General features: G+C 32.7%; 2 protein-coding genes across 5 annotated transcripts; both read left to right on the top strand.

The window, feature by feature from the left end:
- Positions 1-40,177: 40,177 nt before the first annotated feature.
- On the top strand, positions 40,178-372,973 carry LOC118181834 (uncharacterized). Of its 4 annotated transcripts, none has more exons than XM_085807697.1 (4): positions 40,178-40,398; positions 183,875-184,207; positions 192,796-193,740; positions 364,918-372,973. In XM_085807697.1, the coding sequence occupies exons 2-4, from the start codon at positions 184,017-184,019 to the stop codon at positions 364,994-364,996; spliced, it is 1,215 nt and encodes a 404-aa protein (XP_085663823.1). In that variant the 5' UTR covers positions 40,178-40,398; positions 183,875-184,016; the 3' UTR covers positions 364,997-372,973. The 4 variants fall into 4 exon arrangements, with proteins under 4 accessions (XP_085663823.1, XP_085663824.1, XP_085663822.1 ...); XM_085807698.1 differs by lacking the exon at positions 364,918-372,973 and adding an exon at positions 308,410-312,757; XM_085807696.1 differs by lacking the exon at positions 364,918-372,973 and adding an exon at positions 247,701-247,953.
- Positions 372,974-440,509: 67,536 nt separating this feature from the next.
- On the top strand, positions 440,510-442,380 carry LOC118190820 (ankyrin repeat and MYND domain-containing protein 2-like). The gene has a single exon (XM_035361602.2). The coding sequence runs from the start codon at positions 440,596-440,598 to the stop codon at positions 441,772-441,774; it is 1,179 nt and encodes a 392-aa protein (XP_035217493.1). The 5' UTR covers positions 440,510-440,595; the 3' UTR covers positions 441,775-442,380.
- The last annotated feature ends 8,819 nt before the right edge of the window (positions 442,381-451,199 follow it).

The following is a 451,199-nucleotide window of genomic DNA, read 5'->3' as shown; positions in this document are numbered from 1 at the left end:
GGGGGAATTTCTTCTGTTTCAATTACTTCCTCTGTAATATCATTTGGACGTGGTTCTGTCAATTTATTTTCTTTAAAAGGCCATTCTATTTCCTCATGCTGATCATTTGATTGACAAGGCATTTCTTCTTTTTTGTTTTCATCGAATATTACGCTTCTTCTGATCACGACGTTGTTTGCATGTGGCATGTAAATTCTATATCCTTTAGTACGATCACTATATCCAACAAAAATTCCTTTTTCTGCTCTTTCGTCTAGTTTGCTTCTTTTCTGCTTTGGAACTCGACAATAAGCTGTGCTGCCGAAAACTCTGATATGGCTTAGGTTCGGCTTCTTATTATTCCATAGTTCATACGGTGTTTTTTCAACTGATCTTGATGGTAGCCTGTTTTGTAGATAGGTGGCTGTCATTACGGCTTCACCCCAAAATTCTCTTTTGAGTCCTGAATCGAGTAGCAGGCATCTTGTCATTTCCATTAAGTATCGATTTTTTCTTTCTGCTCTACCGTTCTGTTGCGGTGAATATGCTACGGAGGTTTGATGTTCGATTCCCTCTTCCTTTAGATAGTCTTCAATCTCTTTGCTTGTATATTCTCCTCCATTGTCTGTTCTTAAGACTTTTGGCTTCTTTCCAAATTTGTTCTTCGTCATGGTTACAAATTGTTTTAACTTGGAGATAGCTTCATCTTTTGTAGCTAGCAAGTAGATCGTTGTGTATCTCGAATGATCGTCGATGAATGTTATAAAGTATTTCTTTCCTCCTAGTGATGTTGTACCGATTGGTCCACAAATATCTGAGTGTATCAAGTCTAGAACTGATTTCGCTCTATAGTTGTTTAGCTTGGGATACGGCAATTCAGTCATTTTTCCTCTGATACAGCATTCGCATTCTTTTTCCTTTTTGGCTTCTCCGTCAATTCTTATTCCGGTTGCCAGGTCATCATTCTTTAGCCTCTTGATTGCTTCATAGTTTCTATGTCCTAGCCTTCTGTGCCAAAGATCTATACTATCTTCTCCTCTTTCTGCGGCTGCAATTTTGGCTGTTTTTCTTTGCGATTCAACTACGGTATATAAATTTCCTTCTGCTTTAGCAATTCCTATGGTTTTATTTTTCTTCTTTATTCTGCAAATATCTTCTTCAAATTCAACTGTGAATCCTTTCTTTGTAATTTTTCGTACGGATATCAATCCTCCTTCTAGGTCAGGAACGTACAAAACATCTATGAGTCTCACTTCTATTTCGTTATCTTCGTCGTCTGTACAGTATAAGTATCCTTCTCCTATACCTTCGGACTTCATCTGCGTGCCGTTAGCAATTGTTATCTGCTCAGTTTTGCTTCTATCCAATTTGGTGAAAAAGTTCATGTTATCGGTCATATGACAAGTAGCGCCTGAGTCAACTGACCAGTTTGAGTTTTGAGATTTTCTTTCTCTGGTGACTTCGAACGTGTAATTCTCAGTCTTCTCATGATTCTTATTTTCGTTTTCATCTTCATGTGTATCCTCGTTTACAGCAACTTTCGTTTTCTGTTTATTTCCATAATTTCCTTTATTCGTTTGCTTTTCATTCTTGAAAAATGAGTTACTTTCGTTTTTATCTTTTTCTTTGTGGTTATTTAAGAATCTGCACTCTTTTTCTAAGTGTCCTATTTTTTTGCAATAGTTGCATCTTCGTTGATTTAAATGCTTGAATTTTGTGTTAAAATTCGTTTTGAAGGCAGTCGTTTCTTCTGCTCGCGTTACTTCTTTTCTTCTCAGGCATTCGTCGATGAGTTTCGTTTTTACGTATTCCAGCGTTAGTTCTTCTTCTGGGCGTGCTTCTAAAGCTGTAATGAGATTTTCGTAGCTTTTTGGTAAGCCGCTTAGTAAGAGCGCTGCAATGTGACTGTCCTTTATTTCTTCACCGATTCCTCGCAGTTCGTCTACGATTTCGAGCATTTTGTTGACGTGTTCTTCAAGTTTGTATTCGTTTTCTGCTTTTAACGTATACAGCTTTCTCAGAAGGTAAAGTTTGCTGGAAAGATTCTTTCTTTCATGTATTTTCTTTAATTCATTCCATATTTCTTTGGCTGTCGTTTTATTTCTTATGTGTACGATTTGGTTGTCTTCTACGAGTAAACTAATGGTAGCTTGTGCTTGTTCATCTCGTTTTCTCCATTCGACGTTTATTTCTTTTGGTGTATCATCTGCTATTAAATCCCATAAATTTTCCTTTTTCAGGATCATTTCAAGTTTGTATTTCCATACTTGATAGTTGTTATTGTTTAGTTTCATGATCGAATATTTATTTTCGCAGCTAGTAGCCATTTCTGCTTCTGTATTTCGAATGCGCAGTACGCAACTATGCAGTTTTGTTTCGCTTTTGAAGACAGGCTTGGCTTTTCCTTTTTCGGATTATCCAGCGATGATTTATGGTAAAGTATCTTTTCTGTTTTTTATTCTTAATGGCTTATATCGATATATTTTATGCGTTTAGTTGAAGTAAACATATTTTCAGTCTCATAATCTTTTGTTGAAGGTATTCGTGGTTCATTTTTGTTTACTGTTACAACTTCGCTAAATCGAGACGAGCAGATGAATAAAACAGAATTAAAGTTCTTACCTTAATAAAGTGTAATCCAAGCTGCAGAGGTAAGGAACACGATCATTGTATTAGCAAACACAAAATAACATATTTATTAGGTATATGAAGAAAAAAAATATCTAGAGATGATTACAAGCGTTGTTTACTGTCCATTGCATAACGCGAGAAGTGAGTCATACAAGGAGAGAATGTTTCTCCTTGTTTTTTGGATCAAGTCCAATCACAGTTAGCGGGGGTGAGTGGGGGGTTGTACAGCCTCATCGCCTCCGTTATTAATTGCTCCACAAGAAAATCATACTTGTCTATTAATTGTATAAAGTGAAACAGGTAACTAGTTTTGAAGAATCATGTCTAATTAGATAGAAAAATCTTTTGTCAAATAAAGAGTTGCCAAAATTTAATTATTTACTTACAAAAAATACGAAACACTTGCATGCAAAGATTGTTATAATCGGATTTAATTATCTAAACTAGAATTAAATACAAGATTTTGTAAAACTTCATATTTAATTATTTACTTTACATTAAGTGAATTTTAAAAATATCAGGCATGAACTCACAAAAATTTAAATAGCGTATTTTTTCGCATTGATATCAGAAACAAAATTGGTATTAGTTACAAAAATATTATCAAGATTTTTCAAGGTCTTCGGATTTTAATAAATACGCTGTTCCTGTGACAAATGTATCGAGATATTTAAAGGCAAGCATTTTGCAACATACAAAATGTATTTACAATTTTGAATTTTTATTAATCCTACATTTAATCTAATCCTACTTTTAAGTCACACATTTGTTTAATTTACTTAACTTGGTAAATGATGCTATTTACTACAAAGTGACTAGCATGATGAAAAAAATGCCATCTGCTATAGATTGAACGATTAGCATGATGATAAACAGTACTATTTGCTATAAATTAAATTAATAGTATGATTAAGTCATCATATTTATATAATCACTATTAGACTTACAATAAGATTAAATATGTTTCTATAAATGTATGTACTGGCTTTGGTTTATGATAATTGTAACATACTTAACACAGAAGCACTTTTTAAAGCACAGATAAGTATAAACTTATTCATTAAAAAAAAAAAAAAAAAAAGAAAAAAAAAAAAAAAAAGAAAACGCAATTTACCTTTGAAAATTTTTTTGGCTTGAAATTGCTTCTATGAATCGCCTTTATCCATTTATTTAAGAATTCTTTCTCTTTCGGAAAAGAGAAAACCTGTACTTTAGGACCATTTGGATAGTTCCCTTTACAGTTAGGTACACAGCATGTGTAAACCATATTAAAAATTTGAAAAACAAATAATAAAGTGGAATAGTTATAATATGGAAATATCTGAAAAAAGAAAGAAAATGTCCACTGTTCTTATGGACGACTTCTGACCGAGTGACCGTCAAAACTCCGGAAATCCACCCACCACAGTCCTGGGTGGGGAGAGTTAAATGAAATGCAATCCCTACTGAAACTGACGTCACACCTCCTCCTGGGAAACGCGCCGTGGCCTTAAGTTAGTTCTAGGAGGTATTGACGTCACTGGAAGGAGAAGTCAAACCTTTACATCCAGATTTATAATATTTGGAACCTAGCAAACCATCATATGGTTCTGTTGAAACTAAAGCTGAGAAACAGATATTACATTTTACTTTATAAGCTAAGCTTTTAACAACAAAACCAGCTATATAAGATGTATACTTTTCGTTCTTAAATATTCTTATTTTTGATTAGTTATAATGCTAGGAATTAAAATTTACCTATAATTTAAAAAAGCAGCAAAAAATTATAAATTTTAAAGAAAAACTTTCAAAAATTCATGTTAGTAGTTTAGTATTAGTTAAAGTTTTAGTAATTGTAAGAGAAAATTACTTGGTTGAATTTTTCTGTTAGTTCAGATTTAAAATATTATTTTCTAAAAGAAGAAGTTACAAATTCGCTTACATCATAGGAAAAGCTAAAACTACATACAAAGCCTGAAAGCATGCAACAGCTTTATAATTATTTAGAACGTTAATTATGCTTGAAAAGCATGCTAAGTATTTAAAAAGCAATCTCAGTGTCAAAAATGAAAATATTTAAAAATTCTTACTTGTGAAATGAGGCACTACCACCAGCTTTTTCGTGACAATTGTAAGCGCTGCAATAGCCAACCATTGGTAATTTCTGGAAGTCGTCCCTACTCCTCCGGATGTGATCAAGGTGACAGCCGGGAACGCGTCAGACAAGGGAGAAAACGCAATTGGGTTAGTCTATTTCTTATAAGGTCCATGATTATATTTTGCTTTCATCACCGCAAGTTTATCAATACATGGCAGCTTCAGTAATAACTTATGCAGTGATGTCTAAACTTTTTTTTATATTAGTAATTGAATAACAAGAGCATGGCAACCTTTTATGCTAACATTACGCTTGGCGATGACTATAGATTTTTAAATGCTGTAAGAAATGTTGACGAGGAAAAATGCAACAAGAATTTCTTTTCATATGCTAAAAATAGATTTTGTTAATGAAACTCATAGACCAAATACATTTAGTGCTATTTTAATTAAGAATAACTGATATGTTATTCACCATAAACCAAGAAGCAGCGGCAGAATATGTCGGCACCGGACGGCAGAATTTAGGGAGGAAGAAATTTTTGGAATTTGGGGAAGCATCGAGCTGCAAAATTAAGGGATGAGTAGTTTTTTATGACTTAGGGAAAGCACTGGGATGCAAAGTTTAGGTGCGGTGAAAATTTAGAACTTAGGAAGGCGCTTTGTAGCAGAATTTATAACCCACAGAGAGTGCACCATGCGGTATTTAGCGCCCGCTCTAGATAAAGCGTTAAGTATATGTGGGAGTTTATTTATTCATTACTCAGATTAGTTTTAAGCATGTGCAAGAAATAAACGTAGGTATAGTAAATAACTAAACTAATATCATTCAGGCTTAATTCAGTACGCAATGGGAGCAAGACAAAAACAGCGAAGCAAATGCTTTTCGTCGCCAATCCTGTGATACACAGCCAATAATATATAACGGACGCTATTAAGCTAAAATTATCTTTACTGATTCTAAGGCATTTCAGTTAATGTAGCGGACTGCGCTGCTCTCTAATTTTTTAATTTGACTCAGCTTATTATTTTTTTAAGACTCTTTCGATTATGTCGAAAAGAGTTTCCAATTCTGGAGCTACCAAAGGATCTACAAAGCGAAACCATGTTTCGATGTGCATTAAATAAAAATGTGAAATTGCTACAAAATATGGATAAAGGTATATCCGTCTCAAAATTATGCGAGGAGTATGGAATTGGAAAGTCAACTGTATATGACATCAGAGAAGAGAAAAAAGAACTTTTTGAATTTTTTGTGGAAGCAACTTAACTTACATTAAAAGAAATGTTTAATAAAGTAAACAAATAAGTATTCAGCTTTTTTTTTTTTTTTTGTAAATTTTGATACTCTTTAGATCATAATTGTTCTTTATTTCATAAATTACGATCTCATATTTTTAATTGTATAATTTCTGCATGCCATCTTACCAGATTTAAATTGATGATCTAATATCCGGAAAAATCCCAAATTCGGAATCGCCGAACTCCCGACGAGTCCGGATTTCGGACTTTGTACTGTATTAGCAAGTATTAAGAGCGTATTAAGAAGGGCTAGTTAATGTTTCTCTTTCAGAATGCAATGCTTGTCATAAGGGATAACCTATCTGCAATGCATTTATTCATTAATTATGACGCGTTTATTGAAACTTAAGATATCTGACAGGTCATGTGTCATGTAATTAATGGATTTTTAATTATTACATATCCAGAAGATTTTACATTAAATTTGTGTGAAATACTGTTACAGAATACTCTTGAACTGAGCCTATGTGGATCCTTTTATAAACTGTAAACATGTGGCTGTAACAAAGAAATTTGACAACACAGGGTAACTTTTCAAAATGTTTCATAATTAAAGTTTATAAAATTTTATGAATTTAAGACATAATTAATAATGGTTCTTTTTTTCTACGAAATGAATTTGGCTCTTTTTTTTGGCTCCGAAAGAAGAAGAAAAAATATATCTTTTTGGAAATCAGCTGTTATTGAGTAACAATGTATTTCTGCTAAACCTATGGAATTGCCCAAAGCTGATTTTTTGTATTTCGAGCTGTAAGCAAAGTACGTATTCTTCTTTTAAAATTAAAAAATAACGAAAAGATACACACAACAAATCTTTTGCATTGGTTAGTACTTATTGGTGCTTATAGATTAATTTCATAGCAGCTGACTGTTGTGCGTCAATAACTTATTTCAGTTGCACAGATACAAAAAATTTGCCTGTTTTCTTGCTTGATTAGCAACATTTTTTATGCGTATTTTTTATTAACGCTTTCGTAATAACAAAATAAACTGATAGAACATTACAACTTTTTGAATCCGCATAAATTAGCTCTGTATTGATAAAATCATATATTTAGTTTTTATTATTTATCGCATTTTTATTTTTATTATTATTGTATTATTATTATTATTATTATAATTATTATTATAATTATTATTATTATTATTATTATTATTATTATTATCCGCTCCATTGCTCCCACCGAATTCTCGCATTTTTGAAATATGATTTCCTAGTGAAAGAGCTGCCGAACCCTGGATTTACTAGGTAAGGTTTCGTTCCTTATTTTAAACAGTTCAAAAATTAACCAATAGATAGCACTGTGATGAACAAGTTGTCCATGACTGTAAAAAGATATGTTTTAAATATTGCAGAATAAGAGACAGGGGAAAAGGACTAACAGAATTTTATTTAACATTTCCAAGAATTTTATTTTAATACACTTCAACACTATTAGTTGCTGGGAAAATATTAAATCTATTCTCGACTTCCCTCCCGATATTATTAAGTATTTTAGGAATCACAGTAGCTGTTTCTGTGGTGATTCGATTTTTTAGTTCTTCGATGCTACGAATCTCTGCAGCAAAAACTCGGTTTTTCAGGTATCTCCAGTAAAAGTAGTCAAGTGGTGTGACGTCCGGAGAACGACGTGGCCATGAAAGGGGTCTACCTGTACCAATCCAACGATCTGGGAATGTTTCATCAATGAAATCACGCACATCTGTAGCTCAATGACAGGGTGTCCCATCCTAATGGGAAAAAAGTTTGGCTGCATTTCTTTTAATTGCGGTACAGAAAACAATTTCAGCATATCAAAGTAAACGTTCGAATTAATAGATGACTCCGAAAAAACAGAACGTACCAAACATTTTGTTATGAGTTAGTGCGCATCAAACGTCAGTTTTAGGAATACCTTGCTCAACGGCGAATGGATTTACTGGGACTGAGGATAAACACATTTCCAATGGTGGAAACTGACGCTGATCTTCATAATCATCACTGACGCTTGATCTACCTGCCCCTCCTTTACGCAAAACATTTCCCGACCGTCTTTTGGTGGAGGTTTATTAAGTTCATGTCGGAATTGCCTCTCAACTGTTTTCGGAACTTTTCCTTTTCCACAACCAGAGAACGCACATTGCTTTTGAACTGCATGATGTCATTTTGTCTGTAAACAAACAAGTTCTCTGTTTAATCTATTTCAAGATTAGAATAAATGAAATTTCTTTAACTAAAGATTATATTAATATAAATTATTTCCCGTTACTTCGTAAAATTACATTACAATTTAATTTTGTTATTCTCTGATTAAATTATGGACACCTTTTATAATGGTGTTATCAAACGATAAAAATTACTTACATGTGTAGGACTACCATGGCTTGAAACGAAGAATCAAGCCACTAGTATGATGGTGGAACTTGAAAATGAAGATATTAAGTCAGGCAAACATTTCAAACCTTAATGCACATCCTACAGAAAAAATTCACTCAGTAAGAAAAAGTAGTCCAAATTAAACATTAAAATTAAGTCTGCTTCTTAAGCTGTGTACCTGATTCCAAAAATATATGCATAGAGAAATATATAAAAACTACAACAATGAACTTCATTGGTTAAATCAAATTTCAGTAATTTTTGTTCTAGGAGAGGGCAACTTCATTTAAACGGGCCATGAATGCTTGTATATAGATCTGATTTGCTTTAAAATGTGAGGATGTTTTAACATTTACTGTTCAAAATTTAAATTGTGGAACAGCTGCACTTCACAATCGTTAATACTGATTGATCGAAAAGTTGCGCATCTCAAAACAAAGCTTTACTAGAAATAGAATTACAGTTATGAAAATTGTACCGTCTATCACTAAATAAGACTGTTGGAATGCTAGCGTATACGCCATTTGTTGTTTAGTGCAGCGGTTGTCAACCCTTAGAACTTCACGGACCACTACATATATAATTTTATATTTGCCAGACCACTAATACGAATTTTTTAAAAAAAGTTAATACATTTATGCAATACTAATCAGCAAACTACACATATTTCATTCACATTGAAAAATTACATGGAAAGTACAAAAATCTTACCTTCTTGTACAAAAAGCTTCATTTCCATATCACTGAAAAGGAACTTCACGTAAAGCAAGAACAAACCATCAAACGCAAAGCAATATCAATAAACTGACAGTATTATGCTGCCAATTTTTAATTATTGCAAACATAATAATCATCGCTTACTCAGAAATGGCGCCATCGATCAATAGTTAGACAAAACAAAAACGTAAAATTCCAGGGATGCAATTATAAACAAGAATGCAGATGGTTCTCATAAAAAATCTATCAAGATGCCTATTGACGCGGAGAAAACTGTGTTATTAACGACCACAATAGCATATGTTTGTAACTCAAAAAGGAAAGAGAATTTCAGTTCGCGGTATTATTGATAGCAGCAGCATATCCATGGATGCCAACTCTCACTTTCAATTGTCACTAGATACACTTGCAAAAGTAGCTAAAACGTCGCTAAATTCAGAAGGAATTTTGCTAAAATTAAAAAAAAAAGTATAATCCATATTCCATAATAGATTTTGTTACTCGTCATTTTTTAAACTGAATCTTCATAAAAATATAAATAATGTCCCAATTTTTCTGTGGACTATCAAAACGTTTTCACGGACCACCGGTTGGCGACCGCTTGTTTACTGGCATATGATGGTCTAAATAAAAGTTCTATTTGTATTGCTAGGCAGACACGCCGTTTTCCTAGAAGAGATGAATGTTAACAACTGGATTGTTCTTGGCAAGAGATTCGTGTGCGCATGTTGTAGATGAATTTTGCAAAAAATATCCGGATGTGGCAGTATTGAACAATACGAGGGTACTGTCCTACCACGTATTCCAGATTTATGTAAACATCTGGTTTGGGGCGGAAGTGGGCATATTTATCAATGATGTAGGGGTGAGTGCAGTATTGTAAGAAAAAGCACTAACTGACCTCCGAGAGGAAAAATTACCTGCGCTTTTCACCCACACCCCTTCGACCACCGAGAGGGAAAAGTACTCAAGCTTTTCACCCACAGCCCTTCAGTTAAACTGACCCATCTTGGCTCTCAGCTAAACTGCTCTCGCTAGTGTTATTAGACAGTAACAGAATTAATCGCTCATTTTCGGAAATGCCATTCAAATGGAGGCAGAAAGAGATCCGGGAGACTGTACATTCGGACAGAGGTTAAACTAGTGGAAGTTCAAAAAATGATGTAGAGATCGCTTTAGTAAATCCCGAGGAGACTGTACACTGATGCTGTTAACAGCCATGTTAATGTTCTTCTTTAGGTCCTCTTGTGCTTGCGGACACCTTGAATAGACTTTCCTGTTAATACACTGCCACGGGAAATCTTTTGCGCTCGACAAGTCGGGGGAATACAGAGAATATAATTCTTTAGAAATAGAAAGAACTGTACGGTTTCACTGGATGCGTCATAAATAGCATCACAAAGGTGGAACCAACACTCATGTTTGTCATCTTAAACACCGTGAACTGCGTAATGATATCTTTGTACATTGCACTGTTCACTGTACTCTCAAGTACTATTCAATAATGAAACAACAATAAAATACTGTATAACAATAAAAATTCATTACCTTTTGGAAAACAACAACTTATCAACACAAACAGAGCTCTAATGTAGGTAGTACGCATGCTTGTTGCATATGCAATTAAAGTGCTTGCAATTAAAGTTCTATGTATAATAGTGGGTATTTGTGTACGTTACCACTCGACGCGAAGTGGGAAATGCGGCCCCGCAGGTGACAGGATTTAACAATTTTTTTTTTTTTTTTACCCTCTAATCAAAGAGAATCAGATTTAAAACAATGCCTTATATAAGCAATAACGTCCACCGGCTCCATTTGCATTGTGTTACAGATACAATTGATACAGTTATGTAACATTTGCAGTGGTAAATTTGGTATTAAATACAGTGGTAAAAATGTAACATGCGAAAAATGCTTCTTAGAAGTAGTAGTATTATTTGTTGTACCTGCACCCTTAACAGTCCAAGTTAACAATTTTTTCAACCACATTGAATTTTTAATGTTTAACTGCGATTTTCTGGAGAACTGTTAAACTGATTCTAATACAACGTTTTGCTATATAGCTGATATAAACTGATCTGTGATTTCTGATACACAGGGTTAAACTATAATTTTAAGTAGTAGTTTAAAAACTATTGACACGACTGAAGGAAAAATTTGTATGCAAGCGTTTTTCAAAATGGCAAATCATATTTTAAAACTAGTTTATTAAGTTATCCTGGATGTTTTAATACAGTGCTTTAATAGAAATAAAAAAAAACAATTACAGCTTTAACAATCACACGGCAGTTTGAGTGGCATATTATTTATATGTTTAATTCTAAACAAACAGCATACGCAGGTGCAATCACTTTCCAGATATCTTTTAAGTAATTAAAAAAGGTTAATCGGTGTCCAAAACCTGTGATTTTTTTAAAAACTTTTTATTTGTTCAATAAAAGTAATAGAACTGTACAGAGATTTTTCCTGTTGTTGTTATTTTTCGTTTCAATTCTACTATCGTAAAATATGTAATAGAAATACCTAAAGAAAAGTTGAGTGTAAGGAAGTTTGTTAGTAGTACGTTTTCATTTTTATAGTTTTTTTGTTGAGGAACTTATACCGGGTGTTTCGTTCAATATAACGTCCACTATACTATGGTAAAATCTATAACAGTTACGGTTGTCTGGTTTCCTGGAAAATTCATTATTACTCTTTTTTTTTTTTTTTTACAGGATGTCTGTCCCACAGAGTATATATTGCTATTAACTTTGAAATTTTAGATAGGACAACTTTCTGGGTGGTTGCTTTATCATATATGTGAAACGCATAATAATTTTTTAAAATCCCTATATTTTGATCCAAGGCATCTCAGGTTACTTTTTACCATTCTTTAGAAGATATCCTGTATATTCAGGTTTGATTGTTTGACTAACCTTATCCAGTTAACATTTTTCTTTAGAATGTCTGGCGGAAGAAAAGGACTGTTTGATAGTCAATATAGAAAGAAGAGGTTGGAGAAACAAACCCAGCTTCAAAAGCAATCAGGAGCGTTGCGCAGCTTCTTAAGAGATGCAAGTAGTTCGAAACAGAGCAAAGAACTAAGCGACTGTTGAGATCTAGGCACTACTAACAGTTCTGATTTGGATTTCAATTAACACGACGACGGCAACACTAATGATGGACTTGCGAGTTGTTCCAGACAGGAACAGAGCTCAAAAGTTTTCAAGGCAATGGACGCTACCACGGGAAATGAAGGAGGCCTCAATCAAACTTTGTCATTAGACCCAGGATTATGGTATAAGCTTATAACCCGATGGTATAAGCGATTCACATCGGACACTTTTAGTTAGAAAAGGTCCATTACTTCCTTTATTCGGTCAGGATTTTCCGCTTGACAATCAAATTCCAAATCGAAGTTTTAGTGCAAAGTACTATAACACAATTAAAAAAGAATGGAGAAACGTGTCAAGAGACTGGCTGGTATACTTAGTGTCAAGAGACTCTGTGTTCTCTTTCTGTTACAGAATATTTGATAATTTAAAATTGAGTTCGTTTTTAAATGAGAGTTATCGAAACTGGAAAATTAGTGGTGAGTTATTAAAAAAGCATGAAGACACTAAAACTCATGTAAATAATTTAAACTCATGAATAGAGCTGAAACAAAGATTGGAAGCTTATCAGATAGTAGTAATCTGTACAGAGATTAATTGATTTTGAAATTAAAATTAGTGGGAAATAATTTTACGAATAATGTCAGTTATTAAATTGCATGGTGAATGTTCTCTAGCCTTTCGGGCTACAAGCAACAAGCTTTATGAACATAATAATGGGAATTTTCAGAAGTTAATTCAATTGCTAGCTGAATTTGATCCAATAATAGTGGAATATATTCGTAGAATCTCCAGTAATGAAGAAAAGACAACATATTTATGAAAAACATTCAGACCGAAATTATTGGACTGTTACATGATAATATAAAATCTTTCATTATAAAAGAAGTTAAAAAACTTATGCGAGTAAGGATGAGCAAATGGCAAATATATTATACATTCTAGAAACGGAAAATAAGTCCATGACCGTTTCAAAGAAAAATTTTAAAATACAATGCAAAAATGTATTCCATCATAATAAAAATGTGCCCACCAGTGTGTGAGCGATAAAAAAGTTCAAAGTTGGTAGTTTGACCTGAGTTCGATTCTAGGCGAACAGTCTGGCTGCATGTGTGGTGTAGATACGAGTCAATGTCTTTTAGAAAGTCCTCCATGAAAGCATCCTTCTGCTTAGGCAAACAGCATTCTCGTACTTTGCCATAATTGAATCACCAAAGCAAACCAAATCAAATTAAAATTAATGTAAAATCACAATAAAATAAGTCAAACTATTACTAAAATGACTTTTTTAATCAGTAAATTAAAAAGTACTCAATTTGAGCTTTACTGTAATTTTGTAAAACGCACTATGTATTATATGTTTTTTTGTTTTTTTTTCAAGAAGGGAGCAATTAGCTAATCTAGAATTAATATTAGTGTTAAGCATATTAGTTGAATAACTGTATTGTTCTTACATGAGTAATATGCATTTAGGAGATATTATTTTTAATCATTTTTAGATTTTACATGCCTCATGTTTTATTTAGTAAGAAGAGGGTACTAGATTACATTGCAAAACATTTTGATGGGTAGTTATGCATATGACTTATGAAATGAACTCAATATTCAACTTCATATATATATATACTACTGATGTATATATATATAAATCAGAACCGATAGTCAATCCTTTAAGGCATAACATTACATGGCATAAGTAATAATTTTCGCAATATAATGTATTGTGGAATGTGAAATATGAATGTAGAAACATAGTAAGTGCAAAGAACGTGGAGAACAAAAGGCCATTTTTACTATGGATATTTACAAGAAATAATGCTTGATATTTATCAGAATAGACTAGAAGAGAAACACGCTAATGTGACAATCAAAATCGTAAAAACAACCTTGTATATTGGCCAAACAAAAAGAGCGTTGAAGTTTCGTATCAAGGAACATGAATCTTATGTCAGAAAAGGCGAAATTAACAAGTCTTCAATAGCGTATCATAGTTGGACATTTAACCATAATTTTGACTTTGGGTCTGCAAAAATTATCCAAAAGGCTTCTTCCATAGGTGAATTGGATTCTCTTGAGGCTTTTCACATTCAAAAAGATTTAGCAGGTTTAGTTAATGATTTGAAGTCCAATCCAGTCCTTCCTAATGCCTTTAAAATTCTACTATCTTAATTCAGTTATTTTTGCCGATAGATGGCGTTACCTCCTCGCGTTTGGTACTACCAGAGGGTATAAAAATCCGTTCAGTGGTTGCTTTCCATTATTTGAAGTTCAGATTTTGAGCGTGAAGGTGCATTTGCCCCTCACTCCCTATTTTAACTTCGCTAATTTTTCTTGTTCTTTATGCTTGATCAGATAGCCTGGCTCAGTAAAAGTAGGCGGCCAGTGCAACTCTGATTAAAAATCCAGTTATAACCACGTGCAGTGCTGATAAGGACCACGTGTTTCTGAGACTCCTTCTCCTTTATTTTCTTCTTTCTTGGTATTTCTTTCTCATGATGAGGAAGGACCTTTAGCTGCCCTCGAAATCGATTGAGTGTTTCATTATACTTACGCTAAATACAAGGTTGTTTTTACGATTTTGATTTATCAGAATGTTCAAATGAACTACTGTTACTAACTGTAATACATGCACCACATTGAGAAAGAAGTGATTGATATATATTTTGAACGCTGTTCAGGATGTCACATACTTCTGTGCAGTGATGTTCAGTCATATACTTCTGTTGCAGTGTTATGTTGCAGTAGAATGAATCTTTGTTTCGTAAACAATGTCCATTGTCCCTGTAATGCATGTATAGAAGTTTCTGGTTATCCATTTGTACAATTTTTTTCTTTTATAATATCTATCAAATATCTTACTGTAATCATAATCAATTGACAAGAATTTCAGTTTACTTACTTAAATGAAATAAATCATATGAATAAAATACTGCAAAATTTTCATTATCACATAGTTCCACATACTGTAAGTTAGAGATGATTTACATTTATAACAATTAAAATAAAAAATGAAACAATCCATTTTCAATTTATTCTTATAACATATAAATTCACTTTTATTAACTGCATACAGCATTAACAGTTTACTTATAGTACATCAGAAAATATTAATTTATTAATATTTATTGCAACCTCTCAGTTCAGAATGCATTATCCATATGAAATATTATAAATATAAGGATGAGGAAATGTTTAACGGAAAATTACTCTTTCAGTTCCATTATGTATGTAACTAAATATGTGTTTAAAGTACTGAAAAACATGTATGATTCTAGGAGGATTAATTAAATTTTTATATTTTTACTGCAGTTAAAAAATGAAATACAATGTCATTGTATCTTGTGGAATTTTGAACAATTAAGATTTGAGAACATTACCATGCTGAACAGCACACAAATTTATTGCATATATATTTCTAAAAATCTATTATTATTTTTAATTCATATAATAAACACTAAAAACATTGAATGCGCTTACTCCATTAACATATACTAAATGTCAGACTGAGGTTACAAATGTATTGTAAATATGTTTAGTCTGTTTAAGCCAGATATCTCCAGAACTCCAGTAACACTGCCGCTCTATATGCACATTTAAAGCTCCTCTCAATTCAGATTACTGTACATAACTATGATAATGAAAGCAAACATAAGAAGGATGGATATCATATTGCTGGAGAAAACTAAAAAGGAAACTAAAAGTGTCTGACAAAAGTATAGTAACTCCGTTCATAACATCATGTTTTACATTTTTTCGAAAGCCTTTCACTGTAATATGACAATTGAAATATTTTTAGTAGCTGAAGACGGAGAGGAAAAGTGTTTAATATTGTAACATCATGAGGCTTAAGTGTATTATGGTTATTCCTCTGAAACATGTGCATGTAGTGTACGAAGTTGCAAAGCATTTACACTGTATAAGAACAGTAATTTAGGTATCAGTGAGGGCAAACAAGCAAATGTTAACAGATAACTTGCAATGAACATAAACAAATGCTAAAAAGGTATAGAATAAACCATTTTTGAACATCGATGTGTACGAGGAAGCATAACAAAGTAAATGAAAACGTAAAATAAAGCATTAAATAAGTATTTACAGTTGCGGGACATATACTTTTACTTAAATTATCAATAACTATACCTGGAATTACAATTTATTTAATTATGTGCATTTTTAATTTAATACTTTTACTTTAATTTAATACTATTTTTAATTTAATACTTTTACTTTAATTTAATACTATTTTTAATTTAATACTTTTACTTTAATTTAATGCTATTTTCAATTTAATACTCTTAGCAAACTGAACGATATTTTTCAAATATGTGCTACCAAAGACAACTTGCTGCTATAAGTTGCCCTTGCTGATTACTATGAAAAATGCCTTAGCAAGGAAAAAATATCACGACTCTCATCTCATAGTTGATTGTATACGCGCGAGGTTGAGTACGTTATATTTCTCGTGTGTATATTAGACATTTGATAACTTGGATAGTTTAATTTACGCATTAGTACCAAGTTAGGTCTGTGTAGTCAAGTTAGGTATTTTGATTATCAAGAAGACAATGAGGCAGTGGAGTTGGCATTCGAATTGGAGTATTCGAATGGCAGCCACTACGTGCTCTCCCAATGCTAAAATACATATATATGTAAGATAAAAATGTATGAATCAGATTTGTAATATAACTATAAACATTAATTCTTCCTCTCTATTCTAAAATCGTAATAACTTCTCTGCATTGCGTCATTTCTAGATTACTCTATGATCGGCGCAGCTCTGATGACGTAATCATTGGAAACTGAAACTGTCGTTGTAAACCAAAACTTTTCTCTTCGCGTGCTTCCATCTTTCATAACTACGCACTTCAGCTTTTGCTCTCTATTGTGCTAAGATGTAATTTCGCTGGCTTGCTTTCTATCTCAAAAATATCAAAAATGTAAATCTTCTGTGGAAAGGCACAACTAGAGTGCCAAGTGATTGTGGCCACAAATATCAATTGGAAATAAAAATGGAATTAAAACTGCCTCGACTGCCAAGTTCTTTAAATACTACGCAATCAAAATTCTTCTTCAATATGGATCTAATCACGCATCTACACTGCTCCGTTATTTCCTTTGCTTTTATTATGACAATTAAGCCGGTAGGATAGTTTCCTGCAGCCTGAAACCTCAATGGAAAATTTAATTCAGCTCTTTAAATCATCGTTTTGTGATAAATCCAAGATAATGTGAAAGAAGTGAATCATAAAGTTTGTTTTTTCAGTGTCTAAAAAATAACAGATCATTCTTCTGCTGTGGTGTTTTGCAAGTGCTTCAAAAAATAATCACGCGTAGTGTTTACAGATTGAATGTAATCTCTCGATAAATTGAGAAGTTCGAATGCCTAGTAAAAAGGAATATTGAATTTGCTTCGCCGATGTCTACAATATTTAGAAAAAAAGTGCTTTAAATCACCAGTGAATTACCGTTTAGGAATTCAGCATTACAGCGAGTTCAAGGTCGATCTGAGTTAGTGTTTGCAAGTATGTGCGACAGAAAATTATTTGCACTTCCGCTTTTTCAACAGCTCAAAAATTATTCCATTCGTGTATTCCATTCGTGTGAAATATGCTGCGGATTCTATAGTTTTCATTTCAACTTTGGTTAAAATTTTCTGCAATTTGTTTTGAGAAAATCTGAAATTCTTGTTTATTAATTTTGCTGATTTTTCATAATTATGTGTGAGAAAATTAAGTAACGAATTTTAAGCTATTTAAATTATTCATAGGGAAGGATATTAAGATAAGTTTTTATGTTTTTGAAATTTTGTTGAGAATTTTGAATCCGAATTTTATAATTATTCTAAAAATGAAGTAGGTGTAAAAAATAAGTGAAATTATTACAGATACGTAATATGAAATTATGGTAAATGCATGTTAAAATTTATGGGTTATTGTGTGTTAAGTATAGTATGATGAGGGTGTACTGGTTCCTTCAACAGAGGCCTGTAATTACCTCTGTACAGTTGTTCCCTTCACCCTCTTCAAGTAAGATAATGTTGGAGGCTCTCATTTTATGAGTGTGTAATTTTTTATATTATTATTATTATTATATTTTTTATTATGGAATGTATTAGTGCAGTTCTCAAAGGCCAGTTACCTTAATGCAAGGAACGGAGGTCTTTTCAAGTAACTGTCTAGGCACCCTGGGTCACCAGTGCAGAGAACACACTGGTTAGCTCAAGAGGACAGCCCTATTGATGGATATGTTTGTTTAGAAATATTGCGAGGCTTCCAGTTTGGTAAAATCAGAGGCATCAGAAATTGTAAATGAAAGATGATAACGGTGAAACCATAAATTCTGAAAATATTAATCCTATTATTTATGATGTTAAATTATAATTTATCAGTATAGAAATAAGTATCATAAATATTTATGTGCATTACATTTAATTATAAGTAATGATTATGTAAAAGTTTATTTTGTGATATTCTGTGATAACAAAAACCTTCCCTGAAGAATTATGATTATGTGAATTCTCAAACAAAAAGACTTTTGGACTGAAATGCTGAAAAATTCAATAGGACTTTAAAAATTAAAAATTTATTTTAAAAAAATTGATATTTATAAATTATACTTTATAGGACAAAAATTTTATGATTTATTTATTTTTATTTTTTTTACATTTGCTAGTGTTTTAACTCTTTAAAAAGGCTTCTCTGTCGCTACGCCTTTTTCTTTTTGAAGGGGGGAAATATGTAAGATAAAAATGTATGAATCAGATTTGTAATATAACTATAAACATTAATTCTTCCTCTCTATTCTAAAATCGTAATGACTTCTCTGCATTGTGTCATTTCTAGATTACTCTATGATCGGCGCAGCTCTGATGACGTAATTATTGGGAACTGAAACTGTCGTTGTAAACCAAAACTTTTCTCTTCGCGTGCTTCCATCTTTCATAACTACGCACTTCAGCTTTTGCTCTCTACTGTGCTAAGATGTAATTTCGCTGGCTTGCTTTCTATCTCAAAAATATCAAAAATGTAAATCTTCTGTGGAAAGGCACGACTAGAGTGCCAAGTGATTGTGGCCACAAATATCAATTGGAAATAAAAATGGAATTAAAACTGCCTCGACTGCCAAGTTCTTTAAATACTACGCAATCAAAATTCTTCTTCAATATGGATCTAATCACGCATCTACACTGCTCCGTTATTTCCTTTGCTTTTATTATGACAATTAAGCCGGTAGGATAGTTTCCTGCAGCCTGAAACCTTAATGGAAAATTTAATTCAGCTCTTTAAATCATCGTTTTGTGATAAATCCAAGATAATGTGAAAGAAGTGAATCATAAAGTTTGTTTTTTCAGTGTCTAAAAAATAACAGATCATTCTTCTGCTGTGGTGTTTTGCAAGTGCTTCAAAAAATAATCACGCGTAGTGTTTACAGATTGAATGTAATCTCTCGATAAATTGAGAAGTTCGAATGCCTAGTAAAAAGGAATATTGAATTTGCTTCGCCGATGTCTACAATATTTAGAAAAAAAGTGCTTTAAATCACCAGTGAATTACCGTTTAGGAATTCAGCATTACAGCGAGTTCAAGGTCGATCTGAGTTAGTGTTTGCAAGTATGTGCGACAGAAAATTATTTGCACTTCCGCTTTTTCAACAGCTCAAAAATTATTCCATTCGTGTATTCCATTCGTGTGAAATATGCTGCGGATTCTATAGTTTTCATTTCAACTTTGGTTAAAATTTTCTGCAATTTGTTTTGAGAAAATCTGAAATTCTTGTTTATTAATTTTGCTGATTTTTCATAATTATGTGTGAGAAAATTAAGTAACGAATTTTAAGCTATTTAAATTATTCATAGGGAAGGATATTAAGATAAGTTTTTATGTTTTTGAAATTTTGTTGAGAATTTTGAATCCGAATTTTATAATTATTCTAAAAATGAAGTAGGTGTAAAAAATAAGTGAAATTATTACAGATACGTAATATGAAATTATGGTAAATGCATGTTAAAATTTATGGGTTATTGTGTGTTAAGTATAGTATGATGAGGGTGTACTGGTTCCTTCAACAGAGGCCTGTAATTACCTCTGTACAGTTGTTCCCTTCACCCTCTTCAAGTAAGATAATGTTGGAGGCTCTCATTTTATGAGTGTGTAATTTTTTATATTATTATTATTATTATATTTTTTATTATGGAATGTATTAGTGCAGTTCTCAAAGGCCAGTTACCTTAATGCAAGGAACGGAGGTCTTTTCAAGTAACTGTCTAGGCACCCTGGGTCACCAGTGCAGAGAACACACTGGTTAGCTCAAGAGGACAGCCCTATTGATGGATATGTTTGTTTAGAAATATTGCGAGGCTTCCAGTTTGGTAAAATCAGAGGCATCAGAAATTGTAAATGAAAGATGATAACGGTGAAACCATAAATTCTGAAAATATTAATCCTATTATTTATGATGTTAAATTATAATTTATCAGTATAGAAATAAGTATCATAAATATTTATGTGCATTACATTTAATTATAAGTAATGATTATGTAAAAGTTTATTTTGTGATATTCTGTGATAACAAAAACCTTCCCTGAAGAATTATGATTATGTGAATTCTCAAACAAAAAGACTTTTGGACTGAAATGCTGAAAAATTCAATAGGACTTTAAAAATTAAAAATTTATTTTAAAAAAATTGATATTTATAAATTATACTTTATAGGACAAAAATTTTATGATTTATTTATTTTTATTTTTTTTACATTTGCTAGTGTTTTAACTCTTTAAAAAGGCTTCTCTGTCGCTACGCCTTTTTCTTTTTGAAGGGGGGAAATATGTAAGATAAAAATGTATGAATCAGATTTGTAATATAACTATAAACATTAATTCTTCCTCTCTATTCTAAAATCGTAATGACTTCTCTGCATTGTGTCATTTCTAGATTACTCTATGATCGGCGCAGCTCTGATGACGTAATTATTGGGAACTGAAACTGTCGTTGTAAACCAAAACTTTTCTCTTCGCGTGCTTCCATCTTTCATAACTACGCACTTCAGCTTTTGCTCTCTACTGTGCTAAGATGTAATTTCGCTGGCTTGCTTTCTATCTCAAAAATATCAAAAATGTAAATCTTCTGTGGAAAGGCACAACTAGAGTGCCAAGTGATTGTGGCTACAAATATCAATTGGAAATAAAAATGGAATTAAAACTGCCTCGACTGCCAAGTTCTTTAAATACTACGCAATCAAAATTCTTCTTCAATATGGATCTAATCACGCATCTACACTGCTCCGTTATTTCCTTTGCTTTTATTATGACATATATATATATATATATTGACGACAAAAAAAAAAAAAAAAAAAAAAAAAAAAAAAAAAAAAAAAAAAAATGAGTTCCACCTTTCTTGTTAAAGTTGAGGACAAATTCAGAGATTCTGATAAAAACAGAAGTCCGAGAACAGAGTCTGATAAAAAAAAATTCTGTCATCACATTTGTTATTTATTGCTGACTACACTTCAGTTTCTTTTTTTATGTAAAATTCAAATTCAGTTTCTTTTTGTTATATTCAGTTTAATTAAAATTAATTTCGGATTTAGTAGAAATATAAATTTATAGGCAGTAGGCAAATCTAAGATATTTTTTTAAAAATTGGTAGTTATTTTGCTTAGTGGCTCACGGTAGGATTTGAAAACGGTATAGTAGCTCAGAAGCTTCATAAGTTTGGCGACCACTGCCCTAGAAGAAGTACGTCAGCGGATGACAACCATAGTCTGATCTACTACCTTCTTTGGCATCACGGTTATTCTCCGAAAAATATCAGACATTTGTAGTAAGATGTTTCTACTCATTAGTCAGAAGCGGGATTTGAATGCAGCGTTACTGAACACTTTCTGGGGTTTCTTCCTATTGAAAGATCCATTATTAAGGAATATCTTAAGTTTTATTAAAAGAGTTCAGTATTTCGAGAAATATGGATTAAATTTAAGAATATATGAGAGGTCAAGTTTACGACAATGGTTCATATGTGAGAGGTTACAAATTGAGAGTGCAGTCAAGAATTAAAGCTTTAAATCCCAGAGCATTTTACGTGCCTTGTTGCAGCCATTTATTAAACTTAATAATAATCGGTATGGGAAAATCTTCCTTGCAGGCAGCGAATTTTTTTAATATGGTTCAAACACTATATACATTTTTTGCATAGTCGACTTTTCGATGAGCCATAAGAAAATACCTTCAAACTTTTACATTGAAACCATTGAGCGACAGTCGTTGGGAAAGTCGTATAGATTCTCCAAAACCTTTCCGGTTTGAAATATAAAACTTTCAGGATGCTTTATAAAGCATTTTTTAAAATGTAAAATTAGATAATATAATTCGAGATGAGGCTAGTGTTTGTTGATCACAATAAAAAAATTTAAGTTTTTATGTTCGATCGTCATTTGATGTAATATTTTTAATCACATTAATCTAATAAGTAAGCTGCTTCAATCAAAAGATTTTGATTTATCCCAAGCCACTGATTTATTAAATAGCTCGGTAACTTCTTTTAAAGAATAAAGATGGGATATATCCTTTGACAACGTTATCTTAAAAGCTGTAAAATTAGTTAACGAAATACACATAGGAAAAAACTCTGAATTGAATACATCACGTCATCGCTTTCGATCTAAAAAACGAAATTTTTCATATGAAAGTGTAACTGAAATTACGCAAGATTCAAAAGAGAAATATAAAATAGAACATTTTTCCTTTACTATAGATCAGGTGATCAGTGCACTGAAGCTGAGATTCAATCTATTGAACAGTCATAACGACTCTTCTTGAGTTTTTATACGATGTCTACAAACTTAAAGACTTGTGTAAAAATGAATTACTGGCACATTTTAAAGAACTGGAGAACGTCTTAACAGATAATGGATCTTCCGGTCTTTTAATGCTTTAGAGTTGCCTGACGAAATAGAGCTTCTTTCTCCGCTTTTAAAAAAGAAAGGAAGTCTAGCTAACATTTTTAAATCCATTACTTCCCTTAATATTGGTCTAAATTTAAGGCTCGCTTAAGAATTTTGCTAACACTGCCCATAACATGAAAAATTTCTTAAGAACCACGTGTACTCAAAATCGGCTTAATGGGATAGCAATGTTGGCCATTGAACATAAATTGAGTAATAAATTAGTGCTGAATGAAGTTATTTCGCAGAAAGAAAAGGTTCGAAAGAAAATATTTTAATTTAGGTTTAAACTTTTTATATTATACTAGCATTCTTTAGTTTTTGTTGCTCTAAAAGTATTGTTTGTGCTAAGTTCAGTTCCAAAGTTTGTGAGTTTTTTGATAAAAAAAAATCATAAATATTGTATATGTATTATTGTCTTAACTGGACTGTATTTTTCTGGTTATCGTGTTTTTTGTAAATCTGTTTTTTTTTTTTTAATTAAAAAAATTTTCGAAGCTTGGGATTTCTGAGGTTTGCCTACGGCGGCAAAAACGTTAGGGCCAGCTCTGCCCCTACTTTTGGTTTGCTTCATTTCATCGTCCTCTACTCCCGTTTGAATTCTTTCCTTTCTTTTCAAACTGCTTATTCGACTCAAACTGCGGTTTTCGCTGAGGCGTTGGCCTAAAACCTCCCTCCTTTGGCCTCTCATCCATACTCTGCTCTTCGTTTTTTTTTTTTTTTTTTTTATTTTATCTGCGAAGCGTCGATTTTAGAACTTAGAGGCTAATTAGAATAAGCTTTCCAACGTTGTTGTATTTCGGAGCTCAAAATAGTTTTCCACTTGAGGTAGTAGTCACGGCAATATTACTTGAATTATTTCTTCATTCGACTTCTTACCGTACAACAGATTAGAAATTTGGACTTTCCGCAGGATGAAGTCCGCCAATTCCTTGGCGTTTTACTGGAACTTACTGAAAAGTTCCGACTCGAGCTAGCCCTATCCTTGACAATGATGAACGCACTAATTAGTGCATTTAAAAAATTTTTGAAATTATAGCTTTCGCTTCCAGGCTCAAACAATATGAATTTTCCAATGCATTTATACGACGTAGAAGCATGGTCTCCAAGTATTGACGTGGTAAAGTTAACTTTCTGAGCTTCTCGTACTAGTAGATGCAGAAGAAAATGGGAATTTAATTGTTTAATAAAATTTAAGACTGAAGTCTTTCCATCAAAAGTTGCTGCTCGTTTCATAGGAGCTTTAAGGGTGTCAACAATAAATCCAAATTTATCCATGGGGTTAACTGTAGCTGACGAGACTTGCGACGTTGAAGGAATCACACTAATGGTGAAGTTTTTTATGACATAGTTCTTATTCTTCGAGCGCCAATATAACCTCTCGTGTTTTTCGAAAGCATAAACTAACTAGATACTGGAATTATTCTCAAGTCTTCAATACGGTGAAGTCCAGAGAAGGTTGTAAAAAATCCTTTATTAACTCAATATCGTCATAGATGTTATGTTATATTATGTAGAAGTGAGGGGGCCACCTAATATTTACCCTAAGTAAGTAGGTATTAGCCCCACACACTAACTAGAAAACTAACAACATTCTGGCATCATTCCTCGAGTCGTGATGAAAATTGTGACTCCAGCGAGCACTACAAGTACTGCCACCGGCGGCGGCATCAACGGTACTCCTACCTTTCAGCGTTAAATTAGCTCAAGGAAAAGGCATTAAATTACATGATATACATTGCGACATACATAGTTGTGCAGGTGCATATTTTAAGATGTTATCTATTGTAGTGGGTACAGGCAACATGTTTCAGAACATTATATGTATTGCATTAGAAACAGACGTGATATTCCCACGTTACAAATCATTTTTGTAAACATGATCTGTTTACTATCAGAATTAATTAAGAACTATAAACTTGTTTGCAAAGCTTACATTTAAGTACTGTTGTAAAGTTGTGCTTAAACTTTAAAAGCTCAATTTTGACGATTCATTATGTGCTGTAACGTATGCTTTTGTGTTAATTTTCAGAAATTACATTATTATCTAGCAGTACATTGTTATTTGCATATAAAAATTGATTATGACATTATAAATTGTGGTAACTTATTTTTAGTATATAGATAATGCCTACAATCATGACTTGTTTACATCATTTTTTACAAACAGCGGTCAAAATTAGAAAAGATATAAAATAATAAAAAAGACATAAATAAATAAGTCTGATTACAAAAGAAAAAAATAGCTTCATCTGCATATTTATGCGTACTACGTACTCTTGGATATATCTGCATACATATGCTGATATATTGCCAACTTATTTTTGCCAGTTCATTGTATGCAATTTCGTGTGTTTTACAATAATTAGTTTACAAGAATTACATTCCATGTATATTACATTGTTGATACTTTGCCGACTCAATGCTGGCAATTTATTATATGTGTTCATTTATCAAGTAATGTGACCTTATGTTACATAGAAATGTAGGGGTCATCTATTATTTACCTGAAGTAAATAGATAGGAGCCCCTTTACCCTACTTGTGAGTGACCTGTTTTGTGCTTCATATGGTTTGCGATGCTTATTTCTTTCCTATAAAGGTACGACTGCGTACACTATATCTGCATTTAATTGCTTTATTTTGCTATTGCTGGAGCATTTCTTTGAAGGTTGAATTACACTACGTAGCCCTTGACTTCTAGCAGCCAAAAAGTCAATAACCTTCGTAATTTTATTCCTCAAGTGCTTATGCTTAACTGCATATCTTAGAAATGGGAAAACAAATCCTCTTCTGAATTTGGCTTCATTAGATGAAGGGAATCTGTAAATGGGCAGGAAAATAGATAATGTTCGGGGTGACCCTTTTCACCACATGCACAGGAGTCTGATGAAGAGAGATTTTTTGCATAGAGGTACGTGGAAAAGGGCCGTGCCCCATGAATATCTTCATAGATGATACCGAATCGTGTTTACAAAAGCCAGCACTTTTGGCTTAACTCAGAAAGTAACAAGTAACTTAAAATAAAATAAAATTAAATTAGCCTAATGGCTTTTCACAGGTTACTCGACTCTGAGTCGTAAAAGTCGGCGTAAACAAGCTTAATGGCTATAAGCGCTCAACACCTCAGCTAACTCATTAACATACTGGCAAGAAAGCGTGAGTTGAAAAAACGATAATAATAGGAAAGGTTGTTTCAAAAGTAAAATTAACTGTTAAGTAAACTAAATTAATCCCCACACGTTTACTAGTTTATTTTGACGCGTAAGCAAATACTTTTATATCCTAGTAAAGTAAACAAGTCTGAGTTCACAACTGCAATACATAAGTGCTTGTACTAATTTCATTTTTACTTACATATACATTTCCTCCTTATTGTATTTGTATGCACAGTATGTACTGATATAGAAAAATGCATCTAAAATAGTTACTGCATCAGCAGAAGCATGTAACACATTCTGTATTTGTTTAGCGAATTACAATTTAGCAACTACGGCATTTTGTTTCTTAATCTGCTGTGTGCATGTTGTACCAGACAATACCATTGCGCCCAGAGTGAACTTTTTTTAATCAATCAGTCCCCCTTGTATATAACAACTTTTCTTATTCAAGATAGGTCGTCACCAGCATTTTTAACTTAATATCATCCTATATACCATCCTTTTTCCGGTCCTTCTTTCAGTATTCATCTTACATTGTTAAGTCTCAGAGAAAAACTGCCAATCTGAAGTTTACTTATTCCATCGATAAGACCTAATAGGTTGAGGCGAACCATACTTATGGATCTGCTGTTCTTTCAATAGTAAAGAAAAAAAAAGAAAGTGTTATTACTATTCATACGTAGACAAAAATTATAGGCAAGAAACACTATGTTTTCAAGCCGCATATGCGATTGCATTATTATCGCCTACAACATCTTCACCGGATTTGAATAATGCTAAGTTTATTGTAGTCACGCTAGCTCAGCGTACTTTGTAGCATTTATTACTGGATTATTTAAATATTATATTACGGAGTATCATAAATAAGTTTTATGGTTAGAATTTTAGTAAGGTATTTTGTATTGCATATTTTCCTGCATCAGCATATGTTACAATTTATATTTGTTTGTAAATTTCATGTTTTGTATTTTCCAGCTAGTTTAGCTGTATTTATCAGTGTTTCATAGGAATCTGTTTTCTGTATATTTATAAATTGCTTTTTTATTTTTATTTATATCATTGCCACTTGATAACCTCAACTTTGTAATTCAGCAAATTTTATTTCCATGAACAGCATCTCAAAAGCTTCGTCAAAGGGCTCTAACGTCTCAGTGGACCAACTGCCCCATTGACGAAGTGTCACTGCTACCGTCGGCATTACTTTTATGTGCGGCTTTTTAGACGATATGCTAAACGCCCCAGTCAATCGGCTGCCCCCAATGCTGATGAAAACAAAAATAACGTTACCTTTACGTATATTAATGCATCCCGTCATTGAATCTCACATTGAGTTATTCTGTAGTTCCACGAGACTCTCCTATGCAAAAATGTCTGTAACAAAAGCATTAATTTCCAAAGAAGCCGTCAACCAAAATGTTTTATGCATCTTTATAAATCGGCAAACAAAGCTATCATTTCTTTATGCAGTTTTTGTAAATGTTCAAGTACGCGTAGCAAATCACCATTGTGCTAATCGAGACAAAATATTTCTGTGTCTTCTTTTGCTCTGAATGACGACGTACTATATTAATCCTGGAAAGTTCCAATTTTCCAAAGAAAATTATCCGAGCTCACATTACTTGGAAAATGAAAAATAACATAACACACTTTTACAAGATTTATGGAATAATGTGACTTTTTAAGAAAACTCAATTTTTCAGATTATCTGTAATATTTATCTCATCTAAATATAACCACTTGTTTTTTTCCCAATTGCGTGCTGTTTTGGAAAAGCAAACATAATAAAACGTAAAACAAGTTTTACTTACGAACAATTTTTATTTTAATGAAAGCTAAGTTAAAAAAAAAGACGCCAAAAAACCAAGTAATGAAAAAAGTCACTTAAAACAGCTACAATTAAATTATATTTATCTTAACAACCTAAAATTATGTAATATTTTTTATTAGATAAAGAAAATAAGTATTTTGCATTTCACAAAATATTTAATTCGTTATTATCGACATTAATACACAAGATATGAAAAAATACAATATATTTTATAGAATTTTATTCCGTTTTGAGCATTGAAATACACTATAGGTTACAAAAATTATTTGAGTTTACGTCATTTAGCCGTCATAAAATTTTGGTGGAAAATAAGCCTTACAAGAAATGCCTTTCACATTGAACTTAAAAATTTTCTTAAAAAGTATATATAAATCGACTAATCAAGAAATACATAAAAGTAAAAAATATTCTAAAAATATAGCTGCTAATATTCTATAAACAATCCAAAAAGTACTAAATATAGTTTTAGATCGTCAATGGTGAACTTTCTAACGAAATCTGACAGAATTTAAAAGTTTCGTAAGATTTTTAAAATAGCGCTGTATCACGAAATGTAGAAATATTTTCAGTTTCCTGTTTACATCGAATTAGCAGTTAATTATTTATGTCATATGCTTCTAAATGAGCAAAAGCATAAGCAGTTTTCAGTTTATTGTTTTATTTCCAATAATTTATTTGCTTTATTGTAAACTCTTCCTCAGTTTTTCAATAAAACTGAAATGTGCACTTATTTAAAGTTTAAGTTGCTTCGGAAGAAAAAAAATACAGTCAATTCTAAACACTACTCTCTTCCCCGGGGGGGGGGCGGAATACGGCTGTTCAATTAAAAAAAAAAAAACTGCTAAATTCCTGTACATGAAACAAAAATAAAGAACAGCAGTATAACTATTTTAGACACCAAAGGTAAATTTTCTGTCACGATTCGCCGCGTTTTAAGAACTCCTTTGTCTCATCAGTGCAGGAGTGCTTAAGACCACTGAATACTGCTCGTTCGACCTGGTTTGGTTTTGATCTCAGACGAACGGGGTGGCTGCGTGGTTGATTCTAGCAGTTTTCCCCGTGGGTTACGTTAATAGGAGCCAAATCGGGCTCAAAGAGTTCTCCATGAAGGATCCTTACTCTTAGACAGATAGCCCTCGCGGCTTTGCCATATTCAAAATAATCTAACTTAAGCTCACCTTAAAAATTCCTTTCTTTCGATAGACTTAAGTAAAATAAATCACAGAACGACGTTACACCATGCGAAACGTTGTAGTCTGTCTATTTAAATTAATTATAATCACATCCGTTACATGTAATATTCACATTTTAGATTAAAACCAAACTGCTGCCACGTTTTTGCAAATATTTCTACTTTTACAAGGTGCATATAACTTTTATTTGAACTTTTAATAAACATGATTACCAAAATTGAGGAAAATGTTGAGTTAGGCTTTGAATTCTAAACAATGTCTTTATTTAATGCTATAAACATATACAGTTTGCAATATGTAGGAATATTATTTCAAGCTTATACAGCCAGACATAATTTTAACAGATTTAACAAAGAGGATATTAAACTGAAGAACCTGATTTTGAAATTTTATAAGAAAAGGGAGCTGCAAGGAAAATTCCGCTTGATTGAGTAATAGAAAAAATACTAGCATTATCAACTGAAGAAAATGACTCTAAAAATGTGTAGGGTTATTATTGTTTTAATTAATCAGTTATTATGATTTAGACATTTACCACTTCTGATTTCCATTTCCTCACCGGAATGCAAATCTCTTTGAGAGTACTTAAGTAGAGGGTTTGGGATATTAAGTCACAGTATGTTACTGCCTCTCAAAGGCACGTTACCAAGTTTCGTTAGCTCAGATAAGATTGTAATTCTTTGGCTTGCATTATTGATGTCGACATTTAAATTGTTACTCCAGTTAGGAATTTTGAGCCAGCCAACTTCGCGTTAAATCAATGGAAGACCATGAGCAAAGTTTAAATTTGAAGTTGACTCTTACTTAAAGTTACATCGCCACACACGATGGTTGATTTGTAAGCAGAAGTCTCGCATTTTATGTTCAAGTTTTGATTTAATAAAAACGTTGTTTCGAACCTTTTCAAGTCTGCTGTTTATTCAGGCACAGCGATAATTCGCTCCAAGTCTGTTAGTAGTTTGATACTTGTTTATGCTACCAAAGAAAACCAAACTCTGTTAATGGATTAGATAATATATTTTAAAAAGGAATCATAGATATTTCATCAAATACTAAATGTGAAAAAAACTGAAGCCTCAATCATACACCCAGTGATTATAAGGAATTTGTGGTAAATTTCAGGCATAGTGTTAAAAAAAAAAAAAAAAAAATGCAGCTTGCAGTGTATCTGAATTAAATTTAGATCAGAGAAAAATGTTTCAGCATTTTTATTATTGGCCGAAAGAACCTCAAAACCGACGAAACTAGTCCTGTGAAAATTTGAAAATATAACACAGATTTTTGTTGTTTGAATTCTAAATTAATAGACTTAAACTGTTAAGTAACTGGACACCCAATCTTTATTTTTTATTTATTTTTACCCCCATCATCACATCTATTCAGCTTTACCAAACACGCTCACTACACACACCTGGGAGACACTATTTATTGTAAATGAGCCCACCTTTCTCGACTAGACTTTGTACCGAACAATATTTCCGATTTTTCTCTCTAAATCCGAGTTCTTGTTAAATCACAGTTGCCCACAGTCGTTCTTTGTTGTACTATAATTGTAATGATTTAGGTACGAATTTTAAGTTGTACTGTAATTGGAATGATTTAAATAATTATATCTGGGAGAAGAATTATAGTTTCAGGTGGCCACCACTATTTTGCACAACTCCACATGTCAATTTTAAGAAACTGCTTTTAAATGCCTTGTTCTTGAATTCTTCATATAGGCTATCTTCATGAGGAACACTAAATAATTTGACAAGCATAAAAGTGCATTATGTATTAGCACTGACTAAAAAGATACGGCCAATGTATACGAGTATAATGTTATTATTTGCAATTAACTTAATAAATTATTAATTAATAACGGAATTTATTTGTATAATATATTATAATTGGATCCCACACTAAATACGAGTATTATTCTTAAATCCTATTAAAAATGTTCGTTTTTGTAACTATAATTATTAAATGTTAAAACTGCTTTATTTATGCACAGTTTTTTGCTTTTAATAAATTTCTTGCAACAAATAAGTTCGGTATTTAATTGATAAACCTTTCTTTTTCAACATTATACTACCTGAAAAATTAAGCAAACATTTTTTTCTTATTTATTTCTGCCTCTTTTGAAGCTGATAAAAATTTACTACAGTTGTAATTTGAATGTGCGTACACCAGTGCTTACGAAATTGGACCTAGACAATTTCAAACAGAAGTCATAAGATAGTCAATTAGAAGTCCAGTGTATTTCAAACGAAATTTTGGCCAGTTAGACAGATCTTCTTGTCTTTGTGTATTCGTGGAGCTTGTGACAACATTACATTTGTCAAAATATTGCTGTGCATTTTTGTTTCTCCAACAGGATAAGAGATGGCGCTGATCGTCGTTTTTCGTATTGGATGAAGATGCTTTTAGCAAATTTTCATTCTCGAAACACCTTTACGGTAAGATGGTTAGTGAGAGTCCTGTTATGATTTGTCAGACGTATCAGCTAAAATGCGTAGATGGTATGTAACATACTATAATGCAAACAGTGGTATTAAAAAGCTAATTGATAATTATTGATTCTTTTTGCTGGTGTAATAACAGAACATAATCAAACCTGTACCAAATATGGTACACACTTCCGATTTTTAATGTTAGCGTTAATTAGATAATATACAGTTAAGTAAAAAAAAATGTGAATAATATTTATTTCTTAGTTAATGGCTACTTGGACACGAGCTAAATGAAAGGGGATAATTCAATTGGTTCCGCTGATCAGAACTCATAAGCGCTCAGCTGCGTAGGGTTTAATTCCTAAAATTAAAAGTGCCGGAACCCCATGTCAGGAAAGACGAACAAAAATAAATAAATAAAATAATTAATAATTCAGCTAACAAAATAACTAATAATTGAAATTCAGTCATATGCAAAGTAATAAATTAAAAGCTTATTAAAATTAAGCCCTCTTATTTAGAGCTTCGACACACTCCGGCTAGAATTACGACTCATCTTAAGAAGTACTGGAATGGATTCCGGTGGCTCCAGTATAATTTAAAAGCTATGATTAAAGCCTCTATAATTTCGTTCCATGTTTGATTCTTTAGGGAAGGGGAAGTTTTTGCTTAACGTTTTTCTTAAGCCTTCAACCTTACATCCTCAAGTAGATAATTCTCCTACTAGAGCAGATAATTCTCTCATTCATCGCACTTTAGTTAGCTTTCCATAAAGAATGATGTTAACATTTGAGATAAGTGAATTAAAAATCACTGATGGAATAAATTCTTACGATTAGTTAAGAATTTTTGAATAATTCAAATTTTAATGCATATAGTTTATTCTCGAGCTAATATTTTGAATAGCTAAATCGCGTTTTAAATTATTATTAAAACAAGGAAATTATTATTTAAGTAAGATCAAGCAAAACGCTATAAGTTGAAGACAAATTCTTCCTCCCAAATTCCTCATATGCATAGGGAAAATGTTTTTTATCTAAAAATTTATGTTTGATGATATAATTCGTGTGATAGCGAACAGAATATGAATAATATTCGAATTAAGTTAAGCGAGTTATAAGTTATTCGATTAAGTTATAAAGGGATTTCGCAGGAAAGCAATTATCATTGAAAAATGGAATAACAGCGTATTCGCTCTGCAAATAATTAAAAACGTTTACTTTTACTACATGCATAAAATGGATTATAATGGATTATTTAGATCCGCTTAAAGCGAGAGATGCCGTCGTGGAGGACTTTCTAGGGCAAACTGCACTTATTCATGTTTGCATGAGGAAAACAACAAATGCTTCCATGCAGCCGGCTAGTTAGCCGATATTTGAGCCTGGTTCGTAAAAGTAAAAAGTAAAGTATAAAGCAGTAAAAGTCCGCAGAATAAAGTCTAAAGCAAAAATCATCAGCATAAATATCATGATGTAAAATATACTAAGAGTGTCAACTCAACTAGCTCACAGTAGCCCCCAGTCTCTTATAACATTGCTGAGGAAGGAGGAAATTCCTGAACTTTTCAGAAAAGTTTCTTCTAGTGTTTCGAAAACGTATTTACAGAATCTTTCAGAATATCATCCAGTTGATGAGAAATAGTTAAATGTGGCCAACTTGACTGCCAAAAATCACCCCAAGGCGTAGTATGAGTTCATATCTCCAGCTCTACTTGAACTATCCTTATAATTTCAATGTCAGTGGATTTAGAATTAGAAAGAAGTTCCACATAATAATGCAATAAAAACATGAAAAACATAATAAGTGACCATAAATTCTCGAATAAAGAAATCACGTAATGAATAAAATTACCTTGCAAAATGCACTGCATAAATACATGCAAGTTAAATCAAAAACAAATTAATACAAATATATGCAAAAGTTAACAAGAATAGCAATTTTTCAGTTTCGATTTTTTAAGTGCTGGTTTGCTAAAAGTTTGCTTGTATACATCAAAAGTAATATACTAGCTCACAGAAGTGTTTTCCTGAAATAAATCGAAAACTTTGAATACAGTTTAAAACACGATGACTTGGTTATATAAAACAGAGAATTTCGAAAGGAAAAAAACAGGCATTTTATTCACCTGCTATACTTTTTAGTACCTTCAGAGTGAGAAATCTATCCTCTTAAAATCTGCAACCGTTGGATTTTTTTATACATGGAGCCCATTAGCTGCCGAGGGGGAAAGCCGACCAACAATGGTAGTTCGATATGGGCTCGATTTCAGCCGAACGGGCAGGCTGCATGAGCATTTTTGTGGTTTTTCCCATGTGTAACATAGATACGAGCCAGCTTCCCTTAGAAATACTTCTATAAAGGCAAATTTCCCATTAAGCAGATAACCTTTGTGTGCTTTGATTTATTATGTGCCACATTCAAATAAAACAATCTATCGTACATGCATCTCTCTGATCACATCAGCCTAACATTTGCAATGGCTTTTGAAAACAATCACACCACCGGCGCAGTGTTTAAGAGCGCTGAATCCATGAAGTTCGACCAGCGTTCGATCCCTAGCTGCGCAATTCCACTGTTCATTTTCGTGGCTTTCTCAATGTGGGACGTGAATACGAGCCAGTTTTTTTTACAAAAAGTCATATACAAAGGCATTCCCCTACTAGCTTTGCATGCTTTTTTGCAATACAATGCTATCTATTTTCCAATCGTGCAAATTTGAATTACTTAACCCCAAGCCTTTTGAAAATTACAGATATATTATATAATGTAACGAGAACATTTTTATAATGCTAAGGAGAAAGTTTATTTTGATTCCAAAGAACTCGGTCCAGACGGTAGTAATAGACGATCCTATTAAATGTGCATTGAAAAACATTTAGAAAGTTTGAGCGAATTTTTATCCATTTCTCTTTTTAACACCACTTCATTTAAGATCTTTCAGAATCTCTAAAGTAAAAATTGCAGCATTTAAAAGATACTGATAGGCATAATTTAAAGAGCATATTTCTGAAAGGCTACTGAAGCGACAGGGTATGATTTAAAGCGTATGCTTGCTGGTGACTTTATTTTCCACCAAAGCTACAACACAATATTGATACATTTGTTGCACACATTACAGCATTTAAGTAAAAGGCTTAAATATTTTTCTCTCTTTAGTTGGGTGATAAATTTGCCTCTGACTTTTCCTGTTATCCGAAATAATATACTAAGACAACAGTCTTTAAAAGTCATTTAAGCTTTTGCAACATTTAAAAATTTACTATATTTTCACAATTTTGTCACTATGTTAATTCTGTGCCTTTTTTAAAGTGAGAGCAATTGTCAGTAAAAACATGCGTTATGTTTTATTAAATTTATTAAAATGAGAAGAAATTGTTTACGAAAAAGGAGCTCCAACCACCAAGTGTGTGATTAAATCTACCAACGAGCAATTTTCAGTTAGTTTCCATATTTTCTCAGATGATATCTTTGATATTACAGAAGTACTACATTACTTTAAAAGCAAAAATGAATATGTTGAGAGTGTTTCATTCTAATGATAAAACTTCTAACTTTTTTTATGAGATAACACGCTTAATCTTAGAAAATACAGAAGCTAATTGAAAATGTATATGCCAAAAGGTATGTTAAGAATACTTCATGAATAAAAAGGACCAGATGTATGAGAACAGTACACCAGACTTGTTATTGTATTCGGTTCGTCTGTTTTATATTTTTGTTTGAAAGAACAAATATTCTAGTCATATTCGAAAATAAATTCGAAATAATTAAGCCCTAGCCAAATCGCTTGCACTTTTACAGTGTAAATTGTCTTTGATGGATGCTATTCAGCTGATCTTTCAGATTTTCTTATAAGAGCCTTGTAAATATGGAGAGCAGCCTGATATCTATTAATAAACGATTACTTTAACTATTATTTTCTTGTTCCGGATATAAAATTATAGGCAAAGTTCCACTTTTGCTGCACCAAAAGTTTTAGGTTTGGAATTGAAACGCTCTTTTTTAACATAAAACTTTGCACAAATTTGTGTCTGCCTTAAGAATGCTGCCAGTTTTAAAATGTATACAAAATAATCGCATTCTCCCAGGCGTGCTATCGCGGTGTAAGTGGTAGCTCGTCCAGCTAGCAATGGGACATTAGTGGCTTGAGCCCACTAGCTGATTTTTCATTTTACTACTACTGCAAAAAAAACTTATATATCTAAAAAAAAAGGAAAATATTTTTCAGATTACAATTTAAAATTTTAGATATTGAATTAAATAAAAATTTCATTATTGCATATTCAGTAAATATTTTTGATCCATTAATAATTATTAACGCGTAATGGTTCATATCGTCTACGAACGTTTTTGATTTTCTTGAAAATATTTCATTCCCTACTTTGAAAGCTTCAGTATTTTAAGATATGAATGAGATATATTTATGCATATTAAAAATCAGGCGTTGAGTATTGTAGTATAAGAAGTACTGCAAATCATTACATTAAAACATACAGTGTAAAAGTTACATACAGTGTATAAGTTTTAGAAATTTGCTTGATGACTATGTTTCCAGCTGTCATTTCAATAATAAAACTGAAGAAGTCTTTAGCAACAATACAAAACGCTGAAAGCACGTAGAAATGTATCGGTTTGGTTCATAGGAATGCAAATAATGTAACATTTGGTTTATTAAGCTGTTATACTGTATTTGAAGAGAGCAATTAATTTTACTTGATGTAAGAGACAAATTTGAAAACCAAGTAATGTCAAAGCGGGATAGCCCTGAAAGTAATAAGATTTGTGCATCCAATAACTTAGTTTTGTGAGGATTTTGGTAATTCTGTTAATATGCATTGGCATTTGAGATACTTCTTTCTTCGTGAAAAAGATAAACAAAACTATATTAACTGTAAGTTCACTTAACTACAATAGTTAAAGTTTAATGGAATCACAGTTAATGCTATTATTTAGGTATTTGTTATCTAATTGTCGAAATTTCAGACTGTTGTGTATTATGACATCATTTATTAAAATTAATAAATTGTTTAATTTTGATGAAAGTATACCAGCACGAAGTTTTTACCCAAGTTGAAGTATCTAGATGAGGTATATGGTCTTCTAATGCATAGTTTTTAATTAATACATTTTGAAATGGTATAATGAACTGAAGTTTGATGGTTTTCTTTAAATTGATGGCTGCATAGATCATAATATACACATTGTAGAGACATTAGGATTTTTTGGGAGGCAAGAGAGATAAAAAATGAGCCGGGAATCGAACCACGGACCTCTGCAATACCGGCTCAGCGTGCAGAAGTACTACACCACGAAGGCACATCAGGAAGGTGGGAGAAATACCTTATAACGTCTTTACAAAGCATGAAGAAGTTGCATTCAATTTCTTGCCATAAACGCTAGGAAAAGAAAAAATTAAACTGTATAGTCAAGATATTATTAGAGAGATGAAAGACATTAGAGCGGTGACATGAGGTTTAAATTCTTCATATCACGAAATATATGGATATAAATGAAAATTAATAAGGCAAGAAAAACGATTCTAGATGCCTTGCATTTACTGAAAATATCCTGAAACCGCGTCTCGGAAAAGACAGTGAAGAAATGTTTTAAATATACCAGTCTTTTAATAAACGGCGACGTTGCTGAAAAAGGAAATGCACCATCTCTCGTTAAAGTTAAATGTGAGGAATTTTGAGACTTGTGTGTATACTGATGAAAAGTTAAAATTGCGATACTAATAACAGAGAAAGACGTCTGCTATTCATCATCTCTAAAAGACTCTAGCATAATATACAATAAACGTTCTGAGGAAGAAGGTGATGACATGGGCGAACAATTCTATGATGAAAAAGGCACTGCTCATATTATAGTGAAGTATACGATAAAAGTCGGATAATTTCCAGGAACATTATGCGTACACTTTATAAATGAAAATTATGAATTTAAATGAATTATCTTCAGGTAGTGAACTACTAATGGTTTTTAAATGCGTTTATTTCTAACAAAAGTTCTATAGAGTCATATAGTTATAGTTTTCTAATACATTTCTAATAAAACTGCATTCTCATTTTTTATAGATTGTAGACACATTAGATTATTTCGAAGCAGGAAAGAGGAAAAATGAGCAATTCCCTCGCCGGGACTCGAACCGCGGACCTCTCGAATACGCGCTGAGCGTGCTGACTACTACACTACGAAGGCATGCTAATAAGCGGGCGAAATACCTTATAAGGTACTTTTTACAGTCGTTTAATTTTATTTTTCAATTAATGTTGTAGAGTCATTAGGTTAATTGGAAGCAGAAAAGATGAAAAATATGCAACCGCCTTCGCCGGGAATCGAACCACGGACCTCTGGAATACCGGCCCAGCGCGCTACCGTTACACCACGAAGGCACGCTAGGGAAGTGAGAGAAATACCTTATAATGTTATTAAAATAGTCGTGAATGAACGTGATAACATCGAATGGCGTTTATGTTATATCTAAAAGACATTTAATTTGAGTAATAACTTTGAGAATAAAAATAATAGTATAAATACATGAAGCAATTCCCGGCTTTACTAAATGTTCGCTTTACTCTAATCCTTTCTTTACCAAAGACCTATAATAGTACCTTTTCCGGTTTGCAGAAGAAATTCGAAGATGACTTTCGCTTTTACTAAAAGTGACGGAAAGCGAAAATATCATTCAGTTTTGCTTTTTTGAAGGAAAGTATGAATTTATACGCAAGCAAGCATTCAATTTTAGCCAGTTTCGTAGGATTTCGATTGTCAGAAAGAACGAGACAATAGGATGAGTAAATCCAAGCAGGCGATCATATTGCTGTATTTGAAGCCTTTCACATTAGCCAAAGCAGATGAAAAACTTCGGCTTTTAATATTAGGGCAGACACAGTAAATAAACTTGTAGACGCAATGCTGTGACAAATTTAAATGGATATCACCTTTTTTCCTACATCATAAACCTCTTCATCTCATGCTATTAAATCTATGACGACTCAACTTTAACAATATAATCTGTAAAGGACTTAAGGGGAAGTGACAATATACTGCACCTTCATTATTGCGACCACATCTAAGTTTATTACTGTTTTAGCTGTCTTTTCAAATTCTGAAGGTAAAACTATCCAATGTAGTTTCTGCTTACTGGGTTTAATTATTACTTCCTGCTTGCTGCAAGTATCATTTTACGTTTTATGTATTATATGGCATAAACTGATAAAAGATTGGAAACACTCAAAAACGTGTTCCATAAAAATTAATATTAATTGCTTCTTCTCTTTACGTCATTCCAGTTTACGGAAGCTTTCACTGCCACACTCTTTTGTTGCAAAGCTGGGGAAAATTTCAGCTTCAGGTCCATAATAATCGCTATCCATTAATTACGGAATTATGGCCACTTTAAGAGGGTACTCATTATTAAACGGTGAGCAGTTGATTATTTTGCATCGTGATATGTAACGGATAGTTTTAGAATCAACTTTTATTGAATACAAAAATGAAGCAAATATTTATGAAAATTATCAGCCGGATATATTAATTATATCAATTAAATGTATTATAAATTGCATTAATTAGATGTACTATTAAAATGGAGTTATAAATTATGACGATACTGTATCGCTCTTAAGTCGCTGAGTTGTTTGTAATGAATTATCGCATTCGTTTATGCATGCTTTTGTAGTGTAAGTGGTTATTACGTCTAGCAAGCAACTGGAAGATCCATGGTTTAAATTTCAGCGAAGGCACAATTGGGTTTTCGCAATTCTTTCTTCTAAAAAGGCTAATAGTCTCTAAAAGTAAGTAAGTAATGAAGTAGCTGTTTATTATAATTTGAAAGTTAAATGCCCTATGGGCCTTAGAAAGGGACACAGCCTTCTCAGGACTAGGCATTTAATAGCGGCGAGAAAAATATAATTAAATATCTTAATTTTTAAGTTTTCTGGATAGGAAACATTTTTCAAGCAGTGTGGATGATCAACGCTTTGGTAGTGTAATTAACAATTTTTGGCAAAATCTGGGGCAAAATGTAACGATCGAAAGTATCTGAAAGCCTAACCTATAGACGTTTATAAGGCCTATACTCTAATGTTAACATATTTGTCATTAAAGCTTGTATTATAGATTAACCAACAGGATCTGCGCTTTTATGTTTTACGCAAGAAATATGAGACCAAATCTGTGGGTTTAATTGAGTTTCCCGTCAACAGGTCAGTATTATTTCATTAGAAGCTCTCCCAAGCCTTAAACGGCGTATTGAAAGTCTTACTTTAGAAATGTAATTTTAATGTGACATCAAAATTTGTAACATAACACTTGATTATATTGTTTATACTTGGAAGAGCTAACTTGGAACATTTGTTCATTTCACGCATAAGCAAGTATTCAGCTTCTGATCGATAAATTTTCATCATCTCTTAAGTCTGCTTGATCAAGGATTTAGGTAAATTTTCATTTCAAACAGGTAACCTTTGTGAACCCTATATTCTCCTTTGAGAATCCAGCGGCTGCGCGAAGATTCATCCGCAACCAATCGGAAGCAACGACGGAATCCCCTTCCTTTCTGCATCCCAAACCTCCGGTTTTAAGGGAGCAAAGGCATGGACGCGATGCACTGTTTCATGTGCGCTCTTCGAAGCCAAACCTCGGTCTTCTTTATGTTCTTCGAATAGTTGGACACATTTCCTTAAGGTAAGAACGCTTGAAACTAAGCTGTGTTGTTCCGCATTTTAATGATCGCTAGGAACCTTTCTATTTTTGCTTTGTTAGATGTTATGACGTGCAATTGTTGTGAACATAGTTATACATTTCATATATAAATAGAGCTGTATATATCAAGCAGAAAAGATTCATTTTATGAAAAGTAATTTTATGAAAGAAGATATCAGCAGTAGAGTTTTGGCTCATCTCTAACTAAATAGCAAATCTCAATTAATTTAAAATAATATTTCATTTAATTTTTCAAAATTGTGCCCATATATGTTTCCCTGAGGCTGTTTACAAATAGGAGCACTAATTCAACAGTAAAGAGTTTTAGCTTTTACCATAACTCACTTAAATATATTTTTGAATACATTGAATGCATGCATCTCTATATAGCACTTTATCACAATAAAAAACAGATTTTTTAAATACTCGAAAAAGGAGGAAATTAACCTCAGAAAAAGATACCACTGATGGGGAAAAATGTGTATCAAAGATAAAAAAAAAATTGAAATTAGAAATGCGCCATTCCAGATTTTACACCAAAATACATAAAGCCAATTTAATAGAAAAACAGTGACTTGAATGTAGTACCTCAGATACATTACATATTTAAGGAAACTAGCTTAAATACATAAAAATGAATAGTATACAAAGCACACTACACGGTAGCAGTTTTGTTTCTGAACAATCATATCCTTCTTAAAACGATTATAGACTTTCTTATGCATGCAAGGACTTGTATATATTCATATACAAATTTCAGGGACAGCTCACAGAAACGATTCCATATCTTGTTTTGATACGCTTTGTTTTCATTAAACCTATACACTCATATCTTATGACGACGTTCATGATGCATACTTTTATTTTATATAATTTCTTCAGAGACTGTGAGAAGACTATATTTTGTTTACTGCTATTTCTATTTCTTTGTGATTATGGCAAATAACAAGTGAATAACATATGAAATATAGATGTTCAAAAGCAAGCATATGTAAAAATGATTTCGATACGGAATAAGTATGCTTATTCAATACGGAATAAGTATGCTTCATGAAGAAAGAGGAAAAAGTGATTGCGAAAATTAGTCTCATTTGTGACTATTTTTGAACTTTCTTTTAGAAGGGGTTTCAGCAGTATTGACTTCTTTCATTTTAATACTAGGTCATGGAATACTGAGGAAATTATTTCAACTTTTATTCCTATAAAGTATGAATAAGTAATTAAAGTTGCGACCCAGAGGCTTGCTTGTAATTCTACAATGGACGTAATCACTTAAGGAATAACGCAAGCAGCACAAAACAGGAAAGCGGCGAGATCCGTAATGAATGAAAAGAAAGCTTCAAACTAAACCTTTTATGGGAATATTAAAAATTATTTATAATTTTATGTCACATGCACGCACAGACACATGCATATATATATGTATAAATTGTAAATTATGTATACATACAATACATATAAGGCAGATTGCAAATTTAAGAGAAAGCGCTTTTTTTCAATTTATTCGTCGATGCATGAAACATAAGGGAATATTGCAGTTACACAGCAGTATATACATACAAAGCATTACTTTCCCATTTCGTTTCATGTCTTCTGAAATAATTTATTTCTATATTACTGGAAGCATTATATACATTCTTCAAACCCATCACCTGTTGATTGCGCAGTGTGGTTTTTTAGCGAACGTTTAAGAAGGTGTTGTTGATAATTTTATGATATTCATAAACTTATTCAAACGTATTGTTTCATTAAAAATGTATATGGATCAATTTTAGCGGGCTGAATTTCAGAACAGCTGAAGGTAGAACAGCAAATTTTATTTTTCAAATACTGTTCTGGAACAGCTGCTTTATTTGGGGATGAAAAATGCTTTATTGTTCCCTAAGGAATTTTGTTACTTCACATGGTTAACAGTAAATGAAAAAGATACCAATAGCGCTTAAAAACAATGAGTATTTTAGTAAAGAAAAATATTTGAATCAAGTTTTACTTTATTAGTGCTTTAATTTCACGTGATTTAGTGAAATGAAGAAGTGCAATTTGAAAACGGAAATTATTTCTTTAAAAAATTAAACTGTTATATTTCTTTAAGTCAAGCAAGATAAAAAGAAAAATAAACTCAAGAGCTATCTAAAATTTGATAAGCTACTGCATATGATAAAATTATTTATCTTAGTTTTGTTTTAATTGATATTTAACAGTTAATATCTGTTTGTTATCTAAAGTTTCAATCATATTTTTGCGATTATAAGACGACGGCATGATGTCTTAAAAAGTAAAACCTGAATGTATCAGCTAATGCTATTAATGTTTCCTTTCTACTCGTTTAGTTTATAATTGTAATTAAAACATAATCTATCCATTATTTTCTCAGAAATTATTTCATCGCTTTGCTTACGGATACAATGAGACTGAAAATTTATAGCTTTTGATGTTTAAAAAGTTAAATGATTCTGTAAGGAAATAGTGATGACCGATAAGTATCATAATAGTCAATATTCTAGCTCAGCAAAATTCATGAGACTTTATCATCGTTGGCATCATATGCACAGAATACAACATCTGTACACATTTTCTTTATGTATTATTTAAAAAATGCCTGTTTGATTTAAATTTTCCTTGCCAGAAATGTCATTAGTTTAATCTGTCTTCTCTGATTATTAAATGTTTCGTGTCTTCCACGTTTTTAGGCAATTTATGCGCCTCTTTGAATACTTCTATTTTTCAGCATGAGTTTTTTTTGGTCCGATGCTCAGTGTTTAATATACATACAAAGGCTTTTTTTGCAGATTTCATCAGAACTCTAAGAAGGAAAAGATTTTACACGGGAAATTTTTATAAACATTAAGCTGTTTCTATAAGTTTTTCTGTTAAGTTTGCTACATTTTAAATATGTATGTAATTTTGTATTCATAAAAGCTGTCATATTATAGTGAAAGTACTGTAAATTTATGTACATAATTTGAAGAATTAAACAAGTAAATGAAATAGAAGGAATTTTAGAAATGCAGCAAGAAATGGGGATAACGAAACAAGACTTCGTTAATGAAATTCACAATTAAGAATTGTTCCTTTGTGGGAAAAAAAAAAAAAAAAAACATGTCTTGTAATTTTTTCTAATTTCGTCTTCATTTCCATCAAAATTCCGTCATGGGATTCTCTTCATTGTACTTACAATAGCGCCTAATCTAACAGAACTCATCAGCAAGTATGCTTACGTTTGAGAATCCTTTAACAATCTCTTGATTTCATTTCAAGTAGAAAAGCCAGTTACGTTATTTTCTTCCTTTTATCCCCAAGAGAATATAACTGTAAATGTGATACATTTAAAATTTTTATTCAGTATAGTAAGTAAGTCAGTATAGTAAGAATTGTGATTCAGTACAAGCCGTCCTCGATTATTGTGAAATGTAAATGGTAACAAAACGTATTTTCCCAAATTCGAACTTTCTGGTTTTAAATTAATCTTATTCTGAATAGACGACAATCAACAACAATTTCTATTCAATTTTTTTAGTCTTATCTGCCAGTCTAACGGTCTCATGTTTGTCATATTTTAAATGAAAATAAGCTAGTAGTTTCAAACAGTTGTTTCATCATTGCGTTATTAGGTATTTCTCCCGCCTTTTTAGCATGCTTTCGCGGTGTAATGGTCAGCACGCTCGACGCGAATTCGAGAGGTCCGTGGTTTGAGTCATGGCGAGGGCATTGCTCATTTTTCACATCTCCTGCATCACATCCATCATAAATCTTTGGGGGGGGATCCCCCCCAAAAGTCCTAATAACTCTACAACGTTACTATAATTTACACAGCCCTTATACTTCAATTTAAACTTATTAGGTAGATATCCTAGGGAATTTGAATGCACAAATTTAGTAAACCTCAAAAATTAAGTTTACAAAAACAGTTTTCTTTTTTAGACTAATACTTGGAGTTTGAAAGTAAAAAATTCTAAGTAAAAAATATTCTATTATTCTCCGATCATCTCTTCAATCTTTAACTTAATAATAACGCAGTATTCATCAACTTCCACATTTTTACACATGTTAATCCCATCTTTTTCGTCGTTGCTTCAATGAGAAAGTATGACTTTTCATATCGTATAAAAATGTAAACGCTCAATTTATAGAAGGCCTTCTGGAACTATAGAATGAAAATTAATATTATTATATATTATTTAAAAATATAGTATTACACTTACGAAAATACCTAATTTTTCTTAGTTTATTCTGCCTTGATTTGTGGAGGAATACTTTGATTCATACTCTAATTTTTTTTGAAGAAAACACAAAGAAATTTTATCTTTATACTAAATAGTAATTAGAGGAATACAAATAACAAGACATTTCTTTAGTTTCGTGATTCGTATCCTATTGATCCTTTCACTCACCTTCTTATCGCCGCTTTACGCTGCAAGTAACGTAAGCCGTTGCACACACAGGCATTAAAGTATGTGAAAGAAAATCGTATTCAAAATGTATTTTACGTGAAGCGGTTATACTTTATGTAAACTATCATAAGAAAACTATGAGTTTATTTTAATCGTCAGGCAAAGTCAGGCAAGCGGAAATTACTTCAGTATGCTATCTATATGGAGTGATAATTCTACAGGTAATTTTTGTTTTTATCCAGTTAATTTTTCCTAAATCATTTGGACAATAGCAAAAAATGCTTATTGACTGGTTCTTTTACATAAAAATTGGCTTTATACTATGTTTTATCATTCAGCAGCGGGATGCAAGTAATTGTCTGCAAGTAATTATTATTTGGCACAATGATAGAATATAATTTGTACTTACTTATTTTCCACCGAAACTTTTATTGATTAGAAAAAGGCAAAGGATGAATTCTCACTGTGTTAAATTTATTGTGTAAGATTTATTAATTAAGCATTATCTTTTACCATTTATTTATTTCCAGCTCGATTCTGCAGGAAACAAATTTATGTAGAGGCAAATAGGAAATTTTACTAGACCTACAATTCAGTGTGGATATGATAGGTATAGTGTGGATATTAACTAATAATTGTGAAGTTTTGTTGCTTTATGCAAACTCGGTTCTACACCTACTGAAAGGACAGATACACAAGCTATAAATTAAGAGTGATTAACTTTAGCACACTTAAATGAGGAAGTAATTTTGAAATTTTTGAAAGAGAGCTACCGTAAAATTAAAATCCTTTTGAAGAAATAAAAAAAAAAGTCTACTGTGATATAAACCTTTCATTTTGCGTAATACAGAGCAAGGTAGAGTAGTTTTATGCAGCTTAACTAAGCTCGATAAAAACATGAAATCTGCTTGTGTTTATGTTTTGAGCTGGGCATAATTCAGAAGTTACAACAAAGTTTCACTAGCAGCAATTTAGTAAAGAACAATTTAAATAGCATAAAGATTTTGCCAATCTTTGTCTAAAAGTCTTATACACTGAATATATATATATAAAACTGATACTATAACAATGATTTAGAATACAATTTAAAAATAAGCGAATTTATATTACTGTTCATATTTAGAAAATTCAGTATCTTAGAGCTGTCCTGATTCATGAACAATGCTAATATAATCCTATAAGAGTATAATAGTTAAAATTTATAAGTGCAGATTCAATCTCAATCTGGGAGATACACTTTCTTTCTTTCTTTCTTTCTTTTTTTTTTTTTAAAGTCAAATGCAATCAAAGGAATGGAAGGGCTATCTATCTAAGGGAAAGAATGCTTTCTATCTTTTTCTCCCTGGCTCACGTTCGCATTACTTCAATGCGGGACCACGAAAAACCCATGTACCCAATGCTTTTGTAGAATTCGAATCCGGATTGAATACTCATTGTTCAGGGTACTACATTAATCAACCGTAACCTGAAACTGATGAATTTTCTTGCACGTGGGACTTCATTACTGCTGAAAATACTAAGGATCACGATTCATGATTACGCTGAGAAAATGATGGGTGTAAATTAGTTGAAAAATTCAGTTTTCATTTTGCCTTTCATTTTGCAATTATTTTAATATCCATTCGATTTATTTAGACTGCTTACAAATGACAGTTATTTATACTTTGAAAAGAAACATTTCTCCTCTCAGTTTTTAAGCGATATTAATGGCAAACAATTCAGTATTTATAGCAAATTACCTCTTATCCGGTTTTGGCTTTAAACGACTGTATTTTCATAAAGATATTCCTTTTTGTGAATCAGATTTCTGTTGGTAGTTATAAGAAAATGCATAGTGGGCATTGTATTGAGACAGTGTATTTAATTTTCCAGAAAGTAATTCTAAGTTAAACAAGGGTAATCTAATTATAGTTTTGAAATTGTCATGCTAATGGATGATATATATGTATATTTTCAGATCACAGTTCCTTCATGTATATATATATTTATCAAATTCCTTTTTAATTTACGTTTAACTGAAATGATGAGTTGTAATGATAACAAGAAAGACAATAATAATAAGAATTATAAATATTTTTAACTGAATGAATAAATGCTTAATAAATATTGTATACTACATGTGTGCATGTATTTTAACCCTATAAATGCTATGATACACGGTTTTTAGGATTAACGGCCTTTTGTTTATTTAGCCGAAGATGCGAACGTGTACAGCCCGGCTAATCGTAAATCTGTTGCATGTGTGTGTGGGGGGGAAGAGAAAATAACCATTTATGTCATACAGGCTTTCGAACGTTAGCAATTTAAATTATAATTGTTTGTTAGCATGGTACTTAGTGCACTGGTATCGGATTAAGCCGCTTAGAATTCCAATTATAGTATGCGGATTCATAGTGATTTGAATTCCTGTTGCACGGAAATAGATATCCATTGCGGAACGAAGAGGCTAGAACAAGTAAAGTAAATGCTGCCTACATACTACTACTAAAGTTTTTATTAAATGGAAAAACTTCTTTGTCATTTTCTAATATCTGTTATACTTATTTTGATCATAAGTACATCTGTACTTGCAAAAATGCAAATAAATATGAATATAACTATTCTTGTAAAGTGAGGGACAATTTGGCTAACCTTTACGCCTACCGTACCCCTAACAAGGGAGTTAAAGCTGTAAAGAAGCACTGTGCAAGCAAGCCAGTTCTTAAAAGAGATGAGGAGATATACTCGAAAGACCTAAGTCACTACACCTTTGGGCGATGAATGTAGAATAGCGCGCATTTGTAAATCTTTGCTAAATAATATTTAAGCATTTGTAATGACATAAATACTAACAAAAAAGATTTTTCCAACTGAATATAAAATATCTCTAAACAGATGATTGTCTAGCTATATTAAAAATACATGATGATTACAAAATTAGTTGCTGATAATAGAAGACACTTTGTAATATTCAATACATAAATTAATATTCTTTCTGGAACAGCAAGAAAATAATAACATTGAAGAGCAAAATTCAGAATAAAATCAAATCAAAAATGAGCAGAATAAGCAAAATAAATACTGCAGAGCAAAACAAATATTGCAGAATACTATATAGAGTCAAAACTAAGCAAAATTAATGCAAAACGAATTTGTTACATTTTTTGTAATATCTTCTTCAGGGTTTGGGTTCACGAAAAGTGCAACAAATATCTATGTTTCTGAGCTCTAAAGCAAAAACTTTAGTATGGCCAAGAGAGATCATGATAAAAATAATTAAATGAAGTTAAACATTTCTTAAAAAAAAAAAAAAAAACTAGCCCTTACATGGCTATAGACATGATAAAAACCAAAATCAAAATTGCGAAGCATGTGGCTAAAAGTCCATGCGCAAAAATAAAAATAATTTGATGTCATCAAAGGAAGTAATAAATATAAGAGGGCACATTTGACATAAATCAGTAAGTTGAAAAAAGAAATGAGAAATGAATTCTGTTAGCAGTTTTTAAAGTCTCCTATGATCAAGATTACCATGTGCTTGATAGCACACAGAGTAATTTAACAAAAATTTATTTATTTAAATAAGGTAAATTTTAGACCAAAGGTAACATACTACATCAAATACTTTTGAACCAATTAATTAAAATAAGCGATGAAATTTATTGAAGTTAGCGCAGTTATGTCTTGCAAGGGCACCGGTCATGGGTCGAAAAGACCTGTCTGATTGATGGGCTTTCAGTGATTAAAGTTTGGAGGCTTGCGATTAATTAAACCGTAAAGAATGAAATGCAAACGGAAACGGAAATAAGAAATTATGTATCAGTGCACAGAATTCATTTTAGGGGGCTGTCTAAGGCTTTGAATCAGATATGAGCTCATTAGTTACTAACAGAAGCATAATTCTTTAAACAATAATTTCAAGGAGTTTAAAGTTTCAGAATGTTTTGAAATATATATTAACTAACAGCTCGTATGAAAAGTTAATTAGAAAGGAAAGAAAATTTATGTTTTCAAAAATGCAAAAGCATAAGAATTTTTGAAAACTGTTTTCTACTGTTTTGAAAACTGGTTGTTGAAAAAGGTACCATGGTAGCGCTATTTCAACAAGCAATCTTTAATGTAACAATTATTATGATGATTTGGTGCTCAATGCATAGCGCATTTGATGTACAATGAAAAACTATAAAGATATAAATATATTTCATATTAGAGATATTTAGTCTAACTAAAGCAGAGGACAAATTTAACAGTAAAGAATAACCACAGTTTGTGCATAGTCAACTGCGATAGCACTTTACTTTTATGCAAATAAATGTAAAAAATCAAAGACTTTCCTTTCATATGAGCTTGTGATATAGTGATCACCACATTCAGATAGCAACTAAAATACTCTGATTCGATTTCTGGTGCGAGCACAGTCGTTTTCTGCTCCGAAAAAACTAATGACTTTTCAATGATGCCCGAACTAAACGCAGTTTTACATGGACGGTTTGGTATAAACTCTTTTCCCAGTCTTCTCTTAGGGGTGAGGGATGTAAAAAATTAATAATACTCTTATGTACCCTTATAGTACAGTAGTCAGCATATTTACTAGACAAATGGTAGACAAAAGTTCAGTTCTCAGGGAGAATACAGTTGATTTTTCAAGATATCCTGGCCCTATCTATAATACCTTATGATTCTGCGACATATAAGTAACAAATCGTAACCCCTGCATTAGTAAGGTTCAAAGAGTTTCATAACTTCATATCCACGTAGGGACTGCAAATTTTTGCGAGGTGTTCCGATAAAAGAATAAAACCATCGGAGATAAAACAATATTCAAAATGGGCAAAATATTTACAGAAATCTTTGTAATCAGGATGCTACGTTTATTAATATTTTCGGACAATCTACAGGAGTTGAGAAATTAATATTGACTGGTAACGTTCTTTTGTAAAGTGTAATTTAATTGAATATGGCAAAGTATACGAGAGCCATCTGCTTAGGGCATTGTATGCCTTCGTGGAGGACTTTCTAAAGAAAGCTAGTAATCATGTTACACAGGGGAACCAAGCATGCTACAGCCCGTTGACCTGGAATAGAGCCCGGGTTGAACGCCAAGTATTCAACGAGCTTAAACACTCGACCACTGGTGGAACCATGTAAGTTGTAAATGCAGTAATATAATTTCCTAATAATTTTTAACTTTCTAAGCTAAATGATCTCCCCTGTAATTAGCTTGTAGAGACATTAGGTATTTTTTGAACAGGAAGAAGTGAAATGAGCAACGCCTTCGCCGGGAATTGAACCACGGACCTCTGGAATACGCGCCCAGAGCGCTGACCACTACACTACGAAGACGGGAGAAATACCTTATAAGCTTATTAATATTTTTAATATTTTTTACCTAATTTTAGGTAGGCACATTATCATTTCATTTTTAATTTTTCAGAACTCTTATGAAATGGTTGCATATTTATTTAGTAACACAAAAATAAGAAACGATTTTATCTGCAAAATGCTTTTTAAATCTGCATTTAACTAGAAATTTATTTCAATTATTTTTTATTAACTGCTGGAAATAGTTTAATGCATTTAATTTCTTGGTATAGTTATTTTATTTAAATTGCTATATTACAATTTGATAAATTTCTGCTTTTATGTTTACCACTTTTACATAAACGTTTTTTTAAAATTTATCTTTTTAATATTTTTCATTCTGCCCCTCCCTGAAAATATTTCATGGCAAATGACTGCTTTATCGGCAAAAAAATAGCTATCAAACCAACAGCCGCTCAAAGAAAAAAAAATCCAGTGATCCACAGGATTATTTTAGCTTTTGATACTGTCTCAAAATATTTTTATATAACCATTGCGTCTGCAAATGAAACTTCTCATGAACATTCTCATTCATTTCATGAACTGGAAAGCTTTCGAAGCTCATAATTTCTAGATTCTACATCTGCTCTTCCTACCCTCCGCCACACATAATTTCTTTTTATTTTAAAAAGCGTTTTACTTTCGTTTCAAAAGTCTCTGGGTTATGATAGTTCTTGGTTATCTGACTGCCTGTTTATGATAGTTCTTGTTTACTTTGACGAGTTGGCCGTAAAATGTAATTGACAAATTGTGATAGCTTTAAACCAACGCTATATTTTAAATGTTTCAAAATTTAAGTGAAGCCAAAGGTTTTCAGATTAATTAGTTAAATTTTTACCATTTGAAAACATTTATTTTTGACGTTATTGTGAAAAACGTTCGGTGTCATCTTTTGTGAAAAATCTTCTGAACGTACGTATACACAAAATATGAGACATATAAATGTATTTTCATGGGTGACAGTATTGCAGAAGTACAGTTATTTTCGGAAAATACTGAAATATTTAAGAACACAATTATCTCTTCAACTTATAAAAAGAAAACTAAAAATCAATAGTCCACTTAAAATCATTCGATATTGTGTAAGGAGTTTTGTTCAGATTTTATTTAAGTTGCCCTCTAATGTATCTTTGAGGAGAATGAGATCTTTAACAAAATCGTGAACAATTAAAAAATATTCTCACAGCCAAGCTTGTTTGTATAATAACGTTTCCGCTTCTGTTGCTATTATTTAATCGATTACGGCAAAGCTCGTAAGATTACCTCCATACTAATTCAGATGCCCTGTATGCTGTGCTTTAATCATAAAGACATTATTATTTCATTTATTTTCTTTTAAAACTGAACTAATAGGTTAGCGATATTTTAAAAACGGTTGCAAATTTCCACCACTATTAATTTGACTAGCATAGGAAACCAAGCAATGAAATGTTAACGCGTTTTAAGTTTCAAAATCATTATTCCCATGCAAAGCTGTCTCACAAATAGTACAGCATATAGAATGTTTACTAAGGTTTCAGTCTGCAGGGTCAGCTACACGTGAAATAACATAAAATTTCGCCTTGTTCTGTAATTGTCTTACATTTATTATGTTGCATCATTTATAGCATTGCTGGGGTTTAGCACATGATCAGCTTCGAATTCCTATAGTAAACTAATTTTATGCAACTCTGTTTCCTTCCAGTGTAAATTTAACAAGATGATTCCGTAAATTAAGTCCAAACTGCGAAGAACAAAAATTGCATGCAGATTGAATGCAATATATATGCTATCCGATTTAATTTCTGCTTAAAGTCTAAGGCAACATTTTCAAATACCAACTAGTAATTAACAGACGCATAGGAGAAAATGTATTTTTCTGCTTGCTGATCAGTATATTTTTGTCATATTTTGCGCCACTGCAACATAATTGGGTCACATGTGTTTTCCTATAATGCGTGAAAACTCCAAATCAATGTAAAAGGCTGACGAAATAGTTTAAATTTTTATTCCGCAAGTCTTAAAACATAAATTTTCTGTAAATTGTTTTTGTGATCCACTAATGCGATTTCTTCTATTTTTAAACTTCTTTTCTAAACAAGTTTGTGTTTTTTCGTTCAACCTCTTCATCCCGACTTTTCAATAAGAAATTTTAGATTAAAGTTACATTTCCTTTCAAAATAGACATACTTAAAATCTCACATCTAAAATTTTAAACATTTTCCTTTCCACATTTTCCGAAAATCTTTTGGGACAATGCGTACTAATAGTAATGAATGTTTGGGACCGTATATCCACGTCATAAAGAATATATTTATATTATGCTTTTGATTCAGGTAAGTAAGTAATACAAATAAGACAAACAGAATTAATTTATTACCTATAACTTTTAACTACAAATTATTTATTTGCGAGTGGAATAAAGCAGTTTTTACAAAGTGCCACTTGGTAAGTATGTTCTCTTTTCTTGCCTTTATCAGAGTTTTATCACTGAATTATCAGGGCTCTGAAATTCACCGTGAGTTTACTATTCTGAGTGTTAATAAGTAAAAGACTTCATTTACATAGTAAGATTTATTAACAATTCCCTGTTCTGAAAATCAGAAAAATATAACTTCGAAGATAACAAAATCGATTCTTTGATATAGAATTTTTGATCACTTATATTACCCATCGACTTCTTATTAATAACATATGTGGTATTTGGCTGTTTATATTATCCTAATTACATTATCACATGACACTCGTTACAGTCACTGTTTCTTTCATATCAGTGGAGATAGGCCTCTCCTTTCTTCAAATCGGAAGATTTAGTCTTTTATCAGAAAATATTTTTGTTTTCTCTCCCTCTCGATAATAACGTTTCTCAATATCTCATGAAAACGGAAAATGTATAACAATGCAGAATTGAGATTATACAATTCTATTAGTAAACCAGATCATCGAATAGGATATGCCCATTAAGAATGAAAGCTTTAGATTTTATAAGCCATACATTTTTGCAGAATTACAGTAGCAGTTTTTATGTTTGGTGAATAATTAACATGTTTACAAAATTTTAGAAACTCCAATATTGATTCCGCCAGAAACGGTAATGATTAGATCACATGAGATGTAGCTATGATTACTGTAATATGCTAGGTGAGGACTGTCATTAAAGAAGTGTGGAATATTTGAGATTTTACTTGTTTCCTTTTGTATATCATGGCATGGATATTATTGTGATAACAACAAGTGTGAGCAGGATTTAAATAATTTCGTGACGTCATGCTGAATTTGAGATTCTCTTAAATAAAGTATGCAGTCTCCTTAAGCCATATACATTGCATGACTTCGAATTACGTTTGTGAGGATCTTAAGTTTTACTAACTTTTATTTTAATTTAAAACTTTACTACCCTCTCTTATTTTCCACTTCCGGCCAGAATAAACGCGTGAATATGTTTATGCAAATTGTACTTGCTAACGCTTAAGTATTTAAGTTGTGGCTTTTCGCCAAGAACAAAGTTAGATGGAGAGAAAGTGAGCCTCCTTGCCACTATATTCCACGCGAGCTTTCAATAAGTTGCTGTCCGCCTTTAAGGCCAGAGGTATAGTCCTCCCGATATTTAAAACGTATTGTAGTTTACCGCAGTTTGCGCTCTACAAACGTAGTAAACTAAAAGGTCAACCTTAGTGTTAGTAATCTGTATAAAGTATTGAAAGTTAGTTCTTATTTAAATTTAGTTAGTTAGTAGTTCTATTTTTTTACGTTCAGACCACAAGTAGTTGGTCTTTGTATCCCGAAGTGCGGGAGCGCCTGTAATATCGTGGAGAATAAAGGGTAATTTAACCCTTCTCATCGCATCTTTCGTCAGGACACTTCATGTTCGCCAAGCAGATAAGGAGGAATAGAAGTCCTGATATGTTCACTTTGAAAATATTCAGAATTGATATTCCTTTTTCTTCAGTTTGATTTCTGCATGTATATGCTTTGAGAAAACTGTCTTCTCACTGATCCTGCGATGTCAAATTAATCTTACGAATTCATTTTATTTTCCTTTTTCAGCGAACAGTGAATTTGTCAGCGGTGTTCAGGACTCCCAAAATACTTCTGTCCCTTTGTAAAGAAGACTGACATTGTGTCCTTCAAATATTGAAAAAAAAATATTTCTGAGCATAGGTATTACAATTAGAAGGTTGAAATTAAAACTTCGGTACCGAGCGACTGATAAAGACTTTATTTTAGAAAATATTTCAATTAAAAAAACTGATCTTGAATGGAAAGAACATGATTTATGTGCAGAGTGTATTGCAGTGTGTATTAAATACCATTAAACTATTTACAATTACCTTTTTCCAAGGTATAAACTTCAAATGTTTTTTCCATTATATATGAGTGCATTAAGTTAGGTTATTTGAATATGGCACAAAGCACAGGAGGCCTATCTGCCTAGGAGAAACGATGCATTCGTGAAAGACTTAAGGGAAACTGCCATGTGTTCACATTATACATGGGGAAAACTGCGGAAACCAACCATATGCAGCCAATCCTTCGAACCCAGGTTGAACTCCCAACATTCAGCAGTCTTAGCTACTCGGCCATTGGTGAGGCCTATTATATGTGAATATGATAAGGGAAGAACTCTTCTTTGGTAAGTTATGATTAATTAAACATTACATTCTTTCAAAAATGAATGCACAAATATAGCAGACACATGTTATATAAAGAGAAAGGTATTATTAAATTGTTTAGTATTATTAATGACATGATATTAAAAAAATTAAAATATGTTAATTTACTTTTTTATTTTGTTTGTTATTATTTTCATTATTCTTTTTTTTTTCCGATGAAAAAAGGCTGCATTTTTGTAATCTTGACAAACCGGCTGTGTATCCTTCAAATATAGACAAAATGTGCTCCTGTGCATAAGTAGTACAGTTAAAAAGTTGAAATTTTAGACTGGCAAGGACTAACAGAAAGAAGCTTTAGCTTTCATAAAATGTGGCATGCATATCCATTAAAAGCTTGGAAATGAAAGTTTTTGTGTTCGCATCTTCTTTTCGATTATATTTAAAGCTTGAATTGAAATAGCAAATTCAACCTCAGACATATTTATGATTTTGACACTAATCGAAATAAGAGTAACGAGAAATAAAAATATTCATTAGTATAGTTTCTAATATAAAATTTCAAAGATATGTAAACAGCACTTGCAATTAGTATTAATACTTGCAATTAGTATTTAACTTATTTTACGTAGTAAATTATTTTAAGTTTTGCACCTTTTCTGAACCTCTGATTTTTTCCTCTCATTTCCTCGCCAGGATGGAAATTTAAGTGAAGTGAGTAATTAAACGGCCGAATCTTGTAGTTTAAATCAGAGCGTAAATTTACTAGCCAGCGTACGTTACTAGTTTGTCCTTGCTGTTACGCTGAGTTTATGATACGCTTTTTTGGCCGTTTAATAAGCACACCGCCGGGTAGATTGTTGAGTCAATCTAATTAGCCTTCAATTAAATTGTTAGTTCAGCACTACTCTTTAACTCTGAAATTATCGTGGAACTATTCCTAAATTCCACCTCAAGTCGTCGGTGTTATTGTAAGCACGAGTTCATGCATTTTTATTCGGAATTTGACGAACAAACCCCTCTTCTGTACTCTTATTCTTACTTATTATTGTAACACCTGTGCGAGAAGTCGTCAAGTTCCATCGCAAGATCACTTAAACTGTATGATAGCTAAGAAGGTCAGATCTTACAGTATTACATTTTCTCACGTGTGCACGGATAAAATGGAGTTTCGGTCTGATGTTATTTGGCAGGGAGATAAAAAACTTTGGACTGCCTTAACGGTATTATTTCTGCAGCGCCAACCTTGAATATCATGCATTCTGGATACCGGGTACGTGAAGATCAACATGGTGGGCTTAGCTTTAATGCAATGCTGTGAAACCACTCTTTGTGCAGCCAGCTATGCCTGGAACACTGAATATTGCGACTCATTCTCCGTGTCCAAAACAATATTACATTAGTTCCTCGTAGCTTACAAAAGTCGAGTCTGTACTCTGTTCCTATTTTGAACCGTCCGTGTGTGTGTGTGATTATGGCAAAGCCTCGAGGGCTATCTGCCTAAGGGGAGGGATGCCTTCGTGGAGGACTTTCTAAGGGAAACTGGCTCGTATACACGTTACACATGGGGAAAACCACGAAAACGCCCATGCAGCCAGCCCGTTCGCGGGATTCGAACCTCGGACCGAACTACCAGTGTTCAGCGACTTTACCGCTCGGCCGCTGGTGGGCCCATTTTGAACCGTCCGAGTAATTAATATGTGGATTCAGTGAAGACGGTGCTCTTAATTCTATTGAAATATTAATAGGTTCAGAGTCAGTATAGGGCTAAGTATATTTCCATAGGTTTATATTGGTTTTGAGTTTTACTGTGCAAGGAAGAGCACTGTCTCGCTGCCCGACTAGGTGAAGAAGGTGAAATACATTTAGAGCACTGCTGGAAAGAGTACGTAATCCACGGCAGATGTTGATAACCAAGAGAATTTGCGCAGAATTAAGTTGTAACATGTGTTTCTTAATATGGGAAGCACACACAGAAGCCTCATGCAATGATACGGGTTCTGGAACGGTCTAATATCAGATTCTAAACATCCGTGATGATACTCCTCACTTAGCGGCTTTGTGCTTCTATTCAAGAAATTGACGATTTTGAGCAAACGTTGTTTGATGGACAATATATGATTATGCCAGGTTAGACTTTCAACTCATAAGTAACAGATTTTTTTATAAAGCTTCTTTTTACGTCCTACATTGAATTTAGTGATTTGTATTATTTAAACTTAGAATGTACGCTGTGTTTATCATTTTCTGAATTAGAAGTGTAGAGGTAAATAAAGTGATTTTCCAAGAAAATGTGTAAATGCATAAAATGTTCATTATCTAAGCACCTTCAGATTAGTATGCATTTTAGTGGATATCGCAAATATGATTAGATACTGTACATTTAATTTACCGAATGAAAACATAATAAAATACGCCTCCAACTATTTTTCAATAATGATTAATAAAGTAATTTTTAAATCTAAATGAAGTCTGAATTTATGTATTGAAAACACAGCTGTTTCAAAAGCCTGAAGGATCTCAACCAAATGATCCATCAAAATGTGTTCCATAAAGTAAAATGGTAGTTGAACACATTTATAAACGGTTCTTAAAATTTTATAACATATGGCACTCGAAAATGCCTCTAAGCTTACTATTATTCTTTGGCTTTAGATAAAATACTTTTCTTCCTTTTTATATTGAGAGAAAAGATATCCTTTATTTTTTTGAGAGTCGAAAATGAAAGCAACTATGCTCAGTTAGACTTATAAAAATGGATATAAAAATAACTCAGAAATACTTGGGAAAACCAAATAGAGAAAGTGATGAAAAATGAGTTAAAATCTCTGCACAGTTAACTGGCTTATGAAAAAAATGAGTAGAATTTAGAACAGAGTATCTCGAGATAAATAAATTACTTGATCAGAACAATGTAATACTTTATATGTATGTAAGAGCTTCCTGTGAATTTGGATGCTTGAAGATCATGTTAAAAGTTTAGCTAAAATTATTTTATGATATCACTTGCTTCATCATGACTGTAACAGAATTAATTACTCACAGTTATAAAAATGTAATGTTCGAAATGTTCGTAATATTTAGTAGTATATGATTGCAATGATTAGGGTTGCTCTTAAATGCGTTTCTAAAATAACACGTATTTTATTTTTCAGCACTTCGCATATCTAAAATTTAAATAATTTTGTCTTCCTCAGACCTTTGTATTTTTAAGACCTTTTTTACAAAGATTTGTAAAACTTGATAAAAGTCTGAACATCGTAAAATTAAAACAGTATGACACTGTTAGAGCTATTTTAACAAGAAGCCATGGAATGAAATCAATTTAGAACATTAGACTCTGTTTATACTCGTTAGCATGCAGTATTGGTAATTAAACGTATAGAGACATAAGGTATTTCGAAGCAGGAGAGATGAAAAATGAGCAACGTCCTCGCCGGGACTCGAATCACGGACCTCTCGAATACGCGTCGAGCGTGCTGACCACTACATCACGAAGGCATGCTAAGAAGGCGGGAGAGATACATTATATATTCCCCCTTTTGAAGGGCGACTGGGGATTAGGGGGCCCAGTGGCCAAATCCGGGTGGTGGAGAATCATCATTCACCACCTTTTTTTAGTTCGGGAGGCACTGCAGAGACATAAGTTATTTTTTTGAAAGCAGAAGAGATGAAAATTGAGCATTACCTTCGCCGGGATTCGAACTACGGAACTCTCGAATACGCGCCGAGTGAGCTGACTACTACACCATGAAGGCATGCGAAGAAGGAGAAATACCTTGTAAACGTTTCGTCTTTCTTCCTCAAAATAATTGTTTGTACTACCAACAAATATTGATGAAGACATTTTGTGTCTTCATCCAGTTGTTTTGTCACTTTATTGATTTTTCATTAATTTTCATTTTTTATCATTACTACAAACACAGTTTTATGTTTTGATATTTAAAGGAGATTCTATATATAGTTTTGAGAATCTAAACAATATAATTTCCTTTTGACAGCAGTCAACTAGAAAGAAATGTGGCTTTGAATTTATGATTTTATTGAAAGCTAAAGAGATCAATATACTTTTTTAAGAATATGCAAGTCCCGAGTCAACAATATATGGAAAGGCTGAAGCAGAATCCTCACATCGGTAGTTTCTTTTAAAGTTCACTGATCTGGAAATTTAGATATCACGATCGAGGGAGACTTCATAATTCTATAAACTTAAAAATTCTGAATAGGCATTCATAAAAAAGCAAGTTGTGTAGAGAAAAGTTGGAATTTATGCAGCAATTTACATTAAAAAAAATTATTTTTGTTTTTTGAATTACGGTAGCTGGAGATTTTTTTCCTATGATAGCTCCTTTTTTTATGTTTTTCTCTTAAATTCGAGTGTGTATTTTTTTACAGTTTCATTCTGCAATTTATATGCTGTTACATTTAAAACTGAAGTTTTATTTATAATATGGTATAAAAAGTACAACTGATTTAATGAGAATGTTAGAAGTTTTAAGTTGTTTAATGAAACCGATGCATATCAAATGATAAACCAGTGCAACAATTATCGACTTGGTAGGTGAAACGTAAAGGAAGCTTATTTTTAAAGCTGACCATATTACATCAACTGCTGCTTTGCAATGGTGTGTTTTCAAATTTAATTTCTTTACTAAGATCCTCTCTAAAAGTTATCGTTTATCAAGAATGACATTCAGTGTTTTTTTTTTTTTTTTTAGTTGAATACGTACAATTATAAGGAAGACAAATACCTTTCAGATGAAAGTAAAGATTTAATGAGCCGGAAAGCTGCAAAATATGAAAACGACATTGGTATTCCTAATGAAAAGTAAATATGAATTTACTAGTTCATATACATAAACTAGTCAATTCCAAGACAAAAGACTGACTTCTGTTTTGATCAAAAATGTATTAATTTTGTTTTGATATTTTATTTGTAAAGGATGATGAATAGAAACAAATGAAAGAGGAGTCATCATATTACGTATGGCAATTCTTTATTAGCCTTATTTTTATGACATTCAAACATATATACACACGTATTCTCTATCCAGGCCAAGAAGAAATTTCCTTATTTCTTCTTGAACATTTGTCACAAATGTTTTACCGAAATTTTTCATATGAAACAAAAATTATCAAACTTAATTTTTGTGTAAATTGCAACATAGTTTACCAATGCTTTACACCCTACCGTATGCTTTATTATGAGCGTAGGGTTATGAGGAATTTTCGGCTACCTCACTGCGTGGCTTCGACGCATTAAGTTACAGCGCTAGGGAATGTAACGTCCAGACTTCGAATCCTTGCAAGGACAGAGCTGATTTATCACGTTTCATATTTTCCAAAAATTCTAACACACTTTAAAAAGTGATAAGAGATGTGCTGAGAAGGAAAATATTTCAGCAAGTTCAGCAGTTAGGGTTAATGTACCTAAAGTGAACTGCCGTAAGAATAGTAGATCATGAGTTTTCAAAGCTGATAAATAAGCTTCGAAATCTCACTTCGAAAATAATTAAGTAACGGCTAATTTGGTGACACCTTTACCTACTATCGCAAAATAGCACAATAGTTTGCTAGTTTAATAATAATTCGCTAGTTTATAGTCTGCAAGCATGTTTACCAGAAGTGGTGAGGCAAAGAGATTTTTGGGAATCATCCTTATTGCTTTTCTTAATAGGTAAATCTTCATTCAGTACTCTTTTACCACCTAAAAGTATATAGTAATACATAAAAATAGCGCGATAGGTGGCACCGACGAAAAGTGCATTCGCGTAAGTTGGAGTGAACTTTGAATTTTAAGCCGTCATAGGCTAAAAAACATTTGTTCAGAAAAAAATATCTATTGAAAAATGCAGTTTTCGTAAATTTTAATACAAAAAAGTATTAAACTGAATGCGCTTTCAATGTCGATGGGTTCATAAAATTTAACTCCACATTCGGCTGAGCGTTAAAGACCCATGAATACTGGTAGTTCGAGCAGGATTTCGCAGCTTTCCCTATATGTAAAGTGAATAAGAATCAGTTTTTCTTAGAAAGACCTCCACAAAAACCTTTCACCCCTCAGGCAGATAGCGATTGGGACTTTTGCCAAGTTCAACTAGTTTAGCTTTCATGAAATTTAATAAACTCGTCTGACTACTCAATTATCCTTTTTTATCACGTAAAATTTTTCATGGCAAGCTATTTTTATTTAACTAATTTTTATTCCTCCCCCTGCAGTTAGAACGCGTTCTTTATTAGAGTCTATGTTCTCCGAAATTTGTGATCCATTTCTAGTCAGTTCGAGGTCTTCTGTCAAACTTGCAGTTGCTACATGCTTTTTCTGATGGATCCAGATTTAAGATGTCGGTTTCCTCAGTAGCGATTTGATCACCCACGTCTATAAGCTAATCGATTGCGAGCTCATTGCTGTGTGAATCCAATAGCTAGCTGACGCCATCACTATCAACTTTCAAATACAGTTTCTTGGCATATTCCTGGCAATTCTTCTATTTTTACGTGAACGACTTTATTAGCCTCTGGTCTTGTTTCTATCTCCCTTTTGAGAAAGGACGGGTAAATGTTTTTTCAGACATTTTTCGTAGAAAATAAGGGGACGCGTAACTTGGAGTTCGCGTAAAACGGGGTGCTCAAGTCGGGGTATTATATACATAATTCTACACTAAAATGCAATATTTATATTTAATTATACACTTAATATTTTGTAAATTATGTTTAAAAGACATAAATTGAATATATTTTTTTTTAAATTTTGAGATGAAATTTACCTTCTGAAAAATTCTTTTTCAAATTTTTCCAGTAGTTCAGGCTCAATGTTGGAACATTCTGAAATATTTAAATCTATGTTCTGGAATAATCTGCAATATGTGTTAATTTTAAATAAAGATATAATGTTTATTTATGTTTTATTAAGTCCTCTTATATAATTCATTCAGCTTTATTACAGACAAAATTAAAATTCGATCACACTAGTGTCCCTCGTCTAAAATAACTAACTTTCTGTTATGTTTATTATATTTTATGACGGGACAATGTTTGAAAGATAGCAGCAAAACTATTACAAGAAAAATTAATAGAGAGCAATAAAAGAAGTGCAGAAAAGTAATACTGTTCATTCAGTGTCTTTAAGTCAATAAAATATTGCCAGAACATTTTCTCAAAAGAAACTTAAAGAAGCATCATTAGTTACCTTAGCAACATTAGATTATGTAAATTTTTTCTTCATGTCAAGGAAACAGCATTGATCTATAGATTAAAACTGGGAAATTGTTTTACGAGAAATAATATATGCTATATATAGGGTAGCAAAACTGACAAAAGAATATCGTTACTTTCTCGGGAGACGATAAAATTACAGGAAAAATATATTGTGAAATATTTTGAAAAAGCCATTCCGATGTCAAAATACAGACAGACAAAAATTTGACCAAACAAAGCTGTGGGCAGCTGGCAAACAAAACATGACGGCTATTTTTCTAACTGGAGGGATGCTTTCATTAAGGACTTTCTAAAGAAAACTGGCTCGTATCTCCGATACACAAAGGAGAAACCACGAAAACTCTCCTGCAGCTAACCGTTCGTCTGAAATCGTACCAGTGTTCAGCAACTATATGCTCGGTCGTTAGCGGATTCGCGACCGATCAAGAATATGTCGCAAAAAGTATAATTAACAATTGGTTTCTAGAGACTGGAACTTTTTTGAAATACTGAAGATGTGTTATATAATCTATGAGAGTATTCAATTGCAGTGAGAACTGATTTTCCTTCTAAATCTCAACTTAGAGATATATCCTGAGATTTAGTCAGTAACCTTATATTATTAAATGTGTTCATATTCTACATTTCTGCACTGAAATGCCAGTTGAGTTTATTCAACGGAAGCACGAATCTGTTGAAGTAAATCAATTGTTTAGGAAGGACCAATTGAGTTTCTGAGTAGCAGTTCACTTAGTGTCACCGTAATGTGAATGGGATATCCCAAAATGAACCATCTCCTTTCAAGGGTGCTCTTTTCTGCCTAGAAGTGGAAGCCGATAAGCTAAAAAAGCGAAATTAGAGAAGCTTCTTATATTTATGGTTTCATTTCAGACGTTTATAGGATCCTTTCATTTAATTAACTAATTCTGATCCCTTCTGAGCCTATCAAGCAACTTATTGTCCCGTCTTATAAAATACGACAAGTAAGAAGAAGGTTTAAACAAATCTTTTCATTTAAAACTTTGAGCTTAATAAATGCACTGCTTATGCTCACAAAGTAATCTCCGAAGCTTCCGGGATTCAACGAACATAAAATATAAATGGAAAATTATTTTGCTTTGAAATTTACAAATGCAAGAGCCTAACGAGCACTGACTGAGTTATAAGCTAACTGTGCGAGTTATTCGGTTGTCAAAAGGCTAATGTTGGATAATACATTTCCAAAGAGCTAGATGAGGAAATAACACTACGTTTCGTGCCGTTGCCAAAACTTTCTCTTTCGAAACTTAAAAAACTCTGTTCTCATATATACTCAATCACTTTTCATCCTGGTAAAGGGTGACGAAAACAAGAAGTGAGAGTATATATAAAATAATTGGATAATGAGTTTATTTAAAAGGTATTTCTTCCTCATTCTTAGCATGCCTTCGTGGTGTAATGACCAGCACACTCGGCGCGTATTCGAGAAGTCAGAGTCCCGGCGAGGGCATTGCTTATTTTTCACGTCTTCCGCTTCAAAACGTCCTAATATCTCTACAAATTAACATAAATGTTACAGTCGTTTTCGCAAAAATTTAAACTATTCTAAAACAAAAGTCTTATTGTCCTTGATAAAGAATTCAACTTCTAAAACTAAACTTGAACAAAAGTTTTTAGCAAAAGTCTAAGCTTATCTATAGTTAAAAAACACTGAAGTTCTCGTTACCAAAGAAATTATTTTATCTGCAGTTTTATCTTGGCTTTCAATTACTTCTAGACTCCTGGAAAAAAATAATGGTAGTAAAGGTACGTTTGATAACATCGGTAGTATGTAGGCACATAACCGTAAGATTTCTGCATCAAATACTTCCTTTAAATACTTTCTTCAATACACCGTATCTTTTCTCGCTCTATAGCTTTACACTGGGTCAGAAAGAGTTTATCTCTCTTGTATCAAAGCTACTTCCTTCTCTTATATCAACTTTTAACATGCTTAATTTACCGGACCTTAACGATACCCTATTTCAGCTTAACTTAACATTACCTTAGTTTAAAATTAAATATAATGTTACTAGATAGCCTACAGCAAATTTTTTAATGCTTTTTCATTTACAATAAGCGAACTTTTAGTGCAGTAGAAATAATATATTTTCCTTTACAATGCATTAAATTCTTAACATTTATTATTTATACACAGTAAATTTTCAAGCTATTTTGAATTCATTGAGCTTGCATTATATTCAGTCATTTTGGATTTAAAGTAGACAAGAAGAAGCGCTGTTGTTATCTACATCTAATTCAAAGTTTTCCGACTGTTTAGAGTCTTTCAAGTTAAGCAAACTGAAGAGAGTGTTAACATGAAAAATAAATTTTACAAAGCAACAAAAAGTATGTAAACAAAACTCTTTCTAGCTATAATTAAAAACTTAGAAATCCTGCCTTGAGGTAAAACATACTGGCAATTCTTGTCCCAATTTTAACATAATATAGAATTGCAGTTTAGTAAAAATAAGATAAATTTGCACTTACCTGTTATTTTCAGCAAATCTAATTATTGAGTTTACTGTCAGCCATTCTTTTATGTCGGAATTCTTCATATGGTGGCCACTTCACACTCTTGAGTTTTATCCTCCTGTTTAGCCGGTGCCCAGAATCCTCTTCCAATGATAATTTACATTTCATCATCTTGTCTCAAATTCTCATGAATCTTTCTTAGTGTACATCAGTATACTCAGGCTGTCTTGGTCTCTTCTTTTGGAAGCCTTGCTTGGACTGTTATCTTCTTCCATCTTTGTTGAATTCCAGCTGCTAACGTCCTTGCTTGCCGGGTCTCATAAGTTTGCTGGTGCTCTCCTTCCTTTCCAGGCTGCTTTTCCTCGGCTGGTCGCAGTATCTGTCAGATGCTCTTTGCTTGGGTCACCAATCCTAGACATTTTTGTCTTCCTTTTCCCACCGGCCTTGTTCGTTTTTCTTTGAGCCCCCGCCTCAGATAAATGCACAACTGAATTTTTCATTGGCCTTTCCCTCCTCTGACTTACACTCAACGGGCCTGCATTAATCATTACACGGCCTGCTTCTAAAACTTCTCTTATTAACGGCACGTCCGCCCATTCATAGAACCTTTTGACTTGGCCCACAATTGCCTTTATTTGTTCGCCATTTTTTCCCATTAAATTCAACATCGTTGTTCTGACACTCTTAACTAGAAACTTATGGAAAAACGTCCCAATCCTGGACTCCCGCTCAGAAGGTAGGAAATGCTTTAATATCAATACTTTGTCTTCTACATTAAATATTTCCTCACTCTGTTTCTTATCATAATAGTTTCTGCTTGACGCGAACTGTATTGGAGTAACTAGTTGTCTCATCTACTAATATGTGGATATTCTTCATTTTAAACTTATCCGACTCTTTTCCCACAAAAAAAGTTTATCTAGAGGCGAAACCAATTTTATGCTTAAAAATAACTCAGTGGAGTTCTTGCCAATTGAATCACGTTTTGCCAATTTTAGTGAATAGGCGAGATCACTGATGCAGCTATTTCCGTGTAAGGTGATAGTTTTTAAAATAACTGTGGATAATTTTAACTGCGCTTCTATTTACTCGCTTTGAAATATTTAACTGTGGTCGATAAGAAACCATTTTTAAGTGTTTTATGTCACAACCCGAGTACATTTCCTCAAAAATTTGACTTGGGAGCTGTGGACCGTTACCGGATACTGCGTATAAGTATTTTAAAATAAATTTGTTTAGAAATGGATCTTCAACAGTTTTCGCAGATGCCTTCCTGGAGGGAACTAATTCCACTCATTTTGAGAAAGGATTCACCATAACTCGCAAAAATCTGTTTTTATTCTTTCCACAAAAGAAGTTGTGGTCAAACAACAGATCCATTCTAACATTTATATTTGAGAAAGCAGTTTTCATAATATTTAGATACCCGGGTGGGCTATAATTAATATGGTTAATTAATTAGCTATTGCCACAGGACTTGGCACATTCGGCTACAAATCTTTGCATCTGAATCTCTGCACTGCATTTCTGATGGCCAGATAGTATGACGTTGGCGTAACTCATTTAGAATGCTTAATGCTAAACTCACTGGGATAATCAGTTGTAATTCCGTGCTTTTATTTGTATCCTTCGAATAAAACAGAAGTTTGTCTATGATTTCATATTTCATTGCCCTGTTCCTAATGCCTGCGATATCCTGATATTCATACTTCACGCATAATATGCATAAAAATAATAAGGTAATGGATTAATTAATATAAACATTATATGTTATAAAATGATTTATATTTAAAAAGAAAGTTATATTGAAAATATTATAGCTGCAGAAAAAGAGGGGGAAAACGAGGAATGAACTCTTTCATGCTGTCTCATTTGGGGTTAAAACCGATGACAGATGAAAATTTATTCTGGAAGAGTTTGAAGTGTAAGAAAGACGATTTGTACTTCTGTCACTCATAGCAAAAGAAAGAAGTGCATATAAATATATTGAAGGAGTTAAGAAATAAAGTAACATATGATATTCAAGGACTGGAATTAAGAAAATACAATGAGTTTTATTATTGTGAATTTTGTTTAGTGATGGGGGTGGTGGGGATACAGTTATTATGGAAATTGTTGCAGTTTTACTGCAACTACAACTCTGATTAAAATACTATTAACTAATTCTGACTTTTTATGCATACTGGCGGTGAATGGAAAATTGTTTATGAAATAAGATTGAATCTAGATTCTGAGGAGTATATTAATATTCAGCCAATTAAGTTCTTCATCATTTTCCATATTTGTGAGAATTAGGGTAATGAAAATATATATGGGAACAGGCGACAGGTGACGGAGGACGGGGGCGCCTGGTGTCTAACATAGGTAAACAGGCATATGCCCGCGTTCTCTACTATCTAGAGGCAACAACTCCCTGGAGCTCCATGAGGCCCCCTCGGAAGTTTATTAGGATCTTAAAAACAAAAGTTAACATGGCCACACAAGGGCTAGACTATATGCAGTACATTGCAAGAACGTGAGACAACTGAAGGTTATGGTTACAGAGGTAGAACAAAATAAGACATAAACATAAAACGTAAATGGAAACATACTCATATATGGGAACAAGTAACTTCTACTTTTTTCAAAACTTATGTATTTGGAGCGGCTCATACAGGGTACGGCAGGGAAACTTCCTTATTTTAAACGCGCGCCATCTAGCGACATTTATTCCGAGATGGATAAATGTCGCTAGGTTGTGCTCATTGAAAATAGCGGTATCTAACGTTTTATGTTATGTAGGTTTAGCACCGATCATGCAGTGGACGAGAGAGGAGCGTGCGTTCGCCGTGGAGTCGTACTTTTCAACGTACTACATTTTCATCCATATAAATTGGCAGTGGTGCAAAATCTTAATCCGCGCGATTTTCGTTCATGAAGAAATGCATGCAAAGCCGTTTTTGACAATATGCCTCATGATGCCCTTGTGTTCTTTAGCGATGAGGCTCATTTTCATCTTTCCCGTTCCAACATGCATTAAGCAAAACATGCGATAATGCAGTGGTACGAATCCCCGAGAATTTCATGAGCAGCCCGTCTATACAGAACATGTGACTGTTTGGTGTGCATTGTCCAGAATAGGCATCATTGGACCATGGTAGTTTGGAGAATGTTATGTTCATTGTTTTTTTTAGTATGAAATTCTGTCGTTATTGTTGTTTTTTTTAATTGTTTGAAATTTATTTTAGTTTATTTGCTGATTTGTGCGCAATGCCTAGATTGTGCAATTCGTAGATGTTTTTTAAAGTTTAAAAAGAACGCGGTGTACATGGTATTCTTGAAATTTATTGTTGTTAATTTATTAAAGCGAGGTTCGTAGATTTCTTCGCTGCCTAGATTGTGCAATTCGTAGATGTTCTTTTAAGTTTAAACAGAACGCTGTGTACATGGTATTCTTTGAAATTTATTGTTGTTTTGTTAATTTGTTTAAGATAGGTGTGCATAGTTCGTAGATTCTTTCGCTGCATTGATTGTGCAATTCTGTTACGTTTTTTTAAGTTAAAATATGTCGCCGCGTACATGGATTCTTTCAAATATTTTTAGTTAGAAACTTTACATTTTTGCTATCTAAAGTTTTTGCTTTTGTTTCGGATTTTTAGCTTAAATTGTGTATTCAAAACGGGGTTTTTGCACATACGAAAATTGAGTTTTTGCAGACATTTTAGGCTTAAAGTTCGACAAAAAATTTAGGTAGTACTATGGCGGCGTGAAGTTTCTAGCCAACAATGTTTGGCAAGAAATTTGTAGCCAACCGAGGGCGTATATGAGAGTAGTTCCAAAATTTGTTTTGATTTGCTCGGGTATTACTTTTGTCAATGTAGAAATAAAAAGGATTTTCAGAAAAGAAACTGAAACTTGAAAAAAAAAATCGTTGAGCGAAGTAATATAAGAAAGCTCTTTTCTAAAATTGATATTGCCTTAGCAGATAAAAATGTGATATATGATAACTTAGAGAGACTTCTTGATGTTTTAGGTGGAAAAAAAATGGAATAAATTAAAATCCTTAGGTAGTCAGATTGAAAATTTAATTAATAGAAACTTGATCGAGGAGAAAGTAAGCACTAGTGCTGATTACCAAGAAAAATGGTATTGTAACAAAATTAAATGTGTATTGAAAGGGAAGAAAAATTTTGATAATTCGATAATTGAGAGTATTTTACCCTCAACACTATGTGTTAATATTTTAAATGACAAGTTCAATGCAGTGTCTTCGATGAAACTTCCTAGGTTTATAATCAAACCATATTCAGGAGATCCGGAATATTGGAGTGAATTTTGAGTTCTTATGAAAGTACTATTGATGGAAATGATTCACTTTCAAACACTGAAAAATTTTCCTATTTAGGAACTTACTTGATAAGCGAATCATAGCTTTAAATGCAGATTTAGATTTTAGTTAAGTGACAAAAATTATGACAATTGTATAGTCATTTAAAGATCATTTCGGTCGCAAAGATATCGTTATTGATTTTTATGAATAAAATTTTTAATTTGAAAAGTATTAGAAATTCTTTAAATATTCCAGCTTTAAGGAGGTTATATGATGAATTAGATACCGCAGCATGAAATTTAGATTCAGTGTAAGAGGATTCAAAAATCTATGCTTCAATTTTGGTTTCGGTTTTACTAAATTTATTGCCCGAAAACCTTTTTTTGTAGTTTTAATTGAAACACAAATTCTAAAAAATGCAAATGTCTTCATCATCTGTTTTTTTTTAAACGTGAGGTTGAAGGTCGAGAATTAGCATTTTTATCTTTACGTGACAGAAAAATGTCTCTAATTACATCCTTAAAACAAAACCAGAGGATAAACTGGCCAGTTCAGTATAATTTTGATATAAAGAATGATGAACAATTAAACTGCCACTGTGAAATTCCTGCTTACTATATTATTGTAAAAAAAGAGACTGACATATATTAGACATAAATAAATTTAATAGCGGGTTAAAATTTCTTAAAGTAGCAGCCTAAATTAAATGTTTTACTGCACGAGTAATAAAACAGCTTGCCAATATTAGCCCATTGAATACTTTTGACGCTGAAGTAGTATTTGCAATTCAAGACACTGAAGTATTCAGAAAGCTTAAGATTTTTTCTCACCTGAAGTTAGGTCATTTCATCTTCACAAATCTACTTCCCCGAACGCTAATATATTCTGCTGAACCCTTTCTTGATGAAAATCGAATTCTTCGAATTAAGAGAAAGCTTGAAGAAAGTGAGTACACAGTTAACGAAAAGCATCCAATTCTTCTTCCTAAAGCTCCATATTTACTGAATCGATTTTAAGGAGAGACCACGACAACATTCCACACGTAAGAGTTACTGCAGGCTTAGTAGAACTACGAAAGAAATTCTGGTTTCTCAAAGGCCGACAGCTAACGAAGAGGGAAATAAAAAGCTGCCTAATATGTAAAACAAACGCATTAAAAACACCGAAACAAATGACAACTAAGTTACTTAAAGAGATTATTGCAGAAACTCTTCCTATGTTACTGGTATGGAATTGCTTACGTCACATCTGGAAATGACATCGAACAATCATACATCGTATTGTTCATGTGTGCTTTAACACAAGCATTATTATATAGAACTCGTTTACATTGTGTCTGCAAAAAAATTCATTTCGGCTGTCAGACGTTTGATCTGAAGTAGAGAAAACAGTCGTGATTTTTATTCGGACGTGGAGAAGACATTTAAATATTCTGTCAAAAATTTACAGTAGTTTTACAACAGAATTAGAGGAGACTTTCAAGATTTTCTTGCAGTTGAATCCTTGATCTAGAAATTTTATGAGGAGCTTACGCCATGGTGGGAAGGCTTTCAAAAACTCCGCAGGAAAAGCATTAAACAGCCTTTAAAAAGATCCTATGCAGAATTCAATTGAAGTTCGAATACTTTATGGATGTCCAAGATTGAAAATTACCGCGAATGAGCAGACGATCTTTGACGTACCTTTTTTAAAAGTAGCAGCTTGAACTAAGTGGCATGAATGAACATGACTAACATGAACTCTAACCGCTTACATCAGCTCATTTTCTGTTGAACAGGCATAAAACCAAATATCTATACTATTTTGAAGAGATCTTAAATACTTCTTCAGCATTTAATCAAACAAAATAATATTATATAACATAAAAAAAAAGAATATCACATAAAATTTAAAACAGATTTGGGGGAAAACTGAAAAATCAACATCTTGAATTATGAAATGTACAGGACTTCGGTGTTCCTGAAATTAAAAAGCAGTTTAAAGTTGGTTACGTAGTTTTACTGGAACGAGATACCAAATCTAAGTTCTTGTGAGACTTGGGTTGCATAGTTCAAATCCTGAAAAGCATTGATGGTCTTTACGTATGATCATCTGTGGGGTAAAATCTAAAAGAGGGAAAAGAGAGACCTGTGGGGCCTACTAGCAGCTGAGAAATAAAGTCTCTGAACCCAGTGTTCAGAGACTTTACTTCTCGGCTGCTAGTTCGATCTGTGCAATTTCAGGTGAATGGGCTAGCTATATGAGGCTTTCCGTAGTTTCTTCTTTGCGCATCGAAGACACGAGCCAGTTTCCCTTAGAAGATCCTCCTTGAAGACTTCTTTTCCTTTAGGCAGATAGCCCTTGTTAATAATAATATAATAAACCGAAATAAACCCCTAATAAACCAAAATCCAAATTAACAGAATTGTGCAACTTATGTATCCCTTGAATTCGCAAACTGAAATATGAACTAAATCAGCAAGTTTGATTCAACATTCATACGTTCCATGCATATTTTATGCGTATTTATTAATTAAGCTGCGATGTTACTGATTATAATTTACTATTTTTTAATCTGATATTTAATTTTAATTATTTAATTATTTTTTAATTTGATATTTTAATTTAACATTTACTTATTGAATAATTTGAATTTTTTTTACTATCACCTATGTTTGCCATTTATCCAAAGTTCCCCTTTAGTGTTTCCTGTTTACATTATGTAAATATACTTTATACTAATACGTTGCCTTCCTGAATTTGAAATCATTTCTTATAAAATTATCAGACGATGAGTGGTAGAAAATCCTAAAGCTAATTTTGTAGCTCCCTTAGATGGAGCACTTCTGCACACGAAGAAATTATAGCATGGGACAAATGAAGACTGTTGTAATGAAGCGCTCTGTAATCAATAAATAATTTTTTATTTTATGCCAAATTTTACTGTAATGGCAAAATTACTTTTATCGAAAATAATGGTAAATTATTATTATCATTAATTTCATTATTTATCATTATCATACTTCTCGGCTGCTAGTTCGACCTGTGTTCAATTTCAGTATGGTGAAGTCTGCATTAAAGTATGGTGCAGTCTGCTACCGTGTTCGTAAATGTCCTTACGCGGCCTTATTTTCGTAATCGTTGGTCGTAGACTTATGTTTCTAACTACAAAAAACGTTTCAAATGATGCAAATATCCACGCTATGGTATTTCTAAATTTAAACGAGTAATTCTGTAAAAATTACGAAATTTAACTTTTTATGCTCTCCCCGGTAGTTATCTACAACAAAAGTGTGTACTCAATTATATAAACAAACGTTTTCCTCTCCTTGAAGAGTCAGCTGAAAAATAAGTTAAGATAATTCAAGTTTTTTCCCTATTTAATGTCAATCAGAGATAATCCTCTGTGATTTGGGAATGTATGATATTCCTAAAGTTATAATTTTGTGACGCATATTCATACCAGTAGTTTATAAGATTTTAAATGCTAAAACTGCATTAAAAACATTCCCATGCAATTTTATTACTTTTAGAATAATAATCTAATAGTCACACAGTATTTGCACTAAGGATATTTTTCATTTTTAATTTTTGAAAATAAAGTTATGAATTGACTATCTGCTAATACTGAAGGCTGTCATTGTTTTCTAGAGCATGAACTCTATAAAACGTTTTGAATACGATACCTCTTTTGGAAAAATTTCTATTGATATATGAGTTTGACAACAGTCTGACTAGCAATTCTTATCATTTAATATATTAACACTAGAAACCCTTTTCTAAACTGATATTTCCTTTTCAATTTAATGAAATTTAGATATTTTTTCTTCGACCTGTTTACGACCACTGAACATGATCTTAAATTTTAAAATTCGGTAAATTTCTGACGTACCTGGAGTCAAATGTGTTGCTTTTTATTTCTTAGAATAGGTATAACATTTGTTAAACTGGAGAAAACTAAACATTTACAAAGCATTACTAAAGTTACGGGAACTAGAAGGCCGTATAGAAAGTTAAATTCCGTAATTTTGCTTAAAATTGGGTTTTTAAAATTTAAAAACCCTACGACATGAATATTTCCATCATTTGATATACTTTTGTAATTGGAAGTACATGTCATGATCAACAGCTAGAAGAAAAAAAAAAAAAAAAAAAAAAAAAAAAAAAAAAAAAAAGAGAGGCCGCACCCAATAACAACTTTGGGCATGGTGTTTGTATGCCTTCAAACTCAAGTACAAGAGGTACTTATGTAAATAAAAAACATTGTTCCGAAATAAAATGGAAAATTATTCCAGGCTTTTATCATACTGTACTTTACAAATGTACCATCATTTGATATATACGTATGATAAGATACATCATAATATATACATATGGATAGGTCCCATCATATAATATGATCATATGATTACTAATTTTCTCATTTCCTCACTGCAAAGCTGAGGGCATAAGACAGATCCAATGTCGAAGTGAAATTAAAATAGTTCATTTCTGGTTTTGATGTTATTGCAATTACTCAGATTTATTTCCAAGTTGACAGTTCAGCTTATATTGTATTTTAAATGTTATTGATACAAAATATAATTTTCTCCAAAAATGTCTGCAGAAAAGAAGCAAGAGCATTAAATTTATAAATGTTATTAAAAGCTTTATTATAGCCTGTTATTACAATATCCATTAACGTAATTATTTTTATAATCGAATCGTAATTTTATTAATTTATGGTGTTAATAAGTCGATATACTTTACTTCTGCTACAGTATTTTTCATTAATTCACGTCAAGAGCGTTACCGACAAAGCTTCAATATTTTCTTATTAGTTATTCATGCATACAACGTTCCAGTATTCAGTAATTATGTGAATAAGAGGATAAGGAGTGCGGAGTAGTATGATCCACTACGCTAACTTCGAAGATCTGCCTGAGATGTATACCGTACTACTATTCGCAAATGCAATCATGACACTGATAGAAAATTCCTGCTGAGCAAAATTTGCAATTCAGATTAATTTTGTCCCAGGAAGACGTCGTTTGAATGAGTTGCCTTGATGAGGGAGAGCTCGAAGACCAGAAAATAAGCAATCTCAAACTGCAGAAAGACGATTAAATAAATGTCCGCAGAATGGCAAATGAAAATTGCAAAATATTATATAAACTGCAAAAAACGTCTATTTTAGCGTCACTGAATAGACAGTTAACACCATACATGATGTCTATTAGTAACAACTAGTAAACACATTCATAAGCATGCGGGTTACAACAGGCTTTTTAAATAGATATAATAAAGTGAAATATATTTCGTGCTATTGACTGTTCTGTAATGATACCGTGCACGCAGGAAATATTTACGTTTTTAATTAATACGGGGAGTAAAGAAGGAATATTTTCTTTAGTGGTGAGTTAGGAGTATTTTATCAGACTTGTCTCAATTTTTAAACGCGATATATCATATCTATATCTATCTATCTGTTATATATATATATATTTAAAAAATGTATATAGGTAAAAAAGCAAATTTGAAGTTAAAATAATGTGCAAACATATAAAGGAATTAATTTTCGAAATAATTTACAATATCATTTAAATTCAGATTGCATAAGTAAATCAAGCGCAAAATCAAAACATGAAAATAAAATTCACCAATTTAGCAAATTAAAATTAATCTAAAAATTATTTTTAAAAATGCATAAGTGAATGACTGTTGAGCAGGCAGGAGACAGACTTATCAAGGGGAAGTTGCCTCCTAACCTAACTCTTCAATCATTCAATTCGTGTTTCGTCATTCATGCAAGCAAGGGTAAAAGTCAAAACCAAAAGTAGTGAAGAATGTCCAAAAAGAAATACCAACTAAGTGGTTCTTTGAGTAATTAGCAATTAAAATTAAAGGTTAAAGGAAAATACCAATAATGAAGTATTTTGAGAAATAAGCAATGAAAAGTTTAGTATTAAATTAAACTTTTTAAAAAAAATTAAATTTTCCAGAAAAATTAATTTAGAAACCAATGCATTTTAGAAACCCTTGTTTACAGAAACCTCCCCGACACAAATATGCATATTAATCAAAAAGAAACTAAAAAGGAACTAGACAAATTAATATAAACCAATAAGTAACCAAAAAGAACTAATTCATAATAAAACAAAATATACTTAAAAATAATTACATATCTAGAAAATACTTAAAAACTACATAAAAAATACTTAAAAACAAGTAAATAGTAAGTTTTAATACTAACTTACCTACCATATAAGCGTTGGGGTCTGCAAAAGTATTTCCTAAATGATGTAAGTGTGTTCTCCAAATTATATAGATGGCGCTAATGTAAGTAAAGTTGAGTGCCAAGCTGCTATCTTTAATATTAAAATATTTAAATAATATAAATCTAGAAAAAATCAATTGTGAATTAACTTGTCGGTTTAATAAAAGCAAATAAATCCTGCTGCAATTTTGATTTACGTATATCGAAAAGTAGTTGATTAAAACCAGGTGACGCGTAAAAAGTGCTTGAGGTGCAACCAATAGCAGTCATTAGAAATTTACATGTGATACGATACAAGATTCCAAGTTATGCACTCTAACAAATATTTAAAAACTTATCTAAGTTTTAACCAAGCTAAGGTTAAAAAATTATTAAAGTTTTCAGTACATAATATAAGAATAAAAACTCTATTGGTTAACGCCGTTCGTTTCACCAAAACAATTGCGTCATAACTATGCCTTTTCTATCAGTTAGATTGCATTACCCGAAGAGATCAGTTTACACCGCTTTTGAAAAGTTTTTCTAGACAGTATGGGAATAAAACTGGTAGGGTAACGAATGATGAATTAAAGGTGTAGGGATTTATATTTATTTTAACTAACAATTTAAAGTTTGCGTTTAGACTTTTCTTGTAAGCCTTCATTCCTTTAATTGTCAGTGCCAGAATAGTTAAATGTTGTAGCGCGCGTGAAAGAATGCAAATTTTCTACTTTAAAGGAAGTAGTTTAAAGCCGGGTTTCGGTAGGAGAAAGAGAGAGTTAGGCTCTAGCCGCCATCTCTACCGTAGGTACGTTTACTTATTGTTGGTTCAAGTGGCTTAATTGCATTTAACTGCTTCCACAAGCTTCAAAGGAAGTTTAAGTTACGGGATCTCGCTGAGCCCTGTAGTCTAGGTCTACCGTTTGTTAATATCTTCAAATTTTAGTTTAATTACGTGATTTTCAGTTACCGCTCAAGCAGAGGCGAAGTTTGTTAGCGGTGAGTTGACACATTGTAAATTTTAAAGAGTTAATAAAATGTACTTTAATCCTTCTCCTGTGTAGTTTCCTGCTACTCCAGTATACAGACAGAAGTTCATTCACTGGACTTTACAAAGGAATGACACTTTCTTCTAATTATTAATGACTAAGATTTTGGCTATATATATAAATTGAAATCCTATACTTGAAGTCGACGGATGAATATGAAACGAAAAGAAAAGCTTTGTAAGGTTCGTAAAGCTTTAAGTAAATTTCGTTCAAGTAAAGTAAAAAACGGAAAGTAAGCTTAAAAGTAAAGTTCCTCTGAAATTTACTAAATTTTGTGGGCAGAAATATTTAAAATATTTACGACAAGTCTTCAAAGTAAAATAAAAGGAACATTTGACTGCGTGTAAGAGCTAAAATAACTAAAAGATGCTATAAAGCTAAAAGAACACGACAGAATGTGTATTTGCAGATCTTAATTAGTTAAAAGTTTAGACTTAAAGTAGATGAATGTTATAAAACACTGCAGTTAAAGAAGTTATTATTATTACATGAATTTGAAAACTATAAATAATTGGATGGTTTTAAGCAAATTATATTCAAAATAGCTTTTCTGACCCCCAAAAATTAAAGCTATAGTTCGCTAATTTTTGCTTTCATGGAAAAAAAAATCATAGTGATGGTAAGGTGTAAATTACAAGTAACACAAATAATAGACTATTGTTAGTTGCGAGAAGGAAGAAAAAACATCAGGCAACTTTTATTTGTTACGTAAATCTAATTATATATTCTCTTAGTATATAGAATGAAAAAATTTTGTGTTTCCAGGCAACATGTACAAGCTACTTCCGATTACTTCATTTCTGTTGCGTTTAAGGATAATAAACTGGAATTATTTCAAAAACAATTTTAAGTATAGTATTACTTGTGCAGAACTTTGCATCTTTTATCTTTTTTTTTCATTAGCAATGAGAAACAGAAAGCTCATTTTTATAAGCTCAAAAAATGTAGTTCCTGAAATATACAACTTCCCTCAGAATGGCTCTATTGCATGATAACGAAAACGAGAGAGGCGAAAAGCTCTTGAAGACCATTTTCGGAAACAAATGACCAAGCTTTGTCGAAACTGTGAGCAGACTCAAATGGAAGTCATGACTCTTAGGGAAATCAGAAGAGAATGTCATTTACGGAACTAGTTTCTTTACTAAATTGCCTATTTGCTTCTTTCGAGACGGTTAAATTGGCAAAGATGCCAAACACCCCTCCCCCCAACAAAATACGTTTTATTTCTTTGAGAATTTGCTTAACTAATACATGGGTGAAATATAAAGCTAAGATTAAATATCTCGAATGATAAAAGACAAAAAATCAATAGTTTGTATCGAGAAAATTTAATGATACTTAGTTTAAAATTATACTACTTACAGTTTTTGTTTTGGTATGTTAAAAAAATTAAATCAAATCTAAATCACCTTTTGAAAAAGTTGTAATAATTGCAATCTGATTTATTTCTCATGGGAGAAACAGAAAATTATTTTTAATAAATTCTAACTTGGCAATGCGTTTTTTATTTTCTTCACATTATTGTAAGGATTATAGAGAAAGGAAGTACTGATGAAATATACTGAGATTTCCCTGATCTACAGGGTATTCGACACATGAAAAAAAGAAAGAGAGAAGAAATTGAAGTTTCTCATCAGAAAATGTTTTTTGCAAATTTCATTTCGCTGAGATCCTAGTTTTAAAGAAAAAGAGACATTTACTGTTCGATTTTTCTCGATTTTGTTTCCTAATAAGAAGCAGAAATTAAATGCTACCAAAGAAAGCAGTCTTGATGGCGTACTTGAAGCTGAAAACATTTTAAGCCTGTTTTAAAAAACGAGGTCAAAAGAAAATGAAAGAAAAACAAACAATGCTGAGCTAGTTGTAGATCATCATAAATTAATTGCACATGTCATGAGATGCTATCATACATACATCATCAATTCTTATCATTGAATCTATATCGACAATACATAAGCCAATAATATACAATCACAAATGTATAAACTTCTTTATTCATCATTTTAAACAACATATAGAAAAGATATGACTGTACGTTTGTAAAATTTTGGATACAAAATGCACTGAAAATAGATAAGAAGCCCGAGAGCCAGTTTCAAATGCATGGCGAAAACATGCAAGCTCTTGTAACATTATAAACACAGAAAGAATACACATTCGAAAAAGAAAATATTGAAAACATTTATAGAGATGTAAATGTAAAAATAATAATGTTTAAAATAAAACTCGTTGGTGGCATTGTTTAGACATGACATTTCTTTTTTGTGTCAACTTTCGGAAACCGATAAACACTTACGTCATCCTCTGTTCCAACGAAATTGGATTCACAGTTCGACACTCATTAATGATTAAGCATTAAATAACGTAGTAAACTGACAAAACAAGAAGGTATGAACACCATGTGGTCAACTCTCAAGAGATGAACTGAAACGGTGGGCGGAAAGATGACTTGTCTCCGAATTACTCTACGATTGTCATGGCCGTTTTGTTACGAAGGTGGCATCCAGACACGGCATGGGTTTCCTAATATTTGATTTCATAATAAAAGATTCTTTGTACAATAGCCCTATCATTCGACCTTTTCCTGATTCAGCATATTTGGAAAGTGCTAGAATGTTGCCTTAGCTCATCCGAGAATTGGCTGGCAAACTGAAGTGTTCTGCACACGGAAGAGTATTCAAGAATTCTGTCTGTCTATATCACGACGGACCCTACTACTTTCTGAATTCAAAAGTGACAAAGCAGCGTGCTGAACTGTATATTTGTAGTTGTTTTATCTAAACAAATGGACCCATTGCTCTGAATCATAATAGTTCATGCTCATATCTACTGCATAATTTTACATAACGGCATAAAATTTTCCGCAGCGTTTAATTTGCTGCTTAACAGAGTTAAGAAAATTAAAATTTTTAAATCTATTTTTTGCACGCTCGTGTTCGCTGCTCACATAGTAGCATGGTTTAGTTTTTACTTTCTAAATGTGCTTGTAATTTTTAATCTAAAAGAGATATATTTTTCAATTTTATGAAATTTATAATAGTTAAATCTACTTTCTATCCAATTATGATTTATGTCTTAATATATTTATTAACAGGACTTATTGGACTTACGAAGGACTTATTGAACTCATGGCAAATTTTTATATAAACACACATACATTTCATTATAAAGCAACGCACAAAACTTTCTGTCATTTTTTATTTTATAAGATTTTACCTTTGTAATATATGCAGTCATATTAAAGGAAACCTTTAAAAGACTTTCGTTGGATGAAAAAAAATGAATATGTTTTAGATTAGATTTACTAGAAAACAGGGTCATGTATTTTTGATGCTTATAGAATTAGAAGAATGACTTACGTTACTCAGTAAAATTCTTTAGATATTACATTTTTTTCCCTCCATTTATTCTGAAGTACGACCTAATGTAAGTAGGTTTACATTAACCGTTTACTTTCAGTTAGACATAACACATCTTAATTTAAATTCACGTAATTTAATTTCTCAGGCTTAAGATAATATTAGCTTCTAGCTCTTATTTAAGAAGTCTAGACCTTATTTATTTGCATATCTTTCTGAAGTGAATTTTGATGCTTGTTCTCTTTTCTTTTTATCTGAAATTGTCTTGAGTCATTTATTTTTTAGCTTTTCTCTGTCTGCATTTTTTAATTGTTGTATTAGATGGTTATACTAACTGCTTCAGGTTTAAAGGTGTACCCTTTTTTATTTCTTGCCTTCACTTTTTTATCTCTTTTTATCCTGTGAGGAGACAAATTAGATTTATCGGCCCATCAAAAATGCCGTTAAACTGTCAATTCTTTGAAGTTATAAATTTTTTGGCATACAAAATGTAGTTCTTTAGCAATTTAAATTGACTTGTCACCCGTATTACCCCTTGAAGATAAAGCGATAGAGTGGAAATTCCCCAAGACGACAAAAATCGTAGTTCTGGAAGATTTTTATCTGATACAGTGGTGGCCACTTTAAGAACCATAATTATCGGTGAAACTGAGTAGCAATACTTATTTAGTTTTTCATAAAAGTGAGTAATATTCGTAGGTGGTTTTCTAAGGAATGTGGTCGCCGTGTGAGGTTTCACTGCAGTTGTTCATGTTTCCTTTCCCCATTTTCTTCTTAATGCATACTTTTTGAATCACGTTTCCTTTGGAGCAAAGCTTTTATGCTCTTCTGCATGTCCCATATTAACCCAGGAGTACTTAGCACGATTATATATCCTAATATTTAATTTTCATTGCACTCAACTGCAATATATTTCGTAATAAATAAGAATGAACTTCTGAGTCTGTTCTTCCTTTGTTTATTTAATTCATGTTTTTTTATTATTGTTTAAGACCTGGGATGTGTGGCGATTAACGGAGGCTGCTGATTGCTACTCAAGGGTGTGGATTTGACTCCATGTAAAATTTGGCTGCATTTGTGTTATTTTCCTTTTCTCATGTTCGCAAGAGTGTAACATCAGTCGTTCCTTGTGGAGAATCATGCTAAATGCTCTCGGTAATAAGACGGCTAAATGGTCGATATGTTCGGTCACACCGGTGAACGCTTAACAAGCAAGTGTCTAAGTTATGGCGAAATATTTGTTTTCGGATTAACCTTATATTATACACACATACGCACAACACACACACGCTCACTCATATGTATAATACGAGATTTAAACTTCATGTGTTCGAGTTTTATGAATCACGGGCTTTCAAATTTCTTCGCTTAGCATGAGGAATTTCTCTTTAGAATTAAAATTTCAACACTTTTTCAGTTGTACTTGCGCTAAAATTAGCATTAAAAAGCAGGAACAGGTATACAAACATACACATATACATATACATATATTTAAGGTGAGTTGCTCGAAAATCCGAAAATTCACTGAGAGAGAGCTACAGATACAAGCATCTTCAAAAAAGTAGGTCAGTTGCTGGGGCTATCGATTCTTTTGGGCTTTCGTACGAAGGTGTAGGACGGACTTATGCAACTGGAAACGTGCAGTAATGTCCAACTGCATTCAAAATAGGGCATTAATATTTTGATACTTTTGAAAATTAATATATTCTACAATCCTCATTGCTTAGAAAAGCATTTCTAAGAGATCTAAAAATAAATACCATGTGTAACTCAATAACAAATAACCTCATTCTTTTCGGTTCTTAACATATTATCTCATGTTATCTCAAATACCGGAGCAGCTTGTTGTGATATTATAAGGTGTTTCTCTCGCTTTCCTAGCGTACCTTCGCGGTGTAGTGGTTCTGCACCCTGGGCCGGTTTTCCAGAGGTCCGTGATTCGATTCCCGGCGAAGGCGGTTGCTAATTTTTCAATCTCGCTTGCTTCCAAAAAATGCTAATGTCTCTACAGTGGCGCCCGAAATAAAAGGGTGTGGGCAGAGGATTCTCAACACCCAGGGTTTGGCGATTGAGTCCCCTAAAAACCCCAGTCGCCCTTTAAAAAGGGGAGTATATAAGGTATTTCTCCCGCTTTCCTAACGTGCCTTCGTGATGTAGAGGTTCTGCACGCTGGGTCGGTATTCCAGAGGTCCGTGGTTTGATTCCCGGTGAAAGCGGTTGCTAATTTTTCAATCTCTCTTGCTTCCAAAAATTCCTAATGTCTCTACGATATTTCGAAAGCCTTAATTAATTAAATGTGAGATGTTTCACTCGATTTCGTGCATTTGTATTTTTGAAAAACAATCTCAGATTATTTTGAATGAAGCCTAAATATTTATTTAAGAGCAACTTATTGCTGTCGTGCGGAACTTGATGTTCACTTGTAGTTCAAATGCATCTTAGAATAGGTAAATGAATGAAATTTAATTTTTGTAACGCTACTTGAAATTGTATTAAAGTTGTATTGCAGAATTATAAGAAGGAAACAATTTATTAATGTGTAATTTATTGTTATTAATATGTCTAACGCTATTTACTAAGTACATTTCTAGTGCTACTTAAAAACATATTGATGAACACTTTGATAAGCATATGGCAATTTATTTTAGGTCTGTAGTTTCTTCTGATCGGATATTTAATTAAAATCCAACAATTATGCATAGGTACATCTTGCAGTCGGAAAATGAAATTTGTGCTGGCATTCTACTGTTATTTAATCGTACAGTAGCATTGTTAATATTGTGCGGAGACACTTTTTTTAGGATAAAACTTTGGACAAAGTAAAATTGAATTCTTCCGATTATGCGATTTAGGTTGAAGCGCCGTGATTTTGCAATGCACCTTGTTTGAAAATACCCTTTCGTAAGCTTTAAGGCAGGGGTCCCTAACCTTTTTGTCCCTAAGAGCACATTATAGAATATCTGCTGGACGGCGGCACCATTTCCATTTTCAAGGGGGAATTTATAGTTGGATAGAGTTAATAATACATGCACATAAGAAAAGAGATCAGTCGCATTTCACTTTGTGCTGGCATCTGTGTTGGATGCAATTTCTATTTCATTAAAAATAAGAAAACTTTCACATAGAATATTATTGAAAACTAAAAAATTTTTATTGTGATGCCACAGCAGCGGGCACACGTTAAACTATCGGCGAGCGCCATGGTGCTCGCGGGCATAGTGTTGGGAACCTCTGCTTTAAGTCATGCGCTTTGACTTCTGAATATTAGTCAGAAGTCTGAATATTAGTCAAAAGAAATCCAAGCTGGAGGATCTGCTTGAACTGTTTAGATTTAGAGCGCAGAAAGCCTGGTTATCGTAGGTGTTAAAAACCTCGCAACTAAGCAAGAGATGTAAACCTAATGAGTTTAATTTGAATTGAAGTGATGAAATTTTAATGTTATTTTCATTCATGCTTAACTTGAATTAAAGTGACATCCAAAATTTTACTGGAGATAATTAGGTGAGCATGCGAACAATCTATAAAAGCAAACCCTTAGTTTTCTATATTTTGCCTGCGGCAACAAGAGTAGATGGATACAATGTTGTGTTTATGACAGCAAAATGTTGAATGGCTCGCTTATTTCGCATCTGGAATCTGTGCATTTAATTAAAGTTGAAGGAAACATATTTATTGTATCGCGTGAGTTATTTAGTGAAACAACGGCAGCGAAACATTAAAAGTGACGTGCCGTTTTTTGTTAAGTCGTGCGGCAGAATTTGTAAAGATAGTGACTGATTGCTCTAGACGCACTGGAACTACGCATATGCGCATGTTGGCGGTGAAAATTACTTCAGCGTGTGAAGTAAGTGGATGTTGAACACTGATATTCTACTTAAGAAGAATTTGTTGATAACTTATGTTTGAGAACAATTTGCGTTTTCGAACTGAGCAATTATGGGTGAACTTATAGCTTTTAAAACAAAAAGAAGTGCTTTACGCAGGAGTGTTACTAAGAGTATTAAGAAAATATAGGTAGTTAAAACAGCTAATAAAATTAATTTAATAAAATTAGAGGAATGTATTGAATAATTGAAATAGGAAGAAACTGAGTGAAGGAAGCTTTGATGTTGAAATCGAAAGTTTAATTTCTGATGCTAAGGCATTAAAAAACGAAAACGTTAAGGAATACTCAGATAAAGTTTATTTGTGGAAATTTAAAGGTGGAAAAAATGTTTTCGTAAAATCCAATTCGTAAAAATAAATCTGACAGTGTACTTTTAGAAATTGTTCTTGGCAATATTAAATTACCAAAGTTAACATTACCGCCGTCTAGAGGTAATCTTACAGAATAGATAGCTTTTAAGGGTCTTATCAGTGCAACTGTAAGAAAGAATGCAGATTCATCTAATGCTAAAAAACTGCAGTATTTTAAGGCTTCGTTGAAAGGTGAAGCGCATCGTATCAGTCAAACCATTCAAATTTAGGATCGTAATTTTGAGACAGCATGGAATCTTTTAGAACAAAAGATATTTAAAGAAGAGAGAACGTATTTCTGCGTATATTAAACGCTTTCTAATTCGGGTTTCTAAACGTTTTCTAACTAATTATTCAAAACGAATCAACTGTTGGTATTTTAAATTTAGTTCACAAGGTTTAAACTGAAATAATTCGCTTATAAGAAGTATTGAATCAATACCATTGATAATTTTAAGGACCCTTCAGTGACTTATTTAATTTGAGAAAAATTAGGTCCTTCTGCAAAATTATGGTGGGGACTTAATAAGGTACCTAAATTTGTGGTTTCTGCAGAGAAGATCATAGTTCAGCCAAATGCTCGAAATTTCTAAATTTATCGGTTCAGCAAAGAATATGCTTTGTAAGATCTATTCATTATTGTTTTAATTGTTTATCTAATATGCATTTGCTCACAAATGCAAGAATTTAAAATGCATTTCAACATTTTTTTTAAGAATCATCACAGTAAAAAAAAGTAGTCAAACCAGTCATATTGTTGCGAGCGTACGGGTTCGTAATAAATTGAATGCACAAGTCGGATGAAAAGTGAATAAAATTTATTATTATCCCAGCAAATAAAACAAAATGCTTAAATTTCCTCAGATATTCTTACAATATTGCAATAGCTCACAGTAGATATCTTCTAAACTACTCAAACATTCAACAGAACTTAATTCAAAATAGAGAAACGTAGAGAAAGCTAATACGATCTCACCGCGAATTCGCTACAGTAAACAACAACAGTTTTCTAAACAAAACTGAATTGAGAGTTTTTGACCCCGCTTTTATAAGCTTTTTAAAAAGCACGAGAATATTCTGGTATTTTCTTGAAAAGCAAAAGCGTACATTACGATGTATCTATTTATTAAAAGCGCGTGTATTTTAATTTTTCCAACGTAGCTTTCTCTTCAAATAAGTCACATGCAAGTACATTGCATGGGGAAAATGAAACAGTTTAATAACAATTCTGTTAAAAATAGCAAACTAAATAAATCAACATAAAAACCGTAACAATATTTTATCGCAGTACACGTTGCATTAATAAAACTACTGAACAACAGTTTGTGAAGTGTAGATGCTTATCGTTGAAGTTTATCATTGAAGTACAGATGTTTATATCTCGATCCCGGAGATAATTTATTTCAAGAGACCATTTGAAGAAATTAGGAATACGAGTGAAAGATAATTCCGTTTCTGTGCCATTTTTAAGTAGAGTTTAATACTGTAAGTAATGAGAAAGTCGATTTATTATTCACTTCTCACTTTAAAAGTGATATTCAAGTATCGACATCAGCGATTGTACTGAATAAAGCGATGGATAATATTACCTATGTGGCTTTAATCATTAATAGTTTTTCGATTCATAAAGCACTATTATATTTTACATCACTTTGTATTGAAGGAATCTAGCTTAACAAAAAAAAAAAAAAAAAAAAAAAAAAATGAGAGTTGTTTTTAATGCGGGTATTGAAACAACCACAGGCGTTTCTTTAAATGATACATTAATAAGCCCCTCAACACAAGATGATTTAATTTAAATTTTTTTATGATTCAGACTTCATAATATTGCAATAAGAGCTGATATACGAATGATGTATAGACAGATAAAAGTTCATGAAAAAGATCGAGATTTTCAAAAAAATGGAGAGACAGCCCACATGAACAAATACAAGTTTGTGATTTAAACGCTGTCACATATCGAATATCTGCAGCTGCTCCATATCTTGTAACCAAAGTTTTGGGTCAGTTAGCAATTGATGAAGGATTGGATTTTTTGAAGGCCAAGAATGCGTTTTTGAGACATTTTTACGTTGATGATGTACTAACAGGTATTAAGGATAGTCCAGGAGGTTGTGCTTTGATAGTTGAATTGCAACAACTGCTAAAAAAAAGAGACTTTGAGCTCCATACATGGTCAACAATGAACTACCATTGTTCAAAAATGCTGAATTAGCAAACGGATAGAGCAACAATATTCATCGTGTAGTAGAACGTAAGACAATAAAAGTTCTAGGGTTGAAATGCTATCCTGACCATGATGAATTCAAATTAAAATTTCGCTGTGTTAGATTATCAAAGTGTTCCAACTAAAATGATTATTTTGTCATTTGTATGAAGGATATTCGATTCGCTGCTCCTTTTATAATTTTTGCTAAAATAATTCTTCAGCAGGTGCGGAAATTCCAGTTATCAGGGGATGACCCTGTATCAGAAGAGATTGATCAAAATTGGAAAGGCTTATGTAGGACAGTTGAGCTTTTGAACTCCATAAATGTACCTAGAAAAGTCCGGTTACTTGATTATTCTCGATGTGAACTTCACGGATTTTTGTGACTCGTCTGAAAAGGGCTATAGAGCAGTTATTTACGTTAAAACTTGTAACAAGTCTAATCCTAGCGTAAAACTTGTAACAGCTGAAACTCGTGTAGCACCACTAAAACCTATCACGATTCCAAGATTGGAATTATGTGAAGTATTATTATTAGCATGCTTAATTAAGACTGTCAGAGCTGCGTTAATTAAATTATGAAATTTGATTCAGTGCACGCCTCGAGTGATTCACAAATCGTGTTGTCGTGGTTAAGATCAGATTCTAAAAGGTGGCAAGTATTCGTATCCAACAGAGTTTCTGAAATACAAAACATCTTACTAGTTGAGAATTGAAGTCATGTTGATGGAAAAGAAAAGCCTGCTGATTGTGCTTCCCGTGGGCTATTTCTAGCAGAACTACAGAACTACTGTCTCATGAATTGTGGTTGAATAGACCGCCTTGGTTAAAATGTAGTAAAGTTCCCTTGTCTAAACATATTCATATAGACGAAAAGGAGTTACAGAAGCATGTAAAAGATTATCATTTGCAGCTTCTGAAATTGTACAGGAACTTGCTGTTATTTCAAAAATATCCTCGTTCCCATATATGTTTGTATGTTAAGATTCACATCGAATTCAAAGGTAACATATCTAGAAAAATATATACTTTTTATTTAGTAATCAAATGTGAGCTGCAGTACTCTGTATTATTCGAATAGTACAAAGATTGAACTTCAGTAAAGAAATTCAGTGTTTGGAGATGAAAAACGATTTACATGAAAACAGCAACCTACTTAGCTTGTGTCCATTTTTAAATGATTGCAAAGTGTTACGAATAGCAGGAAGACTGAAAAAAGAGTAGTATCAGAAAATGAAAATGGTCCAATCTAATTACCTTCAAAGCACAATCTGACAAAAATCGTAATTAGACACTTACATGACAAATATCTGCATGGAGTACCAGAATTTCTTTCTTTAATCAGACAGCAATCATATCTACTAGATCTGTTAACATAGCTAGATCATAGCTGCTAGTCAGTCATTAAATGCACCGTTACAGGCTCTAAGTTTTGACCTATACCGTCAAGGAAAGCCAAAGCAGTGCTTGCCTTGACGACAATACATGACGTTGCAGACTTCGTCGCATTGTACATGAGTTACTTGAAGCTGTGTAGTGCATTTCTTTTCCTGACAGTGTACGTGATATGATTGCGCTATGCCTAACTACGATGCTATTAAGATGTTTTTGGTATCTGGAATTTCTGATTGGTGGTCACCGAGGTCTCGCATGTCGCTTTGTGTGGCCCTTTTGGGCGCCTGGATTACAAATTCTCATATCAGTTATTGGATCTCGACCGATGCAAGCAATAATTGAGCTGCACGATAACCGTACCATGCAAAAACGCTCTGGTAGATTACTATTCTCCCACAATTAAATTTTGAGAGGTGCTGGCATGGGATCCGTTTTGCACAACGCATAACAGTACTTCTAGCGCAAAAATAACAAGCAAAACGGCATTTCAGTCTCCCATTTCAGGTTGCTTCGGAGTGCCATTATTCTTGCCTATAATGTGGGCATGCTATGAAATACTAATCATTTGCATACATGAGCATGTTTTACCTTTCATGTATATTTCAGGTTTGCTGTATGCTTTGTTCATGATACAGCAACTTACCAGCAGTGTATTTTACTTGTCTATGAACACAACCTATTTTTATTTCATCTGAAATACGAAGTGAAATTTAATTTTACATACTTTAGCCCTAAAACTAACACTGTAATCTGGTACTTACTTTTACTGTACAAAAATTAAAGATATTATTTTTTATTTCTCTGAAACAAAAGCCATAACCTATTTATATGCAACCAAAATTGAATTAATGTATTATTAAAATGAAATGAGAAAACAATAAAGTTAATATAATACATATTATAAAATGACTGACTATAATTACGTCGGATATCGTATAGATATTCTTTGCCTCGAGAAGTGACTGAAAATACACTGGTTTTCAACATAAAAGGCAACAATAATAGTTTTTTACATTTTAATACGCATGCATAAATGCTGTATAAGGATGTACAAAGACTTATTATTTATTTGCAAGTTCAATTATGTTAAAATAGTGCTGCTAAAATAAAACTATGAAAAGAATATGAAATGAAATAAAACTAAGGAACAGAAAATTGAGTGCGCTACGTTCTTGAATATACTAATATAATTATTTAATAGCGCGACTGATATTTTGTAGCAGAGTGGCATGTTTAGCAATATCTTACCATGTTATTAATAAAGCACTAATTACGTCCTGTGGGATAAAACGCCTGTCTTCTAAGAAAGCAGATCTGAGCTCCTAGAAGCATCAATCAAGTGCTGTGGAATTAGCCATCTCTCTTCTATGAAGGAAAACACGTAAAAAAAAAGGCTGAATTGCAAAAACTTTTCGAATTTTTGGTTTATTTTATTACAGCAAAATACGCGAAGGTTATCTGGATAGGGGGAGGGATGTTTTCGTGATGGAATTTCTAAGGAAAACTGGCTCTATTTAGATTAACCATGGGAAAATCACCAAAATGGCCATGCAGTCAGTCCGTTTGTAGAGTTATCAGGTTCAATGTTCCGCCTTACTTTCTTTGGGAACATGCAAGGACCTGACTCGGAACAGGGAGCTTACTAAAGCTATGTTCAATAAATGTGGGAAGTAGACAAGATACACGGGAAGGGTATACGAAACCCTTTATTTTTCACTCTTTACAATAATTTCCGTACTTTGGAATACAGAGACCAACTACTTGTGGTCTGAACGTAAGAATATAAAAATATTTAACTAAACTCTAACTTAACTTTTGAATAATAAACAAGGGCCTACGTGGAAGATTGGCCTTATATTAACAGGAAGCCGTATGTAGTACAGAGAACTGTTAACACTACAATACGTTTAAAAATTATCACGAGGATTAAACCTCTGGCCTGGAAGGCAACCAGCAACTGAGTAAAACTGCTAAGGTAAGCGGCCTGCTTCGACTAACTCCTTCCTCTCTCTCGCTTGGCAAAAAGCCACCACTTAAGTACTTGGCGTTCGCCAGACAAATTTGCATAAATAAGTTAAAGCTTTTAATTCTGGCCGGAAGTAGAAAATAAGAAGTGATAGTAAAGATTTAAAATAAAAATAAACGTTAGTAAAACTTAAGATCCTTACAGAGTCATTAGGTTAATTGGAAGCAGAAAAGATGAAAAATATGCAACTGCCTTCGCCGGGAATCGAGCCACGGACCTCTGGAACACCGGCCCAGCGTGCTACCGTTACACCACGAAGGCACGCTAGGGAGTGGGGGAAATACCTTATATACTCCCCTTTTTAAAGAGCGACTAGGATTTTAGGGGACCTAGTCGCCAATTCCTAGGTGCGGAGAATTATCATCCACAACCCTTTTAGTTCGGGGACCACTTGTAGAGTCATTAAGTTAATTAGAAGCCGAAAAGATGAAAAATATGCAACCGCCTACGCCGGGAATCGAACCACGGACCTCTGGAATACCGGCCCAGCGTGCTACCGTTACACCACGAAGGCACGCTAGGGAAGTGGGAGGAATACCTTATACGTTCACTGAAATTCGAACCCGGGCCGAACTACCAGTGTTTAACGACTTCACTGCTTGGCCACTGGTGAGCTTGTTGAATTAGGGCATTCTGGACATAATAATTATAAGAATATATATATATATTCTTTATAATGATTCTCAGATTAAAGCATTTAGGAAAACGTGGCAGATTCAGATAAGAGCTTCAACACAATAAATCCACATCTCGTTCAGAAAGCGATAACTTACAACTGCTTTGCTTAAAAAATTTTAAAATGTTAAAGAAGGATACCGAAAAAAGTCCAAGTTTCTCAGGTTAATGTTACATTCAATATTTCTTGGTTACTACCCAGTTTCAAGTTATTTCTCTTCGAACCTCAATGCCGTTCGTATTATTAATGCAGTTCTTATCAAGAGAATATTTTTTTATCACGTACGGCTAGAAATGAGTCCCCAGACGTCTTGCTGAAAGAAAAGGTAAAGAAACTGCTGCTCTCCCTATTTACTGTCTGGCTGCAATATTTTTACAGCGGAACTCAAGTGATGAGCATATTCTTTGAACAACCTCTATGGGTCTTACGGATCGTAAAATGAAGCAAATTTATACAACAACAATACAGTAATTGAAATAATTTTTCTTTTAGTTTTGTAGGTAATGCCTTTTTTATTTTAAATGTGTAAATAAATAATTTTGTAATTTTTTCAGTTTTGAACATGCTGCAATGCTAGTAACGGAACCATTTAAAGTAATAATAGAGGTTTAATGTTAATGGGGAGATATTCGCGTGTAAAACTGATATTTTAGTGTAAACCTGATATATTAAAACGCGTTTTTCTGCTTGATGACAATGCGAAGCGAAACGATTTGGAAAAACATTTAGATTAAACTTGGGATTTAAATATATATATATATATTACGGTGAAACACCGAAATCTGGAGAATGTCGAATTTCACCGGTGAATGTCAACGTTCACATAGTCTCTTGGTGTATGTCCGAAATATTTTCCAAATACTATTATTTCTGACTTACACCGGTCAATGTCGACATTCACCATGTACTAATGGTGAATGTTAAACATATAACAGTATTATATTTTCTTCTCCGTAATTCATTCGCGAATAAACGCACTTGAGACTTGAAATAAGAACTTAAGAACATGAGAACCTAAAACACACAATACATTCAAAATGAGAAAGGAAAATAATAGAAGTTAAAAACTTACTTAATTATACAGTACGTTCTAAATGAGAAAATAAAGTAACAGTAATAAAAAACTTACTAAATTATGTGATTTAAATCTTATTTATTGCAACAACTTAAACTATTATGGCACTTTATGACCTCTCTTTTCGACTTACACCAGAGCATATCTGTGATTGTCGACATACACCGGTGAGGGTCCGAATATACAAGAATGTAGTGCAATATTCGATCTTTCACCAATGTATTTGGTGAATGTTAACATTCTCCTTTGAAAGTCGACATTTTCCAATTTCGATCTTTCACGGTAACATATATATACATATGTAATAATTAAAGAAAGCCAAGAAGCAGAATCGAAATGTGTCGTATTTTAAAATGGCAGCTTAGTTTGCAAGGATGGCTTAGGTTTGTAATGTTAAATTTCAAACTTTCTGAATTCTTTCCGCCATCAGGACTACGAAAAGGATTGAGAAGGGTAGTATCCAGATTAAACTGGGCTACTGAAAATTTAAGATAACTCCGATTTACATGTTTTTATCTTACACATACACACATATACACATACATATGAACACGCACACACACACACACATATATATATATATAAATTAATAATTTTCTATTCGATTTCTATTCTCTCTCTCTCTATATATATATATAAGATAAAAATATATGTAAATAAAATCCCTAACTTGTAATAGTCTCTTAAATCCCCATTTTAATTAGGTTATTTCTTCTTTCCGTCTTATAAATAGCAACTGCTCCTCATAAAGCGATCTAACCTGCGTCATTTCAAAATTAATTCTTGTTGTATGATGCTTACATGTCGTTAATAACGTAGACAAGCCTAATACATCAGACAATAATTATTCTAAATTTTGGGAACTTTTAGCAACCTCAGGAGAAAAGCTGATCCAAAACTGATTTATCCAGAACTGTTCTTTCTTCTTGGAATAGTCACTCTCATTCTTCTCTTTCTCTCTAGTACAAGTATGGTTTCTTCTGCTTTCCCTTCTTTCTTCAGATATTCTCGAAAGCGTAGCGGTATCAGTATGATCAACTATTCAAAAAGAGGTGCACTTTTTGCGCCGGTTTAGATGTGTATGTATAAGTAATGTTTTATTTAAAGAACAAAATGTATTCAATCTGCTATGGCTGTATCTATTTAGTTCTTCACGAATCGGCTTTCTTCGTCACACATCTATGTCATTATTGTAAAATGATACCATTATACAGTGAAAATCGTTTAACACGAAAATGAGGTGACTGAGGTATTTTTTCGTGTTAAAAGAATTTCGTGTTAAAGGATACCGAAAAAATCTGAAAGGTTTCGGATTTTAAATTACGTCCAAAGAGGCGTTTTTTTAACATTTTGTCTGTTACCCTTATTTTTTAAATATCACGTTCTTCGTTTGCCCTTAAAACATAAAATTCAGTTCAAGAGCAATATCGCAAAATAGTTAGTTTTAAATTGAGCATATCTTTAGAATTTCCGATACAGAGTCTCTCGCGCTGGCGATAAAAGTGTTTTTTCTGTACCACGTTTCCATTGCTCGCTTTGAAATCCTTGAGTTTGTTAATCAAAAATTCGTTAAAGTTTTACAAAATATGATATCGATAATAAAACAAATTCCAAATTTGGGCGTCCAGATGCCATTATTTGGGTGAAAACATATGTTATTCAAAATTGGATGGCTCTAGGTACCGTTGTTTTATCGCAATGCGACAATGCGAGATATATACATACATTTATGCAGCATTTTTATTTTTTAATTTCTTCAAATATAATGCAGGAATCTAACATTTGGTGGCAGTAGTCTTAAAAGTGAAACGTACATTTATAGTGAACTAACACAAAATCGCAAAACGAAAACAATAGTCCTTCAGGAACAAAGCCCATTTGGACAAAAAAAAAAAAAAAAAAAAGAACAAAATTAAGTTCACTAGAGTACATTTTATTTACATAGATATGTATATACGCATGTATTTAATAAAAATCAATGAAACAAAAACATCCACAAGAACTTAATTTAATACAAAAGTTTCGAGTTTTTTGAAAAACAAAACATTTATTGAGTTTTTGAAAAATAATCTGATAATTTTCTTTGCATTGTCTTTTTAGGTATCAAATTGTTCGATGTCGTCCATTTTTGTTATTCATTTCACCATTGGAATGTGCGTCTAAAAATAACTGCGCATACTTTTTATGGTGTTCTTCACTTCGGATGACTTGGGAACAGGAGCTGCATTATTCATTTGATTTTTGTCGTCGGAATCTGCATCAAAGATATTTTTTGAGCTTTAAAAAAACTCCAAACTGTCTTTGCCAATATTTGGGGCTGTACACACATTATAATCATCTACTGCAACGAATTCTTACAATGATACAGTAAGACAGTCCAACAATACAGAAACTTTCTCATTATCAAATCATTAATTTCATTAAGTGTCGGCTTAGTTTCAATATCCTTCTTCTCCATTTCGTTTGACGCGAACCAAACTCACTGAATTTTACACACATTGCAATGTACTCCTCACCGAATTTCAAAGCCAACTGATGAGAGATGAGATGTTTTTGTGTGGCGTTTGTAGGGGTGGAAGGTGAAAGTAGCTTAGATAAACAAAACTGGCTCGTGTTACAGGCTATTCCGAGTGTATTTCAAAGCCAAGTTAGCCTCCTTTCTACGAAACATGCGAAATCACCCATCTTTCATTTCACATCCCTCTTAAATTTCGTCTCCGCGGCTAGTGTTTTCGGTATTTTTGTTCATTTCCAGAAGGAAAATCTTTTCGTGTTAAGCGATTTTCATTTCATGTTAAAAAAAAAAAAAAAAAAAAAAAATGCATGAAAATACATAGTAGTTTGTCGGGACCGTTGTATTATTTCGTGTTAACTGATATTTCGTCCTAAGCGATTTCGCGTTAAACGTATTTCACTGTATATATATATATATATATATATATCAAATGTTGTATGATCTTAAATTCATTTAGTGCGAAAACAAGTTACTACTACTTGCACAATTGCTGCAAAGTAAGTTAATAATAATTTATTTACTAAAAATATTGATTAATTGATTATATATATATATAAGTTCGTAAGTATATTTTTCTTTTAATCATTTAATAAGATGAAAAGAAAAGAATCATATTGTTATATATATATATATATATATATATATATAGATCATATTGTTATGAATAAGGCATGATTAGAAGTTGAATAAATTGTAAGTTTTCGTAAGTACAAGAATCAGAGGACCACAAACAGAATTTAAGAAGGTTTGTTAACATTCGTTCAAGTTCAGTACAGAAACCTCGTTTGCAGAACAAGATCTACAAATTAAAAAAAAAAAAAAAAAAAAAAAAAAAAAAGACACATTGCATAATTCATCGCATGGAGAGCGGAAGTAGACGAATAAATCTCACAAGCACTTGCAATCAATTTTATTTTGTAAACACTGCTGGAAGACCCCAGAATCGCTGATTTACCGAATTTTTGAAAGGACTGATACGTTGAATATTTAAACACTCCGCTCAGCATACAAAAAATGTAGTCTCAGCAACGAAACCAATGTTTTATCAAGATTAATACTTCTGCCGGCCCTGCTTGCAAACATCTAATTCTTCTTTTAAAATTATTACTGGTTTTTCAGTCGAATAGGGTATAATGAAGAGGGTGTAATGTGCCTTTCCGTAAAACAAGACATTTTGATGCTTCGTTTGCAACACAAACTGTGTCTAAGTAAATTTTCACTTTTAGTTGTTCTGAGTAAGTTAGAAGTTCAATAAGTTCAAGGGTCTTCTTCTGTCATTAAATTCATAAAGTGGGAAAAATTTGCCTTATCATCATAAATGATTTAATTATTGCTTAAAAATACAGCAAATCGGTTCTTTCAGTATATCAGCGATTCCAAGGTCTTCTGTAAAAATGTTTACAAAAAGTGTGTGTGAGATTCAGTTGTCTACTTTTCATCCGGTGAATTATGAATAATAAATGTTCAACTTTAAACGAAAATTCGAAACATATTTATTCTCAGTTTGAAAGCACACATTAAAATATTTCAAAAGAAAATTAAGGCGAAATTCCAACTGATATCAGCAATATAAAATTGATAGTAATAAAGGTATAATATATGGGTGTAATGATAATATAGGTATAATAGAGGTTATAAAATTATTTCGTGACATATGATGCTTGCATAACGCTAATGATGCAGCCACTGACATAATGTATTAGAAAGTAATAGCTTTATAAATTTAAAGTTAATTTATCAGAATAAAGAATCAAAACTAGACCATTTTGATCCGAGATTTTCATCTTGAACACGTTGTATTCACTGTCTGTTTCTCTGCTAGCTAAATCGCTGTTCATGAATTTCGTAATGCAAGAGGTTCCGTGAAAACTTTAACATAAGCAAAATTAGTTGCAATGAAATGTGTTAAAAGAGTTTTGACCACATAGGTCTTTTATCGTTTGTTCTTTCTACTTTACTTTAAAATTATATATATATATATATGTAATAAAATGACTTGATAAAAGAAAATTGCAACGGTTTAACGATGGTTTTCTGCATTATAACTTCAAAAGTCTTTACTGCGTAGTTAGAAAGATGACACTCAAAGACAGACATGTAGACAGACATGTAATAGAAACAACCAGCAGGAATTTTCATGGCGTAGAAATGTTGATCCATAATGAATAGGAGAATGGCAGCCGAGGCACATTAAATCTTCATTTTATTTTCAGCAAACATATGCGGCCACAAACAACTTGGCACATTATTTTTGCCTATTTCAAGAGGTTTACATTTTTGATAACTTTGCAGCAAGAAGGAAGCAGCAAACAGTAGTCGAGCTAGGCCGAAGTGTGGCGAGCAAGTGTGTTATGTTAAGGGTGAAATCTTAATTCAGACTGAGTTAGTTTGGGTTCTCAGTGCATTTTGATTGGATAATTAGTACTGCTGTAAAATTATTATTGGCTATTTGAGTTTTAATTCCATTTAAATCATCAGAATTATGTAAGAGTCATATAACATGGATTAATTACTATTTTTAGAATACAGAGAGCAAATTAATTTACGTATTTATCTTTTAGATATTTTTTTAATATTTTTCTTACACACACACATATATATATTTATATAACACATACTGGGTTTATATATATATAACACATATTGGGTTTATATATATATAAACCCGAACTCAAAACTGAAACCTTTTTGATCTAAACCAAAACCTTCTCTTGGCGAGTCTATATATTGGATAACTGCGTACTTTAGCTTCAGCTCTTCTGCTCGTAAGATGCTTCTTCACTCCTTTCCTTTGTCGTGTCTCTAACTATGCCTTTATCTAAAATGTGATACTCTTTGTAAAAGACGCAACCCACAGTTTATAAATGATGTGTGTCGAAATCCATGTCATAGGTGACGAAACTATATTTTCAATAATTAGTTCGTATTTAGTAATAAAAATTATTATTAAATTCGGCCATGTCTGTCTATAAGTCTCTCTTTCGAGTGTCACCTTTCTAACTACCCGGTAAAGTCAATCCAAGTTATGACGCAGAGAACCATCGTCAATACGTTGCAGCTTATGCCAGATAATCTTATTACATATGTAAGATAAAAAAGCTGTGTCTAACAGTTGTCTTTAACTGTGTCTTTAACATAAAAAAACTCAATACACTTAATCCCGCTTTTTAAATTTCTATTATAATATGGATATTTCCCCTTACGAGCCTAAAATAGTACCTGTTTATAACAAATCACTCTAAACTGCGTCATTTTAAAATTAGGATCCGACGTCACATCATTCTTACATAACGCTAATAAATAAGATAATTTTTCAGACTGGAATAAATAATAACGCAGACTACTAAAACCGAAACTTTTAAACAGTCAGTAGGAAAATCTCGAAAACATAACTCAAATCCCTTCATCGTGAGTACCTTAACTTTCAACTTAACAGCTTTCAGCTAACAACTTAAGCACGTCGCATTAGCTTTCCAGCGTATGTCCTGCCAACTTGTTGCTGCTGCTCATTTCTTTAAAATTTGTAAAAGTTCTAGAATGGGCTCTCTTATTGCACCATTTTATGTCTGTTGGCTAAAAATGCTTATCAACGGGAAGAAAAATAAGTATTTAAATCGGTCACTATGACTTTTGTCTTTTATGCTTCAAGCTCAGTTAATCTGTAAATCATATTCTCCACTGTGTTATCAATTTCTAAATCATCATCGTAACCACATCATCACCACATCACCATAATATATCATTACATCATCAGCATAATATATGCATGAATCAGGCATTTAGATATTAGTATGCCCTTTGGCCTTTTCTTACAAACTGATGGGAAATACACCAAGTGTAAGAAGGCTTTAAAGTCGAAACTCTTGTATAAAAATTTGATTTTGCCGTCTTTCTATTTAGTCGTTTTTTACTTCTGATATTGACTTAATCCTGAAATATTATGTTATACCATACTTACTTAATGTTACCAAAGCGTGTGACTTCTAATATTAGCTAGCGGCAATTTCTTATGTAAAATTATATCAAGGGAATACTCAGTTAAAAATTCAGATAACTGTGCTTAAGAGCAGGTATGTGCAAGATTCATCTTCGAGGTAAGTTCATAAATTGACGCATCTTAAAAATTGGTATTATGAAAATTAATTATTATTAAACATATAAATTAGTACTATTACCTTAAATTATGCAAATAAATTTAAATATTCTGCCAGTTAAGTTTCAGCCCCGTAATAAACTGAAACTGAATATTCGTCGCATTGTGATAAGAAGAGCTACGCTGATTGTAATAGTTGCAAATTATTTCTTGGAGTAAGAGCTATTGCGGAAAGAAAAATGCATTGAAAATGCGTTGGAAGTCATTATTAGGGATATTACAGGAGGCAAAACTAAGCAGTTCAAAAAATTATAAATGTTCTCAATAACAGCAGAATTAACCTTCAGCGGTGCATATTGTTAAGTAACCTCAAACGAAAAATGTACGAAGGGAAAATGATTCATAGAAGTAATTTTGTTTGATAATTCAAGTAGTTTTTTTGTCTATTGATTTGGTGTATTTTGTACCAAAATATTTTAGAAACCTAATCATTAACAGCGTTAAATGAATGAAAAAGCTGAAGTGTTTATAAGATCTGATCTTCTCAGGATGCATACAATTAGACCAGATCTCGCAAAAACAGCTAATGAATTTTCATTGTGCCTTATAAATAGCACAGAGATAAGGAAAGGGTGTAAAGGATCTTTATATTAATCCAGATATAATTTAACAGGTGGCACTAAATCGTGCTTATAGAAGCCAACACTTCTGGCTTAAATCAAACCAAATGGATAAACCAAAATTATTGAAGTTTAAGTAAAGCCTAAAGACTTCACAGTATAAACGGGATTTTGAGCTAAGTTTCAGTAGAAAATCCTCCATGAAGACATCCCTTCCTTTTACAAAGATAGCGCTCCGGCTCCTTTTTTAACTAATTTAAACATGTACGCTGCTCATCTAAGAGTGGTATAGTATAGTAGATCATAGTAATTGTTGAGAAGGGAGGAGTAAAAAAATTGGTTTTTTAAATCGTGTAAATAATCATTACGATAGCAATAAATACTTTTATGTATTGACATTTATTTTTACTTTCATTGCTGAAAATAGCTCCAATACGAAGAAGGTGATGCCTGAAATCGGTTGCCTGATATGAAAGGAGTTCTGTCGCAATTTAAATTCAGCACTTTTCTACCATAAGAAATGTATTATTTGAAGTAAAAGTTAAAAAAATAAAAATAAAAGAAAAGAAAAATAAAAAAATCGCGGCTGAAATGGAAATTGCTAGATTTTGTATTTGAGATGTTAATAGTTTTATGATTTGCTTTTCCATTTCTCGGTTACAAAGATCATTCAGCTGTAACGAATGTATTCGTAATTAAATGAACAGCAATACCACATACCACCTTAATTTTTCGTTAGTTCTGGGGCTGTGGTCAGCTAAGTTATTTTTAAAAGATGATTGACGTAATTTATCGTGAACTATGTAATACGTAGGGAGATATTCTTTCATGCCACAACTTTATATGCATTCTTTTTTGTTTTTTAATTTCAACTGCATTTAAAAATTTATTTAAATTTTCTCATTATCATATGAGAAGGGTTATTTCCTTGAGTCACGTGAATTCATTCATTTTTCAAGTTGGGAATTTTCTTAGCTGAGTCCTTTCAAAAGTTTTGGATCCTTACGTTATACTACCATTGATATATTGTACTCTGAGATTGGTTAAGTGCTTTTATTGCGCGAAATGTAATAACTTAAATTTATCTTGCAAGTGGCCTTGCGCAGTACTCAGAGGCAAAATGTAACTGTCATCGGGCCTAACGTAAGATCGTCATTTTATCTTCATATTTAATCAGCATATCATTGCTTAACGCATCAAGCAATTTTAACGCAATAAAAGCATTGACTAACAATTTAAATCTTTGTCTTTTAAGAGTATACGGGAATGATATAGATTAAATTAAAATATATTTAATTTCTGATATATCTGAACGATAATTTTGACGAAATTCTAGCGTTATACAATTTAGAAAAGGATACTTCTAACGCCTTATATTGCGCGTTTGATGCAAAATCGTTCGGGCATTTACGAGCATACGACTTCTTTTGTAATTTTTGCTCTGCAACTTCAGATCACAGCAACCGGAAGTGTTAATGATAATTGAATTACACATATAACAGGGCTCCGTAACTTAATTTAAGCGCTCGATTGAGCAGAAGGAATTGACCAGTATCGATCAGGAGTTTCCAGCTCAAGTTATCAATTAGGGATACGTATTTCGGAGTTTCCAACCTAAGTCATCAATTAGGGATACGTATTTCAAGTATTACCTTTTGAACACCTCTCATCTGTTAGATGTCGAATAGCACAATCGATAATTGTATGAACTTGATTCCTGTGTTATACTTAATGCATAGTATTTGCTTCTAATAACCTAAACAATTTTTCCTCCAATAACCTAAAGAAGTGCTTTAAATTTTTGATATATAAATAAATAATCAAAAATGACCACAAGATAAAATGTCGATGGAACGTACATCTCAAACATGATTACTGCATCCATTTTCTATAATTATTTTCGGAAAACATTTGTAGATGTAGTTCTTAACCGAAATGTTTAGAATAAAAAAATACTATGGTAACTAAAAAAAAAAGTTTTCTATTGCGTATGCATCAGCACGATTTTATTCGAGAAAGAAATTTTTTTTTTGTCTAAAAAATTTCTTGAATGTTTCGCTAAACGTGGGGTGGGGATGAACAAAAGCATTTGATATTTAGCAGAGCCGTGTTTCCTACAACTGCTGATTTAATTTATATCAAAAGCGCACCTGGTATTTTTCTTAACGTGAAATTCTGCCTGAAATTCAATTTTGCTAATACTAGATGGAAAGTTTTGAAAATTGAATTTTTTGGAAGTAGGATTTACCCCCCCCTTTTCTAAACGTATGAACTATATACGTGACTTACGAGGAACAAATGGAAAATTGAAATAAAAAAAGAGCTTCTCCATCTTACAGAGGTTTTAGTTAGAGGCGAGAAGGAAACATTTCTTTGAAAATATATTTTTGAATGCTTAATTAATGTATATTTTTAACTTTCTGAACCGTACTTCCTTTTGCACCTGGTAACGAGGTCTCTCTGCATTTCGCATTTATTACTGGCTTTATGAAATATTTAATTCTATTCTCTTGAATAGTTTAAAACTCATTATTTTAGTATGTAGCTTGTAAACAAAAGAAATATTCTATTCTAAAAACGGGTCATGAATGGTTCATGAAGAGCATCTTTAATGAATGGCTCTGATGATCTTTGCCACTTGAAGCGTTTAAGATTCATTAAATGAGACTAAATTAGTCTGTAGTTAAAATACTAGTTCTGACATAGCCTGCAAATACTTAGTACTACAGGAAGGGTAAAAGTAGTTTTATGTTTTCTTCTTTCAGAATGTATTTCCAACAGTTCTTGCTTTAAAAGCCAGTTCTTATTTTGGTAATTATTATTTCTTTTTACAACGGTAGTGAGATTGCTAACTATTTTGTTTATGTTTAATATCGAAGTTATTGTAATGTGAGTAGAATTTGGAAATATATAACTCACTATTACATTTCTTTCTTTTTTTACTCTACGAACTCTTATTAAATAAATTTTACAAGAGATCTTTAAATATTAATGTATAGCATAATCAATTTTTTAATGTTTCAAAATGAAGCATTAATTCTTTTACTTTTTTATGCATTATTATCTTTTTTTGACGGCCCGTGATTCCTTTTAGGAAAAGGCATTATAAAATACAATAAATATCTATCGATTTATTTGTTTGATTAAATGTGGTCAATGAAACAAGTCCTACTATGAATTTTTGCAAAGCTGAAGTTTCAGAAATAATTTTAAGTTCCTACTCAGAAATTCCATTAAGTATTTAGAACAACTGTTTGTTTGTTACAACTGTTCGAAGTAGCTTCCCGACAAGCGTTTAGCTGTTTTTCAGAAAATTATTCAAGGCAGTTGCAAGAAAACAATTTATAATGTTAAAAATGTAATTAGACTATATGTAATTCGTGTCTTATAAAGTAATTCAAATCCCGAACATATTTAACTTAAGAGTAAAGTAATTTAACAAAAACTATAAATTATTTTTTCTTCTTGCATGCAAAAGTAATCTGAATTTATAACTGATAAATATACTGAATAATACAGTCAATAAAATAATTTCGTTTAATTAATATAAGGCTTTCACTTTGCTACGAGACATATTTAAGCATATAATTAATTTAAGTAATGTGAATGCATTATTAATTTTATAATTACTTAGTGAGTTATAATATATAGGGAAAAAGACAAGAATTTTTTAATTTCAGAAGCGATGAATGTAGAATACAAAACTTTTTTCATCAGAAAATGATTGCAGATGCATTTTCATCAGCAAAGAATAATTTTTCGTGTTTGAGAATACATTTATAGTTACTTAAAGGCATTTCGCTATAGTATATTTACAATGGATAATGACGATCATCTGGAAAATGAAAGTAACCTGACATGTACATTACCAAAATATAATTCGTTTGAGCTCATGTGGAGGAAACCTGCTCAAAAGCGATAAAAACCGCCAAGTTAAAAATTGGACCTGTTATTTTAATAAATCTAAAATGCTCTAGAACTTCTTAAAAACTCCAAGGAAATATACTGCTATGCTAAATACCAAATTATTTAAGACACAATAACACGCCGAACAAATACTTATTCAGAAGTCAAACAACAAAAATCAGCGTTATATTTTCAAAAGTTTCACAGGACTAGTTTCGATGGTTTTAGCGAACCATCATCCTCAGCTGCAAAACAGCAAATGAGATTTTTGCAGCTCATTTGCGGTTTTGCAGCTGAGGATGGTGGTTCGGTAAAACCATCGAAACTAGTCCTGTGAAAAGTTTGAAAATATAACGCTGATTTTTGTTGTTTGACTTCTGAATTAGTACCAAATTATTATCTAGGCCACTATGCAATGAATGCTTAGATGAGAAAATAGGACTTGAGATTTTCCCATTTGCAGATTAAAAACACTTGATCAGCAAACTACAGATAAGTTTAAGGCTTGAACACATTTGATGTATTTTACAGTGCACTGGGAGATACTCGATTATTTTTTAAGCGTTTTATGACTTGTTACAACAAACATAAAATCTTATACTTTTGTTTATAATCTTTATACTGCGTACAATAAAAGTATGACAATGAAAGTATTGAAGCAAGGTTTGGGACCAATTCAAATAAAATATTTTTATCCTGGCTTTTCTATACATACATAGTTTTTGAAAAGAAATATAATCACTCTGAATAAAAAGACTAAACTAGGAAGGCATTTCAAGCTGCTTCACGCTGCTTATGTCTTAGCTATTTAAACATATATATTTATTTACCTGTATGTCAGCAGAAAAATATACTTGCGTTTATTTATTTATATCTTAATTTTCAGTGTTATTATTAGCTTAAAATATTGGTTTATTAAAGTATCAAGTATGCTTTGAAGTTAAGCAAAAAATAAGACATGAATAGCGTTTGTACGAATTGTACGATTGTCTAAAACATATAACATCTTTGTATATAGCTGTCTTAAATTATTCTTTTTTTATGGCAGATATGCATATTGCAAGACAAAAAAAAATCCATCCATTGTGAAATAGGAGAAAAAAACATTTTTCATTTAAAAGTTGATCTTAGGATTTAATGCTCGATTGCGTCTTATGTGTCAGAGGAATTAATTAGTCATTTTTAAGGTTTCTTGACGAAAATAGTTTTTTTTTAAATTTCTTTCGAATCTATATAAACTTTCATAACAAAAGGGAAATTTTAACAAGAAGCTATTCTTTGCTCATACAAATCTTGAATACAAAAAACTCTCACATAAATCTAATTTAATTTTTTATCGTAATACATATATTTAATTTTGCTCTCAGGGAAGCTGACTTTCTCTTTGAGAATTTTTTATGAATTCACCAGGGAGCTTTATTTAAATAAAAAATGAAACGGTGAACAGAAGTAAGAAAGCTTGACATTTGATTATAGAAAATAACGAAATACTTTCATTTATTATTCATAGTCTTCGTTAGATTAATGTAAAAAAAATAAATTTTATTTATTCAGATGCAGTATAGATACCTTGAACATATTTAAGTGCTTGAAATTGTATTTCGTGCCTTTTTAATTCTGGCAGAATTAAATAAGTCTAATGGAACAATAGATTATATTACAGAAAATGTAATCGGGATTGGAATTGTGTTTGTCATAGTGGTGGCTTGTTTCTAGAACACTTTTTCTAATTTCACGAGGTATATCCTCGAGCATCGTATTTTTAGCAAACCCAAAAGGTTTCAGATTCGGATAAATTTGTTGATGAGATCACGTGGGATAACATGCTACATAAAATTCATTAGCTTTAATTATTTTCTAGTTACAAAGTGCTAGTGAGCTGTCTATTAAAGTTAAAAATGCTAAAAACAAAAAAGGATATTTGACAATGGTTAGCAACAGGTACATATATATATATATATGTATGTGTAGCAATAACATTGCTATAAATTGCTATAAGTAACAATAATAATAATATAATATGTAATATTTATAGCAATGTTACTATATAATATAGTAACATTGCTATAAATATATATAACTATGTTTCGAAATTAGTTTATATTTTGTTTTTAAATTTTTTTTTTTGTATTTTATATATACACATATATTGTAAAGTCTGGCTCGTTTTGGTAACATACACTAAGTCAGGATTCTAAGTAGAACTAAGCGACTTATCACTATGTCTAGTTAAGCAAACAGAAACACATGAAGTGTGTAAAAGACCCTTTCATTAAGAACTCAAATAGTTGGACAGAATGCAGCCCCGGTGCTTATCAATCAGCCAGCATTTATGGGTAAACTGAAAAATAGAATTTTAAACTAAAATTAAGTCTTAGCCAAAGGCTACGCAAAAATATTAAACATGCGATTTGGCTGTAATATACATCGGCATGACAGCACTGTTTGCAAGATTCAAGCAACGCCGTAGCCAGGAATGCTATCGTAGAATTTTAACTAATAGCGTAGCCTTCAGCAGGCGCAACACGCTGCGACTAAAGCAATCTCAAACCCTCACTTAAAACCGTGCCGGCTAAAATTTGCATTCAAATGGTTATTCCGTTTGAATGTTGATTATTCAGTTATAGCAAAGCACACGAGGGCTATCTGCCTAAGGGGAGGGATGCCTTCGTGGAGGACTTTATAAGAGAAACTGGCTCGTATGCACGTTACACATGGGGAAAACCGCGAAAACACTCATGCAGTCAGCCCGTTCACGGGATTCGAACCTCGGACCGAACTACCAGTGTTCAGCGACTTTACCGCTCGGCCGCTGGTGGGCCCAAACGGAAAGGGAGAAGTGACAGTAAAATTTTGGAGCATAAGATAACTGTTTAATTAAAATAAATGTCTTACAATATATATATATGGTGTGTGTGTGTGTGTATGCACGTATGTAAGATAAAATTATGTAAATATAAATTATAATTTAAATTAACAATAACCTCTAAATGCTTAATTAATTTTTTTTACTATTTCTCCTCTATATTCTTAGGGGGGAAAACAACTTTTTTTCAACAAACTATTTGGAAAACAACTATTTTGAGATTAATCGGTATCACGTCTCTTACATAATCCTGGTAATGTAAATGAACCTAAAACTCAAACAGCCAATGATAATCTTACAGAAGTAATAAATATCCAATCAAATGCATTGAGAACCGAAACTAACTCATTCTGAGTTTAAATTACATCCTGAACACAACTTACTTGCTTTCTACACTCCGGCCTAGCTGGACTGCTGCTCTCCTCTTACTGCAAAGCTACTAAAAACGTAAACATTTTGAAATAGGCACAAGTAGTGCGCCAAGTTGTTTGTGACCGCAACCTTTTTTAAAAAATAAAGAGGAATATTTAATCTACCTCGGCTGCCAAGTTGCTCTTCATTATAGATCAACATTCTACGCCATTAGTATTTCGACAATATCATCACAGCTAAGTTTGTTTCATTACATACACACAGACATATGTAATGTTTTACTTTTGGCGGGAGATAAAAACAGTTTACATTCTAGACATGACCGAAACTACTGCTGCGTAAATGATTGGAATGCCCCAATGGAATTTTAGAAGAAGCACAACCAGCTTAATTGTTAAATATAATTTATTTTTGGATGACGAATTTCTTAGAACATATCTTCAGAACTGATAGAAGACTAGGGGTGCTAAATGCACCCCATAAATTTAGATAAGCAATTGCATTTCAAATAATAGCGAATAGCTAGTACAGGCTGAGAGACACTCTGTCAACAAGCAGGCGAAAAAGGCAAAAAAAGAGAGAGAGAGATTACGCAGTTAAGTAGCTATTAGATAGGTGCATAAGTTCAGCTAATCTATGATTGGTTAATTTTGGGTTTTAGTTCCATTTTTGAAGATGATCTCGAATTTGAGAGAACAGATGAATTTAGTGGGGAGAACACCAAATCAAGAATACATAATTTTGAGGTCGCCAATTATTTCTTAAAGCAGCCATCGTATTTTTTTATACTCGTATCTTACAGATATATGTATATTTAGAGAGAGGAAGCAATATTTCGAAATTATATTATTAAAATTCTATCAAGCAAATATAATTTTTATATCATTTATATTCAATGCAAAATAGACATCTAGCAAATTTTATATAAGATGATTAGAAAAAATAAAAGTCTTTTAAATAAAAAAAAATATATTAAAGTTATTTAAAGTAGCATATTATTATGATCACCGTGTACTGATATTGATTCGTTTCAGTTTTATATTTAAGATTTCAAACATATTTCTTAAAAATTTAGAATATGGCTTGAGTTTGCAGATGAATCCCGGAAGAACTAAGAGAGTCGAAGATTGCTTATGTAATTAAATAATCATAATCTAGAGTCCGAAAGTTATGTATAGATACCAAATTTCGGAGTTGTTAATTTACTATGGAGGATAATGAAAATCTGTAAGCATTTCAATTTCATTTTATATTAAACGATTCCGTGAAATCTGGATACTATTTTAACAAGTAAAATATCGATATTCTCAGAAAATTCTAAGTATGAAAGAATACAAACTAAATAATTCGGATTTAAGATAGAAAAATATAGTTTGCTTTCGGAGAAAAAAAGGGGATTCCATAATATTTTAAAATAAGAGCTAATAAAATCGTAAGCTAGAATGCCTTATTTTATGCGTAACTTTAAAAAAAGTGTTTATTCCTTTTAACTTTTCTTCGTTTCGTATTTTGCTGCTGTTCTTGCAAATGAAAATATTAAATGATTAAATACAGTAACCAAGAATTTTCATAGCTGTGTGTGAAGTAAATTCTGTAGGTAATACATTAAAAAAATCTTTCCAGTGTTTCTGTTTACTATTTTTGCAGATGATACTAATTACTGATTTAGAGAAACGTTCCTCGAAAACGAATTTTTTTCTGGATATCAAATATTGTTACAGTAGATACAACACCTAACATTTAGCGTCAATAGTTTGATAGTGATATTAGGAAATTATTTTTACATTAAGAGATAATTATTGTTATTCGAGTCAATTATTTTCTTCAGGACTGCAGCATTAGTATTTAAATTCATGTATGCTCTTAAATACCAATCTATGAATAACTGAGATTTCATCGACAATTTCCACATTAGAAACGAAATCTTTCATGTTAATTTAGTCGTCAGATCGCAAAAAATTTCGGAAATAATACTAAAAAACTCACTATAATGTACTTCTCTGTAAAAATCAAGCAATTCAGTCACATGCAGCGAAAGGGCCGTTTCGAGAGACATTTTAGTAGTATTTGTGCGTACCGATACTGGGATATTCCAAGATCATAGAGTACGCTGTATTTCCTTGCGCATCCTGATAATTGAATAAACCTGTCTTTTAAAATAAAAGTCTTTTTAAACATCCTATGTTTTACTCCGTTGGATTACTTTGACGGTTCTTGAAATCTTGTGGTATCTAGTACTAATTTAGAGAGCAAGGAATAGCTAATGCTTCTTCAGTTTTTTTTTTTTTTTTTGCGTCTTTATATTCAAAATACGTTTATTCCTGTTAGAAGTGTCTTAAATACGCATAAATTCTTTTTTGTTTCCTCTTTAGTTACCTCTTACATCGATTTTATTCATTTAAATGAAATAAGATTTGAAAAAAATGTCATTCTTCAATCGTTAACTTTTTCAGTATTTAAACTACAGTGTTTCTAACTCACATACCTTTCTCCTTTACATCCATTTCAAAATCAGCTTGATGTATCTCATGTTCTTCGAATAATTACTTGACGGCAATCATCAGTTAAATTTGTTATGCCTTTTAATGGGCAGAAATTCAGAGTTCTGAGAATTCTCATCTGAATAGACCGGTTATGAAGAACCTCATTTTAAGCTGTGTGCGTTCTGCTTTCACATTCTTCTTAAGCATTCTTTGCTTCTAAATTTGGCATTTCTTTCATATGCATCGCAAGCTGAATCTGGTATAAAACATTTCTCAAGTTCTAAACAATTTAAACACATAGCAACCTTTCTGCGTTGAAAATGATGAACATAATGTAGTAAAGGTAAGTTATTCTGTACAGACATTAGGATTTTTGGTAGCCGGAGAGATGAAAAATTAGCACGAACCTCTGAATACCGGCTCAGTGTGCTGACCACTACACCACGAAGGCACGCTAGGAAGGAGGGAGAAATACCTTATATACTCCCCCTTTTAAAGGGCGACTGGGGATTTTAGGAGACCTAATGGCCAAATCTCGGGTGAGGAGAATCATCATCCAGCAACCCTTTTGGTTTGGGCACCACAGTAGAGACATTAGGTATTTTGGAAGCAGGAAAGATGAAAAATAGCAACCGCCTTCGGCGGGAATCGAACCACGGACCTCTAACCACTACACCACAAAAGCACGCTAGGAAGGCGGGAGAAATACCTTATAATTCTATTGAGATAATAAAATTAAATTATCGGCTTCTAAACATTAAGTTATAATTTTCGGTTTGAAATATTAAATAAAAAATTCATTGCTGTGATAAGTAGATGTAAGCCCATTATTAATTCCCTAATTTTTTCAGTTTAATTTTCATTTCATATACAGCAGCTTAATACTAAGCGGAGATAAAGACAATACCAGTATGTTTTTTGAAAATTCTTGTCCAAAAATTTTACATTTACATTAAATTGTACGTATGTAAAAGAATATTACTTCAAATCTCATAGGAAGATTGTTCCTATTGATCTTTATTGTTTTCGAAAATTTCACCGAGCTGTGAACATTTCCCTTTGATGAAGCTGGCTATTATTTTAAAAACTCAAAGTTTTCTTGGTTAACGGACAGGCATCAGTGTTTGCTTACGTTATCTTGAGTTTTTCAAATTTAAGTATGAGAATTAATTTGTACGTTTTCAGTTAGCATTAATTTCGTTTTTATATTACATTCAATTCATTCTAGAAATTACTGAAGATTAAGAACAATTAAAAAAATTATTATTTAAATATGTTAGTTTTTTATTTAGCTTGCAGTTTAACTTCACTGTTAGCTAGTGAAGTTAAACTGCAAGTTTATTTGACGTTGCAATAAATAATCAATGGAACAAAACTGAAGCTAAAAGTATTTAATATAATTTGGGGATTCTAACAAATATTTGCAAAAAAGACTCTAATCTGAAAGTAAATTAGTTCTCCATTTTTTTCGTACGATTGGTTTAACTAGATAGCTTAAATTAGCAAGCAGTTATTCAATTTCTGTGCAATTTTCGTCCTTTTATGGCTGCTTCGTTAATTTAATCGCTTTGATGTAACTTTTTTGCTAAAACTTTCTTACTTTTTTGCGGTCATCCTAACTAGACATAAGAACAATAACATTTCCTTTATTAGATGGCTCAATAACCTAAGATTCGCTCCTTGTCTCTGAATGTCTGAAACTTTATTTAATTTCAGAGTAAAATGAGTTTTAGTGTATTTGACTTTAGAAGAAGCAAGAAGTTTACAACCACATAAAAAATGGGCAGTTCGTTAACGAGACAACAAAGCAAATTAGAACCGTCTCTGAATATTGATTACTAATATTAAAACTGCAAAGATTGGATGTTTAATACGCTTTGTTCAGACATGAGAAGCTCCTACATCAAAATTAGAATAAAATATTTATATTGTTCCTATATTATAAATCAAAGGCGATAATTTTTTTCGTATCTTCCGGTAAGGCATTTAATTAATAAATTTACTAGACCATACATGAGTATTAATTTCTTAATAAAAATGTTTTGTTAATTAGCTTGTAGAGACATTAGTTATTTTGGATCTCTCGAATATGCGACGAGCGGGCTGACCACTACACCACGAAAGTATGTTAAGAAGGCGGGAGAAATATCTTATAAGCTCTTTTAGTAAAGCTCATTTAAATGATTTGTTAAAGTACAAAGAAGTGAGGATATAGAAATTTATGTTATCTTCTTTGGGGTAAAATTATTTTCCTGCATGGTGTGCGGAGATTTCAATTTTTACACTTAATGTTATTGTATTCGTAGATGATATGCTAGAATAAATTCGAGGTCCTTACTTTTACCGAACAGCAGTACAATTAATAACGATCACCAAAATAACGTTGAAAGGCGGATAACATTTTATTTTGTTAACGATAGATGATTAAAACCGGTTATATCGAATTATTACTGTTATTATTATTATAGAAATATCTTTGTTATTAACACAAAAATACCTGTACAGTTTTGTGTACTTTTGTACTCTTATATATGTTTTTTAACCTAAAAGTAATTATCTAGTAATTCTATTGCAGGGGACGAAAAAGTTAATGCCACTTCATTAAACTTCATGCAATGCTAATTTAACTTTTGCTGACAAGTGGTCATCGAAACAACTGCATTTAAACTAATTATTTCATTATTGTTTGCATTCTAATGCTATGAACTAAAATGGATTAAATTATATTATATCAATAACTTGACAATAAATAACTTATTGTTTAACCATTAAGACAATTTATGGCATTAATGTAAATTTCTTATTTATTTCTGTGAAGCTGAAGGAAGCCGAAAACTACTGCATTATTACATTTTAAAACATTTTTTTCATCAGTTCTCCAAATGGCTGAAAAAGTAAACACATATAACTATTTTAATTCTAAGTTTGGTTTCACGTAGATGGGCGGAATGCTTGCTTAATTGCTTTTGTTGTTTCCTCATATTGTAACGTTAAGTGCGAGCCAGCCTCCTCATATATAACTTATCCTTCTAACTTCTTGCTTAGGAACAAAAACAGATAACTCCCTGTAGTGCGGCACCCGTAGTTAACTAAATTAATTTAATTTGCAGCCATTTAAAGAGATATAAATATCTTCATTTAATCCCTGGTTTTAAATAGAAGAGTTAGAACTAGAAGGGTTAGAACAACAATAGAACCCAACAACTGTTGGGTTCTATTGTTGTTTATCATTTTGACAATGTATAATCTTTGTATAATCAGGGATAAAAATAAAAATTCATTTTCACTACAGATGTAATTTCTATGGTACATGATTTTGTACTTCTTCGCTGCTTTTCAGTTTATTGCTTTGCTAAAGTTTTTCACATCTATTTTTATTTTTTCAAATGGTGCCTTGCAGAAGATGACGACAATTCTGCAGCATTTTAAGACTGCAATATTTCTTTTGTTATGCCTTTTATATTTGCTTTTGTGACCGTAATACAGTTTTGGTTTCACCGACAACAAATGTTTTGAAAATATTTATGGCTTTTCTTGCTTTAACTGCAATACTTTTTTTTTACTTTTTGTAAAGCTTCGATTGTATTTAGTAGAAATCTTCGAAAGATTTTAATTACTCTGTTGGTGGATTCTGGAATTTTCAAAATATTACCGATCAATATTGTTTTGGAATTTTTGTAATTTATTTAGTAATACCTAGTTTTATTTCGTTCCTTTTCATTTGCTGTATAACACATCTTTTTGAAATTTACTTAATAATTCCTGGACTTTTCCTTTTTCATGTACTGTATAATGCATTTCTGACAACATATTTTGTTGATATTATTTTAGTAATAATAATTAATTATTATTATTACTAAAATAAGTATTGCCAAAGCCTTAAAAACAGAAAGCAACTGTCAAAGTATTTTTCGCATTTCATAAAACAGCACCTAAAATTAAAAATTGGAAGTTTCATCACTCATCGTTTTCTGACCATTGGTCAAATACAGCTGCTAGAAACTTGTAGTTATTGCTGGAATTAGACTGGCTGCATTTTAATTTTAACTCTGAGTATAAAAAATAAATGTAAACCAACTACCAATATAAAATCCTTCTTCTGCGGAGAGGTTTCATGCCCCTTAAAGTAGCCAGTTACCATCATATTGTTTCCATTTTCATCAACACTGGGAAAATTGATAGCAAAAAGTATAAATTTGAGAATGCTTAATTTATTTTAAAATATGTTCATATGACTTTTCCGGTTTCATCAACACTGGCAAAAAAGATTCCAAAAGTAAGAATTTTAGAATGCTCACTTTGCTTGAGAATACGTTCATCTAACTGATCCAGAAAACTGACTATAAAATTCAGTTTTAGAAGATTGGACATAGATAAGTGTTACTGTTGCAGAGGGAAAATATCTTAATAAATTTAAGTTACCGATCTTAATTGTGAATATATTTCACCTACTTTGTGTTATCAGCAACTGCTCCACGAAGCTCAGTTTGATTCTCTGCAGCTTCATCGTTTTTGAGAATTTGTACAATAATTTGAATTTAGGCATTTTTTGGTTCTTTCAGTTAGAATGCATGCATATAAAAGACAATTATATACTATATACACATACATATATGAACACAAAAATTAGCGACAACGAAAAATTATAGTTGTAGTTTTTAGCTAGTTACAAAGCAAAGCAACGTATGGTTTTGAACAATTGATTTTAATTTTTTGGACACTGAAAAAATTGTTTATGTTTCACTAAATTTTCAGGCGTATGATGTTTTTTTAAGAGATGATTTTACCTTAAAGGAAAGTAATGAATTTAATTTTTGAATCTTTGCAACTGCGGCTATTTTGTTGAGATTTAGGACGGAAATAAAATTCACTCTGAAAAAATATTTATTAAATAAAGTAATCCAGCGCAGAAATTAAATTAACTGATATGGCAGCATTACAAAGGTAAAAAACAATGTTATTCGTGATTGTAAGAAAATGTTTGAAAGTTTTGAACTACATAAAATATTTTTAAAATATACTGTGGAAGTAAAAACATTTATTTGAAATTTACTATTAATATTAAAGGAAATAAATATTTTTTAGTAGAGATTTGAAATTGTTTCAGGTACTTAAAGAAAGCAATAAATATCCTGGTATTATTAAAAGAAATATAGATTACCTACTGTTATCAAAGGAATAAAGTAAATTATTAATCCTATTATATTGTTAAAAATGTATCCGTTCTAAAGAGATTTAAAAAATATTGCAGACACTTAAAGAAAAATGGAAATGTAGAAAATTATTAATCCTACTATTATTAAAGGAAATGTATCCATTCTAACAGGGATTTGAAAAATATTACAGACACTTAAAAAAAAGCGATCAAAATCACTCACATTTACGTTACTGTGGTAGAAAGAAATTAATTTTAAATCTCACATTTTTCTACCTGATGAAGCCTGTTACCATTTTCTTTCAGTATTCCCAACTTATCGCGATTTATTTTCGTTTCACCCAATATTGAACGTGATATATTAACTGGCAATTCTTTTCTGAGTTTAAACGGTATATTTGTTAGAAGCCTTTGTCTTTTAAATTTAAAAATGTTTATTAAAATAGTTTCTCAAATCTGAGACTTAAAAAATATTTGTCACCAGTTTTATTTCGACGAAGAAACATTTTCCGAAAAGTTGTATTTTCCTTGTAAAGTTTACGTAAGAACTTTTATTGTTTTACGTTTTTACTCTTTTATTGTTTTTGTTATTTATGGGGGCAAAAATACGTAAATAAAAAGTAAAATAGAAATCAAAGTAATAAGAAAAATAAAATAAAATGAAATGATAAGAACCTTCAGCAATAAAAATTAAAATGGTTACTTGGTATGAAATTCTATCTGAAGAAATTTTTCTCCCGATTTTTAAGATCATTTTATGAGAAATGACAATATACTGAACCTATTTTAAAGCCTAACATTCAAATTCTCTTTTATACACTAATCGTCAACTTTGCCCATAAGAAATTTAAATTAACAATTACTTTAGTATTGCAATGGTCCAGAAAGTTTGCAATATGAGCAATAATAAATTGAAAGCACAGTAAAACTACGCGAAATGTGCAGGAAAAAATTAATTTTTTAATACAGAATCGATTTTGAAAGCCAGAATTAAATTTTCTAATTATTTTTTTTATTTTACGGATTACATATTTATAGAAACCAGTTTCTTCACTGCTTTTTCTTCTTCCTTTTTCGGTCCAAGCTGATGCGTTAAATTACTTCATTGGCTTAATTTCAATCATCATTTTCTGCATTTAGAGTATACTTATTGCCACTTGCGTTATTCCGAATTAGGTTCAGTTTTTTTCCTTGTTATAATTCGTAATATGATTTCTGAACGTCAAAAACACTAATTCTCTTTAACCGGCAATTAATTAGGATGGGAATTTATCTTTGAAGTTTCTGCTTTGTTCATCTAAGTTTGAAATGTTTCTGTTTAATTAGCAATGATATTTAAATGGGCATTTTATTCTCTTTTGCTTTAAACGGAGTTTTGGAATATGCAAATTTGTAAAGAGATTTAATCTATACCAGAAGAATATGCTAAAGCGAATGATATTTTTCTGAAAATTTTACAATACACCGTATAATATTTGCATATTCGAAAAGCAATTACGTAAGTAAATTGCTTCAGATTTATATGTATATATATATATATATATATATATGAAAATGATATATATATCATTTTCTTTTACAATATATCATTTTCTTATATATATATATATATATAGTCATTATAAATCTGAGGCAATCATATACATATAAATCTGAGGCAATATCATATATATATATATATGTATATATTTATGACATTTTATATGAATTACATAATGACTGAAATTTATATATAAGTATGCAGTCTATAAAATAGCTAAATTTCAGAAACATTCCAGCTGAATCAGTTCAAGTGAGGAGAAGCACGCGAGTTGCAATATTGAGTTGAGTTGGCTTTAAAACAAGGCAGAGTAAAATAGGTTCATCAAAATTTAATTTTAATTTGATCAATTTTCGCGCTCACTTTTCTTTCTGACACTGGTAATCGAGTTATCTATAATCGTTTCAGAATCAAATTAAAAACAATGAAGCCAAGATTTTGCCTAAACTAAGTAGATGGTACCCTAGGTTACTACACGGAATGCAGACATGAGACATCCAAGCGATTACAACGAAGAATAATTTTGTTAGTTAAACTCAGTATGGAAGACGATCTTCCAGGAAACACGTTTCAGTGAGAATTACATAAGACCTACATAAAAGAAATTAGAAATGATTAAATTAAATTTGCTTAAATGATAGAAGGACGAGAAAGAAAAGTAAATAATTTGTGTCAAAGCATTTAAAAAGTTGATAAGAACCGATGACCTTCTGCAGCAAAGATGAGGTTTCCTTTTCTTTCAGAATATGTTTTTGCCAATAAATCAAAACACCGATTAGGAAAAGAAGAAAATTGGGCAAACTAAAAAACTAATGTTTATGCTATAAAATATATGCTCCTATTAGTGTTCCCAGTGAACGTTCTTTGGCGCTTTCTGCCCGCAAATTAATCTTCACCTGGCCATCTCTTCACCTGCTAAATGTCGAAACATCTGAACAAAAAGTTGATCTCTGAGCTACTGGAATCGATATCTCTTGCAATCTCTCTTGCAGTGGGTATCAGGTTCAAGTATTGTCATTTGGACAGACAGGAGGATGCAAGCGAGAGGAAAAGATCTAATTTTCTGTAATCGAATGGCGTCACAGCGTATTGTGTCTTGTCAGCTACGTTTCAGTGATCTGAAGACAAATCATCCGGGTTTTCGGGATAATCGAGCAACGATCCATGGGAAGAACAGCTGTCGTAGCAACCGATAAATCCATACGTCGTTTCAAGGCGTTATTAGGAGCTTTAAAGTGAAAAATAAAGCTAAGTGGGAATTTTCTTTATCCCAGAAAGAAACAATATTTTTCTTGAACAAATTTCATTTAATTATTTTTTTCGCTAGCTATGGATCAAGTGGACTGAGAAAAATCTTTATTAAACAAAGCAAAATTGTTGATATGATTATCAAAAAGAAACTTCCCATTTTATTGGAAATATAAAACAGTTCAAAAATTATAGTTACTGATTCAATTCTCTTATTGAAAATATGAGTAAAAAGGGTTCTCAATCTTCGATTATTTCATACGTTTTTATTCCCCAAAATGCCGTTTTATAGAATTAGTCTGCTTATGTTAATTATAACCATTCGATTCATATAAGATTTTAATTCATAAAGATTGTATTTGTTATAAATGCCGAGTTAAATCTAATGCTCATTTATTACCTTTCATTTATCTCAATGCTGCTGCTTATATAGCATTATAATAGCTGAAGTTCGAATGGCACATAATAAATTGCGGCGAAATGATTTTCAAGTCATCATACGAAACTAAGGAGGGCAGATTGTTCGCATCGTTTAGGCATAACTTAGAAAATAATTAATAGCATAATTAATGCTTATCTAGAGATCGAGTAGTCTCAGATTTGACTTCCAGTCGAAATCAATGAATACGAAATAGGGAGTCTAAATATTTATGAAAATACGAATTTTTTTAAGTTGAGAAGAATTAGCAATTTATTCATGAAAATCTGGAAGTTATATTACAAAATTTAATTGATCAGAAAATCGGACATATTTTAAAACGTTAATTTACTATTCTGAGATGAAAAGAGAAAGATTTCAAACACTAAATAAAGAAACTGAAAAAAGGTGAAGAATTTTGGCAGAGTAATTCTGTGAAAAAAATTTAATTGCACCGATTAAAAATTCTTCGGGAGGCTTAGAAGTTTGAAATTATTCTGTATCTATTCTGTGTAAATGGGGAATAACACAGCCATTATGCAGTGCTGTCTTGTAGTAAATGCTGCTTATTAAAATTTCTTTTATTGCATATATTCACTCTACCGAGAGATTTTTAAAAGTGGAGACTCAATACCGTTTCCTTCACATGAATCAAATTGTGATGATGATAATTTGCTTTTTTTAATTTCGTATTATTCCTAATTAATATTTTTATCTGATTTGTTTTCAACACTGAATGTTATCTGTATTCTTAAATCCTTGAGTGGTTTCTTTCCGCTCAAATCTCATAATTATTACGAGAAAAGAGGTACCTAATTCTTCTGCAATGTAAAAAAGATTTCTCGTTGTTCAAGCGCCTGATCATGTTTCAGGCATGTTTTCAGGCTTTTGATTTTATTTATTTATTTTCAGTATTTTTCATGTGTCATTAATTTTATTATATATCTTAGGTAACTTAAAATTAATGAAAATCCTGGAAAATTTCTAATTTTTTTCCCTTCACAAAATTTTTCTATAGCTGTTAACTTTTTTAAGCATACGTTACTTCCAACTATAAATTATGTTTTAGCGAAAGAGAGAAAGATAAAGACCGGAACTCTGTTGAAGGGAGATAATGGAAGATACAAAAACTAACACGGTTTGAGACAAGCTAGAGAAAACCTTTTAGATTGTTCTAGGAGCGGGAAGGAATTTACTTAGGAAGCTGTATGGAACGCAAGATAATTAAATAATAGAGATGTTTTACATCGAAAAAGAACTAAAGAAGAAACTTTCATATGTGCATTCTAAAGTTATATCTCTGCATATAATTCTTAAAAAAATCATGGAATTTACAGTTGTATCTTAGCCAGCCTAACGTTCCCAGTTATTCATAAATAGGGAAAGCAACAGAGTATACATTGGTTGTTAGACCAAAACTTTCTTGAAATGTTTACGAAATAGTAACATCCTAAACAGAATGCTTATTTCCATTTTCTCTAAAAATTTGGATAGGTATTTAAATAACTCATTTCTACAAAACGTTTCTACTAATGAAAAATTGAAATACTACCAAAAAAAAAGTACTAAAGTAGGGTTTCTTCAACTGTAGGTCGCGAAAAATTAGCAGTTTTGAAACTTCTTTAACTTACTATAATAATTTCTAGAAAACTGAAAGATTACTAAAACCTAAAAGTTAAAAGCCGAAATATTTTTAACTTTCAGGTTTTCTAAGTTGTCTTTGAATCTCGACGATTATTTTATTAGAAGAAGAAATACATTTTAGAGTCTCAAATGAAAGGAAATCAGTACAAATGAGAGAGTCTGAAAGATCACTATTTTGTTCAGAGATCCATTTAATGCCGAAGTTTAAACACAAAATTTCAGCTATAAAAAACCGTGCATTCATCTCGAATTCTAAATTGAAAGTACTCGAATTCAAGACCATTTCTGAAGATAACAAATGCGAAACCAACTTTGCAATAAATTTTACTGCCATCAGTATAACAAGTTACAGGGAACTCATCTGCGATTTTATTGCTAAACTGAACAACATTTCTTTCTGTGGGACGAGGAATAACATATGGAGGCAAGACACAATCATAATCAGAGACTGAAGAAACAGAGAGATTTTTCCTAAAAACAGTATTATGAAGAATGAATGACAATATGGATTGAAGAAAAATCAGAAATTGCATAAACAGAATTATAACGTATAGTGCAATATCCACAAATGACCAGCAAAAGTATCTGAATTTGAATGCCTCGCAGATAGTTATAATTTATCTTCCTTTTAAGCGCCATACCCCAAGCTCTAGAGTCGTACATTAGGGTGCCCCAAACTCTAGAGTCGTACATTAGAGTGCCCAAAACTCTAGTTCCGCACGTGTAATTTGAAATTGAATTGCTTCCCTCGAACCCAGATATACTTTTCCATTTGCATATCAAGCGTTATCTTATTTGAAGCACTTTCTTCATGACCTTCAAATTTTTCTGGAACAGTGTATATTATTTTTGGAAATACAAAATGTTTTATAAAATTTATTCTAACAATTATAATACTGTTATTTGAAATACCTTAACATTTATTAAATAAAAAGATTTTGTAATGCACATAAAAAAGCTTATTTTTTTAACTAGAGGCAAAAAGGTTTTTAGGTATAGCTGTACGTTAAGCATAATCGTTCTACGGTCGGCCGTATTGTTATGTGTCTGTTAGTATTTGTCGGTGACATTCAATAAGGGTCAACTCTGTTAGTTATTTCTGCGCAGATTTGGCTGGTTTTAGTTTAGTTAGCAGTAGATCAGTCTCTTATCTTCGATCTTAAGTTAAAGCCCAAGTGGAGGCTTCCTATAAGCCCAAAAGAGGCTACCTGTGAATCATTATTGAGTCGAATAAAAGGGTAATTTAACCCTTCTTTGGACTTGTCTCTTCCACGTGAACTCAGCCACAATTCGCTAAAAAGTTCATAAGTATTCTAGCTACCAAGAACTACCAATTTAGCTAGAACATCATAATGCACTTATTATATTACATTGATCCAATAAAAAGAGAAACTTCACAAAGGTCGTAAGAAAATACTTTTATGTATTATCAGCTCAGTTTGCATGACTTCTCTAGATATTATGCATCCTTAATATTAAATTTAATAATTTATTCCTTTTCTTCTTTCGCAGAAAACGATCCCATAATACTTATTAAATTAAAAATCATTTTGCATTTCTTTCCCTGTTCTAAATTTGTGGAAGCCATTACTGTTAAATTGCTTTGAGATTTATTCATGCGTTTCTTTAGTATTAACAAGAACAACAACAACAAAAAATCAAATTTCTTCTTTCAAATACTGTACCCTCCGGTTCCAACGCTGAAATATTCTATCATTTTTAGCAGATGGTCGATAAATGATACTTCTTTGCCTCCCCTTGGAAAGATAAAAACTTTAATTATAAAAGAAAACACTAAGAACTATCAAACATAACATGCTCATAACATATTATGTCGAAGTAACAATCTTCTGTTGCTGTTTTACTACTAATTATCGTAACCGAAGAAGGATAATTTTAACTGAGGTAAATAATTTTTAAACAGGCTTTGGAAACATTAAATTGAACCAAAAATATTTGTTTTAACATTATGAAATTAGCTAAGTACTTTTGATTTTTCAGGTAACAAGGAACTGCAGTTTCTTTTTTTATTAAATGTAGATATTTCTGCAAAGTTTCGTTACTTAGAAAACAAATGCTAAAACACAGCCATTACTATCCATTTAAATAGTAGAAATTCTGGATAGCTGGCGCCTAATAAATTCGCAGCTATGAGTTAGTTGCATTTTTCTGAATAATGTAAAAACTACATTAATTATGTTAATCTACTATAGCTATATTATGTTTTTCCTCGTTCCACAGAAAGAAATGTTGTTCAGTTTAGCAATAAAATCGCAGATGAGTTCCCTGTAACTTGTTATACTGACTATGTTAATCTACTATATCTATTAAACTAATTATGGAGTCACATAATTTCGTGTTGATAACCTCATACATTCATGGCTTATAACTGCTTTAAATGAAAATATTTTTTTAAATTCTATAATTAGATATGCATTTAACCCCTTTCAGAAATAAAGACTCGACTACTAGATCACAGGAAAAAATATTTAGAGTTTTGATACTTCTACATGTTCGCTCTGTGTCTTAACTACAGTCAGGCAGACTATTAATCAGAGCTAGACATGGAAAACCGACAGCGATCCTGAACAATCCGTATAAGAACTTTTGTTCTGGTTTTGCATTTGTGTTCATAGTTTTTAATCAGGGATTATCTACTTTTACTGAAAAATATATTTTTGGCTTTCCAGAATTGCAACTCTCTTCCTTAATTATCACACGATAACGACTTTAAGTCTTTTGATCAGGTTGTTTTAATAAATTCTCTAAACATATGTGCTACCTCATCACATAATGTTGAAAGTGTTTATAAGATGAGTAATAATTGGTAGTCGTGATGTTGTACAAAAATACTTTATAAATCTAAGGAAAATTCTGTGATGACAGAAGTAAGAAAAGAATTTTAAGAAATGATCAGTAAATGCGGAAAGCGTATTAGAGATTAAAAGTGCAACTCAATCTTATGTCCCATAAAGTTGCATTGCTAAAAATAACGTTTTATTTCTTTTCTTTTATTTTAAAGTGTAAACTTTTATTTGGGCTTCTACTTGTATCCAGGGGCTTCATTTATACACATTGCTAATTTTTATGTGCAGAACGCTATACAAGTGCATCTGAGAATACCATTTATCCACTTTACGTGCAATTTAAGGTTTGTATAATGTGTCATCAATAAACATAAATGTACATGCAGAAATACGCTATGAATATTGTTCGATAATACTTCTGGTTTTTAAAGATAATATACTTGAGTCATATTCTTTCCAAATTAACACAGCATTTCTCTACACGTAATAATGCCAGTCTAACGTTTGTCTAATTTAAGTTTAAAATATTTTTCCTGTGAATGAGCGAACTTTTAGTAACCATTGTTTCTTTTCATAAAAAGCCTTTATTCTGTTCTGTCGAAGTTCAGATCTGTAAGAAGAGTGTCGAAATTTCATGACCCAGAAAATCTCCAATCCAGTAGGAGCTATATTCGTATCAGAGAAACTACCTTATTTTCCAACAACCAGTCATTTACGGACCCTTTTGCAGAAATCGATATATCTCGTTAACTATGCCGGATTATCAACTGGCGGGTTTTCTGCAGAATTTAATATGGAACGTTTCTATGCTACAACAGAGAATAAAAAGTGGATGCAGACTATGAAACATCTCTTGAGAAAAATTTTATCTTTTAAAATTCGTCTCAGGTAATATAGCAAACCAGCACTTGCTCCTCAATTTATAGACATTTTTTGTCTTTTTCGTTTTTAAAGGGGATGCTGATTTACACAATTATTAAGAAACTATCAGTGAAAACGTTTAGAAGTAAATATATTTTCCAGGAAAAGTTTAAGAAAGTAACTACAGTCGTTTCGTTTCGCATCAAACGTTTCATTCCTTATAGCAGCTCTGCAGATGTAACATCCAAAAAACATTCTGAAAGATCTATCAAAATCTGAGCAAGTAGGAAGAAAAGTTAATGCGTTAATCCCATATTTATCATTAAGTATACTATACTCATTAAGGATAGAAAATACTATGTTTCTCTTTAAGTAAATTTCAGAAATTTATCTAACGATATTAGCACTGAATGACTGCAGTTTTGCATCATGTGCATTCTCCATGGAATAGTATGAGTTACCTGTCTTAGAAATGAAACTTCATATAATATTTGAAGGTGAAATGGTTTACATTAAAGCAACGACTTGGCCAGAAGGCAGAACACGCTGTACTAAAAACTTTCAAGCTCTTCTACTAAAGTGACCGAGACTTCCACTTAAATACTCATTCACATAAAACGCAATCCTGAAAACTCATTCTAGCAGGGAATTGTAAGTGGGGACTAAGGAATTAAACGAGAGTGTGTTTAAAAATAAAATTAACTGTTAGGAAAGTAAAGTAACCCCTACAACCTTATGCACTTGATTTACTGCTATGTAAAAATAAGAAGTGTAAGCAGTTAAAAAAATGTTCGAAAGTTTTGAGCTAAAATGTCTAGCTTATCAAAACTACTTCGTTAAAAGTTACACATTACTTCATTTTGTTTTCGCTTATAGCATTCACTAAGTTAGAGACGAAGGGGGAAAACTGATAAGTTGCAATACGGTAAAGGTGCGAAGATAAGAAAAATTTTATTGCAACTTAAGGATATTGCTCTTCAACTATTAAACTTAGATAATGTGTTTAAATATCTAAATGTGTGAGATGTATACATAGATAATGAGTTGCAATGTATAAAAGAACTAGAAAGTCATTATACTTTCGTAAAATTTTTAGGTAAATTCTTGCTGTTTGTTTGATACTCCTTGTATTTATCTGAAAATTGCTGAAATGTTACTTGAAATTTTACAGTTGTACCCTTATAGAAGTTCATCTTTAAAAATATAACTCTAGATAGCAATTCTAGAAAAAGAGACTGAATAGAAAAAATCATTCAGACTAGAAAAATAGTGACATATTGCAGAAAATAGCTTTCATTTCCTATTACTACACCTTTCCGAAAAAGGGGGGAGGGAGCAGACTGTGGACTGCATGCATTTGCTCACTTCGAAACACTTCAGATAGTTTTCGACTTAAGAAGTATCTGGAAATGCTTTGTTATGTCCTTAGATTTTTAAATTGAGAAACTACTAAGTAAAGAAATCTTTTAGCTAGTCAAACGAAACTTGTTCGCGAAGAAGTATCTGGAAATGCTTTGTTATATCCTTAGATTTTTAAATTGAGAAACTACTAAGTAAAGAAATCTTTTAGCTAGTCAAACGAAACTTGTTCGCGAAGAAAAATTTAATGCTAAGAACAATATGTTAATTAAAATAGAACGTCTGATACTGGTCTGATACTTTTTGATTTCATGTCCAACAGGCGCTGAGCTCAAGAGTCGAGTTGAAAAAGATATATTAATAACTTGTATAATAATAGTATATCATGGTAGTTTCCCCCTTGCTATAGCTTTTGAGTTGTATTACTTTGTATGAATAAATATTTCTATGTTATATTACATATGTAGCTCATCAACACAGAGGAAAACGTTTTGTACACTATCTTTTCTATCATCCATTTAAATGAATTTTGGCAGAGCATTCACATGTAACGGGAAATTACAGAAAGGTATAAATGGAACGAACAGAATTCAATTATTTTAACAAAATTAATATTGAAGATTTTAATTGTGCTAACAAAGTAAAAATTGGATAATATCTTAGTGTTAAGCACAAACGTATCTTATTTCTAATGCAATCAAAAATGAAAGTATAAAATTTCTTTCTCTTTGTAAATTTTTGAAATAAATAGTGTTTGTATGAAAGGAATAGAAACGATTTCTCCCTTTAAAACTACTTTTTAATTATTTCTTCGTTGTAAGACATAATTTCGCTTGTTTGCTATCCGACATTTTCCTTTTCTTTGTAAAATACGCTATCTTTACTAGTAAAGAAAATTTTTTCCTTTTCCCCCAAAAATCAATAAAGCCAGCTGTTAGATGTGAAGAATGTTCAGAATCACAACACACCGGACATTTGTCTCATAATAGCTAGAGTTAACCTCTTTTATTTCCCTCTTCTCATCTTGTCAATTAACACCATTAAGGGTTCGGACGTATTCTCCATCTGCTTTTTGCGCGGACAGTTTGCTTCTTTTGTGAGCTCGAAATGAGTTTAAAAACATAAAAAATAGCTTTTGTAATAATTATATTTGCCTTTTTGCTTCGTTGAATAGATGTATTTATTTAAATTTTTCTTATGAATGAGGTGTAGTTAGTTTAAAAAATACTCTTTAATCTCTGTGTATCTCTCTGTGTTGCAACAAAACTACGGTCCAGGCTACGCTACTAAATATTGATACAGAAACAAAAATCAGATGAAATCTTTAGAAAATTATGTCTGTGGCACATTATTTAGTTCAAGATTATTATTGATAATAATCTTATTATTGATATTATCGAGATTATTATTGATAATAATCGAAACAAGGAACTGAATATTTGAATATTCAGTTCCTTGTTTCGTTCACAAGATTAGAAGGTAAAGGAAAAACATTCATGAAAACATTGGAAATGTATTACATCTCTAATTTCCTCGCGCTTGATTAATAAGAGGTCGGAAAGCCTTTTGACAAGAAAGTATTTAAAGCAGCCTATCAATTTTAGCAGCAAGTTAATGGTATGTACTCGAAAATTAAGATCTCTCTTCATGAATAAATAAGTTTTTAATTTATAAGCTCTCTTTGTAATCTTTAATCGAAGCTGTCATTCCCTGGTATAGATTTCTCTCTTAACATTGTTTCCTTTAATAAGCCTAGCTCATAACGTCATCTTCAAAAATTGGTACACTACTATTTCTTCCTATGAAAGGATACTTATCATGCTTGTATTTTAGAATAATGTACTTTATTTGGCTCGGCATGCTTCACCATGAATTAAACTTTTAACGTTTATCTTAGCTAAAAAGATATTAGTGAATGTTTTCCTGTATCTTTTATTTCTCCCGCCATCCACGACTAGTTTATACTTAGTTTAAGTAGTGAGAGTTAGAAAGGAGTTTATATCCTGAGTGTTTCATGTACAAGCTAATCAGGATTTGATGAACGATTTTTGAATTTTTTGGTACAAGGGCTGGCAGCCGCTGTAGCTGCAAGCCGGGTTGAAAAGGTACTGAAGTTGCTTGTTGCGATGCGCATATTTAAATACTTGTACTCCTAAGGCACGGCAAAAGCAGTGGTGGATAAGTTTCATTAAATTTTAATTTTATATACATAATGTAGTTTAAACAATTTTTTAGTTAAGTTTGACTGTCTGTTTGTCCGTGTTTCTATACTTTTAGATTTCTAATCAAGTGCAAAGGCGATAACTCATTGAAAGCATAGAAAGATAAACAGGATTAGTTTAATAGTTAATTGGTTTAACCTTATAAACTTGAAGTATAATTTAAATTAGCTACATCTCAACCATAATCTAAGCCAACGTGTTCGAGAAAGACCTATACGAAGAGAAGAAATATTCTAGAAAAATGGGAAATTTCAATACAAATTCTAAACATTCCAAATAATAATTAATGTGAAAAAATATTATACACATTTAAACTCCATGACTTAAAAATAAGTAAATAAAAATTTGAATAAAAAAAACAAACAACAACATAGGTACATATAATACGTAATCTTCATTGCCAGTAAGACTCTAAAGCTGTCTGGAAACACATGAGGCGTCAACATACAAAGAAGACGAAAATGGGATTTGTAGCCTTATATTTTCAAAGAAGTGCTGTAATTCCAACTTTACAATAATTCTCGAGCTCAATTACGAATAATTATGTAAAACGTTTCTCTTGAAAAAATTAGTATTCATATAGGTGAAAAATTAATGAATGGAGATTCTTTATCAATTCAAGAAAAATTTAACGGAGTACTTATTCAAAAACAAATATATGTTCTAAACTATCAGATAATTAGTTCCTGCAAAACAAATGCATCCTTTTTCGGATTGGCCCTCTAAAGATTAAGTAGATAAGACCACTGAAGTATTGTAGGGTGTAGGCCATTTTGGTTTTAAATATTTTCGGACGGGCTGATTGTATATAATTTCTTTCTAGTAATTTCAGAACTCTGCCGTAGAAAATTTTGCTTTTTCTTAAAAATTAAGAATAAAAGGAAGAAAAAGGTCACACAAAGGAAAAGTACGTCTTTTTCTCATCATCTCATGTCTTCCGAGTCTGCGCATGTCAGCGGCCATATTGGTTGTGGTTTTGTGTGCTCCGTTAAAAGTGCTAAAATCTTGGTAATTATACCACTTGTGTTTGTGAAAATGTGATTCTTCCATGGATTACTAGTTCCGGTTGCGATATTTGTGGTGTTTCTCTGCGAAGAAGGGAAATCTCCGAGGATAGGAAGACTTTTAAAATTGTTGCTGTCCGCCGCCCTCATTTGCATATCCTGAGTAAGCATTGTCTCTCAAGGTTTTTATATACAGTGCTAATAACTTTTGAGTATAAAATAGGATTTTTTATCTGTTTCTCTACCTATATTTTTTGAAAATTGTGATTTTGGTACATGTATGAAAAATGTTATATGCATTTGTAATTCTGAGTAAGCGTTAGGCTTAGTGTGGCGGATATATGTTGACACCACGATTTTGGTGCACCATCCACAAAAGTCTTTCTGTTCGTAAGATCGAAATTTTTGGTGCACCTATATTGAAGTCTTTTTGCCCATTGGTCGATTTGTTTAATTTCCGTCAGATAATTTAAATTTCTGCTTAAAAATTATTTTGGAACCATTTAAAACACAAAGTGAGATGGTTCGTCCAAAAAATAAAGAGCCTAAGGGGCAACGCCCCGACAATGAGACGCAGTCGGCCAGTGCTCCAATAATATATAAGACACAGAAACAGAGCAGTACACGACAGCTAGACGTTGATATAACTTTGGTAGATGCCAGTACAGAGTATCAAGAGGCTTCAGAGTGCTATACTAATCTAATTGGATATTTAAATAGAGACGACATTTCCACAAAAGCAAACAAAAAGATACGAGGTTTCTTTGACCATATGTTAAGAATAGTCTCGAGGCAGAGTTACAAAATTGCCAATTTGGAAGGACAAATTGAAAAAACTAAGAATATAGAGACATGCATCCAAGGAATAGTCGCCACTCAAAAGCTGTCTTTTACAGAAGTTCCAAGATCTCGACGGCCATCCAGAAGTAGTTCTAGATCTAGACAATCACAATCAAGATCACGGCAAGAGACAGAGCATGTATTACTAGTCTATCCTAAGACTGAGGGTAGTACATCCGACGAGGTAAAGGAGAAGCTGGTGAAGTACATAGATCCAGGAAAACTCAAAGTAGGCGTCAAGAATATAAAGAGAGTCAACAAAGGAGAGCTCCTAGTAGAAGTTACGAAAAAGGAAGAACTGGCAATACTTGAAGAGGCCATAAATGAAAATCGGAAGCTGAAGGACGTAGTGGAGACGAAACATCCACAAAAAAGAAATCCCAGAATAATAGTCTACAATGTCAACGAGAACATTAATAAAGACGAGATAGTAAACTTCATTAAAATACAGAACACCGACCTAGCAGAAAGTGAAATAGAGATTCTGTTCGCCATGAAGGCCCGCTTTGGACAGCACTGGGTTCTATCTATAGACCCAGTAGCTTTCAAGATCCTTATGAAAACGAAGAAGTTGAACATACAATGGTCAAGATATAACGTAAGGGAGTTTATAAAGGTTTCGCAATGTGTCAAATGCCTTGGGTATAACCACCCAGCGAAATATTGCAAGGAAGATAAAGTCTGTGCCGGATGCTGCTCCACACACCAGGAGAAGACCAATTGTGACCAAAAAACAGTCAGCTGTGTCAACTGCACAAAGGTGAATAAACGATATAATACAGGCCTCGATGCCCAACATGATAGCCGAGATAAGGAATGCCCATGCTACCTAAAAGAGCTCGAAAGATTAAAACAACGAACAAATTATGGATAGTATCCAAATAATCCAGATTAATCTTAAGCACTCCAGGAGTGCAACAGAAAACTTAAAGATAAATTTTGAACAAAACGACAAACTCAAAGTAGCATGTATCCAGGAACCGTACACAGTACAGAACAAACTGTACGGATTCCCCACAAAATATAGGAAGTTCTACTCTCGAACAGACGCAATAACTGCAGTGATTATAGCGGACTCAAATCTCCCAGTTCTGGAACTTTTCAGCTCTCCGGAGATTATAGCGCTTGCAATAGGCAGTGACTCAAGATTTATACTAATCACGGTATACTGTCCTCCATCGCGAGATATTGCACCAATCCTGACAACCCTAGAAAGGTTTATGCAGGACAATAACAACATGACTACAATAATTACCGGAGATTTCAATGCCAAAAGTCCCCTATGGGGCTCACATAATACGGACACACGTGGCCTCAAAGTATGCGAATTCATTGCCAGCACTGGACTATCGATAGTCAATGAAATAGGGGATACGCCAACCTTCGCAGGAGTAAGTGGTAACAGCTGGATTGACCTCACACTTATCATAAGTAGAGACAGAATCCGGATCGATAATTGGAAGGTAACGGACGAAGCAAACAATAGCGATCATAATAATATCTATTTTGACGTCTCCAGCATTCATTACCCAATATGGAGAAGATTGAAAATCAATGTACGACATACCGACTGGCTAAGTTTCAAAAGGTATGTCTCAAAATCTTTAGCAGACCCTAGAAATCTGACAACTATCGAAGAAATCGATAAATATGTAAGAGAAGTTACCACTAGTCTTCACGAGATCTATCAAAGAACAGTTCTCTCACATAACTCGAAACCAAGATCGCGCACCTCTCCATGGTGGACAAAAGATCTCACTATTCTCAGGAAAAAGGTCAGAGCAACAAGGAAAAGATTCCAAAAAACAACTGGAGAGGAAAGGACACATAACAGGCTGCTTTACCAGAGGGTACGTGCACAGTACCGGCAAAAGATGTATAAAGAAAAGAAAAAAGCATGGGACATGACATGGAACAAAATCACTGTTAGCTCTCCGTTCGGAACATACTTCGATCTAGCTAAAGGGAAGAGCATGGATCCATTACAGATAGGTTCAGTTCAAAAAGAAGATGGCACAATGACGAACACAATTGAGGATACAATTAGAGAAATCATGCGGTTCCATTTTCCAGAAGACGACCCCAACGAGGACTCTACATACCATGCAGATATTCGTTCCCAATCAACCGAGATTCCAAACTCGGAAGACGATCAGCCGTTCACACTCGAAGAAATGCAACGTACGATAAACTCAACACGCCGAGGTAAAGCTCCTGGGCTGGATGGCCTCACGATTGAAACCATTGAAGAGCTTAGGCTCGCGGACGACAAACAAATTCTAGCACTCTTTAACAAGGGCCTTGAATTAGGTTATTTTCCAAAGGAATGGAAAAACGCAGAGCTAGTATTGTTCCAGAAAGAGGGAAAACCAAAGTCCATGCCCAGTTCTTACAGACCTATCTGCTTACTCTCAGCGTGGGGCAAGGTCCTTGACAAGATGCTTACGCAGAGATTAACGTATTACCTGGTCAAAAACAAACTACTAAACCCCGCCCAATTCGGGTTTACTAAAGGGCGGAGCACCACCGACGCCCTCAACCGTGTTCAAGACATCATCTTAAATAACAGATAAAATAACCTCCATACGTGTATAATATCGCTTGACGTAGCTTCCGCATTCAATAAACTATGGTGGCCAGCGCTCAAAACAAAACTAAAAGGCCTGCGATGTCCAAAGAATCTTTACCAACTGATCGCAAGCTACCTCACAGAACATCAAGTGACCTACAAAAGAGACGGCTTAAATATCACGATGAATTACCACAAAGGAGCCCCACAGGGGTCTAATATCGGACCCATCTTGTGGAACATAATTGCAGACTCAGCGCTGAACATCAACTTTGGAGACAATGCCAAGATACAAGCTTACGCCAACGATGTTATGCTCATAATAGACGGAGGCAATAGGACAACAATAGAGCGTAAAGCAGACGCAGCACTCAAATTGCTTGCAAAATGGAGTCAAGACAACAAACTGTGTTTCAGTATTGAAAAGACACAGATGATAGTCTTTCCAAAAAGTTCAAAAATAGACGCGAATCCACCACGCATAAAGTGGGAAGGGCATCCACTGCGACGTCAGAATACCATTAAATACCTCGGATTCACGCTTGATAAGAAGCTCACGTGGGTATCACATCTTACGGAAGTCCGAGATAAGACGCATCGAATCATCAATAAACTAAACAGGATAATCACAGACAAGTGGAGCCAAAAGGGGCGCCTGTTAAAACATCTATACCTTAATGCAATTGAACGCATGATCCTCTACGGCTGCCCAGTCTGGATGAATGGCACAGCAAGAATATGTCAAAAACTACATCAAATACAGCGAGTAATCCTGTTAAAAATCACCAGTGCGTATAGCACCATATCAACCGCAGCACTTCAGGTCTTAGCTGGCACGCTCCCACTCGACCTAAAAGCAGAATTAGAAAGATCAATCTATCGATTTCTACATTACAAAGAGGACCTTCACACTAAAAAAGATTTACATCTATCATATACCAGCATAGAAAGCTTCCAAGATTCCCCTAACTTACACCCAGGAGATCTACCCATCCTTTCCTGGTGCAAATCGCCACCCTCAGGACAACAAAGAGAGATTTTTTCTGACGGTTCAAAAATTTCAGGACGAGTAGGGGCAGCGTTCACGGTCTTTTCGAACAATGAAGAAATTTATCAAGCACAATTCCGTCTAAGCGATCATGCTTCAGTCTTCCAAGCCGAGTCCCTAGCACTCAAAGAAGCAGCACTATGGTTAGGTACACAACCAGCAGCTCACACTTCATTCTTCACAGATAGCATGAGCGTTCTGAATGCGCTGAATTCCTTTCCTCCAAAACATCCGCACACGGCAGCACTTACAGAGATCTTCTTGACGTTAGGCTCTTCCATACCTTTAAAGATCAACTGGATAAAAGGACATACCGGGCAGAAAGGCAACGAACGAGCGGATGAACTAGCTAAGACTGCAGCTCTCAAACCAGAAATTGACAAGGAAGTTCCGCTTTCCGCAGAAGTTGCAAAAAGGCTCCTCAAGACAGCATTTCAAGAGACATGGTCATCACGATGGCAGGAAGAAGAGACAGGAAGATTTACTTACAACATCTTCCCAATACCTTCTCTCAAGAGGCTGAAATGCAACCGACTCTTCCTCCAAGCCTGTACCAACCACGGGAAATTCCCAGCGTATTACAGACGTTTCCTCAGACGGGACGTCAACTGTTCTTTCGGTTTTCGCGGGGAAGACGCGGACGCACTTCATTACCTGCTTTCCTGCCCTCTGACAGAGCACCTTCGACAGCAGTTCTTTCCTTCCGACTACATCACATATCCTGTGAATAGACTGTTCACGGACTATTACTGCAACAAGGGCATCTTAGAGATAATGAAGCAAGTGAATGAAAATAATTATATCCAAGAAACTACAGATTAAAGTAAAATGTAGAAAGGCGGCCTAACCGTCAGATTGCTAGCAATGAATAGGATAACTTCCTAACCCTGTAGTGCCATTAACTCAGTTTGGCGGAACAGGTTAAGTAAAGTGACCATATATATCTCATGTCTTCTAGTTGGAAACAAAGTACTTTGATATACTAATGAGCATTCCTTCGCCTCACGCCATATACGAATAAATATTTTAGCTTCGCTTAGAAAGATTCCTTTTTTTTACTGAATTAAAGGGAAAATTAAACAAAAAATTAAAGGGAAAAGTAAACAAAGAATATAGTTAATTATAATAATCTTAATGCTTAAGAGTACCCATTTCATAATAGAGACCTGAGTGAATATATAGAACATTAGCGTTTTGTTTGCCCTATAAGGGTTTTGATTGCCTATAAAAAACTGGACAAGAATAAAATATGTTTATTCTGAAAATTTAATATTAGTTGAAGATATAATATTTAGTTATTCACATGGAATTTTCAGAAGAGTTAAATATTATTTTCAAATTGGAAGGAAATTTTAAATTAGGAGTTATGATTTTGAATGAAATAAAACTGCGCATTAAATTTATAGAGTTTAATGTGTTCAGCTGTCATCCAAAGTGACTAAATTCTTAGTAGACGTTAAGCGAATTATCGCCAAGTCTTAAGTAACAGCTGAAACTTGCAAAGGGTGTAAAAGACCCTTTAATAAAACTAAATGATTACAGAAGGCACATTTTGCGTTTTTAACTCAGCTAACCACCTGTGGCAAGATAACTTAAAGTAACAGTAAGTCAAATGAAATATTTAAATTCAAATAAACTAATAACCGAAGGCTACACAATCAATTTAACGCGAAGTTGGCCCAAAACAATAATAAACATAATGCAAGACAGAAGATAAGAACTCTTATCTAAGACAGCAACTTAGTAATGTGGCCATGAGAAGGAGAACACGCTCTGTCTTATAATCTAAAAACCTCAGCTTGAATACATTCGAACTAAATTTGCATTCTGGAGGAAAACGGAAAGGAAGAAGTGACACTAGAGATCCAAAACATAAAATAACTGGTTAATTAACATAAAGGAACCTCACAAATGGATTCCTCCATTATATCTTTTTAAAAATCTTCAGATATTCTGAAAAATGTAAAGAACATATTCTGCATATCTGCTAGTTTCTTCCTTTTTTTTATCTGAAACAAGAAATTTGAAAAACAAACCGCACCTTAATTGTGAATTGAACCCGAGACTCTCTAGTTACTAGTTGGATGCGCAGACTATTACACAACAAGAATAAGCAGATGGAATGCTTTAAATTCCTTATATTCTGTTCCACCTGAAAAGCACGTGGGGCGGGAGGAAGTGAGTCTGGATTCAACTAAAACAGTAACGAATTATGGTCCTCCGCATTTTATTTAGAGCAGCACTGTAAAGTCATTAGGATTCTCGAAGTAGGAATCTTGAAAATTCAACAATGCCTTAACCAAAAATCGAATCCAGGATCTTCCATCTGCTAACTGGATCTGCTGACGACTGCATTAGAAAGTTGAGTGGATTGAATTCATTAAAGCATTAGCATACCTCAGATCTTATTTTATATCGAGATTATAATATAAAAGAAACAATTTAATGCGAGGGTTTTGGGAAATCTAAATATCATATTCAGTCTGTCCTTTTAGAAAGAATTTTAAATTTTCACAAAGAAGTGTTCCAACAAGTATGTTAATCTTTATACAACCAGAACAGTAAAAATCATACCCACGAATTTATCCTAAAATTTCTGAATTATACCTGGGTGATTACTAATTCATAAATCAAAAGTAAGTACCAAATAAAAATAAATTAAACTAATTAAAATATTTTATAATACAAATAAAGAATGCAATATAATGAAAATTTAAACACATTTTTTAGTCCTTTTTAACAAATTAGCAACGTAAATCTACGTGACCCAAAACAAAAAATATTATGTAAAATTTAAAGAGTATAAAACTAGAATTCTTGAAATTAGAAACCAGATGAACAACTGGGCAAGTTAGAAGCAGTTAAATAAATTAATATTTTTTCAAGTTGCTAAAACACTGTTACAATTCAAACGTAATCAAAATTTTAAAGTGAATATTTAAGGAAATGAAATTAAAAAACTTTTTTTATGAGAAAAATAGGCTATTAACCTAAATTGGGAAAAATTTCAAGAGGCAAAATGCTTAACAATAGATTGTATCTTTGTATTGCTATCTTTTGAGAAATTCAGGATTAAGAGAAAAAAAAAAGTGTTATAAGGACTCAGATTCTATCCGCAAGGCATTGATCAAATTTGATGCAATAAGCCAAGTTAATGTTTTTTAGAGCATGTAGAGTCTAGGAAAAGGCAACTGAATAACTGCTGAATAACTGCAAAAAGCTGAAACAATTAAATTTTTAAAAACCTAAGGAAACGAAATAATTTACTTTTGTTGAGAATTGAAGGCTATAGCCTAAAATGGAAACTATTTCCAAAACCAAAAGGCCTAAATTTAGAGAAAAGAATAAATTTAATAACAAACTGAATTAATTAAACAATAAATTGAGTAGTACAAGAAAAAGAAAATTAGAATCTTAGAATCTTTATGATAAAGATGTTCCTTGTTTCATTGCGCTTATTCCATGTGACAGGAAAGAAAGAAAATTGACGACAGGTGTTGAATCGAGTTGACTTTTAGAATGGTAATTTGATAAAGCGTAAAATAGAACAAAAATTTGAGTTGAGTTCTATAGACGTTGCTTAAAAAATGAAAAATGAAAATGCTGGAAGGTATAAACGCAATGATAAAATTAATAAATTTAAATACTGAAATGAAATTTAAAAAAAATTAAATGAGAATAATTGTGAAATATTAAAAATAAAAAATATAATAAAATTTAATTTTATACGTAGTTTTAATAAAAGTATTTTAAGTGTGTATAAAATGGATTAGTCTTGAATTAAAATATTTAAAACTGAAAACAATTTGTATGAAATGGGGAATACGGAAAGTTGTAAAAAGGGGAGTAACAGTAAAAATTCTTCACCTGATTTGGCGTGTCACAGGACTGTTACTGAAATAGTCATTTGTTAGTAACAGAGAAAGACAGACTGTTTACATATTTGCATGAATGCTTACAACTTCCAAATTTGACTTAGGAATTTTCTATAATGAGTAACAAGAAAAATTGTAACGATCTAATGTGCAATTTAGAGAGAAAATTAAATTAATAAAATTGAGGGAATTTGCTTAAGTTTAGGATGCCGAATTTCTTGAAGGTCTTCAACATCAGTGCAAATACTTTTATTCGCAGAATATGATTAATAATGGTTTTAATAATTACTTGTTTAGAAATATCAGATTTCCAATGTATAAATTCAATAGTAAGAAAGTTAAATATGTTTTTTTGACAAAAAGTTTAATTCTTTTACAGTTGAGAGTTTTAAGGTCAAGGTAATCAAATTTGTTTTCCCTGGTGTTTGTTTTATTAATTTTATAACGATAAATATTAACTGTTTCAATAAATCCAAAATTATTAAAAGTGTCATCTGTGTATCTAAAAGTGAGATAAGATTTTTCATTTTTTCACAATTTTACATAAACTTGAACTCTTGCACAAAAGAAAAGATTGCAAATGGAATTGCAAAAACTCGTGCCCATGGCAAATTCGTTAATCTGTGGGAAGATTTTATCTTGAATTTGATAAAATTATGGAAAAGTGAACATGTAATACAAGTTATCCATTTTTAAAAATTAGGATTCTACTGACTTCTCGAAAAATCTCGTAAAGTTTGATAAAATTGCTTTTGAAAGAGAAAGGTACACAGGTTTTCAAAATCATAACTGTTAATTTGATAAATGCAATTACTATACATTGTGATTTATTGTCAAAGTTAGTGATAACAGAATTTTGCCATATGACCTACAAGCCATTAACGTATCTTTTAAACAGGAGAATACAATGAATATCAGGGAAACAAATTGAGGCATTTAAAAGAAATAAATTTTAATGATATTTGAATAATTTTCTATAGCAACAAAATCATTAATAGAATACTTTCTGCCATTTCTATGGCTTCAACGAAATAATTTTTATATGGGTTTTGCAGAAAAAAATTGTTGAGTTTTGACACGAAATGTGTTCAGCGAAATATTCCTAGACATCAGTGCCAGGGGAGGAAGTGGTAAAAAGGTATTCTATGAGACTACTAAAATAATCAATGCAATTACGATTGAAAATCTACATGATCTTAGTGATCTTAGTAAAACCTATTCATTTTTAAAGCCATATTCAAAAAATTATTTTGTACGGAAACCATGAAACGAATGATTTTGTGAAAATCAATTATATTACGCAGATTTACCCCATTTACATGCTTAATAAAAATTTTGGTAAACTATATACACATCATAGCTGTACCATAAATTTTTTGGATTAAATAAAAGAAATAAATATTCCTAATAATCAATAACACTAATAATAATAATAATAATATACCCGGTGTTTCTGTTGCAATAATTGCTTTCGTTTAGTGGTGTTGTGATATATAATCATTGAGTTTTGGGATATGTTACACCTTGAGCATATCATGTATTTGGAATAAGCTGAAATATTTTTTCATCAAATTGTCTTTACATGGAAAGGCAAAAGGAAGAAGGAAATGAGTCGCTTTCAGTCATAAAGATAGCCATTAAATTATTGTTACCTAACTTATTAACTTACCTTAACACTGAAATTCTTTTAAAACGAATTTTTGCTAATCAAATACTAGTTTAATTTAGAAAAGGAGATCAGCATATAGAATGAAATATCAAAGAATTATACTTTAACCACATAACAAAGATGCGAGAGCTGAACTATAGAACGGAGACAGTTGTGTTTAAAGACATAACTGAGACACGCAGTCATAGAAAGGCTTTTATATAGAAAACTTCGGTGAAGCAAAAATTTAATCAGTTCTCGCTTTATGTTCTACAAAAACTAATTGCACGGAATGGGAACAAATAATTGCACGCAACCAAAATAAATCTTCTTCAGAAGGCAAAAGAAATGCTGCGAAAAAGAGAAAGCGGTAGAATTTTGGTTCTCTGTGATTTATGGAGAAGAGTCTAGACGAAAGCATTATAAAAGACATGCTTTAATAGCCTAAGAATAGATTTCTTTTGGAAGCGGTAAGGTCTTGAAATCGTAACTACCAAAAGCATAAACTAGGCATTGTATATACGGAAGAGACTTCATTAATATTTTTTTTCCAATGGCAGATTGTGAACAGATACAATTTTTTAACAGAGTCTATTAATCTATACTAAGGCCAGATGTGGTGGTCTCTTTATTATGGAGGCATCTAATAGTTGGACCACCATTGCCTCCTATGAAGGGACAGGCAGTTACAAGCATGCCTTCTCCGGGATTTGAACCCAGGCCCTTCGGTATCGCAGCCAGGCTCCTCTAACCACTATACCGCCTGGGCGTCGACTTCATTAATTATGATAATATATGGTAATTTTGGCATATTTAATTTCTAATTTAAATTTTCAAAATTTGAAATATTTTTTTTCAAAAATGCTCTTGTTAGTACACTGTTTTATTAATATCCTTCTTTAAAAACTACTCTGACTATAATAAGGTACAATCCATTTAATTTAGAAAATGTTTTAAACCTAGTTTAATTTGTAGAGACATTAGGATCTTTGGAAGCAGGCAAGATGAAAAATATGTAATCACCTTCGCCGGGAATCGAACCACGGACCTCTGGAATACCGGCCCAGCGGGCAGAACCACTACACCACAAAGGCACGCTAGGAAAGCGGGAAAAATACCTTATTACTCCCCTTTTTAAAATGCGACTGAGGTATTTAGAGAACCCAATCGCCAAATCCTGGATGTGGAGAAACCTCATTCAACACCCTTTTAGTTCGGGCGTCATTGTAGAGACATTAGGTATATTTTGGAAGTAAGAGAGATTGAAAAATTAGCAATCGCCTTCGCCGGGAATCGAACCACGCTCCTCTGGATACCGGCCCAAAGTGCAGAACCACTATACCACGAAGGCGCGCTAGGGAAGTGGCAGAAACAGCTTATAAGTTCTATTTCTATAGATATGAATTTCCAATAAAGCTTTAATTCAGCAAATCCTAATAAATGAAAGAATTTATGACTAAATTGCATTCAAAATTAGAAACAATTCAACTAAAGTGGAATAAAATAGTTTTCCTTCCATGAACGTAAAGCTAAATGCAATAAAACAGTTTTCGAGTTAATTAAAATAAGTAATTTCGCGTAAATTACATTTATAACTGTAAAATTTCTAAAGAGTTAAAAAATTCTGGAAAAGATTGAGACAGTTTGACAGTGCACTTTATCTATTATTAAAACAATTTAAACCATCTTTTCTTCAATAAATTCATTGTTTTATTCGAAAAACAGTAATAGTAACGAATTTGTTTGTTTTAAAATCTACCAAAATTCATAGACTGGAGTGAGTTTTGCGTGTGCTTTTGAAAACATGTCTTAAATTGTTTTTTTGCGCCTTTTGATAAAAATGCAAGAGGTATCAAAATATGAAATAAATAAAAGGCAAGTGTTTAAAAGTATATTAGTTCAATATTTGATAACACAGCCCACCATGTTTTTTGAAAATTATATAATTCTCACTCTATGTCACCATTCCTGTATTTGAATGTGAAATAATTTACCAATCCGAAAGAGATGAAGTGCTTAATTTCTTTAAATGTTACGACAAAGCTCAATTTTATTTAATTACAGGAAAACAACTTTATTTTAATCTTTTTCAACATAAACTCGATAAAAGAGATAAAAAGAACTTACGCATTTTTGAGACGGAAATTAACGATGTTAATTTGAATTTTGTGGAGAAATGAAAGTGCTTTCTGCTTTAATTACTTGAAGGAGACCCTGAAGATGAACTGTGTTTTTCTGGAATGTAATTGCGGGTTCTAATAAAGCTTCCTGCTTCTTAATAGCTGTTAAGGTGGGATTTACGTAAAACACTTAAAGAAATTTAGTTTAATTTTCGTCAAGCAAACTTTCATTATCCATGAAATTGAAGTAAACGCACAGGGAAAAGAATTCTTATTAAGGTTGAGTGATTATCTGATTCTTCAAACAGCGTAAATGTGATACGAAACAGAAGTTTCGATGAAATAGCGTCTTTTTTTATTTTATACTACTCAGCATAATTTTTTAATTCTACATCTCCTCCAAATATAATCCACTGGTATGTCACTCTAGAGAATTCATAACAATTTTTAATCAGAAGATCAAGGATTTCGCCTCATATAAATGCATCCTTATATTTAATTTTCTACTCAGTAATAACTTTAATGTTTTTCAAGACGTTAAATCTAAAATTTAAAGTTCGCAAACTCTTTAATTTATATGCACACATTTCTTTTCTACTCAATATAGTTTAGGAAGCAAGTTAAAAAAGTTCTCTGAAAGAGAGCAAAAATATTAAGTTCTTTACTAAGCAATTTTACGCGTTAAATGGGAGAGTAGCTGAACCATGAAAAGCGTTTTGTGCTTTCTTGCACTTTTCTCTGGAAGAATTAAAGAATTTCTTTTTTTCTTTCTTTAAAATATTTCTCTTGTCAAAAAAGAACATTATTTATTCCGTAAATAAAATTTTATGAGATTCTAACAAGCTAAGAGATTAAATAACAAGTATAAGAGATTAAACGCAAAACCTTGCTCCCATTTTTGACAAGCGGTAACAAAGCATAAATCTCCCGAACAATTTTTATTTACTCTGCTAATGTATATAAAAGTTTAAATTTTACAAAAACTCTACTTTGAACCCTGGAGAAAAGGAATTTATATATTTTTTAAATACAAATTGGCAGTTATTACAGAAAGTATACATTTATATACGTTGGGGATTTAAAAAGCATTGACTAAGAATTTACATGATATATAATGGCTTATTTCACTAGTAAAGTTTTCATTGAGGAGCATGAACATTTCTAAAAAAGGCTGAAAGGAAATATTTTTAAAAACCATTTGCTTAAGAAACTTGGCATTTTTAACTATTACCTCCATTTCCAAAAAAATTTCTACTCTAGAAAGATGCATAAAATTAAAGAAGATGACGGCTGAATTGTTTTAAATAATTTTGTTAATTCTGCGGTTCTATATTTATTTTTATTTTGAAAAAAAATTAAAATTAAAGGTGATGTTAGAAACTAAACGAATTTCCCTCGGCTTAGTCTGATTCATTACGGCCTTATTTGAATACAAGGATAAATTTAAGTTGAAATTCTCAAGTCGATTTGGGTGATTGTCTGAGACAGCTGTTCCTGCCTTTAATTACGAAGTTATCTTAGACATTAATCAGTGTTCAGTTTACGTATCTAATGATTAACAACTACACTACAATGAAGGATCGCAATATACCTTATTGGGATCATTGTAGATAATGACAGTTATTACCTTATTCTGCCAGCTCATTGTATGCATTTGTGCTTCTGTAAATTAACTGGTCAGGCTTTAGAAGTCCGAAAATGATTTAAGGGGACTCGTACACCTTAAAACCCATAAGATGTTCGAATAGGTAACTGTTGCAAGAATTGGGATAACTTATTTATTTTAAAAGCAATTACTACCAACCTTTTACAACTGACTACATAATATAGCTGTTTTCTGAAATAGTAATCAGAAAGTTTGTGTTGCCACAAATATTTTTATAATTTAATCCGCTTTGTAACAAAATGTTTCGTCATGTTTCCAACTTGCGCGCACAATTTAAAACATTCTGTTTCATAATTTAACTCCATATTTAATATGTAGCTTGTATAACATTTGGAAACTACTGTGAACCTAAAATTCTAAAAATTTCACGTTAAATTTTTATTTTATTTTGAGTTGAGTTTATAAAATGTATTCTATTAAAAAAATCTGTAATGTTTCAGCGCATAAATGTTTTCAATACTAAAATATTCATCAAATTTTTGGTTCAGTTAGACAATAGTGCCCATATAAAGAATTCTATCAAATTTCAAGTATGTACAATTAACCATTTTTAAAATATCATGCGCACAAGGTGGAAACACAGCGAAATATTTTGTCACAAAGAGGATTAAATTACAAAAATATTTGTGGCAACACAAACTTTCTGGTTACTAGTTTCCAAAGCAGCTATATTATGTAATCAGCTGTAAAAAGTTGGAAGTAATTGCTGTTAAAATAAATAAAATATCCCAATTCATGCAACAGTCACATATTCGAAGATCATGAGGGTTTAAGGTGTATGAGTCCCCTTAAGCCTTTAAATTTCGATTTAATTGCACTTAAATTACCAGATAATTATTTGACCGTTTAGAAATAGTTAAATACTGTTCATAAAAATCTTTGGGTACAGAAGACCTGACGCTTATAAAAACACTACTGTAAGGTTTTAAATATTTTTGCTGCATTTAGAATTATATCTAATACAGAGGAACGTCAGACAACTACACCTAGCTTAGATCACAGCCTCTTCTCAGTTCCTCAGCATGAAATAAAATGAAAATGGTCTCTAAATATTTTATGAAATTTTGATGTACTACAAATAACAACGTCGGAAATGAACTAAAGCCGGGAATGGAAGCTCTTCTGAAACGAGTTTAGATGAGGGTGAAGTTTCAGAAACGGATATTAAAACGTTTTAAGGAGCAATACTCATTTGTTTACTCCGAGCTTTCAATCAAGTTTAAAACTACCAGTTTTCAAACATCTGTATTAAAAGCTTTGGGAATGCTGAATCCTTTAATGCGCAAATATTTTTCTTTTTTTATTATTATTTTGTTTCCTTAAGTTATTGAACAGAATATGTATAAAGATATTGATAAAAATTAGCATCTTCTGAAGAATACGAAAGCACTGTAAAAACTAAATTCAGGATTTCGGAAAAAAAAGTGTTTTCATATGAAAAATGTATGTCAATAATATATGATTGTCAATAATATATGATGTAAATAGAAAAGTTAAGTAACTGGAATGTCAGCTTGATAGATGGCTATGCTGATGTGAGGCTTTCTATTTTTTAGACATAATTTGATTTATCAGTTCAATCCATTAATTATAATAAAATAGTAATATAGCAAAATGTCATAAAGAGAGTGAAACAAAATAAAATAAAAATTTAGTGCTTTTTCAAATTATTATTTTTATTTAAGTTAGTATGGAATACTTTTGCTGGTTGGCCCCGGTGACACGAAACCCAGTCGTTCAAATACTAATAATGGCAAGCTTCGTCCACTGCATTTTAGCTAAGGTGCAACTGTAGAAACTACTGGTTTTATCAAATCAAGAAATATGAAAAATCAACTGTACCCTCGCCGAGACTGGCCTCATCGATTTTCTATCTACTAGATGGGCATGCTAACCACTTATATCCCGGAAGCCCGTACAGGCAAATGAGAATCACAAAATAGTGAAAGTAGCAGCACGGTATACATGTTACTAAATATTTGAAATTACAGTTAGTTATTTGGGATTTTAAAGAGAAATATCAACAATAATCGAATATTTTACTCCTGTAGTATGCGTTTGGCAGCCGCTCATATAATCGTTTAAACTGGGAGAACGAGAACTACGTAGCTGTTTTCTAACTTAATTTAACAGCTTCTTAACACTATATACTGAACTACATTATCTTTTATATTGTATAAATCAATAACAAATTTAATTGCGTAACTGATGTAAAAGTTCAATCTTACTTTGTCTAGAAAAAAGAAACATATGATCCAAATACTAATTGCGTATTTGGACTCCGAGTAGTAAACGATCTACTATGTTTGGAGTCATATAATAAATTTCGATGAAATTCATCCAAAACAGTATTAAGGTTCTCGAGTATTGACTATAATAAATGTCACTGTTTCAGCTGTAAAGGAACTCTCAGTTTCCTGTGCTTCGTTGTAAAGCCTCCGAAAGAATTTTCTCAAATAATTAAATTCCTTATCTTTTTGCGAATAGCTATATTTCCCCGCCAGTACAGACGCATTTCGTAACGGGGAAACATTAAAGATTTAAACAGTGTTCTCTTCGTATTGCAAGCGTATGTCAATGCCTCTGGCTGTCTCCCTACCCTATTTGATTTACTGATGAAAATTTGCCGCAAAATTATTTTCGCAAATGAAGAGAATTGAATTAATACGTCCTTGATCTCGAAGAGAATCCAGTTAGAGATTATTTCACTTGTATTAGGTATATTATTATATAAATATGTCAGGACTTCCTGATGTTCGTCCAAGTTAAAATCACATGATTTCTTCGTTAAAGAAATAATGTTTCGATATAGATACCTAAAAACAGCATTAAATTTGCACTTTTGTTTACTGCAGTTGAAGAGAATTTTCTGAGGTTTATAACATTCAGAGAAGAAGCAACATATTTAAGTACTGTTACCGTGTAATTTCTTCCTGAATGTTACCTTTATAAAATGCATCTATCACAGTGGTACTCGTTGAGTATGCGTATGTTTTGCACTTTTCATTTAAGAACGTAGTTTATTTCTACAAAGATTGAAGATTATCTGCTGCAAAAGAAATGCTTTAATACAGAACATGCTACGTAAAACTAATTACCATCCAAGTTTTATACATATATATATATGTATAAATTTTTTTTTTGTGCATTCACATGTTTCCAACAATTGATTTTAACAGTTTTATGTTCTGTATTTTATTTCGCGTGTCGGCTGTTTTTTCACCTTTCCATGTTAATATTTAAAAAAATACTTCTATGTTAATATTTCAAAAAATACTGCGTTGAACTATTTCTTGGAGCCACAGCTCCTGGTAACTTTTTAGCAAGCTCACTACAATATCTGTCACGAACGCGGTATAAGCGGAATAAAAACAACACTATAAGGGGCGTTTAAGTGTTCGTTTGTTAACTGAGTACCTCAAAGCACATGATAGCTAGCTCACTAACGAAAGGACTTTAAGGAAAACTGATACACGGAAAACCCCACGAAAACCTTCATGTAAATAATCCATTTGCCAGGTTTTTATTTTAGTTTAGGTGTTAGAAATTAGGCACTTTGGTAAAGGAGTGCGTAAATGATCTCAGTATAAAGTACTAACTTAGCTCCTCAAATAGTTAATACTGACGCTTAAAATACCGAAATCATAATCCGTAACACGTGGAAAATTTCACCTATGCTTAACACCCTCAATTACGAAAATTTTTATTACACGGAATGGCTCATGTTTCATCAAATATATAAATAACGTAAGCGTAAAGACACATTTAACTTTTTGTCTGCGAAATAAATGCGTTATAATACTTGATGTAGTAATCATTCCACAGGTTGGTTCTAATATAACACTGCTTCTCAGATAATTTGCATTTTACAAGAAATAAAAGGGTTTTCATATGAAGTGGCCTTACATATACATATAAACTGGATCTGTAAAAGGTGTTTGATTAAAAGTTAAATTAATATTTCTAAATACCATATCTGAAAAGTAAACCCAATTTAATATGTGTCCTTTAAACATAAAAATTTAAAGGATAAATGATACACAGTACTAAACTGTTAAATATTATTAAATTACACTAATGTTTGTAGAAATTCCAACACCATGAATTAATTAAAGCAAATAGAACCAAACTTATAGGACATATAAATTGAGATAAGACATGGAAATGATTAGGATTACAAAGCGATTGCTCATGCGTGGAATGAGAACCGGCCGCTAGTTCCATATATAGAGAGGACTGTAAAGTTGCGTTCAAATCTATTTATCTTCCTTTGTCTGCTGTGAACGTTTAATTAGTGGTCAATATGCCTCTTCAACAGCGGAGGGAGCGATGCTAACACGAACGGAGTTCGAACTGCGCCGCAACATCGGTATACGACAGGATGGACTTCGTATCGAGTAATCGAACCCCGCACGCTGAGTAATGCCACAACAGCGATGTGTCTTTGGAAGAAATAAACAGAGAAGAACCAAAAAAGGCGAAATCCTAGCAGTAAAGGCACGCAATAGCGCAACGGCACGGGACGACAGACACCTCATCCGCATGGCTGTGACGGATCGTACAGCGTCTTTTCATGTGTTAGCATAACGTTGAAGCACAGCTGCATGTGTTGTGTTGTCTAGCTCCACGTTTCTTCGCCGCCTGCTGCAGCACGAACTTCTAGCAAGGTTTCCTCTACGCAGAATTCCCTGTAGCTGAATCACAGACGCCTACGACTTCAGTGGGTACGGCAACACTGTGCGTTGTGTACCCTGTGGCAACGAATTGTTTTCTCCTATGAACTTGGCTACAATCTAGAGTGCAATGATGAAAAAGTACGTGTCAAACATTACAGAGAGGAACGTCTGCTCCCACAGTATGTTTACCGTACAAACGCAATGGCATCATGGTGTGGGGAACTATTAGGTATAATTGTCGATCTCATCTATTGCAGATTGCAGGAAACCTCAACAGTGATCTCTACATAAGAGAAGTTGGGGAGTCGGAGGTCTTCCCCATTCTTCGACGCATTCCGGAGGCTGTATTTCAACAGGATAACGTCCTTGCATATGTTTCTCGGACTGCACAAGCCTTCTTTAGGGCACAACAGGTTTCGTTTCTTCCATGGCCTGCTTACGTTCCGGATATGTCGCCATACAGCATATCTGAGATTTTATTTGTCGGCGACTGTCTCGTACAGCTGGTGGGGCACACACTAAGACTGAACTTTGATGTCAGGTCCAAGGCATATGGAATGCCATTCTCCAGGATTATATTCAGAACATGTATGATTCAATGCCACGACGTGCACAGGCTATCATCGTTCAGCGTGGCGAACACACAAAGTACGTATTTCCGAGGTTCATTTTTTTTTGGTCTTGTAAATTTTATCGTTAATTTGCACCACTATCAGTAATATGGGGAATATATAATTTTATTCATTTCTGACAATTCCTTCACGGTGTTGCAGTTTTCCCAAACATTAGTGTAAGAACATTTTAAGGATAAAAGCATCATTTTATTTTCAAGCGAATATTGCATATAGATAATCCCCATTTTAAGGAAAGACGTATATTAGTACCTCTTCGAGTAAATGAAGGAATCCGACGAGAATTTTGGAAAAAATGAAGATCAAAATTATCATTCATCAGATCATCTAAACGGTGTACGCCGAACACGTCGAGGCAAAAGCATCGCGGACGAAAATGTCGCGAAGGAAACCAACGTAAGGAGAAAACGTTGTGGTACAAAACATCTTGGGAGAAAACATAGAGTTTTTAAACATCGTGGTACAAAATATCGTGGTCGAAAATAAAGCGGTTGAAAAGTTTCGCAGCTTAAAAACATCGCCGTAAAAATATCGTGGTAAAAAATAAAGTACCTACAAATCATCGCATGACGATAACATCGCACACATGCGTTTTCAGGTTTTGAAAGTTGTAAATTCATGTTCTTATAAAGATCACAGAGCGCAAGAAAAAAAGTGTGATTCTTTTACTTCTATATTTCATATATTTGAACGAACTAATAATTTTTTGCTGAAAAAATAAGAAGGAAACTTAAGCATTTAAAAACTGGAAATGAGTAGAAAATTAATGCAACTTAAAAAGCTTAATAGAATTTTAAATTTATATAGTTAATTAACAAAGGTCATTAAAAAATTAAGGTTTTTTTATAAACTGATAATTTTTTATGAAAAATACAGTCTAAACATTCTTAGAAAAAGGAAGATAAATAACTGCATGAGGTTATATTTATAAAAATTTCTTAGTTAATGATCAAATTATTTTCTTTCACATCTGTTAATCTGATATCTTTTTAATGAAAATGACAGGTTTTGTTTCCGTTTATTCTTACAGTGTCGTTAACATATTCATGTATAGCGTGCAATAATTTTTTTGGATGTCGATTTGCTAATTATGACGAAAGTCAGTTGCATATAATATGTCACTATGCGATTTGAAAAACGTATGTATGCGACGTTATCGTCATGCGATGATTTGTAGGTACTTTATTCTTTATCACGATATTTTCGATGACGATGGTTTTAAACTGCGAAGTTTTTGAACCGCTTTATTTTCGACCATGATATTTTAGAACTGCGATGTTTTCTCCCACGATGTTTTGTACCACGACGTTTTCTCATTGCGTGGTTTTTCTCCGCGATGTTTTCGTTCTAGATATTTTTGCTGCGATGGTTTCAGCTGTAACCGCCTAAACAGGGACTGCGTAATCGTTTGATTTTAGATGTGAAATAGCACCAAGATTTAGAGAAGTTTTTCAAGACGTTTTGACTCCTTACGAAAAACAGCATTGTTAAAAAAATATGTGTCATACTAAACAGTCAAGCACATTGCCTTATTTCAAGCCATTTGCATCATCTAAAGATTTTGATCTTCAATAATGAGGTCGGCACAAATAACATGTAGAGGTATTGACCTGAAGGATTCAGAGAGTAGAGGAATGTTAACAGATGGTCCTTGTTCTCTTTCTCCCAGCTTTTTATGTCTTCAACTACTCAAACTCTTCTACATATTGGTCTCTTGCATCTTCGACTTTTGAGTCTCCAATCCCTTAACTTATTGCACCATCTTTTCGTCCCTTCCACCTTCTTTACGCCTTTCAGCGTGTTTGCTCTGCATCCAGTTTTGAAACGAAAAACCACGACTGCACTGTATACATTTCAACACCTACACTACACTACACTGTATACATGTTACTTCTGTTTGTGTAGGCTGTGTATTGTTTTACATTAGGTTTGCTGTTTTATTATTTTAAGTAACGTATGTTATCTGAATTTTTTTGGGAGGTGGGGAAAGCCTAAGAAAGCTCAAAACTTTGAATGAGCTCGACTCATATTAACAATAATAGCATTTTAGCTTTATGCCACTTTTTTATAAGGGAAGATTTTATTGGAAGCTCGACTTTCGTAAAGCAGGGAAAACTTGTATTTCCGCAACCAAAATAAATGAATAATACATGATAATATCCTCGGTACTGCGCATCAAAATAAATAATTAAACTGTATTAATAATTCAGTGACAAAAGCTTTAATTAATGATTATGTCCACGCTGGGCCTTTCATATGTTTATTAATTACATGCGAATAAGTGAGGATAAATCTGTCAATACGTAATCTAATGAAATATGGCGAAATTTCAATCATTTATTGAGTATAAATGTAGTGTCGGCGAGAGAATTCATTTCCAGGATTAGCTAATCGGTAGCGTTTCAGGACTGTCAGAGAAAATCCTCATGAGTTTTCATATTTAGGAGAAGCCTAACTCTCCTGAGATAATGCTCAAAAACCTTTCTGATATTGCCATTAATTAAACTGCGGTATGACAAGCTAGTATGACCGCTGAGTTTGAATATATAGGCATAAAATCACCTCGCGAGAGCGCACTTAACGTTTAGTTTCAATTAAGCATCGGATCGAAGCAACTGTCTTCAGTTGAAATTGAAATATCGAAGTTGAAATTAATTTATATATCTGATGTAACATCATATTGATCGCTAATAAATGAGTTCTTTTATGTACTCCGATTGAAGTGTTTATCATAAGTCACTAAATGTGTCCAATGAATATGTTATGAAATAAGTTAAAACTCTAAAATAAAAGTTTTTAAATTTAAAGCGTGTTCCCTTATTGACTGATATTCATATGAGCATGAAGTAGAAAGATAAAATATGATACAGGCATTGAACAACAGTTAAAGAGAGATACTGAAACACTAGGATTAATTTAGAGCTATGGATGGGGTGCTAGTGAACCTAATCTTTCTATATACTGCTAATGGTTATTCACCATTTTATTTTTAAATATTTTATTTCAATAATTCATACTTCCCAGGGAACTTGTTTCACTGTATAAATAAATAATTTGAAAATTTATTTCAAAATAATCATTAAAACAATTTAATTTTGGGTGAGCAATTCTTAGTTAATTTATTACGCACTTCGACTAATTCTTTGCCCACATTTTAATATGATGCGAAAAATAACTTAAAACTGTTTCTCTCCATTGCCGTGATCTTGAGATGTCGTATCTTAGTGAGCAAAGCATACTTTCAAATAAACCTTGGCCATACTGTATTTAATTTTAACCCATCTAATTTTAGAAGTTTCTGTATCAAACCTAAGGAAAACTAAGCGACTGCATTCCAAAGCAAATGTTATTATAATAATAAGGTTTATTAGGTTCCTCTGTTCAAAACAAGGTTTAGAAACTATCCTTATTATAGTATTCAATACATTCCAAGGAATTATACGTTGATGGCCATTAAAATTCCTGCAACATGAAGGCGGCATGTAACAATCATCCAAATGCATAAAAAATGCTACATGCATCCCTGGGCATGTAGTATGTGATTAGCATTCCTGTGAATGCGCGCAAAGCAGAAATGGGTAACGCTTTCTACGTTATGTATGAATGAGAAGATGCACAACAGGTTTCTCATTTGGAAATCGTATTTGAACGTTAGTTGTTATGTAAAGGTAATGTTACAAGTGTGAGAAGAAGATACCCCTACCAGCACATATCTGAATTCGACAACGGCAGGATCGTGGGCTATCTAAACTACGGTTTATCATTCCGCAAACTGCTATTTGAGTTGACCGGAATCCCATGACTGTCAGACGAATATGGAAATGATGGAACTTACGGAACGCCATACAAGAATTTAGCAGCCTCGAGCTACTATTACCCATTTTTGTAATGTTGTTCTAATAAGGAATGTGTCCACCCCTAGTTGCAATATATTGACGGCAGCGACGTTCCATGCTGTCAATTAAGTTGTTGGTCAGTGAAATGTGAAGCAACGACCAGACACGGAGTAATCCTTGATCAAACTCATCTAACTACGTTGGAGGAGGACAAAACAGCAACCTATCTCCCAAGGTAGTTCCAAAGATGCTCTATTGAATTCAGGTCTGGGGATTGAGCTGGCCATTCTCTCCGCTCTCTACCGTGACCCTTAAAATATTCTTCACCAACCTCGGTGTGGTCGCGTATTGTCGTTCATCAGAAGAAATCCAGAACCAATAGCAGCGGTATATGGGCGGACATATTGATCAAAGATCTCGTCTAGATATCTCACACCGGTCGGAAATTCCTCCATGGAACACATGAAGGACAGAGGGACCTCCGAGAGAGATCCCAGCCCAAACATTATTCCGCCACCTCTGTAACTGTGTCTTTCCACAATGTAGGATTGGATATATTTGGTGCGTTGTTTACTCCAGATCAGCTGACTACCTGAATCACTCTCCAATGTGAACCTGGACTCGTCTGTGAAGAGAACAGACGCCCATTGTTGACTGGTCCAGGAGACGTGTTCTCTTGCCTAACATAAACAGGCACCTCTGTGTCCTCGAATCCAGGGGATACAAACAAGTGGTCGTCTTGCATACAGACCTGTAGTGTGCAGGCATCTGCGCACTCTAGTAGCTGAGATTCTTGTTTTCTTTGCCACTAAATGATCTGCCATAAGCTCAGGCACATTAACGTTACTCCCTTCGGGCCGAAAGATCTAAATAACCGTCTCCCGCAGGTGTTGTAACCCTAGGTCTGTTTGGAATAAGTCTTCTAGACACAGAATCCTCGGATTCAAACTGATTACACAGTCGATGGACCACAACGAGAGATATCGAGACGTCTAACACCACCAGCTTGTGACATTCCCATTTCCGTCCATCCGATAGTCCGCCATCTCAACGAATAACGCAAATGACTTCTCCTGGACATTGATAGACTCGCCTGGGTATTCTCCACGAAACTTTAATAACACCTGAAGATCAACACTAGGGAACAAAAATTACAATTTTTGCATTTTTCCTATATAAGTATTCATTTTCATAAAATAAAAGTGGTAGCTATTGGTTTTGCGTATATTTTCTTAAACTTCGTTACCGTCATAATTGTGAATTTTAACGTTACTGACATTTTTGTAATGGTAAGATTTGAGAAACATGCTGTTCCTTAACTTTTGGAGGGCAGTGTATATGTACAATATATGAGATTCTGCTATTTGCTTTCTTTCTTGGTGTGGCAATATTAATGGCCAGCAGTTTGTAAGTTGTTACAAATCTCTCCCTCTCTCCGTATATATATATGTGTATATATATATATTGCATTTAATGTTATATGTATCTACATCTATATCTACCTATGTATCTATCTAATATGTTTCTCTGAAAAGATATGCCTGATAATGCAGAAACGTAAACACACAAAACAGATAAGACTCTATCCAGTGGTTCTCAACATTTTTGTTACCTCATGCACTCCTTTCAGCATTGCTACACAATCATTCTCTCTTTCACTCCTTTCTAAAACTCGAAAAATACACATATATTTATTTAAATTTAAATTATTTTTAAATGTGTTTATAAACCAAACAAGGAAAAGGATAGAAAATGTTGATAAATACCAAAACTTGATTAAAAGTAGTTTTCATAATTATAATCTAAAACTAAATAATTAACAGAAGACTGATCTCATTTCGCCCTGAATCTGTGAAAGTTTCCTTTGGGGTTGAAAACCCCTGCACTATGTATCTAATGATATTATGTCAGTTTTTGGCACAAAGCCTGGAATTTACACTCTTCTGAGCTAATTTGATACATCTTTTAATTGATTTATTGCAGAATTTCGTATTTCAGCTTTAGAAGCCACGGAACTAATAGTGAAATATACAAGAAAACCTTTAGTTTAGGTTTACGGATGTGTACTTCTAGTTGTTCATTATTCTAAATGTTAATTAACAGTGTTCCACACTGCTCTAAATATTGACTCCCTGATCCATAAAGATAGTCGACAGTTTTATCATCCCGTCTGAACTTCTAAATGAAGTAAAAAAAAAAAAAAAAAAAAAAAAAAAAAAAAAAAAAAAAAAAAAAAAACCACCTCGGGGAAGGTTTAAAACAATCCTTTTTGGTTACCTGTCAGCCCGACGATTACATAATCTAAATAATAAGAGAAAATCAATCTCCGCAGCTTGCGGGAAATTGAAAACAAATGCTTAAAATAAAATCAAAACCTTAAATACAAGGTAAAACGCGCCTACCAAATTTTTGCCCAGACCTTCAATTTGTCACGAAGCAATGACTTTGTGACATATTGCTAAAGCAAAGCTAAACTCGGTTTTAATTTACACTCATGTCCATAAATTAAGGATAATGCAAAATCAGGCAAAGGAAAAGTTAGAAGCAAAACAAATTTGACTTATTTGTAAAGCTTATTTATTAAACAAAAGGTAAAGAGCAAAAATGATGCTATATGTTTGATATTATTAAAAATATTAGCGATTTTTTCTCCCTGGAGCAAATTACAAAAAAAAAAAAAACCTATTTACAAAAAAACCAATATTACATGGTTCGTATGCTTGGTAATACATTGTATGTCACCCAGACGATGCAATACAGTCCGTACAACGCCTAGGCATGCTGAACAAATTATCGATCTGATTTTGGGGGATATTACACCACTCATAAAGCAATACTCTCCGAAGTTCCGGTAGACATGTAGGAGGAGGTTGACGGGCTGCAACTCATCGGCTAAGCATGTCCCACACGTGCTCTACTGGATTCAAGTCCGGTGAGAATGCTAGCCAGTCCATACGGGTGATATCGTCCGACTGAAGGCATTCGCTTACGATGTTTGCATGGTGAGGACGGGCGTTGTCATCCATAAACACAAATTATTGCCCATGGCGCCCCGAAATAAACGTACATGTTGTTCCAGAATGACGTCCCGATAGATTTGGCTTGTCATGGTTCCAATTTGAACATGCAGGTCAGTTCTGGAACCCAGAATACCACCCCAAACGAGCACTCCTGCACCACCGTAACGGTGTCGTTCAATGGTGTTTTCTTGGTGGTAACGGGTACCTGGAGCTCTCCATATGAAAGTCCGGCGAGAATCAGACTGCAAGCTAAACCTGGACTCGTCGGAAAACATCACACAAGCCCACTGTTGCGGTTTCCACAATGCATGCTCGCTACTCCAGGCTAACTGCAGGCGACAGTGAGTTGCAGTAAGTGGAAAGCATCTGACAGGTCTACGAGCATATAGACCAATCTGCCCTAAGCGTCTATACACGGTCTGCCTTGAAATTGTCGTACCAGTGGCTGAAGAGAGCTGACGAGACAGGTCTGAGGCTGTGCTCCGCCTGTTTCTTTTGATAGTAACTGCCAAATAGCGGTCCTCATTCGGCGTTGTAACTCTGGGGCGACCTGTGCTGTAACGTCTATTCACATTACCATCATCTTGGAGTCGTTGCCAAAGCCTGGAGATAACACTCTGGGCAATTCCAAGTTTGTCAGATACTTTCAGTTGGGTACGCCCACATTCCAGACGGCCGATAATTCTACCACTTAGAAAACCATCCAAATGCGTCCTTTGTGTCATAACTATTCGGTTATTGCACTGAAATGTTTATAAAGCGCCTGCGAACAATTTTACTTCTTTGCCTGTATTCCTTATATATCACTCTCTTACACTCTCATCATTGTGACGTACCATCGGTGTCATGTGGTTACTTCCTGAAATTTGCATATGATTCTTGAAGATGTGTGTAGTGATTTTACACGTGAAATATTTATTTTAGAGTTCGATTTCCGCGTGACTCCAAATTATCCTTAATTTATGGACATGAGTGTAGTTGCAGACAGGAGTAACATATTGACGGTCAGAGATAGAGCTGACGAAGTTCCCTCTCGAACGGATGCGTATATATTATGAAGTTGCTTATGTGGTACAAGAAATGGCTTTAATAAGTTCGATAAAAAATTAAAAAAAGTAGCCTCTAAGGACACATGACTGGCAAGCCAGAAATGAAATTTACAAGAACGGACAAGAGAATGAGGTAAATTGAAGAGGAGTGATCATTGTTAACTGTACTGCAAGAATGTCAATTAGAAGGAAAGGAATGAAAACCAAATGACGTGCAACGCCTAAATAAGATGTAGGGTTTATATTTATTTTAATTAACATTTATTTTAAGTTTAAACTATCTTTCCTGTCAAGCCTTACTTTCCCCTGGAACTGCCAATGCCAGAATATGTAAATTTTAGTAGAACGCGCAAGGATTCAAATTATCAGCGGAAGTATTATGATTTAAATAGAAGGGAAACGAGTTCGGTGTGTGATATTCTTACTTCACGAGCGCGGAGGTAGTGAGCGAGAAATTGAAGAACCCCGCGTTTCGGCCTATGTGCTTGGCGGGAAGTAGTGTTAATCGTTCAAGTGAGCTTCAAGTCTGCTGAATTAGCAGCGGTATTATAAAACGCGGAGAGTTAGTTATTTTAGAGAGCCTCGTAGTTAGAGTCTTGTCTTTAGTTTCTTTTCAGGTTATTATTTTTATTTGACCGCCGAGTTGGCGCAGTCTGTGAGCGTCAAGAGCACGCAATTGTAATTTTTACGTTGAATAAAAAGGGACTTAAACCCTTCACAAGACTCTGTATTTTATCCAGTTTTCACAGTCACCTCTTGGTTGCGTGCAAGTTGGAGGCGCGCAACGTTACATTGGCGCCCGAACACTTATCGAACTGAAATGGCCGAAAATTGGATGGAAGCCGCTGGACAACACCAAGAAATGACAACTCAGTTGGAAGGATTTGGATACCTGGTCCAGACTTTGAGAGCGTCAATCAAGCCAAACGTGCATTTCGACGGAAAAAATTCGGTGGCGGTATTTCTAGAAGCTCTAGAAAACCACTTTCAGCTCTACCCTGTTCCTGAAAGACAAAAAGTTGCCATCGCCACATCAGCACTAAGAGGACAGGCCGCGCTATGGTGGAAAAATATAGGCAAATTTTTATTAGGGGAATTTGGAAGCCAGACATATACATATGAAAATTTCAAAAAATCGTTAGTAAAGGCCTTCCCCATAGTTAAAGATCGCGCACGGCTGGAAACCGAACTATATAGTTTCTATCAACGGGATATAGCAGAATTGACGGACTTTATTCTACGAAAAATTAAGCTAACGGATATGCTGTATGGGAAGAAACCCGATGCGGAGATTATTGAAATAATATTACCAAGATTGTTACCCGCTGTTCAAGACTACTTTGAAATTAGAAACCCAAGCACATTGCAGGAACTCTTCGAATTGGCGGTGAAGTTTCAAAATCGCAGAATAGCGGAAAAAGCGAGAGGGGAAACATATTCTCAAAGTACCCGAAGGAAATCTTCAAATGAGGAAACCAGAAATGGAAATCGCTCTTATGGGGGAAAGAGCTATCAAGCTAACTCATCGAAACTCGAAGGTCAAGGCCGAAAAAAGAAAATTTGAAAATAAACATCCGCGTACCCAGAAGGCACAGAGTGAAAGGAAAGCTTTAAACGAGTAGAGGGGCCTGTGAAAGGGGGGGTCCAGACCCCGGAAGTTTAAAAAAAACCCTCAAATAGACATTTAAATACGGTCATCGTAAAAAACTCACAGCTACCAATTATACAAGTCCTGGTTGGCGATGTACCAGTAGAAGCCCTCATCGATACAGGAGCAGAAGGAAATTTTATGAGTGAAAATTTCTTCAAAAAGAATTTTTATAGGGTACGATTATTTAAAACCAAAAATACGGAAATTATAGCGGCGCAAGGAAAAACATGTCACTGCATCGGGAAATTATCATTAAACTTACAGGTAAAAGAGGAAAGTCTCAAAGTATTAATTTTTGTAGTGAAAGACCTGCAAAATTCTCTTATTTTAGGTATGGAGTTTTTAAGGGCCGCGAGGGCCAAATTAAATTTTCAAGATAGTTCCGTGGTGTTGGAGATGGACCAGAGGGTGGTGGAACCTGTGGAGACACCGCAAGTGGACCTTAGCCATCTGAATGACCATGAAAGGAAAGCAATACAGCAAGTGGTGAGTAATTTTTCTCATTTGTTTTCAGAAAAACCAGGAAACTGCCAAATAGTCACGCACAAGATTCAATTAAATGCCGAAAAACCTTGTAGGACTAAACCTTATCGGTATGACAAACAAAAAGACGTAATCATCGAAGGACATATTCAGGAGATGTTAAAGAATAAAATAATAACGCCCATAAATAGTGAGTACGCGAGTCCAGTCGTACTATGTAGGAAAAAGAACGAGTTTCCTCCTTCGGATAAAAGGGCTTGGAGGTTTACTATTGATTACAGAAAACTAAATAGTATTACCAAATTTCCAGTTTACCCTTTGCCGGTTATAGACGAGATCATTAGACAGATCAAATCGACAAGATATATGTCTACTTTGGACTTAACGTCTGGCTACTATCAAATAGCTATGAGACCCGAAGATATACATAAAACCGCGTTTGTAACAAAATCGGGCAGTTATGCATTTTTACGCATACCTTTTGGGTTGTGTGGGGCCCCATCAACATTCCAGAGAGCTATGGACATTGTTCTAAAGCCTGTCCTAGGAAAATCAACTTTAATTTATCTAGATGATATAATTATAACGAGTAGTACGTTGGAACAACACATTAATGATCTAGAACAAGTTTTTAAATTATTAAAAGAGGCCGGTCTTACAATTAACGGCTCAAAATGCAAGTTCGCAACTAAAGAACTTAAATATCTCGGTTATAAAATTTCGCAAAAGGGTATAGAAACGCAAGATTCAAAAATAAAAGCTATTAAGAATTTCCCACCGCCCAACACCGCCAAGAAACTTTCTTCTTTCCTTGGGTTATGTTCTTACTATCGATCTTTCATAAAAGATTTCGCTAATATTGTTGAACCACTCTTAGTAATCAAAAGAAAAAGGGGTAAATTTACGTGGACAGCGGAAGCTAACACAGCTTTTGAAAGATTAAAAGAAGCGCTTATTAATGCCCCTGTTTTAAAATTCCCGGAGGGGGACGAAAACCTGGAAATTGCAGCAGATGCGTCAGACTATGCGGTGGGTGCGGTTCTTATGCAAAATAACCATCCTCTGGCATTTTTTAGTAAAACATTGAATCAGACACAAAGGAATTATACAGCTACAAAAAGAGAAACATTAACCGTATTAATGGCTGTACACAAATTTCGAGTTTATTTCGGCAAATCGCCAGTAACAGTCTTTTCAGATCATGCGGCTGTTGGTAGACTTTACTTGGGGAAAAACCTAACGCCCAGGTTAATAAGATGGGCTTTAAAACTCCAAGAATATAATATCACAATAAAATATAAACCGGGTAAGGAAAACAATGTAGCTGACGCACTTTCTCGTATAAAACTGGACGATGAAGGAAATGAACTTAAATGCGCTGTGTTGACTTCAAAAATTTTAGATTCTAGAGATACGGTTATTACTGAACTGAAAGCTGATCCTGACTTTGGAAATATCTATGCTTATTTGAAAGACCCCGAAAGCTTTGAGCATACAGATATCGATGCGATAAGAAATAGAGCAAAAAACTATGAAATAATAGATAATTTATTATTCTATACGAAAACAACAAACGAAAATCTTGAGTATAAACCAGTCATCCCAGCCTCGCTTCGATTAAGCATTTTGAAGGAGTTGCACGAAGCAAAAACAGCGGGCCATCTAGGGGTCAGAAAGACTTTAAAAAGGGTACGCGAGGCGGTATATTTCCCGCAATTATACAAAATAGTAACGGCGTATGTGAGGTCCTGCAATCAATGTCAGTTAATAAATGATATTAATTACAGCCCGGCCGGGTACTTAAATAGCATTCGCGCTACATTTCCGAATGAAATTTTAGGCATAGATCTTCTTGGTCCCTTCCCCCAGAGCGAGTTAAATAAAAATCGTTTTCTTTTAGTAATAATAGATCATTTTTCAAAATGGACAGAAATTGTTCCACTTAAACGCGCGTCAGCCAAAACAGTCGCAGATGCATTCTTACACAGATACATTTTAAAATACGGTGCACCGATAAAAGTCATTAGCGCTAACGGAAAACAATTCATTAGTCAAATATTTGAAAACATATGCAATGGACTTGGCATACGCCATATCAAAATGGTTCCGTATAGACCACAGGCTAACATAGCAGAAAGAGTTAATAAAAACATAGTAAAAATAATTCGCAGTTACGTGAGCACACATCACAAGCGCTGGGATGGCTACATAAATGAATTAGCTTATGCTTTAAGAACGGCAAATCATGATACTACGGGAAAAACTCCAGCAGAATTATTTTTAGGCAGAAAGTTAATTACGCCTTTAGATAAATTATTCTTTGTGCAACAAAGAGAGCAGGAGTTTAAACAAAAAGATGTGCAAAAGCTGATTGATCAGGCGCTTAAAAGCTCGGATACGGCAAGAAATAGGCAGAAAATATATTATGATAGAAAACGCCTTGAAGCAGAATTTAAAGTTGGGGATAAAGTATTGAAGCGGAAATTTTCTTTATCAAGTGCCCCAGATAATTTTACGGCAAAGCTAGCTCCAAAGTTTGAAGGCCCCTATGTAATTCAGGAAATCAAAGGAGTAGTATTATATCTTAAGAACGAGAGAGGGGAAATCTGTAAAGCAAGTCCCGACCAGGTGAAAAAATACTATAATCCAAATGATTTTGAAATCCTTAAAAGTTTCTTGCAGGAATCAAGTCTAAACGAAGTAGAAGATCCAGAGACAACAACAACTATTCCACCACCCAAGAAACAGAGAACTGAAGAGAGACCTAGCCCTTCTACAACCCGGACGTCGGTATCAAAAAGAAAAAATAATTTTCAGACTCCAGCGTTTAAGAAAAACAAAAATACAGATGCACCGGGTAAAGAAACCGTGGTAAAGAGAAAAACACCACCTACAAAGGATTGCAGGAAAAATTATACATCAAGGAGAACGCGCACACGGCCACAGAGTCAGGCGCCAGCAAGGCCGCCGTTCCGGAAACTGAAACGGCAACAGGAGGCACAAAAATACGACGAACAGAAGAAATTCAAGAAGGACTCCAGACCGGAGGACGTCAAGACCAGCCGTCCCAGGGAAAAACGGAAATGCCAACAACCAGACGATTACTCCGCCAAGAGGCCAGCATGTAGAGGACGCAAAAGAAAAAGTAATGTGGACGACACTCGGAGGGCAGTAAGGAGAAGATTAACATCCATGAAACCTCTAACTTGGGAACAATATTGCCAAAAACGAATGACGGAGTTTCAAGCATCGAAAACTCAAAGATAAGTTAAAACCTTCTATAAATTTTTTTTTTCTCTTTTGTTCCGAAATGTTATGCATAAGTACGAAGTTCTATGTTTTGACGAAAGTCAATATGTCTCGGTTGAGACTTAGTTTTGTTTTACTTTATTTAGCTAAGGCAAAAGTATTATTTTCTTTAAGTGTAAAAGCTAAAAACAAGCATTTTCTGTTGGTCGAAAGACTAATTCTGTTATGTTAAAGCCAAAATTTGGCCGAAGATAAAAATAACTTCGTATTCTTGTATTAGTAAGAATTTTAGTTTCAGTGCCGCCAGCTTGGCGAAGAATGAGTAAAGTAAAAATTTATTTTCTCTTATTCATTTTATGGTAAATTGTAAAAATCATATGTATTAAAGTTTTGTAAATGTACGTAAATACTTGAATGTTATGTAAAAGTAGAATTTAGTCTAGAAGCATAAAATTGTAGATGCTAAAAGTGAATGCTTAGAAGCAATGAAGTCAAAATTTAAGTATTAAATTGTAGATAAAGTCATGCTTTAGAGCGAAAGCCTGCATGTTTAAAGATGAATGAGGGGGAAGTTAGAATGAATGTGTTATGTAGGGTTCTCCACCTACATTTGAATTTTTAAGAATATTAAAGTAGCTCATTGAGTTGTAGAATGTCGAGTAAGGTGTGTCTATTTGGTCGTTGAATTCTAACAAATCATGGTGGTTAGGGGAAGTGTTGTAAGAGTAAAACACGAATATTCCCGTTTGACACCACACACGGTGGAGAGCCAGGGTAAAGTTAAATTAATGCTTGAAAAATTGAATGAATGTGAAGTAAGCAATAACTAAGAAAAACGAATCGTTTTAAAACAAAAATTTATTGTGTCAAGAAAGTGTAAATTATAATGTATTTAGAAAGATACTGATACTTATTCCTTCCAGATGCTGGAAGGAAAGACCAAGATTGATTGATGAAGTCCAGGAAAAGTTGCTGTAAGAAGAAAGCTTTGTAACGAGCAACAGAATTTTAGTATAATTGTTACATAAGATTTTTTTTTTTTTGTATGTGTAAACGAGGTTCTCGCCAGTTAGTTCAGAATTAGAGAAACTTACAACAGGTCGTTTGTAGGACCTGCTTCCAAGTTTTCCAAATTCTGGCAGCGGCAAATGTAGGGTTTATATTTATTTCAACTAACATTTATTTTAAGTTTAAACTATCTTTCCTGTCAAGCCTTACTTTCCCCTGGAACTGCCAATGCCAGAATATGTAAATTTTAGTAGAACGCGCAAGGATTCAAATTATCAGCGGAAGTATTATGATTTAAATAGAAGGGAAACGAGTTCGGTGTGTGATATTCTTACTTCACGAGCGCGGAGGTAGTGAGCGAGAAATTGAAGAACCCCGCGTTTCGGCCTATGTGCTTGGCGGGAAGTAGTGTTAATCGTTCAAGTGAGCTTCAAGTCTGCTGAATTAGCAGCGGTATTATAAAACGCGGAGAGTTAGTTATTTTAGAGAGCCTCGTAGTTAGAGTCTTGTCTTTAGTTTCTTTTCAGGTTATTATTTTTATTTGACCGCCGAGTTGGCGCAGTCTGTGAGCGTCAAGAGCACGCAATTGTAATTTTTACGTTGAATAAAAAGGGACTTAAACCCTTCACAAGACTCTGTATTTTATCCAGTTTTCACAGTCACCTCTTGGTTGCGTGCAAGTTGGAGGCGCGCAACGTTACAAAGAGTACAAAATAAAATATCGAAAAGGAATATAATCAATTAATGCAAGCAAATTAAATAAGCTATGCAGATATTTACAGCACATGAATGTGAAAATGCAGCAATAAATGAAATTAAATATACACATGGAAATACTAAATACAGGAAAAGTCAGCAGTTGACTCTCAAACTCAAGAAGTCTGCATTTAAATACATTAACTAATTTGAATTCTGGTTTGAGCCGTTCAAAGCACAGACAAAATAATAAGATAACACGTTAATATAAAACCTACATATTAAATTAAAGATGATGCATATAGTTATCAGCAGTAGCGCTTTAATAGGAAATTAATTTAATGATGTAATTAGGTAAGAGATAGGCAAAGAACGCAGGAAATTAAGTAAAGATGACTGTAGTCTTTACATGTATTTTCAGAGAAAGTGAAATTGTTCAGATTGATTTTGATAGCTGAGACTATTAATTTAATTATACATAATAATGTAACCATCAATTTAACTGCACTAAAATGGATAATATATTCATAAAATTTAATAATTTTGAAAAATTTGACATTTGATAAAGAGTATTATTTAATGCAAGTATTTTGGAAGCAGTTAACGATTTTTATTGCCTTTTTTTATTTTTAAAGAACTACAAAAGCTAATGTGACAAGAAGCGATCTAAATAGAATACTGAACATGATTGCCTTTGTAATATTTTATTTTAATAAACTGCAGAATCTGGTACATTCCATGGTGGTTAACATAGGGCTATTCAAATATGTCTGAACAGGCTATGCATTTGCTTGTTTGCAAATTTTAAATTGTTATTCATTTACCCAGCATTTTTTCGCAAATACGTAGTTGCTTTAATAAGCAGCTTAATATATTAGTGTCACTGTGTTTTAAAACATGAAAATACTTCGTCAGATCTTTGCTATCATTTTACAACTTATATTTAAAAAAAAATCAATCTTTGAAGATACGTTTGAAGGAATTTTTCCATTGCAGCTTCATAAGCCGGTATTTTATAATTAAATTTTCATATAAAATATTTTTAAAGCAAATTTCATTTGTTTGTAGTATTATTTCTTGTAGTATAAAAAATTCATAATATATCACCTATTCCCGTTCTTACAAGAAAGGATTTCCAAATATGAACTTTAAATTTTTCTCAAAAAATACATGTTAGTTCTTTAAAAATACATAATTGTGAGAAACCGTATTCTCGTTAGTCATGAGGAAAATTACGAAAACCAGTCATGCAGTAAACACGCTGGTTTGGGACCAAACTCAAGTCGCGCTCTTAGCATTCAGTGTCTTAATTACTTAACTGCTGGAGATTACTTAATAACGACATAAATGTTTAAGCCAATGTCCTCCCTAATTTTTAGACTTTGGCAATCAAGTTGATTGAAAGTTAGAAAAAGTTATTTACAGCTTTCAAAAATAAAACATTTACAATAAAAATAAAAATAAAAATAAAAATAAAGAAGAAGAAGAAGGAGAAGGTGAATCTTAAGGGAGGAAAAGGAAAGGAGAGAAAAAAGGTAATAATAATTTACTTACGTGAATATATATAAGCAAATTTTTAGACCCGTCATGCGCTATAGCTTCAGAACTGAAGTAAAAAAGACTTAAAGATTCTGAAGTTAAAAGTAAATTGGTGTCAAAGCAACGTTATTCCTGAGCAATATTAATATTAGCAATCGTAAATAAACAGGTTTAACACAAAATCCAAACATATCAAAATTAAAATAAGAATTCATAGTAGTACAAACTCGGAAAATAAAAATGAAAATGCAAAAGGGAAAAAAATACAAGATAATGCAAATGAAAATTAATCTCCTTTTACTGAAAATCCATTTTAGAACTCATTAGGGGAAAATAAATTAAAGCTTCACAAAAGTTGAGTAATATGTTTCGAAATCGTGTTTCGTTCTCCTGGTTCATTTGAGATCAAAAACCGAAAAAAGAATCTATTAAATTTTCATTTAAGACAGTAAAATTCATATAAAACGGAAAACTCGAATATGAAGCTGAAAACTGGAAACCAGTTGGAAATAAACATTGAATAAAACGTTAACTTACTGAAATCTTAGGACGACCTTTCTAAACGAAAATATACCTAACTCTTCAGACGACAAAACTGTGCTCTTTGTAGAATTCAAAGCTGTTCTGTACGTCAACAAGTCGCCGTCCAGCAGTGTGTCGTCGACGACGCAGTGTTTCCAGAGGACAGCAGAGATTTCTGCGCATTATTCGCCATGACCGAAGACCTATAACAGCCGAAATCACCATCAGTTACAACATTGGCGACCCAGACAGTGTTTCTCAACACACTGTGCAGTGTACATTGCTGCTTATGGGCCTACGCAGCCGAAGGCCGAAGAGTGTCCATGCACTGGCGGCACGTCATCGCCCGCTGCGTTGGTAATGGGACAAGAAACATCGGAATTGGACATTAGAAGAATGGAAGAAAGTTGCATTGTCAGAGGAATCACGTTTACTGTTAATCACATCGACGGGCGTGTGCTAATACGCCGATTTTCAAACGAAACCATAGCTCGCAGATGCACAGTTGGACGGTGACAAGCCAGTGGCGAGGTATTATGGTGTGAGCAGTGTTTTCATGGAGCACATTAGGACCCATAATCCCCATAGAACAATCCCTGATGTCTGTGCGCTAAGTGAACAGTTGCAGACCAGGTTCACCCATTCATGATTACAGTATTTACGGCGGGGGATGGTGTTTGATGCACCATGCCATAAGGGTCGAATCGTCAGGGAATGGTTCAAGGAACATTCCAGTGACTTTCAAGTCATGTCTTTGGCCTCCAAAATCACCTGACATTATTCCAATAGAGTATTTGTTGTCCCACCTGGAAAACCAAATTCGTGCTGCCACGCTACCCCCTCGCAACATGCGGGAATTGCAGGACCGGTTGGTGAGTGCTTGATACCAGATACCTCAGACTACGTTTCAGCACCTTGTGGAGTCAATGCCACGCCCCGTGCTTACAGTTTTGAGGGCTAAAGGTGGTCCTACATGTTATTAACAGGGTGGTCGTAATGAAATGGCTCTTCAGTGTATATATCTGAATAGGAAAATGTGTTAAATTTTCCTTACTTCTCTAAGAGTGTAGAGACATTAGGTATTTTTTGGAAGCAGGCAAGATGAAAAATGGGCAAGCGGCTTCGCCGGGAATCAAACCACGGACTTTGGAATACCGGTCCAGTGTGCAGACCACCACACCACAATGGCACTCCAAGAAGATGGGAGAAATACCTAAGAGTAAATAAAATTCTCAAATAAACATGGAAATGGAATTTTGGTCGATTTTCCATTAAATGTTTAACTGCTATTCATGTTTAGAGCAAAGTAATTCTGAAAGGAATGTGCGCTGTGGAAGAAAAGAACAATGCAATGGTAAAACTATTTGCTAAGCAAATAGTTTTACTATTGCATTGTTCTTGCAGTTACATAAAATTTTGCACTTGGAAGCAAAGAAAAATTACTCTGACATATACAGTAGATTCTTCACATTACCATATGTTTTGTGAATTATAATTCGGGATTGCAAGTATATGAAATTCACCTCTAATTTAATGCTCCTTCTTCTATTCAGATTATCTTTTATTATCTTTCTTATCAGATTATCTATCTTCTATTCAGAGTCTCTTGACATACATAACATAGCGTATAAGGGTTACCAAGCGCTTAATTTTGGTGTCGAAATTTATTTATGCTGCATAATTTTACCGTTGTTGGCTCATTTCATTATTACATCCAGCTCTGAAAAGAAAACATTTCTAAGGAACTCCAGAAGCGCAATTCCATTTTACCTCATAAATGAATTCTAACCTATTCGTATTTACTTCTCTGAGCGTTACCACGAAAATGCTGTCTTATTTATAGAACAGAAAGAGAATCTCGAGAGTATCTCATGAAGTATTAAATAGTAATGTCCACGTAATCTTGCACAAAAGAGAGTTCTCATTTGGATTTTTATTTATTATTATAGTCAGATAAATTACAGCTTTTGTAGGACGCATCATGCAAAATATAGAAGCGAAACAGAAGCAGTAACAAAATAAAGATAATTATAATATTGTTTTCATACACAAGTACGATTCTTTAATTCTGTATATATCAAACTGCATTTTTTGTGTTTTCAGTGAATATAAATTCATTTGATACATTCAGTATTTTGTTTCCTTTTTAACTATACAATTTTCGGGAAAAATGATTCTTATTTACGGGGATCTCTATCAGCGATCATAAATTTATGCTGAATAATGTATAATTATTGTTCAGAGAATATTATTTATAAAGTACATTATTATTTTTTACTATTTTATTACTAGGACATAAGTATTATTTCTACTATTTTATTACAAGGACAAATTTTTATCACTTTATTTTAAAGATTATACATACATTAAGCTTCTCAAAACTACTTTTATTTAGTCCCTCCAGTCATTATAAGGAGAATTTTGGCAGTTCTTTTTTCTACCCCGTGAACTGGAAATTTCTGTTTAAGAACCCGGAAGCTGATATCTAAAGGTAAACAGATTCCTCTAAATAACTTTAAAATAGGAATTTTTTATTGAAATACTTTTGGTGATGTTCAAAAGGTAAATAGACCTTCTAAGTAATTGTGCTTCAATTACTTAGAAGGTCTATTTACGTTTCCATGTCTCTATGCATATGTATAGATATATACACTGTGCATAGATATAATTGCAACGTTGGAAACAAGTGCTTATAGAATAAAAGAAGTGGCGCAAGTAGAGTTTGTTCTCGAAATTTTATGTTTTTGGAGACGTAGCAAAGCAAGAATTAGCTAGTAAAAGAAGCAAAAAGAGAATACAACGTGTCTAAGATTAAAGTTGCGTTTAGAATGATTTGAGTTACAGCTCCTAGATTTTGTTTTTGGCTGTCAATAAAAAGTTACTGCTCCACTTGAAACCTTATTACCTTAAAGTACCTCATTCGTAAATTATCAAGGTAAGATGAGAGGATTTCATCACAGTTAACCTCAACTAGGATCATAGTTAATCTCACCCACCCAGATCATAGTTAATTTCATCACAGTTAATCCCACCCCAGATTTCCTTTTTGGTTAGCAAAAATAATATAGATTAAAAGAATTACTGTATAAAAATGAAATAGGAGAGGTGATTAAGAGCGAGCTAAAGAAATTCCCATTTTGAATTCTTGGAGTGATAAATTTATTCAATAATTATCGATATAAAACATTCCTGAACCAGTTCGCATCAGTTGCGAACTGCATTTTCAAATATGAGCAGCAAAAATTCCTTTTCATGTACAATGGCTGCTATCAAATGATTAAACAAACTGAACTTTAGGCTTGTAATATAAGACTGAACAACCTTCTCAAGTGGCTAATGTGTATTCGTGATATAAAGTATTACAGTTCAATTACAACACAAAAAATAATGAAATTCGTTCAAAATATCTCTATTAAATTCTTGCGTAGTTAGTAACGAAGAGCTACTAGAACTGATAGTTCGTGGGCTCAAGTAACAGCTTAAGAAATACTTAATATTTAATTCCATTGCATGAAAAACTATTTAAAAACAGGAAATTTTATCCGTCCATGAAAACAAGCATTGATGAAGAACAAAGAATGAATTCCAGTGCGATGCAAAGATTAAGATGCGCGTCTACAAACTAAAAGATCACATGTTTGAATCCCACATGAATGCACAATGAAAAGGAATATTAAACACAGAATGTTATACTATTTGCAGAGAAATTCTGATCAGTTTTGTATATCAAATCAATGTAATCAGTTTGCCGTCGTTAATAAAGTCTGAGAAAGTAATTACGACTGCCTTCAGGAAAGAGATTGATAATTAGTTAAATTGCATGCATAATAAAGGAGCAAACGTGCCTCGTTAGACCATCGGCCAAACCTCGTTTAGAATGAAATTTATGAACTGAGGGAAGACAATTTTGCAGAATCAAAATAATTATGGGAAAGAGAATAACAATTCTGTTAGATCAACGAGTAGCAATAGAATTAGATTTTATAGTATAAGTAGAATTAGAATATTCTAGTGGAAATAAATTTATTGAATTGTAGTCTCGTATATTATAAATGGAAATAAGAATTTGCTCCAATTTAAATACGCTTTGCGAATATGATTATGTATTAAATCTTTTGCATCTCATCCTAAATGCACTTTCGAAGCAATTACTTCTGTCGAGAGAGCACAGATTGTCACTTTACTGCTTAAGAGGATCTCGAAATATGCATGAGATTGCTGAATGGATCCTAAATTATTTGTAAATGGGATTTTGAAATTTAATTGAAACGAATTCAAGTAATGCAAATTGAAATCTAGCTACAAATTCGGATTATGTTTATTATTTAAGTTAAATAATATTTCATTAACTAGATAGTTTGGAAACACACATAATCAAAATACACTTATTTGCATTATTTATAATGTGAATTCTGATATAAACCTTATACAAAAAGAGCATAAAGCTTGTTCATGCATAACACGGTACTTAAATTTAAATAAAAAGAAAGCATTTTATGTTGTGTTACCCTCCTCTTTCCTTGTCATTAACTATACGAGAGTATAGTTTGCGGAGAGACAAATTTTATGTGTCCTTGGTCGGAGAAAACTGGCAATAATAAGAAGTACCTCAATTTCAAATCAAAACCCGCCGGCTTCTACGCTGGCTTTCCCATCCTTCCATCCTTCTATACTGGCCTTCCCACGCTGATCTATATACCTAAGGCAAAAGAGATAAAACAAGAAATCTCTGAAGAATAAATAAAGGCATTAATTCAGAATTGGAAAGAGCTTTTCAATTTATCGGTTTTCTTGGAAATTATATTATGTGACTACTTTGAATTGGAGCATAGAGCTTTAGCTTAAAATTTGCGTTGTCTGAAACAGTTCCTATGCGAACTGAACAAGGCAAAATGACTAGTTCCGTAACACGACTAGCATCGGGAAATGAATTTCGCTTAAAGCCGGCTGTCACGGATTCAAACCACTTAGATTTTATAACTGAATGGGAGAATAACATCAAATTACATAAAGAGGGAAAATACTAAGATGAATTTTTCGGGTAGTAGATATTTCCATTTTTCATGTTTATGTAACTTATTAGTAAAGGCATAAAAATACAGCTTCAACAGTTTGGTTTAAATCTGGAGGAAACTAAAAAGCATGAGTTTCGGAAACATGTGTTAAGGATGACTGTCTTAGTCAAGCTCATTGCTAACTTCTCTATAATTCAATCATTTTACCTTCCCACTTAGAACAAGCATTACATAACGCATTTTTGTCTCCCACCGACCTATATATACACAGGTAAGGAATGTAGTGTTTCCGGTTCAAAACTTCGATAGTGAGTCTTCAGTAAACAAGCCATAATTAGGCTCCCAACGACACGTTTTTACTATTTTTAGAACGATATCTGTCTGTGAGTGACGATGTTTTCGTCCACGATAACCCTTGTATCAAACTTCGAAAAAGTTTCGCTTTATGTATTTAAGCTTCCTGCATTCGTATAAAGAGTTGATTAGATTTTGGATAAAACTGGACAGCAGAAAGTGGTACTTTGCTAAGGGATATTTTTAAGTTAGAGCATAAAAACGAATGTGTACATTAGCACGAGTCACTGCTTATTATATGGGAAAATAGAATAATAAAAAAAAATTATGTTGAATTTTGCTTTTATTTGTTTAATTTTGTTTAAATTTATGTTTAATATATTTTAATTTGCATTTATAATTAATATTGAGCCGTTAAATTTATAAAAAAATTAGATTTTATTTACAAACGGACAGCCGGGGGTGATAGTTTGCTTAAAGTTTGCTGCTATGCCGCCAGTTCAATGTCTTAACATTTCACTGGAGGTAACCCTTATGTTGACCATATCAAGTGTTTTTACATTTTTCAAGTACTTAGTTTTTACACTACTCATGTACTTAGTTTTATAATCTACACGATGCATCGTGTAGATTAACTTAAATATTTAGTAGCAGAACAGGTGCGTGACTGTCTACTTTTCAAATCAGATTCAAACTTCAATTTTTCGTTTTAACGGATTATTGTTGAAGCAGATTGATTTCCAAATTTGATCACCAGACCAGAACTTTTAAAATTATGCGCGTACCATCAGAAGAAAGATTTTTTTTTAACCTGCAAGAAAAAGGGGTAAAAAGGTTTTCTTGCGGAAGTTTACCTTAGATTACTAACCTTATGCTTACATAGCTATAAGACTTTAATATTATACCCGGTTATACATGTTTCTATTTTTGAAGGAAGCATTGAGAAAGATATGTAAAACTTTTTTTTACATTCACTTTATAATAAAATTACATTTATTGCTTTGTTTCATCACTTGATCATTATAGTTCTTGATAAAGAACAGTCTTAGGATAATAAAAATGTGATTATTTAAACAGCTTTGATGCATAGTACTTTTTTCAACAGATGAAAATCTTCTTAGCATTAACATGTAGAAGTAAACCTCTTTTCTAACCTCGCAGGGAAAATTTTATCTCCGAGGTAAATTACAGTTTCATTCATGACAAAGGGAGGTTCTAAGAAAAATTTGAGGACCATTACGGTAAGATTATTTTGATTAATATTGTGATGATTTTGATTGATCATTTATTTTAATAAAAGAAAAGATTATTTTGATTGGTACTTTCACTACGATGCTTGCGATGTTAACAGATATATTTTCACTCAATTGGATATGGTTGCTCTCTACTATAATAAATAATTTACATGAAGTTTACATATCGATTTATTAACAGTTGTTACCGTTCATTTATTCAAGACTATTAAAAACTTTTTATCTTTTGAGCTGTAATCTTAACTAAAGATTATAATGAGTATTCAGATATACTTTTATGACTTTGTCTCCCTTAAATTCCAAATTAACTGAGAATTAGACTGTAGAACTACGAAAGCTACACCTTTCACTAAGCATTAGTGCTTCGGTTGCGTGAATACCAACTCGATATGTCGTTAGAGCGTAATACATAATGAACTCCGAAATATTAACTTAAATGAATATTTTATACATTCTAGGGATTAATTAAAGCAATCATTAAAACATATTTTCACAAATTTACATTATTTACAAGAGATTCCACTAACATGTAACTTTATACTGCGTAGAATCAATTCTTTGTAAGAATGCTTGGAAGCAACGGGTTAAGGCGCCCTTTATTCAAGCCCCTGAGGAAAACTTTTCTGCTGTTCTCATATTATCATTGGACGCTAAACATCGGATTGTCGAATAACCGGCTTAGTATACTTACTGCTTAGCTACAGGTATGGGAGGCATGGGAGGAATGGGAAAGAATGTAGATAGGCATGGGAGGAATGCCTTTGATCCCTTACATAACCCCACTACCATATATACTAGAAGCTGCTGCAGAAGGGCAGATGAATTGCATTCAACTATTCCAAGTCGGATGACAAGCTATCGTTTGCCATTTAAATTCGAGCGCCATATGGGAAGATGAAAGGAGCTTGGAAGCCAGAAATTTTTGAATAAAGCAGCTCGTTGTCGCGAGGTTGAACACGGGATTCCTGCAAAACCGCTATGTGTTCTAACTGTGATATGGCAATAGCACTTGGGATTAAATTTAACTTTTTACAGTTTTTAGGCATTCTATTCTTTCGTGTAAATTTTTGAAAACCAGTATGTTTTAAAATGTGCTACACATTATATGTACTGATAGCACTTCCACCACTTTTAATAAACTGCATTTCTTGATTGTTGTAATATATTTTGAAGCAATATAAAATAAATGAGAGAACAAAACAGTATAAGAACGTCGAGTTTCTGCTGAAAATAAAAAACACGCATAAAATTTTATGGTAAACTAGTTAGGGAAAAATATCAGTAATAACCACGGGAAATTTTTACTTTGAAAATCATTTTAATGTTAGTAATGAATTTTCTTGATTTGCTTTACACATACATTAAAATTATTTCACATTCAATATTTAGCTTAAAAATTATATATATATACCTTATTTTAAAATAAGGTATATGTATATATATATACCTTATTTTAAAAATAGCACTAGCACATAGATAAAATTTACAGGATTTACGATCAGGAAAGTTATTATTACATCAATAAAACTTTCAGTATCGCAAAGAAGCAGAAGAAGATAGGAAGACTGAGCTGCTGGGAAATGACTAAATGTTTCCTACGAAGAATGGTTTACCTAAGAGAGCGCTTTTAAACTAGCTCAAAAGAGCTGTGACTCAATATGCAAATTGCAGTATTAAATCTTGGTCTTTCTTTGTTTTTCTGCATTTTTATTTAAAAACTTTCCCTCAATTTAACGAACATTTAGTCAAGATAAAAGCTTATTTAATGGTTGAAGCGTATTTAATAACTAGAAAAAAATCAATGTTTATACTGTGGATTGAATTAATGGAATGTGGACAAAAACTAAAAACCAAAAATGACCTATGAAATTCTATATCTTGTGAATCCACTTCTGAAGAAAGAGCAAATAATAAGAATAAATAAACGGCATAAGAAAAAACGATAAGTCTTAGGGAAATTGCATAAAGGAAGGATGAACAATTGTCGCTTGTGTGAGCAATTCTTGAGCGAGATTTCATTAAGAAGAACAAGATCTTGTCACTCAGTCGCACTGAATTCTGCTTAGGAAGCAAGAAACGAAAATTTATTGATCATCCCGTGAGGCTCGTAATTTTGACTCGGCATATCGTGGAATTTAGCCCACAGAGCGGAATTTTACGTTCCTTTATTAAAAGCAAGAAAGACCAAACTCCAATAAGAGGGAATCGTTTTCTCTCTCCAAACCTTAGAGATTGTGTATGAAATACGAAAAGTATATTTAAATATAGATTTAATCAGAAATACAGATTTTATTTATGAAAGAGGAGAAGGAAGAAATTTTGGATATATTTGGTCTAATACAATAAAATATTTCTCCAAATAACAATTTAAAACAAAAATTAGATTCTTTGAATTACCTTATTGAAGTGTTATGAATTCAGGTAAAAATCAACACAAGCCTCGGAAAAAACTGGTTAAGTTTCTTGAAGAAGAGGCGTCTTCACGTGCTTCCCTGAAATCATTATACAGTGCCGAATTGAACAGAAAAAAATCTCTTAATTTCAGAAATGAAGAGTACAAAAATTATTTAAGCGCTTTCGTTGGAAGAAATTCCTCAAATACTTGACATGAAGGGTTAGAAAGTAGGAGGATAGATTATACGATGAAGCATGTAATAAACTAAACATTTAAATGCTCGACGACAACATGCATTTGATTTTAAAATGCTAGCAAGAATTTTAAAATCTTGTGCACACAATCACTGAACAATCTCATTGTTTTTTCTTATCGGTGCACTTTGAATCATTGCATATATTTCCAGAATAAAATGCTACTAATTTTAATAATATCAAAACAAATCTTCTAATTACAAGCATATTATTTTATTTACTAATACATAGTTACTTCACATGTGATAGAAAAATATAAGAAGGAAATATGAGCATTTTATAAGCAGAGACGTGGCTTCCAATGTAATATTATATTCATAAGAAAGTAAAATTTTATAAAAATTATAAGAAAGCAAAAAATGAGATTTTATGTTATCCGTTTTCTAAATTAGTCCAAGATTACTCACCAGCGCGCTATATCATCACAGTAATCTTAATTATAATGAAATGAAATTAACTATTTTAATTACAAATGCATGATAACTAAATGAATGAAATTTTCTTACGTAGGAATTCATATTTTGAAGAAGTGATCACCTTGGAACTAAATTTGATTTATAGTTATTAATTATTTATAGTTATTAATTTCTAGTTCAACTAACACTTAGTTTTATCATCATTCTAAGAAAGGACAAGAGTACTTATATGGCAGACTTCGGGATTCCGAGAAATCTAATATAAAAAATTGCGCAATGCTGAGCGATAACACACTGAGAATCAGACTGCAAATGGATTGGTTTAACCTGTCCTTAATATTGTTCTTTTTACAATCTTTAATACTATGAATCTGCTTCTTCACGTTAAATATCAGTCCAGAACAGTCTCTTTATAACATTTCGTAAACAGAAACAATCGCCCGGCTCATTTCGCATCGTAGCAGTCGGAAGCCAATATTCTAAATCGCAAGCTAAATATCATTTAGGAACAGTCTATAACAGATCAAAGACTGGAACACAAAATCCGAATCAGGTATATCATATAGTCAGAAGTCGATATTCTAAGTCGATGAGACAGAAATTTAAATGCTGACGCACTATTTTCCCTCCTCTACTCTTTAAAAGAACAGTCTCGAAGGGAGTTTCTATTGATCATCCGTTTGGAGCCATAAATGCAGTATTTCGTCGCGCTATGCACATCGTAACTAGAACACAGTACAGACCGTCCCACTGTCACCACAGGGATTTATAGGTTCACGTCATTCTCTTCCATCTTCCTCTTAATCTTTCAATTCAACTGGTCATCTTGAATGAGACCGATAAGTTTTCCGCCTCGCTCTCTTTGCCCTCTTTTTCTCTTCTCATCCAAATAAAAAAGCAAAAAGCTCCTTTTCCGACAATGTTTTTCTTATTTAAGTACTAACCTAATTATTAATTATATTTTGATGCAACCAGGCTCCAACTTGAAGACAGCTGGTCAGTATCAGCTCCCCCACAACCTTTTTCAGACCAATTATAGCCGCGAAGAAATTAGATTTATGTACCGTACATTTTTTCCTACATTTCCCCAAGAAAAGAGGATAGAAGATTAGCATATTTTGCTCATCTTCACCGCGTAGAAAGGGCCCCCCCGACATATCTTCACGCTCTGAAAAAAGAGCATTAATATATATCGGGGGCAAAGAGAGCGAGAAGGAAGAAGGTGAAATTCTAATTGGTATTTCCCTAGTAGTTTAGCAATATGAAAGAGAAAAGAAAAAGAATTGCGGATGATAACTCATAGAAAGGCGTGATGGAAAGGAAGACCGGAATCAGTGTCATGCGGTAATAATTCTCAAGATGTGGAGATGAAGGAAAGTTTGTGGAAGACTTATCGGTCTCTTGCAAGATTACCAGCTGAACTGAAAGATTAACAGGAAGATGAAAGAGAATGACGTGAACATATATTCTCTTAAGAATATAACAAAAAACTTTTACGAAAATGATAATTAGTAGACAGTCTGTCTATCTTTTGTTTCCTTTGTAGTTCTATTTGAACAGAGAAATGGTTTTATGCTCCAAGTAACGCTTTTTTTTTTCAAAGCTACTACTATCGCTGACTTCGTACAACGAATTTTTTTACAATAATTTTTACTTTCCCTTCTAGGTTTTCACATTTAGATACGTCAGTTCCCCTTCAACCAGCATCTCGCTGCTCGAAAACGCTTTACTAATTAAGGCAACAGAAGGCATTCTGTCTCTCTTCAGAAAGCGAAAAGCTCCTTTATTCAATCTATTTATCTTTCCACCGGAGTCTACAACTTATGGCCTCTCATATGCTCAATTATTCTTCTCTCCTATCATGGAATCAAGCAGCAGTTTATGTTAACTCTGAAGCTGAATTCTACATAATAGATTTTAAAAACTCCAAAGAATTAGAGAAAAAAATATACGGAACTGTCGTCATCACTGATTATGTTTATTCATCGGCAAATTGGATTCTTTTTTTAGACTTATTAATTTTCATCTGAAAAAATATCTAGTTAAGTATAAATGTACACAAAAGCAAAGTGATTATTCTTCTAGCAAAATTCGTAGCTGCGGGTATTTATCTCTGATCAAGTATAAATAAAAATAAATTAAATCTGTATCATCAAATCTTTGTAAGATTGATATCTTACTGTAAAGTAATTAACGCCATTTATTGATTTTATGGCGTTTTACAGACATTCATTTTTAATGGTAATGGAGAAAATGTAAAGTCGAATTCCAAAGTTTTAAAGTATTTGAACTGTTTTTTAAATTATTGTCTTAATAATGGCATTTTTCTTGCACATTTTTGGGATTTTCATTTTAAAAATAAGGTAGGATTTAAGACGCAGAAAATATATGACAGTTTCGATTTTACCCCTGTTTCCCGTAATTGCAATTTAATTTTAAAAGCTTTAATACAAGTTTATATATCACTGAGAAGTTTATTCTTTCCTTGCAGGTCTTTATTGAGAATGGCCGGTGAAGTGAAAAAAATGCTAAATCTATTATCTAAGTATCAGTTATATAGCTTGTCGATTATTTGATTTTTTTATGTCATAAATCATTTGATACTCAGTTTAAGTTTCTTCAAGAAATGTAACAAAGTCTCGATGATTCAGAACTCGTCTTTGGATAAATTTTACTATTTTAATTACTGTTTTCTTATATTATACACCTATAAAAATTTGGCCCAAAGTGTTTCTTGATAAATTACGCAATGTAGAATTTAAAAGTTTTACAAATAATTTTTCTTTATTTATATTTCATAATTTAGCCGCTGTCCATTTTTTACCAACTCTAGCAGTTGAACCATTACTTGCAAATTCAACCATTTTATCCCCGCTTAATTTAAAATTATTTGTTACAGTTTCTACTTCAGAAAAAGTATACTGTGCATCAGTTTTTCTTTTCATTAGAATTATTTCCACTAATTCCTAAAATACTTCAAATTCATCAGTAACACATCATGCAAAAACGGCAAGTTATGCAGCATCTGCTAAGTCAGTTCGCTCATTGACTGCTCTTGAGAATGCTGCAAAATCTATATTTGTTATGACTGACTTTGTATCAGTAGCAATTTAATAAATACGTTCCGTAACCGTGCTCACTGACAAACTAATATTTATATATATATATGTTTTTTGTTGAGACAAACAAGTTATCAGACTTAATTAAACATTCTGTAATTAATTCGGATAATTTCCTAATGTTGTGAGTGAAAACAAAACTTGCATGAACTGTTGCTTCCCCAGAATTATTTATTTCAGTTAAAAAGAAGGAGAGAGAGAAAGAAACAGAGGAAAAGCAAAAGAAAAAACTCTCTTTGTAATCCAGATAACTGTAACTTTTCTTCTTTCAATCTGCCATCGAAAATTTCAAATTTTTCTTTATAATTGTATTTTATAATTTTTATTTTATAATTTATAATTCTTTTCCTAACAGCGAGTAAATTGTAGCATGATAACTGATATTCCCGTATTACAAAAAAGAAAATGTACGGTTTCATTGTGCACAATAAAACAATAAATCAGAAACTCACTGCTTATTACTTAAAAACTTACTAAACATGTAGAGTTCCTCACTTGGGAATTCTAAGTTAATGTTGGAAGTGAAGAATCTAAGAACTGATAAGCGAATAATTGCTTGAGTTCGGTGACAAGAAACAACAAGATAGAAGGGTAACTAACCCTTTATTATTCCAATAAGATTTAAAAAACTCTGCCTGGGAGTGTACAAGCAAAGCCTGCACTTGGACTTGAATTTAAAAGACTAAGAATTAAACTAAAACTAAGATTAACTAAAGAAGTATAGCCGAAGCTATCAAGGTTTTAATCGAGTTGGCCCCTTAACTTGTTTGACTACGAAGCTTAGCAAGGGCCTGAGTACGGCCGAGCGTAATAACAGCTTTGAGAGAGAGAGTGGTCAAAAGGCAGACGCGCGTAAATCAGAAACTCTGATTCTCTCTGACTCTGTAAGTAACTTCACGGTTTAAATACCGCTCCTCCTCATTAAATATTCAGCAAAATTCCAAAAGTACGTTTTGGCCGGAAGTAGTAAGTTAAGAATTTGACAGGAAAGGAACTTAAAATTTAACTGTTAATAAAATTAACATAATCCTTACAAAAACTTAAAAAAACAAAGTCCTTCTTCTTCCTGTTTTTTCAATCTACTGTTAAAATAATTATACCTATTTAATAATGACTATAGTTATAATAATAATTTTATGTAATCTATTATAATATAATTTATTTTATTTATGACGTCTTTCGAAAAGGATACTATCAGAAATAGAAACAGTTTTTTTTAAAGATTTAAAACTAAGAAATATGTATTCACATGCACATGTAACACACTGCTGGAAAGAATGTTCTACCCAGAAAAGTTTTAATAAGAATTTAATTAATAATTGCTAATGGTTTTGTATAGCAATTTACATCATTTTGGCTATAGTCGAACGTAGTTGCTATCAACTGCAATAATTTCCACGGAAAAGGTTACAGATGCATTTCATATGCTAAAAACTGTATCATAATAACAGCTCGAAGAAAATCGGGAAAAATATTTTCCTTGAAAAATTTTCAGGTACTGTATTTATTCCCTGCAAATGAAAATGCAAACATCGTAATCATGACGAAGTAAAAGAATAATAACTAGACCTACACGAAAACGCTCAAATTCGGTTGCTCATGTGGGGAGAATAGGCTATGCGTTCTCATCCTTGCATTTCGGAAATTTTGCAACATAAGAAATTTCGTTTATTAAGTGATGAACCCATTTTTTTAACTTGAATTTAACTAGTGGGGAAAGTTATGGTGCTTAGGCTATTGTAGAATCGTATAAGGAAACGCCTGTTGAAATTATATTTAAATGAAAAAAGGGAGAGAAGGGAGACAGATTAGAAACGACAAATTTAAGAAAAAGATGTGATGTTCTTTTTCTTTCTCTTCTTAATCTTGCATATGGCTGAATGGATAAGAAAGCTGAAATCTGATAATTTGCCAATTTTCAGCAAATGAGCTGGCGGCGTGGGACTTTTATTCGTTTTCAAGCATAATCCAAATACGAACCAATTTTCTCAGAAAGTCTTCCATGAAGTCCTCCTTCCACTGAAAAAAAGGTATTTTTTTTCCTTTCTGCTTGTCTTCATGGTGTAAAGACAGCACACTCGGCGCGTATTCGAAAGGTTTAAGTTTCGATTCCCGGCGAAGGCATTGCTAATTTTTTACGTCTCCAACATAAAAATAACCTAATGGTTCTACGACCTTTTCATGCCTAGCCATGTTCAATTAACTAGCATGTTGCTCTTAAACACTGGAAATATACGTTTGTAATAATATTAAAAGTCAAAAAGAACGTTTTAGAATATCTTGGGAAACATTTTCCTCTGTTTCTTCAAAGCTAGTCTTTTAAAGTAAAGGAGATAATTTTTAAAAGATAAAACTAACGAGTACATTCTTATGAAAGGACTTAAGAATCATTTTAGGAACATACTGAAAAGCTTAAGATGACATAGTTCTAACTTTCCAAAAAGCACTATATCTTACCTTTGTCTAAAATAAGTTCTCAGATTTCAAAATTAATTGTTAGAAAATGACTAAGAAAACAAAAGCGATTCTCGCATTTAAATCCCAGTGTCATAAGATTACTTTAGTATTTATTACGGAATATTTCTAGAATTGAGAATTTTACACGTGAATCATGTTCCTAAAAGTTTATGAATTTGATTCCTAAAAGTTTATGAAACTTCCTAAAAGTTTATGAATTTGATTAATCTTAATTTTTATACTTGAAAAAGTATAATAATATAAATGAAATAAAACTTGAAAATAATTAGCACTATTTATAAAATTTTAGTTATCCAAAGTCCTTGTAGCTGATTTTAATTTGTTTAACTTCTAAGCCCAGAGGAAAATTCTTATTCTTCTCGGATTACTCTCAAGAAATTTAAAACTAATTGCTGCATGCATCTATTTCTTGTCCAAAGATAGAAATATTTTCGCTTCTACTAATAAATAGAAATATTTTCACTCCTAATAATAAATATTTATATTAAGTGGTTAAAACAGTAATAACACAGATATTTCATTACCCTCTAAACATAACTGCACAAGAAAACTCTACAGAAATTTAGAAGGAAGAGGACATAACTAGTTAATTAGCTTCTTGGAAAAGATACGCAGTTAAATCACATATATTTTCATTTGTTCTGCTCTTAAACTTTTAGCAGGAACTTCTGGAATATTTCTCAAGAGGTATGCAATTAATGACTAAAAGGCTGACATTAATTAAACTAATAAGTCATCCGCTAAAGACTGAAACTTTTCTTATTCAAAAATATCTTTGGATATTCAAAGATTAGAACTTCGCTTACTATATTATAAGCGAAAACATCCTAAATTGGTTTGCCATAGAATTTTAAAATGATTAATCTTATTTGCAAATAAGCTATACAAATAAGAAGAGTAATACTCCTCTGAAATAAAAGTTATGGATAAGAAAATGCAGATTAATGAGCTTAACAAGATTTATGTATCAATCAAACGATTTCCTGAAAAGCATTCTAGTATGCAAGCAAAAGTGAAGATATAATATTATCAGTGTGACAAATATTGAATTATATAAAACGATTTATAAAATTAAATGATGCAACGGAGAGAAGAAGCATGTAATACCTGCAAATTAATACTTTTTTAAACTCTTCCTAAAAGTTTATGCAGCAAATTTCATTTTCAAGAATATACATTTCGATTAAATTAAAATATTATAATTATTTTGAAGAAATAATGTGCACATATTTTTCAGCTTATACTGAATAAGGTTAAAAGTACAGAATCAATAAATAAATATTATTGCTAATAGAAAATTTAAGAAAATTTCAACTCGATTAATTACAACCACAGCCATCAAATTACGTAAAACCAATACTATTTCTCTTATTGAGAGTATGTAGATAAGATAGGCTGTTAACAAAAATAAAAAAAAAAAATAAAAATAAATAAAAAACTACAGAGATTCTAGTCACAATTTTTCTAAAACATTCAAAATAAAATTTTGCCATTCTGTGAGAGAATTCGTTAATGGCCAGCCACTGATGGAAGATATTTTAGGAATTAATTTGAGGTTTAAACAATCTCAAATCATTATTAATGTAGTCATTATTAATTCGGAGTAGAGAAAAACGCCAAAATAAAATTTATTATAATATGACACCATTACAAAATTATCAAAAACGTTTCCTGTTTTTTTCCCTCCTTCCTTTTTAGAATTTTTTTCTTCATTTGTGATACAGATTTTGACACTCTAATACATTGATTTTCAAAGCGGAGGCGCGCTTCCCCAAGGGAGGTGCGACTACATCTAGAGGGTAGTCGCTCCTGTCCACCGCACCGACCGCGTCATCCCGCCGCGCTGCACTCTTTTCTTAGTTAGACTATAGTGTATTAGAGGATATAGTACACTGTAGTTGGATACTATAGTTATTGGTTAATATTGTCACTTGCATTGTAGCTATATGCAAATGAAACTTTTCCTGACCTTAAAAATTTCTGCTTCAACGCTTGTCAAACTTAAGGCAGATATTGATTCCTTTATTGGAATTGTTGCTGTTGTATAAATATTTTCACACTAAAGAAAAGATTGCATGATAAGTATATGAAATTAACATACTTTACTTACACATTAAGTTCTACAGCAAATAAATAAAATGGACATATTTTATTTTAACATAAATCACTTTCCTAATAATAATTAGTATACAAAGAATATGACGAGAGAATCTTCTTATTTTCGGCCATTCTACGTAAATAACAACATATTTGTATCAACAAATTAGTATAATCGTATTATGTTAGCCCATTCTAAGAAAATAATAAACACATCACCGATAAATTTTGATTAGATAGTTCAACGCAAAAGTTATTTTAGCCGCTTGAATACTTCAACAGCATAGTTTGTAAAATATGCAGTAATATAATCTTTATATTCTTCTCTTTGCTTTCTTTATCGATATGTAGAGAGAACGTGACTATTGCGCCATTAACTTTCGAACTTTTCAGAAACTCCCCAATAATGGTCATCTGGATGGCCATTACAGCAAATCTTCAGTAAAACGTGCTCTAAGGTAGCACGAAAGTTCTACATGTCTCTAAAATAATGACTTTTCTTGCAACGTTGCTTAGTAAAGAGGAAAGATACGTTCTATTAGCCAAAGTGAAAATGGTTCAAGAATTAAATGAACTACTATACATAAAACCGCTGACAGATACGTTGGAGAAATAAACAGATAAAGAGGAATCATTCTCTTAATCACATTTCTCTTTAAGGAAGCGAAAATATTACTGAACTCTTGAAATCAGTTTCCCAAATTATAAAACTATGTTTCTGCACTAAATAAGTATCGCATTTAAAATGCTGATTTCACAAAGACATGGTATGATGCTCAGATCAAATCAGGCTCAATAATAATTCCTAGACAGCAGCAATTATGTGAATGCAGTAATTAGATATTAGTAAAAATATGCCATTGAGGTGAATTGAAAGCTACGAAGTTATTAAAGGATTATATAAATAAAATTCAGGAGAATCATTAAATTTTAACAAGTGAGAAATATCAAAAACGAATTATACTCAGAGCAGAGTTATGAAACTTCACCTAAGTACTGCTATGCGGATTATCAGAAGCAAATGGCAGAAGAAAAATATAGGTTAGAAAAATAAGTGAGGACTAAAGTAGGCAACAGTTACAGCAAAACATTTCCCAGCAATGGCTTTAGCACAGATAATAGTCTTGATAACAGAGAAATATAAATACATGGTGGAGATCTACTCACTGTTAATGTTCTTCTTTCGCCAACTTCCACCATCAGTTTCCTGAAAGAAGAATGAAAGGACTTTTGATTTCTCGTGCATGTTCATTCATTGCGCAGCAAATTTGTGCTACACTAATATTGACATTTTGTTGCCATCAAATAGCATACAGCAGTATTTGAAGATTATCTGTATAAGCTGGATGTCTGTTTCGCATTATAGAAATATTTGGCAGAATGTTTGCTGTCCTCCTTAAAAATATTTAATTAAATTTTAAAAGTATTTATTGCTCTTTAAAAGTATTTAATTTTTCAGATTAATTAATGCTACAAGTTTAATCTACCTTGGTATCACAAGAGTATGTAGTCTTCATAGTATATGTATATATATCTATCTCTATATATATAATATATAACCTAATGTACCCACTTTATATATTATCTCCAACCTTTTTAAGTTTTAAAGTTCATATATAATATATATATATATATAATTATTTATTTAAAATATAAATTTGTAGAGTCATAAGGTTATTTTGAAACAGGAGACATGAAAAAGGAGCAGTGCCTTCCCCGAGGCTCGAACCCTAGACTTCTCGAATACGCGTAGAATATGCTTCCAATTACACCACAAAGTGTTTAATCAGCGTGTTATACCGTTTAATCATGCACTGTTTTAATGCACAATCCATTTTGATGAGGTGTTCTTTGAGAATGTGCCACGGCATCTAGACTAGATTTACGTCCGGTGTATTTCCAGGCCAATCTAGCACACTAATTTTATTTTTCATCATGAAATTTCTGACAGATTTTGAATTGTGGCATGGAGCCAAGTCATGTTGAAATGTCCCTGTAAATGTCTTTAAGAATGGCCTAATCTTATGTTTTGAAATTTTTATATACTTCGATAAATTCATCACTCCGTCAATAGGAACTAAACTTCCAGTGACATCTGCAATGAAAAACCCCAAAACATTTATTTTCGAAAGTATTCTATGGTTTTTTTGGATATGTTGAGGTCTTAAAGATTCACCCTTGCTTCGTCTAATAAAGTCAGATGTGTAACCGCGACAAATAAATGAGGCTCATTGCTGAAAAATGTCCTTTTCTCAATCATTCGTAGTCCAATATTTGTATTATTTGGTCAACTATAATCGCCTTGCTTTATTTGATGCGTGAAAATTGTTTTTTGATACGCTTTCTCGCCTTCCGATCAGCAGAGAGAAGTCTACGTTGCACGTTTGAAGGATGAATATCAATACCAATAGACAACAGATCTCTTTTAAGGTCTTTGTAGTTTTTATTGAATTAATAATATCATTTCGGAATAGGAAATGATCAAATTTTGGAATCGTCTTCCTTTTCCCTCCACATTTACTCTTCCTAACCAGAGAAATTAATCCAGTTTCATTGTGTCTCTCAGAATTCGGGAAACACTAGATTTTCCAACACTAACCGACGAAGCAATATTTGTTACAGTCAATGGATGTGTTATTGTTAAGTGCAATAATCTTTGCTCACATTTTAGGCATTTTATCCATTTTCAGCTTCTCACAGAAACAAGCTTAAAATGGCACAATAAGTCTAATTTATTGTCCAAACAAATTTTAAGTAGACAAAAGCAGACGTACAGATGACATTAAGATAGATGAAACTGTTTTGAGGGACCTGCTGATGCCAACTGGAAACCAGGGTAAAATTTTGTGAAAAAAGTCGCTTTGTCACAGTTAATTGCAAACTGTAGTAGCTTACTATCTGTAAGAAAATTTTAAACGTCAGTGAAGTGATACGAATGTGCAGAAACTTAAATAGAAACAAAAATTGTTTTAACACAGCTTACTCATAAGAACACATGCATAAAAAAGCAGCGCATATGTCAAATTGAGCAGGATATTACGCAGGAGTGTTAAAGGTACCACCATACCACATAGCAGTGATTCCAAGTACAAATTTCGTTTAACCAGAATTAATCTTTCCTTATAGTCGTGACCAGAAGCCTTATCTGTAATGCAAGTGTTTTATCAGTACATATTTTGCATGCGTAATACATACAGCAAAAGTTGTATTCTTATAGCCAAGAAAGAAAAATCAATCAGATTTTTATTTACTGGTACAAAGTTTCCTGCATTGAAACGTAGACATCGGAAATTTGATTGCTTTGAAACGGTAAAGTAAATGCAGTAGTCTATACACTACGAATCATCACATTCGTCATAAACGTTTTATTGCAAAGTTTTATGGTGGGTACCAGAGTCGTACGTTCATATAGTTATAAGGCTGAAACGTACTCTTCTTTAGAGCACGATTTCTTTCTCCAACAACATACTTCAGCCAGCTTTCGTAGAAATCATGAAAACGTTTCTGGTATTCATTATTTGAAATGTCTTTGAGTTAAACTAGCAACATTTTCATCTCTTTTGAACTGTAAAACCGAAATTCCCAAGTCAAAGTACGAGAACAGTGAGTATTAATAAAGTTCATGCGAAAATAGTAGAATTCGTTTTCCGCCGAAAATAATTCGCACACTAACGGCTTATAGACTCTTAAATGACTTACAGAGAATATTGTCGTGAAATAATCACAGACAATTAATACAAAGATGGGATTAAAAATGATTTCATGATTTAAAAAATTGCGGCATGACACCTTTAGTGCGACCTTGGAGAACGACAACTTTTACGTTGCTGTTGCACACTTACAGGAAACAAATACTTTTGAAAGAGATAGTTTTTTTGTTTTTTTGAAAAGCTGTTTCAGCATTTTATTAGGTTCCCATTGCTTAATTCCTCACAGGGCTCAAAATCCACAGCTATATCCGAGAAATTACTTTATATAAATGATTAAACTGCTCTCAGCGCAGAGGAATTAGGCCTAAATTCCTTAAATAATCATAATGTGTCTGTGTAAGTACTTCCTCCTACCCCCCAAGTTTACAAGTGCTGTGCAACAATTACAGTATGGTTACGTTATATCTCTTACAACTATTATAAAATTTCTTGTCAAAATAGTTTATTATTTGCAAAAATACCTGAATTCTTAAAATGTTATAAAAACGTTAATCGTTGTATTGTCATTACTTACGTCAATCTTTATACTTGCTTATTATATTAATTTTAGTAAACTGTGTAATTGTTAAGCACTGTAGCTCCTAGAATAAGTTTGAAATATTTAGTATTTTGTTTCCTTTTGTTTTCAGATTCTACCAGCAGAATCACCGAGCAGCTGTGAATGCTTTAATTTAATATCTCTGCAGCTGCACTGTCATATCATGAACTGCCATTAAAACATTGTTGGATCCCTTGTTTAATAACAAAGGGGAATCATCCATATAATTCGATATGGCAGGCACACTGAATGTGGTTAGATTTGGAGGTGTCTCAAATGCGAGCCATGTTGGAAACACTTCAACACCAACCTGTCATCCAGCTCAGATGACGGAAGCTGTTGTCCTTTTCTCACTCGCTGTTCTAGGGATGGGAGCCAACTTCTTCTTGATGTTATTGATTATAATGAAAAAGCCGCTGAGGAGGTGAGATGTTCATAATCCGTATTCTTGTAATCTTGTGATGAAATGGTTAGCACTTAATACCTAATAACTGCAATCAGGTGACAAAATCATAGAACTTCAATTTATTAATAGATCTAAAAATTTTATTTTTGATAAATGCTTAGATGAATTTAGTAAATAAGCAATTTACAAATGAAAAAGGTCATCATAACGACTAAAAATTATAGATAACAGACTTTCAAATGTATCGCGCAAAATATTTTCATTCTAAATTGCAAAATTCGGCTTTTATATCTTTAGAGTAGCTGATCAGTTTTTGTGGTATTATTTAATTTGCTACAATCACTTATCATTTGTAAATATTTGTTACAGTAAATGGATGTGTTATTGTTAAGTGCAATAATCTTTGCTCACATTTTAGGCGTTGTATCCATTTTTAGCTTCTCACAGAAAACGATCTCCTATTCTTCTATCAGATCTCCTATTCAATTTGTGTATTTCCCCTTTCTGTTCTAAAAATAACAGTATACTTAGAATAAATCTTTTTCCAGAATGTCAATACGATTTTTATAGAACGCTAATGACGCAGTTACATAAAAGCAAAAGTGAAACTGAAGGCTTTTATACCAAGAGTAACGAAAGATTTGAGAACCAGTAACTTCAACTCACCAGTCGAAAGAAAGCGAAACCATAATCTAGCATCCAAATATCGTAACCTTCGCATTGCTTTCACACTTCTTCGTGCTTCCAAATCAACAAAATACCATAAGATCCCCAAGGTGTCAAGTAATCTAAGCAAAACTTTCCAAATATGAAATCAAAATGATAAAAAAGGAACTTTATTGAAAAAACAGCATGGAGCACAGTGCAACAAAAGGCGGAAACATCCATGTGATAGGTGTCCAGCAAGAAACATCCAGCCTTTAGTAAAGGATATGATCACCCCTGACTGCTCTGCAGATCTCACATCATTTGTACATGCTGAATATGAGGTTCTCAATGAATTGTTGAGGCATTGCTGCCCATTCCTCTTGTAGCACCAATTTCAGCTCGGGAATCGTTACTGGCAATAAGTTACGTGCTGCTACGCGTCTTCCTAGAAAGTTTCATTCAGGCTCGATGGGATTTAGATCCAGTGACCTTGTCGGACAATACATGTATTCAATATCTTCACTTTCCAACAGATCTCTGACAACAACTGTGAGATGAGATAGAGCGTTGTCTCCATGAAGAGGGACGGAAGTCTCATAGCACCTCTAAAAAGACGCATGTAAGGACGGAGAACCTCGTTAAAATAGCAGTCAACGGTGATTGAACCTCCTTGGACGAGGTGAAGGTCGGTACGGCTACCAAGTATTATGTCTTCCCAAACGAGAACTCCGCGACCTCCAAACCGGTCCCTTTTGATGATGGTTAAGGGCTTATTGCGTGTTGCGCGCTTTCTCCAAATCTGTATGCACCTAGAATCACACTCAGACTAAATTAGCTCTCATCCGTAAAGAGTACTCGACAACATTAATTATTTATCCACTTCTTGTGCTCTCTGCACCACAGAAAATGCTTTCTCCGATGAACAGGCGTTAATGGTATAAAGACCACCATAACGTAGCCTCCTGGCCATGGTAAAACGCAATATCGGTCATCCAATCGCCTGTTCCATGTGCCTTGAGATTTCTCCTGCTGTTTGCTGACTGTTTCTTCTTGCCTACAGGGTGATACCGGTAATCCGCTGTTGTGGTTGTTCGTGGACGAGCACTACTGAACCGTCAGACAGCTGTTTCTGTAGTTTGAAATGCTCTCCAAAGTCGTGAAACAATGCTGTGAGCAATCTCGAACTCCACAGCCACACCTGCCACATTTCAACCTTCCTCAGTTTCTCCGATAATTTGACCTCGGGTAAAAGCATCCAGTTGTCGTCTAACAATTTATTCTTAGACATTTCACACTGATGCAGCAACTCGACGTCGTTTAAACTGATATATGCCGTGCAATATCTTCCCTAAACTGCTGAGCTCACACCTCCAGCGATCGTTACACCCCTCCGACACTTCTCCATTATGTCTAACTGCATATATGCGCATGTGCTAATGTGCCTGATTCTAATCGATCTCCTGCTTAAGTCTTTCAATCCGCTCTGCCTCTTCGTTCCACCGAGAAGCTAATTTTGTTCAACTTCGTCCTTAATTTTGCACACCAATGTATGTAGCAAATATTACAGATCCTTGCATACTCGGATTAGACTTTCTACGAAAATACAATTTTTTTCTTGGACTTAGGAATAACGAACTGCATTTTGCCTCTATGGTCTTAACCCTGTTCGGAATTAAAGGTAAAGGAATTAAATCCGTTCATCAAATAATAACTAAAGACGATAGCACAGGACCGGCAAAAACAAAAATTTTACTACCTGGAGCCATAGCTGCAAACCGAAAATTCCGCTACATGATCATGAAATATCCTAAAAGCTATAACAGCCTGAAAGCTGTACTAGTAGCCTCGTTATTCGTCGACCTATCGAGGATCGTCATCCCTGTGAAAGTTGCCAATGTATGTGATAAAGTGAAAGTTATCGCTAAAGTCGAAGTGTTTATAGCATATATTCCGGTGAGCTGCATTAAATGAATCAGTAGTCCTCCAGTCTCTGTGTCCTCTGAGAGTCTAACATTAAAGTTATTGCAAGAATGGACAACTAAGCGATGAAGAGACGAGTGCTACAGAATTTCATTATTTCATTCAAGAATTTCAAAATGTTTTCTATCGCTCATCTTCTGAGGTACGTGGAACTATTTTGAAACAGCAGAGAGTGGATTGTGGGGATCATCTACCAATCAAGCAACACACAAGAACATCTACCGATTGCTAAACAGGAAGAGGTAGAAAAACTTCTAAAGGACATGCAAGAAAGCCACCTTATCGGGCCTTCAGCAAGTTTTGGGGCCTTTCCCATTGTCCTGGTGAGAAAGAAATACGCTTCAACTAGATTTTGCGTTGACTATCACAGGTTGGCCGAGGTCACGAAGAAAGACAGCTACCTTCTGCCTAGAACTGACGAGATTCAGGATACTTTCTGAAAGCAACTTATCTTCGACCTTGATTTAAGGAATGACTATTGGCAGACATCCTGATGACCAATAAAAAGAGGCATTTGGTACCGGACAAGGACTTTGGCAGTTCAAGGTGATGCCGTTTGGATTATGTAATATGCTGGCTCATTTGGAACACCTCTTGTAGACTGTGCTGAGATGTCTTTCCTACGTAGCCTGTCTGATATATCTGAATGGTATTATCATCGTCGGGAATAGTTTTGAAGAATATTTAGAAAATATTAGGAAGATGCTCCTGAAATTGAAAGAAGCGAATCTTATAAAAAGTTGTATTTATACATATATATTTAGCTTTTATCATTTATCCGTTTATATATATTAGAAAATTTGATTTTTTATAAGTTCACTTCGCTCGGTTGCTTATTTTTTTAATATAGAATTTGTCCTCATCATTTTTATGCTTTTTATTAAAAATTCGATTTTTTTTCATTAGTCCTCGTGAGATTGCGTACTGATTTTAAGTATAGAAGTTTTCATAATTTTTTAAGTTCATTTAAGTTAAGTCCTACTAAATGTAAATGGTTCAGGCATTCAATGTATAATCTCCGACATTTTATCTCGTCGAAAGTGTATGTGTACGAATCCCGAAAAAATTGCTGAAAGTTAAAGATTGGAGTCACTTCAAAAATATTCATTAGCTGAGAAATTTCCTGAACCTACTTTAACAGATTTGTATAGGGCCTTTTTCCACCTCGAGACCCTTTTACAAACTGACACATAGAATGCCAAAGTTCTTGCGGATAAATGAATGTGAGGATGCATTTAACAAACGAAAAGGGGCTTTAATATTTGCGACAATCCTAACGTATCCTCAATCTACAACCTACTTATTCTTCACACGGATGCGAGCAATGCGAGTGTCGGTGCTGTTTTGCCCCAAGAAATAAACGGTCAAAGACGTGTCGTAGCATACTGGAGCTGGTATTTATCTAAATCGGACAGGAATTACTGTGTCGTCAGGAAAATGTTGCTCGCCATAGTTAAAGTTGTAGAACATTTCCATCATTACCTCTAGGACAGAAACTTTGCGTTCAGATCATGTAGCTTTAACCTCGCTCTTAAATTTCAAGAAACCCGAAGATGAAATAGACAGATTGATACAGAGACTGCAGGAATATGACATAGGACATAGGTATTCGTCATTGGAAAAGAGCATTACGCGAAAATGCTGACGCTGTGTCTAAACCCTGCCCAGGAAGTTGCTGATAGTGTTCCAGGGACGAAACGAATAGAAACTGCATAATCCGCTCTTACGTCAAGTTGCAAATTCAACATCGCCTGACCCAGGCCCATAGATTGACGTAGTCTAGAAAGCCCAGTTGGAAGACGCCGACACTAAACATATAATTGACTGAACAGAGTCTTCAAATAGGAAAGCTACCGAGAGGACATTTCGGTCTATATTCCTACAGTAAAACAATTCCTACGATAAAATATTGGACTTTCTGGGACTCATTTTATATTCGAAATGACGTCTTGTACCGGAAGTTCGAATCTTATGCAAGAAAGGCATTCTGATGGTAACTAGTACTTCGAAGATCCCAGATCATGGACGTCCTTAAAGAACTGCATAGCAGTCTGACAGAAGGCTACTTCGAAATAATGAAGACTTTGTGCTGCGTTTGAGAGCGCTTGTACTGAATCAATGCAAGAGCTGATGTGCAAAACTGGTGCCAATCGTGCGATGTCTAAGCGGGTTACAAAGAACGGACGAAGCGCAGCCAAGGGAAACTTCAACGTTACATTGTGGGAGCCCATTTTGAAGACACCGCCTTTGACATTCTGGGTCTCTGTCACGAACGGATGTCAACAAATACATCCTCGCTATCATTGATTACTTCACAAAGTGGGCTAATTGTATCCTATTCCTGATAAAGAGCCTGTCGGTATAGCAGTAGAAATAATACAGATTGTAAGATATTTCTCCCGCCTTCCTAGCGTGCCTTCGTGTTGAAGTGGTTCTGCACGCTCGGCCGTATTCCAGAGGTCCGCGGTTCGATTCCCGACGAAGGTGTTTGCTAATTTTTCATTTTACCTGCTTCCAAAAAATCCTAACGTCTCTACAGTGGCGTCCGAATTAAAAGGGTTGTGGATGATGACTCTCCACACCCAGGATTTGGTGATTGGTTCCCCTAAATACCGCAGTCGCCCTTTAAAAGGGAGAGTATGTAAGATATTTCTCCTGCCTTCCTAGCGTGCCTTCATGGTGTAGTGGTCAGCACACTGAGCCGGTACTTCAGAGGTCCGTGGTTCGATTTCCGACGAAGGCGTTGCTAATTTTTCATCTCTTCTGCTTCAAAAAGATACCTAATGTCTTTACAAGATTAGGATTTTTATAAGGAGAGTACCTCTTCAGCTACATCGCCCTCTAGATGCATCTTCATCGCCTGAGGAGTTCATTGAATATCTCCAGGAACGGTTTTGTGTGATGCACAAATTTGCTTGAGAGGGGGTTAACATGGCGTATGCGCTCCGATTCGACGGAAAGAATTTCTCCTAAAGTATAGTCACCTTCGAACGGTCCTTACACAATCCTAAACACGTATTGCGACGTCGTAGTTCGGATCCGTAAGTCATCAAATTCTAAGCCCGAAGTCGTTAATTACGACAGGCGAGCCTTTTGCTATGGCCATATTACGTAGTCCCCTCAGTGTACATCATGTAAATAATATACTATGACCATGAACCTATGTGTATATAAATTTTTAAATTCATGCATTTATTTATTGATTTAGTATTTGATTTGTTATTTGTTATTTATTGCAAGTATTACTTTAGTTTTGCATTGATTTTCCTTATTTTATAAGTATGGCTTTCTGTCGAAGGATTGTACTGCCCGAGAAGTGCAGTCCTTGGGGATGGGGGAAGTATTGCAAATTTGTGTATAATGCAACATGAACGGATTCAAGAAAGCGAAGACTTGCCGAATAAATAAGATTACAGGGTCAAGTCTATTTAGCATTGATGTAAATGTCTATCTCCCTAAATAGATATCGCTAAGTGGTGATGATTTCGGCTACTAATTTTTGTCACCACAGTTTCAAATGAATCGAAAAGGTCACCAAACTTGGCTACGTTTTGACATTTTTGTTGCCCTTTCCCTATTTGACTGTAAATGGTATAAATGCTTATGTAACTCTAAAGGTATAAGCGTATCAGCCTTCCAATAATTTCGAGAAATTGGAAGGTACTAAAGGTTCCTTGTCAGTCTGGGGTGAAAATTATGTAAGACCGGAGAGAGAAATATGAAGAGTATGACTGATTATTTTGATACGTCAGATTTTACAAAAATAATAAATAAATAATATCTGCAAATAAATAAGAAGGTGTAGGAAAAATAAAGATGAAACTAATGAAATAGTTGTGGAAAAATTCGTTGAGTTAAAAAGGGGAGCGAAACTACATGCCTGTAAAACAAAACAATTTATAACTAAGAAGTCAAAAGTTGTAAAATAATGTGTTGTTAAATTCAGAACTTCACTTGAATATTATACAGATTATTTGATTAAAAATTAGCTTTATAGAAACATGGATTTAAATGAAAGTATAATATCTGACTTATATTCGGTTATAGTGAATAAAAGATAATTATCACCTACAGATGATAAACGCTTTATTTTAGAAGACGGAATTCTCACGAAAGCATTATGTCCTTATAACAATTCTATTTAATAAAAACATTTTAATTCATAATGGAAGAATTTAGTAGCTTGGAATCTATACTAAAACTCTTAAACTGAAAAATTTAAATCCAAGAAAATATAAGCAGACATCCAATTAAAATGTGGAGATTTAAAAATAGCTAATTTAGCAGTAAATTATGAAAAAAAGAAGTTATTGTCTTTAAAAATGTCACGGTAATCTCTCTGATGAAATCATAGAAAAAGTAAATAGTGGAAGTTATATTTTTAATTACAGAAGAAAAATTATAATGAATATTCTCATTACGAATAGGAAAAGCCCTTTCTTAGAAATGACATCTTATTAATGGGTAGCCAATGGATGAAAGTTTCGAGAACGGATAAATTATCTGAAAGTTTGATTAGAAATTTTGAAAATGTTGTGGATTGGATAACTATTTCAAAATATCAGCTATTATCAGAACCTTTTATCTGAAAATATAAAAACAATATAGATTGGGCTAATAAATGGGCATATTAAAGACTATCAAAAAGACTTATCATCGATAACGAGCACTTAATTCATTGGGATTTCTTATGTTAATATCAGACGTTACCTGAAAAGTTTATAACTGGGAATTCTTCTAAACTGGATTAGAAAAAATTTCAGAATGTCAAACTTTAAGTGATAATTTATTTTCATAGAACCTTAAGAAAATTATGTATGACATTTGTTCCTAGATCAAAAAAATTATCACAAAGTACTATAGAACACATAAAAGATCTTTGATACTGGAATGAAGCTTTTAAATATTAATCGCTTTCAGAAACTTTCATAATTAGTCATATTGATAAAATGAAAGCTTATGATATTATATTGAAAACGGATTTGTCTGAAGAAGTTTAAATATTGTTTTCAAGGAAACGTTTTTAAAATATCTAGTTAAAATTTATTAAAAAACCTAATTGTTTTTAAAACGGGGCGTCCCATTTTGGGACGTCCTTTTCCCACGTTTTTTCTAATGCTTTCATTAGTCCTTTTATGTATTTAACAGTTTTCATTCTTCCATTTTTATACATTTTTCATTGAAAATTTCTGATTTATCTTCCTTCGATCCTTACTGTATTTATACATATATATTTAGCTTTAATCATTTATCCGTTTTTATACAATTTTTATTAGAAAATTTGACTTTTTATAAGTTCACTCAGCTCGGTTGCTTATTTTTTTAATATAGAATTTGTCCTCATCATTTTTATGCTTTTTGATTAAAAATTCTACTAGTTTCGCAAAGGAACTTTGCAACCTGTCTTTCAGGTATACTTAGATATAAGAACTAAGTTTTAAAATAATTTTTTATGAAATAATATAGTTAATCAAAACTATGTAATATAAATTATTTATTACTATTTACCTAATTTAATTTTTACCAGTATCCTTCAGAATAGCAAACTGCCAAGCGTTTCGAAAGCGTAGGATTGCTGTCGCTATCGGAAACTGAAAAAGTACGTTTTCAAGCTGAAAAATTGCTTGAAAAATATTATAACGGCAGTGGATCGGATATATCATAAGGAATTATATAGCTCCTGGAACTAATGTAATTACGCGCATTAATCCATTAGCGTATTAAATAAATGTTTGTTAATATTTAAATGTGTCTTATGTTTTAATGAATGCTTTTAATGTTTAAATGTGTCTGTATGTTCTAATTCCGCCTTAAATGTTTTAGGGATAAGATTAATAATTTTTTTACGTTCAAAGTATCTTCTCTTCTGCAAACCTGAGCACGTTCATCCTATAGAGTGACTTCATAAAGTTAATTAAATGAAAGTTATTTATAAGTTCAAAATTCATAATAATAAAATCTTTCTTTCATTTTCACAGGTGGTCCCAAGGCCTGTTGTTCCATCAAGGCTTAGTAGACTGTATTCGAGCGAGTCTTCTAATACCGTTGGGTATCAGCGTTTTAACGTGTCAACGTATGCCAAAATGTTCTATAGTAGAAACTGCTTTTTTGCTGTTAGTAACAGTGTCGACAGTCAACATACTTACATCCGTAATAAATGATGCTCCTCTTCTACCAGAACAAACTGATACATCAAGCGGAGGATCCGACGAAGGCTATGCTGTCAACTCTGAGAACAATCACATAGTACTCGATAGCCCGCAGTGTATAATATTTGGCCTCTTTATCATATGGTTTGCGAGTTTCACCATCAATTTAGGACCCACATTTTTAAGTGGAGCTTTATCGTCAGCAAGAGAAGGAGTAGGTCTTATAGATGCTTGCCCGATGGTTTACGCTCCTGTCAGACACTATGTTTTAAATGTACTTTGGGTCACAGTTAATGTTATGTGTATCCTCTTAACCGGAGTTCATCTGAGAAAATTATATCGAGATTTAACAAAATCAAATTTGGAAGCTTTAAGAATAGCAGGTTTGGTTACTACCATGATATCTGTCAGATCGGAGAGGGATCTGTGTGAATCTCAACATATCCAAAGCTATATAAACAGACTAGAGAAAGAAGGGATCCGCAGAGTAAAGATGTTTGTGGTTCTGTTGGTGGCTTACCTTTTATTCTGGGGACCACTATTCATTGTTATTCTGATTCAACCTGGTGTCAATGGTCCATCTTCTTCGTATGAAATGTCCTTGCACGTTGCTTTTGCACACACGTTCGTCAATCCGACACTACTGCTAGTCCTTCACAAGGAGCTAAGACACGCATCGGCCAGCGTCAGCTGTTGTCATTCTTTGTACGAGCCGGAGATCGCAGATATAAGACTTGAGCCAAATGCAGCTTGCAGACAAAACCGAAGTTATATGTAAGTATATTTGCATATAAAACGAGAATAGCTACACAATGTCGTTTCAGAAATCAGTATTATTTTTAAAATTTTAACATAGATATTATCTTTAACCTCAGATAGAACGTTTTACAGAATGCATGAATTTTTGCATGGTTTTCCAAGTAATCAAGTAATCCAAATAATGAAACAAAAATTAAACTGAATATGGAAAGGGAGCATTTTATAGCAATCTGTTTATGTAGATACTAATGAAACTTTTATTTAAGATTATTTAAATGAAATATTATTTAAATGAAATTATTTAAATGATTATTTAAATGAAATTATTTAAATGATACTAATGAAACTTTTATTTAAGATTATTTATTTTACAAAGAGAAATATTGCTTTGAAAATCAGCTGTTACTAATAACAACTAGCTTTAAGTACTAGCTTTTAGTTGCTTATCAGCTGCTAGTTATACGCTTAAAAATTTGTTTTAGTAAAAACCGCGCATTTGTGTTATTTTCATTGCTTCTTTTGTGCCAACATAGCATATCCGAAAATTTAGAATTGGCAGGCCCATACTTAAAGTTTTTAATATAAGCCTCTAAGTTTGTATAATGTATATGCTCAACTATTTAAATGACTGTTTCGGTTTAATTAAAGGCATCATTAGAAAGGACGCGTCAGCCACATGTTTATAGATTTTGAAGCCTTTTACGCAGTGACGCCGACAAATATATAATCACTTATATTAAAATCGTTTACCATATAAACATGTTTTCTTCCTATGAAATCAGCTAACAAGTCTTCTGTTGATGATTCATGCATGTCATGTCATGAAATGCATATACATTCATGTATATTATATGAATACATGAATATCCCTCAAACATGTCTATGAAAGCATAATATTCATGTACGGAGGGCTTTTACACATTTTAGAACGATTTATAAGGAATAAAAAAAGGAAATATTTTGGGAAACAATTTCTGGCAATATTTCCTTTGAAATGAGAAATATCGTCAGCTGTTTTTAAACTTATTATTCTTTCAAAATGTCGCATGAAAACAAGCTGTGGATTGAAGGATACGAATTTTTGCTTTTCGAAGAGAAATATTTCTATTCCATGAAGCAAAAACCTTGTGAAATGCAGGGTATTAAAATTTCGAAGAGTAAAATAAGCAACATTATTTATCGAAAGGGGAAAGACCGTCAATCATTACTTCTACATGGAACAAAGACTCCAAACGAATACCCGAAAAAGGTACATACTTTTCATATTGTTTCTAAAGTAAAGTCATTGGTAAGAAAAGAAAATCCGTCGACACAGGAATCAATTGTAAATTATTTAAATACGTGTATACTAGAAATAATGAGTAAAATAATAAACCAAGATTTGCAACTCAAAAAAATAAAAACACAATGATCACCAGCTTTTGCTAAGACATGCGGCTGAACGCAGAGAAATTTTAGAACCCTGTATGAAAACTATTTAAAAGAAATAAATAAATATCTATTGTGAGGTCTGATGAAGCATGGGCATTATTAAATGACAGAGACAGAAATGGTCCATTTATTGGCGAAAACGAATCGCCCAGATGGGAAAGTGGTTAGTCACACTGACTGGCGTACCGAAGGGCTCGCGTCCGAATCCGGGATAAGGCATGGATGTTAATTGTCTGTCCCTTCATAGGACGAAACGGGGATCCACCTATTAGGTGCCTCCATACTAAATTGACTACCGCGTGCGGTCCTAGTAGTGGCCAAAGCCTATAAATTCCAGTTCTCGCCATTGGAAATAAAGTATTGAAAACGAAGAGAAAAAATGTACAAATCTGATTCCATCAGTGTAAAGAAAGTTTCAGTAAAGAGTTTAGGATTGTTGCAGGATTTTATCACAATGCGAAATTAAGAATAAGAAGAATGGAAAGAAATGGCAAAGTAAATTCAACGCACTGTCGAGGCAAAGTTTTATGTCCGATATTTACAGAAGAAATTCCATTTCGTTTTCCCAATGACTTTCAAAGAGTGAAACTTCATTAACACAAAGCAACAGGTCATACTTCGAAACATACCTCTGCCTTTTTTGAAAAAAATGAAGACTGATACAGATATTGCATTTATATCTTTTCAACGCATTCCTGAGAAGATTCCTGAAATTTCGTCTATGGGCTATTGTAACTTTCGCCTCTTGAAAATTTTGAACCACAACTGATGCACTTTGGAAAGTTGTGGATGAGAAATGGTTATCAGTATCCTTTGAAATTTTACGAAATGTAAATCAAGATGCAGACTTGTGGTAGAGAAAAAAGGTTATCAGAACGAACATTTAAAAATACTCTTAGCATTTTAAACATAAACTGTACGGCCCGAAATCGCTTTAAAATGTGTAAACATACACTGTATATTCATGCATATGAATGCCTCTTAAAAGATCCTGTTTTTAATCCTGGTAGAATAGTCACAGTAGACTAGGACAGAATGAAAAATCTCATTTCGGTCTTACATAATCACATTTTACTTCGTAGATAAAATATGTTGATTAGTGCTGAAATCCTAATCCCCCTAACTTCCATCTTCACTGAATAATGATGTGTTACATGTCTTAACTGCATATGCCATAGCATCGTTTATGTTATTTTCATTTAAAACCACTAGAAAAGGTTCAGTACTTCGTTATTTTTCTCCAATACTTAAAAATATGTATGCAGGTAACTTCATTTTCATTTAGGCATAAGTTAGAACAATTCCAGTTAGGTTGTTACATTTCTTGTAGAGAGATAGCTTTATGCATTCCATTCACCTGTAAAATTATGATTTGCGATATGTGACTCTTTTCTACATCACTGTTTAGACTTACAATTCAGAATAGTATAAAAGAAAAGAAAAAAATTAAAAAACGAAACTTTCGGAGAATATTTTAATTATTCAAAAACTGAACAAATAATTACTTATTATGCACTGACAGAACATCTTAACTTAAATGATGTACGTGTAAATAATAATTACGAGCGTAAAATATTTTGTATGGGTCAGCAAATGCATGGCAATCATACACGCTAGGCTTATTTTTTAAGAATTAAAATTCGTTATATGCATATAAGGTTCCATAGAAAACTAGGATTAAATCTTATAGAAAAATTTCTTATCAAATGTTATTCTCAAAATATTTATGAATGCCTAAAATAAGGAAATCGAACACCGATGCATTTGTTCGGAACTTAGTTCTCTGCTGTGTAAAGCTTTCCCAAACGTAATGAAAATACGAGGTAGTTTCACAGAGAGAGTTCTCTGCGGCAAACAAACTGACTGAAGATTTATAAAAGAGAAAAGTTATGCTAAATAAGCTGTGGTAATTCAATCAATCCAAAAATTTATTTTAATATAGCTAGGAAATGTCTTTTCATTTTTATTTTTTTTCTTTGGTTCTTCTAGAAATAAGCATATAAGGAAATCTGGAAACTTTCCTTCCACTCAACCTTCATCTCTCATATCAATGCTCTCTTAAGAATTCTGATTTGAAGCATTGGCTCTCATTTAAATTGTTTTTTCTTTCGAAATGGCAAACCTGAGGTTTTTAATCGTAATCTGTAACCTGTTGTATTTAAAATACTTATCAGTGTTCACAAAGGTTTGTAAAAAAAAAGACCAAATTCTTACGAAAAATAATCGATAGCGTTCTGAGCTGTAGAAAATTCATCACATTTTTTATTTTCAGTAAGCAGTTCTTGTTTACTCAAATGCGATTTTTCGTACGAGCAGCATTATAAGAAAATGTTCTGATCATTGTCTTTGCGTCACAGAAAATACTGCTTGCAAATGTTTCTTAAAACTTCAAACATTTATTTTTGTTATAGAAACAAAACTTGCTTCATCATGCAATTTTCCTTCTCTTCGCATCACAGGAGCAACAGAAAACCTGCTACGCATTTAAAGTAAATGTAGTGTGCTACTCTATACAATACAAGGAAAATAGTGAATGATATTGGATATTTTCAGAAATACTTTCGAATAAGACGAGTAAAGTGGCATAATATACCTTCATTGCTGGAATACATGCATGAAAATGAGCGCAGGGTTTCCATTCTCTTGGAAATTTTCGGATGGTTGCAGTAAACCTTTCTTCAGGAGTACTGCGGACCCACTCACGGACAGCCTGTTGTAGTTCTTCGTTGCTGGTGGCTCTTTGGCACTCAGGTTGTCCTTCATCTTATCGAGAAGTGCATACAACGATGAACAATTTCCTGGTTCATTTTCAGCATTTGTTGTTTCTTATAATGAGTTTCGGGGGGAGGCACTCACTAAATATAAACTTAGCGCATTTTCAAATATTCATGCACTATCATCTTTCGTATTCCTCTTTCAATACCCATTTCCCGTTACACCTTGTCAAAGGTACTGCTTCAATTTGTCACTGTTAAGTTGGCCACCTGTTGTACTCCGGTTTACTGTACTCCTCATTTTACTGATATACCACTACTAATTCCTTTCACTAGACTTTCAGTTTCCATGTTGAAGTTCCTTATCCCATAAATACATAACTTCTTGAAGAAGTTTGCTCATCACATACAGTCACTAGTCACTTGCAAATTTGTGCTGTTGACTGTCCCTCTTTCCAAAGAAACCATACAGTCCACTTTTGATCATGTATGCATTAGCTCCCCAATTTCCTCACGTACGCACTCAACCACGATCTACTAGTCCATGCTTTATATTATGACTTTACTCTCCTCATACTGGGCTTGGGCGAACCATCTTACTGTAGAATGTTAAATTTACACCGCCGTATAAAACAAACATCGCCACGATGTGCAGCTCTTTTTAAGCTGGAACAGCAGTATGAGACCAAACGACTATAAATCGTACTAATATATAAAAGTTTGAAGCTTCATTTCTTCATTTAAAATAAGAATTACTGGCGTGAGGTTAATATAATTAGTTAATATTACCTGAATTGGCAATAACAAGTTACAATTGCAACATGAGTGTTTTCGTTATTAGCCGAAATTATCTAACTAATAACTGATCATTGGCCAATATGATCGCGAGGTAGGGAAAGATAATTGTTTTAATGGGTTATTGCTATCGCCGATGTAGAAAAGTAGGCAAAAGACTACTTACGACGGAATACATTCAGAAAATAAAAACTGAAAAGTCCTTGTAGTGTCACTGATGCAGCAATATAGGTAAATATTGGAAATGCTGAAAAAAGGTCAATAGTTAAAAGCAGAAAAGGAATTCCAATTAAAATTTTTGGTATTGTTCACCGCTTAAATACTTGACTTTCCGGCGATTCTATCACATTTCCCTAAGCCATACTGCTAACAACAGACAGCGCTATCAAATGTAGACATATTTCAAACTCACCCTGCACATGAATTTCATTCAGTTTTGATAATTATTTCACGGTGCTGCAATTTTCAAAAACAGTAGTGTAAGTAGTGCACATATGTTCACAATCTGTAGCCTGGGCTACTGGAAGATTTCCGATATTTCAAGATTTGGGAAACATTTCCTTCAACGAAACGTTTTTCGAAGTTCCTACATTTCCTATATTTTAAGCTATCATTAACTTCTGTCGTACTTGAGTATGTTATTTATTTCTTTTCCTTATATTAAGCATTAAATTTTTAAGAATGTTATTTCAGTTATTCTTAAAATCTAGTTAAAGACCTCCTTTCGCTAAAGTTGCCAGCTCTCTTAATAAAAGGAAATCTATTCATTTTACCTACCACAAGAAAACTGAATTAAATCAAGTAAATAAAAGTAGAATTAGCATGTAATTTAATAGGGCTTAAATTGCTTTACTGAGATCCCTGTCCTTCTACTACTCAACTAGCAACAGTAGAGATGATAACTCAACTGTTGCTGAATAATATAATTTTATTTATCATTTCTGAGAATTAGTTCCTCTGTATTCTGACTAAAACAAATACAGAAAATAATACTTTTGCATCTGCTCCAATGCTGATGCTTTCAGTTATTAATAACTGAAGATAAAACACTTAATTCATGATAATTTTATTTCAGTGCAGATATGTTCACAAAAGCAATTTTATGTTAAAATAGGTCAGTATTGCTCATTTTAATTTTCCGCATCGAGCTTGCAACAGCATCACGTTAAAAGATCATGTGATTTTAAATAGCTCACTGTGCTAGTTAGAATATATGTTTTAGCTTAACAATATTTAACTTGTTCTCAGTACTTAGATGATCTAATATAATTTCATTTTTTCGGCATGTATAAATTAACTAAAAATTTGCTCTAACGCAGTAGGGGCATGAACTGAACGTCACGGACTAAAATTTTTCAGGTTCTGCAGTTGACCATCAACACCTACAGTTAAAATGTTTACGATATACTATGTTTATGAAATTCTATTTCAAGCTCCGGGATATGCTACGTTGTCTAAATTACGTTCGCATCGAACTCTGGCTAAATATTAAATTTAAATCTGACCTATTGCTTTCCAACAGTGCAGTACTGGGGCAAATTAATTAAAATCTCCAGTACAAAAATAATGTTAAAACAGACGTTTATCATTATCTCCCAGATGCTATAATGGTTGAGGGAGCCTACTGCAGTAGCCAAGGACTCGGGTTCGAATCCCAGAGACGACATGGATGTTTGTAAATGTGTAGTGTCGGTGCAGCATGGTGTCACTCTAAATATGCGGCGAGCCGAATGTCCTCTCGTCTGGTTTGGTGGAAGGGTAGAGGGGTGGGAGGCTCCGGATCCTTTCCCCCCCCGTGGTGCTCTACTTCAAAATTGGAGTGAAAAAATAGAAGTCCAACCTCTCTTTGGAATAGACTCTGGCGACCATTGTTCCATGTAATGTGGACAAGACAACAACAGACGTCTATTATTTTAGAACTCAGAATTTCACAAATTTCAGAATCCAATCTGTCGTTTTTACGATCTTCCTTTTTCCCTTCCGATCAAATTTTTATATGGACCTTATATGACTTTATATTCTATATCAAGAAATATATGACAAAGAAATGCAGACTATTTACCGGTCGTATAAATATGAATTTCTTCAAACACGAAATTTCAAGGAGAAAATTCACACTTTATAAATTCTACAAATGTTAATCTGAAACAATGCTCTTAAATCGTTTTTCTTCCTGAAAATTACTGTTTAGAAGTACTGTTTCTAAAATTTCAAATGCATCACTATCTTTAGTAATGTTTACAAAGACTCTCCAATGTTTAAATTAATGCAATTCTTCCCTACGAGGCCCATATAAAAATTTAAATTTCAAATACCTTTCCTACTTTTAGGAAAGGTATGCGACCCAAATTATCGTAGATCAAGACCTACTTTACTTGATTTATTTCAAACAGAACCATAAGTCAGCTACTAAACTTTCAAAGGATTTTAGTTATCTTGTCTCTTTCAATTACTCTGTGTAATAATAATTTCATCTAATGTTCCAACAGAAAGCCGATTCTGGTTATGAATGACGGAGCCTGTTATAAACTACCATTGCAACCTAATTCAAGTCTCTAACAACAAGAGACTTCTTCAGTTTTTAACCGTAACTTCTCATACTTAAATATATTCAGAATGGGCATAAATAGAAAATTATTGACTAATATCAAAACAGTGTTCTTAAAATGCGAAAACTAATACTAACTATGCAAGTAAAAAGGTAACTAATAAATAAATAAAATGTACTCCGAAAGCAATTTGAAAAATCTCAAAGGGTAGACCTCCACCTTTTGAGAGCTATCCGAGATAATATTTTCATAGTTTTACATTCAGAATTCTTGAATGAGTCTGAAGCATTTTTAAAGTAAATTTGAACATGATGCCTTCTAAGAACATTCTTGATACAATTCTTTTTTTTTTTTTTTTTTTTTGGTGCCCTGTGTACCATGTTTTCCTGCATAGTTAAAGAGTTGTATTGTTAAAATAATAACCGACAGAAGTCTTCATTCTGAAGAGTAGAATTAAGAAGGCTAAGTAAATTTTACAAAGTTTCAGAATTAAACATGTTTTATATAAAAGAGTCAATTTTCAAACATGGTATAGATTTGTTACCTATGCTGGCCCTTGAAAATATCACATAACATCGTAACACGGAAATTAAGCTTTACGAACAAATCCATACTATATGATTGGTAGTCTTCTTCCTCTTGTCTCACATTTGGGGTGAGAATGAACGATGATGACACAGTGAATAAATTTCCGTCTGGAGTCGCTGGCGCCAGCTCTTAAGTTTTACTAGCCGGAATATTGTCAGACGTCAAGTTTCTCGAGTAAATAGGACACTTTGGGAATCACGTGATTCAAAATGCAAGTTTTCTAGAGTTTGAAAATTCAAATAAAAGTAAGTAAATATATGTGCTGCCTGTTTCTGAAGTATTTCGCCGCATTTTAGGCGGATTTAAATTTTTAGAGTACATGTTTATCTTAGTATATAAAAGTGAAATACCGATATGTTAGATTTCGATTACAGAAAGAGTTTTAATAATTTCACCTTCAGGGTAAGCAACTTCGTAATATATATATAATAGGACTCAAGCTAACTTAGATCTGACTAATGGCCAAATTTATATGGCCACCAAACACTGATAATTTTATGAACATTTTAATTCCGGTAAAAGAGCTAGTTGCGTAGGTTTTTCGTGGTTGTCCCCACTTATGAAATATGTACTAGACTTAATATGTCTTCCACAGTTTAATCCTTAAGACGTCTTCTACAAATTTTTAAGCAGAGAGCCCTCGTGTGCTTTGCCTTAATTAGATTAACCAGACATTTATTAAAATACCCGGAACTCTTTTAACTAGATCGCTTTTAATCGTCCTAGGCTTATCAGAATTAAACTTGTTGTTTAGTTATTTATCTTTTTTTATAAGACAAAAAAAGACTGTTTAATATATTTTTTTAATTAAAATTATATATTTTTCATTAACAGTAAGAACAAATATTTAGCAAAAGGTATTATATTATTAACGTTATTATGTGTTTGTTTCGTGTAAACAAAAACAATACATAAATAAATAAGTAAATAAACAAATAATTATAATGTTAATTTAATATCGGCAAACAGAAATTTAGTTGAAAGTTCGCACAAATGAAAAATTATTTAGCTTTAACATAGTGAAAATAAAAGCTCGATATGCTAATGAAAGGAAATACGTAAACAAAAATTTTTTAAATTTAAAACAGTAAGGACTACGAGTTTAACCCCCTTCCCCAAAAAACTTTTTTTTTGCATAATTGTATTGAAAAATATGCGTTTTATTTTAGAAAGTTATAAATATGTCTTTTTTGACGTAATTAATATTATTAAATTTCTGTTGCCATAGAAAAGTTCAGTCCAAAAAAAAAAAAAAAAAATTCCCTGACATGCGTTAAGGCAAACATGTATTTTGAATGACAACTCGATACCCAAATCAAATCGGTTTTGAGTCAGAATTAATTGCAATATCTGGTTAGGTTAGAGTATTTGAATAGAGCAAAATACGCGAAGGATACCTGCCTAAGGGAAGGGATGCCTTCATGCAGGTCTTTCTAAGTGAAACTGGGTCGTATTCCCTCTGCACTTGGGAAAAGCCCCGAAAACCAACTATGCAGCCGTTCGTCTGGGATCAAACTGCCAGCATATACCAGTCTTAACTACTTAGCCATTGGTGGGCCCTCTGTTGTATAGAATTTTTATATATCAATAAATATGTAGACTAAAAAGATGGGGAAAATTACTTATTAAACAAATCAAGCAAATTCGAGTATTGGAAAGAACATTACTGCTAATAATTTTCATCAGATTTTTCATATAATTTGTAATGCTAATTTATATTAACAAAGAACTGTAAAATAAGAAAATATTTACAGAAATGATTTCAATTAATACAAGCGCATGTATGCATGTTAAAATAAACAGATATAAAAGGATTACGTGTGATTTTTAAAAATGAAATCGATTGATCTAATCCAAAATACAAATCGTACATACACGCTCTTGATACTCAGTATTTTGTATCCTAAGTGCTAGAATATATCGTGATAATCTAAGTAAAAAGTCTCACCTGATACATGCTGATTGTCTCAGAATGTAAATACCGGTTTTCAAGTCTCATTAATGGAATTAGAATCTACTATATATCATATAGGTATTTGCTGTTCCTTAATGTGCCATCGCTAAGAGCTTTATGGAAAAGCTCAAAACTTATCAAAAATTCATCTGAAGTTTTTCTTTGTTTTGAGCTAAAAATATTTAGATGAATTTGAAGAAATTTTAAATATATTATTGCTGTATATCATATCTACGTCCCTGGAGAGCAATGCTTATTAAACTGCATCAGAGAAAATATCACATAAATAAGAAGAATCGTATAAAATACGATTCTTCTTATTTACTTGAAAATTTCATTGAAAATCTATTAAGTCTTCTGCGATTGCTTTAAGAGCAATAATATAAATATATAATTTAACAGAAGTAAATATGTAAATAAAATATATAACTTCAAAATCATACATATTGTTAGATAAATTTAGATGGAAAATATTGAAAGATTTCTTTACTGGCTCCTTTCTTCATCTCTTCATCTATAAAATTCTCAGTACTTACTAATCATAATCCACCATTTAAGAGGTAAAAATATTATTTAAAAAATTAGATTCTCGCTGATAATTTAAGAAATAACGAAGATTTGATAAAAACAATTATAAATTTATACAAGCTGCAGAATAACATGTATAATCATTGATAATAACGAAATATTCTCGATGCCTTTTCTGAAAAATTAATTGTTAATTAAGTGTTAATTCGAGCCTAAATGCTCGTTCCAGTTGTGAACTAGTAAATACGGCCTTTAAATATCCCTTTTTTTGTAACAGCTATTATTACTTGTATTATTTAGAAGGTATTTTTATGTTAGAATTAAACTGCTTGCGTAAAAGGAATGCTTTTGGTAAAGTAAAATAAATTACTTCTAACATGATCGCAATTAGACTGAGTGGTAAAGCAGCATTTCCTTCCTTCTCACAATTTCGCTTTAGTTTTTAACGTCCCATATTAGAAATATCGTTTAACTGTGACAATATAGCAAGCAAGATGTTTGCTAAAGTCATTTTCGATGCTTCGTTTGATTTTGTCTTTCAGAATCTTTTTACTAATTTCTGACTGTGTAGAAAGATTTCTGTGGAAACGATTCAAGAAAAATATATGCAGTTGAAGGCAATTCGGATATCTTATCAAATTACTTCAAGAGAAGCAGACAACCTCACAGACTTCAGTAAAATAGGATGAAAATTTAGTCATTTAGGCAGGTTTGTAAATATCTTTCTCCGGCTAACAAAATTAATCAGCAGAAAAGCCATTTCCTCTCCTTTTAGTTTTAAGACATTCTTTTATTATAATGCTGTAGTTTAAGAGTGAAAGAATGAGAGTTGTGGTTCGAAAAATAAAAACATCTGACGTTTTCTGAATTCACAGGAACTACAACTCTTTATAGAGCACTTTCAGTATAATTAATAAATTCTGGGAAAGCCCAAACATCCGAAGAGCTTGGAGCGATGTATAATATCACATGAAGTTAATTAATACATTGTGAAATGAGAAACTTTTAACGCTCGTACAGCATTGAACTATTTAAGATGCCTCACTTCGTAATGTCTGTATTATTTTAACAAATATGTATTTTACAGCTTTTATCAGGATAGCTAGGGCTATGGAACTGATGCAAACTGTAAAACATACAAAATATTGTTCGCTTATAGAGAACTTAATTTCCTACGCCGCATATGTAAGATCAAGTCTAATTTATATGTATCAAGAACGATTTAATAGAGGATTTATGAAAGCATAGTTTTGAAGATTTTGCATATGCACTGCAAAGAAAGATGATTACACTAAAATAAATGAAAGGCAGATTACTATTCGAAAAGAAATCTGTTGAAAATATAAATGTATGCAGAACAACTGCATATAAATTGCATTTACTATTAAGTTACCCACAGAATATACTTTTAATACTAACTAATTTATTTACGTATAACTCCCATTTTACGAGAGAACATAGTACACTTATACACTAAAATTTAGAATGCACAAAATTTTTAAGAAACTTTCACGTGTTTCACTTAATGTAATATCACTAATTGAGTCAATCAATTTAAATAAATGTTTAATTTGAGGCACATTCATTATTCGCACATATCCAATATCCAATTTCATCACATTATTAAACATTGCTATTAACTATCAAAATTTAATCTTAATATTGGAAAAGTGTAAAGAATATTTATTCACTTCTTCACTTCATATCAATCGATCTGTTGAATGTTACTGAAGACATACTATTATTAAATTAAAAATGTAAGATGAGGATTTTGGTGTATGAAGAGGATTTTGTTACCAAATCTTCCACAGAGTAGGAATATAAAGAATTCTTCAAATTTATCAGAAATAGCATTATGGCTAAATATTTCAATTCAAATGTATGTTATAGAAATAAATTTTTTTCACAGTTCATAGGAAACGCTTTCGAGACCTTTCATGTTATTTCATGTGTTCCAAACATTTCGTATGTTTTCTGTTAAAAATATAGAGGAATTAGTATATGTAAAATTTTCTCCTAAATACAACACTAATTGTTACTGAGAGTTTTAACATTCGATGCATACCCACTGTAATGCGCAGCAAATGTTTGGGCTTCGCAGCTTTAATTTGGCGCTTTAAGTTCCTAAAATGTTAGGCATTATGATTTTAACTGGCTATTTTAAATCTTTAAATTGTTGGAGATTATAACTAATTTTAACTAATTCAGTAGTTTTTAACTTAAATTTCTTATGTATACGTTTTTAAACATTTAAACATAATGCATTTTAAATTTACTACATATGATTCTCAAATTAAATCTGAGATTTAAATATTCTAACTTAAAAGAATAATTTCGAAATTGACAAAAGAGTAGTTTTTTTTGTAATTTTTCTGAAGCTTTGTTTGATGGATCCTACTAATCAGAATTAGGCAATTGAAACTTTAGCTTTCCCAATCCACAATGCAATGTTTTCATCAATTAGAAAAAGCAGCGTTACATTATAGATTTTTATTTTAACACAGGCATTCCAAATTCCAGTTTTATACTAGGAACAAGAGAGATATTAAAAGATATTTAAGTGTAACAGATATAACACTATCTGGCACACTTAAGAATTTTCTCTTCAGAGAGCAAATGAAAACATCTGCTCTTTGATCTGCACACGAATGATCGTGTGCTTTGTCACAATCGACCAAAAACGTTTTTTAAAATTTTAATATACTTTTAGAATATAAGTCTCAGAATGCCTTAAGAAACAATATAATCATACTAACTTGCCTTTTATTAACAAATAGTGAGGAAACGTCTAGTTGATGCTTATTGCTACAGGGACCGAAGGATTATCCTTAAAATAGAGATTATTTGATATTTTTCCTTGAAAACGTTCTAATGGAATTAAGCAGCAAAATGTTTTTAATTAAACATTTTTATCCTATATCATAAATGTTTACGACGCTACTGACAAGAACAGTTCACAAGAAAAGCTTCGGAAGGGAGAAAATAGGATTAAAAAACGACTTTTCATGTGATTTCAGAAATGTTTGGTTTCTGTAAAAGGATGAAAGGATTAACCAATAAAATTCTATGCTTACATCGGGATCTGATTTACTCTTATGCATTAAATATATTCGAAAGCGATCTTTTTGACAGAAAGGGGTTTTTTTTCGACACGGTAAGAGATCTTTGAATCTCAGATTTAGTTCGCTATTTAATACATAGGTAATTAGGTTACTCAAATCTATGCTTGTCTGCATTTAGAGTTTTGTTTTTAAGCTTAGAGCTTTTCAGAGAAATTATTGTAAAGATTTTATTTTCAGGTTAAAAATTCAAATTACCATAGATTGCAGAAGGTCGCCATGACGCGTATTTTTATGCAGCTGTTCTAAAAGATCAAAGTAGCTTTATTTAAATAAGGGAATTATTTCTTTAAACTAAGTTTATTAGTTTCAAGCATATCATTTCACTATTTTGCACATTTTTGATAAATGGTTTTGTGTGACAGGCATTTTTATGAATGGAGTGCATTTGAAATGTAAAATAATAATCTAAATATCTATTTCGAATGAAAGATTCTTAATATATTAATATGATAATATTAAACGAAATTATTTGTTATAGAGCACATCTTCAAAGCTCTAGGACTGATTGTTTATAACTGAATCCTAAGTTGTTAAATAATGGCTGGTAAATATAAATACGAAATCATCTCAACTTACTTTCTTTAAAATACCATCTATTGTTCCTCTTAAGATTAAATGGAATATTTATGTAATTTTAAGTAGTCGATCGTTATTCGGTGTTCTCCGAAAACATTGCAAAGAAAGCAAAGCAAACGCAACGTGGGGGAAAACAAACAAGGACATTGTGTTGGTAAGTGGTAGAAATGAATTTCTGGCGCATAACCTTAAAGGTACATATTCAAACCATAGCAGGCTTCGAAAATCAAGTAAAGTTATAAAATCGTGAATTCTGAGATTAACAAGTATTTAAAATGCAAAATGATTTCAGATGAGAGACAAGATTAAACCATAAAACATGATGTACATTAAAATGCATAATATTAATATGCCAGGTAACAATTCCCTATGAAATCAAATTAAATATTAGAGAATCGTCTCTTTCAGTCATTATGAATAATATTTTTTTGGTATTGCTTTGATATAAATAGCAGGGCATAACGCAGAGCAGATAATTCAGCGGTCAACACAGAGCAAGAGTCATGCAATAGTTTACATTCCATACGGTTACGAATGAAAGCTGGGTCTCAACATGATGAAGTGATTTCGACTCATATGTATAAATGGGTGTATATCTACTACATTTATGTCTGCGCTCGAAAAAAAGTTGTTTGTAGACGGTCTTTCTAGTAATTTGTTTATCAAAATTGTGAAAAACCATGTACAGGCTGCATTTATACTTTATTCCATGGCGGTAGTTACAGGTGTCTAACTGCCAGGAGATTTCACACTGATTATGCAATATTTCGCTTCTAGTGAAGAAGCTCGTGCTGAAAACAAAAGATGATAGCTATCATCTAGCAGGGACAGCTGACAGGGTTGGATCGGCTGTGACATCATACTGAAACATAACCGAAGAGACGTCTCAGTTGCAGAGAAGGTTCGAAACAGTGAACATAAAAGCTTTCAACAGGAGATTTTCTGAACGTTCCAAAATAAGACCGTAAGGCTTGATGAACTGTATCGAGTTTCAAGAAAACTGAAAGCTGTGCCAATCCGCAAACTTCGGAGGCGTAATCCAACTCTAAATGCGAATGAATAAGGAATGCGCAACGCCCCAGTAGGTATTCGCCAGAACTTTTAAAAGGTTTAGTACCTTGAAGAAGTTCTTTCTCAAGTACAGGATATGTAAAAAGAAATTAATTTTTGGTCGAACATAAGTTTTAAAAACTTCATTTCCGATACAACTGGCATAATTGATTTTCGAAAGCGAAGTTCAGGCTCAAGATGGAAACCTAGCTTTCTGCAAAAATGCAAGTACATAGTTTTTTGTTTCGAAAACATAAATGCTTGCTTCTATGCCCACTTCTGGATTTCATTAAGAGCGATATGCAGTTATCTCTCTACGCATCTCATGTCTGTACCTTGGCCCCCTATCTGTATATGAGCAACATATAAAGATCCAGAAACAGTTGGAGGAAGTACTTTTAAAAGTGAGTTTACTTTTAAACTGATCAAATTTACACTTAGAACAGAGCCTTCCTCGGGTTGTTAAAATACAGCTGACAACACAAAGCCAATTCGTATTTGAAAAATTCTAGCCTTAAAAAATTTTGAATGAAAATGGGCAGGTTGCCATGTCGTAAAGATCACAAGCCACTGTCAGAAAGAATACGCAGAATGCCGTATACTCTTGCCTTAATATAAACTTTTCTATGTCAAAAGAATAGAAACAGTTGGTTTATTTTGACAAACGGTTTGCGTATGGACATTTCCAAAAGCAACAAATTGTCAATGGTCGAACTACCTCTCCGGATATCCACGATAATTAAAAGAGATTACGCTGATCTTACCGTCGCCTGGTCAAAATTTTAAATAGACTATTTGAAAAAAGATTAAAGAAAAACATCTGAAAAAAGATTATTGTTACAAAGTGAGAGAAGAGCATTACATGACTTAGAGAAGAGATGTTTTAGCATTTCATACTGAAATTAAGTGGATTCAGATCTATATGCTGTAGTAAAGCTCTCCTTAGATCAAGCAAAGAAAAATCACTGTTATAAAGTTCAGAGTTGGTAGAGTTGAATGCAATGGGAGATTCTTCAGAGTGTATCTTGATAGGCAGAAATACTAATACTGTCGAGTAGTTACCGCCACTAGAAATGGCAGCAAAAGTCTCACCAATTGTTTTCGCAATTTCTTCTACTCTATTAATCATTTGGCCATATTTTTCCAGAAGGAAGGTGAGTTGTCATTATGCATTCTACCCGCTTTTCTAACTTTCTTCACACTCTTTTACTTAACGTATCGGATGCTATTGATAACACATAGAATATCCATTAATCCGTATGGTTTTGCACCTTACTTTTCTTGGATTTGCTTTGACGTTTTTTAAGGCTGTAAGGCTTGATAAACTGGAACACCTACGAAGAGCTCCCCAAACGTTTCTTTGTTATTTCAGCGTTTCCTGGCATTCACGGTTCCACTGAGGCTTCTAATATTTTCTTTACTTTATTGATGCTGCAGGTGTACGGATGGTACCTGCGTCAAAAACAATATCAGTAATGGGTCTCACTGCATCATCGCTAGGCATATCTTTTACCATTTGTTCTGTAAGTTCCGCGACAGATAAGAAGGGTTCCCAATCTTCCAATAAAATATAAAACGAGAGAATCTCGTAACGGCATTTACTCCTTCTCATGCGATAGATACAAAACTTAGAAAATTATCACTATTGTAAGGAACATTGTCAACACTTGTAGGGAATCTAATGTTAATTAACGAGATATTTGTAATTTCGGTCTTTACTCTAACGTTTCTTCTACGAAAAGTAAGAACATTTCCAACACAATTGTAAGGAACATTCCAGTATTTGTAGGGAATTTAGTGTTAATTAAAGAGACATTTATAATTTCGGTCTTTACTGTAACTTTACCTATTCCTCACCAGAATACAAGTGAGTAGCTGGTAAGTAAACTGAAGTTTTTGATTTTCAGATGGAGTGCCTTTCTGACATCACGTGCGCGTTACGTTATTAGTTTGCTGATAGTTCTTATAATTGGAATTATTTAGGTTTGCGTTCTTTCGTTGCCGATACTTTAATTCTGTCGCTTCGGTAGAGTTAGTAAGCCAGCTTCTTGTAATCCTGAACTATTATTAAACGTTTGGTTTAATTTGGATTGTCCTATTTCATTTTGCATCATCACGAGTTGTAGAAATTGCAGCAGAAGGGAATGCTTTCATGATCTAAATTGTGTTTAAATAAAAAGGTTGTTTTAAATTTCTCAAGAATTTGTCGTTGTTTCAGACATAGCGATAATTCGCTTCACGTCTGTTGGGGTTATAAAACTAATATAGCATTACTAGCTCAAGTGTAACTCTATACTTATTAGCACACTTGAAATAGTGAAAGAGGTGGTGAACACATGGCAAGATCAAGAGCATAAAATGTCCTTTGAATTCGTGGAAGTAAGCCTCCTATCTTTTATTAAGGAAACACAGGCAGTGGTGATCTTCCATCATTTGCTCTCTCTGTCTGCCTCAAAGATTTGTGTCCGTACTTCTCCAGAGTGAACTATGGACATTAAAGTCCCGTCTTATGATAAAGGTTTCGGGTAGCTAGTATATGGGATCATCTGAAACTTATTAGTCCATGTGATGTTATGGAAACATGTAAGCAGAAAAAAAAAGGGAAATAGAGTATGGAACAAAATGAGCTGGAAGTATAGTCAAGTGAGGTTACAATAGCTACATCTCCACTGACACGACCACCGTTAAGATTATGTTTCTATTGAAAGAATACCTCCGGTGCTTAATATGCTGCTCTTTCATCATAGTTCCCTGTAGTCCCCTGTACCGTTAAGCACGCAGGCTGATACACATCGATCTTATGCTTGATGTTATTGAGATTTTGGTGGAAGCCGCGACAGTTCTACATACGAGGGCGGCCATAATGCTCAGAAAACACGACTGGCCGAAATCGTATCAAATAGCAAATATCCAGAAAGGAGACGCTTTACGTTTTTTGTCTCACCTATGCATGCCTGAATATATGTTTGCTTATTGATAAAGGTGACATCTTTAGCAGTTGACGAGAAAGATTAAATATAAAAAAATAGCAAGGACACTTCATTGGCATTTGTGGTACGTATTGTCGTGACAGTAGATCATTTAGGTTTTAGCCTACATTTGTTCCTGTTCTTTTTATTACGACTATTCGTTAATTTTGAGAAGCCATGTTTGGATGAAATAAAATTCCTACCCCCCCAACCACCACGGAGCACAACAAGGGAACAGAGAATCCCGTGTTAAGACTAGTCGGGCCTATACGCAAACTGAAGGTCCACAGTCGGCTTTACCGAAAGCTTATCTCCAAGCCGCCAACAGTAAGATCAGGATATTAATCGATTGACATTAGTGAGGACAACTAAATATCTCCAGTTAAGACTACGCAATTAAATATTAAGGAACAGACTGGTTTAAATAAACTAACGGCGGATATGTTTAAAGTACCGCCTGCTACAGAATCAAAGCCGAGGTAAGCGCATTTAACTAAATCTGACAGAAATCTAAACATGAAAAGCGAACTCCAGAAACTCTCTCTCTCAAGATCCAAAAATCTCAGCTTAAATCCACTGTATAATTTGCATTCCGGTTGAGAAACACGGAAAGAATAAGTAAAGATCAAAATTATAATAACTGGTCAAATCTTAGTTTTATAGTTTTAATTTAACTAATAAGTGTTTACTTAAAAAGAAGGAAAGAAACTTAAGCATTAAAAATCTGGAAATTAGTAAAATTTAATTCTACGAGCAGCAGTTAATGGAGTTTTAAAATTATACTGCTAATTTTCAAAAGTTATAATTTAATTAACCTCTTTCATGAAGACGTATTATTCTATTAATTGCTATAAATAGCATTAGATTTTAGTGATTTACAGGCTTTTAATGCTGAAGTTTGTAGGGTTTTCTTTAGTTTACATAACAAATTCTTTTAAGGTGGCATCTTTCCTGAACCTCTCATTTTCCGTTCGCATTTCCTCGACAGGATGCAAATTTAAAGTCAAGTGAAGAGACAGACGATATTTACAAGTTTAATTCAGAGCTTGATTTCGCCAGCCAGCGTACGTTACTATTTTGTCCTTGCAGCAGTTACGCTGACTTGCTGATACGCCTTTTGGCCATTTAATAAGTATATCGCCAGGTAGGTTATTGAGTCAGGCTATTTAGCCTTAAACTAAATTGTTGGTCCAACACTAATAGTTATATCTGAATTTCTTGTTAAATTATTCGTAAGTTACACCGCCAGACGTGGGTGTTATTGTGAGCACGAAGTACGTGCATTTGAGTTAAGAGTTTGATAAATAATAAAGGGTTTATTTTACCCTTCTTCTGTGCTGCAATTATTCACGCCTGTACGAAAAGTCGCCCAGTTTCCTCGTAAGATTGTAAAGTCACTAGGTTTTTTTATGCTGGAGACATGAAAAATGTGCAATGCCCTCGCCATGACTCGAACCTGGACCTCTCGAATACGCGCCGAATGTGTTACCGTTACACTACGAAGGAGGAAGAAAATACCTTATATATCCCTCTTTTAAACGGGGACTGTGGACTAAGGACCCAGTCACCATATCCTGGTGGTGAAGAATCATCACCCACTACCTTTTAGTTCTTCCCCACTGCAGAGTAGTTAAGTTTTTTTATGCTGAAGATATGAAAAATGTTCAATACCCTCGCCGGGATTCGAACCTGAACCTCTCGAATACGCGCCGAGTGTGCTACCAGTACACTACGAAAGCATGCTGGAAGGAGGGAGGAAAAAACCGTGTAAGATCACGTTAACTTTATGATCGCAAATTTTATTTATGATCGCAAAAGAAGTTGGATCTTACAAGTTTACTTCTTGATTTTTCGGTAAAAATTTGGAAATAATATGCTCAGATGAAGATGACTGATAAGAAATTCTAAAGCTTCTGTTCCTTCTAAATGGTATTGTTACAGACGGACGGATTTTAATAATACCTAGAGATGTTCGCCTTTGATTATCTCGAATAAATGAAAACGTAGTCAAAGCTCAGTAGCTACTTCTAAAAGGTCTTCATCTTTCAGTGCAAATGACAACGCATTATCTTAAATAAGCCTAAATGAAATTTACGAACTGTGCTGTTACCTGGTATTTTTAATAAGATATAAAATATCAGGAATATTTACCAGCCATGAAATTTCTTTTAGTTTATTTGATTATGGCAAAGCTCTCAAAGGCTATCTACCTGAGAAGAGGGATGCCTTCGGGAAGGTCTTTCGAGAAAAATTGGCTCACCATGGGATTTGGATTGAATTTTACCTTTTCAAGTGTACAGTTTATTAAGTTTTCAAAATCGGGATTAACAGCTATACATTAGCTCTTCATGTTGGTGGATGAGAGGAGCAAGTGTTTATAAAAATTTGCAAGTGGAACAGCACGTGTAAGATATCATTTAAAATAATGATGTATGTAACCACTTGTATGTAGTATATTCGACAATAAATATATAGCCAAAAAGAATAAGATAAATATATATATAGGAATAGTTAATTAAATATATATATATAGGAATATATACAAAAATATATATAGGAATAGTTATTAAATTACAAAGTACTTTTATTTTACATACGTCCGTAATTACTTAGCTACGTCGTTGTTTCTGGGATTAATTCCCACTAATGCTATCGGTACAATTTGTTAAAAATATACTTGTTTCGGCAGCTGCAAAATACCTACTGTTTTTGGGGATTGTTATAGCTGTTCTTTAGAATTGTTAGTCATGTTTGGGAAGGAATTTCTATCCGACTGTTAACCTGTAACATCCTTTCTTTTAAAGATTGTTTGCTTATCTATAAAAAAAGATAATACGACCTTAAATCTTAATTCAGGAGAATGTATAAATAAATAAAACGAGAATGCGAACAATAGTGAATTTATTGCTCGAGTGCAAAGTTTCGTGCAAATAGCGAAGAGTATAATAATATTTTTCATGAGGGGAAAAATTTTCTTCCATTAAGTCCAAAAAGGTTTCACAGAATAAAACACAGGTTCTGGTGTTTCTCCAAACACACTGACTTATGTCTGAAGTTATGTTATCTTAAACTAAAGTTGTGATGAACATTAATAGTATTACAACTGTTTACACTTTTATTTTGTGAGAATTGCAAAAATCAAGATTCAAGGAAATTTCTTCAAGAAAGCATTTGAAACTCGAAATTACCGTATGAATAAATCTGACAGTTTCCAGAAGCTTTCGGGTGTAAAATATTTTTGCCTGTCAAAGAACTAGAATCTGGAAGTGCTTCCAATTCTAAAAGAGTGACAAAGATGTCAGAATAATTCTTGAGTACTATAAACCGCGTCAAACATTCGAGAGAAATGCAGTTACCCTAAATCTTTATAATACACGCTCTATTATACATTTATGATCATTAATTCAGGAAAATATTTTTGAATTTGTTTTTAAACACGGAAATACTGAGTTGCTCGAAACGTTACGGCAGATTTAGAACTTAATGAAAATTTTCTTTATTTGAATACTCTTGAAACTTCTGCTGCACTGTTATATAAAGAAAGAGTATGAGGCAACACAAAAGTGAATTTAGGTTAAGCGGATCATTTCAGCCTGAGCTCTAATAAGGAAAATGAAGCTTTGTGGAGACGGGAAATTTGAAAAATTTATTATGAACTTGCTAGGATTCGAGTTAGCGATTTGCCATTTGGTAGCTTGGCAGAGAATATACAGGGAAAGCGATTACCTACATTCTTACACCATTTAAAGGGCAACTGGAAAGGCATAATTTTTAACCAGTCCATTAAATCGTTTTTAGCTGGTGGTGTGTTATTGTACACTATATTTTAGTTGTGATACTGTAACTATCGATAGGATTTTCAGAGTAAGAAACGAGAAAAATTAGCTGTACTTTCTTTGGTGTTTGAAACAAGGATTTTTTATTGCAAGCTTCATGTGCCAATTATTTACCCACGAGCGCATGCAATAATTCCTTACACTCTGATGTACTACTGAGTCAGATATTTGATTGCGGTTAGGTGCTTTAAGGTTTCAAATATGAGCCCACATCTCATAATTCAAGCCACTGCGTTAAGAGCTCAGTCAGTTAGAAAAGTGTTAGAGTGAAAGAGGCTCCAGTGCGGGCTGTTAGTCCAAGCGCTGCTGTGATGGCAAATGATTCTTAACATTGGCTCCAATTTAGAATAGTTTTCGGTTTACAGTAGACCCCCCCATATAAGCATGCATAAGCTAGCAGAATCCTTACTTGTGCATAGCGACAATGTGAGCGACCATATGAACACTTTTGCCTTCAGTAAGGGTACAAACTATCCCCCAATCGGCGTGAAGAATTGTCTGATATTTTACCTCTGCGTCAATATCTGGCTTGATTCCAGTGTTATAACTGATATTAAGTGGTACATCCAGTCAAAAAAATGTGACACTTCTATATCTCCCTTTCTGCCGCCCAGACGGTATACTGGTGAGGGCAGCCGACTGTGATACCAAAGGCCCCGGGTTCAAATCCCGGAGAAGACATGGTTGTAACTCTCTGTCCCTACATAGGAGGCAAAGGGGGCCCACCTGTTAGGTGCCCCCATAACAGAGTGACCAACACTTCTTGCGCTTGGTAGCGTCCAAGCCGAAGTCGGCTGAGGGCCCACCATTGGGGGGGGGATATCTCTTGTTTTGGTTGGGCCTATTGACGAAATTCAATTCGCGTTTTTCATGTCTCGAAAGCGCGACTTAGGATATGTACTAGATAAATATATAGCATTGTTATAGCATAGGTATTTTGACATAGATTAATATATAGCATTGTTTTAACCGAGGTATTTTGACGTAACTTCAAACATTTTTTGAAACAGTATATCGATGTTTTTCAAGATCCTGCGTTCATATTATGCCAAACTGATAAGTTTCGTAAAAGCGGACTGAGTAGTTTTTAAAAAATAAGGTCACAATATTTTAGCTTCTTTGTGTTAATCGAATTTGGTATATATTTATTAATATATTTTTCTTTTTAAAATTAAACGTACTTGATTCCCTCTTTCAGAATTCGAAATTTAGTTTCAATCCAAATATAATTCGCAGATATTTTATGATTTACTTTTAAAATTTGTAATTTAAAATAGATTTTATAAATTTTCTAAAAACATTTTGAATTATAACCTGTAAAAATTTTACCATTGTCTTAAAGCCGATGTATTCCTTGCCATATCAGCAAAACATTGGAGTTTTCCATTCGAAATTTCTCAAGATTAAGGAGAATTTATATATTGGCGCCTTTTGAAATTTGGCATATTTGTTATAAACGATAATAATATTGATTGTGGTTTAAGCACTTTGTTATAATCTTCAATGAATTGCGATAGTTATTTTCAACCTTAAATTTGAAACTTTTACTGATAATTATTGATGGGGGAATTCCTTTATTTTTTATTAATAATGCCTAACATATTTATTAGTAATATATGAAAGATATTTTGTAAATTTATAAAGAATTTTAATCCAAAATGTAAAGTTTTTTCTTCAATAACAGTATATTTTTTTCTTCGTAATTTTAACGTCTGCTATTTTATTTAACTTCGTTTTATATGCAACGAAATTTATTTTGCTGATTTCAAAATTATTAATCATATATATAATCCTTCAATATTTTTGAAAGAATCAAACAATTTGACAAAATACCAATAAAACCTGCTGTCTTCTACTATAAAAATGTTTAACAGCTGCAAAATCTACTAGAACGTAAGATTTTTATATTCTTTCCAGTGTGTAAAAAAGGTAACTTAAAGACGACCCTAAAGATATTTTTCTTCCAAACATATTTCATGGCCTTTACTGCATACTAAATTTCTTAAACAAACCGTTGTTTACGTTTCAGAGGAACAAAAATTGCCAGCAATGTTCTTTTTTTTTTTTTTTTTTTTTTCAGATCGAAATATATTTTTAAGTAAACATAGGATTTAGAATAAACAAATTTTTTAAAATCAAACTTTGATTTACCAAGACCTGAATTCTAATCATTAGTAATATAAAAAATCATGATTATTTTTACATTTATTTTCACATTATTATTATTATTTCTGTCACATTTTCTGTTATATTAGAATTTATTAAAAATCTTCTCGTAAAAAATTTCAAACATTTAAAATGTTCTCCTTCTCTGTTCTTCCGTTTTATCAATCAAAATGCTAACATCTGAACTTCTAATCTTTCCGTCAACTCTGCAAAAAGTATAAAATAAGTGTGAGTGACACTGGCAGTTCAACCATTGCTACTGTAATGCAACACATTTCTCGCAATTGGATGACCACTCAAGGCTTCGGTGAGTTTCTGGTTTTCTTATTTAAAAATGTCTCGTTGGATATGGGGAAAATCACAAAAATCGTGAAGCCAGCTTAATCGTCTAGGTTAGTTCCAAGACGAATAATAAGCAGTCTTTAACTGCTCGACTAGTGGGAAAGCTTAAATTAAGAGCCAAGTTATTAGATTTGTAAATTATTTTATATTAATCAATCATTTATTATAATGTGTGGCTTTGCTATAATTTCTCCTTTCCGTACTCCTTACCATAATGCAAATTAGTTTTGTGTGTATTTAAGGCGAGGGTTTTGAATCTTTAGTTGAGAGAGCCTCTGGCAGTCACATCTTGTTGTTAGAACTTTTAGTCAGCTCTCCTTAAAAATTAAATTTTCTTCATTAGTATTCCCGCTAACCGAAGCTTTAAATACACATCAATAATGAGACAGATTATTCTATTTTATGTGCAGTCTTAGACTACATTATCGACATTCGAATTTAATTGCTTGTTCTGTTAATTTCAAATAGCTTGTAGTTGTGGAAATGTAGTCTGTAGCACAAGTTTTGCCTTTATTTTTAAAGTGAGAGTGAAATAAGAAGGTTATTGAAACCTTCTTCTGAATTTTGTGAGCTGTTCAAAGCGCAGTGTTATATCATTATGTGTCTGGTAGAGTCTGCAAGTTTTAAGTACTCTAGGTTCTGCTCTAGTTTTCATTTACAGAAAATCTACGGATCCTAATTTAATATTTTATTTGCAAACATATAAATAACTATTATATTTTCAGGCGCAGTAGTTTTTAAACTGTCATTGTGCAAACGGACGTTCAGTTGCAATTGCTATTAAGGTATTCACTTGGTGTTCTTGTAATCTAAGCTGAAGATGGGACGATTGTCTTCCTGTGTTATTCGCACAGGGAGATTAAGCAGGTGTTTAGATTTTAAGTGACATTAGGTTTAATCTTACTATTGAGGTATCAAAACAATGCTGCAATTAAAGTTCTTATTGTGTAGCTGACTTTAACTGAGAGTTAAGTAGCCGATTTTTAATGTTACGTTATTTAGTCGAAAACTCTTGTATTATCCCTAATCCATATTCCTACCGGTCGATAACCACTTCGTAGAACCGCCGTATCCTAAAAATAAATATATGTGTTTAGTCATCCCGCATATTTTCTACATTATTCTCCTTGCAATTATTTTTGCTTCCCCCAAACTCAGATGTTTACAATATAAACTTTCATGGTGTGTACGTAAAAGAGGCGGAAAATACGCAGCAACCCAATAATTTAGTTAGGTGATGAAGAAAGGACTATAGGTAAGAAAGGACTATCTTGAAAATTTAAATTTATGCAAAATATCGTACTTTCCGTGTGCACGAAAAAACAGACTACAATTAAATACAACTATATTTATTATAAATTTTGTTTTAAAGAAAACCTTTGCTAAAAGTATGATTTTATATTCTGTGTTTTAATACAAATAATTAACAAATAATACTTTTTTGGTAATCTGGCAATAATTTAATTAAAATTTGAGGTTTGTATCCAAACTAATAGAGAATTCTGCATTTGACTTAAAATATTAATTATTAAAAATATTAATTTGGATAGATAAGCGACAAGTAGAAAGTCACAAAATGACAAAAATTAAAAAGTTTATTTTTGTCATATATATATGAGTATTTATACATTTACTTCACCATAGGATATGTGATGATATATGAGAATATATGATGTGATTATTTTGCCATGATATTGCCTCTACCAGATATAATTCCACAGATTTCAACAATAATTGATAACGAAAAATGGCAACTTTATCTTACGAGCGTGCTTTTCAATAATTTTATTCTCTTTAACAATAGCATCTTCAAACAAATTCAAGGAATCCCAAAGGGGGGAATTTTTCGAACGCTGTGTGCGAATTATTCCTTTTCACAAGAGAATTGACCTTTGTCCGTTCACTAAACAAAGAAGAACATAAATTTTACCAACACATATATCGTTACATTGATGATATCATAGCCTTTAACAACCATAACAAAATAGAAGCAGCTAATATCTACCCAACTAGCTTAAAACTAAATAATATAAATACGGTGTAAAATAATGTAGTATACCTTGACCTAAATATTATTGATTACAATTTTATTAAAGTCTACGACAAGAGGAGAGAATTCACTTTTTCTACACTAAAGTTAACCAACTGGAATTCTAATATTTCCAAAATCATCATTAACACAATTTTCTCACAGCTACTTAGAATAAAAAGAATATGTAATACTATAGAACACTTACAAGAAGAAATACTTTACTTCGTCACAATTTTGCAAAATAACCAAATTCCTCATAAAATAATTAAAAATACCTTAAAAAAGCTGGCATTAGCCTTACCAATTTTTAGATAATTTGTTTTGGATAATGAAATTTTATGCTTAAAGCCCATGGGAAGGTATAAAGTGGATGGCTGATTCAGATTATCTAATGTAAAAATTGTATAAATGTACAAATTATTCTCCTACATACATTTTCTTTCCTTCAAAGATTTTGGCACTATACTTTAATACTATTATTTAATAGTTTTAAATTACTTAGAAGGCCAAACTCTACTTTTATTAACAAATCGGGCCTTTTCATTTTTCATAGTAGCTTGACCGCCCTCTAGCTTGAAGAATGACGACTTTTATTAACAAATGACTTTTTTCCAATTTACTCTTTCTTTTGTGGCCAAAAATAAGTAATTTTAGGTGAATTAGACATTTTCACTTATTTTTAGCAATTTTTAGCAGTTTTGTTCTTCTAACAACTTGACTGACGCCATTTTTTTCCGTGTCTTTTCTCGTCTGTCACACCCTCTATAGAAAAGGGGGGACAAGAATTCCCGCCAAACTACAATCTCAGCCCATTGGCCTATGCAGTTTTTATTGTTTCGCCCAACTACGTCACTCGACGAGAAGGAAGGATGGTTGGGCACGGAGGGGTTTTGCACCCTTTTCCAAAAAAATTTTTCGGATGCAAAGGACGGCACCTCTCAGGTCAGTTTATTCGTTTCTATTGTCTATGTTTTTTTGGTCCTAATAAGACCCTGCGACGTTTGTTTTCTTGCAAATTTAATTGCATTTTTATTTGATTACAGCACCATTCTTTTTATAAAAGTTCTATCTTCTTTAAGGTTTAAAGGACCAGCCCGTACGTTGTTGTAATTTTTTGATAATAGCAGACCGCTATTTATTTTATTTTATTTTGATTTTGATTTTAATTTTACATTGCTCGGAGTTGCAATTGCTTTTAACACCCTAATGTGTATTTCAGCGGACGCGTCGGGAAAAAGGAACAGAGCAGTGAAGCTCCAAAAAAGAATTTATTCCAAAAAAGATATTTTCGGGAATACTAATGTTCTCTTATAAAAATTTTTTCGCATTAAACAAGAGCTTCAATGGTCTGTTTCGGCGAAACGCGTAATGGTATTTAACCTAGTTCGACAATCAGTTTTTTTTCCCTTGAAAAGCCAATTGAGAGTACGAGTGGGTTAATTTACCATTTTCCGCATGTAATTATTGTATTTTGTTTTGTTGCAATTTATGTTTTCATTTTAATTTTTAATTTTTATGTATTGGCATTTTTTCAGTCTATATTTTTTTATATGTATTTACTTTTCTTATATATTTTTTTTTCCGTCAATCTATTTTTCATGTGAGTTAACTTTTCACATATCACAACGGTCAGATTAATTTTTTCGTGCATTAGCATGTCTTCCAGCATTAATTTTGGCAGTTTTTGCGCGTGTTTACAGTTTTTTCCAGTTTTTCCAGACAAATTTCTTCTTAGTTTATATTTTTTTGTAATACAGCGTTAGGAGCTACAGCTCCTGGTAACTTTTTAGCAAGATCGCTGTAATGTTTCTGCCTACTACTATTATTTCATATCTTTTTGCAGCATTATGCGCAAATTTTTAAGACCAAATAGATTATGTCTAATTACTTGTTAGCTTTACATTTTCTTTTTCAATTAATATATATATATATATATATACTATATACGATTCATATATAACTCTACTGATACTACACTTACGTAAGATTTTTGCCAATAATAATTTTAAAGCTTCTATATTAACTAATCAAGATTAAGGAAATCGAAACTAACTCATATGGGAACCATAACTTATCACTTCTTCCCAAGCTTTCAACCCGAATACGACACATTCCGGCTCTTGCTGGCTGCCTGACTATCTTGTTTCTCTCTTTCATTCATCTACAGAGTCAGGACGGGATGTATAAACATGAGGGGTATCCAAACTGCGCCCTTGATGATGTGAATAATTCTTATTAAGAATGTGCCTCTCAAAAATAAAGAAAATATGTTTAATCAGGCATGATTGTGAGAATCTGAGTTTTCTGTTCCAAATTATCACATATTAGCATGTGGATGTGATTTTTTTAAAATTTTTAGTTCAAAATTTTTTTGTAAACTTAGTTAGAGTCCGGAGACTTATGAACATGACAGTATGTCAAATAATTTCTTTAAGAGTGTTTCGGAAAAGTTTAGACTATAAATTTCAAAATGTATTTTTTGAAATCACTCATAAGTTAGCGAGACATCTTCGGATAGTTGTCAGATAACGAAAATGAATTGAACTGAAAGAGGACATTCCCTTGAAGAACGCCGCACTGAGAGCTATTCACTGTCGTCATTCAATTTTCAAAATGTTTTTCATCTTTTTGTATTTAGAAAAAAATATTTCTTAATTTTTATTCAAGTGTATGCCAGATAACATTTTTAGTCTCCCAGTTTTTTTCAAAAAAGTGTTTTTGGTCCTTGGCCATGGAATATAATTTATTTCTAGTTTTATTACTAATATTAAACCAGATATTGCGCTTAATATCTACTGTTACTAAATTATACTATAGTTATTTTTTCAATTATATATGTATATCATGGGCGTAGTCTCAGGGCATGCAATGCTTGCGGGCGCATGCCTATAAATGGGAAATAAAAAGAAATAGCTCGGGTTGAATTATAAAATCAAAGCTTTAAATCAATCATTGATTTTATTCAGAATCAGAAATTTAAAACAAGATAAACCGCTCGCCTGTCGTATTTGCCTCTACATGCTGTGAGAATATGAGCATTATTAACGAAACACCGTGTTTTACAAGGACAAGAACCTTTTTCCATTTTTTCCTCCCGCAACATAAAAGGGTACTTGAATTTTCCCTAAATGCTTGCGGTACTTTTATCGCATTCACAAGGAGGAATTGAGTGTTCCTTGTTTAGCGCTGAATTAGGTGCAATTATTACGTTTCAGGCGTTATTGTTGCGCAAAGGCGAGTGTTCTGCTGCGAAGTTTTACATTGTACTGTACATTTAGTTTAAAGTTGGCTTTTTTTTAATTTCTTTTCTTCTTACAAAGTTCCGTATGATAATGCAGCAATTTCAAACTGATCGCCCGTAAGCCGCATGCGGCCTCCGAAGCAATTTTATGCTGCTCGCGAATACACTTCTTCCCAATTAGCATCATTATGACATGAAATTGAAGAAAATGATTTTAATGGTTTGGGGGTCCAGTTTTACATTACCAAAAAACGAATGTAACTCTCCTTAAAATCTAGAAATGGAGCTAATTAATTTACATTGTGATACAAATCTTACACAAGATTTGAAGATCAGAATTAATTTTATTAGTTACTCGTTGAAAGATTCTCAGTTCCGAATTCTTGCAACAAAAATAATCGCTTTGTTCGGGTTACATTTACGTTTGAACATTTTTTTTTCATAGACGTGTGTGTGTGTTATTATGGCAAAGCCTCGAGAGCTATCTGCCTAAGGGGAGAGATGCCTTCGTGGAGGACTTTCTAAGCGAAACTGGCCCGTATACACGTTACACATGGGGAAAACCACGAAAACAAGCATGCAGTCAGTCCGTTCGCGGGATTCGAACCTCGGACCGAACTATCAGTGTTCAGCGCCTTTACCGCTCGGCCGCTGGTAGGCCCCTTTTTCATAGACGAAAATTAATAAATCTAAGAAAAGAACAAACTGCTGATGAGTATTTAACGATCTGTGATAAAGATACCTTTTAGCAATTTTCCTTCAAAATTACAAACATTATAAAATCGAAACGCTATGAGGGATTATAGCTCATAGCTATAGTAAGAAACAAAGAAGTTTATAATTATTTCCATAAAAATGTTATTTTTTCTGTATGCAACATAGAAATCCTAAATAAATAAAAGAAAGAGAATGTGGAATGAGAAGTTTTCATACAATATTTTAAAGTTATTTAATAGTAATTTCAATATATTATGATTATTTGAATAAATGTCAATCTGAAAATCTTAAAATATTCTGATTGTGAATTACAAATTGTGACCAACATAAATGTCTTGCAGATACCAGCTTTTAGATTTCAGACAGAAAATAAGTATATATCTGAATTATTTTTTTACATTATTTTTATATGTACATTTTGAAAAACGTGTAGTAAAAATATTTTAATTTAATTAGGAAATTCTGTTTTGTCAACAAAGAATTTTTTTTTAATGTGGCCCATCTGCTACTTTCAATCGTGCATTTGGCCCTTATGTAATTTGAGTTTGAGACCACAATGATAAGGCATTAAACCCGAGTTACTGAAAGAAACAGCGTTCTATGAAATTTGAAGTATAACTGAAAAAATAAAACAGACGGGCTTACAAAAGGCTTATATCTTTCGGATAGTTAGATTTTGACCGTCCTTTAAAAATAAAAATTACTTAAAGGTGATAAAATATAGAGGGAATGTGCTTATGAAGGTCAAAACACGTAGTAAACTCAAACTGTAAGTAATAAATTAACAGTTAAATTAAGTAAATGCGTAATTAATGCATTATGCAATAAATAATAATTGTACGTAAATTTATACCATGTATAAATACATGATCATGTTACGAATACCAACAGTATTCGTAACACGATCAGTGAAATTTATAAGAGTGAATAGCTGATTTTGCTATATCAACATTAACTGTACCACTGTTCAAACTTTATCAACGATTACTATAAAATTTTATCAATGAATTATCAATATAATTCATTTGCCGATCTGCATAAATGAAGCAAAATTGAGTTATGATGCAAACTCTCAGCAAACCGTACCTGAAAAATTTCCATTTCAGACCTTAAATCTGAGAAATTTAAAATTTATTATATGCATTAAATTAGTTATCTTATTATACAACGTTTCGCAACATATTACTACGCAAATATTATATTCAACTTTCAAATATATGCAACTCTAATTTTCATTTATCAGTATAATTTTCGAAATATTTAGTTTTGAGCAGCATGCCTTTACGGAAATTCATTATACACCCCTGATTTATATACACTACCCGACAATGAAAATGTAACACCAAGAAGGAGTGGTCAGAAAATTATGCAAATTTCAGGTTAGACGCAAGATACCGAGTTATGCGAATGGTGCGTAATGTGCAGCTCTCCAGCGCACGTTGAAGATCTGCAGAATGTTCAATTTTCTTGCCGTTATTTCTTCTACCAAAATCATCGTAGAAAATTTGTTGTTGCCTCAGAGGACGCGTGTAATAGCAGAGAATGCCAGGCAGTCATCAACAAGGCAGTTCCAGCAGACAGCTGATTTTACGAAGGGCATGGTGATCGGACTGAGAACGGCAGGTTGGTCCATATGGCAAATCCCTGCTGGCACACACCTGCCGGTGCAAGCAGATGTCAGCACGATCGACCCAGTTGTAGGGAGATGTGGCTTCATCATGCTGGAACCACATTTGTCTGCGAACAGCTGGAGGAACATCGACTAAAAGTTCTGGTAAGACCTCCCTGTAGAATCACTCCTTGTACATTCTTTGAGCAGTTAATTCATTTCCTTGTGCAGCTCCATGCATTTAATGCATGTCGGCAAGCTCCGAATTGGTGTAACGATGAATGCTGCACGAGATCCGTGCGGAAAATGAAGAATCCAGCTAGGCTTTTATACGCCGTACTCATCAGCGCTCTTGCATTACTGCATTATGCGGCATTACCGCACACACATTCCTATACGAATTCTGCTTATTTATATCCCCTCTACTTGCCTTTACATTTTGGAAATATAGTTTTGAACTAGCCTGTATGTATATATGTGTGTGTGTGTGCAAGATTAAAAAATATGTGAATCAAAATTATAATTTAATCTAATGGTATATCTTTAATTGTCTCTCTATGTTTTAAAAATCGTAATAACTTCTCTGAATTGCGTCATTTCTAGATAATGCCTATTTGCATGGCCTGTGCAGCGCTGATGACGTAATAATTGGGAACTGAAACTTTAAACTCAAAGCAAAACCATTCTCTTCGTGTGCTTCTATCTTGAATAACTACTCACTTCAGCTTCTCTTTCTGTTCTGCTTGGACGTAATTTCGCTATGCTGCTTCCTATTGCAATAATATCAATAATGTAAATGTTGTGTGAATAGGCACGATTAGAGTGCCAAGTTATTGTGGCCACAAAAGTCAGTTGCAAATACAAATGGAATTAAAACTGCCTGGTCTGCCAAGTTTCTTAGATATTACGAACATTCTATAATAGCATACTACGCAATCGGAATGCTTCCTCTTCAATATGGATCTAACTGCTCCGCAACAACACTGCTCCGTATTCTCCTTGCTGTTATTTCATATATATGTCAAATGTAATATATATGTTTCATATATATGTAAATGTGTCAAATATATGTGTGTGTGAATGTATTTATGGGGTGTTCTTAAAAAATTTAAATTAAAAAAAAAGCTCCCAGTATTTTTCCTCCTTAAAATCAGTTTGTCTAAAAATATTTAATTATAATCGTAAAAGTTAAACGAAAGATCTTAAACAAAAGGAAATGATTGAAAAGGTACTAGATCCTCTTAAACTCTAAATAAACACCTGCATTTTCTGTCACGGTCATTGTAGGAAACCCGGCTGCAACGACGTTCTTTTTTTCCCCCATTTTTAATATCTGGCGAACTATCACAAGCATAACAGAAGAAAGGTAACAAATTATTCAGAACTGATTAGTCTATAATGATGCTGCAAAACTGAAAAATCTACTTTTTGATTATTTTAAAGGTGTACCGTCCCCTTAAATCAAACAAACGTTTAAATCGAACTTTCTGCGAAGTCCCAACCCCTTCTATTACCATTCAGTATTAAATTTTCTCATTAATAAAGTTTCCCAAAAGAAATTCCTAGACTTAGCTCTTTACCGTTGCCCTTTGGAAATATGAAATGGTCGCAGAATTATCTCAGGGAAAAGAGAAAGTGGATGGGAGAGGACTGATTAATTTTCGGCCAGTTTCGAGCCACGTTTTATTTTTGTATGTGTCTGGAAGTTCTTCGAATACTTCATTTTCCGCTTGTATCCCTGTGAATTAGAGGGAATTTGTTGGCCTTCACATTAATTCAGTTTAAATATTAACTTTTGCGCATTCGAAGCTTCGCATTAAAATTTTAGGCATTTGAAATTTAGCAACAGACATCAGGCCTATTGAATTTACAAAACTCGATTTTTTTAACCCGAAACCTTAAATGAATAAGGCGCTATTTTAAAATATGGCAAAATAGCAACCTTAGTTTTGCGTAGATTTTGAATAAAATTCTGTCGATTTAGAGGGTGACCAAACACAGGGCCTTCTTCTCCAGAAGCAATGAATTATCAAAAATTCTCGCCTAATTTTAAATTTTACATTGCCGTACAAAGCTTTCTTTTGTAGATGCTAGTTTCTTACCTTTCAATAGAAGTCTATTTGCTATTTAGATAGATGATGATCTACAATATTTCACATGCTATGATTGATAATTATTTTACACATATATTTAATAGAGAAACATATGTAGCTTAATAATTGGGTTAATATCGTTACGCTTCATACATATTTACAGAGCAAATTGTGTAGTTCAACTCAAACACTCGTGTTAAAATATTCAATTTATTTCATGATATCAATAATTCAATTTATTTCATAATATAGTAGAAACTATTACATTTTTCGAAGCAGGAAATGTGAAAAACCAGTTGTGGCTTCGCAGAGAGGTCAGGTTACTTATTTTCTACTTTATTAGATGGACGAACTAACTAAAGATATGCACGAGGGAATGTGATAGTTCCTTACAAATATGCATCAAAAATTGTATTTTTAATATCATGTTTCAGAGTGATGTCTTATAGAAGAGGGATGGAGCGTTACCAAGCTCAAGTCCTTTCTTGAAACAGAATTAGACGTCTTGTTATGAAATGCCCAGCTGATAGCTTCACTGCAAAGCGGTTTAGGTTTGCCAGAAAATGATAAGAAAGGCAGGGTTGCCAGATTTGGTGCGGAATCGTACATTTGGCGATAAAATTGGGGATATACCATAGACGGACTGAGAACATTCTAGAACGAATTCTTATCAGTCTTCCCGAGAATGCTCTCGAAGACAGGTCAAAATCTATAAATACCTTGCCTGTACGCGGAGTAGAAAGTTTATTGTGAAGAATATCTTGAGTGTGTTGAGTTTAGTAGTTGCGCTTTGAGCTCACAGATAAGCTTGAGAGCGATCGACCGGGCTAGGTGTGGTACTTTAGTGATCTGTCGTCTGTCTTCATCGTTATAGCCTGATAGCTTACAGGCTGTGTTGCTGATTATTTCAGAGTGTTTATATAGTAGTTTTTCGACAACCTCAAACATGTCTTTGGAACTCCCCTATGTAATACTGGGGAATAACTTGTGTTTTGATTCTTCAACAAGTGTTGTCGTCAATTACTCCAAACCCACGAACCCGCAGAACGCAACATTATTCATTTATAGCTGCTAGTAGCATTATAAAGTCAGGTCTGCTAGCTGCATTATGTCCAGCACCACGAATTAATGGCTCAATAACAGGGACATTATCTGTAGCGAATCTCGACATTTCTGGAATTGAGATTTTCGTACAGCTTTTGGTTAACAGGTTTGAGATCATGTCAAAGCTGACGCAATAATCCCGGGTTTTGATCTATTCTGTTGGTGCTAATGCAGGTAATGATGTTTGATAGCTGCATGTTTTGTTCTGGAATTATTCTTCGCTGATTGTGGAAGTATGTAACCTTCACAGAATATAATAATCTTTAATATTTGTCCATCATGAATACTGATTTCTTCTTCTAACACCTTCCCAGGATATAGAAAATCCTATAAATGCAGAAGTCTGCAAATTCCTCGTGTCATTTTTTTTACTTCGAAACTGGAAGCAGAGGAAAAGCTCGAGTTCGCCCAAGCAGTGTATTTAGATTAAAAATAGCTGGAGAGCTTTCATTCCTACCACGTCTATTAAATTCTATAAGCATTTGGTCTAAAAATAATTAGTGACTTTATAAGGTATTTTTCTCGCCTTCTTAGCGAGCCTTCGTTGTGTAGTGGTCTGCACGCTCGACGCGTATCCGAGAAGTGGTTCTATTCCCGGAGAGGGCATTGCTCATTTTTAATCTTGCCTGCTTCCAAAAAATCCTAACCTCTCTACAACTTATGTAATGTTTCAAGATTTAACATTCTACTGTGCCCTGTTCTTCAAAGAGGAACTTACGAGTATCATTAAGTGAATGTTGTTTACTTTGATTTTTTTGTGACTAATTTCTACTGTAGTATTAAGCATTAATTTCTGAATAAATGTCATTCTATATATTTTAAGGTACTAAATAAATGTCAATTTCACATATGAAGATGTTAAGTTTTTTGCCAGTATTATATGGGTAAGATAAAATTTATCTTTTATCTGATTTAGTGTTATTAGGCACTCTGGATAAAATCTTAATATTTTTCTTGATTTAAAGTTATTAGGCACTCTGAGTGCAATCTTTTCTTGATTTAGGGTTATTAGGCACTTTGGGTAAAATCTTAATATTTATCTTGATTTGGGGTTATTGCATCGCAACGCAACCCAAGGCCGTATTAATAATTTTTCCTCAATACAGATAAATAATCACTTCTTCATTATTTTGATAAATACCGACACCCATATTATTACTACATTTAAAGCCGTGACCAGGATGAAAACCTGGGTTATTGCTGTAATGATAAAGTTTACAGTCAGAGCACATCATCATAAAATTAACAACACATGATATATCTGGTAAATTAATGTAGTAAAATAAAGTAAACTCCTATTGTTTGTTTATATTATGCACTATCTTCTAGCAGATAATCTTCATCTTATAATTTGCAGTTTCCATAACGAAAACGTTGACTTTTCATCTTGAAGATCGAGTCTTTGAACTATTTTTTTTTTTTTTTTTTTTTTTTTTTTGATTTCGCATTTATGATAAATTTCCCATTTTAGATCTTCCGGTATTTATACTCAATTATGTTCTTGAAAAATAAGCAAAGATCTCCATATTTGTGTTCGAATGACATTTTGAAACTCTTTTGCCGATTTTTAAATTTCAAGCTGTAACTGCTTCATTTAACAAATTCATGGATTACTTCATTCAGTTTGAAAACTTTAGTTTCACTTCAGCCTTTTATATAATCTTCAGGTTGAATCACATAAATTCCAATTCTACGTGACAAAATCTGTTTTAATGTCTGTGTAATTACCAGACCTGTTTTTGTAAGAAGCTGCACGCGAGAAAGCTCTTAAAACTCTGTTTTTCACCACAAGAGCAACAATTTTAACACTGACAGATCCAAACTTCTGACTAAATCTTTTTGTTACTAGTTTAAGTTTATATATAAACTGATACCGTTTGCGTCTAACCTACAAATATGCTTTGTACTATTTTATGTTCTAGTTTTCTTCTTTTCCTTTTATCAATTTAAGCAAATGTTTTGCATCCTAAGGTCCTGATTTGGGACATGTGATTTCATTTTCGTCTGAAGTTCATTTGCAGTTCTTGCACTAACTTTCCCTGGTAGTCGGTTCTGCAGATAATTTATGGTACAAATCACTTTATCCTCCCAATTTATGAGGCAGTCGCATTTCTGACAGTAGGCATATCATCAGAAAGTTCTTTTTTTTTTCTTTCGGTAACACTGCTTGTGCCAAAGAGTGTAGAAAGGTTGAATTGAAAGAGGAATATGTTGAATACTGTTTTCAATTTCTTTTAATGTATATTTTTATTTTTCATCGTTACTGCTTCCGAAAGTTTTTCCTCTTCTCCCAAGTTTGTTGAGGATTATTGCAATGTACCTTTTCAGCTTTGTAAACATTTTGCTTTCCAAGAAATTAGATAAATCATTGAGAATCGTGTGTAATCAGCTATGAATATGATAAAATGTAAGTTACTGCCAGCTGAGGAATTTGTATTGGACCATATGTATTTGTATGAACTGGATCTGAGAAATTTCGGCACCGTAATTTTATTCTTTTGTTTAAGATATTGAGTTGATTTCCATTAAATGCGGTGAGTGCACAAAATGCAGTTTTCTAACTCAATTCCTTTTGCAAGATTTTTATTTAGAAATTGCTTTATTGATTCAAAACTTTTATGAACAAGTCCTCTGTGCTACAGTCCTATACAACTCTTATCATTTCAGTTATTTAGAATATACATGACATTGTCGTTAATGATAGTCTGTATGAAGCGTTATCACTTAAACATTAAGTACTAAAGCTTCCTACAGATTATCGTTTAATATGTTTTAGACAGATTATATTATTTTTCCTTATCGCGCAGTTATTTAAAGTAACAATAAGATCTTTTTCAGTAGCTTTCTTAATATCTATTTCGGATATATTTATTATGTTTTTGAAGCTGCATTTTCAGTTAACCTAACGATTTTAACCTTAAGCCGTTAGAAATAATTAAATTAATCTATTTAGCTCATCTGAATACAGTTCAAAAAACAAGTTACGTCAGTAGAGAGCTTGAGCCGGAATCTGCTGTTTATTAAGCTTCTACTTATCCAAAGCTTTATTAGCTAAGAAAAGCATTTGAGTTAAATATTTTACTGTTTTACTTTGTATTGGTTTCAAGTGTTTCTGAATATAATACTTGATTTGAAGCCCTGATAGTTTTATGCGAGGATACTTTCTCATTGCGTTGTTTACATTTCGATTACGTTCAGACGAAAGACTTCGATCTTCCACCAATTCGTTTTTAATACGTTCGCGTTTCCTCACTTTACGGTTTTTAGAATTTAAATGCCAGCACTCCGATTTAAAATTATTTGTGACAGTAGCTACAGTATCTGTCATTTTGAGTTTTGTAAAGTTCAGAACCGGTTTTATATGCTTTTGATGAATCTGAATATCTGTTGTTTTTCAGTCTTCTGTTGCTCTCGTCGAATTAGTATTCTATTTGTGAGATCTGGACAAAGTTTGTCTTCTCTCCTTGCTTCCAAGACTGTTATTAAGCTGCCGCAGCTTCAGAGGTTTATGGTGTGTGAAGTGTATTCATGAGATTACCTTCCAATTCTTTAAAAACAGGCTTTCTTACTTCCATTTTCTGTAATCGGATCCAGGAATAATGAAATATATTTGCTAAAATCTTAGATTCATCAGAATTCACAACAAGAATTTAATGTTTTGAAAACATTTAATAAAGCAGTTAAAGTTACAAGCACATTTTACAGCTTTTACAACATACTACACACTCAGAAATTCTACGCGGCTACAATTCGAAATCAAAACTTGTTGAGTCATTGAAGCAGGAGAAGTGAAAAACGAGCAATGACTGGAATCGAATCTCGACCCCTCGAATACCCGACGAGTGTGCTACCGTTGCAACACGAAGGCATGCAGATGTTGTGTAGAAAATCGTCTGATCGCGTTATAAAAACTAGGTGAATGATTTTCTGATTTAAGGAAATCTTAATTTTATTTGATTCTGAATTATTTATTTTAATGCTTTAATTTTGGGGAAAAACAGATGCTTCTGGGAATATTATTTAGTTTCAAAGAATATTATTTATTTTTCTTTTATTTGCAATGTTTGTACAAGCTTTGATTCATTGTGAAACGAAGCAGGGAAAAGGAGGCGATTCTGCTAAGTCATGATTTCGCGCGCTTTGTCCTTTAGAATGTTCTAGAAGAAATTTCATTGTGCAATTGACCTTAGGACAGGAAGTACGTGACAGAAGGGTCAGAGGTTGCCACTTAATCTTCGATGTAAGTCATTCAGGTTTTGGAGATCGGAAGGTCCAGTTGTTGGCTAAGTGAAGAAGGGGCGCGCACGCCCGTTCGCCCTTATTTCCGCATTCATGGTTTTAAACGCAAATTTTGCCCAAATTAAGGGGGCGATAATTGAAGTCATAGTGGGAGCTTGCGTTTGTGAAGGAGACGAAGAAAATTCGAGTTTGAATCACTTTCGTGCGAGACTTACTCTTGGAATCACCTACTGGCTAGACTTACTTACCTTTGGCTAAGACTGTAACTTCGAGCTTGCTCTTGGGTTGAGCGATAGAAGGTGAGCTGTAATTGCCTAGAGAGACGTTTTTCCGGCAGGGAGTGGCAAACATGCTCCCCGGCCGCGTTTTGTCTAAAAGGCGAAATTTAAGATGGGCGAGTTTTACTGAAATGTTTAAAGAGACTTTGCCCGACGTTGGACGAGTTTTGCTGAGGGATTTAAGACTTTTAGGATTAAGACTTTTGACCCGATTTTCGAAGCGGGAAGACCAGGCGGACAGCCGTGCTGGGCAGCAGTGCTCTTGTTTTCCAGAGTGAAAATGCTTCTTCGTTAGAAAAACCAGTTACCGGCTGTGTGTGTGTTTCGCCAATAGTGCCAGGACAGGACGATGTCTTCTGAAACTTCCATTTGTAACCGAGGGTCAGTGCCGTCGACGTCAGCTTCGTATTGGGATACGAGTTCTCCACTTCAAGATGTCCACCAAAGATAAGTCTTTATTTTCTGTGTTTGAACTTTAAGTAAGGTTTCAGAAACTTCCTTGGAATTTAAAAACAACTTCGAATCTTAAATTAATTCTAAAGAATTAAATTGCTTCCTTTTTCCCCTTCTTAATTTACCGAGACAAACTTTATGGTCCTCATATGAATTAGTATGTAATAGTGTAATTTGTTTGTGTAATCTTCATTAGAACAGATGTTGAATTGCAGATAATATGTTTTCTTTAACCTCTTAGAAATTACAGAACGGGTACCCGTTAAATTAAAAGAGTCATGTAATAGATTTGCAAATCATGAATTTAAATGTAACAAAAGAAAATGACAAATTGAAGAATTCACCTGTGTCTAAAATAAGTAAATTGAAACTGTAACTAAAATAAGAAATTTGACTCTCTGATTAGGATAAGATTTAATTTTAATTGTGAGGAATTTGAATAAACTGGTATTTAATCTGGAAACCTATTACTTATGTTTTCTTTATATCTTTTATGTGTTTTTCTTATATATATAGTGATTTTACATGTTGTTTATTCGATCCTTTCACGGCGCGGTCCCGGATGCATTTTCACAACGCAATGCATTACCTTTTTACCTATACGATCACTAAAAGTGTGGTAATTAGCAAACTCTTAAGAGTTTACTTTCTCAGTTGATATTTAGTTAGTTGCAGTTTCGCCTGTCTGTTTCTGCATTAGTTTCCTCCCTAAGAGGAAGTTGTAACACAGCATTGGTGTCCATGATTTTTACGGCACGATAACGCAACAGAACATTGATCCCGCGACTCAACACAGAAAGGAGGAAGAAAATACCTTACATAGTCCCCCTTTTAAAGGGCGACTGGGGGATTAGGGGACCCAGTCGCCAGATCCTGGTGGTGAAGAATCATCATCCACCACCATTTAGTTCGGGCGCCACTGTAGAGTCATTATAATTTTTGCATACTGGAAGAAATGAAAAATGGGCAATACCCTCTCTGGGACTCGAATCTGAACCTCTCGATTACGAGCCGAATGTGTTACCGTTACAACACGAAGGCATGCAGAAAGGAGGGAGAAAATACCTTATAAACTTAAGAGTTCTAAACAAAGTTACAGTCACAGTTTCAGAGGTAGGAAAATGTTCGCCATAAAAGTGACAGAATTTTCATATTATCATTTCCTTCTGGTTTTTAACTGCATATTTCTGGCAGGAAGAATTCACTAGATATATATTTTTTTGCTTTTGTGTTTCATTTTTAGTTTTTTCTCCAAGCGTCCTTTATTGTGTTTTCCCGTTCAACATTTATTACTTGACTGTCATCGATGTGAAAATTCATTAAAGCACGCCTATGTTATTCTGATTTTGACCAATTTGTGGTAATGGAAATTTTGGCTGATCTTGGATAACATCGAACAAGTGTTTTTTTAATTAATGTCAGTGGAATTATTATCTTAAATGAACTTCGAAGCAGAAGTCTTTGAAAGACTGCAAAACCAGCATCAAACTCAAGCTGAGAATTTTTTTTTATATGAAATAAAGAATTTTTGTTTCTACAACTTGTCATAATCTTTTTCTGAACTAGAGAACTTCATTCTTCAGTGGCTTAATAACGGGCTTTAAAACCGTGCATCAGTTAAGAGCATTTCTAACTTAAAGTGTTTCGTCAAATGGTTTCCATTGGATAGCTTTTCAACTTATGGGTTGACACCTTTCTGCATTTTCTTCTCTCCCTTCCTCTTTCGAAGGAAACGAAATGCTTCATAAGATTTGTTTTTAACCAAAAGATTATTTTGCTTTATAGTAGCATAAAAATGGTCTTCGGGTCTAATAATCTGGGTTACTGCAAATCAGGAAAGCTGTGAAAGGAAGTAATAGGATAACTTTTACCATGAAGTAAAGTCTGCTTGCACTTTAAATAGAAAATAATTTCCGAGGTTTTTACACAATACAGATCATATTTGTTTAGCATGAAAAAGGGGAACACAGGCAGCTTAAAGAATGCATTAATAAAATGACTACATTTTATATATAGCTATGTAACAAACTGAGTATTTCAATGCGACCGTTCTAACGCTACAGAAAAGGAGTGGTGAGATACCAGGTAGTTCGTTTTTATAATTATTGTAATTTTTTTATTTACGTCACTCATAATGTTTGGCCCACCAGCAGCCGAGCGGTAAAGTTGCTGAACACTGGTAGTTCCGCTATGTGTTCGATTCCAGGCGAATGGGCTGGGTGCATGGTCGTTCTCATAGTTTTCCCCGAGTGAAACGTGTATACGAGCCAATTTCGCTTAGAAAGTCCTCCACGAATGCATCTCTCCTCTTAGGAAGACAGCCATTGCGTGGTTTGCCATACTTAAATAAACCAAACAAAACCATGATGTTTGTCGCTATGGTCTTTGCACACGTAGCCTTTGTGGACGACAATACACTGTGATGATGCAATGTTTTCAAAATTTGCTTTAGATTTTTATAGTTGAATACTGAAACGGTTTTTCGCACATAGCTTTGTTTAACAAGAAAAATAACAGTTTCGAGATTTTGCCGTTTGCACCATCAGATAGAGCAGGAAATAATTTTTTAATTAAATTTATATGAAATTTTTAACATAATTTCTGATTTTTTGGTGAATTTTCGAAAATTGTTCTATTTCTTTTCAAATATGCAACGTCTGTTATTTTAAATTTAAACATCTAAAACCATATCGATTACGGAGTTTTCAAATTGCCGCATATTATAAAACAAATTCTTTATCCTCTTTTAAAACAAGAATGATCAAAGACAATATTAATTAGGTAATTTTCTATATTTGTCTAAAAAATATGCTGTAGTATGAAGCAGAGGAGGAAGTATCGGTTCTTCCTTCGTCATCGGTTGATAACAAAATTTCAAGGTTTTAATGTCATTATATCACACTATTTTTCTTTCTTCCTTATAGCAGCCTCTAATATTGATTTTATTTGTTGTTTACTTATATTTCTTTTGTTGTAAAAGAATTACTGTAAAGAAATTAAACTTATTACAAAAGTATTCTGCCATTTCATAAATGCTGATACTTCGTTACCTCTTTTTATTTTGTTTTTATTGTTAATTTCATTTTATTAACTCAGAAACTACAGAGCTTAAGAATTGCTATTGTTTAAAATTATTTACAGTGTATACCACGTCGTTTCAAGTTTTCCATTTCCTAAGTTTATATAAATTTTTCTCAGCATTTCATTTTAAAAGTTGACTTTCTTAATGATATCTTGGGTTATCTGGTCGTATATAGAAGTAATTTTTCATTTTAATTTTTGTTAATTTATTTAACAAAAATTAGCCGTACTAGTGAAGTACCGTAAAAACTTGGATATATTTTTAGTAAAAGAAGTGGCTTTACCAATTCGATACCTTATTACGATGAAGTTACATATCAGTGATAAGTCGTTGAAGAAATTATTTAGTCATGTGTTCTTTCTTTCAAAACGTGCAGTACCATGGCAGCTGTGAATTTTTTTTACTATAAAAAAAGCATATAATTATATATTAAAATGAACGTGAACCGGAAAAACTGAACTTAAAAGGAATCTATTTTATTTAGGATTAACGTTTCCGCTTTTACGTTTATACAATTTTACTGGTTCAAATTACAATTCTTCTTTGAACTGCAACTGCATTCAGATTATCATGCCACTCAACAAATATGACATGTAACTTTTAAACATGTAACTTCTAAAACTTTATTAAGCGTTTTAAGCAAACTTTCTAAATTCGGTTTCCTATAAAGTTATAGAAATGGAGCTTCTACTTCTTTTAAATTTAAAGGTTTTTTACAGACAAAATGCAGCTAATAACTACTATTAATTGACCATTGAATGACGCAGCAGAAAAAGTTAATGAACAATTATAATTAGATTAAAGTGAAAATTGAATTCTTATCAAGGTAAAGCATTATGGACAAAATTACTATCCCAAGTCACTGAAAAATATATGCAAATCTTTCATTTTGTAATTAAACTCTTTCCATGTAATTTATAGTAAATTACTTTACGGTGGTTGTTAAGGATCCAGCGTTTCGCTCATTCGCAGTGGAAGTTAAGAGTTTTAGAAGGAACTGATGATTATCATAATATAAAGAATTATAAATATAAACTCATTTTAAAGGAGCTAATTTTGGACGTTGTGGTTTAATTAAAAGTGAAGAATTTCAGTAATTTTAAGCGTAAAACTTTATTCTCTTTCTTATATCTATTTACAAATTTAAAGCAATATAGAGAGAATTACTTTGAAGCTTGCAAAATAAATTCTCTTGCTAAAATAAAAATTGAAATTGAGCATCCTAATTAAAGCTTTCAGGTCCTCACAGAAATTTAAATAAACTGTCAGGTATTTTTTAGCTAAACAAACGAATAAAAAATAAAATATGATATTTTATTATTAAAGAAAGTCTTTTATTACTGATTATGTTTTTATAAATGAACTTGAATTTGATTTCTCATTTTCAAACTTCCTTTTTAATTTCATTTAGTAAAAATAATGACTAATGCTGTCGCTTTCTCGGGTATTCATTTGTGCTTTCTAGTCTTTTATTCTTTTTCTTTTTATTCGCGAATTCCTATCCCAAATTCTATTCAATAGTAATCTTCAAAATTTCAGATTATAAATTTCGTCATAGCGTAGGGATCAAAAAGTCCTGGAAGAATTTCTTTTCTTTGTTTTAATCTAATCCTTCCTTTCAGGTTTCTTTAGATAAGCGATGTTTCTTACATTTCTTATTTATGGTATTTAGAAAATCGTTTTCCTAAATAGAGAGCATTCCAGAAATTCAAAGAAACATCTCATAGACAAAAGTCGGCAGTAACGTACTTAAGAAGACCTGTTACATTAAAGATTTTTGTTTTTAAGCTATATTGTACAGCTTTAGCTTAAGTTCAGTAAAAGAAATCTGAATTGTTGATAGGTAAAAGGAATTTGAATTAGTTTTTAAGACATGTGTATTAAAAATGCAAAAATGGATAGCAAGTTTGCTGCAGTCTTCTGGAACCAAAATAATGTGAAAAAGGACATAGAAGACTTTAAGAATCAATGGAATAAAAAGAATGTCATATATCAGATAGCAAATAGTTTATGTAACATTCTATTCTTTTTAATTTTTTGAAGACAAACTGCCTAATGAAGAAGGGCTTTGTTTCAAATTTCCAGGCTTTGTTTGTAGACACATTAGCTAATTTTTTGGAAGATGGAGAGATGAAAAATGAGCAACGCCTCCGCCGGGAATCGAACCACGGGCCTCTGGAATACGCGCCTAGGGTGCAGACCACCACACCATGAAGGCATGCCAAGAACGCGGGAGAAATACCTTACATACTTCCCCTTTTAAAGGGCGACTGGGGTTTTAGGGTAGCAAATCGCCAAATCCCGGGTGTGGGGAATTATCATCCACCACCCTTTTAGTTCGGGCGCCACTATAGAGACATTAGGTTAATTTTTAGAAGCAGAAGAGATTAAAAATGAGCAACGCCTTCGTCGGGAATTGAACCACATACCTCTGGAATATGCACCCAGCGTGCAGGCCATCATACCACGAAGGCATGCCAAGAAGGCCCGAGATATACCTTATGTGTTTAAAATTTTCAGGCCTTGTTAAAAACTTTTAGGCTAAAGCAATGATAATCGAAAATTGAGAAAAGTACAAAATTAAAAATAAACTCGGAATAAAAGACGATGTAAGCTATTTTCAGATGTTTCAGATCATATTTTATTCCGAGTTTATTTTGATGCATTTTAATAATTTCGTTGTTGATATATTATTTTTGTATGAGATTCTGTCAGAGTACACATAAATAATAAATATATATTTAGGTGTTAGATGAAACTTTTATTTTCCAGATTTTCTAAGGAAATATTGAGTATCCATTGCAGTTTTTCCATATTTATATTTAGCATTTATTTTATGGCTTATTTTCCCTTTGCGTAAATTATTTTGTGGCTTCGCTTGTAAACTCTTTCCTTTATAGAAGCTTTTTTGTTTCTAGAGAGAGCAGCATGTAACATACGTTTTAAATTAATATTTAAAATTTTATAATTAAATTTTAGAAACTTTTGTTTTAAAAGCGAATATTTTTTTATTTCGTTCCATTCATAAACTAGCCTCTCTATGTTAAAAATAAGATGATCATGTGATCAGGCGACCGTTAATCACATTGAATGTTAAAAATAAAATGAACGTAAATTTTTAGAAACTTTTGTTTTAAAAGCGAATATTTTTTATTTCGCTCCATTCATAAACTAGCCACTCTATGTTAAAAATAAAATGATCATGTGATCAGACGACCGTTAATCACATTGAATGTTAAAAATAAAATGATCATGTGATCAGACGGCTTGATTAACTGTCGTCTGAATTCTTTTCCTGGTAGGCCTTGCGGCAAATGTTTATGAAAAAAATTCAGAATTTTGGTGTAACATTTTCTTGGCTTACTAGGTTTAGTTTATTTTCTAGGATTACATGATTAATTATGCTTGTTTTATAATTACTGATTAATTATACTTGGTTTATAATTCAGTCTGATATGTTATATACGAGATGTGTCATGAATTAAAATTACAAAAACTTGAACAACACGGTCTTGCGAGAATCTCGTTTAATTTCTAGTGATGATGTTATAGTTATTTGTTTTCACTCTATCATTTTTAGGGTTACTACCTTCGTAAATTGATTAATTATACGCGCTCAAAAACTACTAAATACATTTGTAGCTAGTTATAGAACAATCAGTTACCTGCAGTCGCGAATTTGTATCCAATAATAATTACTCCCTATGCTCATATTAGAATGAACTGAAATTTCTTTAGAAAGCCTCTATTTTCTTTCACTAAAAGATTGAAAAAGTGGAGCTTAAACGAAACGTTTTCGTGAAAACATTTGATTGAGAAACACGCTGAAAACTCTACATGAATTTACACATACATAGCGTATGCGTATACATATAAATCTGAAACCTAAACAATAAATCCTCTGGAATGTTTTAATGTTATTGGTTGAAATTAGGCAACAGAAATATTGGCATTCAGGAAAATTGATTGCTTGGCTTATTGTTAGGACAGACCTTTGCTGTTTTACTTTGCGAGGTACCGATACCTCTAAAGCTTTCTTATGGATACATTCTTTACTCTTTTTTTAATATTTGCGTTGAAAAGAAGTGAACTGCTGAGAGTTAATCTGTAATTCTTATGGGTCTGTCTACTAAAGTTAAAGTAGGTCACCCGTGGTAATTTTCTTTTTATACTTCCATGAAGGCTTAAGGCATCGTCAAATAGAACATGTTCAGTTTTCAACAATAAGCATATATTTACTCTTATCCTTATTTATTTCTGTCAATTTTATTAAAATTACCTTAGTTGGTGCATATTGTTTTCTTTCTTAAATCTATTTTTTATATAATGTTGAATCAAAACTTCTGCGCTTAACGCTTTTTACAAAGTTTCTAGAGTTTTAGTTATTATCTAGGGAATTTCAGCATTACTGAAATGGTGTTTTTTTGCTAAATGTTTCATTTAAACATAAAAATTTTTGCATAAAATATTTTCTAGATGACTTGAAATATATCTTGAGCGTATGGCAGAATAATAGAAGCAAATATTAGCAAAGAAAAGTAGCTCTCACATCTTATCTGAATAGATAGGAATACAAATGATTTAAAATACTAAGCTTTAGAATAATTCTAGTATTACTGTAATTTGCTAATGTAGCTGATGTTTTATTTAAATTAAACACGAAGGAAACAAAGAACAGAATACAAAATATGAATATTCAGGGATTGTATCTAGCTGGACATCATTGGGTGCAAATTATACCAGATGATTAAAGGTTGCAATTCCATACAAAACGTGGGGTGACTCAGTATGGCCAATAAAGACCTCGCGATAAAGATCATGCTGTGTTTTCTATAGCCTTCAGCAAGCCCAAAATATTTATTGTTGCTATTAATTACTACGTGTGGCAAAAGTATGAAAACAGAAGGGGATATAGAAGTATTTTCTCACTTTTTCAGTATAGCGTAAGGTACATGAAATGTATATAATTCTGATAATGAACAGCTGAAATAGGCGACTTTATTTGTTTTTTTCATGACAGGAATGAATTATTCATGTAGGAAAACTCAGTCCTGTGATTAAACTGTATTATATTTTATACTTTCATTTCAAAATCTAACGATATAAGTGATTTACAGAAATGTTCTTTAAATAGCAATTTAAATTGATTACTTCTAGATGTATTTAAGATTAAGTATAATTTGTATTACATAATTTTATGCATTAAACAGGTTGAGTATGCCTTCACTGTCCTTTTATCTAACTATTAAAAGTATAACATTATTATAACTATTATTATCAAAGCTATTTACAAAGCTAACTTGGAATAAATATATTTACAATATGGAAACAAAGTGCATATATTATTTCAAAATGTATTCCTAAATATTGCCTAAAGGAAAGTATTGTTTGACACACAGCTCAACCTAATTCTCGAAACATTCAAACATTAGTTGGCATTAATTTGTAAGTATGACCTTTAAAGACTAGCTTAATTACAATTTTATTGAACTAATATCTAATTATTTTTCTTGAAATCATAAATTGTGTCTTACATTTAAGTATTTTTTGCACCATCATGATTTAATCAAGAGTGCGAATTCCAGTAAAGATCTAAAATCATGAAATTATATGCACTAATTTTGGGTTGTGTGAGAGAGTTCATTACTTCCGGAACAAAGATAATCACAATAACAATTCATTTCTCAACAGAGCATACTAGAATTTATTGCTAGATTCCTTAAAGAATGAAAACTACTATTTAGTGTTTCATGGCTCATAGATCTTATCACGTACTCGATTGAAGTGACTTATGTTCAGATTCTCTAAAAACGAAAGAATGATGGAAACGGAAGTATGGAGTTTTAAAAGATGAAATATCATCATTTCATGTTGTATATATGTTTAAAATAGGAAAAAACATGAGTTATACAGTAGAACATAAAACAGAAGCAATTTCGGGTATCTCAAACTTTCCAAACATACAAAAGCAATTTAATATTCGTTTTTGTAGTTTCTAGATAAAAAATATAAAACTCTTTTGGAAAGAGTATTTGGTCTGATATAATGAGTTTTTTGCTTGTATATGAATATTTTAACGTTTAATTTAAACATGTCTTTTTTTAGAATCTAATCATTTTCACAAACTTTATTTTAAAGAAATTCTTCATTATTATTTTCTATAAAATAATAACATCTTATAGAAACATTTTTAAGTTCTTTTATGTACGCCATATAATAAGAAGAACAAATGCGGTATCTTTGTAATTCAATCAGTTCCTTTAGGTTCGTGAAATTTTTGACTAACAGAACAATTTCTTTTGAAAAAAATAGAGATACGTTCGATTGCATTCAGGAATTTATCCAGGAAATGGAATTGAATTCAAATACTCTTTATAAGAATGACATATTCATATTTCTGTGCGGAATCCTAAATCCAAATATTACTAAGGTTTGATGCCTGGCATTTGTTGTTTGATCTAGATTAAAAACTATTTATTGGAGGCTTTTAAAAATGTGGTCCTCTAGTCCTGGGTATTGTGACTAGGCTTTCATTAAGCTCTGGAAAAAAGCTACTTAAACCCTGAATTAATAATAATCATTATTTGGTATCCACGATACGTACGAATAAAATCCTGGTTTTTTTTGGCACAAACGGTTGCTATTCTGTATAATTTGAGTGAATATACTTAATAATATTTACTATTTAAAATATTCTTTAGGTTGTGGTCAAAAGTTGACTGCAGACTTTCAGAAAACGAATATTTCGCATTAGCACTCAGGTTAATGATTCATTTTACTTCGTATGTTGGGTTTTCCATATCCTCAAGCAAGTGAGTGTTGCTTTAAATACTCATTAGCTTATTAAATTTTAATTATTGCTAAGACTTTTTCTTACAACAGTTTGTCTCATTAACTGAACTATAAATGCTCAAAAGCCAGTCATAAGCGTCCAGGTGATTAAAGTACGTTTTTTTCGTATGGGTTTTATTTCATAATGCATTTTCATTCTTACCATTAGATATTTATGGTGAGTGATAAATGTTACGTAGTAGCATATAAGGGCTTGATCAACAACTACCAAATTTTCAGATCAAATCTGATTTTGTCCAGTTATAGCCTCAGGCTTGTTAAATAACCGAAAGTATGAACAAACACAAAGATTTTAATGTAAAACAACATAAATTTAGATATATTTCATCTTAGATGAAACATTACAGACGTATAGTGCAAAATGAAAGCTGAAACCACTATGTACATATTTATGTAATTATTTAAAATAACAACAGATAATTAATTTGTAGGTTTCGACTGCATCTAGAAGCTTATGTCAAGCTCCTTCAGAACCTATTACACTGGAAGCGAGTTGTTCCTTTAGTCGGGAACAAATGACCAAGTCTTTTAAAGGTTAAAATAACTTTAACACTTAAATTAACCGAAAGCATTGCTTATACGACAGGAGAACCTCCTCTACTTGCGGGTATTCAAATTAGCATACGATAGCGTTAAATTCAAATGTTGGTACCTTAGTCTTAGACTACACACAATAGACTACTAAAGCTGTTCCATTAATATAATTAGCGGCTTGTATTTTAAACATCGGTTAGCAAAATACTAAAGCCAGAAATAAACTTCGGTAGCACTGACGATAGCAAGTAAGAGCAAGACTAAGCTGCCAGATGCTCTAGCTTTAGACATTCAGCCCTCCGCTTAAATACGTAATAAGTAATTTACATTCTGGTGAGGACTTCGAAAGCAATAAGTTTAAGTAAAGATTCAAATCGCAATGATTGCTTAATTAACATAAAATCTTACAAATTAAGTATTTCAAGGATAATGTTTCTTACCTTTTGTCCTAACTTTTGATAAAAAAACCTAAGTAAATGTATAGGTTGCAGAACTTTTTATTGATTATTAATTGCATGAAACATCTAAGATTTAGATCCTGAAATGCGTTGAACAGCTGCAAGAAAAGAGTTCAATCAACCGTGGTTGCAATTAAGCTCATTCCGGTCTATCGGTCACCACCATTCTCTCCTCTTTCAAAGTTTTTGTTTTCTTAATTTGTTCTTTTTCCCTAACGTGGGCGAGGGAAAACTTGGAAATGGGGCAGGTAAGGAAACAAACAGAAGAACTAACTCATAAGCAAAAATAAAATTACTTCAGGAACTCTAATCTTTGCGTTTTGCTGTCAAATGTCAAACTAAATGAGTTAAACATTATGATTAAAAAATTACATAACTAGCCACTTTAAAATAAAGCCTGAAACATGAACATTGGATTTAGCTTTTAAGATAAGATGGCCAATGTTGTTTTTCTTTAACTGACATTTGTTTACTTTTTATTGAAAAATAATGAAGTGCTTGCATTTATGATTATATGCGTTATATAGTTTTAAAATAAACTGATTATTTAAGCTTAGGAAATGCAATCTAAGTCCTAGCAATGCTGCTTCAAGGTTTTTTTAAAATTTTTTTCAGACATGCAAATCGAAGATCCATTTAAGATTTTCTCAACCTCCATAATTTCTATTTATTTCATGAAAAAACATTTGAATCTCATTTATAGAAATTAAAGCGATTGTCTGGTCTTCTGCATCGAAAGATCATCAGTGCTAGCAAAAATGCTAGTCTAACAAGAAGCAGGGAAATAAATGTCTAATTTGAATTAAACGACATCGTTCAATAGCGCAATTGCTTTTATATGCAACTCTTAAAACCTTTTCCTTTCATTTGAGTATAAGAGATCGACATAAAGAAGTAATTAGAGATTGAAGTGATGCGTATGCTCTTTAGATTTTGCTTTTGCTAAAATGGAAGCACGTACGATCTAAAATTAGTACCGTTTTCCAATTTCTTCGAAACTGTTTTTTTTCCTTGCTTATTGAGCACAATGGTTTCTAAAAAGAACCCATGTTTATATTGTAAGATTTTATTAAATTTCATTATGTTTATACAATATGTATAAATGCAAAACTTTTATAAATTAGCTTTTCAAAATGGAAATTATATTTATGTCACATGCTTAAAATTTTTAGCCTTTTACGGGTTTGCACACCATATGTGATTTACACCGCTCATGTCGCTGTCTTCACATTTCTGTGTACGGTAGTTATTGCCAAATGAATCTTAATTAAGTTCAAATGTGAAGAATAAATAAAACAGTAATAAAACCAATTAAAATATTTATTAAAATTGTTTACAATAATAAATTCATTACAAATTAAAGTTTTCTTCAACTTACAGAAATGCGAATACTCTTTTCAAGCTAAATGAGAGAAGGTTAGGTTAGTTTGTTTAAATACGGCAAAGCACACAAGGGGTGCCTCCCAAGGAGAGGGATGCCTTCGTGGAAGAGTTTCTTTCTAACAAAAACTTGCTTGTATTCACATTGCACTTGGGAAAACTCTCAAGTCGAACCCCCAGCACTCAACGCTCTTAACTGCTCCTAAATGACAAAAAAATCAAGCCCTAAATTAACACCTTAAATGAAAATTAAGCTAACGTTCGCTGAATGCGATTTGGAATTATAACAGTAAATTAACTGAAACCGTACAGCCTCTAGCCTTTATTTCGTTTTAAGTAAAACAAATAGCCGGTGCAGGTACAGGAACGTTTTAAGGTACTAATCACATCGCATGGTATTTCTAGTCTCTAAATGCTATAGCCGAAAGTTCTTGCGGTGCTATGAAGAAAATTGTGTTGGAGTTGGAAAAACTAATCACAAAACTAGTCAGTCTACAATGTTTATATTATCAACAAGTTTTTATTAAGTTGACTTTGTGCATTTAATGAAACCTGGTTCATAAAGAAAACGCTGCATACTTATAGAACAAATTCAAATGCATAAACATACACTTCACACGGTTTTGTGAAGTAATCATCTAGAAAGTCGTTGCAAGTAAAAAGCATTCTAAATTTAACCTTTTATAATTTGACTGATTTATAATTTTTGAATGAGTTGAAACTTAGTTATTTATATACCCACGTACTTATCTGCCAGTGCCTGAATTTAGCTTGAGTTGAGAGAGCATTAAAGTAGTAAATGTTTAATTAGCATGTGCTTGTTAATATATAATAATCAGAAGTAATTTCCAGTCACGCTTTATTATTCATGAAATGGCTGTCATGGTCATTCCAGAAGATTTAACTTTGTTATAATTGTGCTATTGCTCTGCTAAGACCAACTTTTATTTTAAACTGTAGCTACAGGTTGTAGTTGTATAAAATTATATCCGATTTTGTCTGAAATTGGCATTACTTTATTTTATAAATTAACTGGTAATTAACTCTCCCATACTGGCATTTATACAGATTAGTGGGCCATAAAAAAGCAAATTGCTAGTTTAAGTAAGAAACTAATAAAAATAAGTTCCTAGAAACAATAGAAATAATTAAGCTACACTTTGAACATAGATGTTATTATATAATTTATTTATTTACTTTATAATACACACACGAATTAAAGGATGATTAGAATAAATGTATTTAGTTACTTATAATACAGTCTTTAGTAGCATTTTTTATAGCTCAACGTATGATATGCTGGCTGATTCCTCCTCAAAGTGCCACTACATCAAGGGAAGATTTTCGCTTCATTTGCAGCGTTTAAGATAGATGACTCCAACTCTTCTCATGAAATATTCATACGGATGAGAAGAAAAGTTCTATACGAAAGACTTTTTCCAGAATATGTTACAGACTCTGACATTTTATTTTTATTTTTAACATCCTTCCACTCTTTTGAAAGATATTAGTATTCTGTATTTTCGGTTCAATAAAAACAAGTTGCAATGTTATTCAAAATCGTGACCCAGTTCAGGTTAACATTTAATTATCTTCACATATTCAGATATAAATTTCTAATTCTTCAGATATTATCAGTTTACTTCAAATATTATCAGGTTAACTGAAAATAAATTTCTAAATATCAATAGAAGAAAATAATTCTTAATTTCTCCCATTTATGTCCTTGAATATTACATTCTGAAGCACAGATACATAAATTCTGAAACCTAGATATGTAAATTCTGAAGCCCAGATATGTACACAGAACGTTAACAATTAAATTTCAGGCACAGTTCAGATAATGAAAGCAATCTTAAAGCTTTAAGCTAAGGGATCCTGATTCCATGTTAAATTCTATACTATTATACGTCAGAAAATTTTAAAACTGCGTTATATTTTGTAATTACTTCAGGTTTAAAGAGAGATCTTGATAAAAATGTGTATTGTAAAGTGTATTAAAATTACATAAAATGTAAATAAAATTAAATAATGCAAAAAGGAAAGCTACGAAGATGTAACAGCATCAATATTTGTATTTTGAATTTCTTTTAAAATTATTTCTTTTAACTACAGCAGACAAATGCGATTTTGAAAATCATTTGTTAGGAAAATATTTTTAACGGCATAAATTTTAATGGAATTAATTTTGTTTAGATTGTAATCATATTCTATCGCTAAACTATCAACATTTAAAAATTTATATATCTGTAGGACTACATTTTCATTCCAGTTAAGTCAAGTCGAAATTAGTCAGTTAAGTCGAAATTAATTTATCTAATCTATGTTGCTTTACAAATGTTATACATTCGACGCAAATTCTGAATTTCGAAACACACGTTTCTATTACTTTACGGAAATTCATTGTGGGTACACAAAGGGATTTGTAGATATTACATAACATGACAAATTATATTTGTTCTCCGTAAATATTCAAATTTGTCATCGGTTGAAAAGGATGTCTTTCTGTAACTTTTACGTAGATGGTTATAACTGCTAATACAAATTTAATACAAATTTTATGAATGATTATTCTGGTTACTTTTGGTTAGATAAGATCAATGATGGTACAGAACAGACGACTGGATTATTCCTAGTGCTCATATGCTGTCGACAGGTTTGTATCAGTAAAATCTATTAACCAATGTTTTTATTTTCTCTTTATAAAAGACTTTAAATGAGTCATATCCGCATTACTTCTAAGAATTCCGCATTCAGAAACATATCCGCATTGCTTCTAATAGAATCAGTATGAAATTTATATTTCACATATTTTACTAAAATACGAGATATGATCAAAGCCATCAAACTCTAAAATTTAGTTTATATTGTTAAATACTTGTTTTGAAGCTACGTGCTACGATATAGGAATATCGTGCATAAAACTTTCATTTTTATGGAAAAAAATCGAATAATTCATCCAAATATAGTCAAGTTTCAATAAGCCATAGTTGAAGGAACATTCTTCTCAAAAGACAAATATTAAAAATTCAACTTAGAATCAGTATTCGTTTCGAATAGTATGTTTCGATGTTCACTTCGACTTACCTTCGTATTTCTAGTAGCGGCAATCATTGCGACCAACTAAAATTCTAATAATCGAAGTTGTAATGAATGTTCCCAGTATGGCAATAAAGTATTCAGAGTGTATTAAAAATACAAAAGTTACAGAGTTTACACTGATGCAATTTCCTGTCTTAATACGAATATGACTGGTAATTAAAAAGAAGGCTTTTCGAGATCTGTTTAAGAACAGAATGTCGCTTTTCTTTCATCTCTTCAATGACAGAAGAACTACTCTGAAAGAACACTTGAGTTTAGTGAAGCAAAAATAATCGCAAGAAGACAAATCTAGACAATACGCTGGATAACTAAGTGCATGTACCTATTTTCAGGACAAAGCGGCTCTACGAAACGGTTATTGACCGCTGGGAAGATAGAGTATTGGTCAATACATCGGTTTCCGAATGGATAACTCAAGATTAAAAATATTCAGCTTAATTCTCAGCTATTTAAGTCAGCTACTTAACGCAACATTTAAAATTGCAACAATTTTTGTCACCTCTGTTTGTAAGATATGACTCGTGTTATAACTAAGAACGTTTTTAATATTCTCATTATGAATAATCTATGGAGAATTATGAATAATCTATATTATGAATAATGAGGGCTACAATCGTTCCGTCACTCCAGCTTAGTAGTTTAAAAACTAACGTATTAACCAAATTTTCTATTTGTGCTATTTGTAGGCTGTTTGTGCCTGAGAATATAATAATATTTTAAATATTTCTAATTCAAATAGTAATTATAATGTCTAAGATTGCTGTTATAACTGAAACTAGAGTTAAAATCCTGCAGACCCAACTAGACAGATAGCGATTTATTGCTATGTCTTGAACAACTCACACAATACAGAAGAAATTTTAAATAACCCTTTTATTTGCTCTCAGTTTGAACATAAAGACACAGTTTGTGGTATAGAAGAAATTTTCAACACTCTTGTTTATTTTAGAACAGACAAATTCGAACATCGATAAGGTAATCTAAGACTACGCATTAATTAGATTAAAGCTATCTCATGTATTTTACCGGCACGTATTTAAAGCATCGACTAGGGAGAATGCTGAGGACAAAATCTAATTTTTAAAGAGAACTGACTAAAAATACTAACGGCAAGATGTGACTGTCAGAAACTCTCTTAACTACAAATTCAAAAACCTCAGATTAGATACACACGAAGCTCATTTGCAAAGTGAAGAGGAATGCGGAAAGGAGAGGATGCAGGAAAAACATTAATATAATAACTGGTTAATTAATATAAGATGCTTTATAAATCTAATAACCTGGCTTTTAATTTAAGCTTTCCCACTATTGGCCCAACGGTTAAGGATTGCTGATTGATTGCCTAGGAAACCAACCGAGACGAACGAGCTGGGTACATGATTTTCGCTACGTTTTCGATGTGCAATGTGAATGCAAACCATTTTTCCTTAGAAAATTCCTCTTTAAAGGCATTCAGGCATTCCTCCTCTTAGGCAGATGGCCTCCATTGCTTTGCTATAATTAAATAACCCACCAACTTATCATACGCGTGATTTCTAAATGCAAATGTCTGAACTAAGAAAACCTAAAGCTCACTGAAGTCTACTGTAGTAATTATCCATTCGAGAGACACAAAATAGATACAGTGCCAATGATTGAACTGCCAAAGTCATTCTCTTAATTTGTACGTTTTGGCAAAGTTGACTTAAAGAGTAGAAAACCGGAGGTAAAATTTTGATTGATATAAAATTAGTCCACTGAAAAAAAAGGATACTTTAAATTTTTCAAATTATTTTATAAAAAGAGTTTCAGTAAATTATAATATAACAATAAACGTAACAGAAATAATAATAATGTGAATATAAATGTAACAGTAATCATCATTTATTATAATACTAATGCGTAGCGTTCAGGTCTTGCGGAAAAACACAGCTTGACTTTTAAAAATGTCTTTTTTCTAAATCCTATATTTACATAATAATATATTTTGCATTGAAGAAAAGGGTCTTTGTTCATAATTAGGTATCCTTTCAAACGTAAAGAAGAACGTAAAGAAATTCCTCATGAATAATTCTCCGTAAACGTTTGTTTGGAAATTTAAGGTTCAAAATAACTGTTACAATGCATTGAGGATTATAACAAAAATCGTACATCACATTTGACATTATTACCGCTTATACCAAATATGCCTAATTTCAAAACGCACCAGTATATAAAGTCATGGGAATTGAAAAATTAAATCATTTTGAGCAGAAAACTCTAATATTTCGCTGGTATGCTTAAAAATACATCTGGTTTAAGATGATACTAAAATGTTTATAGGTTTCAAAAAGTTTTCGAAAATTTATAAAAATTATTTTAGGACCAGGTGGCCATACACGTTACCTAAAGTAATTTCGAGACCCATTACTCCGGTTTCTTAAAGTCGATCTCTTTTTAATCTGCTGTTGCATATAAGTTTGCAAAAACACTCTAGGAATCACAGCAACAGTCAGGCCAATCAAACATCGGTTATGACATTTGGAAATTTATGTCTTAACTTACTCGAAAAGAGCATCTGCATTTTGTAACAGCTGTTAAGATGTTAAACAACCTGTGCAAGTATAGTTCGGTCCCAAATAATGCTTTTTTTTGTTTTTGGCTGCAGTCATACTGCTAGAGCACATACTTAATTACATATATTTAAACTGAAATGAACAGAGAGGGCAGGCATAACTCGATTTCTTATTTTTAACAGAAAAAAAGGAGACAGAATACCTTGAGGCAAAATGTTTATTTATTAAAAGGATAATGTCGTTATTAATTAAATATATAAGTAGAATTAGAAACTAGTCCCTGTTATATATGAGTAAGCAGTTTTAATACGTAGAAAAATAGGTCGTAGGAAAGAAGGGAACAGTTATGATTGTATTCTCTGTTACTCGCATGCAAATTGGTTAACACAAGTAAAATAATAACTCATCTCTTAGAGTTAAAGGTATAACTATGCATGATATGGAAGAGGATACTTTTTGTTTTATAAATAAGGTACATTGGCTTTGCATTCCAACATTTTCCGAAGACAACGCTCCTTATTTAACATAAATAGCAACTAAATACTCTTACTCGCACAGTTATTTAATTCGCAAAGCGTCTTACGAATTCTTTTCACAGCAAATATTTTTCTAAAATCTTTTAAGAAAAATTAGCTTCTTATCGTTATTTCTTCGAAGCGGTTGGATTCAAAATTAATAAAATAGCTTACAGCATGAAATATAGGAAAGAATGACGAAGAAAGTTCACGATCATTTTAGAATATTTAACATTTTAACAAGAAATATCCTTTCTAACTATCTAGTAAAGGTAAATAATAAATTAGAAGTCTTAATGAATTTGGTATCTTTTACCATTTTCTTCAGTTTAATTGTACACTGGAGGAAGAAGGATCGAGGTCATACACATGCCATATCATATATCAAATATGAATTAAATTATACATCCATTTTATGCACTTTTCAAGTCAAAATATGTAAAATGTACTTTTTTATAATTACAATAGAAAAACGGAGAAGTTTTATGTGTGTTTATTAAACTTAGTTTATTCAGTCCAAGGCGAAAATAAATATAATTACAAATTAGAGAATTTGATTTAGGAGGGAGATATGCAGAAACGAGCTGCTATTTTTATTTTAGCTAAGTTTATTACTTATAGCTAAGTTTTATTTAACTTTCGCGTATGCTTAATTTGTCGCTTTAATAGTTTTGTTTTATGCTCGGAAAGGCAAGCAGTCAAAATATGAATTGAAAAGGACCTATCCAGATCTAAACTCAAACGATATGTAGGGATATTTGTGCTTTTATATATGCAGAAATGGCTAATTTAATATTAATGTCTTCAGAATTTGATGACCATAACAAGGTGATATTTCCGAGTTTCTTTCTGAATGGCCAAAATCGATATTTGTTTAATAAATGGAGTTTAGTTTTTAATAAACAGAAAATATATCCCCATATCTTTCAATCACTTTTTTCTGAACTATTTTTAATACCTGTATTCAAGTATGATTCTTCCAGTAAATGGAGGAATTAAGTTGATAACTATTGCTGCAATACAAGGAAAAATTTTTTTTATTATTTAAAAAGAATTCCCACTGTTTTAATATATAATTTCAGATGTCAGAACATTCCAAAAATAATTTATTGACTAGTTTAAGATATCTTTTTATTTCTATCTGTAATTCTGATGTTTAGAGTTACTTAGTTCTGCTTATATTTTATATTATTTTTCTTTATTTTACTTGCAGTCCAAATTTGTAGAAAGTAATTTTGCATACATTATTAATTTGTTCCTTAAATTTTGTAAATCTGTAGACTTGTGGAAAAAAACGTATTCATTTGTCTGTTAATTGTTAGCTACTAGATTTACTTCCCTGACCAGGTTTAAGTCGGTACGTCGGTAACGTCGGTAGTGCAATGATTCTACTCAACAGTTAATTTTAAAGTTTAATTCTTCGTGCCAGGATTGTCGAATGTGGTCAAGAAAAGACGGAAGTCTTCAACTAGTCTAGAGCTTAGTGTCAGACGAAAAAAATGGGGTAAGGAAATAAAAATGAAAATGATATAACGTTCACGAATAATAAAAGAAAAACATATCTGAACTCAGTCTTAACAAATCTCTCTAAACACATTATTTAAAGATTTGCATAACAATGATTCCTATCATTTTGGTCTTTTTATAGCAGCTGATAGCAAAGCTAATGATTTTAAAATTAAATTCTTACCACGAAAATGATAAAACATGTTTTCCTTGAATGAGACAACACATTAATTTAAAATTAGTAAATTTCAATGTACGTGACTATTTAGATAAAAAAACAGAGTTTAGTTTCAGTTCCTGTTGTAAAAAAGAAAGGACATACTTGATAAAATGAAATTAATAAAAACTCCTGAAATTTCTCACTCTTTCTTTCACTTTTCTATTTATTTACACTGCACGAGAGTACGTTTTAGCATTTCAAAGAAAGAAGTACGTATTATCAGTTAAATCTCTAAATTAGCAAATAAAACTGTTTTGCAGTAAAATGTTATTTTCGGATTTAATTATCTCATAATTATACTAAGTATATATTAGCAATAATACTAGTGCAAGACATTATTTTAAGCATTCTTTTTATTAGAGTTCTCCAGCACATCTAAATATTGATAAGCTATTAATTAAATGCTAAATAAGCTATTAGAAGATTAACTCCGTTAATTTTATGTCCAAGACTTTTTTTTAAATACTTCGTTTATTCGTTTAAACTTAATAATATTAATATAATATAATGCAATATATATATATATATATATATATATATATATATATATATGTAAACTAATAATTTATAATAAGAAAACTCCCCGTATACCATCACCAAGGAAGAGAAATTCAATTTAAAATCATGAATTAATAATACATATATATATAATTTAGTTTTATTAATTTATATTTATTTATATTTATCTGCTAAACAGGAAATGTAGCACGGTAAATAGCTCGTATTAATATTTCCGTAACGCTTTTAAAACATAATGAATTGGGCATATAAGGCTATATGTTTATGTTGCTATATGTTATGTAAATTTTTATATTTTTTTTAAATCTTTATATCTTTTCCAAAAGAAGTAGTTTAATGACTAGTTGTATAAACTCTGGGAAAGCTGCAATTGCGTATAATGTAATATTTAACCTAGTCTAAATGTAGCTACGGTCGCTGGAGTAACAATTCCTCTCCCAATCAAAGGTAAAAGGTAGTAATTCAGAAGTCAAACAACAAAAATCAGCGTTATATTTACAAAATTGATTAGTATTTATTCGGCGTGTTATTGTGTCTTAATTGTAAAAGGTAGTCTTTCGCATTATTTGTTTTGTTAGTTTGTACAATTGGGTCTTTGTTATTTTGTACAAAAGCTTTTGCTTTTCCTTGAGTTTGTTTAACAATTGCATGTATATTTTTATTTGTTATATTCAACGTTAGGTTTATTATTGTGTTATTCTTAAGTTCGCAGATAAGTAACTAAGAATGAGTTTGTATTTAAAAAAATGTCCTATACATGTGAAGTGTGGAAATTTTGAACTTACTAAATGTGTTCTGAAATCTATACATGTATTTATATTCTCCGTATCCACAAAATTCCTTACTCCTTTATTTTCTCAAGCGTTGTCCATAGACCTTACACACCTAATTACAAAAATGTTTTAAATGACCCAAATTTTCAAATATTCATGACAATTCTTTCGCTGCACCAAATGTAACAAAATTAAATATTAAAAAATGTAACTCATAAATAATCACATCAATAAGTCATAAAAGAATATCATTGAATGGAATTTAAGGGGAAACTCAACTTCGAATTAATCTAATTTGTTTATTAACCAACCCTTCAAGGCAAGTTAAAAATGACCATAAAAATCCTAAATTTTGAAAATAAATATCTTGGTCAATTTGTGTCAAATGAGAGTCAAATGTTTTGTATTTTGTTTCCTATAATAAATATAAAAGTTTCCTACTTATAAATATAGAGATCAAAGAACCATATAAAAGAGTAGATTTCGTAACTTTTATGAAACTGATTTTTTTCCGTTATATTTAAGAATGCCGAAACATGGTTCGAACAGAAATTTGAAATAAAAACCTCAATATTTAGAAGAGGTGTATAGATAAGTAATTATATCATACATAGATTTATCTATATATGAAACGGAACAAATTTTATTTTTTGCGAAAATGTTATTTCTCGCAATAAAGAAATCTGTCGTAATTACTATGGCAGACCTTACAAGGTAAAGAAGATAGATTATACTTCATGTGCTCTGTATGTTATTAGAAAGTAACTGTTGTTCATTGCTGTCAGATCGAATGAAGAGTGGAAAGTAATATGCGCTGCAGTCATGTCTCTCCCCTCCCCCCAATCTCTAGAGCTGATCCCTTACGAATTTTTATCTGGTATATCATCAAGTCAGTAGAACGTTTAGCACTTACCGCCATACATTACGAAGGTTTTGACAGCGAAGACTAATATCCGTAAAGTGTCTGATCTGCTGGAAATCAAATATTAGTCTTAGGCAGTCCCCTAAAACTAATATTTGATTTCACGTGTGTAAATGCTCAATACGGTGTTGGAAATACCAAGTGAAATCCAAATTCGCTGGAAACTGTTGCGAAGGTGCTGTTGATGTTGCACAACTAAGACGTACGTTGAACAAAATTGACTTTCACTTTTATGAATATCAACTTACTGAAATTGAAAATATACAGTGGCAAAGAAAGATTCGCAGACTTTCACATTTACTTATCAAGTGACGTAGATAATGTGCATTGTAAGGTGCTACAGTTTTACAAACAAGTAAATTCTAATCGTTATTTTTAAAACACACTATGCATATATTTTTTATTTTTATATAATAGATATATATTTATATAAAAATCATAACTAAAATATACAGATATACATATATATAAAGTAAGAAGTTTAAAACCAATTTTTGACGAAGAACAAAGTTTGAAACTAAAATCAAAATGAGAATGGCTAAAAGAAATGGAATTATACTATTATTGTTATTAAACTTCCATGTCCGCTTTCATGTTTCTCTTTAGGGAATAAATATTTCATGTTTCAAACCATAATGAATAGGGTATATAAGGCTATATGTTTATGTTTAGTCTCGTTCAAATATTCGCAGTTTCAGATTACCTTTTCGAAATATGCAATTAATAAGGTTCTATTTCTTGAACATATCATTTTAGCCGTCCATTGAAAACATTAAAAAACATTTTCTCGTCAAGTAAGTTAATTTTGCTCTATTGTTCAAACTCGTGACAGTGAGCAAAGTGCCAGCTCTCATACTTTTTAATGGTTGATACACATATGCTACATATCCTTCCTAATTTTTCTATGAAAAGTTTAAAATAATGTTCGAAAAAATACTATAGCTAAATTATTTACGTTTTCATGTATGATATTTTCAAAAAGGTCATACAAAAAATTAAATAATCGAATTATTTTTTGCTAATCATTATATTTTAAATGCTTCGTTATCTTTGGCAGATGCACAAAAAGCTGCATCTCTTCAGTACAATTAAATCTAAAGTAGGATCAATATTTGAAAGTAAATTACATTTTCCCCCTTTGAGTTAGGACCTAGTTACGTATGCGTTACTACCCGAAGAAAACAATTTACACTACGTTTTATCTTTCTCTTCCTTGTAATGATGCCTCTCCCTAACCCTTATATAAAATTCATCTGTTATCGTTTAATTAAACTGAAATGTAGACAAAAAAATATTGCTCGATTTGCTGCGAATTCAAGCGTACTGCGCATTATTAGTGTTTTTGTTTGTACTACTTCGTGATCCTATTTCGATTTTATGTGTTCTTCAGATTACGTATTATCATTACGCTTATTTATCGTTATTATATTATATTTACGATTCACTATATTTATTAATTAACATACATTAGATTGACAGTTATTTGCCCTTATTTAAATAAGCGTTATAAAAATCTTATATACATTTTATTATAAGAAGTACTATGAACATGATATTTTTATCTTTTATCAACACCTGAAGTAAGCTATATTCTTGTAATTAAATAATGATCACATTTTTAAGAATAATCTTTCAAAAATGCAAAATGTATTTTAATGCTTAAATATTACGCAGGCATTCGTAAACTGTTTCAACAAATTAAGCGGAGTGAGAGTACTCATAAAGACGAACAATATTTACAATGGAAAATAGGACCACATTCCACTCAGATTAAGAAGAGCACTGAATTAAATGTCTAAATAGAACTTTCAACAGTGTAAAAAAAGGAACGAAGTTTTAAGTTCCATAATTCCATTCAGATCAGAAAACGAACTTAAAGTAGATATTCAAAGTTGTTTCCAAGGGTGCTGTTGCACAGTTCATAGCAGCAAATGAATTACTGGCGGACCTTTTCATGAACTTCTATGTCTTTATCTTCTATTCTTTATCATGTCCGCTGCAACAGCAGTTTTTGCTACGAGATCTTTCATGAAACCCTCAAGTTCCGGGTACACCAGTGATTTCAACCGCCGTCAGAAGAAATAGAGTGGATTTAAATACAGTGATCGTGGGGGGAGAGCCAAATCACACTTCCACTACGTTCAATCAAAAGTCCGAAATATGTAGCATTAGGTATTTATATGACTGCGGTGGTCCAGCTAATCATTCATTTATAAACCACAAATATCTTTGCATGGGGAGAGTTCAGCAAACCTGGAAGCACTTGCTCTAAGAAGACAAGTACTAGTCAGAGTTCTGGAAACAGGTAAAAACCAAACAGACAGTAACGACTGTTTTGTTGCGAGTGTCGAAAATGCCTTCCTGGTAAAGATGCGCCATCACTGAATGACACTAAAGCAAAAAACATCAGATTGTTAGTTTTCATTTGGAGCATCGACCATCCATCCACATTTAAGGCATTCCAAACTCTTCCTAGTGAGGACAGTCATCTGAATTTAAAGATTGTACGTCTGCAGGTGGAAGGCCTGCATGCGTGTATGGACAACATTCTACTCCATGTTGTGACAGGTGACAGGTGACGGAGGACGGGGACGCCTGGTGTTTAACAGAGGTAAACAGGCATATGTCCCGCGCCCTCCCCTATCTACCGGGGGTTTATTGAGATCTTAAAAGATTTATTACATTGCCATACAGGGGCAGATGAGAGATACATTGGCTATTTATATTGTATTACAGATTTTAGGTTTGCAAGGTATACGTTACATAACATACTGGTTACACATTTAAGAAAAAGAAAAAAAAAAGAAAAAAGAAAAAAAAATATTAACATAACACATACATGACATGACACATAAATACTATTACTAAAGAAGGTTCCATGTTGTGACAAATATCGGTGTCGGGTGCGATCGCTCTTGCATCTGTTCAAGGAGCTACTGAAAACATCTAGAAGATGCAGTTTTTTATTTCTGTCGCCCACATACTTTGCTTTCGTTTCGTATCTCGCTTTGAGATTATGAGGATTCCAATTTTACCCAGTTTTCTATCAACCCTGGCAATGGTAGTGTAGTATGGAAAATGCTAACACATCGAAAATCGCTAACGGCAGCAATTAGCCTTCGAATTTGTTCCCATTTGCTTGACATTAGATGCGTATCTGCCAACTCCTCGTATGTGTAATCCGCCAGAGTTCACGAAAAGACAATATTATCACGCTAATAATGTGAAATATTTAAGATGATTTTAAAGAATAATGCTTGCTTCGGTTGGTTTTCTCTTGAATCTTGATAAGCTAATCCGCTTTTCGATGCTGCTTGTTTTCACCGACAATTTTCATAAATGCTTGATTTTCTCCCTCCTTCAATTAAGCATTCGTGGTGTAACGGTAACACACACGGCGCGTATTCGAGAGATCCAGGTTCGAGTTCTGGCGAGGGCATTGCACATTTTTCACGTCTTCCTGCTTCAAATTAACCTAATGACTCTACAAGGGGATGTTCTGGAGATTTACTAGTTGTGCTTTTGGACATGTTTTGATGTTACTTGGTTCTGACACTCTGAGTGGAAACCTGTCTTAGTTTCGGTAGTAAATACCATCCGTTTTGATGGATGTTATTATCTTTTTTATTTTGTTAAAACAGTTTAGATACACTCTGTGTAAAATACTGTTAATATATAGAAATGTATAAAATGTAATTTACATAACATTTGCCTTAAAATTTGATTTTTTTACACCATCTTAAATTTTTCATTCTGTTTTATGCTTGGCCCATTATATTCGCCTGTACAGTACAAAGCAAGATGTATTACTTAGACCAAAATAAAAAAGAAAGGCACTTTAAAATTTATAATTGAAATTGATTAAAAAGAATAAGTAACCGTCGAAATACTAGGAATAAGAAAAGGTAAGAAAATAAATGGAGAACGAGACTAAGATTTTCATGGAAAGGGAAAGGAACTGAATTAAATGTGAAAAACACTAGTACTATAAAGCAATTTCTAAGCAAAAAATTTGGCAAATGCATTGTGAGGTTTACATGTCTACAGTCCCTGCGATAGACCTGCTGTGATTACTCTGGATGCAGAAACGACAACTTTCAAGTAGACGAGGAAAGTAAAAACTTCTGTCCTTACAGGAGAATCGTGTTGATAGTATAAATTTGTTCAGCGTTACTTTAAATCCTCTTAGTTGAAGAAAAAGGACGTAACAAGACTGCTATTCATAGATATTTTTATATGGAGATGTTTTACTCTTCTTGCTAGCATTCACAGTGAGTTAGTAAACTACCTCAGCTTAGAATTGAAATTAGAGTCTTTGTTTTTGTTTGTATTTCAAACTATTTAGTCACCTTTTTTTTCTTCCCCTCCCCATCCTTAAAGAAAAGATAAAATACTTGCAAAGCAGAATAAATAAATACAGATATACGAATTTACAGTGTTTTAATAATTCAATAATTTTTCTTAAAAAGTACTGACTTCTAAATAAATTTGTAACCTGGAAGTTTTAAATCACAATTTAACACCGCAACAGGTAATTTTATCTTTATCCTTAAAGTAGTGAAGAATGCAGATTTCAGACTGATGTGCTCTGAAAACAAAATACTAAATAATAGTAACATACCATAAAAGTTGTTTGTATGATATACTGTATTGAAGTTTCCTTATAGTTATAGAATTCCTGTTTGGTAAGTAGATTTACAGGTAGATTGGTCCTTGGGTGGCTGAATTTCAAAATGTAGTGATTTTCCCAAGCATAATTAAACTTTCCCTTAAGTAAAGTGGTGAGCACGAAAGAAGATTAAGAAACACCTTAAGCAGGTTTAAAACCTCCAAATGTCATGTAACTCTCACATATGGTAGCAACACGAAGAAGTGAAAATCTGAATTTTCGATTGTGAAAGGCCTACATCGGCAGATAAGACTACATGCAAGATTTTTTACGTAAATGAAAACAACAGTACCTTTTGACCTGATAAAAAATTCTTAAATAAATAAAATGAAGTAACTGCAGGAGTGATCAGCAAAAAGTATAGTGCTTTCATTTTCGGAACTTTCGTTTAAAAAAGAAAAAAATAACAGTCATTGATTAAAAAATTGTGATTTTGAGATGCCTTTATTTCTTTGGTCACAGTGAAAATTTCTAGTTTCAAACTTGCCTTTCCATTCCAAAAGAATTTAACTATATCTAGGTGCTCAATTCTATATCAAAAGATATGCAATAAGCAATTGCTTTAATTAAGACACAATAACACGCCGAATAAATGAATGCAGTTAACCGTCATAAAAACACCCTTGCAGTTAAATTCGAAAAACTTCTTTTACAGTCTTCCAGTTCAAGTAGTTCAAAAAATCTTCCCATTGTAAACATCAAGCCAATAGTTAATATTTCTAATGTTAGTCTTTCAGAAGAACAAGAGAGAATTCTAAAATATAATTTTAACTTCTCAAAAACCTGTAAACCCTCGATTCCAAAGATTTTGGCTCCTATCGAAAAAGCTTTCAAGTTCAGTAAAGTTTCAGATTCACAGAAAGAAATGATTAGGCATCTTATCGCTCATAATGTGAAATTCAATAATAAACTTTTGAAACCAAATCTAACTGCCAGAGAAAGAGCTACAATGCGCGAAATTCATTCTAACCCGGATATTATCATTTCAAAGGCCGACAAAGGTGGCCAGATAGTCGTCATGGATAAGAACACTTACATCGATGGTGTCACTAAACTCTTAAACGAAGGACCATATAATCCGATCCCTAAAGATCCTTCACCTTCGGACTTATCCAAAATAAAAACTGCGATCAAATCTTCGCAAATCATTTCAAGCAACTTAAAACATTCGCTTATCCCATCTGTTGCGAATTGTGCTAGATTATGTGCTCTTCCCAAAATTCATAAAAGTGGTATTCCTTTCCGCCCTATTGTATCAAATTTAGGTACTGCCTCGTATCCTTTAGCTAAATATTTAGTTTCTAGATTTTCCACTCTATTAGACAATAACATTTACACCATAAAAAATTCAATAGAGTTTGTAAAAAAGGTTAAAAACATTTCTCCTAGTAATTTACTCATGGTTTCTTTTGATGTAAAATCATTATTCACCAATGTCCCAGTGGAGGTGCATTAAAATGTCTAGAAACCAGACTTCGCGAATTTCATTTCTCTTCCATCGAAATTGATGAGCTAATTTCTCTCACTCAACTCTGTTTGAAACAAACACATTTTGTTTTCCAAAATAAATATTACAAGCAAACTGAGGGATTAGCCATGGGAAGCCCCCTCAGTCCCATCCTGGCTGATATCTACATGCATTATTATGAATCAAAATTGTTTGAAACTTTAAACTTCCCGGCATGGTTCCGCTACGTAGACGATACTTTTACCCTGTTTGAAGGTAATAAAGATGATTTAAATAAAGTTCTTTCAACAATGAATTCTATTGATCCTGCTATTCAGTTCACTTTTGAACTTGAGACTTGCAATTCTCTTCCGTTTCTCGACATTCTGGTCACACGTAACACATCCAACTTCAGTACTACAGTTTACCGTAAACCTTCATCGGTTTGCCTTCCACCACACTTTAAATCATGTCATCCGACTAAACAAAAGTTAGCTTCATTTTATTCCTATGTTTTCCGTGCTCTTCAAGTTTGCTCCTCCAAACTAGCCCTTGATGAAGAACTAAATTATTTAAAAGCAATAGCTATTGACAGGGGCTTTTCACCCAACATTATTAATCAAGCAGTTAAAAAATTCTCATCTCAACACACTAAAAGCCACACTCTTATTTTAGGAGATTATAAAAATTCTGTTGTCATTCCCTTCTTTCCATCAATTAGCTATAAAGTTGCACATATTTTGCAGAAATTTAACTTTCGGGTTGTTTATTCTCCCATCAATAAAATTCCAACTTCTATACTCAAGGACCCCATTCCGGATATGAATTCCTGGGGTATTTATAGGATTCCTTGCCAGTGTGGTTTAATTTACATTGGCCAAACTAAGAGAGCCTTAAAATTTCGCGTCAAAGAACATGAGGCATATGTTAGAAAAAAGGAAACACAGAAGTCTTCTGTTGCTCAACATTGTTGGTCCGAAAATCACACTTTCAATTTTTCTGCTGCCAAAATTATTCAAAAAACATCTTCCATTGGAGAACTGGATTTTCTAGAGGCATTTCACATTCATAAAAATCTTTCTGTTCTAGTTAACGATCCTAATTCCAATCCAAATTTGCCTTCGGCTTTTAGAGAAATTATGTTTTAGTTCTGGTTTCGCCAACAGATGGCGCCACTTGCTTATTCTTGTCCAGGCTTTCTTATCTAATCATTATTTCCTATCTTGTTCATTTGCGGTTTTGCAGCTGAAGATGATGGTTCGGTAAAACCATCGAAACTAGTCCTGTGAAAATTTTGTAGGTATAACGCTGATTTTTGTTGTTTGACTTCTGAGTAAGCAATTGCTTTATTATTACTAATTGTCAACATAAACTTTCTATAGTGCTAGGGAAGAGCATGAATTTTAACAAAGGCGGTTGAACGACTGAAACTGCCAGAGGAAATTAAACATATTGTGAATCAATGAAACGCTATTCAGATTTGTGCTGAAAATGTGTGTTGAAAATGTTTGATGCATTATGTCTTTAAAATGAAAAATTATACGAAATTACATTCATTTTTTCTTTGTGGGTAAGAAAGCTGTAGGGCCATTAAGCTTATCAGTGCAGATGTAGAGTCATTAAGCTTATCAGTGCAGCTGTAGAGTCATTTAACTTATTAGTGCATTTTTTCTTTGTGGGTAAGAAAGCTGTAGAGCCATTAAGCTTATCAGTGCAGCTGTAGAGTCATTGAGCTTATCAGTGCATCATAATTGAAATTGATTAAAAAGAATAAGTAACCGTCGAAATACTAGGAATAAGAAAAGGTAAGAAAATAAATGGAGAACGAGACTAAGATTTTCATGGAAAGGGAAAGGAACTGAATTAAATGTGAAAAACACTAGTACTATAAAGCAATTTCTAAGCAAAAAAATTGGCAAATGCATTGTGAGGTTTACATGTCTACAGTCCCTGCGATTTTTTTCTTTGTGGGTAAGAAAGCTGTAGAGTCATTAAGCTTACCAGTGCAGGAGCTGTGAAAAATGTGCAACATTTTCTCCGCGATTCGAACGCTGAACCTCCCGATTACTAGCCGAACGTGCTTTAAATTGAGACACACAGTAAGGAGGAAGAAAATACTATACAAAGTTACTATCATGCTTCTTGTAAGGAAAAGACTAAAATTTTTTCATAGAAAAAATGCACTTTGGCCTTTAATTTTCATTATCAAATGAATCTTACAAAATCAAAAAGGTTCCTGCAATCAAAAACAGAAGGAATTTGCAAAACATCATTGCCATTCCTATTCTGTTAGATTCAATGTTCGCGAAATTTATGTGAATACAATAAATGACATTTATTCGCATTGTCCTAAAAATATGCAAATTTAGACTCGACAGAAGAACTATAATGGCATATTTATTCGTAAATATCTTCAAATTCGTAAGATTTATAACCATTTAAAAGCTATTACGATTGTCTCTGAAACTGCAGTAACTTTTTTTTTGCATATTTAAATGAATGACTCTAATGGTTTTGCCGAATACTTTATATATAGGAATAGTATCATTACTTTTGCTTGTTGTATTTATGCAGCTTAAGGGTTTTTTCCCTCATTTTATGTCGAATTCAGAGATGTTATCGATCTGCTGCAATATATTGTAACCTCTTGCAAAATGAGGTGCAGTTTATATTTAAATCAGTGCAATTGTTCGCTAGATCTGCGTGTTAAACAACATGCTTCAGGTTAATATTTCTCCTCCATATTTCTTACTCCTGCCGCATAATGAGTTTTCTTATACTACTGAATGATCTCCAATTGCACACAAAAGATCGAAAACACATTAAGAGATCGTAAAATCGTTCAGACATTTGCCTTCAGTTACAGTGAATTAAACATAAATTTGTCATGAGATAATTCAGCCTGTGAAAGTTATTATGCAAGTAGCTACCATATGGCTTATATACGTATTGGTTCATTTAATAATCGCGAAAACAATTATATAAGAAAGAATAAAAAAAGTATTTTTAATGAACCGTTGATTTGTTTTTGCAAAATTGTATCGTGCAGTAAAGTATCAAATGCAAAAAGGCTGCAAAAAAGATTGCTCATCATCTCTGAAATTTTAATGTATTATGTATTTTAATGTATTCAGTGGTTTTATATATGTGCACAAAAGCAGTGCAATTGATTGAACTTTTTTAAAATGCTTTAAATAATTTAATGCTAGTTGGACTTTGCCACGTAAATAGGGTATTAGATTTAACTAAATATCTTGCTTTGAGATCAAGTGAACTATTATTCGTAGACTAACAGAAAGTAATTCCTACATCATGAGGACATGCATAATTTGTAAATATCAAATATATGAAAAGAATTAAATAGGGCTAAAATCTCTTATTATTTCATGAATGAAAATGAAACTTAGAGTGAAATGTAATTTTCTTGCTTAAACAAAATGATATATTTACTAATTACTGAATGATTGTATGCCCCACTACGTGTGAGAAAGCAGTCTCATAGGAAACGCAAGAAAAAATCGACAGGCAGTAAATAAAGACCTAACTGTCGCTTTTACGTGGAATTTTGATTTGGTTAGTGCTAATTGAAAAGACAAAAACCATTTTAAACAAAATAAAATATTTCTACGTATTTTGAGATATGAAAACTTTCCATAAAATATTATTGGTGATGTTGTAGCGTAGCGGTATTTTAAATTTAAATTAATAAACATAAGGATATATCAAAGCGAGTGGACTATAGTTTATCTCTTATTATTGCGATTTCAACTTTAGAACACAACACAGCAAAACGTAAAGCGAAAGTTACAGTTAGCGTTTACAAGAATGCAAAAACAAAATGCGAGCTGCGCATGCGAACTGCGCGTTCCAAAATAAGATCTCACAGACAGGCAGACAACCCTGGTGGCCGAAACATTCCGCCCGGCGCTGAAACATCGTTTCAAATCTAAATACCTTTTACAAAATGAAATTGTCATAACAATATTAAATTATGCAAAAATGTGTCATTAAAATATTCATAAGAAAACGTAAATGAAATTATGAAATGAAACTAAATTATTCTCAAAACAGATGCACAGAAGCCTTGATACAATTCAGGAACTTAATTATATTTAAAGCAAAGTACAAAGTTATAAGGCTTTTGAAAAAAACTTCACTATATAGGCAAAACACTAAGTTTGTGAATTGGCCTTTTGAAAACTCTATTAGCAGTTTTGAGCTTCACAATACGCACAATATTATCTGAGCTAGGAAAAACTTCCATTGGTTTTCCTCTTCGAGATCCAAAGCGCTTCAAAGCGGCAATAAATGATTCTGATGTTAGATTACCTACCAATTCAATATGTATAGCTCTTGTAGTAAAACACACGAATACACAAATGTAGCATTTCATTGGTTTACTCCTCGACCTCGCCTGGGCTTCCCTTGAAATGGCCCGGCGTAGTAAATTCCAACCTTCGAGAAAACCTTTGACGGAATGATTCTATATGATGGTAAGTCAGACATTATCTGGGTAGATGTTTTAGCTCGCACACGATGACATTTCACACATTTGAAAAATCTGTTGTCTTACAACTGACCTAGCGTGGATTATCCAATATTCTCTTCTAATCACTGATAGCAATAGCAGGGGGCTAGCATGAAGATGGGATTCATGCAAATGATTCACTATAATCTGGGTTATGTGATGTTTCTTGGGCAACAAAATAGGATATTTTCTGTCCTGCGCGATGTTGGCTTGTCTTAATCTTCCTCCGACGCGTATAAGTCCATTCTTATCGATAAAGGGGTTCAAAGAAAGGATCTTACTAGTTGAGGTTAACGGTTGATTATTTTTCAGAAGATTATATTCGTTAAAAAACTCATCCCTTTGACTACTCTAACAATTGTATTTCTAGCGTATTGCAATTCTTCGGTTTTAAGGTAACCGTTAATCCTTGTTGCGGTATATTTAGCTGAATTATTTTCAAACCGGAAACACCATGCGATGATTCTTTTAAGTTTCAAGAATGATGAAACTTCATTAAGGACTGGGATTTGCAAAGCGACTGTTCTTATTGAACAAGAAACATTTTTCCGTTGTTCTTTTAAAGACTCTTCTGAAAAATAGTAAGTTGATAGAGAACAGAATATTATTTGAATTAAGCCACTGAGGACCTGTCCACCACAAGTCATGAGTAGAAAGTTCTAAAGGTAAAAGACCTCTTGATGCGCAATCAGCTGGATTCTCCTTCCCATTTATGTGATTCCAATGCGATGATGGTAAGAATGATTGAATTTCTGAAACGCGGTTGGCTACGAAGGTTTGCCAGCGTGTGGGTTCTGATTGGATCCATGACAAAACTATCATTGAATCACTCCATGCGTAAATATCGTCAACATGAATTTGAAAAGAATTCTTCACAGCCTGAACCAAATGCACTAATAGAACTGCAGAGCAGAGTTCTAAACGAGGAATAGAAATTACTTTCAGGGGAGCTACACGAGTCTTTGATGTTAGTAGCTGCACCGAAACTGAAGACTTCTGTAATGTTCTAGCGTAATTCTTCAAACATTCCATCAAGTCATTTAACTATGGTATTTCGTCTTTTTTTAATTGACGCTCTCACCACAACTTTGTCGAAACAGCAAGCTTTTGCAAAATAATATACATCAACAAAGTATCACTAAAATTATCTATTGATCTTATATTTCCAATGAGCGAGTTATTTCGTTTACATTATCTACTAAATTTAATATCGAGGATGCAGATTCCGTTTATATTTGTGAAACGTTAAGAATTCATTTAATAAAAGCAAATATCTAGTCTCTTTTATTAGAAAATCTCTCTTCTAGTAAATTCCAAGCAATACTAAAATTTTGATCAGCTATGGGGATTGACTGAATAATGTGATAAGCATTATTTTTCAAAGAACTCTTTAAATATTGTAATTTTTTAGCTCCAGAAAGATATGAATTTTTGCGAACACTAGCGTTAAATAAATTATTAAATGTTATCCATTCTGTTAAATTTCCGCTAAATGTGGGTAAAGATAATTTTGGTAACTTTAAACTTTCAGAGATTGATTCAGGTACGACAGGTTTGTCGCTATTTGCATTTTCGAACTTGTCAATCTTTAACTTATGAATCATTTTTAAGTGAACCTCCTCAATTTTCTCTAAAATCGACTGTTCTTCCTCAACAAAAGTGTCTATTTTATCATTATCACAATTTGTATAAATTTCGCTAAATAGAGATTTGAAATCGTCCTTAAAGATTTTACATTTTCTAAGATTAATTCAGATTCAGCATTATCTAAGTTATCATAATCTATTCTCTCTATGAATTTCATTAATTGTGTTTTCAAAACTCTCTTTCGTTTTTTTTTTTTTTTTTTTTTTTTTTTTTTTTTTTTCTGTGTCCGAATTTTGAAAATATTCTAAATTCTCGATTTTACTAATACTTTAATTATAATAAAATAGCAATAAAGAAATGTCAAATTCAATTAAAAGGCGTTAAAGTTTTCACTCACCTCGAACATTGTATCCATTGCGTAACACTTGAGAATTCTAAACCGAAAGTGTATCATCAACATCATGAAGATGTAGAATTCTTTTTCACAAGCACGGCTTTTATTCGAATCTCCGGCGTATGATGACCAAATTAATGTAGAGTAGCGGTATCTTAAATTTAAATTAATAAACATAAGGATACATCAATGCGAGTGGACTGTAGTTTAACTTTTATTGTTGCGATTCCAACTTTAGAACACAACACAGCAAAACGTAAAGCGAAAGTTACAGTTAGCGTTTACAAGAATGCAAAAACAAAATGCGAGCTGCACATGTAAATTGCGCGTTGCAAAATGAGATCTCATAGACAGGCAGACGCCTATCATGGTCGAAACAAATGTATTTCGGAAAACTGGTGGGTAGTACAATTTCCGGATGCAAATTTGGAGTTTTAGATTGTATAAATGCAGAGGAAGTTCTTGCATCATATTTTAAAGATGTAGCAGGTACAAAGCTTCAAATCGAAGCGACACCATATGCTTGTATTTAATGCTTTTAAAGTATAATTTAACCTTTTAACAGGAGACACAGTCACTATTGTCATCTACGAACATATTTTGACCAGGCATTTGTACAAAAATTAAGCTCCATGGTCTTAAATGAAATGACATGGCGTTTAAAGTATTGACTTCTCTTTCTTCCCGTCATCCACTTTCTTTAAATTAAATACTTTGTAGGCTATTATGTTAAATAATCCAGTTATGTTATTATATTTTATATTTTTCTTTCACTTCTTATTTTTATTTCACTGCATTATTCAACTCCTACCAGAATCCAAATTAGTTAATATATTTGAGTTCAGAATTCTTGATTTCGAGAACGCCTATTTGGCAGATGTTGCTTGTCAGTTACTCTTATAGATCTCCCTACTACTAAAATGAATTATAAGCTTTAGCTTTGCTAACCGCAGTTGCTTCGTGAAATATTGAGTTTAAGCCAAAACTTAGTAGGAGCTCTTTGCTTTGTATTTGGCTCTTTAATCGGACCTGAACATTTGTTCTACATTTCCCATACTGCGGAAATGGCTTTCTTATATATTATAATTTGCTAAATCTTCAGGCTGACTTGTTATTAGAAAGGTTTACTTAAGCCTTTGTTTGAGTTTACGTTTATTGTACTTTTAAAGTAAGACAGGACGATAAGTCACTGCCTTTCTTTACGGTTCCAAAAGTTGACAGTTAGAGTAATGTAGAATTCTACAATGACGTCTCATTCCCATAGTTAAATATGCGAGTTTAGTTTACTATCTACAGTATTGCAAGCTGTAGAAATGCTAGGGAGCCTGATAGAAGTTTTGGGGTCGTTCTTGTATGCCACGAGAGCTTCAATTAAGCCAGTCATCAGTTTCGATGAATTTTTTATGAAAGGACACGAGAACTGGAGAGCAATAGAGTGTTGAAGCTCCATTTGGAGAGCACTTTGGACCTGCTTTGCACTTTAGAGAGCAGCGCGCTTTGAAAAGGCAGGTGTAAAGCTAGTAAACCGAAGTCAGAATAAATATATTGGAAGAATCCGGCAAAAAGCGTATAATTTTGATGTTTTCAAGGTCGCACTAATTAAAGCATTTCCCACAGTAAGAGATAGGGCTCGTTCGGAGTCCGAGTTATTTTCATAACTTCAGGTGGTTGAGGAAAGGTGAAATGTTATTGTATGAAATAAAGCCGAATATTGAAACAATGTAGAACAAGACACTTAGAAGTGAGGGGAACACAGGAATTGCACAAAAGGTTGTCCAAGCAGAGTTCCACAGCACTTAATGCATAAGTCAGCCGCAATTATGATGGATAACATCACGGGGGACGGATTCGACATTATTTCACCCAACCCCCGTCTACCACCAAATGTCTCGACAGGAATTTCGTCTCACCAGTATTCTAAGTGCCGCCCTCGCTTCCCTACGATTAGTACAGGGTCCAAGCATACGGCATTAAAACCAGGGAGACAAAACTCGAAACGGCGCAGGATCGATATTCTGACTGCACACGTAGCATGACGCTAAATGTGTAGGGTTAAGAACGAACGGCATCGCTTTCTGTATTGTCTTGCTAGGAATCTGCAAGCAAATGCGATACTGGGTTCGTAAATCTTTACAGTTAGCAGGGGCGCGATGTGATTTTCAGGCACATACCATGTAGGTAGAGCTGACGAGAATTCAAAATACACGTGTATGCTTCAGTCCTAGATTTGCGAGACTTGTCGTCAGGAGAAAAAGAAAAGACCCAGACCATTATTCCAGACCATTTTTCTGCTTTGCTTGATGAGACCATTGGGTTGACTCATACTTTGATGCATGTGATAGATAGTGATAGTCAACCTTGTACAGCAAACAGATATGATGAATTTAAGAAGCATATCAACAAGATGCCTGAAAATAAAATTATAATTCCCAGAATTAATCTCTAATCTAGTCCAGCTATTTTGTATCGGAATAAGAATAATTTACCTTCCTCAGATCATATCATGGTCTTTCGCTGTTAATTACAGAAAACTTATAGCATAACCAAAAGTTCAGTTTACTCGCCACCAGTTATCGATTAGGAAAATTATGCCGACTAAATACATGATAACATTGGAATTCAATATTTGAGTACTTCTAGACAGAGATGAAGCCTGAGGATATGCCAAAGATGACGTTCATCACAAAATTGGATTTTTATGCGTTTCTAAGATAATCGTTTGGTTTATATGAGGCACCCGCTAGGTTATAGCTGGCAACAGATATAATTTTGAGACTCGTGGCAAACAGATTAATTTTTATTTTTATACACAACATAAGTATAACCAGTAATAAAATTCATAAGCATACTGATGATTTAAAGGAAGTTTTCGACATAATATAATAAGCTGCTCTAAAGGTGAATGCTTCTCGATGTAAATCTGCGTCTCAGTAACTTCGCTACTAGTATTAAATGTCACGTAGAGGGACTGAGAGAGATGAATGAAATATAATTACAATTACAAATTAATCCCCTTCGCTGACTACGGCAAATAAATCAGTGTCACTTTGGGTTGCGTTCATACTATAGGACGTTCATTAATTATTTTGTTGAAATTGCAGAACACTTGACAAATTTAAAGTTTATTTGGTCTGCGGAGGTGAATACAGCTTTTAAGAAGCTCAAGGTAATTTGAATAACCACATGAGGAAATCGTTCTTTCGGACACCTGACAACTTTTCCCTGCAACTAGCTTTCCAATGTCTGGAGTACGTTTCGCCCCTATATCCAATAATGTATCTGATGGTACATTATTTAATAAAAATAGAATCACTGGGAGGAACAAATTTTTTATCAACACTGTATTTAATTTAATTCTGAGAGAGATTTTTCTTCTTCCCAGGGTGATTGTGCCTTCTTTTGAGATTTATTTTGGCGATCGCCTTCGGCGGGTGAAAATTTCTTCCTGTTATTAAAACGTCTACTGCTATTAAACCGCGGGCTTCCTTTCGCTACGGATCTACGAAAATGTCTACTGACTCTTTGATCGTATCCCGATGTGCTCATTGATATTCGCCTACTTGAATCTCACTGCTAGTTGAAATAAATGTTCTAGCGTACACGTATTCCGTAATTCAACAAAAACCTAAGTTTGAGGCAACAACCTAGGCATTTGAATAACCTCTGCATCGGGTTTATTTTCATGCAATTAATTCACTATTTTTATTTTCCTCAAAATAAAATCAATCAGTTCTTCAATGTTAGTTTAACATCTGCCAAACAGTTCCGCTTCTAATTTCACATTGTCTTTTATCATGAAGAATGCCTTCACAGGGTTAAATAGTAAAAGGTTCACAAATAGTTAGAACTTATAATTTTCAATTCCTGCTTCATCCAAAACATTTACCGATGCCTTTGTACCAGCTCAGTGCCCTATTCTCAAAGCACGGCGGTTGTTATAGTACCTTCTGTACTTTTCCTGCGAGGTAAGTAGAAGGTGCGTCTATAAAACATGTCATTGACAAATCGATTAGAATGGCTGGTTTCATCTAAGCTCGATATTGTTTAGGAGGAATACAAAGCTTCTGCATGGGACCTTCCTGGTGCCGGTAGAGCCTGCGATCTTGGGAGAAGGAGCAAACTAAATCTAAATGTTGTTCTGTCTTGCGACATGAACGCAATTTGTTCTAGCGTCATTTACGGGGTTTTACTTGATTTGGAACTGATAATGAGTCCAAAACCCCAAAGAACGTGAAGCAAACGTGTTTAGAATGTAAATGAAATCTCTTGTGCTAATAATATCAACCACAGTTCATGGTGATGCAACTAAAGGAATAATCAAATTCAAATTTAAACGTGACACAAATCAAAGGCTAAACAGTTTAAATATATTATAAGCTGGCTCAGTAATTCTAACCTGAGAGTCAAAATCAGTATGTTGACTCCAAATGCAAAGCCGAATGATTATAAGAACAGATCTGACAGGAACTAAACACAGTGTGCACATGCAGGCCAGAAACCCGCTCTCTCTTAAAATCCAAAAATCTCAGTTTAAACACTAGCTAACCCATTTGCATTCTGGTGAGGAACATGGAAAGAAGTTAAGCTAAAGAATCAAATCATAACAACTAATTAATTTAAATAATAACTCTACAAAGCTTTGCTCCTAGTTAGTTTTATAATTTAAAATTCTCTTCCAGGAAAGTACGATGTTTGTCTGAATTATTTAAATTCAGGTGGAGATAATGGCAGGCTTTTAGGTTAATTAATTTAGTTATATTATTGTGTTCCCTTAACTTTCAACGAGCAAATTGCAATGTATTCTTGAGTTAGAGAAAGAGCAGCAGTCGCATCCCAGTTACTCTATTAAGATAACCCTGCTGCTGAAGTAAATTTTTGGTTTCAAGTTCGTTAATACTGAGGCCAAGCCAAAGCTTAGTGGTAGCGAGTTACGTCATTTTTAATACTTTAAATAAAATTTGTCTTGAATATTTGTTCCGAATTTCTCACAAGCTGTGAAATTTGTGCTCTGCTATATTAAATTTTCTGGACTCGTCAGGCTGACCTGTTAATGAAAAGGTTTATTTTATACCTTCAACTGTGTTTATCTTTATTGTAGTTTAAAGTACGGTGGAGCGATAAGTCTTGTATTTGTCTGTATGGTTCTAGGAGTTAAAAGTTAAAGTAGAGTGTAACCACACGAATTCAATCTACTCTTTTTATTCTCGGTTTTACATTTTACTGTTATTGCAAATTCTGTAAATACAAGTATTACAATCATTTTTAATGTATTGTTGTTTTTCTAAACTGTCGTATCATTGTATATGGTTTTATTTATTTGATACTTTTAGAGTGATAATATTATGATTTTTATCCTGTTTAATCGAATTAGTGGCCACATGTTTTGTCTATAAATGTTTCCTTCTGATATAAAATTATTGTAGATATTTTAGTTCGATGACCTAGAACATTGAAATCGTAAAAATTGCTCAAGTAGAATATAAGATTATAAGCAAATACGCTTCTGATAGATTTAGGTGACAATTTTTATCGGCAGATTGATCACATTTGGCGATTTTTAGCCAAAGTGGCGACATTTTGGAACATTTGGGAGAAAACAAATTCGAAACCCTCCTACCGGTTTTACTCTAAACTTACAAAATCCCGCAATACACCATATTTGTGCCCTTACTAAGCTGTATAAATACGGCTCCGAGGGCTAAGTGAAGTTAGCCATGTGTGAGAGTCAGCTGTGAGACTTATAGGTTAAATGAAAGTTAGTTGAACTCCGTTTTAGACAGTTTACTCTGGAGTGATTTGAGAAACTTAACAATACGTTTCGTTTGTTCAGAAGGAATTGCTTATATTTGTTCTCCTTGAACTATTTACAGTTATTTTTCGCTGTGTGTTATTATTTATAATAAATGGTCAGTTTTTCTACTCTTCCGGAGTTATTATTTAAAGAGACAGCAATGAATCCGTAGCTCGAAAGACTATCATTAATCTACTCACTTTTCATTTATTATACATTATTTGAATTAGAATTTATTGCTTACACATATTTGTTTTATTATTTATTATTACACCTTTTTATACTTTATTTAGTTTTAATCCTTTATTGATCGGTATTTATTGCTTTGTTTATCAAAATTTTTACAGCTTACGACAGTTCTTTAGCACTCCTAATTTTCGAAATTAAGTCGTTTTTCTGCTAGTACAGTAACTCTTGAGAAAAGTATCTTACATTCGGCTTCTCATTTAGAAGACTCAGAAAGCTAATATAAGGTTTACAAAAGTAGACCGCCTTAGTCTACTTTACCATAATCTTTTATCTAAATTGAAAAATTTTACATTTGTTGTTTATCATTTGTACCTGATTTTAGGAAATGTCTTCTTATAATACTCAATTCTTTGAAACTAAGCCTGTCAAAAATGCGAGTTCTAATTCAAAAATTCCTCCGAGCATTAAGGATGCGTTTATTATGTCACATTCGGGGCACTCGTAACCACATTATTGTAACACAGACGTCGTGAGTACTTTCAGTATTTAATTAAAATGATATCAGTGTGTGTTAAGAAAAAAATGCAAGATGTTGAGTTTTATGAAGTGACGGAAACTTCGCATGAATTCATAAGTTGCGTGTTTGAAAGTTAGTTTAATGAAACGGATTAGGGAGAAATGATTTGTAATTACAGTTCCTGTCAAAATTCGATAATATTACAGACTGAATTTTAACTTCAAAATCCATTTAGAAAGAGAAAAATATTCTTCATCGAATTAAATTCTTGTTTCCTCTTTCGCGCAATTTGTGTCTCCTTGGTGTATCAAATTTTAATCATCTTCAACATATATATGATTAAAATTTGACATTACAAATGATTTTGGTAATTATAAAATGATTGCGAAATTAATATCTTTAGCGGTATTTCAATATTCTGTTTCGCAAATAAACTAAAAAATTATTGGCAGTTTGTATTAATGAACTTTTACCTATCCTTCAACGAAAGCTGGAATCAAAGTTATCGCTGAAATAATACAAACTAATGTCGAAATAGAATGACAAGTCGTCTTTTATTTAATAAATTCCTTTTGCTTTCTTTCTTATCTTTTGTCCAGGCAAGTTTATTCTTAATGGTACGCCGCAGAAAGATACTCTTCGCTAAAAATTCCTTCTTTAGCTGCCAAAAGAGTAATCAGAGTTTGGCAGGCACTTAGTTTCAAGACTTACTCACATGTAAAATAAGAAAAATTCTAGCAGTTCTGAAGTAAACGTTCTATGCAGTAGATATTACCTGCATTGGCAAAAATATGTAGTTCAGTGCACTCATTCAAAATGGTGTCTTTTATCATTACTATGATTCCACATCCTTTGTACCGATGCTGATGTCATCAAGTTTAGTGTCTATGTTTTTCTCATTCTAAATTGTAACACGTCTGGAATCACTTCCTAAGTAAAAAATGTGTCATCGGTAAAAAGAACTTGGCTCCAGTTTGCGGTTCTCAAATCAAGATGATTCCTGAGCCACTGTGTAAGAATTGTGTTAATTTTATTAACAGTTAAACTTCCTTTCCTATCGCTTCTTAATTTCAACTTACCACTTCCGACCTGAACGTAGTTTTAGAATCACGACTGAATGTAAATTGAGGAAGAGTGGTATTTAACCGCGAACTTTTACTGTCTTAGTCAGAAAGAACCAGAGATTCTGGTTAGCACGCGTCCGCCTTTTTAGGCTACTCTCTCTTAAGCTATTATTACGCTCGGCCATACTTTAGGTCCTTGATAGCTTCGTAGTCAACTAGCGTTAAGGGGCCAAATCCGTTAGAATCTTGATAGCCTCGGCTATATCTTTTTTAGTTAAGATTAGTTTAGTTTAGTTCTTAGTTAACTAAGTTAAGGACAAAATCCTTGAAATTTGAATTTGAAGCACTCCCTTGTACTCTTTTGCACACGCGTCGAAAAAAATGGAGTCAAAATTCGCATATTTCTATATAGCGGAGGTGAATTCCATTGGACTATGTGATGACGCTGACCTTGAACTGCTAACCAACTACCTTTCATTAGATTTCACGTAACAGAATTAATAAAAATACCCTTTTTGTAGTTGTTCCTTTAATTTTTTCCTTCCATGTATTAAGCGAATGACTTATTTCTCTCTCGCTTTTATTCTGGAAGAGTCTGCGAGATGTTACGCACAAGTTTAAAACTGCATTTGCAAAGTAATGTCTTAAACTTTTATAACAAGGAATTTCTTTAATTTTTCTTTTTCTGTTGCTACTCTCAGTCTTGATAATATACTTAATTACATAATTAGCTTATTTATTCACCTATTTCATCTGCCTAAGGTACTAGAAAATATGATTTATAGTCATCCGTTGTATTAATTTTCGGATTAATGTTTGCTATTTTTAGGTTTTAACAAGATATTAAAATCTTAACTCTCTTACTCTGTAAGGAATTAAACTAAATGATTTATTACGTAAAGAATGTAAGATTTTATATTAATTATCAATTATAATGATCCGCTTTTTATTTTAACTGTTTTTTCGTAGTCATCAGTAGAATGCAAGTTAATACTGGGGACTTAAGCCGAGGGTTTCAATACTTAGAGCCTTTCATTCATCTCTTTAAGAGCTTCTGGTAGCCTCTCATTGCAGTTACCTACCATCGCCAGCTCTGCCAAAGTTTTATTCTGGCTTTAGCATCATGCCAGCCGACGTTTAAATACGCGCCGTTGAGCCAGCTAAAGTAGCCTATTGCGTGTGTACAGACTGCGTTACCGACGTTTAAGTTTAACTGTATCTTATGTTAATTTAAATGCCCTTAATCAGATTTTTGTCAGTAGTGCCTTCTGTTAATTTAAGAGCTGAATAAAAAGCTTATTTAACCTTAAACTAACTAAGACCTTTGTCAGTTATTAAAGGATAAAGCGATAATTCGCTTTTAGTGTAATAGGGTCTGCAGGACATAAGATTATAGTCATAGCAGAGGCCTACAAATTTTTATAGCATGTCCATTCTTAATTCCGTTGCAAAGATTCTAATTGCCTTTGTAGAGCAGGATTCAAATGGCAAATGTTATAATGAACACTAGTCATAGCTCTAGCCTGCCTTCAATACAAACTTAGTGTTCAAAATAATAGTAATTAACAGAATAATAAATGTTGAAGCTAAATGAGAATATCACATAGCGTTTAAAAAAGCAGATATTTTCACGAGCTCTATACTGATGGGACATTCCATGACATGTTTTTCTTCTGTCCTGAATATGTTTCAGTATTAAGGTTTCACTGATACTATGTGGAGCTTCTACATAAAGCTTCAAGTTTACTGAAAATAGTTTGCAGTAATGACAGATAAAGTTATAAAAAAATAAACAGTTCCAGGAAAAAGAAAAACAGGGGAGCCATCTAACATGCTGCTATTCTAAGTTTCTACTGTCTTTCATATAAGCCAATTATTTGTACAGTCTAAATGTTCGTTTATATTATATTTGTTCCCGTCGGAGATGAGTATTCTTTTAAAGCTAGAGAGATAAAAGGAAACTTTAATGCAAAAATTATTAATCAGTATATTAATAATCTCATAACCATCTTACTGTATGTACGTGCACGTTTATTTCTTTGATGCTTTCACGTATTTTCTTACCGATACTCGAAACTACAGTGGAACTTCAGTTATCTAACCTTAATGAAATTGATATAGGTTCCCAATAATCTATTGATTCAACTAATCTTTTTTTTATATTTTAAAATATGGCTGTCTCAAATAAATCATTTATTTTTTTCAAATATTATATTATTTAAATAAATAAAAATTTTAATTTCAAGCATAACATATTTTATTTCATTATTAAACTTTATTTCTCAGTAAAATGAATAGAAGAAAATTGGAATTTATAAGTATCTATAATTTACATTTTAACCCACAATGAACCGACTTGTTGCTTCACTGTATGTAAGCATTTTAAGCAATCGATAACTGTTAAATGCCTTCAGGTAAAAGTACAGTTCTTTTACGTTTAGATGTTATAATGTTGGACTAAGACATTTGAGAAAGAGTTTTTTTTTATCTAGGTAAAAGGGGAAACCGAATAAAAGAACTATATGTGGAATAAAAAAGGCGGGTCATGGTAGGTAAATCCAGGAAGAATAATTGCAAGAAGTTCCAGAACTAAATTATCCAATTCTAGGAACAAACTGGACCGAAGATTTCAAATGTATTTGCTCTCCAACCTTGTATCTTTTTTTTTTTTTTAGAAATTTTAGCTGACATATGCAAAAGTTCTAGTTTAAATGCAATTCTGTGTTAAATGTATTGAAACCTACATAAGTATGTGTAATAGTCACATAATTGTGTTTAACCTTTCCACAAATCTAAATGAAATAATGACTTATTCAAACGTATTTAATTATATAACTAAAACCGCCGACAGCGAAAAAAATTTTATTTTAAAGAACTAATGTCTCCAAAAGAACTCAATGTATTACATGCTGTAAATAATTTTATAAGGAAGAGAAACAAGAAAAATCTGTTTCGGGAATTACTTCAAGTGATAAAAAAACCTACACAATCTTTTTTCTCTTATTTCCAGATATATAATTCATTTTCTTTCTCATCATTTGCCTCTTCTCTTGAACCACTACAAAAAAACCTAACGACAAAAGAAGAGGTAAACAGAAAAGAATATTCACTTTACAATACGTGCATAGAATATTCATATATTCACAAGCAAAGAAGGACTGGTTTAACGTTTTCTCAAACAGTTAGTGATGAAACTTGAAACATGACTAGTAAAAAAAAGCGAAGACGCTGCCAATGTGCAATATTTTATTGTTTTACATTGAATTATTTTAAACATACTTTGTAAAAACACTCTTCAGCATTCTGATTTTAATTATTCCGCAAAAAAAAAGCATCAAATACTTTCTTTTTAACATGCTACAGAATGTAACAATGCAAAAATCGTAACAAGTTAATTACCGCTTTTTGCGGAAAAGTATGAGCTCTGTTGCTGAGGAAATAAAAATCGAATTGTTTTTAGCATTCTGTTCTTCAAAATCAGCAATACTATGTAACATAATGATAATATTGTTGATAAATAAATTAATGTATGAAACAATAAAGCTTTCGTTAGCATATATCAATTTCACAAGGGCTTTATGATATTAGTGTCCAGAAGTTTGAAATTTGATCCCATTATAATATGCGAACTTTATTAATTCACAGAAAGTTTCCCAGAAATAAAATGAACATCGGTGTTTCCTTCACCGTGATACCAAATTTAATTATTTTGAGAGGAACATTTGCCTATGACAGCTCGAATTAAAATCCTTTCTCATATATGCTTTCATCCCTGACAGCGAAGAATTTATTTTAACTCCAGAATCATAAATGCTACAGTCGAATAATCTTTGTGCCAGTTGAAGCAAGAGAGTTTGTAAGCTCAATTAACTTTTAATAAAGTAGCAACGTTTTCAAATGAACGAAAAGTACCTTGTACTGCACATACAAGCATCAGAGAATTATTTACATCCACGGGAAACTTTATTTGATGCTGGGGCACCAGCCAGGGCTGATTTTATACTTTTCTTTTGTGTCTCAATACCCAGAAAAATGAGGTGTCTTCATTATAATTTTCTGGATCGTTCGATCCATAACCTAAATGAGAAAAATTTTTCCTTCGACAGTCCTACAGCCCCACCAGTGGAGTGGTTAAAACCGCTTAATGGTGAGCTTTTGATCTGGTTTCCATCCCTGGCGAACGAACTGTTGAACACTGTTGAATTTTGTTGTTTTTCTTGTATGTAACAGAAATACAAGTCAGTTCTTCTTAGAAAGCTCTCTACGAAGATATTCCTCTCTTTAGATTAATATACCTCGGGCTCTTTGTCCTATTCCAATGACCTAACCATCGAAAATTCTACAGGAAAGCAATCATCAGACGGCAAGCCGTATATGTACATTCAAATGTGTTCAAAAAGTTCAAAATAACTGTGTTATTTTCATGTACATGGAGATGCTCTTTGAAATAGATCTGGACAATTATAGAAAATATATACAGAAAAAAAAGTTGTTGAGATACAAGCTGAGAGGATTATTTTGGAATTATAATCAATAAAATACGACTTGCATATTGCCTTTTGGGATTTTTAAGGGGATGGGGTGGGGACAAAATTCTTGGCTACTTTTAGAGTTAACACCCATCTATTTATGAAATGTATTCATTAAAAGTAAAATCACTTGTATATGCTTTACGAAGATATGCTCCATCCAAAAAATTCATCTCTATCTTGTACCCAAACAAATGATTTTTGAAGACGACAGCATAAATTGTAAATGAAATTTCTAGTGTTGTAACGGTATAGGGGTATCAGTTTACGATTAATATCCATCTTAAAACTTCCACAATTTTTGAAAAATTGATGTCCGCGACTTTTAAACTTGTATTTTTTGAACTTTTGAAATGTATTGTGTAGGCATGTGAAATAGCCAAAACTGGTGCTGTTATTAGTAATAAGTTCTGCATTGGGTAATAAAAAATAGTTGATAGTTTAGAGCAAACAACGGCACCCCAGTTCTGTACAGTAAGATTAACAGGTATCGTGAAACTACAGCTTTCTGCATGCACAGTGCCTCTTAGAGAGCATTACATTTTTAATTATTAACGCATGAACAAATTTGTGGACATAAATAAGTTGCATCCTTGCGGTCCTGGTATTTCTGATGACAGTATGCTTGTAAGGATTATAACAGGAAGAAGTAGTAAACAAATGCCTAGAAAATAAATATCGAACTGCTAGTTTGAACTTCCACAATAATGTTTCGACGTTCTTAGCTAACTAATACAAGAAGACTCTATAATATTAACAGTTTAGTAAAAGATAATCAGAGCTATAATTTTGTACTGTGTTGTAAGTTAGATCCTATTTGGTTAAACATTAGCTTAATATTTAATTTTTCTTGTTTAAAATTTATTCAAATTCAACTCGTTTGTAAACAAAACATTATTTTAGATACATTATTTCAGTTGCACTAATTTATCATTTATTACTGCTACTAAATGCTGTAATTTTTATACGTTTGGAAGATTGGTGGTTGAGAGCCGGGTAAATTTTATGCTCATATTTGGATACTTTGGATCACATTTGGTTGCTTCGAAAATGTTTTATGACTGTTAACGGATCATTACTTTAAAGTCTTGAATACGGTCACAGATTTGCAGTATACAATTATCAGACAGTAGGTGCACGCCTGAACGACATACCTAATTTCTCTACCACCGATGAACCAAAGTACCATGCACAGTGCCTCTTAGAGAGCATTACTTTTTTAATTATTAACGCATGAACAAATTTGTGGACATAAATAAGTTGCATCCTTGCGGTCCTGGTATTTCTGATGACAGTATGCTTGTAAGGATTATAACAGGAAGAAGTAGTAAACAAATGCCTAGAAAATAAATATCGAACTGCTAGTTTGAACTTCCACAATAATGTTTCGACGTTCTTAGCTAACTAATACAAGAAGAACTCTATAATATTAACAGTTTAGTAAAAGATAATCAGAGCTACACCAATTTATACATTCCGTGCCCATTTCTTCATTGTGCCTAGAGAAGTTCTTACCTGGTTTTTATTTTCACAACTGTTGGGCGTAGCTGTGTACTTCCAAATACAAAAATATTTTAAATAACGCAAAATTCATGATTTGGTATTTTTAAATTGGAAGATATCTCTTTTGCAAAAATTACGAAACCTAACTTTTACACATACATCCTGTCTCTGCATTTAAATTTAGTAACATTTTGTATTCGTTATAAAAAATAAAACACAAAAATGTTTGACTTCCGTACGACGAAAATTGACGGAGACAGTTGATATCAAAATTGGGAATCATAGTCAGGGCCCGTATACAAATTAAACAGAGAAATAATTGCATTTGTACGTAACTAAATTTAAATATAGTTTATAAAAAGGTTTCTGATGTTAAATTATTCCACGACGAGATTTAGGAAATTACTGTGAGAAATATTGATCAATATAAATTCTTTCAAATTTTTTCTAATTCACAGAATCTTATAGAATTCGTGTTCTAGAAAACACTGACAGGCTTCAGTATTGGCACGTAGCCAACTTGTAATATTATTTGCATTAATTAAAAATGAAAAATATCTGTACTTTAATAATGATTTATCACGATTATCTGATAAGGAAATAAAACTTCATGAGAATATCAATAACGTATTTTTATGCACTGGAAACTTATAAATTACTTCTGTGAATATCCTTTCGGCATGCCGGATTCATACCATAAACAACCATAAAATTGTAAATAAAGATAACAGTAAATCACAAAAGAATGTCATTTAATAGCATTTAAGTGTAAAATACCAAACTCCAATTATCCTAATTTATTTATTAAACGGACATTTAACGCAAATTCCGAAATAACGTTTAATATCGCAAATTATGTTTAATATCGCAAATTATGTAAGTTAAATATCTCGGTCAATAATTTAATCTGGGAATCAAGTTTTTTGTAGTTGAGTTTTTGTAACGAGTACGAAACTTCTCTGAATATATGTATAGGGACGGAAAGAACATATAAAATGTTAGATTTCGTATTTTATACAAAATTAATTTTCTTAAATTTTAAAATATGAAAACATGAATCTTTGGGTCAATTAAAATATTTTTGTAGGTAGATGTGTTTGTTAACGACCGTTGAAAATATAAAGGCCAGGAACAACTGTTGTAGTCACGGTGTACATTATATAGTAGTAAGAAAAACTATCACAAATTTTAAGATTAGGGTTACAGACTCAGTATGGAACCTAAGGAGCCAACTGAAATCCCTTCCAGTATGAAATCGAAAAGGCCTAGGCAAGAAGAAATGAAGTGGCATATTCTATTAAAAATCTTAAAAACCAAAGTTATGAAGTATATGGCTCCTAATTAACGTGAATAAAATCCAAACTGCAAATAGCTGGTCTCCTTTCCCAAATCTGTTTTCCTTTTTTTTTTTTTTTTTTTTTTTTTCTTTGATTCAGCAAATCAGTCAAGTTTGCATTGGAGAAAAGAGCAGGTGTGCTTTTCATATATTTTATATAAGGTTGTTATAAGAAGATAGTCAAAAATTCAATCTACGATAATTAACTTTATGGAATTTTTATTTACCTAGATTTTGACTTATAGCGTATGCGTGTATTGAGTGCAGTCACATTAAGTGGCATTTTTTATATGTTTACACTATTTTTACATGTGCGAGCATGTATTGTTTAATCTATCAATTGTAAACTAAACACATATGTGCATATTTATTTATATTTGTTAGGTAAATAAAGTACTTACGCACTGAGTCTGCAGAATTAAGGAGCAGAATTATTTTCTATCATTCCCAGTGATGCATTCAGATATTAGCTTTAGCCAATCATAATATCTCAACTTTGTCATCTTCTAATGGAAAACAGTTTAAATAGAATTTTTGATATATGCATCAGTCAATAACTGCGAGTACCGTTTCAAAGCCTGAAAATTTTAAAGAAATAATGATTTGACTGAAATAACAAAAATTAATCAGCAATGTTTTAAACATATCGCTACTAGAGACAAAAACTGGTGTTTTACTTATACCTAAAACTAAAGAAACAAACATTTGAAAACATTAAAGCAATTTTGCGTCACTAGCAAACTTCTCGACTCTTCTGTTAGACGCTCGGTGTACTGATTGGATTGGTACTTATTTTCCCTGTTAGTCAAGGGTTCTCAGTCGGTGAATAAGCCCCCTTTTACATGAGAATAATAGTAATTTAAAAGCGTCGAAACTAATTACCTTTTACAAAAAAGCTAAAACTCGTAAAATCGTTTTATGTGTAATAACACATCTTTTAAATAACACCAATTGTAATTAAAGTGCATTTTTGAGTTTTGAACCTTCCGTCGGAAAAGAACTCAGAAGTTTCGTAATAAAATTAGAACAGCAAATATTCCATGGTCTAAAAAAATTACAAATTTACGTACAATCTTAAACACGGGTTACATACATAATGCTAATAATTAGCACGACACATAATATCTAACTGATTGTTGAAAATTAGCAAGATCCAAAAATCCCAGTTTTTAATCTATTAAATTTAATTCAGTTTTTATCTGTATCCAGTATTGTTGTCATGACGTGATGACCACGCATGCGCAGTTCAGCCGAACGGCCTGCAACGCCTCTCTCTCATGAGACTTACTAGAGAAGAGTAGTTAGTAGGGAGTAGCGAAGTAACGAAGAAAACGTGTTGTATGTCAGTACGAAATTATACTTATGTGTTAATCGGTTGTACTTATTATTTTTATTTGTGTGTTAATAAAGTGTTGTGCCGTTAAAATGGCTGTTTTATGTAACGCACACGGTAGGCTACGTCTACGGTAGGAAGTATATACATATCCAGAAACTACCCGCCCAAGAAAAAGAAGAATATGACAGTGGTGTCAGAACAGGAGGATATGTCATTCTGCAAAGTTCACGAATAAATGCGTAAGTGAGTCTTCAGAAAGGTAAGAAATTTGTTCCATTTATTTTGTGGTAAAGTGGAATTCAAGGTTACAAAAATGGCTGAAGAGCTAACGAAATCTAAGAAAGAATGGAAAATTATTCGTTCAGCCATTACTAAAGTAACAAATGCTATTGAATCATTAATTGCAGCCGGTAACCTTGAAGACCTTGAAGAATCACTGGAAAGTTTAAAAGAAAAAGCTATTTCTTTGAAAGCGTTAGACGAAAAAATCAAAACTTTGACTGACATTAATGACATTGAAACCGAAATCGAAAGTGCCTTGGAATATGAAGAAAAAATTTCGGAATGGAGCTTTAGAGGCACAAAATTATTGGAAGGAAAAAGAAATAGCAATAATTCGCTAGTTTCTAATGGTTCTTCTAATGATAGTAACAATTTATCTATTTCTGGTGTCGATAAAAGTTCTGATTATAATGTTAAATTGCCGAAGATTATGATTGATAAATTTTATGGAAATGCTGAAATGTGGCAGATATTTTACAATTCTTTTGATACGGCAATAAATCAAAACGTAAAACTATCTAAAGTAGATAAGTTTAATTACTTGTTTAGCCTGTTAGGCGGTGCAGCTTTAAAAACAATAGAAGGCTTTTCTTTATCTCCAGAAAACTACGACGAAGCTTTTAAAATTCTCAAAGAGAGGTATGGTCGAAAAGATCTCCTAATTAATTCTTACATGCATAAACTTTTAAATTTACGGCCCGTCGGAAGTTCTAATGACATTAATTCTTTGAGGGAATTATATGATACTTGCAACGTACAAGTAAGGTCACTAAATTCGATAGGGGTCAAGACCGAATCGTATGGAAAGTTACTATACCCTTTGTTAATGAAATGCATACCTCAGGATATAACGCTTGATTTTGCTCGTCAAAACGCAGATGAGGAAACTTTTAATGTTGACAACCTCATGAAATTTCTAAAACGGGAAATTGAAAGTCGCGAACGAACTTCATTAAATTTATTTTATTCTCAGAGTCACGCTAATTCTCTTGGAAGGCATTCACAACCAAATGAAAAGCGAAACAACTTCCACACTCGGAATTCATTCAACGCCAACAAATTTGGCGCCAGCTATTCCCCTAATGTAAGCAAAATTGCAGTTGTTCGAACTTTCCCTTGCTTATTTTGCGAAAGCGAAAACCATGCTTCGGAAAAATGCGTTATGTCTCCGGAAGAAAGGAAAAAGAGTTTACGGGATTCTAATCGGTGCTTTCGTTGTTTCGAAAGGAATTGTAGAATAAAAATTTGCCCTTCTCAATTAAAATGTTCAAAATGTAATTCTAAGTATCATAATATATTGTTGCATGAAGATAAGGAAAGGGTTGATAAAGAAGAAATTAAGAATAATTCTAACGCCGTAACTGCAAAGATTTCTTCTAAATATTTTACTGCGAATCAAGAGGTTAAAGAATTAATAGATGACTTACCAACCGTTAAACTTATATGTGATGGTAAATTAATTAATGCAGTAGCAGATACAGGCACACAATTAACCGTTGTTAAGACCGACATTGTACCAGAAAAATACCGTACGCCACATGGAAGTGTTATCCTCACGTCAACTTTCGGGCAAGCTTTAAAAGCTCCTCTCATTAACCTACCTTTAGTAATATATTCTGAAAATGATGAATTTATGTCACCTATTTTTATACCATGTGCAATGGTGGATAAGTTATGTAATGACTTACTCTTGTCGTTAAGTGCTTTTAATGAGTTAAGGGGAGATGATAAAAGAAAGTTTAATTTTGAATGTAAAAATGTAAACATTGCTACTAATAGTTTCGGTGAAATGCCTTTTCATGAAACTGAAAATTTTGACGAAATACTTAACCATGATAGGGAAAACCTAATTAATGAAAAATGTAATGAAACTGTTAAGAAGATAATAGAATGTTGTGCGCTTGTATATGAAGATACAGGTAAGGATGATTCCAAAGGTAGCACGGGACACGATCAATGTGCTTCGGATTCAGAACTGTTTCGAGTGCAACAAATGAATGACCCATCTTTAAAAACATGCTGGCAAAATGTTAAGAACGGAAGTAATAACTTTACTGTTATTGACAACTTTTTGTATCATAAAGATAAAGTTCTAGGAGAAAGAGTTTACCAGTTAGTCGTTCCTAAAGAAAGAAGGAAACAGATTTTGGACTTAGCTCATTCTAGCTTATGGGGAAGTCACCTGCGAACCAAGAAGACAGCTGAACGTTTGCGATATTCGTTCTATTGGCCTGAAATCAAGAAAGATGTAAATGAATACTGCAGTGCTTGTACTTCTTGTCAACTTCAAGCGAAAAAGCGTCCCTTTGATGAAGTTCCGATTACGCCAGTAACACGTCCTAAAGAACCATTCCAGGTAATTAATGTGGATATCCTAGGACCTGTAGAGCCAAGCTGTAGAGGTTACAAATACGTTCTGTGTGCTGTTGATCAATGTACAAGGTGGCCCGAAGCGGTGCCATTGAAGAATTTGAATGCCAAAGCAACCTGCGATGCATTGTTGCAAATCTTTTCACGTACAGGAATTCCTCAAATTGTTGCTTCAGATCAAGGAACTAATTTTACTGCTTCGTTGACCCAAGAGTTTTTGAAAAGGATCGGATCGTCCCCAAGGTTCTCGACTCCTTATCATCCAAGTTCAAATGGCCTGGTAGAAAGATTTAATGCTGTTTTAAAGGGAATGATACATCATACCGTTAGAGAACATTCGAAAGATTGGGAGAAACATCTACCGTATTTACTTTGGGCTTACCGTGAAGTTCCTAATGCTACGACTGGTGTTAGTCCGTTCCAAATGCTTTATGGAAGACGTCCTAATGGCCCGTTGTCTATTTTGAAATCGTCATGGACTAATGAAACTCCTGTTCCTCATGGACAGTTAAGTTCAGTTACCGATTATCTGAATGATTTGAAGACGAAATTGGAAAAAGCTGCTGAATACGCAGGACTTACAGATGTTGGAAAGCAACAAGCTTATGCATTCTACCGTAACCGAAAGACTCGTCATAAAGAATTCAAGGAAGGTGACAGGGTTATAGTTTTAATCCCTGATAGCCAAAACAAAGTTTATGCCAGATGGACGGGACTTGCTACGATCATCAAAAAGCATACTGATTATAGTTACATAGTACAAATGCCTGACAATTCATCGAAGCACGTTCACGCAAACAAGATACGAGAGTTCAATACCGCTGTGAATAATGTCGGTGTGATATATGATACAGATATTGATTTCGGCGAAGTGGAAAACGTTCCAAGAATTGTTCCACGGAAAGCAAAAGAACACTATTCTAATGAGGAATGTGATTTTACACACCTTGAACCGCATAAGAAGAAAGAACTTCTAGAAATTTTAAGAAGGCATAAGAATCTAAGAACTGGTATTCCGAAAATCGCCAATGTGGGAGAACACAGCATCAAACTGAAACCTGGAACTATGCCAAGAAAGCAGAAACCGTATCGAATACCTGAAGTTCTAACAAATGAAGCTGATAGTCAAATAGATAAGCTTTTACAGCTAAAGCTAATCGTTGAATCAGAAAGCGAATATGTGCATCCAGTAATTTATGCGTTAACAAAATGGAACAGTAACATTATGTGTAGACTAAAAGACTATGCTGAATTTATTGATGACGTGACTTAAAATGACATGATTATATTTTCTAGTGAGTGAAACTGACGTTATGAACTATGAACTATAAGACAGTTTGACTGTTTAGTCTGATTTTTTTTTAGCTAAAATGCTAAATTTTTTTTCTAACGTTAGGTAATGTGTTTAAAGATTTAGCTAGGGTTTGCTAAAGTATTATGTTTAATGTTAATGATTGATTTGTATTGTCTCGTTTATATGATAACTGCTTATATGATTATGATTATGTGAAGGATTTAAGTTTGAAATGTTAATTGAATGTTAAATTTTTTTTTAAATGAATAGGATTACTGAATTTATGTTGAAGTAATTTTAATTTAAAATGGTAAGAATTGGTTAATTAAGTTCGAAAATTTCATGGATGTTATTTTATTTTGTTTCAAGAAATGTTTATATATGTGGATTTGACAGGTCATTGAAAGACGCAATCAAATCTTTTCGAGGGGAGGTGTCATGACGTGATGACCACGCATGCGCAGTTCAGCCGAACGGCCTGCAACGCCTCTGTCTCATGAGACTTACTAGAGAAGAGTAGTTAGTAGGGAGTAGCGAAGTAACGAAGAAAACGTGTTGTATGTCAGTACGAAATTATACTTATGTGTTAATCGGTTGTACTTATTATTTTTATTTGTGTGTTAATAAAGTGTTGTGCCGTTAAAATGGCTGTTTTATGTAACGCACACGGTACGCTACGTCTACGGTAGGAAGTATATACATATCCAGAAACTACCCGCCCAAGAAAAAGAAGAATATGACAATTGTCCTATTACGAACCCTCTTAAGTTCATACGCTAGCCGACATTGAAAATGATACACTAAGAAGGACCGAGCTATGCGAATGATGTGAAATGCGAAGCTCTCCAGCGCACGTTGAAGAAGACGTAAGGAAAGGAGCCTGCAGAATGCTCAATTTTTTGTGCCGTTATTTCTGCTACTAAATCAACGTAGAAATTTGTTCTTGTTTCAGAGGACGCGTGTAATAGCAGAGAATGCTGGGGCAAAGCAGACCAAACAATTTTACTTGATCGCACTGAGAAGGACAGGTTACTCCATACGGTAAGTCTCAGCTGACACACACCTGGATGCATCCACAGTGCACCGGCTGTGGCGACAATGGTTAGAATAAAGAAATATGGCAAGTTCGAGGGGTGCCGGTGCAGCCCATGGACCTAATAAGAGATAGACTAACCCGATGATCGGAGCTCGCGTCACCCCCATGTCCGCAAGAAGGAGTAGGGACGATCTGGTTTACTTTAACATTGAAACCTATGGCGTTTGTACGCATAATTGTTTTTAATTATTAAATGTGATAAGCTTTATCAGTGATGACATAATAAAAGTCACAGTTTTTGCAAATAAGATTTAATAATATTATTAAAGCACTTTTTATTGCATTATGCGCAATTTTTCACGAGTAATTCTCGTATAAACATTTTCACTTTGATAAAAGGGTAAAAACTTTAAACACAAAATTTATGATCTTACTTTTCTTTAACGCCGAAAGAGACTTTTTTTTTAACTTTAACTTTTTGTGTGTTACCTTTATTTATTGAATATCATGTTCCTCGCGCGTAAACCATATAAAATTCAATTCAACAGCAATATCTCAAAATATTTTAAAACAGCATGTCTTTAAAGTTTTCGCGCTATATATAAAAGCGTTATTTTCCGTACAGTGTTGCCATTGCTCGCTTTGAACTCGTTGAGTTCGTTAATGAAAAATTCGTCAGAATTTTACAAAATATGAAATGGATTAAAACAAATTCGAAATTTTGCCGTCCAGGTGCCCATGTTTGCGTGGAGGATTACGTTATTCAAAATTTAATGGCTATACATACTGTCGTTTTTTCACAGTGCGAGAAACATACATGCATTCATGTAGATTCTTCATTATTTATTTTCTTTAAATATAATACAGGACGATAAACTTTGTTGGTAACAATTCGCAAAGTGGAACGGAAATTTATAGAGAATCAACGCAAAATGCCGTTTCGAAACTAATTCTACTGTCTGGGCTAACCCCCCCTTTTGGCTAATAAAATAAATTCACAGTAAATTATAAAATCTTATGCAGAACTAGAAATAAATTTTAAAAAATAATCACTATAAAATACTAGCACAATTAATTTTTACAGTTAAATACAATGTTTAGCATTTGAATAAATTTATGAAAATAATTAAAGTGTTAAAAGTATTTATAAGTATGATGCATTATGAAATATAATTAAAATAAAACTCCTTTTTAGGATATTATGCTTTAATATTCACCTATAATTATAAAAGCGTAGCACAATTTAGAATTTTAAACAAAAACTTTCGAAAATTCATTTTTAGATATTTTAGTATTTTTTACTTATTTACACCAATAAAAAGCATAAAAATTGTAAGAGAAAGTTGTTTGTTTGAATTTTTCTATTAGTTAAGATTTAAAATATTATTTTCTAAAAGAAATACAATAGTAACAAATTTCCTTAAAAAGCTAAAAAATTATCCAGGCCAGAAAGCATGCAACAGCTTTATAATTATTTGGAACGTTAATTATGCTTGATAAATACGCTAAATTTTTAAAAATTAATTTCAGTTTCAAAAATAAGAATATCTAAAAATTCTAATTTGTGAATTAGCTTTTTCTTTACACGCTGTAATAGCCAACCATTGTAAAGTTTCTGCAAGTCGTCCCTACTCCTCCGGATATGGTCAAGGGTACAGCCGGGAATGCGTCAGACGAGGAAGAAAACCCATTTGAGTTGGTCTTTTTCTTATAAGGTTCATGCCTCTGCTGAGCTGACGCTGAAACGAAGACACTGCTGGAGTTGGAACTGATTGATTTTCAAAATATTTATCTCTAAAATAGCTTTCTTCAAGCTATGAAAATATTTGGCCTCATGTTCCTTAAGAAAACGTGGATTCATGAAAACCTGACTTTAGAAACATATATTAATATACATATGCAGACTCATTATCTAGTTTGGAAGCACTATCAGATGACGATAACACCAATATTTTGGTATCATATATAAAAGATTTCCTTGTAGAAGTAGACAGAAATACATGAAGTGAAAATGAACTGGGTGAGAGCCCATATTGGTGTTATAGGCAATGAGAGGGCTGACATTCCAAAGAGGCTGCTATGGGTCATGCCGGGAATGAGTTCGATAAATTCAAGCATCAAAAAGAATTGTTATTGGTAAAATCGAGGATTTCTATTATGGTTGCTGGAAAGAAAAACGGAACATTTCGGGAAAAAGGAAAGATTATTTGTTGAGCTTTGCAGTTTCTAAACATATGAGAATGATATGTGATTTTGATTACAATCAAATAGTTACTGAACACGGACGCTTCCCGGCGCCTCTGGAAAGATTTGATTTACAAAATAATAGTCTTTGTAGTTTCTGTAGTGCTGAAGGAAATGCACGGCATTTCATCGAAGACTGCGTAGTATTGCGACATGTTAAGGAAAAAACATGGTAACATAAAGGAATTCTATTGCCGCAATAAAGAGTTTAGATTAGCAAAGAATTCGATGAACTGTATAAATGGCAACAGAACAATACTGAGAATTTCGATTTGATGTTTTGACTGTATTTCTGTTTTAATCTGTTTTTTATCTTTTATTTTAATCTTTTAACTGTATTTTTGTTTATATCTGTTGGGTGCGTTAACTATGAGGCCGATTATTATCGGCCAGGAGGGTTGCAGCACACTCGTATATTACATTATATTACATTACAGGGTCGTGTTCTCAGATGATCATGCTTCTGTTTCTCCAGTGATAGTCACCGCGAACGAGTGTGGCGTCGATGTCGAGACAAGTCCAATTCGGTAACAATTGTGAAACGCCCCACCCAGTGACAACGCGGCATCAGGGTTTAGGGTGCAACTGCGTACGATTCCAGGTCACCTGTAGTTCGCATGGCACTATGGCGGCCCAACGATAAGTGGATGATGTACTACGGCCGGTGACACTCAAGGAGTGAGTGAGCGCCACCAAGGAAGACCACTGACCTGGCCTTAGCCTCACAGTGTGATATCTTCCTGGCAGAAACCATCTACTCTCTGCTCCACCCTGCTCCGGGAACGCAGCCGAATAGACGGCTAAGAGCGTCATAAAGTCTACATGTAAGCTTGGAAGTTGTTGTACGGGGAAAGAGTATCCTGTTAGGAACTACTTAAAATTAAGCAAAGAAGCAATCAAAAGACTGTTAAGAATTGCTGTTAGAATAGACAGAAACTTGTGTTAGATAAAGTAAAGATAGGGGGACTCTGCCTGAAAATTTAACTGCCTTGGATTTTCTCGACTTGCTAAGTGTCTACATGCGGGTGCTAATCCTGACACAACTGTCATATATTTATGGGGCTTTTGTAAAGTCGTTGGTCCTGCATGGAGGAAAGATGTAACCTATTAAATTATTGCACATAGTAAACTAAAAAAAAAGATTAAAAAAATGATAAAAAATTCCTAGCGCCCAAACATAATTTAACGCAGATTACTTTCCATGTGCCTAATTCTTATGTAAGAATATTTAAAAGATTGTGTACCTGTTATCACTAAGATAACAAATTCCTGCGTAATTTAGTTCTTTGCAGTGTAAAAGGATGTGTGCAGCATAACATAAGCAGTGTAAAAGGATGAGATACAACAGCACAGAAATACTAATCTGCTGCTAATGCATCTGACTTATAGTTGCCATCTTTCGATGAGCTTCGCCCCGAGATATACAAAAGCGTATAATAATAAAAATACTAATCAATTATTTATTTCTCAATTTAAAAAAATAAAAAATAAAATCAGTAATTATTATATTGAATTATTAACATATTTATATTAAATAATATATATTAAGTAGATTTATTATTACATTATTATATCAATTTGCGAAAAAATTGATTTATCTTTAATTTTACTTGCTCGATAGTACATATAATGAATGTTATACAACAGTTAACGGATGAAGTTAATGGCGGTTAACTTCAGCAATCAAGGCCGTTGTGTATTGCATGATACTGTGATACTTAAATCACTCACATTAGAAGTCACATGCTAAGTATGATACTTAACATGCTATGTATGATACTCCATCATTCGACCAATATTTTTGTATGCTTGCACCATCTGGGGTACAGCTGCAAAAACACACATAAAAAAACTTCAAAGCTTATAAAGTAAGACCCTGAGTTTAGTCCTTAATGCAGCCTATTATGTCGTACTGATGTGATTCATTCGGATCTTAACATTAAACCCATAGGCGATGTTATTAAAAAACTTAGTCAAAATTTATTCCTCAAAATTGAACAGATTGATAATCGTGCACTTCAATAATTACCGGCCTACGATCCTGCTATTTGCAGTTCGCAGAAAAGACCTCGCTCAATCATGGGTCGCGAATACGGCATCTATCCTCCAGCTAAAAGGCGTAGACACGCCCCTCCAGTTCCAGCGCCCGGCCCATGAAGGGCGTACTTAGCCATGTAGTTGCTCTACCATTCTCCTACTCCAGTATTACTGAAAAGTGGCTACCTCTGCATTCTTATCAATCTGTTCACTATTTAATCACATCATGCCCGCTGCCCTGGATATTTTGTCGTGAAAATTTAATCTTTACTTCACTATGATTAGTGCCATATGCCAATGAGCCTATTAATCTGTAAAATCTTTCATTTCCGCTTTTTGCTTTAGTGTCGTATTTATGCGTTATAAAATTTTTAAAAAAATACATAAAATTAAAAAATACAAAAAAAGTTTAAAATCATAAAATTTCCAAAAAAATCAAAACTTGATTTTTCCTATCCCTAACCTTTCTCGAGCTAATGTAGCTCCCTCTAGTGTGCATCATGATAACCAATTAGGCAATTTTCCTATTTCTGCTCACTACTTAGATATTTTTCTGATGTGGAGGTACATGGTTTTGAACCATAGGCACTCCGTAACTTATAATCATTGGCATTGGCCACACACTGCTCGCATCAGCGAACGTACTCTGCAAGGAGTACAGATGCTTCCCTGGCCACCGTTCTCTCCTGATCTCTCGCCAATCGAACACATTTGAGATGTGGTTGGACACCATTTTCAGATTCTGCCATTGCCGCTTTCAGAAGACGAACTGAGGCAAATGGTTGACAGGGAATGGAGAGCCATGACACCATCCGTAATCTCGGTGACTCTGTAGCTAGACGTGTTGCCTCGTGTATCGCCGTCCAAGGTGGTCCTACAACCTATTGTGCCGACGCTGTTCTCGCTCTGTATTATGTATATCATTTGGAAATAAAGATCACTTATTGTTCGTTGCTGTCTCTCTCTGTTTGCCAAGTTTCATCACTTTCTGGCCACTCCTTCTTGGAGTCGCATTTTCAATGTCCGGTAGTGTATATAAAGATATATAACTATGTATCTGTATATATAATATACAGATATATATAAATCAGACGTATGTATATAAAACATATTTAAATATATACTGTATTATATATATTTAATATATAGAATAATATAGTTCATAATAGACTGAATGCACACAGAATTGATTGTAGCTTGGTAAAATCTATTTTACACAAAGGAACACTTTACAGTTCTGGAACTTTTCACAAAAATTCTCGTATAAGTTTTCTCAATAAACGTTAAACACAGTACAATACAAAGTTCATCTAAAAAAGTGAAGCAACTATGGAGATCTCTCAATACTCTGAACTCACGCTGAGCTAAACAACGCAGAAACTGACGCTCTTTCCGTTATCATATAGTTCCCCCCTGCCGCAGAGAGAAATCTGTAGTTTCAATTAATGGAAGGAATACGAGAGCTGGATACGGTTACAGTTACATATGAGGATCAATTACATTTATTCAATCGCAATACTAGCTGCAGGGACCGAATCAGAATATCCCCAAGCGGTGGCCAAGATGGAACACTTTTGGCGATTTCTTGCCAAATTTGGTGACAAAAATTAATAATTTGGTGACAGTCGCCAAGACTGTCACCAGCTTGGCAATATCTCGTCAATGTAGCGAGATAGCCGTTTACTCTCTGTTAAATAGACGGTTACAGCCGAAAACATCGCGGCAAAAACATCGCATATGAAAACGTCGCGGAGAAAACAACGCAAGGCGAAAACGTCGTGCTACGAAACATCGTGGGAGAAAACATCGCAGTTCTAAAACATCGTGGTACAAAACATCGTCGTCGAAAATAAAGCGGTTCAAAAACTTCGCGGTTTAAAAACATCGTCGTCGAAAACATCGTGGTAAAAAATAAAGTATCTACAAATCATCGCATGACGATAACATCGCAAACATGCTTTTTTCAGGCTTTAATAACTGTAAATGGATATTCCCATAATGATTTGTGAGCGCAAGATGGAAAGAAGGATAATTTTTACTTTCATATTTTTATTAATTAATAAATTTTTGCTGAGAAAATAAAAAGGAAACTTAAGCATAGAAAATTAATGCAACTTATAGCACTTAATAGAATTTTAAACCGACATAGTTAACTAACAAAGTCCATTAATAAATCATTTTTATAAAGTTTTTACTGGTAATTTTTCATAAAAAGTATAATAAGTTGCATTTAATTTTCAAGCATTTTATATGATATTATACAAAAAATACTACAATTTCTAAAATAATGTCGCTAAAGTTATTTACATATATACAAAATCTGTAACAATATGCTTATTAATCTGAAGTTAAATTACGCTCTTCACTTTTGTATAAATAGAGAATTATCCATTTGTGTGTTGTGTTGTTGTGACTTATTTCATTTGTCTGACAGTAACATCAGAACAAGCCCACGAAATTCATCGTGGCAAGGAGCGCAAGACTACGCCTGTCCTGTCGTTGACAAGAGCCTGGAACCCCGTACAGGTGACACTACAGCTTTGCTCATTTTCGCCCCCAATTTTGATGGAGAGCACCCTCGGTGGGAAGGGTCTAGGTACCTACCACCCTTTTTCCTCAACCAACAACCTCTTAAGAAAACTTTCGGCTCACGCGTATTTACAGTGCCCCCATGCGCACAGACACTATACACACCCATGCCTTCTTCGGGAATCGATCCCGGGACCTTCGGCAATCAAAGTCGCTAACCACTCTTCCGGCACTATCCCGGTTGGGTGGCATAATCCAGTTGTTTACTTATTCATCAAAAGGCAATTGTTTATGAAGGTAGTGTCACTCTATTATCAAACATACAGTGTATAAGTCAAACCAAGCTAATTTTATAATAAAAACTTTAAAGTATAATTATGACTAAATAACGTTATAAAAATATGAAAATGCAAAGTTTTAACGTATAGTAAAGGGAAAGGTTTTAGAGGAATACTTTCGTATTTAACCCTGAGCAATTACTTTAAGCTATATCGAATTACAAATGTTCGGAATAAGTAATAGTATCGAAAGCTTTAATCATATGCTGCAGCTACATAGTCATATTTTTACTTTGCTAAAATTAATGATGCATTAAATTTTATTAATGAAAACTTGCTACTATACCAAATGATGCATTAAAATTTACAGAAATTATACGCGCATAATTTCTCATTAATCTTAGCCATTAAGTTCCGCCTTTTTTTTTTTCTTTTTTTTTTTCGTTATTTGAAATTATATTCCCCTTCGGAAGGTGAAGATTAATGAGATTTGTAAATAAGCTAAAATGCAAAAATTAACCAAGCATATGACGGCACGAAATATATGACACTAGACAAATTGGCGATACTAATTTTTCTTTTTCGTCGGAACAAAAGAGGCGTTGATAAATGCGTCGAACTAAATCCTATTTCGTTTACATTTTGAGAGTTCACAGCTTAAGTGACGTATTCGTTATTTTAATGGAAAAGGATATAAAATACAGCTTGATATCGAAGTAAAAAAACTTTCAGTATTCTAAGTAACTAATTCCCAGATTTAGAAACATCGTTCTAGGTAGACATACTAGATTTGTTAGGCGAAATACTTGTCTTTTTTGTTTTTTTGTTTTGTTTTTTTTTCTTTCAGTCTAGCAAGCAAGCAAATTCATTCGTTCTAAATTAGAGCTTCGTGTAAGAAAATTGCGCCCCAGAAGCTAACTTTAAATGCATAAAAGGATATATTTTGCACTTCAGTATATACTTTGAACGATATTATGACATCAGTTACAGTGGATGAAAGTTAAAGTGAACCGAGATTTGGAAACAGAATACCATTTGCCATAAACTTTGGAGGAAGTTATAGAGCAAATCGCAAATTTCGGTAGGTTGACTTGCATTAAATTCAAGCAAAGTAAACCCCAAAACATCTAGCAACACTTAAAAGGCATTTTAAGCACTTTAAAAGACTTTTTTAAGTGATGTTGATCAAGAGAAAGAATGTTTCATTTTATGTTCTTAAATATGATCCTCCTTTTTGCCATTCATACATTCAAAATTTTCCAGCTCATAATTTTCGTCTGTTTCAAAGCTCATAACATCAATTAACTTCAGTATTATTGTGGAAAATAACGAACCTGTTTGTGCCAATGTATTTTCAGCTAAATGACTACTAGCATACTGTACTGCAAATCAAACTAGCATACTCAGAGCGCAAACGAAGTATTTCTTTACTTTTCTTTCTTACATATAATAAGCTATTTTCTTACGTACTTTTTCTGCACAATTCAGTAGATCTGAGCTAATAATAATTCATAATACATAAGGCTAATGAAATTGTTCTTGCTTTCTCATTTTACTATATTTTAAGCAATGTGTTCTTTAAACGAAACTTCTCTAGATAAAATTACGCCGCTTTTGCTTCGAAATATTCTTTTGAAATTTCTTAACTCTGACTAACTAAACTCCCTTAATTAATTAAATTTCTATTTCATTTTCAATTTTAAGTAAACGAACGGGAAAATTGTAACATAATCCAGTTATTAACAGAAAACTATTCCTGCATTCAAGAGGTATTAATTAATATACGCATAAATATGCACATTTGCAGCAAATATTTATTTTTGTATATTTAGCAGCTATTTATGTCATTTTAACACTAAATTCAAACAGAAACACTAGTTTCTCATATTTTCTCCGAGGCAAAATCAATTTACATATGCAGGCTCGACAACACTGCGTTTATTGCTACAACATTACGCTCAGGAAAGCATTTATGAACGACTACTTATTAGCACCAGTGCCTCAATGGTATTAGTTTGGATTGATTAATGGCTATCTGCCGCAGAAGTGATGCATTCCTCAAGAATTTTCTAACGGGACCATATTCATTTTCACGTTACACATGGGGAAAACCATGAAAGAGTCAGGTAAACAGCATACTTGCCGAGAATCGGATACGGAGGACCTACTAGGATTCAGCTGCCACTCGATTACTGGTGGGCCCACATATACATGTTTGTACATCATTCAGAGGGGAAAAAAACAGTTTTCTCCTGCGTATATCGCATATTTTTGCTTTTTTTTTTCCCTTCAGAAAATTGTATTCAATATTTTTACATTTATTTATTAACATAGATAAAACCTTTGGTTTTTACCCGTCAGATTATAGCTCTTTCTCCCAAACAATATAGCGATTTAGCCGTATGCTATTATTGCAATGTTAACTTTTCTTAAAAGCAATGTTAACTTCTTTTTCTTATAGCACAAAATAAAATATATCAAGTATTTTTATTTCTAGTTCTTGAACTGTTTCAGCCTTCAAAGTCTGTCTTTAGCTGATTTGTTAAATACAGGCGTGATTCATATCCATTTACACAGTATCCATGGTTTCTATAAACTACAATATAGCACCGTTTCAAAATATGTTGGAAATTAAAGAAACAGACAGTTTTTGTGTCACAAACAAGGAAAAAAACAGACTGTAATGAGATCATATGATTCAACTAAAGCATGCCCAGAATGTAAACTCATGGTAATTTCTCCCATAAGCAATTTAGATTGACGAACTATGCTTCAATCAGGGGAAAATTTACATATTTTATAATTTGTTAGGAAACAGAATTTTATTCCTTTTCCATTCCCTGAAGCAATGCAGAATCATTAGATTTATTTTGGAGCAGGAAGCATGAAAAATCAGCAATTCTCTCCCAGGGATTTGAATTCGAGCCTCCCGATTGCTAGTCAGACGTAATTCCAAATACCCCCCCCCGAAGGCGCCGGTTAAAGAATGATAAAATGTCTTGCATTCTGCCCCACTTAAAGTGCGATTGAGGAGGAGATCACAGACGTCAAATCCTGGTGGTGAGGAATTATCATCTACCAGTTTGGTGCCATTCGTAGAATCATTAGGGTTACTTCAAAACATGGAAGACAAGCAATACCTTCGACAGGATTCGAACTCCGGGCCTCTCGAGTGCTAGCCGGGTGTGCTTCCAATTATACTTCTAAGGCACGCGTAAAGAGGAGAGAACTCCTTAGAACTATACTCTATGTTATGTCGTACACATTCGGTAGGTTGTTTCATTGCAGCGAACGAGCTGGCTATATGGATATTTTCGTGGTTTTAACAATGTATGAGTCTGTTTAATATGAGTAATATGTGGTAAATATGATCACTCTCCCTTAAATATTCTTCCACGAAGACATCAAAATGTCTTTAGGAAACTACCTTGCATGTTTCGCATGCAAGCCCTTGTTTATATTTCATATTCAATTAAACAGAGAAATGAATAGATACAGGACGTTTTCACAGTTTTCTCTTCTCTTGGAATCCACGCCAAAATGTCCAAATTTTTAACTTCCTACTTACGAAAAAGAAACATTAAAGAAAGAGTATTCTGTGTGGGCAGTGTAACGTAGCCTGCACTCTGACATTATCATTAGCATTGTTTTATGATCAGGTATTTGTCAATTCAAGTTTACAATAATTAGGTATGTTAAATGAACAATTTCTGATGTATAACATTTGACATTACTCATGGTTTTAAATAATCTCTACATATCTTGTATCATATTGGTAAATGATAGAGGGACATCAATTCATATAAAACTTACATATATCTTAAGCTATCAAATGATTTACCAAGCACTTAAAAACTCTCATTAGACACTTGAATAAAACTGTTTTAAGTTACTTTTTACACAACTTCCATTCGTCTGTACACTATAAATAATGTCTAGGTTGTTGTTGTGCTAATATAGCCCCTAATGCAGAATAGATTCTGTATAAAACCGTATAATGGTTCCTATGATGGACAGTTTTAAGAAAAAATGACCCCCAAAAGGATTGTACACAGAATACACATTCAGGATAAAAACAGCTGTCATAAGCTTATCGAAGTAGATTCCGATGCACTAAAAACCAACAGTTATTTCAGCCTCCTTGAATAGTTATTGTTTGATCTAGTATTGATATGACAGATGAATATGAAACATATAATAAGCAAGGTTTAGTAATTTTCTTAACATATGCCTCCGAATTTTCGATGCAATTTATAAATAAAGCAGTATTTATATCATATCGTTTCTGCTCCTGTAAATAATACATATTGTTTGAGATGCTATGTAGCAAACAAACCACATTTATGAATTATGAATTTCATGAATTAATTTAAATTTATTTTAACGCAGCTGTACAAAATCAGATGTCTATTTCTTAAACAGATCTGAAGTAAAACTCTTGAGTGCTCTTTGATATCTTTTCGAACTGCATGTGATAAAAATCGTACTTTTTTAATAGTAAAGATGAGTCACTATTGTATCAGTTTTTTGAATTCTCAGATATGCTGAAAAGTACCTCCACTTTTAATATATCAACACGTCTGAGATTACAAAGATATTTAATACTCATGCCAATGAGAGTGGTTAAAGTCGAAGCCTAGTACACTGTGTTCGAGATTTGGAAGAACTAACCGTTCTCTTTTCTCCTAATAAACTTAAAATAAAATAACTTTACATATAAAATTCTACAGCGTCATATTTATTTTCAAAATCCATAAAACTGCAACAAACTACAACAAAGATCAGATGGTTGCCACTCTTACAGTGATAAATTATGAAAAGAAAAATAACAACTGAGGCTGGGTTCTAACAATACTCCCACCTTTTGATTGATGACATATACTTAATCAATCAAAACAAAATATAATAAAAAATACTGTCCACACAAATATTAAGGCTAAATAATAAACAAAAGAAAAAAATTAAGTTTTTAAATTTCTACTCTAAAATAACTCAAGTAGTGTTCAAGTTAGAAATCTAGATGGAATTTTAATTTGTCGTCCACTTCTAGTCACGACAGTCTTAATGTCCTTTGATAAATCTGCAGCTGAATTATTCTTTGGTAATTTTGAGACTAAACTGTCTTCACCCTGCGTCTCAGTTTCATTTGCCTCATCTGACTCCAAAGATGAAGGTATTTCGAGAGGGAATATTCTCTGGATTGGTCGAACTAATTCTCCAGACATGGTTTTGACACGAACTACTCGAATGTTGCCGTCTTTTCCGGGATATAGTTCAATTACTTTTGCTAGAGGCCACAACACCTTGCGTTTTTCATCACATTCGATAAGAACTATATCACCGATTTTTATCTGTTGAGAAATCGGCACTGCAGATGGACGTTGCACTAGCAGGCCGAGATATTCATTTCTAAATCTCTTTCTCAAGAGCTCTCGTAAATTCTGTAAATGTCTCAGTCTCTTGTTGAAATCAACTTTATCAAGATGATCCAAGTCAGGAACTCCAAAGACTGGAATTTCACCTAAAAACAAGGATGGTGTCAAAGGGATGAGATCATCAGAGTCCTCTGACACATAAGTGAGTGGTCTGGCATTCACAGTTGCTTCGCAGTCGCACAGCACACTCATCAATTCTTCATAATTCAGACATGACTGGCCTAGGACTCGATGCAAAAGCTTCTTAATCATTTGAACAAGTCGTTCCCAAAAGCCACCCCACCATGGTGCTGCGGGTAGATCTTTGGAACGATTGGAAAACATTTTGCTTTTGAGATATCTCTAGAGGAAAACGTCACACACAGTTAAGTCGGGGAATCTGGCGGGGCAAGAAATATCACCCCTGTTGGAGATCAAACGACCGAAAAAGAGTTGGCGTAAAGCATTCATGGAAAGGTTTGTAGTATGGGCAATGGCTTCATCTTGTTGGAACCATGTAACTTCAAGACAATGTGGGATTTCACGTGACAAAAATGTCTCAAGCATATCCACATACCACTGGGACGTTACCGTCACTGCATTGCCTGCTTCACTCTCAAAAAAGAATTGACCAATGATGCCAATACATGACACTGCACACCACACTGTCACTTTGGCACTGTGTAAAGGTTTTTCGTGGACGTCACAGGGATTTTCGGGGGACTAGTATCTAAAATTTTGTTTGTTCACATATCCATTCATTAGGAAATGTTCTTCATCAGACATCCACACGTGATTTATAAATTCCCCATCTTCAGCAATACCAACAAGCATTTCGCGACAGAATCTTCTCCGGCTTTCACAATCGCGAGGTTTTAACTGCTGTACGATATGTATTTTGTGCGGGTGAAACTGTAGCCTGTAGCTCCAGGTGTAGAATTCATCTCAAACTCGTGTTCGACATGTTCGACAAAGCATGGCGCCGTGTAGAACGCCTTGGGCTCCTGGCCATTGCCCTCTCTACCGCAGCAACGTTTCTGAGCTGCAAACTGTTCTTCTCCCTCCCGCAGGCTTTTTTTCAGGGTCGAGCCTGTTTCTTCAAAACTCTGGACCCACACTTTTATGGCATGAACTGACGAAACAGGATCGCGACGACCCAGCTTGTCTTTTCGACGAAACACCCGCCTGTCCGCCTCGTAATTTTTTTTTATTCTGATAAAACGCTTTTACCTCAAAAGCCCGTTGTCGACCGGTCCACTGCTCCATCGTATACATTTAGCTACGCAACAACTGTGCAACGCATTCTCCTACTCTATCTGGCCATATGCAATCGCAGATTTCAAATCGGCCTTTTCCCTGCCGTACCCTATCTATCTGATGTGTACCCTCTTCGATCAGCATGCATAATTCGTATTCTTGAAAGTAACTTCTCATGCAGTGTCAATCACTTAGAAAAGACTGACTTAAATAGCAAAAAACAAAACTTTATTGCAAAATCTTTTGCTAATCTGCTGTGTATTTCAGTAGACAACTCACAGTAAACATTTTACGTTTTCGATCGTGATCTTCTTTCATTTAATCTAAAAGTTAATAAGTGAAGAAAAGTAAGGACAACTAACTGACTGACAGGCTGAAGTGAAACACAACAATAATGTGACTTTTCTTTTCTACAAAATTTTTTTTTCTTTTTTGATTTAATTTCTAGATATTCTTTTGTACTGAATTGTTAGGTAAGAAAGCCCTTCGGAAAGTGAAATTCAGTACATGTTGATACCTTTAATTTTTTAACGATATGAATCTTCTTGCTTCAAAGAAAATTGTCGATATTAGTGTGAGCTATGTAGGTTTAAAACTGGACTAACTGCTTTATCAGTAAAATTTCTGGAAACGTTACACTGAAACTTTGAGTTTTCTGCGTATGCTTCGGTACCAAAGAATTTACTTCTACCATTTTTTATTATTGCTTAAACTCAAAAATCTCCTTTACAAAAACCAAACTTCTAGTAGTAAATATTTTTATATCTCTCTCATCTGTTTTTAATTAATCAACAGTAAATATTACTCAGTTAATAAATAAAATTTATTGCTCCCAATTTAAAATACATAAAATATTTTAAAGCAACATCCGCTGCCAAAAGTTTTAACAAGAAATATCAATTCTGACAGTGAAATTACGCTGAAAACTTAAAAATCCATAAATTAATTTAATAATTATTTATTTAAACAAAAATAACAAAAAAGCTTCTGATTTGTCTTAGTCACTTTTATTCAGTCATGACAAAAGTCATGTGTCAAATGAGGCGATTTATAAATTACGATGGATTAGTAGTTTTTCCAGGAACTAATCATTCGAAACTCTCAAAATAAAAGCAATTTTATATAACCCCCCTAATGTACTGTTCTCATAATACTAGTTGCTTTTTCTCTTCCTTAACTCAGCTAACTAAGATTTATAACTGCATTGTTAAATATGATTTTAAAGATTCTGTGATGTGTGAAATATACTAATAAAAACCTCCTGTTTCTTAAAAACGTTTTGTTTTTTGATTCCAGATTCTTAAATGCAGTTGCTAACAAAACTGAACGAGTACCCTGTAAATCATTTTTCGGTGTCTTGTAAACTGCTGTGCATCCATACGTACATAACGGTTTTCATAATGGTAGAATATATCAATTAAATAAATGTTTTATTTTTTAACTAATTTGTCAATGGTATTTCTTTTAATGTATAGGGATAAAGTAATATAAAATTGAATGACTACCTGAAATGCGCATTAGTATTTAAAAATCACTTTTTATTTTAGATTTATATTGGTATATTATTTGGAAAATACTGTCTTTACATTAGCATCTACAATTGCCATTTCGACTAGTCATAATGAACGTTCAGGTACGAAAGTAAAGGCTACAGTTATCGACAGTACGAAAAATTGCAAGATTTTTTTTTATAGAAAAGCCCTCGTTGTATCCATGATATCACCAAACAGAAGATAAGAATACACCTGGTATACAGCAGTCAATTTAGAGGCTACAAATAGGTTTTGAGTCATGTGTCTAAGCGTGAAGAAAAATTAAAGTGTCTACTATGTCAAAAATTGAGATGTCATTTTTATCCATAATAAAGATATTCACTCACATTCAGTAATGCTCGTATACTTCAAAGAAAGCCATTTATAATAAAATACAATAAATTAAAAGACGGTCAGTTGCTACAACCCATGTTATGTTCACGCAAGATTTTTGGAACCGTATTATTTTCAACGGTCAGAGTAAGTGCGATATTTTTAGAAGTGTCGACAATTACTGTGTTTAGCGGAGGCCTAATACTGAGCTAGATATACAGAATATAATACCAACGATATAGTACTTAGGTGTTTGTGTATTAGTCAGAAGTAGTATGTTAACGAAAGGAACTGGAAATCCGATGTTTATTGACAAAATAATAATTAAGAAGCTACACCTTGATATACTGCCACTCCTTCAACAAAATGTCTATAAATTAGATTTGTGATCATTTCTCGTTTTCTAACACGACAATTATCTGACGAACAACTCGAACGCAAAAGTAAATACTGTAAAACTCTACTTATTGTATTACTGTAAGAAAACCATCTTGGAATATGATCATACAGCCCTAATAATAATTTGACCAAAAGGTCAAAGCCGTTCAAACCACCATGTTAAAGACAAAAAAAATTTCAAAGAGATCTTGCTAAACGAATTGATGGAATACTTCAAAAACGGATAAAAGTTCTTATAGGATCCGTTTCAGAATGAAAACAACTGCCATTTAGTAAACACCTATGCAAAAAAAAGTATTATTAAGCCAGTAACTTTTCTTTAAAGACAGTTTATACCTTAAAGAAAATTGTCATAAAAACATTTCGCAAATTTTGTGACTATATATTTTTAGAACTTTGAATCAAATACTTTCTTCAAATCTTGGTTCTTTTCATGCTTTATGAAAAGACATTTAATGTGATAAAAAGAAATTATTAAAGATACAGAATAAAAGTTGTGAGCTAATGAAAAAAAAAAAAAAAGGAATCGAAAAAGATAAATTTTCCCTCAATTTTTATGAACCTTGTAAGGTATTTTCTCCCTCCTACCCGTGTGCTTTTGTGGTGTAACTGGAAGCGTGTTCGAAAGATCCGAAGTTCGAATTCTGGTAAGGGCTTTGCAGATTTCTTCAGTTTCCTGACTTCGAAAAAATTCTAAAAGACTCTACAACCGCTGCGTATTATATTTACTTGTTGGTTTCTGCTAATGTAACATCCTCACGAAATCGGAATATTTTATGAAATACTATTGGTTGTTTTCCCATAAATCAGTTTTACACCAGGAAACGTGTATGGATGCAAAATTTTATAAGAGGCATATTAAAAATGAACATAATATTTTACTTTTTAATAAGTAAATTATCTTCAGTGAATGTAAGAAAAAAATTAGCGATACCTTAAATATTTCTCTATGAACTACAAGCTCAAAATAAATGTAATTATTTTTTAATTGAAAAAATTCTTAGCAGTTCTTTTAATTCAACGTGATTTTTTTTTTATCTCGGACTAAGTTAAATTAGTCTAAAAACTCAATACTGGATTACGTTAAGCATTGCATTACAGTCCAATTTGTGTAGGATTTGAGAAATATTTTCTAAAACAAAAGATTTTTGATAAAATGAGCGCAAATCCATGACAGAATTATATGATTTTAGCAAACATCAATTTAATCTTAACGTATGTATATCAGTACTTTACGTAATATTCTACAGTATATCTCTGCTTCGCTTTAGTGAAATATATCAGAAGGACGAACAGTTCAGATTTAATTAATGTGAAGTTGCCCTTTAACATACTCCCTGTGGTGCCTCTTCTTTGATTGGTGTAATAGGTTATTATCCTAAACACACTAGTTACTACTACACAAAAGTCCACTTTATTTTGGAAGTGTTATTTTCTTTCTTCAAAATATCTACATGTATATCTCAAAGAAAACATCTTGTCCAAATTTTCCTGTTTAACTATCTTGTGAAGAGAAATTGTGAAAACAGTTTACCCACTAGGAATAATAATTAATGCCTTTTATTCCTTATTCCTAGTTTGAATTTTAGAAAGCTGTCTCTATAATGTGCAAGTAATGATAAATGAATAAAGACAAAAACATAGTCACATAAATACTAAGCACTCGTAGATCTATAACAAGCAGAAAAAAAATAAGTTAAAAAAGTACTCAACTGAAACTAAGCGCACATCATAAAACGCCAGGCGTGAAATTAATTAAGAGCTTAAAAGCATTTTGAGTCTGTTATCACAAAATTTTCATTAGCGCAATAGTAGCTGTTGAATACCAAAAGCTAATCTCACAGACTCTCAAACTTTCAATCTGAAACTTTTCGGAGACAGTTATTTCCATCCCATGCTGCATAAATTATAATTTTCATTAAATATAATGTATATGTTTTCTACAATTTTAATCAAATTTTTCACTGTTAAAACTTTAGCCATTTCTTTCATTTCTCCTTTTTTAGGGAAACAGCCTTGTGATCAAATTCCAGTTAATTCCCGACTTCGTATTTAAATTAGCGAGCTTAATGTGGATATCCCTTTATGTCTTCCCTCTGGCCGACTGCGATCCTTCGCCGAAAGAAGACTCGTTTTGATGCTGTGTCATTGGTTCTGTATTGTAAAATGTTCTTGAAACCACATATAATTCTGTAAAATAATTTTGGATCAAAATATTTATACCTACACTCTAAAAAACATATAAAGACTAACTTCAGAATAGAAACAAATCTAATAAAACACACTATATACCTTGTAAGAAATTCATATATCACAATTTTGTAAAACAATTTTTGTTTTGAGAAAATTCCAGCAACATATCAGTACTGTGCATCATAAATATAACACATTTGCAAGAACAATTACTAGATAAATGTGACTAAAAAAAGCAGAAAGGTGAGCATTATAGGTAAAATAAAAAAAAATGATGAAAATGAAAAATTAAAGTACAACAAAAGAAGGAATACGGCAGCAAGTAATGGAAAATGTTTGAATTTTTCCAAATAAGTAAAATTTGAATTTAAAATAATTACACAGAATTTTGCTTAACTGATTGTAGTGAATAGATATGTACTTCTAATGCATTAAATTTCAATCGAATAAAATTATGAAAGACAAAAAGCAACAGAGATTCAAACTTTTATAATTAGACTTTTTGAAAAGTCATCGTGTTACGCTTTGTGCAGGCGACTGAATCCTATAAGCCAAACGCAAAATTATTTTTAAGATTACAGATTAGACTAATCTTTTAGCTATTTCATGCAATCAAAGAAAGGAAAATAAGGAATAATCTAAAAAAAGAAAAAAATACTGTAATTTCATTTCAGACTGCCATTTTTACCCTTGTATTATCTGATTCCTAATTCGTACCATTGTCAGATACCTTTAAATAACACTGTGTTTTGGGAACCAAATTATATGGTCTCAAAATTACTGGTATACATATTCGTACAAAGGAATCAGTTTTGGACCAAGTTTGTACTTTTTATATACATAAAAATAAACTATTAGCAATTTTCTTGTAACGCTTCCGATATTGGGAATCGTACCCATTGTTTTAAAGTCTGTGATATATAAAACGTTGAAAAACGGACAGCAATTTAACACTGCCAGTAATCCACTTTTTTAAATAACTTTTTATGTTTCCCCTGTCTGGCAATCTGACCTTCAGACTTTCAACATCTAGTGAATACCCTAACATTTAAACAATAAACATTTAAACAACATAAAACTTGCAGAAATTTGCTTCTTTGCTCAGCTAACCAACAATATTTCCATAATGATGACATTTTCGAGAAATGTTATCTTGCACTTCTACCACATTATACCGGCCATAGTGGTCTATATCTTCTAAGGCCAATGTAAGCTGTTTTTTACGTATCGTGATTTCGCACTTAACTGCTTCTAAGAATTTCATTTGCATGTATTTGAAACGTCTATCCGATCTTTAGACTGCTTGTGAGAAATGTATGTGTTAAATATGTGTAAATGTTCGTGTATGTATATACGCACATGAAATGATAGAGTAACGTGACTGAAAGACAAATTAATGAAACAGTAACTGTGAATGAACTTCTACATTTGCTTATATACAAACACGAGCATAAATGCATATACATGTATATAATATATAAGTGTAACCATGTATATTCAAATGCAACTGGAAACGTCTATCCAATCTTTAGACTGCTTCTGAGAAATGTATGTGTTAAATATGTGTAAATGTTCGTGTATGTATATACGCACATGAAATGATAGAGTAACGTGAATGAAAGAGAAATTAATGAAACAGTAATTGTGAATGAACTTCTACATTTGCTTATACACAAACCCGAGCATAAATGCATATACATGTATATAATATATGAATGTAACCATGTATATTCAAATGCAACTGGAAACGTCTATCCGATCTTTAGACTGCTTCTGAAAAATGTATGTGTTAAATATGTGTAAATGTTCGTGTATGTATATACGCACATGAAATGATAGAGTAACGTGAATGAAAGAGAAATTAACGAAACAGTAATTGTGAATGAACTTCTACATTTGCTTATATACAAACACGAGCATAAATGCATATACATGTATAAAATATAGGAGTGTAACCGTGTCTATTCAAATGCAAATGGGAACGTCTATCCGATCTTTAGACTGCTTCTGAGAAATGTATGTGTTAAATATGTGTAATGTTCGTGTATGTATATAGGCACATGAAATGATAGAGTAACGTGAATGAAAGAGAAATTAATGAAACAGTAATTGTGAATAAACTTCTACATTTGCTTATACACAAACACGAGCATAAATGCATATACATGTATATAATATATGAGTGTAACCGTGTATATTCAAATGCAAATGTGCATATAAAAACAGCAACAAAATTCTATGAGAGTATTCGGCAAAATGAATGCATAAAAATACCTTTACTCTCATACGTTTAAGCATGAGTATCTGCACATATTTATATTGATATGATGCAAATTTTTGCTCTCGTGTGCCTGTGTTAATACGCTAATGAACAATTCATCTGTGTCACATTATCGCAGCTTCAAATTGCATATATAAATGAATACTGAATATCAGTATATATAATCGAATTTACTCATTTCTCTTGTAACGTTTCTGAATTAAATGTACATATTGTGTGTTTAATTTGAAAACTATATTACTTATTTCCTCCTCACTAAGCTGTATGTAAATGCGTATTAAATGCTCAGTATTTTAATTTCCGTATCCTATATTTGATTTTATTGTCGTTGTATAGTACGTAATGTGCAGCTGAAATTTTTCCAGGGAATGTTAATAAATAGATGCTTCAGGTGTATTTCTTCATGGTTTGCGATCAGATATACTTGACATAATCAGCTAAAACAGTGGTCTCAAACTAGCGGCTCCCGAAACAATTTTATGCGGCCTATGCATTTTCCTTAAATTAATTAGCATTACAATGGCATTATTTATTACGGCAAGAGTTTGAAGAATGATTTAAAATTTTTATACATTGAGTCTAGCTTTACATTATTTTCATTACCATTAATGTTTAAATTGAGTGAATCTACAAATGGAGAATACTGCTCCAGAAAATCTACCAATGGAGCTAATTCAATTACACTGTAGCATAAACCTTATTCAAAGATTTGAGGAAACAGATTTTATTAACACTTTTATTAACTTTTCAAAAGATAAATATTCTCACTTACGGTTATTTGAAATAAGAATTTTCTTGGGAGAACATTTATATGCGAATAGTTTTTTTTTTCCGCAGTTGAAAATTAGTTAAGTCTAAAAAAGAAGAACCTGGATGATAGATGAGCATCAATAATTCGTGATAAAGATAGTTTCTAGTAATTTCCTCCAAAATTACAAACTTTATTGAAACCGAAATGCTTTGAGATGTTGTAACTGAAACCTGTAGTACGAAATAAAGACGTTTATAATTATTTACATGTATTTTTTGTATGCGCTAAAGAAAGATTTGATAAATGCAAGCATAATAGCCTGCTATTATTTATACTCAAGATTTATCCCAAAGGAGAAAGTTTTCATAATTTATTTATTTTTAGTTACCAAATATTTATCTATATTATACATAATATTATACACAATTTTATATACATTATACATATTTTTATATATATTATACATATTTTATATATATTCTACGTATTTTATATATATTATTATATATTTTATATATATTATAATGTTTTATTATATAAATTTATATATGTCTTTTTAGTTATATTTTTGTATATTCTTATTTTAATGTGTTAATTTACCCACTAAGAAAGCAAGTTACTTAGTAATTAATTTAACACTTTTGAAATTATCTGAAATATATGTTAGGCTGAAAATTTAAGAATATTTAGCTGTCAACACGTTTGAATTACTACGTGTAATCAGCAGAAGTTTCTTGCAGACTCCAGTCTTTAGATTTCAGACATAAAATAAATATAAATTGAAAGTTTTTCCTTTCCGTCATAATTATTACCGTTCTCGTATGTTTTGATATATATTTAGTAACTAAAGTATAAAATTTTGTTAAAAAAACTTTTCATTTTTGAATAAAACAATTATGCTTGTCAGTTGCTTTGAGATCGTGAGTTCAAGCCGAATGCAGTTTGAGACCACTGAGCCAAAAGATAAACGAATTTAAGAGCAGCATTTTTTATAGTATATGAAATTTTTCATTATATAATATCCACGTTTATTTAAAGCCTTAATAAGCCTTTGTATTTGAAATATAATTATTGTATTGATACTCTGTATTTAAATCTCCACTTTTATTGAATTAAACTATGTTCAATATTTTTCTGTGTTACGTTACATATTTGAAAATAACAGATCACAGAGTTTAGATAGTTTATTTGTTAGTTTTTTTTTTAATCTTTTCAGATTAAAATGTCCTCTTAATAAAACAAAGACGGCTGTAGCGATTTTGGGTTATTTCGAAGCACAGGAGATGTGAAAATTGATCAGTGTCTTCTCCGGGACTCAAACCTCTCTTATACGCGCCGAGTGTGCTGACCATTACACCATGAAGGCACGTTAAGAAGGCGGGATAAATATCTTTTAAGGTTTAAAAAAGATACTCTCAGTTAATATTTTACACGCATTTTCGTTAATATTGAAATAACATGATATGATATATTCTCATACATAAATGTATAAACAACATTTAGTCAAAATTCTTAAATAAGATTCTTTGAAAGCATTAGAAATATATTTATCCAGTGTTCAAATGCAATCAGAATAATTTTTCTCGAATTCTGCATCTTCACTGAATTAAAATAGATGTTATAAAAAATAGAAATGCTTTATTGTTGCAGGTAATTGTAATAAATAAATAGAATAAATATACGCATGCTAATTTATGTTTAAATACATAAAGTTTATGTTTAAATACAAAAAATTTAAGGATACATTTTTTATGAAAACTTTTAACTAAATGTTTTGCAAAACATTCACTTAAAAGTTATATCCGCGTTTGTTACATTCATGTAACAAAACAGTGAATGTTTTGTTACATGAATGTAAAATTCATTATGACCAAAATGAAAACCAAACCAAAATGAACCAAAATGAAAACTCACTTAAATCTTCTTTAAAAAGAGAGATTGTATTTTAAAACAAATAAAAAAAATCTGGAAAAATTTTAATAGCAGAGACTAAAATCAGCAGTGTACCTGTCATTTTTTCTAGAGGCTTTATATAAAATTCTAGAGTATTAAAATTTTCTGCTTCATAGTGATATTTTTATGTTTTCCTATGTAATAATATTATTTTAATTTATTATAAGCAAATATTATTTTGCTCTTATACATATTAAAGAATTCGAGTTTATAAATAGAGTCTAAAGAATATTATTCGGATTTTAAAATCGAAAAGTTAACCGAGGAAAATTGTGAAAAACTGCAGAAGTAAGTAAATAAATATAAAGGATCTGCTAAGTTCATAAGTTGAAGCCTGTACGTATTCAATTTTTGTTATGTATAACGTGTATACGAGCCAGTTTCCCTTAGAACGTCCTCCACGAAGGCATCCCTCCCCTTAGGCAGATAGCCCTAGTGTGCTTTGCCGTAATTAAATAAACCAAACCAAAACCAAATCAATTTTTGTTATGCTCATGAAACAGAGAAATGTGAGTCAGTTACAACTGAGTGCACAGATGAAAATGCATGATTAGCAATAAATCTTATGAAACTTTTGCTTTTCATCATGCTAAACCTTCCTTATTTGAATTAAAAGGGAGGGCATTTAGAATTAACATACTTTGGTGATAATCCAGTAGTTCTATTTTTGGTAGATAGAGGCAGATATAATTATACTCAAGACCATTTTGTGCGAATTATGCTTCATTCATTCATATATGTAAAGTTTAGATTTTGTCTGTTGCTTTCAATTTAAAACCGCAGTGCCTTTTTCCGGTGATTAATACAAATTCCTTGAGACTTACTTAGCTTGAGACATACTTAAAAAACAACTTAAGTCTAAGTTCAAATATTACTGAAATTTTAAATTCAGATTCTTCGCCTTCACAAATCATTGTTTCTTAAATACCTATTAAAAAAAACTACATTTTCAAAACTATACAATCTCGGTCTGAATGTTGTTTCCTCCAAAACTTACGATCATTTATTTGGTGTCACTGTTTGATGAGCAATACCTGAATGTCATCTCCAAGGTATACATCTCATCTTTACTTACATTTTACTTACAGTATTCTAAAATAATTAGTTTTCACTATCCAAACTATAAAGCAGTTTCTTTTTAAAAGCTAGTAATGATTACTTGAGTTCACTGATTCAGTGTTGATTGTCTCACAGTTTTGGTTAAGCCGGACTCTGGTTAAGGTCGATTTTGTCATAGCAGCAAAATGTTAACTGGAGCTATGTTACGTTACGCCATTTCAGAACAATTGCTTACATTGACTTAAAAAACGTGATTTTATTTGTTTCCATAAAACAGATATATTTCACAATTTTTGTGTAAAATAGCATTATGAAATATCTAAGCAGAACTGTATCACTAACTATGTAAAGAAGTTTACGAAACTTAACTAATTTAATCTTGGTAAATGATTATATATTTCTTTGTCAAAATGAAGGTTAACTTATCGCCTTATTCTGAAGAAAATGCACTCATTTGACATGTTACTTAAAATTTTAAAATACAGGATTTTAACGTAAACTACCAGACGGAATATAAAGGAGCACTAATGCAAAAGATTTATTTACATATTTTACCTGCTTTTATTCTAAAGCATTAGAGCTCTAATATTTCCAGTTTTTCCTATATACGAATTCTCCATAATGATAGAATGTGTACTGAAAATTTAAAATTCTATTTTATAATTATACCTCTCAATTTCTTCAGTGATTAAGATCGGGTCAAACAGTCTGCCATCTGTATTTTGAAACGATTCAACAGTTGATGGAATACTTTCAATGTCATGGAGCTACTTAAAGGACAGAAACAGCAAAGTTCTCTATGTATTGAAATAAAATTTGATATTATAAGAAAAGAATTTCAAAATATGATGCACATCCTTCTTTATTCCAAAACGAAGCAGAAAATTTTCGGTTCCTCTTCGTCCTAAACTGATGCGTTAAAACAATCATTATCAGTAAATCATTTAAAACCAATCATTATTTAAGTAAATTAAAATATAAGCTGTTTCTTTTTCTCATAAGAAAAATAACTATTGTTATTGCAGTGCTTTACAAATTTTACTTTAATAAATATATAGTCTTTGGCACCGAGGCTTTAAGAAGCTCAAATATTAAGATATTTTCAAAAAACAGTAAGTAAAAAAAAATAGTTTTTTGATAAATGTGAAAAAAATTAGAAAACGTTTCCATACGAAAACATAAACAGATATCAATAAACAAAACAAAATTGGTTTGATAATCCTTGAAATTTCGCTTAGAATATATTATTTCTTTTCCTTTAAAATGTGCAAACCATAAAATACTAAGATAATGAGAATTTTGCAAAAATAGCATCGTAATAACGAGTTTCCTAAAAATACGTTCTGTAAAACCTTTTTACTTCTTAAACAAAATAAACATAATTTAGAAACATATTTCAGTTTATTTTTAATGTAAAATATATTTTACACTTCATCGAAAAATATATGTAATTATGTGAATAGTTTTTTCTAAAAAGAATACAAGGATTATATAAGGTACAAGAATTTTATACAAGGATTTGTTTGGAAACGGAGGAGAATAACTACTGTAGCTCAGAATGAATATATTCTTAGGAACAGTCCTTTGATCCTCTTTATTTTTTATAAGCTCAACACGAATCATGTTATATCCCAGACATACCATTAACTTAATTCTTATAAGGTGATTTGTCTTAACTTTTTTGGTTGTGCATTCCTTAACGAATATGTTTTTGTTATATATCCAATTATTCGTTAAGCTACACCCTTTAATCAAATTATTCGGCTCTTTGATCGAAAAAGCTATGAAAAAAATTTAATAATATATCGCACCTAATTAGGCTAGTGGGAAATTATGGCATTTCTGAACAACAGTTTTCCATTTATTCACATGTGCATAAAAAGGCTATCTTCATATGAAATTTAAGCTCATCTCGAAATCTTTCCCTAAAAAACTGTAGATCGATTTGATGCTTTCTTATGCTTTACATAACCTTTCGGAAAAGTTTAATTAATCATGTTGGAGATGAGCTTTAAAACTGCGGTGTTAAGATTATTTAGGCTTTAAAAAGAATACCACAGTTAAATTTATATATTTATATAAAAGCATAAATTTTACTAAGAATAAAGGGCATTTTCTCTTGAAGTTTTCAGGTGAATTTGTTTTTCTTTTCGACTTATGAGAATCATGGAATCTTCCAAGAATACATCAAAATTAAATGCATCATCAATAAAATTATTCGATATGATGAAATAAATTTGCTACTATGGTTTTATTCCGCTTCTCAGAAACATCAAAAGAAATACTGGGAAAAATAATTTAAAATGCATTAATGATATTATTTTCCCTTATTTTTACACATTATTTAGGTCTCTGATTAAATGTTGAATTGCGTTAAATAACTTTAATATTTGTTATTCTTTTGGCGTGTTTCAACTGACATCTTGGGTAAGACTATGCTTAGTTATACAGATTTAATGTATTATATCTACCTTTTTTTTTATTTATTTCAGGTCTATTTTGAATTTTTCAGCAGAGTATTTATGCTATGCTAACACTAAGATACTGACAGCTACGTCAAGCTGGGTACAGCTAGGGTTGATGGATTTTTTTATATCATTTAGTAGCTAATAAAGGCAATGCAACATAGTCTATACAACTAGATTTTTTAAAACAACTTTTCTAGAGACATTAAAATTTTTTTGGAAGCCGAAGAGATGAAAAATTAGCAATCGCCTTCGCCAGGAATCGAACCACTGACCTCTGAAATACCGGCTCAGTGTGCTGACCACTACACCACGAAGGCACGATAAGAAGGAGGGAGAAATACCTTATATACTCTTCCTTTTAAAGGGCGACTGGGGTTTTTAGGGGACCCAATCGCCAAATCCTGGGTGGGGAGAAATCATCATTCACCACCTTTTTAGTTCGGGCGCCACTGTAGAGACATTAGGATTTTTTTAAGGCAGGCAAGATGAAAAATTACCGATCGTCTTCTCCGGGAATCGAACTACGGTCCTCTGAAATACCGGCTCAGTGTGCTGACCACTACACCACAAAGTCACGCTAGGAAGGCGGGAGAAATACCTTATACTTTTAGTAAATAAATTCTAACAAAGTAACTCATTCAAAACATGTATTATTTAAAAATATATTTTCATGAACTGAGAATAAAATCTAGAGTAACATTTTCCGTTTCCTTATCAAAGTTAAATGTCACTATTCTCTAGATGTTTCCAAACATTCTTCCAACAATTTCGCAACAACCAATCTATAATGTATGACGAAGAACGGAAATTTAAAAAGACCAGTTACTTTTCTATTAATTTTCTTCTGATAAGTTCATACCGATTTAAAACAATAACCTTAAGTGATGCTGCTGATTTCTCGTAATATCTGAGTAGTATATTAAACCATAAATTAATAGATGCTTGAATAAACAGGGTGATTCGGTTAAGCGTGTACAAACTTCAGAGGAGGATATTTTAATAAAAAATGATACGGAAATATATAGCAAGGTAGGAGTGGAAACGCATTCGTAGCGCACTCGAAGACGTTGCTGTGGAACAGGTAAAAACTCCGCGAAATTCGGCATTCGACAATCAACCGCAGAGGAAGTAGGATGGAAGGTTTCAGTAATTCAGAGTTAGCAGATATGCACCTAGCAAATACAGCGGCCGAATGTAATGGACGAGCCGTTGTCCGCCTATCCCTATACAGTGAGCAGTACCCGAATAGGCGAATTCCAAATCACCAGATGTTTACACGGCTGCATCAAAGATTGTGTGATGCGGGATCTTTCGAAACAAGTCAAAGGAAGCAGAAACGAGCAACACAAATACCAGAAGAAGAAGACATGGCGTTCCATTATGCAGAGAGTAATCCAAATGTCAATCAAGAGCAATCATTACAAACCTCGCATCTTCGAAAACGATATTCGGGAGAATCATCCACTCAAATAACTTGTATCCATACTATGTGCAGCGGGTAGAGCCACTTCTTCCTGCTGATAACGACCCGCGAGTGGAATTTGCTAAATGGTTCAAGCAAAACTGTGCGACGGAGCTCCCTTTTCCGGCTGCTATCCTGTTGACCGACGAGGCATAATCAACCAGAAAAACCTGCTACAACGCACATAACACACGTGTATGGGCAGTGGACAACCCCAGAATTACTAAAGCACGAGCAGCATAACACCGATTTTCCGTCAACGTTTGGGCGTGCATTGTTGGTGACCACGTAATAGGCCCGTTTCTCATACCTGTTAGTCTGGACGGTATCTTATGAGATTTTCTTGGAGAAAATCTTGCCTAGCTTGTTAAATGAGCAAAGCCTCCAGCAGACGCAGCGCAATGATATGATGTTAATGCTCCACTCCATTTTATTCTTTCCGTTCAGAGTACTTGTAATTCAACATTTGGCCAAACATGCATTGGTCGTCGGGGTCCTATTCATTGGCCTGCTCATTCACCTGATCTGCCCTAGCCAGATTTGTTTCTCTTCTATCTGTAATGCCTTGTACGAAACACCCGTGTCCAGCAAAAAGGAATTTGTCGCACGGATTAGCATAACTAGCGCGATAATCCGTGAGACTACTAGTACATTCCAAAACGTGAGTGATTCTGTGCTGCACTGGTGTCACGGTTGAATTGTACCTGGTGGCTGGAACTTCACAAATGTTTTGTGATTTCTGAACATTCAAGAGTAACGATTTGCTGTTTGGAATATTGTTATTAACATCACTCTCTCTTTCATTTCTTCAGTTTTGTTGTCTACCCATTAGCACACAAAGATTGCATTTCCACCCTTACATTGTTATGTAATTCCAAATTGTGTTTGAGTAATTTATCCTTCCCCGAAGATTGTCTACGCTTAAGCGAATCACATTTTATATTCAGTATAGAATAGCTATAAAGGACATTCCAAGTAAAATAAGACATAGGACTAATATCATGGCGTTATGAACGAGGGTACAAGCAGCCAGGCTAGGATACTATTATCAGCCTGCCTTCATCAGCAACGGATAAATGATTTGTTGCCAAAGACAACAGAATGATAACATTGTAGAAACTATTCTATCCCCAATTTTCGTATCATACAATTACAGTAAATTTATTTAATCTCACTTCGAATGACTGCTAGTAAAAGGAAATTTGAAGGAAGATTTTTATTTCAGAATTATGAAGATTACCTGTTCCTTAAGAAAATTCTTTTTCGTGTGATTTATTCGTTTCAGCATTTTACTGTAATTCAGTAGTAAAGTAGAATCTTATTTTATCAAATTATTCTGTTTATTCTGACGTTCATAGATTTAATTATTCTGCCAAAGTACATAAATTTCATTTTGGAAATTTTATTGGTCTTGTAATTTGTAAGGTTTTTCTCTCAAGCTTTTCGCGTGCCTTCGTAGTGTAATTGGAAATCACGTCTGGCTAACATTGACAGGTCCGCAGTTCAAATCCCGGCGAGGGTATTGAACATTTTTCACACTTCCTGTTTCGAAAACCCTAAACGTCTCTACATATTTTCGTACTATACTTTTATGAATTTCTGATATATGCTTTTATGAATTTCTGCAATAAATGTGGATCTCAACTTCATGTATACATTCGTTTTTCTTGGGTATTTCGACGATGCAAATCAACGAAGTCTATTCAAAGAAGAGAGATTCCACCAAATAAAAATATCAGAAAACGAAATATTTTATCTAATTTTTTAACAATGATTTCATTTATATTCCAGTAATTAACAGTATACATAAAGAGTTTTTCGTTGTGGATTTTCTTTTATAAAACTTGGCAAATAGCACAAATATAGAGAAATAACATATTTTTCCCCTCCGCATAAAATATCTTGTCTTTAAATGGTCGAATGATTCCGAAAAATATTCTTCTTTTGCAAAAGTAACTGATCTCTGTCCATTCCTCTAAACTACTGTGTATTTTACGTGTATATTGGAAATTTTAAACCATGCACTTTTAACTAGTAATCAAGTTTATCAACATTATAACTAAAGACTGCATCTAAAAGGAAACTTCTTAGAAATAGAATAAATTTTAAATTTTACAAGAACGGTAAAGCTTCATTCTATCCGTACATATAATTTTTTTCATGCTATTGTTCGCTGCTTCTTTTCTTGAGAGAAATTCTCTATAAATCCCACTTCCATCATTCGCGAACTTCAGTTTTGCTGCATTAATGGTTTCTAAATCACGTTTCCGACGCCTCAATTTCCCCTTGGATGTTAGAAAAAAGAACTGAGTCCATATACATGGTAATGTTTTGAGTGAACGTTTCTTTGGGGTATAAATCTTGTAACACAGTAATGCAGTAACCCTTTACAAGTGAGCTTTAAGTCAGCCTTCGAGTTATTAGTGTTATTTTCAAATGTCACCTCATTGCAGATTGCAGTAAGTTTCCAATCATTTACATTAGTTTGGTGGATTTGAAAAGTATAAAAGGCGTACGAAAAAAGAAAACACAGAAGACAAAATAAACAAAAGATTATATCGAGCTTCAACTAGACTTCCAAAACTTTATAAATGTGTAAAGCGGTTTTTTATGCGCACTATGGAAACGATGAGGACCGTATAGACATTTTAGACCGTACAGACAGTACTTTTAACTGGGGTAAAATTTATCCAAGAAGCTATGAACAAAGTACATCTATTTTGCAAAAAATAAATTTTCTAACTATCTTATAATCATGCTGAAAATAATAATTGTTGCTTTACAATATGTTATTAACATGCAATGCCTCTCTGTTTCATATTTAGTTTTTGCTTCTTCTTAAAAATCACTACATCAAGGTCCTTGTACTGTTATGCTTATTTTTTACTATATTGCTAACATTCAGTAAGAGTTCATTACCTATAGGAAACATCTGGAAGCTTTGATCCATTTTTAAGACTTTTTATGTCTCTGGCGAAAGAGAAATACATAAATTTAAGAATATGGATATTAAATATACATCTGATAGTATTGTAAATTAAATACTCATCAGTACACTGCATTAGTAGAAAACTTCAAGATTATTATTTTACAAAAGAATATTCCCTTACAAACAAATAAAATTTAAGAAGACATGTTTCAAAATTTTGTAACGAAAGTTAATTCTATAATTGCTATTTAAATAAAAATGTTCATAGCAAAGTCGGCCATTAAGACAAAAATAATGTATATAAATAGAAATTGCTAAATAACAACTTTACATGTTCCAATCAAACTGAAATACTGTTTAAAGAACTTTTTTAAACACATGTTTTATTCATTTAATTAATTATTATTAGTAGTAGTAGTAATATTATTATTATATTAAGAGAAAAAGTTTACTGTACGAGAGTTGTTTTTTAAGTAAGGCCCGTTGGCGCCTACAGTTCCCTAGTTCGCGCGTACGCCACAACGAGTCGCTGCGCCACTGACTAGCATCTTTTGCGAACAAACTCGCGCCAGTTGCAGCTCTACCCGTCGTGTAAGCTTCGCTATGCTTCTTTAAAATGTTTAAGGTGATTGAATCGCCCGCCACGTGTGAGATACGGTCTGTTATCCGTTTTTTGACTGCGAGAAACATGTCAGCTGCAGACATTCACCGCCAGATAACAGAAGTTCATGGCACTGAAGCAATGAGTGATAGTAAAGTCCGAAAATGGATCATAGAGTTTGAAGATGGGCGTACAAACGTCCATGACGAAGAACGCTCAGGCCGGCCTTCTGTAATCACTGATGATTTGCTGCATGCAGTTGAAACAAAAATCCATGAGAACAGGAGATTCACGATAACCACTCTTTCGTTGGAATTTCCCCACGTTTCTCGGTCGGTGGTATACAAAATTGTGACTGAAAAACCGAAACTTTAAGAAATTGTGTTCTCGGTACGTACCGAGACTCCTCACAGCGGAACACAAAGAGAAGAGGTTTGCCAGTTCATTGGACTTTTTGAATCTTTACGAGGAAGAAGGGAATGACAGGTTGAGTCAAATCGTTACTGGAGAATCGTTTACATGGGCATCCCATATCACTCCTGAATCCAAGCAACAGTCGATGGAATGGCGACACACATCCTCTCCTGTCAAGGTCAAAGCCAAACAAACGCTGTCAAAGCACAAGATTATCGCAACAGTGTTCTGGCACCGGCGTAGTGTTTTGCTGGTGGACTTTATGCCACAAGGAACGACGATCAACTCAGGTGCCTACTGCACAACTCTACAGAAGCTCCGAAGAGCATTGCAAAACAAACGGCGCGGCATGCTGTCAAAAGAAATTTTGCTCCTCCACGACAACGCATGGCCTCCCACTTCTCCAAAGACTCGGGATTTAATCGGACGTTTTGGCTGGGAAGTTTTGAGCTATGCAGCATACAGCCCGGACCTTGCTCCCAGCGATTTCCACCTTTTCCGATACCTCAAACATCATCTTGGCGGGAAGCGCTTCAGTGACAACGAAGAAGTGAAAGCGGCCGTGAACTCTTGGCTGTCCGAGTAGGTGGAAGACTTCTTTGAAAAGGTTTTCAAAACTTAGATTTAAGGTATGACGTGAATTAATAAACTAAGCAATTATGTAGAAAAATAGGCAAAAGTATGTACAGTCCTAAAATAAAGGTTTTTTTTAAACAAAATATTGTTGTTATTTTTTAAAAAGCGGACCTTACTTAAAAAACAGATTACGTAATTTTAACTTTCCTATACTGAACTTTTAAAGATAATTTATAAGGTTATTTCTCCCGCCTTCGTGGTTTAATGGTCAGCACGCTTGGCGCGTATTCGAGAGGTCTGAGTCCCGGCGAGGGCACTGCGCATTTTTCATGTCTCTTGCTTCGAAATAACCTAATGTCTCTACAAGTTAAGCTGGTTGATCACTTGAGCATGGCAAAGAATCCAAGAAATGTCTGCCTAAGAAGAATGACTTCGTAAAACACTTTAAGAAAACTCGGTGGCGTTCAAACTAAAAGTTGAGAAATTCTTGTGTAAGCTAATCCCTTATTACTAGGCAAACTAATAATTAAACTAGGCAAACTACCCGCGTTCAGTAGTTTCATAAGTTCTAATAAAATTATACACGCAAGAATAATTTCATTTTATATTTTCATTAACATTAGAGACGCTTATGTACCGACAGGGATTATCACTTTAATTGGGTAGTTTTTACCTTAAGAAAACATTTTAAGAAATATTTACAGTCTGCATCAGTTGTTTCAACTATAATTTGAAACAGAACTGGTCTTTAACATGAACCTTAACTTTTTAGATCAATATTTTACGATAAGAAACAAAGGTATTACCTTCTAAAATTCCCGAAGCAAAACACAACAGTCGAATTAAGTAAATTATTAAAAGAAGATTCATGATAGGTATTCTTGATGTCAGGCTTAATAACTGCTTCGTTTAAAAGAGAAAGTTAATGTATTGTGAGAGACTGATTTTATTCCAAAATTTTAGGTATGCATTTCTTGTAAGACTACAGTTCTAAGTGGCATAATGTGTAGTATAATTTTCCACGAAATATATTACTGAAGGCATATATCACGATATAATATTTTCTAGATGAGATAAATTTTCAGAAGATCTTATATTAAAGCAAAGGACAAGAGACTTGTTGAAATGAAAACCTTTCAGAACTTAAAAAATGTATTTAAGTAGAGCTCGAACCAAAATTGTCTCCAAATGCGCGGTATCTAGTTATGAAAATAATATTTGTGACTATTAGAATAATGCTACTTTCGAGTCATGATTGCATTAGGCAATTTTAAGCATAAACTAAAATTTTGGAAGTACTGAACTAGTATTTGGAAATTATAATCTCCTTCTAGAATGAAATCTCGAATTTCGTGTGCAATTCGGAATAATACTTTTTTCTAACCAGTTATTAATCAGTGAATCTAGTGATCTTTCTAATGAGACTACAAAACAACATGGGAATGGCGAAGTTTGGAAAATCGTTTTTCTTACCGATAAGACATTTGTATGGACAAGTATTGTTAACCGAAAAAATAAGAATCATCTAATATTATGTCATTGTGTTCCCTCGTGTCTCTGCAAACTCTCGGAACTCGAAAAAAGAGATTTCTATTTTTTCGCTCGATAGTGCATTAACTACCAAGTAAATTAATCTATAACTATAAAATATACATATGCTTCCGTATAGTTAAAAAGAGAGAACTGGAGTTTTTGATCTCCTGCTTTTCATCATTTTTATTACATTCAATCATTCTATCAGATTGGTTAGTTCGCTAATTGAATGAACAAAGCTCATAAGGTCCTTTATCTTTAGAAAGGTTCGTTTATTGGAATATGGCAATAAAAAGATGGCTCTATGTCTAACAGGAGGAATGCTTTCGTGGAGAACCTGGGATCGACCCCAAACCAAGTCCTTAGAAAGGAAGCTCTGGAGGATTTGCTAGGAGAATCTCTCATATCCATGCTACACATGGGAAGAACTTTAGAAGTCCCATTCAGATTACCTAGGAATCGAATCTGGAATTAGCTATTAGTTTCACTTGATCTCGAATGGGCTGCCATTCAATCCAAATCCATCAAATTATTTATCAATCAACAAAATACCTACATCTCTTAAATATATTCGTATGAACTAAGACTAAAGGAAAGTAAATATATAATCTTCTAACGAGACTAAAATAGGGGAAGTTCATTTAGCAAAGGAGTTTTAGTTAGGAATATAAGAATTTCAAGAAGGTAAATATACAACATTGTTTTTGAAAAATGCGTTGGCACGATAGAAAAATTTTTTAAAAAATATACAAACTTATTCGAATGAGTTGAATAGTCTCCAAAACCTTTACATAAATTCCTCGTTACCATAACTTTGGACTGATATGATAATTTTATTTTTCACATTCCGAAATTGATTAATATTTTTCTTTTCATATTACTATAAAGAAGAAGAAAGCGATGGGAAATCAAGAGTTCTATTTTTCCTGATATTTATTTTCTCTACTTCGCATTTATATTGTTTAAATATACCTTTTCATTCTGAAATAACTATGCTTGTTATTAATTTTACTTTTCTTATGATTTTTTGAAAGTTTGTTTTGCGTTTGTTCAGCGCCTCATAATCTTGCACTAAATATCGTTTTGAATGTGATCCATAGGTGCTGGCTAATTGTAAATTAAATACATGGATGCGTATTTATTGCATTTAAACTGCATCGAACTAATTATTAACCTTCATTGCACATTTTTATTTATTTTTTTATTTCGAAAGCACATTTTTATGATTAAAGACATTTCATTTATTTACAGTTACTGCAATGGAAAATAATTCTTGAACTAGAAAAGTATTGCTCTTATTTGCCCGTGCTGGATATTACTGTACATATACAGGCCAGGACTTGCTTTGATGGCTCCGTATGTGGTCTAGCTCTTGCTATAAACAACGAATCTCTATGTACAGGGTGTTCCTAATTCGGCTGACGAATTCAGAGGGGTAGGCATCAGAGAGATGAAAAATTGCCATAGAACATGGGGTCGCAAACTACGTTTAGTGAGAGAAAAATGGTTAAAATAGTTATGAAGGGCGTGTCTTTGAATAGAACAAAAGAGGCCAATAATAAGTAGAAAAATGTTTATTTCACGTAAAACAAAATTAAAATGGATCACAGTTTAACGTCAGAAAGGAGACGACGAGAGAGTTTTGTGGGAATTCTTCGAAATTTCGGCCACGAAAGTTCCTTGTACATCCGACACTGACAGATAAAGAATAGCCGGACACTTTCAAAATACCCGATGTGCTGGCGATGCCTGCTGACCATTCTGTCATATCCTCCAGTGCATCTACAGGGTTGTGATATACAACCAATTTCATATGGTCCGAGAAGAGGAAATACAAGATAATGTGAAGGAGCATGGAGGCCAAGCAACAGGTCCGCCGCATCGAGTCTACTTCACGGGATATATACGAGTAGCATCGGAGTGGTTACGCACCGCAATCGCAAAATGCGCTCATGCTCCATTATGCATGAACCACATGTTTTGGACCATAGTGGCCGGTATTCTCTGCATTAAATCCGGGAGGACGTGCTGTAGGAAACCAAGACAATTTGCGCCATTAAGGCGTTCGGGCCAAAGATGCAAACCCAACAAATGATCTCCGAGAATCCCTGCCCAGATATTAATACAGAACCTGTACTGCACTTTCGATAAGATAGTGCTGTGGGAGTTTTCGGAAGAATGCATGTGCTTATTGTGCAGATTAACCACGCCTTCTCTCGTAAAGTAGGCTTTATCTGAGATTGAAACAGTGACGGGGAAACTGTGAAATCATTTTGTGTAGCATCAAGCATTCGGCACACGAACTCTAGCCGAAGGAAACAGTCAGCATCGCCTACGAGTTAAACCATCTGCACTTGGAAGAGTTGCATGTTTCCTGCACGCAGAGCCTTCCACACCATTTTATGACGAATACCCAGTTCAGCTGCAACCGATCGCGTACTGGTCGACAGGGAAACGGCAAACCGTTGTAATACTCTGTTTTCTATTTCAGGTGTATGCACACTGCGTTTTTGTTTTGCATTCTGCCTTGTGATTTGGAAGGATCTCGTCTCTCGCAGCCGCTAATTGGTGTTCATGAAGGTATAGTATGGTGCGGAGAACGCCTCCTCAGACATTGCTCTTGGTACATTTTCTGCGCTAGGCGTCCATTGCCACCTGCTCGGCTGTAAAACAGTTGCATATCAACATATTTTTCGTACATGTAATCTGACATGTAGTTTTCGAGTGTAGTTTAACACCTGCGAATTCTGCAATGCTCACTAATAAACACTTGCTCGATGCTTTTATTTTCCCCAGCGCATTGGAATTTTGCATACGAAAAGATTTTTCTTCTCGACCGCAGTATTCATAATCCTCGAATTGTTTGACCATTCTCTTCGTCAGGCTCACTGTCTGCTCGACGTCTATTTTTGCGATTTTCACCCGCTTTAATGTGATTCTGTTGCATAAAGTAGCATATACATATTACTGCATGCGTTGCATAAAGTAGAATATACAAAATACAGGAGGTAGATCTGAAAACACATTATATTCTATACTATTTTTAATCAAATAAGATTATTTTAAAAGCTCATTGTTGCTACGAATTTGCTATACTATGAAAACATACTAAACAGTAAAATTTAAATTAAATTTTGAACATTAGTCAAAGATTGCACAATTAAATACTCAATTAGAAGCTTGCTCAATAACTTTGCCGGCGCGAAGATTTTAATTGTCGAAGCGAGAGACTGCGAAGCCGAATAATTACACCTGTTAGAGCTGGTAAGAACTAACCCGTAGAGCGCAGCGATGCCAAAAATACTCTGTGTTTCAAACCCTAAAGCCACAACTTATATACTCATAACTAAGTTGCATTCAGGTGAGGAATACGAAAATGAGAAGTTATAGTAAAGACTGAAATAATAATAATCGATTAATTAACATAAGATGCCCTGCACAGTGATAGCGCTTACTTTGAGAAACTGTGCTTTAGCTAATATGCATGAGCAGATTGTGCGTCTGGCGAAAGAAAACCACTCACTCGCCATTAGAAATACATCAAATTTTTATTTGAAATAAAAATTAACTAAAGTTTAATTCTTTCCATTAATACAGACATTTACTTATGCTTCCTTCGTGTATATTGAGATTGATAATTTTTAGCGAGCTACTGCCTGTTCACTTACAGCAGTTGAATCAGATAATGTGTTTACTCTGCTAAAAATGCCCCTTAGAGATCAATAAATTATTGTACAGGAAAATGTTTTGCACTTAAAACACAAAGAGAAGAGCTCTAGTTATTATAGACCAAATCTTCTTAAAAACATATAGCCGAAGCCAACAGAATTGTATGCATCCGTGCATGCCAAATTCCTGTATGAAACCAGTACATAAGATTGATAGAACTGTTCGAGGTGTTTTGGTTTCTTACGTATTAAAACTAGTATATGTGAAATCAGCAGAACTATGTGGATTCGATTATTTGGATAAAGCACACCACGAGGCCTATCAGCCTACACGAAAAGATGCCTTTCCAAGGGAAACTGACTTGTATCTACATTACGCATTGGGAAAAATAATTAAAACCAAGAATTATATGAATAACAATAATCTAAATCCCTGTAAAACCAGCAGAGTGTAGCCGAGCTTCGTATAACTATATTGGTGCAAAACGAAACATGCAAATTACTTTATATGCTTTTTAATAAAAATCAATTCGAGTTGTTAAAAATTTTAAACACCTAGAAGCTTACAGAGTTATGTCATTCTCTGTACAAGTCAGTACAAATGTATTGCAAAGTATTTGTACAAATATAAAAATTCAATCCTCCTTTTAAATCTCTGCAAATAAAATTATAAAAAATCAAATAAATCAATGGAACGTTATTCTATACATCATTCTCAAACGAGATATATTTAAAATCATATCGCACCACATATATCTGTATAAATTGATTTGTTTCATTGTTTTCCAAACATTATAATATTTTAATCTATCTGCATACAACTGAAACGTCTTGTGCATATACACAGTTTCTGCGACAGTGGCAGAGACGGAGAGAGAGAAAAATCTGTTAGAAGAAACACACTGAAATCTCTCATGACGATTACCTCCCTAAAACAATCAGTTCTTAGAGTGACTATTATTTTTACAACATAAATAAACATAAGTATAAATATAATTTCTTTAAGGCAAATCTTTCCCCTTTTTTTTGATTGATAACGATAAACCCTATATGTAATATTATAATAAAACTTTCTATGATCCATCAAAATTATTACTCAAACCCACATTCTGGAAGATACTGATACTCTCGTTGCATATATCTGTATACGATTCTATATCTCATTCTGACTTACTGGTGTATAATCTTAATGTATGTAAACAAAATCTACAATATACCTCAATCTAATAATATCACCAGTACCAATACCAGTTTTATACCAGTCACTCAATACAAAAATGCTTAATTTTTAAATCTTAAAAATTAACGATATAAAAATTTGCATTTCAGTGAATAAATACGGATATGGTGATACAATTGTATATACAATCATAAATAATCACCAGGTAATCTCATCATTAGAACTACATCTCTTTAAAATAAAATGGTGTAAAAATACTATTTGAAAAAACACCCCGAATATTGATGTCCATCTGTGGTCGATTATTTAGAGAAATGAAGGCTATATTTCGACCTAAGTCAATATGCTGGCCAATATGCTGATTCCATGTATACTTCCATGATTACCCCTTGTGAAACGTAAATATTAACCAGTTTTCTTTATTAAATCCTCCATGAAAATATTCTTCTTCGTAGGCAGATAGCTCTTGTATGTTATGCTGTATACAACGAAAACAAATCTTCCAGATAACCTCCTACCAAAAAACGTCTAGAGTACGCGGCATTTAACAACATTATACCCATTCTTTGAAGCATAAAAGCCTAAATTTTAATTCTTGTAATACACTTTAAATTATTAATAGACAGTTTTCTGATATTAATAATGACGCTTGGTCTCTTAGACTTTGCTTCAAATTAATAAGCAGAGTTTACAACAAAATTAACTGTTGAAATTAAAACTCCTTAATAAAAAATACATCTAAATACTTTTCATCAAATATCCCACATTAAAACAATAAAATACAATTACACCCTCATCTCATTAAAGGAAAAATGTCTGTTTTTTTCCAAGTAGTTTTTTATATCTCAAGAAAGTTGTCTCATACAAACTTTTCAAAAAGCAAACTCGATTCCCGTGTATGCTAGAAATACTGATGACAAAGATAATATAATACATCTTTTCTGAAACTGTGAATAAAAACAATGCAGAAGGAATACAATTTTTTTTAAAAAAATTCAATTATCTTCACTATTACAATAGTTTCTGCAACAATTTCCTCTAACTTAGCAAACTGGTTGTATACATTTAATAAACGTGTACGCAGGCTCTGATCTAATCTAGAAAGGCACTGGTGATAACAGTTTTAAATTTGAATATTCTGTATGCACTAGAGCATTCCTTTGGTGCGACGAATAATATTTCTCAATTTATGAGTCTCGAAGTCAAATTTCTAGTAAAATTCACTCTTGTATTCTGATAAAAACAAACTTATAAAAACATTTTAAAAACAAAATTTTAAGCATTTATTCTGAACTAGAATCTAACTGCGAATATTAAAAACGACATTGGTTAATGTTTCTTAAAATATTTTTTAAAAGCAATTCATTAGAGTATTATCGAACTATCAAAATGTGCCTTAGTATAATAATAAGATAACTGTAGAAAGCAATTGAACTGCAAGTCAATAGTAATGATGACAAAACTGGCGTCGATGTGAAAATGATAAAACCGGCAATTCTTTCGGAGCTGTATTTCTGCCTGCTTTTCGAAGGAGAAGAAGTTGGTAGTGTCTAGCTCATGCTAACCATGCAGAATAATCCCAGTTTGACGGATAGTATTACATGGCAAGCAGCAGAAAGCCTGGAAACCGGTGGAAGTCAACGGATATAGCATCTACCGCTAAAGTCAGCCGAAATGTAACTCCATGCTTTTAGAGGTGGTCAAAGATCCCAGATCGTTTAGATATCAAAGGGTAGTAAAAGTTTAAAAAAGCCCTGATCCAGGTCGCTTACGAACTACTGCCTCAGATAATAATCTGATGATTTTTATGATGCAAATAGACCTTCTGAATAGGTGTCAAAAGACCATCCGGCTACCAAGACAACTTTTAAAGGCAACCAGTAACAGACCATCGACACAAACAATTCTCAGACACCTTCAGGCATTTGGATTGTATACATGCAGGATAATTGTTTGTGTCCCATTGACCTCCAACATCGTAGGGATTGAAGAAACGGGTCTCAGTACTGTGACTGGGGAACCTGTCTTATGGAGTTAAGTTCTCTTTTGCGGCGCGTTCAGATTGAGTCAATAGCCAGATAGTCGACGGCCTGCGATTTGGAGATGACACTGCATTCGATATAGTTCAGTGCACGTTAAAGAAAGCTCTTGTTTCGCCAGAAACGGTGTGCTTATTTATGAAAAGATGGGCTTAGTTGGGCACATTAATAAAACTGTACGCCATTCTGTATGGGTCCCAGACGGTTCAAAGGTACAGAGGTTCAAAGGTAAAAAATGTACAGAGACAAAATATTTTAGTGCGCTTTTGATGATTCTTGGATATTACTGCCATCCTCCATTCATCCTTTTTTACCCATCACAAGCCTTGTAAACCGGTAGATCGTATGACACTTTCTGAATATGAATACGATAGAACCTTAAACATTCCTGGCTTTCAATACATTAGGCAGACGCTTTGCTATTATACCACAACTTTTATTGATACTTCTTCAGTTGCAAAATATCCTTCTTGAAAAGAAGAGAAGAATCCTCCCAAAACCTCAATGACCATTCTATTTGTTCTATGTTTTGTACATAAGAAGCCATGAATATCTGCAAATAGTTCAAGAACGCCACAATGGTGAAGGTGAATGGCATATTAAAGAAGGCCACAATTCACAAAATTTTTCAGTGATTAGTTTGTTTTCCCGAAGAGATATGTATAGTAATGAATTTTGGAACTAAATAAGTTTCATGTAAAACCATCTTTGCTCAAATTAAAATGTGATTTTTCACCTCTCCAAATCTATATTCCTGTCCCTTTCAAAAATTTTTTATATTATATTTCATATTTACCAGCAGTTGTCTGTCTCAGTGAATCACCTGCTTCAATAATTTTACTGAACACTATAATCTAGCACATATTTTATTATGCCAAGAAAAAATGAACGTTTCAGTATTTGAAAACAATTGTATTGGTAGTAAGTATAAACAAAAGTTTATATAATAGACTTGGAGTCAGTAATTAAGGCGTAATGTTTGCCTTAAATCCGTTTAAGTAGGCACATATAGCGATTTAATCATTCTCATTTAGAGGCAATCATAATGTCAAGAACTATGGGATTAAAAAACTTTAATATGTAAATCTATTTCTTATGGAAAACTGTTATTCCTAACTAAATCCAATAATATTAGAAAGCAACGTTAAAATATTGCTTTCTGACACTTATGATTAAATTAATATTTTTTTTAACTTAGGCTTTTACCGGTTCGTAACAATTTTCTTCATTTCGAAAAATGAGTCGAAGAAAAAAACTATTCAGCTGATTAACACTAAATACCGGCTAAATGAAACAGTTACGAAATTTAACAAAACCATGAGGACCCAAATTCTTGTACAATAATAGAAATGAAGCACGTACCGAAAATGTTTCACTGTTTTCGCTTTTGCAACATTTCTAACTCCTTAAAATTAAATCAAGCGTCAACCTGATAAAATAGCACATTTTTACCAAAACAGAAAATATTTAAAAATCATCCTCAATATCATTTTTACACAGCTACATCAAACTAGCATCAGTCAAAAAATTATGTGAAAAGTAGTTTACAAATTTTAGTAAAATTTACATTTGTCTTGTATGTTTAAATTTATTCATATATAGCTAAGGCATCACAATAGATATATATGAAATATAGAAAAATTAAGAAAAATTTTCCAAAATTTTAATTAGAAATAGAGCATTCTAAATCAAATTTAATAAGATATAAAAAATGTTATTCTGCTTAATACGTAAGAAAAATAAAATAAAGCACTACTAAATTCTTTTTTTTTTCCAAATTTTAATCACTAAATTCTGGACATCATGTCACTGTGAAGTGCAGTTTATTTGTGGTAAATATAAACGATGAACTGAAAACGTCATAAACTCGCTCTCATTCGATGGAGAGGAGAAGAAATAACTACGATTTTCGCAACTCTGTAAACACGAAGAAAAAATATTTATCTTAGGAAAATTTCTAGCTCTCTAAAATAATCGAAATTTCCCGTTCAACAGGAGCGAAAATAAGCGTGTATGATACTAAAAGGAATAAGAAACGATCCGGTCCATTTCAAAAGCGAAAAAATATTACAGAAAGTATTTTCCACCTTATGTTAAGAAAACCTTAACGTGCAGTAAACAAGGCCTGATTTTAGTCTGTTTTGGAGTGTGCATTGAATATATTCTCTTGACGACCCCCTACCTAAGATGAGCACCTGTCTAAGGGATTAGTATTTGTGAGAATGTAAATATAAACATCATTATTAAATATTAGCTGTTTAAGATGACAGCTTTCACAAATAACCAAAATCATAAGGAATCATGGATAAGCGCCTTAGAATGTATTGGCGCCTTTCCCAGTGCTGGAGAGATCACAAAGAGTGGCGACCTCATCAATGGACTCACATTCTCTTTACCGATAAGAGTCTGACAAACGATTCTTGCTTCCAGTTGATATGGGAGAGATAAGGGCACGTTTTCATCCCACTAACGTCAGCGAAAGAGACCATTGGAATGGTCCTGACGTGCTTGTATGAGGAGGCATTATGGTGAACAAATGGGCGGTGCTCCATATTTTCAATACAAGTCCAATTATCGGAGATAATTACTATGATTAAGTTCTGCTTTTCCATGTGCATCTTTTTTAGGGTGCTATTAGTCTCGACTTTGTTTTGATGGATAACAGGGCATGACCATACAGTAACATGTTGGTGTGCTCTTGGAAAGTGAATATATTCACAGAAATGATTGCACTGTGTGATCCCCGATTTACATTCTATTGAATATATGGGTGGATACTTTAGAAAGACACTTGATGGCATGATCTTACCCTCAGAGGAACCCAAGCCAACGGAAACCGATTTTCCTTGGAGAATGGGAACTCTTACCTCAAGTACTGTTAAATAATCTGGCGTTAATTATCGACAGTCGCTGCAATACAACCATTGCTGTTAGGGGAGGTCATATGTCATACGAAGACTCTTCGGTTTGTTTTTCTCCGTCTTGGCCAGGCAGTTTTTGTAGCAACACCATTCTGTCAACAAAGCATTTTTATATTCACTCCGTACAGTATGTGTCTTGTTCATTTATTTATTACCGTACTTTCCTCATCTTTTAAATACTACGAGTACATTGTGCTTCTGTAGTGTGAATTCCATGTCTCTTAGTTGATTTTTTGCAGAATAACGGCCAAAATAAAAACAGTTACGTATGTTTTGCACACTAGGGTGTATGTATAACTTATATTCGCACAAAATGGATTTAAGTTCATACAACATTATATATATATATATATATGACAAAATTATCATTCCGGAAAATTTAGAGTAATGTCTATTGTAATTTAACCTATTTTAATACGATGAAAATTTAATCAATTAAAGACACACTATTAAAAGAGTATATTGATTATTGCTAATTCCATGCAAAAAAAGACTGACTTTTCAAAGGATATTAGCAATATAATTTTTCAATACAATCATCGGTAATTAAGGAAATCCGAATCGTGTTTTGTCTTCCCAGACTACATAATAGAAGTTTAATTTTAAAAATTAAACAAAATATCTAAATTCAATATGAATTCAATTTTAAAGATTACGTATGACATTGAAATCCAAATATATAGGTGTGTATGTGTGTACTTGCACATACAGTGAATACTTTCTGGGAGAAAAATTCCCTAAGATTTCCACTCCTAAAAGAGATCAGCATTTCTGAGAACATAAATAATCATCGGTACTAAACAACAACTATTTAAGGCCACCCCCTCCATACACAAAAAAAAATCGTTTTTAACTATGCGCAGTCGTCTTATAGAGGCTTCTCTCTCTCTCTCTCTCTACATATATATATTTATGCAACAGGCAGATAGATAGATATAGATAAATAAATAGATATATATAGAGATAGATAGATATAGATAGATAGATAGATAGATATAGATAGATAGATAGATAGATAGATAGATATAGATAGATAGATAGATAGATAGATATAGATAGATAGATAGATAGATAGATATAGATAGATATAGCCCCTTTCATGATTTAATTTTGATTTAATTATTATCTTTTTTATTATTTAATTAATTTGTAACGCACTGCTTGACTATAATAATATTTTATCCTAATTTGAAATTTCTTAAATTGTATTTAAATAGATATAGATATAAATACATGAGGCGTTCATTATTATTCATTATATATAAATATCGATATTTCATTAGGCAAAAAAATTTTAAGTGCAGAAGAAAAAAAGAATATATGGTGAACCCTCTTTAAATCCACCATGCATAGTTCCAGATAATTTTAGTCTTTGGCAGAGATGATCGTCTTGAAAAGATAATATTCTGTGCCAATGTTTATTTATATTCTCAGAATGTTAGGCACATTCAGAAACTGTGATTTTAGGAAGGTAGTCATGATGAGAAGGCTCACTGTATGTTTTATTACCTTAAATGCAACCTGAGAGTCCTACCTTTATTTCCATGATAAAATTTCTGCCGTTTGTAATTTATCATATGAAAACAAGTGCTTGTAATGTAAAAAGTTCATGAAGTTTACAAAACTAAAAGGCACAGAAAGAGGCAGCGCCCGCCTTCACCGAAAAATCGTTCCACATAGTTACTTCCCTTCTGCTAAATGATGCAGGTTGCTGTTTTTTCATACTGCATTTCTTCTTTTTACGTGCATTGATTTTTGCGCAGCTGTTCAACTGCAGCAACAATCTGCAAATTCTAAGAAACCTGTCTTCACGTAAAATTGAAAACTATGGGACTGAATATACTTAAATGTCTTTACGTATTAGCCAGCTGATCCTTCTCATAAAGAAAGAATTCAAACAATTTATTTATTTTGAGGAGCATTGATTCTCTTGAAAATGTGAACAAAGCATTACAAACGGTAGATCTATTTGTTTCGTTTCAGTATACTAAGAGCATAAAATACTGAGATATACAAAAAAGTGGGCACTAAAATAAGGGACTATAGGCACTCCTTCTTATCTATGAAGAAAGGAACAGCTCTCATGATTATTTCAGACTTCATTAAGGCATCAGACAAGAAAATTGATCCTTTATCTATAATGAAAAGCATTGCTTTCTCCTTCAGATTCTTCTCAGAAGAAGAAAAGCCAGAAGATTCCTTAAATCGTCTTTTAAAAGTTTGCTCAATTTTTAAAATGGATACGGTATTTTAATAGATTAGAAGAATTTTTCAAAACTAATTTTTCTCATGAATATTTATTTGAAAGCTAAAAGGATAGGAGGAGAACATGCGTTAAAAGATTTTAATATACGGAGCATTTTCCAAGTAATTATAATTTGAGAATATCTTCAAATCACTTAAATCTAAACTCATCTAAATGTCATATTTTAAATTTGCTCGCATAATTTGATTTTGATTAGCATATCTCATCTATAAGTTTTCTTTCGATATTTATTTAAATTTTTGAAGCTCCAATTTATTGAGAAAAGACAATGAGTCAAAGTAAAAGAGAATAAATTAAACTAGAATTTATTCTCGTGCTTTGATTTGAAAGGAAATGGTCCGTTTATAAAGCCTCAGTCATAGTTCGAACTTTATATTTTTGTTCTGCATGCAAAAGATTATCATGATATCTTTCTAAAATTTTCTTCTTAAATTCTCCATCTTGACAATTGACTGGGTGCTTTTATAAAGTAATTAAAGCAGAACTAAAGCTCAAGATGATTTTGATCAATAATTATGTCTTGGTCATTTTAAAATTTAAATCTGAATAATGATTTTTAAATGCTATGTATTTATTTATGAGAATTTGTAATAATTTGGAAAGTATGTTTCATTTATATTTTAATTAAGAACACCAAAATGTAATTTATTTTAGACAAATATTTTATCTGTTTCGAGATCGTTATCAACTTTACCTATGAAAAACCAACTTGTCAGTTAGCTAACCATATCCTTTGGCTAACAAGCTTAGCTATCCGCTAGCGTAAGCAAACAATAAATCAATCTACGAAACTACATTTCTTATGTAAATAAATTTTGTTATGATCAGGTAACAGTCATTGACTATCAGGTAATTTTACATCAAATTTCCACTTGCAACATAGCATTCAAGTCATAGACCTTGGAGTTATTACACTGTAGAATACGTACGTAGAAATTCCTTTTTCACATTCTTTCATATCACAATGCACGCGGTTATCTATTTAACTGCTAAAAACTATAATGAAATTATAGCAATATATTCTATAGAATCCAAACAAACAATAATCTTAAATTTACCAAGTTGTTTGATAGATTGCACTAACATGTTGGCAATTATTAAGAGGTATTTTAATTACCAAGTCATTTCTTATATTAGACCTTTCCCTCACTTCTAGCGTTTCTTCTTCTCCATCAGAGTATGTAAGTCATGAGAGTTTTAAATATCTTAATTTGAAATTTCTTAACCTGAGAAAGTCAGAATCTTCGTCCTAGAGAGTACTGGCAACCTTAACCCACCGTAGTGAAACTCTTATGTTATTGTCTGCCTTAGCGTTATTGCTATCAGCTAGGGAGTTCGTGGGATAGAGAAACGATGTTGGTAGGCTTTTAATTTAATTTTTACTTGTAAATATTTTGGCATTGTGCCTGTCCAACTGCAAGAGAGAAAGTCAGTTTTGTTAATATTTTTAGTTTGTCTCTTCAGTTGTGTTACATTGTCTTATTTATTTAGTATACTTGTAGTGAAAGACAAAGACGGGTCCATAACTAATCCAGTGGTCTAGAATTTTAAACTAGTGTTTTAAATTAAGTCAAATTATGTTTAGTCATAATCATAAATGATATTTAATTCTATTTTAAACATTCACAAGTATGAACAGTTTTCATCTTCAAATTTTAAATATCTTCATCTAGGTAAATTAAAAATATTGAACTTCTAAAGATTTAAAGAATTTTATATTAAAAAAACTTAATTTTTTTATGAATATGAGGTGGTATAAAAAGATTAAGCACTTTAAAGCTACCCTTAAACGGAGCGAAAAGTAAAATTATTTTACAAAAAGCAGCGATTAAGCTAATAAAATGAAGGGGCACTGCCAAAGAAGTGCGATAAGTCCTACTTCCTCGAGTTAGCGTATTTGTACAGTAGCTAAAGAAGTTTATGTGAATACTTTCTGGCTTCTGTTATTCGAAGGAAAGTAATCATATAGGTCCAGTTCAGTAGGCACGGTAGAGAAAATACTCTGTCTTCATGCTTATAAATATTTCTGTATCATGAATAAACAAGCACCTGCAGTCCCACTTATATTTAACTCAAATAAGCAATAATGAAAAAAAGTAGCTGTTTCTGCTTTAAAAACTCTAATTAAGGATTTTTAAGGATAGTTGAATACTGCTTCCTGTTATCTTTTTTAGAAGCGAATAAAAAGGAGAGAAGATACAGAATTATAAACTTCTAAAATAAGGCCCGATGTTCAATGTTAAGAACCCTTTCTTTAATCTAATCAAGATGTTCGTTATATTACACAGTCGAAATTGAGCCATCATCATGTATCAGATGATATCTGCACTCATTACTTTCCTGAAAATATCACAGTATTACATTTGCTTATTTAAGAAGAATTTTATGTAGTGCTTTTTATAATAGATGAAAGAATTTTTCTCAGAAGGTTTTTTTTTTTTTTTTACTTTTACTAAACGAAGTTCAATTCTGAACTCCAAAGCAGCCTAAGACAATAGTGCGATTCACATGAAAGTACAATTCATTTTATTTCATTTTTGATTTGCCATTTTTTTAAAATTTTATTATTAAAAGGGTGAGACTTTTCTCTAAAACACTTTTATTTAAATTATAAATTAATCAATAAACATATGGTGACTGAATGTTCTTCGATGCTATAACGATATTTGAAATCTTCAAAATCGAAAAGATTGCTTTATGCTTTAACGGAAAATAAAATAGTACAAATAACAGAAATTGATCAGGCCCTAATCAAATGGCTTTTCTTACTGAATAACGCAATAGCAAAATGAAATATTAAAGTAAAAAGTATTTAAATAACTAAAAACGTCTGAAAAAAAAAACAAGATTAGAAACTAGAATTTAATTTTTATTTTCGTCTTTCTTTTGCAACAACTCATTTAGAAAGCTTTCTTTTTACATACGTAAAAAATGTTTTTAGAGCAACATTTAAGCGAGCGGTGCATGAATTTGAAGTTGAGATATCGAAGTTTAAGTATCGCAGTAATATATTTAATTAAAAGAAAAAGAAGCGATAATATAATTGCTTAAGGGTTTTTTTTTTTTTTTTTTCATCGTCAGTCACAAGATTTGAAAATTGTATTGTAAATTGTATAATTGTATTTGAAAAATGTAAGTAATTAACTTTTTTCATGTCACTTTTCTAATGAAACCTGAAATAACCAATCAGATAAAACGTTAAAGAAGTTAAGAACATCGGAATTTCTTACTTTGCAACCAGTGTTGAGATATGATCATCATACGCACACAAACTAAATGCAAAAGAAATAAACTTCGCAGGAATAAAAAATAAATAAATAAATAAATAAATAAAAATAAAAGCAAAATTGTACAACATTTGTCGAAGAAATTATTACAAAAATTTCTAATCAATTTAAAATTATTTTATCTGTCATTTAAAAGCATCATCGTAATAAATATCTGCTTTAATAAACAGATAGCACAAAGAAGCTAAAAGTGGAAGGATTAGTTAGGATTGCTCTTTGGTAATGTGTCAATCCTCCGGGAATTGAGCGCCTGAAGTTTCGGAATTCTGATACTTTTGCCCAGATAGGGTCTCCCGACTTTTAACGCAGATATGAATTAGTCTCCTTTAAAAAGTCCTCTGTCAGAGCTTATATTCTCTGAGACAAACAGCCTTTGTGGCTTTACATAATTAATTAACTCAATTCTAAGCAGAGCAAAAATATTTTAACGAAATATTTAATCTTTACAGTTAATTTTCGCTTAGTGTGTGTGTTATATACTTCGCTATATATATCATGCGTATTTGAGACGACTATTAACCAAAATAGTAATTAAGAGAAAATATCTGCTAAGGAAGAAACTTTATTTGCTATAAGATAAAATCGTTCGAAAAAATTGAAAACAAAAATATAGGCCTTTTTTTTTTCTTTAATAAACTAAACAAATTCAATATATGTTGAACAAAATGTAAACTGACAAGTAACAGGGGACGGAGGACGGGAATGCGTGGTGTCTAACATAGGTAAGCAGGCATGTGTCCCGCGTCCTACCCTATTTAGAAGTAACAACTCCCTGGAGCCATAGAAGGCCCCACCGGAAGTTTATAATAATTTGAAACATAGAGGTTACAGTGTCATACTGGAGCGGTTTCAGTTTTACATTGGTGATAGAATAACATATTGCTGTGATTGTACATAGATGCATATAAATATAAATAAACACAGGAGAGTAACAGAAGGAGAAGGCAGGAGAAAGGATGACAGTAACAAAAGTGAGTAAGAGTAGAGGAGATGTGAAGAAAGAGCATGTGAACATACACTAGCAAAAGCACAACATTAACACGACAATGCTCATAAACAGTACATTCTGATTTGGGAGACATTGCCCTTGATATCTAAATATGTGAACAATGGAATATGTTAAAAAAAATCGTGCACTACACCGATGCGGTACTTACAGTACTTACAAGTGCACAAGACTGGAGCAGATACACGATATTTACAGATACCAAAAAGATTTTGCCTAGCATTGGCATTCATCAGTAATACGTTCCTCTTTTATTCTATGCAACTGTTTATCATTATTAATTTCTAAGGCTTTCTATTTTTTCTTGGCTAAAAAAAGGCAGCCTAAAAGAAAAATATTTATATAGCAATTAATTAAATTTTAGGGAAAAGCATTCTGATGCAAATGTACATGTTTATTTAACAATCCTGTTTTATTAATTGCTAATGAAGTAATGCATTTTGTAAGCTTTTATAGCCTACCTGCATTGAATTAATAATCAAAAAAAGAAAGAAAGGCTACCCTCCATCTTTTTAATTATGTATAAATGATAAAAGCGCTTTTCACAGAAACAAATAAAACGGTTTTTTTTTCTTTAAAAAAATTTAAGTTAAGCGCGTAACATTTTATTCCTACTTTGCATTTCTGAAAAACAACTTTTTTCTCCTATTTTTTACACATTTACTCCTGTTAGCATCGATTCCCTTCTCTTTAATCCTTCTCAAATATACTGCCACTCCCCAGCCAATTCTCTCACTATTAAGAATTTCTCAATTTCTATTTCAATGAGACGGGAGTTCCCCAGAGATATATTGCATCGCTTCTGCTCACTAATTGGGCAGGGGAGTGTATCTTTATCTCCCATGTTGTGTATACAGAAACCAAAGAAAGAACGTAGAAAATAACGTTTCATCTTACTAAAATACTAAGAAGAAATATAAGACATTACACCGTACCTCATTCGTCTAGTCTTTTACCATCTCTTCTGTCTCATACATGACCACATATTAGGTGGATACATTAGGGGTTAGCGTATGTGTTACTTTTGAAAAATGGCTCAAGTTGCGAAAAGTTGTACCTTATAAAAGGGGTTATCTTAAGTTAGTTGTTGATGGTTATTTTATGTGTAAGGACAAAAACAAGAATGATTTGTTTTACTCAGAGTGTTGCGAAAAGCGCAAAACTCGGAATTATGAAGGATATGGAAACACTGTACTTGTAGCTGGACAATATCACCTTTGGAACCAAAGGTAACAATCATGGACACGATGCTAAAAAAAGATATTGCTTTATCTCTCTAGCAGTAGATAATGTTAAACGAAAGGCCCAGTAAATTCGCGAAACACTAGCGCAAATTATTCCAGAGGAAATTAATGCTGCTCAGAAACAAAGTCATCCTGCAACACCTCATCGTCATGCTCTACGTCAAACTCGTAAAGAAGCCCTGTCACAGCAGTTAACTACTCTGACAAATAGTGATATTCCTTTAGAACCTAGGATTAACTTTTATTAGAACTTAGGACATTGGTGATGAAAATTTCTGATAAATGATTCATCCTTTATACTATTGTTCACGACCAAAAGAAAGCGTTGCGCTGTTGAAAGAAGCCCTTTATTGTATCATGGATGGGAATACAAAATCATTTTAAGGCTTTTAACTGCATACAATCCACGCAACTGCTGCAGCTGCTGAAAATGTAAAAGTGCTTCATCTTGTTTAAGCATTAATATCCAGCAAATCAGAGGAGTGTTATACTCATTTTTTCAATATTTCAATGACTTTGCTCTTGAACATGACCTCGAATCAAGTCCTCATTTCATTTTCATCATTTTCAGTGATTTTGAAAACGCAGCCATTAATTTTTCTAGCACGAAAATTCCCATATGCCGCTAGTAAAGGGTGTTTCTTTCATTTCGGACAAAGCATGTGGCGTCATTCAAGCATCAGCGCTTGGATAAAGAAGAAAATTTTAGTTTGAAACTTCGACACATTCCAGCTTTTGCTTTTCTTCCGCCTGGTCATTCTGTATCTTCATTTGATGAGATAAAGCCTTTTATTCCCGATGAAGCAAAGAAAGTAGTACAGTGGTTTGAGGATAGTTATACACATGGTAAAATCAAGGGGAATACGAGAAATAGAACGATTACTCAAAGTTCTCCTTTATTTCCTCCAGATTTCTGGTCCGTATTTCATGGAGTTAATCTTGACATTCCAAGATACAAAATCGAGTTGCAGCATGGCGCAGACGTTTTGAAATACTTGTCGAAAAAAAATCATGTTGTTGTTTACACAATAACTTCTGAGCTCAGAAAGGAACAATTACAAGTGCAATATAGGACAGAGGATGTCGTTCTCGGAAAAGCTCTTTCACCAACTCTCAAGGAATACGTTAAAGGGAAAAAAAAGAATCACCACTGTCACTAGTTTTAGAAAAAATCGAATAGTTATAGGTTTCTCGCATGTAATGCACACAGTATTGCATAATAGACCATTAAAAATGACAAAACTCGTGGTGGAGATATTTTACACACACATAAAAAAAAGAAAAAGGGGAAGAAATAAACTTTCAATGCTACCCAAAATGAACTCAAATTCTGGAAAATCCTATTTCCTTAAAAAAGCAGAGGGGAAGGTCTCTACTCTCTATACATATCTGTCGGGCAAATGCACCAGTCGAGCAAACGGTGTCAGGCAACTGAATATCAAGCAATCCTAAGTGTCCCATTAAAACATGAAATTAAAGAATAATATTATTAATATAAAAGAAAACTGTCAAACAATTCTTATTTAGATACTTAATGAATAAATGCTATCGGCACTAAAACTAGAAGATACTGATTATTGCAATCATTTATGGAAAACTCAAATGCTACGAATAAAATATGAGATCTGAGGACAAATTTCCATTTTTGTTTTCTATGAAATTTGAACAAATATTACATTACTGTTTCTTTCTATTATCTAACAAGAGAATTTCTTTAACAATGCAGTGTTATTTTACAATACATTGTATGCCACAATTAGCACTTAAATTACATTAGAATCAGGAATTTAAATCATATATCATTACTTTAACTCAGAAATTTTAATCCGAATTTTGAAGAAGGGTATCTTCATCGTAGGCGTGTCAGCTCAGAAATGATTTTAAGTACAGTAACTTTCAAAATTTAAATGTTAAACATGCTGCTGAAATTTTGATACAACGCAGAATGGTTATGCGTTAACTAGCTCAGAATTTCCCAAGAGAGTAGGTAATTAAAACATTTATTCATGAGTGCAGTAATGAAATTGAAAAAAGTATACTGCTTAGATATATTTTAACTATTTAAGTGCTTATTTCACTTTTAGTTTGGAAAAAAGAGTTCTGCGTGAATATTTTGCATACAAAACAAGAGTCCTCAGTATCTCATATAACTTCTCTGAAAATTTCTCTCTCGCTTCTCATCGATATTCCATCCCTTCTGTCAGGAGAACCAGCTCAGAAAAGGGCATTTCCTGCATTCATGACGTTCCTGCTTCATGCTGAAGAATAGTTTACAGTTTTCAAGAGCAGCTGGGAGCCAAAACCATGCTCATGAAAAAAAGTTTCATTAGGACTTTGTTTTAGGGAATGCGCTAACTACAATTTACGAGCAATATCTTTGCTTTCAGAGTACTTATCGAAAATGACAATCTAGATGCACTGCTGCAGCATGTCAAAAAGGGATTCAAATACTTAAAAGACTCCTTTCTGCCGAAAGCATGCCCTCTGTGGACACATGCAGGTAGATACGATATAGAATTAAAATACAGCCGGTATCATACCCCAGTTAAGTACGCTACTAAGCTAATTATGTGTTCTTTATTCTCATCATTCTTTTATTGTATGATTACAAAGCTATTTTAATTCATGCATTGCATTATACTGGTTCTGTTCGCTACTCTTGCTGATTACACTACTTCTCTTCACAAGCGTTAGAGTTCAAGCGGACTCGAATTCGTGGTGCCCAAACTGGGAGTCTTTTGGTATTCATCTTTGCTTGAGGTTACTGACAGATATTGCCCTTCTTTGCGTTTTGGAAACTAGCACTTGTCAAGTCAGGGCGGTTGCTCAGTTATTAAATTTGATCAGAAATGTAGTTTATAGACTGTTAGGACTAATGATGTCTAAAAGTAACTAATTCAGTAACTTGTTTGGAATTTTTTCCATCCTTTAGAAATAACCGAATAATCCACTCAAAAATGCTGATGATTTATTTAATGAATTGGCTTGTCTCAAGCCTTCCAATAGCAAACTAATGTTGAGAATCTTCCATAGGAAATTAATGCGCAAAAACAGTGTTAACTTTATCGAAATCAATAATAAAACTTTTCGAAAATTTGCTTCAGCACTGCAACCTTTAACGTAAAATAAGTCATTTTCACTATAATCCTATGATTTTGTTATAAGCATATCGTTTATGAACACATTATTTTATATCTCCATACTCCTGTCGATAACATTATTTTCACCCAAAATAAAATCTATGGATGCGCTGGTTGTTTAAGAATCTGCATGGCACGCTTAACTTTAGAGGGGCACTTAAAGAGAACTAATTCTTAAGTTCCTCGAGAGCAAAGAACAGACAATCCATCTTTTTAAATATTATAGTTTTATTTTATTAACCTGTTTACTATATGAGGTACAATATTTCAATAAATGGACTTATATCAAGGATAATGTCAGAATCACGTGCAGTAAAGGCAGCAGTAATAACAGACGTTTACGTAAAACGGAATTATTTTTAAAATACCCAAGGAAAGTCCATTTGATAAAAATCTGAATTTAGACTGATATTAAATGCTTCATAGAATTAAGTACACTTGTAGAGACATTAGGAGTTTTTGGAAGCCAGAGAGATGAAAAATTAGCAACCGCCTTCGCCGGGAAATCGAACCACGGACCTCTGGAATACCGGCCCAGCGTGCAGAGCCACTACACCACGAAGGACGCTAGAAAAGTTGGAGAAACACTTTATACACTCCTCTCAATATTTGGAGTATAGTTTTATGTCTCAGCCTGTAAATGAATACTAAAGTAAATACGCAATCTTTTACATCTCGAAGTGTTACCTTTCCAGCATTAAGTTCTTCATGTTCGTATCCCCAGTTGCTGTAAGAAAACCTTTTTTCTGCAAGTAGGTGTAAGTCTCTTATTTAGAATAAACAACATTTCTTTTACAAAGAGTTTGTGCTCATTAAAACTGCCTCTTCGACCCTACTTCTCTCATGGGCACATTTCATGTGCAAAGCCTTTAATAACTTACTATTTTCCAAGCGCTTTGATTTAAAACTGAATGCTTGCTGGGCTTAAAATGTCTGTTGTAGGAAACTGATTTTAGTAGTCTACGTTTCTTACTAGTAGCTTAAAATGGATTAGTAGTTCCATGCACAATTTACTCAGGTTCTAGTAATTAAAAATAAGAAATGTTTAAAGGTAGCTGCTTAAAAGAGCTGAAGAGCAGCACTAGTCATATTTTCAATAAACTTATAGACTGTAGATTAAACTTTTATATTTCTTTCATAAATATTTTGTCTATACTTCTAAGCTTATACTGTGGAGAAATTCGACCATTTCAAACAGATTGTCTATAAGTTAATTCTGGTACCCTCATTCGTTGCTTAAATATTTTTCTCATAAATTTCAAATTAAGTATTTAACACAATATTTGTCACAAATTTAAGGAGTGACTCTTCGAGGGTGGTGCGTGTATGCATTTTATCAACCTCAGGAGAGCAAACGTTATTTGCACAATATTAATTATTTATTTGAAGACATTTAATGGATAGAAGTTTAAAGAACACTTAATTAAATAGTTGTTCCTTTTTGAAGATATAGTAATTCTCTGTATCATTAAATTTAGTGCTTCTAAAGTCTAATTGCATTTTAAATAGTGGTTCATAAACTGAGCCTAGTAACGTGATACAATTATCTTCATTTGTGGAGTATACTGATAGACTCTTAATTAAAAGTTTGTATGTCTTTGGTAAATATTTATCTTAAGTTTAATATTTCATTTTGTTTACTAAATTTAGTTGCACCAAAATCTTACTAAAATGGATAAATTCATCTGAAATTATATTTACATATCATAAGTGAGTTACTAAGCAGTTTTATTGTATAGTAAACCTATAGGAGCAGTATTCAAATTTGAAGCACGTCAGTTGGCAAGTTTTTGTTTATAATGTGCACTTTAAAGCCAATTAAGTATAGTGAAATTCCTGAAATTTTTAATTATCAGTTTTCCGAATATTAAAATGATATTAAAATAATAAAATGTCCGTTTTTACTGAGCGTACGTTTGTGTTCTTTTATTTGAAATATATACCGTAATAATTTCTATTTAAACAAACGAAAATGGGCATTATTACACGCATTAAAAAACTTATGCATATTTATTTAAATACTCATTTGCAACAAGATTAGGATGAATTTAATTCAATACAATACAGGCAAAATATTTTTGTCGGATATTGTCAAGAACGTGTAAACATTAAGCGAGTCCTATAATTATAATTATCACTCTAGAAACACCAGATTTGGATTTCATTAATTTGAGAAGTATGATCCTTTTCCGTTAATTGAAACGAATTAATGCATTTTCGAGAGCGATGCGATACAGTCTTTTTTTTTTTTTTTTTTCCTGAAGAAGCAAGAGTGCTGGATGCAGCTGGAAATAAGTTGATCCCATTTCTGGTTGAAGCAATTGCCAAGCAAAACCTTAATTGCATTAGTAACTAAAGCCTTAAATAAATATCTTAATCAAGCTCTTTTTCTGTTTTCATTTCTGCTAAAGATGTTAGATCGCATGATTTATTCATTAGCTTGCAACATAAATGAATGACCTTCATAAAAATATAGGAAAAGGTAAACAGAAAATAACATGCAAAAAAAGGGAACCCCATAAAACTTTCAGCGAGGGTCAAAAACCTATTTAAGGATTATTTTTCAATATTTGTTCAGAAATGGAAGTATTGTAGTCTTTTGATTACTAACAAATTCATTTAGTTTATCCTTTCTAAAACACTCATTTTGAGATTACTCCTACACTCCAAATCTTTTCTCTGTGAAGTTTATCCAGCATTTTTGGTTTCGTTTTCAATACCTGAACTCTCACTGTTGTACATAATTTAAGATGATGCTTTTAACCTATACTAATCTTAAATTTCTACTTAAACACACTGTAATCTTTAATGAATAGAAATTCTTGCCTTATTTGCATTTCGCAGACATCCATGAGTTCTTGCCTTATTTGCATTTCGCAGACATCCATGAGATATTGATATATAGAAATAATGCACGTAGACGAGGCGGAAATTGCACAACAATTTGATTGTTGTACTTTGTATTAATCAATAATAATTTTATTTTTGCAATAACTTTTAATTGCAATGAAATTTTGATAAATAAAGAGTTTCTCGAGATTTAATTATTTTAAGACGAAGATATTTTTAAATCAGTTCCTCTGAAGGAAAATTTAAAATATAATTCAACATTTCTTCAATTCACTTGAACAAAAAAGAGCATAACGAAAACGATTTTCTACTTATTTCTGTTTTTACTGAAAGGTTTTACTTCGAGAAATCACTTAGATTTATTCTATTTTTTAGTTTTGTTTTTATTGGACGTTCGGTCGCATTTTACGCATGATCACAAATGAGGAGTTGATACTTTTGCTGCATTCTTCTCTTTTAATACTGCCGCTTCAGTAAACGTTATTCTGAATAAATGATGCTGTCAGTTTTCATAAAATGTATTTATTTAAATGCCGTCAGCAGCTGATGCACTCACAGGCTTTAATGTTTCTTATGTTATTTGTTGAAAAGGCTATTTCTCAAGTAATTTTCCAAATCCTTTGTTTTATGTAGAGAACTTTATCGAGTTAATTTTATTTTTTAAACCTGAATTCATTCTCTAGATCATAACGAAATAATTTGGGGCTCACATGCATAAATCAGCTGCGCTGACTGCAAATGACAGATGTATTCTTTATATTTAAACTACTTTTATGAAAAATAAATACAGTTCATTCCGAAAAATTGCAGGAATGACTTAATTCAGGTGAAGCCGCTTACTTTTTGCAGTCCTTTTTATTCACATATTTTCCTATTTTCAGTTATAATTGTTTGGATCGGGTAATCATAAATATGCTGAATTCAGAAGAATGCTGTGAATGACATAATAAAACATTTTCCCAAATTAATGTGGCAATTTTTTCCTCCACTTAAATTTAGAATTCAATTGGAATTTCAATCATTTTGTCAGCACAAAATGATTAAAATTCAGAACACTCATGGAAAGTAATTCTTCAAAGCGAAACTAGCCTGACTTCAAAAAAAAAAAAAAAAAAAAAAAAAAAAAAAGAAAGAAAGAAAGAAATTGTTGCCACTATGGGAATTAAATCAGAACAAAAAAATGAGTGGCTTTTTCTTTCCGCTACCCAAAAATGAAATACAGACTTTCCCGAGTTTAAGGCGTAGTAAATTTTTATGGCATAAAGCCTATTTAAACCGATATTTGTGTATATTTTAAATTTTGTTCAATTATGTACCAAGAGTATTTCGTTTCTTATTATTTTACTCTACAGACATTTACACAAGTATATTCAGAAAATCTCTTTTTATTCAGCTGAAAGATTCATTTATATTACTAACTCAGATTCTGTTAACTCTTTGAAACACTTTACAAAAATATCTGGGATTTTCTTGTGCGCATTCTACCTTAAATCCCCAAGCATACGCTAAACCTTGATTATCTTCATGTGACAACATGCATTTTAAACAAGGGATATTAAGCATAATTATTTTAAGGATATTAAGTAATAAGTATTTTAAATAAGGGAAACTGATAATTGTAAAAACAAATGTAAGATACAAACAATTTACATTTGTAAAAAAGAAAAGAATGAAAAGAAAAATTAAATTAAAAAACAAAGTTTTAAAATTGTTTTTGAAGTAAAAGATAGTAAGAAGAAAAAAATAAACAAAAACTTCGTTTGTGAAATAGAAAAGTGAAAAAAAAATTAAGCTTATGAAAATAAATATTACTCTTATAAAATAAATACAGTGAAAATGTGATAGCAACATTCTTAATACTTAAGTAAATAAATGTTATTTTTGTAAAATAAAAATAATGAAACGTAAAAATTTTGTAGAGTAAAATAGGTAAACAGAAAAAAAAATCTGGAAATAAAACTTCTGTAAAATAAAAAGAAAAATCGTTCAAAATGGTGATATACGGAAAGAACTTAATGTACATAATTAAGAGCATTTTCAACCAAGTGATTGTGAGGGTATCACATAAAAGTCTTGGATGCGGTGCCCCTTGGCCCTTTTCTGTTTATTATTGGGGTAGCGAGTTCGAATCCGTGGAAAGAAAATATATTACCTCTTCATATTTTACGATCACGTTAACTTTTAGTAGATGTTATATACACTAGATGGAACTAGCACTGATATATATTTAAGAAACAAATAAAGTTTAAAAATGCCGTTTCAACCCTTCACTGTACGGACCTTGGTTTCAACCCATTCGCTGCAAATGATAAATAATTTTAAAGTTCTCCTATTCGAAATAAAATCAAAGTAAAAAAAGAGTATCAAAAATTAATTCCTTTGTTAAATTAAGAAAAAATTAATGTCCGAATGAACAAAAATCTTTCTGAAAACGTCAATGAACCACGTGAATGACGCCGCTAGTTGCAATCCAAGATGACGTAACAATAAAAAATGCACGTGGCTGATCCCAGTAATAACATAAATTACTTTCCAAACACGTCAGTGGTATACACACATGATAAACCGCGTGTGTGACTCCGCTAATTGCAATCCGAGATGACTTCACAATTGCTAAAGCGTGTGGTGGCCGTTTGTAAGCGCCTCAGTAGGCCTCTTTCCCTGAGCGCCCTCCCCCCCAATGGAGGTAAAAAAGGACTTACTTCCTACCTCCACACACATGAGCGCCTCAGCGCCGGAACAGGGATAGTCTTACCTATGTTTTTTTGACACCTGGTAAATGGTTTGGTTTGGTTTATTAGATTACGGCAAAAGCACTGGAGGGCTTTCTGCCTTAAGGGAGGGATGCCTTCATGGAGGACATTTTAAGGGAAATTGGCTCGTATACACGTTACACATGAGGAAAACCACGAAAACACCCATGCAGCCAGCCCGTTCGCGGGATTCGAACCTCGGACCGAACTACCAGTGTTCAGCAACGTTACCGCTCGACCGCTGGTGGGCCCTGTTGAGCTAAATGAATAGCAAAATACATAAATGGATTAATATTTTTATTAGAGGCCAACTATTACGAATCCACTCAGTAGTAAGCAGATAAATTTTACTTTTTTTAGGAAAAAGAAAAAAAAAAACTTTTCAGTTGAAGTTCCCAATCCCAATCACAGATTCCAATAGAAAATCCTTTAGCTCCTTTAGTTAAGTGAACTCTATAATGTAACTTCATTAAAATGAAATGCCAAGGTGAGACTTAAATTGTCGATCGCTTAACCCCTTAAATTTACGGTAATAATGAAATTAACGTAAACTTGCATAAGACTTTCTAGTAAGAAGTACTAAAAGAAACATAATCGGTAATATTATTTAGATATCTCATGATCTACTTGTAGTTAAACTGAAAATTTATCTCTTAAATATATGTTGTCATATAGCTGTATAGCAAACCACAGTAATTAAAAATTTAATGATATATTTACTCTTTTATTCGTGAATTGAAATGCTTTGTAAATACAAATTTCTCTTCAATGTAATTAATTGATAATATGAATACCGACAAACTATTATTGAAGATCACATTTTATTACTGACATTACTGATATTACATGATACTACCAATTATTAATTTTATGATAAAATTACTTATAAACTTTTATACCTAGTTATCAGAAAGATTATTTATTTGTAATCAGTATTTTGAAACAAACCTTAGAGCAGGGTTTCTTAAACTTTTTTCATTCTTGACCCGTTTTCATCATCGAATTTTTTTCGCGATCTCAGATATTAAATATAAAATACAGATACAAAAAGAAAGGTTTTCCCATAAATAATTTATTGCTTTGGTAAATAATATAATAGGAAGAGCTGTTAAAAAATTAATCAAAGAAAATCACGTTTTGAGACGGATGTGCTTTTTTTTTTTTTTTATTATTGTTGTTGTTTTGTTTTTGTTGCATAACAAAGGGGCAATATTTGAAACTGCTGGATATAAAGCTTCTTTAACGTTTTTCAGCACTGAACCATATTTGAGTTTTATAAGTGTTAAGCTCAAAAAAATCGTTTCACATAGGTCTGGCCATGAGTTGCAAAACATTTAATGTCAAGCTCCGATCAAGAATTCAAACAAAGATTTTTGTGGAAACTCAGGTTTATGTTTGAGCCACTCGATAGCTCGCAAATTCCTCTCGGGATTATATGGCAAGTGATTAATTTTATTAATGTCAATAAAAAGTGGTTTTTGAATCCGAGATAACTTTTGAAACTCAAAATTCAATATAAATTATTTGCAAAACTATGTTTCTAGGGTTTTCAATGATCTGTAATAATATGTACACTTTAAGTTTTACAGTTTTTTCTTTTCAATCATAAAATTGTCGATAGTCGAAAACATTTTGAATGACTCCTTTTCCACCTTACTGTTGACCTTTATAATAAAACCTTTAACAATATCATTTAAAGTAAACATACTTCTATTTTTTCCTTGAAGAGACAAGCTGAGATCATTTTGTTGTCAGAAGTATCTGACATATAGCACAGTTTTGATACTGTACTTTAATGTACTTTTCATTTTTGACAAATAGCACAGTATTGATTAAAGCCATTCGAAAAATAAAGCAGCAAAATCAGATTTTTTTCGGTTAAAAATATAATAGTTTTTTTATTTTAATACCAATAATCTTCTTAAATTTCGCTCTCTCGACATAATTATAATTTTGCGCGTAATAATATTTTTTTTATTCGGAGTCCATGTCTTTACAGAGATTTGAAAATAAGTAGCTGTTAAGAGCACCCGCTGTTCCGGTTTGATTAAACACTTTTCTCTGCCTCGGAACGGCAACAGTCAGAACTTGACTTTCGATTTGTTTTGATGCAGTTCGCACGCTGCTGATGAGATGTAACATTAGAATAGGTTTTAGATTACATTAATTTGTTTAATATTTTAATAAATTTTTTTTAAAACTAGATTGAGTATTTTGATCATAGAATCATAACTGAACCACCACTTATAGAAATTTAGATGTGGGATTTAGATACGTCGCAGATGCGCAGTTAGATGCGTAGGCAGCGCCATTCATCTGTTCGATTAGTGTACATTAGTACGTACACCCGCTTTTAATAAATTTTATAAATTTGACAGCATCCTGAAGCACATCATTCATTTCAGTTGCTAATGTTTCTGCTGCAAGGGCCTCTCGATGGATCAAGTAATGCAAGTTACATGATCATTGCCAACAGCTTTAAAGTACGATTTAAATTCACTATTTTTGCCCGTCACCGCTTTTGCACTATCTATGAATACTCCATAGCAATTTTCCCGTTTTAAATCTTCACTTTGAAAACATTCGTCAACTTTACAATGTATGTCTTCCCTTGCTATATGGTCTTCTAAAGGACGACAAAATAACAGTTCATTGCCTATGTTTCCTTTATAAATATATCTGCATTCAGAATCCTTTTTAATTTTGATGGTTTCAGAATCTCCATCGCCAATAAATAAAGAGATATCATCACAGTTGTTGAAATAAAGCCAAATTACAAAAATATTTCATTATATTTTCCTTTTTGCGTCTGAGATGCCTCTTTCTAATTATTAGATCCTTCTCGAAGAGACTTCGTAGTATTGCTATCTGTGTCACTACTTCTGTTACTCAATAAGTAAAAATGATCCTTGAGTAAAAACTCCATGATTAAGAAAATGTTATTGCAAAACATAAATAACATCTCTGCTAATTATTCAAATAAATACCAACTCAAGTTGAGCAAAACAGTAAATACAATACTTGTTCTCGCGATTTACACATTATCTCGGATGAAAAAGAAAAACTCATTATCCTGCAAAAGCGACTACAAAGCTGTAGCGACTACAGTAGTCGCCGCAGCTCCGACCTTATTCCCAGCACACCTGTGTGACGTAGAACGTTCTTTCTCGGAATTACGTTGACTCTGAACTAAATGCTGGAATTGGAATGCGACTACGCTATTATGTTGCGATTAGTGATATATTTTTAAGTATGCAAGTATAATTGACAGCTCAGCTTAGCCAGTATTGCAGTTTTATAATTGCTCTGTACAGAAAATATAATAAATTAATGATAATGAAGGTTGGAGTTCATTTTTATTTAAACTTATCAATCTGAATTAAATTTTCGCTGCCTCAACATTTCGCTTTGCGACACCTTTCGGGTTCGCGGCTCATAGTTTACGAAACTGTGCCGCTTTTCATGAACTTCTCATTTTAAAAAATGTTTAAAATTTACTGAAAGCAAATTCGCATTCGACAGCATAACAAAGAAACTCATACTTGAAATTCCATGACGAGTGGTGAAAAATGTATTTGGAGTTCTCCACACCTGCGAACATTGTTATGGAGAGTGCATAAGAGATAAGTGATGTCATTTCATGCATAACGAACAATGGGTAGAAAGTGTTACTTGTTTTTTTCGGTGGGGACTGTATTAAAAATTGACAATAATATCTTTACTTCAGATAATTTTGATCAAACACTGATAAGAAAATCACAATAACACTTTTGATGAATTACTCCAGAGTAAGCAAAATAATTTGAACGAAATAACTTAAAACTTATACAGCCTAGTAAATCTTTAAATTTCTTCAGGCTGTAAATAATTCTAAAACGAAAACGGACACTTCCAACGCAGATCGATCATAGCTGCAGCGCTTTCTTATATCTCAGCCTAGAAGAAATCTATTTTGCATCTAAAATGACTCTCAGCTTTGCTGTTCGTGATTTTCAGTTGCCAGTTGCATGACGCAAACTGGGTAATACGTTCCAGAAAATATGAAAGGAAATGATCACATTCGGATGATTGCTCATGAGTTGATTGCTTTCGGAAATCCTACTCAGAAGCATCATAAAAATTAAATGTAGTCCAAACGCTACATTCAGATTTTAATTTTTATTGGAAACACCAATCGACACCAGACTTCACCTGCTTAATAAAAGTACTGTTCCTTAATCTTTTTCAGAAACACCACAGATACATTAATAGACAAAATTTTCTAAGAGAGGAATATTAACTACTAAATGGGGATAAGATTCGATTCATGATTTATAAACAAGAGGAGAAAAATGTGCGATGCCCTTGCCGGTAATCGAACCCTAGAAACTCTCGAATATGCGTCGAGTATGCTTGTAGAGTCATTACGTTAATTGGAAGCAGAAAAGATGAAAAATATGCAACCGCCTTCGCCGGGAATCGAACCACGGACCTCTGGAATACCGGTCCAGGGTGCTGCCGTTACACACCGAAGGCACTCTAGGGAAGTGGGGGAAATACCTTACATGCTTCCTATTAAACCATGAAGGTCTACGGAAAGAAGAGGCAAAATACGACTTTATAAGATAAAATGAATGCTATGAAATCTTAAAGAGTAATATTTAATGTTAATTTTCTGGTACGAAGCTACATTCTTTTCACGTAATTAACAACTAATTCTCGAGCTTAAAACGTAGGAAAACTTCATTGAATATTAATAAAACTGCAAGTAGCAAGGCAGAAAATGAAATGAAATATGATATGAATTTTACAATATTTATTATGTTATAAGAAATAGAGTTTAACCATCATAGATTGAAATAATATTTAAACAACTGAAAGGAAACAAAGATGGAATTTAGACCTTATTATAAAGGAAGAAGCTTTCTATCTTTTTGGCAGAATAATATAAGCAATGCGAACTACCGTTTTTATTATTTAGCTAAAATTAAATGCAAGCCATTTACACTATATATTTATGGTTGCATATGAAAACCAGATGTTTCTTAATTGAAATTAAGATTGATTATTTCTTTAATTACAGCAAAGCACACAAAAGCTATTTCTTTTAGAACGAATGATTCCATTCTAAAAAAATATATCATTCTTATATTAAACCTGAAGAAAATCGCGAAAAGAGGTAATTATGGCACATCGGAATTAAACACCGAAAGGAAAAGTAAATGATTTTTTCTGCTTGGTTGGCAATACGTGAAAAACTGAAATTTAGAATTTCGTTGTAGTAATTAAACTATCGTTTAACTGAAGTAAAATAAATGCTAACCAAGTGAATCAAAATATTTTAATTAAAATATTCATCCAAACTGTATTTGTTGAATAAAACAATATTCTTTGTTCTTGATTATTCGAAATCATCTCAAAACAATTCTTCCAGCTAAATTTTTCTAATTTTAGTTAAAAATGCTTACTATTTTAATTCTAAATATTGATTTAGAGATCCAGAAAAAACATTCATAAAATCTATCTTAGTTACAATAACAATTACCAATAATATACGTATACATGCATATAAATACTTATGAATTACCTTTATCTTAGACTAGATTAGTTCATAATAAATCAGACTTCAAAATATAAATAGGACTTGTGAGAATAAATGCATAATTAAATAAAGCAAGTAATGAAGAACGAAGAGAGAAACGAGTGAGACAAATGAAACATCATAAGCGATTCTTCAAAGAGTCACAAGCGATTAGTAAAAGGACTCGCAACAAACAAGGAATATTAAATATTAGCTGAATAAGGTAAGTTGAATAGCGAAGAGAAAATATATTATAAAAATGGCTCTAGTTTGTGTTCAGCTTAATCATTTTAGAAGATGTTAGCAGCAAGCTTTAAACCTTTTTAAACAAACGGCAAAAGCGAAAAGCAATCTTCAACAAATATTTAATAAATCTAATGGGCTAAGTTGTGACATAAAGTAAACGAGCAGCTGCAAGCGAGCAAATGCACTCCAAAATTTTTGAAGCACAGGTCAACATCAAAAATAACTGAAACTGAGTTATTAAGTTTCTAAGAAGAAATATAAATGTGACGTCATTACCGACATACACTTATTTGGTTGCAATGGGTTATTAAGGAACAGGTGCTTTCAAGCTCGGTAATGCCTCATAATCGTTTTCTTCGGAGTAGTGAAAAATTATTGCTATTTCTCTTTTCCGACTCTCATTATACAAATGCTGAACAGAATTGTACTATTACCTACAACATTTCTTCAATCTGGAATACTAGAGGAGCTCATCTGTGCTTCAAACTTCGATAGACATTATTAAACTTTAATTTTAAAACAATGAACAGACTTGTACTATTACCTGACAGATTTCTTTCAAGCTGGAATACTAGAGGAGCTCATCTGTGTTTCAAATTTCGCTCAAGCATTATTAAATTTAAATTTAAAACAATTTATCAATCTCTTATGCAGTTACTTCCTATTCTTTATAATCATGAGTCCTTTTACTCCTGCAAAAAATTTCCCGGCCCCTTTATTCTGTTTCCACAAAGTTATCGAAAATTGAAAAAAAAATTGAAGTGAATTATTAAAAAAAATAAAAATGCCTTTTAAAAATGAATTACATACATGTAATAAAATCTGTTTTTAAGAACTTAGTAGGTAGCTTCAGGCATTTTACAATTTACAAATATAAAAAAACTGCATAATATTACTAATAGCTGATAATAAAATTTAAATTTTTAAATAATTTTGAAACCCCCAATAATTTCTTAGTGGCTCGCAATAAATAGCAACTCTTAATTTAGGATCTCCTGGTTTGAATCATAAAAGTACGTTTTCTTAGAAAAAGAAACTATCGCATAAACTTAAGATCTGAATCGATGAAATTAATTCAGCTTGGTTGAAAACATGCTTTATCGAGAATTCATCATAAACATAGCATTTCTCAAAATTACAAATTCTTATTGAAATTCTGTTACCCCATTGTTCTTCCGTTGTTATAGGAAACGTTTCAATGAGATCGCAGTGGAAATGTTTCTATGAATTCTACGTTTGGCTGGGACCAAACCACCTTATAATTAATTAAAATAGTGAGAGGCCTGATAACACTATTTTAATAAGATTCCACTTAACTTTTTTACTTCTTCCCTCAAGATTATCTCTAAGGCATATCATTAAGAATATGTAAAATTTTCAAACTTTAATCAAATAGAATTATTTGCTAATTGAAGCAACTAAGACCCATTTTATGCAATTCCCTCCATATTGAAGAAAAGATTTCATTTTACTGGAGTTTCTTATAGGCGTATATGCCATTACATAAAGACGTATTTGCAAATTCTATTAATTTGGTTATAATTAATATAAAAAATTAATCCTTTGTTTTGAATAATCAATATAAACTTCTAAATTTGATTTAAACCCTGTCACTTTAATAGTGTAATTATTTACTATACTTAAGAATTCTTAATGAATACTTGTTGACAACGTAAGGTAATAAATTTTATTAACCTTTTATCTGACTTGTGCATTCAATCTATTAGGAACCCGTACGCACGCAACACTATTCTCCTTGATATGCAATTGCGCATGCAAAAACGAAGAACTAGTTTTTGCAAATAAAGATGATTTATGTTGTAAAACAGTTTTATAGCCTCGAAATTTCAAAACAAATTAATTAAAGTAGAGAGCAAATTTATTCTTCTTACCTCGTATCCAGCGCAGTTTCAAGCGAGATGATAGCTAATTTACTTGTAATCTAAAAAACGTTGTAGACGGAAATTGTAAGTAAAACACATTTTTATTTACATGAAAATAGATTAAGATCGGTTAGTATCACAAATACATATCGAAAAGGGAGTTATATAATAGAGAGTGTCGTATCACTGTCCTTTCCTGAAGGAGCGAGAAAAGTAAAGAGTAAAGAACAAGCGAGTTACACAATTAACTCCTTTTGCAGGGTTTCCAGTTCATCGGTTTCTTCTATTTTTATTTCTTCCTGTTCTGGGCTTTCCTCCTTGGGAAATTCTTCCTTGGGATTTTCTTCATCCTTATCTTCCTTGGGATTTTCTTCATCCTTATCTTCCTTGGGATTTTCTTCATCCTTATCTTCCTTGGGATTTTCTTCATCCTGGTTTAAAGAGTTGCTTACAGGTTCGTTAGTTACACTGTCTTCAATAAATATTACAGATCGACTTATTATGATTTTGTCTCCAGGGTGTAAAATTCTGTAGCTTTTACTTCTGCTGTCGTAGCCGACGAGTATTCCTTCTATAGTAGTATAATCTAGTTTACCCCTTTTAGATTTATGGATGTAAGCGAGCGCCTTGCACCCGAAAGTCCTCAGATGAGAGAGGTTGGGTTTCCTGTTATTCCATAATTCGTATGGAGATTTGCATTTGGTTTTGTAGGCATACGATTCTGTAAATAATTTGCAGTTAACACTGCTTCTGCCCAGTATCTGTGGGGTTGACCTGAGTCAGCTAAAAGACATCTTGTCATCTCCATCAAAGACCTATTTTTGCCTTCACTGACTCCATTTTGTGCTGGACAATACGGAACAGTAAGCTCGTGATTTATACCACGTTTTACAAGATATTCTTTAATTTCCTTACTTGTTCACTCACCACCGTTATCACTTCTTAGAGTTTTCACCTTTCTCCCGAATTTATTGTTTGTAAGAGCAATAAATTGTTTAATTTAGAAATTACTTCATTCTTCTTGTTCATTAGGTAAATCATTGTGAATCTGATGCAATCATCAATAAAAGTTGCGAAGTATAGATATCCACTGACAGGCGGTGTTTGTATTGGTCCTAAAACACCAGTGTGAACGAATTCGTTTCTAATTCAGGAGCGTATAAGATTTCCGATAAGAAAACTTCAGTTATTTTTTCTTTAGCATTTAATGTTTTAAAAGGGAAAGTTCTTATTGCCGTTGATTTAATACATTGCCCATTTGCAGTTATAATATCTGACGGATTTATGGGTTCACATTCCGTGAAATATTTCTTATTATTTGCCAGATGGCTACTTGCACCGCTATCGAAGATAAAACTCTCGGATGATTGATGTACGGCGCAGTTAGCAAACAGAGCGACAGCGCCGCATCTGGATTCGATTACCGGTGTTTTAATTTTTGTTTGTTGTTGATTCATCGCGAGGTTACAAGCATTCTTTGCTTGGAGTGTTTTAGAATCCGCGTATTTTTTTTTTTTTTTTCGAGTTTTGGCACGGTTCATTTTTTGTTTCTATTTTAGATGATAACACTCTGGTCTAAAATGGTATTTTTTTGACAGTATGAGCAAAACTTTTCTCTCTTTGTCTTGTTTTGAAATGAGACTTTAAAATGCCTTTAAACCCGATGAATTATTTTACACTCTCTTGTTAAATTCGTCAATTAATTCCCCTTTTAAGAATTCTGGATTCAGTTTCGATTCTGCTCTGGCTTCAACAGCCGTAATGAGCGTATCGTAAGAACTAGGCATTGAACAAAGCCAAAGTGCCGAAACGTGTTCATCTTTTATGTTCTCACCTACTGATTTGAGTTTATCGACTAACTACAGTAATGTATTTATATGTGTTTGCATATTTCCGTCTTCCTCAAGCTTCAAACTGTAAAGCTTTAGCAAAAGAAATAGTTTACTTGAGAGATTAGACTTTTCATGTACCTGGCTGAGTTTTTCCCAAGTGGCTTTAGCAGTAGTTTCATGTTTAATGTGAATTATTTGATTGTCTTCGATAAATAAAGTTATCATCTCGCGACATTGCGATTCCGTTTACTCCATTGTTGTGTAATGGAGCTTGGAGGAACATCTTCGATTACATCGTCAAGATTCTCCTTTATTAGTAGCATTTACATTTTGAATTTCCATGTTGAGTAATTGCTGGAATTCAGTTTTGCAATTTGCATTTTACTTGAATGCAACATTTTTGTATCGTCGAAAAATTTATTTTCGTTTTTGATATGAAACTGCAGTTTAGCCTTTTGCAATTTTTTCCTTTATTATTATTTAATTAGCTATGATTTTTCTTTCACTTCAGTTTCATAAGCTTTTGCTGTAAAACATTTTTATACCCTCGAAATTTCCTACCAAATTAATAAAAGTAGAGAGCAAAATGATTCCTCTTACCTTGTATCCAGCGCAGTTTCAAGCGAGATGATAGCTAATTTACTTGTAATCTAAAAAACGTTGTAGACGGAAATTGTAAGTAAAACACATTTTTATTTACATGAAAATAGATTAAGATTGGTTAGTATCACAAATACATATCGAAAAGGGAGTTATATAATAGAGAGTGTAGTATCACTGTCCTGAAATACCCTCATTTGCGGTCAGGTCATAAATTTACAATCCCTTTTTTCAGGGGGAGAGCTGACAAGGTGCGGACAATCTCGCTAGGGATCTTGAGAAAATGCGGGGGTTGTTTAAACATCTAACTTCTCTACTTTCAGTTTTATACACAGGAAAATACAAATTGAATTCTTCGAATGAATGCAATTTTGTACAATGAAAATGTATTACTTAACGATAAACTGTAAGATAAATACCATCTTTTTTTAAAGCCATAGGTGTAGAAAGACAGATATTTGTTACACGAATGAATTTGTAGTAAATATTGAGTTTTTCATTTCGAATGCTATGTTCCATGTATGCGAAGTAGCTGAGTATGTGAGATAATAGTCATAACCGAATGGCTTTCAACCTTTTCACGGCTAAGGACTGTTTCTCAATTACATTGTGGTCGCTGCTTTTTGGTTAATTTTCTAATGGCATATAAACAATAATTGTTTTTATATGAGACTTATGAATAAAATAACGCAAACTAGACTGCAGAAAATTCCTAAGAATGAAGTTAAATAATACTGAAAAATACATTATTGATGCACTTTTGTGTTTTATATGTAGTAGTATTAACTACTACTATAATCCTTAAACGGAATCCTTAAATTATATATATCTATGTATAGGTATATATAAATGGAACCAAATATAGAATAAGGTATAAAATATCTTTATTTATACAATGTTCATTACCGTACGTATATTTACGTAATATCAATATAAATAGTTAGTTAGGTTTCGTACATATATAATTTATTTTTATATTTTGTATTTTTTGTATTAGATTCAGTATTGTATACGTATCTGAAGTTTAATTTGTTCTCTTTTTGGGTTATGACTTTAAGTGAGAAAGAATTGTTAGGGCCTTCATAGGGATTACATTATATACAATCAGTTAGGATCCGACTTTCTTTTAATCATTATATATATTGAAATACTACTTAATGAGTATACATAAAATATAGCAGTTTTTAAGCTACTTATTTATATATCTATTGTTTGGTCTGGTTTGTTTGATTATAGCAAAGCATTCGACGGTTATTTGCCTAAAGGTAAGGGTGCCTCGTGGAGAACTTTCTAAGCAAAACTGACTCTTATGCACGTTACACGTGGGGAAAACCTCGAAAACGCCAATACAGCCATCCCCGTCGATCCGGATTCGAACCCCGGATCCACCTGCCAGAGTTCAACGACTTTACAGCTCAGCCGCTAGTGAGCCACACACACACACATCCACGCATATACATTAAATAGTATTTACATGTCGTTTATAAAGTATAATTGAGTGCAATTTAATCATAAAGAGTTAGAAAATATTCTACGGAATTACTTCACTTCGTAGACTTTTTGTTAAGCTTTACCATATTTCTTAAAGAGAATCTCAATGCTAGTTCCATTTCCAAGCTGTTTATGTACCTTATTTTTCATGCAATATTTAGAAAATTATTTCCTTGGTTATAGCTGAAAATGCAGTTATTTTATTGAAGAATTTAAGGGTAAGAAGAGAATTATGCTTTTTTCTAATTAATTATTCTTGAAGCATTCAAATTTTTTTAAAAAAAGCGCACATTAATACGAATCACTGAACTAAAGTGGTCGATACAAGACAGATTAATTAGCTACTAAATTTTGATTTTCGTTGAATAAAAATGAATTCATCTGCATTCTATAAGAAAGTAAATATTCAAAAAATGTTTTTTTTTTCCTATTCTCGCAGTCATAATATTTTTCTTAAATATTCAGCTAATTCATATTCAAATATTCCAATCCATTACAATAAGTAATAAATCGATACAGTAAATAAATAATTAAAATCAATTAAATGGAATTTTAATTGATTTTAATTGCCATTTTCCCTCTGATAAACCCCCCTTTAGAGTTCAATAGCAGTCGATCAGCTTTTGTGGGGGTTCATTTTTCTTTATGGTATGCTTACGTTATATATGTATGTATTATGCATTGCTCATACTTGTCAATTGCAGCTTTTAATATCTTTTGGAAAAAAATCAATAGGAGAATCCAGAAAATGATTCTTAGCGACGCTAAAACTATTATTCTATTATTACTAGGCACTCTCATGCCACAGTGTTTAAAAACAAATCCCATTGTTTTTTAAAGGTATATTCTATGCTCATATTTTAGTCTAAAATTAAAAGCTGCGAGTCAAAATTAAGGGGGTTGCTCTCAGAAAGCCTCAATTAGAAGTAGTTATAGGAAATGTTAATCAATACTTATAATCTTAAGGTATGTAAATATGAGCCCATTTCCCTTAGAAAATTCTCCATGAAATCATGCCTAGCCAACCCTCATATGTTTTGCCATATTCAACACAAAATCATTCTTAAGATGATTAATTAATTAATTTTATGTTAGATGATACGAAGCTTTTCAAAAACTAGGATGCTTTCCGTAAACAATTAGTATTAATAAGCGCTGTTCAACTGGAATTGGGTTGGATTATTTGTTTATAGCAGTGCTTTTCAGCCGACTTACATGTACCTGTTTGTATTGCTCAGAGGGGGGTGGAAGGAAATTCCTATACGAAAACAATGTAATAATGAAATGTTAATAAACAAATAAATATAACTTTTCGTATCTTATGTAATTTGTCTCCATTCTGATACCATGTGCATCTTTTATTTCTGATATACTGATACTGAATGAGACCTCAAAACACTTTTTTTAAAATGTATCACCCCTTATGATCCCTGACACAGCCGTTTACTTTCCCCTTTCGTAATTAACGTCAGTCTCCTGCTCTCGACCGCATTTGCCAAGCCACCACTGTCCTTTCCATGGAGGTAGGAAGTAAGAATCCATGGAGGTAGGAAGGTAGGAAGGAATTCCATGGAGGTAGGAAGTACCCTTTCCTACCTCCATGGTCCTTTCCTGAAGGAGTGAGAAAAGTAAAGAGTAAAGAATAAGCGAGTTACACAATTAAAACTCCTTTTGCAGAGTTTCCAGTTCATAATGTTTATCGCACTATTGGCGACAGTCCATCACTATTTGCATACCAACAAGAAAAAAAAAAACGTAATTTCCTTAAAGGCTAAAGATAAAGATGGATTGGAATTAGGGCCTTTAATTAGAACAAAAAGATTTTTTTGAATGTGAAACACCTCTAGAAAATCTAATTAACCAATGGAAGGTGTTTTTTGAATAATTTTGGCTGCAGAAAAATGGAAAGTGTGATTTTCTGACCAATAATGCTGGACAACACAGGACTTCTGTGTTTTCCTTTTCCTAACACATGCCTCATGTTCCCTGGAATTCATATCCGGAATGAGGTCTTTAAGTATGAAATTCCGAATTTTATTGATGAGAATAATGGCGCCAGTAGCTAACTTCTGTACAGCCATTCTTATCTTATTTTATCTTATCTTGTTCTTTTGCACTTTGGCAGCTGAGGCTGATGGTTCGGTAAAACCATCGAATCTAGGCCTGTGAAAATTTGCAAATATAACGCTGATTTTTTTTTTTTTTTTTTTTTTTTTTGTCTGACTTCTAAATTAATATTTGTTTGGTGTGTTATTTTATCTTTATTTGACTTAAATGTTCCTGTGTGTGTTATAAAATGATTTCATTGAGATTTTTTCTCTTTTTCAGAACGAAGGAGTCTAGCCCAATCCGAAGTCTAGCTTTGATACAGCAGGAACAGCAAGCTATTGATACATGTGAGCTCTGAGTGTATTGACAACTGCGTTGACGATTCTTCATCACTATAACTACATAATCACAAACTGAAGTAAGAGAAGATGAAGAGTTTATGAAATTGGTTGTTCAGCCAATTTTCCTTCGTTATAATTCATTACACGATATTCGTATTCTGTACGTTTTAGAAATAACATGCGAAGAATAATTATTCTAAACAAAGATCCAAAATTGAGAAATAAAATGAAAAGTAAATCGATGAAACTTCTCACAGCAATGTTGGAAGAGGGACACTTACTTGGCAATGCATTCTGCATTGCTCGTTAAAATTAAAGGATATTGATTGAAGTAAAATTTTACTGTTACTTACTGAAAACTTATTAAAAACTATATGTACAAAAGCATTACTTAATATAAATTACCAAGCGTTTCAGTAGATTAATCTTAAAATAATAAATTTAAAGTTATGGATTTTTAAAATGATGGGAAAATTAATTTCCCTTTTTCGCAACAAATCTTTCTATAATGGGGTGTATGGTCACCTCTGACAGAAATGCAAAACCTCACACCTTAATTGCATAGATCTTACAGAAATACTTATCAAATCTTGTGAAACTGAGTGCCATTCTTAGGGAAGTGCAATTTTCAAATTCTGGAGTGTCAGGAAAGAAATTAGTCTGCGGCAATTTAGTGGCCTAAAGCATCCCACTCATGCTCATTTGCGTTCAGATCTGGTGAGTAAGCTACCAGTCTTTTCAAATGATATCTTCAGTTTCGAATTAGTCTGCCACCAGAACTGATCGTCACGGACGAGTATTGTCATCGGCAGAACTTCTGAGTCAGTAGCATACCTAAACAGCCTTAGATAGGGTCTCAATACCTCTCGTCCACATATCAGTTGACGGTTATAGATGGTCCCATTCCTCTTGTCTCCATTCAACACGATAATGACACTAGATTAAACGGGCTCTATTGGAAGATGAAATGAGTGTTATCTGCAACCAACATAAATATTTACACCACTGGGCAAAGGTTGAATATTTTAGTCAGTTAGCATATTTTTTCAGATCATCCTTTAATTTTGACGAGCAGTCTTTGTTCTGCCAAAAACTTAATGAATAATAAAAGTTCATTCAAAATAAGACTGTATACTGTTGCAAGTAAACAAGTTAATAAGAGTGGCTCTTGGCAGTAAAATGCAATAACGCAAAGATACCGTGAATGAAACAAAGAACTATTCAAAACGAAAATTAGTGTTTATACTGTAAATAAATCATAAATTGTGTGTAAAAAATTAAATGAAGTGAAATATTCATAATTTGAAGTTTTAAACTTTATGTATTTTTGCAGTTTTTAATGTTCGATTTTCTTTTAAACTGAATAATATAATATATTTTGTTCTTAGTTCATTTATTTTCAAACCCCTTATATTCAGAGTAATTAAAACTCTTGTTTCCTCTGTTATAAAATAACACTGTACACTTTTCCCCAATCCTTATAGATGTTACATTATTTAAATAAATGCTTTCTACAGCTCTTCATACTATACCACCAGCAGTAATGTATAATGTATATATCATCTCGTTATTCCGAGCTCTATTTTACTTAAGCTTCTAACTAAAAACGTACTGATTCCTTCATAGCTTTGTTTTATTTTCCTGTACTTATAATATATGTAGAAACCGTGAAAAATATTTATTTGGAGTTTTTGGTAGATCTCGGCACATTTGAATCACATATACATTCACACGAAAGAGAACCGTAAGGTAACTCAACAATATTTTTTTTCTCTCCAGAATTTAAACGTAGAAGACTTCAAATTAGCAGATATGTGTGTGTGATTATGGCAAAGCCGCGAGGGCTATCTGCCTAAGAGGAGGGATGCCTTCGTGGAGGACTTTCTAAGGGAAACTGGCTCGTATACACGTTACACATGGGGAAAACCACGAAAACGCCCATGCAGCCAGCCCGTTCGCGGGATTCGAACCTCGGACCGAACTACCAGTGTTCAGCGATTTTACCGCTCGGCCGCTGGTGGGCCCTCAAATTAGCAGATAACAGGTACGGCCATAATATTATAAATGTTTTGTCACATTTGTTGTCGTCTTGGTGGAAGAGCCATGAACTACAGCAGAAAAATTGTCGAGCTTGCTATTGTCATTCATAACTGAATATCAACGACTTATAGTCCTTTATTTTATTTGAATTTCCCAAGTGCAACATTAGTATGAGCCGGTTTCCTTAAACAGTTCTCTACGAAGGTATCCCTTCCTTTAGGCAGACAGTCTTTGCGTGCTTTGCCATAATCCGATCAATTTAATATATCGGTGTTCCATTTTGGTGGAGTTAAAATTCTGAATGAAATTCACAATTAAATGGTGAAAGTGTGCGGTCGTGTCATTTGGACTTTGTACGAAGATTTGATTTCTGGTTTGATTTCTGTATGAAGCAACCTTCGATTCAGCTTATGAAGTCCAATCGAATGTTTGCAGGTGGCTGCATGCTCAGGACAAGAATTTATATGGTAATCGTCGGCAGAAATGTTTGGATAATCTTAATTCTTATGCCAAAAAATGACTAACTTCACTATGTACATGTTTTGTCTAGTTACGGCGAGGGAAAAAAATAGGATGAAAAATTTGGGGAAACAATTACTTTTTGATAGTTTTCGATCATTCACGTATTTTCTTATCAGTAGTGTACGAACCATATCTCATATTTCCGAAACACATTTTGTTCCCACGGAATAGTGGGAGATGATGTGAAACACATAAAACGGTGAAATTTTAAGCAGAATTTTCTTATCTACTAATATTTTAGATAAGAATTTATGATTAAAAGGCAAATTTCAGAAGATGTAACGAATGTGCGTTTTATAAAATACTGAACGTTTTATGTAATCAACATTTCTCAAAACACTCAAGATTTGTTCCACCATTTTAAAGATTAAAATTGCACTAATTTTGTCAATATTTCTTTTCCCGTCCATTCTTTTATACAAAAGGGATTCGATCACTGAAAGTAAAGGTCTCCAGCCATGTGTATTGGGCATATGTTTTAATTTGAGTGCAAGAAGGATCTGCTTAAGTAATTGCATAATATGAAACTGGATGATTAAATTCATAATTTGGCAGACTATGAATCTAAACATCAATGTTTATAAATGAAAAATTTAATGCTACATTAATAATTATAATGTTCGCCGCTTTTTCGGATGGCACAGATTGTCCTTTTACCATCAAAGGCGAACAGCTGATATACTTTGCACTTTGTAACCGATTACGAAGTCTCGATACTTCGTTTATGTTTTATGCGGAACACGTTATTCGTTTACGTTTTATGAAAAAAAAATATCATTCTTTTATATTATTTCGTTTTCTTTAATTTGCTTGCTTCTTTCTATATTTTTTTAACAAAAACAGTATTTGGTTAATTTTGTGCAACCTTAATCACAACGCAAACTAAGTGGGATTCCTCTGTAACTTTATAAGGTATTTCTCCCGCCTTCTTAGCATGCCTTCGTAGTGTAGTGGTCAACACGCTGGTCACGAATTCCAGAGGTCCGTGGTTCGATTCCCGGTAGGTCTCCTGCTTCGAAAACTCATAATGTCTCTACAACCTCCTCTGTACTTATTATTAGTAAAATGTATCTTAAATATGTTTACAAATGTTCTTGAATTCAAATGTAAATCATGCACACACATGCACAGTACTCTCAGCAAATTTACTATTTTCTTGTTTTTAGTATGTCTGTTTTAATAATAATACTATGACTAAATTCATTGTTTAAATCAACTGTCCAAAGAAGTGTTTACTTTCATAGCTATAATAAATATGAAAATATTTGTATATGCATTGCTAATTAAAACTAAATACAAAGTATAATAAAAGGGAATACATGTCTGATATCCTATGAAAATGCTGTCTATGAAACTATGATCTATATACTGTAACAAAATTAAAATAAATGCGTTATTTACTTTTTGGTTTGATAGGTGAGTAACTACTAAAAAACAATGAAACAATGAACTAAAAATTATATTTTTCTCTAGAAAATCTTTTCAAGGACAAAGATGTGTCCTTGAAAAGAACAATGAACAGGCTTGAAAGAACAGGCTTAATTTATTACATTATTCTATATTCATGACTTTGAGAGTATGATCTTTATGCTTTGATTAATATATCTCAAATTACTTAATATTTCTAAATATGAACTTACAGCATACTTTAAGATAAACAAAGTTTCGTTACATTTTTAATTGGATTTTCATTTCATCCTTTGTAAGCTTTTTCCACAGACATCATGAACTGCGTTTATAAAGATAAATAATGGTGTAAAAGTAAAGAGATGTATTTAAACAGTTTTTATCTTGCGGAATTGGTAATAAATAATATAAACAAGAGCATGTTATAATATGAAGGAATGTGTTTTAACTTTCGCTTAATATCAGGATTTAACTTTCAGTTATTAAATTCAAATATCGTCAACGCTGAAAAACGTTAAATATGCTTTATATCCAGCACTGTCAAATATTGCACCAAGATCCAAGATTTAATTTGTTATGCAGCCCTCCCTGAAAAAAAAGGGTCCTCGCGGAAGGATACTTAACATCTTCCCCCGAGGAAGAGAATTCTTTTTATATTCTTATTTCCCTTTTTTATATTCTTTTTTATATTCCTATATTATATTCTATATATATTTATTATTCCTATATTTTCTATTCCTGCAAACACTGTTAAACAAATTTCCTATTTAGCACTTTCTGCTGTCATAAAATTTTAAAGTTTCAATATTTTTTCCATAATTGATTATATTATTATTCACAAATATTTTAACTAAATTTTATTTCTACCTTAGATAGATCTTTGTTTGTTTCTCTGTAGAGACAGTAGGTTATACCGATGCAGGAGCTTGAAAAACATGCAGTGCCTTAGCCGGGATTCGAACTCTGGACCTCCGAAACATGCATCGAGCGTGCTTCCAGTTTCACCATGAAGGCAAGAGGACAAGCAGAGAGAAAATACCTTATACTGACAACAAATTTAAGAATTCTTTCTGACAATGGACTGCTTCTTGTATCTGACAATAGACTTGCGCTGAAGCTGAAGAACAGCTGAAGGTAGGCTAGTGCAACTAGCTGCAGCACTTCACGCTTGTTTCATTGTGTCTCTGATACGCACAGGAAATAACCGGTTATTCATAGCGATGGCGGCCTAAACAGTGATGCCACATAGTCGAGAGGTATGGCGTTCAACAGTTGGTGCAGGATTGGCCCTATTTCCAGGTCGCCCAGATGGTAAAATGCGCATTTTAGGTTGACAAAAACACTATAGCTTAAACCAAAACTTAGGGACTGTTATTATTGATGCATTATGCATTAAAATGTAAGTGGAAATTAAATAATGCACTATACAAAGGTTCAAAACATTTTAAGACATGATTTTTTAAGGTCTTACTCAGAACTGCGTTATGTAGTAAATAAAAAATACTATTTCTTATATATTTATTATGGAATAAAAGAATGAAAAATTAAGAACCAAGTACTTATTAATAATTTAGGAAGCATCTTCATAGTGTTAATCTTCATCATCACTACAGATGTCATCTGCTCCGTCCATGGATATCCCATGCAAGAAGTATGGAGTATCAAGTATTGCAACCATCGCCCATGAAAAGAGTTACCGTTTTTTCTAGTCATTTTCCTCTAGGCGGCAGTTTCCTGATGTGGTAATAAATGCATCAAATTCGATATATCGATATTTGTATTCACTCTCAAAGTTTTCTGGAATGTAATAGGCCTAATGTTTTGACTTTCTTTGTGGCTAACCTTCAGAACACCTAAGGATATCTGCTTTATAGGTAATGCAAATAATCTGATGATGTTGCTACCGCGCATAAGAAGCTTGTGTACAGATGCACTCATTTTGTACCATCCACACAGCTGAACTAATAGTGTCCTGCCGTGTAAGATGTTATAATTTGAGAAGAAACCAAATATGTTAATTCTAAGCATTATTAAGCAGCATTAGATAACCTTTGTTGATCCTCATCGCTAATGAGAGGCATCACGTTCCGAGCTATTGTTATTTGGGAATTTTCTGAAAATCTTTCTTTGGCCTGCCTCAGTTTTGCATTTATTTTCTTACCGATCCAGATGCAATGGTCAAACCTGGCAGATGAATTTTGAATTTTCACAAATCCTTCTATTGTCCTCACACTCCGCAATCAGTTTCGAAAATCCACTTTTAATGCAGCTTTTAACGGATTTTAACATCTGATGGACAACTAATTACATTTGTTCATTAATATATTAGCATTTGTCCTAAAGGTATTTATTTAACCTTCGATTGCATTTAGAATTGCGGTAGATGAAATAAATTGTTCTGTTTTAATAGCCATTACTGCTACCTGCAAACAAAATATTCTACTTGATGAAGTAATTAAGAGTAGACTCTGAATATTTTGCATTAAACTCTTATTACGTAAATGTAACGAGTGAATATAAAAATAATGTGGCACTCTGCTGTACTTTTTACGGTACGTTTTTAGCGTTCTTCAAAAGTGTTTAAGAAATATTTTATAAATGAAAATACTTGCGTATACTTAAGTAAAACTCATAATAAATTAACATAATAAAATAATGTGACACTATAATATGAAATAAGCTTCCTAAAGCTACAGAATCTATAGGAAAATAACTTCCACAAACCCGATTTAAGACCAGAAAACACGTTCATTTATGAAATGTGTGATTTGACCACTTGGACAGGCGAGTCTCTTTACTCGAGAACACTAACTTTAGAATACATTTGTCCTTTTAAATTTAAACAAAAATACTAGACGACGTATATCCAGAAATCATTATAAAATATTTTAAGCAGCTTTTGTTTGTAGAGTCATTAGGATTTATTTAGAGATAGAGAGTAGCAACAGTTTCCTCGTCTGAAGTTTTCTTTCCTTATTATCTCGTTAAATTATCACGTGATAAAGCTGCATTTCAGTTCGTTCACATGAATTTTTCTGCTGCGTATTCGTTGCAATTTGCATAATTATAAACCAAATTTCATGCCGTTGCATTTTCTCTGTCAGGTAGCGTATTTCATTTCTTAAATACAGATCTTATTTCGTAAAAATATTTTGCTATCGGTTATTACTTGATGGCCAATCTGGTGAGCATAAGCTCTAGTCAATATAATTGTAACTTTGTGTTAAGTGCAATCATATAAAATTTTAAAAGTTATTTTTATTCAAAATTCTGAAAGCAATTATTTCAGAAAAACGCAGAAGCATATCGAAAAGCTCATAGAAAGATGATGAGCACGATTTATTATTATAGTCACGCTAGGATCTTAAAATATATACAAGAGATTCTGAAGATTCTTGCTACTTAATTGAAACAGAATAAACTGTGTTTATTCTGTTTAAAACATGGACAGCATTTTTATTTGTATGAACGGAAAATTAAAATAATGAGATCAGTTTCATGTTTTAATGAAAATTATTTTATTTGGTTTTTGACTCATTCAAAAAGATGTTTCATAAACTATTACAAAATATTACCTTTTCTTATAAGAACATATTTTATTATTTAAATTTGGTGTACGAAGTTTCACATTTATGTACTATATGAAGTTTTGTTTAAGTTTAAATTTTCTTATTAATTTAAAATTATTTCGTCTCACATTAATGTATTAGATATTATAAAAAAGATCATTAAATTAGCAGAAAATCATTGTTAACTGAATTTCATTCACATATACCTTTTGGACTTTAATCTGAATGTAAAATAAATGTTTCGGTGATCTACTATATTACTAAAAATGAATGTGTCGGTGATCTACTATATAACTTTTGTCTGTGTGTAATTAAATGTAAATTTTATATAACCTTTTGTCCAGTCTAATAATATAAAAGTTAATGGACCTATTGTATCGAATTTTCTCTTCATCAAGCCTACGTAATAACACCACATTATAAATATGATGAAGTCTAAAAAAAGGAAGATAATATCATAAAATGATTACTACTTGATAAGATGCTTTAGGATTGCTTTCATACGTAACACACACAGGAACAAGGGAATGTGGACGGAGCACCAGAGCTTCGCTGGTGGTTTTACAGGTATTTAACTCCACCATACCACTGTACCTACTTAGACACACAGTTGGCCCGCACTAAAAGATGGCCCAACGAGATTTTTCACAGATATTCTTTACATAAATATTAAACATTTTCACAATGAATACGCAATAACACATTTATTATGTAATTAAAAGGTATACAAAAGTTGCAATGATCTTAACAGGTGGATATATAATTTACACATAATTACATTAAAACCTCAGATTTCAGTATAAATCAAGATATTACGCTGCGACATACAACTAGTTACGGCTAATCGTTTAAGTTTATGACTAACTGCTACCATTAACAGTGGTATAATGATGCTTAAATCATACTGGTCAGCATCACATCATCTGATTTTTTTGTAATTTTCGTAAATACATATCTATTTATAGTTTCTTTTCCTAACTTTTATTAACACCGCGCTTTTTCTTGGCAACGTAACATGTGCAGTAAACACTTGGTCGAGAATGAGATGAAAACTGAAGAATTAGAGGATCTTATAACACTAGCTGACGATGAAAGCAGCGCTAGTGAAGATGATAAAGAGCCTTTAACTTACAGAAAGTTAAATGAATTGTTAAAATAGGCACACGAACTGCGTGATTTTGTAATGGGGATTGACCCAATAAAAAAAGAGGAGGCCGCTTTATGAGAGGGTTTCAAAACTTTTCACTTCTTCCCGCGAAAAATATAATGGGTTACTTCAGACCAAGCAAAAATCACCAGCTATTTTTTTAAAAAATAATGGTATAAGTACCTATTTAATAAACAGTAATAGAAATACTTTCAATTCGTATTTGTTTCCTTTTCCTTTCAAATGATAATAATATTAAGTTTTGTATAAATTATGCATACTTTCCTAATCTGAGCTATACTTGACCCGTTATTTTATTAGACAGTTAACTTTGAGGAACGCGATTTTGCGGTACGCAGAATTTAATTTTTTAGTTATTTCCCCCGCGTTTTGCAAGGTTTATTTTATTTCTAATATTTTTAAGTTCTCGAAATAAGAGAAAGCATAAGTCACAGTGAGATAATATTGCTTAACTTATATACCAAAATACGCAGGATGATGACGTATGGAATATATTCAGATTCGGTTTTTACCAGATTACCTAGAGAACTTTTAAATATTCCGAAATATGTATTACCCAAAATACAGTATTTATGTTTTACTTTCATACAGGATTAAATAAAATGTAGTTACAGTGTTAAAGATTTGCAATATGTACTGCTGTATGCTCTACTGTATGTACTACTGTATGCTCTACTGTAGCTTTCGTACCAGCGACTCAATGCTACAGTGAATTGATTGAAGTAGGTAATTGAGCTATCTCGATTTTACCATACATCTCCTTGATAAGATGTAATTAGCTTATTAAAATAACGTAAAAGTAAGGGAGTAATACAAACTATGTTAGTTAAAAGTTCAAACAACGTGATTTTAATTGTGTTTTTTTAATAACATCCAAAACATTTTCTTAAAAGATTCTAAAATGCTTATACAAACAAAATTTATAAAAATATACATGGAAAATTTAAATAAATATTATTGCAAAATTCAAGAATTACTTTCAACCTGAAATTCATCAAAATTTTTTTTTTTTTTTCTTTTTAAGATGATATTTTGTTCCTTATTTAATGTTACTTTAAAACTTAGTAGCGACTAATTCTCAATAGAATGTCTAATTCGTTATTACAATTGTAATTGCACATTAAAGTACGTTAAAGAATAGCTTTCAATCATATCACCTCAGTATAGACATATGTGCGAAAATATAATATAAAAAAGACGTTTTCCTCATAATCACGAAAAATGATGAATATAAATATAATCACAAGCGTACAAACAAAGAAATAATGAACTACAATAGTAATATGCAGATGTATAAATGAGATATGGCATAGATAATTAACGTTTCCTCTGTTAAAAAAAATTCTCATCACAAAAAGGCAAGTATTTTTCGCACTCATTTTATTTATTATTTGATGTTATGTTACGCTTCCCTTCCATGTAAAGTTTCAGTATGTAATAATAATGTTAGAATAATAATTATCAAAAATTAAGTCCTTTATTGTTGCAAAAAGAACATAAAAACATTCACTGAAGAAGTGCGCAAGCTTTACAACTGTGAAAGACTTGTAACGCTCTACAATGATTGTCAAATTCACAGAATTTTACCTAGGTTTAATGTAAGGTAAAAATATTGCAACGCTAAATAGCTAATATTATAAAATGCAATTCATAATTTTCAGAAAAATATATGCACCATGAAATATACAACCAACCAATTTTCAACTTAACTATACTTTTTCTTTCTAAATTTAAATGACAGGAATCAATAGAAACTTTCTGTACTTAGTTTCCTTTTCAAAGATTTTGTCAGTTCCAGAGATTTATTATGAATCTTTTGATAAAGGAATTTAATGTATGATGCCATTTTCGGCAATATTATTCGGCCCTTGCAGTTTCACCAACTGCATTGTTACAACACCATTCCCATGCCACTGATAAACAAAATAATCAACTTTGTTCATTTCTATCACTGGAAACTTATTTTCAAGGGAAAAAAGCTCCTTTCGAGTAACTATAGCAGCAACTTCAAACTCCCTTACAATGATTTTCCATTTAAATTATTATAACTTGTTTGGAATCAGTAATTCTTCCATATAAATATCTTCTCGAGCACTTTGAAGGGAATTCTACACAGCAGTTTCAGCGCTTGGAGACTGTGAAATATTAGACAATATATCAAAGTTTTGTTTATATTATTCCCTTACTTTTTCATTGTAAATTCGAGTTAAAGGAATATTTTCCTGTTTGCATCCTGCTTTAGCTATAATTAAGAGTTGTAGCAGATCGACATTAATGAGATTTGCCTTCTAAAATACCTTTATCTTTAGTCTTAACCGTGCCCTTGTGCTCTTTGGTTCTTATGTATATCCAAAGCTAATATTCTTACTTCTATGATAAATTCGATAATTATAACTTTTATACAGAGTTGGTGTATTTTTCTTTTAGTTTTAGTAATAATCAAAACTGCTATATTTGCTAAAACAAGAAAAGAAAATAACAGCTAATATTTAACAAAAGGGCAAGTCGATTTAAACTAAAGACATCGAGAATGAAGCCAAATTTAGATCCGTCTTCAACCTAATAATATTGAAGCGAATAGTAACTCATTTACAACGGAACAACCCACTTAATTTAATGACTCGTTGGGATATCCCTTGAGAAGAATATTGTTAGGGAGGAGTACTGCCCACTCTGAGTACGCTTAAACAGAAAGAATTTCGGAAACTGCGCGAACGGAACTAATTCCTTTCATGAAGTTTCGGAATAAATGAGTATCTGTGGTAACCTAGTTAGCGCAATTTACAGAAATCCGACGCTTCTGTGTGAAATCAAAGATGAAATGTAGTTTTCCTTTTGTGATTCTTAAACGAAACACTAATCATCGCATTGTTTGCGTCATCTGTCACATGGAAAAAATGCACCTTCCCTAACTTAAAGCAACAATAAGTGTTTTTTCGAATTGAAAAGGTATAGTTCATCAAAAGTTTATTGGTCAAAGTACTGTGATCAACAGGAAAAGCTATCTCTAAGAGGGATAGGAGTAACGCAAAAAAATGAGCAGAACATTTGGTAGCTAAGGAGTGAATCCTCCATCTTTGAAGACGTAGGCGTACAGTTCACTTCTTGGACATTATAAGCTCAGGCCCTTCTTGGATCTTGGAACACACAATTTATGTCTTATTCAAAATTACATATTCGTGTACAATGGACATATCTTTTCTTCCATGCCTTAACTGTGTGTTAAATAACTCCACTTCCAAACTGTAACCTTTTCTCAAACATACAATACAGTGTTAAATATGGAACATTTCTGTGATGATTATGATACTGTGAAGGCCACTTCAAAAGATGATACGGAACGTGTCACTTAGAAAAAGCCCCAGAAATAATTTGGACGCGCTTAAGAGCATTGGTATAACTATGTGGTTGCAAAAGACCAGTACTTTAAAGGCAGGTATGCTCCAAATGCTTTCTTACCCCAGATTTAGCTATGCAACTCAAATGTAAGTAGTTTTTAAATTGCTTGGTAGCAGAGTATGACAATTACTAGAAGCAAGCGTCTGATTAAGAAAGTAACAGGCTAACCCAATGATTAAAGATTAGCCTTTTGAAAAGATAGCAGTTTTGATTTCCATCTCAAGCATATTTTCTGCCCTGATACGTGGTATCTGTAAGAAAATAATTTATATTGGTGCTTCCCTGTAAAATCCTAATGTTCACCAACTTTATAAGGCAAAGTATTTTTATTAAACAAGGCAAAAAAACAAAATGTAAAAAATCCTAAACGTACATATGAAATTAACATTCTTAAATCCTTAGCATACATCTAAATATAGTGGACGATGCAAATATCTTGCCAACTTATAAGAATTTTGGAAATTTTTCATACCTTTACCAAATTTTATTACTATTTCTTCTTCTTTTCTAATCATATAATTAACTACTACACTTACTAAATCACTATATAATTTCATCTGCATTATATCAAACATAATTATATAAATTCTAAACCTCAGTCTTTATGGCTACTGGACAAAACCTAACTCAAAGTGTTTTATCTCAATCAACATTGTATCTCAATCAAAACTGAGACATGTAGCAATGCGTTACTGGAATATACATTTCGAAATTTGCTTAGTTAGATTTTAGTTAGTAACTGGATTTATTTATACGATTTTATTTATGATGGCAGCATAAAAATAATTTTAAACATTCTTCATAAAGTAAATTTGTTCAAAATGAAGTCAACTATAGACCAAAGTGATAAGGCAGACACTGTACCAAAATTTCATTTACAAACAGTTAATTGATTGAAAGATGAGCAGCATAAGGATATCAATAATATTTAGATCACAGTATTAAAAAACTTTACCTTTCCATTTTATACCAAGTCATTCTGATGATTTTTCTCAATTTCTTAATAAAATATTTTTTTCGATTTATGTGTAATATATGACACTCTTGCTAAAAAAAATAGGCAACAAAAGCAACACACGGAATAAACAAACACTATTTAATGGATATGCGTGATCCAAGTGGTTGTTGTGGAATTACTAGGCCCCCATAGTAAACAATTCAGCAAAGACATACAAAAACACATGTATTACGACCATCACATCGCTAAAGACCAAACAGATCGGAAGAATGTGCAATGGAAACATCACGTTAATGAGGGTATGATACTCTGTAACTGAAATGCATGCTAGACAATGACGAGACAAGCTGGCAACAGAGTCGTTGATCACTTGTTGTGGCAGTAGCCCTCATTCCTGTAGCAATGCATATTGGAATCGTGGAAAGTGCCTGGCGGCATACTACAACCAGCTATCGTTGTCTTAACTTGTTCCACACATACTCTATGAAGTTCTAGCAGGCCACGGCAGATGTGGAATGGTTTCACCCTCTAGATAACTCCACAACACTAGAATTCTTTGCGGGCGGGGGTTATCGTTCAGAAATACCACGTCGGTACCCATTGCAATGATAAAAGGACATACAAGAGGCTGTAGAATTCCATCGCGATATTAGACGGCTGTGACGGAACCACCAGGAATCACATAGAAATCGGTGCGGCCGTTCATTGTTACCCAAGCCCATACAAATAAGTCTTCTCCTCTACAATGGTCTTTTTCGACGATGTTTGGCCCCCGATAACGTATCCCTAGCTCTTGCCATATTATTGCCTTTGCCATATTAATCTGGATATTATATCGAGACTCATCCGTAAACAGAAAGTGGCCCATTGGGCACTACAGTGTCCAAATGCTGGTACATGGGCCCAGTTCAACTACGCTCTGACATGCGATGGGGACAAAGGAACACAAACCACAGGTCGTCGGAAGTACAGTCCACCTTCATGCAACCGATTAGACACACTTTGGCAGGATATGGGTCGTCCTGCAGCAGCAGAGTGATGCGAAGCCAGCTGTCCTGCTATTAGTGATCTACGTTGTCATAGCAACAGGAAGCTATCATCTGCTGCTGTCATAATCCTCCGGGGTCCAGACTCGCGTCTTCTGCAGGGATTTTGATCCATTTGGTAACGATTCCACATCCTACTGATGATACAGCAACTCACATTCGGCTCTCTTGCAACATCGGATTGTTTTGCACCAGCTTGCAACATCCTGACGCCCCTCCAACGCATTTCATCGTACAGATGGTGTTTCGGCCACCAGAACTCTCTGCCAGTCTGTGAGATACTTTTATGCAATGCGCAGATTGTATGCGTAGCTCGCATTTTGTTTCTTGCATTCTTAAAACCGCTCATTGTAACTCTGTTGCTTTACTTTGTGCTGTGTTGTGTTCGAAAGTTCAAACCGCCGAATAAAGGTTAAATTTTACAGTCCACTCGCAGTGATGTATTCTTAGGTTTATTAATTTAAAGTTAAGATACCGCTTCCCTACATTATTTGGTCGTCCTACGCCGGAGCTTCGAGAAAAACCCGCGCTTGTGAATAAGAATTCTACGTGTCCGTAATGGAGTTGATAATGCAATTTCGGTTTAGAATTCTCAAGAGTTACGGAATGCATACAGTGTTCGAGGTGAGTGAAAGAGTTAACGCATTTTAATTGCATTTGAGATTTCCTTATTGCTACTATTGTTGTGTTTAAAGTATTAGTAAAATCGTGAATTTAGAATATTTTCAAAATGTCAGATATAGAAAAAAAGCGAAAGAAAATTTTGAAAACACAGTTAACTAAATTCATTGAGAGAATAAATTATGATAACTTAGGTAATGCTGAATAGAAAAATGTAAAATCTTTAAGGAGAAGAATAGAAGAATGTAAAATCTTTAAGGAAGATTAAAAAATGTAAAATCTTTAAGGAAGATTTTAAATCTCTATTTAGAGAAATTTTTACAAATTGTGATGATGAAAAAATAGACACTTTCGTTGAGGAAGAACAGTCGATTTTAGAGAAAATTGAGGAGGTTCACTTAAAAATTATTCGTAATTTAAAGATTTTCAAGGTCGTAAATGCAAATATACCTGTCGTACCTGAATCAATCTCTGAAAGTTTAAAGTTACCGAAATTATCTTTACCCACATTTAGCGGAAATTTAACTGAATGGATAACATTTAAAGATTTATTTAACGCTAATGTTCGCAACAATCCAAATCTTTCTGGAGCTCAAAAATTACAATATTTAAAGAGTTCTTTGAAAAATTATGCTTATCGCATTATTCAGTCAATTCCCATAGCTGATCAAAATTTCAGTATTGCTTGGAATTTACTAGAAGAGAGATTTTCTAATAAGAGAGAACAGATATTTGCTTTTATTAAAAGAATTCTTAACGTTTCACAAATACAAAAGGAATCTGCATCCTCGATATTAAGTTTAGTAGATAACGTAAACGAAATAACTCGCTCATTGGAAATATTAAATCAAAGGATAGATAATTTTAGTGATACTTTGTTGTTGTATATTATTTTGCAAAAACTTGACGTTTCGACAAAGTTGTGGTGGGAGCGTCAATTAAAAAAAGACGAAATACCAAAGTTGAATGACTTGATAGAATTTTTGAAGAATTACGCTAGAACATTACAGAACAGTAAACCTTTAATTAGTAAAACGCATAAATCAGATAAACCAGTGTATAATAGGGTTACTTCTCTGATTACTAATTCTACCTGCTCATTTTGTAAAGAAGATCATTTTTTATACAGGTGTTCTAATTTTTTAAATTTACCAGTGCAAAAACGAATAGAGTTTGTTAAGACTAATAAACTTTTTAATTGCTTGTCTAATGTCCATAAAGTTAAAATGTGTAAGAGTGCAAACACCTGCAAGCATTTTTTAAGCATCATCATAGCATTTTGCATTTAGAAAATAATTTCAAACCAAAAAATGCATCTAGATTCCCTTCATCGGAAGCACAAGTGTTTGTTCCGAAATCGCAAATTAAACCAGAAAACAGCTTGAGTGAGGTTTCTCCAACTGTTTGTGCAAACAACTATGAAAATCAACATTTTGGTGCTCATGCTAATGGTAAACGTAGTCATGTACTTTTGTGTACTGCTTTAATTAAGGTTCAAAACTCAAAAAATGAATTCATAAATTGTAGATGTTTACTAGATTCAGGTAGTGAAAAATCATTCATTCGTCGGAAAACAGCTATCAATTTAGGATTGAGCATAAAGGATTCGAAGATATTAGTGTCAGGCTTAGCTACTTTCAATACAACTACTGCTGGAGAAGTTTAGTTGTTGTTTACACCTCATTTTAATACTAATTACAGAATTTCAACGTCCGCTTACATAATAGACAAAATTACAGGAAACATTCCAAGTGTAACATTACCTTTGAATTTATATGAAAGTTTCGAAGATTTAACTTTAGCAGATCCTACATTTCATGAATCGGGAGAAATTGATATTTTACTTGGAGTTAATGTATTCCTTACTTTAATAAATGGCGAGGTAATTAAAAGGGGCAAAAATCTTCCATTTTCATGTTGTTCTAAGTTAGGATGGATAATTGCTGGAACTACACATTTTGAATTCCCAAACCGTAAGCAGGTTTCAGTCAATACGCTAAACGTAAACACAGAGGAATTAGTTAAATCATTTTGGGATTTGGAACAAATTGCCACATCGAAACCTTTAACTAAAGAGGAAAGATTGTGTGAAAATCATTTCGTGGAAAATCACGTGCGTAGTGAAAAGGGTCGTTACTCAGTAAAACTGCCATTCAAGCCTAAAAGAAATGAGTTGGGTAATTCCAGACCATCAGCCTTTCGCAACTTTCTTAGTCTAGAACAAAAATTAATAAAAACTCCTGAAGTATATCAACAGTATAAAGACTTCATGTCCGAATACTTATCACTTGGACACATGGAAGAATTATCCGATGATAATCCAGATAAAGTAAATTTTCATTATTACATACCTCATCATCACGTGCTAAAAGAATCAAGTCTTACCACAAAACTACGCGTCGTTTTCAATGCTAGTGCCAAAACTACATCAGGGATATCGCTTAATGACACGCTAATGAATGGTCCCAAGGTACAAGACGACTTATTTACTATTCTTTTGAGGTTTAGATGCTATCCCATAGCCATTACTAGCGACTTATTGAAAATGTATCGACAAGTTCAAATTCATGATGAAGATCGCGATTTCCAAAAGATATTTTGGAGAGATGATCCATCGAAGCCGATTAAAACTTACAGGTTGTGCACAGTTACGTACGGCACTACTTCCGCTTCATACCTGGCTACTCACGTACTCAAACAACTAACAATTGACGAAGGAGCTAAATTCCCAAAGGCAGCTGAAATAATATTACACAATTGTTATATTGATGATGTCCTATTTGGTTCAGACACAGTAGAAGACGCAGTAGAGTTAATTTCACAACTGAGTGAACTTTTACAAAAAGGTGGCTTTCAATTGCATAAATGGTGTACAAATGATCGCTCGATTATAGAAACTGCTTTGAGTGCTCAGAACTCAAATTCTTCATGTGCAGTAGTTGATACTAAATCAATAAAATTATTGGGTTTGGAGTGGTATCCAACGCAAGACGAGTTTACTTGTCACTTTGGAAATCTCGAAAACAGAAAGTGTTCTACTAAAAGAATAATTTTATCTTCTATTTCGAAAATCTTTGATCCACTTGGTTGGTTAGCACCTTTTATAGTTGCAGGAAAAATCTTGCTTCAAGACATAGGGAAATTACAAATCTCGTGGGATGATCCCTTGCCAGATGAAATCAATCAAAGATGGAAAATCTATTGTGAAGATATCGCAAATCTTGAATGCATTCATATTCCTAGGAGAGTATTATTGCCCAAATCTACAAATGTAGAACTTCATTGTTTCTGTGACGCATCAGAGAAAGCTTACGCCGCAGTGATTTATTTAAAGTCTTCAAATCATTCTTCAATTTCGGTGCAGCTACTAACATCAAAAACTCGCGTAGCTCCCCTGAAAGTAATCTCTATTCCTCGTTTAGAACTCTGCTCTGCAGTTCTATTAGTGCATTTGGTTCAAGCTGTGCAGAATTCATTGCAAATTCATGTTGACAGTATTTACGCATGGAGTGATTCAATGATAGTTTTGTCCTGGATACAATCAGAACCAACACGCTGGCAAACCTTCGTAGCCAACCGCGTTTCAGAAATTCAATCAGTCTTACCTTCATCGCATTGGAATCACATAAAAAGAATCATAGCATGATGTTTTCGGTTTGCGAATAATTCAGCTAAATCTACCGCAACAAGAATTAAGGGTTACCTTAAAACCGAAGAATTGCAATACGCTAGAAATGCAATTGTTAGAGTAGTTCAAATGGATGAGTTTTTTAACGAATATAATCTTCTGAAAAATAATCAACCGTTAACCTCAACTAGTAAGATCCTTTCTTTGAACCCCTTTATCGATAAGAATGGACTTATACGCGTTGGAGGAAGATTAAGACAATCCAACATCGCGCAGGACAGAAAATAGCCTATTTTGTTGCCCAAGAAACATCACATAACACAGATTATAGTGAATCATTTTCATGAATCCCATCTTCATGCAGGCCCCCTGCTATTGCTATCAGTAATTAGAAGAGAATATTGGATAATCCACGCTAGGTCAGTTGTAAGACAACAGATTTGGAAATGTGTGAAATGTCATCGTGTACGAGCTAAAACATCTACCCAGAGAATGTCTGATTTACCATCGTCTAGAGTCGTTCCGTCAAAGGTTTTCTCCAAAGTTGGAATTGACTACGCCGGGCCGTTTCAAGTGAAGCACAGGCAAGGTCGAGGAGTAAAACCAATGAAATGCTACATTTGTGTATTCGTGTGTTTTACTACAAGAGCTATACATATTGAATTAGTAGGTAATCTTACATCAGAATCATTTATTGCCGCTTTGAAGCGCTTTGTATCTCGAAGAGGAAAACCAACAGAAGTGCATAGCGATTGTGGCACAAATTTTATTGCTGCAGATAAGGAATTGAAAAGAGTAATAAACTCCTTGAAAGAAAATGAATTGGTTAATAAATATTGCTCTACTGAAGGTATAAAGTGGATATTTAATCCTCCCGCAGCGCCACATTTTGGAGGATTATGGGAAGCTGCAGTCAAATCTACAAAGTTACATCTCAAGCGAATCATAGGTGAACAACTTCTAACGCAAAAAGAATTTACGACATTGCTAGCTCAAATTGAAGCTTGTTTAAATTCGCGACCTTTGCGTCCACTGTCTGAAGATCCATCAGAATTTTCTGCACTTACGCCAGGTCATTTTTTAATTGGTACCCCGCTAACTGCCTTACCAGAAGAAAGTTTACACGATCAAAAAATTCCTATATTGCAACGTTGGAAGCTTGTTGAGAAAATGTTTCAAAGCTTTTGGAAAAGATGGTCCAATGAATACATTTCTAATTTGCAACGACGTTCAAAATGGTTGAAAGTGCAACCTAATTTAAAGGTTAATGATTTAGTTATCATAAAGGAAGACAATTTACCCCCGCTACGATGGAAATTAGGAAGGGTGCTGGAAGTTTTTCCTAGCTCAGATAATATTGTGCGTATCGTGAAGATCAAAACTGCTACCGGAATTTTCAAAAGGCCAATTCACAAACTTAGTGTTTTGCCTATCAATGATTAAGTTTTTTTCCTAAAGCATTATAACTTTGTACTTTGCTTTAACTATAATTAAGTTCCTGAATTGTATCAAGGCTTCTGTGCATCTGTTTTGAGAACAATTTAGTTTCATTGCATAATTTCATAGTATGTTTTCTTGTGAATATTTTAATGATACATTTTTGCATAATTTAATACTGTTATGATAATTTCATTTTGTAAAAGCTATTTAGTTTGAAACGATGTTTCAACGCCGGGCGGAATGTTTCGGCCACCAGAACTCTCTGCCAGTCTGTGAGATACTTTTATGCAATGCGCAGATTGTATGCGTAGCTCGCATTTTGTTTCTTGCATTCTTAAAACCGCTCATTGTAACTCTGTCGCTTTACTTTGTGCTGTGTTGTGTTCGAAAGTTCAAACCGCCAAATAAAGGTTAAATTTTACAGTCCACTCGCAGTGATGTATTCTTAGGTTTATTAATTTAAAGTTAAGATACCGCTTCGCTACAGATGGTGTCTTCGGATCATGCTTTCCGATTTGGCTATCTCGAATTACAAGGAACTATCGCTGCCTGCGAACTGATGCATACGTCCTGCATGCCCCTTTTTATGGTGTCGTGCTATAACTGAGGAATTGGGTGTTATGATAATTTTAGTTGTCTATTTGTATTTGGCGATGCAGTCTCTTTCTCATGTATAAATTATAAGCTTTAATTCCCCTTTTTTCATTCGTATCTTTTCTTTTTAACTTTTGTTGCTTATTGCATATCTTTCTTTACGCGTACGTTCTTTAAAAAAAACATTATTGCCTAAATACATGTGTTGTTTTCTATATTTATAAAAAAGTTTACATTTAAATTTACTTTAGTTTGCAGCTAAATTTATCAATTTTTAAAAAATATAAAAACTGTAAAAGGCATTTTACAATGATTTGTTCAAATATTGTGATCTAAAGATTAATCAGCTCTAAATCATTCAAATATTTTTACATTTAAACAGTTATAAATTAACACTCAGAACCTTTGTTTAACAACTAAATTTATAGTCATGGAAGGTTGACAATACGCGCAGTTCTATAAACGAGAGAACAACAAGTCTTTCTTCTAAAAATTGCATGGTGCTGCTACAGTTAAATTAACATTCTTCTGAATTGAAAATACATTGATTATTACTTTAAGTGGCATTAATCTCAATAATTTAAATCAGAGTTTCTTAAACTGCGGATCGCGACCCCAGTTGGGGTTGCGGGACCTGCAGCAGTGGTCACCAAAAATTTTAGCAGTTTTGATATTTCTTTAATTTATTATAATAATTTTACAATTATCAAACATTTTACATAATGTATCTGGATATGGATAAACAAACAATCAGACAATACAGACAAAAAAATCAAAAACGTTTTGACTCATTTTTTTTACTATAGTTATCAGGTTCAATGTTCCGTCTTACCTTCTTCGGGAATATGCAAGGACCTGACTCGGAACAGAGAGCTTACTAAAGCTATGTTCAAAACTGTGGGAAGTAGACAGGATACACAAGAAGGGTATACAAAACCCTTTATTTTTCTCTATTTACAATAACTTCCGTACTTCGGAATACACAGACCCGCTACTTGGGGTCTAACGTAAAAATATAAAAATAGAACTAAACTCTAAGTTAACTTTGAAATAATAAACGTGGAAGATTGGCCTTATATTAACAGGAAGCCGTATGTAGTACAGAGAACTGTGAACACTACAATACGTTTAAAAATTATCAAGAAGATTAAAACCTCTAGCCTGGAAGGCAACCAGCAACTGAGTAAACTTCTAAGGTAAGCGGCCTGCTTCGACTAACTGCTTCCTCTCTCTCGCTTGGCAAAAAGCCACAACTTAAATACTTGGCGTTCGCCAGACAAACTTTGCATAAATACATTAACGCTTATAATTCTGGCCGGAAGTAGAAAATAAGAAGTGATAGTAAAGATTTAAAATAATGTAAAGTAAAGATTTAAAGTAAAACTTAAGATCCTTACATACTTCCCGCCAGAATTAATTAGTTTGAAACTGAGGTCTAAAATGACCTTGTTGAAAACTTTTAGCTCTAGAATCTAACGCGAGGCCAATCTTTTACAAACATTTTTCGCTAGAAACTAGAAATTTAAAAGAAAGAAATTTGTTTTTACAATAGCAGCTCCCAGGACACAATTTTTTCATCTGTACTGCATCTAAACAGGAGTTCTTATTCAAATCTGGTTCCTTCCAGAGATCTGGAAGGAAAACTAGTTTAATGAAATGTTACACAATGAAATGGCAAGTAACATGTATAATTATATTTCTCTTAACATTCTTATTTCATTCATGACTATTTTAATTATCTCTCCCCGTGCTCTCTGACATGTGTTGTAAAAGAACACCAAACACGAATGTGTTTATGTCTATGTGTTCAACACTTCCTCCTACAATCAAAACACTAACGTGTTAAAATTCGACATACCAAGACCTCGTAAAACACCCTAATTTCAACTCTAAACCCTGAGGTACTATTCTGAAAGTGGCTAACTCTGAAGTGTAGCGTCAGAGAGCCTAACTACATCATTCAACCTTTAACACATATTCACCATGATTTAGTCTTTTTACAGTCACACGAATAAAAAACATTTTAACATTACTTTCACTTTTACCATATCACGGTATTTCTTAACATTTAAAATAACAGTTCACATTGTATATAAGAACATATTAACATGCCGTTAATTTTATACATTTGAAAACATACATTAGTAGTACATTGTTAACTTCTATTCTTTTCAAAGCAAGTGCCAATTCTTTCTACATTGAAATAATACATTTCAAAAAGTCTTTCAGACTAAAACTTCTTTCTTGCCAGAATGTTTTAAATAATATTTATACAATGACTTTTTACAATATTTAAGTCTTTACACAACGCTATTATACATCAGCTTTAGTTTTACGCACGAGTAATTGAAAAACATAATACCAAAATCGGTAACAACTCATTTCTCGCCCTTTTGGCGATAAAGGTAGACCTCGCATGAGGTAAAACTTCTTGAAATCTGCCACTTGCAGTAAGAATGAAAGATTAACTTAAGTTTGCAAAGTAACATAAAATTTTACTTATCTTTGTGATATTCGTACATTCTTTTCTGGGCCCAGTCCTTAAAGGTAGTGCAGATAGTTGTTTGATTTATCCTCCTTCTTGTACGGGCTCGCCCTTCAGTGCCTTCCTCTAGATGCTTCCTTTTTTCTCCAGTTCGGTCAGCCTTGAATACCTTCTTTTTCGCTTCTGCCTGTGGTCTTGGTCGTTTGATGGCAGCTGGTCTTGGCGGAACCGGGAAACTTCTTTCGTGTTCCTGCTTGGACCTCGTTGCTGGCCGTTCAAATTTTCCTTGTAACTTTTCCTCCGCCGCTGGTGGCCCTTCCGCTGTTCGGCGACATTTGCTGCGGAGAGTCCTGTCGGATGAGTAGATCTTCCGTTTTAGAGCAGGGTTATAGTTGCCGTCATTTCTCCTGGCTCTCTTTGCATACGTCGTCCTTCTCCCTTCTTCATTCTGGGGGTGTTCGTGAGCTCTCTTTTCTGGACGGTGGAACGGCTTCTTTCTCTTGTTACCTTCAATTTTTCCGCGGGGAAACTTTCTTTTGACTTGCTCCTGCCTCTTAATGGCTTGCCCTTGTACTTGTTTTTGTTCCACCTCTGGAGCTTGTGCCTGCGGTGTCTGCCGTGCCGGATCCTGCAAAAGATCTGTAAATATTTGCATTTTATTACGATCATAGTAGGGTTTGATTTGATCTATGTTTGCGGAGCAGGTTTCACCATTTCTATCTTTTAACACTACTACAGCGTGAGTTATTTTTTCTATGACATATGGTCCTTCAAATCGTGGAAAAAAATTGGCAGTTTTATCTTCTGGTGCTGAATATATTAACAGGAAGCCGTATGCTTAATTAAGTGAATGCTTAATTTTTAAAACTTCATCCCCTACTTTATAAGTTACTCCCCGTCGTTTTAAGTCATAATATAGTTTTTGTTTTCTCTGTGCTACTTCAGTATTCATTTTTGCTTCTTTAATTAGTTTTTCTATATCACCCATTTTAAATTCTGGGGCTCTTTTTTGCACATAAAATAATTTATCTACCGGCGTTATAATCTTTCTGCCTAGAAATAACTCAGCAGGAGTTTTGCCCGTTGTATCATGTTTTGCGGTCCTAAGGGCGAAAGCAAATTCATTGACGTAGTTATCCCAGCTTTCATGAAAATTTTTAACATAGCTACGGATAATTTTCACTATATTTCTATTGACCCGTTCCGCTATATTTGATTGCGGCCGGTACGGGACCATTTTTAAATGACGTATGCCCAGTTTTTGGCACATGTCTTCAAATACATTACTTACAAATTGCGGACCATTATCCGATATAACTTTTAGGGGCGCCCCGTATTTTAAAATATATTTATTTAAAATAGAATCAGTAACTAATTTCGCGGAGGCTCGTTTTAAGGGAACAATTTCGGTCCACTTACTAAAATGATCAACCATAACAAGGAGATAGCGACTTTTATTTAACTGACTTTTTGGGAAAGGGCCCAATAAATCGATGCCAATTATTTCATTTGGAAATTCGGATTTAATACTATTTAGAAACCCGGCCGGGCGGAAATTAATATAATTAACTGCTTGACATGTTGGGCAGGACTGGACATACGGCCTTGTTAACTTTTGCAGTTCAGGAAAATATACTGCCTCGCGTACGCGTTGGATAGTTTTTCGAATACCAGCATGAGAAGCTAAAGGGCTGTCATGGAGCTCCTGCAGGATATTTAATCTAAGACTAGCTGGGATAACAGGTCGAAATTCGTTGTTGGAATTCGTAGTTTTTGTATAAAATAATAGACCATCTATTAGTTCGTAATGGGCCGCCCTATTTCTTATCGCCACAATATCTTGGTGGCTAAAATTTTCAGGATCCTTTAAATACTCATAAATGCTTCCAAACTCAGGATCCTTACCCAGTTCGGTTATTACAGTTTCTCGGGAATTTATTGTACATGCTGTGAGCATTGCCACCTTTACGGTATTACCTTCTTCATCAATTTTAATTCTAGATAGGGCATCTGCTACGATATTTTCCTTTCCGGGGGTATGCTTGATTACCAGATTATATTCTTGTAGCTTGAGTGCCCATCTTATTAACCTTGGGGATAAGTTTTTCCCTGAGTACAATCTAGTTACCGCCGCATGACCAGAGTACACTGTTATTGGCGCCTTTCCAAAATAGACTCGGAACTTTTGCACTGCTAACAGAACTGCAAGTGCCTCTCTCTCGGTCGCGGAATAGTTTCTTTGTGTTTGATTTAAAGTTCGGCTAAAAAATGCCACGGGCTGTTGATTTTGCGAAAGTACCGCTCCTACCGCATAATCCGAAGCATCCGCTGAAATTTCTAAATTCTCATCCTTTTCAGGAAATTTCAACACAGGGGCTTGCGTTAATGCTTGTTTTAATTTTTCGAAAGCACTACTGGCTTCGGTCGTCCACGAGAATCTTGCCTTTTTCCTTTTTAATTTTAACAATGGTTCAGCGATAGCTGCAAAATCTTTTATAAAGGACCTATAATATGAACAAAGTCCTATAAAAGAAGAGAGCTTCTTTGCCGTGTTTGGAGTCGGATACATTTGTACAGCGATTATTTTTGATTCGTCTGTCTCTATTCTTTTCTGAGATATCTTGTAACCTAAATATTTTAATTCAGGGGCTGAAAACTTGCACTTTTCGACATTAACTTTTAGACCGGCCTCATTTAATAAAGAAAACACCTGTCTTAAATCCTGTACATGTTGGTCGAGATTATCACTAGTAATAATGATATCGTCTAAATAGATAAATGTGGACTTTCCAAGAACAGGTCTTAACACAATGTCCATACATCGCTGAAATGTTGCCGGGGCCCCTGAAAGGCCGAACGGCATACGCAAAAATGCATAAGTGCCAGACTTGGTTATAAAAGCAGTCTTAGGCACGTCCTCAGGCCTAACCCCTATTTGAAAATAACCAGTCGTTAAGTCTAAATTCGTCATATATTTGGTGGATGTTATGTTCCTTAGAATTTCTTCAATTATAGGTAACGGATATACCGGATATTTAGTTATGGAGTTTAATTTACGGTAATCGATTGCGAATCTCCACCTTTTTGGATGTGTCAAAGGTCATTATTTTTCTTACATAAAACCACCGGGCTAGCATAACTACTTGAGATGCGCGTTATGATCTTTATACGTAGCATGTCGGTGATATGCCATTCTATAATTTTTTCCTTATTCTTATCATACCGGTATGCTTTGTGGCGAACTGGCATTGAATCTCCGGTGTCAATACTATGGTTAGTAACCTCAGTAAATACTGGAATATCACTAAATAACGAAGCAAATTCACTTACCACTTGTCGGATTCTTCCTTGCTCGTCATTAGGCAGGTGATCAAGATTTAACATCGGCGGTTCAGCCTTTTCTGCACGAACTGGTTTCATCGTCAGCTTAAGGGACGCTTCATTAAAATCCAGCGTTGCTTGTGCTTCTGAAAGAAAATCTATTCCTAAAATTATATGTGCTTGCAGATTCTTTACTATAAAAAACATCACCTTTACTTGTTCGTCCTTGATACGGACATACAGCGGTACTTTACCTATACACTTACATTTTTCTCCTTGCGCCGCTAACACTGTCGTATTATCCGAATTATATATGCTGTATTTGCGAAAATACTTCCTAAAAAATTCTTCTGCCACACAGGAACACTGCGCGCCTGTATCCAGGAGTGCGGTGGCTGGGATATTATTCACCAACACTTCAATCTTCGGAAGAGTCAAATTTTTCACCATTACTGTATTTAACTTGAAGGAAGAGGGGTTCTCTTGGCCTTCGGATTTCCGCACCCTCTCGTCAGCAGAAATCCGTTTTAGTTTAAATTATTTTTCATTTCCGTGCTTTCCTTCTTTTTCCACTGGCCTTGAGACTTTTTTTCTGGATTGCTATTGAACTGTCGACGTTCGCCGGCTGTTTTTGAATGCTCGGGTTTCCTTGCCCACTGATTCGCTTTGCTTCCGTAGCCGTGTGCTTGAGTTTGCTGTAGTCTTGGCGCACCAAATTGGTTTCGCTGTTGATATTGGCGTCTTCTTTCAACGTCCGCCGTTCTTCTACTTTCATACTGGATTGCTAGCTCAAATAACTTTTCCAGTGTAGTCGGACTTCTTAATTCAATAAAGTCTTGCACTTGGGGCAGTAACCTCGGCAAAATTACTTGAATTATCTCAGGATCCGGACGGTTTCCATACGAGAGTTTGAAGACGTGAATTTTTCTTAAAATAAAGCTTGAGAGATTTTCGATTCTTTGTTGATATATGCTGAAAAGTTCCGTTTCTAATTTCGCACGATCCCTTACGACAGGGAAGGCTTTTCGTAGGGCAGTCTTGAAATTCTCGTAAGTATAGGTGGGACTTCCTGCTTGACCCAAGAGACTTCTGCCTATACATTTGAACCAATTAAGCGCTTGGCCCCTCAAAGCGCTGGTAGCTAAGGTAACTTTTTGAAATTTGTGCACGGGGTAGAGCATGAAGTGGTCATCCAATTTTTCCAAAAAACTGGTTACCGGTGAGTTTCCATTAAATGTTGCTTCTTGTTTCATCGAAGCGCGCATGGTCTGGACGATGTAACCAAATCCTTCCAGGGCGACAGCTGGCATTTCTGGATTCTGAGCCGCTTCTGCAGGCAGCACAGGTTCTTCTTGAAACTCGGCCATGGTTATTCTTCTTCGTTGGGCGCCACTATCAGGTTCAATGTTCCGTCTTACCTTCTTCGGGAACATGCAAGGACCTGAGTCGGAACAGAGAGCTTACTAAAGCTATGTTCAAAACTGTGGGAAGTAGACAGGATACACAAGAAGGGTATACAAAACCCTTTATTTTTCTCTATTTACAATAACTTCCGTACTTCGGAATACACAGACCCGCTACTTGGGGTCTAACGTAAAAATATAAAAATAGAACTAAACTCTAAGTTAACTTTAAAATAATAAACGTGGAAGATTGGCCTTATATTAACAGGAAGCCGTATGTAGTACAGAGAACTGTGAACACTACAATACGTTTAAAAATTATCAAGAGGATTAAAACCTCTAGCCTGGAAGGCAACCAGCAACTGAGTAAACTTCTGAGGTAAGCGGCCTGCTTCGACTAACTGCTTCCTCTCTCTCGCTTGGCAAAAAGCCACAACTTAAATACTTGGCGTTCGCCAGACAAACTTTGCATAAATACTTTAACGCTTATAATTCTGACCGGAAGTAGAAAATAAGAAGTGATAGTAAAGATTTAAAATAAAATAAACGTTAGTAAAACTTAAGATCCTTACATAGTAACGTTCATTTTACTTTAAAAATTAAACTTATTGACCTAAAATTGCAATAGTATATTACATTACAAGTGAAGAAACTAACAGTTTCACTCCTGCGTGTGTCGGATTTACGCAATGCCTATGGGGGTCTCCAAAATGTTCGTAAATATTATGGGGTCCCCACACTAAAAGGTTTAAGAAACCCTGATTTAGATGGTCGGTACACATTCTGAAACGAAACAATATCTAGGTATTTATTTTTCAAATCAAGCTCATTTCAAGCCATTCCTGAAACAAAAGACCAGGAAATACTTAACACTCCATGACTGAAATTTCATTGAAATAATTCCTATAAAATACTCCTTTAGGTGCACGTTTCAAGCATTTTAATTAAGCACACTGAGAAAAAGTGTCAATTATTTTTCCGACAGAATAATTGGCTCTTCAACGATTTACTGTTTGAAATGAAACTAATTGCAGATTTCTTCTGCATAGCGTCCTGAGTCGTACTATCGAAGTATATGCTTTTCAGAAATTTGGTTGGACGAAAACAAATGGAAACAATGTTTTTTTTTTTTTTTTTTTTTTTTTTTTTTTTTTTTTGAGTGTGTGTGCTCGATTGCAATAAGTCTCTAGAAATAATTGTCTTGTCTATTCTGTTTGAAGTAAATAAGCATGTTACATGCAAGTCTGATGGTTGGCATCTTACCTGTTCACTTGCGTTGTAGATCATCGATTCGTTGCCATAGTAACGTTATCTTATTTGTTTTGGTGTTTGGACGATCAATGATAAGAATTCTTCTTTAATAATCTTCAAAGAAACCCTCAAAGAATTTTTAACAAAATTTAAAATTAATTACAAGATATTTTCAGCTTAAATTTAATTTAGATTTGTTCCTAATATCAAAATTAGATATCTATTTTTAAGTAGAATTAATTAAAACCTTAAACATAATTATTCTCTCTTCCTTGAATTACCTCTAATAGCTTTCTTTACTATAAGTAATGGCAAACTTTAGTTAAATTTATTTTTACAAAGCAAAAAATGCTCAGCAATTTTCTTACATTTTTTTAAAATCGGTTTTTTTTTAAAAAAGCAAAAGCAGATATATATTTCCAAATGGCAATTTTGAATCATCTTAACAGTCAAATGTGACATAAAATAGGTTCAAAATAATTTAACAAAAATTTTTCTCAGTTGATGATGCTCTATAAAGTTCATAGTATTCATGTTGGAGGAAAAAGGAATTTCGGAAATCCTTATGAAATTTTCGCACAAATATGAATAGTTGCAATGTGTTAAACGCGACACTTAAGGTTCTTTTTAAGCTCCACAAAGTTTCAAATTTTGTTCTTTTCGGTATTTTATATGAGGTTTTGTCTTAGAAAATGTATGACAAGCAGAATTTGAAAAAGCTGGTTCCACTGTATTTGGAGGTATGTCAACAGAAAGATTTGCTCTCGTTATCACAAACAAAATGTCTGTATTTTAATTGTTCGAAAATGAATTATGGGCATCTTAAATCAATTTTTAATTTTAGAGGTATAATCAAAGGGCCACAGACAGCATCCTGAATACGTTTTAAGTGTCTAGCAATCATACATCAAGAATTTATGTTATATATTTCGTCTCGAGAAACGTAAAGTCTAGAAATCTCCCTTTTTTTAAAACCTATTATTCATTTATTGCCATCTAATTTAATTTTTATAATGAAACATAGAGGATGTTATCCTAAAGGGTGTTTCATAGACCATGGGAGAAACTTGGAGGGATGGTGGAGCGTACTAAATCATGCATTTTTTTATAGGAATGTAGGGTCTAAAGTAACATATTAAGGCAGGAACGCAAAAAGAAACGACACGAGAGGAAATGTGTTTATGTACAAAATCAACGCAAACTGCTTCTTTGTAGCAATACAGTATTCACAATAAATGTTCAGAATTGCGACCACCAGCATTAATACATGCTTGGTAACGTCGCAGAAGGGATTGACGAACATTTTGAAAAACGACAGGCATAGCATTTCGCACACGCTTGCAGACGGATAGTCGTGCAACGAGAGTCAACGGGAGTCTCGTAAATGATGCCCTTCAGATGGCCCCATAAAAAAATCCAAGCTGGATAAATCTAGTGAGCGGGATGGCCATCGAATGGGTTCCATCACGGCCAATCCATCGATCCGGAAATGTCCCATACAAGCAATTGCGGACCCGCACGTGATTATGGGCTGGTGCACCATCATGCTGGAACCACATGCGATCACGAACGACAGCCGAAACATCCTGCAGCAATTCCGGTAGCACCTCTTGAAGAAAAATATGATAGCATAAGCCATTTGTACGTGCAGGTAAGAGATATGAGCCTATGAGGTAATCGTTAACAATACCTGCCCGCGCATTCACGGAGAGGCGGGTTTGGAATGCATGTGGATGTGTGCCGTTTGGATTATGAGTTGCTCACACGTGCATGTTGTGGCTATTGAAGATGCCGTCCTGTGGGAAAGTTGCCTCGTCCGTGAATAACACATCCGATGGGAAATCCGCCTGCGCCGCACACTGCTGAAAGAACCAATGACAGAAATGAACTCGAAGAGGGTAATCTGTCTCTTGCAAGACTTGGACTCTCTGCAAAAGGTATGGGTGCAAACCATTTTCATGCAATACTCTCCAAACGGTGGAATGACTCAGCTGCAGACGATGTGCAATAGCTCTTGTACTTGTCTGAGGTGATTCATACACAATGTTCAAGATGGATTCTTCAATGCGAGGTTATCGTGCACTTCTTCTTCTACTTTTAGCGTCGGAGGTAGCTTCAAATGACCCGTTTTCACACAGAGACCGATGCAACCTCTCGAACATTGTGTGCTTCGGCATACGCCTGTTCGGAAACCGTTCCTGGTACAGCCGTAGCGCTGCTCTGCCGTTCCCATTAGCAGCACCATACATGAGATGCATGTCAGCTTTTTCCCTGTGCGTAAATTCACCCATCACGCTCGACATCTGCGAATGATCCTCTGATGCATCGGATCGTGGTTTGACCGGCTCACTACCGCCCTCTACCGCTGCATTGCCAGCCACTCGCAGCTGTAGTTCCTATTACTGCTAGTGTTCCCTTTTTTGAACATTTATTGTGAATACTGTATTGCTGCAAAGAAGCACTTTGCGTTGATTTGTACATAAACACATTTTCCTCTCGTGTCGTTTTTTGCATTCCTGCCTTAACCCGTCACTTTATACCCTACATTCCTATACAAAAAAAAATGCATGTTATATTACGCTCCACCACACCTCCAAGTTTGTCCCATAATCTATGAAACACCCTGTATGTACTAAAGTTGGAAAACCGATCAAACAAAGATCCATCTGGATTTCATTTTAAAATGAAATATAAAATATTTATATTACATAGAAGCATATAATATTTTTTATTCCTTAATTGCAAATACTATACCGCACTAGAAGCTGCTAACCCCAATTTTATATAACGGCTTTCTTGCCAGTTGCTGGTTTTCCTACTTTCCTCTACTCGCACCAAAGTACTGACTATTTTAAAGGAATGCTAGGGACACGAAAAATGCTAATAATTTTAAATGTGGATTAAAAGCCAGATCCAATATGTTACTCAATTATTTTTGTCTTTTAGTTTTCTGCTTCCCATTCTCATCGCTGAAAGTATTGAATCACCTAATTATAGTTTCATACTGACATTTTTAAACGCATGATAAATGATCTGTTAACATTATAATCTTATATTAACGTTTCATAATAAGTTTCTATTTTGAAAATTTAATTGTTGTAATTTAAATTTCGTAAATTTAATTTTTGGAAATTTAATTAAATTGTACTTTAACATCATTTAGATGCTCTAGAAAAATACTGATTATTAAATGTGCCTCAATATTATAATCAAACTCCTTTCTAATAATTAATACGACTCATGAGTTTGGTGAGATATGTATGTTTCCAACTAAAACTCGGTTTTTGACAAGAAGAGTGCTGCTTAAACTACCGGACTTGGTCGAAAAATCTGACATTTGAAGTGCTTGTTATTCGGCTAATAAATGAATATCTTGCATAATCATTTATCATATAACAGTTTTAAATACTATCATTTGCTTCTGTTAATAACTGAATCAGTTATACGAATCGCGGAAAATCATTGTTTAATTTTACAACGGAAGTTTTAATAAATATTTCTTTCCTTTATTTCAGATATCATGATTCATAGTCTATTAAAATGCTTTAAAGCTTTTGTTAAAAAAATATTTTAAAGCTTAAAATTTCTTAATGTTGACTCGATTCTTTTCTAATATAATCAAGAAAATATATTCCCATAAAAAGGAAAAAAAGAAACTAGTACATCTGCTTGATTGAATTCATAGAAAGACTGTATTTGAATTCGCGTTATTTAACTTTTTATTTAAAACAATTCATAGCAGAAGTTTAGCTAGAAAATAAAACGTTCGTCAAAATATGTTTCTCTTAATTTAAAAAAATTCAATCAATTTTTTAGGTAAAAGATATTTTCGGAAATATATATTACATATTTTACTGCAGTTTGGTCTAATCATATAACACCATAATTAGCTATATGAATTTATTATTCTTACTTTTATAATAATTGCGCTTGCCGCCCAGGCGGTATAGTGGTTAGAGAACCTGACTGATGTAGCGATGGTCTGGGCTTGAATCCCGTAGAAGGCATGGTTGCAACCGTACTGTCCCTTCACAGCAGGCAACGGTGGGCACCTATTAGGTGCATCCATAATGAAATTGCCACAATTTCCGGCTCTTGTGGCACAAGGCTAACTACTATTTAAGCACCGGGCCATTAAAAAAAATAACAATAAATGCTCTTTTAATTGTTTTATTAGGAACCTTCTCTTTTTTCGATCTAGCATTCACCCTTTAGAAGAAAAGGTTTTACTATATAAATGTAAATGAACAATCCATTAAATGATTATCATTTTTAAGTAGCCCGATTTATTGTACGTAAAGACGACTAATGTCTGTTTGTCTGCAAAACTCATAATTCTGATTTAATTAATGAATGTCAGCATGCCTTATTGTAATCCAACGCTTCGAACGTAAACTTAGATAAACGCCACCCAACCGGGATAGTGGTTAGTGACTCTGACTGCAGTACCGAACGGCTCGAGTTTTAATACCGAAGAAGCATGGATATTTGTAAATGTGTAGTGTCTGTGCGACATGAGGCACTCTAAATATGCGGTGAGCCAAAAGACCTCTCAAGAGTTTGGTGGAAGGAGAAGAGGGGTGGGAGACCTCCAGACTCGTCCCTCGGAGTGCTCTCCATCAAAATTGGGGGCGGAACTGAGGGAAGTCGTACTGTCACAGTACGGTGCTCAAGGTTCTTGCCAACGACAGGCGCAGTCTTGCACTCCTTGCCACGTTGAATTTCGTGAGCTTATTCTGATGTTACTGTCAGCCAAGTGAGATAAGTCACAATAACAACAGGTGACGGAGGACGGAGACGCCTGGTGTCTAACATAGGTAAGCTGGCATGTGTCCCGCGTTCTCCCCTATTTAGAAGCAACAACTCCCTGGAGCCACAGAAAGCTGTACCGGGAGTTTATTATGATTTAAAACATAGAGGTTATAGTGTCATACTGGAGCAGTTTCAGCTTTACATAGGTGATAGAATAACATAATGTTGTACATAAATGCATATAAATATAAATAAACACAGGAGAGTAACAAAGAGAGAAGGGAGGAGAAAAGATGATAGTAATGAAAGTGAGGAAGAGTGGAGGAGAGAGGATACGTGAAGAAAGAGCATGTGTACATATACTAGCAAAAAAAAAATAGCAGTTAAGCATACATGAATACTTAGCATTAACACGATAACCCACATAAACAGTACATACTGATTTGGGAGACATGCCCTTGATATCCAAATATGTGAACAATATACGTTACAGAGGCAAATAATAGAAAATAACAGAAGTTATTTATATACACGCGATTTAGTAACAGACGTTAATAAAAATGCTAATACATAGAATATGTAAAAAAGGGGGGGAGAAATTCGTGCAATACACCGATCACACAAGCGGATTAACATTTTGCATGGAAAATTGGGAAAGAACAATCTAATAATTGCATTTGGCTGCTAAATCTTTTTTGCGGTCTCAATATATTGTTAATAGATGCTTTTATTTCTATTACTGTCATTGTCATTAGTCCAAAAGGACAATTTGCCCTGAAGGACTACTATTTTCGTTTTGGCAGTTTGCGTTGAAAACTTTAAAAGGCTGTATCCCTTTTCAAATTGTTGCCACCAAATATTAAAGCCCTGTATTTACAGAAATTAAATAATGAAGAATTTGCATAAATGTATGTATATTTCTCGCACTGTGTTAAAACAGCGTGATCTAGAGCCATCCAATTTTGAATAACGTATGTTTCCACCCGAATATGGGCATCTAGAAGCCCAAATTTGGAATTTGTTTGATTAACTATTTCATACTTTGTGAAACTTTTAACGAATTTTTGATTAACCAACTCAACGATTTTTGAGAGCGAGCAATGGCAACACTCTATGGGGTTAAAAAAAAAAATTATCTCCAGCGCTCGGAACTGTGTATAAACACTTCTAAAGATATGCTCATTTTAAAATTATTTTGCGATATTGCTGTTAAACTGAATTTTATGTTTTAAGTGTGAAGAGCATGACATTTAATGAATAAAGGTAATACACAAAACGCTAAAAAAACGCCCCTTTGGAACGTAATTTAAAATCTGAAACCTTTCAAATTTTCTTTTTTAAAAATTTCTTTAATGATCATTGCGAAGCTTGCTGCGAAGAAGAAATGCACACTATGGCTGAAGTTAACACTCACTGGCGTTGAAAATTTAACCATTTGCATACTTGGTAAGAAGGAATTTGCAAACAAAATTTCGAATGATCAGATTAAAAATGGTTCTTTATTTATTTATTTATTTTTTGTGGCAAAAGTATGTATTTAAAATTTAAATTACCGTATGTTTAACCGGTAGAATCTCTTTGCAAAGTGGGGACACTAGTTTAAGTAAATTATTCTCAGTGTTTGAAATCTCAAGACTAAAATAGTAACAACAATTGGATACAGTTTTGCATCGATTTTTTTTGCTTCTATCCATAGAAAGGCAGAAAATAACTTTTTTAATGCGAACAACACTATACATTTTTTGACACCCATTTCTTTCCCGGCGCTCATCTCCCGCAGACGACACCTCTGAAAATAGTTACTTCTAAAAAATAAATATATATAATTTATTACAATAGCAATCTCTAAGACGACCGCATTCTAAACCAAGAGAGATCATCTAATATGCACCGCAGTCAACAAATTCTTTCATTTCTCTGTCAAATTAACGTTCTTTATGTTCTTCATATGCCAGACGAGTTATTATACTTCAAGTTCTCATTGCAATAGCAAAATTAGTTTTATAGAAAAGATTTTAATCATTAATTCAGCGTGATTTTTACGATAAAGCACACCATACGACAGCTGATCTGTTCAGAGTCATATCCCATAAGCTGCCTTCGGATGTTTGATATTAACAGCAACTTTGAATGATCTATTGCATTTCCATATTGGTAAAACAAATATGGAATTTAATATTTCATTAATATTCATTATAATTTCATTAATATTATTAATATTTCATCGTGTTTCTCAAAGGGTCAACGGACTTCAATGGGTCGATAGTTTAGTAAACGATGAGTGTTTTCAAAATTTCTAAGCAAAACTTACACATTAGTTTCATCTGACATTTCTTTCACTTTCCACTATAAATCTATTTTTCATCTTTAGAATATGGTTTACTTACTTTAGAATATGGTTTACAGAATTCAGAAAATTTTATATAAAGCAAATTTTTATTTATTTTTGCTACAGTTTTCACAGCTTGTCTTTATAACTAATGTGTAATTTTATTACTAAACCGGCATACCGCACTACAGAATTTTTTAGCAAACTATAAAAGTCTTGAATAGAAAAATCTATTATTCAAATCGGTATTCATCATCATGCTGTCTTCTCTAAGATGACCACCCCATCACAAAAAAAAAAAAACTTAAATTTCTGGGAATCATCATAAGTGGTCATTTTAGAAGAATTTCATTACATGTAGATTTATAATTATTCATTTTTCATGTTTATTTCATGTTTTTTTATGTTCTGTTTTTTCATGTTATGTAAAACACAATTGAAATCGTCCAAAGATCTCCACTTTTTTGTAATAAATATAATAATTATTACTAGTTAAAAACATTTAATTAAATTTTATATCGCGCAGTTATTTCCTTTTCATATCTTGCAAAACAAAACCATTTATTTGAAATTTCTGTTTAAAATCTATGCTGCAGTAAACATTAATTTCCCAATTAAATATGTCATGAGAAGAGAGACATAACGTTAAAAATGAATTTCGGAAATAAAGAATATTATGTAAGAGGATTTCAAGATAAATCTGAAATAATTTTTCGTAAGAAAAGATACATGTGGTTACTGTAGTGAGAATATTTAATAATTAACTAGGGAAAGGCTTTAAATGCCTTTCTTCTTATTTTGTTTTAGCAATTTTTGAAAACTGCATTTGACTATATTATTGTTTTCTTCATTTAGAAGAATTTGAGGCATTGAAAGTCTGGATGCGTCTGCGTTGTCAGATTTATTGGTATAATGCTGAAGCAAATTACGAATATTCGTTATGAAATATTCGTTCTTAGCGGAACTTTAAAACTAAATCCAAAGCAGATCAAAAGTTGTCGTTTTCCAGGACCAAGGAAACTGGTTGTTGTCAATTTCCTGTTAAAAAGATACTCCCTAACAACTACTAACCATTCTTTTGGTCTGGAGTATGTAACTTTTTTTCTTGGAAAGAGCAGGAATGAGTTTGGGTTACTATTATTCTTTTTTTTTTTCCTCGGAAAGAGCGGGAATTAGTCTGGGTTACTATTATTCGCAATTTCACCAAATATGCTGACTTTTCAATTGATCACTAAGTGATTGACGTATGCATTGTTACTTAAAGTTCCTTTCCTATTTAGTTTGGGGTTTTTTCCCAACGGTATTCATACTTCATTTCATAATTTCTGAAATATAACAAATGATACAGAACTATAGTCTTTTGTGCAGGTTTATGCTTTTTACTATCAGCGACAAATACAGAAATTAGAAGTTCTTTCCATAAACAAATTCAGCCTATTAGTGTATATGGTGTATTTACGAATAAATGTATTTATAACTGGAATATTTATTCAATTTATGAGCTGAGTTCTGAGCATTTAAAGCTCCATTTCGTTATTTATATTGAATATATAAATATTTATCAATCATGAATTTTTGTTTATGGAGTTTCTATCTGCATAGTGTTTTTGTTGAATATAAATTGTGTATGTATATCGGTCACACAGAAAAAATATTTATCGGGTTCTGAAAAAAGAAAGCTTAAGAAATTTGGATCTTTTAAGATCTAAACTACGTCTTGCTAGAAGAAAATTTCTTCGTGCTTCTAATTTAGATGATAAGAAGTTTTTAGAAAATATTTATAAACGTTTAAGAGGTAATTATAAAAAAGAAATTAATTTGGCTAAAAATAGATCTTGGGATGACCTATGTTCCCATACAAATCTAAATCAACCTTTTGGTATCCCTTATAAAGTCATTACTGATAAATATAAGTCTGCTTTAACATTGAGCCAACTTAAAAAAGATGATGGCTCTGTTACTGTTTCTATTCAAGAGACTTTGAATTATTTGGTTAAATACCATTTTCCAGAGGATCTGGAGGCAGATGATACGGTTTTTCAAAAAGAAATTAGAAAAAGTTATATAAATTATGAAAATAACATCAATGATTTAAGTTTTTCAAAGGATGAAATTCAAAATGTAGTGGACTCAATGGATAAAAGTCGTGCTCCAGGATTGGATGGTATCTGTTTAGATATTATAGAGGATATATTAAGAATAGATTCTACCTTTATGTGTAGAATTTATAATGTTTGTTTACATCGTGGAATTTTTCCGAAGGTTTGGAAAATAGCCTCTTTAATACTCTTTAATAAAGAGGGTAAAGAGAAGAGTGATCCTTCCTCTTATAGACCTATTTGTCTTTTATCTGTTTTTGGAAAGATTTTGGACAAATTAATGACAAGAAGGCTCTGGTTCCATTTAAATACTAGCCATTCCTTGAATTCCTTTCAATATGGCTTTATGGAAGGTAGAAGTACCACTCTTGCAATACAGGATTTATTGGAAAAAGTGGAAGAAAATAAAAGGAATAATTTACATACTGCATTGGCTTCTCTTGATGTTAGAAGTGCTTTTAACAATGTATGGTGGCCGTATGTTTTTTTTTCAATTAAAAAGATTTAATTGTCCAATGAATTTATTTAAATTGTTTTCAAATTTTCTAAGTGATCGTCAAGTAATTTTTCAAGAAGGAAATATTAGTATTTCAAGAAAGTACAGTAAAGGATGTCCTCAAGGATCAAACTCATGTCCTTTATTATGGAATATTCTTTGTGATTCCATTTTTGAACTACAATTTAAAGACAATGTTATGATTCAAGCTTATGCTGATGATATAATTGTTATAGTTTCTGCTAGTGGTCGTCATACAATCGACCAAGATATTGATCATACTTTGGATTTGATAAATGATTGGTCCAAAAAAGTTAAATTGGAATTTGATCATAGAAAATGTGCAATAATGGGTATTGCAAAGAAAGGTAAAATGATCACTTTACCTAGAGGAAGGTTTAATGGGCACTCGCTAAAGAGTGTTAGGCAAATTAAATATCTTTGAGTTATGATAGATGATCAACTTTCTTTCTTGCCTCATTTGAAGATGATTAAACTTCACTGTGCTACAATATTGAACAAACTTTACGCTATTAAAGGACTTAGTAGTGAAATTAAGAAGATCTTTTATAAAAGAAATATTGAGAGAAAGATTCTTTATGCCTGTCCTGCTTGGTACAGAAATAATGTGAGAATTAATAACCTGTTGATTCAGATTCAAAGGTTAGCTATGCTAAGCATTACAAAATGTTTTAGAACGGTCTCTAGTGCTTGCTTATTTACTTTAAGTGGCTGCAAGCCCATTTACTTGATTGCACAAAGAGAATGTATTCTTTTTAATTTAAAGAATGGTAAAAGTATTGCTATAGATATCGATTTTGAATTTCTTGAAGAAATAAATAATGTTGAAATTTTAAGTTTGAAAAATGTAAAGCATCCTGCATTATATTCAAATCTTGATTGGGATAAGAAAGTTCCTTCAGGTGAAGGCTTTGAAATTTTTACTGACGGTTCCAAAATTGCAGGAAAAATTGGATGTTCTTTTGTTGCTTTCTCAAGTGGAGAAATAAGTACTGTTCAAAAATTTCGTTTAAGTAATAATTCTTCAGTTTTTCAAGCGGATGTTTACGCTATATTAAAGTCCTTGGAATGGCTCTTGAGAAAGAATTCTCAAGAAGAAGTTAATATTTATTCAGACAGTCAAAGTGCAATTCAAGCTTTTGCCGCCTCTAAGATTTATACGGATTTGGTTCTCAAAACATTTAATTTATACTTGGAAGTTTCTAAGAAAAGAAAAATTTATTTTCATTGGATTCGTGGACACATTGGTCATTCAGGGAATGAACTTGCAGATTTATATGCAAAGCAAGCCTCTAAAAAAGAGGTTATAGATGAATTTCTTCCAACTTCAATTGTTTCGTTAAAAAATTCATTAAGGATTAAGATAATACAAGTTTGGCAATCCTATTGGGACAAAGAATTGAAAGGTAGATTTACCTATAAGTTTATAAAAGAAGTTAATACAAAGAAAATTTTTGGAAATAGTTATCTGAATCAATTTCTTACCAACCATGCTCACGTTCCGTATTATTATAATAGATTTAATATTAAATCTATATTGTGTCAATGTGGATTTAGAGAAGCAGATGTGGAACATGTACTTAATTGTGCTTTGTTAAAGGATAGATGGTGTAGATTTATACCAAAATTGAGATTTGAATCGGATGTTGTTAAAATATATATGGACGAAAAATCAAGAAAAGGAATACAAGATGTTATGAAAAATATTACAGAAACAGAAGAAGAATTGTTCTTAAGTTCTCAGTAAAGTTAATCAATAAGAAAAAGACTTTTATTAAAAAATGTATTAAAATTATTGTAATATAATCTTCTTAAAAAAATATTATGTAATATTGTTAAAAATTGTTGTAATTTAAAGTTTATTGAGATAATAAAAAATCTTTATGTTATATTGTATTTAAGTTATGTTTGATACTTATATTGTATTAAGTAATTAAGAAGATTGTAATTTTTGTTTTTGTAAATTTGTTTTCAATAAAGATATTTGTTGACAGTGTCAACTTGTCTTTTGTTAGGGGACGAGTACAGTATGGTGGTTATATTAAAGAATGAGTAGTTCCATTAATCCCTGCATATACCGCAAGGTTCGCAGGATTTATTAACTTGTCTTACTAAAGACACAGTTATTATATTAAAATTGGATATTAATACAGTTAAATGAATAATTGCACTTAGACTATAAATACACCATAAAAACATTAATTCTATACAATTTCTAAAATGCAATGATTCAAAACAAAGATTATATGCAAATATTAAAACAATGATTCACTATAAATATACAATGATAATACTATACATATTATTAATCATATATGCCATGTTGAGATCAAAATAATAATTTTTTTATATAGGTGCTTATTATTGAAATGATGTTACATATTACTAGCAAGCAATTCAATAATAAGATATGTACAGCACAATTTTACTTGCATATTGGAAATACTATACAAATAAATAATTCAATACAATGATACCGTACGATTACTCATGAATAATTCAGTACTAGGATTATATATCATTATTCAAATGCAATGATTCAATACAACAATTCTATGCGCTTATTAGAACAAAAATCTATATAATTATTCAAAATTTCAATATTATTGCTCAAATTAATAAAAATACCATTTATATTATAAACATTTAAATTACACCATTAATTAATCATTACAGCAATGATACTACATGATACTTGAAAGCAGTTAATTATAAATTATGTACTGTACAGTTTTACCTTGCACACTGAATATTATAAATAATGTAATGATGCAATACAGTGATATTATACTGCTTCTTTGGACCATGTACCAAAGCAATAATTATATGCAGTTACTGAAGTATAAAGATTACGATACAAGTATTCAGTGATTTAATATATATACTCAGATTTGTAATAATACTATATATGTTATTAATAACATTTAAATATATGGGTATAGTCATTTAAGTACCTATTATAGTACTGATGTTACATTTACTTGTAAAGAAATCAATTGTTAAATATGTACAGTACAGTATAACTTGCACTTTATTTGTTCATTACAATTCAGTGATTCAATAGAATGATTCTTTATCATTACTAAAATATAATAATTTAGTACAGTGATTCTATGCATTTACTAAGTACAATGATTAATCATACCAAACCAGTTAACACAATGATACTATAAAACAATACAATTACTCTTATTCAATATGATTACTCTATTTAGTAACAGAACATTTCCGACATCAATTATACTAGTTAGGTAAACATTAAAATTAATAACCTTATTATCTATACGATCATCAATACGATTACTCTATTACAATGTTTCAAAACTATGATACAATGAATTAATACTATACACAATTTCTCTGATACAAAACAATTACTGTACTAAAATAATTATTCAGTATAAATGTAGCCGAGGGAGTCCACTTAACGGGATAATTCTTAGTTTTTATTTGCATTAGTTTTAGCACAGGTCAAAATAGTTTATTTTATGATATACTCGTACTTTAGAGACATATAAAATTAGATTTGACACAGGTCAGTGCCGAGGTCCATAAGTTTATTAACAATTTTGTTAATCTTTCGTACTGTATGCTTGTTATTAATCATGAACCTGCTAAATGCTTGCTCATTCGTTGGTGGGATCGGCAGGTGCAAATCAGTTGTTAGTGGGCAGTTAGCTACATAATGTTCGGGTGTGCCCAACTCACCGCAAATGCACTGTGCTGTATTTGTAATGCCAAACCTTTCAAAATATACAGGAAAAGGACCGTGTCTCGTTATATACCGTACAAGTTGAGCATGTATTATGAGGCAATCATAAGTTACTGTGGGAATATGATAATAAACACGGCGTCCTGTGTCGTCAAGAGTTCACTCTTCCTGCCACAGAGATTTGATTTTTTGCGTAAGATTTTTCTTTAGCCAGGAAATGCCCAAGGTATCTTAATTTGTTCAGCATTTATGTTCTGCGCCACTTCTTTGGCTAGCTGATCTGCCAGCTCGTTTCCTGTTTGGCCAGCATGGGCCTTTATCCATTGCAGCTTTACGTTTAAATGAATGCTGTCATGTAATTTCGACTGGATGTCTGCTATGAGCAAAGAACAGTGCACTGGATTTAAAAGTGCATGCAGAGACGATACGCTATCTGTCAATATGAAGCTTTCATTATGTTGCTCCTGTATGATGTGGGTTAGTGCCCGGTCAATTGCTAACACCTCACTCTGGAACACACTATTATTGGTGTCCAGGTGACCTTTCCAAAGCGTTAGCGTATCCAGGTTTCGCAGGGCTATGTAGGCACAGCCTGTGTTATCATCTATTTGGGAGCCATCTGTATAATAGACTAAATCAGCATCCGTTATGCTGGTATTTTTCTTGAGATTAATGTTCACCCATTTCCCTGTTTCGCTGGATCAACTTCTTCTCATATTCCGCTGGGAAATAATTATCCTCATGGAGGGTTGCTGGTTGGCCTAATTGGGCGACTGTTTGATAAGTTGCTTCTTTTTCCACACTAAGATGCAACGGTGGCAGACCGGTCAATACACATAGTGCTTTAGTTGAGGAAGTATGAAATGCTTTGGTAATATTCAGTAAGAACGGTCGTTGTATGCTTAGGAGATGTTTTATCTTGCGACCTTGCATAGGTAATGACCAAACTGCCGACCCGTATGTAACAATTTTTTCAATTATTGTTTTATACAATACCTTCTGTATGTACGGGTTAAGGCCTCATTTGTGACCTTTCATAAACTTGAGTTGCTGAGCTATTCCCAGCATCTTCTTCTTCAGTTCCATAATATGTGGTAACATTTTCAGGCAGTGATTTTCCAAACTATAATAACATTACAAAACGATCATATTTATTTGATTATATGATCATTAAATTATTAACATTAAAGTGGATTATTTTAATAATTCATAAAATTCGGAGCATAAAATTTTCTGAGTGCAATGAAGGAAAAAAAAAAGATAAAATAAAATCTAGAAGCCCTTTTTTTTTTAAAGTTTTGTGTGTTACCTATATTTATTGAATATCATGTTCTTCGCCCGTAAACCACATACATTTGAAAACAGTGTATCTTTAGAATTTCCGCAGAGATAAAACTAATATTTTCCGTACCGTGCTCGCTCTGAACTCGTTGAGTTTGTTAATCAAAAATTCGTTAAAGTCTTACAAAATATGAAATAAATTAAAACAAATTCGAAATTCGGCCGTCCAGATGCCTATGTTCGGGTAGAGGATTACATTATTCAAAACTTGATGGCTCTAGATACTGTCATTTTTGTCACAGTGCGAAAAACATACACGTATTCATGCAGATTCTCCATTATTTAATTTCTTTACATATAATACAGGGCGATAATATTTGGTAACAACAATTTGCAAGGAGAGACGGACATTTATAGTAAAACAGTGCAAAATGCCGCTTCGAAACTGACGCCTTTCTAGGCTACCGCCCCTTTGGGCTAATAAATTAAATTAACAGTAAATAAAAAAAAAATCTTATGCAGAACTAAAAGTAAATTAAAAAAAATAATCACTATAAAAGACAAGCAAAATTAATTATTACGGTTAAATACAATTTTAATATTAGAATTAAATGTATAAAAATTTTTAAGGAGTCAAAAGTGCTTATGAAATATAATTGAAATAGAATTCCTTTATAGATATTGTGCTATAATACTCATCTATAATTTTAAAAAAGCAGCACAATTAAGAATTTTAAAAAAAACTTGCAAAAATTCGTTTTTAAATATTTTAGTATTTTTTACTTATTTACACCAATCAAAAGCATAAAAATTGCAAGAGAAAATTGCTTGTTTGAAATTTTCTATTAGTTCAGATTTAAAATATTATTTTCTAAAAGTAGTAGTTACAAATTTCCTTACAGCATAGGAAAAACTAAAAAAATATCCAGTCCTGAAAGCATGCAATAGCTTTACAATTATTTGGAACGTTAATTATGCTTGATAAATATGCTAAATTTTTAAAAATCAATCTCAATTTCAAAAATAAAAATATGTAGAAATTCTAATTTGTGAAATGAGATGCTACAACTAGCTTTTTCTTGACAATTATACACGCTGCAATACGCAACGAATGTTAAATTTCTGCAAGTCGTCCCTACTCCTCCAGATGTGATCAAGGTGACAGCCGGCAACGCCTCAGACGAGGGAGAAAACCCGTTTGGGTTAGTCTATTTCTTATAAGGTCCATGCAAGAAGCAGCGCGTCCGTGCTTGAGCTACGTGGTTGATGACGTAGCAACTCACGTATGCTCAATACGTAGCATGCTCAATTCCCTCCCTCCTCTGCGCCTCAGGAGGCTCCGCCCATCTGCTCCTCGCTCCCTGTAGCTTGAAAGTGGTAATATTCTAGCTACTAGCTATGTGTGATTGCGTATGCTAAAGAACGTGGAAACATTGCTGCAGAAAGTATTACTTTATATTTAAAATACTGTAAATTCATTATAATGATCAGTAATAAAGTTTTATCCTTCAAAACTGTGTATAAAAAAGGGGGTGCGTCTTATACCCCGGCAAATACGGTATTCATGTTACTCACGAAGAAAGACACGAGAACTCCCATGAAATTACTCTATTCACCATGAGTTGAACCCACACAGAATAAACTGTATTCAGTGGCTTTAGCCAAAGAATCTCTAAGGAGTCTCCTTAGATATTCTTTCTAACTACTCCTTAGATACTAATCTCCTTAGATATTCTTTGGCTTTAGCACTCGGCCACTGGTTGCCTCGTACTTTCTAAACTTTTGTTATTCGTTTCGGTTCGCTAATCGTAACTGGTATAAAATAAATTACTACTTTAGTCATTTTATTATTACACTTCATCAGTGTTATACATTCAAACCGTAATCACCGTATTTATTAATCATTTACAGTAGTAGTGTTTGTATTGAGCTAAAATAGCTAACATATGCTATCTTTCCAGAATAATATGATTTAAGGAAATTCTTGTATTATGACGTAACTTTTCAAGAATTAAATTTCCATAAGTTCCATTAAAATTTTTATTTGAAGTCTCTGTGCACCGACAACCAAAAATTGTTTTCTTTTACTTTTCATCCCTTTATTCATTTCCTAATACTTTTGCATAAATTGATCTATTTGCTCAGCGAATTTTCAAACTTGTATTTTGAAAGTTACTAAATAGCACTACATGGTGTTGGTGTATTTAATTATGGCAAAGCACACTAGGGCTATCTGCCTAAGGGGAGGGATGCCTTTCGTGGAGGACTTTCTAAGGGAAACTGGCTCGTATACACGTTACACATGGGGAAAACCACGAAAACACCCATGCAGCCAGCCCGTTCGCGGGATTCGAACCTCAGACCGAACTACCAGTGTTCAGCGACTTTACCGCTCGGCCGCTGGTGGGCCAATAGCACTACATGACCAAATCGCTTAGTATTTTACTCTTTTTAACTGCCTGTCTGTAGAATATTAACAACTCATATTTTTACTTTTATGCATTTCTAGATTGGTAGATTCATAAGAATTTGTTTCAGAAAAATTAAGATTTCGAGGTTAGAAAGTCTTTTTTGTAAACTGAGCTTTAGAAAATAACTACAAATTTAGATTTTGACTTTATCACATCAGATAATACTTTTATTTATGAAGACAATTTAACTTTTGAATAATTTTGAATATTTTTAAGTTTAAAAAAATGTAAACATTTTTAATAGTAGGCTATTCTTTGAAATGTTGGAGTACAAGCAGAAATTTTCAGAATGGCAAAATAACTATTTTCTCAAACATTTAGTTACTTCCAACGCTCATCATCTTAGGGAAATGGCCACTGTGAGATATAAATATATTCTGCTTGTGTTATATTCCGTAAACTTTTTTTTTTTTTTTTTTTTTTTTAAGTATCAAAAGACAGTGTTGACAAGTATTAACTAAGCAAATTTTCAAATATAAAGTTTAAAGAAAATATTCAATGAATTGTTATAGCAATTTCCAATCATTTAGGTGCTAAGTTAATATATTTTTCATGGTTATCCTTTGCATTCTTTTACTATAAATGAAATTCAATTTCTTCAATTCAATATGGCAAATGATCCTAAATATCAAATTTTATTCATAAATAGATGAAATTTTAAAGGAATTTGTTTTTAAAAAATTATTTTCTGACATTATATTTATTCTTTATAAATGTGCAGGAATAAAAAAAATTCAATATTTATGAAAACTATAAAAACGCGATTAAAATAAAACATTAATAAAGCAAGAACTGAAGTATCAATAAATTGATCCTGCAATCTTTCAATGATGACTTAAAAAATTCTACGATTAGTGCAAATTAGAAGTTCGATATGCAAAATTAGTTTTTAGCACCAAGCTGAAAACTAATGTCATTATTCAAACAGATATAATTTAGTGCGATTTTTGCAAAATTTCGTATTTAAATATAATTTGAGGTGTAGAATCAAAATAAAGAAAACATCTTTTCTGCAGTCCAGTTGTGTACTAAAATATGTATATAATATATAACAAAATACGATAGCTGCCTTAAAAATAACTGGCGACCTCAAAATTAACCATTCTAGATTTTATGCCTCTAAATTTATCTGTTCTCCCTAATTCGAGATCTTTCCATGTTACGCAACACTTAATGCAGATACCTCTTGTCCAATCAAAATAATTTGTAACTTGAACTGAAACCTTTGGCTCCCTCCCTTCTTTTAAATTGCAGCGTTCACTTTTGCTTGGCCTTTCCTCCTGGCAAGATGCTTTGCTACTACACTTACTCATCTAAAATAATTTGTGTGTGGTCTAGAAATAATGTTTTATCTACTAAGAAAATGATTTGATATGCTGGAAAATAAGGATGGATGATTTGTCAAAATTCAGTTTGGTTGTCTTCATTTGTATGCCTTAAGAACCATTTTAAGAACTATTTTATTTTTCAGTGTGTTTTCCAACTATGTATTGCCATTCTTCAGTTTTTCACAGCATTCCAATTTATCCTCTGCTATTCTTCACAATTTAATGTGCATTACAATTAGCAATTTATTTTATTATTAAATTTTTTAAAAAAAATTCTGCAACTTTAATGTAATCCATTAACACTATTTAGTTATTTATACCACCCAAATTATCATTTCCTTCTTCAGAATTTAATGCTCATTACAATAAATAATTACTTATTTTCCCTCTTGTATATTTGCAGGAGACAGTTTTTCTGTTTTCACAAATTACAGGATGGGAAAGCATTTTCGTGAATACTTTTCCAACAGAACTTATTGCAACAGTAATAATTATTTGCTAAATTTACTCAACATATCAGGAACACTTTCTTGCAAAAATAAATTGCATTCAACTAAACATATTTCAAACATTATTTTAATATATTTGAACATGGCTGGATATTATCATATGCTTAAAAAATGTCTTGCATGTGATATAATATGTAAATACTTCTGAAACTACCACCTCACAGCATTTTTTCAAAAGATTTAGAAATTACTAATTCAGAAGTCAAACAACAAAAGTCTTGATTTAGAAATTAATAGTATATTATGTATCAGAATCCATATTAAAATTTTTCACACATAAACTGATAAATAAGTATGAAACATTTATACATATCAATGACATCCAAGAATAAAGCACGTGAAATAATACCTATTTATGAAAGAAAAATATTTTTTGTCCATATATAAATGAAATACCTTCAAATATTTTTAACAGTACATGTAAATAAATAAATGTAATATAAAAAAACAGAAAAAAGCCTTATTAAACTCATAAACAGGAAATGACTCCATCCCATATTCTCCACTTCTGGAACCATGTATAAATCTTGCAAAAGGACAAATATAAACAAAGGAAATTACTTTAATAAATAAGTGATCACCTTCTGACTCTTACGAAAGCTCTGCAACATTTCATATCATCAATTAAGTTGTCAAGCACACCAAAAGACAATAATCGCCATTGTTGTAATACAGGCTTTTTCAGCTGCTGAGTAACTGGAGATAGCACACTGAAGGACTTTCAGTGAGGGTGATGTTAGGCATATGTGATGGCACTTTATGCCAACAATACATTCATTTTTGTAGTACTTATCCACCAGGCTTTCTTTAAGTGGTCATGCACCCAGTCCAATAGCAACAATAAATGTAAATTTTACAGAAAAAGGAACTGAATTTCTTTCAACACATTTACAGGGAAAGAAATTCTTTGTTATGCAGCATTTAAATAGTTTCTCTTCCATAGCTGATTGTACAAGTTGAAGTTACACTTTAACCCAAAAATTTAGAGCATATCCCAAAAGGGTTAAAATGCATAAATCACATTTTACTTGACATATCAGCAGTTTATTAAAAATCACCATAAAACTCAAACTCCGTAAAATATTTTTCAATTTTTTTTTAATCAGAAATTTAAAATATAATAAGTTAATAAATACAACTATACAAAAAAATGGGAGGAGGATTAAAGTAAAGGAACCAACTCTTTTCTCAAACACCACTATAAAGAAATGTACTGGATAAACTATATGAATTGGTATTTATTGAAATAAAATTACAAACACTGATTTTTCAAGAAATAGCAAAAGTTTTCTATTAATAATTTAATTCCTAAGCCATCTGTTAGCATAGCTCATGCAAAATGAATAAAATTAATACAAAATATTGTTCTACTATGTCTTGAAATTGAGTCCAAACCAATTCCAATTCAACTGCATTATAATGCAGCAAACACTGCATAAATAAAGTTTTCTAACAATGTAACATCAGGAAGTAAAATAAACCACCAGTTTTCCAGGTCTTCTTTTAATTAACCTCTTTCATTTAATCCAAATTTTGGTATATTTGGTTTAAAATATTTAGCACAGATCTATCATACGAAAAACCAACAACTGCAAATAACGACTTTCATTACTTCAGTTCCTTACACACCTTAACCTTCTCAGTAACATGACTGCTTTTATCCAGTCATGCAATTTTCTGTACTTTACACACAGAAGAAATTTGGTAATCTGAAAACCTTGATACAACGGATTGCATGGATTAGAGAAATTTGCAAATTATAGGTCATGATTTCTAACTTTTGCTTACATTTTTCCCTTTCTAATTTTTTAAATAAGTCTGGATTGTCCACACAGTATTTAAGTACCTGAATATATTTGAATTTTAATATAAGCAATTTTCTAAAAGCATCAATAAAAATAACACGGTATTTAAAACTTGCACATCTAACAAGTTTATGTAGTTGCACTCCAATATAGCAAATTTCATGTGACAGTAAAAAATATTCATTGTTACAAATTTCCCTACACTAAAATATTAAAATTGAAAAAAAAAAAAAAAAAATACACATCAGCTAACACTTTTAGTGCCTAATGCATGTAAAATTTCAACTTTAAAAAGGAAAAAAGTACACATTTAAAAGAAAAAAAAAAAAACTTTTCACAAAAGCATTTCATATTAACTGTTGTTGAGTGAAATTAGAAATTCTGAAAAATAATTTTTTACTTCAGTATTTCTTACAGCAGCAAGAAGAGATTTTACAAGTGAGCCAAATTTGAAATATTCAGTCATTGATAATATATTATGCTAAAGGAAAATGCATACTGGAATAGCCAGTCTTTCAATCTCATATTTGTTGCCTAACAGAAACAGCCTTCACACCTTGTGCCACAGTTTGAGGAAACTTCTCATAGGATATTGATCTTTAATTGTAATGAAGGCAGTCTGATAGCTTGTCCATACCCTGGCAATATTCTGCAAATGGTCATCTAGATGCTGTTTACCAACAAATGTTAACATCATACTGTATGACTTTGTCAGCAGTGTCTCTGAGGATTTAATACATTTTCATGCAAGTCTTCAGACATATCACAAACAGAATAGAAACACACCAGTAAACAATATGCAGCATTCTCAGAATACTTCTGAATTAGTTGACCAGTTGGCAAAATTTATAGTAGATCCTTCTGCAGAGAAGGGGAAAAACATGGATCTACTGTCATACCAAATATCTGCAAAGTAGCTAGAGGATGATTTACTATTTACTAAAATACAATCTTGATGACACAATTTCTCAATAACATGATTTTCCTCCTCCAAAATTTTAATCATTTGCTTGGCTTCGGAACCAATAAACGTGTGTCAAGTTTCATAACTGCATTGTTCTTATGGGTTCACATGCATTGCCCTCCAAAGTTAAGGAATAATTAGTTTTTCCTTAATATAACTCAGAAATGAAATGATTAGATTGTGAAATGGAGTTCACAGTAAGGGCAATATTTCATACTAAGAAAAGCATTTACATAACTGAAGGTAATGATGATTTTTTAAAGGTGCTTTTTAAAGGAATGGAGTTCAGATATTTAAAACTACTATAATTTTAAAAAAAATTTGTAGATAACAAAAGTTTTTCAAAATTATAGTAGTTTTAAAAACATTATAGTATACATTAAAAAACTTTGTGTCTGAATTATTATGCATGACACCTCAGACAAATCATTTACCTGATTCATTAAGATAGTGAACAACTGACTGGAATGGAACTATGCTTACCATAAGCAGATATGACTATACAGTTGAATGTGAATTGTAGTATAATCAACTGCATCTTAGCTTGACAACAATCCTTTTGTAGCAACAGAAAGATAGATATCTGCTTCGTTTATGAGAAGAATGCTTCATATACAAGAAATGGTTTCAGACAACCTCCTGCATGTGCTCTATGGAATTGTTTACAATAAAGTGCCTTGACTACATCTGGAAATGGAATATGTTGTATGATGCAGATAATAACTAGATAAAGAAATGCTTATAGATGAAACTAGGTACTCTCTACATTGAGACTCAATGCATCATGATCTGGACAGTGATGATGAACATTATATAATCAATCTAACATTCATGAGAGGGATATTACAAACACAGCAGTATCCTAGCTTGAATAAGAATCACTTTGTATGACAGTATTGATCTGCGTGTACTTGATGTGGATCTCTGCATACCCTGAGTTACTGGGTGGGATGAAGTCCTTGACCAACATATAAGATCATTTGCAACTATCATAGGCGATACATTTGTATCAAGGATGATAACGTCAGATTGCATACAGCAGCTGCAGTCAACAGATACCTAGAAGGTAGCAGTAATGTTTAAACATGCAAAATAATACTCCTTTGTATCACTTTTCTCGCCTAAATATCAAGAGACTTCTATCAGCAGACTAGTCTAACTAAACTAAAAAATCTAACTAGACTACTCTAAATAAAGGTTTATTTGTTTTTTATAACAGCAAAGCACAGTAGGGCTATTTGCCTAAGGGGGTAGATGTCTTTGTGAGGACTTTCTAGTAGAAACTAGCTCGTATACATGTTACACATGGAGAAACCACAAAAATACCCATGTAGCCAGAATGTTCACCTGGAATAAAACCCAAGTTGAACTACTAGCGCTAAACAAAACACTAGCAAATTTAATCATGAAATCAGAATCAGCTACACATTTATAGGACCATTTAGTCAGATCATTGTAATAATTTAGTCAGGTCATTATAGTAATTAGTCAGATCACTTTTTTTTTTTTAACTTTTACACTGCTAAGGAGGACTACTGACCGGGAACAAGCCCTTGCAGTATGGTGTCTGTCCTGCAGACATTTATTAAGTCTAAATTTAAAAAAAAAAAAAAAGATTACAGGGTCACATCTAGATAGGGAATACAAAGGACTACCTTGAATACAAATGACATTCCTGATAGCATAGATTAGGGGGGAAAAAATACTTAGAAGTACAGCATTGATACATAGCTGGTAAAGGTAAAACAAAAACAGTAAAATTTAAGACTAACAATGGAATTTCAGGCCTGCAGTTATACATCACACTGACTTACTATTATACACTTACTATAATTCCGCACATTACTAATGAAAAAAAAAACATATTATGCAATATATTACTATAATACTGAACAACACACTAACATAACAAAACTGATACTACAAATAAAACACACCATATACACTGCTCGTATCAGAAAAGTACACACTGACATAGTAAAGCTGGTACTACAAATAAAACACAACATATACACTGCTCATATCAGAAAAATAGACAATTCTGTACATGATGCTGTACTGTAACGCTAAAACTAATCAAAAGAACACTAGACAATAACCTTTGGAAACAGTCACAGTGAAATTAGGAATATAATATATTGTAGCAAAGTTAGAATACGAGTCATTTCAAAACATTAAATCCAGCAAAACATTTCAATACCTATTTACAAAGTTCTACAACCAAACAGTGACATTAGGAATATAATATATTGTAGCAAAGTTAGAATATGAGTCATTTCAAAACATTAAATCCAGCAAAACATTTCAATACATATTTACAAAGTTCTACAACCAAGAAAGCCTGGTTAAATACTACTATTATACGTCACACTTACTTATCGTTATACGACCCTAAACTATTACACTCCACATTAATAGAAAAAAAAAATTATACAAGATACTTAATGGAATACTGTACACACACTGAAATAAAATGGCGAATACTACAAAATAACAATCAATATACAATGTGCTTATCAGAAAGTTGGTTCTGTGGCCACGAATATTTGTTAGAAACTGTTGCATTTTGCACAATACTAGAAACTGTTACAAAACATTTGCACACAATATTTCATGGTACTAGCTGAGAGCTCTATATATGTATTTACTATTATACTGCAAACTTAATTTGAAAACATAACACAACGCACTTATCTGTATTTGCCGATCAGACAAATAGCTGCGAAGAATCCTGAGGATTTCAATCGGGCACTGAATTCGGTCTAGACAGTCGATCACATCTGGCCACCAGAGTGAATCGAATGCCCCTTGGATGTCGACTGACACGACTGCTGTGTGCAGATCGTTATTTCGGTTATCCTTGATTGTGTCCAACAGACTGGTCAGAGTATGCTCTGTTGAAGTACCCTGTTTAAAACCAAACTGAGCTTGGTGTATTATATTTATTTTGCTTAAGAAATGATTGAGTCTGCTCAGTATTACTCGTTCAACTACTTTACTAATGGCTGGTAGCAGACTGATAGGCCTGTAGGATCTTGGATCATCGAGGCCCCTCCCGACCTTCAGAAAAAGAACTATCTCGGCTATTTTCATAGTTGTTGGGAAATGGACCAGTCTCCAACATGTGCTGCATAATTTAACCAAGAGCTTTGGGCATGCTTGATGCACAACCTTGATTAAGATGTTGTCAAGGCCATCTGGGCCCGGTGCTTTGTTATTGACTAGGGCCTTGACTATTCTGTGCAATTCTTTTGGCGTTGGCGGCTTCGAGTCACTTTCAGTGGTAGTCCAATTACAGTTATCATAGTGTTCTCTGATGTCCGCCTGTCGTGCTGAGTCTGTCTCCTGTGTGTCATTGCGAAAGATAGCTTCAAGTATGTTGCCCAAAATTTCTTCGCTAGTGGTGCCAAGTTGCGAAGCTGCTAACTGTAGTGGACGAAATACTTTCGCACAGGCTACTTTCTGTACCTTGCCATAATGCTCTATGACTCTGCTGCAATGGTTTTGCCACACTTCCAGTTTGCTATTAATGATTAGTTTTTTGTAACTGGCGTGTTCCATTCTGTAAAGTTGCATTCTACTTTGCCTGGCAGCAGGGTCTATTTCCGCCTGCGCTCTTCTGTGTAAAGCCCTAACTCTACTCAGGTCACTGTAGACCATTTAGTAAATCAGATCATTACCCTTTCTCCCTCCAAGATCACTGAATGACTTTCAATAGGAGTCACGGGGGGCAAGGGCTTCAATAGCAAATGATGCTTTTAATAAACTGACTGACAGCATGTAAAGGATGTTTACAAAATGCATTCACATCAGCAAAAGAAATATTCCATACATTTTTTCTTTTAAATATTTACAAAGTTTTTGTCCTCTTTTCATCACCCATGATATTTTCAAAACAATGATATATAACTACTTTTAAAACTGCAATAAAAATGTTTATAATCTAAACCTAAGCTACATATTATGTTTATATCTTGTTTAACAATTATAGCCTAAAAACTAGTTGTTTCTTAAATTTTAGATGACAGTTTATTCTTCATTTCAAAGTAAAAGAAAACATTTACATTTTGTTATAAATATTTAATTGCCTATGATCAAAGGAAAAAATAAGGAGTTACGATGTTAGTCAGTTCACAATCTCTAACCCCAGGGACCATGATCATAGAGATCTATAAAGGGCCATTTTCGCTGGAGTTTATCTGAGCTAAGAGAGTCAGTTTCATGAGTCAAGTAGCACAGCCACATGTAAAGTTCAGATTTTTTGACTGAAGAAAAACTGTTTTTCTTCAACAGCATGGAGCTACATTAACTGTGCCAGATGTCTCCATTAACTCAGATAATCCCTAATATGAATGGCCCTTAACACAACATAGTGACTTCTCAACACAGTTTGTAAAAAATTTTAGTTACTGGCTTTAACATTTGAACCAAATTCTGGTATTGGAACTTTGTCAGAATCTTTAATTTTTCATACAGGCATTAGACTCTAAACAGGCTAAAGATATTTCAGTAGTTCTGGCCAACCTGGCATAGGAACTGCTTATATATTATATGAATGAAAGATATAAAAGTACTGGAGGCAGGAAGGCTGAAAGATTGTAGCAGACAGTACAACCACTTCCTGCTTATATAACAGATCTTCATGATGTCATTTTTTAGTGGTGCAGCAAATATGAAACTACATTTTCCACACACATTATAAAATATTTAAAAATTTATCCAATTAATTTCTGGATAAGTATAATGACTTTTTTTAGAATAACAAGCTATGGATTCCTGCATTCTTGTATCTCCATATTTTATTTAAAAATTGAATACAAAAGTTAAATTAAAATTTTAAAAACTTACGTTTTCTTATAAGCACATTTAATCTCTCCTGCATGGGCAGATTTAATGGCGTTGATAGCTTATATCTTCATTAAATATGACTTGGAATAATTTAAATTCCCATCAATGTGAATTACAGCAAATCACTATTATCCCAAATTTTATTAAAAGATATTTTTAAACTTATGCCTCGAATTAGCAAGTTCAGGCCCAAAAAATGCATGATATTTCTGAAAAATTCCATTCTTGAAGAGGCACTGACTAGAGAAAGAGAAGAAAAATCAGTTATCAGTTTCATTAGCACATTTTATAAAATTACTATTTCTATTTACCTCATAGTTATACTTCGCATATTATTAATAAATTTTAACTAAAAATATAAACATGTTATACTGCCATATACATTATAAATGTTTAACATTAATATTTTTATATATCATCAGAAGAAATTCCATTCTTCTAATACTTGTTAAGTTACTTTTTAAGTAGTGTGGCTTTAAAAAAAATGCATTGGCAGAGCAGAGTCTCAGTTAGAGAACAGAAGATTAAACCTAAGCTTAACTGACCAATGGTTCATTGATACTCAAAAACCACAGAAATAAATTTCAACCTCACTCAAATGTTCGACATGAATTTGAAACAACAAATAGGAATTGCAAAGAATGTAAAGAGGATTACGAAAGGGGAAAAAAAAATTACTAAACCAAAGTCACTAGAAATAACCATGATTAAAAAAATAGATCCTTTACAAGTATATAAAACATATTAGACAGCGATTTGATAAAGACCATACATTACCTGTAACACCAAAAGAAGACTGACATCTAAATAAGAGGTGTTGGTGTATTTTAATTATGACAAAGCACACTAGGGCTATCTGCCTAAGGGGAGGGATGACTTCATGGAGGACTTTCTAAGGGAAACTGGCTCATATACACATTACACATGGGAAAAAACACGAAAATGCCCATGCAGCCAGCCCATTCGCGGGATTCGAACCTCGGACCGAACTACCAGTGTTCAGCGACTTTACTGCTCGGCCGCTGGTGGGCTTCTAAATAAGAGAATGTGATCTGTTTGGTGAAAGAAATTACCTATTGTGAACTTCTACTTAAAAAAACAAACAAACCCTAAAGAGTTGTATTATGAATAACTAACTGACCCATTTGAAATACATGGAAAAGGGCCTACATTAGAAAATTTAACAGATAACTTTCATGACATAATTTTTATAGCATTCTTCATATAGCATTAAAACATCATTGAATTTGAATGTTTTTTTTTTCTTTTTTACATTATTTAAGAGCTTTTTTTAAATAAACACATTATCTATGGGATAACAAAACACTATTCCTCACTCAGTTTAGAAAAGGGTAAACATCCATCTATTACGGGCACAATGATTCTCTATGTGATATTTATGGTGTAAGTTTTATTTAACAATTAATTTTTAATTAATTTCTTTTCTATGTTTTTAGCTGATCATAATACTAAATACAGAATACATAATACTAGATAAAGCACAGTGTACTGAAAAGTAGAACATAATCTTAACCATGAACCTACTGGAGCTTATTTAGCCTATCAGGTCTCTTACAGAGACGGTGAAAACACTATCATGTAGGATGGTTGATCTGCGCAAATGCCAAAAAATTTAGTTTCCAACCTAATCCCAGTATGTTGTGGAACTGTGCTATGATATTATTGTAATCACATCCTAGCCTTTTACCATAAAGAAAAAAAAAAAAAAAAAAAGCAGTCAGTCACAAACTTTAATGGGAACAGCTTGATTTTAGTTTGTTGTGATCTTAGTTTTGTAACATCCACAAGTCATAGCCATACAGTTTATATTATGTATCTTTGAGTTTTATCTTATATTTAATGGTTAAGTAGCAGCACGGGCAATATATCACCAAGCAATATATTTAATTTCAATGGATAGATATTAAGCAAAGCAGCCTTTTTTAGGAGTTACACTAAATTAGTTTACACTGCAGAAGATATATCTAAATCTCTGGTTAACAGTGCAATGAAACAGCATCTTGTTAAATTTCAAAGTTCGTAACCTGCTATTTTTTAAATTTTTGATCAGAATCTAAAAAAATACTGCCATGACCATGTACTCAAATTTTTTGGTCTGAACACAAGGTACACATATGCTGTACTCATTTATAAAATACAGGTTAAAAGAAAAGCATCTTAACTTCAAGAGAAATATTTTGGAATATTTAAGGCATTCAAAAATTATTCAACTAATTCACATAAAACCAGCAGATGTGACTACATATGCTTGTCTGTTTATAAACACCTGAACAAAAAAAAAAAAAAAAAAAAAAAAAAAAAAAAAAAAAAAAATATTAATATTAATTAACTTTTAATTTATGTTTATTCATTTAAAGGAAACACAAATGACTTCTATTGTTTTTGGTTTCTTTTATAGCTTAATGTGTTAAAATACTCATTATAAAATGGAAAATCTTGACATAATGATACCACAGCAAAGTAGTCTAAAATTATCATTTCATATTTAAAAGATTTATTAATTTAAGCATGTAGCCAGAGAAATGCCTGAGCAACCATGCTGCTCATGTTGCCAAGCATAAAACCCAAAAAGAAGCACTTTTAAAAATTTCTCGTGAATAAAAATTACAAAAATATTTTATAAGAAATATTTTTTTTTTTTTTTTTTTTTTTTTTTTTTTTTTAAATTTTGCTAATTCATTTTGTTTTTGGTATAAATTATACTGACTAGCAGAAATTTAACTCTACTGTTCGAGTAAAATAAAACAGTTTTCTCTTTAATAATAAAAAAATTGCTTGAAATGGAAAAGGAAGGAAATAAGGAAGAATTCCTACACTTGAAAAAAAAAAAAATCTGGTTTTTATACACAGGATCATCATCAAATTCTTAAAGTCAAAAAACTCTTGCCAGTTCAATAATTTTTAGAAGCCAGCACTCTTTTCACCTTGCCACCCAGAAAAGAAAATTCACTTTGATGACTGTTAATCACAAGACTACTTCAGAAAGAGAACAATGCATTTCGCATAATTTTCAGTTACATGCTTTCCATTGCATTTAATTTTTTTTTTTTTTTTTTTTTTTTAATGTACCAAAAAATACAGCAAAAGCATAAGAATTTCTTTTCAGTTAAGCATGCAGTGAAAATATATTTTATAAGCTTCTTATTTTATTTTATAGTATGTTTTTATTTCTTAATTCTTTTATTCCAATACTGTAATAAATTCTATTCAATAATTATTTCTTATTGATGATAAAAATATCTTCTCCCTTCCGTTCCACTTTTTGAATAAATCTTTATATAAGTGTAATTTTTAAAAAAAATTATTAAATCATTTTTCTTCATGCCATAGTTTTTTTTTGGGGGGGGGGAATATCTGTCAGCTCAGAAATTTCACCCTTTATGAGCTGATACAGTTAAGGCCTAGAATGTAGCAATTTCAATCATGTTTTCCAATACCTCTTTTAATACATTTTACCAGCTATGAGCTTGCAATACAGGCAGATTTCAAGCCATGACTGAGCTACATTAAAACAAAAACAAATGTTTGTTTAAAAGGATTCTCATTCTAACGAAATCTAATTAAACACTGAATACTCATCCTCCCCTTAGTTTCTTATTTTAAGAAAAAATACACATTTCTAATCAAGAAGAAACTTCAAAACCATCGAAAGTGGTGAGTATTTTCCTGCTCATGCAACTATAATTCATATAAATAAAATTATTTTTCTGTATTAAATATTCAAATTAAACTACTCATAATCTAAATAAGATTTTAAATTGCATTAGTGCCCTTATTAATATGAAAAATTTTAACATAGCTGAAAACTTGAGAGAAACAGGAAAAAATTAGTACCCTAATTTGAAGTGAATATCTGCTTTTTTTCAAAGTTAGCAAATAATAGATGTAAAGATTTAACCTTCTGATGGCCATCAAAGAGCTCAGCTGATATTCCAGTTATGCATCGCAATGGGCGCAAATAGACACAGCTCACATTACAAATTTAAGATTGACAGATACAGTGTATATTTGGGAAGAAAAAACTGCTTAATCTTGCAACCACTGAAGGATTAAGATTAGGGAAACTTCTGTCTTGGACCTGCATTAATTTAAGAGCAGTTCTTTATTCATTTTTGAAAGAATGGGGCACATATTCTCTTTTCCAAGTTCTCACTTATGAAAATAACTTATTTTTTCATAAATTATCCTTTAAATTTGATTTGAATGTCACACTAGTATAACTTTTTGTAACTGATGAAGAGTAATCTTCATCACATCACCTTGACAAGGATGTTCATCAGAACATCTTTTCACATGTTCATGTAATTAATTCTTCTTGAAGTATCAGAATGACCAAAAATATTTGGCTTAGCAAAAATACATTAAATAATACAGAGACCATCAGTTAAGCAACTGTACCACTGTTACAACGTTTCAGCTTTATTGTTTAAATGATGGAACCATCTACCATCCGCTACATTTATTAATGAATTTTTAAAAATATACATTAAATAATACTGCAAAATTACCCAACATAAAATTCATAGCAAGGTTGAAAATTGGGCCACAGTATTATAGTTTATGAGTTTATGGGATAGAATTTCAACGTATTTGTGATTTGAAAATAATAAAAAATAATGCTCCATAACATAATTTCTCTCAAAATGTAATCACAAGATAACGGTAGAAAACATCACACGACCTATATTTAATAGAAAGGAGAGGAAGGATTAATGCTTGGAATCAAACTTCAGTTAAGGTTGATTTGATTATCTGAATACAGCAAAGAACACAGAGGTCATCTCTCATATGGAAGAAATGCTTTTGTGCAGGACCTTTCCAAAGGTAACTGTCTTGTATTTACATCTTTCGTAGGAAAAACTATGAAAATACTTATGCATCAAGCCTTTTTGCTTGGATTTGAACTCAGGTTAAATCACTAGTGTTCAGCAATTTTAAGCACTTGGCTGCTGATGGACCACAACCTGAAGTTAAACTAGATATAAAGTCTATACAGGCAAGAAAACAATTGGTAATTTGGAGGTTTTTCATTAAATGATATAAAGAATTTAAAACTGAGGATTTTTTTGTCTAGTTTTTAATGATTATTTCTGAGATTACATAGTTCAGTTACTGATTACTATGAAATGACATAATGCATAATATTTAAATAATCCATAGCACATTAAAAAGCTCTCTAACATGTTTTTGGTAATTATCTCCATTAAACTTTTTACAGTTTTATCTTCAACTATTTAAAAAAAAAAAAAGATTTTTTTCACAATAAATACCAGAAATAATTTATTGCTCAGAAAACAAACTTCCAGCATGGTTTTACTGTTTCATGCAACCACATGCAATGGCAAATATGTAAGTTTTAAGAATTTTTTGTTTACTTTGTTGTTGATTTTCACCTAGTTCCAGTGTTTTGTTTCTTGGGAGAAAAATGTGTCACCAAGAAAATGTGACTTTGGATAATCAATATGTGTGTCACCAACTTCATAACAAAAGAGAGATTACTTCAACTGTTCACTACAAAAACATCAGACTTGTAGTGAACACCAGTGGTCTCATATTCTCTTTACTAATAAGTCAAGGTTTAGTTCAACATCCAATTCTAAACATGTTTACATCTGAAAGAAGTCAGGAATGTAAAAGCTCTTTTGAACATTATGGAAGGTGATTATTTTAGTAATGCAGATGTGATGGTATGGGAAAGAATAATGATCAATGGACATATGCCCCTACATGTTTTCAGCAGCAGATCTGTGACCAGCCAGATATACTGAGATGAGGTCTTAGAACCTAATGTATGATTTTTCAGAATAGCATATGGATCTGACTTTTTATTTATGAATAATAATACTCACCCACATCATGGAAATCTCATTGTTAACTTCCTTTTAAGTGAAGATATTGAGCGAATACAATGGCCAGCAAAATCTCTTGATCTTAAGTCAGTAGAGATCTTAAGGAATGCCATGGAAAAGCAATTGTACAGAGACATCCTCCTCCTAGAGATGTCAATGCCCTAAAGACCACATTGATGGAACTTAATTCCCCAAACAGTGGTTACAATGTTATTTCCCACATAAAAACACATTGTTATACATGTGTCCAAGTCAAGGGAGATCACATTACATATTGAATTCATAAACCTTCATTTCTTTCTGAACTTTCCTACTAACATATTATTACCATTTCATTCGTTTCATAGTACAGTTTCATATCACATGTATAGCTCTCAATTTTTTTTCCCTTTGCATTTATATGTTATGGACCATTCCACACAAATTCACAAAATTATAGTTCACAGTTCAAAAGAAATCCATAACTTCATGCATGTAAAGATACTTTTGGATATAAGTGTAATTTCTGCAATCTGCTGTGCTTCATAACATATGCATTCAGCACATTTTCTGGGACTTTGATTTTGAACCAGCTGAATTCTTATAATTAAAAACTAAGCCAAGAAACTCTTCTTATTTGTAAATTATTTCTGGCAAATTTATTTCTAAATTATTTTTGGCATTTATTGCGAAAAAAAAAAGATTTTTTGTTAAATAGTTGCAGCTAATATGAGCCAATTATTATTTTTAACATAAAAATTTAAATAAAGCCTTTCATTTATGCATGTTTTAATGTTTGAGCTGTGACCCTATTCCTTCTTGTCTGTTATAAAGTTATTTTATGCAGTTAAAATAAATTAACTTTTTTATTATCATTGTTTAATTTAAAGAAATAAATGCAATTTTTATTGCATATTTCATGAGATCATGTAACTGAATTGACTGTGATCTTAAATTTTGGCTAGTAATTTGACAGAGTAGCAATTGCTGGAGTTTAGAAAAATATACGGAATAAACAACTATTGTTTACTATTTTTGTAAAAGGTACTGTTCTGTTATAAGGACTGAACTCAGAAGTATATGTATGCATGTATTAATGTGAGTACAAATGTGTGTGTATACATATGCACTTATTTACATACACACGTGCATACATTCACACATTTCTGAATCCAGTTCTGGTAACAGAACAGTACTTTGTAAAATTCTAACTATTATATAGTGCATAACAGCAGTGATTTCTGTTTTCCAATAAAGTATGAAAAAAATTATTTACATGGAATTTTGGTCATATAATTTATACAATTCATCATATGAAATACTATGTTCTATATATTTTACTCTTATAATCATTATTTTTGTTACCTTTCTTTAAATCTTCAAAGGTCTGTCTTTGCAGTCATTAACTTTGAATATTTTCTTTTCCTTCTTCTGTCTCCCATATCTTCCTTTCCTTCCTGAAGTTTATGATATGAAGCACTGATAAGCATTTTGACTTTGTCAGTACTGCAAACATTAACACAGATTTGTCATTTGAAGTGCACTACTTCCATAAATAAAATATAAACACTTGCCAGAGATAATTTAGGATATGTAATGAGCATTCATACACACATAACTTGTAAGAAGATCGGATTTTATCACTAATACCTTATAGCAACTCTTTTCAATAATTAAAGGTATGGAAAAAACATATAACATGTATCATTCACACTCCACACTAGAAAATACTGGAATGTTTGCATTCCAATAATTTAAATACTGCCTGCCAACAAATAAGAAACCTGCTGCTAAGTATGTCCAGAAAATCAGAATGTAAAACTCAATTCTCTTACTGGATTTTCATTTTAGATACAAGATCCTTTATGTGAAGAATTATATATAAGATCTGGTATATCTGGGTGAATAATATCTATACTTACTGGTGTTAAACATATAAACATTCATAAGAAATGTTATAAGCTCAGTTTATTCTTTTACAGTAGTTCTCAAACTGCAATATGTATAATCTCAGAGATACACAAGCAGCTCTCAAGAATAGATTAATTTTCTTTAAGAAAAGAGAATAGTGCTTATTTTATTTACATGAAGAAATATCAGGCCACTGTTATGTGGAAATTAATTATAATAATAAATATGCAGGACACAATAAAATAATAAATATGTATCATTACACAGAACATTTAAGATATTCATCTGAAGCTGAACAACCACAGATGATGAAAGATTAAAAGCCAGTTACTATATTAAACATAAAATCATTTACTGAACTACTACTAGAAATGGGTATTACAGAATCAAATATATGTTCTTATTGAGCCAAAGATTCACAAAACACACCATTATTGAATAAAAATTATCGAAAATAACAGCAATTAGAAATAAAATATATTTCTTATATGATTTACATGACAAAAAAAAAATTATTTCAAACAAGCATTATAAGATTCAGCATGCTGATAACAGCACCATACAACTGCAACATAAGTAACCATGTAGTTAAATGGGGTGAAGTGCAGAATCGCCCACTTATTTGGCATGCTATGTTTGGCGCTTTTTACAAGAGTAAGAAGAATTGGATTTTTGTCAATTTCTTTTGCCTTTTTAAGCGAAAATGCATCAATGTGTACATGGACAAAGTGAAAGGATTGTGCGATGCTGAATTTGTGCAATTCTCTGATGTTTTTTTAAGTGAAAATAGGTCGATGTGTACATGGATACCAAGTTTGTGCAATTCTTAAAAAGTGCCAAGCAGTGGGTGATTCTGCACTTTCCCCGTTAAATATAGTAGATCTTTTTGACGTTAAATATGTACAACACTGTGCTGTTTGGAAGTAATTAAAATAAAGCTATATTTTTATTTTACTTTTTCAGCTAATCATAAATTCTGAATGAAGAATAAGTTTATCTAAATAAAAACAGCATAACTTGAATTTTTATTTTAAATTTGAAATTTACCACTGTATTAAGGAATGTTACGAAAAGCTTCAGATTTATTTAAGTAAAACAAAATCAAAATTATAACTTACTAGTTGGAGTACTGTTCTTCAGCTTTAGTACACTCTTAGCATTGGCATTATCTGAAAGAGGGGAAATACAGTCTTAGAATATTTATCTCAAATTAAGATTTACTTTGGTATCACAGTTTTTCTAGATTTATCAAGGAAATGTTGAACACAATTAAGTACAAAAATTCTTCTGTAATGACTTTTTTCTGCTCCTTATAACAAGTTGACACTCAGGATACAAGAAATACAAACACATATTATAAAACTTTTTTTAATCCAATGGCAGGTGCTTGCCTATTCAGCAATGACCACTCTAAGGCCAGAAGTGGTGGCTGTTTTATTGTGGACCTAATAGGCAGCCACTGTTGCCTCCTATGAAGGGACGGACTGTTACAACCATGTCTTCCCTGGAATTCGAAGCTGACCCTTTGGTACCACTATACTCCCCTAACCACTATACTACCTGGGCAGTATCCAATGCCTCTGAAAATTATTTGCATTGCAATTCAATTCACAAGTTAGTAACTTCTCCAGGTGAATATAATTCTCTTCATCAATTAATAAACCAAACTACGGTTAGTCTATATTTTAGGGTGCTCCTTGGATTATCGCCAACTTTTTTTTTCTTTTATTGCCAAATTGTTGTTTCATTTATGGTAACCTGAGTAGCTGAGCTGAATGTTATGGAAACCTTATTATGACATGATTGGTGGCATGGTTGCAGTGAATTTGACTGGGGAAAATATTTATAAGGGCTTATTTCTGTGTTGGATGTCAGTTAAGAAGTATGTTGCTTATTTTGTGCTGCACACCATAAAATGGTTGTATGTGATGAGATTAATGTGAAGTTTCTGTACGATTTGGAACGAAAGAGGAAAAAAGCATTAATTGACTGGTGTGTGAATGAAGGTTTACTTAATAGTCATTATAAGTGTCCCGTTTGTATGAAGGAAATGTGTATGGTCAAACGTAAAGATCATTCAAATGGCCTTAAATGAGTTTGTCGCAAGAAAGGTTCATGCAAGAAATGCCACTGACAGTCCGGCACTATGCAGAATATTTTTTACTCTTATTTTTGTGAATTTATGTAGTGACGGCAGTATTTTTGGATGCTGTGTTAAGGAATTTTGTGTGCCACAGACTGAAGACACGGAAATTTCTCAATATGGTAAATCAATATTTAGTTTTTTTAGTGCGTATATGTGATAACATGTATTTCCTTTTTCATGTTATTTCATTGTATGATTTAAAATGTGGTTTATTGAGCTTCTATTGGCTACAAATTTTTTCAATTTTGGTGATGAGTAACTTTGTTTTAACATTATATGACATCATCATTCTCCTGACCTTTTTTAAAGTGAAAAATAGATCATGTGTGCATGGACAAAGTCAAGAGTTTGTGCAATTCTCTGATTTTTTTTTTCCAAGTGCAAATAGATCGATGTGTATATGGACACCGAGTTTGTGCAATTCTTTGTCTTGTTAGTTTGGTTTTGTGTAGCGGCCATCTTGGAATTATGCCTTGCAGGCCAATCACCAAAAAATTTTGGTTACTAATTTTCATAAATTCTTTTACTTAAGCTCTAAGACCAGCAGTTTAGATTAACAAAATTATTACTTTTTAATTCACATTTTTAAAAATTTATTTTGCATTCAAACTGACAGGAGCTCATTACAAAAAGCAGTATCACAATTTTCAGTATCGTGTTAGTATACAGAATATATGCGAATAACCCAATATTACCCTTTTTAAATGCCAAAGCATATAAAAATACCCAAACTATATGCAATTACAAAGAAATTATTTCTTTATAATATTAAGTGAAGTCAGATATATATAGAGACATAATAAAAATTTTTATACAATGCTACATTAAAAAACAGCTGTAGAAACAGAAGAGTTGTGTTACATGATGAAATAGCCTTATGGATTTTTGGCACTTATGTTTTATCCCATCGATCGTGAAATTGTCACCAAGTGGCATGATTGAGGACTAGCTATGGGAGGTATGAAGTCACAATACATTCACAAAATCTACACTTTCTTTAGATGTAAATCCAATTGATTTTTGATCTGCCATATTTTGTTTGTATCAACAAGGTTATAAATTAACTATTATTCTATATTTTTTTATGCACTTTGAAAAAATGATTAAAACTGGGGATGAGTCTTCTACAGAACAGCAAGCAGTGAATTATTTTTTAAGTTATGAGAGCCTACCATCAACAAAAGTGTGTATTTAATGGAGAAAATATCATCAGCTGAACATGGCCGACAAAACAGTAATAGATTGGAATGGTTATTTATTGGTAGTTTATATTCACAGCTTTTGGAAAATGAGAATATCTAACAAAATAGTAGAAATCAACAAGAACATTTTTACAAAGAGTAAAAGGAAAGTGGGTCGAATGCTAATTGTTTATTTAAAAAAAAAAAAAAAAAAAAACAGAGGCATCAATTCCATCAGAGTTCCACAGGAATGACACAATCTCTGTGAACTTTCATGCTAGTCTCATCAAAACATGAGACATGGCCTCATGTTTTGATGAGAGCCAACTTTTACAGTAGATTGGATAACACATAAGTACCGGATATTATAACAAGCACGAATGGTACAGATATTACACAGCTCACCACTTAGGGCGTTAGTGGTACTGATAATAGAACCTTCATTTTCCTAATCTGTTAAATGGTTACATCTAATTTTTTTTTTTTCATTTGAAAATGAATGCTTGAAAAGTTGTATCTAGCAAATAAAATTTTATAATATGACGAATAAGCAATCCAAGCAAGCCCACTAATGTATTTGTACAGCAATCTGCTCATCTACCCAAGTACGTTTGTGCAATTCAGCCAATATTTTATTGCTTTTAGAATTTATTGTCCTATCTGTTCTTTAAACTGTGCAATATGCCATAATTTATAGGAACAATAATTTTCATATGCTAGCATTGCTAAAAGATTTCATTCAAATGCCAGAATTTTTTACTTAAGGGACAGAAATAGGGCTATTCCTGTTGGAAGAGTAATAAGTACCTCTGGGCAAATGATCACAATTCATCTATTATGAGATATTTTCAAAAAGTAAAGATATATCATGGACAGCATGAAAGGAAATGTTTTCATTAGCATATTTGCGACACTCATTGTAACCTTGAATTTTTTTGCTTTCCCCTCGTGATCATTCATTATTTTACACTGAGTCTGATTACAGTAGCAAGTGAGTATAGTGGCTGCATAATTTCAGAATCCATCAAAACATGAAATGCATTTTGTCATAGGTTTTTCTCAATGCAAAAGGTGAGCATCTAGCTGATATTCATAAAGAAATTGTTTCTGTCTATGGGAATATAAGGAAGCAACAAAATGTCATGAAATGGATAAGACTTTCTCTGGGGATAAGACTGATGTTCATGACAGAACAGGAGACCATCTGTGGTACCTGATGCCCCTCTTCAATGAAGAGTAGAAGCAATTTGAGTAAAGAGACATCTCACATTCAAAGAACTGCATATAATCATATCAGAAGTGCTTATGACAATTCTTTATGAAACTGTGACTGTGACTTCAGGCTACAGGAAATTGCATGCACATTGGCTTCCGAAAATGTCAACGGAAGAATGCAAAAAGAAAATGATAGATTTTTGCACTTGACTTCCTCACACACTATGCAGAAGCATGTGATGAGTTTCTTAATCACACTGTTACCAGTAACGAGATGCGGGATTATTATCATACTCCAGAATCCAAGCAACAGTCAATGCAGTAGTGCCATATGAAATCCTCAAAAGCCAAGAAATCATAACTTCAGTTTCATAAAACAAAAAAAATACTAGTTTCTTTTTACTAGAATAAGACAAGGCATTCTTCTGATTAACATCATGCTTCCTGGCACCACAATTCAAGCTGATGCATATTTTGGAAATGAGATGTCTCAGATGGGCAATTCAAAACAAATGTCAGGACATGCTGACAAGTGAAGTTTGCTTGCACCATGACAATGCTAGCCATCACACAGCACTTCAAATAAAAGCACTACTCAAAAGTTTCAACTAGGAAAGTTTTAGGCCATCTGCCTTACAGCCTGGCCCTTGCCCTTAGTGAATTCCACTTATTCCTTTACCTAAAGAAGCATCTTGCAGGGCAAAAATTCCATGATGGTAATAAGATCGAGACTCAAGTTGAAATGGGGTTTCGCTTTATGTAAATGCAATACAGCTTAACACCAGCTTTCTAGGAGGGAATCACTATTCAATGAATGATGGTATATTACACAATTTCAAAGTATTCATCATAAGTTCAGGGGAGATCTGAGACTCGAACCGCATTATAAAGGTATAGACCAATTAGAAACAGTCAATGACAGTCTAATGTTGCATGGTGGCTAAATGTCGATCGTTCTATAGTAAGCTGGTTACGAAACCAATTTCTGACTACTGGTTCAGCCTCTCAATGACCTACTGAAGGTAGGCCAAGAAATATCACTTCTGCAGATGCACGACATGGGCAGTTTAGTGCACATCCCAACAGGGCTGCAACTCCATTTCTGCTTAGATCCACTGCAAGAAGGACAATATCAGCTATGACACCATGCAGAAGGTGGCATGAAAGAGGTCTGTATACTAAACAACCAGCATTGTGTGTCTCACTTATCTCCCACCACTGGAGGGAGCACTTGAATTGGGTATATAGTCATGTCAACTGGAGTGAAATCAGTGGATGTCTGTTCTGTTCACTGATGTGCTTTACAGTGATTCTCGATATCTTTACATTTGGAGATAAATAAACACTCGATATCTTTTATCTAACACGCAGGAAAGAAATACAATCAAAAGTCGTTAATCTGGACCTCAAAGCTACAAACTTTCTGCGCATGCGGCAATGCAAAATGCGTTCACTCATGCCCATAAGCGTTTGCGTGTGCGCATGCGCATAATACGTTTACGCATGCATGTTTAATGTATAGCGGATGGTATAAGCTAATTCAAACCGCAAATTTTGCATTTTTGAAGCCGAGGATGGTAGTTTGGTAAAACCATCGAAACTAGTCCTGTGAAAATTTTGTAAATATAACGCTGATTTTTGTTGTTTGACTTCAGAATTAGTATTTATTCGGCGTGTTATTGTGTCTTAGGTACAAGCTAAGCTAAAATTATCTAATTATCTATTTCAGTTAATGTTGCAGATTGCATTTTTCCTTAATCTTCAAATTGGATCTGGCTTATTATTTTTTGCAGAGTGTTAGAGCAATTTTATGTAAGTTTGAACTTTCGATTATGTCAAATAGAATTCCCGATTCTGGAGCTGCCAAAGGATCTATCTACAAAGCGAAAGCATGTTTCGATGTCCATCAAACAAAAAGTGGAATTGCTGCAAAAAATGGATAAAGGCATATCCTTTGTTTTTCTAACCATTCCGAAATCTGTTTATCAATTTCCCACAGCTCTGCAAGGGGGGGGACATCGCGGCACGCAATGAACTGGAAGTTGACCTGTCAGCACTATCCTTAACTTCAGAGCAAATGTTTTTATTTTATTCGGCTTATAATTGCTTACTAAATGTAGTATTTCATCTCGATGTACTCTGATAAGATTTAAATCAAATTCCTCGTCATTATAAATATCACGAATACACATCAAATAGTTTTCTGATTGCAATTTTCTAAGGTACTTTTCCGTTTCGCAGGCGCAAATCTCGCCAAGCTGACTTTGTTGGTGACAACATGCAGTACACGCATAAAAAATATTAACAAATGTTAGTTCTAAGAATTTTTTATTTTCAAGGCTAACACTTAAATATGGTTTATAATTTTGTAAAAAGCCAATGAATAAAGACAATAAATCTGTAAAAAGACATTAATTTAAAAATTTACTATGCTATCATGGTTCAAGATCCTGATTCGCCGGTTCGTATCACGTGAAACCAAGTAATCTCATCTCACATAAACTACGCTACAAAAATATAATTCTCTCAGTAATTATATCTACATTAATTTCATGTTAAATCTTAATTTTGAATACAAATTTAAATGCAAGAATTATTTCAATTCGTACCAATAGCTTACTCAGAAATTATGTAAAACCATAGTTCTTTACTTCGCTAGTGCATGCTCATTAGAATTGATGAATTCAACCCTTGATTTTGCCTTTTCTATATTTTCGCCTTTGAGTGAGCGGTGTGACTGCATCCTAATTGACTTAATTACCATGAATGTGTGACATATATATGAGCCAGTTTCCCTTAGAAAGTCCTCCACGAAGGCATCTCTCCCTTAAGGCAGATAGCCCTCGAATGCTTTGCCGTAATCTAATAAACCAAACCAAACTTAATTACCGCGAATGGTCTTAGGGCATAAAATTTAATTATCTTTGTAAATATTCTATGTAATTGTATGCCAGTATAGAAAGAAACAATCAGTCTGGTAAGAAATGGCTGCGACTTGTTTTGAAAATGAGGCGTAAAAATGTTACCAGCGAAGATATTCCGTTTGGCGTCAGTTGTACCATTATTGGCGACTTTATCGTTTGCGCCAGCAAAACGGAAAAGTACCTTTTCTAATTTTGACTATGCGTAATGTATGCTTTACGTATGCGCGCGTTGAAAGAAATGTTTAATAAAGAAAACAAATAAATATTAAGCTTTTTTATTTTTGTAAATTTTGATACCCTTTAGATCATAATTGCTCTTTATTTCATAAATTACGGTTTCATATTTTTAATTTTATAATTTCTGCATGCCATCTTACCAGATTTAAATTGATGATCTATAATCCGGAATCGCCGAAGTCCCGACGAGTCCGGATTAAAGACTTTTGACTGTACCTATGCAGGAAATAGTGTTCTTGTATGGGTAGGAATATCTTTAGGTGGGTGCACAGATCTACTGTATGTGCTATGACATGGAATTCTCAATGCTGATTCCTGTTTATCCATATGCTGCTGCAATTGGCAATATCTTCATTTCGCAAGCATATAATATCTGCCCTCACACTACTTGCCTCATGCACCAATTTCTTGAAGAAAAAATTTTAGTCCAAATGGAATGGCCAGCATGCTCTCATGACCTTGACCCCATTGAACATGTGTGGGACTAGAGCCCTAGATGAGGTTGGAACTACTTTACAAGATTAATGGGCATTGCTACCCATGCAGTTGATTGTCATCATCATAAAGAGTAAGCGACATCATTTTCAGGCCTGTATTGCTGTTCAGGGTGATCATACTTACCACTGAGAAGACTTTTCATGTTTAATTTCTATGCCTAAATTTAGGAAATTTTATGTTCCTGCTGATATCACAAAATATACATACTCTATAATATTTTCTTGTATTTTTAAAATACAAGTTGTATAATAAATATTATCATGGCTTTCTGTCCAATTTCCTTGCATACTCTTTGAATTTTCATAAATTTTTCCATAACTTTTAGAAACCAGTGCATAACAAAAAATAAGGCATGTACCAACAAGTAATTTGTAATGGACATTTGATCAATGAAAAGTTTTTCTGAATGTGTATAAGGTATGTGCATACACATTACATGAGCAATGGTCATAAGTGTTTGTTTTTGTTACACTGAATGCACTTCTTTTCATGTAAGGAATTATAATGGGACAGTACAATTTGCCAACAGATGAAAAAAAAATGTATTATATATATATATATATATAAAATGTTGTATGATGTTAAATCCATTTAGTGTGAATACAAGTTATTACTACTTGCACAATTGCTGCAAAGTTAGTTAATAATAATTTATTTCCTAAACAGTATTGATTAATTGATTATATTATCTCCTAAGTTTAATTAAAGTAGAATTATTTTAAAAGTGTGAATCCATACTGGTAAGTTATATTTTGAAAGATGTTTTGAAGTAATTTGAAAGTAAAATGTTAATAATGTTTTAACGGGGACTGGAGTTAAATCATCATGAAGAATAAAATTTCAATTGTAAAAGGAAAAATTAAAACATGTAATCATTGTCATTGATCGAAAATTAGTTGACTTTTCAAGGGGAACAAACCAACTCCCGTTCAATGAACAATAATTGATAAAAATACGTAAATACGAAAGTGTTTCGTCTTTACTCGAGTTATAAGTTAAAGCCAAACCGGCAATTCTAGTCAGGCCAAATATTTCCGCGAATAGAAGGAATTATGAACCAATGCTGATACTCAAAGAACTTATTCTTATGAAGCATTTTAGTCAATTCAATTTGGAGTAAAAATCAATTACTGTAGAGAAATCCTATTTAACTCGAGTAACTGTCCCAGACACTTTCATGTTTATGCATTTGGGTACTATATTATTTGTAGAAATTAAACATTGGAAATTATCATTATGAAATCGAATTCAAAGTAAAGTTGAAATAAACATAGAAGATTACAAAATAAGATAAATAATGCAAACTTTGTAAAAACAAATCAAAGACAATATAAAAATAATATAGAAAATAATATAAATAAGATCAGTGAATGTACATGAAGATATAAAGGCCAGAAATGGTATCTTATTTTGTAATCTTCTATGTTTATTTCAACTTTACTTTGAATTCGATTTCATAATGATAATTTCCAATGTTTAATTTCTACAAATAATATAGTACCCAAATGCATAAACATGAAAGTGTCTGGGACAGTTACTCGAGTTAAATAGGATTTCTCTACAGTAATTGATTTTTACTCCAAATTGAATTGACTAAAATGCTTCATAAGAATAAGTTCTTTGAGTATCAGCATTGATTCATAATTCCTTCTATTCGCGGAAATATTTGGCCTGACTAGAATTGCCGGTTTGGCTTTAACTTATAACTCGAGTAAAGACGAAACACTTTCGTATTTACGTATTTTTATCAATTATTGTTCATTGAACGGGAGTTGGTTTGTTCCCCTTGAAAAGTCAACTAATTTTCGATCAATGACAATGATTACATGTTTTAATTTTTCCTTTTACAATTGAAATTTTATTCTTCATGATGATTTAACTCCAGTCCCCGTTAAAACATTATTAACATTTTACTTTCAAATTACTTCAAAACATCTTTCAAAATATAACTTACCAGTATGGATTCACACTTTTAAAATAATTCTACTTTAATTAAACTTAGGAGATAATATAATCAATTAATCAATACTGTTTAGGAAATAAATTATATATATATATATATATATATATTTTTTTTTTTTTTTTTTTTTTTTTTTAAGGAGGAGAGGAGGACAAATTAACTGTTTTCATACCAATCTCAGAGATCTCCACTTTTTTGGTTTCATCTTCAATCATAAGATTTTTTTTAGTTTTTGATACCTGATTTTTTTTCCTCTTGGAAATTTTAGTGTAATTGTTGAAGTCTTCTTGTTTCAAAAACAACCAGGAACCCCTTACAAAAAATTTGGTACTTCTTTGTTATAGCTGCCCTCAACCATATTTGGCGATTTTAAATTTGAGCCAAGATCTCAGCTATAACTTCGCCGAGCTCGTGAAGCAAGAATGCAAAAATAAACAATAATAACAATAATTTTCATATGTCATTTTCTATGAATATTTTTTAGAATCCCTATCTTTATCTTTTTGTTGTTTGTTTTCTTTAGCTGCACAGACCATACAGTAATTAGGGAAGCCTGACTGAGAAACCGAAGGGCCTGACTTCGGATCCCGCAGAAGACATGGATGTAAAAATGTCTGTCCCTTCGTAGGAGGCAATGGTGGCCCACTTGTTAGGTGCCTCTATAATAAAGAGACCATCCCATCTGGCCTTAGGAGTGGCCGATGAATAGGCAAGTGCCCACCACTGGGGGAAAAAAAATCTTTATCTTTTTATTATAATTTTATCCCATGTAATCGTTCCAGCCAACTGCAGCACTTTCACACATATTAAGCTGTTTGTTACACTAATTCATGGATGTCAATTCCTCTGCCCAAGAATACATAAATCTAACAGCAGTGACAAACGATATTCTGGAGCCACTGAAACAATTTCTAACATGGAGGCCTTTCTCTTTAACATTGTACCTCCAAATGGTTTCACCGTTAACATAAAAGTTTCATATTGTGGCCATTTTTGCATGCTTGTTTGTCAAGTAAAAGACCTCTTTCTATAAAAAAATGATACGGCATCCACCTCATTACTTTGTAAAATAAAGACTTAAAACACTGTGCTAAAGTATGATTACGGGGCAAGGTATAAGAACACACAGCCAGATTTTGGTGAGAAATCTCTATTGACTGCCGATTCAATCTTGGGAGCTGTTATTACAAACAAGTACCAAAAATCTTTATAAAAGCTGAGAGTCCTATAGAAATTCCTAAAGAGTTCTATAGGAATTCCTATGTAGCTCTATCAGCCTCTATAAAATTCCAATAATCTTCTGTGATCAGAACCGGATTCAGAAATGTATGTTTACATCTATGTGTGTATGTGTTCATGTATACATTTCTGAATCCAGTCCCGATATCAGAAGAGTACCAAAAATTTTTCGTAAAGAGCATTAAACACAATGCAGTTATGACCAACCAATATTGCACATAATCATACAGTTACCAAAAAAAAAAAAAAAATTAGGTATCAGGTCCTACAAAGTTACTTTTGTAGTACTTTCCATTTTATTCCACTACAACATGCTGTGTTCCTTCATGCAAACACGTTTTGAGAGTTTCATACAAATCCGTATAAAGAAGTCGTATTTCATTAGGTACGCCTGTTTATACGACTGCATGCTAATGTTAAATGATCTGTACATAACTGTACAGAATTTCGCAATATTTTTCATACTACCCCTTTTCAGAGTTTAGTTTGCGTGAATTCTGAATAATAATAATAATTGAAATAAATTTAAAAGATGTTAAATAATCAAGCCAAATAATACCTATATACATTTCAAAATAAATCTTAAGTATAAAAGTACTTCAACGTACATCTCAAATAATTACTTAGCAATTGAAAACAAACAAACCTTTTATGATGCCAAATCAAAAATGGAAATTCAGTGCCAAGCTTCACTTTTATACATAAATTGTATAAATAAATGTCAAAAAGATAGATGGTCAACTGAATGATAAAAAATATAATAACTTCCAGAGAAAAGTAAACTGATTTTTACTTTTGATAATAACTTTAATTCAAGCCACCGTAATTTCTGAAACAGCTTTTACCCAAAAAGCATTTTCTTTTAACGTATTGCTAGAAAGCAGATAGTATACAGCTCCACTCACTGCAGTTTCATGTTTATTGTTTAGAAATTTAGGTGAGCTTTGAGAAAGCGATTAGTATAAGATATAATTTGTAGAGAAATCATTATGGCATCTTCGAAGAGTGAGCTGTCTGATGCAGAAAAAGAGCTTTTCAAATATACCCAAGAACGTAATTATGAGGAAGTTAAGCGACTGTTAACTACGGAAAACGTATCTGTTGATTGTGTTGATGATGATGGTATGACACCGCTTCAACATGCCGCATACAAAGGGGATTATAAACTTTGTAAACTGTTACTAGATTGTGGTGCCGATGTGAATCTAAGTCGTCACATTTCAAAGTATAGCGCTCTTACATTTGCTGGTTTGTCTGGTAAAGTGGATGTAGTAAGCTTATTGCTTGAACATGGTGCTTCCACGACTAGTGTGAATTCGATTAATAAAACGGCTGCGCAGATGGCAGCTTTTGTAGGAAACCATCATGTTGTCAGCACTATTAATAATTTTATTCCTATTGAAGAAATTGATTACTTCACGAAGCCTCGTGGTTTGGAAAAAGAACCGAAACTTCCTTCATCTTTGTGTAATCCGCTTCATAAGATGGTAATTATGACAAATATTAATCCTGTGCGTTTAGCATTCTATATTCAACAGAATTTAGATCTCTTGAGAAATATTAAAAAAGTCAATCGGGTTCTGGAAATACTGTCTGAAAAGCAATTAAAGGAAGAAGGTAATGAATTGTTATCTCTCAAATTCCATCACCTAGCATTTATCTTAAATGCGTGTAAATCCTATTTAAATGTAGACATTGGGGCGGCTTCATGCAGAGAAATTTTATTTCCTTTAATAAAATGCTGGATTAAAGGCGATGAAAATGGTTTTCCTGTTGTTTTGGAAAAGTTACTTCGACAAGATGTTCGAGAATATCCTTATCATGATTGTAGTTTGTTTCAACAGCTTGTACGTTCCCTTGCACCCGTAAAAATTGGCGATGAACCTAGTGCTATATCTATTTTGAGTGAAGCTGTTAATGGGCAACGGGGCATAGATAATACTGTTTCCTGCTCTACTTGTGGAGAACCTGATGCTGAGAAAAAGTGTTCTGCATGTAAATCTGTTACTTATTGTGGTAAAACTTGCCAGAAGTTGCATTGGTTTACGCATAAAATGATATGTCCAAAGCTTGCTGAAATGCAGGTAAAGAAAGAAGCAGAGTTAGCTGCAGCTAAGGCAGAGCAACAGAGTTCTGAATCAGAAGTAGTGGAAGAAAAAAAAAAATGATCTTCCATTTGAGGATGGGAGTTGTGCTAAAACTAAGAATTGATGGTAATTATTTTAGTTTAGTCAGTTGCAATAACATAAAATTTTTATTTTCAGAAATTGTTTATGGAATTGGAATATTAGAGAAGTTTACATTTGCAAATAATTTTGTTCACAAAATGTATTTAATTAAACAATTAAAATTCATATATTTATCCACTTGATCTTTTAAGATGTATACCTGTTATTCAGTTTATGAACTGAACTTCTTTTGATTCCAACTGTTAACTTATTTTCATATCTAAACTTACTTGTAGAATGAATTCTTAAACTCTGTATGCATTTGTTTTTAAAGTTAATAAATACAAAATAGTTTTCTTTTTATTCACTGAAGTAAAAGATTTTAATCAGGAATCATTTTGTGCATAGTCCCTTGTCATAAATAAATATTTAGAATGTCTAGTGCTAATCATCTATTCATTTAAATATCCTTATTTATTCATTAAAATATGTTTCTGTGTGACTATATAATAACGTTATGTGCTTAAAAATACTTTTGACATGTGTGCTTTGTTAAACATTATTTATGTATGTCCGGAAGAATAAATAAAGTGAAATTATATTAGAGTATGTTTCCTTTATTTTACTTTCAGTACTTGGTTTATAAATGCTTTATAGAAATAACTGAATCCAAGATTAAATTTTTAAATGCCTTGAAGGTTGTTCTTTACAATATGGTAACTGGTAGTTTGGCGATAAAGGTTACTACCTGGGACTTTGGTAATAATGTGAGCAGTACTCAGTTCCGATTACGCATTATTTTGCGTGAGGGAAATGAGAGATCATGGGATATGTCATGTGATATTAATGGACGAATTACGGTTCTTTAATTGGAAAAAGGGGGAAATTGGGAAAAAATCTGGAAATTTTGTATTTAGATTTATTCTGTGTTGTGTGAAACAGTGTTGGTTAATTTTTGGATCCCATGGCCCTAACTAAAGTGAATTCGAAATGGGTATTTAGGCATTGTGATAAAAGAGAAGTTTGCTTTTTATTTAGCGGAGGAAGTATGGAGGAAAAATTCGCAGAAAAAATCTTTCAATAATTTTATTGAATGAATTAGAAAAGTGTATCCGCCACGTAATCAAGATTCTGAAGAAGATTAGGTAAGTTAGTATTTTTAATTATTTGAGGATATTATTTTTATGCATTGTTCTAAATGTAAGGTGGAAAGGAATTTGGTATTATTGGGAAAATTGTTATTAGCAATGATTTAGTTTAAAGTAATTAGGATTGTAAGGTAATTTTTATTAATTTAATGTATGTGCTCATTTATATTTTAAGTAGTGTTTTTGAATTTAATTATATTTTAATGAAATGATAGTTATTTTGTGAATTTTATGTTTGTAGGAATTTGGTATACGTTTTAGTTGAAGTAAACGTGCATGGAAATAATTTAAATATCTGACACTAAGTATTTGTAATGCTTGCGGTATGAATTCGTTGGCGACGTGTATAGTGTAATAGATGATTTAGAGGTAAAAGTTTTTGGATATTTTATTTATTTTATATGTGGAAATGTTCAGATTTGTAAAGGGTAAATACTTTTTCGCGATCAGGTAATTTCATATATGTTCTTTTTACCGGGTTTAAAGATTGAGAAAATTGTCATGTATTTTCGTGAAATTTTTCTAATTTATGAGAAAAAAGCAGTGTACATGGATATAGTGAAGAGTGTGCGCAATGCCATTTTTATGCAATTCTGGTATGTTTTTTTAAGTAAAAATGAGTCGACGTGTACATGGTTTATGTGTATGTGTTATTTTGAAAAACGCGTAAGGAGTATGGTATTGTGCACTTTTTCCCAATTTTGCAGTGAATATTTGTCATGATTAAGCAGTTTTGTTTGATAAAATTTCTAGCATAAGTGTAATTTGGCTAGTAGATTGTTGGAAAAAGTGTTCAGTAGATAAAAAGAAAAGAAATATGTCTTTACTTCGTGAAGACAAAATGGCGGCGGGGAAAAAAAAAATAGAGGGTTGCTGTAGGAGAGTTGGTTGCCAAATTTTCGCCAAAAAATCGCCAAGTTACCATAATGTAAAGATCAACCGCCTTGAATTTTGTCTTGAGATCAACTGAGGTAATGCCTCCTCTCCTCCCTGGCATTAAAATAACACTTCACCAAATTGTATAAAAATGTGCTAACATTTTGAATCCTTTATTTTGTTAAGTTTTCATTCACCCCATGAAATGTTGTAGTCACAACTGTAAATTAAAGCAGTTATTAAAAATGAGTGGAAGATTTTCTTCTAATACATAGAACAATTTACAGAATGAAATGAGTATACCAAATTGCGACTTGTATTTGTGTGGTAATTCCTCTTCAGTGTTGTATTATAGCATTTGTATTTCACATTTTATCTCTTGTAACTTTGCAATCTCTAAACTACTGTCATATAATTTTTTCCTAAACCTTAACTCTGGAATAAATTGCCAAGTCTTAAAGCAGAAATTATCCAAATTAGTAGTTTTTAAAACTGCGTTAAATAATGGGATAAAGCACATTTTCATCACATTGGGTTTTAAAAAGCAAGGACTATATAATAATGTATTAGTTTCAGATTTAGCTGCATTAGTTACAAAGTTTCTTGAGTATCAGTTCTTGTCCTCCTTTGAATATTTACTGAAAAATACTTCAGACAAATATGTCTAGAGTTACCTTGGAAACTGCAGTTTGATTGGACAGTTAATTAGTAACACATTGTTTCATTGAAAAAGGTGCTAAAAACACACATAATATATAAGAAGGTATTGTTATTATGATATGTATAAAGATTTGTTTAATACTGAGAGGATTATTTAGTGGCAGAAGTACAGGTCATTGAAATATGAATAAAATTTCTTGAAAATGAGCTAGAAGTTTTTTGTATATATAGATGAAGTAGAATTTAAAATATTCAGGTTTTTTTTTTTTTTTTTTTTTTTTTTTTTTTTGGTAAACTGAATATATACAAGAGGTTTGATCCATTTACTGTGGATGGGTAGAGTAGACTAAGGTACCCCTTGTATTATGGCGAAATTGTTAATTGATTTATCGCCAAGTTTTTTATCATTTATGGTAGCCCGAGTAGTTGAATGTTATGAGAACTCTATTGTGACGTAATCGGGTGCATGCTTCTGGGAAATTTTGAATCATGGGATTTTTTGTGGTGTGTGTTGGTTTGATTCTTTAGACGGTAAAATGGCCGAATGTAGTATTTAAGATTAATTTGAAGTTTCTGTATGATTTGGAGCGAAAGGGGAAAAAAGCTTTAATTGACTGGTGTGTAAATGAAGGTTTACTTAGTAGCCATTATAAGTGTCCTGTATGTAGGAAGGATATGCTTTTAGTCGAACGTAAAAACTGTTTAGATGGGTTTGTAGGAAGAAAGGTTCAGATGGTCACTATGCAAAGCGTTCGATCAGAAAGAGCACCTGGTTTGAAAAAAGTCATTTGAGTATGATTGATATTTTGATTTTTACGTGGCTCTGGATGTTTAAATGTATAACATGTTTTTCCTTTTTTATGTTATTTTATTGTTTGGTTTAAAATGTATTTTATTGAGATTATGCTTTTTTGTTTGTCTATATTGTAGAATTTGGTGCTCCTTTGACTTTTTAAGTGAAAATATATCAATGTGTACATGGACAAAGTAAAGGGAGTGTTCAATGCAAGTTTGTGCAATTCTGGGATTTTTTTTTTTTTTTAAGTGAAAATAGGTTGACGTGTACATGGATAAAGTTAAAAGAGTGCACAATGCCATTTTTGTGCAATTCGGGGATTTTTTTTTAAAGTGAAAATAGGTTGACATGTACATGGATACCAAGTTTGTTCAATTGTTTGGCTTTGTGTAGCGGCAAAATAGCGAGTCAAAGAATTGCATAAAATCAGTATCCATGTACCGCCAAAAATCGCCAAGGGGTACCCTAAACTATACTTTTACCCTGTGGATAATAAAGCATTAAATACTATAAATTTTAGAAAAGAGACACTTTTGTAATAATTATTTTGTGGAGTATTGCGGTAAATCTTTTACATATCCCAAATTTATTCTTTATGTATTATTTTCTCTTAATATAAGATAAAAAAAAACTATTGTGTATTTACATTTTGACAATAAAAGCAATTGGTATTTATTTCATTTGAATTGAAAAGGAGGCTGATTTTATTTCCCAGTTAATTCAGTCTTGGGATAATTCCTGTTCAGTTAAATTATGTAATTATTTAGATTACTGTACTGAAATAAACATTTTATTATATTGATCAATATCTAAAACAAATACAGGTGCTTACTATGTATCAAAATTTCAGATATTACTTTTGATAGTTGATTACAGTAACTGAACAAAGTTGATTTTAGGCCAGCAAAATATAATAATCCTATTTAAAAAATGAAGTTATATATTAATATTCATATTATAGCTGTCTACAGATAGATGGATATTATATGCATACATATATATGTAATAATGAAAGCACAGGAAAAGGAAAAGACAGAACACTGTGGATGCGTAGTTATCCTATATTGAAGAGGAAGTAATCTGATTGCGTCGTAAGCTAATGTGTTGACTTCGTAAATAAAACTTGGCAGTAGAAGCGATTTTAATTCCATTTTTATTTCCAATTGATATTTGTGGCCACAATTACTTGGCACTCTAGTCGTGCCTTTTCACAGAAGATTTACATTTTTGATATTGTTGGGATCGAAAGCAAGCCAGCGAAATTACATCTCAGCAGAGTAAAGAGCAAAGCTGAAGTGGGTAGTTATGAAAGGTAGAAGCACGCGAAGAGAAAAGTTTCGGTTTACAATTTGGTGATTGGTTGTCAAGAGGCATCTGGTATTAACGGTTACGTAAGATCGCATGATTAATTTGAATGACGCAATGCAGAGGAAGTTATTACTATTTTAGAATAGAGAGGAAGAATTAATGTTTATATTTACATTATAATTCTGATTCATATATTTTTATCTTACATATATATATATAGAGAGAGATTTAAACTTGCTTTTGAAGCAGGTGGATATCATGAATTTCCTTCATCCAGAACCAATTGATGATACATGAAGTAGTTTATTTTATTGCAACTTTATGTACATTAAAAAGTTGGCTGTGTTTCATAATTTTGTTCTTATGTTTATTGTTATATATCTATATCTTATCTTTAAAGTTCCACTGTTTATAAATTTACATATATAATATCTTCCATTTATGCGCTTTAGTTATGTTCATCCTGGTGCTAATACACAAGTTTTATATTTCGATGTAATTTTAATGGCAGATTATGTATATATAGTTAAAACCAAATTTTAACAAACCTTCCAAGAAGGGGGGCTGCAGAATTTATTAAATTCAAGTTATTTGCTAAATCAGGAACCATTAAAATAAAACTGAAATAAAAACTATATTAACATCAGGATGAACTTATATTTAAAGAGCATAAAAGGAAAATATTTTATATGTAAATTTATAAAAAAAAATGGAATTTTAAAAATTCATTTTATGCAATAATTTATTATTTGGAAAAGAAATCAGATATTAACCCCTTTCCTACCATGATCCCGAACTGGGAATTTCTTGGTTATGCCTAGCTGGTGAGGCCATGTTTGTTTGTAGTTAATAACATATTGCAGTATGAAATGTTTACTTGAATTTAATTTCACTTAGTTCTAGTATATCCCTCCTGCGTAATTGGAATTGACAATTAATTTTACATGTTCGTGACTTACTTCTTAAGAAGGAAAGCAAAAGAAATGTGCTGTCTTCAAAACAAATGTTATGAAAGATTGTAGTAAAAGCAGGTTTAGACTCCGTGTAGCATATTCTGCGTAATGGTATAAAAAATAGCTCGTAACTGCCATGTTCCTCAAACTTAAATAGGTAAAAATATATGATTGCTAACAATAATTGATTTTTATAGCCAAAATATCCCAGTAATAACTTTGTGATGTACAAGGAATGTGTGTTTGAAAAACTGGAACTACTCTGATATGCGCCCTCAAGTCACCAAATTTCTCGCCAAACATTTTTGGCGAGAAACTCCATGCTGCCATATTACTTACTATCTAAATTTTTTGTCTACATTTCGAACTTTAAGCCTAAAATGTCTCCAAAAACGCACATACAAAAACCATGTTTTGAACACACAATTTAATTAAGACACAATAACACGCCGAATAAATACTAATTCAGAAGTCAAACAACAAAAATCAGCGTTATATTCACAAAATTTTCACAGGACTAGTTTCGATGGTTTTACCGAACCATCATCTTCAGCTGCAAAACCGCAAATGAACAAGATAGGAAATAATGATTAGATAAGATAAGAAAGCCTGGACAAGAATAAGCAAGTGGCGCCATCTGTTGGCGAAACCAGAACTAAAACATAATTTCTCTAAAAGCCGAAGGCAAATTTGGATTGGAATTAGGATCGTTAACTAGAACAGAAAGATTTTTATGAATGTGAAATGCCTCTAGAAAATCCAGTTCTCCAATGGAAGATGTTTTTTGAATAATTTTGGCAGCAGAAAAATTGAAAGTGTGATTTTCGGACCAACAATGTTGAGCAACAGAAGATTTCTGTGTTTCCTTTTTTCTAACATATGCCTCATGTTCTTTGACGCGAAATTTTAAGGCTCTCTTAGTTTGACCAATGTAAATTAAACCACACTGGCAAGGAATCCTATAAATACCCCAGGAATTCATATCCGGAATGGGGTCCTTGAGTATAGAAGTTGGAATTTTATTGATGGGAGAATAAACAACCCGAAAGTTAAATTTCTGCAAAATATGTGCAACTTTATAGCTAATTGATGGAAAGAAGGGAATGACAACAGAATTTTTATAATCTCCTAAAATAAGAGTGTGGCTTTTAGTGTGTTGAGATGACAATTTTTTAACTGCTTGATTAATAATGTTGGGTGAAAAGCCCCTGTCAATAGCTATTGCTTTTAAATAATTTAGTTCTTCATCAAGGGCTAGTTTGGAGGAGCAAACTTGAAGAGCACGGAAAACATAGGAATAAAATGAAGCTAACTTTTGTTTAGTCGGATGACATGATTTAAAGTGTGGTGGAAGGCAAACCGATGAAGGTTTACGGTAAACTGTAGTACTGAAGTTGGATGTGTTACGTGTGACCAGAATATCGAGAAACGGAAGAGAATTGCAAGTCTCAAGTTCAAAAGTGAACTGAATAGCAGGATCAATAGAATTCATTGTTGAAAGAACTTTATTTAAATCATCTTTATTACCTTCAAACAGGGTAAAAGTATCGTCTACGTAGCGGAACCATGCCGGGAAATTTAAAGTTTCAAACAATTTTGATTCATAATAATGCATGTAGATATCAGCCAAGATGGGACTGAGGGGGCTTCCCATGGCTAATCCCTCAGTTTGCTTGTAATATTTATTTTGGAAAACAAAATGTGTTTGTTTCAAACAGAGTTGAGTGAGAGAAATTAGCTCATCAATTTCGATGCAAGAGAAATGAAATTCGCAAAGTCTGGTTTCTAGACATCTTAATGCACCCTCCACTGGGACATTGGTGAATAATGATTTTACATCAAAAGAAACCATGAGTAAATTACTAGGAGAAATGTTTTTAACCTTTTTTACAAACTCTATTGAATTTTTTATGGTGTAAATGTTATTGTCTAATAGAGTGGAAAATCTAGAAACTAAATATTTAGCTAATGGATACGAGGCAGTACCTAAATTTGATACAATAGGGCGGAAAGGAATACCACTTTTATGAATTTTGGGAAGAGCATATAATCTGGCACAATTCGCAACAGATGGGATAAGCGAATGTTTTAAGTTGCTTGAAATGATTTGCGAAGATTTGATCGCAGTTTTTATTTTGGATAAGTCCGAAGGTGAAGGATCTTTAGGGATCGGATTATATGGTCCTTCGTTTGAGAGTTTAGTGACACCATCGATGTAAGTGTTCTTATCCATGACGACTATCTGGCCACCTTTGTCGGCCTTTGAAATGATAATATCCGGGTTAGAATGAATTTCGCGCATTGTAGCTCTTTCTCTCGCAGTTAGATTTGGTTTCAAAGGTTTATTATTGAATTTCACATTATGAGCGATAAGATGCTTAATCATTTCTTTCTGTGATTCTGAAACTTTACTGAACTTGAAAGCTTTTTCGATAGGAGCCAAAATCTTTGGAATCGAGGGTTTACAGGTTTGTGAGAAGTTAAAATTATATTTTAGAATTCTCTCTTGTTCTTCTGAAAGACTAACATTAGAAATATTAACTACTGGCTTGATGTTTACAATGGGATGATTTTTTGAGCTACTTGAACTGGAAGACTGTAAAAGAAGTTTTTCGAATTTAACTGCAAGGGTGTTTTTATGACGGATAACTACATTCTCCGTTCTAGACCAAGACTTTTGTTCAAGGGCAGTGAATTTTGGATAGGATTTAGCGAGTTCCAGATGAAGCTTATAGAGTTCATGTTCAATTTTGGACAATTGTTGACGTGTATCCTTTATCACGGACCGAAGTAAGGCAAGCTTGCAATTTAACAGAATTCTTGAAACGCGACTCGAAGGTTTTTGATTAGATTTGATTTGAATAAAATTGGGGATCAATTTTTTACATTTACATTTAAGTAAAAAGTCAAGATGATTCAGGAATTTTTGCCGTTTCAGGTGTAATTTAGTGAAACGATTAACGGATGAAGGCATGATAAACAATGCAGAAAATCAAACTAAATTAACTGAGCATAAACTAATATGCTATTAGTTTATGCTCAGTTAATTTAGTTTATGCTCAGTTAATCATCTTTGAATTACAAAATCTAGGCAACAAATGAACTACGCACACCTCGCTTTAATAAATTAACATAACAACAATAAATTTCAAAGAATACCATGTACACAGTGTTCTATTTCAACTTTAAAAAAAAATCTTACGAATTGCACAGTCTAGACGCTATGCACTAATCAACAAAATAACAAATAAATTTCAAACAATTTAAAAAAACAACAATGACAGAAATTCATACTAAAAAACAATGAACATAACATTCTACAAAATAAGAACAAGAATAAAATAAACTGCACTTACCATGAATTGATGCTTTTTCGAACAACAGAAATACCAATTTCATACCGCCTTTAACATGCCGTCACGTAATCACTATTGTATTTATATGACAGCCAGGCACACTATCCAGAAAATTCATACTATGGTTCACAAATCCCTATTTCTATCACACACAGCCACTAAAAATAATCTCCCAGACCCTCTTTCCACACCTCCAAATACCCACTGCCCCTCAACAGGATGGCCACGATGATATTTCCTTTTGCCGAACTTCAATTCAACAACTTCCACCATTTTATCTTTGCGAACCAACGAGCTCCAGCGAAAGATTTTTCAACATCAACAGGGT

This window comes from Stegodyphus dumicola, chromosome X1 (genome assembly GCF_044657685.1).
Source record: "Stegodyphus dumicola isolate Sdum_Otavi_A_Nest chromosome X1, ASM4465768v1".
Lineage (NCBI taxonomy): Eukaryota > Metazoa > Arthropoda > Arachnida > Araneae > Eresidae > Stegodyphus > Stegodyphus dumicola.
Note: the sequence above shows the minus strand (reverse complement) of the source record. Positions and strands in the feature narration are given on the sequence as shown.

Bases quoted from the DNA above. Each gene is read 5' to 3' on its own strand.
- LOC118181834 (XM_085807695.1), top strand. From the start codon at position 184,017: ATGGCAGGCACACTGAATGTGGTTAGATTTGGAGGTGTCTCAAATGCG. The intron at 184,208-192,795 runs GTGAGATGTTCA...TCATTTTCACAG, and splicing joins ATGAAAAAGCCGCTGAGGAG to GTGGTCCCAAGGCCTGTTGT. The intron at 193,741-247,688 runs GTAAGTATATTT...AGTCTTTAGTAG, and splicing joins AGACAAAACCGAAGTTATAT to CATTTTTTATAGCTCAACGT.
- LOC118190820 (XM_035361602.2), top strand. From the start codon at position 440,596: ATGGCATCTTCGAAGAGTGAGCTGTCTGATGCAGAAAAAGAGCTTTTC.